Source organism: Bactrocera oleae, chromosome 6 (assembly GCF_042242935.1).
Source record: "Bactrocera oleae isolate idBacOlea1 chromosome 6, idBacOlea1, whole genome shotgun sequence".
Classification (NCBI taxonomy): Eukaryota; Metazoa; Arthropoda; class Insecta; order Diptera; family Tephritidae; genus Bactrocera; species Bactrocera oleae.
Window position 1 is genome coordinate 69,815,413 of NC_091540.1, and position 576,716 is coordinate 70,392,128.

General features: G+C 34.9%; 11 protein-coding genes and 1 long non-coding RNA gene across 35 annotated transcripts; 3 read left to right on the forward strand and 9 right to left on the reverse strand.

Annotated features, from left to right (window-relative positions):
* Positions 1-1,635: 1,635 nt before the first annotated feature.
* Cht7 (chitinase 7) lies at positions 1,636-48,749 on the reverse strand. Of its 8 annotated transcripts, XM_070110912.1 has the most exons (13): positions 48,638-48,749; positions 47,530-47,577; positions 42,495-42,609; positions 42,364-42,439; positions 9,002-9,083; positions 4,676-5,205; positions 4,110-4,611; positions 3,835-4,043; positions 3,520-3,771; positions 3,353-3,464; positions 2,319-3,289; positions 2,052-2,253; positions 1,636-1,988 (listed from the first exon to the last, which is right to left on the reverse strand). In XM_070110912.1, exons 4-13 carry the CDS (start codon positions 42,364-42,366, stop codon positions 1,783-1,785), a joined length of 3,069 nt encoding a protein of 1,022 aa, XP_069967013.1. In that variant the 5' UTR covers positions 42,367-42,439; positions 42,495-42,609; positions 47,530-47,577; positions 48,638-48,749; the 3' UTR covers positions 1,636-1,782. The 8 variants fall into 8 exon arrangements, with proteins under 8 accessions (XP_069967013.1, XP_069967009.1, XP_069967012.1 ...); XM_070110908.1 differs by having other exon boundaries at positions 42,364-42,609; XM_070110911.1 differs by lacking the exon at positions 48,638-48,749 and adding an exon at positions 48,481-48,593 and having other exon boundaries at positions 42,364-42,609.
* Positions 48,750-53,320: 4,571 nt separating this feature from the next.
* On the reverse strand, positions 53,321-78,770 carry LOC106625392 (prominin-like protein). Of its 9 annotated transcripts, none has more exons than XR_004976759.2 (17): positions 78,636-78,770; positions 67,050-67,812; positions 65,961-66,105; positions 65,688-65,816; positions 65,257-65,444; positions 65,026-65,190; positions 64,804-64,928; positions 63,537-63,702; positions 63,284-63,453; positions 63,082-63,191; positions 62,910-63,014; positions 61,975-62,833; positions 61,780-61,901; positions 61,133-61,183; positions 60,307-60,447; positions 59,856-59,972; positions 53,321-57,703 (listed from the first exon to the last, which is right to left on the reverse strand). XR_004976759.2 is itself a non-coding variant. In XM_036364360.2 (17 exons), the coding sequence occupies exons 3-17, from the start codon at positions 67,399-67,401 to the stop codon at positions 57,592-57,594; spliced, it is 2,940 nt and encodes a 979-aa protein (XP_036220253.2). In that variant the 5' UTR covers positions 67,402-67,812; positions 77,742-77,961; positions 78,636-78,770; the 3' UTR covers positions 53,321-57,591. The 9 variants fall into 9 exon arrangements, 7 of the variants coding, with proteins under 7 accessions (XP_036220253.2, XP_036220250.2, XP_036220252.2 ...); XM_036364360.2 differs by lacking the exon at positions 59,856-59,972 and adding an exon at positions 77,742-77,961; XR_011396894.1 differs by lacking the exon at positions 61,133-61,183.
* Positions 78,771-79,671: 901 nt separating this feature from the next.
* Positions 79,672-85,780, reverse strand: LOC106625648 (uncharacterized). Its single transcript, XM_036364365.2, has 12 exons — positions 85,044-85,780; positions 84,446-84,980; positions 84,287-84,374; positions 84,092-84,220; positions 83,862-84,028; positions 83,073-83,231; positions 82,385-82,503; positions 82,081-82,243; positions 81,832-82,004; positions 81,342-81,448; positions 80,465-81,275; positions 79,672-80,402 (listed from the first exon to the last, which is right to left on the reverse strand). The coding sequence occupies exons 2-12, from the start codon at positions 84,588-84,590 to the stop codon at positions 79,680-79,682; spliced, it is 2,784 nt and encodes a 927-aa protein (XP_036220258.2). The 5' UTR covers positions 84,591-84,980; positions 85,044-85,780; the 3' UTR covers positions 79,672-79,679.
* A 395-nt stretch (positions 85,781-86,175) lies between these two features.
* On the reverse strand, positions 86,176-104,032 carry LOC106626033 (hippocampus abundant transcript 1 protein). Of its 3 annotated transcripts, none has more exons than XM_036364383.2 (10): positions 98,880-99,129; positions 93,339-94,894; positions 89,961-90,056; positions 89,550-89,882; positions 89,176-89,367; positions 88,832-89,040; positions 88,617-88,703; positions 88,450-88,547; positions 87,022-87,306; positions 86,176-86,950 (listed from the first exon to the last, which is right to left on the reverse strand). In XM_036364383.2, the coding sequence occupies exons 2-10, from the start codon at positions 94,398-94,400 to the stop codon at positions 86,853-86,855; spliced, it is 2,460 nt and encodes an 819-aa protein (XP_036220276.2). In that variant the 5' UTR covers positions 94,401-94,894; positions 98,880-99,129; the 3' UTR covers positions 86,176-86,852. The 3 variants fall into 3 exon arrangements, with proteins under 3 accessions (XP_036220276.2, XP_036220275.2, XP_036220279.1); XM_036364382.2 differs by having other exon boundaries at positions 93,339-95,070; XM_036364386.2 differs by lacking the exons at positions 93,339-94,894; positions 98,880-99,129 and adding an exon at positions 103,152-104,032.
* Positions 104,033-104,171: 139 nt separating this feature from the next.
* Positions 104,172-106,475, reverse strand: LOC106625403 (ribosomal L1 domain-containing protein CG13096). The gene is made up of 3 exons (XM_036364409.2): positions 105,600-106,475; positions 105,261-105,534; positions 104,172-105,178 (listed from the first exon to the last, which is right to left on the reverse strand). The coding sequence occupies exons 1-3, from the start codon at positions 106,376-106,378 to the stop codon at positions 104,285-104,287; spliced, it is 1,947 nt and encodes a 648-aa protein (XP_036220302.2). The 5' UTR covers positions 106,379-106,475; the 3' UTR covers positions 104,172-104,284.
* Positions 106,476-107,121: 646 nt separating this feature from the next.
* On the forward strand, positions 107,122-108,915 carry Alg2 (alpha-1,3/1,6-mannosyltransferase Alg2). Its single transcript, XM_036364560.2, has 2 exons — positions 107,122-107,279; positions 107,357-108,915. Exon 2 carries the CDS (start codon positions 107,368-107,370, stop codon positions 108,616-108,618), a length of 1,251 nt encoding a protein of 416 aa, XP_036220453.2. The 5' UTR covers positions 107,122-107,279; positions 107,357-107,367; the 3' UTR covers positions 108,619-108,915.
* Usp5 (ubiquitin specific protease 5) lies at positions 108,664-111,656 on the reverse strand. The gene is made up of 3 exons (XM_014244748.3): positions 111,017-111,656; positions 110,428-110,957; positions 108,664-110,348 (listed from the first exon to the last, which is right to left on the reverse strand). Exons 1-3 carry the CDS (start codon positions 111,498-111,500, stop codon positions 108,933-108,935), a joined length of 2,430 nt encoding a protein of 809 aa, XP_014100223.3. The 5' UTR covers positions 111,501-111,656; the 3' UTR covers positions 108,664-108,932.
* Positions 111,657-116,339: 4,683 nt separating this feature from the next.
* On the reverse strand, positions 116,340-182,887 carry trio (trio Rho guanine nucleotide exchange factor). Its single transcript, XM_036364185.2, has 20 exons — positions 182,709-182,887; positions 176,840-177,395; positions 174,682-176,775; positions 173,810-174,615; positions 173,626-173,744; positions 172,599-173,450; positions 172,411-172,532; positions 171,269-171,472; positions 139,936-140,206; positions 139,795-139,855; positions 129,023-129,122; positions 127,885-128,133; positions 119,855-119,929; positions 119,622-119,783; positions 119,329-119,444; positions 119,142-119,258; positions 118,883-119,072; positions 118,682-118,819; positions 118,324-118,587; positions 116,340-117,611 (listed from the first exon to the last, which is right to left on the reverse strand). The coding sequence occupies exons 1-20, from the start codon at positions 182,885-182,887 to the stop codon at positions 117,390-117,392; spliced, it is 6,897 nt and encodes a 2,298-aa protein (XP_036220078.1). The 3' UTR covers positions 116,340-117,389.
* Positions 182,888-184,769: 1,882 nt separating this feature from the next.
* On the forward strand, positions 184,770-186,007 carry LOC106623810 (oxysterol-binding protein-related protein 11). The gene is made up of 3 exons (XM_014243428.3): positions 184,770-185,118; positions 185,181-185,577; positions 185,650-186,007. The coding sequence occupies exons 1-3, from the start codon at positions 185,031-185,033 to the stop codon at positions 185,834-185,836; spliced, it is 672 nt and encodes a 223-aa protein (XP_014098903.1). The 5' UTR covers positions 184,770-185,030; the 3' UTR covers positions 185,837-186,007.
* Positions 186,008-186,350: 343 nt separating this feature from the next.
* bab1 (bric a brac 1) lies at positions 186,351-352,627 on the reverse strand. Of its 4 annotated transcripts, none has more exons than XM_070111412.1 (5): positions 352,543-352,627; positions 347,649-349,932; positions 193,706-193,766; positions 193,135-193,556; positions 186,351-193,048 (listed from the first exon to the last, which is right to left on the reverse strand). In XM_070111412.1, the coding sequence occupies exons 2-5, from the start codon at positions 349,674-349,676 to the stop codon at positions 191,897-191,899; spliced, it is 3,663 nt and encodes a 1,220-aa protein (XP_069967513.1). In that variant the 5' UTR covers positions 349,677-349,932; positions 352,543-352,627; the 3' UTR covers positions 186,351-191,896. The 4 variants fall into 4 exon arrangements, with proteins under 4 accessions (XP_069967513.1, XP_069967511.1, XP_069967512.1 ...); XM_070111410.1 differs by having other exon boundaries at positions 186,351-193,066; XM_070111411.1 differs by having other exon boundaries at positions 193,135-193,559.
* On the forward strand, positions 352,360-360,915 carry LOC118681139 (uncharacterized). Its single transcript, XR_004976813.2, has 3 exons — positions 352,360-352,447; positions 352,511-352,594; positions 360,797-360,915. It is a non-coding gene; the product is annotated as an uncharacterized lncRNA (long non-coding RNA).
* Positions 360,916-461,113: 100,198 nt separating this feature from the next.
* bab2 (bric a brac 2) lies at positions 461,114-540,544 on the reverse strand. 4 transcript variants are annotated; one of them, XM_070111414.1, is made up of 5 exons: positions 540,038-540,544; positions 533,051-535,390; positions 464,826-464,886; positions 464,129-464,556; positions 461,114-464,001 (listed from the first exon to the last, which is right to left on the reverse strand). In XM_070111414.1, the coding sequence occupies exons 2-5, from the start codon at positions 535,214-535,216 to the stop codon at positions 463,120-463,122; spliced, it is 3,537 nt and encodes a 1,178-aa protein (XP_069967515.1). In that variant the 5' UTR covers positions 535,217-535,390; positions 540,038-540,544; the 3' UTR covers positions 461,114-463,119. The 4 variants fall into 4 exon arrangements, with proteins under 4 accessions (XP_069967515.1, XP_036220171.2, XP_036220170.2 ...); XM_036364278.2 differs by having other exon boundaries at positions 464,129-464,553; positions 539,882-540,544; XM_036364277.2 differs by having other exon boundaries at positions 539,882-540,544.
* Between the last annotated feature and the right edge of the window lie 36,172 nt (positions 540,545-576,716).

Here is a 576,716-nt window from a genome sequence, read left to right on the forward strand (position 1 = left end):
GCTACTTTTAATTGTACTACGGATCAAGTTGACCGTTCGAGACATTTTGAAATCATAAATATGAATATTCTCTGGTTTCGTAGACAATCTTTTCGCCGACTCTGTAATCAGTGTTTTCAGAAAACGCGTTTAAAGTTTTGGAAGCCGACGACATAAAATCAAAAAATGTTTACAAATGTGCTCAATCCGGATTTAACTTCAAATTTTCGGAGAATATCCTTAAATATATGTACATTCGCAATATATACAAATAAAAAAATCGCGCATAGAAACTTATATAGCCATAATACATCTTTTAGCTGTCTTGGCGAGTTCCTATTCCGATAAGTAGTGGGCGCTTCTTCTGACTAGTGGACGAATTTAAAAGTTTTAAGTCAACTCCAAACGGTTAATGGATTTTTTAACTTTTTATGCCTGAACTAAGTTCGAAAGTTTGCCAGTGCCTGCCAAGGAGTGACTACTTTAGAAATAGTTTTTTATGTTGGTTGGAACAGGGAGCTCAATCGAACTTATCCAACCATTCTGATTAGTGGTAAGAAGCAGTTCTAATTAACACACTTCGAGGGTCAATTTTATCGACAAATTTTATTCGGTCGAGAGCAATGCTTGCAGTAGACTAAATCTGTCTGCACTTTTAAGTTTGAAGGAAGTCTTACATATTTTTATTTAGCCTGCCATAGCCACAAAATTTTTTCGGAGTTGTTTTTTTTTTTTTTTTGAGAAGGTAAGAATATTGATAGTAATAGTCGTAGTATTTGAGATAAACAGTTTATTTATATTTTTATTTCCATTTTTGTTTTATTTATCATATTTACTAAACATAACACTATAATACAAAGTTATTATTACATTTTTATAAATTACATTACAAATTTCGAAAATTTCACCGATTTCGAAAAACATAATAATTCTTCGAACGTGTAAGCAAGACAGCAAGATACAAAAAAATTGCAGCAAAAGAAGTAAGTGGAGGGTAGAAAAAGTGAAAAGTAAATACGAGTACATATTAACGAATTAGCACAGCAAAATAAAGCTGAAATTTAGTACATCGTCTTAATGTTTATCACAGTTTTGTATATACAAACAGGATGTGTTCTATAAATTTATGAGGAGAAGAGAAAATAACAAAAATTAAATTATAAAAAAGTGAAGTAACATAAATTTACGAGTGTGTAAGATGAGACTAATAAAAAATAGAGAGAGGGAGAGAGTTATATAAACGGCAGCTTGCATTGGCAGTTATGATATTTAAAAAATAATTATTTTATATGCACTACACACTAAAAAGCAGGGGGTACTTAAACTTTAAACACGTTCGAAAGCAGCAATTTCTTTTTAATTATAAAATATAGTCATAAAAAATTAAAAGAAACTATGCAAATTCGTTAACAATTTCAATTTGTTAGCAATTTGCCTCGATGTGCATTTGTATACAGAATTTTTTTTAATTATTCCTCTTACGTTCGGAAATTTTTGTATTAATTCAAAAGTGAGTTTATGAAAATTGGTTTTTGATTCATAGAAAGGGTAGTTTCACTTGAAGCATTCGTAAAAATTTATAATTAACAACTACATACTAAATAGCAAAAATAAGTATGTATAAGTATGAGCAAAAGAACAAAAAGAATTAACAAGTGTTTCGTAAATTCATAAGTATGTATGCTTCGATTTCTCTTCACTTTTTCTCACATTATTTTCGAAATTTATACATCTTTTTCTAAGTTAGTACACAATAAACGAATATGTATGTATGTTTACAGACGGCAAAGCGATTTTAGTTATTTAGGCAGGCGCTTCTGTCGGCTGGTGGCAACCCTCCACATTCTCGGGCCAATCGCATACATTCTCTTGTGGGTTGAAAACTAAGTTGGCAGGACATGGCATATGATGTTTGCGTTCACCTTCGCACATGTAGTAGTGAGTGCAATCGTTCCAATCTTTGTGATAGCTTATGTGGCCATCCTCCTCTTCGCAGGTCACATCGTGTGCTATAATAACGGAAATTATATTTCAAATACTTGTGCTTATAGTGACAAGCTGCTTGTACTTACGATCTTTTGTCGTGTAGGCGCCACGTGGTCCGTGCGACTCATATGGACCTTCGTATTCCAATTCGACTTTGTAGTCTTTCAATTCGTCGCTGAGCGCGGTCAAAAGCGGATACTTGCCTGCACCGCAACGTCCCGAGAAATCATCCATATCGATGGACCAAACCATTATGCCACCGAAACCTTGTTCCTTCAACCATTCCATCTGCAATCACATCAAGTTTAGATATAAATATAAAAAATCTCATATATTCAACACCACACACTTGCCTTGGTCTTTAGCGAGCGTTCATCGTCGAAGCCAACCCATTGGTTGCCACGATATGCGAATGGCACTTGCTGTTCGGAGTCCCATACCAGCGTTGTATTGTCCGCTGCCAAGAACGAACACACCTCGTAGTAGCTCAAGAAACCGGCTTCGTTTGTAAATTTGCCTGCTTTGCCGCCACCGGATGCCGGCGCACCAATATCGAATTGTGTCTCGTTGACAAGCTCAAATGAACGTCCATATGTGGGCATACCAATGAGCAGCTTCTCTTTGGGCGCACCTTGTTTCACCCATTCGCGTGCGCTGTAGTCCACAGTCAATTTCTTTTGATAACCTGTTGTCGCTTCTAAGGGGAAGAGTGGTGAATTGTGTCCAACTGTGCGTTCCCATTGGCCGTGGAAGTCATAAGTCATTACATTGATGAAATCCAGATATTTCGAAATCTCAGGCACATCATAACCGGCTGCGATGGCTTCGAATGAAGCTGGCACTGCAGCTGTCAGAAGCAAACGCGGTTGTCCCGAAGATTTGGCCTCACCCTCGAATGCGACACGTAATTCACGTAGCAGATTTACGTAGGCGGCACGATCTTCGGCACCACGTGGATATTCCCAGTCTACATCGAGTCCATTGAATTTGTAGTCACGTAGAAAATCGATAGCCTCATAAACGAACTGGTTCATACGGAAAACATTGGAGGTGAGCTCTTTGAATGGTTTCGAACCGAACGCCCAACCACCGATGGCCAAAAGAATTTGTATGTCGGGGTTCTCCTCGCGCAAAGCAATAACCTGTTCGTAGTTTTCGGGATCATCGTCGGTTGCTTCACTAAGCTTGTGGTCTTTGAGTGTGGCAAAAGCGTAAACGACGTGTGTGCAGAGTTTCGGATCTACATTTGAAGGCAGGAACTTGCCAGCACCAGGGCGTTTGGCAGACCAACTTGTCAGGTAGCAGAAAACTTGCGCGGGACGTGCTATATTGAAAGAGCGGTAGTTAGACATATAAGTTTGAAATGTATATTTTCTTTTAAACTCACTGTTTTGCTCTTTAGCAACCAGACCCGACTTGATGCGATGTTTCTTCGACGGTTTGCGCACTTTGCTAAGCAATTCTTCTACAGCAATCTTAATCGGCGCGGGTTTCTCCTCCTAAAAATAATAAATTTATATTTTGTTCAATTAATTTATTTCAGAATGTAGTTACTTCTTCTTCTTCTAAGTCCTCGAAAGTGGCCGCTACCGCGGTCCAGTTAACATCCTTCGCCTCTTTGCCGCGAGATATACCCAGCAATTCCTCACGCATAGCGCCGATCAGTGGATATTTGACATTTCCTCCACACACCTCGCCCTTGAAATCATCCATATCAATGGTCCAAACCATAGCGCCACCGAAACCATTCGATTTGATCCAATGCATTTTGTTACGAATAGCGCGCTCGTCATCAAAACCGACCCACTATTACAGTAAGATATTATATTCGCATAAAATCCCCATTTCTTGTACCACAATAGAACATACCTGATCACCATCCACCATGTAGGGCACTTTCATCTCTTCGTCCCAAACGTAGACGGCGCCATTCAAAAGCATCTCACAGATTTCATAATAGGCCAGAAAACCACTCTCCTTGGTGTACACACCTTCGCGACCACCACCGGTTGCCGGCGCATTCGGGCCATGTTTTTCAGTATTTGCCAAAGTAAATGAGCGTCCATATGTTGGCATACCTGTTGTAGGGGAAGAAGAGAGTTTTTATAATTGTGCCAAGTGGCAAAAGAGTTCATTCGACTCACCGATCACAAGCTTCTCCTTCGGCGCACCCATCTTGACCCACATGGTAGCGGCATTGTCCACCGACAATTGTTTACGCCATTCCGAATCAGTCGAAGGCGCATATAATGGCGCATTGTGTCCAGTTTCGCGCTCCCATTTGCCGTGGAAATCGTAAGCCATCAAATTTATAAAGTCCAGGTAGCTAGCTACCGCTGGCACATCATAGCCACCGCGTACATTATCGGGACCGACTGGTACGGCTGCAGAGAGCAGTAAACGTTGTTTCTTCAATTCTTGCGCCTCGGCTTCGAAGGCTTCGCGCAATTCCTTCAACAACAACACAAAGTTTTTCTTATCATCGGAACCCTTCGGGTACTCCCAATCCATATCAAAACCATCGAAACCACGTTTACGCAAGAAGGGTATAGCTGAGTAGATGAAGGTCTGACGTGTGTAACGTGTAGCGGACATCTCCTTAAACTTTTGTGTACCGAACGACCAACCGCCCAGAGCAAGCAAGATCTAAAGTTTTTCAAATGATTAATAACCTGCCTCTTATCAAAGTTGATTAAAGTTCACAACTTACCTTCAATTTTGGATTAACTTTCTTCAGTGTCATCATACGATCATAGAGACCGGGCACAGAATCCTTTGTCTCATCATTTGACTCGTACGAGCTCAGTTTACCCTTCTTCAACCAACCAAAAGCGAAAATAATGTGTGTACACAAATCTGCTGGTATATCTTCGGGCACAAACTTGCCGATCTTCACGCGATACTGCGACCAATTCGTGTAGTAGCAAACGATCTTCATGCCACCATCATCGGCTTTGGTCTTTTTACCCTTCAAGGTGGAACCGCTCGCCACCAAGGCGGTACCAGCAGCGGCAGCGGCAAGCGAACCGCGTGTTTTCGATTTCGAGCGACCGCGTGCGCGTGAAAAAGTAGTCGTGGTGGACGACGAGACGGATGAGGAGGTATGTTGATCAGTACGTTTTTCGATCTCTTCGACGGGTGATTGTGTAGCTCGTTTTGTAACAACACTGCTGCGTGAATCAGATGCGGCGGAAGAAACGGATGTGGATGATGGGCGACGTAGACGTCGGCGGGTCTTAGCTGTGAAATAGAAGATGTAAAACAAAATTATTGGAAATTGATTAGGCAATTTTTGTTCCGAATGTGTTCTTTCAATGCTTCAGAGGTAAGCGTCACATGTATGATATCCTCTTATTATCAAATTAGGTTTCAAAACTGATTAATGAGTTAAGTTGCTCTTTTGGTGGTCCTCTTTATTCTACAAATCAGCACGAGGATTTCATGTGAAATTTTTTCAGTAGAATTTCATGAACATTTGTTTTGGTGGAAGAAGGCTGACCATATGGTTTGATATTTTGTAGGCCGTTTTCTATAATTTCGAAACTCAGATTTCAAGGACAATGGGAACAAAAGCCTACAGAGTTTATCTTTTTCGTAATTTAAATATATAATTAATTTCCAAGCTCTTGTCTTCGATTAGCGAACTCATTACATTACCTCAACTAACCCCAGCGAATTAAAAACTTTCTGACGGGTGCTTGAGGCAACATTGGTAATGTGTTCTGTTCTTTTGTAAATGGATCCGAAGACGTTGCTCATTTTTCTTTTCTTCTTCGCTTTGCAGTGGCGAATTAAGAGATCTGTTGTCTCAATCGCAAGGTCTCTGTACTACAAGTATTAACTCACCCTATGCATGTGACACCACGATTTCTACTTTATCCCTAAAGAGGTGGGTTATCTACCTAAACCTCGTCATTTATTCTGAACTATGCCATAAAAGCGTGTGAAGCTACTGCAAAGGCAGCTTCCAATTCCATTGACTTATTGACTCAAGCTAAGCTCTTGTCTTGTCTTACTTTCAGAGCTTATTAACAGAAGCCAAAGCCAAACTCCAATTTACTACCATTTGTCATAAAACGCTCAATCAAAATAGAGATCAAAGTATTTTTAAATTTTTTTTTTAGAATTACCAATGTACAAACTCGTAAATCGTTTGAAAAATTTGCGTGTGTGGTTTGAGTAAGCGCACAAGCGTGGAACGCCTCCAACTCATTAATCAACTTGAGATTGTCATTTACTGACACTGAACACCACATTAGAGTGTGTGCGCTGACGAAATTGTAATTTACGCAATTCAAAGGCAATCAATTGCCAACACATACATATGTACATACATATACGTGTACGTATATGGGTAATCGGATCAGCCCAGATCATTTGGCATAGTGACAAAATCTGGCAGCAAAATAGTTTCAAGCAAATAATAGTTATTTATATGTATGTATTTTAGATCATAAATTGCATTTGCGGTTCTCCAAATCCTCCGATTAACGCTGTAATCTCGCCAATCATAAATTGTATATTTAAATTAAAACAAATGCAAATTATGAGCGTCACGTTTTTTTGTGGCAAACCGATTGCGAATGCTCCCAGATGATATAGAAGAAATAGCATGAGAAATATTTTGCAGCTGCTAGCAGATATATATTTATATATACTCGTATTCATGCAACCGTTAAAGAGCCACTGAATTAAACTTCTAACTTCAGCATCGACTAAATGCCTTTCGGTTACTCACCGCATTTAATGAATATTAAATCTCAGGCACGATTTCGTTAGTTTGTTTATTTTACTAAACAAAAAAACTACAACAACAGTCAGCAACATCTCAAAACGCTTTGATTAAAGCTCCAGCAAAACAAAGTGCAGCTGCAGCAGTATTAGATTTTACTTTTGTCTGTATGTATGTGTATATGTATGTATGTATGAGTGATCCATCGCATAAATCGTATTGTGGAGTCAAATATTTAATTGCCTTCGGTTTCCGAAACAGCAGTTTTCAGTGAATCTCGGTCGCTTGCTGCACGAAGCGTTTGCAATTTAAACGTTTTTACTATTTTGCTATTTGTATTAAATGTACGATTCCACTCTCTATTGGTTCTTAATTATAGTTGAAGATGATGTCTTTGAACTTTCAAGGGAAAATCTGGTTTGCGTGGTTGTAGTTTTGCTTTATGCAGTTGTCGATAATTTTGAGCAACGCGGTTTAATTCTCGACGCCGTGAGTCACATGTTTTTGCCTATATTTATAGTCGTAAAGCCAAACACAGTTAGAAGTGAAACTAACATCTGTTAAGTAGTATCTAAGTATATCCATTTTCTATTCACCAATTTTCTACTCGCTAAGTTTGAGCTCTGCTCTCTTAGCACAACATTAGAGCTTGACATCGCCCACTTTTAGATGAAATCAAATATCTCGGGACCTGCTCGACCGATTTTAACCAAATTTATTACATAGGATTCTTACAATATTTCCATGTTAAGGTGCGTAAATCCGAGTAAATCGAATAACAACCACACCTACTTCCCATATAACAAAATTTTAAATTCCTACTGATTCTTTCACATTCCAATATACAAATAAAGCACCAATTCATATATCAAGATAAAACTTTGCACGAATAGTCCCTCTAAAGTGTGCCATCTTATGACCAAAAATTGTCCGAAAACATTGATCAATGTGTGAAATATATATTTAAAATACGGAGAGAATTCTTTCTTAAAGATAGTATGTCTGAGCGTCAAAGATAGGTTGAATCGGGTCAATATTGCCCTCGGCCCCCATATACCTAATATGAAGATTTTCGAATTTCCGGGTGACTTTATACCGCATATATCAGCCAATATCAATAAAAATGAGCGAACGTATTTTTCTAATAACAGTGTATATTTGCAAAGAACGTATATATGATATACGTTGTCTGATATATGTGCTTAAAATAAGTAAAATCTGGTGAAAACTTGCCCTGCCACATCCGGTTGATTTTACTCCATATGTATGTATGTTGTTGACGATATGTGAGATACTTTAATGAAACTCAGGGTGCATTTCATTTTGCTAATAGTATGTTGTATTGCCAAAAGTAGATAAAATGGGGTCAATACTATCCCTATCTCTCATATACCTAACATAAGATCTTCAAACTTCCGGTTGGCCTTATGCCATATATATCAGTCAATATGTAAGATATCTTAGCAAAACTTATTGATTAATATTGAATATACCATAGTTCAACGTATTATGTTGGTTATACTATAATTTAATGCCGAAAATATGTTAATTTAGTCCACGAATCGCCCCAACTCACAATTACTACATATATTGATTTTCGTTATTCTAACAAACCGTAAGCCGAACATATCGTTCAATGTGTTATATATTTATAAAATTGGTTAAAAATATGATCTCAAGTAAACCTTCGAAATGTCAAAATTAACTCAATTGCCTGTATAATTATTTCCGACTTTCATCCTGACAAAATGTGTAATACTTTAATAAAATTAAATGAAGAAATTTTCTTAAAAATTGTTCAAACCTTGTATCCCTAATATAAGAAATTGCGCTCCTCAGCTTGATGTTTTCACATCAACTCATTATATTAAATTTAGTTTCTTCAGTTGAGTTTATATCCCATATATCTCAGTTGAAGATGATTTTAATACACTTTTGGCTGACGCGAAGTAAAATATAGTAAATAAACAAAGTGAGTATATGATCTATAATATAACTTAATAAAATACCAAATTTGATTGTAATCCATTAATAATTTCATCGAGCATTTAATGTTGAATTTTTTCGCAACACTTTTTAATTTAGAGTTTTCCTAACACCTGAAGATATTTTCACTGCTTTGATCCGTACAAGTTGCAAGAGTATAAAATGTTCGGTTACACCTGAACTTAGCCCTTCCTTACTTGTTTTTATTACTATTATATTTATATCTTCTATCTCAATTATGCCCATAATTAGCGGTAAAATAACAACACCAATAAAACCTTAGCTTCAAAATGGGTTGCCAAATATTATATTACTTACTTTGCGCACTGTCGGCTGTCTGTGAGAGCAGCACTAAAAGAAGGCATGCTACAAAGGCCACTCGTATCAACCGTGGCGGTAGCTGTAAAGAAACAAAAAAATAGTTAAATAAATTAAAATAATTAACATAATTATTACTACAAAGAAATGAAAGGCCTGAGAAACGAAAAGTTACTATCTGAGGACAACCATTTCGGTTTAAAATATTAACTTTTGGGTAATTTGTTAAGCCTTTTAAGCCCATGTTGCAAGTCAACACTTTCAAATAGCAAAGCAACAATAACATTTGATAACACGCATGTTAACAAATTAACGAAAAATCACATTCACCAAACACATTCAAATTGAAAGAATAAATAAATAAAAGAAATATTTGAAAATAACAATGCAAAAATAAAAAAAAAATCACAAAAAACATAAAATATTGTGTTGAATTTTGTAAAATCATTTATCATTTCAAAAAAGTTGTCATATTTATTTCAAAATCGCGTGCACGCACTTAATCACCTGAATAACATGCCGGCGAAGGTCACAGTAGGTGTTCAAAACGATTACAGAAACACAATGGACAAATTAATCTTTAGCCGCGCAGACATACACATGTACATATGTGTGTTTTATTTACTTTTATCTCTACTTTAATCTGTAATTCACTTATTTGCCACGAATTTACGCGCTTTTTTCACATGAGAGCAGCAATTTCGAAATTAACGCATTCAAGCGCGACATAAATGCCACCGTGAAAATAAAGCAAAAGGTCAAATGTTGCGCAGAAAGGCAGTGCAAGAGTAGAAGCAGCAAACTTCATACACACACATACACACCCAAACGCGATCATAAACACATTTGTCTCACATTTGTGGGTTGCGCTTACAATGCGTGCTCGGCACAGAGGCCGCAGCCGTTGTTGTTGGCGTAAAATTTATCAGACACTTTGGAATAGATAAAGGTCAACGCACAAACAAAGCGCGTGAAGATAACGAAAACAATAAAAATCGGTGTCGCGACACCTTACATGTATATATGTATTTAGACATAAACATATGCATATATAATATATGCTTATATAATATATAATGGTTCGCTATACACGTGATGTATTCATTAAATAAAAAGTTTCGTGCTAATGCTTATTCTGCGCTTCTGATACAGTACACACACACACACACACTCATATACCTACCTACAAAATTGTATGTGTAATGTATTTGTTTTACATTTTCGTTATTTTTATTGAGTTTTAAAATGTTTTATTGTTTTTGTTGATTTTTTCTTCGCTTTTCTCTTGTGCTTTTTTATGTATTTCTGCTACAAATTATAAATAATTTTGTAAATAATTTTCGGCCTGACATTGACCCAGTTGACGACCAACGCATTCGCTGTTCGCACACTTTATACACAACCAACCAAGCAAACATATCTTTTGCGGGTCAGCGCCAGCGAGCGTCATCGTGGAGTTTGGGAATGTGTGTTTGACTGTACGATACACTTAACGCCATTCAAATTAGCCAAAGACACACTTGGCAGTCTCTAAGTACTTGAAAATGATTTACCGGCGTTTTCGAGCACTTCGGCGCTTTGTGACTGCCAACTCCGAAAAGGTTTAAGTACTTCATCTCAACTTTTTAAAGTTTCTTCATATACTCGCCATAAATAAACAGAGGCAACGACAATATATCAGCACTGTATTAAAAATATTTGCTTTAAGCAGCATATTGAACTTAGCGACATTCCTCAACACTAGAAAACAAACAATATAAACTACTTCGGTGTCTGCAAGAATTTTATTTATTTATGTATAATGCATTTGAGTCGCGATAGCCTTAACAAATTTTGTGCTAGAGACATAAATATTATTTATTTATTTATTTTAAGCGTTATTTATCTAACATGAGTGCATAAAAAGTTTAATAATAAAAAAATTCGTTAAAGTAATTTAGATATTTAATACGAAAAATGAATATCAGCGTTAATTTTTGGATTCATGCTTATTTAGATCGTTTTTCAGATTTTTATTATTATCTTTACTCTTTTTATTCATTTCTTATACCCTGAACGAGGTATTAAGTTTTTGAGATATCGATCTGACACGCGTCCTTTTAACCCCAAGAAGCTGCTCATTTGTCGAAATCTCCGATATCGGAACACTATGGCGTATAGTTGCCGTACAAACTGAACGATCGGAATCAAGTGCTTCTCTGGGAATTTTTTTTATTTGACGAAATATCTTCACGAAATTTGGCATGGATAGTTATCCAAAAAATTGTTCAAATTGATTATTATGTGGTAGTTGCCATACAAGCTGCCCGATCAAGTTCAAAATATAGACATTTTTATACCCTTTTATGTTATAAGAAAGGCAGCTGTAAAGAATTAACGCTTTTTTCTTCTTTTTCATAATTTTTATATAACACAATCGAAAAAAGCTTTCTTAGTAAACAATAAATGAACTTACTTAATTTATTGTATTGTAAGGCAAATTAAAATTTAAAAAATAATTCGTAACAGAAGATTTATATGATAAAAGAGGTTCTTAATATAAAATATGATTTTTGCATCGATATTATTTTATTTCGATAACTACAGAAAAAAATTTAATGAAAAATATCGATTATAAATAAATCGATAACTCAAGTTTTAATAATTTGTATATAAAAACTAAATTAATAATAAGTAGATTGTAGACATTATTGGTTTTTCTTTTCAAATACTTCTAATCATCAACTTTTTAAAATCGATTGATTAATCGAAAATTTTACAGAAACAAAGTTTTAGCGGATGACTTCAATTATTTTTCTTTTAATAAAATATTTTTTTGATTAATTTTCTAATTAATTTCGATTAGTTTGTTCAATCGATTTATAAGTTCGAAAAAAGTGAGTGAAATTAATCGTTAACATGGCATTGAAGTTTTAAAATAAAAACCCATTCATAGTAAATATCGCTGTTAAAATTTTATTAATGATCGACCTCGCGTCTTCAAAGTGCTTTTCAAAAAAGTCCAACTTTTTAAACGATTCGGTCCCATTAAAATTGGCGATATTTTACTGAAACGAAATCAAAATATCGCTGTAAAAAATGTATTTTATTTCTTTCGATTCATTTTATATTTCAAGTTTCGATATGCCTTTTTAATAGTTCTTAATCTTTGCAAACAATGATATTGCATGCAGAAATTCACACAACTTATTTTCAGTTTCCATTTTGCTTTGAAAACGTCAATTATCGCTTGCCACATATGCATAACATTTAATTCTCTCTCATGTATAATTGTCTTAAGTAATCGTTAAATTGCTTAATGAACCCAAAACCACTGCTTAATATGCTCAAATCGTTCCAGCGCTTTTTTGCAAATTTTACAAACAACACTCACCCACATTTTATGCCAAATAAGTTTTTAGCATCGGCCAATATTTAAGCAAAGAATTATACAAATAATCACGAGATTATGAGCAAACGAATGAATATACTATATAGATATATGGCCGAATATTTTGTTTAATATGCAGAACAGCAGCAGCTCAGTTACTAGATCGCTAACACCATTTCACACATCATTTGTGCTTAGATTGCGAATTGTCAAAGAATGACAAGCGACTGGCGACAGGTGAACACGAAGGTGACAGGCGACAAGTCGTTTCAAATTTGCCCAACAAAATCCGTTAGCTTGCAATTAAGCAAACGGTGGCAAAGCAAATTAACAAATGAACCAAATCACAAAATTATAAAAATAAACAAAAAGCGCAAAACAACAAAATAGAGCAATAAAAATAAACAGCATAATGGAATACAAAAAAATAGTTAAGAGAGAAGTTTTGAAATAAGTACGAGCGACTTCTTGGTAATTTGTCGCGGCATAAAATTGTCTATTTGCTTGTTCTTTTTTGTGACTGTTGTCATTGGACAAAATGTTGAGTAATTGTAAATTGCCACGAAGATGAATGTGGCGACGCATTGAGAATAAAGCGGGCGATAAAGCAGTGGTGGCGTTAGCGGTGGGGATATATTAAATATTCCAGTGGCCCTCAATATTTTGCATTTACAAATATTTCTTGTAGAGTTTTAGTTTTTGGAAAAAAATAACATTTTAACAAAAAAATGCTTCATAATAATTATATATTAAAGAATTAGTTACCTATTTTGCGGCATACTCTGTGCTAGAATTGCTATTTAAATAAGGCACTCATTTTTTAAATTATGAGTAATTGTGTCAATGGTAAAGTCTAAAAAGATTCAAATATAGGTTAAGGTTTATTTCGAATTTTGAATATCTTTAGCTTATTACGAATATATTTAATTTTTTTTTTGGAACAACAGAAACTAAAAATTGTGTCCGAAAAAGTTTAAAATGTTCTTTATATGGAAAAAATCTGTTAAAAAATGTTTGAATAAGATTACCTATTGACTTAATTTTTTTTTTTTTGAAATTCCTTTAAAACTCAATTAGTTTTATTGGTTTTGATGAATAAGTTAAATTTCTGTTAATAGGGTTAAGTGTTTGATTAAACCAATTAATCAATTAAACTAAAGCTTGACAACAGAGTTTTCATTAGTTCTCGTTTTGGTTTTTTTTGAAAAGAGTTGTTAAATATAATGGGTGCTATTTTTAAGAACTATAAAAAATAATTTTAATCAAATCTAAAGCAAATTTTTTTTGCAAATATAAGAAAAAATTCTTGTTAACTGTTTAGATGAGTTGCTTACGGATTGACTACTTTCGTAGTAATACATTAATAATATCAAATGCTGTATTTACCTCATTAGATTGCTTAATGTTTACATATAATTGAATATAACGTTAGTTGCTGCACTTTCACTAATAGCGTTACCATATATTTTTATTTTTTTCAAATTCTTTTTCAAAAATATGGTACATCAAAATCAGTTTCTAAAGAGTATAAGTATTAAAAAATACCAACAAAAAATGTTCTTGTAATGTTTTGTGCAGCATTGCCACAAAAACAAATTAGGAATTTTTAACACTTTATTTTATATTTTTTTTGAGAAAAGAATCCAAAAAAAAGAAAAAAATAAGTAAAAAATCTTATTTTTTATAGATAACAAATTGAAAAAATTTTAACTAAAAAAATTTTAAATGACTGCAGTATTTGTATTTATTATCAATAAATTACTAATTCATGTCCCCTAACTCCAGAGCTATCCCACAACTAAATATTATTTATTTCAAATATGTAGACATGAAAATATATTTAAGCCAGCAATATTTCATTATTGCTATCACGTAAATAATGCTTCAAAAGTCGACAGTAAGGTAATTCTAACAGTTTGTGAACACCCTCCATCAAAGCCATTACTCACCCACCGTCAATCAAGCGTCTCTTCGTAATCGCGGCACATTAGCATAAGTCTGAAGCGGAAAGTACTAAATCCACAAAAGGTTAACACGTACAAAGCACCATTACTTTGTATGCGTATCCATATAAGTGTGTGTGTGTGTGTGTAAAAGCAAATGGTACGCATAATTGAAATGCAAGCCATGCATATTTTTCAGCACTTATGGGCTCGTACTTCTCGCTGCTCCGCTTCGAAGGTACCACCGGTCAACTCAAACTAAAGCAACGCCACATCACCATTCCACACCGCACTTGGTGGGTAATTAATTTTTGTGTTTTAATTGACAAAACTTGAAGTTTTCAAAAAACAAAAATAAATATAGCAAAAACAATAACAAACATTCACAAACGGGTAGGTATGTCGCGCCAAGGTCATGCGCTACATATTGTCATACATGTAAGTGTTTGCGTGTGTATTTGTTAATTAAATGTCGATGAATTTGATTGATACAAAAGAGTAAAAGAAATAAAGAAAAATGATGAGGCGAAAGCCAAACAATAACCAACTAAATAAATTAAGCAAAATCTTTATTTTTAGAATTATTCTAAAATATCTTTTATTTTTAATCATATACGCACATATATATCTACCTATCTTGTATATCATAAGGTGTAGAAGCATTTTTTACATGCTTAGTGCTGGAGAGTGCTTTTCAATGTATTCTGTTTTTGCTTTTTGTTTTTTTTTTTTTTGTTTACACAATTTATCTTTCAAAATGTCTGGTCTCGCCGCAAGGCAAAGTTAGACAAAGCTTGTTTAAATTTACATAACTTTTAGTCATGTTTTTGTATTTAATATATTTTTTTCTACTTATTTTAATCTACACGCTGTTCTTTCGAGTTAGCGAAGTAAATGCCAAGCAGAACATGAAATTGAAAATGAAAACGAAAACAATGAGTTGGCAGCGCAGAAACATTTATCAAAAGTGGATAACTATCGCAGAATTCTATTAAAGTCTTGAAGCGTTAATCATCTTAACGCTTAAGGCCTTCTTTCTAACTGGTTTCAACAAATCGCCAAAGTAACAGCCCGTGAAAGGCGTTGCCTTTGCAGCAGCTGTCGAAATTTCTTTTTCTTTCTGCACAATCGTTTTGATGGTCATATAAATTAGATAATTTTTGAATACTAAAAAGAAAGCGAAATTGACGACGTAAAAGCAAAAACTTGTTGCTTCGCATAAAATACGTATTTATGTATATGAGCGAAATTACTTTATGTGATATTTTAATTAACTTATTCTAATACATATTTATAATATTACAAATTAGTTTCACTTCCTTGTTAGTACAACAAATTATGTTATGTTTCCATTTCATTTATATTTTTACTTTTTTATGCAAATTTTACTTTCGACTTGTGTGCTTTTATTCGTCACTGCTTGTTGGATTAGTTTAGAATGTGTTTAAGAAGCTTGAGTTGCGATTTATGTAAATAAACCTACAAGTGGATATAAGAACTTTAAGACATTAACTTAGTCACATTCATTCTAAGCGAGGGCTCAGAGCTCATCACGTTGCTTCGATAACCAAAGAAGAAGAAACAAGTTTTAAATAAAAATCTTTCAGCTGAAAAATCGAAGGATCTAATTCTTTATTTAGTATTTGCTATTAAACGAAGTACTAAATAAGGTAATAATAGTACCAAATATTTAATCATTCAAGTTTTTATTAGAATCTCGTTATCTTGTAAGCGAACAGCAGAGTATTGTAATTGCTAAAATAATAATTAACTCGTATATACAATTACACAAAATCAAAAAATTTTCAACTCTTGAGCTAACATACTTTTTAAAGACAAAATATGCTCTTATTCTCGAAACTAGTGCGGTTGACTCGAAAAACGGATAAAAAAATATGTCCGACTTTTCGGAACTTTTCAAAAGCCTACTTCATTTTTTGATTTCTATCACTGTTCTTGATGCATATGTACCATATACTCTCAAAAGCTTTAACCACATTATTCCTGAAACCATCTTTAAACGATTATGTAAGAGTTTTCGGATATTCTTAGACCCAATCATGTAGAAGCCATAACACTAAACTATGAAAGGAAAGGAATTCACAAGTAAAACTATGCCAGTGATCAATAAAGCTCACTAATTAAATGTGTTATTCAGACCCCTTGACTATACCTTGGTATTATTCACATGGAAGTATAATCGACATTCATTTTCATTCTTTATTTGACAATTAAACAATGCTACTAATTGGTCATCATGCGATGAAATAAGTTAAATTCAAAACCAAATTGAATTTTTCGAAAATTTTATGTTAATTGTAAGAAAATAATAAGAATTAAATCGATCCATAAATAATGTTAAGAATTTATAACCCCTTGCAAATTTCAAAACATCGATTTGTTGTTTTGCATATACTCGTACATATACGTTAGGTTTTCGATACCAAATTTTCAGATTTTTTAGTGGAATAGTTTTTAAAATCCTTTCAACCTTCTTGCGACATCTCTAATATATTATAATGCGGGATGTACTTCGAGCCTTTCTTTATCTTACCCAAGGTATAAGGTTCCCCGAAAAATTACGCTTTGTGCAAAATTACTGTATATCTATATCATATACAGCATTTTAATCATTGCTTTCGCTTAAAAAAAATAGACTAGCGAAAGATATTAGCCCTTTCTTTCGAGTTGAAGTCATTTAACTCACAAAAGTGCTGTTTCTTTAATATAACAGTAATTTCAAGCTGTAACATAAACTACGACCATATTCCTTTAATTGAGTTCACGAACCAAATAATTAACATTTTATGCGACAAAAGAGAGAGAAAGACCTGCACTTCGTGCAACGCCCCAGCACAGTTCACTTTGTGATCTTAATTAAAACGAAAATCAGTTTATGCGGTTTTTGGCTATTAACATAAGACAACTTTAAATTGCCAACAAAACACTTTTATGAGCCTAATAAAAATGTATATGCATGGAGTGAAAGGCAAAGCATTATTGGAAGCTTTGAACGATTTAATGACGTCTTTGTTGATGGTTTTTATTTGCGCTTTTTGTGCACTACAAACTTGTAACTCTAAGATTTACATACTTGTATGCAGAAATGCATTTAAAAGCGAAGAAGTTCCGTTGAGTGACTAAAATCGAAGTAAATTGTCGTTTGAGCAGTTTGAGAACCACTGTATAAACAGAGTTATTTTCTGTATGTTTTGCGCTGGTATTTAGTGATATTTGTTAATTTTGAAAATATTTAAATAATAATTTCAAACATTGAGTAACATTGGTTGCTTTTAAGACTTAATGAACGCCTCTGGCACATTTATCGCAGCAAGGCTGTTAATAATAACACCAAAATATATAATTGAAAAATTATATTCGATATTAATGCCACAGACATTTTAATGCCATACAAAACTGAATGCAGATCGTTAAATTAATCAAAGTGGCAACAAATTATTCATTTTCAGTTCTTTTCAAGCGTTTTCAAACAATTTGATAAATCACTGCAATTGCATTGTGCGAGTGTAAATGGCGGTGCGAACACTTAAGGCAACAAACAAAGCAAAAATTAGACTAAAATTTTTTGATTAGCTAATTTTTATTGGAAACACATACACACACACAAATATATATATTACCACTTTTTCGACTACAAATCTCGCTTAATTAGCTAAGTGTTTAGGTATGTATGCACGCTTGTATATATATGTTTGCATGCATTCAGTCAAATTGTGACTGTACAACCTTCAACTCAATTTCCGGTTAGCCAAAAGAATTCCATAACAGTTTTTAGAGCGGCAAATAGCTGGCAGAAATAATAGTAAATATCAAATAAAAGTTAAAAAACGCGGTAGAAATAATACCGACTTGCCAAAAGACAATACGGCAGACAAGGTAATACAGTATAGGTAGGTGAGAAGGCGACATACCGACAAGCTAAAGAACAACTAGAGCAAATCCGCATGATCGACAGCACACTTAACGAGATATATATTGAGGTGTTGTGTGCTCAGCTGGCACAGCTGCGCGATTGGCCCACCACAGCCTCTCACAGTTTTGCCCATAAATTATGTAAATTTATTTCGATTTGCGTCAAGCACACTACATTGAAGACAGATTTTGTTGGATTATTCAAAAGCTTTGTGGTTGAGACACCAATGCGGGGTTGAAATATAAAAACTCAGTACACTGCATAGTACAATAATATGAATAATAGGTTTTAGGAACTTTAAAATAATAAATTGACCATATTAAGAACCATATTTTTGATTTTCCAAATAAAGTATTAAGAAAAATGCTAAAAAAATCATATAGAAATACAAATAAACAGCCAATTTTGTTTAGAAAAGTAGCTAAAAGATGAAAACGTGTAAATGTTAGCTAATATGACGTCAGTAACTGGAATCGTCGAATTCACAGATAACTCATTGCTGATAGTACAAAGAGAGGGTATTCTACCTGATCCCGTTCTATACATAGTAAAAAAAAACTTTTCAGATATTTTTGTGATTACTTGACCAAAAATTGTTTGAGGACGTGTTAAAGATAGGCACCAGGAAAGAGAAAGTGCGCCATATTTTAAACTTTTTATCAAGAAAGGCGAAAACGCAAGCCAAGAGCTGAAAACCTGAATCGAATACCAACTATGATAAATAAATCCATCAATAGTTTTATACAAACATAATTCATTTATTTTTACTAGACCTTATATAAACTTTAAACTAGATATCGAAGTAGTTCTTTTATTTTATAATTTTCCAAGCAATACAAAATTTTAGATAAATTATTAAACCGCTTTATACATTTTTTGTGGATTTGGATTTCAAATAGTTATAGACATCAAGCAAACAAATTAATTCTTTGAAGTACTTTTTACCATAGTTGAACGTTGCCTACATTTAGGGTAACATCAATGGAGCATAAAGGATAAGGAAAAGTAATAAAATAATAAATTAATTAAACTCAATAAAAATAAATTAATTAGCATATTTAACTCTACAAAAAGTTTAAAACATTTATGCAGCTGGCCATTAAATTTTATCAAAATGCACCTAAATATATGCAACGTTTCATTGTAACTATTTAGCGGCATTTAAATAGTAAGAAAATGAGTTTAAAGACCGAGATAAATAAAATCAAAGTATATAAAGCCATAATACACATATATGTAATTTTACTACATAAACTAAATCTAAGAATATTGCAAAACTTTGAACCATCTATTCTTCAGCAACTCGTATAATTAATCATACTAGCCTATCTAGAATTTACAAATGACTAATACCGAATTCACTAGGGTTCAGTGAAGCCCCGCTCTGAGTCACTTCTTTCAGATTGTATAGTGAAAAAATGTTAGTGACAAAAAAAAAGCGAAATTTCTTCTGGATTTGTAAGATTTTACTGCAATTAATGCTTCTTATTAGCACCACTTAATATTTGAAAGGAAAACGGGCTGGCGCGCATACTCAAACCACACCAAGTTTGCTCAGGCCATAACAAGTGAATTTCGGAAAAGTACAAATATATTTAAAGCACAAAAATTAATGCAAATGTGTTACATAAGCACTTATCACATACTTGAAATTCATAAATATTTTATTGCTTTACAATATATGGCTTTTCTTTATTAATTTGACTTGATTTTTGGCTGAGCTTGATTGCCGCCATAAACAGGGTTGCAAAAAATGCTTATTAAATTGGTTATCTCACTTTTTTGCTCAAACAATTGCTTTCGCTAAAGCACTCAAGTGACTTTTTTCTCAACATTTTATGGCATTCCCTAACTGTAATAGCTTTTTAAACCGTTACAGCATTAAGCCTTCTTCCTTTGCAGGTCTGGCTAGTACTGTTTTACCGATATTTTGTTTTCAAAATTTTTTACTTCATTATTATTGACTGCAAATGCGATTGTTGGCTGAATATTGCGTCAGCATTAAGGTGGCGAGGTTTCAATTCCGTTTAATTTACCTTTCGAAAAGCTGCGCTCCGTTCCAAATGGTTATATACTTATATTTATATTTATTAACTGCAAGTGTGAAGCTTAGCTGCTACTATATTTTTGAAAATAAAAAAAATAATAATAATAACGAAAACACACCGCAATCATAATTAATTGTACTACAAAACATTTTGCCTATAGAAAACAAGCTTTGATTACTTCAAATTGCTGTGTGGCGAGTAAATGAACTCTTCTGAGCCAAGTCCGTGCTCTGTCAAATGTCGGAAATCAGTATGTTTGATGTGAGTTCTTCTAAATTCAATTTATAATATTTCTTAATTTAATTTGCTACAAAACCAGTAATGTGCTCGTTAAATATATATATACATTCATTACTCAGCGCATTGTGGCAATATCCGTTTGCTCTGGGCATTAGGTGGGCAGTGAACGATATGCACATTACTTGAGAGGTTAAACGCCGCCTTTGTTTGTATGTATGTGTGTACAAATACCAAATTGTGCAAAGACTAGATTGTAAATTTGTTGAAATGTTGAAACAAGCGCCATATATGAAATGATAATTAGTGGTCAGTGGCAGCGTGTGTAAAGTGCTTCCAAGTTGCTAATTTTGCTTGGCAGCACACCCAGTTATTTATGTGACCCGCATGTATGAATGCGTTTATACGAGTAACTATATAATTCATAAGATAAAACAAAAAAATAAAAATAACAGAAGCATAAACCAAAAATTTATTGACTAATTTATAAAACAGTTTATGAAATTTTATTTTAATCTGCGCTCAGATATACATTTTTAAATTTTTTTAACACTCTAATATGTATATATACATATAGGTATATTTAAATTTTAGCTCTTTTTATTTTTATTTTTTAACAATGTTTTTTTATTATTTTTCACACATTTTATTATAGACACGGCACAAAACATGCCACTCGGCTTGATTATTGTCATCTTCAATCTTACACCTGCCATTTCATATTTCATCTTTTACTTTTTTATCACTACTATTTATATAATTTTTCATATTTATTTAACTTTACTGTAATTTTTTGCGTTGAGCATTGTTTATTTTCTTTTTCTCTTCATTTATCTACATTTAAGTGTAGTATATCTTGTGCAGTTGTCGATTTTGTCAGTTGCTGTTGATGTGAACAAGGTCGACCGGTCGTTTAATATGAATGTGTTGTTGTCGTTGCTTTGTTTGTCATTAAATTATCAAGCGAAATATATATTTTTATACACTTGCTCCCTAGTAAACAAGCAAGCAGTTTGTTTGCGCCTGACATAGCAGCTATTGATCTGTGTAACGTTCTCTTGGTTCACAAAATCTCGAAATACTAAATGTCAAAAATTGTTGTTTAAGATTTTGAAGGCGATCGACTTTTATCGATTAAACGAGCATTTTAATGCTTATCGCGCTTTATATTTGAACGCAATTGATGAATTTATTTTTTGAAATTTTTTTTATTCCCGAAATTTGGAGTATCGAGAATTATATTTTCAGCTTTGTCATATTTTCGAGTTATGCAGAATTATTTATTTAAGTTGTTGTATAATTGGATTTTCAGAAGAAATTTTATTTGATATTTGTGTTACCTTTTGCATATGTGCAGTTATGATTGGGAAATTTGTAATAAGAATTATTATATTTTTTCTTATATAATATAGTATAGAATATAATTTTGTCTTTCTGTTTATATGTAAACTACCAACTCAGTTTTTGAGATATCCATCTGAAATTTTGCACACGCTCTTTTGCTCCCAAGAAGCTGATTATTTGTCGCTGGTATCAGACCACTATAGATACTAGCTGCCATATAAACTGACCGATCAAAAACAAGTCATTGTATGAGAAACTTTTTTATTTGACAAGATATCTTCTCGAAGTTTGGCATGCATTATTGCCCAAGACAATGGTATTATCTCCGAATATTATTTAGATCGCACCGCCATAGCATATAACTACCATACAAAGTAGTCGATCAAAATCAAATCAGTTTTTGCAAAACTTTTGTATTTGAAAAGCGATTTTCATGAAATTTGGCAAAGATTATTGTGTTAGTTATGAAAAAAAATCCTTTTTCCGCCTATTTTAAGGTTTAAAAATATTCTAATAAGAAAAACTCATATCATATATCACACTCTTAACTGCTTACTAAAAGAATTTTGCCAGCGCCAGCCAACCTATTATCAAAACATATTTATATTAGATATGTATATATGTATATTTGTGACTAAATATATATTTATGCATATTTCTTTCATTAGTGTAACTAAATCTCATAGTTCACAGCTGAAATTTGAATGTTATCGATGCCTATGAAGTTATTTAAGCATAAAAACGCATTAAATGGATTTGCTATAGACAAAGCAACAAAAGACTTAAGCGACGAACTTCACGAGGCAAGCGAAGCCAAACAAAATTTGAGATTTGAAATACTGACAAAATTAACAGCTGTGCCCTGTAAAATTTATGCTATTGCTTACATAACTACTTATGCAAATGCTAACGCGCATACATAATCAGCATGCAACATGCATGGAAATGCGCATAACTCCGAGTATTATTTATGCTTGTAAATAAGTATTATTGTATGTTATATGCATATTTCGCATGAGTTTGTGTGTAAATTAGGCAGCGAGCCAAACCACATCGCGCCCATTCAGTGCAAAGTATAAGCAATAGTTACGGTGTTGGTGTGTGAAGCCAATTGTTTATGACAGAAACGTGATGTGTACAAGAAGTCAAATGAGAAATCACAGCTGCGCGTCATATAACAATGGTGGTGAATGCAAATGCAATGGCAACAGCCAACAAGTGTGATGCGTGCCAAAATGAAGAAGTAAAATAAAAAAAAATTAAAATGCGGACAAAAAAAAAATATATAAATAAAATTTTTTTAAATAAAAAATCTTTTAAAAAATTTAAAAAAAAACATAAGAAAATACAAAAAAGACAAAAAAAAATTTTTTAAAACTTAGAAAGAAACTGAAAAAAAATACAAAGAATATTAAACATGCACATGCGCGTAAAATAATACGCAATATTTCTGCATTAATTTATTAAGTTAAACCCACTTTTCGCTCATAACTATGCAATTGCATGCGCAGAGTAAATGCAATACTTATATATATATGTAGATATGTAGTAATCCTCGCCAAAGACAATGCAATCGCTGCAGTGGTTACGCCCCCGCTTCCGCCTGCTGTGATGCAGTGCATATTATTAAACCAAATTTCCAAATACTACAGATACATTTTGCATTTACTTGCTGTGACTTCACTTTCATATTTATTTATTTTCGCATTTCAAATAGCAATACACCCAAACCACCGCGCTTCATTGCTTGTGTGGCATGAGCGCTTGCATTTCCTGCAATTTTAGCCAGAAAAAGGGCACAAAAAGCAAGCAGTTGACTTGTGCGCGTACAGGTTCACTTAGCGCTTCGGCAACGCCTTGCGCAGAAAACCGAAAAAAATAATTAAAATAAGCAAAATTAAGCAAAACTTTTGAGTACAATGCTCTTGGTGATAAGTCAACCCGCGTCACATGTTGCCATGCCGCACGAAAAAAACTAAAGTAAAAAAAATTTTTTTTAAATAAAATAGCATTAAATATCAGCAGAGAGGTGCAGCTGCAGCAGCCGGCAAGCATACTAGAAACAAGCCAGTATATGCTTGTACTTATCAACAATAACAGCACCAACGAAAATCAGCAAACTGCAACCGCTCACAGCAGCGTTTAAATAGCAGTCGTCCTTGGTTTAGCAGCCAATGGCACAGCACAAGTAAAGTACATCAATATAAACGCCATAAAAGCGCAAAAAACATGTGCTAAAATAGCCAACAAGTCAAGCTAGGCTTTAAATTTTCGTTAATTTTCAACAGCTGATGCTATTCTTGCAGATATTACTCATGCTTTACTCACTGTGATCGGGTGTCAGAAGTTCTCAGTAACATTTTAGAATATTATTTTGCAAGCTTAAAAATATTTTTTATTTTATCCTAGGTTGCTTTAAGTTAAATAAATTTGTTGAGACATGTTTGTTATTGATTTCATAAATGAAAAATAATATTTTTTATTTTTTTTTTTTAGTATTTTGCTATAATAAACTATAATATAATAAAAATTGGATACTTCAGTAATTGAAAGAAAAGATCAGCCTTTATTAAATATTGTAAAAAAAATTTAAATTTTTATAGAAATATATTTGTTAAATATTATTTTATTTTATTAAATATTAACAAATAATTGTCCCATTTGCAAGACACAGCTTATTGAGATGCAAATTTTCGAACATTAAAATATTCTCGGCATCGGAACCTTATCACCTCTAAAGTCTGGTTCAATTAGATTAGCTTTAATCATATTATTTACAAGTACTATTGTTGATTTTGTGCTATTAAATAGATGCAGGTTATATAAATAATGAAGAGTTATAACCACTGTGGTGACATTCTTCGCCGAAAAAATTTTATAATTTTTCAATTTAGTACCAAAGCGAATATTATTGATCGTTTTTGATATTTGTAACTGACAGCTCATATTTCTTGCATACGAAAATAGAGATGGCTGAATAAAGCCAATGAGCAAAGAATTGGATAAAAAAGAAAATGATATTCTAAACGACTTTTCGTAATAATCCGACATTTCTACCATCTAGTTCAAACTTTATAGAATCACTATACTTTCGATATATTTATGGTTGTTGCTCGATAATGTTTAACTAAAGGGTGATCTGTCAACACAGAAAATTAAAATTTAATGGGGAATGTTTATTTTTATTCAAAAAAACCTTTTTTGGCATTTATTTTTGAAAAAATATGGACCGAAGATTCCACCTGCACACAAATCACACCAAACCGTTGTTCTTTCTGGATGGAAAAGCAGCTCTTGAATCTTTTCAGGTTGCTCTTCGTCCCAAATGCGACAATTTTGCTTTTTTACATACCCATTGAGCAAGAAATGGGCCTGATCGTTGAACAAAATTTTTCTCGAAAACGTCAGATTTTCTTGGAACTTTTCAAGAGCCTAAGAGCGAAACGTTGTCGCTTGGAAAGGTAAAGTGGTCGATTTGCTGTTGTTATAAATTAAACCGTCATTGGTTTTTACTGGTTTTCTCATAATTCCACTTCTCGATTTATATATCGATATTTACTATCGACAATTTCCACAAACAAATGCTAACTCACATATTGACACTCAAAGTATTAATTAAATTGATAGCAAATCCCCATATATTCTGGTTTATAATATATTTGCATAAATAACCAAAAAAATATATTTGATTTACAGATTTTCAAAAGTCGATATATCAGTGGTCTCTGACGATAATATTCAAATAAATCGATTAATTTCTTTTGTAAATTAAACTTTAGCATTTTCATAAATAAACGAAAATGTCGATATCAATATTTAATACTCAATCATTTTCAAAAAATCGCAGCCGTTAATATCGATATGTTGTTGTAATTTGCATGCCGTTATTAAATTTCGACATTTTATTTTCGATTTCCTCATAAATAATCAAAAATATCGATATCGATATTAAGTACTCGATAATTTTTAAAAATATCGAAACTATAAATATTGATATATTGTTGTAATTTTCACACCCTTATCTCTTTCTGGCTTGCTTTGCTTATTTTTTCAATTCCATTGTTATGCTAGAAATTAGAATTGTTAAAAGTCGATATCTAATTTTACAAAAATGTACTGTTCTTATGCTAAAAATATTATAACCTTCAAAAGATATTGAGATACTTCTAAGATCTTAAAAGTATACATATACAAATTGACATATTCTGCTAAAAATTTTCAATGAAAGTTTCAAAACGATACAACGGCAAATTTTTGATAAAAATCGAAAAAGTGAAAAGTTTATCCGTTTCTATTAAAACTTTGACATTTTTTCTGATATTCGATACTAAATTTCCGTCGTTATAGAATTTTTACCCTTATCCAAGGTATTATTAAAACCACTCTATCTTTTTTTTCGAAAAACGGCAATTCAACTATTATGAAATACCGTTACATAAACCGATAATGCAAATTTTTAATCAACTAGCCAAGTGCGACTAGTCGGAGTCTTAATGGCTGCACTTAGCAAATTCAGAACGCCAAGAAAATATTATTTTATAACACGTTCATGACTCATTGTTTTGGCGCTGACCAACACTCACCCTCACATCTACGGCCTCACCACCCCAGCTGAATACCGCTGGACCACATTTGCTAACACTCAGCCAATTGCAGCCACGAATTATGCACACCCATGCATCTATACTTAAATTGCAACATTTTCCAACGTACACACACACACATACATAAAACCGTAATTCAACACTTGAATGGTTTCTAGACACTATGGACACTCGATAGCCAGCCAAGTCGTTTTGCTTGATGGGTGAGTAACTTCCGTTCCACTGATTTGTCACAGAGCGTTAAGCAGCACCCTTGGCAAGCGAACTGATGCAAAAACGAGCGCAGTTACAAGCATTTGAATAAAATTTGAATTTCTATTTTATTTTGTTTGTGTTCGATTGCAGTTCTTGAGCTGGCGGACGGCAAGTTGCACATAAAATAGAAATAGTTACTTCAAGCGTTTGGAACATGTTGCCTAATTGCATGTTGTTGTTGTCGTTTTTTTTTTGTGTTTTTGTCTGTGAAAAATAGGCAATCAACCGCATTTGCGTTGACATTGTTAGCATTCGAAGTGACAACGACCGCTGCTCGCTGCTCAAGCAAGCACTTTAAAGTGTTCCAAAGTAGCAAAGCGGCGAGTGTGTAGCTTTACAGCCTTTACAGCGTCAATGGCTGGCATTTTTCGTGTCACAGCAACAGCTTGTTTTTTTTTTTTTTGTTGTCTCTTTGTGATTTTTATTTTTCCCCTCAGTTGCACATAAAATATTCGCTAAATGCCATTTAACTGTAAGCGCTTAAATTCGGCACATAGCTAAGGCTAAGCTGTCATTCTAGCAATTTCTCACTGTCAAATTAACACAAAAGTCGTGGTAATTTTTCATAAGCCACTGTGCCAGCTCAAATTGCTGTCGCAATGAAAAATTAACTGAAATAAACAGTAAAAAAAAACACAGAAAAATTTATGATAAGTGCTTCCGCCAAATGCCATAAGTTTTAAATAGCATTTTTAGATTACATTTTTTTTTTGTTATATTTTTCAGCGCACATTATTCTACTTTGGTTTACCAGCGGTAGTCTCTACTAAACAGTTGCATGCTTCAAATTTATTTCGAAACGTGATTTAATAAAAGTTCAACTCTATTTAAACTCCGTTATGGTGCGTTCTTTAGTGACTCTCTGCAATTTTTGCGGTCGTGTTAATAAAAGACTTGGGACACGAACCTGATAACTGCAATGACTTGGTCGCTATAACGACAATAACAATAGCAATGGCGAATGGCGAATAGAAAATGGTAGCTGACACAAATTTATAGTTTTGACATTTTGTTGATTGCTTCACGCTGCGCGCTTCAGAAATAGAAACTTCTTGTACACGAATTGTTGAGTAAGCGAAGCGATTTGACAGGCCAACAAGGTCGTTAATCAAAATGAGAATTTTGTTTTAATTTAAAGTTTAAGCGATAATTTTTGTAAATTTGATGAATGGCTCATCAAGTTAAAGTTTAAGAGTATCGTTAAAGTGTGTTAGTGGAATTCTTATAAATTTTCTTTAATTCATTAAATGTCACTGTCTTCCATTTATGTCTTCAAATATTCATTATAGGTAGCTTGAAGTTTGAAAGTCAGAATTAATTTCATGATCTCGAGGTTTCTCAATTTAAAAAGCCGGTTGGAACTGCTTAGAAAAAGCAAGCACCGGCAAATAAAAAAAAAGCGACAAATTAAACTTGAAAATAAAAAATATATACAATTCTGACATATATTAGCATGTATTTTTTCAATGAACAGTAACCAGTTGAAAGAAAATAATAAAATATTATTTGCGCTCAAAAAGGTCCGCCGCTGCTATAATGATTCCGGCCTTCTCCATGTTCGCAACCTAAAAGCCTAGAAAAAATGTTCTCTCTAGAAATTTTTTTCTGTAGAAAGACCTTCGATCGAAAAAATCTAAAATTAATTATATGGTGGTATTTTTTAAAAAAGTAGAATTTTATCCCAAATTTTAATCGGTTTCGGCCTGCCAAAATTCTTTTTTTTTTCAGGTCAAAGAACTGATATGTCATTGTATGGAGCACTATATGCAGAATATGCAAAAATAATGATTAAATTAAATTTAAAAGATGTTTACATTGTTATATAATATGTTATTTTTAAAGGTATAAACTGTCGAAATATGAAAAAACCCGTTTTTTTTTGTTCCCTCATAGAAGCAGAAAATGTGGCATTTCGTTTGAAATTTCGAATGTTTAAATGTTCGAAATTTGACAGAATTTAAATTAGTTTTTTTTTGTGTCAATAAGAAAATCAAATCAGTTCCTAGTATCACAATGGTTAAATTGACTTTTTTGGTATTTAATTTCATAAATTAATTAATGGATAGTGAGCAGAGTGAGAAGAAAGTGATACCCAAACCGTTTTGTATGTAAAACTACTTTCTAAGTAGATATGAGATATTTGTTGATAATATTTTAAGCTTTCCAGAAAACATTTTAAATTATTTTTTAATAGATTTTTAGTGTTTTCTTATATTTATGTACAGATCTATTCAAAATTTTTAATGTCAATATATGAGTAGTTTTTCTCCTATCATTGAACAAAATTTTTTAACTGTCGCCATTTTAGTTATAGAAATATGCTTTTATGCCTCTCTAAATGAAAAAATAGACTGTAAATGTTTTAGGAGATTATCCCAACAATAATCCAAACATAATTCTGCAAACGATTAAGACGATGAAAAAACACTAAACCCAAATAGAAGCATGCAACCCAGCTGCATCGAACGAAAAAAGGCAGCTTTTTAATAATGAACAAATGTAGTTTTATGAATACTAAAGAGAAAATTTAATTGGGTTACCTTAAAAAAAGCAAAATTACCATCGACAACTTTGCGAGATTTGAGGATTGGAAAGAGTATTGTATGACAACATATTGAAAACATAATTATTTTTTTATGAACAACAAATAAAATTCTACCACTGCCATTCCATTTATACAGAGCTGCTATAATTTCGTCGAACTACAAAATCTAATCTAGCAGATATCTGATTTCAAAGTCGAAGTAACAAAGTCCAAGAATTCCCAACTTGAACTCAAGTTAGTTTACTCAAATGAAAGAGCTTACAATGACATGAAACGTCTTAGAGCCTCTGAATTGAATACTTGTACAGCTTACTTATACACTTAATGGCAATGAGCGTAGCATTGAAGATGCTTAACTGTAAACACTGCCATATCTTAAGTTGTAAAGAATTCAAAGAATAAACCAAGAATCGAAGGCAAATTGACTGAAGCAACTTAAACAAACCATATTTTAGAAAAGATGATGACTTTTCAAATGCTAAGTAATAAGCTAAGCATTTTTAATATTCAGAAAGATAATTAGAAATAAGCAAAGTCTGTAAATGCCAGACGCAATTACAACTTGGACTCGAAGAAAACGCCAAACGCTTTATTATTATTAATAACATTAATTTATTTTTGTTGTTGTTTTTGCTAAAACACGTTTGCTGCACTCAGCGGCAATAAAGCCATCAATAAACAACAACAAAAAGAACAACAATAAGCGCAACAAAAGAATGCCGCTTAATAAATGCACCAACGCTGATAGTAAATATGCAAATATATAACAATCATTTAAATCTCACTTACACATATACAGTCACACAAATACCTGCATATGTATGTGTGTGCTCATGCTCATCATAACAAGCAAGTACAAGTATGTGCTGTTTGTTATATGCCAGAAATAATTATGTTTGTAAATGCCTTTGTGCAAGTGGTGATGAGCGCCGTTGTTGTTGCTTATTGCAAGATCTTGGCAAGATTTTCGAAAACACATAAATTGCGCTTTTTATAGCTTTTTGAAGACTGCAAAATTAATAAGCGGCATACAAACACAATCACATATATTTTCAAATGACATGCAGCCGAAGTAATCGTACAGCGGCTTCGTCATAAGCAGGTTCGTTAAGATTTCAAAGGTTCTTAGTAAGTGACAATGTGAAATTGCACTTTTTTTTTTAATTTTTCCATATTTTTACTTAATTTAAAAATTATTTATAGAACAATGACAGTATTTTGTAGTTCCTTATTTGATTGCAGCGCGCTCTTTAGCAGTGTGTTGTATCGATATAAAAGACTTAAGCAACGAACTCGCTCTTCCTATATGGGAGCAGTGATTTGAAAAAATTGATACTGCAGCTTCAAAAGAGGTTAGAAATCGATCAGTGAGATAAAAATATAAAAGACAGTTTCCGCAATAAAATCTAAATGGAAGATTTCAATGTAAAATCTATGGATGGCAACTGAGAGGAAAGGCGAAAAATATGGTTCTATTGCGCAACAAAAATCTCAGAAAAAAATTTTAGATGCAGAAGCACCATCGTATGTATAAAATAAACTAAAACCGAAAACTGGAAAAATGCTATACATATATATTATACTACAATTATCACACACTAATCTTATCATTACTTGAACCTTAGAATCTAAATAATGCATAAACTAGATTTTCATTGTGTAAACTAATCAAGCGAAATATCTGTAACAATATAAGCTTCTTTACAAAATTCAGGGGAATAAAGATTTACTCCTGATAAATCCAGGCACAAAATTGTGTTACTGTCTTATTTTAATATTATTTCTTGTCATATTTTTAAGCAGGGGTTTTTCAAAATGCAGTTAGAAAAATTCGGCTTAGCATCTACTGATTCAAACTTTATTTGAATTATTTGAGTATTTAACTGTAATACAAAAGTGACTTTGAAATTGCTTGAAAGTGCTGTCACTTATAGCCAAGGTACTATATATACCATCAACATGATATTAACTCAAATAAAAGTGAAAACGCATTTTATTTTTTTTTTTTTTTTAATTTAAGGTTTCTACTAATTTTATAACCTGCAGGCAAATTAAAGTTTACTAAAACAAAAGAAAGAAAAAAATCTAAAATCCGGCACCTTTTTGTCTACTAATAAAATGTTTAAATTGTGGCAAACTCCTCATACACGCTAAGCCACTAAGTCATTAATCTCAGCTAACGATTTCCAAAAGCAAAATTATAAGACAATCGACTTCAACCGACAGCGCTGTAAACCTTTAGGGCTAATAGCGCCGCCAAGCTGCAACAGCAACCACAACAACAACTGTGCAAAGTTTATTAACAAAAATTTGGTATGGCATTTTTGTTTTATTACAAAATCGGCGGCGTTCAACAAATCCATTTCGTGGCAATTTTTTGACTAATTTTCCACTCTTTGATTGATTTCGCATTGCCCGTCGCTCGAATTAGCATGTACAAGTGAATCGAGTATGTTTCGTGTAGTAATTAACGCTTACATAATTCATATTTGTTTTCATTAATGCGTTTTCTTACACACATATTGGCGCTCTTGTGCTCTGGCACTTTCTTAACAGCTTACGCAAGCCGCTTGAACTGTGCGCCGTTATGGCTTCTGCTCCACATTACATATGCAAAAGCGCATTGCAACGTAATGCTGCTTATCTAATTACCGCCTTTTCTTCTTCAGCTTTTTCTCTTTTAACATAAATTTTTTTTTTTTGGTTTTGCATGCAAATTGCATTTCTAATTTCTCCTGACGCGCATGCGCAAACGTGTGGTTGAAAATTTTCGCAAAAACTTGCAACTGCTTTTCTTTGGAGCCACCATTTGCAGACTACAACAAAATATTAGACAATAAATATTAAGTTTTTTTTTTCAAGTTATGCAGCTGGTAGTCGTGTGGCTTAGTGAAGCATGACGATGACATCGTGTATATACATACATACATATGCTTAAGTTTGGCGTCTTCCACATAACTCTGTCATAATAATTTATAATTTTTCTTGTTGTTGCCATTGCTTTTGTTTTACAAATGCATTTTTTTTTTTAATTTTTGCCACTTTTTGCTTGGCTTATGTTATTGACATACATTGATTAGCCACTTTAATAATAAGTCACCTATGGCTTATAGACATTTTTTGTCATTCATATCTTCATGCCAATCAATTAAATGCCGCCTGTTTGGTGACTTTACCTTCGGATTTATGGCTTTGCGCAATTTACAGCTGGCGAACACGCGTGCTCGTGACAAATAATTGTTGTCATTTCGTGTTAGCATTGGAAAATGATTTCGATTTCAATTTTAATTTTAATTGCGCAAAAAATTCGTAAATTATTATTATTCAATAACCATTGCCTTGATATTTTGTGTGTTCTGAATATTTAGTTAATTGCAGCAAATTCCTAATGACGATTAAACCGTTTCTACTGGTATGTTCTCTATATTAGTTGGCAAGATAGTTAGAATGAGCTGTTAAAGCATTCGAGCACTTACCATCTAATAAATAATTACAGAAAATTAAATTCTTTACTGATCTCATCAAAAAACAAAACAAAATCTGAAATAACCAAAGCAATTTTAAGCGAATATAATTCAACAAAATCCATTACTTGTCAATTATAAAATACCTGGCATATTCATATGTATGTTATAAACTGACCTATCTCAAACTATTCGCTTTAAATTTAGTTCAATAACAAATCTTATCAAATATTGTGTAGACCATCGATATACTCCACATATACTCGTATAATAGAATCAAAGCAATTGGTTCTAAACTTATCTAAGCTCAGTATAATATAAACTAAACGAAGCAAAGTTCTAATCTAATATCAAACAATAAAATCAACTTTATATCACACAATATTGCCTAATCTAATTTAATGTTATTTTATTTATCACTCCAATGTGTAAACTTACTTTGTCTAACATAACCTAACGCTATAACAAACTACATGATTTGATAATTTGAAATCTAATCCAAAAACATTTTCATATATAACCAACGAGTTTATAATAAAACTGTTCAAATATTTTAGTTAACACCCTGCTAACAGTGTTGGATCAAGGTAAAATGTTAAATAAAACCACTGTTATTTATCAGAACGAAAACACTGTTCTCACACTTTTGCATGCAAGAATAACAGCTTGTTCTCTAATTTACGAAACACGATAAAATTTTGAAAAATCGTTAACGGAAGTGGCAAGCAGCAATTAAAGATAGACAAACAATGCGCAATAAATTAAAGCAAGAAGCCCGAAAAAATTAAGAAAAACTCTTTTCAGCGCAACTGTTTGGCCATTAAGAAGTAAAACGTAAACAAAAAGTATTTTTAAATTTATTATTGATTTTTTTAAACTTTGAGAATTCGTTGTGGTAAATATGTTGAAAATACAGCACACACATGCACACAAATGCGCAGAGGCAAATGCAAGTGGAGGCGTGTTGTTAAGCGATTCTCTTTTAATTTCCGCTATTTCTTTGTAATTTATTTTCATACCAAAGCAGGAAGCGCAGCAAGACAATGAGCGCCGCCGTTGGGCTTTTGCAGCTACTCGAATTTTAACAGAAATAACAACAACAATGGCAAAAAGTGAATGCTGACAAAAGAAAGGTTGACATGTGTGTGTGTGTGTTTGTAATATGTATGTATGTATGGCATATATGGTTTTGTACTTTTATATGTGAGTATCGCATTACGGCAACTTGCCACAGTCGAAACACTCGCAAGCAATCACAAACACACATTTGCAACGTCACTAAGCCATTTCAGCAAGCAAATAATAATAACTGCAATCACAACTAGTATATTATATTTGGTTAACCGCATTTATATGCGCTCGTATACAGACATGTGTGTGTGTTAGTATGTATGCAAGCGTGCAACTATGAAAGGTAATGCAGCAATCCACTCTCTTGGCTAATTTAATGGGTGCGTGGAGCAGTCGCCACTGCTTGTGACTTGATTTATGCACACATACATATTTATATACAGATATACTCTTATATACTTATATATACATATATTATTATATATAAATACGCATATTGGACAAGCTGAGTCAATTTAGCCAAAGCCTGTTTGTCTGTCCATCTATCTGTATACATCTGAAATCACCGAAAGACGGCCTTTTCTGACCACGTAGCTGCACATTTGTCGGAACTGCTGTTATCGGACCACTATAGCATATAGCTGTCATGGAAACTGAACGTTAGAAATAATCTCCTGGTATGGAATATTTTTTATTTGTGAAGGGTATTACAGCTGTGGTGTAGCAGAAGTTAACGTTTTTACGCACCGCTCACAAGGACGAACGTTTACCGCACGCATGGCGTTTTCATTACTGTAATTACACTGTGCATTACTTTAAGGCGTGTTTAGTAAATTTTAACTAGATTTACACACATACAAATACACAAATAAGAATTAACATAACAATTTTAGAGCATATAATTTTTTATAATTTTTTTTTTCAATATTTTGTGGCGACACACAGAACAATCGCCATAAATGCGCGGCGCAAAACAACTTTCTCTCCTCCGTTGCACTGCAACCAACATTCATTATTGACACACTTACATACGTACAGTCTATGTAAATATAATTACATAAATGTATGTGTGTGTATGTGCGCTTGTAAGTGGATAGCATTTGCACATGCGCAATGTTGCCGTATGCATATAGAACTTGGCCAACCATATTTGAGCGCTCGAAAGAGCTGCCAAACAATAAAACAATCAGTCAGCATTGAAGCATAGCGAATCTGTCACTATTCACTGCTTTGCATTGTGGTAGGTTTGTCGCTTAAGTCTTTTGTTTTCAACACGTGCAGTCGCAGAAGTGCTAAGCAGCAGTCATATAATAATAAATGTGTATATATGCATATGACTAATAAAATATTTACTTTTTGTTGTATACATTTTCACTCTGCTAACTCGATTGACGCAAGCGAGAGAAATGAGAGATTTGCCTGTTCTATTAGCTCGACTTTGCAGTTACTCATGTGAGTAATGCAGCTTTTGATAACTAGTGCAAGCATGTCGAATACACGTTTTTAATTACAGTGCACTCGTTTTATCGCAGTGTTTATATAAAAAGTCATGCAGACAAAGAAATAATAGTAATAGAATAAAGCATATTAAATTTGTGTAATTATTCATAAATGCTTATTTTTCCATTTAAGAGTTAGAGTGGAATTTTATACTTTTTACGTAATTATGTTTAACAGGAAATGCGCAAGTCTAATTATTTCTTAGCATAACACAACATGAAAGAACCAAAATATGATACGCTGTTAATATTTTACAGAAATATCACCATTTTGCACACATTTGTTACTATGAAATAATATTGTTTTAAGAAATAAAAGAAAAAATATTGAAAACAAAAAAAAAGTTTTCATTAATATAAAGATGATTTTAATTTGACTTTGTGATGTTGTTTCTCATATTATATTTTAAATTTTATTTTTCTTAAATCTTTTGTTTTAGTTTTTATTTTTTTCGTTTTAGTTCCTAACTACGAAATAATTTTGTTTTAAAAAAAGAAAAAAGATTTAAAAAATGTATGTATTTATGTAGTCATTCTTTGTTTCTTTATTTTTTTTTTAATGTATATTTATATTTTTTAATATAATTTTTCTTAATTTTAATTTTAAATTTTTATTATTTTTAACATTTTTTGTTTTTTGCTTTAATGATAATTTCTATCTCGAAATTGAATACAAACATCTGCGACAAACCAACCAATTTCTTTTCTTTTCTTATTATAATAATCTCTTATAACTTGCGCACAAAAAAATATTTTTTCTTTCAAATTGAAAATTGAATCATTTACCACTTGAACAATTTACCATAAAACTCGAAACCTAAATTCAAAAATTGTGTAAATTCAAAACTATAATTTATCATATGCCAATTACTTTTCACTAATAATGGCTTTACCAGCCCTTTCTTACACCCATAAGCAGTACAGCGCTCCTCCTTGATTTTCAAATTTTTACAGCTTCTATTTAATCATTTTGCAGTGTTCAAGTTAACATGACTACGACATTTATTACCCAAATATTAGTTTTTGTTTTCTTTATCCACACTTGCCATTTACAATTTTCCTTTTTCATGCGCCACTTTATGTGCTGACTAGCAGCTTTTCAATATTTTCAATGCAACAGCAGCCATTGATTCGGTTACCGACTTGTTTTTCCACTTTGGGCCACTCGGACGGTTTTCCATTTCAACCAGCGTTGCGGATAACTTTCGATGCACAATCAAGCTACACACATATACTTATATGTGTGTGTGTGTGTGAATGTGGGGCCTCCGCGTGCCGCCCGCACTCCGACGGCACGGCTACAATAAAGCACAACGCCGCAAGTGAAGTGGCCGAAGTGAAAGGCGAATATGTTGTGATGTCTGTCTGTCTGTTTGTTTGTTTGTTTCTTTGCGCATATTGGCGGTGTAACTTTAGCATTACATTTTTAGTTATGGTTGTTGTTGTTGTTGTTAATATTATTATTGCAATTGGTTGCGTGGCGCCGGTGTTCGCTATATTGCGGTATTTCACTTACCGTTGCCCATGCCGGTCGTTGCAGGCACAAACCGCGTGCGTATGTATGTGTAAATATATATAAATATATATGTACATATGTGAGCGCTTCTATATAGGTAACTGCTGAGGAAAGCGCACAAACCTACATGCAAACATGCATAATAATATGTATCTCTCCGCCGTTACTCACATATGTACATACTGATGTTGAGGTAGCGTCTGCATGTGCATACGAATCAGTCTGCATTTTCACATATTCACACACACACGCATGTACATATCTATTGCCTATCGGGCAACCGATATTTCCAGCGTCTCGTTTCGAATTCAACTCATTGACTCAATTGCTGTTGTTACTGCTGTTGTTGTGCCTGGCATTTTTGGAAATTGTCAGTTTATTGACTACCTTTTTAACGCCATAAAATAGTTGATCAAACGATGTAATGCTTGCACGATTCAACTACAAAATAAGGGTTTGGTATTCAGGCGACTAATAAATTACTTGAAAGCAGACAAAAACCAAAGCAACAGCAAGAAAATTAAAAAAAACGCGGTAAACAAGCGAACGATTACTTAATGATTATGAGAGAGTATTGCATAGTCTTACAGTTTTCGCCAACAAAAGAAAGTGACTCGGGGTCAATGGTCATAGTACTAGTATGAGTTAAAGCCAATTTAGCCAATTTTATATTAAGTAATATTTGAACAAAAATGATCTGAAATAAATAGTTAAGTTGACCAGCGCTGGTAATTGTGATAACTTTTCTTTGAATTTCTGATTGTACGTTTTATTAAAACTGGTAACAAAGACAGCAGTAAAGGCAAAAGGTTTGCCAACTTCTATCTTTTGGTTTTAGTTGTTGTTGTTGCTTTTGCATGAACTTTTTCAAATATTGTTATAGATATATTGCAGCTTATGTTAAAGTAAAAGTGATTTGATTGTACTAATTTGCACGTAAATAAATATTATTGTTAGAATATATATCGATTTTTCTTGATAACATAATACATATGTTTTGCTATATTAAACGTCAAAATTGCAAAGAAACGACTATGAATGTTTATGTGTTATATAAAAGCAAAGATTTTCTTTCTTTAAGCATGCCTTAGTTGTTATTTTATTACCAACTTTTTTATTTTAGTAAACTTTAATGGAAAATTTGGCATGGCTATATATATATAATACGATATAGCTGCCAAACATACTGATTGTTCAATACCAAGTCCATGTATGAAAAACAAAAAATTTTACACACATAGTTTACTGTTAAAGGCAGCGCTACAATTTCCGAACAAATTCTTTACATCGGACCACTATATCTGCTATTAAAACTGATTGGTGCAAATCAAGATAAGCATCTTTTATACCCTTTTTCGATACAAGAAATGCAGCTGTCAAGGGTGCTATTGCCAAAATAATTTTTTTTTTGTTTTTGTAATATTTTTGCCTGTTTGATTTTTTTCAAAAGGTAGCAACTCTTCTCTCAAAAATATTTTTAAATTGAAGCCTCCATAAAAAGCCGCAGTCTTTCTTGAATGCCTTATACTAAATATATAATTTTTAAATAGTATCTGTTTTATTTTTTTTTTCATTAGGTGGCCACTCTATTTCAAAATATATCTTAGTTAATGATTAGAAAATATTTTTTTTGTTTTATTTACATTTTATTGTGCGTTGACATTTTTCAATTATGAACTTCTTTACGATCAATATAAAATTAACAACGTGAGCTCTTAGACACACATACACATACATATATACATATACATTTTATGTGTGTGTATATATTAAATATCTCTTCAAATTCGCGCGAAAGTTGCGCTCATTAATTAGCATTCATTTTGACTTTGAAACAACATCAAACGAGGCACTTAACTGGGAGTGTAATAAAAGTTGTGCTGAAGATACATGCATAAGGCATGTGTGTGTGTGAGTACACAATTGCAGACTAACAAATACTATTTATATCTTTGTATGTACAAGCAATTTCCACTAAATAAATTCAGCAGCGTCAACTTCCTGTACGATCAATGGACAAAATTGCAAGTCGATAGCAACAACAACACAACAATGAGTCAAGAGCCCAGCGAACAGATAACAACAAACACACGCGTATGGTAAAATACACAGAAATCAAACGGCGCTGAGGACTTCAACCTTAATTGGGAGCTTCACACGCTTTTGCGCATAAACTATGCTGGAGTGAGCAAATAAACAGAGAAAATAATAACAAAAAATATTGTAAAAATAAAAGCAAATGAACTACAATTGGACAAATGCAGACAGTTGTTGGTCCAAAGATAACAAAGAGTCCACAACACCCGTTGTCCAATACCCAGCAGCAGCACTTGAATGAGTGTATGGTATATACATATGTATGTATGTAGTGGTAGTATGGTACTGGCAGCAGTGAAAACTGGTACTCGCATGTTTGCCCACACTACCGTTAATGTACCTATTCATGCCACACTGTAGTGGTCAGTGCAGACAGGATTTATATACACACATACATACATACATATATATGAGTTTAGATGTTGCAGCGTAATTATTGGTAATTAAATAGGAAATCTCTCGATTCCGCACTCACACATGCATTTTGCGTGTATGTGTGCGTGTGTGTGTTGCCGAGTATTTATATGACTGTTCGTGTGTGTTTGTATGTATGCATATGCGCACTTGATATCGCGTGTACATGTGCACCGTTATTTGAAAGTGAATTTTGCAATTTTCATTAGGGCAGCAATAACGGTATTTTATCTATAACATTTCGAGCAAAAACGTTTGCATGTAAGTATGCAATAGCAATATGCGAGCAAACACACCTTTTATCATACATATACATACATATACATATATATGTGATATATAAATATTATTTTGCTCCCATTGGCTTGTATACAGAAATTTCGCGTAACAGTTTTTTCCGAAAACCTCAAATGTTGAATTGAAACACGGCATAAATGAGCATGATTTGCGCCAAATCGTACTTGTAGCATCGACGAGTTGTATGAATTATTTATATGCCTACATGCAAACTTATGTGTAAGCCAGCCTGAATATATAGACATATATATATATGTATATAATTCCTTACATACAAACATCAGCGCATATATGAAAGGCGGTTTTGAGCGCATGCATATATTTAATATATATGTGCATATATACTGGTACATTCGATTGATCCAAAAAATTATAAATGTATGCATGTATGTGTGTATAAATACACCTCACACATCGTGCCTTTGCAGCTTTTGGTTGATTTGACCAAATGCGGTCGAGTTTCGAGCTGGTCAGACTTGTTAGCTGCAAGCAAACCTAATTTTGTGTCAACCAATATACACCAACGAACAGTGATGCGAATTCATACATATTCATAAACATATACTACTAGCATTTCGTATAATATATGCATGCATATATCAATTCTTTTTCTAAAACCTTTTAATAGACACGTTTTCTATTTGAAACAGATGCATATGATAAAATAATATTAATGTTAATCATAAAAAAAAACTATTAATTTTTAACTATTTGTATCTCAATTAAATTAAAAAAATACTTAAAAACTTTAAAATCTTCAACTGTATCTTATTTATAAAATATTTCCTCTGTGATTATTGTAATTCATATTAAAAAACTAAAAACTTTGTTTATAAAATTATATGTGAATCCAATAGAATTCAATAGAAAAGTATACGAAGGCACAGGAAATGAGTCGCTTAAACCATACAAAAGACAAAAATATATCATTAAATTCTTTAAAACAATTATTTAGCAGCGGAAATACAAGTTGAGAAGCAAAATTCAATTAATATAATTCAAATTCATTATTTTATTTAAACGTTTTTATCTTTGTGAACTTTTTTTAAGCAACAAAATTTTGAAAACCACGTTGCGGAAGTGTCGATTATTTCAGTGTGTCTAAAAATTATATTTAAATATTTTACCAAGTCTATAAAAATAGCTGAAGATGAAGTTTTAATACAGCAGAACTTCCTACAAATTTCGATATATTTACACTTTTTTAGTTTTAAATAAAAATTTGCACAAAACACAAAATTTTTCAAAAGACTTAAGCTACGAACTTGCGTCAGGAAGCAGTTAAACATAAATTGTCTAATGAAATTCGGGAAACTTAAACGCAACACAAAACATCTGCTCAGGTAATAAAGTGTATAAAATAATTTAATGATCGAATTTGGCGGTAAATTTTTTATTAGCAAATTCGACATCATACTATTGTGTCGGTTTAATGAAGCGTGAAAAGACTTCCGCGACGAAGTTGATATGAAATGCCAAAAGAGTTAACAGCTTATGAATTTTTTTAAAAAATCAAACTGTTTAATGTAACTGTTTTGTAAAATATTAATGTGAATACTCTCCAATCCAGCTTTGCAGAGACTTAAATATGCTTGGAGAGCAAAGTTTGATGCATCTAACAGAGCAGGAAATGCTAATATGAAAATATAAGCCAAATCAAACCGTGAATAATTTAATCTGGCTTCATACAGCGAAAAAAATCGTTTACCAATATAATTCCTTTAAACTGCAATATATATTTAAAATATGTAACAAATCGCCAAATTATTGATTTTTAAAAGATTTGACTTCAGCGCCATTTAGTGCACCTCAACTTAATGCTGCCCGGTCTTACTTAGATTCAGATGCTTAGAATTTAGAATCAATGTATTGCTTGAAAATTTCGTTACTTTCAATAATTTTTTATGGGATTTGGCTATAACTTATTATAATTCATTTATAAATTTCGACATTTTATTGTTAAGAAATTAGTTTAACTAAAATACAAAAAATTTAAACATAAAATTTTGCTCTGATATCTTCATCAGTTTGCAAAAAGAATGAAACGTGCAAAGCTATTTGCAATTTTTCGGCAAAAACTTTCTTGCGATCTAATATCACTTATTTCTTGCATATTACAACCCGCTTTGTGCGTGAAATTATGCTTCAATTAAAATGAAAGCATCGCAAATAAAAGTGCTCGCCGAATCGTTTAACAAACATCTCATGCAATACAATTTAAAATTACTTTTCTGCACTTCTTTTTCCAACGCACATTACGTTTTCTGCGCAACGAAAGTGAAATTTGTGGCAACCAGCATGAATATGCGTAAACAGACATGCGCAAACACAAACATTTCGTGCATTCAAATACAAGTGAATTAGGAAAACAGCGAATTTTGTATGAGCGCAGTAGTGTATTCGATTATTATCGCATAACATTTGGCTTGTGTGCCTCAAATAATGATTTTTTTTTGGATTTTTTCTAATTTTGTTCTCCGCAAAAACAACACTGTAACATACATTCATACACCCAAATGACACGTTGACTGCGTATGTTCAGCGCAAATGGCCAAATCAGTCATTCACTGCAGCGCATTCGACTATACACTTGCGTTGCATTTGGGCATATGTGGCCTGAGTTCGTGTCTTAAGTCTTTCGTTTCACGGCACTGCGGCGTGTCTCAGGCACATACATGCATACATATTTAATATACGTTTGTGTATTTCAATGCAATAACTTACCATTTTGTTTGATAATTCGTAGACTCAACGAATGAATTCCAGAAGTTTGGTGTTTCCTGTGATTCGCTGCTTTGTGCTACACCAACAAAATATTGAAATGTATTTTTTTTTTCAATTTCGGGAAAACTCACAAAATAGAACGTCTACGCGTTTGTTTGTACACGTAAAACTATGTGTTCGTGGCGTGGCACAATTTACAAACAACAACAAAATGCAGTCGTTGATTTAGTTATGCTGCAAGTTGCACTAAAAAGAAAACAAAACAAATCAAAATAAAAAAAATATAAATACCGTTTCATTAAACTTTGTTTTAAAAGCACTGTAGCAATAAAGTGTTTATGCATCACTTTGAATTGAACTTTCACTAGTTTTAAATTAAAATTGCTGAATACCGGTAATAAACAAAAATATGCAAAAAAAAAATTAAAATTAAGAAAAAATGTATTTAAATTTTTAAAAATTTAAATTTTTGTTTAATTTAAACAAAACTAATAAATAAATATATTTTTGGTTAAAAAATTAATTAATGTTACTACAAAAAAAATAATGTAATAAGTTGAATGCAAAAGAAAATAAATTAAAAAAATTCAATTTGCATTTGAAAAGTGAAATCGTTGCTAGCTAGGCTATTAAGCGCAGCGCAGCTGGAATTATTTTAGTGCATGCACACATTTTTGCGCTGTCTATTATTGTTGTTTTATTTCATATATGCTTCAATTTTTGTCTAATATTGCAAAAAAGTAATAATTACAAAAAAATAATTAAAATTGAATACAAATTATAATTAATAAGTTCAGTTTTGGCAAAATTGTCATTCACTTCCACAAAAAATATTAAAATTTTGCGATTTTTTAATATTTTAAATTTTTGGTTTTTTTTTATATTTTTTTAAATAAATTTGATTTTTAGCTTTTTAACGAATCCATAAAGTGCACACGCAGGTCTTTTTGATATTTGTTTGCCTTTTCACATAAACTTTTTTGCGAGTTTCTACTATTAGCTTGTTTTCAAACCATTTTGGTCCAAAAAAATAATCCCATATGATATTATATGTATGTATGTATAATTATTTTTTTCAATGCATTTAATATAATTTGAAGCTAAAACTTTGCCACGCTTTTTATTTTGCGCACTAACCGTTCAACTGATCTCAACCGTTGGAGTTGGTAACTGTGACTGAACTGCTCGACTTGTGCGCATGCGCAGCACTTCTACAGCGGCAAACCAAAAAAGCCAAACCAGCTCCAACTAAAGAAATTACGTATGTACAAATATACTTTTTTGCGTGTCGTATAGCATTGTGTGCAGCACCAACTCAATGATTTTGAGTTCTTTTTCGCTGACACTGTGTTTGTGTGTGTGTCTGCGAAACTCAAGCAGTCCAGCAACTCAATGCTGGCAGCAACCAGCGACCAGTAAGCTAATCAGCCCGGCAGTTAGCCAGCTAACGAACAAGGCGAGTAAGTTCGCAAAGCCAGTTGTACTACATATGCATTACCATTTTGTCCAACCAACCATGCCTATCCGTAGGTGGTTTGTCGACTTTAAGCCAAATATTGCTTGTCAGCAGTCGGCACTTGTTTATTAGATTAGATGTCTGTATGCAATTGTATGTGTGTGTGTGTGTTTGTAGGATTATGTATGCATGTACTGATTTAAGTTGAACTTTTACTCAAGCTTAGTCTTTTACTTTTGGTCTTTCATGGTTTGAGTGAAATGGTACAAATCGAACAAGTAACTCCGACTCATGGTGCGTGCAAAACTAAGCTTATCTTGAGCGTCACTCAAGTGCGTAATGAAGCCTTCAGCATGTCGAATGTAAACGATGTAAAATGAGCACGCTCAACATAACAGTTATCGAAATGTGAAACTTGAAAAGCGTCAATCGCATTTTCATCTAAAGCTATACTACTCAATAAACAAAAGGTTTTGCCAGCTGAGCACATTATATTTTTAAATCAACATATAAAGCATAATTTAATAAATTTAATAATTTAAAATTTATCCAAGTGAAGAAAAACTCGAATTTCAACAATTTTAAGCAAGATAATTTATTCTCAGTCAGTAAAAGCTCATTTACTATTCGTTTGATGCCAATGTTGTACTGATAATATTTTCCGATTTTCGTTGCCAAACCTTCTCAAAAGTTTTGAGACACAAATCTTCTGGTTCTTAAGCCTTTCTAGTTTAATACCTACTTTCAAATGTTTCATTTATTTTGTTTATACAATTGCAAATATAAGATTAAACAGTTGGCAACTCTACTAAAGAAATCAGCCTCATATTTATTAAAATAACTTTTGGGGCAGTTGGCAACCCTGTTTAACAATATTCTCAACAGTAAGCATTCTCCAACCTCTTAAAAATATTTTCAACCATATTATTCTATATTAAAGAGATAGGTAGAAGTTTGATATGATATCGCAATAACTCGATGGTCTAACAATGTTATTGAACTAGTTTAGAGTCAATGGCAACCCTATTTGACAAATATATTTAACTACAATATAAACTTTTTCGTCTCACTTTAGTTTGATATCCATATTGGTATATATTTTTTTATTTTTTATAATAGGTGGCAGCTTCTCTTTAAAATATTTTTAACTATATGTTACCTAAAGCCTTTTTGGTTTGCTATCCATATTGCAAGAATTCTTTTATCATGGTTTTTTTGTTTTCACCCTTACCAATCCTGAAGTATCGATAAATCATCTAAATATTGTGCTTTTTTAATCTCTATAATAACTAGGTGATAATTTATAAATGCTTATCTAAGTGAATACCATCGGCTTTTTCGAACTCTACCACCAGTTAACGAAACCAAAAAGATGGAACATAAAAAGTCATAAAATTTTGATATATTCAAAGATAATCGCTGATACCAAATATGAAAATAACCGAGTTATGTATGAATTTGATTAAATAAATCGAAGCTAACTAGTTTCCCAAGCGAACAACAGCTCATTTAACTAATTACGAAACGGCTAGTAAATGATTATTATCTTCCACGTTGATTTATAAAATTAACATAAATCGATTTTTCTATTGAAATGGCATTTTATTATTAGTATATGTAGCCATTTAATGCGAGCCAACTAACATTTTTACACTTCTCAACAACTGCATTGGAATCCTAAATATGAATTTTGCCGTAATGACACACCTGTAGGGAACCGGCAATCAAACCAAATAGTTATGAAGTTTTTAAACTAATATCAAACACAGGCCCAACTATTCAGTCGATTGTCCTTTTTCTATGCAGGTAACTGATATTTTCTATCTCTTGACAATCGTCGAATTTTGTCAGAAACCTGATTGGTTCTGGTACTAGTTCTAAGATTACTGATTCATTACTCTCCAACACATTGCCAGCTGGATATAATTACTTAAAATCAGATTCGAAACAAAAATAGAACAAATTATTGTATCTCACAACTAGTTTTTAATCATTCGCATCAGTTTACTTTAAGCTAATTAAAAGCAATTTATTTTGGAAACTTAATTTATTATCTCGCATTTTAAACTCTATTTTTGGCATTTTTATTTGCTAACATGCGGATTTATATTGAAAAACTACTTTCAAAATTGTTGCTATGCACTTATCGAAAATTTCGACTTGAAAAACATGCTGATGCGCTGACTTCTTAAGTGCATAATTCAAAGTGGACAAAATGATTCATAAAAGTATAGCACAAATATTTGGAATTTTCGATAAATTGAAATTTGGCTTTTGAATATTAAGCTATGCACATAGTAGAACGGTGAATAACTCACAGCTGGGAACTTAGGAAACGTGTATGTGAATGAATTCTATAATATTACAATTCTCTGGCAACCAGAAATATGTTTAAAATTACTTCCTAACAAGTAAAAACAAGTGTGATTTCTACCATACAAAAAATGGTTTTATGTAAAATTCGTGAACTTTTGCACCGATTTCTTAAACTTTCAATAGTAAAAAACTTTATGATTTTCACAAAGAGTTTAGTTATATCAATATTTACGCCAATTCGCAAAATTTGACAAACATATGCGATGGTGCTCACTAAAGTTTTTCTGCCACTCCACTATGTTCTCAGCCTTAGTATGAAAGTAGTAGTTATATGGAAGAAAAGGTTTAAATTTTGATATATTTATTTATTTGCTGCTAATATTGTTGATAATTTATTTTATGGCTTTGCTCAGTTTACTTTTACGTTTCAATTTAAAGTCACCAAATATTGCAAAAAATATGATTGCTCTTAATATTTAGTTCATAATCCAAAATTAAAAGAAAATATTAAAGGTAATGCAGGGTAACGATACATATTTTCCCTTACATAACAGTACGTACATAAGAACCACTCCTCAATTTGGCCAACCCAAGCTTGTTTTATGCTGCGTTCACGTGTTTCCCGAACCGCACCTCTAGGGTAAACACGTGTGTGAATCACGTTAAAATAATATAAGTATGCATCATATAATATTATGAACATTTGGATGAAAAGTAATAAATCTACGATCATTTGAGCTCATTAACAGAAACAGAAACAGATAGAGATGCAGATATGGATATATACATATATAAATATATATATATATATATGTACAAATAAAATAATATTTTTATCTGTAATTGTGTGCGCATATTTTATATTATAACTAGCTATCCTGTGACACTCCCTAATAACAGCAATAATAATTTTTTTTATATACATACATACATACAACCATATTTAGATACACATACTCTTGTGTACATATTTTGTTATCTACATTAATTTTAGTTTTGTTTATCCGCTCGTGAGTATGTGGGGTAATATATTCAGCCATACCTGGTACTTACCAAGCAATACAAGCACACCTTTAGCCATGCATACATACATAAATAGTACATATGAGCATATGTGTCTATATGTAAACACAGTGTGTTTTGCAATGAAAGCGAAAGTTTATTCGGACTGACGTCGTGGTTAATTTTACGCAGCGTAGTCGCTATCTATGTACATACACGTATTATCGTATCGCTAGTGTGCCCCGGCGTGCGGTAAATAGATGTAAACAAAGGAAAAGGTAGACATGAGTTTCATGTATTATCTATAAGCACTCGTATCAAATCCCCCTTAACTGTCTAATTTAACGCTTATACATATGTACATATATATATATTTTTGTATGTATACTTACCCAAATGAACTTTTAATTAAAACGTCGATATTAAAGAATGGGACAGTTCTGAAATAAACATGTATTCTCTTATTTAATTTTATAACATCTCCAGAATATTGACCTAAATGTTCAAGTTGATGCGCGTAATAGTTTTGGAGATGCAGCCTTGAAAAGTGGCGCGCTCTAGGTTAGCTATATAGTCACTTAAAACTCTAAACGCGTTTTTTTTGAAACTTTAAAGTCAATTGTCAAAATTTATCGCGAACTACTCAACCGAACTTCATGAAATTTTAAACAGCTCTTCGAGATATAATTTGCAAGGTATTGAGCAAGGTACTTTCAATTACAACTACTTAAACAAAAACGTCGAGAAATGTTTACCAAAATTTGCAATTTTTTAAAAAACATCTGCAAAAAATACAAAATTCACTTTTTTTCCTTTGTCCACTACTAGTTTATGGTCTTAGCTAAAACATGTATTTTTATTCTTTTTGCTTCATATGATCTTCCAAAAAGTTCTGCTGTCAACGCGGCAGCATCTTTTTTCCGAGCGACTGCCGGAAGTGAAGTCGTAATGGCCAAGTTTTGAATATTTATTTTAATTTGAAAGACCCTGTAAAATATATATACAAATGATCAGCGTGATGCGCTGAGTCGATCTAACTATATCTGTCTATGTATCTGTCCCTCTTTCTATATATACACGAACTAGTCCCTCAGTTTTTGAGATATCAATCTGAAATTTTGCACACGTTCTTTTTTCTCAAAGAAGCTGCTCATTTATCGGACCGATATCGGACCACTATAGCGTATTGGATCGATCAAAATCATATTCTTATATGGCAAACTCTTTTTTATTTGGCAAGATATCTTCACGAATTTCGACATAGATAATTGTCCAAGGCAGCGCTTCAGCTGCGAAGAAGTTGTTTAGATCGGACCACTATAGCATATAGTTGCCATACAAACCAGCCGATCAAAATGGAGTTACGGTGTGGAAAACTATCTTATTTCAACTAAAGTTAACGTTTTTTCTTGTTTTTCGCTTTTACTAGAATCACGCTTTTTGTTCCTAGTTGATAACAAAAATTTAACATTTCACTAATTTTTCACATAATATACTGACAATTTAGCCACCGTGTGTATACGTAATTTACGCTCTAATCGCTTCAATTGCTTTGTTTTATAATTAGACACAATAACCCATATATAGTAAAAAGGTGATAACAGATCAGTTAATACTGACAGTCATATGCAACAGTGAAATTATATACCTATATATATGTATATGTGTGTACACACCTATGTTTGTCAATATGTATTCAACAATTGCGCACTTGGGATTATTGAAGCTAATACAATATTATTCTTTTTGTGCCAACTGTTTATCAGCATTTTCTTAAATTGTTTTTCTTTTTGGAACAAGCGTTGTATTTGTTATCACTCGAATTGTGCTTGCGAATATGTTGTTTATTTACTAAAATAAAAATTAGTACACATGCTCGAGTACCTGCCTGTACCTGATTATATCTACTCAAAAACATATTTACGTGCAAACCATCTGATTAAATTTAACCCGGACTAATAAACAAAACTACATGTGTACATAGTTTAGTACACAATTAATTTATGTCATTTTAATACACATGACAATTATATAATGCTATCGCCTAAGTTTTCGATGACTTCACAACCTTCACCGAATTCTTTGCACCACTGAAATATTTGTGTTCGTGATAAAGTAAACTCCCTATAATACTTCTACAACATTTTCAACGGTAAAAATTGCCAAAGAAACATTTCGCGTCGTAAGCAAGCATTTGCCAAACATACACTAATCGACATGCGGGTATTAAAATTCACACGAACATAAAAAGATTTTACTAAAAAATCAAAACAAATGGTTGGTGGTATGGCAGCTATATGATATATTGGTCTAATATTGGCCGTTCCGACAAATTATCAGCTTCTTAGTGAGAAAAGGACGATAGCTTAAAAACTGAGAGTATATATACAGACAGACGGACAAGGCTAAATCAACTTAGCTCATCATGCTGATCATTTATACATACATATTTTATAGGGTCTCCGACGTTTCCTGCTGGGTGTAACAAACTTCGTGGCAAACTTAATATACCATGTTCAGGGTATAAAAAGTACTTGCTATTCATATTATTCAAGAAACTCTCAAACTCTACATGGAAATCCCAGCCTGCTGCCTCCATACCCCAAACATAATTTTCTTTAATTACGATTGCTTTCACTTGAGGCACACACCACTTCCTAGCCGCTTACAACAAATATAACCCCAAATTTAACACAATACTAACACTGGAAGTAGTTTCATATGTATGTATGTATGTATGTATGTATGTATAAAGATACGAATTAATGTTAATTGCGGGCGACTAAACACGCTATAAAACACAAATGGGTGGATGGTTATTAATGGGCAGAAACCGTGAAATGTGAAATTCAATGCTCTACTTCCTTTGGATGTTAAACGAATGCATTTCGGCGTTTAATTAAAAATAAAATAATTATTTGTAATTTTAACAGCTACTTGCCACACGCACTTGCACTTAACGCAAATAAAATACCAAAATGTCGGCATACTTGCATACGAAAACACACAAAAAATTCCACGTTGAAAAACAAAAACAAGCATGTCGAAACCATTTCTGTTTTATTTTGTGCATAATATCTCGGTTTTAGTGAAACTCCCACTCATAGACGAATCATATTTACATGCTCAGTTATACATATGTGTATGTATGTGCAAGGCAATAGTGAAAGTACTTTCTAGTTCGCTCTTTCCTCAGTACAAATGCTGCATATTGATGGATAATCGCGCGCCAGGCAGGTAAAAGGCTCAACTGTGCTACTCCATTGCATGGCTAAGCACACACACCACCTTACATATGTATAGACTCATGTTGAGTCTACGCTATGCAGCCGAAATATCAATAACGGATATGCAAAACAAAAAATCGCAAATCAATCAAAATTTTATTTCGTCACAGTTGTTCGTATTAGCATTCGTTTTCGATTAGTTTCATTTTCCGTAGTCAATAATGTGTTTGGCGCCAAACTAGTCAATGAACTGATCTCGCATGTATTAGTTAGTTTTGTTTTTATTACCTCAATTTGATTTGCGCAAACTCCAAATATGATAAATGCATTAAAGTTTAAATGCACACATACACTGACATCTACATACATACATTTGAAGTTAATGTTTCTAACTATGCATATAAACCCTGTAGGAAATTTCAACATGAACACACTTTTGATTCATGCGCATCACACATTTCGGAAATGGACTTGAGAGTCATCAAATATTAGCCGTTGTCGTTCCGTCATTTCCAGCCTTTTAAGCTGTCGGACTATTGCAGTATAATTCAAGCAGAGCCTTTTGTTATTAGGAAACCCGCGGAGCCTCTATTGGATCAGCAGGCAACTCCAGAAAATAATATGTACGGTGACAGCTAAGCAACAATCAAAACAATAACGTCGTTTCGCATACCGACCAAAAGTGTCTTGGGAAGCAGAGCAGCTTTTACTGGATGCCACGTTTCTAAGACATTCGTGGCAATGAGATAATGGACGAGATTACCAAGAAGGGTGAATGGCTGTCATCCAAAAACGTGACCGATGGTAAACCCATCGATTGTCTGTACGACGATCTAGACAGGAGCCATGGCAAGGAAGGTCTAAATACAATGAAATGATCTACCTGGGTGCAAAACTAATAAAGCCATATGTAAAACGGCAGTTCGGAATTATAGAAAATTCCCACTGACACTTGATGGAAGAAACTGTAAAAACATGATTTGAATGCTCACTCAATACAGGAGCAAGACATCAGGGAAACAATAGAGCTTCTCTTGTGCACTCGTACCGCTTAGTTAACTAGCTCCCCAAACTATAGTCTAACCAATTTCCATTTCATCTCATTTGATTTATACCAGTTGTACGTTCGTTTCGGAATTCTTTAAAGCTTGACGCATCGAAATCAACTTATAGTATTCTATTCGACTTCACAATTCTCCTTGAGAGAATACTGTTAAAATAAATTTCCTTTATCATTACATCTCACCATATATAAGTTGGGACAAACTTATGGCTATACTCGCTTTAAAAATGTCTGTCTGGTATATTATATTATTATATATTAACTTTTCTGAATCATTTCACTTTTGCACTATCACATCGAATTTCATTCAGTCCGTTCTGTTATGGAACAACTTACCTTAACCTAACCAACTGCTAACAAAGCATGAAAATCCTTTCAAAATTGTATTATAGCTGAACGTAAACCCATTTAAAGTTGTTTTTTGAGGACAAAACTATTAAAATCTATTTGCACAGACATAAAAATCGAAATAACTCGTATAAAGATCCGCATGTATTGTTTAAGAGGTCGTTTTTGAAGGATATTTGTACACTTTACTTCTTTTACTTAAAAAAAATGTGTGCCCTCACAAAAGTCATTTCATTACCAACGGGTATGGAGTAAAATTATTTCCGGTACTGGTTTTTGAACAATCTAACTACATATAAATCGATCATTAGATTGTAAGAATACATGCATGTATGTATCGCAAATAGCCTACTGCGACTATGTAGTGATAAATATTTCAAAGTTAAACACAAAAGAAATAAAGTATTTTTTTATCGTAAAATTCGTAAAAGTGAATGACCTAAGGTAATATTGTCAACTCATAGTTATTTTTATCTTTCTTTCAATCTTGTTATTGCAATACCTTCACCAAACGTTAACGGAAGTTTAATTACCCATACAAATGCTGGTTCAAAAATTTAATAGCTAAAAAAAATATTTTTTTTTTTTATTATATTTAGAAATTAATGATGTGTGTCAGATATATAGTGTTTTAAAAAGTGGAAAGAGACTTCTTCCAATAAACATAAAAAATGTATTTAATTTCTTAAAATCGATGAAATAATAGTAAATTTATACTAATTCAGTCATTAACCCTGCTGTATCATTTTTTTTTTTTTAATTGTAGTTTAACTTTTTTTATATTTATACATATTTTAAGAATACACAGTTAAATTTTTGAAGAAAACAATTTTATATTTTTCGAATTACATGCGATCTTTTTTTTTATAACTTATCGAAACTAGGAAAAATCGATTTTTTTAATTTCATACTAGGTGTGCCCCTTAATAATACCCACAGCTTTCGATTTGAGAAAGCTTAAGGTGGAAAATAGTTTCTATAAGCTATAACTTCCTTCTTCTAGCGAGCAGTTCTATATAGACAATCTCCTACAGACATTCACTTCAATAACAGGTGAGCTTCACCACCAGTACATCAGGGTTGGATTTGTGATGATTTCAAGGAGCTTAGTCGGCATATTCGAATTTCCATCCATCGTCTGTAACTTTTGTTTAAACTACTAACTATCACACACTATCGAAGATCGGTTGCCGAACCTAAGCTTACCAATATCATGTGAAATAAAACAAAACGCATATTTTTTTTGTAGTTTGAAACTTTATTTGTAATTGTTGTGATTTCGTTCCACTTTTACAGTTCCATGCACTTGAACGAATCGATCGATTTAACGATATTTCGATTTTCTGCTTACAATCTCGTTTACTTTGTTGATTATATTGTATAGTATGTATTACATTGTATGGGTGTATGCGTGTGTGTGTGTGTATGTATTTGATTTTCTATTTTGCATTTTGCTTCTGGCATTGCATTTCGCAGAATTTGTTTAACTTTTTCTTCTCCTCCCTCCTGGCGTGTTTAACCACATTTATGTAAGTTACTACTATATTTTTGTTTTTTTTTTTTGCATTGCAAATTCTATTTGTTGCAACAATTATGAGACATTTGCATAATTTACTTTCTGTCTTTATGTCACCAGCCGTTCACCACACATTTACGTTTACATTTTTCTTTTATCTAAAAGTGCATAGTTTATGTTTTCGAATGATTTGCATTAGAGTTTTTGAGTGATTTCAAGTAGCTAAGTTTGTATTTAATGGAGTATGAGTTTGTAATGACAAAACTTTTATACTAGATTTGCTTTCGTATTTGTAATTCATTTAATTTCAACTTCTTTGTGAACACACACTTATAAATACGAGGAGGTGTCACAAGTAAAATGTGTAATATACGAGAAAGCAAAATGAAGGGGAGAAAATATTATTATTTTTCTTTATATTTAAAGTTATATTGTATATAATAATTATACATATTTTTATATTTTCTTATAGCACGCTATAAAATATTTCGTCTACATTAATTTGTTATAAAAAAAGACAAGTTTAAATCAAATCCAGTCACTTGAAATCGGTACGTTTGCAGACAGACAAAGTTTACTTAAGTTTAAGTGAAAATTAAATGCGCACAACAAGTAACGGTATACTCGTCATATTTCCTATAATAATCTCAATAAAGTTGTATATATTTTATAGCAAGTATAATAAACTTTTTGCATGTCTTTTCATTTAATTATGACAATAGAACATTCATAAGTATAAATTTCATGTGAGCATACCAATTTTTGTGTGTCATTGACTTGAAAAACAAAGTAAATATTGACACCGTGAACATTTTTATTTTTTTTAAATTGTTTCTTCAAATTTATTTATTTATTAACCTTTTATTTATTTTTTATTTATTTAGCTTAACATACATAGCGTATAGTTTGTAAATATATACCGCAAGTGTGTTTAATATTACATAATTATATTGATAATATATAACAGTTGCGTTATTTAAAATGCATTTTTCGCATGGGTTCGTGTTAATTATATTTTTTTTTACAACTTTTCTTGGACAAAATCTATTTTTTAGTTATTATTCAAGTTTTTTAATATTTTTTAGTTTAATTTTAAATGGCAGTTTAAAACCTTCCAACATGCTCCTTAAATGCTTACTGTATATTACTGCTTTCAACTAACTTGTTACGGTACTTTTGGTTACTCTTTAATGCTTTTTGTTGCAAGATTTTATTTGATTTTTTTATAATCTTCATTAATTTTTTCTTCATAATTTTTTATAACCTTGAATTACATATGTTGCAATCATTTGTGTTTTCAACTTTATTATATTGTGTTAAATGGCTGAAAAATAAACGCGGCAGTCATTTGAAAAAGCACCCGAATTTTTGTATTTACTACTTGAGCAATTTTATGCATACTATAAAACAAAAAGTGAAAATTATATACATACACATTTAAAATACAAATTACATATTCGTAATTATTTAGAATACTCAAGCCAAACGCTATATTTTAACACACGAAAACAACCTTTAAAGTTTCTTCTGATATATATATATATATGTATATGTAAAAACATATTTTTGAAGCATTTTCGAACAAAAACTAGCTGAATTGAAACAGCTTTTTACAATAAAACTTTTGACTGCAGCTCACTGTTATTATTTTTTTTTCTAAAAATTTTGAAAATTTTTTTATAAAAGCCTAAAATGATAACCAACACTTCTGTAATGTTTGCAATTTATAAGAATTTCTAAGAAATTTTGAAAAATACACGTAAAATTTTTTGAAATCTTCAACTCAATGATTCGTAGAATTTGTAAAAGAATTTATATTAAACAGTTTCATGGTTTGTATTGTCTGGTGTGTATTTGAAATATGCTAAAATATTGAATACGAGTACATTTCTTTTTAATTCTCATCTACTTTTTATATGGAATGGTTAAAAAAAATTCAAATTTTATTTGAAATGCACTAGGTGAAATTTTAGTAGAAATTAGGCAACTGTTCTAAAATATTTTAAAATCTTCAAAGTTTGAATTATGCACATTGCTTGTGAACAAATTTTTTTATGCACCTAGATATAAACATATAAGCTAGCTTTCCATTCTACTACGCATTTTCTAATATTTCCGTCTAATTTTCTGTTGCTTTCTTCTTATTTTTTTTTTACTTTCCGTTTATTGTTTATTCTTATAAATATCACCCTTAATATTTACGACTGTTTTTTAACTTTTTTTATCATTAATTTCTATTAATTGTTATTAAATATTTGTTAATGAAAAAACTTCAACTTCCTGCACATTTTTTCCTTCCTTCCCCCCATATATAATAATATGCCTGCAGTTGTAATATCTAAATGCACATATGAGTAGCAGCAACTTAGACTATGTTCCCACGAGGACACTTTTGTTGGACAAACCGATTTTTTGTGGACGATAGCAATAGCTCTAGGTTTCAAACGAATTTTTACATTATGTCCGGAAATTTGTAAGTAAATATGTAAGTAAATATCCATAATATGATAGAAATGGCTTAGAAGAGGGTGAATAAGGATACAAATTAATTAAACAAAAATTTTTTTTTGCACCGCGTACATGAAACGTACAAGAATTTTAAAATGTAATATGAAAGAAAATGCAAAAAATTGCGCGACACAAGTTGTCTGACTCGTGTCGCTTGTGTGAACGCAATGAGCGATACCAAACGAGAATTTGCCAATAATGAGCGACAAAACAGTCCTCGTGTGAATGCAGCCTTAGAAGTGTCTTTTATATTTCCTGCAGTTTCGAGTTTTAGCTGTTATTGTTATTATATCATATTTCAGTATGCATTCCATTGCCTTAACTGACTTTTAAATGCAACTTTTTTCTTCAAAATACTACAATTACTTGCTACGGTTGCCAAAAAATTGCTTTTCTGTTTATCGACTGCAGCAAACTCCGCCTAACTATGCGTTTGCTGGCTTCATACTTAACAAACTACAACTTTTGTGACATTTATTATAGCAAAAAAGCAACGCTGCGCATTAAAGTTGCTAAAGAAATAAAGAAAACCTCATTTTCAAACTTAATGTAAAATGATGTGCTCGCAGCCTCGTCTACAGCGATTTCGTTTATTTTGTAAATATAAAAAACATTTGGTTGTAATAATAAAAAAATTCGTTCATTTCATTATAAATGGTTCATTTCACAATTCAAATTGATATTTTTTTTTTGCTTTGCTTGTACATTTATGTATACATAAATATAACATATATATGGTATTTAAAATCTAACAAACATTTGCAATTATTAATTGAATGATGTACACATACAGTTTATATAAATGTTTATAATAAAATTTATGAATTCAATATTGTTTTATTAATTATTATTATTTGCATTATATTACTAGAATTCAAATACACAAATCGTGGCATGTTTAAAAATAATGTTGTGTATGTTTATGTGAGTACCTAGGTAAATATATATATATGCAGCTAATGAGACAAGAACTCATCAACTCATTAAAAGTGTTTACAAAACCTAACAAATACAGTCTCATTTCACATATACAATACATACACATATATATATCTTTTTGAATAACACTTCAATATAAAACTAACTAAAATACTTGAGATTATCGAAACGATTTTCGAGTATCTACTACATATATGTATGTGTGTCGGGGCGCTGGAATGAAAATGCATAATGGCTGTGTTTTTATTTTCGTTTTTTCTCTCCTATGTTTTCTTTTTTGCTTTAATTATATCATCATTATATTTCTTTGCTTTATATTTATATATTGTAGCTAACATATAACGTTTCCACACGCTTTTCGGTTTTTGAAACCAACAGTATTTTTATGTGCAATCCAGAAATTGTTTTCACTTGCTTTTATTTGGTTTTTAATGATTTTTATTATTCGCTAAAATATGCGTGTCGTTTTTGATTGTTTGTTTATATTTTTGAGAGTAGAAAAACTGTTGTAATGTAGGCAAGTGTGCCGCGGCTGCCGTAATCAATTTGAATTTCACAAGTTTTCCAAAGTAGCCAAATCAAAAACAAATGAGTTTTGGAAAACACGCTATTAATAACTTTTGGACGCACGCAATGTGCACCTTATGCCACATAATTTTGTTTTGTTATTGTTGTTAGGAGTCTCTCGCCACCTCTGCAACAACACAGGCTGTTCACAAGTATTCATTTTGTCTCTCCTCACTGCGTTTGTGGTTATTGCATTTGTTGCTTACATTTATATTGTTGTTGTTGGTGCTGCTTGCTTTGCTTCTTTGTTGGCGACATTTTAAAAATGTATTTCAATCTGTATTACTTAGTCTTGCTCCGTGGCACCCGGATAGTAATATGGCGGTGGGCGTTCGTACTCGGAGGCAGGTGGTGCCATTGGTGGATTCTGGTATCTCGGTGGGCCGCCATCCCAATGCCTGCAAAAGATGGACGCAAAAGAAAAAATATTTGAGTGCTAATTTTATTCGAAATTTAAACAGCCCACACATAGATGTATGTTTATATGTATACAGATTTATTTGGAGCAAGAAAATGAAACACAAACTTATGAGTTGCAGCGTGTCTGCGGCAATATATAAGCGGCTGTGGCTAGGAATGTTTGAAATGTTAAATATTAGTCATCGTGTGGGTGTCTTTTTTTGTTTTGCCACACATATATGCCAGAAGCATAACTGGCAGACAAGTAGTAAAATGTTAATACAAAAAGTGTTTAGCCGACAGTTTACGAATACATTAAGGCTTACGCTAGGCAATTTTATATGGCAGAATGAAAAATGTTTTTTCTAATTTTGAAACTAATGGCTAGTGTTAGTTTAAGAGCATATTTGAAATCAAATATTTGCTTATTTTTTATACAAAAGCAAGTATATTTTGATGATAGTGATGGTGATGATGATATCGTGGACTCGCGAAGAAGAGTATTTATTAGGTTTGTGCAGGAAATTAAGGCTGACAAAAAACATAGACTATTCTACCATTCTTTTTTATTATTTATAAATATATAGCACTTATTTGGAGAGATGAGTACAAACATTATATTGACACACGTAATAAAAATTAAATATACCATCGTATAAATTTGGTTCGGACTAACAAAGGAAAACAATTAAACTTTCACGTATTTCAATACAAATCTTAACTATCGCCTTCAAAATAAGCTTCTGAGCCAACCAATTTTCCTTGCACTTCTTATAAGCCTTGGCAAATTTAGGTTTATTCAGTTTCGATTCATTGTTGGAGCACCATTCGCTAGATTGTTCGACAGTTTCGACGTCATATATAAGTCTTGCTTGCAAAAGATTCAGATCTTTTGATACAAGTCACGCTTCATACCCAAAACATTAACCAAAAGGTGTTGAGTCGATCAGATATTTAAATCTTCTGCTATCTCTCTGATGCCAACACGATGACTTTCAAACACTGTTTCTTTAACATTTTCGATGTAAATGATTCCGTAGCCGTGATTCCATTTTTCGCGTCGTAAACAAACAGCTGCCAAACACACACTAATTGACATATAAAGATCAAATTTCACACGACATAAAAAAAGAAAACATTTAGGTAGTACCCATCAAGGGAAAAAATTTTATAGATTCAGTTAGCGCGTGCAAATGGACAAGTCCGGATCAAATTTGATCAGCTAGTATTTAACCGACATAAAAAGTGCTGAACCACAAATTTCTTTCACAAAATTTCCATTGTTGAAATTTATTTTCTCATTAATAGCTTAAAAATTAATCCAATTCGACAAATAAAATATCTTGTTAAACTAACTGCAGAGTTAAACTGGTAGATTTCAAGGAAATACTATTCAAACTAACCGTTACACTTAAGTTCGAAAATTTATCAAAAAATGTATGTTATCATGACTGAAATTCCTGCTAGACATTTCGAAATCGCTACAGATCTATATTTAACTAAGGAAGCTTATCCTTACGCTATATACAAAATTTCTAAAACATAAAAGATTTTTCTAACTTAATTTAGAACACAATTTAAGAAAAAAATTAGATTATACTTTTTTGGACACGTCCAGGCGGTATGAAACCTTTTTTAAATCAAAAAATTATAAGTTTAGGTTTAAATTTACATTTTTCTTTTAAATTGACTCCACGCGACACCCCACTTATTTTTAACGATTATAAACAATTTAATTCGAAAATCATATTTTAATAAAATATGTTTTCTGACACGTCAGTTTTCATCTCAATTTGTTTCGGCATAACGATTGTGCAAATGTGCAAGAATGAAGAAAATCATAAAAAAAAACTATATGTACTTATATAACAGTTATTGAAGTGACTTGCTGAATTTAATGAAGTGGTTTTCTGATCATAAATACCATCATTTAAAAAGAAATGTACATTTTGATCTAAAATTAATGATTAGCAATAAGTGTACGTATGTTTGTATGTAGAAAGCCCACGTAAGCATTAGTAATAGCAGAAATAGAAAGCAAAGCAAAATTTGTTAGAAACTAAGCTAGGCATATTCAATTCAGTCTTTCGCACAACGAGTACGAAACGAATAAAACACTCAAAGAAAAAAATTAAATATTAACCAACGCACCACTATAACATCATCATCGTAAATCATCACCAACGTCAGTGTTATAGAACCTAATAGAAACCATCGCCCATCAATGATCTTGGTCTCGTATCAACAGAGCCAACAATACACTTAGCTCTAAGGAAATTAAGATAAAAAATAAAAATTTTTAAATACCAAAAAAATTACGAAGTACTAAGCAGCTAACATATTAAATTAATAAATATTATATGTAAATGCCGTACATTCGCATACCATACATAGAAAAAAAATTACAGTAATGCATAGCAAATTAGCACTAAGTCAGCTGTTTAGTTTGACAGCAGCCATTTTGAAATTTTTTGTTTAACTACATTTGTAAATATTAGCTGATATAAGCGCACATCAATATTATTTGCATAAATTTATGCATTCAGCAAGTATGAATATAAAGGAGTAAGCGGAAAGAAATGTGTGTATGTTTAACACTTACTTGGGTGCCATGTCGCTGTAACGCGTGTCACGCACACCGACAGTTGGTGGCACACCGTGCGCCGTAGAAGCGACAGGATCCTCGTAGTATTCACGACCGCGTCTACGGTCTTTATTCTTTCGGCGCTTGTTCTTTGGCCCACTATAAAAAGTTAAAATGAAAGTGTATAGTTTTTTTTTGCGTAAACAAACGGAAAAAATATGTGTGTTTAAAATGATAAAAAAAAACAAAAACTTTTTAGGCTTAAAGAAACAAAATAAAATTATATAAGTTTTAGTTAAAAAATTCTTTGTTATTCAAGTTAATAAAATATTTATTAATAGTAACTTTTAATGATGAGTACGATGGAAACAAATTATAGAAATGCGATTTTCATGGTTTTAATATGCGTAATAGATTAAATCAAGAAAAAATATTAAATTCGGTTGCACCGAAGCAGAAAGATTTTTTAAGAATAACATAACCTAATAATTACATTTTTATTTAGTTAAAGATTTTAATAAAATATTAAAATTTGTACTACCGTAGATGCCCATTGTTCTCCCCCTAACTCAAAACAAAACTGAAAAATGTATTATATTATAAAAAATTATAGCATTCAAAAACAAAATGAAGCTCGAATTTTTAAAACGCAAAAATGAAATTGAAAGTTCTAACAGTAAATGAGTTATAAAACTTAAATTTATGTACAAAAAATACAAAAAAATTATATGCAAAAGAAAACTAGACGAACAAAGAACTAAATCACGGCATACACAGAAACATAAAATATATAAATGTAATTAATATGCATAAAAACTGTTGATATATATAATGATTCACTTACTTTGCCAATGGAATATGATCACGTTCACTATATGCGTCATACAAATACTCCCTGAAAATTGGTAGTTGCAAAATTTTTATCAAATGTAAGACACAAACATTATGAAAAGCAGTGGGCATGCAAGAGGACAAATACAATGTGGATTAATATCAGTAAAATGGGATAATAATAAAGAGCATTTAGTTTTGTGGTATTTTTTATTTTAGAAAAAATGTAAATATATTATTTTTAATATTTAAAGCATAAAAAAGCTAAGGTTTATGCTACAGAACCAAATAACGAATAGTAAAAAAAGTATATTCGTTTGTTTATTTTTTGTTTGTTTCTTGTTATTATTTTCTTATAACAAATATATAAAAAAAAAAATTAGTTGGTGAGTTTTTCTCTAAATTTTTCTAAAATTTTTTTTATAAACTAGGTAAAAAAGTTAAAAAGGTTTTATAAAGCCTACAAATAATAAAATTATTTTTGTTAATATATTAAAAATTTAAGGCATATTGTCTTATAAAAAAATAATATAACAAAAAGTTAGTAAGAAAGGCTTAGCTTATTATTTTGAAGTGCATATAAAACTAACGGCATTATTATATATAATACATATAAATATTCGCTACATATTAGGATTTTGTGTAAGCTTTGGCACTTACGCTTCCACTAGTGGACCGGGATATGGGTCAGACTTCTGATATAAACTAGCCAACTTGACTGCAACCAACAGCGTTGGCAAAAAGAGTACAACACATAGCACGGCACCAGACCAAAATCCATTCTACAAAAGAAAATTTACAAGCCGTTATTGGCATTTTATTTTAACATATGTATGTCAAACTGCGTGCGCTTACCAATGGATCTACAATTGCACTACACAACCCCACCACACCAGAGTCATAGATATTCGCTAGCGGTGCACACAAGCCAATTTTCTTCTCCACGGCCACCACAACCATTTTCAAGTAGTTCTCAATTTCGCTGGCAAAATAGTGCGTCAAATTGACTGCGGTGTTCTTAACGAATTGCCGCCCATCCACGCGGAAGAATAACTGCGCACGCTCAATCTCACTGACCAGCAACGGTATGGACTCGTGGAATGGACGATCCTTATAGCGCAAACTTTGATCCAAGTCATTGGCTAACCGTATAAGTTCTACCGATTGATTTTTTATTGGTATTACCCAGTTTTGTTCATATGTCTCCAAATGTAATGCCTGATTGCGCAGACTAACCTGTACGTCTTTCATATCTTCACTTTTGTCAATTTTCTTTGCCGTCTGTCGCAATTCTTGAGCAATTTCTGTTAACGAATGCTTGGTGATGGTGTCGTTCAGATTGTCTATATATTGGGCGGAGTCGAAATTCTTCAATGCCGAATCGGCCAGATTGAGTATGCGTTGTTTATCCTCGGCACTTAAAATCTCGATATCGCTGTCGTCAAATGATATGCCATCTACCAGATCATCCAGTGTCTGATTGATTTTATATTGTGCTGGATAATCGTTAATTTCATGAATGTCAAAGCGGTTATGTATATGCAGCACTTCGTAGATTGTTTGATTGCGTTGGCAGGCGGTGATCACGTGTGAAATACGCAGTGGTGGTAAACCACCCGAGGTCGGCTTGCCTTTGTTTTGCGGTGGATTAAGCACATTATTTAAGTCAATCGAGTTGTCGAATTGTGCGAATATCTCATCATTTTGAGGGTCCCTAAAATGAAAATGAAAAAAAAACAAAAATTGTTAACAATCAAATTTTTTTTGTGCTAATGAAAAGCTTGACTAACTTTAATGGAAGACATACGCCGCGATAGGCGATTAGACCGATCAAAAAGTGCACCAGTGTTACCAAAGCAATCAATGAAATAGACAGGAAAATCAGCGCTACAGCCCTGTGTAGATAAAATGTCATAAGTTAGCACAAAATATATATTCAAATAGGTGCACTGTGCCACTTACATCATAAGGAAGCGTGAACCTGAGCCTTTATTGCAGCAGTCATCACCATAACCGTCCGGCCGTTTGCCACAAATGCCGCACAACAAAGCAGCGACCACGCAAAGCAAAATCTGTCAAAAATTAAAAATTTATAAGCGTGATTAAATTTGTTTTAATATCAATAATAAACACAAAAAATTATCGAATCGCCATTGTGACTCACCAGTAACAATATTGAGCACACAGCGATGCCAAAGTAAAAACGATATGGTCCATATTCCTCTAAATAGTCATCGGCAACGCCGGTGTACTTTTTAGTATTGTCTTTAATAACTTGTGAAAGTTTGTTAAGCTTCATTTTGATTTCGTTTGAGGCGCGTTGGAAAGCATGACCTACGTAAGAATAGGTGTTAATTAGCAAACAAGGCTTGAGTAATGCTGGAGGGTGTCTTTAGTTGTTGCAAAATTGCACATACCTGCTTTATTTATGGAATCAATGATTTTGGGTGTATATTTTGCAATTGTTGTATTGAGATGTGCACGCATTTGATTGAGTATATCACGTCCACGCTTGCCAGCCGAGGCTATGTCCTTACTTATCAAGCTATCCAAATTGTCGATGATATCTGTTACATCCGGAAGCTGAGAAAAAAATAATTTATTAATTATTTGTATTTAAATTAATGTTCAAATGTACATATCAATGTGCTTTTATATTTATAATTCTTATAATTATGAATTTAGATTGCTTTTGAAATTGTTTACCTTTGGAAAGTATCGGTCTACCATCTGATAGCATTGGAATAGATATATTTAAATGTTAAAATTAAATAGCAAAACATTTTTTCGAGCAAAAAACATTCAAAGATATCATCATATGAGATTAATAATACTTCCACGTTGGCCATAAACTCGAGCTTACATAGTTTTTGAACATTTTCATGTTAAAAGATAAAAACAACATCCACCAACCAGGAGTTTACCATAATACAACAAATTTATTTTTAGTTCAGTTTTAATTCCAATTTTGGTGAAAAAGCAAACCTCACAAAACCTTCAACTCGCATTTTCGGCACAACTTGAACGTTCTACGAATTATTTTTTTTTTATGATTTAAGTTCTAAAAATGTAGAAAAAAAATTATTTTTGTGTTAAAAAAAAAGCAATAATTAACGAAAACTCAAGTCAAATTATTTATATCTTCATATGAATCTTCTTAACATTTTTAAAATAAATATCATTCTGTGCGTTAAGACCAAAAGAAAAATTATAAATATTTTGTTTTTTACTTAAAATTAGTCTGATTAAACTGGCAGTGTAAAAATAATAAACAATTTATATTTTATTATTAAAATGATTTTTGACTTATGTACATAACTTTATGAAATATAAAAATCTGCACTTTTATATTTTTTATTGCTAAATATTTTTATTAATAACGAAATAAAAAATATTAAATAATAATAATGTTAAAAGTTACTAGTTTAAAATATAACTAAAAAATATTTAAGACCTTATACATAACTAAAAAAATAAAAATTGGTTTTTAAAATTTTTTATTTTGTCCATTCTTTTAATTTTTTTTTAAGTTAGATTATTAACTCACTTTATTATGATTATGATACTGATTTATTTTTAAAAAATTTTTATTTTTTACTACTTATTTTTTAATTTTTCTTATTATTAAATTTTACCTACTTTTAATTAATGCTTCATATAATAAATATAAATTATATCACATACCTGATCGTAGTGTATGCCGTTAGCATCAAGCTTTCCGATCTCATACTTGTTGAGCACATCCTGACATGCTTTGTTGTTGCATTTTGTCAGCATAACTAATAAATCACGTTTTACGCCACGCAAGCCTTATAAATAAAAAAATAAAAACCGAATATTTTGTAATTTTTTTAATGATATAAAAATATTTATTCCAAAAAGCAACTTAGTACGAGCACAACATACCATTGCTCAACTGTGAAGCGTAAACGCGCAAATCGTTGGTGATGCTCTTCATCTTCTGTAATTTTAATCTAAGCTCTGGCAGTTTTTCAAGAAAGTCTGTTAGATAGATAAGCGAAACAGCCATAGATTTCTGCTCCAACTCTTTGATGATGAAACTCGATGTTTCTGTATACAATTTTTTTAAAATTTATATAAAATGATGAACTTATTCATAAGCAAGACAAAAATTACCGCGCATAATATTGTCCAACTGAATTGACAATTGTTTGTAGTTTTTGATGAGCACGTGATCGACCTGTTCCGATGTGGTTTCCAGAAATGTGCGCGTATCAACGCTGGCATTACGTACGCGATCTGTGCTCTTCTCAATACCCTGTTGCATATAACTGTTTGTTGCGAATGTGACTATAACACCGAAACTAAAGACAGGCGAAAAAAAAGAATACAATACGCAAAAAGTTAGCGAAAATAAATACGGCGGGCAGGTTAATAGGAAATGTAAGCCACTCAACACAATACTTTTCTTCCGCTCAGGTATTATATTTACATGCTTTGTAATAAATATGTAGGAATGTTTGCTTGCTTAGCATGTTTACTTGTACATAAATATTGATTGTGTGGCGTTTAGAAATGTGTGCTGCAATTAAATACAAGCTACTTACAGCAAACCTGTTGCCAATACTATAAGCAAGAATCCCAAGAACACACGGCGACAGGTGTCATGTTTCTTGTCAAACGGCTCCGAGCGTCCACCACAAGCACCAGCGCAGCGACAACAGCAAAAGCATAAACTATTTGAGGGGGAAAGCGTATAAAAATAAAACATTTTACTTAGTAAGAACGCTTTGCATTTTTAATTTTTTTTTTTTTTTTCATTTATAGTTTAACTAGAATTTTTAAGATAGCAAATATGTGTACGTGTTTTGCTTTCTTACCCAACAACTGGCATTGTAACAATTAGCAGGCCAACGAGCAAGACAATTAGCCATATAAGCCAATAATGTTTGAATAAATCAATCCATTCATTGCGTTCAACTTTCGGTCCGAATTCTATGTCGTTTTCCTTGACTACGAGGTAACCTGTAAGAAATAAATTTAATTGTTAGATTAATATTAAGACAACAAATTATATGAAAATGTATATTTTTATTATCTCGCAACAAGTTTCACCTAGTAATATAGTTTCGTTTTCCTAAGAGTTACCATATAGGTATAACACCTAAAGCTAATCAAAACAGTTATAAAGTGATGTATATCAAAATAATCAGATTAAGGAAACGAGTTTAATTTGCGATGGTTATCTATCCGTCCGTCCGTAGCGATGCGTTTCATAATTTGTGTTGAAATAGAGATACCTAGATAAAACTTTGCTCTTTGGCGCTTTGAGAAAAAAAGATTTATAGTATAATTAGATAATTGGCAAAAATGCAGTGTACAATAACAACGTAATGAACAGAGCGATCTCGTTCATATTTGGTACAGGGTGTATTTGAAAAATCCCATATAAAGTTTTGAAGCCCATACTAATACGATTTCTCAAATTGAACCATGAGTGTGACACCGCCAACTTTGAGGTGAAATATCACAAACATAAAAGAGTGAAAACGGCCAGTATTACTTGTTTACTCCTATATCGTATGTGAGTATTTTACATCTTGAGATAGAATTTCGTATTCCCTCTTAATGGTTATATTTACTTGCAAGTCGAAAGTAAATGTATGTACTTTAATAATCGGTGATTCATTGTGAAAAATTGTGGATTCAGTGGATCCCGTATTCGATCTCCAGGAGGATCACCGAAAAAAGGTGAGAAAGATTGTTCAGCTTAAAATTGTATATATAATTGTATATAATATATTAATACAGATAATGATCAAGGGACTGGCCAAATTTTAATTATTGACCAAATGGTGGCTTTTCAAAATATTTCATGAGTATCTACTACTCGATTCTACACGAACTTTGCCCTTCCTCATTTGTTTCTAATTATAAATGACAATTAATTGAAATAAGCATTCGCTTACCTTCTGGCAGTGGATGTTCACCGGTAAAGAACCAAATAATTTTATGTGTGATTTCGTAAAGTGGCTGCATGCCACGCGCATTATATGCGGTCGAGCTGACGTACGTGACATTTTCGTTCCATTCCGCGTAGTTTGTCGGCTTGAGATTCAGCTCGTTGCCCAAATCGAAGGCTTGCGTCTGGCTGGCCCAAGTACTCAAGGCCAAGAGCACAAAAAGCGCACTCCAGCCTGAGATATGGCAACGTGTATGGTCGCTTGTATGGCGTTGCACTGTGCGATTGCCGGCTTCCATTGGCAATTTCACAGCTTTTGCATTTGTAGTTTTATGTGTTTTCAGTGTTTTTTGGTGCATTTTGTGATCTTCGAATGTTTGCAATTTTAGCGGGAGAAAGTGTAAAGCAATCACTTTATTTGCTATTTGCTATTTGTATTTAAAACATGAATCCTTTGGTATTTTGCTTCGATTGGTTGTTGTTATTGTTGTTTTTGATTTTGATTTTTCACATCAATGAGCAAACACAAATTTTCAATATGAATTGTTCCAACGCTCTTAATGTGCTACATTTGTATATTGTTGTTGTTGTAGGTATTCCGTGCAACTAATTCGCAAGTGCATGTGTGATCCAATGACTGTCTGGCTGACTGTTTGACTATACGTATGACTCTTTGATAGCTTATGTTGCTGTAGATTTGGCACACACGAACTATGGATGCGCTCGGTATTTGCCGTTACGCTTCAGCAATTAACTACAAAATGCAAGTGCTGCAAAGAAATGAAGACAAAATCAGTTATTAATTCAATTCATTCGTTTGAAACAACCAATAAAATAATCAACTTATTACGTTTGTAAGCACGTGTGTGTGTGCTTGTAGATAGCACCGGCACTTATGAACGTACAAAGTATTTTTAGAGGTGATGTACACCAGTCTCAAGTGTCTCTTTGAATTTCAACGTGACACAATTCAAGTAAAAAAAAACCACGAAGACACACACATACATGCATATATAAATGATTTGTTGTTGTGTAACTGCATTAGTAACTCTTAAGCGGCATTTATATGTAATAAGTTTAAGAGGAATTTTTCAATTTAAATTTCTTTAAAAGAAACTGATAACAAATACAATGGGAAAAACCAACAAATAAGAAAGTTCGAAATTCGGGCGAAACCAAATATTGATAAGCAGTTATTATTCACGATTTTACGCCATTATTCCAAATACAACTAATATTGTCCCTCACAACTGCTGCCTTTTGTCCTTTTTTACCCTTACATAATTCGAATTTGGGATATGCTTCTCAATTTTTAGTAGGCCTAACAGCTCAAACAGTCACCGACATTCCTCCCTTCCGTACTTATCGCCCGTATCAAACCAAATTTGTTAAAAGTTATGCCCGTAGTTGTTCTCTTTTGTTTTCATTTCACCAATTTGCCATTGTCCTATTTGTATACAAGATTTTTCACACATTTACTTTTTTAGTTATGATAATGTAAAAGCTCAAAGCTAAAATCCAACTTATAAAAATAGTTTACCTATTTATAAAAAAGTGTTTTCGACTGTGGTTTTGAGTAATTTTAAGAATATTTCAAATATATTCAAGTTTATTTTTAAATTACTACAAAATATAGAGACTGGCAATCCTGCGTTGCAAGAGATTGCTCTCTCACTCTCAGCTCACTTGTTTCTACGGGAAAAATCCAATTTTCGCGGATATCCTACCGTACGGTCTGTTGAAGCGGACGGTAGAAGTGGTGGTTACAAATCATTTACATTGCGCTCTCATAAGATAGGTCGTATCAGCTGATTCGGGATACGGTTTTGCGTCGGTGATCGTTTGAACTATAAGCTCCAGCGCATTTTCGAATTATACTGACACTTGCTGATTTATGCTAACGTATTAACGAATGCTGTATTCTTCTCTGTTAAGCATATCTTCAGTTATATTGACCTAATTCACACTTCTCACAAGTACTTATTTTGATGCTCGTCGAACTTCTCGAAATAGTGCAATTGTGCTCTTCTTCTCTGTTTCAATACTCTCAATAAAACATTACCCATACTCAGCAATTCGAAAAAACCCTAGGTTGTAATGACACATACTCTCGAATGTGTAAAATAACAGTTAGGCTAAAAGTTTCGTATTATAGGAGCTTTTAGAATTAAATTATGTATTGTAGTTAGACATAACTTTCAATAGGCACTTGTGACCATTGGTTCGTGATATAAATATAGCATTTTGGGTAAAGCAAAGACTGGAAAAAAATAATTAGTGTGTTCATAAAACGCTTAGTAGCTTGAAGAATGTTAGACGGGCTTGACGCCAGGCGAAGAAACAACACATACATGATTATTTAAATTCAATACAAGCATTATAAGAAATTGCTTCCGTATGCAATAAATTCGTTGGATCTGGTACCCGGCGACCTTTTCTTATTCTTAAACCTAAATAGAATGGTCGCTGGAAAGAAATTCTGTGACAAAGAAGCGTTAACGAGCACACCTAGTGCGACAGTCTAAAACGGCGATTTTTTGGAATTAAAAAAACTACTGTATCGATTGTCAAAATTTTAAGTTTATAAGTATTTATACAGTTTTTGAGAATATATATTAAAAATGTTAAGAAAAAAACATCAATATTTTGGGAGTTACACGCGATCTCCAATGGTGCTAAGCAAAGGTCAACCACTGCTGCAGTGATTGCGGCCTTCTCCGTCTATGAAATCTAAAAAAGACTACAACGACTAAAAGATATTGTCCATAATTTTATACTTGGTGTACACCCATGATTCAGTTATATAACATGAGTTTGTGTCGATAGCCCAAAAACAACAATTTGTCAAAAGTGTTTTAACTCGTAGTGTCAAAATCAGCCGTTATGTTTTGTGTTATTTTGCTTTTATGTTTCAAATTTTTCAAAGATTTCAACTATGATTCAATTATATATTTCAACCAATGAAAATGCGTTTTTTTAGTGATAACTGACTACGAATAAATTGTAAATCACAAAAAATCATCAAAATGTGAACAGAAAATTCATGAGAAAGACAAAAAACATTTTTTCTTGAGATAATGCATTAAATTTTTTTTTCGTAAGAGGAAGCACGCTGCGTAGTAATACAAGTTAGAGTATCGTTACATTCGGAGTACGTTTCTTGATGGCACTTCTCAATTTTTTATGAATAAAGATTCTTATAGGACAAAAGTTTATCACTATGCATACAGATATACAAACATACAAAATTACTGATAATAAAAATTGTCTCATATTTTCATGTGAAGCAATAAAGTTACACACGCACACATAAAGCTTTGTCAGCAACAGTTTATATGCAAGACTTTTATTGTCTTGTTTACTTGGCAAACAACAACAAACCGGGTGATTTCCTGAGAGACCGGCGTATGATATGCGTAATAAAGGTAAAAAATTCAAGCGGCTGTAAATATTTGCGCACACATTTTTAACTGTAAGTGAGTTTGATGAAAAGCGATTCGTAAACACGTGTTTAAAAGCATAATTATGCCGTCAGAATGTGTAATAATGCAAATAAGGCGCTTACACCTATTCTACTACACACACAAATATATGTAAATATTTGGGCAAGCCTCACTGTCCGCTTGACTTTGGCGGCCAATTAAATTATGCATTGTCTGTTTGTATGTGGTTAAAAGTCACAGCTTTAATTGAGTAACAGACGCATCTTAACACAAATATGTACATATGTACAATGGATGTAAATATATTCAGTAAAAATATGTAAATTCACACAAATAACTGTAGATAGGTATGTATGTATGTGTGTGTGTGAATAGTTAATGTCATTCACATTGAGGAATAACTACTTTAAAATTGTCACCAATAAAATTACTCCCTATTGTTGAACCTCACGAATCACTTAACAAACGGCAGAGCATACACATACAGACTTCCACAGAACTACCAGCTAGACATTTATATATATACATATCTAGAAACAACAATTCAAATAGTCATCAACGGGAAAAAAGATCATTAGCAGTGTAACCACGCTCTTTCATTTATCTTTGTGTTTGCAGAAATTGTGGTTCATACATACATATGTACGTGTATTAAGGGGGCTTCAAAAAGGGTATTACCTAACTTAATTTTGGTGCGGAATTAATATAGGCTAATTAAGGAGCACACCTCCTTAAAATTAAAAAATAATTTTTTTTTATCATATTTCGTTTGGTTATATCTTTAGAAATAACATACTACTTGAAATGATGAAATGATCTTAATACTCATCGTGGTTTGCCCAAAGTTATAACTAGCAAAGACTCATAGATATTAGTTCTGATTTGAAAGCAAAGTCAAATGGTCCCAATTATAGAGCACGGAAGAGCCATGATAAAAACAAAAAATATTGCTGGAAATAGTCTAAAATTGCATACCATAACAAAGTTGGTAATTAACAAGATAGTACCAGGATTTAAAGGCAATTGTTCAGCGACATCTTCTTTGGAAGGTTGCGCATTTTTTATGAGCCACCTTGATAGCTTACAACTTTTTATAAGCTTAAGATATGCAGCTTAAGCTTAAGATATGTAAGTAGAACCATATCAAATATATTTTATATTGACATGCAAAGTAAAATTTAATGTAAGCTACGCCTAAACGATATTATAGATCTTATGAGACCTTATTTAACATAGCTTAAAATATTTCACATAGCATTAATATTCAATACTTATATTTTTTTTCAGTTTTGATTTCATATTTCATATTGTTTTCAATATTTTCATTTCTTATGATTTCAGAAAGATATTTAATGTCTTTGTCAAAATGGATCATTGTTTAAGGTAAGTCAAACCAGTGAAGAATCAGGTCAACCTAATGTACTTCGGCTTACCCACATGTTTGGATATAAATGCTCATAAATATTGTAGATTTGCAGCTTCACAAGCACACAGCACGCAACATTTGTGGCACTGCATATGAGTCGTATTATTATTAATTTATTATTTGCTTCCTAAAAAGCGACAAAAACATAAATACATAGAAACATGTGTTCGAACTTGCTCTCTCGTATAATACCAAACACAAGATTGTACCCATATATACATATATACATACATATGTACATATATACTCGAAGGGAAAGAGAAAGACTTACGTTAATGGTTTTAGCTCAGCAAATTGATGAAATAAACACGCAACTAATTGAAAATTTCACATTTGCAACGAGATTGCACACATAAGCATTCCCATAAAGGGTGTGGTGCGAACATTTATTATTCATTTTTTAGTTTTAATGATTTTTTTTTAACAAGACGGAATTTGCGTAAAGCCGAAAGAATTGGTAAACACTTCTTTGAAATGATTTCAATGCCGTCATTGTTCGCAGAAAAACCATTGGAGCAGGAAACATTTTATCAGCAAAACATTTCAAAAGCTTACACATACTAAAATGATTCAGTTTCAGTTTTGAACTTAAGTATCTGTAAGAAAGTTGTTATCGCCAATTAAAGTAGAAAACAAATTTATTTAGTAAACGTTTGAGTCAATTACAAATTAAAAAAAATATATTAAAACAAAGACTTTTTTAATTAAAAATTAGTGTTGACTTATTAATTATATACCAAGAAATTATATCAGATATTTTATTCTATTATCTATGCACACATAAATACGTTTCTTTATATTTATACAAACCATACTTGTCTATTGATAAGCAAATAACCGAATGAAGCACTTTCTATAATTAAACAAACAAATTGTTCATCTTGGCTATTGACAGTTTAAATGTCGCATAAAATAATGGCATTTTACTATAGCAACAATAGCGGTGTTCTCAGAATGTTTAAAGTCAACAATTTAATATATTATTGTTTAAGCAATTATTACAAAAAACAATAAAAAGATATTGATATTTAGTATAATTAACAGTTATAAAAAACTATTGCGTATAAATAAATTATCATATATAGCGTTTAATAGTTTGCCAATAGGGATGCTGTGATTTTGACAGCTCTTGGCGGCCATGGTGTTCAGCAAGGTTTGCCATTTCATCATGTCAGGTTTTACTTTGGTACAAAGCTTGGAAATTGTCGAAGATTATTACGCAAGTTCACATTCTCCGGTGGCTACTGTAATCGAAAAATCATCTTTTTAAATGAAGCCCATTTCTGGCTCAATGACTTCGCCAACAAACAAAATTCAGTTTGGTGAAGGAAACGCCTTTACCTTCAACTCCGACCATTATAACATGATTTTGACTTTTATTTCCCGGTCTTTGATGAAATCGACTCCGACAATCCAACAAGACGGTCCAACGCCTCATATTTCACGTCTAAACATGGACAAATTGCGTGTAAAGTTTGGTGACTAGTAAATTTCCACAAATGGTCCAGTCAAATGGCCGCCAAGGTAATGCGATTTAATGCCTCTTCAAATCCTAAATAGCATTAAATTGACAGCATAACAAAAAAAGCAAAAAACCAGAACTCATTTTGACCAAATTTGAGTGTTTTATTTCATTTTAGCATCACGTCATTCTTGTTGGTAGACATTCTACAAAATAGCCTTTAAGATAACAATTGTTGTCAATGCAATCAAAATAAGCCAAAAATCATCATGCAAGAAATTGCAAAATAGATGCGTGTTTTTGCTCTTTAACTAACACACCTACGCTTGAGAGCTGAATTTGAGAAAGACTCGCTTCTTCAAGGTGAAATTCCCTAAGCTAAATACGCTCTTGCTCGTATAAAGATCGTGACTCATGCTTAAAGGCACAAACAGTCACCGACGCAAAACCGTGTCCCGAATAAGCTGATACGACCTATCTTATGAGAGCGCAATGTAAATGATCTGTCACCACGGCTTCAACAGACTGTACGGTAGGATATCCCCGAAAATTGGATTTTTCCCGTAGAAACAAGTGAGCTGAGAGTGAGAGAGCAATCTCTTGCAACCTGTCTCTATAGTTTGTAGTAATTTAAAAATAAACTTGAATATATTTGAAATATTCTTAAAATAACGCAAAATCACAGTCGAAAACACTTTTTTATAAATAGGTAGACTATTTTTAATAGTTAGATTTTAGTTTTAAGCTTTTGTATTATGAAAAATCATAACTAAAAAACTAAATGTGTGAAAAATCGTGTATACAAATAGGACAATGGCAACGTTGGTGAAATGAAAACAAAAGAGAACAACCGATTTCTGCGTTGCAACTACGGGCACAACTTTTGACAAATTTGGTTTGATACGGGCGGTAAGTACGGAAGGGAGGAATGTCGGTGACTGTTTGGGCACTTAGGCATCAGCTATTTAAATTTAACTATTATTTATTATTATATTAAAAATGATATAAAATATTTGTTGACAGCGTAAAATCTACTAATATAGTTAAGACTTGTCCTCAAAAAACCGAACACATTATCCGGCATGAAACGAGTCTTTCCTTCATGCTAATCAACTCGCAAAACCTACTGTAATAACATCTCTGTCAATAATCCACTTTCACCAAAAACAGAGTTTTTTCTTGACCTGGCATTCGCTGATGAAACCTATTTCTATATTTCGCAATTAAACTATACAAATTTTAATATATCTAAAGTGTTAGCTTACTAGAAAAAAAACGTTAACTTCAGCCGCACCGAAGCTTTATCCTTCATAAATGCTTTTCTTATTGCACTTAATATATATGGTCTTGTATATCTAAATCTTAAAAAATATATACTATAGTGGCTCGATCTGAACATGCTCGGAGATTGTGGCGTTCCTTTCGACAATAATCCATGCCAAATTTCGTGAAGATTGCCTTGTCCAGTAAAAAAGTTTTCCATACAAGGACCGATCAGTTTGTATGTCAGCTATATGCTATAGTGGTTCGAACTGAAGAATATATTTGGAGATTGTAGCAATTTCTTGGACAATAATCAATGCCAAATTTCGTGAAGATACATAAGTATATATGTATATAGTTTATAGGGTTTCCGATGTTTCATCCTGGGAAACTGACCAGGGTATAAAACAGAACTTTGGAGTAGTGAAGAGCAACAACCTACTTAGTTTAGAAACCTTTTCATATATATGCATATGTTTGTTTGGATGTATATTAATAGCAGTACCCATTTAAGTAAGGCTATACCGTTAGTTGAAAAATTATTGGCACACATATGTAACATTCATTCTTTTATATGTATGTTCGTCTTCACAAACAAAGAAACGAGAATGGATACAACAACGCATAGATATGAAGAACGATTTAAAAGATAACTGTGTTGAAAGTTGTTTTTGTTGATAACTTGTAACGACAATAGATGGCGAAATCAGACGCAAGAAGACAAGGTTACTCGCCAGAAGTCAAACCAAGCATCACGATTGTATTGTGAACTCAACTTGTGCTAAAATTGAAGAAAATGGCAAAAAGCAAAATACAATGACAAAATGGAGAATAGAATAATAGCAATGAAAGCAGAATGTTCATCAAGAATAATGTATATAAATAAATAGTACATGTGTTGACTTATGTGTGCACAATAAATGGCAGACTGGCGAGTTTTAAAAGATCCAAGACCAAATAAATGCAATGTGTTATTATAATTCATATAAAGCTGCATACATACGTGCACATTTATTTATTTTTACATAAATATGTATGTATGGAAATGTGTAAAGATTAAAACGCAAGTCGCGCTGCAGAAAACAACAACAAAAACGTATGCATACATACACACTTTCAAAAAAACAACATAACTTCGTTCATATGTATGTAGATGCATAAATTTAGGTTTGTGTGTGTCTATTAAATCCAGTCTTAAAGAAAAATCATGCACACAGAGAAACCAGTCGACTTGAAAATGATAGTTAATTAAGGCAACACATGTACCACAGATGAATCATACCAATGAAAACCAATAAAAATGTTTCAAGAATTAGACGTCATCGCGGTACTAAGCTAACAACACGAATACGAGTATGTAAATTTATGTTAAAAACATAGCTCAAACATACAAATGTATGTATGTAGGTAAAATAGTTACTCATATAAAATTTGGTGGGTTTTTAAATTACTATAAAAAATAATTTTGATAATGAATGCTACTAGTAAAATTACTTGAAACACTGTGCTGCATATTATTATATATATATATATATCTTCATGAATTAACAATAAATAAAAAAAAATCAATTTTTTATTGCTTACACCTTCCGGAATATATGTACAGCAAAGGTATATACTACACATATGTAATTTACAGTAATTATACCATTAACTGGGTATATAAAGCGACGAAGTGACGAGCCGAGTCGATTTAGCCATATCCATCTGCTCTTTTGAGCACTCAGCTTTTGAGACATCGATCTGAAATTTTGCACACGACCTTTATTCAACAAGAAGCTGCTCACTTGTCGAAACCGCCGATATCGGACCACTATAACCACATACAAACTGATTGATCAAAATGGAGTGCTTGTATAGGGGATTTCTTATTTGACAAATTATCATCACAAAATTTGGCATTAATTGCAAATTTACTACTACATACTCCGAAAAAAAATTTAAGATCGTACTTTTATAGAATATAGATGCCATACAAATTGATCCAATGGATTAATGTACAAGGCAACCCTACAATCTGCGAACAAAATGTTCAGATCGGACTACTATAGCATATACATATGTAGATATGTATGTAGTTGCCATACAAGCTGAACGATAAAGATCAAGATTTTGTATGAAAACTCCTTTATTTGTGAAGGGTGTTTTAGCTTTGGTGCAACTGAAATTAACGATTTATCTTGTTTTGCCGTCAATTTAACTTTCAACTTTAAATTTATCAGAAATATTTTTCAGAAAATCTGTGTTGCACTAATACCACAAACTTTATTTATCGCTTGCCGAAGAAATTATTTTTCAGATATTTATTTTTAAAAATTATAGCATAATTTGTATCAACCTAAATTAATTCTATATCAATTTGATAATAAATAGACGCACTAATATTCTTCTTAAGATTAGATAATCTATAGCTTTCAAAAAGACGACCTTTCTGACACTATTTAGAATTAGGTCAGTACATATATATTTATGTATGTATATATGTATGTACATACATAAAAGTGGTTTTAACATATACATATATGTATGTTGTTGAGACTAAATTTACTTTAGATTACCAGAAATGTGTGAAATTTTGTATAAATAGATCCAAAGTGCTCAAAATACTTTACTTATTATCATAGTAGCACTGTTATAAAAACTACAAATTACAAATAAAGTCAATATTTTAAATAAAATTTATTATTTCAGCCAAGTTTAAAATTGTTTATGTATTAAATAATTACAATATTTGCCACTACACTACATTCAGAATCAAAAGTAGTACCAATTTTGTAATAACTCAAAGCATTATTAAAAAAAATAAATAAATTTGCGTTAAAAAAAAATACACACAAAAATATCTAAAAAAAAAAAAAAAAAAAGTTTACAGATAATTTCTTAATATTTTTTAAATACATTATAAATCACTTGATCCGTGATATGCAATTATATAAATATAAATATTTCTTATTTTGGGTTCTTATCAAAACTCTTCGAATCAGAAACCAAACAAGTGATTGTATTGTGTATACAGTAGTAAAAATTTGTAAACATTAGGTTTATTTCTAGACAGTGGAGATATCAACTATGGATAAAGCGCTGCTTGTATACACATACACACACCTTTGCATGCGTACGTATTTCCGCTTATTCCGAGGATATGGCATAGAGCTGTTCCACTCTCACACAATTAAATTGATGCGAGTCTTGGCGAGAACAAAGTGGCGAAGATACGAGCGACTCACTATGCCAATGGTACGAGACTGTGGTTTTATATCATATCTTTAATTTATTTAGGAAAACACCAAGAGCTTAAGTGTAGGTTGCACAGATGTATAATTTCCTAATCAAGAATAGAAAATCACTTTAGTTTTGTAGTTTTATAGAAATTAGTCAGAAACCATTTCTTGTATTTTTGTTATCATAATACTTATTTGAAAAACCAAAATATTAGAACCTGTCCACATGTAGACACCCAGCTATGAATGAAGTAACGAATCGTAAAACAAGAAGAACAAAAGATAGAGCCAAGAAGCGATTAAAAATATCATAAACCCCACACAGATGTGTGTGCCTACCTACTTGTGTTTTAAAGATGGATTTTTTCTTGAATTATCTTTTATCTTCAAATACACATTTGTAGTCTTAGCTGGGGGTCAACAAAATTTCAAGTACGTTCGGCAACTTAACTTAACACAATTAATTTTACATACATATATTCACATTACTCAATTCTGCGAATTAAACAGCATTCTAGCACGTATTTGTTTTACATTTAATCATATTTTATTTGTTTAAAACTTGTGCGTTTTTCGTGCAACATTAATTCACTTCATTGCTTTGATTGTTTACTAAACCACCAAATAGGGGAAAAATCAATTTGCATATGTATTGTTAGCATCGACAAAGCAAACAATAACGAAAAACACTATTTTAAACAGGCTAAACCATTTTCTTCAACATTTTGATCACAGAGATTCAATTCACATATATTTCATTTGAATATTTATGATTAACCTTTTGTCTTAAACCATTCTTTTTATTTCCAATATATAGTAGTTTACACAAGAAACTTTCACATCCGCGCCGCGGAATACACCCACATTACTCTCCCTAAATTGGAAAAACGTCTTCCCCAACCGAAGCAAGAACTTCCACTGAAAACGAAAATGTTCACTTTCCACAAATTGCCCATTTCCCATTCTTATTTCGAAATTCATTATCCACAGAGAGTTGCCAGTTTTTGTTTTGCGTCGAAACTATTCAAACAACACTGTACTTAAGTTATAAAAATTACATATATTTAGTAAAGTTACGCACACCCATAAAAATAATATTTGCAAACAATTTAGTGTATTTGGTTTAAATAAAGAAGCAATTAGTATGTGCAATAAAACATAAAATTTTGTACATTGATCTGGTAAGCCTACTCTTTGAGCAGAGAACGTAAATTATTATTATTGTTATAATTTACGTTATCTGGTGATAGTGTTGGTAAATGGTGCCAGGGAATCAAAATTAGTGTTGCCAGATAATCTTTTTGTTAACCAATCGGAGTTTACTTTCTCAATAAATGTAATTGAATATTAACGTGGAAGTTGGCTTAATTCATTGAAAACAGGGCTAATATATATTTATATATATGATTTTTTTTATGAAAAAGTTAAAATCTATTTTTAGAAACCAATCTTACATTGTAGTATGACATTCGAAGAATATTATGTTAAATTTTCATGGAGAAATATTTAAAAAATACGGCATTTGCAACAATTACTCTGGAGAGTCTCGGATAAAAGATAACGGTAGGAGGTTTTTCGAAATTTCAATTTTTCATTTATCCCCTTCTTACGCAAAGACTTTATGAGTTGCACCGTGTATATGTGTTAATTTCCGTGCTAATTATTTCAATGGCCATATTTTCTATTTCGCAAGTGATCGAACAAACCTCTGCAACCTTTGAATATTTTTGACAGTTTTTTGTTTACAGAAAGTGGCGGTCTAAAAGTGTATACTACAAATACCGTTATCTTAAATTTACATACATAAATCGCAGTTTATTGATTAAGTCATTTTTTTATTAAAAGTTATTATATGAATAGAAGCATTTATATTCAATCCGTTCATCCCATTATCCGTCGACTCTTCGACAATTTCTTCCAGAGTTTCACAAACATTTCTCATTCTTTTTTTTTGTCGGCTGCTTGCCATTGAACTTGAAGGGCCATTCGCCATTTGTGCAGTATTTTTATCGCAAACGCATTTCTTAATAGAGGATGTTTCCAATTTATTATCATTTGCTAATTGTTTTGCTCTTATGGAGCGCATTCCTTTAGAAGTTGTTGGTCTTTGTGATTCTTTGATCCGTTTAGGTTTGAGAATACCACTTTTCTCCGACTCTGTAGATTCACTACAGACTTTTGTTTTAAGTAAAAGATCGTTAGCTTGTTGCAGCATAGCAAAATTAGCGCTGCCGTCGTCGAGGCACCTTTTTCCACAATTTGGCCCCTGCATATTACCTGCCCGCCCTGCTTTGCAGTTGCATTGACCATTCGAAGGGCCCGATCTCGCTGAATCTTCACAAAAGGATTTATATAAGTGTCGCTGCATCTCATCCATTACCGCATTAGTATTCCACCCGTCATTCCGTCGGGTTGCGGCTCCGCTTTGCTCACAAGAACAGTTACTGCCTCTGGACATGCAAAATAATCTAGCTAAGTAAAGTGCTATGGGTATTAGGGGCAATACCAGCCATATCAAAATCAATAAAGCACTCCACGACACATTCTGCAAGTAGTGAAAAATAACACAGTCAGAAGAAGACAAATAAATACGCCTAAAGAATGTACCTGTAAATGTGTATTTGCATCACAGTCCCTTGTCGTCTGTTCAGCTGACCTAGCCGAGACCTTGCGACACAAGCCAACTTTATTAACCACCCTATCTGCTGCCATGTCTACATAACCGTCCAGTTCTTTGGCGTACATTTTCTTCAAGTCCGCCATTATTTCACTCAACTCATGGTTACTTTGTTTGGAAAAATTGTTTTTCAAACTCTCGATGCCATTTAGGCATTCACCTGTAATTTTGGCATAATTATCTGTAAAGAACTCCACAACCGTATTGCAATAGCTAGTTAAACGCGTAGCGCTTATAAAGATTACACTCTTCTCGTATTCGTCTATTCTGCGCGTCTTAAAGCTTTCCAAATTGCATTGCGGCAGTGTCTTCAATTGATTATCGAGCATATCGCTGTTGACGTACTTTTGCATTTGTGTATAAACCTCAATTAAGTGTTTCGGATCCGTTCTATTCTTAATATCTTCACACATGTTTCTGAGATCGAGGGTTTTTGATGTTCTCGCGCTTTGTTTGAAATTTATTGTGTACTTCTGTAGTTCCGGTGCACTTAGTTTCACTTCTTCAGTAGCGCTCTTATTTGGAAAATTTAACTTAATTTTTCTATCGACATGATCGTCGAGGATTTTCTTAAATGTGGTTTGGTCTAAGCAATTGTCTTCAATATTTTCCAAGGAGCGTTCGTGTTTATGTGTGTCGTTTCTTGTACAAACACCGTTATAACGGCCAGCACCATGCACAAAGTGCCACAGAAATGGATACAACACGAGTAGCAGAAATAGGAACATCAAAAAAGCCGCACTTAAAATGTGATAGAAACACATAACAATAACAGTTATAAAGTATCTCATAGCTACAGGTACTTACAATTGGAAAAGACAGGATCCATTTTCTTGATTGCAGCATCTAGCTTCACTTCTATAACGTTTTCCACAACATCTTAACAGCAACGCAATTATTAACACAGCTGTTATCTGGAGAGGCAAAGAAAGATTTAAATCACACTTTCAAAAACGGTTTTCACGCCGTAAGTGATGATAATCAATAGGTTGGTTCATTAAGGGATTTTCAAAAATTCCTCAACGACAATGTCTTAGTTACAAAGAAGCGTACAGAGGATCTTAAATTCGTGAACTAAAATCAGTTTTAAGCTTTGGCTCTAAAGCTGATTCCGAAATAGTTTGAATTTTCACTGTATCAGATACTAATAGAAGAAATACCAAATTTAAGCTGTATCTGAAAGTATGGTTTATATTAAAGCCTCGATTTACACAGAAAATCACACAAAACCAACACTACCAAAATCGGTGAATTCACCACAGTTCATCAAGGCACCATTTGAATTTTGTGTACTCACCAATAGAAGAAGTGTATAGCATATGATGTCCAGTACATAAATCGATAACGGTTCTTTTGACTTATCATCATTCTCTTCTTCCTTATCGGTACTTGCATAATCTTCATCGTCGTCGTTGTTATCTCCACGTGGTCTGCTGGCAAGTGTCGTTGAAAGCGATCGAAATTGATTACCTTACATCAGAATTGAAAATGAATAGTTGAATGACAAAAAATGTACATAAATCACTGAAAACTAAAAAGTACTTACCTTTATCGCCCAAATCCTTTGTTATTTCTAGAAAATACGGAGATAATGCATTTTTCGTTTTACTTCGTAAATTCTCTGGCCAGTTCATGGTCGTGTTGTAAAGCTTCGAAAAGGAGTAAAAGAACTTGTCCACAATACTAAAGATGCGATAGAAATCCAAGAGCTTAAATAAGGATTAATATCTGTTAAATATATACTTATTAATATCATGTTAAGAGAGAAAATTGGCTTTCTACACTTAACCTTAAACATTTGAATTGATATTTCAAACATATTAAGTTGGCGTTCATGAAAATATGCTTACCTTTTCCACTTGCATCGTTTTTGAAAGAAAGTTAGGAAAATCTAATTCTTTTAGGACTTTGCGACCATCGTCTGTTTGAGCCAAAACCATCGTCATATTTCGATAGAAAAAATGCATATCTATGTAATGAATATATAAAAGAATATTATATATAAACAATTTAGAAACTACTGTTAGCAAATGCGTCATACGCCTACGGTAGAGGAATAACGCAAAATTAGTATGTCGATAAGCTATATGTAAGTATGTGACTCCATCGGTTAACAACTTCGCTTTATACCCCAAACGTCCACACTATGGTAGTCAAAATGTGAGCTGTGCGAAAGTTACTGTTGAACTTAACTGTCAAAGCAAATGTCTGAAGCAAAGCGAAGCAAAACGTTAATCAGCAGTAAGAATGACGCGAATTGCATTTCTAATTTTATGAACTGATGCCCTTTTAAATTTACTATGTTCATGAGTTGTAGGGAAAAACGTTTTAAAGTTTGGAAATCTGACGTAAAACGTTTATAAGACAGGTAAAAAAATACTTATAACTTTGTCAACCGACTTGAGATATTATACATTCATTTAGACAAAAAAAAATCGAAAGAAATTTAAAAATCCCACCCCCCCTTTAAGCTATTGACAGTCCTTACTCGTAATTACCGTACAGTTACAATTTTTATTTAATTGTATACATACGTACAGTCACTCCATTCCAAGACTCCTAAACACAATAGCTCAAATTCGTTATTGACCGCTGCCACGCGTCTATTTACATCGGTTATATCCTCAGCAGGTGGGCACAGAGTTTTCGATTCATCGCTAACGTCACCCGTAATTCCAGTCCAATTGAGGATTAAATCTAGTTTACAACAAAATGTCTTACACCAACGAAAGGAAAAACAAGTAACAACGCTTACTTCAGTTGCACCGAAGCTATAATACCCTTAACAGGTGTATTTTATAAAGCAAAAAATACAAGCAGTGTACAATTTTTCTTGATATTGAGCGGTCAGTTTGAATAGCAGCTAGGTATATGCTCTAGTGATCCGATCTGAACAATTTTTACGAATATTCTACCATATTATTATACAATTGTTACGGAGATTATGCAATTGCCCTGGATAGTAATAACCTGTGCCAAATTTCGGAAAGATACCTTGTCAAATAAAAGAGTTTTACATTCAAGGACATGCATTTGATCGTTCAGGTTGTATGACAGCTATATGCTAATGCTGTCCGTTATAGGCGCTTCCAGTAAATAAACAGCTTCTTGAAGACAAAAGCACGTGTGCCAAATTTGAATACGACATCTTAAAATCTGAGGGACTAGTTCACGTATATACAGACAGACAGATGGACATGGCTAAATCGCAAATCATTTATATATGGTATTTATATTTTATAGAGTCTCCGACGTCTCCTTCTGTGTGTTATAAACTTCGGCGCAAACAGAGTATAATGTTAAGGGTATATTCATTATTTTACAAACCATTAGCTGAGTTACGTGTTTGCGTTTGGAACTCCTCAAAATTTAAACCGAAAACATGATCTAATTGCTGTGATGCCACGGAGGAATCACCTCTTGTTTTTGAATTATTCTCCTCTTTCATGTGCCTTTTGGCAACCGTGTTTTTTATAGCCATTATCACAAAATAGCTTGAATATTAAGAGAAAATTTTATAATAAAATCGTGATAAATTCATGCGTATACAAATTTACAGAATTCCAGCTAATAAAATGAGCATCAAAAGCGTTAAAATGCAGCGCACACATCTTTGATTACTCCTCTCAGCATAATCTCTGATCGGATTTAGATAGCCTTTGCAACGCAAAAATAAATAGATCAGCCTGTAATTTAAGCGCTCAATTTAACTCAGCTTGCGCACATGCAAACACATAGTACATGCAACTTACCCAATCAGCAGTACCGCAATAATTATAATTAACATGGCCATGGCAACTCCGAAAGTTTTCAATAACACGCTCCAATTTTCACGATCCTCTATTTTAAGTTATTATGCTCATATGTATTAAACTTTTACAATCAGCTTCATAACGGTTAAATTAACATACCATACGCTACCACCTTTGTACCAAAATCGTTAACGGCATATCCTGCCCATTTGGGTATTTCAACGGGTTCGTTCACGTCTCTGAACTCGTCATCTACTTGCCTTTCTTCGGGAATTGGAGTGTACCTAAAGCCACTAACTGGCATTTTAAATACAATTATTCATCGATAAACTATTTATATAAAAAATATGTTTGATTGATTTAACGGCTTTATTTCAAAATTAAAAAAAAATAATAAAAATCAATTTTGTTATTTACAAAGTTTGTACCAACGAATTGAATATTCGAAAATGAGCTGTCAATATTTGTAAAACAAAAAAGCAACAAATAACTGGTGCACAAACGAAGCGGTATGATAACGAATATAAGCGCATATTTACTTTTTAAATACACTGAAATTTGTGTGGCAATATTTCCTGCTGTTGAGCGAGTAATATCGTCCTGTTTGTTTTTCCTTTCCGACTATGCAGTTGTTGTTGGTGTAATAGTATTAAGAATACATTTTATTCATTTGTTGTTGTTGTGGCAGCATGAACTATATCACAATAAATTTTATTGCTGAAGTGAGAGTACTTAAGGGTTATATCCGATTACATACAATTGAGAATATTCTCCGAAAATTTGAAGTTAATCCGGTAAACAATTTCGGAGATATCAGCGTATGTGTAAGAATGTTTTTATTAAGTGATTTCGACTCCCAAAACTTTAAGCGCGTTTTGCTCTTTTTGTCTATTGTGTCAAGGGAATCAAACATTTTTCAAAATGAATCACCGATTTATAAAGTATTGTACCTTAAATTCTGTAAATGTACATTACTTTTATATATACAATATTAAATAAAAGGCCACTTCAAAATAAAAAGAATTTTTCGCAAAAAAAAAAAATAATTTTTTCTGACTTGCAAGTGGATATAACACTTTAATGGAAAATAAATCCGAGTTTGCTCCAGTCCCCTACGAGAGATTTAAAATTATTGATTTCAATCAATTTTTGTATACTGTTATTGAAATACCTGTACTACTATGCCTAGCAGGTACTAATGTTTTGCAATAAGAAAATTGTGGGTTGGATAATTTCACATAACATTACAGAATAAACAGTTATAGTGTCTAATTGGTTAATGTAGCAGCATAATGGACATTATTAGATCGAATATAGCTCTAATCTGGTTAGTAGTGCAATTATCGGGTTGTAAACTGTGTTTAAAAGCATAAATCCAAAATAAATGTACAATACTAAACACGAGGTTGAACAATTCTTTACAAAAGAAGTATTGGTACTTAATAACAGCGGTGCGAATTTTTAAATTCAAAAATTTTGGATTAAAAATTAGATTTTCAATACTAAATTCAGATGTTATAAAAACCTAATTTTTAATCTAAGATATTTGGAATTAAAAGTTAAAATTTTTTTTTTTAATTTTTCAATCCGGTTTTCGAGATTAAAAACTTAAAATTTATTTTTAATTATGATTCTGGGATTACAAAATAATAAAAAAACTTTAAATGTTAATACAAATATTTTTTATGCATTATTTGCAACCCTGGTTAATAAGTTGTTAAACACTTGACTCTAGACGCGAAACTAAGCTTTTAGATTATTGCAGTCCTACAATATTTTTTATTATTAGTCTTATAATGTTATATAAAAACATAAATTTGTATACTCAAAAGATATGCAGTTAGTTGTGATAGAAACGAATCCAACTCAACATCGACAACAATAACAACTTTTTAGATATGCAATCTGCTTATCGCACTCGTTCTCTTTTTTATTATATTCCAGTACAACGCTATGTTTAAGGTTTCACAAAAATATTTCAACTCTCGTTATTAAAGTATACATTTGAACTTAGTGGAGTAGCCACCTAAAGTGAAAAAAATAACTAAAACAAATTGCAATTTATGCGTACGTATATGCATACTGATGCTGATTATGTAACTAATAATTATAGCACAACATCGTATGTGGGGACGTTGGGATATTTGCGTATTTTACAAATTTATTAATCAAAAATTGGTTTTTAAAAATAAAACCATAAACAAAGCTCAGAGCTCTTATTTCTTTTAATATTCTACATTTGTTTTTGTGTTTTTTCTTTGTTTGTTTCTTTTATATACAGCACATACATACATACAGAACAGAACATGCATACATGCATTAAAAATACATTTGCTCTTTTTAAATTAAAGTTAAAATTATAAATAACTTCAGTATAGGAATTCATTTTGTAATTAGCTTAAAATTTAGCATCTACAAAATAAAAAAAGTCAGCACTTATTTAAGGTTTTTTTTTATATCTTTTCTTTTCTTTCTATCCTTTCCTCTGCTCTGCATTTTACAAATTCTTCGAAAAATACGAAAACAAATATGTTCTTTTTTATATTTGGTTTTAATTTACTAAAAGCTACAATTGTGCCATGGAGTCGGATCGCATTAGCGGTGCTAGTGGACTCGTCGACTTGTTGCCGCACTCGATTTCATACTGCACATCCACAGAGGCACCTGAAAATGCAACATTAAACGCAATGTAAAAATGTAAAATTATTGCTGATTTATTTTTATGCAATATTTACGCTTCTTTTCACTCGAAGTTCGATTCACATTGATATCATTGTGTTTGTCTGGAATGTAGAGTGCAACCAAAATCGCCAGTATTACCATAAGTGCGCCAATAGCGAATGGTGGACCTGGTATCAATTCTGTGTATTTATTACTGTCATTTTGTACTGGGCCATCAGGTTTTCCCAACATATCATCATTCAAGTCAACATTGAATAAATAGAAAATTACACCAAATAAAGCTGGTCCCAAGCCATTGCAGAGACCACGCATGCCAGTTACCATTCCCTGAACGGCACCTGTAAAGAAGAAGGTAAATATTAAATGTATATTTAATAAAAATTTATTGAAAAGCTATATTATCATGACTAAAGATGAAAGCGCGTAATGATCAAAGGACTAGTCAAACTTTTATTTTTTACAAAATAGCGGCTTCCCTAAAAAACACATTTTTTTTGTGAAAAACACTTCAAAGTGGCTTAAAAATGTTTCAATTATTATCCTAGTCCTTCGACCATTACCAGGAAAATTTGTCTAAGAAGGTGGCGTGAAAATTTCAAAGCGATCGGTCCAACCGTTTTGGAGAACTAGCTCATAAGACTGTGCTTTTTTCTAACTTTTTCGATTTGAAAATGGATGAAACCATGTGTTTCTGAAAGTCTACAAAGTTGTTTCTGGGTTTGCCTATCTAAATCTGCAATTGATTTTTTCTTTCATTTCTGCTAGATAATCAACGATTTTTTCGTCAAAGAGAGTCATAACACCAGATCAAAATTTTATAATACAAAAACAAAAATTGTATAGAACTTATCTTTTATTAGCTCCCGTATGCTTTAAAATATTTTAATAGAACCTTTCACATTTATATTGTGCAGTAGATAGTAAAACGACTTTTTTGTTATCGAAAGTCCATCTGGAAGTAACTGTAGTTCAATAAAATGTTACAGAAAATATAATCGAAGGCACTTTAAATCTTGAACTTAGCAGTAGAGCACACTTAGCGGTTGTTTTCGGTACAAAAAAAACTAAGATTCAGGGTCCACGTGTCCAAGAACTCTTCAAGGTGAACTTTCGAAGGTAAAAATATTACTAATAAAATTTACTGAAATAATGTTGTTGTTGTTGTAGTGGAAGTAATCGCAACCATCGTTTTGACACACAAACCTGGGAGTCTCAAAAATACTTTCTTTATATATTATTATGTTATTAATAAGCTCTGACATATAGGCCTCAACAGTTGGGTTCACGTAACCGGAATCGACATTTTTTTTTTTACACGCCAAGGACTGTAAAAACTGCAGCATCCTTTGAATGTTTTTTTTAACAACTACAACTACAAAATTAATTAAATTTGAATTTTCAATATACTTTCCATCCGCCATTTTTTTTTTAATAAAACCCATTTATTACATAGGATAAAATGTGTATAATATGGTAATCACCTTGTCTGTCGGGGTGCGAATGGATTGAAACAAAAGCGCTTATCGCTGGATAAGTTATCGATCCGAGTGCGGCCAAAATGCCAGCAGCCCACATCATCCTGTAATGAAATACAACACAAAGGGTTAACTGTAAAGCAAACGCAAATGAAATTACATTAGCAACTTACCAAGACTTACTGCCAAGTCCATACCAAAATAATTGTAACATTTCTAGTACTAAACCTAAAATAATAGTATTTTTTGCACCAAATACCCTGTAACAACAACGAAACCGTGTATTTATTAGAAAGCTGTGCTTACATAAGCAACGAAAGAAAAAATGGGCAAATTCAAATTTTATAAGTGCAGCAAAATACAGAATGCAAGTAATGCTCATACTCACCGCATTAGATAACCAAGAGTCACTTGCACGGATATGCTTAGCGTACCAACAACAGCAATGAAAACGGCCACTTCCATTGAATTGAAGCCCATTTTCAATTTCAAATAAACAAATATGCACGAGTATTGCCCCGCCTCAGGCAGATATGACAAAAGCACAGCGACACATTGCATTAGTATGGTCTGATCGGAGCCTACCTTCCGCAGCGCCTATTCATTAAACAAATTACACCAAATTAAAGTCATTTAATATACATCTTTCCACATATACTTGTACATATACACATATACATATACACACGAATGCTAGCACCTCTTTGAGGCTCATACGCATTTGCTACTCACGGAAAAGGGATCAGCCTGCTCCCAACTAATGGGCGCACCCCAAGATGAAGGACGTATTTTTTCTGGCAAGCTTTCGGGCACGGCCACCAATATGAAGAAAACGTCTAGAACCGCAATAGCGGTGGCCAGCGCAGCCACTAATGTATCGCCGTAGGTCTCCATTAGTAAGGCGCCGAGTGCGGGCGAAATTACCTAAAATGAAGTATGCAAAGTGGTATATAATAGATGGAATTTATTTCATTTCTTTTTTTTTATTTTAGCATTAGCTTTAATTAAGTTTGCCACTTGTCACACATATTTCTAAGGTATTCATCAGCTCAATTAACATACACACATAAACACAAACATACATGCACATGTAGCTGTATACATACCAGACTGGCGGCGAATGTAGCTGAAACTAAGCCGTACGCACGCGAACGCTCCTCAACGGTAGTGACATCAGCCACATAGGCGAACACCACGGAAAATGTAACTGCCAGCGCACCACTAATGGAGATCATTGCGAAGAACCACCACGAATTGATGGCCATCAGCGGTATTGGTGCGCACGTGAAGAATACTGTGATGAGTAGGAAAAATTTACGCCCCCAAATGTCGGAGAGTGCGCCCACTAACGGTGCACTCAGAAAGGATAAAATGCCTTTAATGCCCATAACCAGACCGTTCATGAGAAACGTATGATCGGGAAATGTTTGATTCAGGGTCTGTAAGCAAGAAAGAAAGTAACAGGTGATTAGAAACGGTAAAAATATGTTAAAGATGCGTTTACATTTCATACATACCGATATTACTGGCATTGTTAAAAGACCCCAGGCGAAGAATTCTAAAAATATTACAATCAAGGCGTGGTAGACACTAGGCTCGCCAATGCCGGAACTCTGCAATAAATGACAAATGCAAGTATTAAATATTTGTGAAAATAGATTTTGCTGATAAGTTATGGTTCAAAAATATAGTAAAGAATAAAAATGAGTTTTAGGAAGCAATAGCCTTATAATGGAACGCTGAAGATTATGTCTTAGACAGAAATTTTTTAAACTGCAATGAAAGTCTTACCAATACAAGTTAAAGGCATGTCTTAAATCATTGGACCACACAAATTTCTGTGCAAAAATTACTTTGGTTATATTTTATGGGTGCTACTGCAATAATGGTTTGTCCAATTTCATCTGAATCAGAACATGGCGGTACAAATTAAAATAATATTACGCTTAAAGACTCTGAGACTTATGAGACATATATGTATGTGTATATGTAATTAAATATGATGAAATTTACTCTTAATCTTTAAAATAAATTATCTTTCTTTTTGTTGGCCTTGCATCGCAGCGCTGATGTTTTTACAAAAAAAAAATCCAGCATAAGTCATAATAACATTACTAAGTGAGATAATAAACTAGAAAATAAAGGTTTGACTACACTGCTCTTAGCTTTTTCGCTTACCAAACTGACTTGCTTCGATTTTATTTATTCAGGTGCGATAAAGTCACATGTCTCAACATAAAAAAATTATTTAGATACACGCTACCAAAAAAATAAATCATTTGTAAACCCCTAACCCCCCTCTTCATAAATACTTAAACATCTCGGCACTAGGACCATCTAGCGAGAAAACCAATTTCCGTATTTTTTAAGACAAGAAAAAACCACGACTACTTCACATATACGTACTTAATTTTACAAGTATTTTAAATTCTGTAGACCTCACATGCTTTATTTCATACAATACATTACCTCGGAGAAAACATACTTGACAGGTGGTATCTTTATAGTACATTTACCAACGTCATATGTACTTATACAAGTACTTATGAATATGACGCATAATCTCAGTATAACATATGGTGTGAATAAAGAGTAGCGATTTCACGAAATTATTCAAACAAAAATAAACAAAGTCGAAAGAGAAAATATTTACCAAAGTAATGATGCTTTTGAAACAGATTTCCATTTACAATATATTATTTATTTATCTTTTTTATACACACGTCATATAAATAGCTATATTGTCAGGAGTGGATAAATATGAGAGGTTCCGAGGTATTAAGAATAAATTTCACTACATGGAAAATTTTGCAAAATATAACTTTAGATTACGTTTAAGAATATCGGCTTAAGTTAAGCAGATCTTACTTCAGAAAAACTTATATTTAGTGTTATTATATAGCCCTGAATAGGAATAGGGCATATTGGGTTTGTCACGTTGTTTGTAATAGCCAGAAGAAAACGTCGGAGTTATATGCGAACTAGACTCTCAGTTTTTGAGATATCGATCTGAAATCCCCATTCTCCCCAAGACGTAAGCTGCTCTTATGTCGGAACCGCCGATATCCGACCACTATAGCAAAAAGCTGTCATACAAACTGAGTCGAAGTTGGCGTTGTTTTTCCCCTTAAGATACTTATTATTTTCCAACCTGAATATTACTTAACAATTTCTTTTAAAAACTGACTAAGCTTCAAATAAAAGATATATCTAACACGGCATTTGCTTTGAACATTAATCACAATTTGTGGCATATTTAAGTTATGCAAACATCACGAAAAGCACAAACAGTTCATGCCAAGTTAACATGCATATTTTTCGCCAAAAATAATCAAATTTTGCATTTCAACTTGAGTTAGTTAGAAAGAAACTGATTTCTGAACTATTTTAAAATTATATAAATAAATATGTAGCTTTGTACTTTGAGCATAAAAAATATAAATTCAGTAAAATAATGTAATCTACATATGTGCCCAGACATCTACTCTTTATTTGAGAAGCTTATCAAATCTGATTACTGATTATTGTAATGTCACTTGCAATTATGCAAACATTACAATGGCGAACATATTTAATCTTTTATCATGCAAGATGGACATACATTTTTCTTTCGTATTGTCATATACTAACATATGACACGCCTACGGAATCGTGGAAAATGTTGTAGAAGTGTTTTGGGGCGCCTACTTTATCACGAACACAAGTATTTGAGTGGCATAAAGCATTTAATGAAGATTGTGAAATGATCGAAAACTAGTCGCATGCGAGTCGTTCAACCACTATCGACTTGGCGTATTTTACATCGAGATCTTAAATTGAAAGCGTACGAAACACAGCTTGTGCAATAAATCCATAAAAAACAACGGTTTGGTGTGGATTGTGTGCCGGCGGAATCATCGGACCATCTTTCTTCAAAAATGATGCCGGTGAGAACGTAACCGTTAATAGCGACCGTTATAGCGCCATGATAACCGACTATTTGAGAGAACATTTCGGTGAGCAGATAATTTCACGTTTTGGGCCGGTCGATTATCCACCAAGATCCGTGGACTCAACGGATGGACCATTGAGACGTAGCCGCGGCCAACATTTCAAAGAGATAATCTTTAAAAAATTAATGCCTATGAATGTTCTTTCGAATGATAATAAACATTTTCCATTAAATTCGAATTTTGTTTTTTTTTTCTTTCAAAAAATAGGCGACCTCGAAATGGATCACCCTTTATACCTTACACCACCCTCCCAATTAAAATAAATTCTGGCCTTCCAGCCAATATTAACCTACATTACAATCATTTACTGAGTTAAATCCAGAAAATTAAAGGAGAAAGCAACTTTAAATTGCTGAAATCGGCTTATTTTTGTTTCTAGAACCCATATAATGGGTATCTATACTACTTTCGTATGTACGATTGACTTTATTATGAATATTTCAGAGAATTAGAAAAATAATAGAAATTGAGTGTGACATTAACCTTAACAGGCGATAAACGGGTGACAGAAGTGGACCAAATCGAACTATTAATTAACATAAACAAATTTCCGAGTAAATATTTTTTTTAATTTTCGTTATTATGGTTTATCTTTAAATATTTGTTACCTATTACTTAAAGGGGTTAATTTTCAACAAAAACATTGAATGTTACTAATTTGTTTTATATGTATGTAACTAAAGTGTTCTAGGATTGTAGTAATTAAATTCAGAGATCAAAAAAGAGAAATACGGTTTTTCTCATCTGAAGTCATAACATCTCGCGGAATTCTATTAAATGAAGCCCAGTCTTTATACAGACATACACATCTATATTCTACCGTTATCAATCAGAAGTTCATACTTTTCATACTTCATGCACGTTCACTTCCAGAGTCTAGGAGCGAGTGCTCCTCAATCTCACCTTAAAGTGCAGGCAAAGCCAACGGATCCAGTTCACCCAGCGCCATTGCGTTTTCACCGTGCGCACCGGCGGAAGCGGCATATCATTGCCGCTCGTTACATATGCTAATGTTGTTGTTGGATCATTATCAGCGATCGTCGAAGCCGATCGATTTTGACTTAAATTAGCTAATTGATTTTGTAGTAGTGCACGTTTGGTCAGCATTAGTTTAGCGTCTGGACTAGCGGTGCAAATATTGTCTGTGTCGAAATCAGTGATAGTTGTTGTTGTAGTTGTTGCTATGGAAAACGATATATTGTCCTCGGATATGGAAGCTGCATTGTTTGAATCTATTAAAAGCTGTTGTTGTTGTTGCTGTTGTGCAGTGACAGCCGAAGCGACGATCATTTGTAATTGTGCTTGTGTCGTTGGCAAAGCAAGTGCAGCATTTTTCTTCAGCAAATTAAAAGCAGAAGCATCCATCACGACATTAGCGACATCTGCCGTTGTGGGCGTCGATGAAGTGGTGTGCGAGGCAGTGGAAGTCTTTGAACCACTATTTTCCTCCGTGTCGTCTCTAGCGAAAATTGCTGGCATATTCTTAGTGCGTTGTTGTTGCACATGTGATTGTTGCTCTACAACAACGGTTGTTTGTTCGTCGACAAGACTGTCGGTCTTTAGTGGATTAAGCGTATTAATGGTAACAACGGCTATAAATTCATTCTTATTGAGATCACTTGCCACATTGGCATTGGTATCCTTCGGTATATTACTGATACTGTAGGTGCTGCTGTTGCTGTGGCTGCTACTGCGACTGCTGCTTCGGCTTTTGCTTCTGCTGCGGCCTATGTTGCTATTTTTGCGCTCGCCATTGTTGTACAACGGTCCGATTGTGGTGGCGTCGATTAGTGGCGGGGCGGTGGCCACATCATCGACCAGCTGGTCCGTAATGGTGGCTTCGTCCTCACTTTCGTCAATTTCAAAACTGGTCGTATCGGCCTCTGTGATCTCACAGCTGGAGGCTGGATCGTCTGTGTTGGAAGTTTCGGCGACATCATGAGACGCTGTGACATCAATGCTCATGACGGCGCAAAGTTTTTCAACTTACTTGTGTGGCAAATGTTAAACATTTGCAAGTAATCGAAATTTTTTGTTCGACAACTTTTCCGATTATATTCTACTTTGGTATCAATGTTTTCGATAAATAAATTTTTTGTTAGATTTTTTTTCGGTAAATAGTTTATGCTATTACCGATTTTTAGATATATGCTTTATATTGTTATCGGGTTTTCGATAAGTAATTTATGCTATTATCGATTTTTTCGATAAATAAATTATTTTAATCTCGTTTTATTTAAGCAGTTATAGTTGTTGTAGGTGTGTAGTTGTAGGTGATGTGTATGTTTTGTTGTATTGATAAAGCTGTTGTACTTAATGTTTGTTCAATGCTCACACCACTAAGGCATTTGGAATTCACAATCTAATTGCACACAATTTCGCTTGGCGTATCACACTCTTTCAAACGGACTTCTTCTCTTCTTCTTCTTCTTATTCACTCAATTATGCGCTCGATATGACTAAATATTTACGGTTATTTTACTTTGGTTTTTGCATTTATAATCACAGCATGATTTATACACCCACATTGGTACATATGCATGTATGTATGTATGTATGTGTGTGTATGTATGTATAAGCGATCACTATGGTTCTAATGATAAATATTTAACTGTTCGCCGTATTTAATTAGACGCTTTTTGATTGAAATTATAAACTTTTATTGAGCAGTCATTCATATAATACCGAAACACACACACACACACGCACATAACTATGTATTTGTGTGTGTGTGTATATGTGTGCCTCGTTATATGAATGCGTCAGCGCACTAAGTGGGTGAGCGGAAGGAGCAAGAGCCAAGGGCAGCACACAATTGATAAAATTAGTTTAATATATTTTTAAATGAAGCGTTCGAAACGTGTTTTCACCAATTCACTTTATTGACTGCACGCGCGCGTAACAAAGCATCGTTTCACTGCCGCCGCGAACGGTTTGGAACTGCAAACAGTCAGATTCGCGGCCGGCTCTGTGCCTCGCTGTTTTATCATACAGATGGTGTTAGTTTTTGACTTGTTTACAACTGTTATCTTCGGAGTTGTCTGTTTACACACCGGCCTGTCAGCGGATCTGTCATCCGCCAGCGTTTTCACATGCTGTTGATATCTCTTTCGAGACTTTTGCAGACATTTGTTACATATCAATAAGCGCAATTGCTGCTGGTAATAAACTCGTCGAAATCTCAAGACACTTTTACTTTATTTATTAGTTTTACTTTGAACGCTTGTTTTTGTTTATTTTTCTATATTTTTTAATTGCCAAATTTCACACAAAAATTTCATGCACTTTTGATTTGTGTAGAAACAACGCTTATGTGTTTGCCCGTATTGTTTGCTATTTTCATTTTAATAAATTGAAAAAAATAGAATAATAACAATAAAGTTATGTCAAAAACTGAATATGGGGTGCCAGAAACATAGGTTATTTCGCCAGTGTTGTGATGTGACTATGTTGTGTGTGTTATTTGGCTATAAGGGTGGTTCCTCACATCCAGGGACAGTTTTAAAAGAATAATCGAGCTAAAAAATGTAGCTTTTTGTTACAAAAAATTAAAAAAAAAAAAGTTAAGTTCAGTTGCACCGAAGCTATAATACCCTTCACAGGAGAATTTATTTTAGTAATTGTACATGTATACGAGGTGTGTTCAAAGGAAAAGGTGAATTTTAATTTTTTTAAAGTACTTATTTATTCATCAATATCTATTTTATCCCCTTCAAAGTAATCACCCTCGGATACACTTGTGGCAATGCTTTTTCCAAACCGCGAAGCACTTCTAAAATACAATTTTCCATCAGCTCTTTCTTCGATTCTGACTTGATCACATCAATTGTGACAAAACGCTTTCTTTCCATTGGTTTCCTCAATTTTGGGAATAGGAAAAAGTCGCAGGCAGCCAAATCTGGTGAATACGGTGGTACACGAATAAACATTGATGTGTGAGCTAGTGCATTCTCGTGAATTCGGAACAAACTTCATTGCCACACGTTTCACGCCCAAAACATTCGAGAAAATTGAATGGCATGAGCCGATTGATATGCCAACATCTTCTGCAACTTCCTTAATAGTGCTACGCCGATTTTTAAGAGCAATTTTTTTCACTCCTCCAGTATGCTGATCGTCATCTACATCTTCTCGGCCTTCTGTTAAGCGCTTATAACACTTATAAACACTTTTTTGAGACAAAGTGGACTCATCGAAACCACAGTCAACATTTCAAGTACCTTGGAGCATTTTATTCCATTTTTTACGCAAAATTTAATACAAATTCTTTGATCCATTTCTTTCAAAAGTCCAAAATCGACGAGCACATAAAAACGTGACTAACCTTTTTCTGTTGTCAAAAATAAACTACTAATCGAAATTGGCTTCTAATGCAAGCATATGATAAACATATGTGTCCGATTATAACAAAAACAAAATATCGATAATCGAATGTGCACAGCGCGCGAAAATCAAAATTCACCTTTTCCTTGGAACACACCTCGTAACTAAAAAATCTTCATGTCAGGTTAGTCAAGGTTACTTAAGAAGGAATAAATATCTTTAATAAAGAAATTTATTCAGAGTTTGATCGGTGAGTTCATAGGCAGCGATATGCTATAGTGGTGCGATCTGACTAATTTGTTCGGCGATTGTAGCGTCGCTTTGGACAAACATCTACCATTCCTGGTTTCTGAAATTCAGATGTCAGGAGTAAGTGCGCTGCGGTAAGCCCTATCTAGAAGCCTTACGAATACTACTTCAGTAAATATAACTTATGTAATAATTTTTGTTTGTGTATTTTGGGCCATCAATAAATTGTAACATATTTATTTTTGTTTCGAATGATTTTTTGTATTGGACTGTTTCCTTGAGAGAAATCGGACAATTTAAATACCGTATGCGGTTTGTAAAGTATCGCGAACGCTCCATTGCCGGGAGCATTTTATAGGCGGCCATTATTATATGTATACTCTTTCGAAATAAAAAAATATCAGTCAGGTTATGGATGATCGCTCTAAAGGAAGTACCGCTAACGTAAAAAACATAAAAAAAATCTAGATTTGACTCTGCTTAGAACGCAGGCGGTGAAATTCAGTGACACATTTAGCGCTGCCTTAGCTGCCCCTATATTAGCTGTCCATAGACGCTTAATTAGATATACATACGGTCTTACTTGACTATTATTTTTTCACCTACTTTATCATTATTGACTTTTTCCATTACATCTAAGACAGTAAAAGTTAGAAATAGCTGACGGAAAGCAAACAGAAATTTGCATTAACTAGATGAATAATAGACAGCACTGTAGTTCATATTTTAAAGTTTTTTAATTTCTATTTATAAGTCAAAGTATGTATGTTTGCATGTAGCTACAAATGTTTAACGTTTATTAACTGGTTAACACAATTTTTGTTAACTCAAAAAAGTGCGAATTACATATTGAACGCCAGTGTTGTGAATAAATTACGCATACGCCGCGTTGCACCGCTTTTGAGTAGCTGCGGTAGGAGTCGTGATGTCACATTCGCACAAGCAAATGTTTGCGTTGAACTCGCACACTCACACATACAGATGTACATATGTGTTTATATGGAAATTTTCAATTATTTTCTTTTTTGTCATATAATTGGCATAATAAGTATGTATGTATATGCTGAATACTCGTACATAATATATATACATATTGATGCATGTATGTATATGTTATTGTGTATTAGCAAGACATGTGTTTGCGTGTGCAAGTGTTTCCAGTGCCATGACAGCTGACATTCTGTAACTCGCTTATGCGCTTGTTGCAAACTCAAACTCATTGTGTTTATGCATAAAAAATTCCTTTGTTTGGGCATTCTCGAATTACAGCATGGAGAAAATATACAAAAGCAAAAAAGTAAGAACGGCAAACCCAGTTGGCACTAGCGAAAAATTAGCCACAAGTCAACGCACAAAAGAGATGCAACAACAAAATTGTCGCATAGTTGGCAAACATATGTATATGTATGTATGTATGCATGTAAATAAGTATGTATATATGTACATATGAGGTGCGTGTACATATGCTAAGTATGGCATGGAATTTTACAGCACTAATCAGCAAGAGAACATGTGTGAAGATGACATTTTTGCCTGCTACTGTATTTTACTTTATTGCCACTTCATTGCTTAATAATAGTAGAGCCTTAGAAAATCGATAGGACGCTTCGTTCTGTGAACTTTCCGTTATGGTGCATGCATATGAATTTATGTACATATGTTTTTATGTAGGCATGTTCACTAGCATTAAATAACACTTTCATTTTTGGTGTTTGAAAACTGGACATTAACTTGCTTTGATTTATTAATACATATGTATGTACGCCTACACCTATTACAGTTATGAATAAACACTTTTCATTAAGGTTTCGCCATTAAATATTGATTGATGACACGTTTCGAACACTTCGATATAATTATTTCTTGTATCACATTTGTTGTTTTGTTGTTTTCTAGTGGCATTGAGGCAAACTTGCACTACAACAAAATTTCTGCGCTGAACAGTTTTGTTTCGCGTTAAATTTAGGCAAAATATTATTGACATTGCACAATTAATTTAAAAATGTTTTAGTTTGTTTGCACTATTTTCTTTAAAATTTGTAGAATGTGTAGAATTTTTTAGTAATAACTAAAATAAAAAGGTATATAAAAGGAAGCCGAGTTTTCACGACCGTTCGCGTATGCACACGTTTCATTTTGCACACCAACGAGTGGGAAAAGCGTATGAACGGCGAAACTTTTGCTTTCCACAGAGCTTTCGATGTTCTTTTATATCTATAATTGGCAAAAGTTTGCTGTATTGGCCCAGGGCCAAATTTGCGGCCAAAGAATGCAACGATGTTTTTGAGAATCGTGTAATAAAAACTATGCATGGTAAGCATATTTAATAATATATAAAGCGGATATGCATATGTACATATGTATGTTTGTACATAAATTAAACAAAAAATTAACTATGTAAGGAAATAATTATTTAATATAATTAATTAAAGTTGCACATAATAAATATACAATTATTTACTGCTAAGTATTGTATTAAATGGAAAATAAGTTAATTTTATATTGTACATAAAACAATTAGAGAAAATTTCAAAAATAATGAATTAGTATGAAAATATATAAAATTAGAATGATTTTATGAAAATAATGTAAAATATTTAAAAATAATTCAATTTTATTTATTTAACATTTAAAAATCACGAATTCAAATATTTCATACAATTTTTTCCATACATACATACATTACTTGGCAAAACCTGGTTTTAATTAAAAAAAATATGAGATATTTGATATATTAAGTTAAATTCGTTCCTGAACCTACTTGATTATTACTATCTGTTTTCAATAAAAATTTTCTGGCATGGCTAAATTAACAGTTCGACACGCTGACCATTTATACTCGCATATACATATATTTGGTAGGTTCTCTGGCAGTTGACTCTGGGTTTGGAAACTTCGCGGCAAACTTAATATACCCAGTTCAAGGTATAAAAAGATTGCCTACATTTAGGCGCAAAAACTAGATTATAAATATTTAAAATTTTATTGTAATTTCTGATCTTTTACGGTAATCACTGAATTTACAAAATATTCACGTTTCAAAAATGCAGCTTAAATTCCGACTGGCTCATTTGCAAAGCTCTGGACGCATTTTATAATGCTTAAAATATACTCATTTGATTGCGTGCTAACCAACAACATTTTACTTTCATTCTCAATAACAACAAAATTCACAACAACTACAAACGTTACATTCGGCAGTTTACCAAGAAGAGAGTAGCTTCTATAGCCTACATACATAGATAATACGTATGTACAAAATACATATATAGATTTTTCAAATGTTTGTTATCAACAACAAAGAAAAAGCTCTTTACCTAAGTACTATTATGTATGTTTATAAGGAAAAATGGGAAATGAGCGGAAATAAACCAAAACATAAAGAGAGCGAGAGCGCGCATAAAAGAGGTAGAGAAGAGCAACAAGCTTTACACAATCACGTGGTATACCAATAAGATTTCATTCACATATGCAGCTTTTCTTACTCGCCCACAGTCTGTTCTGGGAAACCAATCTTCTCTCAAATGATGCAATAAAAACATGGGAGAACTGAAACTTTTTATTTATGATTTCAAGTGCGTGGAATGTGCATTAGCCGTGTATACTAAGCATTTATGTACGTATGTACATCTACAACTATGTATATGGAATAAGCTTGAAATGCAAACTTGAAGTGCATATGCATGTATGTGTGTACATAACACCATTTCCTACACATTTGAGCAATGTATTATTGGTTTTTTATTTTTATTTTTACTTCATAAAAACTTTGTGAAATATTCATGTAGAATTCCCAAGAAATTGAACATGCATCACAAACGAAAGCTTTCTTTTCAAACGAACTTCAAGCCATTCGTGATATTTGCTTGATATATTTTTGAAACAGTTGGACAATTGATAAGTAATTTCAAAATAAAAATTAAATTTTCCATAATTGATAACAGAGTAATTATATAAATAGTCATCTGGTCACACATTACAGTTTTAAGTGAGGCCGCGATAAAAGCGTTGTGGTTGTTGTTATAATGCTTATCCAGACCCTGTTTGGGTGGCAAGCTGTAAGTTAATTGTCATCAAAACGATAAAATCGTAGCGCAGCAAGGCTTTAATAAATACATATGACATAATTGGACCACGCTTGTTTAGACTATGCGCTCAGTGTATCAGCGACAAAATGGCATATACAGTTGCGGTCAAAATGTTAGTAGCGCTCTAACAATGCGGAAAAGATAAGTAAATTCCATTGTCAGATAATCAAAACAGTTTCCATTTGCGGCTGCTACAGAGATAAAAGACGCCTTTATGTAACTATAAGTGTTGGAACTGTACGTCGCCGTTTGCGCGATCACGACCTGGGTGCCCGATGTCCAAGAAAAGTTCCGTTAGGTCCTCCAAAGAACATTTAAATTGGTCTTCGACAAAATGGCGCAAAATTTTATGGTCGGACGAATCGAAAATTCTTATGTATGGAGAGATCGCGTCAATATGAAAACATGACCGGTGGCTCCTATGTCGAAATACTTCAGAACACCATGCCAGTGAAGAAATGTAGTTTGTTTGAATGTTCCAATAGGACAATTATGCCGAACACACAAGTAAAGTTGATAAAATGTGGTTTGATGAAAGGAATTTCAATTTATTGGAATGGTCGCCACAGTCCCTGACATCAACCGCATCAAAATTTGAGGTCTGATGTCAAGGACTCTCTAGCTCGATATAAATCGACATCGACAACACAACTATGGGAGGCTGTGAAGAACGAATAGGAGTCTATTTCCAAAATAAGATGCCAAAAACTTGTTGAAAATAAAGGTCCAGCCACTAAACGCTAACTTCATAAAAATACAACATCCAATTTAAAAACCAAAAAAAAAATTTTTTTGTCACTTTTCGTCGGAATTTTGCGTTTATTTCGTTACTACTAAGTTTTTGACCGTTGAAATTTCTCGTAAATATTTAGATATATTTATGACTCATTGAAATGAGTTATAAAATGAGTATTTATTTGTGATTTGTTTTATTTACTACTTAGGCTTTTATGGTATAAAATTATTTTTCCTCTTCTACGTAAGTCGATTAGTCGAATACCAAGAGTATGTACATGTGTCTGGCAATAAATGCTTAACAATAATATATCGAAAATCTTTTTCCGATATTTATAAACAATGTAATATTCAATAAATAAAATAATCAATAATAAATTGCTAACTTTAGTATACACATCCGTACATACCATGCATACGCTATACATGATAAGCTATCGATAATAAATGAAATGTTTTCATATGAACTTCAGTTGTGCGACGGATATTTTGGAAATTCCCGAAAATATTAGCACATGACGTGTATGTGGACTCACACAAAACATAACTACAATCTAATATACGTTTTATGAAAAATAACGGTACACATGAATTACTTGCATCATTATTTAAAATACTTTGAGTGCACGTTTAAGTAACTACATACATAAATAAATTAATGTCTACTTCAGTTATTCAACTGCTTTGAACCGGCTATTTTTAGTACGACAATCAAATTAAGCCTTATAAAAATGTTTTATTCTAAAGTAGCTAGCGATAATCAAGAGGCGAGCTACAAGTAATTTAAACCAGGCGAAACCACAACGAAAGCAGGAAAAAATTTAGTGGATTTGTGAAAGAGAATAAACCTAAGGAATAAATAAATAAAATTGGCACATGAGTGGCTCTGTGAAGACATTTTAGTTACTGTAAAAATATGTACATACGTAGTACATTTGTATGTAGGTACAAGTCATACGAGCTTATGTATGGATATATGTACACACATAAAAAAACATTAAATTGAGGCGACATCAGCACCGCCCAGCTCTAATACTCAAATATGTGTGCTCAAAACAATTCATGTGGGTGGAATTATCGGCTTGCTGACTGGGAGTAGTTTACTCATGGCGACAAATGTATTGTTTTAAATACTTGTATAATTTCGATACTCCAGAAAAGCTATTTAGTTAGCTATATCGTGCACTTGGTGTGAATCATCCGCAATTACCATTATCACGTACTGATATATTATCTTGGCAACATGTTTTCGAAAAAAACGTGTGCCATAAATATAACTAATTTAAAATAATATATATCTATATATTTTGATTTTACTTACTGTAATAACTACGTCCTTTATGGCATTCCGATTACGTATCACCATACCACCAAGGGGTTTTTTAATATAAATCTTAGGCATTTTGTCGATATATCCACAAAATTTAGTAATATAAATATTTTATTTATTTATTTGTTCGTTTCTCGAAAAAATTATGGTACCAACCAACATATAGGCAAGCAGGTGTTTTTCATAAATTTCTTTTCTTGGTTGATAAATTGACAGCAGCTGCACCAATATTGGCGCTTTGTTCGTGCTGCACTGCTTTTAGGATAAAGCCTTTCGAAAGAGTTCCGTCACTAGGACACTATTTGCACCAATTGAATTTTAATGGAAACAGATTTATGTAAACACAGTGGGCTGTGAACAACAGATCCACATATCGCGTCGCGATCACGAGAACACCTAATGCCAATGAAAACAATTACTTCGCTATCAGCCTTTATTAGATTATGGGATTCAGCAATTTGCTAACCTATCGAATGACCGCGATACAATTCCTTTCCGAATGCAATAAATAACACATCGCCTTGAAGTCAGAGCTAGAACTATTGTTACGTTAATTTTTTTCACGCCAACGAAATTACAAGCAGATCACAGTTAATTTATGTTGTTTTACATATTTTGTCTTTACGAACGCACTATAGACACAATTATAATCCGTTACGATAATAATTTCTACCTCAGTCGCAAATATTTATTATTATTTCCTTAAGTATTTGTTTAAAATGAAATCGTCGAGACGGGGTAAAAGAAAAACACACTCAGAACAAAAATCCATGCTGCCGTACTGTGTGTCCAATTTGACGTTTCAATAATTCTCAATCTGTCATTTCTTTTTGAACATTCATAATAGGGTGACACAACTTATTAAATAATTATTTACCTTATTTAAATATTAATTATAGTGACCTTGTTAATGACAAACATCATACTTAAAGTGTGTACAAACATTAATAACAATAAAGAATAATTCTACCACTAAATTGACTGGCAAACCTATAGCGTAAAAGACAAATATCACAAGTACTTCAGGATATTTTATTCTTATAATCCAATATTTTCAATGTGTTTCATATATATTAAAAGATTTAAATTAAAAAACCAGACTTTTGGTCAAATTACTATTGTAATTATTCATCATCGTCTTCTTCACTATCATCCTCATCTTTATCATCATCCCCCGCGCCGTCCTCATCTTCATCTTTGCCTTCATCTTCAGCATCATCTTCATCATCTTCACCGTCATCGTCGTCATCATCATCATCATCATCGCCATCCTCCTCATCCCCACTATCATCTTCTTCAACATCCTCATCTTCACCACTGTCATTCTCCTCCTCATCTTCTTGCTCCGCTTCACTATCGTCCTCATCTTCGTCGCCTTGCTCTTCTACCTTAGGTTCTTCATCTTTAGACTTACTTTTATCACTTTTATCAGAAGTTATAACACTTTTCTCAGTTTTAGCCTTCTTTGCTGGCACAACAGCTTGTTTACCATTGGCCTTATCATGCTTATTTTCTTCAGTCGTATTTGGTTCAGCGTCTATTACTGCTCGCATTTCTTTCAATTTACGTTTGCGTTCCACATCAGTTTTTGATAGCTTCAACAAGTTTCCTTCCTTTGTCAGATTGAAATTAGACAAAACCTCGTTGGTTTCACGTTTCAATTTCAGCGTACGCTGTTCACGTGGTCCGACAACATAAGGGGTCTCCGGAGGTGGTTCTGCAACACTAAGGAATAGTGGCAATGATGACGTACCAGCGATACTAATTTTAAGATATATGCCACGTATATTGGCCAAGCCGCCAGGGTACGAGTTCTTCAACTGCTCCATTACATGCATAATATTTTCAACCAACTGATCGTCCGTGAACTTGTGATTACCGATCGGTATTGATATGAGATCACCCTTTTCCAGTTGTTTGTAAGCAGTACGACGTAACGATTTCTCAATTTCTCGTTTTAAATTCTTTTGATTATCCATACGTACCGAATGGAATGTTGTACGCGGTTTTTGAAAGACCTATTGTTAAAAATGTAATTATGAAATTGAATACGATATTTTTATAAATATTACACATATACATTATATTTTTATTTTTTACCTTTCCGCAAAAACCAGATGCGTGTCCTACTAAGCGCCCATCACATAGAAAATAGTCATAGGTGTTTCCAAATTTACGCACAGTTTCAAAAGTATTGCATTCATTTCTTAGTTTATTAAATGGTATGATTGTCAGACCTTCAATACCGGCTTCACGGAAGATATCTTCATAATGTTGAATTGTTGGTTCATAATCCACTTTGGATCCACGTTGTAAATCAGACACGATGATAGCAACATCATCATCTTTATCAACTAACGAATGTTTTAAATTGCTTTAATAAAAAAAAAAAATTTATTAATTCTATGAATTATTTTAAATATAATATTTACGGCTTACAGCTTTACAATACGTTTTGGAACATTTGGTATTTTGAAGCAGGAGACATTTAAAAAGTATTGGAAATCACTAAAAATGGCTGTTTTCTTTTCAGATACTTCCTTTTCTACCTGCTTTTTCAGGCCCTTTGCAATTTTTTTCACATTATCTGCACTTACAATTGCATTGAATTTGTCTTCATCAAATGGTGGCGCCTTAAACAGACGTTTTATTGGAGCTTTTTTAGTTTTCACCGATTTATTTTCGCGCCTTTTCTTAATTTGCTCTTTTTTGTAGGCTCGTTTGGCAGCTTTTTTCTTTTGCAAATTTGTTAAAGGGGTTGCTTGTTCAACGTTATCTGGGTTAACTTTTTTGTCCTTTTTCTTTTGAACTTTGGACTTTTTATCCTTCGACTTATTTTTCAACTTAGCCGTAACTAACTTTGGAACTTTAGGAGATTCTGCCGGTGCTAGTACCAATGGACGTTTAGAGGCCTGTTCCAATTTCTTTTCAGATACCTTTTCGGATTTTTTCTTGATTGGTTCACTCGGAAACTTCTTGCTAACTTTATTTACTTTTTTTGCCTTTTCTTTTTTCAAAGGCGCCACAACTTCGACATCTTTAATAATTGTTTTTGCTACCTTTTCTTTTTTGGATTTCGGCAACTTTTCCAGTACAGTAACTGCTTTTTCTTTTTTGTTTGACTTTGAAATGCCTGCAAGTGGTGGTGCCGGCAACTTTGTTTTCTTCTTCTCGATTATATCTAAAGGTTTTCTCAAAGATTTTTGCAACTTCACCATTTTTCTCAATTAATTTTCACGATATACGCAACTTCGAAATACAAAATAATGCAAGAAGTAAACACGTGCGTCTTAAATAGTTTATATAGGGTTGTTTGAAGCACGAAATATTCGCAATATTGCCATACTCAACTAATTACAAAAAGTGTTGTAAAAGACAAAAAAGAGTTATTCGGTCATCAGCGGTACAACGAACATACTTTTCATCCGAAACATAATAAACACAACTCATAAGACAAGGAGAAATGCCAATGCATTCAAACACGCACCTTTGCCGAATTTTTCGCTTACCACTGCTAAATAATTAGAGTAATAATTCGGAATTTCATAAAAAGTCAAAATGTCATAGATGGATCTATGCAACAATATGACGAAATAAATTATTTGACTCACTTTATGGGAGACTTCACCAGGGTGGCGAAGTTAAAATTCAAAAATTTTGGACGAAAAACCACAATTTATTTTGTAATCCTGGTGTTGGGATTTAAAATTATTATTTTATTTTTTAATCCCGATGTTCAGATTTTTTTAATTCGGTATGCAGTTTTAAGTTTTTTTTAATCCGTGTTTACGATTACAAAATACAAAATAAATAATTAAAATGTTAATTCAAATATTTTTTAATGCATTATTTGCATCCCTGGCGTTAGCACATTCAAACAGAGAACGTATATTATATACGTTCTCTGTTTATTAGTTGAATAAATTCTCCAGAAATGTCACCCTGTGAAAAGTATTTTGACAGCTGAATTATTAAGAATGCATTAAACAGCTGTTTATTGTCATGTAAATACACCAGATATAAAAATATACACGTAAAGTGAACAAAATTGCAATCTTTGTTAATCCATGTCAGTGCATCAAATGCAGATTTTTAGGCTAATTGAATGACAAAATATTAGTAAGTGTTTCCAAGTTATGTTCTTTTGCAGTATTTACTATTTCCATTGAAACATTTAATTTTGATTTTCATGAAAGTAAACGCATAAATGGTACGTATTCTCTTTCTTCACCCTGATTTGGGGATTGGCGGCGCGGAGAGACTTGTAGTGGACGCAGCGCTCGCATTGAAATCCCGAGGCCACGAGGTTAGCTTCTTGACAAATCACCATGATCCAACGCATTGTTTTAAAGAAACTTCAGACGGCACTTTGCGAGTCGAAGTCGTTGGCGACTGGTTGCCACGTAAGATATTTGGACGATTCTATGCACTATGTGCCTATTTTCGCATGATGTATGCTGCCTTGTATGCATCGTTTGTAATATCGCGACGTGAAAATATTGATATATTCTTCTGCGATCAAATTTCTGTTGGAGTACCTATATTGAAACTAGCTAAAAGCCGGCCTAAAATTCTTTTCTACTGTCATTTTCCCGATCAATTATTAAGCTCACGAGAGGGTTATCTTAAAAGTGTCTATCGCGCACCTCTAAACTATATGGAAGAGCTTACCATTGGTATGGCCGATGTAACATTCGTAAATTCCAAGTTTACTTTACGTGTGTTCGGTGATACATTTCATCGGCTGCAGATGGTGCCCGACGTTTTATATCCAACCTTAAATACCGATTATTTCGACGCAATGAAAAACCAAATATCAGCTAAACAAAGTAATAAATTCGGCGTAAATGGTTGTGAAGATATACCGCGAAATGCATTTGTTTTCCTGGATATTAATCGATATGAGCGTAAGAAAAATCACGCTCTTGCTTTGCATGCCTTCCGTTTAGTGATCGATTCTTTACCATCTACGGAATCGAAACGTTGTCGTTTAGTAATAGCTGGTGGCTACGATGAACGTGTTTTAGAAAATTTGGAGCATTACGATGAGCTTCGACTGCTGGTGGATAAACTCGGTCTGCAAGAAAGTGTATTACTGCTGCGTTCTCCGAATGATGATGAAAAATTCGTGTTACTCTATAAATCAAACTGTCTTTTATACACACCCGATAACGAGCACTTTGGTATTGTGCCACTGGAGGGTATGTACATGTCGAAACCAGTGATAGCTGTTAACAGTGGTGGGCCAACAGAGACGATTGTGCACAACTCTACAGGATTATTGTGTGAGAAGCAGCCGCAACGATTTGCAGAAGCAATGTTACAAATATACAGGGACGACGCGTTGCGGGAAAGAATGGGTGTAATGGGACACAAGCGGGTACAACAAAAGTTCTCATTCGGCGCCTTTAGCGACAAACTTAATAATATTGTGGAAAGCATTATGAAACCAACCTAGACAAGAGACAGTAACATAAAAAAAGATGAATGAAAAAATTAGATGTATTACACTAGCTGTTAGCATAATGAGTTATGCCTGCTATATTGCAACAAATTTTGAAAATTTGTATCCGATTAAAATTTTATTCGTCGCGACAAACAATTATCATTTTAACAGCATTAATAAGCTTTTCTTCTTGAAGTATTAAAGTTTTTTCAGTTCTTTGCATTTAATACTAAGTGTCATACTTTAAGAATTCAATATATAATATATCGTAATAAAGGCAAGTTCATTCGAAATGCACATTTATCCAAATTCTTGGTATTTGCAATTTACTCACATCGCTTATATAAATACAAATAACCGAGATCCTTCGGAGGATTTTGCGAAAGTGCTACTTTACTATCATTATAAATCACCCATCGTCCATTTTTCAGTATGTGGCATACATAATGCCCAACTTGTGCTGAAGTGCCCATATGTGAGATGAAAGCTGCGAGCTTATATTTGCCTACACCATCCCGATACGACTTTTTACGTGTATTACCCGCGTCGTTATCAGTCTGTTCTGGTTGAATCTCATCAGTGTCCATGTCCTCAGCATGTGAAAATATCCAGTCCGTCGCGCGCTCAATATTGCCATCGGTAGCTTTCAATGCCTTAGTCGCTTGGCGTTCTTCAAAGCCCATACTCATTAGCATAGCAACGCTTTCGGGGTTCGCAATGAAATTCAGTGCTTTGCTGTCGCCCATGCCACCAGCGGGCAAAACGAACGGTTCTGAAATGTCGGCATCACCAATATGCTCCATCAGCCAATTTGAAGCTGCTTCTAGACTAATATTTTTAGTATGGAATACAGCACGTTTGCAGGCCTCTTGTGGAAAACCCATTTGCATTAGTTCGCCCATTAGATTTTCATCGAAAGAAAACTTCGGCTTGTCGTCCGTTTCTGGTAGTGGCTGTTCATTTGGCTGCATACCAGTGGCTCTCCAGCTGCTAAGATCTAGCTCGTCCGGCATGTCAACCGATACATCTAACTTCTTAGGCACCCAATCGGAGCCCAGTGTGAACTTTCGCAAATGCAACAGCAGGAAATCGGGCATATTTACTAGTCTAGTAGACCTTTTGGCAGTGGTGATGCAGTTAGCAGCTGTCGAGTGGAATTGCTCAAGCACCTCAGTTGCGAAAAAACGTTCTAAACATGCATGTAGTGGCACTTTGTGGCGCACTATATTTTTGTCACCACTATTGTTTGCACCATCGGCAGCTTTGCGTTCTAAATATTCTTTGACCTCATCTAAATTTGTGGCCTTCTCCAAAGGTATTTGCAATGGTAAACAGTAGTCGTCTCGTTGTGTATACTTCACTTTCTTGCTACTCATACACTCGACACGATCCTCCAAACTAATTGTAAACCCTTCTACTGGATTAGTTTCATGCCGCGAATTGCGTTCGATTGTATTGATAAGGTGTAAATAGAAATCAAAAGCATCTTGTTGTTGTTTCGTACTGAAATCGGGGTGATTTTTACCCACGACATTTTTGAACATAGCAGGTGAAATGCCGGTACTTTCGGAATCCAACGAATTCTCCGAAATGCTACTGTACTTGCCGGACCATAAACCGTTACCAAGTTTAGCCATTTGAATGTTAAAATCATTAGCGGGATCAGCTGGAAATGCGTTAAAATACTTCTCCGATCCTTCTCCTACATATCGCTTGATGAAGTCGGGTAGTGTGAACATTACCTTTTTAGAAATAGAGAATTTCCATTATGCCATAAACTAAAGAATTAAGAAAATGTAAATAGTGAAGATAGATATTTACCTGCATTACACTATTGATGTAGCATGAGTTGCCGAGATTTCGCATGCCGGTGTAGCCTGGGCCAGCCAGTGGCTGCAACTCACTATCACTTTCGGTCAACAATGACCATTCACCAATGCGTTGATTAATTTCCAATTCTAATTCAACCATTGACTTTTCACTTTTTTTCATGGCTGCCATATTAATGCCAAAATGAGCTAGATGTTTTTCCAGGTGCGGGTCTATAACCATATCGTCTTCCGGGTACGAGAAAACGTCAGACTTGCCATCAGCAGTTATTGTACCCAATTTAACAGCCAATGGATACCCCATTTCTCGGTAATACTCCACAGCATGATCATTACCACCGGAGCCGTCAAAGAATTTACGGCCACAAAGTATGGAACCATCGGTAAGGTTGAGCCAAAGATTATTGGTTAAATCGCATTTTTCACATTTCCAACCAGATGGCGGTATTTTCTTGCCATTATCTAATTGTATTAAAGACTCTGCATATTTTGAAACTTGACGTACCTCTCCATCCCATGTACCTTAAAGGAATATAATTATTGCATTATGTCGTTACCATTTTTTGCTTTTGATAGCTTACCCATTAGTGTTTGTTTTTCAAGTTTGGCTATAGCAGACTCTTGTGCTAGCAATGCCTCTACAGATTGGGTTACAAGTAGTGGGAATTCTTCATTAGGGAATGGGAATTTCTTATCAATATCCGGCATAACCACAATACTATGAGTATCTTTAATATCATATGTCTTATCGTTAACATCGTTATAACCACCCTCCACTCCAATAGCTAACCGGGTAATTTTGCGCTCCGGCCCTCCTTCATCGGCAGCAGCGACACCCTTTTTAGGTGTCTTCACACGATGTATATGCAGGAATACTGCATTTCCAGTCTTTTCAGCATATTTTTTTACATACTGCTCACCAAAGCTTAGAAAACTACTTAAACTGACGTAAAGTCCTGTTGGAGTTTCCGGTGTATCAAATGAATAGACACATTCATCTTTATAAATTGGTGTATTATCGCATGGTACACGAATTTTCGACAAATGTTTCTGAATCAGTTCCATCACTTTCGTTTTTACCGTAAACGTATTCCGTAAGTGAAATTTCTTGAGTTTAACTAATTTATTGCAAATATAATTGCGTTTATACTTAATATTATAACAACGACACTATTTTCGCAATTATTCAGCAATTTAATATTCCTTGACATAGAGAATGTTTTTGGATTCTGGCAATTGAAACGTTTTGGAATTCAATTGGAACAACACAGAATGTCCACATAATTAGTTATGGTTAAAATTTGTGAAATTTCTATGAAATAAATGGCTTTAAATATATAAATATACATTGTTAGTTGAATTGACCATTTTTTATTAAATTAAATATCTATTCTTTTTAAAAGTGCGATCGTCTACTCACTTGTAGTGAGTGTAGTCTGTATGACCGTAGCAAAAAGTATATATATCCGGTCGGGAGATATCATGCGATTTCCTGCTACAAGGTGGTGCAAAATTATTACCTCTATGGATGCGATTATTTTGGCGGTAATTATTGGTTTTCTGACATGACAAAATAGTTCTACGTAAATTGTGATTCATTATACATTTCTGGTTTCGGTCCTTTCTACAACATTTCGCGAAGCACTACGGAACAAGAGATAAGATACCGAATTTCCGGGGAAAAATGCGGAGAAAATGCTGAATTTTTTTAATTTACAATGTGATAGAAAGTGTTAGAAAACTAGTCATCAAACTTTCTTATGGGCAGGGAAATCTTCAAGACATCGCTTCATGCCGTACATCATAGATGCCTACTCAGCGACTGCATTACTGTATGGACTCAAATTCTGATTTGGTTATTTACATTAACCTTTCCCAAATCCTTGATACTCTTTAAATTTGTGGGGTCTTCTGAAGCAAATGCCACCGAAACACATAATACAGTAATTTACGGCAAGGCTCTACCATTTTAAGACAGAAATTATTTACTTTTTCTAATAAAACTACATTTTTATTTAATTTTATTTTTTCTCGAAGTAAAGTATCATGCCTTTATTTCCATGTTCTGCTTACTGTGAATATTTAATATTATTCTTTGTTTTTTGCTCGCTTTGATATATATGTATATATATGCAATATATATAATTTATTAATTAATTAATTATTATGCATCTTTTATTTTGACTACCATAAATACTACAATTTAATTTAATTAGAAATTGAAACAAATTATTATGTTTTTTGCGATAGACATTTTAAGAGATGTTTGGTATTTTGCTTTCACATGCAAAAATAATATGTTGAACCTTGACGAATTATTACTCAATTCAAAATGTTTGCATGTTATACGAAATTCAGTATTATTTTTATAAACATCAACAAACTGTCATCCTTTATGTGCATGTGTGTATGCACGAATGTTAATTTCAAACTTTAAAACACACATTTTGCCACTAATTCTGAGATATATTACCTAAGCTCTTTTCTTTTACTTAAAACCAGCAATTTCGTGGGGTTTCGTGTGTGTATGTATGTGGTATAACCGTGATTATACTGTAATATTATGTATATATAGTATGTTTTAATAATTTCATATACATACATATGTTATGTGAGAAACCCATTTTTATGAAAGCCAAGTTTCTCTGCAAATTCTTAGTTGATTTTAGATAATATAATAGATTATAGTTAAAATAGTAATTAAATTTATCTACAATGTTTGCTTATGAAATTTATTTTATTAAAGTCCAAATTCCAATTGGTGAGGATGTAAGGCAATAAGGAGAAAGAAAACACTATGTTAGATACGTGTTAATTAAATTTTTTTTTGGCATTGTGCTCAGTTCGTGTTGACTTAAAATTTCGGAAAAGTCTCTGAAACTGTACCATAATTAGCTCAACAAAATATATTCACATTTGAGATCTATGCCTTAAAGTCATAAAGTGTAATCAGGGCGGACATTAAATTGGCGCTCTGTCGGTATTTGTTGAGAGTGACCGACAGAACCAAGAGGAATATTGATTGTTAAATATGTTTTATACTAAAAGGATAACAATTAGAAATAACTGGTAACACTTACATAAAACTTAAGCAACTACGTGCATATATGTATGTGTAAGCATTGCCCACATACATATGAATGTGCACACAAAAATCACTAAAAATATTTGCCTGTGCATACATATTTTGTTTGATGTAATGAGAGACATTCATTATATCAAACAAAAAATTTCAAAATTCATGTGATCAAAGGTCAAAATCAATAAGTTTTGGTGTTAATGTCTATTGGTTTTTTCGTTTTGCATTTTGAATTAAGCACTTATTATGCGTTTGTAATTTGCTTGTAACGCTCTTTAGTGCTAACTACTGCACCGGCCATACAAAGATTTGTTTAAACCATGTTTTTTAGTATTGTTGTGAGAATGTTTTATGAACTTTACATACACAATTACGTACTTGCATTTATTATTATTTTTTTTGATTTATTTTTTTTTAACCCTTTTTAGTAATTGAGTAAAAAAATACATATCAATGTCCATCGCCTTATTATTACTTTCTAATATTCTTCAATTTCATAGTTTTACACATACAAACACATTTCAAGACTTTTCAGAAAAAACTTTATCCATTAGCTATATTTAAGTACTTATCTTGTATAACTAGGTGTTTATACCTTCTTGCTTTCTGTATATGACTTGCGCATTTCAGAAATTTAGCTTCCATAATTATTCAACTTGGCTATTTTATTTGTTTTGAAGTCTTTCAGTGTCTCATTTCATTTTTGTGGACTTCGAAAGCTTGATATAAAAAAAAAGAATTTAATAAAAAAATTAAATAAAAAATAAAAGAGCGCTAGTTTGCCCATAAATGTTTTAATGTATAATATACTACATTAACATAAACAAAACAAAATATTTAAATAAATTGACCGTTTTCACAACAAACCAAATCTGCTGCGTGCTATAGCCTAGTAAAGCTAGTATACTTGTATAATGTTCAAGCTTTACTAGAGATCTTATTCAATTAATTTTTTAATAATTTTTAAAGTTTATTCAAAATTATGTTAATTTTAACCAGGGTAGCCAATAATGTATTCAAAATTACTGGAATTAACATTTGAATTAATTTTTTTTTTGATTTTGTAATCCCGAAGATCTTAAAAAATGCAATCACAGACATGGAAATGAAAAAAGAATTGTAATCCTTTTGGGATTAAATATTTATTTTTATTTAATTTGTAATCCCAAATAACGGATTGCAACGAAATTTAACCACTAGTATATGATTAAAAATAAAGAAATTAATAGTTTTAGAATTTTTATTATATTTAAAAATAACATTTACATTTTTTAATATTCTTTAATCCCAAAAATAAAAACTTAAATTTTTAATCCCAAAACCGGAATTAAAAATGAAAACTTTATTTTGAATCTCAGATGTTGGTATTAGAAAAGATCGAGACCCCGATTTTAACTTCAACGAACTAAACAGATTTTCAAGGCTAAGATAAGACTTTGTGTGCTAAAATTAAATTTAAATTACATTTCTCAAAATTTTTTAAACATATTTTTTTCTGTTTAAACACATGCAGCCAGACGCAATTTTGTCGAATGGCCACACGCAGAGAACAAAATTTTTTATATTTCTAACACAAAACTAAGCTTAAACCGTTGCTGTTTTCATATTTGTAACTAAAAAGGAAAAAACTTTAATGAAAACCAATTTGATTGCAATCAACCGTTATATGCTGATCGCCTTTACCTCGCTCAATTACCTAACGTTTGATATTACATTTGATGTTTAACCTTTTGCTTAAATGCTATGCTGTACATTGTGCCCTAACCGTTAACTAATTTTCATATTTCTAAACTTGAATCACACTTACGACATTTAGAGATGCTTGACTTAAAACGTACACTTTACCTAGATATACATACATACATGTGCACTTGCGCACATACTTCGCTATTCCATATCATTTTATGACACATGGACTATTGTAATTGTCGTTAGTATTTTTTAAATTTTTTTTTTATTAAACTCAAATATTTATTTTGTATATTTAATTTGCACTTGATTATGTGATTATGAAATTATTTCATTTTGGTTAGCTTGTGCGTCGCGAAAATTATTGTAATTCAAATAATAAAGATTAGTTTTCCAATGCTTCTTCGTCTACATTTGTTACCTTCGTGTCAAACATATACGAAACAAAAAACAAACGTCAACTTCGGTTGCACTGAAGCTATTATAGCTTCACAAATAAAAATTATTCATACAAGGACTTGATTTTGAACGGTATGGCAACAATATGCTGATCGAATCACATCTCGGAGATTCTACCGCTGCTTTAGACAATAATCCATGCCAAATTTCGTGAAGATATCTCGTCAAATAAAAAAGTTTTGCAAACAAGGGCGTGAGTTTGGTCGGTTGTTTGTATTGCAGCTATATACTATAGTTGCTCGATCTGCCCGAATTTCTTCGGAGATTGTAGCAATGCTTTGGATAATAATCTGTGCCAAATTTCGTGAAGATATCTTGTCAAATTTAAAAGATTTCCATACAAGGACTTGATTTTGCGCGTCCAGTTTGTATGGTTCCGACAAATGAGCTGCTTCTTAGGGAGAAAAGGAAGTGTGCAAAATTACATACCGATATCTCAAAAACTTAGGAACTAGTACGAGTATATACAAACAGACGGACATGGCTAAATCGAATCAGCTCGTCACGCTGATCATTTATGTATGGTATATTAATTTTATAAAGTCTCCGACGTTTCCTTTTGGGTGTTACAAACATTGTGGCAAACTTAAAACACCCCGTTCAGGGTATAATAAAATGTCATCGTGCGACGACCAATGCTTGTTGGTGGAACAAAATCATTGAAATGAAACATAAAATTGCCATTTTAACTTTTTTGTATTTTTTTACTTAATTAAAGATATTTGTAAATTTATAAAAGAAAATGAGTTAAATTAAATTAAATACATATCTCTTAACAGCATAAATCACTCGTTAGGATCACTTAAATTATACAGTATGCAGCTTAAGTATGCAAGCAGCTTAAGTATGCAAGCTGTTTCAACATTCCATTTAATTATAATTTATTACACTTATAACTCTGCTCCGTACTTATCTCAGTACTTATCCATAAAATATATTTAGATATAGTTTTCTTCGCTATAGAAAAAAAATTAAAATTATTAATAATAAATTACATATAATATCGAACGCATATAGCATGCGCTTTCACTTTTTGGATAATTCCACACTAGTACTAACTGAATTTGTTGAAAAATTAAAATTGCTTTAAAATAGCTTATACCTTTGACAACAAATTTTCGGTCGTTACAACGCGCAAGCGTAAACAAATATACAAATTATGTTGTAAATATGTAACAGTTTGCACAATAACAAACGCATTTTGCTGCATGCCCGACTTATGTACATACATAAATACAGCCAGACTAACGACTAATACTTATTGCGAAAATCATATATAGACATACATAAAAATGCACCCGCAGCACTAAAACAAAGGGAATATCGTTAGATAAAACTAATTTGAAATTGGCGAGCGTTTTTTATATAGTCTTTCTCTCAACTAATACAAAGAGGGTACAACATGAAGACATTTAGCATACAAATAATAATAACTGTTAGAATATAAAAGCGTGTGTGTCTTAGTACTTCAATACAAACGCTTGGCGCCTCACTTTATAAACACTTTTGACTTTTGTGCCACTTTTAACTTTGCATTTCCTCTTAGTATGCATTTTTACTCTTTCATTGATTTAAAATTTCGCTTTGCCATGTTCAAGCACATATTTCTATCTAAGTAGATTTCAAATAGTGTTCTATAAATTGTTGTTTTGTCTTGTGGCAAATAATTGTACATGATTGCTATTTTGTTGTTTTTGTAGATTTTCATTTAGGTTTGTTTGTGAATTTTAATTCTGTTGTTGCTGCTGTTGTTGATATTCGATTGGGCTGGTTAAGGCTTGCATTAAATCAATTTGCTTCTGCAGTATATTGCGTATGGTGCGCAGCCACTCGTTGGTCAACTCCACGGTTGACGCATAGCAAATTATTTTCAAGCCCGGTTTATTTGGATCGGTCGATTTGAGCTGAAAACGATTGTTTTCCAATTCTTCTAATTGCATTTTGTTGACCTGGAAAATACAATTTTTTATTAAAAAATGAAAATAATTTATTAAATTGAATTTTAGTTTTTTATTGTTATTGTAATTTGCAATTGATCTATAAACCGACCTAACCATTTTAATCACTTTGGGTAAGAAAATTAATGAATTAAAGAAAAAATAATAAAAAAAACCATAAAAATTAATATATTGTTCTAAAAGGTCGAATAGTTTTTGTGGTTATTTTATTGCAAAATTAAACTTAATTTATATAAAATATTATTTTGAGCAATCCAAAATCTTTTTAAACACTGATTCGATACAGTTCAACTGCATACACTCTTATATTTTACTTAACCAAAGAACTAAGCTGATGTGTTTGTGCGATTTTTACGTGTATTTATTCAAAAATTATTTTTAAAATGAGAGACCTTTTGAGATTTCGAATATAAAGACTTTGCGTATGCGTGTTACAAACTTCGCCGCAAACTAAACATACACTGTTCAGGGTATAAAAACACATTAAGTCAAGTGTAGTGAGTGAAATAGATGTGTAACAGTGTTTTAACAAAAAATTGTTCTCAAAGTTAAACAATAATTTCAATGATGACACAAAGGATTTTTGAAAAATCAACTATTTTTCGAACTTAAAGCTCAATTTACCAAGCTAACTCTACGCTAACATCTTAAATAGAAATGTTTAGTACTTTTCACACACAAATAAATTCGAATTTCAACCCACCTGTATATGCGAGCGATAGGTGTATGTTGGACTACTATATTGTAGTTTCTTGCCATCGATATCCGCGAAAATTATGCTCTGCTCAAAAAAGAAAACATAAAGTTCACGCGGTTTCTGCAACATATAAGCATTGCGATCAGCTTTTTCAGCATCAATGCAGTAGAGTTTGTCATGTAATAGAAGTTTTCCTTGGGAATTGATTTTACCCTCGAATTTTTGTAAACGACGCAATTCCATCGCTTCATTAGCTTTCTTACAAATCGTCTGAAAGGTTCACGAAAAGTTTATTAATGTCAATATTGCAGCGAAAATCGATTTTTTGCGGTTATTTAAATAAGAAAAAGAGTAGAAAACTTACACTCATAATGCACCTAGCGTCTTCGACGCCAACCACTTCGGCATCACGCCCAGCGGCGCGGGCATATTTGGCAATCTCTTTGAATAACAATACATATTTCGGCAATCGCTGCACTGGTTTTATGAGCAAATCGTTGAGCTGCGCAAAAATTAAAGTTTTTAGTATAAATATTTTGTTTTAAAGCTATGATTAAACACTCACATCCAAGCGGCTACCTAAATTCTGTCTGATTTTGTCAAAATACAGCAGGTGCATGGTCACAATATGATCCGATACGGGCTTATTTTGAAAATATTTATTATACATTTCGAATTTGTTTTCATAACGATTCATTAGGGGGCCCAGATCGGAGGGTGAATTGCGGCAGCGCACTAACGCCTCCAAAAAGGATCTGTAGGAATGAAAAAAATTTTTTTTTAAACAATTTCGCACATTTTTTGCGCTGTTGCAGTTGACTCACTTCTTATGCCACTCATAGATAGCTTCAATGTTGCCAAAAACCATGCGCTCTTTGCCGCCCTTCAAATCATCGGGTTTGGGTATATCACTTTTGGGATCCAGCACCTCGGCTAGGTAACTGCGGTTGCAAAGAAAACAAAGATTTATGCAAAGTTCACGCTTTCGGTGCTTAAAAATCATTAACTTACTCATCAACAATACTCCTCAAGTCCTCAATATATGACTTTTCGGTGGTTATTAACTCATCGATTGCGTATTGACGCATTCGAAGCGCACTCTCAACATCCCTGTTCTCGGTATTGCGCTGAAATTGAATAAATTTTGCTTTAATTATAATATAATCACTCGTAGTTACCAAATTGCTAAGGAAGTGTGTTTTTAATTATTAGAAGAAAGTGAAAACTCGACTATGATGCAATTTTATTTTAACATGCAATCGATTGACCTCGAGTTAAAACTCATTCATTCGACTTCGACTCACCTCCTCATGGTTGTAAGAGTTACTGTTATCGTAACTGTCTGTAGCATCGGTTTTCTTACCAACTGTGCTGCAACCGTTGCTGGCGCAAACATCTGCATTGTTGCTATTGCCGCAGTTGTTTACGTTTGGTTTTAATATTTTCGATTTCTCCTCGTGTTGTTCCTGTGGCGCGGGCAGGAAATAAGCAAATTATTATTGTTGGATGCTAAAAACTATGACAAATGTACACGTACCGTTTTCTCTTTGACAATTTGCTCAATTTCTGACAAATCTACGGCGGGATTCCCTTCCATTTTTCCAGCGCTAGCCTATAAATAAATTAAATGATAATAATATTAATTTAATTGTAGTGAAAATGTGTCTAAAAATCGTAATAAAGGTTTATATGTGTTATTTAGTTATTTAAAAACAATTGGAAGCGATTATTGGTGATTTTTTGGGGACGATTATAGTTGGAGTCTCACGCGACGATGAAGTTTGAAGATGTCGAATTTAACATGAAATTAAATACTTTTTTTTAATAAAAATTTTTAATTATTTGCACTTTGCGCTATTTCGAAGAGCTTATGAATTTTTAACAAAATCGTATAAATCTTTAGTTCAAGCAATGAAATATAGTTTTTAATGTGAGACATCGGCATGATAAATCTTCAAATCACAGTGCAAACGGTCCAACTCTTTATACGCATAAGTTTCACTGCAGTCCAATACCGCAAAAAAAAAAAAAAAAACACACACACACAAAGCAAGCCACATAAAAACAGAGAGAACGATTTGTTTGTGAATCTGATTATATACTGTCGATTTTTATTATGAAAAAAATTGAACATCGAGTTTGCCTAAAATTTTGTGTTTTCAATGGAATCACTACCTAATCGTTGAAAATGTTGCAAAAGTCTGCACTACTACAAAAGAAGTACTACTTTATCACACAAGTATTTAAGTATTGCAGGGGATCTCTTATGGATCGACTCAACACATTTTGGTTGATGTTTCGTCGAGTAGAGGTCGCAAAGGAGATGCTTGCTGTGAACCATATATTTATAAAACGCAATATTACTGGCGACGAGACGTAACATTACTGGCTTATGAATATGATGTCGAAATTGTCCAACAATCTAGCGAATGACGATTCAAAAATGAGACGAAACAGAAAAAAATCAAAATTCACTGATAGAAAGTCTGTAGAAAATGAAAACTTGGATGGATACTCGTAGATAATAGAAACTACAAAAGAAAATTGTTTTGAAGGTTATTTTACGATACATCTCTCCACAAAAAAATTCGTGAATTATGAATTGAGTCTCAAACCAAAAATATTAAATGGTAAGTGCGGTTAGGACGTGGGTATCAGTGAGTACTATGTGTCTTACTAAGTAAAATATGGAGAAATGTCACAAGAGACACTTTTCGCAAAAACTTTCGGACCATTTATAGGACTACCGTATTATCTGGACGTACTCAATCACTTTCTCTCATATTGCCTTTACAAAAATAACTTCAATAGAAATAATTTATGACCAAAGCGAGTTTAAAGGCAATAAGTTTATAAATATACAATTTACGGAAAAGTCGAGCGATCGGGGTCATATACCATATACATATGTGGTCTATGGAGTTTCTTTAGCACTTATTTTTTTATACTAGGTAAGCTGATGAAAAGCGACCTCAGCCATTGAAAGCAGAACAACACAACATGTAATTAATAAATATTAACTCAAGAGCTTCAAGCAATGGAAGTTTTTGCATTGACAGCAAATAAATAAACAGTTCGCATAGGCTGAAAATTGCGCTCATTCCTTCGAAAAGTATGTGCATGTGTGTAAGTGTGCACTAAAAAGTATTTAATTGGCTGCACTAAGTAATGAAATGAAAAGCATCTGAAAGCGCGCGTTTCCTGTTTTCCATTCTTTCTTAATGTACACCCACAAAAGCACTTACACAGGTGCACACTACTTCACACACAGTATGCATGTGTATGTAAATATATACAAAAACAATTTCGTATTTCTCTACAATGCGCCACTAAAAATATACGCACGTATTTATTGTAGTCGCGTCGCATATGACAGCGTGTTGCTGATGTGATTTGTCGGTTCGTAATTAAGTGCGTTCTGTGTGCACTCACTTACGAAATGCACCAAACAACCAGACAAGTTGCCTATGAATATGTAAAAAGTATTTTGTGAATGACAAGACATTACATTATTGAGCGTAGGCAAGTACTCGTGGAGGTAATGATTGAGAGCAGCTAATTCATTTCATGCTTTTCTCGCAATAAATCAAAACAAATTGTAAGCTGTGGAGGGTGAAGTGAAGCGAAAGGTGTAAGAGGAGTGTTTAAAATTGGTAGAACAATAAAGAAAGTGACATGCTAGAGATTTTCTGAGAGAGCAGTGAGTTTTCACAGCCTCGAACTGAAATTTGGTCAAAAATGCCGAACTTGAATTTTCTTCGAAATATTTTATTTTTTTAATGAGCTATATACAATAATATATAGCTATGAATTCGTATAACATTATAAACTTCAGTGGTATTTTATGGTTTTCTTAATTGTTTTAGGTAAGCGTTCAATGGGAAGTGAGCATAGAAATTTAAATAATTTAAAAACATTTTGTTGAAATCGGTAATAAGTGCTTCATTTACAGATATGAGTTAAATGCTGCCTTACTTACAGATAATATAGATAATTTGGCTAAAAATATAGACTCTTCCGATCCTGAAATTCGGATTTTTGGTCCGTACTCATACTCCTTCGAATAAAAAATTCAAATAGTAACCTTAAATATTTAATTACGAAGGCTTGAAGGATATTTTGTTGAAACAAAGAAAACTAAATTTAAAAAAGCACAAATAGATTTTCTGCGCAAAATCTTGACTCATTGACTCTTATATTCATCATATAATACCAACTGATCAATTTTGCCACGCACTGTTAGTACATTTTTAGATTTTCTGGATACAAATTTTTTATATAGTCTTTGAATTGCGCTCCTTAAATCAATTCAAGAGTTTCAACAATTACTTCAGTTTTCTTCCAATCCTTTCTCAATCCTCTCATGATTTTTTTCGGAGCAGATGTAGATTCATAAACGAAAATAATACACAAAGAAGCTGTTTAAGCGGTGTTTTTAGTTTTGTTTTCTCATTTTTTTTAGGAGCATTTGTTTTCTCTTTTTTTTACGATCTCTAATCCAGCGAAAAGTTTTATACACAAATTTTCCAGTCACCGCCATTCATACACATCGTAAGCTGGATCTTTTTTAGTAGCAGGGAGACTTTTATAGACTTAAGGAGCCATGTTTTATGAGAGTCTTGAGAGCCAATTAAAAAACAATAACCAAGTAAAATTTTTAATAACAGTTATTACTTTGCAATCAAATAAAGAACAAGTAGGTTTGCAATTTTGTAAACATGCGCTATCGTGACGTCATCACATCAATTGATAACTATAAAACCGCTAAAAATTGATTAGCAGGAATCGCTGCTCTCTTAAGCGTGAGTCAGTAAAAAATATACCATATTTATGGGATTGGCTTTACATTTGAACATAAGCAGATAAGTTTAAAATTTTAGCATTTCGTCAGATTTGATGCAGTCTACTACAGATGTTTAGGAGGTCATCCCGTGTGACGGTTTCAAAAAAATCGTTTTTTTTGCATAAATCCAATCTAGAGCATTTATAGAATGAGCTGGTAAAGTAATTTTTCATAATTGAATGTAGTTGGAAAGTTTCAGCATTCGAGAGTAAGGTCTTTAGAGCGCGTGGCCTACACAGCTGAATTTTCAAACCTGCTTTTCTCGAAACTATATTTTCTAAATTGGCGTCCACGATTTCTCAAAAACGGTGCCATCGATTGCTTTAAAATTTTAATGGCAGATTCATCACACTTGTGGCTATCGTCCAAATCAGGATTTTTGAAAAATATTGAACACTTTTTTCAGAAAAAAAATAATAGCCAAACATCATGAAACATTTGGGTTTTATTGTTTAAAAGCATTTAAAAAATTTCATTTTCAAGGTTTGTTAAAGATCCCAGTTCCGGCGATAGCCATTTACTAACAGATTTACATGCAATTTGTTTTTTTTACTTTACGCTAGCCAGTCTGCTGGAATCATGTACGCCGTTTGTCTACCTTTTTTCAACACGGGTGCCATTGGAGCGCTAAATCTTGCAATTAACAAAATATTTTTACTTAAAAATTCAAAGTTACAGGTAAGAGCTGAATAAATATAATATATAGTAAAAATTTGGTAGCTCTGTGTTTTTTCATTTCACTGTAAAAAATTCTGAAAAAACCTTTAAACCACGGGATAACCCTCTTAAATCAAATCAAACATGCTGCCATTAGTTGGCATTTTAACGGATATTTGGGGTTCTGGAATTGCAGACAGGCACATGCAACTATTCACTTGAATTCAGTGGTGACTGTTATTCAGCATCTCTGTTTAGCGCTAATTCCGCACTTTTTTGAAACTATTTCAGCAAAGAAAGTAATACTTTGGTGTTTACCAGGACACTTTTTTCGAAGCTTTACACATACACACATTTATTGTAGCTTCTTAACGCGCTTATGAGACTTACTATAACTGTGCCGAATACACTGTGCACTTTGCGACGAAGCTTTCGCCAAACACTGCGGTCTTCGTATGCCAGCTTCTTTTATTTTGTGCGCGCAAGTGGTCAAGCCACTTGTATTGTACACTAAACGACTACTAAATTAATAAAGAATTTTTTGTGAACTCTTTTTTGAAAGTGCACAATTAAGTACAGTGATTGGTTTTACAATTTATAAATAGCCTTTGTGGGCACACTTAAAAAATAAACACTTTTTTTGTTTCTATTTCAAAAATTTTTTTCAGCAATAATTAAAATTCACTTATCCCAAGCACGCGTGAAATTCGCCAAAATCGTTTTGAACGATGCGTTTCGCGTAAAATGTACATAAATACTAAAGGCTACAGAAAGCATTCTGACAGCAGGGCAAATGCGAACTGAATCGCTTGCGAGAAATATGCGTTGTGGTTCTCACACCCGAGCCGATCGGTTCAGCTCAGCGCCGTTTATGAAATAGCGTGAGATGAGTGCGACCGCTGAAAAGCTAAATTTTAGGCAAATAAAAAGTCAGTTGCATATAAATAATATTGTAAGTATGAAATTATGTGCCTGAGTTTGCGTACATACAAACATCTATAAATACGCTGAAGCAAAGGCAAACAACTCATTAAAAAATAATAAATGTGCGGAATGACTGACTGGCTGACTGACCCAATGGCAACCGTGTACGCGCATATATATAAAAATATATTTATTTATAAATATATATAATATGTGCGTGTATGTTTCTACCTGTCCGTCTATATAAGCTTTATGCTTTTCACTAATCAAGAGCTCAACAAGATTTAGTAGCTGCGGGTGTTTCCGCTGCTTCTTTGTTGTTATTATTGGGCATAAGCAAAGTGTCGACTGACCGCCTCTCTTCCTTATTATTCGCCTAGCAGTTTATAAGTGTACCGTATTAATATGTCCGATTTGTCCTAATGCGGCTAAGTGTGTTTATTTTCAAATTAAATCCTCATGATTTCAATATTTTGAATATGAAATTTGGTGTTTCACTACAAATTCTCTTTGTTTTTGCTTTTAGTTGCAAATTTCAAAGATGATTCAGCTCTAAAAGTGAAGGTTTGTTTGTATAATGACGTGCAGTGGCCGTGCGGAAAGTGCGATAAATATTTAGACGATAACATTCGATGACCTTTTTTCAAAAAAATGCCTGTTTACATACATATATACATTTATTTGCATAAGTTTTTCTTTAAAAAAAATTATGCATAAATTCAAGAGCAAATATTAGTGGTTTATTCGCCCGCAAGTGTGTTCTAAATTTACACATACAAGGCAATATAACTGCAAATATACATATCATATATTTATGTATGGGCTTGCAAGTGTTTGTGCGTGCGTTGGTATTTTTTGCTGGGAGTGGTATTTGGCAAAACGCCTACGACACGCCAGCGTGTAGTTTTTTTCATAAAAAAAATTTATATAAATATAAAAAACACACACACACTTGATTTGAAATATAAACAAACAAAAATTTTTGAACATAGGTTTGACCAGCTAATTAGACGCCTAATTGGCGCTAAATATACGGTGAACGACTGACACTTGTTTTAGCCACTTAAAGTAGGACACTTAGCAGAAAAGCGGTGAACCATAAGATAATTTTGAATGAAAAAAAACTTAAGCGGAAATAAATTGTACCACAGCGACGCTAAAAATATTTGTACTAACAGTTGCTATATGGTATATAGGTAACATAAAAAGTAATTACAAATAAATAATTGATGAGTTAAAGGACGAGCAGAAAACGAAGTTTATTGAGTTATTTTGAAGAATTCTGATAGTGAAGGAATGAAAACGAATTTAGGGCGCTCTTAAAGGCAGTCAATAATTTTTTAAATCGAAATTGATTAGATTTTTAATTTTTTTGAAAATGAATCGAACTTCAATTTAAGATCACTAACGAAGATTGAACTTAACTTATAGACAATAGAGGACTCAATGACTATACTAAAAATTTCCATTAAATAATGCATCCAAAAATAATAAAATATTAAAACACATAAATTCGTTCCTTTTACTACGATAAACGCTTGAATTGCCAAATATCGATTAAAGTTATTCACTAAATAAATTTTAATTATATTTGAAAATGTTATCGATGACTTATTAGTAATGTTCACGATATAATCACCGATCATACAGTATTTGAAATATTAAATAAAACTGATCATAAAAAAATCAAATAAATATTGGCATTGAAAGCCAAACACTAGTCAATTGGGTCACCTTATGCAAATATGAAATTATTTGAGTTGTAAGGCTATATTTATTTAATGTCTTCTTTTATTAGTTTTTAAGTGGGAGCAATTTCTTTGTTTACTACAAATACTAAAATTTACATGACGACTTTAGTGCCAATTTTATGAGTCTACGGAACTTTTAGTTTACAAGTGCGAAATGCTCACACCATTATGGAGATGCTTTATTCGAATTAAACACGCAACAACTTGTGGCGCATGCATGAACAGAGACAACGGCCAGCGCCTTATAATAATAAAATCACTGAAGCACACAGAACAATATAAAAATGAAATTAAGGACAAAAGCAGAGCAAACAACTACTACTGGTAAACAAACTAATCTATCGATGGTACTGGAGGAAAAAAATTTGATTCGCAAGGTAAGAAAAAACATTGCCGAGACAACAGAAAGAAATTGTCAAGACTATGTGCTCCCTGCAACTTCAAATTCAATGTTTGATAAGCGATTGATGGCTCGCAAAACTATAAGTTATATGTTCGGCGAATTTAGGATGGTAAAACGAAAATAAGCAGCTCAATTGTAAATGAGGTCTTGAAATAATATCTACAATACAGCAACCGTAGCCAACCTAGTTTTAATTACCAATAAAGCCATCAAAATAAACGAAATGAAATGTAATCGAAAAAAATCGCCACAAACTCCTTTTGCCTATCGAGGCGCAATACACTTCGTTCCTTAGAATACATACGCTTTGATAGATGAAATGCTGTTATATGCCTTTGGGGAAATTACAAAAACCAATAAACAAAAACGGGTGCAATAGGACGCATGAATAACGCTTTTTTCAACGAAATTGAAAACTAACCATTACTCATTTCTTATCAAAAAGGCACAAATAATAGTCTGTACGAGAATATCGTCAAAAAATGCAGTCTACTTCATTTTGAGAAATGACATTTCAACAGAGCCACGGCGAAATGTTGAAGAATGTGCGAGGCCATAAGACATAGCGACACTTGTGATAACACTTTCGCAGCATAAATGACGAATTGTTCCTTTGGACATAATTAAATACACAACATTTTTCTTAAGAACATTAAGAGCACGCAATTTTCTTTGGCAAAACCATTGAACTCTTTTAACCTCAAACTTCCAAGTATGAAATGTGCCACCGCGGCGCCATAAGTAATGCGATGCGCCAGGATAATACATTAAGAGTTTATGGCTGGCTAATCATAAATGTTGGCTCTTTTGCATGGGAAAAGGTCTGGTGTACAGCAATAACTAAACAGCATACCGACTTATGTACACGCCAAGAGAGCACAAGGTCGGAAACTACTAAAGTATAACTTAAATTCATTTCAACCATCATTGATGTCAAATTATCCACTTCCGGAGAGTTCACGTCGAATTTTATTTGTCAATTGACTTACCAAGTTTTTGGAATTCTCTTTGAGATCCTTGGCAAACACGGGCGGACCGTTGGCCATTAAGTGGGGCTCCTGTAGCGGTTTCATTGGCGGCGGTAGCTCGAGGCCAGCTTCTTCCTCGGCCTCGTACTCGGCTGCTTGTGCGGCATTGGCCTGTGATGTCGCCGCCGATGTGCCATAATGACCCCGACTGCTTGCTGTGGCTGAACTTGAAAGGTTCTTCTCATCCTGTTCGCTTTGTTTTTGTGTCAACTAAGTATGGGAGAAAGTATTATGAAAACAAAGAAATGAATTAAATTAAGTTTACTGGACACGAGTGGATGTAACAAAGGCGATGACATTGCTTTTATTGGTTGTGTCTTTTGAATTATCAAGGAAAGTATACTTTATATATGGCTACATATACATTTTTTTTCCTTGGAGCATAAAGTAGTAAATTGAAATTCTCAATTCAAGTTGAAAATATGGTAAAGATAAAGTAAATAATCGGTCTCATAAAAAAGTGATTGTCTGAAACTTCTTTTAGTTATTTTAGGCAGCTTCTTCATGTGGTTATTAATACACAATTCGCTAATTGGCTAAATTAAGGTACAGTCTACAATTATTTTCTGTATTTTACGGGCTCAAGTGATATTCCAAAACTATAACAAACTTAGTCAATTCAGTGCAGAGATATGAAAAAAATGTTATTCCGAAAAAATCGACATAATTCAAATTAATAAATAAAGTTAATTAATGGCATACAATTTGTTAATTGACGAAATTAAGCTGCTATCTGAAATGCTCATAATCTCTATCTATAATTGTTTTAGAAATTTTAGGGGCTTCAGTTGCAGAGATATTAATTAATGTTTTTTTTTTAAACTTCTGCGACTAATTAAGTCAATTTAGCGTTAACAATTTGCTATCTGGAACGCCGCTTATGCATTTCTATAAATAATTTCTGTATTTAAAGAGTTGCATTGATGATCATACCAAGATTTTTATTCCAAAAAAGCCACAGAAACTTAAAATGACTAAATAGTCAATTAAATGGTCATAACTTGTTAATTGACTTAATTAAGGGGCTATGTGAAAAAAAAACCTATAATTCATTTCTACCATAAGTATTAGGTATAATGCTTTTTATTTGTTTACTTACTCTTAAGCTCTTCTCTGAGGATTTCTTGGTAAGTGGTTTTTCTGCTGGTGACTTCTCGTTCTTGTTCTGTGAGTGTTTGCGTAGAGGAAACCATTTTGGCCTACGAATAGAAAAGTTATCGAAAGGTTAAATCGTGCAATAAATTATTATAAAATTTTAAATTAAGACTAATCTAAATGATTAAAAAACTCAAGATATTAGAGCCAACACGTCAAATGTCAATAAAGTTCCAGACACATGCATCTGTTTTCGAGTGTAATTAAAAGACAATTGCGGAAGTGTTATTTCTAGCAAAGTTTTAACGGATGATTCTAGCATTCAATAGGTTGATGAGGGCTATATTACGCTGTGCGAATCGAGGCATAATTCTGATCGAAACATTAATAGAGGATACCTTGGCTTAGTAGAAAAAAGGCCCTCGTTTGAACTTTTGGAATGACGTCTATTCGATAGGTGATGAGTTCATTAATCTGGTAGGTAAATGTTTTTATTAAATAACCATATATCGGCGATAGGTATTTTAAAATTTTCGTATGTTTTTTCTAATATAGAAACTAAATTTACATTAATGTAGAGACGTTTGGGCGAGCTTGGGATCATGAGTTGTCTCCGGTCATCAAAAGAATCTCACTGAAGAAATTATAGATAAGCTATCTACAGATAATAAGATTTTTTATTAAAAGAAAGAAAAACAAAAAAATGATATTTAAGTACAGGAAATCGCATTAAACTTTCGAGAATTTCAAAATTCTTAAACTTTTGCATAAATTAACGGAATTTCGGGCCAAACTTAATTTCTTCAGAAGCATAAACATCCTTCATAGTTGGCACATGGTGGTGTGCCTTACATGCTCGGACGCCTGCCCCCACACATAAATGCAAAGTGTGTGTGTGAGCGGTAGCTATGCAGGAGTAACATTACATCAACACGCTGCTCACTCGTTCAATCATTATATTGTGTGCGCACAATTAAACGGAAGGAAAGAAGGAAGCCATAAAAAATGTGGAAATTAAGTCCGGAATTGGATGGTTGACTGCACCGTCTCATTGTCAACAACATTTTCCCCCACATCTACACATATCTATGCATATATGTTAGTACATACGAGTATGTGTGTATGAAAATTTATTTACAAAAGTTACTCGAACTAGATAGGACAACACCAAAAGCGTCACAAAAAACACATTAACATATTTTCAACAATGCGACCCTGTAGGGAAAACTGGGTAACCTTGAGTATTGAAAATAATTTACAAACTAGTGAATCTGGCTCCTATGGCTGCGAAATAAGATTCAAGAAAATATCCTTCGATTAATGTATTGGAAAAAACTGATGGAAAAAGTCTTTAAAATAACACAATCGACGGAATTCTCTTATTATGGACATGGCTAACAGACTCAGCTCGTCACGCTGATCATTTATATGTTTACAGGGTCTCCGACGTTCCTGCTAGGTGTTAAATCTTAAAATACCCTCTTCACTGTTAAGAAATAGTTTTATCGGCACATAAAATGTAAATGGTGATTTCGCAGCATTTTCTAAGTAAAATGTGCTCAGTTTCCAATCTCCAGATGCGAGCATAACAATTGCACTTATCGAGCGACTTTAAGGTCCTAGTTGAGAAGTGATAAAAATCGAACAGTCGTATGTATTAACAGATCGAAAAGGGTCGAGAAAGATGTGGACGATATATCAACTTTACAATAATCAAAGAACACACACTTTTTAAAGTTAAATTTTCCTGCAGGGTAGGTATAGAAGAGCAATTATTTCTTATTTATGTATTTGTCTTCGGTCAACTAAAATGCTGGTAGCTGATATACCGTTTAGCCTCTAACACCAACGCCAACAACACGTATAAAATCGACGTCGCTTCCCCTTCCATTTACATACTCTGGACATGGATCCACTGTCCGTACAACATGCTACTCCTCCGATAATGTGTAGGAGTTTTGTGGCACGAGTACTGTGCGCATTTGCCACACGTGTGCGGTTTGTACATACAAATGTGCCTAAGTACATACTAACATCTATGTATGTATGTATATGTGTGTAAATGTTGGGGGTGTAGTTTGAGGTCGTCGCCTTAGTCATATATTTGGCGACTCATTAGTGGCGTGTCGAACGCGTCTATTGTGGTGCGTTCATCGTCTTGAAAGTTAAGTAAATAAGGATGTGTTTTGTTTGGCTAAGCGCCGACAGTTCACATGTTAATTTGTGTTGGGCAGAGCATGAGGCAAAACGACAGTGGTGGTGGTAGGAGACCATGCGTAAAAAAACAGTAGGCGATATGCAAAACGTAAAATATGTAAACGACCATATTTACTAAATGTCAATAAATTTATTCATTTGAAGTATTTTCATTGATATGCGCGCCTGGGTGTGGTAGATGATGATGAAATTCGCTTTTGCTTAGAAACTATTTAGCTACAATAAAGTGAAATACTTATGTTATGACAAGCAAAAATTATTAGCATTTTTAGTATGCTGGAAGTTAATTGTTTGCAATTAAATAAACAATAATACTTTTATTGAGAGTTTTAGGGACGGTTTTGCGGGGGCTGCAACTTAAATATTGATATATAGCATTAGTGTTTGAAATTTGACATTGTTTTCATAATGTTTTATAGAAATATAATACTCATGTCAGAGATCTACAAAGGTATTTTTTACAGTAGAGTACGGAATATTGAAAATTTCAAATAAGTTCCAGATTGTGGAAAAAATATAAATAACTGGAAATTTTAGTGTGATATCTTGATGGTTTAGCAACCAAAGTGATTTAGACTACTGGTTTGACTTTTAATCTAAAGGTGATCACGCTTTTTCGTAGGATACTTCAGTTAAAGTTTTGAAAGAGAGGGTGTGGAAGATTTTGGTAGCTATCTTTTCATACCCTGAACAGGATATATTAAGTTTGCCACGATGTTTGTAACATTCAGAAGGAAACGTCGGAGACAATTAAAGTATATACATATATATATATATATATTTATAATATATATTAGCCATGTCTGCCTGTAAATGGGCGAGCTAGTTCCTCAGTTAATGAGATATCCATCTGAAATTTTGCACACGTCGTTTTCTCACCAAGAAGCTGGTCATTTGTCGGAACTGCCAACATCAGATCACTATAGCATATAGCTGCCACATAAATTGACCAGTTCGGTCGGTCCTTGTATCGAAAGCTGTTGTATTTGAAAAGGTATCTACACGAAATTTGGCTTAAATTATTACCCAATGCATCGCTACAACCTCCAAATATACTGTTCAGATCGGACCACTATAGCATTTATGTAGCTGCCATTCACATATATCCCATACAGATCTTGTATACTTTTTCGCTATAAAAAATTCACCTGTGAAGGGTACTATAGCTTTGGTGCAACCGAAGTTATTTTTTTTTTTGTTTTTTTTCCCAATGCTGCATCATTTAGACTAGTAAAGCCCTCATCCTTAGAATAACAGAGTATTTTATGCAATTTTTTATTATAAAAATTACAAACTACAATATTAAAATAACAAGGAATGCCTCTGATATTTTGTTTGGCTTTTTCTGATTCTAAATATTTGTTTAGAAAATAGATAGAACAATTTCACTGATTTTCATGATTGTATGTGGCATTTTTGAACGGTTACACAGTTGTTTTGAAATATTCAGTACCCAAGACTAAATAAATATTGCTTTTTATTATTTCCAATTTTTTTTGCATAAAAATTACATCCATTAAGCTCACTTTCATAAAAAAGCAGTTAAATCGCTAAAAAAAAATATTTTTTAATTTTATAAACAGAAATATATTTTTAACAAAAAAAAAAAAAATAATAATAATAAAATGATGGTTGTATCATCAACGAGCAAAACTGAAAAAGGTTTGAAGAATATATTACTCAGCAACAATACTGTAAAAATACAATTTTTCGGTGAAAATCCATTAGAGAATAGAAAAGGACTATCCCAACACTACCAAGCTTTTTGTAAAAAATAAACATCAAACCTAAATTGCTCGACCCAAAAACAGCAATATACCATGACTTTTCATAATAATTTCGTTGTTTGATGGAATTTTACTTAATTACTCCTGAATACAGCGTCACAGCATCAAATATGCATTAAAAATATTTCCGACATTTAGGAAAAATAATTTCTTCATTGACTTTTTGTTTACTCGAAAATTCTTGTTGAACTTCTTATTTTTATTCTGAACATTATGCAACACTTTTTTTATTCAAAACTTCGAGTTATTGCGTTACGATATTGAAAGCATTCAGCAAGTTAGCAGATAACCTCATAAAGTAAACTACCATATTTTCTTTGCTCTGTAATCGCAATTTATTTAGAATTTGAACTCATAGATTAGCAAAAACACGAAAAAAAAAGAATAACAAAAACATATTGTCGCCTTGTGGAACAAGCACCAAAACAAGTTATTATATCTACTTGTATATGTATGTATGACTGGACATAAAGCCGTTCAACCGATACGTCGATATATTTCACCTCTTATTTTGCTGCGCTTATCACAAAGCGAAATTTAAAGTCACTACAATGAAATACAAGCAATAGTCATACAAGTTGGGCACTGAGCGCGCCATGATAAGGCTACGGGGCACACGTAGTGCTCAGCAATTTCAATAAATGGGCGCGTATCGTAAGGCCACTTTATGAATCACACTTTTGCTACACTTGATTGTGACTTTTATATCTGTCATTATATTTTTTATGTTTTATTTTTATTTTTATTAATTTTTTAACTTTTAAATTTATGGATAATTAGCCTATCAATGGTTCAATAAAATTGTGCGCACAGTCAAATAAATTTCGGATTAATGTATGGATATGTCTAAAAAGTATATATAATACACAATTTATAGGTGTCCTACCAGGATTTGTACTTCTCCTTGCGGCTCAGCGGTTCCGTATCTGCTGCAGCCGCGTCAGCACAACAAAAGCATAAAAAATGCTCGGAATGATCGCAATTCAGTGATTCTGACATGATTGGATCTTCCGACTTAAAGGCACGTAAAATATTATTCATTAGCAGTTTTGGAGGTTGCGAGAATGCGGCGTCGGCGCTAGCCGCTGTAATTCGCGTGACACACTTCTTCACTCGACCGTTAAAACGTTGTACAATTTTGCCGTTGCAGTTTTACAATGATATGTCTGCTTGGATTAAACTTAATAAATGCGAATACACTTTAGAATATTTATTTGCACTACAGCCTTCATTCGTTCCTTTCTTAGCTACATGCACACACACACATTTATGTATGTATTGGTGTTTACTTAAGAGCGCGTATGAGTAATATTCGTATTCCAGCACCGATAAGCACAACAATCGAAACATACGAAATACAAGAATTAAACGGTGTTTTCTATCGAAACGTACGAACGCACGAAATGAGAGCGACCAACTGATTTTCCGGCGATAGAAGTTTCCGAGTCCAACGCCACAAAAAGATATGGTGAAGAATACGACAGCAAGCAGACTTAGGCGATGACGACGACGACGAAGACACTGCAGACGCGCTGCAGTAGACTACGTCAATCCACTTGGAATAGAAGTTCTGATACGCGCACACAAAGCCGAGTGGAGAACACAATTCAATGCTTAAGAGCTAAGAGTTAAGAAATGTGTAATTCGTTACCACTCATGCTCATAATACAACATTACTACTGTTATTATTATTATACGATTGTCATTGCTTGGTTTGTTTTGCATTTGCCTTTGGTTGTGCGAAAATTCAACGGAGAAGTGCAGGAAGCGTGCGCTCATCACTTAACTCGCGTTTTAAGCAGAATTTACGAACCGACGCGTCGTTTGTAGGTGTGTGTGGGTCCGTTCATACAAGCATAGAGTGTATTGAGTTGTGCATTGGCGTCGTAGCAGCTTGACTATTATTTTACAGGAGCCAAGTAGTTTAGCTCCCAGCATGTGTGGGCGCATTAAATGCTTCATGTATGTATATAAAAACAAAGCGTTTTGCTCGTAGAAAATATTTGTCTGATTTTTTGCACTAATCCACCTCATATACATATGTATTGGAATAATTTGGATGACATTATAAAAAAAAAAGTGGTCCATATGGTGACTTAAAAAAAATTAAAAAATTAATTAGAAAAACTTTTCACAATTTTAAGGAAGAATTAGCCAAATTTGTCACTCCTTAATAGCCATTTATTTATTTTTCGCACTTTCAACCACTTAGTGCGAGGTTTTAGTAGCCATATTTAGATCTTCTGCTCACTAGCAAAACGTTCTAGATTAAGAGAGCATTTTTCGAGCAAATCATTTCAAAATACTTTTACAACAATGATAGCGATTCGTTTCATTTCGTCAATATACTGATTTCCAGTCAAGAGAGCAGTCATCACCTGTTGCTGTTAAACGTAAAGTGAAGTAAGAATATGGACCACCCTTTAGTACTTATTTTACATATTCCATTATTATATGTACGAGTATGTATGGAATGTAAGTAATGTGTTTTTCTGGGAATTATTTAAGATACAGTAATAAGAATTTTACTGAAAATTCCGAAATTCCAGAGAATCTAATTCTCCGAAAATTAGCGAAATAATTTTTTGATATCAAGAAAAATTCAAAATTGGAACTCAGTCTGCAATATTAGAACGGGGGAACTGTACTGGCGTGTTTTAAATTGAAGCACGTACGACTGTTATCAAAACATGAAGTTGAGTAGAAAAACTCAAAAACAAACCAAATATCATTTTGCCCACAAAATAAACTAAGTTCACGTCGGTTGAATTTTCACGATTCCTTTTTATACTCTCGCAACCTGTTGCTACAGAGTATAATAGTTTTGTTCACCTAACGGTTGTTTGCATCACCTAAAACTAATTGAGTTAGATATAGGGTAATATATATATATATAAATGATTAGGATGAAGAGACGAGTTGAAATCCGAAATCCATTAAATTTTATCTCTAGGATGGTATGAGATGACTTTATAGGAACCGCGTTCAAAATTAGACAGTGGGCGTGGCACAGCCCACTTTTAGGTGAAAACCCATATCTTGGGATCTGCTTAACCGATTTCAACCAAATTCGGTGCATAACGTTCTTTTCATATTTCTATGTTATATTGCGAAAATGATCTAAATCGGACTACAACCACGCCTATTTCCCATATAACACCATTTTCAATTCCATCTGATTCTTTCACTTTCCACTATGCATATCAAGCAACAATGATTATATCGGGGTAAAACTTTGCGTGAATAATGCGATTAAAGTATGCCACCTTGTGACCAAAAATTGTCTAAATCGAACCAAAACTGTTCAAGCCCCTAAGTACTAAATATGTGGACCCGTGCCTATAGTTGACCTTCTACCGAAAATATCAGCCAATCCACAAAGAAATCTCAAACGAGTATACTATTTGACTTTGCGAGAGTATAAAATGTTCAGTTACATCCGAACTTAGCCCTTCCTTACTTGTTTAAAGATCAAGTGTTCTGGACTAAATATGTGGCATAAATACCTAAACTTCAAATAGTTTATTGTTTTGTTCAAAATCCAAAGAAATATGTCGATTCGGCCCGACAGGTCCCAGCTTGTTTATAAACGGGGCAGTGTTCTCTACTTTCATTTATGCAATTTAAAAATATACAAAATTGAAAACTGCCATAGCATATCTCTTTCGCGTTATTTCAGGTTGTCGATTTCATATATAATCCACCATGAACTTATTGCTAAAATTGTGGCTACCGGCTAGCCTTTCGGTTTCCACAAATCAAAACAATTAATAATTAAAATATATTCATCCTAAATAAATATTCAAAATACTATATACTACTTCATTCAAGGGTTGGTGATTCCCCATGTCACCAAGAATATACATATATGTGAAAGTAATGTTTGGTTTTCATTCGCGATAAAAACGACTTCAACGAAATGTCATAATCTTTACAATAACTCGCTTAAACTCGGACACACCACTCTTATATTACACTCTTCAGACAAAATTGATGTAAAAAGAGTATGTTCGCGTGGAATGCATGTTTTTATACCCTTTACAACTATAGATGATGAAAAAATTTTAATGCCGTATTGAGGCGATTTTCTAACTATATATTATGTGATGTTAGCATGTAATGTGTGTAAGAGTTCTACCCTTAGAAACTTAGAATCGTAAATGCCTCTTTCTTTCTTCAAGCAGTTTGAAATATTGCTTTTAGTATAAGGTTAGATCCGTACGGGAACGCATTTGAGAATTATAGAATCTGAGCTTACTTTAACAACCTCTTATTTCGAACGACTCCACCTATTCAAACCCAACCCAGACAGGTGTATACATTTTAGAGCTGTTGTACATTTTACTCATGATATATAGGATTTTGAATGCTCAAGTTTGTTTTCACATCCACTATATTCCTCCGATCAGACCCTCAACGACTTTTTCTTTGTCTTAATTACGCGGAAATGCTCTCTGGGCAAGTCAAAAGCGTAAAGACAAATCGTACAACAAAAATGGTATTGAAAAGTATTTCGGTTTTTACAATCGACATAAGGCTCCCAATAATTTAGTGTTCAAAATGTTTTTTCTTTAAAACAATACGAACTTTTAAGCACTAGTGTTCTTTGAGAAAAACTAAATTAAAATGACCTTGAATTGTGGTAGCGAAAAAAATATGTACCCAATATTTGGTGCTGTTCTTGAAGTTACTTTGAACTAGAAAATTGCTATATAGAAAATTTAAATAAAGAAAACGTAAAAGTAAACATGATAAGAATTTAGGTAAGTAGAGTATGACGTCAATTCGAAGTTGATAAGATGATAAAACTAATACATATATATTACATATCGTTATATACCAAAACATAAAGTATATATATACAAAAGTATGTGGGTATATAGAAATGATTACATACAAACAAATAGACATGCGCACGTAGAATTTGAACGTTAAATGGCATAACGCTTTGTTCTTTATATTACTACAATTTTGTTAATTTGCGTATTCCGGTCATTAAACTATTGAAGGAAGGTTGAAATATGAACATATGTATGTATGTATATTTATGTATCGGGGTCTAGATTCATGAAGCGTACTACACTTTCCTAAATAGAAATGTGGTGACACGAAAACAGTGGAGTTGTAGACGAAGAATTGAAATTTATAACACACAGACATACTTACATATGTATGTATGTATTACACATAGTGTGTATTTTACTATAAACATAAGTAATATCTATTTAACTTTCGTGCATTTGCATATTATTCATTCGGAGCGACCTATATTGAGCTACCAATCAAGGATAAAACCCATGTTGTCATTTTCTACGAAGTACCCAGTAAAAAAGCCTGCAAATATGTTAATTCATTGCAAGATGTCTTTCAAGAAGACCTTTACCGTTGCTAGTGACGTCAAGCAATTGGAACAAGCTTTGGTGTGATGAGAAAACGCTCCATACGAAAGATACACACTTTTTCTGTGAATTTTTTGGAACTTTTTGTTTTTAGGCATTATTATGTCATTAGGTAAACGTTTAAAATCTTCGTTTAAAAATAAAACGCAGTAATTTTTGATTCGTATAAGTGCTGTTACATAAAAATATGAATATTAAAGAAGTCCACATACTCGAGTTTATTGAACAATTGAGTGTTAACATTACACACCTGTGGTAAGTAAAAGAAAATCTTAAACTAACCTTAAACATTTTTTTTATTTATATGGAAATGCAACCTTGAAAATGAAAACGCTAATTAAGCAAGTGGGATTTGTTTCATAAATAAAATGCTTTAAACTCGAGTTAAATATCTAGTCGAACGTTTTTTTTTTTTTATGTTATGAGATTTTATACAGAATCTGTTCATATTAGATATAAATTTGATGGTTCGAAATTACCTGCTGAGAAACGAGGGCTATTAGAAAACACATTTTTTGGAATGTTGAATTGAATTGAATTACAAATTCAGCCGCTTCTAAAAAATTAAACTTTGGAGGAACTCGTTAGTGCCTATCCTACGTTTGACTATTTTCAAATCCTATGACGTATCTATATAGCTCGTTTGACAGGCATAGCGACAAGTATTTCGCTTTCATAAATAACAAATATTGCGAACAAGCGTTTTAAAAATTCGTCCCACTATACGAACTAGTCCCTCAGTTTTTGAGATATCGATCTGAAATTTTGCAACCGTCTTTTTCGCACCTAGAAGCTGCTCATTTGTCGGAACGGTCGATATCCGACCACTATAGCATACTGCTGCCATACAAATTGAACGATCGGAGTTACGTGCCTGTATGAAAAACTTTTTCATTTAAAGGGATATAATTATCAAATATTGCATGGGTTATTGTCCAACGATGGCAACGGTTTTTAAATTGATTTGTCTAGTTTTGAAACCGTTTATATCAATATGAACAACTAATAAATTGCAACAAAGTAAAGGAGTGCAGACTCATTTTAAAGCCTCTCATTTTTCTCTATTTCCACAGAGGGGTTTCTCAGTTTACCATTCACATGCCTATGTAAATTATTCGTGGAGTTATGCAATGCTCTTCTCTTAACATTTTTTTTGCCGCCTCTTCAGCATTATTATGTAAGTTCGCTCAACACTCGAGCATAACTTTCTTTTGCTTTTAAGACGAAATAGTGCGCGCATTTGACTTTCAGCTAGCAACTTGAACACTTTTCACTTTGAACTTTTATCCTTTTCACCGTTACTTTTCTTCTCAAATTACAAATCAACGTGAACCTTTTGCGAGACATTATGTAACACATAGAAAATAACTCACCCGCTAAATCCGCGTCGTTTGGTGGATGAAGTCAAGGGGTCCGGTTTGCCGCGATTATTACCTTAAATAAAAGCAGATAAAACATTTAAGAAATTAATATTTTATAGGATTTTTTTAATTGTATTTAAGTGAGGCGCTCACTTTGTTCCTGCATGACATCGTTTGTTTCCTTCCGCGCTGAACTGTTCTTCTGTGCGCTTGGCGATGGTTTAAGTATAGAAACGGGTACCAGTCCTTCCTGTACGGCTGCATCGTCGCTTTGTGGATTTAGGCGCACTAAACAGAAATCTGGCTCGGCGGCAGAGGGTGCTTCCACCACTTCAACTTGTTGCCCTTTAGACACGCTTAACTCGTTGGAGCCGGGCGTTGCTATGTAATCGGCGACCACCCAAGTACCCTCGTGGCTGCCAATCTGGAAAAAAGCAACAAAAACAAGAATAAAAAACATGAAAAAGGATAACTTAATTGAATATAAAAAATAAAGAAAAATAAAAAGACACACTACAATGAAAGGCGGCAATGGCAACAGCTTGGCAAAAAAACAAATAATCAATAAATGTTGGCACGTTGTATCGATATACTACCTACACGGCTAGTTAACATGGTTTGCAGCGGGCCAGAGACAAGCAGGACCAACATTCTAGCCAAAGGCATAGCAAGTCGGTAATGAAGCATATTAAATAAACATAGACATGAATAGGTAAGCATTGGTAAGTTAAACGAATGACTACTTTGTTGTTATCAAGCTGAAAGGATGAGGCAGGCTGTGTGTGCAGCAGAGGTTCAGGGTTCGGCTATTGCAAAAACTTGGTAGGCCAAAAATAAGATTGTGGAATAGGGCTATAAGCCCATATATTCCTGCAAGAACGTTGATAAAAATTTAATAGTTTATCAGTTTTTATGAGGGATGAGCTTAGCTAAGGATTATCGGGAAAAATATTTTTTTTTCCGAATTGTAAATATAAATATATATTTTTTCCTTGATATGGAAATTGCATTGAATGTATTTAAATTATTTTTTATGCCAAGGATATAGCCTAATTTTGCCACGAAGTTTATCACACCCAGAAGGAAGCATCGGAGACTGCATAAAAAATATGTGTAAATGATCAGCGAGTTGAGTCGATTTAGCCATGCCCATCTGTACATACAGTTTTTGAGATATCGGCTTGAAATTCGGCATACTGCCAAACAAAGTGATCGATCAAAACCGAGTCCTTGTAGAAGAAATTTGACATGGATTATTGCCCAAGGCAACATTACAATCTCCAATTTGTTTAGATCGGACCACTATAGCATATAGCTGTCATACAAACTGACCGCTCAAAATCAAGTTCTTGTATGGAATCTTTTGTGTAAGTAAAAGGTTTTATACAACCGAAGTTAAAGTTTTTTCTTGTTTTTATTATACTCCACACGCTTACATTTTGACGCCAAAATGTAGGCTAATTTTTATTTTTCTCATACACTGCAAGTAATTGTTTTATATAAACTAGAAAAAATTATTGAATTTTCTAAATATTCTTTAATCAAAATTTTATTGGTCAAAAATTAAGTTAGTGCCTGAAAGTAAACGGAAAAGTACAGAGATATTTAAATATCTGTTTTTTGTTAAGGTGTACGAGACCATTCGAAATACACCATTTTTCTTATTTATCAAAACTATTCTGAAACTATCCGAACTTAATATCCAAAAATTAATTATTTATATGTTTTCACTGCATACGCTTTTTAGCTTCGCGCTGAAATGTAGGCAACATTTGCTATACTTTGCGTGTGTTGACCAAATAACCTAAATAAAAGCGAAAGTAGTGAAGAAGAATTTTTCGCATACCCATACGGCCAAAAATTCAAATTCAATTACTTGCCAATTAACCTAAATTGAAAATTTATTAAGCTTCATAACCAGATTTTTGGTTTTGGCAATTACTACAATAAAAATAAAACAATTTTGTCGTTTGATACTTTGCTGGCAATTTGCTAAATTTACAATTTTATATTCAAAATCATTGTAAATTATTAATGAAATGTTAAAGTAATTCCAGTTTCAATTGATTGCTGCTGGCATTTTGGAATTTATTCGAAATTTATTAAAACTTTTATTATATCAAGTCACAGTAGGTGTCATAAATATTTCATGGAAATTATTCAGTTTTAAAACTCGTCAAAAATATCAAACAGTGAAACTTTTATCGGTCTTTGCAAGCGTATCATATTTTTGCAACAACAAAAGCAGAATATAATCTCAACGCTACATTGTCCTTTAAGTTATAAATTCCAACTATGAGTGTAGATGATGAGGTGGCGTATCATTTTCACTTCATCAAACAAGCTTTTCATCTTGCTATTTCCAGCATAAAGCATTGCTATTGGCACGCTCCTGCACAGCATGCACACACACAGCCACATACTTCTACCATTGTAATGAACTGTATTGTTGTCCAATGTATTGACTCAAGAATAAACGCGAGCTCACACACACACATACAATGGCTGCTAGTGACAAACCCACCACTCAACTATTTATTCAGACGTTGCTATATCTTTATTGTGATACATTGTTGGAATTAATTATTCATGAGTTAAATATATATGGTATGTATGTATATATCGCTGAAGAAATCCGCATCAATGAGTTGGTAAGTTAGTGCTGCTTCTAGTTCTGTGTGCTTGTGCCGGGTACTCTTGTAGCTGTAAATGGACTATAATTGGTAAGGCTGAATAGACGATGATGTTTATTGATTAAAATTGGCTATTCGTCAAGGCAATATAAATATGGTTTGCATAGATTGGAATAAATTATAGATGAGGAAGTATAGTTTGAAAACACTGATTTACCGGTTGGTGTCACAGCGCAGAATTACATTAAATTTAGGTATAACTGTAAAAAGGTGGATTCGTAGTAGCATAATCCGTTAATGATATTAATATATAAAAGTTTTCCTTATAAAATTTCAGCAGGGGTAACAGTAAAGTAACACAATGTCGGAGAAGCAAATTCCCGTCAATTTAAGACAATAATTGGGTGAGTAAAACTATGATTTGATGAGCATTTCACGGAACTTTGAAAGTTTGTGAAACCGCCAACTGAATATTGGTCCTAATGAGGTATAATGATTTGTCAGTTAGCGCTAATTGCTACCTCTTCGTTGAAAAATAATAATAAAAACATGAAAATTCAATTTGTGTTTAGTGAAAAAATATATGAAAATTAACGCGAGCAAGTTTATGCGTTAAACTTCAGTTAGGAAATAGATTAAAATTTACCACAAATTTATTTATTCATAAATTAATATGAAATAGTTTACAATTGATTTTAATACTTCATGACATTTTTATATCGCATGCGATTTTTTATTTGTGCGGTTGTGAATACATAAGTCACTCATACGCTCTGTCGTACATGAAATGGAAACGTGTTAAAAGGAACCAGGTTTGAACTTTTAAACATGTAAATATAGGATTTTTAAAGTAATTTAACCGAAATTTAGCTACATTTTAGATAAGCCATTGCATATAATTAAATCAAGGTTAATACAAGTTTTTTTGTGCATATACAAGACAGTAACTGTTGGAAAAAGTCCGGTGGTGCTTTGTTGACTATATTCACAAAAGTTGGGTAATTGCAGAATAAATATGTCGGATTGAGAACTTTTTTGTGACGTTTTTTAATTAAATTAATTTTAATGTCATGTTTGATTTTTGTCGTTATGCATATGTAAGTATATATTGTATACCACAAATCACTCATACGACCTGTCGTACATGGCAAGGTTTTCAACGACTTTGTTTTGTGTTTTAGCTTACATATTTACAAACTTGTTTGTGTAATATTACTTAAATATTTCAAAATGTTTGTGTGCTTACGTAAATGCTTAAAGTGGGATTCTCATGTGTGTATTATGTAATTATGAAGCATTGACAGAATTTGTATAGGGAACCGTGAAAAAGAGTTGACTGTGTATAATACGTTTTCTTAAATACAAACAAAGGAAGAAGATGGCTTATAATATTTAAATAATGTGTACGAAACAGCATACATTTAGGCGCAGCTCACTCATATTACATATTAAAACGGTTCAGTATTTAAAAAATTTCAGTGCTAATTTATATGAAAATATAAATATTAATTATTTTCAGCTGCGATAAATTTCTGTTCATTGATTTACATTTTCATGAACATGAAGATTACAAAGCATTATTTCATATTATATTCATTCGATAATTTGGGAAAACCATACATGTTTGTTTTAAATAATTTGTGCAAATATTTTCCGGCTGCCAAATTTTATTAATGACCACGCGAAGATAATTAAATGAAATTTAACCTCAAATAGTTTTACCGTTGACATTTACACCGTTATATAATCAGCGGGTTGGCAGTATAATATTTAATGTTCAGTAAAAACGCATATACATACACACATATTTTAAAATATATATCTTTAATTCTTTACGCGTTTGTCAGGCAGAGATTATTATTTATATGCCTCAGAATATACATATGTACATATATTGATAGTTATGCACACACATTTGAGCTTTTATATGCGTGTCAACATAATCAGCCTATTAAGCGCAATTAAACCGACATTGTGTACATAGATGTAAACAATTAATCTCCTGCAGATTTACAAATTGAATGCTCCTACATGCACACATACACATGTAAATGCATGTATGTTTATTATTTACTACATGGGCAAATATCAGCAGAGTGCGTTTGCGTAGGTGAGGAATAAAATTGAAGAATTTTACAAAATCTACAAAACAAAATAGATCAAAGTTGCTGTAAATACACAAAAACCGGTCGCTTAGTGCCCTCAAGAATGATTTCAGATTTGGAATACAGTTTATTAAATTATTTAATATAATATAATTTATTATGGTATATACATTTCATATATTTTTATACCCTCAAGAGGGTATATTAAGTTTGCCATTAAGTTTGTAACTTGTATATATGTATAAACGATCAGCGTGATGAGCTCAGTCGATTTAGCCATGTCTCTCTGTTTGTATATACGCCAAATAGTCTCTGAGTTTTAGAGATATCTATTTAATAATTAGCACACGTCTATTTCTCCCAAAAAAGTAGGACATTTGTTGGAACCGCCAATATCGGCCAATAAAGCATAGAGCAGTCATACAAACTAACCATTAAAAATGAAGTTCTTGCATGGAAAACATTTTTATTTGACAATATATCAACACGAAACTTAATAGGGATTATTGTTCAAGGCAACGATACAATCATGCGAACATATTGTTCGGATCGGATAGCTGTAGCTTATAGCTGCCATATAAACTGACCGTTCAATGTTATTGAACATTGGAACACTAGAATTACGAAGTAGTACAAAGAGGTAATGGTATAAATAAATGAAGCAACTGGTCATTTTGACCGGTAGTAGAGTAGAAGATCGAAGAGTCTCATTAGTGACAATCTATTTAACATCAAACATAACCTGACAATTTCAAATCTTCGGAAAAAAATTTTTTTTAACATAACTGCACATTTTACTAAATTTTTTTTCAATTTTCATGCACTTAGTGATATTGTGATCTTAATACATTTTAAAATTTATTTTTGGTATCATAATGTCACGGAAAGTACTCGCCTACGCAATACTATCATGTTACATGGAATACAATACATACTGTATAGTATGTACATATGTATATATTCCCATACATGTATATTTGTTTGCTTATATTACACTCCAAACTAAACATTGCAACAATTTAAATTTTCGCAACACACCCACATACATACAAACATGCATACAAATGTGTTCTATAGCATCTCCCACCTGTAAGAATATCCTGTACACCAGATTGTGTGTGTTGATAAGCTTTGTGGCTCGGCTCTTTTGAGGTTACAGGTACATGATGCAAACATTAAACTTTCGAAAGTCACAACGCTTAGCATGCAATCAATCAACTTATGTACACATGTTTGTTTGTTTGTATGTATGTATGTAGGTGTGACCATGAGAGCTTTTGCACCACGCTAACAACGAGTGTTTCACAGGAAACAAAACTAACATTAATTTAAATATGTACATATGTTTCGAAAAGCACATAAACAAATATATACATACATACATACATGTGCATGTATATATGTGTGAAAGTATTGCATGTTTGTTGTGGTTTCCGAGAAATTAACGATAATATGTCATAATAAAAAAGGTGTACTAACAAGCTTTCACGCACACACTCACACACACACACACTTACAGAAATGAACAGCAAACAAACGAAATGCATTGTGCAAATTTACATTCAAACATACATACTGACATATGTATGTGCATATGGTAGCACGTATGTTTTGGCGTTTAGTACACTTACATACATTTGTATGTACATATGTTTATGTAAAATATTTATTTATTTGGATTATTTCACGTGTGTTTGGTTGGATGTGAGGTCGGCTGTGCTGCTAGCAGGTGCCAAATCATCAATTTACGATATTAACACGTTGATGTGAGCGTGCCAGTGAAGGAGCGCTGAAGATGCGCGTGTACGCAATTATGAAATGAACGGTGACCTTAGAAATGAAATAATAAATAAATGTTTGAGAAGCAAATGGTTGAAGTAAAAGTAGCGACTTGTATAAAATCTATCAATTCAGCAGCTTTCTTGTTTGTTTCGGCACCCAAAACTTTAAACACGTTTTTCTCGAAACGCTGTTTTCAGAGACAGTGAGGAAAATCTCTGTACTGATCGACTTGAAAATTTCACCCGACCTTCTTAGATATATTTGTTAAGAAATTATAGAAGAAATATGATTTTAGATTTTTTAAGCCACACTGAAGCGTAAATTTTTTCATAAAAACTCTTTTTGTAACTAGTAATTCGATCATTACCTGTATTCATCTATTGTAATAATAAATTCTTTGGTTTTTAGATTTTACATAATTTTAACCACCACTAGACATCTTTCTGCGGAGATCCTCTTGGAGGTCGACTACGAGATCAAGCGTATTCAACATTTTTCAAAATGAATCGCCTGTTATTAAAGTACAGTATATTATGCAAATGTACAATATTTTTGCTTATTTGCTAAATAAAATGCCTTCTTAAAAAAAATCACACGTTTTATCTGACTTGAGAGTGGATATAACATTTTAAGTCATGATATGGCACACAGCTAAGCTCATGTGCTCTCAAAATTGAACATATTGTATATTTTTATTACGGCATTAAATATTTTTCCTCAAAAGTTTTAAATTGATTAAAAAGCTTTTTTGTACAGATGGGATTATTACGATATCAAGTATATATATTATTTAATTTTGTTTAACCCTGTGGTGATGATTTGGGGTCTTATAGACGAGAAACATATATTTTCTGCATTAATATAAATCTTAGCAATCACTGAAATACCGTTTAACTGAGATAGATTTAGAAATATTGAATTTACTTCAAAAACTTTTGGAGGCAACCTTTACTGAAAATATATTCGACAAAATTTTTTTAAACTCTTTTGTTTGATGCCCATTGTGCAATGTTTTATTTATTTTAAATTTAATTTAAAAAAAACTTCAAATAGTTGGTAACACTGCTCGAACATATTTTGAAAATTTTTTCGTTGGACTCCTTACTACTTAGATAACCGTAATTTAATAATTCAATAATTTTTTTATGTTATCAATTTTATAAAATAAAATTTTTATAAAAGAGTGGCAACTCTGTTAAAAATATTTTCGTCTATAAGCTTTCTTAAACCCGCTTCAAGTTGTTACCCGTATATTATTATTTGGTTTTTTATCAGTATGGTGGCAGCCTTGTAACTTTCGAGTTAATCTAACAATAAAAAATGAATAAAATAAAAATCGGTTTCGCTTTAAGTAATAATTTTTCCTATCAAAACTTCAAACATTTCTGCCAATGTATACCAAAAGCACACTACAGCATAATCTACTCAAAGCATCGATGTCGAGCACATTTGTTATATTAAGTAAATATAATATCAATACATAACTTATTAAATATTTGCAATTATCTGCTTTAAAAGTTGTTTTCATCGAACCCCACTTGTAATGCTTTTACTGAAGTTCTCAAGTTTTCAAGATTCATACCGAAGTTTTGCCACACTGGAACAAAAAAAAAACTGTTCCGGGAGCGAGAGAGTAAGACGTATGCGATTTGAGAGCACACACACCCACAAAGAAATTCTTTGAAAGGAACTAACGGACCAGCATATGGCATTGTATATATGTATGTGTGTAATTGCATATTTATGAAGGCACACCAGTTGGCTGTAAGGACTTGCCTATGCAATAAAGATCTCTTTCGTATGTGACATGTTTCACAAACTACTCTTTGAACTATAAACTATTCCCCAGGAAGGCTATAAAATACATTCTGCACGCCATTATAGTCAATACTTTAGCACTTAACCACTGGCAATTGAATTCCAACAATCAAAGGTAAATGAGCACCACACACACCGATATATGTACATATGTAGATACAGCCTTATACATATATATGAAGGAATATGCCAACGATTCATTTGCGTCGCTTAGAATGTTGATGATAGCGGTTATGGCTTGCAAGCAGTGCATTTGCTCCTTCCACCGATCCTGCCAAGTAGGAGGTTGCCCAGCAACTTGGCTATAGCTTGAGCATGTCCAACAAATTGCTTGACAGCAAGATATTACTCGCACAAGTGCGGCTAAGTATCGGCGAACATACATCGTTATACACCCACACCTACATATACACATATGTACAAGTATATGATGCATAGAAATGTCAAGTGTCAGTGCGAGGAGCCAATGGGGTTTGCACGTTCAACTATTTGCTCAGTTGATTGTGCGAACAGTGAGACAATATGTGCATATGTACACAAGCGCAAAGGTACGAGCAAAAGGAGTGCCCGAGCAACCGGTCTTCGCGTAGTACACTTATACAACAACCACAACAATAACACCAACGGCGAAAGCTTGAGTTTTGTCCAGATGTTTTGTATGGTTAATGGCGTAGTAATGGTATACCATTTATATTAGCATTGATACGTTAATGGTTGTAATGATGTGTCGGACAAAAAATATACAGTCCTGTCAAGGTGCATACATACACACATACCATATATACTTATGCATATATATTGTATGTAAATATGTGGGAGGGTACGCAGCTGCAAATATGCAACGCATTTTATATTCTCAGGTGAACTCTTGTATGTATGTATGTGCAGCATATGCTGGTTGGCAATGTTTGCTTGAATGGGTGCATGTGCTGGAAAACACCCAACAATTTGTCCTTGCAAGCATCGCAACGGCAAAGATTCGAAAGTGCACGGTTTGTGTACAGGTGCTCAATAGGGGTAACCACGTGGAGAATGAATGAAAATCGCTGTGACTGTGGCTGTGGCTTTGCCTGCTTTCAGTGAAGAAATGTGGCATAAAATTATATAGTGGTATACAGGGTGCTGCTAGCTATGTTTAAATAAGAAATATACTTTTATTGAAATGTTATAAATTTATAAGCGATTCACGTACAGTATAGAGATTTTCATTTACAGTTTAGTTATATAAGGTTGTATCGATAGCCCAAAAACAACTATTTATCAAAAGTGTTTTAATCTATCAATCTTATATAATTGCATTTTTACCTAATAATTTTTTTTTTAGTCGCAGATACATGAAATTAAAAGTAAAAAACGAGATAATTATCTCAATAATAATTCCAGGAATAAATTAAAATTTTGCTAATATTTTTGTATTTTATTTATTTTTATTTTGAATTATAACGATTTGAATCAGGATAAAGCTTTTAGTGCGTGGAATGTTTTAGAAAAAGATCATGATCGATTTTTAATTTTTTTGCCTCTATCTAGTAGTTCTGGCTCAATACGGGATGTCGAGTTAATTTCAGATTTACAACAATAAACAAAGATACAAAGATGACAATAACAAACATTTTTTAAAAATTTAAAAAATTATTATTTATAATCTTTTTACTTTTCTAAGTGCTAAGCTCGAAACTTGCTAAAAAATATATTATTCAAAGGGACTTCAAACATGGTCATTACTATTTCAGCATATAGCACGAATTATTTGTTTTAATATTCCAAAAATTGAAGTTCAACTTGTAGCTTAAAAATATCTATATGATGAAGACTATGCTTTTAAAAAATATTTGTTATTTCAATAAACATGCTCAGATATGCATGTCTTCAGTAGATCTGCGCCTAAAACTATGCTTACAATATTTTATCTGACGTTTGACGTGAGTTAAAAGACCGACTTAGACTAAAACTTATAGTGAGAATTTGGAGCAATAAGTACAAAGTTGTTAACCTATCTAATTTTTAGTGGAAAAGTCCTTTATTGATTCGAAACAGAATTTTAGTTCGGTCAAATATTTACAAAGTGGACCCCTATTTATATATTAAAAAATAAATCAGAAAACTCTTTCTATACAAATAAGAAAACTTTTTTCTTTTCTATTTGTTATTGTACATTGCATAAAACTGATAGAGGCTGACCAAGCCTTGAGCAATGTTTACCGAAAAGTAGCTTATTATTGTACTTGCCAAGGGTATTCAATTGAAAGCAGTATAGGTATATCTACTTACTCGTCTATATTCAAATAACTTTAGCAGAGATGTAGGCAAATTAGCATAGCCATCTTGTATATGAATGTATGTATGTCTTTTGTTGCTGTTTTCGCTTGAGGCGCTAATATTCTGCTGAAATCGCCTACTTAAAAAGTTTCTGCGTTGTTGTCTATATATCTGCCTACAGTTGTGTTTATGTATCTCCACATGCATTTGTCAATGTAAATATGCTGTTAAGTGCATATAAACATACTTATGTCTCGTATAAAAATAAAAAGCTTTATGTCTTGGACGCTTTCCAAATGGGAAATAACATGAGCACAATTTTATTTCACAGAATTCGCAATTCGCATTAGACTTTCAATGAATGAATGAATGACTAGCAAAAAAAATAAATTATATATTTCTATATGTACATATGTCTGCGCTTGTGTCGCTAGATTTTTGTGAGATCGCAGAAAGCTTTTAGCTAACAACGTAATTTTCAAAAGTCGCTTTTACTCTTTAGATAACTGTAGATATGATATGTTTTGCAACATTTCGCATTTTTTCATATTCATCAAGGTTTTACAATAAATTAAATACGCAAACAAACCATGCACACATACATAAACTGCAGAGGCAGAGACAATATGGTATGGCAGCCAGACGTGGAGACTGGCAAGTACTTTAATCAATTGGCTTGTAAACATTCAAAATTTTCCAATGCTTTAAGAAAAAGATAACATATATACAGTAAATAGAAATATACTGTGTGTGCGGAAAGTATTTCACCAAAACCATTTGTTTTAATATTAATTTTTTAAAGTATATATTTTTGTTCAAATTTAGTTATTAAAATTTTGGTTTAAAAAAAATTAGGGATATTTTTTGAGAAAAATTCTAGAAATATTTATGTATGTACATTTCAACCAATATTGAAATACAATTAACATTTTTAGGAAACCCAAAACTTAAAATATATAAAGGACTTCCGTCGTGATCTTTGATGCAAAACAATGCGAACCTGCATACATTTTGGTTTTTCCAATTTCGGCTCATTTTTAGAGTGCCATTTGCTAGGTTGTTGCCGTCATATTCATAAACTCAAGCCTCGTCACCAGTAACGATGCGTTTGATAAAGGTAAGGTTCTCAGCTACGTTGCAAAGCATATCTTTTGCGAACTCTTCTTGACGTCGTTTTTGCAAAAGATTCAGGTCTTTTGGTATGAGTCTATCATAGACACACTTCATACCCAAAACATTACCCAAAATGGATTGAGTCGATCGATCAGAGATCATTGTTGCCAACACGACGATCTTCAAGCATTGTTTTTTATTTAAATTTTGCATTGTTATGGTCATTAACAGAGGTCGATGAATGACTCGCATGAGGTAAGTTTTCGATGGCTTCACAACCTTCACTAAATGCTTTGTGCCACTCAAATACTTGTATGCGTGATAAAGTAGACTACCCAAAATACGTCAATTTTCCAAAACAATATGTTTATCTTTAATTACTTTGAGGAAATCATGAACAATTTGATATTCTTAGTCAAATCACTGACGCACCGTTGTTGCTGGTGAAAACAAACATAAACAAATGCAAAATAATTCAAACAAATGAAATATCTTAATGCTGAATTAAGAATTTTGGCTTTGGCTTTGGCTTTCGGAATGCGAAGCCATTGCGAGATAATTGGCTGAGCAGCGTTACGACTTATTTTCGCACAAATCAGAATATTTATGTATTAGATTATGTTGAATTGTGGCAGGTGGTACGCACATTCAGAAATTTCGTGTGAGGAAATTGATGCTGAAACTGAATGGGGGTGGCGGGTGAGGGTGCGTGAGGGGTGTAATGGGAAATCCCACACAGTTCAGCATTTCTATTGAATGCGGTACTTTTGGCTCAAATGTACGTATATGAGCCAGATGTGTGGGCGTTTGCTCATCTAATTTATTTGCAGCGGGGCGAGGGGGGCGTGCGAATCAAAGCAATTTATTTTAGTATTTGTCAATAAGAGATGGGCTGCATAAAATACTCAACAGAATGAGAAACTGTGGCTAATTTCAAGAATCTCTTCAATATCTGCATTTGTCGGTTGTATGTATGTATATACATACATATGCGTATGTAGATATATAAATATAGATATGTCTGTACGTGATTGCTTTATAGAATGAAAATTTTTAATAAGTGGCCGACAGCTGGTAATGCAAAGGCGCAGAATAAAGAACTCGAATGAATTTCTGCACACACTCTTTAAAAATATATATTCAGACATACAAACATCTGCACCATAATTATAATTTTTCTTATATATTGTAGATAGCAACAATATATAGAATGGAATAAACTATTATTTTTCAGCAAATTAATAATCTAATATATAATTTAATATTTTTCTTGAGTACATTTTATAATCGCCTGGGAATTCTTTCCAAAAGATTCAAAATGCTATAAAAATGGGTAAATGAGATGAATGAATTAATATTTGGAAAAAATTTAACAAAACAAGAAAAAACGTTAATTTCGGTTGCACCGAAGTTATAGTACCCTTCACAAACACAAAGGTTCCTTACAAGAACTTGATTCCGTAAAAAAGTATTCCAAACAAGCATTTAATTCCTATTGTTCAGCTTGTATGGCAGCTATATGCTATAGAGATCCGATATCGGCTGTTCCGACAAATGAGCAGCTTCTTAGTGAGGAAAGGATAGGTGCAACATTTCAGATCGATAGCTTAAAAACTGAGGGACTAGTTCGCGTATATACAGACAGACAGACTGACATGGCTAAATCAACTCAGCTCATCATGCTGATCATTTGTGTATATATTTTATAGGGTCTCCGACGTTTCGTTCTGGAGGTTACAAGCTTCGTGGCAAACTTAATATATCCTGTTTAGGGTATAAAAATAGTTATATCTGTTGCTAGCTTGGCTGTGTATTGGTAGTATGAAAAATTTTGTTGCATAGTGTATGCACAGCTATTTGGTTTATATTCGCGCTCCTCGTACAAAAACCGCACAAAGGGTGCTCTAATTAAAATGCTGTAGTTCCGTGCGACTTCCCTGTGTCTGATACGTAATTGCGATGACATGGAGTTAGCAATAAAAGTCTCTTCAAATAATGGCACGTTTTGTCGTGTAACTTCAAGTGGTTTAAGGGTTTCATGTTCTGCCAGGGATTGGCACAGAACCTAAATTATAAATTTCTTACTGTTTCAAAAGCAACAATTATCGTTTCTTCGACACAAGTGAGCTCTATTACCTAGGCAATTTGCGTTTTCGATAAGAGTCTTTCTTTCTCTTGTTCTATCACTGTGAGCAGTTACGGTCCGTACTTTATTATTTAGTTAAAAGGGTGCCTGGTATTACAAGACCTAAAACTAAATATTCTCTTTTCAAATCGACAGCAGTGAGAACTCGACTCCAAAAGTGTAACACTGAATACCTTTCATTATAGCAATCAGACATAGTTTTACCTTAGTATCGTAACCACTCTTTCAAGAGGATTAAAGTGCCAAATCTTTTACTTTTGCAACGAATGTAAAATCAAATCAACACACTCTCTTTTACCCACTCTCCCAACATTAAAATAATGCATTATCATATATCAAATGTCAACACAAACCTTAAATATATTACTCGACTGACGAAAGAGGCGAAATGAGCCCGGCGAATCGATGGTGTACTGACGCGTCAAGCCGCTATTGACGACGCTCGTTTGTCGGAACCAGGGCAATGAGATTTTCCGACGACTCTTTTGCGGTTTAATAGCCGGTGCCGAGAGCGAATTTGAAACGCCAATTGCGCCGCCTGCCGGCATATTAGTGGTGGGTGTAAAATTAAACGGTGAATTGGATATGGGCGAGCCGCTGTTATAGCCAGTGATGGCAGAAGAGGGCGAACGACTGCCACCGGTCATGGGCTGCAACTCAGCGCTAGGCGTCTCAGCGCATATGGATGGGCTAGGCGAGGGATCGGCAACGGCATAGGGTGCCATTGGCTCGCCAATAACGCCAAGAACGTCAACAACGCCGCCGCCACCAGTATCTGGCATTAGTTGTACATCACTGGGCGTGGTGAACGAGTTGCTGCTATTGCCACCGCCAGCAGATTTCTGTTTGTTAGCCGTTGATTTCTTGCTGCCACCGGGCGATGCGCTGCCATCTGACTGATCGACACTGCTGATGCGCTCGATTATTAATTTTTTTACCGTCTTCATTTGTGATTTTGGTTTTTGTTGTTTTTTTAATTATTATTTTAGTAGACTCTCTGTGGTTGACGCCTTTTTTGCGCTTACAATTAAATTTTAATATTTTGTATTGTATATAAAATCGAAAAAATAAAGCTACCGTTGTGAGTTTTGTTTGTATTTTATACTTATTTTGTGGTTGTTGCTCTCTTTGGCTTGGTTTCTTAATAGATTCGTGACTTGTTGCAAATTCTTTGAATATTGTTGAGCTCTCTGAAGTAGCGTTTCTTTAAGTTTGCATTAACTTGATTTTGCACTCGGCTTTTGTTGTTGCATTTCACACTATTTCACTTAGCATATTACTTTTTGTTTTGGTTTGGCAAACATATACCGTTAATATTGAAATTAATCACAGATATGTAGTCGTGAACTTAATTTATAACAGAAAAGAATATCGCTCATGGCCACCTCAAACGCTATCGCTTCTAACGGCGACATCATCAATATATATATGTTTGTATGTATAACGTTTCTTGCAATTTCTGCTAATATTTTTCTATTTTTTTTTTTTTTATGTATAAGTTAAATTCAACAATAAAGTAATGTTCGCAATGCTTTGCTCTCTGGACGACGACTGTTTCACAAAAGTGCGGCTCGCGCCATGCGAACCAACACACTACACTTGGCTCGATTTTAAATTCTATTTAAAAATTAATACACCATTAAAATTGCCGTTCGTTTGTTGTTGTTGTTGCCAATAGAAAGAAGAAAAAAACGTTTTTGCCGTTATATAATATATATGAGCATATAAGTTACAGATACTACATATAATGGCTTAAATGTCGTTGCCAATGTTGATTTTGTTGCTGTTGTTGTTGTACATATTGCCCCTTTCACATCTCACTTTACAACGGTTAAAAATAATTGCCAGTTGTTGGTCAAAGCGAAGTGGAGTCGCACGAAAAGCAGCCAGCAGTTACCCACAAACATATATATATATATATATGTGTGTGTGTGTGTGTAGTTAAAAATCGATAATTTTCACAAAATGTGACTAAGTTGTGCGTTTGTGTTTGTGTGTGTCATAACCTAAACTCCTGCGATCCTTTGTCACAGCTATGCACATACACACATGCATTCATATATACTAACACATACACATGCACACACAGGTTAGCGAGTTTGCTGTAGGAATTTGTTTAAACACGCGCATTTTCTCTAAACTAACTTAAATATGCTTTTATGTATGTGAATATGTGCACTGTGCATACAACCAACCATCCTGCCATGGATGTGTGTCAACTGACGAGCTGTTGGTCGGGCATCTGAAAGATGTTGCCTTGACTCTACAACAATCAGTAGCGCTGACATGTACAGTTAGTTGACAGGCAAGACATCACACGCGTATACCTGACTAGCAAGCAAAAGCAACGAAAAAAGCGCATCGTAAAATTTCGCTACTGATTACTTTAGTGACTCTAAAAGCTTCGTTGTATTTGTACACATACATACCTATGTACATATGCATATATATGTTTAGTATTCCCTTGGCATCGTTGAAACCCCAGTTAGCAAAAGTTTCGGAGCATTGCTCAAGGAGGAAGCCCTTAGTCTCATAAGTACCACCCTGTGTTGCTGAGTGAAATTTGTAACAAAAAGAGTTTATAATTCCATCTCTAAAAACCTCAATTTTGCTACCGCAATGTTCGCAGCTAAGATTAAGATCAACACTGTTTCAACTTAGCGTAAGCAACAACAAGAAAAATCGTTAACAAGAGCTAGATTTTGATCGTTCAGTTTGTATGGCAGCTATAAGCTATAGTAGTCCGATATCTGCGGTTCCAATAACTGAGGAGCTTTTTGGGAAGAAAAGCGCGTGTGCGAAATTTCAGATCGATATCTCAATAGCTGAGGGTCTAGTTCACGTATATATATACTGACGGACATGTCTAATCGATACATCTCGTCACGATGATCATTTATGGTATATATACATATATTTTATAGGGTCTTCGATGTTTTTTCTGGGCGTTACAAGCTTCTTGGAAAACTTAATATACTCTTTTCAGGATATAAGAAACCTTTTGATATCCATTAATCGGGCTAGACTATCTCAAAACTCATTTTGAGTTCTACGACACCCCTTGTCAAAAAAACTTGTCTCGCCGGTGCTATAAGAAGACTAATTGCATGGTATAAAGAACTAATACCCAAGACTGTATTTTGGTCCGAACATCATACGGATTTAAAAAGGAATAGATATGAGAGCTTTTGTACGAACAACCACGCTTAAAACTTGGTCAATATTCAGCATTGTCTAGAAAAATTTGAGAAGCTTTAGACCAGCTATTAACCGGCCAAGGGAAGATATTAGATTATAGAAAAAAAATTTCTACTAGCTCTCGCTTTCTTCGAATACGATTTGAAATATATTTTCAACATGTTGTTGTGGGAAGTTTTTTGTAAGATTTACACATAGGTGGCAAATTTCATAAAATTCTACAAAACAAATTTACGGTCTATTTTAATTTATATGAGATTCATAACTGAAATATATAAAAAAGTTGTGCAAGGACACGAGTTCGATATCCAACAATTTTGAAAAGAAATCACTGCTCTAGGAAAGCGGATAGCATTTTATTTATATGCGAGGTTGAATATATTCTGAGGATGTTAGTGTAAGAGAAGAAATAATTAACGCCCCTGAAGTTTTCAACAAAAAATTCGATGCTATTTAATAAAAAAAATTTTTCGCCTAAAAAAATTTTTACCCAAATAAACGTTAAAAAATTAAAAAAAAATATATATTTAAATAAAGTTGAAAAAAAAAAATCAAAAAAAAATTTAATTTAGTTTAAATAATTCAATCAGAATTCCTTGCTGGGCATGCACATAACTCTATTTAAAATTTATATAAAAATGCATCCATAAATATGCATGCATACACTGTCATATAAATATATAAGTATATACTGTGTTTATTTACGGAATTTGATGTTGTTAACTGATTAGGGGCACTCAAACTGATGTAAACGATTGGAACAAGGCTGTCGTTGGCACACATATGTACGTATGTACATACAGATGCAACATGGAGTTAATATTAATAACGATGAAATTACATTTTCAAAAACTCAATTTACTGTCATAAAAGTGGCCGTTAAACGCTATATGCAAAGAGTAAGCAAGCAGCGGTAACCTGTTCTTCCGCTTAGCAATTCTATACTAAGTTGTAGAAATTTACGATTTAATTGCTCAAGAATTACAAATAATAGTATGTATATAAGGTGATCAAAGCATGAGTTTAGTTAACGAAAGGGTTATCCGAGTTTGTGTGTGATATATGAGTTTTTGATTGAATCTGTATGTAGAGAACTCGAAACTCCCACCAGCCAGCAGGCCTCCATATATTTATATGTACATATGTATATAAATGTTGGCAGATATAAATTTCTAATTAATTGCTATTGAAATGTGCCGTACTTGTATTTTCATTTAGTTTTCATACTTTTATAAGAATGTGCATTGAAATTAATTGTATTTATCTCGAACTCATTATCACTAGATTTCTATTGCTAGTACACTCCTATTTGCCTACATTTCAATGCAAGCGCAGGGAATTTTTTATTTTACTGCAATAATCGCATGCCATTTGCTACAGCAAAGCCATAAAGTTTGAGATAAAAAATAGAAATAAAAACAAGTAAGAAAGCGCTAAGTTCGGGTGTAACCGAACATTTCATACTCTTGCAACTTGCCAGGATCAAAGCCAGGCAAATACCTTCAGGTGCATACGGTTTGTTAGAACAAAGAAAATCAATATATGTAGTATATGATAGTTTTGGTAATTTGTGAACCAATTTCACATATTTTCGGCATTAAACTATAGTATATCCAATATTATACTTCCAGTAAATTTTGCTAAGATATCTTATTTATTTGCTAAAATTTGCGATATAAAGTCAGCCAGTAGTTTGAAAATCATTCCATTATGTATATTGGGGCTAAAAGCATTATTGACTCGATACAACCAATTTTTGATATACAGGCATATTATTATTAGAAAATGATTCTCTTCGAATTTCTATAACATATCTCACAGATTGACCGATATTTTCGATGTAGGTCCACATAGGGGGTTGAATAGTTTTAGTCCGATTTAGACAATTTTTGGTAACAAGGTCGCCCAACTCAAAGGCACTATTCATGCGAAGAAGAATCAGATGGAATTTAAAATTGTGTTATATGGGAAGTATGCGTGGTTGTCGCCGATTTTCGCACCATAACATAGAAATACGAGAAGAATGTTATGTACCGAATTTGGTTGAAATCGGTTAAGCAGATCTCTAGATATAGGTTTTTACCTAAAAGTGGGTGGTGCCACGTATAAAGTCATCTCATACCATCCCAGAGATAAAATGTAATGTCTCTGGTGTGTTTAGTGCTTCATTTATCGCGCATTTAGTGGTTTTTAACAGTACCGTTATATGGGGAGTGGGCGGGTTTGTCACCCGGTTGTCACACTGTCAATAGAGGTGCTAAGTAGAGAACTAGAGGTTTGTTTTTGGGGACCTTGTTCTTATAGCTTTAGTGATTTAGGAGATATGCATATTAAAATTATTAAAGGGCGGGACCACGCCCACTTATAAAATTGTTTAGACTGCAGATGCTTCTTCTTAATGTGATCCTGTATACCAAATAAGTCTTGTATCTTGTTGTGAAGCTTAGTTATGGCAATTTATTTATTTTTGATTAATAGCGTTTTGTGGGCGTGGCAATGGTCCGATTACGCCTATCTACAATACCAACCGTCTTACGGTACCACGAAACATGTGTACCGAGTTTCATAAAGATATCTCAATTTTTACTCAAGTTACAGCTTGCACGGACGGACAGACAGTCATCCGGATTTCAACTGGTCTCATCATCCTGATCATTTATATATACATAACCCTATATCTAACTCGATTAGTTTTAGGTGATACAAACAACCGTTAGGTGAACAAAACTATAATACTCTGTAGCAACAGGTTGCGAGAGTTTAAAAATATCATATTTAAATTAGGTCCTCTTATGGGTCAGCATGTCGTTAACTACCCAAGAGACATGAACATTTCTACCGTAGAAACTATGATATCGGCGGAAATTTTTGCTAATACACCTCTCTTTGCGTTCTAATCTAATCTAATCGATGAGTTGAGCGTTTCTAAAACTTAATCATGCAATTCTTTTTATTAAGAACACTTTTAACACAGATCACGTAAGAAAAAGCATCAACTTAATATCAAAAAGGAAAAAAAAAATCGAGTGACGCCACTGTTCCAAATTTAACGTTTGTTTACAGTTTGCAGCGGTTTCTTTGATGTTAGCAAGTTTATAGTTTGTGTGAATTTCCAAATTTTATATAATTGTAGTAATTAAAGAAACGATTTAGTTGAATTTTATTAGCTATTCTTTAAGATTTGGCGTAGTTAATTTATAGTTTTCTTTTTTGATATACAAACTAGAACTATCACAAACAAGACTTCACAGAAAAATCTTTATTCATATTCACCATAAGCAATTTTATTTTTCAATCAATACTGCTTCATATAGTATTTTCAGTAGTTCAAGTGACTATTTTCACAGTTAAATGCCAGATCGGCTTTTGTAACATAATCTGATCAGGTCTTTTAGATTTTCAGTTGTTGCGAACTTCTAAAACTTATATTTAGACTACAAAACGGTTTGCTGAAAATGTTCTTGAGATTAGTACTGCCCTTTTTTTATTTGAATAATGGTAAGATCTTTAAAAAAAATTCACTTTGTATAAAAATCGGGCTCTGCTACGGATGTTTAGAATATTCCTAACCTGCTCGTATATCCTTAGCGGTAACAAAAATTTTTTTGATATTGATTAATCGAAGAATTTTACTATGAAGTCTAGGCTCATTAGCATATTGAAAACTCAGTATAAAGAAGACTCTAGCAATAACTTTTATATTGAAAGAATTGAACTCTCGCCGATTAACGTCCAGATTGAAGAATGTATTTAAAATTTTCAAAATTAAAATTCTAAGTATTATCAATTATTACACTAATCGAAAGTAGGGCGTGTTTTAAATCAGTAGTAGGTATTAGAATCTACATACACTTCGTCAATTAAAGCTGAGTACACGAATGTGATGTGTCAAAGCAACCTTGCGCTGCAGCTTAGCGTTTTGCAAAATTTCGCGAAGATATCTCGTTAAATAAAAAAAAGTTATCCATACAAGCACCTTATTCCGATCGTTCAGTTTGTATGGCACCTACATGCTATAGTGGTTCGATATCGGCCGTTCCGACAAATGAGCAGCTTCTTAGTGAGAAAAGGATATGCGTGCAAAATTTCAGAGTGATATCTCAAAAACTGAGGGACTAGTTCGCATATATACAGACAGACGCACAAGGCTAAATTGACACTGCTCGTCACGCTGCTAATTTTTATATATGGTATACTTTATAGGGTATCTGACGATTCCATTTGGGTGTTACAAACATATTGGCAAACTGTATATACCCTGTTCAGGGTATGAATATATATATGAACTATTTATTCAGTGCAAAGCTGACTTGTAAATATTACAATACATTGTATAAACTATATATATATGTATATTCACTATATCTAAGGCTATGTAATATAAATCGCATGCAAAGCGCATATCTCATTATGATTCGCTATTATTTTTTTGCTGTTTATCACAAATTTCCCTGCCTTTTCGCACACATACATATACACTTCGCACAGGCAGAGCGCATTGAAATGCTAATTAAAATAGTAAATTGCAAAATCTTACAAAACAATTTGTAATAGTGAATAAAAAATTAAAATAACAAAATTGCTGAAGGGCTCTTCACTCAGCTGCAAGCGTGCACCACCCGAGTAGTTGTATTTGAGCATTCCCTGAACTGTACACACTCACAAACTAAAAGTTTGCATTCTTATTCGCGCTTCTCATCGCCCTTTTTCGTTGCATGCACTTACGAAAAAAATTATAGTAATTAAATGTTTGAAATATTGATTACTTGTGCTAGAACCAGTTATTTGGCGTGATGTAAAAGTGATATTACTAAGATTCTGATTAAAAGTCTAGGTCAGCTGTTCAGGTGCATACATCGACATGAAACTGCTGACTTGAACAAAAAAATGGCTGAAAAAAATTTAAATTTTTAAAATATCAAATAATTTATCTATGGAGGACTTCTTTGATATTTTCACAAGAAAAATCACAAAGCCATGTAGCCGCTCTCACTTTAAACAGATCCATCAGTTTATCTTAAAAAGCCTTCTTTTCCTCAAAACTACATATTTCAAATTTACTTGAGCTATTACTCAGAGACTATCACTATTTTGCTGCATGTTTTGTGTACTTAGTTCTCCATACAATGACCTACCAGTTTTTCGAACTGATCAAAGTCGAATTTTGACAGGCCAAAAACGACTAAAACTTTGGGTGTTTAGCCGATTTTCATACCAAATCCTTAGGGATATCACAAATTTTCTTTTTGTTTCAAAATAGCAAATATAAAGGTCTGTATCAGGCAAGAAAATATGTGGTGCATAGAGTGAAAATGTTTAGGCTTTACAGTCATCAAGAGTGCTGACGATGTTCAACTATACAGAGCTGATGTGGACACTAAGAACGAACAGCCAGCCAAACCAATTTCTTTTAAAAAGGAAAAATACTTTTTAGTGTTGATGCGAAGTTCCAAACTAGACCCAATAAGCTGTGAGAAAACAACTCTATTACCATCGCAAATAAAGGCGAAATGCTGTAACCCAATCCTAATCTGTTTAATGAAAAATAAGAGGTTATATTATATAAGAAGATGGCAACCACCTATTCGATTATGGAACTCGAAATGCCTGTTATTAGCATGCCGAGCTAATGTATTATGTAGATAAGTACGAACTATTCAAACAAAGAATATCACCGAAGGGATCAGAATAGAAGTTTTAAGCACACCTCTATTTGGCTCAAAGTTAAGGGCCTCTGATATACCGAGTAAACAGAGCTGCTCACCGACCGGTTAAGGGCTTTTACTACCATAACATTTCTTAAGCATTTTAACAACATTCTCAGCCACCTTCCACAATAAAACCATTTAAATAAAGCATATTTCTATACTGAACAACAACAAAACTCTAGTAAGTAGGTTCAAAAGCGAACAAATTCAACAGTCAAGGAAACATAAACTGCCATCCATCGATCAAATTGACAAATATTTGATTTAATAAAGTTCATGAAAATTCTTTGAAACCTGATCAGATTTGCTGTCAAACTTTATTGTCAACCCAATATGTGATTTTCGCTCACGAGTGTGCAGCGAAACTGAAAATTTATAAAACATATAAAAAAAAAAAAAGAAAACCTTTTCGACAGTTGTTGCCGGCGAAATGTTCTCACGACACTTTCACTATTAGGAGTCTGTTCAAGTGCATTTGTGGGTGTGTTTGTTAAGCCTTACGGCAAATATGATTATATAAAAGTGTAATTGAAAGGCGAACGAGGCGCATTTTGGTTATATTTTGCCTTTCTCATACGGTCAATAGCTGCTTACGATGAGTTTTCTAACGAACCGACACATACAGACATAGAAATGCTTATCGAATATGTACCGTCTAGTTTTATTACTGTTCTATGTTTGCAGTCTTGCCCGCAGGAAACCCGACTGCTGCCGATTGACGTGATTCTGCTGTTTTTTTACGACGCGAAAGGTTATTCTGGCGATTATTACCATTGAACCACGAATTCGCTAGAAATTTTGTTTCTGAAGTATAACGCGTCTACGGCATCATTGAAAATATTGCAGAAGTGTTTTGGGGTGTCTACTTTCCTACAAACACCAGTGGCACAAAGCATTCAATGAAAGTCGTGAAGTCATCGAAAACTGGACTTGAGATAGCAGAGAACCTCAACATCTCTTATAGAACACGTTTTGGTTATAGATTTGGGTATGAAGCATGTCAATGCAAGACTCAAGCCAAAAGACCTGAAACTTCAGCAAAAAACGACGTCGAGTAGAGGTCACAAAGGCGATGCTTGACAACGTAGCTGAGGACCCTACGTTAATGAAACCAATCATTACTGGTGACGAGAAGTGGGTTTATGAATACGACGTCGAAACTGTTCAACAATCTAGCGTTACAAAAACTACCTAAAATGTATACTAAATATATCTAAGACGTGAGTGACAGCTCTGTTATATCTGAAGCCGACTTTAGCTGTCATTAGTTGTAGCTTCCATGTTATACTACAAGCAGCTGCTTTCATTTTCACCACAGGGTCATATGAATACGCTGTGTGTATGCATGATTATGTGAAGATGTGCGGATTTTTGGGATATCTGCAGATGAGTACTAGCTGGCATGTTATGTGTATTCATCTCTTTTGCGACCTCCCAACCGCATACAACAACAAACATGGCAAAATAGCAGCAGCACAAGCAAACTGTCAGCTGCCAGCTAACGCCACTGGCGCTATTTACAAGGAATGCGTTAAATTACGATTTTGCGATTGCTTACGAATTTTTGTGGTTCGTATATACGATTCGCCGCAGCCGCTCGTTTGCCTTTTTTGTGTCAACTTCGCTCTGATTCTGGCCGATTGTGTTGCCCTTTTGTTTGTTTGGCTATGTCTATTTTCTGGCATCGCTGTGTGTGTGTGCTTTGTGGTTGTATGCGTGAACATTTACAAATGTATGTATGTATGTGTGTGTGTGTGGCACAATGTTGGTGACAACGACAGCTTTAAGTATATTTCGGTTATCCAAGCAGCCTACAGATGATATCTGGCATAGATTTAACGCTTACTATTTGCACACACACATACTTACAGTTACAATATACTTGTATGTATGTATCTATCAATGTAAACCTGCGCACATATTATTTTGGCAATCGCTTTTAGTGCTGCTGTGCCGTAAGCGGATAATAGATTTGATGAAACCCAAAAGTTTCAATACACTAAATGTGTTCCATAAAAATTCCTTCACACACACACACACACATATATATATAATGCAATTACATGTATGTAGATATGTATGTATGTTTGCTTGGCTGTGTGCTTCTGCACTTTATTTAAAGTCGGCCCTTCTTTGCCTAATCATCAAGTCAATAGCATTCCTGAAATATTTTCCAACGTGTTGGCAGTTTTTTAATGTGTTTTTATTGTTGTTGTTGCTTTTCAAGCACTACACACAGTTTATACATTGATTTGCTGCTTACTTTGACATTTGCGGCATATTTATTTTGCTAAAACCACAGCGTTTACTCAATTTACCAACTGATTTGTTTTCCTAAAGCTTTTGGTGTTTTTGTTTTCATACATATGTATGTACATGTACATATGTATAGCTGTTTGCACTTCAGCTGCATTATTAAAAATTTCAAGATTAGATAGGCGACACGCAGAACGGCAACATCTTTTACAGTTAGTTGGCACTACACTACAAAGATAAAGTTGTACTCACTCTATCACAAAAATAATAGTAACAACAACAACAACAACCAGGTGCTTGATCTGGCAATTAAAAGCTTTCTGAGGCTGATAAACAATTTTTTGTAAATTAAATTAAATAAAACCATAACAATTTACCAACATTTTATTTTTTTTTAAAAAGCGGACCTGCTTCTTTCGCGCATAAATTACGAAAATTTTATTTACACATATTATTAATTTCAAAATTTTTCACTTTCGAAATTTTTTTTTTAAATTAATTTTCAAAAGCACTTTCAAGAAATTAAAAATTTTTACTTCAATTATTATAATTTTATATAAAATAATTATTTTCACTGCTAAATATATGAAATGTTTCACTTTCAACAATTTTTTTTTCGAAACTTTGCGATTTTTCAAAGATAATTTTTTTCAAAATCTTCACTACACCGACAAAGTCACACCATCAACGCACTAATAACCCGTTTTTTAGCAGTGGAAAAGCGCTACTGCTACAGCAGTCACGAGCAATTTGTAGATAGTAAAGACGTTGGTCAAAGAATCAGCTTCCCTCAAGGAGGTTTTTTCCTCTTTCTTTTATGCTACTCTAATCAGCTGCTTGTAGTTTGAGAAAGTTTGAAGCGGGTGCCTGGCGAAGCACAAGTAGTTAAATAGTAAGTATAAGTAGATATGTGAGCAAGTAGGAGGAAAAAAGATCCACGAAAACTATTGCAGCAGCTCACATAGTTGACCGCGCGTAACGCGTTTGTGGAGCGTTTGACCGACCGTGCGACTATTTTCAACACGACCAACCGACACACTTTCCGCACCGCATTAGACTGTGTGCGCGTTTTTTTGCACACCACATAATAACGCAACTGGAAGCCACTAGCAACGGGAAGTCCACCAACAACAATGAAGAGCACATAAACGATTGCTGGCGAACTTAACTAACTCCTGCTCCTAGCGCACACGACGAACGAGATAACACAATTAAAAGTGGCGGTGGTCCACGCACGAACAACACACCGCCCCATGACTCCCATCATACTCTTAGCTAAGCCTGCAGGAGGCAATACACGTACACAAACTTTTCACAAGCACTGTATAGCCAAATCGGCGTTAAGTTGGCGAACGATTGTTGATAAACGAGCAGTTTCGTTGGTAATAAGCACCAGCCAATAACTATGCCAATTGCTATGCGTTGCTACATACAGGAAATACAGAGCGTAACGTCGAAGAATTTGCAGCTCTCGTCCATTCTAATAGACACTCTCGCTCTCTGTGTGCGTTAACAAAGAGCACGCTTTTTATCGACTCACTCTCGCTCGCGTCGAAAATATTCTGCATTGGCGAAAAGCTCAAACTTCGCTAGCCGCGTTGTTATGTTGTTTTTGCATTACTTTATTAATATTCTAACAATGCGCCACATTGTGCTTACAAGTAGGTAAAAAATAAAAACCAAAGAACAACGATGAAGAAAATTATGATGCTAGCTAGGTAAGAGTAAGGCTATTTATTATCTACGTTCATACGTTCGCCCGTACAACTCAAGTGGCATATAACGAAGCGCCGGAAATAAGGCGGTGCTGATAATAATATGCTAACAACAACAACAACTACAACACCAACAATAGGCTGCGTTAGATGTAGCCGAATAATTGTCGGAATTGACGTGCGAAATTTTGGAGCTCATAAAAACCCTAAGGAAATCCGCATAAGATTGGGTTAACGATATTTTCAGGTTAATGCAATCAAATGCCATAAAGCATTCGAGGCATGTCATAAAAGTTTACTGATGCATCTTTTGGTGAGTACACTTTTATTGCTTGCATGTGTGTAAACGTGGATAAAAGCAACAAAATTTAAAAAACCAACAATTTAAACACAAATATTTACTCCAGCACACCAGGGAAGGATAAAGAGAGTATAGAAAAGCTAAACAAAAAAAAAAACAGTTTTTATACAGAAAAATTTTTTTAAAAATTATTAATGTTCCAAGAAAATTTAACTACCAGATATTTGATATGAAAAAAATTATTGCTAACCAATACTGCTGAATAATCAATTACACAGAAGTGATTACTCGCGAACCATGTTATTGTCAAACCAATGAAAACAACTGCAATTTAATGTTTTAATTAATTTATGGTAACACTTATTGACAATCTAGTGAAACAGGTGTCACTTGTGCTTGCTAATCAAATTGATGTCACCACAACTGATATTTTCTCATTATACTAATGTTTTCATTATTTAATTGGACTCAATTAAAACACCAAATAATTAAGTATGTACAATTTTACGTTAGTTTTGAAATCTTAGTACTTTTTCTTTTTGCCTTTGGAGCTACTCTGGAGACAAAAGCATCGTGCAAAAAAAAAATGTATAAAAAAAAATAAAGTTAAAAAAAAATAAAAAAAGGTAAAAACAAAAAAAAAAAATAAAAAATAAAAAATAAAGTTAAAATAAAAAAATGTATAAAAAAAAATAAAGTTAAAAAAAAAAAAAATTAAAAAAAATAAAGTTAAAATAAAAATATAAAAAATTTAAAAATAAAAATAAAAAATTTAAAAATAAAAAATAAAGTTAAAATAAAAAAACATATATAAAAAATTAAAACAAAAATCAAATTAATAATTAGCTTAAATTAATTAAAATATTTTTACCTTGGGCGGGGTATATTAAGTTTGCCTCTAAATTTGTAACACCCAAAAGGAAACGTCGGAGACCTTACAAAATATTATATATATGTACTACAGGTTGGTTGAAAAGTTTCTGCGCTCGAAATAAAAAAATACTGTTTTTGGTACGAAATATATTTTTTTGTTCAATATAATCTCCCTTAATTTCAATACATTTATTCCAATGATCTTATAATAGTTTTATGCCATCAATAAAATGACTTTCCGGCAGCTCTGCCAAATACCCGAAGAATACGGTGGATGCTCAAGCAATTCGTACTTTAATTCGTTTAATTTTGTCATTGTTAAAACAACTTTGTGAGCAGGTGTATTGACTTGATGAAAATGATTTGTTTGTGCTACAAACCAGGTCTTTTCTCACGAATTTTTTCATCCAGCTTATTCAAAAGGCTGTGATAACATTCAGAGCTGATTGTTTTATCTTTTTGCAGATAATCAATCAACAAAACTCCTCCCAAAAAACTAAACTGTCAAACTTGGATCTTCACCAACAATATTACGAACTTGCTCAAGGATTTCTGGCGTGGTTACGGTTTTTGGTCGTCATTCGCGTGGATCGTCTTCAAGCCTAGTACGATCACGTTTAAGTTCATCAGCCCAAAATTCAACGGTGCGTTTTGAAGGTTAGGATTCCTTAAACACTCCTAACATTTGTTCATATTAATTAAAACCTTTCAAAGCAAAGAATCTAATCACTGCGATATATTAAATTTTTGTTCATATTAAAAAAATACCCTGCCCCTTCAATAAATAACTTGTTAAAATGTTTTACTTAACTAACTAAGTAGCTATATATATATATAGTATAAGCAAAAATTCGATTCATTACTTCTAGTTTTATAACTGTAATTTGCTGCCAATGTCACAATATTATTCTTGCCACAAATCATAACCAATTTATTATCATATTATCACAGCTGTATAGGTGACTGACTGCGTCAAATATTTTCATATCTATATGGACATTTGCAATGCGCCTAATAGTAGCCCACGCTTTATTGCCTTTCTTTGATTGGCAAGGCAGCAATAAAATATTAGCCAAATTTACGTATGATATCAAATAAACGTGGCAAAAGGAACAAGATTATGGTGCGGATCTCAATATTTGATATTTGAGAGACATTACACGGAAAGATTTTTAAAAATATCGTCAGATATGAACATCTGAGCAGAATGAAATCCTATCGAAGTTTGTATGCATTTTAGAATGTTTGGGAGGATTTCATCAATTTCTTTTTGTTTTCGACAGTTTTTAACAATGTTACAAGGAAACAAGGAAATACACGTTAAGTTACAATTCGGTGAATATCTCGAAAGCATACCTATAATTATATATTATATTATACTTATCGCATACTTTTCCTCATGATTTTAACAAAATTAATAGAAATTCGACAATAAAATAACTAAAGTGTTGAGAAATAATAAACAACTTTTTTTAATACATTTTGAAGAGGAAGAAAATGCTCGAAAAAAAAACGTTTTTATTAGTGAGAACTTTGCCAAAAGAGGTGGGGGTAAACTGTTTGCGGCGGTGCATAAATTTAATATAGGCATGTTTTGTAACAATTATATCGCATTTCAATTAATATTAAACAAACAAAATGCTAAGCATATACGTCGAAGTCTTGCGTATCAAAATAAACATATGTATTTAAGTGCTTATTACTATAAGTCGCTGCTCAGAAGAGAGCGCATAAATTAAGTGTTATTAGTTTATAGCACGAAGCTTTTGCTGGGGTTGAGAAATGCGCTCGCAATATATATTCGCTCACGCTCACTGTCTCTCTCTCTCTCCCTCTGTTTCCATTTACACTCGCTAAAAGAATATTGTTAGAAGCTCTGCGTGAGCGCACCTGTTTGTGGGGGAGAAAAGCGTGGCTGGAAAATGGTTAAATCATAGAAAAGACGACACAGATAATATATACAACAACTGGCAACGAATTTTCGTGCATAAATGTACACCAAATTCCAACGTGAGGTAGGCCAAATTATATGCTCACACTCGCGGTGTGGTGCGGCTGCAGCTGTTACAGCAGATGCGATGCGCATTGCTGCAGATGCGAGACATAAAAGCTGCTACACAATTGTGGACCTTTCACCGCAGCAGCGAGCTTTTCTTTATAGCCAGCATGCGTATTTATTTAATATCAAAACTTATTTTATACCATATAATAAACCAGTACGCTTGGGCACATTGTAAGCTACGCATTTGAAGCTTTATTATAATATAACTATTGATATGTAGAAATCTTCTGCTGGAGCGATGCAAGGAAGTGCAAATTATTACACAAGTTTTGAGCGGCAAATGCATTTGGTGTGCTAATTTATGCAATTAGAAGGTACTTTAGGCAGAGAGCCGAAGAAGAAGTCACTTAGATACACTTATTCCGGCTGGAGTCTGCACGAATATACCATGTGTTCAATTTGACCCGCATTTTTTGAAGGTCGTGAAGTCATCGAAAACTTGCCGCATGCGAGTCGCTCAGCCAGCTCTGTTAATGACGATAACATCGAAAAAATTAAAGAAACAGTGCTTGAAAATCGTCGTATTGGCATCAGAGAGTTAGCAAAGGTTCTCAACATTTTTTATAGATTGTACCAACACATTTTGGTTAATGCTTTGGGTATAAAGGGTGTCAATGCTCGACACATTTTGGTTAATGTTTTGGGTATAAAGCGTGTCAATGCTCGACACATTTTGGTTAATGTTTTGGGTATAAAGCGCGTCAATGCTAGACTCGTACCAAAAGGCATGCTTGTATTCAGGCGCCTATTTAGAAGGCGATAATTAATATTTGTATTCAAATACGTTAATATGTAGTATTTTTGGCCAGTCCGGGTCAAATTTGATTAGATGGTATGCATGTAAGCATATGTAGGGTCTATCTGTTTAATTTCGCTTTTTCATTGCTTTCACTTTATTATCATTATTATTATTATTATTATTGCGGTTCCTTTAAAGGAATATGGGACAAAAGCACACGATGAAATCATCGAATGACAGCAAACAGGCGGCCAGCCACTCAAGCAAAAAATTGTGCTTACATACATATATGCATGGTACAGGTATGCACACTTCGCCGGAAATATAACGAAGCATTTGTTCGCTATAATATATTCTTAACAACTTATATTCTAATTTATGAAAATATTGGCAAGACTTGGCATTTCATTGCTGACCATCAAGGTAAAAGTTGTTGGCAAGTGCAGCTCAAAACACAAAAAAAAACAAGGAAAAACCAAAACAGAAAAAAAAAATAATTCAAAGGAAATGTGATACAATTAATGTGTTTGCGAGAAACAGGAAAATGAGGGTGTGAATTTTCACTACTTTTTATTTTAATTGTTGCTTTAGTATTCTATGAAATGTGTGAAATATGCTAATATACATTAGCCCTACTAACGCAATTAAAATACACTGGAAAAGCTGATTGCTCATAACCGGTTGCATGAAGCGCGTTCTTCTCTCATTATTTTCACTTTTAAAGCGAATTTCGTTACTTCGGGTCGTCTTTCCTGGGAATGGTATTGAAAGTACTTACCTTATTGTCACTATCTGTGGTATTGCCGGAACCAAAGCTGGCCAATGAGCAGCGATCGTGATCATTCTCCGTCAGTGGTTCATCTAAATCGCGCGACGAACGTTGCGATGAGCCAGAATTCTTCGCCGGCGACTTCGGTAGTGTTAGCGAGGTGCCCGAAAAGCAGGTTTCTTGCATAACTTCGCGCATTTTCTTCACCCAAACCTGGTGAAATAGTAAATGAAGTTAGAGAAGAGACTTTGAAACCGACCAAATATTGTTACACATAACAGATAAAAGCTTCTGCATAATTTTATAGGTTATATTACGATATCAAGTAATTTCAAACAATTCTGAAGAATTTAAAAAATTATTTTCAAACCCTGCGAGGAGAGACTTTATATGACAAAAAGGTGGCTTAATTTATACAAAGAGCTTACATTTTGTTGGAACAAAAAAGAAATTAACTTCGGTTGCACTGTAGATATAATATGCTTCTCAAATAAAAAAGTATCTGAAGATGAACTTGAATTTGATTGTTCTGTTTTTACGGCGGCTATAGACTATAGTGGTCTCATCTGAAACATGTATTTGGAGAATGTACCGTTCAAATCTATTTTACCGTTGCCTTGAAAAATAATGTATGCCAAATTTCGTGAAGATATCTTGTCGAATATAAAAATTTTCCCTACAAAAACTTGATTCTGATTGATCAGTATGTGTTTCGGCTATGTGCTATAGTGGTCCAATATCGGTACGTTCCGAAAAGATATATTATTTGTATCATAAAAATTTCTAAATATAATATGTATGTATATCAAACATAATTTTTTAATATATCAAATTATTAATATAATAAAATTAAGAGGTGGCAACACAGTTCAATTTTCTTTTTAATTAAGCCTTTTTAAACTTCTTTAAATTGATATCCATATTTTTATATTTCGTTTAGAAATAGAAATTTTCAAACATCAAATTCAAAAATATTGTTAGCTATACACTTTGAACTACCCTAACCCTATTCAATCAACATCAGCTCGTATCGTATAGAATATTTACAATTTTTGTGACTGAACGTTTTCAAACAGATGGAAAATTACTATTTTATATTTTAATGAGTCAAATGAAAAAAAATTAAGTCCCTCAAATTTTGCTTTACCCACCTGTTTAGTCTCCAAGCTATTTGCCTTTAATACAATACGGCAGTCGGAGAGCATTGGCGAACGGCCTGTCCACACAGCGAATTTAGTTTCATCGCCCTCGATGTGTTCGGTGATGCCCATATCTGCAAAGATTATTGATAACGAGTTGAAACTAACTGTAAATTATTATTATTCAATATCTAACTGACCGGTTGTCATGAGTTTACTTTTGAATTGATATTTAACGGAACCGTTTGAGTCCTTCACCTCCTTGGCAAAGAGTAAATACAATTCGAATAAGAATACACGCCGCTCACGTCCTTTGCGTATCAATTGCTTTGTATCCCAAGCTTGGAATGCATCCTGCAACACCACCTCGCCCAAATTATCTATGGGCAGATCACAGTTCTCCAACAATGACAAATGCATTGCGTCGTTCGCCTTCTTCGGCACATTTAACATAACCTCTAAACCTTCCTTGATTTCACCATGACTTTCCTCGCAGCAGGAGAGTAAATCCTTGAGTAATAATTGGTATTTCGTAATACGTTGTACGGGCTTGATGAGAAAAGCTGGTAAGGGATGTTCGACCTTGTGTCGATGTTGCAACTCATCGAAATAGGTGCCCGAATGTTGTACCATCAGATTATTCGAGATCGGTTTATTTTTGCAATAATACACATACATATCGAATTTCGTAGCCCAAGTGACGAAACAATGGCCAACATCTTCGGGCATGGTCTCGTATTTCTCCAATTCGCGTAGAAATATCTTCTGATGGAAATTATAAATTTCACGTATATTGCCGAAGAGTGTGTCCTCCTTGCCGGCCAATGCAGCTGGCACACCCTGCCCAGTGCGGAATTCTTCAAGGAAGCATTTGATGCAAGTTTCCAAGTCTTTTACATAGGTACGTTCAGTCTGCATTAATTCGGCCATAATGAATTCTTTTCTGCGTGCGGATTTACGTTTCTCTTCGTTAATCTCCTTCGATGCGGCCGTGGAGGATGTGGTGAGTTTGGCCTCCAGCGAAGGATCTGAGTGACGATCGGTGGTGGAGCCTGAAATTAATGCATATTTGTTGTTTTTACTATGTATAACTAAATAATATATAAGAAAGGAACATTTTAAAAGCAGAAGAGCTTCGATTTCATATTAAGAGAAATAAAGTTTGTGTGAGAAAGCTTGATCTCTAAGCACTTTGCTCTCGCTAACTGTTTTTTAACGGTTACTTACCAGAAGCAGAACTAATTGAAGAGTTTGCGTCCGACTCTACCGGTACCACCATTGACATGCCCAATGACTTTTCCAACTGTTCTCTATAAGTGTCCATGCGATTGCTGAAGTCCTTATATCTGTCAAAACCAACAAATCGAGTATTAAACTTGAAGTATTACAAGAAAAATTTACTAGAACACACCTTTGATCGACAGACGCCACCCATTGCTTGATGGCGCTAGCATGTGCATGACCCTTCTCCACCAAGCTATCGGCCAGCTGGATGAGCAGTTTAACACGCTCACGCGTTTCCTTCGCCGTGCCGCGAAATTCGTTGTGCTCTTTGAGCAGACCCTCGGTCTCTTCGCGTGTTTTACCCACCAGATTGGTGCGTGAGGAGAGATAGGCCTCACCGGTGTTGTGTATCCATTCGATGGCTTGCTTAGCGCTGCGCTCGAACAGCACAAATTGCTGACACTGATCCAGCGATTTCTTGCGTTGTGTCCAAAATTCGAGCACCTGATTCTCCTGCGTCAACAGCTTATCGAGTATGGTGCGTACGTGTGTCTCGCAGTTACCCTGCGACTGGTACTTGTAGTACTGTTGCGAACGATTTGCATATTTAAGGAATGTTTCGGCGGTGCGACGTGCCAGTGTGCACGCTTTGAGGAATGCCTCCTTTTGTTCCTGATGCTTCGAAATTAGCTGCACAATAGTTTGCGCTTTATCACTAGAGCCACCGCCGCCGCACCAATCGTCTTCGCGGCGATACTCGCGCTCTAGGCTGTCGAGTACGGAGCATACTTGCTCCGCGGTTTTGTAGAAATTCATTGAGGCGGTCACCAATTTGTGACGCTCTTCGGCGTAGGTGACCAGTTGTTGCCACTTCTTGGTGACGTCATCGGAGATTTCTCGTATCGATTGTGGATCGTAATGATTGGCATTGATGAGTGCATCGGCGCGATATTTTACCTGTACGGCGGAGGTGTGTGTTTTCTCAATAGCAACCTGTGGACGTAATTAATACGAAAGTAGAAAAGAAATAATTAAAAAAACACTTCAAAACAAACGCACCTGGAATTGTTCGTGTTCCTTGCGTAGCTGTTCGGCCTCCTGCAAGCTATTGGGCGTAACAAAACTGGCCACCAGCATGGCTTCACCATTGCGTATCCACGATATTACTTGATTGGCATCATTTTGAAACTGGCACAGCTGCACGGCTTGCTCCAATTTCGCGCGCTTCGCTTCAGACAGTTCCTCAAGGTCAATTTCACGTTCGCCCAAAAAGTCCAAGAGGTACTGTATGCGCGCCTGCGCTGTGTGCGTGGCATCAGCCATCGAAATGATGCCAGCCGTTTCGAACATTTGCAGTAGGTCCTGTCCCTGCTGTAGCACCTCATAAGTGGTGTTCTGTATGTCAGTTACGGAGTCGTTGTGCATGCGTATCAATTGTTCTGCTTTTTGGTAGTCACGTGATAAGTCGGCATGCTGCAACTCCTCCGACCAAATCTCCAACTGTGATGAGAGTTCCATTGCGTCACGCTCGAAGTAGCGTAAACGGAGTATTAGATCGGCGCGGTATTGACGCGCTGACCAAAGCTCCTCCAATTCCACTTTCTGTTTGGTCAGCTTCTCTAAAGTCGTTTCAAGTCCCGATATGGATAAACTATTCTCGTCATATTCGAGTGAGCGCATTTCCTGCAACAGCGCCTCGCCTTGAGCTATGGTCTGCATGCAACCTTTGAGTGTGCTTTCCTGTTGCTCACGGAATTGCTGCAGATGTCGTTCGATGCCTTCGAGATTCTCTTGAGAAAGCATAGTTTGATCGGTGGACACGTCGGTACGCAATTGATCAATCCAAGCGGTGACCTCCTTTTCGTGTGTGTAAAATATAACAGCCATTTCCAAGCGACGACGTCTTTGTTCTACGCGCTCGGCGAAACTGGCCACCTGCAACTCCAGCTCGCGTGCCACTGAGTAAATCTCATTGGGATCAGCCTCGCCACTTCGTGCCAGCTCGTCTGCTGCCGAAAGCAGTTTCTCCGCATTGCTATACGTGTTCTGTGCCACATTCTCAAAGTGTTCGTGCGACTTTTGATAGACGCGCGCCTTTTGCAGGTTGCGTCCAATGCCGGTATTCTTGCGCAAAAACACCTCACCATGATTCTTCAGCCAATCCAACACTTGTTTCACATCCTCTTGGAAGAGGCGCAACGCCAATGTTTGATGCAATCGTATTTTCTCTTGATGCCACTTCGCCTCCAATGAGCGGTGATGTCCCAGTATTTGGTGGATTACAGCGAGCACATGTGAAGCGCCCTCACTGTAGTCAGCTGCCGGGTTTTGGCGTTCATATTTATTAAAGCTACTGTTCTTGCGGTGATCGGGCACACCAGGCGGCGGTGGTTGATTGCACACCTGTACCAGATGATCTAATTGGTAGAGTAGTTTCTTGCTGGTCGAGTGCACCTCCGTGTAGGCCTGACACATGGCTTCGTACAGTGACTGATGCGTACGTATTGCTGTCTCCAGGCTCTGTATGTCCGATGGTAGCGGTTGCGAGGCCTGACAGGCGGCTGCCCAAGAGGCCACACTATTGCAATACTGTTCCGCCTTGTGGTGGAAGAGTACGCTCAGCTGCAGCACCGCTGTGCGTTCATCCAGACCAGCGGCAAAGTCTTTCCATGTGCGATCGAGGCGCGTGGCTAGTGTTTTGATGTGTTGCGCTGCGTAATGTTGACTCTCAATGAGGCGTGAGGCCACGGCAAGTATGCGATCAATATTCACTGACACATTCATGGAGGCGACTGCGAATTTCTGATGCTCATCCTGCAGTGACTTCGCCACAGAATAATTATGTCCAATTTCGACATAAGACATCTGAAAGACATCGCGATTGTGCAATATCCAATCGAACATTTTCTCGCAATCCTGCTCGAAGAGACGCCATTGAAAACACTGATCCAACTTGGACTTTTTGTGTTGCCACAAGGTGAGCAAACGCTGTTGGCCATTGCGTATGAGGTCAACTTGACGCAGCGCTTTATTGATGGCCGCGGCCATATCAGGATTATTGTTGGCAGCGCGAAAAGCTGGCGAAGAGTTTTGCGTCTGTGTTGAAGTGCCGGAATCGCTGCCACCACAGTCGGCGCCGGAGCCAACACAGGGCTGTAGACGAAATAAGAATTATATTATTTTATTGAATTTTCATATTCCAGCTGTATACACTCACCTGTCGGCCGGGCACACCAGCGCTACCGGCATTCTTATTGATCTTAGCGAGCAATTTCTTGCTCTGCAATTCCAAATCTTCAATCGGCAGATTTTGTATTTTCTTCTTCATTTCGTTGTGATGATCGAGTGAATGCTTTGCGCCGTTAACATCTTCAGCGAAATCATTGCGCTGCAAGTCTTCCTGCAGATCGTCAATGCGATCGGCCATATCGCTCGCTTGCCAAAAGAAATCTTCGATTGCCAAACGCGATTCGGTCCACTGTTGGTGATCGTACGGCTGCGTGCCGTCAAAATCGGAAGTCAATTGATGCGCTTCGGCTATTTTGTGTAGCGCCTCGATCGATATATTCGATGTTTCAAATTTGTATTTATTTGTCGATATCGAAGCGCGTTGCTTCTGCCAAAAATTATCCGGTTTAATGAGCACCACGTTGTGTATGTTAGCGCTAAAGTGCTCCTGCAGTACTTTCAGTATTGTCTTTAGGTTGGTGGAGCAATTGCCATTGCCTCGCATATCAATGATGACCGTGAAGCCGAGGTTCTTCGCCGAATCACTATAAGGAAATGAAAGAATAAGAAATTAGTGAAATTAGTTGGAGCTTTAATAAAAGCGTAAAAGGTGGTATACTGCGTGAAACGAGAGCCCAAAAGAGAACGAGAGAGAGAGAAGGGGGCAGTGTGAACGTGTGAATGGCTCGATGTGAACAAGCCGTAAAAATAGGAGCGAAAACAGCAGACCGCGCACCGGCGTATGTGACTACACACGCCCAATGAGGCAATGAACTGCGACACACATGCACACACAAGCATACATTGGTATAGCGATTGTTTAAATTTTGCATAAATTAAGATTTTTTACAATGAATTAATATGCTGACACAATTTCTTTTCATTAATTTCTTTATTATAATAAAAAAATATTTTGATAAACAAGCTTTTGGCGCAATGAGTGATCCAATGGACAGGATAGAGATCACGCAATAAACTCTGAGGCAAGAGAAACAACCACGTTTTAATTAAATAAATATTTATATAATGATCATAAAGATTTTAAAAAACATTAAATTATAAAAAAAAAAATTATATTTTCAGTAAAAAGATATCAAAAAATTTGTATCATGCTATAAACCCAAATAATATCGCCTTTTGAACTGATTTTCCGCTATTTTATTAATTAATATAGTTGTTTGATATTAGTTAACCACAAACCACAACGTTATTTGAATCGGCACATATACATACATACACACATACATATGTACATACGTACAAATGATACATATTCATACGTATATGTATGTATGTAGGTATGCGTATGCGTATCTTAACTCTTTCCTATGTGTGGTTTTGAATGCATAATTAAAATGTATATAAATGTCGAAATAGGAGCTATGCGACAATTGCGTCTGTCACACACTTGATTCTTTGGGATTAGACCTCAAATAAAATGACGTGGGTAATGTACTCATAAATATATGCTTTTGTTCTTTTTTATCGGCTTAGAAAACCTGTCGGTACCTTATAAGGGTTATATAAAGTAAAAGTAAAATAATTATGGTACGTGCGTACAGGGTGCTTGACTAGGTGCTACAATTATTGCATTTTGAAATGGAGTTTAAAATTCTAAAATTTTGCATTGATATCTTTTGGCTGCATCCTTCACGGGTGCATTTCTTATAGCAACTATATATGTATATAACTAAATCTGAAAACGTATTTGTTATTGTGGTCCAATCTGAACAATATGTTCGGTGTCTTTGAAAATAATCTATGTCGAATTTCGTAAAGATATCTTGCAAAATAAAAAAAAATTTCCATATAAGACCTTAATTGTTACCGATCATTTTGTATGGCAGCTATATGCTATAATGCTCCGATCTGAGGAATATATTCGAAGTTCGTAGCATTATCTTTGACAATAATTTATACCAAATTTCGTGAAGATGACTAGTTCTTATATTTCTATATACAGACGTTGTAGGTTTGGTGGGCTTCACTCTGCGAAATACCTTGAGGGTACGTTGTCTGCCCTGTCAACTGGGGTGAGAGTGAAGACAGCGCTCTATGTCTTTGAATAACGTTACATGGATGATTGGATCAAAAGTTTGCAATACTTGTAGGTTAAGTGCAGCTAGTATCATTATGCCTTGGTTCTGTAGTGTTGCTGAGCACTTTACATAGCTCCTGTTAAGGATTGGATAGGCTTGGGTAGTAAGTGAATATCGGTAGTGGGAGAATAACATATGTCTTCTATCTATTTTAATTTTTAATTTTGGGTCAACTTTTCCTTAAGAACCTTGGTTAGGTATTTTTCGGCCGCTATGTTGAAATGTCGGTTAGCACTGTATTTGGTATCGATTATAGCAGCTGTTATAAAAAATTCGATACAAAATTTGAGTAGATAACATGTGAAGTGTGTAAAAGTATTTTATTACTTATATGAGTGTTTCTTATTTAAATTATTATTATAACTTTTCTGCAAAAACACACGTAGGTTCATATTACTCACACAACGCCTGTCTGTTTCCGGTGACAAGCGCACCTAATAAATATACACAGCCGCAGGCATATATGTAGATTGAACCACAATCAATATATAAACATAGACAATTCAAAACAAATTCATGATATTCGACACCATAGCCGTCTTCAAGAAAAGATAAATCACACGAAGTTTTGCGAATATGAATATATGTATGTATGTATGTATGCATGGAAGTGGAATGCACTAGGAATGTATCAAACAAAAGCAAATAGCCGAGCATCTGTGAAAAATAGCAACACAATTCGAAATAGAATTAAGTAAATATGTAAATAGGTGTCTATGTATGTTAGTTACTTCCACAATTGCTGTTGGCGCGCTGATAAGCGACCCAGCGCAGTGGCCATGCTGGCTGCTGAATGGAGCTGTTTGGAATTCGCACCCGCTATGACGATGCTATGAGAAAATGCTGATAAGAATTGTCGGCGACACACAGCTGTCTGTGACGAGATAATTAGGCGGTTCGCTTGTGATGTGTGTATTTTTAGAACAAAAGCAGCCACAGTAAAATACATCATTAAGCCCCGACAATAGAGTGATAACGCGCTTGCACTGATTGCTTTTAATTTTTTTCTTTGATAAAACAGAAATATTTTCTAAAATGTGGCATTCTTGATATCTTTTTTAGAATGCGACAGTTTTCAATCAAAAAACAGTCATGCTTACGTGTACAGAAATATAATCAGTTCTGTTGGGGCAGTGAGACATTAAAGAAGGCACTAAGCTAAATACTTATCGGTCGTTTCGAATGTCGTCGAACACGTTTGTGTGTGTAAAACAAGAACAAACAGCATAACTGAAGTTATATCATTAAGCGTACAATAGATAGCGCGCCATACCAAAAAAATAAAAAAATAAATAATAAACAAAAATCGAATAGATATGCGGAAGAATCTACGATACTTGGCTAAAGTGAGCCGACAATTGGGTATACGTAACCGGAATGTACCCGGATTTTTATACGGCCAAAGACTGTCAACTCGCCAGCATTGCCGCCACAACAAAAACAAAACACCTAACCCTGAATATCTAAAGGCATGTTAGCTGAGTGAGTTTTGGGGATCATAGATGGATAGATTAATATGAGGTTTTGCACCGCATCTGTTAACAAAGTCCCAGCACCCTGAAATACTTCAGAAACCTGCTGGGTGCTTTGTGGGGATCATGCAAAAGGATATGGATAATGTTATGCAGGTACTCCTTTTGTTTTAAATAATTCGTCATTAATTATAAATAAGCAGACGTTTAATCTGTTTCAATATATAGAAAGTAATTATGCAAGAGTTACTCGGGTTTCCTCAGATAACTGGAGCTCTTCATATGCAACATGCGTTGGTGAAAATCATATATTTGCGCCAGACAACATTTTCTCTTTGAAGAACAATCTACGTTGTAATAAAAGTATTTTGCAAATTTTGCTTAATAATAAACTTAATCAGTCATTTCGACTTACACACGTTACTTATTGAAGGATTTCAGCTGTACATTCGAACATATAGTATATAAGTATATGTGTACATACGCTTAGGTATATGCAAATAAAAATATGCACATTACTGCAGCATCTTATCCATAAATAGGGCAACAGCAGAAACGTCTAAAAAAGAACTAGTCCCCATACTATCCACGTTGGGTCAATACTTTTTTCCAACATGCATACATACATAAGTGTTGCATTGCTAATGACACATTTTAGTCGGAGAAGTGCGTTTATAGCGCATTATTCAAATATTTTTAATCGTCGGATTTTATTTTTCCAATAATATTGACTCTGGCGCAGCAACAACTTATGAAAAATATTTGGTCTTGGCTGGCCTTGAACAACTTCGATTTAATGCAGGGTATTTTATATATTTAGCTCCATACGTAGTTATGTATGTATATATGTACACTCATGCGAAGACATATATCATTTGTATTTTTGTATTATTACGAATGTATTTATGCAAAGACGTATTTTCAGCGCTTATGGATTTCCTTAGAAATTTATGCCACTGTGTGTTTTGGCACTGTGGTCGACGTTCGCTGACAATGATGTTTATGATGCCGGCGTAGTAGGAGGCGTTGTTCGTGGCACTGCCATCGCTTCGACAGGCAGGCAGGCAGAAAGGCAAGAAGGCAGGCAATAACGTCGCCAAAGTCGCGCCATTGCCGCAGTTATAGTCACAAGTCGTCGACGTAGCCGCCACCGGCGTTGTTTTCCTCATTTTTGTCGCTGTCGCCGTCACCTTCTCCATTGCTGCTCTTTGTTTATTTGTTCTTGTTGTTTTGGTTTTTGTTCTTTCGCTTATTTTGCGTAATTTTTCACTTGGATTTTTTTCATTCGCCTTGTTGTACTTTGGGGCTGCCTGATTCTTTTTATCGTTGTTTTGTTGTCGTTTTTTATTTTTAATTGTGCGTTTTGTTGGGGCGTTGCGTGCGATTGTGAGGTTCCTCACTACCACTTTATGCATATAGTTTTAGTTTAATTTTTTTAAGTTTTTTGTTTGTTTCTTATTTGTGTAGCTTCCTTATACGTATTCGACAGTGACGAAGCCTCTTTAGTAGGTTTTAAAGTGATAAATATGCTCATGTAAATCTTTTTCGTTTTGTATTTCTATGCATTTTTCATTTTCTGCATTTCATAATGCATTTATACAATAACAATAATTCGCTTTTGTTTCCGAGTGCCTGTTCCAAAATGTGTATTATTATGCAAGTTATTATTTTTAGTGCGTTTTTCCTAAAACATATACTGTATAGGACTGCACAAATACATACATACATATAAACTGCACACATACGTAGCCATTGGTTTAAGCATGAATATAATGATTATTATATACCGGCTGACAAACCATATGTGCGCAGGTTGCATTAAGCCAGAAGCCTGGCGCTTTGGAGTCCATAACGCATAACACTTAGATGAATCATGCCACTATATGCAAACGTGCTTATACAAGCACTGTATATGAAGTGAATTTCCCTCACCAATCTTTTGTCCAAAAAGCGGATAGTGGATGACAAGAAATGCAAAACCCAAGCAGAGAAATTGCTTGCAAAATATAAGTGTAAAAACAAGAGTGTGAAGTAAGGAAATATAAGCAAATAATTATATGCTGATTAATATAACGTTGCACTCGAAACTTGTGTAGACTGACTAAACAAGGTCAGGAACAAAATTTAAAATTGGAGTTTTCATTTTATACATATTTTTACATTAAAGCTTCAAAACGTGCAGTAAAAAGCTAAAATAAAAATTCTATAGACAATAAGACTTTAACTTATTCTGATATGGAACCATGTAAGGATATAAGAATTTTATATTTAATGAGTAACTACTAACCTTGGTATCATAATTAAATAGCTAAGCAAACGACGTAAATCCTCCGGTTTAAGGCGATCGCGTTTTGGTGTTGCTGGAAAGCATAACAATGGACCACCTCGTCTATCACGACCACCCGTGAGGCAAACAACACGCTCCTGAAGCAGTGTTAAGATGTCCCGCGCCCTTTGTCCGTCCATATTTGTATATTTTTATGGTCCGCAATAAGGGTTAGGTTGGTTTCTTTTTTAAAAGTAAAAGTTCTTTTTTAGACAAAGTTTACAGGTGTGTTAATCGATTTTTCTGTCGATCTTTTCACGGTTTTTACGTTCAGCAAATGTTTTCTTTTTTACCGCCATAACTAACTTCGGAGTTTTCGTTGGTATATTTTTTCAAAACTTATGTGCACACTTGCAACCACTTTATAATAAATTTTTAGTTGTCACCTAACTCCGAAAGCCAACCAACATTGTTGACTCATGCAATAAAAGAAAAATCACAATATACCAGATTGTTACATTTCACACATGGTAGGAAATTATATTGTTTTAATCAGATTTAAAGTTATAACGTCCTTAAATTTTCCAATAATAATTTTTTATCAATTTTTTTTAATGTTTGGTAATGCACTAAATGTGACACATCTTATTACACTTTCCAACCTTGTGCTTAACAATATATTCTTTCTCTGAGCTAATTATTTGTTAATATGCATTGAGCAATCATTACATGTCGAAGATATTTCCGTTTACAATGCGTCGTCCAATCCTACCATTGCCTTATGTGCTACCACCGTTGCCGTCACAGTCGTCGTCGTCGACGTTGACGTCGGCTTCAGCAGCATTAATAAAAGAACGTCAACAGCACCATTTCAAATTTCGCTTCATTTTCTTCTATTTTAAACCTTTCATTATTATTGTATTTATCTCCTTTCGGATATTCATTGTGTTACTCTTCATCTTTAGCTACAACTCATCATTGGAGAAGTCACTTCCAAAATAAAATTAAAAGAAAAAATCACACAAACGCGAATTGAAAGAACGTTTTTGTTGTCGGCGCTGGTTGCGGCTAGCGGACTGGTTCACTGTCTGATTTCGCTGATTGCTGCTTAACTACTTGCCTATGGTTGCTTCTTCTTCATCTTCCTATCACACTCCGACGATTTCAGTTTCCTCCCGCTATTCTTTTGCACCTCCTGATGTTGCTGATGATGGTGGTGCTTCACTGCTTTTTTGCTGTCATTGATTTTTTGAGAAATTTAGTATCGCCGGAAAAACCACTATTTCACCACAAATTTGCACTATTTGTATTAAATTTCAGTATCACACAGTTAGAATATTCATTTTCCAATTGTAATAGTTTTAAATTTTATCTATTTCTGGTTAAAAATTACAAATTTTGCTGGAGGATTTGCTGCCCAATATGAGAACGAAACGAAACAAATTTTTTTCTCTGAGCTCTCTCCAAACTCTCCACTGTTGTCGATGACAACGAAAACACGAATGATGCCAAAGTAAACAAGCAAGTTAAAGAAGAATGTAAATAGAGACCAAACAATAACAACTTTTTGATTTAGTATAAGGTATATTTTGAAATTTATTTCGATAATTTGCTAAAGTCATAGATATTTAATAGACATAGGCAATATATTAAAATAAAATACATATATGTTAGATATGTTGTTATAAACTTTAAAAATGGTGAAAAACCATATGTGAATTGCTTGCAGATTGGGTTAGTTTTTTGATTAGATAATGCAACTCTGCATTTTGGAGAAATTTCTCACATGTTTATATGCCGAACGAAAGAAAGTTCGTTCGAAGTAATTTTACTGTTCCGGCAAAAAAAATCACAAACACTTGTTTGTCATTTCAATTAATATGACACAATATTAAAAAATTCAATAACTCTTCAAATATATGTAAATTCATGACCCTTGTTTTATTTCATTATACACTTTTTATAAAAAAACGTATTCCTTCCTATTCTATTTAAAGAAGTGGCATTGCTGCTCTCATTGGAACACCGGACAATTTTTCACAACATCTCTGCTTTAGAAGTATATGCATTTACTATGTCATGCCCAATTGACATTTTCGTTTAACAGCTGTGGTTTTGTTACATTTGGATAGATATTTCTAAAATTTTCACTTTATTAATTTTCCACCAAAATTTGCAAAAATTCTACGTAAAATCAAATTTGCACTAGAACATCGCAAAAGAAAATCAAAACAGAAACAACAAACGTTACCTGCGAGCTCATCAACACTAACAACGTTTACCAAAACTGAAGAGATTACGACCAAAAAGGCACTATCAAACGAAAATATTCACCCTCCCAACATGGATACCAATATAAACCGTGTGCTAAATCAAACCTTGCGTCATCCATTGCACGGACTGCTATTCAAATATACCAATGTAATGAAAGGTTTGTCCTTGACTACCAAACCTTAAAAGTGCTTAAAATTGCATACACATAAACATTTACAGGTTGGCAGTACCGCTGGTTCACGGTGGACTCACAGACCGGTACACTGAGCTATTATTTGTGTGACTCTTCTTCGACTGGAGATGAATCAGCACCATCAGCACAGGTGCTAGCTGGCGCACCACGCGGACAAGTACATTTGGCAGGCGCCGTAGTCTGCCCTAGTGACGAAGACTCTCGCACCTTCTCGATCGGCTGTGCCTCTGGCGATACATTGAAATTGCGTGCAGCTGACGCACGTTCTCGACAAGAATGGGTTGATGGTTTACGTGCAGTCGTGGAGAGTCATACGAAAGCAATGGATATAAGCAATTCATCAACACTGCCACCGCGAGAACTGTTAGCCGCTTCAGATGCGATGGTATCAGCGAGACAAGCACTTTACCTAACGGAACAATGGTCAGTAATTATATGCAAGTAATACATAGTTCGTAATATATACGTTTGTTTGTTTGTGCAATTTTTTTTTAGTAATGCCGCACTAGCACGTTCAATCGAAAATATTGAGTGTGCGACGTTTTCGCCGACAGACCCCGACTTGCTGTTGTTGAAAGCCATTTCGACGGCCAGCACACAATGTTTGCATCAGTGCTTGAGTCTTTTGCAACGACACGAAGAGACGCACAACACCAGTATGGAATCTGCAGGTGTTTACTAAGCGAGCAATATTATTGTTATTTGTTTTTTAACCCGAGTGACGATACATACATGCATATGTATATGGCTGGATTTTATATAAGCTGCTCTGTTCCATTTTGAATGTTTATAAATTTATGTTATCAGTAAGCGTTAGTACAGCTATAAATATATAATATACATATAAGACATATACACATTATCGCAATTTATTGTATTAAATGATAGTTATATAATCATATAAATTTAGGTACTAAAACATTCAAAGAAATTAAATATACGCACACTTAATAAGCCAAAAACTATAACAACAACGATGTACTGTATTTTCACGTGGGTGTGCTTTACCGTTATTTTCGAAAATACTACTTCCCGTTTCCACGACAGTCGTGTCTACATAACTGCAACGTACCCGGAATTTTATCCGATCAAGGACTGTGCAGCAGCATATTTCAGGAACATCTTTTGCCGCTACAACAACAACAAAATACTACTTACTGTTATTGAAACCCGCTTTTCCAGCTATTAAAATACAATTCTCATTTTCCATCTCTTTGTATATTTTACTGAATAAAATAAAGTTATTACGTTACTTAGCTTCAATTACAGTTATAATTATAATACCATCATTTAATCGCTCTTCGATCGTACATAATTTACTTAGAGAGTTTATAACACAAGAATATTAAACTAATTCTTCCTTTGCATACCACTTCTGTTGCCCATTTACATAGAAGCCCATTCATACATTTATGAATCTTCCATTGCTACACAGCTGTGTTTAGTGGGTAATCGGGAAAAATTATATAAACTATAAGCACATTGCGGCTTTATATTTTCTGGAGTAAACGCTACATTTTTGGTTTGAGTTTTGAGTTTTGCTTACACATACATACATACATATAAGTACAGTTAATACTTTATATACGGCAAGAAAAATTGTGGTGTGTGTGTGTGTGCTCTTCGATACCGTTTAAAATCATGGAACATGTTACACATTTTACATTACATTTTGCAGTACTTGGGCTACCATTTGACGGATATTGTGATTTTTAATTGTTTTTAAAACTTTTATTAATCGTGTCTTTGCTATGATTTGAAGTTCGTAATCACATGGGGGAGTTGAGTGTGTGTGCGGTAACATATTTGCTATAATTTTTTATGGCTCAGCAATGAAGTTTAGTATTAGGTTAGACCAATGTGAAGTACCGTTAAGTTAGTTTATTATTTTTAGTTGCAACTTAAGCATTTGCTTAATTTCCTTAAGCTTGTGGTAGACCAGAGGTTTACTAAATATAATGTCGGTGTGTTGGTTGTTGGAGGACTTATGCTTATTAGGTTATGTCTTATGCTGTTTTAAGTTATTTTTTAAATGTGTCTATTGTTGATTATGCTTATGTTTTGCGTTTTTTTGCTTACTTTCGGTAATAAAATTTATTTAAAGTTTCGTTTGTTCTATTTCTGTTGTTTTTTTTTTCATTCTGTTTTTTTTTTCTATTTTAATAAATTATGATTTCAGTTAGTGATCGCTAAGCACAAAGCTGCAATCAAGTGTTGTATTTCAGTACATAATTAAGCTAAAGGACTTTCAACTGTTTTCATTTGCTTGAAAAACATCAAACTTATCTGAGTTATTATTATTTTTTATTTAAAGTTTATATTTTGATTTGATTTGTGTGTTTGGTTTATGAAGTTTTTCTCCCTTTATTTGACATTTATCTCTTACTTATGCTTTTGGTGTGCTTTTACAAAACAAAAAAAAACAAAAAAAAATGCGAAATAAATTAAATTTAATTATTTGCCTAAAATTCGATTTTGTTTGGGCCGAAACATTTTCTTCATCAAAATATTAGGTACTAAATCAATTTGTTAACTGTTTATACTTTTTAAGTTCATCTATCCGAAATGTTTTTTATAAACATATAAAAATTTATTATTTTCACAATTTTTCTTATATGCAATACATTTTGTAGCTGTGCGTGAAATTAGCAAATTTTTGGCTGGAAAATATTGAAAATTTTAACAAAAGCATTTGTAGAATGAAAAGAAATATTTATTGGAAGAAGGCACTTTATAAAAATTTTGGAAATAAAATAAGTTCGAAATGGAAAAATATTTGTAAATATATAAATATGTATCTTGTGGGTTGTCTTAAATAAATTGAAAAATTGTGTAAATAATTATATTAAATTTGTAATTTAAATTATATTTTGTTTATAAAATGTTATATTTTTGCAATAAAAAAATTTTTTTTAAATTAAATTAGAGATATTAAAGTAATATATGAAAAAAAAGAATAAATAAATAGTAAAAAATAATATAACACCCATTATAGGTGCATTACACATAGCGCAAAGGGTATAAAAAGATCTGCATCTTGATTTTAATCGATTAGATTGTATATATAGCTACAAGTATATGCAGCTATATGCTATAGTAATTCGATTTTAACAATTGGCATGTCAAACTTCGTGAAGATATCTTGTCAAATATAAAAGTTTTCCATACAAGGACATGTATTTGATTGTTCAGTTTGTATGGCAGCCATATGCTATAATGACCCGAAATTGGGGATTTCGCCAGCTTCTTGGGTAGAAAAGGACGTGTGAAAAATTTCAGATCGATATCGCAAAAACTAGGGGACTAGTTCGCGTATGTACAGACAGACAAACATGGCAATATCGGCGCAGCTCATCATGCTGATCATTTACATATGTATAAGGTATAATTTTATAGAGTCCTCGACGTTTGCTTTGGGGTGTTACAAGCTTTGTAACAAAATTAATATACTGTGTTCATGGTTTTGAATTATAAAGAAATGAAATAATTAAAAAAATATAATTTGTGTAAATAAAATTATATTTGGGATACAAAACAAAAACCAAAATTAAATAAAATTTAGTTTGACAATTTGTTTGATGTTTAATATTTTTTTTTTATAAAATTTCAGATATTAAATTGAAAAACGTAAAAAAAATAATAAATATATAAATATATAAATAAGTAAAAAAAAGAAATTAAAAAAATACTATATAAATAAATAAATAACTAAATTTTCTAAAAAAACATTTCTCTAATTTTATAACCTCAAACCAATTTGCCACATTTCACGGATTTGCACAGTTTGCATAAAAATCAGTCTAAAATTTTGCATTTCAATATAAATTTTGTTGTTTTTAATTTTGTTTCTTTTTGTTTCTTTTGTTGTTCCTAAATTTTCCTAAAATTCCACAAGTGTATAAATAGTAAATTTTTGTCATACACGCTTTGTCATCATTTTCAATAATACAATAATAATTGATTTACATTACTTGCTTTTAATTTTAACCGTTTTTGTTTCCATTTTTATATTTTTGAATTTCATTCCGAAAGGCATTTGTTGCAATTTTGTTCTCTATAATTTTAGTTTTTTTTCGTTTTTCGTTAAAAGGTCCTAAACATTTAATTTAATATTTATTCGCAATTTTTTGTTTGTTACCGAAAATAGTTTCAATTTAAAGAATATCCACTTTTAAGAATTTTGTTTCTCCAAATTTTATATTAATTTTGTACATTTTTGTATAAATATGTAAATGAAAATTATTTTTCTTCAAAAAAAATTTTATTTAACTGAATCGGGCACACTTTTCAAAATACTTCATAATTTTTTTTTTTTAAGAAATATTTATTTTGCTTTCATATTTTGTTAGTGCTTTATGTGTGTGTTTTCGTCAAACCGCATGCTTGGTTGGAATGTACTTAATGTGGGAATACTGTACAGTGAAACACATACATATTGTATTTTAATATGAAAGAACAAATGACTTAATATTTAAGAGATCTCTGCATTGTAGTGAGTGAAATATGCTACATAGTTACTTCTGATATTTTAAAAAACAATATAATTTAAACATTAGGGGTGTTCGTACAAACGAATTGTGTTACGAAATCAAAGGTTGCACATATATTGTTTATGCAAAAATTAAACATTTTCAATAATTTTCATAAGCTACACAAAATAATTTATGCTGAAAAGGTTGTGTGTTACTCAGAATACGGATTTCACGTAAATTGGATTTCTGTTATTCAGCTATAATTTTTTTCTAGCTGAACAAGTGCTGAAAGCCAAAAATTATTTATTCTGGAAAGTTTAAATGTAACTCCGAATCTGAATTTCACGCACTTCGGTTTCCAGCTTTTTATTCAGCTATCACTTTCACTGAAATGTTTATAAAACTCAATATGACATTGAACTCTAAGGTTTTCCGATCTTTTTGGCTATCAAAACTAAAGCTAAAAATAAAGATAGCTGAATAACGCGCTTTCAATGAAAATTTTAAAAAAAATTTTCTAGATTAGCATTTTTAAGCTTAAAATTTATGCGTTTTAAGCTTTTGTAGGCTTTCAATCCAAATGCAGCTTAAAAGAATAATAGCTGAAATGTCTAAGAAACTTAATATGGCGTTGAACTCTAAAATTTTTGAATCTGTCTGGCTATCAAAACTTACAACAAAACAACTTTTTTTAGCTTAAGTAAACGAAAGGAATAATGCGCTAAAAATGATTGATATAATTTCTCTAGTTTAGTAATTTTTTAACTTTAAGGTTAGAATGCATCTCCATACTAGGCTTTGTAGTGCTCTTGGCTTTCAACTCGAATTCAGCTTAAAATAATGGTAGCTGAATAAGAAGTTAAAAACGAAAAAAAAACTGAAGAACCTGGTGTAAAGTTTCGCATGAATAATTGTTCACCAGTTCTATACTTTTTTTCTTTTCTGTCATTTTGCTTTCAGCACTTATTATGCCGCAGAAACTATAGCTGAACAAGGCGCAATAATGAATAAAAAAAAAAACTGAAAATAATCTTGTGATATTGCAAATTGAAGTTAAAATATTTATAGCATAGAATAATGTTGGTCTACATTTATCATACTTTTCATGATTTTCGAAATCAACATTTTGTAAATCGTTGCTCGAATACCCCTATTGCGTGTAGGTACATTTTACACCCAAAACTAATGCAATACATATATATCTATTGTTTTTGTTTTATTTTTACATTTTGAATGTGACATATTTATTTATTATTACTGTTGTTTTTTATTTAGGAAGCATATTCTTATGAAGTATATAAATATATATATATACCTACTTTAATTAAATTAATAAGTTTCACAAATATTTCAAACGGGTTTGTATCACTACTTTCACAATTTAGTGTAAAATAAAATATTCTAAAATTTAGATTTGAACCCAATTTCTATATTTGTTAACGGTGATAAGTTGGTATTTGCTCCTTAGTACCTCTGATGAGTATTTCTTCAAAGAATTACATTTATTTAGTAAATAGAAATGCATTTATAAAGTGTTTTGAAGTTTTGAAGGCAAACATTTTTGGTTTTATGCATGGAAAGAGGCAGAACTCAAATAAATTAGTTCCATGGATGGCTGAGAATTATAAGTTTAGTTGGGCTAGCAAGCTGAGGCATTAAAGACGAGCCAAAAACGAGTTTTGTTATTATTTTATATAAGAAAAATTGGTTACAAAAAGCATCTCCTGAGAAAGCAAACATAGAGTTTACGATATAACTATTTTTGGAAATATTCACAATATTGCAAAAACAAAAATTGAACTCGTCATTAAAAACTTTGGCTTAATTCTTTAGCATTTCCAAAGTTCATTATACGATGTCAGCCTGATAAGCGCTTAACCTCTGATCTGTCAGTATCGGAAGTAAGTTTGTGTAGTTTATTCAGCTAGACCAATACTGATCAGAAAATTAGAATTTTGCCTTTATAGTTTTGTTTTGTCTGGGAATGCAAGCGGGTGTGTCAGCTGATTTTGGAAAACTGGCCAAAATTATCGAACTAGACCCCTGTTGTTCCCATCCACCGCATATAGAAATCTGAAGAAAAATCAGAGTTCGGAAAATTTAAAAATGTGTGATTTATCTTAAAGAGGTCTTTAACTTTAAAAGGAAATCAATCTTTTTAAACAAATTTCACTGAAATTTTTTCCCCGAAATATTTGCTTCCAAACCACTTGTATAAATAAATTAAATCGAATGAACTTAAAGGCATCTTAACTAGGAAAGTATTTTGTTTATTCGCTACTTGTCGTGATGGGTTCGATTTTTATATTACTGGAACTTATATTACCGCTCGTTGCACTCGAGGTAATGCTAACATCCGCGTGACTGCCAGACATGGCCGGCGTCGTCACCGTGCTGGTACTGCTAACATTTGTAGAGGACGCTGTTGTGCCCGGTGGCGAGTCTTCACTAGCGCCCACCAAAGCTGCTAAGTCTTCGGAAAAGAGACGAGTTGGTGAATAAGCGCTGCTACGCGTTGTCTTATAGCCCATATCCAAGCCTAATTCGGTGAGTGTAGAATGTAGGTGTGAATCGCCGCTTGGACTGCTGCGACGATGTTCGAGCAACGATGTGGGGGAGGGACATTTCGTTTTTGTCGCTGTGGCGACAACGCTGGGTGATTGGTGGTGTTGCTGATGTTGATGCAACTGTTGTTGTTGAGCTTGTGGCTGTTGCTGTGGATGCTGGTGTTGAAGTTGGTGTTGTTGGTAATGTTGACTGGAAGATGATGTAGCTGTTGCTGATGCTGAGGTTGCGCCATGATGAGGCATGGAACTAACACCGTAACCGAAGCCATGTTGTTGCTGCTGGTGTTGTTGCTGATGATGCTGCTGCTGTTGTTGTTGTTGCTGCTGTAATGCTTGCTGCTGTTGCATATGTAGGTGCTGCAACTGATGTTGTTGCTGCTGGCTGAGTACACCGGTTGGATCGCAACGACCCATATGCAGCGCCATCGCCATGCTGGGCGGTAAGTTCGGCGGCAGTCCCGGTAAGCCTGGACCGCAGGGCGATGGTGCATGCCGCGGTCCGAGCATTGTGCCCCCGCTGGGATTCGATGTGGTACTCAACGCAGGAGATATGCTCGTCTTTGGTAGCGGTACCGAGCCATGTACACCAGGCGCAGCGCCACCAGATCCAGCCGATGCTGCGGCGGCTAAATGTGGTTGCAAATGCGGAGGTATATTAAATAGACCAGGACCCGGTGGACCCTCCGACGGATGTTGATGTTGTACGGCTGCAGCCAATTGCATTTGCTGGCGTATATTGTGCGCCACCGCAGCTACAGCGGCAGCGGTAGCTTCCTGCGACATCTGATCACCGGTGGGTGTGGGCACACCATTCGGACAGGGACCACTCATACCAGGATAGTTAAGCGGACCATCCTGAAATGGAAACATGGGCTAGACATACTAATACAGTTAGTAATGCTGTGAATAACCAGCAAAATTGAAAGTAGTACGACACTTACCGAGTGCCGACCATAGGGTAAATGTGGCACTATGCTATCATCCTTGAGATCTTTTGCGTCGCGGAAGACAACTGTCTTAATGACACCCTTAATGTGTTCATCCGGCCAAATGCCAAGCAATATGCGCTGCGGACGGCCACGACCCTTTGGCCGCAAATCAGGTCCACCATCAATGGAAGGGCCGAGCATGTTATGCACACGATTCGCATACAATACGAATGTCGGATAGGGTATGTCGTATTTGCGTGCCGCCTGCGATAGTGAGAGTCCCTCCTTGAGCACGCTAAATATAGCCTCGGCCATTGTTTCGGGGCGCCACGATTTCAGTGGGCCACGTTCGCGGAAGCGCAGGTGATGCATGAGACTTTGATTAGTGTTCCAACATTTCTGCCACATTGATTGCAATTGATATTGATAGCTGTCTGCTGAAAGAAATACAAGAAGCAGTTCGCAACGAAGTAGGTCAATGGTAGGTTATGATAATGCAATTTTAGACGGCTTTGTTTCGAATGGTTTTTGAGTGATTCATAAGCTATATATAATATTTGAAGCTAAGATTTCGTATACAAACCTGCAATTGTTGAAGAGCTTGAAGCGCCCATCCAAGCATGTGAGTTCTCCAGCATTTTGGCCTGAAAAGAAGAAGAAATTTGCATTAGTTTGGCTTGAAAGTCGGAAAGTAAAGAATACTTGCAATAGAATATATGAAAGTAAATAGTTTTGAAAAGTTTTAGAGAGTTTTAAGGTTAATGCCGACGAGAGCATCTGTCAATACACGTCTAGATCATGTTTTTAAGTCATAATCTCTAATATGCAAATTATGAATTATCCAGAGTTATCGTACGTATCGACGCAAAAAATTGAAGTACGCCAGGCTCGCGTCAAAAGACCTGAAGACTTTGTAAAAAGAACGTTGAGTAGAGGCTGTAAAAGTGGTAGTTGTTAAGGAAATACAAATAAGGGTATCAGCCGGATTATTCACCAAATTTTAATCACCGTAGTATCATTGTATAAAAAAAGAGCAAACACTATAGTTGCTTGTAAGAGATTGAACGAAAAAAAGTCAAAATATGATTTTGGCATGAAACATATGGGTCTCGGGTGATAAGCTAGTGTAGGATTTCCGCGCATGATTTCTTCAGCATCATACACCAAGTTTCGTCCCTGCTTCTTTTACTTGGTTACTCCATCACTCGTGGTATAATCCAAGCGCCAGCTCATTTCTTTCTGACATTGTCCATGCTTCTGCGCCATGCAGAAGAAGGCATACTAAGAGCAACTTGTAGAATATTAGTTTTGTCTGCCGAAAGTTTACTCTACATCCTACTTGCCTACTGAATCTGAAATAGCAGCGATTCTCAAAAATTATCCCTCGCTGGATCTCCATGCTGGCATCATAATTGCCGCTGATGGCAGTGCCAAGATAAATAAAATTCTTGACTGTTTCAAAAAGCAGTCGAAGCTAAAAAAAACAACAATGAAATATTTTCAGGTGATCTATGGTCGGGAAAAGGATTGGGAGGAGGCATTTGAATTTTTAAAGGTCAAAAACGGCTTAGCTCGGTTTTCGACAAAACTACGTGTCTTTTGGAGAATAGTTTTACGGCATAGTTGTAGGTAATAAAATGAGCAACAACTTGGTGTTAACAATTTTTGTACATAATCTCAAAATTAAGTTTTGGGATTTTTATTTCCATCTCTTACAAAAAAATGTATTTAAAAATTTGGTGTAAACCCACCGTTTTGTGTCACGAACACACTGTATTTTTGTTTATTTTACATTTTTTGGATCTAATTTTAACTAAATATCGGAAAAAACGCTGATTTGCAAACGAAAATTCTCATGTCGAAATATTAAAAAAATGTAGACTTATGTCATGAGGAGGCCTATATTTGGGTTAAAAAAAAAAAAATTTTTCTGTAGAAAAGGTTTATCTTTTATTGCGAAAAGTCGCTGACCTATCAAAGCACCCTCCCATATACCTAAACACCCACAAGCATGCATATATTTATTATTGCTGCCAGATGTGCGCCGCTTGTGCTTTGTCACACTTTTCCAACATTCATTGACTTGTTAAAATCGACCTACATGCATACTTATGCAAGCAAATATAAGAGTATGTTAATAAACAAATACTGCAAATGCATGCAGTTCAAAATATTTGTGTGTGTGTGTTCGGGCTTTGCGCCGACAGACCTTAACGAGTTACCCCAGTTGTCGGATGAAAAATGCAGAAAAACAAATCAACGAGGTGCAACGATCTCGCTCAAGCCACAAATGCTTCACAGCAAAGCAGGTGCGCATGTGTGTGTATATATATGTGTGTGTGTGTGTATGCGGGCGTTCAAGTAGGCTGCCAATGCACCAATATATCAATGTAACAATGTGAATGACTGCAGTTCGCAATAAAAGATTCTCAAGTTTTAACTAAATCGACTAATTGCATAACAAAGTAACATTTTGCACAAGTGCAGGGTGGCGTTGGGACGCAGCACACCAGGGCTTTTCAATATATTCCGCTGTCGAGTGGCAAAAGCCAAGAGGGATGGCAGAATAATTTGCAATTTCACTTAAACATTTAGCATAAAAAATACTGGCGAATAAAAGGAAAACTTTTGTAGTTGAACAATTAAGCCAAGCATAAAGGGTAATACTCATGTGTGTGCGTGTGTGTGTGTGAGCAGTTGAATTGTTATTATTGTTTTTAGTATGCCACATATATATATATTTACATATGCATGATTATGACGTCTCGTGTTACGCCCCCATCACTTATGCGCCGTAATATGCAATTGTTGCCAGAGCCAAACGAAATAGCGGAAGTAACAGGCAGAAAAAAGCAGAAGCAGAAGCAGAAGCACAAGTATGGTAGTAGAGGAAAATGTGGAAAAGTGGCCGCAGCAATCGCATACCCCCTTACAGCCAACCCGCTGTGGCAGGCATAGTTCAAGAAGTTATCGAGAGCGCTGGCACCTCTTCAAATGTTATTTACATATTAGCAAATAAAATTGGTGCTCACACACACACACATACACGCATACACGTACTGGCTGTAGATGCTTGTGCCTGCATGCAATAATTATTACAAATACATAGATTAGTGCTAGCGATTGTCTGCTGGATATTTCCGCAAAGTTGCCTTTCTTTGGGTATTGCTTGCACAGGCACACATACATAAACATTCAAATACATACATATATACATATATATGTATAACACACATTAACAACTGCATACCCATAGCAGTTGGAAATGCCATGCGAGCGTGCTTTTAGGCATTTTTAACGTAATGACAAAGTCGTAAGGCAATACAGCAACAACAACAATAATGCGAGCGCTAATTCACTGCAGTTTAAATAATTGCTTCATTATGCGATTTCGCCACAGTGCCGTCGCTTTGTTAGAATATTATGGTATGAATCTATTTTTATATGTGTTTTAAGTGATTGTGTTTTGCTAAAAGTGAAATAAACGAAAAAATATTACTCATACGCCTTGGCGGGCACTTAGTAAGAGCGAAATGTGCCAGAAAGCGGAAGTTGAAAGTTGCTTTTGTGTTATGCTGGCAAATTTGTATAATACCCAGCTACAGTTATATAAGTTGATGCTGATTGCTGAGTGAAATTTATTCATAATTTTTAGACTCGCTTGAGGTTGAATTAAAAACATACATACATACATTTGGCGCATATGTATGTATACAAACGCAAGCCGCTATTAGTTTTGTAATCTTACGTTATTATAAATTAAAAAAAAATATTTTTATTTTTAAGCAGGTGGCAACGCTATAAAATAATATTTCTGTTTGCTTTGATATTCATTTTTCTTTTAATATATATTTTTAAATAGTCATTTATTAAGAAATTAAGCAAGCGTGGCAACTCTCTGTGCTTTACACGTTAATTTACACCTTTTATAGCGTTTCGCTACCTTCAAAATGTTGCACTGAAAGCAATAGATAGACTTCTAGCTTGACTGAAAATTGCTGAAAAATTAATGGCTTTGGACTATCTTCTAATTATTCAAAGGGTAAAATATTGGTATTCGAAAGCCAGTTTTGGTCCAATATTAATGTATAGTACTTCATACAGTTTCATAGTCAACATTTACTCTCAATTGGTTGAAAACCTTTTCTCGTTCAAGTATAGATGTCAAATGGACTGAATGTATGTATATGCACTCAAGATCGCATTAGGTAAGTTATCGACCTTATATGACCTTGACTGAATGCTTTAGTGCCATTTAAGCAACCTCGTTGCTCCATCCATTCGTAAAAATCGCCAGAGAAACCTTTTTAAATGGACCCGTTCGAGTCAAAGTTTGACCAGATGGTATGCTCATAAATTTTTTGCTTAACGTTTTGCGTTCTTCTCTCAAGTAGTTTCGACCAAATTGCTTATATTATTCTTGCGTAATGCGTACTGATATAAATAAGAAGAAAGTTTTGAAGAAGAGCTGAACTATAAGTATAATTGAGGTTGAGATATTCATTTTAAGCACAGCTTTCTCCTCGGTATTTAAAATCATTCTAAGGGCGTTGGGTGTCAGTATCATATATGTATATGTAACCAACTAGGAGAGCGATCTATAGTTCTTACTCGGTGTATAATATAACTTTAGGCTGCGATTTAATGTTGACATATTCAACAGATTTAAAGAAAATAGTTTAGTCACTGATATGTGAATTTTCGAACAATTTTCTCCGACTATGTGTAATTAAGTTACCAAGTTTGTTGAGTTTTTTATAATTTTTAGATGGACAAGAGGGAATCTTTATATATACTATATATTAGAGTGGAGCGAAAAAAAAATTTTTTTTTGGCTTAGCCTGGGGGTGAAATCTGTAGATTTAAAAAAAAGAAAATTTTTAGCCAAAACAAAAAAAAAAGTTTTAACACCTAGAAGCGGCGCTCAGTTTTAAAGTAAATTTTCGAGTTAAAATTTTAATTTCGTAAACATTTTTTAATAAGTGTTCTAGAAGCTGTGGAGAGTCCTCCTTCTGGTCAATTTAAATTTATCAACTTAAACAATTTTTTTGCGGTCATTATTGGAGTTTAAAAAAAAGTTAAATGACCACATGCTTTCCTTAAGCGTTAAAATAAATTTTGAGTCAAAAACCATCAAATTCGGTATATTTTATGTAAACGTGAAGAGTTAAGTATATTCGAATTTGTAGGTATCCTTGTACTCTTGTAAGTAAAGGATCAGTTTGCGTATTACAGACAGACGGATATGGCTAAATCGAGTCAGCTACTCACGCTGCTCATTTATACATATATGTATGTAGTTTTTAGGGTCTCTGACGTTTACTTTTGGGTGTTACAAACATCATGGAAATTTAATATAACCTATTTAGAGTATAAAAATGGCAAAAAACCGTTGCTATCTTTATTTTCGATCCACTCTGTTCGCACCCTTAGGTAGCTATGGTGTCAAATAGTAGAAGTAAATTACAAAAGCATTCAAATATCTATTAAAATATTCTGAATGATTTGAAAATGGAAAAGCGTAGTGAAAAGGTTTTAAATAGTCTCTTCCATACATTGCTCAGGCTAGCATGAATGTATTAGGCAACAATTACTCAAAATTTAAATATATACAATAATAAAAAAATACTCGTATTATAGAAAGAGGATGGAAAAAGAAATTACCTTATTTATAGTAAATTTTATTAAAAACTTTAAACTTAAATTTGACTAAAATTTGCGTGATTAATACCAAGATAATTTCTTTATTGTAAATTGATATCTCAATACCGTTATACACAAATAGTTACATACGATATTCGTATATTATACAATAAGCTACATATGTATTTCTTCAGACCGAATCTGCTTGATACCTGCTATAATTTGCTATTTACTTGAAGTTTAATATGCTGCTGTAATTAATTTAAGTTATGCTTATTACGCTAAGTATACGGATATATAATCGATGTACTCGTATGTATGTATGTCTATATGGACAATGCGAATTACAATAGTATATGGTTATGGCATTTGTGTGACTTTAGTATAGAGAACATTGTAATTAGTAACTGAAAGCGCACCGCATTCGAACCTGCTGATTACATATCATTATATATTATAGTATTTGACCAAATTAACAATAGCACAAACCATTGACAACAACAAAAACACATAAGGAGAGATATAAACGCGGTTGTTGTATTAACTGTATATCTGTGTTTATTAGTTGAAATGGCCTAAGTCCACTTATGTTAGTGGCGAGATATAGAACCAATTTGACTAATTTATAGAAAATCCGTTATTGCATTTTAGATCAAATAGTAACCTAGAAGCGGCAGCTTGAAATTATGTTGAAATAGTTTGGCAGAATATGCGTTGATCTTCACTGGGATTCAAAATATGCATTTTAACTGAAATGGACTCAGGTGATTTTAAAATTTTATTAGAGATATATACGTGTGAAGTTATTTCAACATATGAGTTTGTATAATATATAAATTTATCTGCATATATCTGTCTTTAAGGTGTGACTACGAGTAAGTGGCGGTAAAGATGAATTATGGAATCCGAGAAGAATATGGTTTCATGGTACTTGATCACATACCTACCGTTAGCAATATAATAAGTCTAGTAAAAAAAATCCATTATTATATAATAAATCCAATATTTGTATATAACTATTTTTCTAGCAGAGTTAGAATGATTTAATGCAAGCAACGCTAGTGTGTATTGACCACAATCTGTGACGGTCGAATTTTCTTGAGAAATTTTTTCACCAGCAAAAGCATTCGTCAAAGATTCATCACAGAGCGTAGTGCATTTTTTAAAATCAAAATTACCGGAACGGAATCGACGAAACCACAATTGCACGTGATTGCCGGTTACAGTATCAGGAGCACAAACACTATTCATGACCACCTCTCAACCACCTGAATTGCATTTTCGTCTATACCGCACATAAACTGAAAAATATGGCGTATTTTCTCTGTCTCTATTTTTGACGCGTGCTTAAGCAATACTGATTCAAGCTATGATAAAACGGTCTGAGAAGGTTTTTTTCAGAACCAAATCTTCTTTTTCTAACGCGATATAGCGCTATCTGGTAGTAGTTATATAACGGGACATAAAGACTACTAAAGTCATTTATTGGAAAAATATAAATTTTCACTTTTTTCTCTTACTGAAAATTTCCAGAAATCTGTTGTTTTGTGCGCGGTCTCTCTTGGAGAAAATTTCGAGCCAAAGCTTCACTGCGCTACTTGATCCGCTCCTGTGCGGTTGATTAGTTCATATGTCTCAGCGCTCAAAGACACACGAAACTACAATATATACATCAGTTTGGTTGTCGGCCGTTTTGGCCATTCTCCTACGCAGTGTTGGGTATTGTAGTTGTTGTTGCCTAATGCGCGACATCTATAGAGATGTGTGTACATACTTAATGTCACAACTAATGCCAAATGCGGGGCCTACTACGGAAACGCATATAAATAATTGAATGCGGTGCGATGTGGCGATCCCCAAACCGTACGAAATCCAGCCGAACTGCTTGCTTTTACGACGCAGACAGCGACAACGACAACGACCAGGCTTGGACTCTGATACGGGCTTTGACTGTGCTTGCAATCACATACGGATGTGTGTGTGGGTGCGTTCATTGCGCTGGTCAATGGCAACGGCTGAGTTTACCCCGAGACATAAGACCGGCAACTGTTGTTGCTGTTGCTGTTGCTCTATAGATTTTATAATAATGCTCGCCGTCAGCATTAACCGACGAGCCTTTCAATATTTTGTTGTTGCCGCTGTCAAAGTGTCTGTTGCGGACCCGCCGCAGTTAATTCGCGAGGTGCAACACTAAAATAATAACAACAAAAGCAAACTACAAATACGCCAAATATGACTCAGCGATCGTCCGCCCACCGCATGCAACGGCATGACCACCATTCGTAGAGACGAAATTAAGTAAAATGCCGGTCACCACCATTCTCCCCCTCCTCACCGCTATCATCATCATCGTCACCGTTGCCACAGCAATGGCGGCACTTGCCAACGCGGCGACATTGTTAACCATTGCAGTTCGGTCGCTATCGGTGCGCGTCGTTATAAATGATGTACTAGACGGCGGTAACGACTGATGAATTGACGGGGAGGGATAGGTGGGCGGTGTGAGTGACTGAGCAGAAGGGGGTTCTCAAAGGCAGTAATGCATGCGACGGTGTGCGCGGTGAGGCTGGTGAATTGCAGTTGCGTGCATTGTTAATAACCAGTGGCGACTAAGCAGTCGAGCAACGGCAACTATAACAACAATTACAGCAACAACACGTGCAACAGAAATTGCTACAAACTGCCAGCGGGCAGCTAACCTGGGCGAATCGATCAGCGTGTAAAGTTATAGAAGGCATATGGCTCATACAATGGCACAACTACACATTCACATACATTTGTATGCATGTATGTGTGTGTGTGTGTATGTGTTTGTGTATAAATGTAAATATTTGAGTGCAGTTTAGTTGGTGCGGTGTGAGCAATGCTTTAGCTGCTGCTATGCTCAAACGTCGCACACTTGTCTAATGCCTGTGTTGCATGCATGCATCTGTGTATGTGTGTGTGTGCTTCTAGTTAATGTCCGTGCTTTGTGCGCTCAACTTGGTTGCAGCATTTGCCATTGCATATTCGGTGAATTTTAAATTGACATTAGTTGGTCGCGTTGTTGTCTACTATAACGGGTGTAGAAGCCCAGCAGCATCTCCCCTATACATGCACATGTGCTTGCGTGTATGTGTGTATGTGTGTGTGCTTTTGGTATTCGGGCTCTGAGTATTCACGTGATTTAGTTCGGTTGGGGTACTTACTATGCTCGCTATGCCTTAGCCGGACCAATGATGTTTAAATAATAAAATCAAATTCAATCAATCAATCGCAAATTAACAAATTGACAATTGCCGAGAAATCGATCAATTTACATAATTCAGTTACGTACACATACGAGCAAATAGGACATACATAAATGCAGGCATTCACCAGTTCACATGTGTGTATGTGTGTAGCGGTGCCTGTGTATGTCTACATGTGTTTGTAATAGTGGCTACGGTCAAACTCTGGCCAGCGGAAGTGCCGAGCTCATCCGATGTGTTGGGAAGGCGATTACTCGTGTGCTGCATGTTGTCAAGAAAGCGGTGAAGAAATCGAGGGGCTCACACGTGTTCACATATCGGTTAGCAGCAGTTATACTTTTTGGAGTAGTTTAAGCCTACCACTTTACAATTGTCTGCAAGAATATTTCAATTGAACGAAATTTTTCCGTGCAGGGTTGCAATTTGTCAACAATAGAAGTCAAGAAACTAAAAGTGGGCGTGGCCCCATCCCTAAGCGATTTAATGTACATATTTTATAAACTACTAATCAAACAAATTCGCTGGGAACAAGTTTTTCCCATATTTCCTCATTCTGAGTAAAAACGGAAGAAATTACCAACCAATTATTAACCACGCCCACTAAACATATAACAGTTGTGTGGGAAATTGTTAAAAGTGTGCTCACTAAATAAATACGTCAGAAATATTAAATTTTACCGCCAGGATGGTGCTTAAGAGTTTCATAGGAGTTGGTTGTAAAAATTGGGTGGGCGTGGTCCCACCCATCTCTATGTAAAGTCTCATGCCTCAGGAACTACTTGACTAATTTCAACCAAAGTGGCCTACATTTATGTGAAAGTGGGCGAAATTGGAAAACAGCTACGCCTATTTCCCATATATATCAATTTTAAATTTCGTCTTATTCTTTCACTTTGCCGGAATATCGCCTTTAAGCTACCACATATGACAACTAAAAGTTGAAGAAATTGAAACATAGCTTTTTTCAACCATCAAATACCGAATATGTGGAACCGAATGCCACTATATTAACACAAAAGTTTATTTAGCCTCTGAAGAGAGTCTCAGAGAGGATTTTTTCTCGATAAGAATATGCTCTTGTGTCAAAAATTGGTAAAAAAGAATTAGGCCGGCTCTCTTTACTACATATAATGAATTTCGTTATTATAGCAGACTTTATTCCAAATATGGCGGTTAGTGTCTAAATTATATTCATAAAATTGCGTGAAAACATGTTCTCGACTATACTTGAACCAAAAGTTCATATAATCAGTCTAGACATTCCCCACTCTCCTAATATATCCTCTACGGCATTAGCTGAATAAATTAAATTTAACCTATTTGGTTGACTTTATAACACATTTGAAGCTGATTTTAATAAAAAATGTTGTAAAGAAGCTTAGTGAGCCTATGACCTTATATAATAGGTCGTAGCAAGTATGTTTTTATTGTAATTTATTTCAGCGAATAAAGAATGTGGAATTCAACATTTTTCAATATAAATATTTACCAATACCTGAACGTGGCTTTGATCCTTGCAAATTGTGAGAGAACGAAATGTTTGGCTGCAATCGAACTAAGCCTTGTATTACTTGTTTAATTGTTAATTTGAATTTTGTCGAGCATTCAAAAGAAAAAGTTATTGACCTCTTTAACGTTTCCATTACAAATAACAGTAAACGTTTAGCGAATCAACGTAATTGCCACGACATTTTATACTAATTCATACCATTAAAAAATCTTTGCTGGAATATACTATAATTTAAACCAGGTAATAGAAAGGTAATCGTTGTAGAAATGTATAAAAATTGCCGTCTGGGCTGATTCTTGCCCACAACACACGACACTGCTGATTCTTCTGAGCTGCAACGGGAAATGGTTGGCACACGGCTCGATTATAAAGACACTTTTCGAACGCCTCCAACGAAATCGTTAAATTTACGCCTCACTTAAGCGAATAGAATGCCTTGGAAAGTTAAGGATTTTAAATTGTGTCCTTTAGCAGCCATGCGCAAACACACACACACACACATGCGCGAACATGCATGTAAGTAAGCAAGCTCATAAAGAAGTTCCTATGGGCGCACTCATCGCTCAAGTGCAGCACTTCGCTGGCATTGTGTGTATATAAGCAATAGTGATTCTTGAAAATAACCACTGCTATTTATTGAGGCGTTAAACCGCGCCAATTGAGTGTGAAAAAACCCTTTTTCTTAACGGCGCGCACAAAAAATGCTGGGGGTTAATGAAATTTGTCGCGCGCACATGTATTCATATGCGAATATGTGAATGTGGATATGTGTGAATATTTGTGTCAATATATGTGTCAATATGTGTGTTTGGATGTACAATACCTGCCAATGCTGGTGTGCTGTGCTTTTTTTATCGGTCGAACGGGGGGTAGTTCGGTGGGTCTAGCGTTCGCTAAGATTGCAACCACTTTGCGGTGTCGCCGAAGAGCACTTATGCGTGCGGACAACAACCAGTCGGTGTTAAAGTAACTGTATGTGTGCGTGTCACTGTGAGTGTTGGCTCGTGCCTGGTGCCTTTCTTGATTGCATCCCCAAAAGCGGAAGGCGGCAAATGCCCACACACGCACATACACATAGGTGAAGAGTCTTTAAGTGTACGCCAAATTTAATAAATTCACAGCTGGTGCACTCAACCACACACACACACACACACTCATATATATAAGTGTACATACGTATGAGCATTCGCGCAGAATTTGCACAAAGTATGCCATCAGGCGAGGCCGCCAAGTGTTGCGGAAATCGCAAATAACGTAAAATGCTCGAACGGAAATCATCGAAGTTAGAAAACCAAAAATTAATTAGCGTGAATATATTTGCAAAATGTTTAATACAACATAAGTGGGCTGCAGCGCAACAACAACACAGTCATGCTCATACATATTACACTCGCATACACTTGCCCGCTTCCGCAGTTGTGTGTGTATGTGCGTGTGTGCTTGCTCAGATTGCGATAGGCTGTTGACTGCGAGGGTGCAAGCGGCTGCGAATGCATAGATTTACGAACACATCAATACAAATAGAAATACACACACACAATTACATCAGTGAATGGCAGCAATATACCCCAGCAACTAGTGTAGTGATTAAATTTGATTTTCTGTAGCGAAAAAAATAATAATCAACAACTGTACCCCTCCAGGATGCCGCACACATACACACACACACACACACATATATATATATATATATATATATACACTTGAGTGGAAAAACATTTAGAACACCAACAGACAGTTCTACATGTGAGCGGCAAATATATTTGCAGTTAAGTGAAAGGATATTGGAGCGAAGGATATTCATAGGCATAGACACACACACAGCCACAGGCAGGTGCATTTGTGTATGTCTGCATTTGTAGTTTCTAATCAGCGCTTGCAGCGTCGGCATCGCGCTGTTGTGCACACAATAAAATAAATAAAATTCACAACTTTGCAAAATCTGCGCACTTGAAAATAAATTACAACAACTGCAATAAAATTACAACAAAATAGTACAACATGCAGCATGTGAAAATGTTGTAGCATGTCTTCGTATGCTGTAACATGAGTATTTGTGGCAGCAGTTATATACTTTTTTTTACATATTCATAGATTATTATTTTTTGCATCGACTGTTGAGTTTGTTGATCTGGAATAAAGTTCTTAAAAAAAAAACTACGCAAGCTTTAGCTTGCAACGGTGCAATTTATGACAGTTGTGATGGTTGTTTGGGTTTTTCGATTGAACTGTATGATCGATCTATATATTATACAAGTATGTGTATACTACTAGAAATTTAATAGTTCTGTTATTTTTTCAGCTATAAAAAATAATGAAGCATTTAGTGTAACTATGCATTAGTGTTTAAACGGAATATGTATAAGAAAACTGGAACCATAATGATATTGGCTGATTCCATGGAATAGTCTGAGATGTACCTTTTGTGGTTGACCTTTCCTATCCTTAAAGTTATAAGCAAACTGAATGCATAGATAGATAGGCGAGCACGCACTGCGTTCTTTGGTTATTGTGCGTTCCACTCACTCATAGCACCCAAACGAGTCAACTGGGAACATTAAAGAACTCGAATAATAAATTTGGGGTATCGAAAGTCTATTTGTGGTTTCGCCAATCTCATGACTTTGCTTCTCATTGTTCCGCTTTCAAAGATTCGCTCAGAACCGTTAGCCTTTTGATGATCAAATACCCAGGGCAACATCAAACTAAAGTATGAGCTAAGCTAGGTTACAAAGATTTGGTTAACTTTAAACACTAATGGCATAGTAAAAGAGAAAAATTCTGCTTCGATAAGGAAGTGGTCATCAGATATTTTTCATGAATGACTTTTAAGTCGTAGTCTAGGCGTCAGAATTGGGACTTTTGATATTTGAGCAATTCTTGAGTAACCTTGCAATCTTACTAGCAGATAAGTCTACAACAGAGTTCTAAGTTTTCCACATATCGGTTAAAATTTTACATTTGAGTTGTCGAAGTGTTGTGGGTTATGCTTGACTTAATCTAATCTATATGTTTATTAAACGATCTATACCTGTTGGCTTGGTTAGCCAACTTTCACAATAATATACAATTTTCTAGCTGACAAAGTTTTATTTCGCAATATTGAATTTCTTTACTCGATATATTTAGTACTGAGTTGGAATCTCCAGCATAAATATTAGGCAAACTTTGCGTAACGAATGTAAAATGCCGCGCTTCCTAATTTTGCGACCAATCAACTGAAAACTAAAAATTAAATGAATAAATGAATCTATTGACATCGACTGTGTTCAAGGGTATTTTCAACACGTACACACCTGTACAAGTAGATAGAGTATTGAACATTTGTTGTTGTATAGGTATATAAATTTATTTATTTGAGACATATGCATACGTCTTTTCTGCAAGTTTCATATATCAAGTTCTATCGATTCATAAATTTGAATAATTTTATTGACTCATCCAACATTAGTTACTAATTTCATTGAATGTGTTAACTTTAATTGCTTGTTGGCTCTGCCTAACGGTCTAAGCAGTTGTAATAAAATATATACAAATGTTCGTATAAATTGCTTACAATCATTAATAACAGGATGAGAGTAATTTCCTGTGTAACTTAATAATATTTCAAATATTTCTGCGCTGTTAGAAATTTATTGGCATTCCCATTCGCATTCGTATACATACTCGTAAATATAACTATTATATACTTGTATAGTATTTTATATACTTGTAAGTATAGCAATTCGATCGAAAGAGGTGAATTGACATTTTGTAATGATAATATTTTATTAAAATAGTGTTTGATAAATATATAACCAAGCAAAGAAAGTAAGAGTTCTCAAGGTGGAAAGAGATGTGGTTTAATCAATATCAACAATACAATACTCTATTTCTATGTTAGAATGGTACTCGGCAACAACTCCTTTATTGGCGTAGCTTCAAAAAGTTAAGAGAACGTTTGAGAGTTTTTATCAAAGAACCCAATTTTCGAAATAATTGAAAAAATTGTTTGGAACATACTTCAATATAATATATTAAGCAGTTTGAATTTTTCTATAGGTGTCAACTTTGTTCCGAAATATGTCTAAACGAAAGAATTCTAAAATAACTTCCATTTGATACCCAACCTAACCCTTAAAGTTAGCACGGGTTGCTTTTTGAGTAAGAAATTTGGTCAAGTGCTCTGTAAACAGATAAAATTCTGTAAAATATGGAAATTAAGATGAGAGCAAGCTAGCTGCGAGTTTCGTTTTTCACATCGAAATTAGTTTCCAACTCAATTTAAAATATCTAGGAAATGTCAGTAGCAAATTTCAAATTACCAACAGGCGTACCAGCCGTAAATTAATGCTCTGTTTTCATTATGTCAAATTCAATGACTCTAAGTAGTAATAGTCTAACTTTAGTTGATTCAACTAACAAGAAGATGCAAATTTGATTGAGTTGAAATTCCAAAACAATTTGGTTGACAAGCTCAAAATTTATTTTCATTCGAAAAATTTTGACATAAAAAGCTTTGGAAATTAAATGACAACCGTTTTCATTAGTTTGACGATGTCTGTCATTGAATTTGACATATTGAAAACTGCAATGTAGCTTTTTGCATTTGGCATATTCGATATTTTTTTTTTAATTTAAATTAGAAACGAAATATCTTTCCTAATGCAATGAGCTCATATATATTTGGTTTAAGAAAAAGTTTCTAGTTGAAATTTATAAGTCGTGGAAGCTTTTGTAACACTAATTAACCACTTAGTATCACTAAGCTTTCATGTATCATGTGATTTCTTTAGGACTCTCAAAATAACTGCATTTTCTTGGAATTTCGTTTTGAAATGCTGAACTGCATTTTTAGCAGTTTTACGGTTCGCCGCAATTACGAGCCGTTATTATTATTAGCTTAAGTTACGCTTGCCTTGCTATTAGTTGCAGGCAGTTATTTATACTTTAGCTTTTATTGTTTTTTTGTTGTTGTGGCTTAGTTGCTTGCAAGGATGTGCTGATTTTTAATAGGAGTTTAAGTTTAACACTAAAACTTAAGTGAACTGCATTAAAAGTACAGCAACAAATACATAGTAAAAATGTTTGTGTAAGCTGCTTTTCATGCATTTCGGGCTTGTTAGTGCGAAGCAAGGCGAGGTAATGCCGCGGCGACCTCAAACTAAGCCAACTTTTCTCGCCTTATTAGCGAAAATGAGTTATGTAAAGTGTTTGTAAATGTGTGCGTGCATGTGTGTGTTTTTTGTGCATTCGTGTGTGTGTGCTTGTATGCCCACGAGCGTGTGCGTTTATCTGCGTGCAAAAAGTTTCGCCAACCAACACTACTGAAAGGCATGCAATAGGCGAAGCCACTTTGCTCCGTTATTGCATGTTGAAATGTGTGTGCATGTGTGTGTGCGTGTTTTTAATACACAAATGCATTTCGTTCTAATTTGTTTGTATCGACGAATGCGTTTTGCATTACACTAATTTGTTTGAAATCGCATTAAAATGGAATTTCCTTGTACTTTTTTGTTGTTGTTTTAGTTTTTATTGTTTCTTGTTATTCTCCAAAGCATCGACTAAACTTTTCCGCAATGCGTTTAGTGGCTTGAAAAAAAATCATATCAGCATACACATTAGAAAACAAAAAAAAAAAAACTGAAAACAAATAAAATTAAAAAAAAAAATAAAAATAGAAAACAGAATAAACAAACAACTTTGCGAAAACAAAAACTAAATAATTGCGATTTTGCGCCAATTTCCTATAAAGTTCCATTGAAAAAAGGACTCGTACCAGGCGTAAATTGCGTAAACTTTTATCACAAAAGCAATTGATAGTTGGTGCAGGGGAGGGGAATAAGTTTTCAGGGCGCGAGTTGTGTGAATATCGCTGGCATAGAATTCTAGTGTGTAAAATGAGCGATTGCTTGTTTGCGATTAATAACCAGCACTAATAACTTTTTGTTTTTACTAATATGAATACATTTTTATATAAACAAATATTTTAAAATAATTGTCTTTTCTGTGGCTAGTGAATATTATTATAATAGATAGATGCTAGTAAGGAACTCGTCGCCTAACAGTAAAGCAACACATTGTGGATTAAAATGTACTCTTAAAGCTGCGAAAAGAAACTAACAAAATTTGGTAAAATCGATTTGAAATAATACTTTTGAAAATCCATTAATATAGATCACATTTCTAATAACTATATTTTTTTATTTTATACTATGATGGGTATCTCGAGGTAATACCCGCAAAAAAAAAAAACAATGCATGTTCTCTGGGAACACCCTTGTATGGCAAAATTATGAATCCCTTTGATGACTTTACAATGTCATAACAATATTTAAATTGACTCTTTCACGCATAATTTTTTAATTTTTCAGCAAAGGAAATTAATACTTCCTTTTTTATAGACTAATAAAAATGTCTACGACTTGAAAAAGCATTTGAAGAACCGACCATCATTGATTCGCTTCAGCACGCTAATTTAAGCCAATACTTTTTTTTAAAAAACTTTCATGCACAAGCAACTACATATGGTAGTTAGCGAAATCGAATTCGATACAAAAGAGTATACGATTACCTCATTAAAGTATTGTAGTATAACCGCTATCTTTTTGCTACCAATATTTTTTTTTTCAGATTTTAGACAAATTTTACTATTGTGAATGACACAATTAAGATAAAACATTACTAAAATATGATTTTTTTTATTAAACAAAATTATTTATTTATTGATTTCAATAATTTAAGACTTAAAATAAAATATATATTTGTTGTAGAAGACATGAAGAACGGGTCGAGCAAGCGGTTAACATAACATTATTGGACGGTGAAAGAAGAATTTTTTAACAAAAAAAGACACGAAGCGCATCTGTGTAGAATAATTGTTAGCGCTAGTTTTCACAAATGTTCGAGCGACTGGTATAACCTGTTCGTTTCGCCACCCTCTATTGAGTAGTATAACAATGAAGTACATCAGGTATGGAATATACACCATATAAAACATTTTTGAAAATATAAGAGAAGCAAGAGTGGCCTTTTACGTTTCATAAAAAGCTTATTAATAAAGCCAACAACTTTAAGTCTCATTTAAAGCGTATAAATATTCTTCATACATCTGCCAGGCTTTGCAACAACACAATGTATTAAGTATGTGCTTACATATTTATATCTAGGGGCATGAGTATGTTGTATAGGTGCTCTTTGATTTCCAAATGATTAAATGTGAATAAAGAAGTTTATTTCAAATAAATTCACCGCTCAGTTATCAATACGCTCACTGCGAGGTGCAATACACACACCTACATACATATATCTGTGTATATTGTAAAAACAAATGCAATGCATGCTTGCAAAAGGGCAAAATTGCAGAGGATACTCGGATGCTTGGCGCGTTGCATTAAGCGCCATAACCGCAACAGCATCCCACAATTGAGCGACGATGAGGAAACGGGATTTGTACGGACGGTTAAACAATAAATCGAACGGAAACAAGTGTATGAGTGCCGAAGCACACAGACACACACACACACGCACACAAATGTGTGCGCGCATTTATTTACATGTGTTTTTATAACTAAAGGTCACCGATACAGTTCGCTTGTTTTTGTTGTTTTTTGTTTGCGTTTTTTTTTTTTTGCATTCACATTTTATTTATGCATTTTCGCCTGTTGCTGTGCTTGGCTTCGGTCATGGAAGAAGCGATAGAAGTCAATGGGAGTTGAAACGTTTACTTTACATTAGAGTGACCAGCGTAGAGTTTAAAACTTTAATTGGAGATATTTTATTTAATGTTTTTTTGGAGTTTATGTTGTTACCTTGAATTGAAAAATGTATAAGACATAATTATTGATGAATTTGTTGATTTTCAAGTCAACTAGGTAGTATATGGAGTAATCAAATAATTTGCGAACTTGCGTCTTGACTGACAAGCAGTTGTTTTTATTGTCAGTTTCCCTTTCGGACTTCATCAAAAGATGCACTACCTGCACAGCATATAAACTACCTTGAAGAAACAGATAAAAATTGAAGAGGGAAAAAAGTTCAAATATGCGTTAAGAAGATTAGATAAGAGGTTCTAAGTTCACTTGCCATTTCGGATGGATGATTAGAAATATTGACGGCCGTAATATTGTGGACTTAGCTTAGCGAAGATATTTTACGTTCTTAGTGACGACATTGAGGTGTCGCTTTAAGACAACAACGTTTCCTGGGAAGGCGTAGTTGGTGTAAGAATTTATGGTTCGAAAAGTTCTCCACAAAACTTTAGCTTTTGATTTTTCGTAGCCTAAAAAAATGTTAACGAGACTCTAAACCAATTCAAATCTTGTTAAAATCTTGCTAGTTGGATCTACTAAATGCTTGGCGAAACTACCCCATTCCATTCGTGGTGTATAATAGTGGGATATAACGTGATAAGCCAACTCTAAACGGCTGATGGACTATAAGGCAACTTTTTCGTGGCACAAAAACTCTCTTAGGCTTTCTAAGGCAAAATATTTTTTATACCCTGCACAGAGTAAATTAAGTTTGTCACGATGTTTGTAACATCCAGAAGGAAACGTGGGAGGCCCTATAAAATGTATATCTAAATGATCAGCGTGGTGAACTGAGTCGATTTAGCCATGCCCGTCTGTCTGTATATATGCGAACTAGTTTTTAGTTTTTGAGATACCGATCTGAAATTTTGAACATCTTCTTTTTTCTCGAAGAAGTTGCTCATTTGTCGAAATCGCCGATATCAGACCACTATAGCTGTCTTACAAACAGATCGATCAAACTCTAGTCCTTGTGTGAAAAACTTTTTTATTATCCAAGGCAGCACTATAACCCTCGAAGAAATTGTTCAAATCGGACAGCTATAACGTATAGCTGCCATACAAACTGGTCGATCAAAATCAGTTTTATGCTAAAAAAATGCACCTTTGAAGGGTACTATAGTTTCGTGCTTTTCAAATATAACGGTAACAGCGAAAAGCTTTATGGGAAGTATTTGAGGCATGAAATCCGCAGATTTCATTCCAATTGGTCACCCTATAATGCGTTGACTGTTAATTTATGTGCAAAAAAGCGTGTGGCAGTTGGGTGTGTGCTAACAAGCTGCTACCTGCCACATTTACATGCAGCGCAGCTAAGTATAGGTGTGTTGCAAGGTTCAATATGTGTATGTGCTTTATAGTGATGACCTAAGCGCCGTGGGTGCATTCACAAGTTTGTATGTCAGTTTCTACCATGTTGCATCAACAACTGCCTGACACTGCCAGCTATTGCAACTGCTTTTATGATTTTTGTTGCTAACACTTTTTACCGTTAACCATTATAGAAATGCAGCAAAATTTTTTCGTGCAGCGAACGCTTTGTTCTATTTAGTTGCAACTCGAATGCATGTTGCATGCGGTCAGTGTGAGTGGCACGCAGTTGGAACGTTACGCTTGTTTGTATGCATGTATGTAGGCGCTTAGGTTGGGTCAGTTGCATTCCATAATTTTTTTTGCTGTTTTTTCTACACCACACGTGACTAAAATGCACAAATAACATGTAATAAAATCAAATAAAACACAGTTGCACAGTGGAGTTGCATTTTGCATTTTTTTCGTGTTGAAAACACATATCTGTTGCATTGCCGTTTGGTCGCAGCTAATAAATCGCGCTAAAAAGGTCATCCAAACTGGGAATACTCGAGTGCTCAATTGCTGTCCGTGTGTTTATTGGCAATGATTTGCATACACGCATACACACACACACACACATATACATTTGCTTTATTTGTTTTGATTTGATTTTTACCGTTAGTGCTCAGCTATTGTCGAATGTGTTAAAATGCCATTGATTGTGCGGTAAACCACAAAAGTACCACTAAGCGGTTCTGTGTGTGTGTGTGTTTGTATGCTTGTATGTATGTGTATTATACATACACACATCTAAATTAAAAGCGCCGGTGGAAAAATGGTAGATAAAAGCGTGTTTTGAATTGTATCAAGTGAAATTGTCTCTTTGATTTGTAGAAATACACAACAACAAGCAGCGTTATGCATATACGAGTATGTAAATATATATAAAGCTTTATTAAATATCTGTGAAAGACTGGCTCTTGCCACAAAATGCAATAACCTAACGCAAACACTATTTTTTCTAAACAAATATAATTAAGAGATTTTTGGGCGAATTAGTGGTCAGCACTAACTCCATTTAATTAACGCTACTGATAACAATCTCAATGTTTTTTGAGTAAAACACTAAATGCAACGTACTTTGGTATATTACAACAAACTTGCTTCGTGATACAACGGTACAATTGACAATATATCAATCAATATACTTAATATCTGTCTGCAAGTCAGAAAAAACGCGTTTTTGGGGATTTATTTTTTGAAGAGAGATTTTATTTAATATTTTAATAAAAATAATGTACAATTACAGAATATAATGTAATTTAATAATTAGCGATTCATTTTGAAAAATTTTGGATTTTCCTGATCCCGTAGCCGATCTCAAGGAGAACCTCCGCCAAATGTGTTTGGCGTTGAGGAAGATTTTATTGCTTAAAAATATCTCAAATATAAAAAAAAATATATATATTATTAAAATATATGAAAACAGGAAATGATCGTAATATTAGTCAAAATTTTGATATTTGATGAGCCGCCATGCCAAAAAGAGTCTTCTTTTTGTGGAAACAATTTACAGAGAGTGGCTTTAAAAATCGAAATTATTACAAAATATTATCGTGGCGAGCTAAGTCGATTTAGCCATTACCATCTGTCATTTCGTCTCTGTGTCTGTCTGTAACATATATACGCGAACTAGTCTTTCAGTTTTTGAGATATTGGTCTGATTTGTCAGAACTGCCGATATCGGCCAACTTTAGCATATAGTTGTCGAACAAACTAAACGATCGAAATCGAATGCTTGCACGAAGAACTTTTTCATTTGACAAGATAACTTCCAGAAATTTAGCAGAGATTACTATCCAAGGCATCGCTACAAGCACAGAAGAAATGGTTCCGATCGAACAACTATAGCATATAGCTGTCATTCAAACTGACCGATCTAAATCAGAAAAAAATATTTTTACACTTTTTTATGCTTTAAAAAGTGCACCGGTAAAGGGTATTATAGCTTCAAACTGCATTGTTAGAGAACGAGAATTTGGTATGTTTGAATATTTAGGGCTTTTTATGTTACATATTTGCAGAGGTTTTTTTTTTATATTTCCTATCATTAAAAAATAACACAACTCCGCATGCATACATTATAGGGTTTGCTATATTGAAAAATTATTTTGGCAGATTCAATTAAAACGAAATAAGCGAGCAATTCATTTGGCTCAATATGTAATGCAATGAATGAAGTGCCAATATATGCAATTTGATCGAAACATAGCAATATATATAGAAAAAAAAATACATAACATACATACATAAAATATCTGCATGCTTGATGATTTTGTAACAGAGGTGAATCCTGTGAAGTGGCTGGTTGCAAGTACTGCTCGTATATATACTCTCGTATTAACTGTACATACACGCCAGTGAGCATAAAATTTTACTGTACGAAAATTGTTAATTTGAGTTATGTAATTTTAAAAAATAATATTTTGTAAAATCAGTTTGTTTAAGTTTTTATTTTTCTGTACGCTTTAATTAATTAAAATACTCATTACAGAGACTGTTAAGAACATTTTTATTTTGATATTTGTGTACTTTTACAGCAATGAACTACCAAATAACTCAATGTTCATCAATTGTGACAGCTTAAAATTTAATTATTTCAAATTTTACAATCAAACAAACCAACAAATTCATTCATATCAAATATTATATTAAAATGTATTAAAAAATTTTTTTCTCAATTAAAATTTTGCTATTGCTTCAATAATCTTATTTTTAACCTCAAGAACTGCATTCATGAGTTAAGTTCTTTCAAGTAAAACATTTTTTGTTTAATTTTCCGCACTTCTGTTTTATTTGTTTTACTGGGTTGTCGCATAAGTTTTACATAAGCTCAATGACAGAAGTAAAAAAAAGAAATCCCGCAAAATTACAACAGCAATGAGAGAAGTTGTGGAAAATTGAAAATTAAGTGACAGATGAAATGTCACATAATAATTATGAAAAAGCGCGTGCATATTTACATACATATACACTTATTTGGAAAACTGTCGCATTAACGGCACGTACACCTATACATACATATATGATATATGAATATTGTTCGCATTAAAAATTCATGTAGAAATGTGTATAAAGTGCACATGTAACTCAATTGCTCTCAATTTAATTGTCACTCATTTATTACCGCTATCAATGTTCGTTTGTATGTATATTGTGCATAAATATTTCACTTGCGGACGTTAGCAAAAGAAGCGAGGAACATAATTATCATAAGGTTTTAATTCTTTTTTTTTTGGATTTGTTGTTGACTTTAACATTTATTTGCTCACGAATTGAACAAATTTTGAACTGAATGTTGAAAGATTCAGATAGATAGATGGCACTCTTTAGATGTCTAAGAATTGTACGGAAAATATTGATCATGAATATTTGGCTATGAGAGAGCTATGTGCAAGGTAAGTATCGAGCTAGTTTACAATCGACCGATGCACCGACTCAGAAATCAATGGAAACGATTGCAGAATTGCTTGAACTGGGCTTCGGATTACGTCGGAATTTGCGGTATTTTCCGCAATTGCCTTCAGCGACTGAGAGAATGGTCACAGGAGAGAAATTTCTGAAAAATGTTATGGATACCTATAATCGCATGGTTAAGTTGTCACCATTTTCTCATTTAGCAAATATTTAGCGTTCGATAATAATGATGTGGAGTTTGGACACATTGAAAGAAATTGCAGGTCTAGATTTTTGTGTAGTCCAATTGAAGAACTTTCTGAGTAAATAATTAGAAGTTGATAGCGTTTTGAGATGAGCGCGTTGTCGCTGCACGTAAGCCAATCAAGGAGATATTCTATTCCATTAGTTGTATGTAGGTCGAGATTCTCTTTAACGAACATAGACGTTTTGTAATAATTCAATAGTATGATTCTTTCCGATTCGAACATTAAGTGAAAATCCAATTCCATGCCGATACTCTAGTAACTCTTTTCTATGCAGAAAGCTGCAGTTGCATTTATTGAGACCTCCACTGTATGTGTAATGTGTACATCTAATAATAACAAGGCTAAACTATAACCGAGTGCAATATTTGAATTGCTGGTGCAAAATATTAAATTAAATATTATAACAGTAATATATTTTACCGTAAAATATTTAACAGGAAATGCACGCCAATCATATGCCAATCCTTTCCAAATCTGACGAGCTGCCAACTGGCGAGTTAGCCGTGTACTTGAATGGTTGCAATGACTGTATTGAAACTAACTACCCTGTAGGAAAAGTGATTTTTATGTTTATACGATTTGTACGTTTATACGATGGTGCGTTTGACTATGTAATGTGTGGCGCTACAAAATTTGAATTCAAGCAATAAAACTTAACAAAAAGTAAAGGTCTACTGTGAAACCTTTCAATTTCAGTGTGACAGGAGAATTATTTTCCTGGAAAAAACATTTTTTTATTTGAATAAATGTTAAGATTAGGGCTTACAATCAATTTTCTTGACTCAATATAACGGTTAAGTAGTCAACTAACTCACTATATATCCAAAATAACAAATTTTTTCAGTACTTCAAACAAATTTGTGAGAATACTATTTGTTGCCTACCTTTAGGCACAAATAAATAATTAAATTAATCATATTAATTAGTGTGGTTTCAAATAACATTTCGCAATGAGGAAAATGTTTACGAGATTGCTAGAAGTATGATCTACAATTAGACGTAATTACTAATCAAAGTTTTCATATTAGCGAAATTTCACAACAAGTCGAACATAATATATTTATATGAGTATATATAATATAACTTTTTGATTGTTGCCACACAGTCCACTCAAAGTAGCCGGCAGCCTTGTGACCTTAGAGATAGTGACCACAATTATTTTTAAATCAATAATTGTTTAATATTTTAACATATTTGGTTCAAATTTCTACACACATTGCGTCGCGTTTAATAAAATTATTTCTATTTAAAAACTAGAATCTTCAGAGCTCCGTTTCGCAATTCATTCTTCAAAAAAATAAAATTTTCACATTTCACGTGTTGCCTAGTCTGCTGGCATTGTTGGCGGCAAGCCTATGAGCTTTTTCAATGGAGACTTCAAGCTGACCCTCTTGGCTTTGTTTAAGCGGGAAATTACTTTACAACTTTACACCAACAACAATAACAAGAGTAGAACTAAATTGAGAACAACAAGTGCAACATAAGTGCAAATTAAATAGGCTAGCAGTGTGGCAAGTAACTCGAAACTTCTTTTGTTGCAACAATTCAGTAAAATTTTGAATAACAAAAACATTGCAATAATAACAACAATAATGCATAAGAGTTTTTGCCGGTAAAAAGCAAGTGTCTTAAATAAAATATACACACACACATACACATACACGCGTTCACGATACATTCCTACTCGTAAATCTAACTAGGCAAGGCATAACTGAAATAGGCGGAAATTCGCAAAAACAAAGCAACACACACAAAAAGAAGAACAATGCAAGCGAGCGTACTTGCAACAAAAGACGCTTTGTGCCTACAACAATAGCAATAATGCAACGTAACCGTAAAGTTTTGTGAAATATTTGTGAATTTTCGAAATGCGCGAAATGCTGAGCCACACAGTAGGAGGGGCAGCAGACATTAGAAGCGTCTAAAGGTGTACATAGCCCTTAGTAGATTGGCGTACACTAGTGACCATAATATAAAATAAAACAAAGTTATATTATTTCATATGAATTATTCATTGATCCGGCTTGCAACTGGCATAAGAAATGTTGGCAATTTTAACAATAACTCAAAGCAACAACAACTAGTTGCGTTGGCCCATGAAAAGCGGCAAGTAGGAAGGGAAGTGGTAGAGTTTGTGTGCGCTTGCCACAAAAGATGTTGGTCATATGCAAAAATCATCAGTGTGTTGCACAATTATGGGCTCATATTTATGACGGTGTGCATTTCACATAGCGATGCACTCGTACATATATATTACATTTGTTATATGACAGCTTATTTACTGTACCATCAACTTGGAGTTGCAACAAGCAGCAGTGGCAAGTAGCACATCACCGGTGGCGGTGCTGGTGGGGCAATAACAACTATGCAAAAAATATGGTTGGGGTTGGACTAAATGAAAGTGATGGATTTGCAACAGTGCAATGTTTTTTTTGTTTGTTTGCAATAGTGAGGTTATGTATGTGAATTGACTTGTATATTGATGCAGATCTTGTATAACTCGGTAGATATGTGAGTAATGTGTGAGGGCTTTCTGCTATATTCGACATTCTGGTTTATAATTTTTTGGGTATTTTTTTACATTTTTTTTTATAGATATATGTAAAGTCGTTTAGTTCTTGAGTTGTAAAGATTCTTTGTTGCAGAAAATAATTAAAAAATCCAGCCACTAAAATTTTAAGTTACTGTATTCTTCCAAAAAAAATATTTTGAAGCGAAATTTTGTCATATTAAAAAATATGTTTAAAAGTACTCGTCTTCAAACGGAATCTGGGCAAAAAAGAACATTTAGAACATGGCTATGGCTAGCTTTATTATTTTATGGCTTATATAATACTATTTTTAAAATATTTGTAAGTTTTCATATTTTGTTGCCTACATTTAGGCTTTCGTATCACCTTTTTAGCAAAGACACACACCGATTATTTTATATATATATAAATTTCATGCTAGCGAATTTGTTATAGAAAAAAAATTTCAACTATCACAAAGGATTAAAATGCAGATTCAGTTGAAATTGTTTGTTGAAAAAATATACCTAAGAAGGGTCACCATTTAAGGCCACTTTCACTTTCAACATATTTTAATTGCTAGGAGGAAGTTTCGTGATTGAAGAGGTTACTTGGGTTTCACGGTTTCAAAATATCGAAAAAAATTTGATTGTGTCATTAAATTCTATAACATCTCTAGAATATTGTAGCAAGTTATGAAGTTGTTCCGAGTAATAGTTTTCTAGATACAGGCTTACAAAGTTGTGCAATCGAGGTCAGCTATATATTCACTTAAAATTTTAAGCGTGTTTTTCTCAAAACTGTGTTTTCAAAGTCGGTTGCTAAAATATCTCTCAAAATTTTGCACACGTATTTTTCTCTCCAAGACTGCCCATTTGTCGGTACCACCGATATCAGACCACTATTGCATATAGCTGCCATACAAACCAAACTTTAAAAATGAAGTTTTTATATGGAAAACGGTCGCATAGATTGTAGTTTGTAGATTGATGATTTTGTGTGCATTTCTTATAAAAATATATTTTCATTCATATTACGATTGTTTATGTTAGTAAAAAATATAGTGTATATATATTTCAGCTAAATTTTTTTGAATATCATTAGATCTATATGAATAGATTTCTGATCTGATTTTTATTTTTTAACCCATTATTGACAAGTATGCTCCGTTAATGGACTTAAATAAAGTTAGACTTTTCAACTCATATATTTTCTGTTTAATTTCAAATAAGAAAATTAATATAGTAGTAAATATCATCCCTTTTAGAAATTATCAATTAATATATATCTATTATTTATATATACATATTATATATAATATATATATGGAAGTTTGTATGCTCCTGGTTAAAGGCGCTCTTCTCTTGTGACTATTATCATTTTGCTTGTACTTCCTTAGTACACACCTTAACTGTATCTTGCCGCTAGACACTTTCAGGTTTACGCGCTTAATTTATGCGCACATTTTAAATTAAATTTATAACGCTTCAATGTCTTGGCAGACATTTTGCCAACTAAGTTAACTTGAAGGTGGTTGGCAAGTATATATACATGCTTATATGTGTTAGTCTACATATTGTTGTTGATATTTCGTTTAAGTATAAGCTCTTATGTATGCATGGAAGTGGTTTACGTAGCACACACGTAGTATGGTATATATGTTCGGAAATATATTTATTAACATATACAATACGTACATATATAAGTCAATGGCGTATCTAAAAATTAATTTATAGTATACACATACATATATACATATTTTTAGCTATTTATTTATGTACACTAATACAGCTATTTGCCGTTATAGCGTATTTCATAAGAGTTTTCGATGAGTTTAGGTTATTTTTAAGGAAAGTGAGGCTTGCTCCGTTTGAAAATATTGTTAAATAAACATATAGTTTATGAATATATACATATATAAAAAAGTCATCAAATTGTTCATTTGATGCATATTAAAAGTACAAAGTCTAAAAAGTACTGTAATAATGGTGAAATTTTAGGCGTTGGGCCCAACAATTTTTTCAGCAATGGTAAACTAATATATATTTAGTTCATGTATACAACAAACACCTTAAGAAAGTTCACTTAAAAAGTCCCAAGAAAAATTAATGCTGATCGAGTATGAAAGTTGAAGCATACATTTAGGCTGTGTGCATTAAAATTTCGTACACACTGTGTATAAGCTCGTTAAATCTTTTATTTAAAGTACAAAAAAACAAACTCAAGGTCTAAGAAGTAGGTATAGTGAAAGGATTAGTATTCTAGCATACATTTAGGCATTATAAACAAAATATTTTAAGAATAACTTCCAAAGCAGCTTAGATCATCGAATCATAGTCAGATGGCTACGTTACAACTAATTAATAAAAAAATTTAGTATATTAATGTTTAAGCTTATATAACTAGTTTAAAATTTTTAAATTAACAATATTTTTAGCACCTTTAACGTACATTTAATTTGTTGCTAATGAAGTTTGTTGAAAGTGCGAGATTCTGTTTTTTGTATAATTAATTTTTCCCAACGCTATTATGTCTCATCACTCCTTGTTAAATATACGATTTTTCTACCTTTTATTATATACTTTCCTCTATACGCAGCACATTTAATGCTCGAAGATACGCATAACGTAAAATAATTAAATTTACTGTTTTAAATATCCAGCAAATGAGGTACTCTCTGCCATTCGCCAATTCGCTTGTTGCTTTGTGACTTTTGAGAAAGATTAACAAAATGAAAAAAACGTAAAAAAGTTAGACTGTCTGAAGTTTATAATTATTTAGCATAACTTAACAAAAAGTATTATGGCTTAAGAATAAATGAGCTGAAATCGCATAAGCAAGAAGAGGAGACAAAAAGAAAAAAAATGGTTCATGGTTTTGTATATTTTATATAAGGGTGTTTATTAGTACATTATTAGGGGTTCAGGCAACATTTATATATATTAAATATAGATAGCAAAGAGTACAGAAAGAAGGAATGTAAAAAATTAGTAGTTAAAAAAGGTTCGTTTTTAAAATCATCTGTCACTTTTTTTTATTTTTGCAAGATTTAAAATAACTTCAAAATAACTTTCTTGTATTTTTCTTTAAAAACATATTTTTATGATCTTTGGCAAGCACACACGTAGCTTTTAATAAGTTTTATCTATTTAATTCTACGTTATTTGTAGGTTGCTCCCATCTGTAGGCAAAATAACAAGAAAAAACCTCAATTCAAATTTTTAAGTAATACGCCAAATTGTAGGCAACGTAGAAGCAATGCTATTGGTATAATTTTTACTGTGGCCTGAAGAGCTCCAAAAAATATAGCCGCTTTAACTTAAACATTAATGCAAAAAGTACTTATGCTTAGAAATATTTGAGGATATTTGTTGCTACTATACTCTGAACAGGAACACAGATCGGATTGTTATATTATATAGTCGCCACACAAACATCTAGCTCTTGTATGGAGAACTTCTTTATTTAAAAAATTGTCTACAGGAAAATCAACACAGCTCATTGCTTAAGTGTTCCGATCGGACGACTATAGCATATAGCTGGCATACACACTGACCGATCATAACCAAGATTAAGACTTTTTTATACCCTTTTAGGCTATAAGCAATGTACTTGTGAAGGGTATTACCCATACCCTTGGTGCTGTTAAAGTTAACGTTCTTTCTTGTTTTTAATGTTAATCCCACAGGGCTTCACTAAGATGACGTCATAAAAGAGCTATTTTTATCATTTACTCTCGTAATCTTCCATTTTCTTTCATCTTTTCCGACTTTTTACAATACTACAATACTCCAAGGGTTCCATAATCTTTAATCAGAAATGCTTTGCCACATTGTCCAAATTTGAATCACAGTTAACTGTCTTTGCACTAATTACACACAAGAATACACACATTTGGTTATATACATAAATTACAAAGTGTGATTTTTCACACCAGAAAGTATCGCATTTGACACTTTGAAAGCTCTACTCACACACACACATACATTCATATATCTATATTTATTTATATATATGTATATATATATATAGTCTGCAGCTACAGAACTGGCTTCCTGGCCAATACCGCCTGGTGTCAAAGGATATAAGTAATTAGCCGGCGTAAATGTATGTGTGTGTGCACATATTTACAATTGCATTAAAAATGATACTTTGCTCGGCGGATATCTGTTACAGTGCGAAAAATATTGCAACGCCATAACTGTACATATTATTTACATTATTTGAATAATTTAATCATTTTAATTAAATTTGCTTAACGCATTGCCATATACCACGTCAGTATGCCACTGTAAATATATTTATAACCACATGAGTGTATGTGTCTGTGTGCGCATATGTGTGTATGTAGCATGCATTTCGGCGCAATGCAACAAAATGCCATGCAATCCATTGCGTAATAATTCCAATAATGAATAGCTTCATATGTAGTTGTGTTTGTTATATGCTTACACATACATACACAACCACACAGATACCAGTGCCTGCTAATAAACACGTATATATTCTCAATTAAATGTTATTGAATATTCTGCTTACAGATATTTGATATGTTTCGATTTTCGGAGAATATCTTTGAAGACACAGTTTCAGATTTAATATCGCGGTAAGGAAGCAGAAGGGGTAAAGAAATTCGAGTTCGAATTTAGCAATATTCTAAAGCCTAAGTTGTACTTGTTTTTGTAAAGGTAAATACCTCCATATTGTAGGACCTGCCTTAGTTTTTTTGGGATTTTGTTGATGCACCAAAACTATAACTTTTATGTACAGTTACATTTACCGTAAATTTTAAGTACCATATGTGTAGTCTGTAGCAAAGATAGATTTTTTCGTAACGAAGGTTTTTTTTATTAAAGCTCTTATAACCAGCTGATAATGCACTAGTTCAAAAACTAGTTTATATAAATAATCAGCGTGACGCGCTGAGTCGATTAACAATGCCCCTCTGTACGCCCGTCCGTATATGCGCGAATTAGTCCTCCAGTTTTTGAGCAAGGATTTGAATTTTGCTTCCGCCATTAAGCTACTCATTTATCGGAACCGCCAATATCAGACCACTCTAGCATATGACTGCTAAACAAACTGTGAAGCTTCGGTGCAGCTAAAGTTAAGTTTTTCTTGTTAGAATACGGGTAGGTAGGTAGAAGTGCATCCTCCTCGGGCTCCACGAGCGCTACATGCGCCTTTTTTATTCACTATGGTGTCTGATCACAGCTGCGGCAAAAATTGTTATATGACAGACGCATTTTTAGCGCATGTTCTCCAAATGACCAATTTACAATTATAGTAGCAGTAAGTCTGTATATACTTTTGCTGCTTTTCCTGGACATATTTAATAAATCCTTAGTTCTTGCCTTGTCATACTTAGACCATATCCGCTTCGTTATCTTGCATTTGATTACAGATTTTCATCTGCTCTGAGCTATTTTTTCAAATTGTATATAAAGTAATAGAGAGGCACCTGAATTAGTAGACTCGTCTGCTTTTTGTCGAAAATGTTCCTGTTATCGGAAACCCAGAATATGGTTATAGGGAATTGACCTGCCTTTTTGACTAATTTGGAATTAATTTTTGGCGACGGTTGTTTTCTGTATCTTGCCATAGATATTCAATATAGCTTTAAATGCCTTCTTTATGCCTATTACCTTCGCTTAGAAGATGCTAGCTGAGTTTGGTAGACGTATAGAGAGCGATGTCAAGATCGAGATTGTATAAAATACTTTTCAACTTAAATTTGCGGTGAGACAAGCGAAACATTAAGAAAAAAATACAATTAAAATTAGACCGACTATATTTTCACCAGTCCTAAACCAGTTCACCTAAGACTAGTTACAAAGTAACTAGTTAAATATTAAAATCTCACACATTTATCAATTTTTTATAGCACATAAACTCCCGCATGTGATAACAACACTCAAATCTATGTACATTTTAAATGTCCATATATATGTGAATGTATATGTACATATACATATAGCCGCAAATGGACAGATAAGTGTACATTTACAAATATTTATGTACACATAAAAGTATTTCACACTCGAAAATCAATTTGCCGCGCATAATTGTAAAAAATGTTTTCAGTAAACACATTATTTGATTATTATTGCGGCAATCAGCGGCGCGCACGGCTGCTGTGGCTACTGCAAAGGCAACAAGAACGCTGGCGATCATAGCATATTGTCCTTATCCCTACGCATATTTGTTTTACACGCATATTTAGTGCCGCCAATATATATTGTATAAAGTGCATTGCGTGCCTTAAGCGGCTTGTTTTTTGTGCAGTTATTATATTAAAAACGCGTTATATACACACACGACATTTGGCCACCACCAACATCCGCCCAACATAGCAGCAGCAGCGGCGCTTTCACGCCGCCACTCGGTATGTAAATGCGTGTAAATGCTGGGGCTTCTTCGTACGCTTTTCGAAATGTGGCATAACTTGTGGCACAAGTGGTCGGTTTTTCCACTGACATGCTGAATATGAATATAATTGTTGGCTGGCTATATAAATAAATATATGCAAAATAGCAATGCATGTGTGTGTGTGTGTGTGTGTGTGGGCACTTGTTTGGGTCTCATCAATGACATACGGTGTGACAGTGGCGCACAATCGGTGCTGGCGCGCAACGTGCAACGCGCTGCAGGGGTTGACAGTAGGACAGAGGGAATGAAGTTAAAATGTTTAATTGCCTTGTATTGCGGTTGAATTGTCTGACAGTTGCTGTTGTTGTTGTTGTTAGTATTATTATTGTTGTTGTTGCAGTTACAGCCACTGCTTGCCGCCACACTTGTTTTCACTTTATTTGTCAATGCCACTGTTTATTGTTGTTGTTGTTGTTGTGGTCGCTGATATTTTATTATTTCCAACGCTATTGGACAAATTAAAAAATATTTTACATACAAGGTTATTGAGCGCGTCGCGTACGCTCCACGTTTTACCGTTATCCTTCTTATATTAATCCACATCGCTGTGTAACGCTTTTGTTGTTTTTATTGCTCAGCTGAGTGGCGTTTTCATAGCCACTGTGTCAGCGTCGCAATGTGCTACATGCAATAACAACAGCAACAACAATAAAATACATATCAATAATAACGGTAACAACAACAACAATTAGTGTGGTTATCGCTTATCATCCCCCACCTTACAAATTCCCACAGCCACCCGCTCCGCTAGCAGTCCGAGCAATCGTCCAGCCGAATCATATTCACTGTCATATTGGTCATTATTATTAAATCGAAGTTTAATTTTTATGAAGTCAGCATTTGTACGATTATGGAAATGTGAAAGGAATTAAATTATTCCATTTTCGTTAATATTGAATTTTAATTTGCAAGTGTCACCAGTCAAAGTGAGAGTGCGAGAGTGTAAGAGTGGCAGGACATAAACAGGCAAGGCTATATGCGAGTATATTAATTGATTTATCTACATATGTACATATGTATGTGTGTAAGGCATAGCCTCGTAAGTCAAAAACTGATTATTGCGTGCTTGCCACATGCTGCACGGAATGTAAGTGGTCTATAGTGCTCGATATTTATCTTTTGTGGATTATTGTAAGATCGATTCCGAAATAGAGTTTATCGGCCTCAAACAGCGGTTTTGAGTTAGCTAATTTGCGACTTCCAACCTCAACGCACGCGACATTGGTTGTGGTAAAACAGAGATATTTTTGGGTCACAAAAAATGCATATATTATATATACCCCGTTAAAATTGTTTTACAACCATTATGTCCATCAGTTATTGGGTTCGATATTTAAATCTGTATTGTAGAAAGGGTGCTGCTATTTCTTTATTAAACGTAATAACAACAACAGCACTTCAAAGAGATTTTAGGACAAGTTTGCCAAACCGCTAACTAATATTTTTAATAGTTATCTTAAGGCTCAGTTATGCATACAGAGCAAAGCACTGCCATACATAAGCACTGTCATAAAAAGAATCTGTCTTCACTCATGACATAGAAATCTGTTGAACTTTAAGTTCTATGCTGTGTGATATTTCAGGTAAAGGCATCGCTGCTCCCTTCTCATTTGCATTGATGATATTTCCCATTTGCGTGCTCTCACAAACATTAAAAAAAACATTAGAATTTCTTTGCAATGTATGCCTAATTGAGCCCTAAGTTGCCGAAAGTTCACTTCTTCAAGAATAACCTTCAAGTGTTCTGTGGAACTCTCCATACTTTACTGAGTGGAGTAGTAAAATTTTTCTAGAAATTTCATACCTAGTTTTTAACTCACTTCACCTCACTTAATCGACGCATGAAAGATGAAAAATCTTTTTATGAAAAATTCCTTCAGAACTATCGCACAGCTATATCGAGGTGCCAAATATACACAATTGCACGCAATATCACATATCAACTTAAGGCTACATACAATTGAGTGCTGACCTTATTGAAGAAATCCTTACTTAAGTTTCTCATAATTAAAAACCATATTTTTGAAACTGATCGTGTCTCCTCCATATAAGGAGACTGGTTAAATTGATACAGATCAGTTTGAATGCCAGCATGTTTATAACGGTAACCTTCTGACTTCCTGCTTAAGCTGTTTCTAAGAATTTTTGACAATTTCTTTCAAAACTTTAGTGTCGGATATTATTTAGCAATTGTTGTATATAACGGTTTAAAGCAAAGTGCATACGTTTACGACTTTATTTGCACTAATATAGAGATAAGTTTGTTGTTGCATTAGAGCCGATGCGCTGAGACAACCGCTAATACAACAAATGAGGCAGAGATTGCTGCAAACACTTGCACATCGACATATATAGAAATGCATATATAAATATATTTGTATGAGATGGCATAAGGCCTACACACACACATATGGTACATGCCGAACGTCGAGTTTATGCACAGACGCATGACAAATTATGTTCAACTTCACTTTAGCATATTTAATGGAATCATTACCGAACAGGGATACAACACCCCGAATCTCGTGCGCCGATTTCGTAATTAACATATAGCACACGCACACATACTCATGCGCTCGCACGTACTTACAGATCTATGCATATTGGAGTGTAGGTGTGTAAGCACAGCGAGGCATACACTCAATTACACATCCAAACACGTGCAGCAACTTATAAACACCGGATGGAGGATAGGTCTAAATGGGCACAAAGCGGCAGGAAGCACAAATATGCATGCGGACATATGTGAGACGATAAGTTACTTATAGACCCATAATGGACAAACAGGTACACTTGCGTACGAACATAATTTTACAAAAACTACAGGTGCGTGAGAAATATTAGCAGTGGAAATTAAAACAAACTTGTTGTTAATTTTTCTGGATGTTTTCTTTACACTAGAAAATGTTGTTCGACTTTGTGTCGAAAAAATCAAAAATTTTCTAAAACTTGGCGTTAAAAAATTGAGTTGAATTTTACCCAACACTTTGGTCGTTTTTAGTCTCTTTTGTTTGAAACAGTATTTGTTTAAACATACACTTATGAAGCTGATTGAACTGAGCGGCTACATTTTAGAAGGCTATAACTTAAAAACTATTTGAGATATCTATTACGATATATTATATCTAAAGGTAAAATCTATTAAAATATGAAAATAAATAGACTTTTTTAAATTTTATTAGTTTAAAAATATTCATTATGAAGGTTAATAATTAAAATCTTTCCTCGAATATTATAATAAAACAAATTTTTATATAATAGTATAAATTTTAAAAAACTATTTATTTGCCGTTACAGCAGCTTACTTTTGGGATTAAAGTAGTTGTAAGTACTCTAAATATATTAATAGTATGCTAAATATTTGCTCAACACTGTAAAACCATATTAAATATGTACTGTTAACCAATGCACACGATTGCCCGTGCGATGGTGGACACTCAGCTCGTCAGCCGGGCCAGTTGACAAAACAGCGGCAAACACTAGACGATAGTTATTGGCATATAGACACACTTACACACACGCACAAATAAGCACACATAAATAAATACATAAATCACACACACGAGCCCACAATTGCAGGCTAAAGCATACACTCCGGCATTGTACATATCAACCTTGCATACTTTTGGGCTGACGTTCATCATACGTCAAGGTGGACCATATATTGCGTATACGCAACCGCGCACGCACAACGCCACATCATAATAATTACACTATCAAGGGGGGTGTGGGGTGACACAACAGCAGCACTTACTGAGCATCGTAAGCATTACCGTTATCACAAACAATCGCAACGTCAACGCTGACGCTACCGAAGAGCCAACAAACCCATATGTATGTATGTATGCAGGATATCTGGGAGTATACATGTGTATACGCGCATTATACTGGCAAAGGTTATGATCGATGGTGGGCGACTGCTGCTTGATTGCCGCCTGACTAGCGTTGCATGAATGTCAGCTTGCCATTTCTATGATTCAATAATGATTGAATTAATTGCGTTAATAATTGACACTATCTTTGATGTTGCAACGCATTACATATATATGCATACGCACTATAAATACACACACATGCACATGCATATAAGCAGTTGCTTACTTATTGGCGGGCGTGTGTTCGTGTGTGTGTGTTTATGCGGAGATATTATGTACGAAGTTAGCCGAGAATTACCTGAGTGCGTAACATTTACATATCAGCGAGTTTGTTGATGTAAAAAATACTTCCATACAGAAATACAGTTACTCAAGTATATATGTATATTTATGTGTCCATTGCAAGTATTTCCGCATTTAAATATATACTTGTATGTATGTACAATTAGTATTATTTCATGTACACACATATAGTAGTATACAAGTTTTGCTTTTCTGGTATAATGACAGTTTTTCGTGTGTATGCGTGCGTGTGTGGTGTTTGCGTGAAAAAATGAAACCTTGCTGACAAAATTATCGCAATTTTCAACACAATTATCATTAATTATTTGTTGCCGCATAAATATTTTGCGTCTTAAGGTAGCATTTACTGAAATATACACATACTGCTGTATAACTTCCTTGTGCATGTGTGTAGGTATACAATATATATATATGTAGTCGAGTAGAAATTAATTAAGGAATAATAATTTAGTAAGCTTTTAGTTGTGTAATATATTTTTATACTAAAGCGTTATGTAGCAAAGTAGAAATGTCTTTTGATTGCAACGAAATTGTGTAGCGCACCAAAACTCCGTCACGCTCCAAGTGTACAGAGTGGTATTATTGTGAAAGCTGAGCCACTTCGAATATTTTTTGTTTGTTGTTCAGTGCAATATTCGTATAGTCTTAATAAAAAAATTAGAGAGTTGCCAACAGTTTAAAAATTTCTTGAAAAAAAATTGATGTGAAAAATGCTACAAAATCAAGTAGATATCAAACTAAAGCGGCTGTAGAATGATGTGTGCTGAAATTTTTTTTAAAGAGTTGCCACCTGTTTCGAAATTTTAAAAGGAAAAAATATAAAACTAATAATACTACAATATTAATATCATCAATGTAGTATTTGAAAAAGATAACGGATCAAAATATTTTTTGAGATGCCACCTGCTCGGAAAAAATTAATAAGCTGAATGATTAGAAACATTTGTATTTTAACTCTATATTTTTAAAAGGGATAAATTTATATTTTTAAAGTCTCATAAAAAAATTTTAAGAGTGTTGCCACCTGTGTAAAATAATCATATAATTTGCGAAATAAGTGAAACATTTCAGTATGGACTGGATTAAAGTTCCAAATATTTTTCCAGATGCCACCTGTTCGCAAAAAGATTATAAGTGGAATGATAAAAAATAACATGTGTATTCTAGCTCTATATTTCTAAAATGTATAACTCTATATTTTTGAAATCTTTCAAAAAATTTTAAGAGTATTAACACTTGTTTAAAATATTTCTATTCTATTAAATTTGAAAAATAAGTGAAATATTTCAGTATGGACAACAAAATAATAATATTTAAGAAAGATTTGTGTGGAAATTTTTTGAAGAGAATTGCGGTGGTTGCCACTTGTTTAAAATATTTTGTTATAGTTTTTTTAACATAAATACAGTTTTGCAACCTTTGAACCGTGCTTAGAAAATATACGTCGAAATATTTTCAAAGATATATCCAACTAAAGGCAAAATTGTGTTTCTTGAAGTTAAATAATGATCTAGTTGAATATACATACATATAAATAAACCATATAAGACAAATACATATGCATGTATGTACATACATATGTATTAACTGCCATCTAAATTACATGCCTAATATACCATTAAGCAGCACATTATTATATTTTTCCCATCAACTATAGGTATTTTGACATACAAACCGGCCAAATTGATTGATATCATGTAATTAGTTTAATAACTTGACAAGTTGCAGCTGATATTTAGTAGCAACTGAAACAAATCGAAATGTCCAAGCACAACTAACTAACTATATATATGAATTGATGCATAAAAATGCAGCTGAGCGTTCACACAACCACACACTGCATAATTATCATAGGCGAGCTGTCATATTGTATTATCAGACAGCTAAATATAAAACACATGACTGGCTTACAAGTGATTACTATAAATATTTGCCCCCTCTCTGTGCGCCAATTTCCTGTCGGTTGAGTAGTTGCTGCAAATATTTTGCAAACAACTCACTTCATCGGTTGACGGACAATCAAATCTATGCTGTGCCAGCGGCTATTTGGTCAAACTTTCAACATTGGCCACATCACAAATTACAATATGGCACCCATAACTTATTTGCCATGCAAATCATAATAATAAATAGTATTAGTTTTGTTAAAAACATTTACATATTGCATATTAATTTCCAATTTTATCTATCTGAATTTGCATGTCACACATACATGTGTGTGTAAGTACACGAAGGAGTTTTCGAAGCGAACATATGTCCATAGTAGTGCTTGTAAAACTGATAAATTATTGGTAGCAAGTTGATTTATTTGCATTATTTAGATTAAAATATGACATAACAAATTTTGTAGTTTATGAGTTTGTGTGTGAAACAGCATTTTTTATATGATCAATTGGTACTGTAATGTGTCTTATTGAAAATTGTGTTATATCTTGGGTATATCAGAATTTAGTAATAAAATCAAGTTTATTATTAAATTTTTAGTACTTTAGTTTAGTATATAAATTTTTGTTAAAATACTAATTTTGTTAGACTCATTCATAGCCATTTGGGAAAAGAAACACGCCACTTCGAATTCAAGCCGCCTTAAAGTAGAAAACTAAACCGGGTATGCATACTTGTACCTAACCGAAACATAACTATTTAAGTCGTTAATATAAATAATTTCAGTAATTATTTAACGATTATATTTCTTAATCTCAGAGTGTGAAGACTTAAGAGGTTATAACTACTAGTAAGTCCGTATTATTTTCTACTCTTGAAATATGTTGCTACAGAGTTTATTAGTTCTGTTCACCTTACGGTTGCTTATATCAACTAAAACTATATAGATAGTTATAGATAAGTATAGGTTTATATGATGACGATACGAGTTGAAATTCGGGTGACTGTCTGTCCGTCTGCCCGTCTGTGCAAGTTGTAACTTGAGTAAAAATTGAAATACACATGTTCCTTGGCAAAAAAATAAGGATCAGTTTGTAGGCGGTCGTAAACGGTTCACTGCCACGCCCACAAAACGCCATTAATCGAAAACGTATAACTTTATCACTAACCCGTACATTAAGATACAGAACTTAAATTTGGTACAGCGAATCACATTAAGGAGGAACACCTATTGTTTCAAAATACTTAAAAAAGTGGGCATAGCCCCGCCCCTTAATAAGTTTAATGTATATATCTTCTAAAAAAATAAAGCTATATCACCAAAATATTGCACAGGACAAAGATTTTCAACCCTCTTACGATAGTGTGAAAATAGGTGAAACATAATGATAACCCATCCCACTCCTCATATAACAGTTTTGTTAAAAACTCATTAGAGACAGTAAATTTTACATCAAGGATGGCACATGAGGGTTTTATAGGTGAAAAAATCATATATCTCGGGATCTGCTCCACCGATTTCAACCAAATTCAAAATGCTCAATATTTATTTGATATTCCTATATTATAGTACGAAAATCTCATCATATCACAAGATCTTCAATTCCATCTGATTCTTTCACATTCCAGTACACAAATAAAACACCAATTAATATAACGGAATAAAACTTTGCACGAAAAGTGATTTTGAAGTGTGTGTATTTATGACTGAAAATTGTCGTCGAATAATAAAGTTAAAAACTTTCGCTACATTTTTTCATATTACCAACATCTGAAGGTATTTAGCCGGCAAGTTGCAAGAGTATAAAATGTTCGGTTGCACCTGAACTTAGTACTTCCTTACTTGTTTGAAGATGCATTGTAAATTTACAACATTTAATGTACCGTAATAATCGGCGGCTCATTTTGAAACATTTTGGATTTGCTTGATCCCGTAGCCGATCTCCAGGAGGATCTCCAAAAAAAAGTGTCTGCCGGTGAGGAAGATTTTTCTGCTTAAAATTGTCTTCAATCCAAAAAAAAAAAGAAAAGCAATTATTACTAGAGATGAATACAGATATCGATGTAAGCACTAGTAAAAATTTTGATTCGCATATGCAGTATTTAGAAAATAAAAATGTTGTTTGTGAAAATTTGCACTACAAAGTGCCTCAATAATAAAAATTTTTATTCCTTCGATGATTATCTCACAAATATATCTTCAAAAGTTGTGAGAAATCAATCGCTCCAGTCGTTGCTGAGACCATTTCATTTTCCCACCGACTTTGAAAACGGTGTTTCGAGAAAACGGGTTTTGGGTGGTAACTACTCAAAATATTAGTTGAAAAATCATATCTTATTTGACTGATCAACTTCATAATTTCAGCTAATAGTTTCAAACATATGTACATTTGATATATACAAAAAAACAAAAAATCATTTTTTTTTAACTCAAAAGCGTAGTCAAACTAGTAAAAACGATTGTAATTTAATTTTATAACTACTTATGGCAGCACTTTTTTTATCAAAATTGGACACTTAGTGAAATTTGATTTTCTGTCTGCAGTAGAAACTCTTGTCCTCGAAATTTAAATCGAATTCATTTTGACAAAGCGGCAGCCACGCATTAATTTACTTACCTTCATGCATTAAATCTTTAATAACTTTTTTTATGACAGATATACATATTATATATCTACTGTGGGATGAACCAAAAAATTACCATAATGGAACTGTTTAGCACAGAATCTTGTACAAAATTATTCGAGTTTTCTTCTGTCTACATTAATTTTTACGCAAGCAGTATCATACTCTTGTACCCGTCACACATTTAATTTTACTTGACAACCTTATTTCAACATCCGCTCCTGCAAGTTGCCACTCCAACTAACTGTTTATGTTCACACATTTGTATTATAATGATTATCACGATTATTTCTTTTAAAACTGTCAAGTCAAAAAAACCGTTCCTCTGCTTCACAATCTATTATCAGCGGCTCAAACAAAGGCGCATTTCCGCGCAAGCCGAACATTCATTGCGTCGCTACAAGTATTTATTGGTGTGTGTGCCTTCCTTTACCGCTTGAAAAAATAATAATAATCGCACAAAAGTTAGACTGCTACGACGAATAACGGGCACAAGCAGAGTACGACATATTAAGAGATACAGCGTGGAAGTGTGAGTAAGAGAGGAGAAGAGATTACGTAGAATAGGGTCGTAGGATTCCTACGCATGCTTTGTGTTGCAGTGCAAAAGAAAAAGGAGAGAGGCATGTGTTAAGTTGCGGATGTGGTAGAGCACAGGTGTTATTAAAATCCTGATATTATTTGTCTGCTTTGTTTCAAATGCGAATGAATAAGTTTTTCGAAAGAAAACAATTTTTGTTGTAAACACATACATAGTATATATTAATAAATGCTTTATGTGTCACACATGAATCTGTGATTAAAATGGTGTGCATGTGTTCTTAATTGTTAACATGAGTTGTTACCCAGTCAGCAGTTCTGCCGTTTTCTAACTGTTCTCAAACTGGTTCATTTTCGGTGGACATTAGTTAAAGCATTTCGTATGCTCGAATAATCTTTTGTGGTTCGATTTATATTTTCGTCTGGCATGTGATAAGTATTATCTTCTTCTACTATGTACTTTAGTACTTTTAGTCTCTTGTTCTACTCGATTTGTTATAAAATATTTACAAAATAATTTATAAAAATGTTATTATAAAGTCTGGCCTTGCTTCAATATGATTTCGAGTCAAATTCTTGTATGTAGACTTAACTGTCTCGGAGCTGGACTCTCTTCAATATTCCATTTGAAGATAAGAATTCAACATAAGAATTATTCATGGCAACGCCCATATTTCGGCTTTAGATATTACCAAATTTCACATAATTTGTGATATAATAAGTGTTCATTTGGTCCTTATTTAACTAGTTCGTAACTACTACACATATAAAATGTTCAAATATTTGTTTGCTGTGTCTTCACACACGCTCATAATAGAAAGATTTATTAAAAAGATCTAACATCTTACAACAAATACAACAACCTATATACAGCTTTGAAAAATGGTGGTGGGGCGTATGAGTAATGTGCGAGTTGAGCATGAAGATGCTACATTTGTGAATTTGTAGTGACTGTGTTAGATCACAAATAATTTTCTTCTTACGTTTTTGTTGTAATGACTTGTTATTTGTGACATTTTCATTTTGCCTTCATTTTTAATTTCACGCAAAAAAAAAATATTCAAAATAAAATCGCGCAATAGAAAGAAAATACTTTTCTTCAGTTGTAAGATACCCGCACACGCTCGAATACATATTTTTTATAATAAATATGCACACACACACATGCATATATGTATGTATGTGAATGTAGCGAATTACTGTTAGTTTAGATAAGTCTGCATGGCGATCAGAACAAAGGCACTGCAGCCATGTGCTACAGTGCTTTGACAAAATATGTAACACAAAATTATTATTTCCAATAAGACAAAGGCAGTGTGGAAAAAATGCATGAACGCATTTGCCTGATTAAAATATGCCGTTGCTGGCAAAAAATTAACAATGGAACATTAAGGCATTAATAACGTGAGAAATAATCTGTATTTGCAAGGTATGAAGAGCTGTTATGCGGACATGTGTGGGTGTGTGTGCTGATGTGAATTTCTCTTTACAAAAAAAAAATAAAATTTTTTTTAAAGAAAATATAAATGATGTAAGAATTTAAAAAAGTGCCGTAAAGTTATATTTCAATCATTTGTGAAGAGATTAACATATTTTTATGGAAAATTGTTGCTATTTTGGTAGAAACCTAAAGAAATATTTAAAGTGAAAGATGTCGAAAATTATATTATCTGATTCTGCAACATTTTTGACCCTTTTCCCTTTTTAATATAAATAGTTGTCAATGTCATTTAACAACATTGAGGTGGTTCTGTGATGTTATCAAATTGCTTTACTGAACTGCTTTACTCTCTACTGCCGTGAGGAGACAGCAAAAACCTTCATAAGTCATTTATATCAAATACATAGGTTTGTGTCACAAGAAACCGTCTTCAGTTCAAAACGGCTTTCTTAATTTGCGCTTCTTCTAATCTTAGCTCTTTGGTGTGATATTTATTTAGTAATTACAATAATAATATGGAATTTCCAGCCTTTTTTAGCTGCTACAGTACTTGGTCTCACAATTGAGGGCTTCATATTGATGTTAACAAACAAGTTACGCATATTTAAACCCCAGTTTCGGGTTAGTGCTATATTTCTTTGAGAAGCCTTTTTATATCGCAAATAAACTCGCAAGGTGTAATATTGATTCCCAATGTGCAAATACGGTTAAAACTTACTTCTCTATGAGATTCGAATCAAACGCCATCAATTGAAGTATTTTATTTTGATATCATATTTCAACAGTTTATTATGTGCACACACAAACAAGAGCAAATACCGTAACACAAGTAAATCGTAGGCTTTCCGACTGTTTAACTTTATAAATTTTGCATACAAACTCGTATTCCTTGCTCTCAGTCTAAGGCCAACTGAGCAGGGCAAAAAGCAATTTCGTGAAGAATTTATATATTATGCTTGTGTAAATACATTTGTGTGTTTTATTTATATGTGTGCATATGTATATTTCTTCTACGTGCTCATTTTGCATGCCTACAAAATATTCTTCTCCTGCCAAATTTTAGGTAGTCTAAAGACACTTGTAGCTATCTTGTTCGCATGCAAGGGAATTATTTGCTTGCGCATATACAGAGCAATCTCTGTTTACATATTGGCAGGGAAATATCGAAATATTTTTTTTCTTGTGAGAGGTAGACCACAATTTCCAAGGTTATGTGGGTGTTTGGTAAATTTGTGGCCACGTGTTATATGGTTTTTTTATTTTTAACATACACATATGTTTTTTATGAGCATATTTTTGGGGGTTATGTTTTACATAATTGCGAGAGCGTTACTGATGACGCTTGCTGTGTTTACCGTATTTTTATTTCGAAAATAACTTGTTGCGTACCATAAATCAAAGACGATGGCTGATAAATATAGTCAATGGTAAATTTATGGAAAATAAATATTGTATATAACAGGTAATCCAAGTAGAGGTACTTTTTTCAATAGCCTTTTTTTTGACAGATCACGCATCAGTCGTGTCAAGCTGTCATATTATTTTTGTTTACTATTACTTGGCATTTTATTATGGCAAGACTTACGTCTGAACAACGTTTACAAATTGTTCAACTTGATAACGAAAATACACATTCTGTAAAGATTGTGATTCGCGCGCTTCGTTCAACTTATCATCACCCATCTTGAGACTCAGCATTCATTATTGGATAATAATCGACCGAATAGACCTCGTCCAGCACGCAGTAAAGAGAATATAGCGGCTGTAGCTGAGAGTATACACGCAATCGTAAAACATATATGATTTAGCACTGAATTCTCCATTCTAATTGGTCTATATCTAACTGAATATATAATATTCGAAATATTATAGTTTAGTGCCGAAAGTATAAAATATTGGTACACCAATTATCCAAACATCCATATAGTACATAAATGATATTCGTTATTTCGCCGGCTTTGATCCGCCTGATGATGTTCAGTTACAAACCGCCAGACACATTTTTCCGAAGGACCTCCTGAAGATCGGCTACGGGAATCCAAAATTTTTCAAAATGAATCATCAGTTAATAAAGTGCATTAAACTCTGTAAACGCCTTTCTGCTGCTACTGAAGCTTATAATGAATCGAAAATCGTGAAAGTCAATATATGAGTTTTGAGAATTGTTAAGCGACTAAAAAATATTTTTTGGGATAACATATATAGTTACGGTATAATAATCTTAATTATAAATTTAGCTAAAAATGTTTGATTTTTTTTCTATTTTTCCTAAATAACATATATAAATCAGAGTCCTAAAACTCTCCTTTAACGTTCAAAATAATACCAAATAAACCGCAACAAGACAAACGGAGAGGGAAGTCTGATGTAAGGCAAGTGTGATGAAGTCACGTCAAAACAATAAAAAGCTAATATGGAATCATGTCGACACCCAAAAGTTAACCTTTTTCAAATTGACTTGACGACCGTGACTATATAAACGTCAGCGTCAACACCCGACGACAACAATACCAGCAACAAACGCACACCAACAATGATGATGAAGACAATAATACTGCGGTGGCAGTGCTTCAAGCGCCAGCCGACAGATGAAGCCAAGCAACAGTAGCGCGTGTGTGTGTGTGCGTTAACAGACGAAGGCAGCCAGGCGGACAGCGCTGACAGGTCGGTTGTTGGCAGACAACCGTAATTTGGGCGAAAGCGCGCGCTGCCGCAAACACACAACTCCAGTGCCAGAAATTACACTTGAATGGCGGCAACAGGATGAACACTGAAGTGAGAATAAGGAAAAAGCGAAAAAAAAATGGGCAACCACGAATAAGACCTCAGCACCCCAGCAATGGCACATAATAACAAATAAGTGCTGCTAAGCAGCAGCGCGTCGCTTCAAGGCAACCCTCAACAATGCAATTGCCACATTCCACCGTTATACGGGCATTTAGACGTCTTGTGGCAAAGTGGCTGCGTTGTGGGGTATGTTGTTGTCTTTATGCTTATTGTTACAATTGCTTTGACTGCACTTTGAGCATGCTGCCCAAATGTTTTTACAGCTCGTCTGCGCTCTGTTCTTGCACATTTGTTTCGCTCTTGTTTTATCTTCTGACTAATACTTCTTTATTTGATGTCGGCACATCTCGAGGCTTTGTATGCGAGGTTCCTGAATATTCTTGGCCTGGTTGGCTGCACAATTGAAGGAAGAAAATATATTAGGGACCAAACTTCTCGCATTTTCGCTAAAAATAGCCGCACTCATATAAGCAGTCACATACCACACGACGAACTTTTGCTAGAGACATGATCAGGAATTAGAGATCGACACCATTAAACTTTTATCGATTTATAGTCGGTTCTTATTTGATAACCCACATCGCTACCAAAAGAAACCTGCAGATACACTACACTACTCTTAGCCCTAGTGATAAAATGTCTATGAGAGAATTTTATTCTCTTCGAAAACATGCCACATGCGAGTCGTCCATCCACCTCTGATGATAACGTCAGAAAAGTTCAAGAAACAGTGCTTGAAAATCGTCATCTTGGCATCAGAGAGATAGCAAAGGATCTCAACATATTTTATGGATCGACTAAATCATTTTGGTTAAAGTTTTGGGTATGAAACGTGTCAATGCTAGACTCGTTAACTGCTAAATTATTGTGAAGAATATTGCCGAGTTGACAGCCCTTGAAAAGATATCAATCCAGGTCTATTCCTGTTTTGGAGCAACCACTGTGATGGAAATGGTCAAGCTCTAATTTTGATACGATGGTACGATGTCTTAAAGAAACAGATTTAGAGAATAACTGACCGCAAACGACCACATTCCCTTTCCAGCTAACACATGCTCCTTGTTTTCTGTTTTTGCGGCTGTTGCACATTACATGCACTTGACCTTGAGCAAGCTAAGGCAATCATAACAAAACAATTTGCACACACACACATTCACTGACACTGAAAATGTCTTTTCAACCAACTTGTTGTATACAACTATGTGTTTGTTGTGCAACAAACCAACAACAACATAATTTTCTAGTAATTTTCTGCTGACCTTTCTTGTTCTTCTTCTTCTTCAAACTGACCATCGCATGAGAACTACAGTCGCTCTGTTTGTAAAATACGCCCTTTAAGAGGCTATCAGCCACGACTAGCACGAGTCTGTGGGTGTGATTGTAAATAACGGCACCACCAGTCAACAAGCATTCCGTTAGCAAGCGCCAAGCTTTGTCAAGCTCGAAGACGAAGAGCAAACGTTTGCTATACGTGCTGCCACCGAATGGGCGTGTGTGAGTGTGTGTGCTCTTATGGCTTGATATTCCTTTACTTGTTTGTTTGCGTGTTTTTGTGGTTGTTATTGTTGTTATTTATACTATGTAGCTACTTGAGTCGATTTTCGGTTATTTGCGACAAGTTGACTATGGAATTCTGCTGGCTTGTTGCTTCAATGACGTTGCTCTTCAGCCACACAACGACGTCGCTGCATATGTGTGTGCGTGTGTTTGTCGATGTGGAAGTTTTCTTCTAGTGACTTGTTAGAATTCGGAGCATTGTGCGCTTGCCAGCTACTTGCTGGTGTGTCGTCGACTTTCTTGGCGCAAACACATTAAAATATCCATGAAGGAGAAAGTACGTATGTATGTGTGTTTGTATGGTATGTTTGTGGAGGTGTGTGAGGTAGAGGAAGATGAAAGAACAGATGATGCAAAGAACCTTGTGCATGCGTTGGCTTGCGCGTGTGTGGGTTTGTGTGTAGCATCGAAGGCAGCTGAAAGAGGGTTAGATGTCTTGCTTGGCTTTGGCAACACCTCCACACCGTTATCAACACAAAGCAGCTGCCGGCATTCGGCAAGTTGCGCCACTTTTATGGTTTCCCAGCAGAATCTGTTTGCGTTGATTTGCGGTAATGCGTGCTATTGTGTGCGTGCGAGCAAACCAGCCTATATCTGTGCACGTGCGTATATTTAATAAGCCTATGCGAGTGGCAAATATACATGCATACATATATACAAATATCCTACATGCATATACATATATGTATTTATATACTTGTGTGTGTGTGTGTGACTGTGCTTCTATCTATCACTTCTATGTAAATATTATTCATCCTTGCAACCATATGGTTACACGCATTTGTTGCTTTTATGTTATTGTTGTTACATTTATTATGTGGCAAATTTTTGTGGTTTCCGGGTGTTTGCCTTTTTTGCTACTTTCGCCGCCACATTGAAGTTTCGGCAAGCACTTAATGCTGCCAACTTTTCACACGCACATACAAATGTATGTGTATATAAATACATTTCCCATACAGTGGGTGTCACATCGCTTGTTGTTGCAACATATGGTGAAAAAGTATCTGTGTATGTATATATTTGTATATATATGCTGGCGTTATGTTGATGACCTGGACGTGGCAACCAACTGTTGCATGTGCGTTATACATAGGTATGTATATATTTTGCCGCATGGCTAATTCATGTCCACTCCATAAATTCGTACATTAGCATATGTATAAATGTATGTTTGTGAGTGTAGATGGACAATTAAATACGCTTAAAAACTTGTATGTAAATCCCGAAAGGAAAAAAAAACATTTGTCTACTATTTGCTGCTGACTTTGGTCACAATAGTTTGATGATAGCTGACTAATTGTTAATCGATAAACATCATTACGCAAGTATTTCCATATTTTTATTGGAAAATATCTTTTAGATGGAACCCCTCTACCCAGATAGAGCCAATCAATCCGTTCCCATGACAGTCGGGTCTACGGAACGGACTCGGATTTTTATCCGGCCAAAGACTGTCAACTCGGCAGGATTCTGCCTATTAAACAACAACAGCCAAACATTTTATAAATCTTAAAAGCAAAAAATTACACCTATTTTCTGTTGATAAAAAGACATGAAAGAGTCCACAATTGAAATTGATAACATAGATCGAGCATTAATGGGATTAAGAAAGTTTGGAAAATGTAGAAAACGTAAAATTTCTCTCCACAACAATCCATAATTTTTAAATATATAATAAGGAAATAGGAATAATAATATTTTTTCTTATATAGGGATTAAAATATATCGATTCAAACTAGTAGAACTGATATTAGTTTATAAGTAAAGTATAAAATTCGTAAAATTTTTTTGTAAATTTAAAAAGAATTAGAAAATAAATATCAAATCAGAACACAATTGAAAAGAATAGAGCCAGTAGAAAATAATCGAAATATCGATATTTACGCGCTAACTAAATTTTTGGTTTTGAAATTGATTTTTCTCAAATCACAAAATCGAAACATCAAATGTTAAAAATATATAAGCACCTCGAAACCAATTTAGAGCAGCCATATTTGTTTAAATGTATCTTTTAGAAGATGATAAAAAAAAAATCCAGATTGATAGTATTTGGGAATCGTTGTGATTTGAATAGTTGAAAGCATTTGAAGAGGAGACCAAGAGTTCGATAAGAAAAAAATTTAGTTTTTTAAATATTGATATCGAATGGTTGAGTTTATTGAATTAAAAGAAATATATTCCTATTATCGTTAAACTTTAACTAATACATTAACATCGCTTTGAACTGAGCATAGCTAAAACCATCTTAATAGCGTTAAAAGAGTATAACGAGATTTTGTGCGCAGATAAAAACAAAAAAAGTCATCGGGGACGCAATAAAAAGTATCGATGTAAATAAAGAAACTATATAAAAATGTTTAGTATCGATAATTTCAGTAAATGTGTAACTTGTACCAAAAACAAAGTACCAAAAGAGAGAAAAATGGTGAAATAACCAAATTTATGACAAAGTATTTGAATTTTTTCTAAAAATTAATAACAGTTTTAAAGAAGTTTATCGACTAAATATTATCGGTAAAAAACTGAAAAAGTCATCGGGAGTGTAATAAAAATATATCGTTTTATATCTATTTTGACTTGGTACAAAACTAGTATCGATAATATTTTATTTTGCTTATCGATAACCTAACTAAATATCTTAACTATATCAAAAGTAATGGAAAAGTGGGAAATAACCAAATGCATGTTAATATATTTGAATTTTGGTCAAATTCAATTAATATTTTAATGAAATTTATCGAGTAACTATAATCGATAAAGTATTTTTAAAAGTTAATCGGTCAATTCAGCCAGAAAACACATTCATATAAACAGAGTTTTTCCAGCGCAGCATTGCTTATTTCTAAAACAATATATCCAATTTTTGCCTTGATTTCATGAAAATACTCGAAAAGCTTCGCAGTATCGAAATTCTCGTGTATTTCCGATACTCATTTTAAAATTAATTTCTTAAAGTGCCGAAGATGGCTTGGAAACTTTTAACAATTCGAAGATACATATGAAAAGGTTGAGTTGAAATTTCCTACATGGTATGACTCTAAATGTAAGTATGTATGTACATACATATGTACATATATATATGTAGATATTGTATTTACATTTTTTATACATATTTAACAATGTTTTTCCAACATTTTCACACAAATCGCCAAACAGTTGTTTATTGCAACAAAGTATCGTATGTACGCTACACACCATACACATGGAATCATACATATGCTTGTATATATGTGTGGTTGCATTTGCGTCTGGTAGCGTTTGTGGGTGCACAATTGCGTGGCCAGATGTTTTTGTTGGCATTTTGTTCAATGTCATTTGTGGCACTCAATGATTTGCCCGATTAAGTGCGCTTAACTGCGGTTGATTTTTTGACAGAATGTAAACAGTTATTACACACGCACACGTACGATTGTAGCGTGCATGTATGTGTTGGAAAACTTGTATAGTTAATGAAATTTGGCAGTGCGGTAGCATATTAAATAAACAATCTGCAATGTGTGTACGTATGCCTGTGTGGGCCACACTATCGTAGTTCATATGTACAGATGTTTTTAAATAACTGTACATACGTGTTTAGTTAAATGCTTGCATTAGGCTTAGTAATAATGCATTAATGACTTAATTGGCTTCAATTATTTTCGTGCTAAAATTTTTATCGTTTAAACAAATTTAGCGGTTCATCAAATTCAATCAGTGCGGATGGCATCAACATGGACATAACACTTTAGGCTAATTTTCGAAAGTAGTGAACTGATTGCCTAAAGTGGACTTTTAGGGGTCATATCCACTTGTGAGTTTAAAAAAATCGATGTTTTCGCATATACTTATCGTATATCGAATGTAAATCTTGGAGAAAAATTTCCAAAAATTTGAAGGCAGTAAGCAAAAAGTTTCGGAGATATTAGCGTATTTGTAAGGGTTTTTAACGGAGTCTGATCGGCTCCCGAAATTTTAAAGATGCTTTTGTTGAAACGCTGTTTTCAAAGTTGATCACCCAATTTTCTTCGAAACGGCTGGACCGACCTACGTGAAATTTTCACACAACCTGTCCTTTTATTATTACCGGTATTTCTCTATGGTAATAATACATTTTTTGGTTTTTAGATTTGAGATATTTTAAAGTAGAAAACTCTTTCTCACCGCCGCACACCTTTTTTCGGAAGTCTCCCTAGAGATCGGCTACCAGATCAAGGGATTCCAAAATTTTTCAAAATGAATCGTCGTTTAATAAAGTACATTAAATTCTGAAAATGCAGATAATCTTTATTTATTTATTAAATAAAATGTCTCTTTGAAATAAGTCACACAAAATGCTTAAAGAGAAATGTCTGCCGGCCGATCATTTGCCTAAAAAGGTATTGATCTAACCGAATCCTCTATAGCAGGCGTCTTATAACCGCATTTATACCTTCATGTAAATTTCACGGAAAGCTATTGAACTTCGAATGACGAAAACAAGCACAGAGTATAAGCTCATTTATAGCTCATTCGAAACGTATAGAGCGCTATATTCCACACTTGTCTTCAAGCGATAACAGCGTGAATACTTAGGTTCATGAAAGATTTTTTTCCATAGGAGTTTTTTGCTTTATTAGATGCGGTTTCTATTGCGTCAAAATAAATGACAGTCTTTGAGACAGATGGCATTTAATTATTATTTCAAAAACTTTCGAACTAAGTTTCGGGAGTATGAAATCGTTGAGAAATATTAATTCGTTAAAATTAACACTTAATTACAGTTTAAATATTTTTTTCCCTATGCAGTTAAAACACATGTCAAAATAATAGTGTTGCCAACTTTGTGTCATTAAATTTGACGTAACGAAAATCGCGCATTAATCTGCGAGTCAAATAGCTCCACTCATCGGTTAGTAATCAGATTCAATCAATGATCCTTTCGAAGCGAGTATGTAGTTTCTTGAAGAAATATAAAGAATCAACAAAAAATGTATTGTATAAAAAAAAAAAAATCATAAAATTATTATTTTTATTTATATAATTCTATTTTGCCATCTCTTTTATACTTTAAATTTTGTATGTACTAGTTTGTTGCATATAATAACATATGTACAATATAAGCAATTTTTTGCACTTCGCCACTTATCAAAATTTCACAACATTTTAACATTTTATATTGCACGTCATTAAATACAATTAAATGCAAAGTAGTTTCCTGTTTGAAAAAGTACATAAAATTCCAAAAAAAAGATAACAAGTATAAAGCAAAGAGAGGAGTTTAACGGGCTAAAAAGTAAGAAAATAAAAATATAAAAAATCTTTGTATGTATTAGCGAAACATGTCTAGCTACATATTACAAAAAAAAAAAATATATATATATATATATATAGATACATATGTATATATAAAATTAAAATTTTAATAGCTTTGACTTTTAAAGCTTTATGATGAATGACTGAAGAGAAGAGGCGGAACAAAATTATAGCGTTTCCCAGCAGTAACCGCCTGTATTTTTTAATGGTGCGTTAATACTCCAATGGTGGCTTGTGACTAGTTCTCGCGAGGGACTAATAATACTATATTAATTTTTCTTTTCAAGCTCTTAGTGTCGAACATAAATTTCAGATTTTGCTGTGACTACGTTCTGACTTGCAAGCCAGAAAAAAAGCGTTACTTTGTGCATTTGTTTTTCGACAAAAATTATTAAGAAGGTCGTCCAAAAATTTAAAGTTGATCGGTGTAGCCTTTTCGGAGAAATTTCCCTCAACGACGAGCACACAATGTTTGAAGTTTTGGCAGTCGATCATACTAAGTAAAAAAATGCTTACATATAAGCTCATATTTTCCAATTTTTGGAAAATATTTTCAAATACATATTTATTCGGTATACATTTATACAAAAAAAAATTTTTTATGCGAACAGAGACTTACAAGAAAAATCGGAAAAATCTGAGCCTGTTTTCTTGCAGACAAGTCTGTATCAATTCCAGTAAGGCAATTTTGTATTTTATATAAACCTAAATTGTCCTTTGAGACTAGCTGAGGCAAGTTTACTGCGTTTTTCCGCCTCTCACTTACTCAAATAATTGCTTTCTCAATAAATATTCCGTTTACGCGGGTAGTTTTGATGACCAGTTGGCCAAAATTCCAGTAATACGAACAGGGAGGCAAGGCATCGATTAGAAATAAATAAATCAAATAAATTTCTTTTCAGTGACCATGGAAAGGCAAATCATGTAGAGAAATCTTGAGACATGTTTAGGGACTCTATGCAGACAAATACAGTAGAACCTATATGTAACTAGTGGTGGCATTTGGACCACCCTGCATATCTCACCACCGGGTGTGGCCGCTTTGTAATTTTATATATTTGACTTAATTGCGTGTATTTGTGTAAAAGTACGAACACATACTTGCAAAGAACGGCGATTAAGTTCACAAAGTGCAATACACTGTGCATACAAGCAGCTATTTAACACACACACACACATACGTATGCAACTATTGCAACAAGAACAACAGCTTGGCGGCACTCACTTTTTATGGCGGCGAGATAAAAATCAAAAGTCGTTAAATTTCAAATTATTATTGTATTAATATAGTAAAAGTTTTATGTTGTTCACTTTTTAGCGCTGCCCCATGCCAACATGTGTGTTCGTATGTGTGTGTGTGTGCATACTCTTTCACATTTTATTTTATACTCAAATTAATGCAGCTTTGCAACAATGTTGCAAATTGTTTTGCACCAAGCTGTTGTCGTGTGGTGCATTGCAACAAAGTTGCACCTCTTATTAATTTTATGGCAATTTTTTCGTTTATTATATTTTTTTTTTATAAATGTGTTTCTTATTTTTTTTTCAATGTTATTGTTATTTGTATTTTTTGTTGATTTACTGGTTTTCTTTTAATTTCCTTTTACTCACCGTGAATGGCTGGCAAGTTAATCACGCCAGCTTAGCACTTGCAGAGTGTTTTATGTGTGCATGGCTGTGTATATGTATGTGTGTATAGTTGGCTACTTTGTTGGCGTTGCGCTCGTTTAGCCGTGGTATTGGCATTTGTTGCATGAGCGCAGTAATTAGTGCATTCGTGAAATATTTTACAACTGCACAATTAAAATTTACTCAAATCATATTATTTTGATTTGAAGTGTGTTGCCACAGTTCAAACTGTTCAGCTTATGCTGCAAGTGTTTTAAGCATTTGAAGCAAGTAGAGTAATTTTGGTAATGAAAATGAATAAAATATTGGAAAGAACTAATTGGTCGCGGTCAGTGGTTGAAATAAGTGAAGAAGTGTGGATGAGAAATATAAAAGTTCATTCGTTGTTGCATATATTTGCATTTAATGAACTTCTCTTGAGTTGATTATTCTCAGCCTTTCTCTATTAACTCCACTTTACTGATTTTTTGTTATTTATAAAAAGCGGGGAATATACTTTACTAGAATTTATAATCCAAAAGCACTGGAAGTACGTTAAAATGTACCTGAAATACCCACTCCAATAAGCATCTCATTTCCATAATATATCGGATGTTTTTATATTCAGATTCACTCATTCATTTTTATACGCACAGAAGAAAAAACAAAAAGCAAATATTATAAGTGAACATTTTTGTTAAAATTAAAAGAAAAAGTCTGCTACTCTTTTTTCAATGTACGCAATGCTAATATGGTTAGGGTTCATAAACAATCAGTTTGATATTAGGTTGGTTGACAATTCTCACTCACCCTATTTTAATTTTTTTTTCAAAACCAAAGTTTTTACGAAAATCTCCGAAAACTTTCAAAATTTCCAAAAGTCTTTTAAATCTTCTGAATTTTGCACACAAATCTTTTGCTTGTTACCCATATTGATTGATTTTTAAGCAGAAGAAGGTAACTTTTAAGGTCTTAAAATATTTTTTGATCGAAGTTTTTTTAAGCATATTTCTGTGGGTACTAAATCTTAATTGTGGCAATTATTTGCCACAGAGTGTCGATGTAATACATCATATCTAAATAAGCTCTCACTTCAGCTACTTTAAAATATAGGATTCCCGTTTACCACGAAGTGGTTATATCCACTTGCAAGTTAAAAAAAGTATTTTTTTGTGAAATTTTTTGAAGACGCTTTTTATTTACTAAATAAATCAAAAAATGTTCATTCCCCGTATATATAGGGTCTTGGCGATCAGCAATAAAGAAACACTATAATACCAGTAAATTAAATAGAATACAGAGAGGCCGCCTCTGCAGTAGTTACCGGGGTTATAAAATCATGTCCGACTGAAGCGCTCAATTTACTTCTGCATCAGCTGCTTATAGACGTTTTTACTCGAAAAGTAGTAGCAAGTTATGTTAAAAAAATAAAAGAAATAGGAGGTTGAAATAGGAAAGATTAGTGAAATAGCGTCATCGAAACCATCTAAACTTAATTTAATCAAACTATATCTTCCCAAGGTTGGATTGAAAAGTCACTTTCGGCTGAGGAAATTCTCTAGACATGAATGGAGAAGAGGTTTAGTAGGAGACGATGATGCAGCCTCTCTCTATACTGATGAGTTTAAATTGGACTGCATTGTAGGGACGCGTATATACTTCGATGATCTCGAAATTTCTCTCTCTCTCTCTCAATCCGACTACCAAACTCAGTCAGCATCATCCAAGCAGAAGTACTAGGTATGGAAAAGGTCTGTGGGGTTCTATGAAATAACTACGGGAGTATACAGAAAGCAACAATATACACGGATAGCTAGGAGGCAATGTTGGCCTTGTTGATGCAACTTATTAATTCCGGCGTATTCAGCTTTTGCAATAAGGCTTTAAGCTCACTGGCAGGTCAACTCAACTTATCCATAATTTGGGTTCCCGACAAAGCAGATATGATAAGACTAAAACTATGGACTTATTACATAGGTCCAGAAATAATATTTACAGACTTAAAGCTACGATTACGGGGTAGAAGCCTTTGAGAGCACTAAAAATGGGTCTGCCTTATAACAATATTGACAAAATGGCGTCTTTCTAAATAAAAAACCAATTTTATTGAAAAAATTAACATTTCAGAGTGGCTTGAAAAAAAGAAATCTTTATCAACAAGTAAGGAGAGGGCTAAGTTTGAGTGTAACTGAAGATTTTATACTCTCGCAACTTGCGAAGATCATAAAATCATATGGAATTTAAAATTGTGTTATAGTAGGCGTCGTTATAGTCCGGTTTCGCCCGTAGGTAAAATTATTTCACTCTAATAAATTTTGGGAATGTTCTGTACTTGCTTCAGAACTTAGCTCCTCGGTTATTTCTATAAATTTAATACAACAATTTTTTTTACTCTTTTGCCAATAAATCTTTTGAAACTGACCAAAATCGGTCCATAAATACAATTTTTGGTAATATGTTGACTCTGGTGCCATCTAGCGGTATTGATTAGCGTGTGATCATATCCTTCTGCTAAGTAGCAAAGCGTTAACAGCGAATTTGGAACACTTTTTACATGCCTTGATCTAACTTTTATACGCATTTTTTTTAATAAATAATATGTCATTTTATAAGCTAATATGCACATATATATAATATATGTTTATATATAAAAACCAACTTTTTGTTCGGTTTCTGCGCATTAAAATATTAAATTGCAGCTTATGAATAAAAGAAATCTAAAACAGCTTAAGCCTTAAACTGTCCTCAAATGCGGTTTACCTGCATACATGGTTGCACAATTTTATACACTCATATATAGGTATATATATAGATATATGTATAAATCGTACGAATATATGTGTGCACGAATGCAAACCTTTAGCCGCATTGTGGGGGATTTGCGGTACTTTATTTGACTACTGCTATTTAATTTCTTTACAACACTGCTTTGCACTGCACTACTGCCGTTGCCGTTGCTGTTGTTGCTACTGTGCCGCATTGTAGTCACAGTTTAAAAATTTTATTATTTGGCGGATGTTTAATTGTATCTATTAAATTTTCTATTATAGTGACGGACTTGACGGTTTTTGTTTGCAGTGCACAAGTTGTTTTTGGTTGTTGTTGTCATTTTCCTAATCATTTAATTTCATTTTTTCCCAACGACTATTTGCCACTTTTAATAGCACATTTACACATTTACACGATTGGGAATTTGAATTTTTGTATGTTTTACAAATAACTATTTTACAGTTGGCTACAAATGAAGGAAAACGGAATAATATAAACAAATATACACATATGTACACATAGAGGCATATATTTAATATACTTATGCAGCAGAAAATCAAGTAGGCAAGTGAATTGTGGTGGCACATACAGTGGAGCAAGTAGGGATAATTTGACTAAAAATTGTTTTATGGTCATACAAAGTGATTTACTACCAGCTTGTAGATACTTGACCAGGCTTGTAGATACTTGACCAGGCCTGCAATGGAGGTCCGCATAACCTAATGCCATGTCTGTTACCTCACTTTCAAAAGTCAGGAAATCACACTTTGAGTAGTAGTTGAAAAGTTTTCCAATTTGCTTCTTCTTTACAGAAATACTGATATAGACTCTCAATTTCTGTGTCAAATCGGCCGATACTTGAATAACAAACTTAACTTCTACTAAACCGAGGCTATAATACTCTTCACAAACAAAAACTCAGCTCATCAGGCTGATCAATTATATATATAGTACTTTATAGGCTATCCGACGTTTCCTTATGGGTATTTCAAATTTCTGAAAATTTTATAAAGAAATGAGAAAGAATAAAATAGCTCGATCGGGTTGAAACGAATATCGAGTATACCATAAGCATAAAAACTAGATGTTTGAGACGTTCCACATGTTCAATAAACATATCAAATTGTTTCTGAAGATAACACACGACTTAGTGGCAACCAGACTATAAGCCAAGTCGGTTGTTTTAAGGAACAAATCACTCGTTACCTTACTCTTCCGATTTCTTTTAAATCGAGGGTAAACAATTTACGACTTGTTTGATTCTTGGATGAATATAATTTTATCCATTTAATTAAATTTTCTCTTGGAAATCGGTGAAGTCATTCGAGCCACAGTTAAAGTGTCAACTATCAAATAAATCACCAGAAAACATGAAAAGATTTCTACAAAAACGCTTAAGAATGACATTTATATTTTTTTATAAGCTTTGAGGCAGCTCCAATGATATTAAAGATCTTTTTGTTTCGTAATAGGATGGTCATTTGCCGACATTAGAAATATTCCTTTTCAAATATGTTTGATATGAAATGGAAGCCGGTTAATTATAATGAAAATATTTGCCTAAATATCAAGTTTACGAACTGTTCCACAAGTTCAATGAACATTTGAAGCAACTTTCACAGTTACTTTACAACTCCAAAGCAACCGTAAGCATTGTCGACTGATGTAAAGTCTATCGTGTAAAAAATTTGAAAACTTAACACTCTAAAACACTGTCGACGACTCTGTACAATGCATCACATGTGACACGTTGCTTGCCTACTTACATATGGAACGCGGGCGGGTGAAAGGAGAGTGAATAAAAAATAAAGGAAATCGCTGGCTTTGCGGCAGACACATCGGAGAGTAACAATTAAACTAAATTTAAATTATATGTAATGTTTGTAGTTGTAATGTTTTGTTGCTTTCTATATATTTTCGCTTCTTCGCACACACATACAGGTGCATATAAGTAGATGAGATACACACGTGCATTTATCTGTAATTGTGGAAAAAAAATAAATTCCCTGCGCTGCCTGCGTCGCGGCGTAATTACAATATATTTACATACATGCAAACACACACACACACACACATGTACACATATGTTTGTTTGTGAAAGGCAAATTGTCGTACGTTAGTCAACGGCCAAAGCCACCTACATACATAACGTTGCCATAGTGGCACACGGGGTGGCGCGCTACTTGTTGCCGCACGTCTAAGTAGATGCAACATTTTTATTACTGTATAATTTCCACTTAACAAGAGGATGTGATGCAATCCATTGCAATGCACTGGATACTGCTAAGTGTGCGGCTGCTGCAATAATCCAGCGGCAATACACGTTGCAGCAGCGACAGCAGTGGCAGTGACTATGGCAGCGGCAACCGTTGATTTATGCATATATATTAAAGTATTTGATTACTTCGCGTTTTAGCTGAATGTAAGTAACATTTTACATATAAATAGACGTTTAAACAGTCGGCGAGGTGAGATAATTAATGAATGCGAGTAAACGTGTATTTTTCATTCATGCAACAAAATGTTTGCTCTGGAGGCTGTGTGATTGAATTTGATGAATGGCCTGCTGTTGTGGCGGCTTTTGATTATTGTGACTTATTTGTGAAAATTTATACTTTTGACTGGAGTGAATTGCAAATTATGTGCGGATTTGAAAATCTCAATAAAGACTTAAAATACCCAAAGATCTGTGTATGCAGCGGGAAAAATCTGGAAAATTCTAACTAAACTATTATTTCGCAGTGCAAAAGAAAAAAAAAATTGGATGTCTAAAACTATGATATTCGACATGTTTTTACTTCGATTTAGCAAAAGTGGGACATCCGAGGAGGAAGTGTTAAAATGATTCTATCTCATCTTCTTCCAAACAGCTGATGTGGTTGGCATCCGGTAAGATGTACATTCTTACTGCATGAATCCCGATTGGACAGTGTCCAGTTAGAACTCTTACAACTGAAAGGTGGACATTGCTGAGAGTGAAGAGCTTCACAGATCTCTAATGATTAACCCGGGGTCAGAAGGACTTTGCGACTGCACAGCTGCTGGTAGTTGACCAACGCTTGCTGAGCTGGTCTGAAGCACAACAGTCCAGTAGTGTACCACTAGATATATAGAGCGTGGTTCCTTTTGCTAGATGTGTCATGAGCTTGTTAGATATTTTTATAGGGTCAATTGAGCACATTTTTTGGTGATACTCTCAACTGAAAACAATTGACTTTATCAAAAAATCTCGAAAATCATCCAGTAAATGTTCAAATTTGGGAATCATATAAAAATTTGAGGGGTTATCTAGATATAAAGTTGCCCTAGGAAGTCCCATATAAAATTTGGAAAATATAGATGGATATTATAGAAGATACTTTGGATAGATGGCAACTCTAGTTAACTTTAATTTGATTCTTGAAAGTGGTGGTTACTCTCCTCCACAACTTTTTAAGTCTACAACGTATGTATATAGAAATTTTCATTCGATTCTCTTGTTCAGTTCATGAGTTTATGAGGCTATTTTTCCTTTTCCAAGAATTTGGCAACTCTGATTGAAGTATTGTTTGAAATATGCTTAAATATCCATCTCAAATATTTTCTACTTTATAAGCACTCTTTTTGTATATTATATATTGAAGCATGTACATTCAAGTTTTTAGACAGGTCGAAACTTTTTCAGAAGAAAATAATACAAATCCCATAAAAACACTATACTGGTGGAGATTATTTAAGGCTATGAGGAAAATGTCAGCGGAAATCGATCTAGTTGTTTGGGAGTCTGTATTTATTCATACTAGATTTACTTACTGCATACCATCTGCAACTTATACACGAGCATCAGCCCCTCGGTTGTTGAGATATCGATCTCAAATATTGCTTTTCTCCGCGAGAAGCTGCTCATTTGTCAGAACCGCTCATATCGATCACTACGGAATATAGCTGCCAAAGAAACTGATTGATCAAAATCAAGTGCTTGTATGAAAATTTTTTTTATTTGACAAGATATCTTCCCGAAATTTGGCCCTACTCATTTTCCAAAACAAAAGTGCAATTCTCGACGAAATTGTTCAGATCAAAATACTATAGCATATAGCTGCCATACAAACTCATCGATAAAAATGAAGTTAAAGATCGTTTTATACCTTTTTATGTTATAAGAAATGCATCTGGTAAGGGTATTAAACTTCGGTACAGCGTTGTTTATTATTTTATATAAGTATGTACATATCTAGAGCATTTTTTATACTTTTGACACCCTACTTAATCGCACCTAATTGAGGAAGAGGTGAAAGGCAGACTTTGCTAAAAAAGAAAACTGATTCATTCAAATATGCATAACAACAAACTAGTAGTTGAGACTCCAAGGCCCACCACGCACAGTACGGCCGGAAATCCCCATGTGTCACTAATTTCTCGCATGCAACTTAATATTTACAAAAAAAAGCGAGTCTCTTAGAAAATCTACATACTAAATACATGAATGAACGTGCGGTCAACGAAATGAATGAACTAATGAATGAACGAGCGCGTGAGTGAGTGAGTGAATGTAAAGGCGGCAAAGTGAAGTGCAAAAAGTTGGCGCGTAGCACACACCTAAAAGCGGCACATTAAAATCATGCACACAGCGATATGCATATATACATGAACATGTAAAAGTGTATGTGTGTGTGTACGGATGAAAATATTAAATCATAAATGAGTTCTCACTTCGCTTTGTGCGCAATTTCTAAAAAATATATAACAAAATAAGCAGAAAAGTAGACAAGCCATATATACTTGTGTATGTGTGTGTGTAAAAGCGCATATATGTATGTGTATGTATTGTATGTTAGCTAAGTAATGGCGATTTTACGATTCCCTTGCTACACGCGCTCTTCTCCCCTGCAACCGCTTCCTGTTTGCGCGTTTGGAGGGCATTGCATTTGTTGCGGAAATTGCTTTGAATTAAAATAATTTTTTTCGTTTTTGTTTTTTTTTTTTTTGCGCTCTGTAATCACATTTGTTGTAATTACTACAGTCTTTCGCATTATTATTGCAATTATTGCAGTTGCTGTTGTTGTTACTGTTGCTCTAGTCTATTGTTGCATATGCAAATTTTTCTTACAGTAAATTCTATTGTTGCTTAGATTAGTCGGCAATTTTATTACTTTTGTTTATTAAGCAGTGATGAATGCGCTTTTTTTCGCAAGTGCTCAATTTTATTTTTATTTTCATTTTTCTTTATTATAATTTTAATTTAATATTTTTTGTTTATTCGAATAAGCGGATGAGGTGGGCATGAGTATTAGCATTATTATGCAGTGCTGACTGCTGGTAATTAGACACTTGGGTGTGTGTAATAAAAATATTTCATGTATCGTATCACAATGTCTATACATATAGTTAGTAAGGTAGCGTATATTTCGTGTCGCACTAACCTAAATCAAATAACATTCACTATTAGAGACTCTAGCATTCAATTACAAGAATGGATCAGAAAGCAGTTATTGTATTAATTAAATCAAGTATTTTTTTCTTTTTACTTCCTATGATCCTGTAAGAGAGCCTACCGAAAATGACGTCATAATGACCGTGTTTTGAATATTTTTTTTTGGAGAATTTCTTAAAACTTTTTAAAATATGTATATGGAATAGTATAAAGTTTGAATAAAATATTTAATTTTTTGTATTAAAATTTTTTTTTTGTTTTTTAAATAAGCCCTGAAGTCTGTTTCAGAATAGCATTGGCCATTCCTCTAATTATAACCGAACAAGTTCAGAAATGTTATTGCTGTGTGATTCTGACAACAAAACCAAGAAACTTGAATTAAACAATGATAAGTCACTTTGGGTTGTGAGCGCTATCATTTCAGTCACTATGAAATTTAAAATTATATATAGCTGAAGTTGCACCGATTTTCTTCGAACTTGAATTGTATCACATACTCTATCCTTATACATGTCTTTTTTTTCAAACATATTATAGTTTAAAGTGAAAATCAAATGTTGTAATCGGCTTCATCGCTCAGCTTTATCGTAGTAAATTTTATGTCAAATATTTCGAAAACCTAATTTTTGCTAGAGAAATATAATTAAATGAAATGCATGCTCCCCCGTGTAGAAATTATATTAAAACTTTTTATGTGGCATATAATTAAATATGGATTTCCATTTTGAAGCGATAATCTGATAAAAATTAATTCCGTTTCACTTTCTTGCACCACTTGAGTACATGCATAGACACATACATACATACTATATTTAAATACACTCAATATACAGGAACATATGTAGGTACAGACAGCATAGTTCCTTTTAAATTATTTCGCCACAAATTGACTCTTCACTCATCTACACAACACCACACCCGGGGAGGGCATTTAATAATCCACCAAAGCCATAAGAAGTTCGAAGCAATGGCATAAAACCAATAATTTATGTATGCTCTTCATCCATAACGGGATGTGAGGAGTGCGGGACACCGACTTCGCTGCGTAATTTTGCATAAATATCAAGGCTTGCAATCAATGTAAACTTAATGATATTTATTAAATTTTTCCAATACCATATACATACATATAGATGCTCGAATTATGGATATATGTGTGTGTGTGTTGAGCTTTAGCGAAATAACAAATTTAATAATATTACACTTGTGCGTCAAATGAAGCGTTCAACGTTTTCGCTTACAAAGCAACTGCTTGACAGAGTTTAACAGGGGAGGGGGTGACCGTAAAGTCGGTGGTATTACTGATATTGGTGCTGTTGTAGGTTGGAAGAGAGTGGCAGAGAGCGGCGCGCCTGTGATTATGCTTTGCGCTGGTTTGTGCGCAGTGTGTCGTCGTCAAGGACGCAGGATATGTGAACAAGTAGGCGTGGAAGAGCCAGCAACCCTGTAGGAAATATGAACTTTACAATGTGGCTGATAGGAGTTTGATAAGTGATATGTAGAGTTATTTTCTAAATTACATATTTTAATATCCCCACAAGAGGGTATATTAAGTTTGCCATGAAGTTTGTAATATAAATGAACAGCGTGACGGGCTGAGTCGATTTAGTCATTTCCATCAGTCTGTCTGTATATACACAAACTAGTCCCTTATATGAGATATCGATCTGAAATTTTGCACACGTTCTTTTGTATCCAAGAGGCTGTTAATTTGCTCACAACGTCGATATTGGATCACTGTAGCGTGTAGCTGCCATACAAACTAAATGATCGGAATCAAGTTCTTTAAAGGAACCTTTTCTTTTTGTGAAGGGTATTATAAGTTCGGTGCAACTGAACTTAACGTTGCTTAATAGCGCAACTATGGCATCACTGTTCATTTATAAGTATTTGTATATGAGCTGATCCATTTTTAATGGCACATGTGTATATAACACACACACACACACACACATTTATGAATATATATTTGCGTATCTGCTATGGTATTGAATTAATATGCCATGATTTCTTGCCTATCGGGGGGCTTTAAAACACTCAAACTCCCATTGGGTTGGCGCGCCTGTAAGCCTTAGCAATTTATTTTATACTTTTATTGGTTTTGTTTTTGTTTTTGTGTTTTGTACACACTCCACATATCTTATGTGCATATTATTAATTTATTATTATTTTTATATTATTGCTGTGGCATTATTTTGCAAGAAACAGACAAAGTATAAAATATTTTCATACAATTTACCCTTATGGGTACAAAATCGTACATACAATATATATACATATGTATATATTATATGTATTGTATATATATATTTGCTTGTTTGTGCACTTGTAAGCGGCGCTCATGCATATTTATTATATTGTAAATTGTATTTTTGTTTTATTGTTCTTTGTGGAAATATGCGCTGGCTGCTATATACTTACATATATATTTTTATATGTATATTTATCGCTGCTGCCCCAGCTGAAAGTAAACGCGAAGCTTCGTATCTCTCTAAGGGTGCGTTTTTGCATTAGAATATTCAAATATGCAATCAAGCAAAATAAAAGTAAAAATTATAATAGATGTGCATAAAAGCGAAAAGTTATGAATTTGTTGTAAAGATGGCGGAATATGATTAATTTAAAGAAGCAGTGAAATGATAAATGTATCATATTAAATACGAAATATTTCTTTGTGTGCAAAAATGTATGAAACCAGGTTTTGTTAAGCATAGGGTGTGCATTAGGGTGAGTCTAAGAAATCGACTATTTTTTCACGCTGAAAAATTAGTTCGTAGATACTTCAAAAAAATATTTTCCAAGTATAAGCTCATAATTTTAAGAGAAAGTTCCACCACCTTCATTTTCTAGTAATTTTCTTATTATTGAAAAGAAAAATTCATATTGCAGTGTCTACTTCTTGAAAAAAATTTCATCTAAATTCTTTACAAAAATGGGGTGTTACAATTTTTCGTAAACTTCACCAACAAAACTTGCTTGCTACTTTTTCTCTAGATTATATTTCTTCTATGAGTCTGACGCGCCATACTTTCATATTAGAGATGTTTTGCTCAACACCATTTAACCTTTAAATGTATAGCTTTTCAAATTTCCCCATATATATATTTTTCACCTACAAAATTTACACTAAAGCTTTTGCTGTATGCGATATTTATTAAACCGATTGATTTGCTAATTTTAACGGTTGTTTGTATCATCTGAAAATATTCGAGCTAGATTTAGGGATATATATATACATACATATACCATAAATGGTGACGCGAAGTAAAATATAGTAATAAAACTAAGTGAGTCTGTGAACTATAATATAATTTAATAAAATACCATTGTTTCACAACATTTTTTAGTACAAAGTTTGCCTAACACTTGAAGATTTATTTCTCCGGCTTTGATCTTGGCGAGTTGCAAGAATATAAAATTTTCGGTTGCACCCGAACTTAGCGCTTCCTTACTTGTATTCTTTGAAACTCTCGCTAAAACTGTCGTACCATTCTAGACAGCGATTGATTCACATCATTCATATTTCTGAAGTCTAAAACAGGCACTACAAAATCTATTTAGGATCAATGAAACTTTTGCAAAGGCTGTATATATTAATGTAAAGGGTCACCGGTCCCTTACCAGCAACAGAAATATGGCAAAATAATGTACGACAATTTTGTTATTTCAGGAAAGTGCTCGATATGGAGTGGAAAGTGTTAGCTTTTATTTTCGAATTACTAGATTTAATCACTTAACTGATAGTATACACCTCAGAATCAATGGTTTATGTAGATCCACAACACTGTTCCTTTAGTAAATTCGCATAAAAAGGGGCGTCTTCTTAGATATAATATAGATTATACATATGTACTATCGTTATACACAATGTGTCAGATTTCATAAATGCTTACTCTGCAACAAAGGACGATGCAACAAACATCAACTGTCTCAAATAACAATGATATAATAATTATGATAACTCACACTCGCACAATTTTGGAATCACCAAATGTGACAAAAGAAAACTAAACTCTTGCTGTATATGCATACAACAAAAGCAACAAAAACACCAAATAAAATAAATGAACTATGAAACTCGATCGGAAGATGTTGCATGAATTGTAGCTAATACATACGAGAAGCAACCCCTAAAAATATCATTTCATACGAATTTGCCTAACATCAGCAGAAATAAATTTTTAATTTATACAATAAAATGCAGCAAAGCAAAAAACGCAAGCATTAAATGACGAGCATAGCGTGAAAATCAACCCTGATTTATATGATCTGCACGCTGACAATATTATTCGAAGCCACCACAGGGCATTAGTGACCAATGCACATAACACTAGCGCACAAATGCAAATACACACACGCACACAGTTGCTGGCACACCCCAACTTGCAACACCTTCAACCCGCTGGCATATTCAAATTTCATAAAATATAAATACACCGTCTGCCATATTTTTATTACAAATATTTATTATAATAAAAAAAAGTTGTACGAGCGCTTGTCGAAGCCATTAAAGCGCCGGCCGAACACCCCATCGTCGGTAATTTATTAAAAAGAGCGCACATAAAATGCGCCTAATACACAGGAAAATGCGTAAAAATGCAAAAAGTGGATCTACGCGAGCTAATGGGTCTATCGTCGCAAATGTTGAATACCCAGCGCCGGGCCGCCCTTGAATGGAAATCGAAAGTGGCGAAATATAATAATCTCTGCTCATTTCTCATGCCAGCAAAGTGAATTGGTGGAAAAAATTTAAAAATAGCTATTTACAGCAACAACAACGCGAAATCTGAAAATAAGCCCGCGAAATGCAGACATTTCATATTTACAATAAATTTCACACACACACACACCTTTACTTATCCACATCATGTACTTTATGTGGCCACTTGAGTGTGGGTGCCAGTACATGTGACACCACCAATAAAGCACAGCCAGCAGCGGAGTCTTGGATTTAGCAATTGCCACTTGAGGCCGCTTAACGCGGTGGCAATGAAAGTGGGCTCGATGTCGAACTGATGCCGCGTCGCGACATGCTACATGTCACACACACATGAGCACATAAGGGCGCATATAATTTTTCATTAAAACTTGGCTAAACAACTTTTTTAACAGTGTTTATTGCCGTCACTGCCGTTCGTGATATTAATATAACATATAGATTGTATTTATGAATATTTAGGAGTATTCATATATATTTTATTAGGTTAGATATACATAAAAAAATGTTTTTATAGCTTCGAAAGTTCGTAAGCTTCATACCAAAAGTTGTAAAATATGTGTAATCTTAATTTAAATATTTCCAAAGCCAAGAATATGACGGAACTAAGCCGGGACTCGATTTTTTAGCTCGTTAATTTTGACTGTCTATCTCCGGTTTCGTATCCAAAGTCTTTCACTCTTTCAATAAACCGATTTAACATTCATGATATATATAGAGACGTATGAAAAGCTTGAGCAATTGAGCTTATTACTTTAAAAAACAACAGTGAGACAAATCAGTCTTATTTCAATAAACCTCAGTACCACTAAATAAGAAGACATGCCCCACTGAATACCACAGAATGCATTATATTTTCAGTTTTCTAAATTTGAACCACATTAAATCGTCGTAAAACAGCCTTTAGTAGAATTGCTGCCGACTTGCCAAAATATTTGAATATCACCCACATGAAGAGACTTTCATGCAAAGTACTCTGTTAGCGGTATTTGCTTGGATTCTGTCACTAAACGCTACCAATGGAATCAATCCTTTGTCAACCTGCTGAAATGTGAAGCGACGGCTGAGAGTCTAGTTAAACTATGACACCTCGTAGCTCTGAGACCCAAAATATCTCCTTTTCACGCGAGGTGCAACCCTACTACTTAACCTTACTTAACCTGGCTGAATTCACATTTTATGCCGCTACCATGTTCTCCCAATTTAAATTGGAAAGGTTTGCTCGGTGCAGTAAGAGCAGGTATTGCCTTTAGTAAAAGCTGGAAAATATCTTGAGTTTGCTTCAAAAATGTATAAATTGGATCAACAAGTGATAACTTAATTTGAAAACCTGCTTAGAAAACGTGAAACCGAAAATACTTTGGAAGAGAACTGTTCTCTTGTAAGACTCTGTGTCCTTGCAGTTATAATTTTTAAAAAATTTCTATTAATTCTTTCTGTCTTACAGGTGAAGATTCTTTCGTTAGTAGTCGCCGATGAAAGCAACTTTTTCATTTTCAAATTGATTTTAATTTTAATGTCCTGCAATGCAACAATGTTGCATGAATTTCTATATTGCGCCATAATTTTTTTCCACCAACTAATCAATTTAGTTTCAATTTCCATTTGCCGGCATTTATTGCATATAAAAGCGTAGTATTTTAATTACAGCATTTGAATATACTAAAATCTTGGAATGTTTCCTTTTATTGCAACGCCATATCCGTTGTCTTATAAATGCATTCATCTGTGTGTTTGTGTGTGTGTGTGTGTAAGTGAGTGCATATCTATTAAATTATATTCATTGTTGGCTCCATTGCACGCTGCCCGCTGCCCGCTGCCCATGAGCACTTTTCATTTGCCTACTCAACTAGGACGCTGGCCCAGCCAATGAGCAATGCCAGGCAGCTAGCTTGACTGGCTAATATCAGCTCTGTGTGCGGATTAGAGTCGGTTTTGGGCTGCGCCATTGCATTTAACATTTGAAACATTTTAGCGCAATCAATTGCATTTAAAAGCATTTTTCCTTTTTATTACTTTTAGCTGCAGCAAAGTAATGCAATCTCTTTGCCACATGCGCACCCAACACCGCAGCTACATAGCTACATTGCAACACACACACACATACATCTACATGTATAGAAATGCTGGCAGGCGCACTTACGGCTAGTCACGTCGGTATTGTTTTTCGCAAAAGCAAAGTAATGAAAATGGAATGCACATAAAATTGGTATCCTTGTTACGATTGCGCGTGGGTGTCTGCCACATGCCACATGCCAACAGCGAGCGCCTGCATTTCTTATTGCCGCACATACACACGTACATATATATAAATATACAGCGCTAAAACTTGCTTGCATACAGTTGAAGCATCTGCTAAAGTACAAGTGAAGTATAGCGGTGTTGACTCAAGGGTTAAGCGCCAATACACATGCAACGCGCTAGTCGCATGCAACACTGTTGGCTGACAGTGCGCGCTGTAATTGAGATGCATATTACACACACTGAAACGCATATTTGTATGTGTGCTTCTTTGCATGTATGTGTGTGTGTGTGTGCGTGCATACATTGTTGCAACGCATGTGGCATGCTGCATGCATCACATGACGCTGCGACGTGGCTGCTGCATTAACGGCGGCCCAGCGACTACACTATGTTACTTGCAACACATTATGACCGGCCAGCGGACACGCTCTTGGCCGCGTAATCGTGTGCTCGCCTGCATAGTAACAGCGAACAACAACAACAATAAATTGAAATCCAAATACAAAGTGCTTTTGATGGAGATTCGTGTTCGACGTATGAGAGAAGCAAAGGAAAGCAATACGAAAGGAAGTAAACTTTTATATGACTGCAAATGCAACTGCAGTCATACACACACACACACACAAACACACCGGCATTCATAGCAACAAACACACATACACGCCTGTATATGCCTCACATGTAGGCACATGCCCGTTGTTGCATTCAGCAACCGGCGGCGACCAATATCCTGCGACTGGTCAGTGCAATAACAACAACAATAATAATACCAAGCACAATATGTAATAACCCAATGTGGGTGTGTATGTTTGTGTGTGTTATACCCAATCACTTTGCGCCCATCACCCCCGGCACCAATTGCTCATGCCACAAGCCAACACACACACGCATACACCAATACTCACACACATCACTACTAGCAGGTCCAGCGCACTAATATTTTATTACTTACATTTCTGGCGCGCTGAGTTGAGTAGTTGCGTTGTAAATTTTATAGTTTTGTGGTACTTAAGTTCCAGATACAAAGTAATTTTGCGGTTGTATTGGTGCATTGCCAACTAACTGTAGCCAGCCTTGCAACGGTTGTGCCGTGACTAGATTTACTATCCTGGGTTTTGCACCGGCGGGTGTGAGGTTATGTGTGTTGGAGTGAGATGTGGTGTGGTGAGGTGAGGTGAGTAGGCATCGGTGGGCATCCACCTATTTGTAATTCAGCTACAGCTGCGATTTTTATTAGCGCCTTGTGTGCGAGAGTTGAGAAATTTGCGAATATTTGCAATAGTAACTTGTTTTAGAATATTAGCAGATGTTAGCTACAAATAGCGGTACATGCAACATATTAGAGAATAGCAATTTTTTTTTCTTTCGAGCGTGCTGTGAGCGGGTGGGTTGCATAAGATACAGTGTTGTGGCATTAAAGTTTGAATAAAACATTTCAAAATTGTGTGTTCCACAATGTAAAAAGGGTGAATGAAAACTAAGGCTGCACCAATTCTATAATACCCTTCAAAGGTGTATTTCGTTTAGCATAGGTTTCGTTATACTTGCTGGCCGTCACAATATAATATATAAATCCAAATCCTTTGTTATGCCAGATTGAGATTCATAAGCCAATCCCTAATATAGATAAGGCCCAACAGAAGCAAAGGAGGTGTGCCAGCGTCTCTTTGATGCCTACTTCACTAGTCTTTCTAAAGGGTCTACCAAAGAGAACGACGAGACGTTAAAATGAAATAAAACACCAGGGAAAATATACTAGAGATGTTAATTATCATGAGCTTTCTCGAAATTAATGAGTCGCCAAACTTTGCCCGGAATGTGTCCATATTTTTGTTGAAAAAAGTCGGTCAACATCGTGTTCTAACTCTTGCTATTGATGATAACGGCATTTGCTGACTCAGTTTGAAAGAAGCGTTCCAAGCGTTGCAATGGAAAAAGTTTGAAATGGCAAACCTTACTGAATATACTAACAAAATTAGGCAAAAATCCATAAACAAACATGGCCGCAACGAGCTGTTAAAATCACGTCATCCCTATTGGTGGACGCTGTAGTATTTTTGATTTATAGTTGAATATTTTTTTTTCATTATGAAATTTTATAGGCGAAAAGGTATGATCACATTTTAGATTACAACTCTGGTTTTACTACCCGAATAGAAGAGGTAATTCTCTATGGTCGCTAACTATTGTTTGACATGTCGAAGCATTGTCTGAGCATGCGGTTTATTTTGAAATTTTACCAAAATCGGTTAGGCTGTAATAAAAAGTTCCGTTACTTTTCCACAAAAAAAAATTAAATAATTATTTTAAGAGCTGCCCTGCCCATCTGAAGACCTCTTTGCATTTTCGTTATGAAAATATTTGGAATAAAATTCCAAAAGCCTGGACCTTCCATAACTAACACAACAACAAAAACAACAACAACAAAACGGTCAATACGAATTATAGGAGAAAGCATTCGCACTGCGCCCTCCTTCAAACCAGTTCTCAATTAATAACTACACGCCAGCGGCAAAGTTAACATAAATTGATGAATGGTTTTTAAAATCTAATTGCCATTTTTGCCAACACTTTTTCATCGATAATATATTGCCGTAAATTATTCATATTTATTATAGTCAAGAGCTGATAGTTAGCGAAACTCGATATTTTGATTTATCATACGGTTTTGGCGAGATCAAAATGTAATTTGTTATTTATATTCTCAAACTAGCTGCCATAAATTTAAAGTCTATGTCTATGCTATGCTATGCACCGCTGAAACATAGCGGAACATGTGTATTTACGGTTAGATACGGGTGCTCGTGCAGTAATTGGCAGCGTTTAGTACGTGTAAATGTTGTGGCTTGTGACGGGTACCTTTAATTGACGCTGCCGCAAACGGTTTGCTCGCACGCACAAACACACACACACACACAATATTATATTTCGGTTGCAACAGATATATATATATATATATATATAGCAAATGGTATCCATATATGTATTTCAATAAATTGTTTTCTTCTATGTGTGCTCTTATGTAAATCTAAGGCCTTTCGTACGTCAATTATTGCTGGTAAATTAGTTACAATATTTAACAATTAAGTTAATTTCATTATATTGAATTTTTAAACTGTTGTACACACAAGTCATAATTATAAGTATAAATATACATAATCCACATGTTCGAATACGCCTACAAGGCGGTTAGGAACCCTGTAGGTAAATCGATTGATAATCACCAGTATCAGTGTCTAGATCATACTAACGGCATATCGAGTTGTTGCTTAAAGTTTGCTACTAACGGCATTATATGGTAGAAATAAGAATGCTTCGCGAGTATATTAAGATTACATTGTACAATACTCGGCCGGATATTGGACCAAACCAATTTTGTCGAGTGATTGAGTCATATTGAAAAAAGCAATTTCTCCGTTTTTCGAAGTTAGCCGCCAAAATCGAAATATTTTCGTCTGAAGTTTGAAATTAAGCTTATTTAAAAAAAAAATTTTATTACAAGTATATATAGTAAGTAATTACTAAGAAATTTAAACCCTACGTTCTCGTTTTATTTCATTGGTTTATAACATTTTTCGACAAAGCTTATATGGCAGATGCTATAATGTTTCAAAGTTGAGTTAGCAATTTTGATATATAATATTTTAATTTTATATTCGAAAGATTTAAAATAACTTATATACTTGTCTATATTATCTCAGAAAAATGGAGATATTACTTTTACCGTATTATTCATGATATCGAAAATAATTAGTTTGGTCCAGTAATCAGAAAATAGTCGATTATGAAAAAATATACTTATTCGGCGATTACCACAATGTTAATATGTCATTGCTATTAGTCTATGCAATGCTGATTAATATTCAACAAGTTGATAGCACATTACACCAAGTGAATATATAGAAGTCATATCAATGCCCAGCATTTTTGGTGCCACGATTGTTGTTCGACAAAATAATGAATGAAATAATACATATACTGGCAAAGTCGTACTCGGCGAGTACTAATATGTTCCTTTAGTTTAGTTCAACGCCCCGACATACTCAACACATTTACAAAACGTTCAGTGTATTATTTTTGAAATCTTAAGAAAGTGGCTAGATAACAATAGTTTCGAAACATGAGAACATTCACACTATGATTCACTCACACTATTAATACTTCTGGAAATAGTATATAGTAGGTCTGTTATATGAGCCCTAAAACAACCCTATGCATTTGTTGGTGGTTTTGAGTTGTTTCCAAGGAACAACTAATTGTTGATCCTTCGCAAACATAATTCTTTACTGATTAAGACATTTGTAATTCCCTCATATAATTTAGAAGTGTCGCTAATGCAACCCTGGAATCTTAAACAAACATGTGCCAGATGAGGCTTTCTCTTAAAAATCGGTTTAAATCAGTATATATAATTAAGTGGCAGCTTTTAATAAGCTTAAGACTCTATATTCTCATTTCCTTCCACTTACAATACACTCGTCTGTTAGGGAGATCTTGAATTGATTTGGAGGTTATGTTCTACAACTACTACTACTACGTAGACAAAATTATGCTGAAAATAAATTTGCTTTGCATTGAAAATATATTTTTCTTGGTAGTCTTACTTAGTAAAATATTCCTATAGAGTATTAAAATTTATACAAAGTTACCCACACGACTACGCCACAAAGCGTGCAGTTAGTTACGGTGCAAGGACACTTGCCTATTCCCATAACCGCACGCATGCTCTGAACACAGAGTGGGAGAGAGAGAGAAACCAAAGCCACATAAAACCTAATTAAATATTAATAAAAAATGTTAAGTTATTATAAAGTGAAAGAATAAAAAAAATGAAACAATGGCGGAATTGTAAAAGCGTCGGAAGGACAATGGATTTACGTATGCGGAATGTGGGTCACACACACCATATATGTATCTATATATTATATATATATATATATAACTATATATATAAAAGTGTATACAGATATATTATAAGCGCCACATAGAGAACTTTTAACTTAACTAGGAAATATACCATATATTATATGTATATGTCGTTGCTTGTTTGTTGAATAGTAGAGCAGACACACATACATGGTAACATACTATATATAATATTTATTATATATGCGATTATATGTTTGTAAATAAAGAAGGAAATTAATTTCTTTAGTATAAAAATGTAATATTACATTACTGAAAGGCAAGAAGCATTTGAAAAGTAGTGGGTGGAGGCAAAGGTCGAGAGTCAAAGAATGTGAAATGGGAAAGCGCGCTTAATTAGCTTGTATAAGCACATTATAAATTATTAAAGGGAAAATAGGAAATAATTGCTTTCTTTACATAAATGGGCAATCACAATTAAAAATTCAATAATTGGAATATTAAAGCAAATATAAATGACGTTTGTAACGATATTTTAATTGCACACAAATGTTCAGGTACCATTGTAGAGGGAGTGCTTAAAGTGAGAGGCAAAAATTTAGTTAGTAGGTCAGCTAGGGAGCTCTTGCGGATTGAAAATCAACAGTTATTTGGCTTCATATTTTTCAGACAACTTCAGAGAGTAATGATGAGGCAAAATGTTTAGGTTTACCGCATGTGTACCATTTGATAGTACCAGTTAGGAACCTTATCATTATCAAATTAACTGTTTTACTGCTCCTTAAAAGCTTCAAGGTGTTCTTTTAGTTGCCCAGCGTAAGTCTCTATTTTCTAGGAGCAGACTGCAAAAGAACGAGGGTACTCTAAATTTATTAAATAGTACTAAAAATTAAGTTGAGAAACTGTTCAGCTCCCCATCACTCCACTCAAAAATATGTGACTAGATGAGAATTTCAGAAGCTATATTGCACTTTTTCGTCTTCCAAATACACCATAGAACATAATAGGGCACATAGAGCAAATTAACAATTTTTGGTGGTGAGAGGTCTTTTCTTTTTCTAATGGCTCCCTGTCCTGCAGGGTTAGCTGGAATGGCTGTTAGTCTGCGTAGCTCTCACTATGTAAGTTTTCTGTCATAGGCTCTAACAATAACATAAACTGAAGCTATAAACCCCAGTAATTTTAAAACAATCTGGGTATCTTAAAAATTAATATCTCATGCAAGCTCTTAAATCCACTTTGTTTTGCTGAGTTCATGTCGCATTTAGCACGCAGCAATACTTTCTTCTAGAAAAAATTCCACAGCAACTTGCCATTAAACTTTTCCAGACGAGCTTTTGTTGCTGCTTCAGTTTTTTTTGTCGTTGCGATCAAATGTATATATGTACTTTGTATAATTATTAATATTTCATTATTTTTTCCACTTCGCTGCAGACTTTTCCACATTTAATTTCTTTCTTATCTTTTTCCTATAATAATAATATGCTATGCTCGCTGTATAATTACATTTATTTAGCTTTCAGCTTTCTTAAGTGTGTGTGTGTGTTAATATATATTTTCTTCGCGCGGCTGGCTTTTCGTTTTCATTTTAATCTAAAATAAAATAATAATACAAAGTATGAAAACAAACGAAAGCAAAAAAAGTATGATTACAATAAAACGCAAAGTAAAACAGAAACAGCAACAACAACAACTACGTGGCAAAGAAAAATAAGAAAATCGATTTTATGCAAATTGACTTTTGCGTCGTCGTAATCATAAATGAGGATTTCATTCTGCGTCTTTGCCGTGTCTCGACAGTCGCGTCTTTGGCGTTTGGGGGGGGGGCCGGCTGGCAGCAGAGGTGCGACGCAATATTTTCTTTGTACTTACATATGTACATACATACCTTATTATTTATTCTTTAATTTTATTTGTTAAGACAATGGCAGGCGGCGAGGGTGAGCCGAAGCAGATGTGAGGTTATGGGAGAGCATGAGTAGCAAAAGTGGCAAGAGTGGCATGCCACACACACACACACACACACACACACCGGCAGTTGACTGGGTGAGGTTTTGAAGGGAGCGATACTTCTTGTTGTTGTATTACAGTTGTTGCATGTATGAGTGTAAGTGTGTGTGCAGTTGTTGAAAGTTTAAAGCGTCAATATTTGGTGGCAACGCTGTTAGGACAAAGTGCATAATTGAAAAAATTGAAGGTGAAATTAAAATTTAAAAATATCATAATTAGATTTGTATAGCTGCAAAACAACAACCAAAAAAAGAAGTAAGAAAACTATGGCGACCTTTTTGTTTTTGCAGGTTGTTAGTGTAAATGTAGGGTTGCCAGTATTTCCAAATGTTTCCCTAATTGTGCAAAGTAAATCTACTCCACCACACTTCAGACAAAAATATTCCTTTAAAGGTTTATTAAATTATATTGACCAGTCAAAGGTCACCGGCCCAAAATATTTTGCTAGCATTTTTATACCCGAGCAGAACATTGCACACAGTGTATTGAGTTTTGTTTAACAAAGTAGTTCGAAGACGAATTGAGTTAGACTTTTGGGTATACCATCTGATCGAATATGGACTGGTCCATTTAAACTGCAGGGGATCTGAACATCTTTTATGGCTCGACTCAACACAGCTAATGCTTTGGGTATGAAACGTATCAATGCTAGACCCATATCAAAATACCTGAATCTTTTGCAAAAAAGTTGGCGAGTAGAGGTCGCAACAAAGAGGCTTGACAACGTTGCTGAGCATCCCAAATTCACCAAACGCATCGAAGCTGTTCAAGAATCTAGCGAATGCCGCTACAAAAATTAGCCAAATTTGGAACAGGAACTCTTTGAAGGCGTATTAAGTCCGAAATGGCGTAAACGAGTCAAATTTGATCAGATGCCCTATTGTATGGCCGGAATTTCGAATAAAAATTGTGCCATCCAAGCAAACCTCGCTATGTACGAACTTCCTTCAAAGCCCCAGAACCCAGTTTTATGGATTAAATATGCAGTTCTGTCCATTACAAATACAGTGTTAAGTGCCGAATTCGCTACTTGCCTGTAGCCTGTTTTTCCAAAAAAAAGGATCTCGTGGGTTCCAAAATATTTCGCTGACATTTTTTGAAAATTTTTCGACCATTTCACTTGTTAAAATTATTATTAAAGCTTAAATCTTTTTTAATAAAATCCATTTTTAAGTGAATTTTCTGAAGCTTGTAATAAAAAAATTCTCTTAGTCCCTTTCAAAACGTTTACTACCGGCATTTGCTATGTAGTTTCAAACTGACTTCGAATGACTGATAGTGTCGATAAGATGTTTGATACTACAATTTAAAAATATCTCATTCTTTATTTTAAAACTTTAATTACGAATCTTCGAGCTACGCACTCAAAATGGTCTGTTCGGTTAAAAATCATACCATATTTCTATGTAGCGGCATTTCTAGGAGACTACTTCAATAGGATTAAAAGCATAATACTGTACACTTCTCTAATTAAAGCGACTTCAACCGAATTCTATTGGTATTTTATGAATGGTGCCACGCCCACTTTAAATACTGTGTTCAAATTACGCCAGCTTATATGATCTATCAGGTTGACAACTCTCTACGCGTAACGATTTTGAAAGTGCTTTTCGGCAACCGCTGCATTATGTCTATATTACTGTACAGGGGTTTAAAATTTTAGAACTCATACGAACGGGCTCCCCTTTTAGTGTTTCTCATTTTGTTATGATTTCTATTATGCTGCAGCATTGCAATATTTTTATTACCCGAACAGAGACACACACACTTTCCAACTGTGTATTTTCCGAATTTCGCACCAAAGCAAACGCCTTTACATCAAAAGTGTACCCCGAACAACTTTGTAGTGCCGAGCAAATGTGTGCTTTACGGGCGCATTCCTTTGCCGCTTTGTTTCTTCTTGTGATTTTTATTTTATTTTCACTTTTATTTCGACTTGCCATTACCGGCTTTTTATTAGTCGCCAATTTAATAACATTTCTCCATACATTTGCCGTTCCATTCGATTGGAATTCTATTAGTTTTATTTGTTTTTCGATATTTGCCGATATTTATATTCGCCGCTCGCTGCGGCCAAAGTTCGTTACAATGCACACCCATCTATACACAAGCACGAGTACATTGTACGAAAGCAATAAGCATACCAATGCAAAACATACACACATACAGACAATAGTCCTCTAGGTTGGTTAAATTGGTGTGGATTTTATGGCTTTCTGCGGGTGGCCGCGGCGGTTCACGTTTAATGGTCCGTTCGTTACATTGTCCCTTTGACCGCTATTGCGGACTTAACCTCAACTTACTCGCACTTATTTGCTTAGTCGCTGCTGCCTTTTACACTTATTTCCTTATGATTCGTTTATATTGTTGTTGTTAGTGTTTTTGCACTTTTGTATTGTATAAGCGCGCGGCACTTGAACTGTGTGCACCAATTTGGCTTAAAACAACAACACAAGTGTAGTCAACACTTTCGTTTGCGGCTAGAAGAGCAGCTCCAGCGGGCAGCTGGTGCTGGTAGCAGTGGATTTGAGCAAAGAAGGACGCTGAGAACATAAATGGTGCAGCGAGTATGCTAAGTTGAAAGCAGGAACTAGTAGCTGCTGCAAGTGTGTTTATGAACTATTTATGTAGATACTTAAATATATTGCATTCTAATTAGGTGCACTGGGGAAAATGTATGTGAAGAACACAAAAATAAATTTCTGAAAATAAAATTTACCAAAATGAAATTGTGTTTGTTTTATTGGTAAAGGTTGGTTATCGAAATTACGCCTGGTAAGGAGATGCCAGAAAGTAATATGTAGGAAGGAGTACAGGAGAGATAAATACTATTTGGGGTGAATAAATATGTGTGGAGAACTTTTTTGAAAATTAATAACAAATCGGTGCTTCTAATCAGAAAGAGATCACATTCGTTGAAAAAGTTCTGAGATCATCTTCTGCCATACATTCGAAGGAAAAGTCTAAAACTACAATATAAACATAAAACGATCATGATATTTGAAGAGCACAGCATAAAAAGAAGAAATATACCTTTTATTTTTCTCTTCACCGTTAACTAAATTTTCTTTGAGATCAAGTAAACTAGCTTTTCAGTACCATTAAAATCGAAAGTACTTCGCTTTTACAAACTTAACTTCTCGTAATTACTCACCACTACAGTAGTCTTAATTAGATGATCAAAATAAAGTGGTAAGGAAAATTCATTCTACTCGTTCCCTCCACATAGCCAAATTTTAAATAATGGGACTATCTGAAAAAGTATGCTTCTAACCAGAACCCTCACCGCCCTTGTATTTCTTTATGTAGAAAATTCACCAGTATCGATGAATAATCGTAAACTTCAGATATTACGCTTAATTGCAGAGCTTTTGTGCTGCTGCACTTATGGTACATGAAAGATCGTGCTACACCGGTTAACTGTCGCCGTTCATAAACGAAATTGATACCAACTAATCTAAACCACTTTTTTGGGGGCACTGTTTAACCAATTGTCAAAGAAGACGTGGGAAATCGTACATTTACTATACTAAACTTAGTTAAGATACTAACTTTTTATTTGAAGCTCATATTCTATAATTTTGTTTATTGCACGCAGATAGTACCGCTATAATGACGTCATAGTAACATTAATTACTTTCAACAAATTTCAACTAATGTATTTCTTTTCTAGAATTATAATTGCTGCAGTTAATTTGCTCTAGAGCTTTTGTAGCAACGTTTTTGCATTTAATTATTCTAATTTCTTGCTTTGCCCAACTTTTTTTTGCGTGTCCTTCAAAGTATTGAGTTCACACATTTTTTTCTCAATTCAAATTTTTATTGCTTTTCATTTGGTGAGCATTTGCGCCAAGCAGTCGGCGGCCATACTGCTGCATTGTGCGCAAAAATATTTAATTATATTTCATTTATTACTTTTTGTCATTTATTTCTTGTATACATTGTATTGCCAGCGCACACACACACACACACATACACACTTAAGTGCCGAAGGACCTACTGCAGTTAGATTGGGTTTTTTATTATTTTATATTTCATTGCAAACTGCATTATTGACGTCGGTCGCCCGATGGTCGCGTGGCAGCACCGCACCGCTCCAAAGTTTCTGCTACTTGCGTTTTTATACCCTGAACAGGGTATATTAAGTTTGCTAAGAATTTTGTCCAGCCAGAAGGAAATGTCAGATACCCTATAAAATATATACTTATATAAATGAGCAACGTGACGAGCTGAGTCGATTTAGTCAGGTCTGTCTGTCTGCCTGTTTTTAAGATATCGATCTGGAATTTCGCACACATACTTTTGTACTTAATAAGCTGCACATTAGTCGGAATCGCCGTTATTGGACCACTATAGCTTATAGCTGTCATACAAACTGTACTATCGGAATTAGTGCTTGTATGGAAAACTTTTTCATGTGACGAGATATCTTCATGAAATTTGGCACGAATTATTATCCAAGGTAACGCTACAATTTTCGAACAAATTGTTTAGATCGGAGCTCTATAGCATATAGCTGCCAGACAAACTGACTGATTAAAATAAAGTTCTTCTATGGAAACTTTTTTATGTATGAAGGGTATTATAACTGCGACGCAGCCGAAGTAAACGTTTTTTCTTGTTTTGTTAATATTTATGGTATATGGTTTTTGTTGTTATGCCGATTTTGCAACGCGTCGAACGGACCTCCCGCCCGGACAGAGGGGTCAACGCTAAATGCCACCGTTTTGCTGGTTGGGGGAAAAGTAAATTAATTTAGTTGAAAGCAATAAAGTTAAAGCTTTGTTGAGTTTTCCAATTGGAATTCGCTATACATAAACGCACACACACACACACACACATATATATAACCACACATGTATCCACAAAAGCAGCAGCGACGCAAGAAACGAGAATAAGGAGCCAACGAAGTTTATATATATGTGTATGTATATGTATTTACAATTCTTTATATTAGAATAAGACAAGAGTGGCAACAACAACAACAAAACCAACCAACAAGAAGGAAAACCATAATAATACGAAGAAGAAGCAGAGAACTGACTGTTTAATAGAAAATTGTACATACCATACATCGCGGTCCCCTTGCCAATAACCACGCAACCAGCAACAATTACAACAATAACACGCTCACCGACACTTCATTGCAATGTCGGCAATGTCTGACCGGCTGACTAGCTTCTGATGACGCTTAAATTGCTGAGGTGTTGATAGCATTAGGAGTTGGCGTTCGTGCACCAGTGTGGCCAGACAGTGGAACGGCTCAGTATTACTGTGAACGCATAATTGTTTGTTTGTGTGCGGTGAGCTTGCTAAGCAGCTGCAGTTGTGATTTTTGTTGCAATACACACACACACACACATAAGCGCACTCATAAACGCCAGCGTTGAAGGGAAAGTGTTGAAAAGGTCAGGTCACTCTATTATTGTAGTTGTTGTTTACTGTTGCAGTTAGGGCGTTTTCATGCCACATCGCGTTGCACGAAGCTAAATAACGTTTTATCGCATTTATATCGTCAACTGTAAAACTGGCAATAACAAATGCGCAAAAAGTTGCAAGCGAAAAACAATAACAACAACTGCTGGCAATATTATTCAAATAAAAAAATATATGCGCATACATACACACGAATGTTTGTATGTTGCACATAAACAAAAGCACATGGCTGCTTGTAGGGCCAGCCTGTAGGGCGTTTATAATGTACAATTGCTCGTGACCTCGTGCTTGTTGTTGTAAAAATAAAAAGTTGCTCCATAAAATATTTGTCATTAAATTGTTCCTTTTTTTTTTGTTTTTTCGCTTTTATAATCTAAATCTAGAATATTCAATTAGTTTTCATTCGAGTTGGTATGTGTCATCGATGATCTCATATTCTTTTGGGTTTGGGTCTTGGGAAAAAGCTGTTATTATTATATTATAATATCAGCATACCTACATCTAAATAACAGATAGATCCTGTGATTTAAAACTTATGTATCACAATGTTGGCTGCAATTACCCGACTTACACGATGTGAGAGTTTTATTTCGAACTTTCTAAGGATATTCTTTCCTACAGTTTCTAAGGCTTCCGAATTTTTTCGAATTTGTTGACAATTAGTTTATAATAGTACCTATGGAGAGTAGCGTCTTTCACGGGCACTAAATGTCATAGCATAACCTACAATCAGTCGATAAATCTGTGAAACTCAATGATGGTTAATCTGTCACATACCAGAGTATGATCGTGACTCACCTATTATTTAGCTGTTGGATACTTGGTACTTTAAGGCTGAGTAAGCATTTAATGTCCACCTAAATTGAAAATACCAGTTTATAAAAAAAACTTCTGAAGATTTATGATTGATAAAAGACTATTGTGGCGAAGAGGTTTAAAGATAATTTGCACATATGGGCATCAACTATAATATTAACAAAAAAAGCTTACATAAATTACCAACTGACATTTTTTAGATAGTTCTGCTCTGCGAAATCTTCTTTGCTCTTACGTATGCTACTTTCTCAAGCCCACCGTATTTTTATATTAGTTATTGAGCCAAGTTTATTCTTCTTTGCGGAGATTGTTGTATAAAATAATGATGTCAGAATACAACGCTAAAGATTTAGAAACAGTTTTTATGCCAAAATTTTAGTTAAAGTTTAAAGATTGCTGAGGAGTGACAAATTTTCGAAAAACTTATAGAATATGTTCAATATTCACATTTTTCACACTTGAACTAATTTACTCAAACTTAAAAGCTTGCACTAACTCTTGGTCCTATCCGGAGAATAATTTTCTTTTTATACGGCGGACATTGTTTTCATTTATAAGGGTTCTATGCGATCTATATACATCTGATATGATATCTAACAACATGTAGGTATGTATATGTACAAGAGCTGATGGTTGAGGATGAATGGGAATATCTTATATGCTAAAAAACAAAGAGTATAGGATCCAAGAAAAATATATAGATTATTAAATTTGGCAGTGGAAATGTAGGAAATCCATATTAATATTGTTCTTAAGCAATAAATAGCAGAACAACTTCTTTAAGGTATAATTTACATAATCAAACATAGGAAAAAAGAAGAGCCATACTGTTAATTCATACTTTTAATGATCAATATCGAATATCAAGGAACTTGTTGTTAAATCTTTGGAATAAAAGTAAATAGTGATCATGTGAGAAAATGAATTTTTATATGACATAAGAAAGTGGATTTCATCATTTCGATTCAACTTGTCAATTGGATAATTTGTCATTGAATAATAATTACGCCTAAAAATTGAAAACAAACAAATAAAAAATAAACAGATATATAAAGAAAATCAAATAAAATATTTACTTGTAAATATGCATACATTGCCATATATTGGCATAAAAACGACTATTATGCGTATTAATGAAGTGCAGCTGTGAATGAATGATCTCAGAATCATTAACATCGCCACATCTATGTAAATTATGTTATATTGGAGATATTATTAAATTCCATTGCCATCGATACATTAAACATTAAAGCAGTTTATATTTTTAATTACATTTTTTAAATCATAAAATACATTTTATTGCGGCAATAATAATTATTCAGCGAAAAACACGCGCTTTTGTCTTTGATGATTTCATTTTATTGTGCTATTTCGCACACTGTTAGTGTTATGCGCATAAATATAAACGTTCAGCATTTTTATAAGAATTTAATGAAAGTAAATAAACACATAGAAATTGAAAAAATAATAGTAAAATGTGAGAGAATAAATCATTAATTGTTCTTGCTTCGATCGAGGCGGCGAATTGTTTGAGTATGAAATATTAATACGAGCTGCGTACTAGAGGATAGAATGAAATTTGCTGAAAGTAGAAATAATATATATATATATACTAGGGTGGGTCAAAAAAAAATCAGACGAATGTTTTTTTTCGCTTCGTGGTCGGAAAAATTTTTTGGTAGACACCTCTAGGAAGGGCTCTCCGAGTATGAGTTTTTAATTGTATAGGGAAGGTTTTTCGCCTAACGATTTTCTATTTTTTCCTTATTATCCGGTAGAAATACTTATATCTCGCTTCCTAATTGCTTAAAAGACAAATATTTTTTACTTGTGATCGTACTTTTCCATATACATACATATATTTGCTTATGGTTATAACCAGAATTTATTAAGTAAAACCAAAATACGCAAAAAAATTATGTTTTTTTGTTGACCTTTGTAATCTATAGAGCATTATTTGATCAACAATTAAATTACTTTTTTGATAACCCCATAAAGCGCATACCTTATCTAAAATTTGCTAATTGAATCAATTAAAATATGCCTCTTAATTTTCTAAAATACATACATAATTGCTTAGCTAGTTTTAGCGAATTTTTGAAGAACACTTTACGAAAGATTAGACAACAAAAATTTAGACAGTCAAAATAATTTAGTCGCTTGTGGCGATAAATTGTTAATGAACTCAACTAAGCAGCTATCTTGAACGCCTACAAAAAGTTTGTGTAAGAAAACGAGCTTTAAGAGATAATTCATTAATTGAGCTAATTAGCTAATTGACTTAAGGAAAATGGAAAATCTTATCTAAGTGGTTGATTTTTATTAAAGTGACGATTAGAAATTCAGAAATTTAAAAATAATGTAAATCACATTTTAGTTGAAAAAATCACCTTTGGTTAGTGTGAAGTGAAATACTTTTCAAATTGTCTTTATATGAGATAAATTCTGGTGCTATTAGCCTTACTTTCTTCTATCATAGTATAATCAGGGCATCACATAATAATCAGAGTTTATACCCTGAACAGGTTACGTTTGCCACGAAGTTCGGAATCCCAGAAGGAATCGTCGAAGATCCTATAAAGTATATTTATACATAAATGATCAGCGTGACGAGCTGAGTCGATTTAGCTAGGTCCGTTCTTGTTCGTCTTTATATACGCGAAATAGTCTCTCAGTTTATGAGATATCGATCTGAAATTTTGCAAACGCTGATATATTTATATATATATATATATTTTGATCATCCGACGGTAATTTGAATCTTGGATAAATCTATTGAAGCAGAAACATGGTCATTATTGTTGTGGACAATAATTAAATGTATAATTAATAGAGTTATAGATTTCCATGCGTAAATAATTTACATCTGCTTATCGAGAAACGAAAGCTCCGCTATTACGTTTCAACGCCAGTCAAATGCAACATTTGTGCTGCACATTAAATCGGTGAGCCGCGAAGTTTCAAATTTCAGCCAAAGCTCTTTTTGAACCCCGCTGGGCCGGCTCGGCGCAATGCCTATAAATCGCTTCACATCAAGTGTTGAGTTTGGTGACTTTGGAGTGGCTACCTTCCTTAAACAGTCTTGAGACGACGCTTTACGCTCCGCCCCGTTACGTCTGGCGAATAACTGCATATGAATGAAAGAAATATCGCAGCAAGCCACAAAGCAGGGATCGTGTGCATAAATATGCTTAAATTTATTCAAACTAATGTGTAATAAATATAAAAATATTTTAAATAATTTTGCGCAAGTGTATTACTGTGTGGTAACAGTTTAGTTGTGTATAAACCTATACATATTTATAAGCATTTTTTTCATTTAAAAATAACTAGAACATTAATGAAGTTGGTCGGTACATCGGCTGGTAATAGCTGAAGTTGGTGGCAGCTGAAAGTAGCACCGACAACGGTGTCTGTAGCAACGACGATTAAGTGATTTTTTATTTTCAATATTAAAATGTAAACAGTAAATTTATGTCAAATGTCAGTTTGACATGAAATATTTATCTGCGAACATATGCCTACATACACACACACATACATACACACATAAATAAATCATAATAAATATATAAGTCTGTATATACTACTTAAATCTCGGCGTGTGAGTGTGTCTCTACAAAAATGCTCAATGAATAAGTCGCAGCTCATAAGCGCACATTATGGTCACATAACGGCAGCCAGCCGGGCGGCAGGTATGCACACGAACGGGCAGCTAAACGAGGCTGAACTGTACACATCGTATGTGTATCGACTGTCTGTCAGGTGGCAGCCATCGACAGTCGTTGTCGTCGTCATCGTCGTCGTCGTCGCAGGCCGGTTACAAAGAGATTCGGTAAATATTGTACAATAAAATACGATTGACATGCTTAATTATTTATTTTAATTTGTACAAAAAGAAATTCGTGGCACCGACCGTTGTAGTGTGGCTTGTAACATGCACTACTACATATACATATATACATATATATAAAGCGGTGTATGATATATAAATAGACATGTATAGGCATTAATTACCCATTGGCAATGTTAATGTTGAGGGCAGATTGGTGGGAGTTGCCACAGTGTCGCAGTGGAAAACGTGAAATAAATGCATTAACTCACACACCGCCAAATATAGCAGACATATTTACATATTTTTATGTATGTTATGTGTGTTTGTGTGCGAATGTCTGTAATACAACTAAAAGCAAATAAATATTGTAAATGTCACAAAAAAGCCAAGAACACATGAATTTGTGGGCATTAGCATGGCAGTCTACGAAACAAACACACATACCACACAGACACATATCCACTCGCTTTGCATGTGTGTGTGTGTGTGTAGGTGGCCAGCCTGCTACTGTTAAATCGGTTATTTCGTCTGTGGGTAAATCGTGTTGAATGTAACTGTTGGGTTATTTTATTTAATTAGCAATGCTTATTGCCATTGTTGTTTGTTTGTTGTTGTGTTTGCTTTTGTTGTCTACTGTTATCTTGCTTGTCGCATGCAATTTATGCTTACATTCGTACTCACATCTCGACCGTGGCACACAAACTATTTTCCAGCCTTCCGCTCGCTGTTGTTGTTGTTGTCTTATAGTGACTTTAATTAAGGCAAAATGATTTGAATGATTTTATGACATGTTTCCTGTCCATTTCTATTAGTTGTCAGCATAAAAAAAAAGTAAAGGAACAAAACTAATTGACATGAAATGAGGCGCTGAAATGAGCGTTTGCCACTAAGGCATTCAAATGTACACACACATGCACACCTTCAAATACACATATACACAAAAAGAAATCATATTAGTGTAAATATGTATATTTGGACCTAACTTAAGAAGTGTTGAAATAGTGGAGTCAAAAGCGAAGCTTTATTTTTAGTAGTAGAAATCTTCGCTGGAGTGAAATTTTCTTAGTAGTAATTCTTAATGGTGTCTGTGCAGTTTAATATGGTTGTTGTAATAAGTAAAAAATAAGAGTCCTGTAGTCTTCTTAAAACACTTTTTGTTCTAAGAAGATAACAGTGGAGGGCAAAGTGCGAAGTAAAAACTCGCGTCAGACTGTGCTGGGTTTTGCCATGGACCACATTCGTTTTTTAGACCAAAAAATTGCTGATATACAACTCACGCTCGGAATAATGCCGAGACTTGATGACAATTGGACAGAATGATTCATAAGTTGGGCACAACTACAGGAATCTGGAGCAAGTGTGAAAGTCTTTTATTTGCGTAGATATTCTTGTAATTTTTCAACCAATACATCGAATTTGAGTTGAAACAGCAAATTTAGCGAATGAATTTTTTTCAGGTTGCAGTGTCATTTTTCGACGACTTATCATCTAATAGAAGCCGACTTCGTTTTGCCATTTCACTGTCATACTATCTAAAACCAACTGCCATTATTTCCCCTCCCCAAACAAGTAATTTTACGCCAAACAAAACCTGAATTTGCCTGCAAATGTTTAATGGCATAAAATTCTGTGAAGAAAAATATTTCGAAACTTCAAAATATTAATACCACACACATGTGCACATATCAACAATGTATTTGAAGTCATTAAAATGCACATTAAAGTTGCATGTGGCATGTGGCAGCACACGCGCATACGGGAATACAATGCAGCACATGCCGCGCGCTGAGCCAACGAGCTTTACTTTCAGCCACCACCCCCTTCCCAGCCACCCGCAGCAGCAGAGCAACTTGATTGCTCAGAGCAAATCTAAACATTTACAAAAATTTTACGACTTTCCTATTGCAACAAACCAAATCGAATTTGCGCAGCCACACGGCGAGTTGCGAGTGTGTGGTGAGGCAACTTATTTGCAGCAAGCAGGTATACTTCGGGTGTCTTGTTTAAATCAAATGCAACATTTGTTGCAATTTTAACTGCGGTGGCATTACCTTATGCCGCGCTCACTCGAATCTTATTTTTAATATTTGTTTGGCTTTTATTATTTATTGTTGTAGTTGCATTCGGTATAATTTTTATGGTTTGCGTTGTTGTTATTGTGTATTCTTAATGTAATAAAAATAAAATGTTGCAAATTCTATAAGCTAAACCATCACCCAAGCACGCACACACACACACACACACACACACACGGCGCACAGCATGTTGCAACGCCGAAATGCTGAAATGTTGCCAATGTTGCAAATGTGCGTGACTCCGATGAAACTCTGGCAATGAACAGTGGCAATACATACCCACATAGCAAGTAAACGCTGTGGAAACAAACAAAATGCAACACCAGGTAATAAAATTAAATGGAATTAAAACCAGCTACAACAATAGCAACAAAGCCAAACGAAATAAAACTAGCGAAATGACACAAATGCCGCCGCTGGCTTGAGGCAAGCTGGTTGGTTGACGGTTTGCCGGCTTGACAATGACAAAGAAATGGCGCAAGGTGCGGACAATGGCGGCAAAGGCAAGGCGGCGGGTGTGCGCCGCTGCAATGTTGCAGGCAATACAACAACAACAGCAATAGCATTGGCAATCACCATCACATGCGAATAAAACTAAAAGAGCAGGAAAATGCGAACTTAAACTATAAAATAAACATTAAACATAGTAAAAAGACTTTTTATGAGGCTCTCAAAGTGACGGAACCGTAATGGCATGAAATGGTGCAAGCAACAACGTCGCGTTGCCGCAGCAAATGCAGCACGCTGCATGCTACAGCTTTCGCTCGACTGCAGTCGCCCGTGAACTTAAGTGCGCGTTGTTGTTGTTATGGTGGTGGCGTGCTCTATGTTGTTGTTGTTGTATCGCTGTGTGGCATGTCGCACGGTGTTGCCATCAGCATTACTATTACACCAACTTATAGTTATTGCGACACTCGTACCGCTCTTTCGGCATGTCTTTCTTTATGCTCATTTGTTTGCATTGATGTGCGCATGCATTTACCCCATTCCATCGTTCATGCCACCAACATGATCAACATTAAAATTCTACATTTTAAATTTTATGTTGTCATATGTATTCTGCACGCATACAAATGCGCCTGTTGCAACACAGGCATAAGACAAGTGTGAGTTGCATAAGTGGCGGGTAAAAAATGTTTGCTAGCAATTGTTGTTGTTGTGTTTGTTGTTTTTAGGATTTAATAGCTTGGCTTTGATATAATAAAATTCATTATCCAATACATTGTGCGTTGTACTAGGCTTAAGTGTTGGGGATTTGAAAGCCTAGTGATATGCGACAATTCGCCACTTGCAACATAAGCGTGCGACGATTACAAAGACAACATGTCGCCCATAGTGGCGTATAGTATACATACATATGTATATCTTTCATTTCAGATATTCAGTATTTTGAGGTTAGGCGCTTGTTTTTGCCTCAAGCAGTTAGGTTATTAGAGTTGTGGCGGCATAAAATATTCCCCCGGAGAGGTTTTAAGAATAAAGCTGAGTTTACAAATTTTTGACTGATAAAAATTCATGCTAGTTCCCGTTTATAGAGCTTGGAGTTCTGCGAATAAAGATGGGCTTAGTGAAACTATATGGTTGTAAGACGTGTAAAGTCTCTATGATTATCAGTAGTACTACTAAGAAAATGCTATGGAATTTGAAAATGGTAAAGAGTGGAAAAAGTCATAGTGGAATAAAATCCATTGGAAAAGGAAATTATATAACAAAACCGGAAGGAATTTTTTTTAAATATTATCTAATTAAAAAAAAGCTGTTATTTTGGCGTAAGAGTTTTCGACTGAAAATGAGGGTGCTTATCGATATTCACTGAAATAAGGTGAAAAAATAATTATTTTAAATAAAAAATATAGTCTATAGATAAAAATAAAAATATATAATTTTTTACATATATTTTGAGGTTATGTTAAAAAGCTGTAAATTCCAAAGTTGGAGATCTTTTTATTTCTTTCAACTTTGACATTTAACTTTTTTCTAGGGTACTCGTAGTTTTGCCGAAAACAGAGAAAACCCGTTTTTGCCCCTTAAAAATTCTCTCTCTATTTGCGACCACAGATCGAACGTACATTTTGTTCCCTTCATTTTTGTACTTTTATTTTCCTTATTATGATTTTTTTGCTTTCAAAAATTATCGATCCTGGCCTACAGTAAAATTTTTTCTTATTTATTTTCAAATATAATCTTAGAAAATATGTGCATATATTTGAGAGAAATAAATTTTTGTGGTCGCAACTTGAAACGTTGTTAAAGCGATTTTGTGAAAAGCTCAAGATTATAAAAAGGAGTGTGCACACATGAAAATTTGTACTCAGTTTAGTCGAAAATTTTCTCTCTCTTTCTCCCTGTTTTACCAATGATCCTTTCATTGCCAACACCAAGAAATATTTCTTTTGAATTGAGCGTTCATATATAACCATTCACATATAACTGTTTGATGAAGATCAAACCTTTAATGGTTCTTCCGACTTAAGAGTTAGGTTAGGTTAGATAGCTGATCCCTTAAGATGGCGGATATCACACTTACATAGCAGTCCTTCGTGAAGCTAGATAAAAAAACTCTTGTAGTAAGATGTCAGCTATCGACAAAGCACCTTGAAGCTGTCACCAATCTGCTTTGGTGCTTTATTTTTATGCCGCTATTTAAACTGGATGTCTAATATGAGATCCAAGGTATTTTTGCCTTGATCTGACAAAGGCGGTACATACGAAAAGAACATTTTTGAAATAATTATATCCCAACTTTCTTCAAGCAGTTTAAGTAACTGGCATTCCGTGAAGTTTTCAATCTTACCACATGAGTCCAGTTAGAACTCTTACAGCTATTGGAAAGTGAACTTTGCTGGGGCGAACTTGACTTCTAACGATTTACCCCGAGCCAGAAGGACCTTGCGACTGCCAGTTCAGAGTTTGAAGCTTATGATTCGTCACACTATTATTATTCATTATTAACTTAAAATATATATTTTAATATACTGTCAGATGTCTGGTAAATTCATTGAAAATATATATATATATATATATATATATTGTGGTGAATAATAACACTTGAGCAAAAATACGCTTATGGTTCTCCGACATATAAGATGATAAGACTCTCAAAAATTCTTCATCTAATGACTTGGGTAACATCGCAATTACAAACATTTTTCCGAACAAATAGAACATTCATTCCAAAACATAGCATATTCGAAATAGACATACAAATATCTCCCTAAAAGTTGGACATTAAGAAATGACGTTGAAGAGCACGACTCTCAAAGGAATTGAATTTATTAGCTCGCTAAGCATTTCGGTCTTCAACTACAATTTATTTTAATTGCAATAATTTTATTTGTCTTTATGTTTATTCATTCTGCTTACACACACTTACTTATATATTTATAATTAATGATCCTTTGTTGTAATATACTTCGCTATGTATATAAAGACAGTTATATTAATATATATTTATGTCGTTTGTACTCGAAGGAGGATGTAAAGCGTGTAGATGTAAGTGAAAAAGTTTAACTTTGTGTAATAAATATATTTGATATATTTGTTTGGCTTTGGCGAACTTTGAACAGCAATGACGCACCCATACCGGCTTGCCGACCAAAGCAGGGTTGAAATGCCAAGAAAAACGCTTACTCATAGAAAGGCTAGCCTCCACCCGCTGCAATGCATGCCACGTACATTAAAATAAATGGCATTCGTTATCGTGGAATAATAAAAATAACAAAGTTATTTCGGTAGCGAACTGAAATTATAATATATAATTATATTGGATTTATTGATTTATGACAATGATGATGACGCTGGGGCTATTAGGAATATTTGCTGTAAAATAATGTGTTGAGAAAATGTTTATAAGAAAGAGAATTATAGTGTATCTCTCTAGCATACATTTGGGCGTCTTTGCTTAGTATAATGTAAACATATATATTTTACTATACTTAGAGACTATACTTAGAGACTATACTTAAAGTTCTAGGCCCGAAAATCATCTTTAAATTAGGTAACTTATTACCATGAGGGACACACCTAAATAGTGTAGGCTGATCTTTATCTACATCTTTATATTCATCTTTATCTTAAACTTTATCTTTATCTTAATCTTCATCTTTATCTTTATCTTTATCTTTATCTTTATCTTTAACCCTAATCTTTATCTTTATCTTTATATTAATCTTTAACTTTATCTTTATCTTTATCTGTATCTTCATCTTTATCTTTGTCTTTATCTTTATCTTCATCTTCATCTTCATCTTTAACCTTAATCTTTATTTTTATCTTTATTTTTATCTTTATTTTCATCTTTATCTTTATCTTTATCTTTATGTTAATCTTTAACTTTATCTTTATCTTTATCTTCGTCTTTATCTTTGTCTTTATCTTAATCTACATCGTTACCTTTATCTTTAACTTCAACTCTTTTATTATCTTTATCTATAACTACATATATCTACACTGTTATATATCCAATAAAAGCACTGCGTGTGCGTGCGAGGGTCATATTTGCTCCAGCAGTCGCATTTGTGTAAGTGCGAGTTTGGCTTGGCTCTCAGGCGACGTGGAACGCGGACTTACGCAAAGAAAACTTTCGCAATGCCGCAACGACAGGAGTCTTGGCAGCATGGAGCAAACTGCAGCGAAGCTATCACTGCAAGCAACGCTCCCGACAAACACATACACATACATACTTGTGTGTACTTGCTCCACTATTTCTACACATTTTCCTTTCAGTAGTTTGGTTTTGTTGCACGTTGTTGTTGCTGCGCTTGGCTGCTAACAAAACTTTAAGTTTCTTGCAAGACGAGACGAAGCATTTGGCGAAATCAAGCGAACAACTTTCTCACAAGCCCAGGCGCACACATGCACACACACACACACACATGACTGTATCGCAGTAAACTTGTGCTGCTTCCGCACACTATTGCCGGCATCTTCAGTTTCGTTTTTACGGTTTCTTTTTACTATGCATACACACAAACACACACACACACACACACACACGAACGCAGGCTACATTGGCTCCATCCACGGCATGTTGCAAGTCGTGCAGCTTCTTTAAGTAGCTTTTCTTCTTGTGCTTGGTAGGAGGCATGCATTTGTTGTTTCGCATGTTGTTGTTGTTGTAGCCCGACTTGATCACCAACTGCTAGTTACTGTGCTCCTGGTCGCTGTGCAGCATCTGCATTCACTCAAATGCATTTTTCTGCGACGCACGCAACATTTGCTGCATGCAACAATTTACAAGTAGGTGCCGCTGATGCGTTAGTGCGTTGTGGCAAGTGCATTTACAGCACTTATATGTAATCTGAAGTGTATTGTATCCATATATATATTCGACTTCTAAGGCAGTTGTAATGGCTCAATGTCACTGGTGTACTATGGCAAGCCTCACTTTCACCTCTTTTCTTTCACCACTCCTCTACACTCGCGCACACAATAAGAGTGGCGGACTGACTATGTAACGGTAAGTTAATTTCGCCAGTTGCCCATTCATAGCGCTGTTTGCCTTGTAGTTTTTCGCATTTGTCCAATGTATTTTTAATGCAACTGCATCTAAGAGTCTTGCAACGAGTCCTTTGTAGCACATTTGAAAATTATTTGTTCACAAGCGCAACACTGCATTTATTTGCTGGAAATTTATCGAACAACGACCAATGTGCCAGCCGGCTTGATAACAAATTTCGCAGGCGAAAAAAGTCCACCCGTGCCCTTTCTTCGCTGTATGCATTACGCCAAGAATCTTTGCGTGTGTGGACCCGCCAAAAATATACGCATTTCAGCGCATTGAGGTGGGCATTTCGAATGCACGGCAAAGCGCAGCTATTCACTTGTTTATGTGTGTGTGTCTGCGGAGCCACACCCACCGAACTAGTGGGTCCTTTTTTGTTCGCTGCCAGTTCTGTGAGTTCGCTGCATGCATTATATATATGTGTATGTGTATATTATATATAGATATATATATATGTGTGTGCGTGTGTTCATCGATTTTATCTACGCATTCACATTCGCATTGCATTGCTTTGCTTGCGTCACGCACACACTCACACAGACAAGCAAACAAATATATTTGTAAAGTTAACTATTTTTATATATTTGTTGTTGGTATTGTTGTTGTTAGTTGGTCGTGTTTTGCTGCAACTTTTCTAGCTTGCGTGTTCGTAAGCGCGCAGTTTATGCTACATCCGCTCGACACACACACACTCATACATTTTCTAAACTTTCAGGGTTTCTTGCACTCTGACCGTGTTTGTGCAAGTATTTCAGTTAACTTACAAACGTACATACACACACACACACAAGTGCCCTTGTATATTGCTACACGCTTGTTTACGCAATTTATGGCAATATTTACAATTTTCGGTTGCAACATGAATTTCGTCGGTTTGTAGATGGAGTCCTGAAACTTATTGTTTACCACATGTCCCGGCGTAAAAGTTCCGTTATTACAGCACTGTATGCGACGAAGTTGCGGCAAGCGGTGAGGTGAAATGTCGGCAGAGATTTAGAATTTTCTTATTTCGTATTTGGCGATATTACCAAAAGGGCGGTTAAACTATTGTTTTGGAAATGGATAATCTCTAAGTTTGAAGGTGTCTTCAAACAAGAAAAAACGTTAACTCTCTTACACCGAAGCTATAATAACCGTCACAGGTTAATTTTTTATAGCATAAAAAGGAATAAAAAGATATTTTTCTTGATACTAAAGGATCAATTTATATGGCAGCTTTATGCTATAGTGACTCGATCTGAATAAATTCTTCAGAGATTGCACCGTTGTCTTGAACAAGAAGCCATGCCAAATTTCGTGAAGATATCTCGTCATATGAAAAAGTTTTCCACACAAGCACTTGATTCCTATCGTTCAGTTTGTATGGAGGCTATATGCGGTTCCGACATATGAGCAGCTTTTTGGTGAGAAAAGAACATGTATAAAATTTCAAGACAATATCTCACAAACTGAGGGACTCACGTATATATACAGACGAACAGAGCTAAATTGACTCAGCTCGTCACGCTGATCATTTATATATATATTATACTTTATAGATTCTCTGACGTTTCCTTTGGGTGTTACAAACATCGTGGCAAACTTAATATATCCTGTCTAGGGTATGAAAATAGCGGAACTTTGCCAGATAGTGGAGAATCAATTTTTCGAACCCATCGTTCCGATTATAGTGGTAACCAAATTCTTGATTATTTCAGTCCATTGACTTGAACTTGGCTTGGTAGAACCTGGTTTGACATTTCCGTGGTGCACCAGCGAGATGTAAGTGACCTGAATTTGGATTGACAGTATTTCGCGGGACATTTACGGGAAGTTCTAACGAGATTTTACTGATCATCTATAGCAACACAAAGGACCGATTTTTCAACTGTTTGAGTGGGATCTCAGTGAACTTCGCCTTCGGTATCAACCCCAAAATTTAACTTAACTGTTTAATCAAGAGTATAAGTATAAGTTTAGGTGAGCTAAAATAATCAGTTAGGATCGTCAGATCATAAGAAAGTTGAACTTGCAAATCGACGTTTTTCAAGGAGATGGCGTAAGCGTATAGTCATACAAGCTAACACAATATTCGTAAGCTTTTACTTAATATACGTTGAGTAGGAATCAGAAAGGAGATTTTAGCAAACGAAGCATATAAAGGCTCAGCTTACATCCTAACTGTCTTTTAGGTTGAGTGCTAGTAGTATTAATGGTGAAGCAATAGTCTTGAAATTAGGCGTTATTAATTACTCAGGTAGTGCCTTTCTTGAAAGTGAAGTCCTGAAAAGAGTGTGCTGACCTTAAAAAGAAATGGGTAGGTGTAGTTTACAATGATTTATAATTTTTAGTAGCATTAACACAGGTGTGGTAGGTGTATGAATTTGAATCAATTTCTATTATACTATTTTATGATAACTTCATTTTTTTTTGAGATATTTGAGCATAAATGATGTATTACTAAATTCTTATCTATCGACGATAGGTACAAACTAACGATCACTTTAAAGTCATGGCTGCAATTGTAAGTTTTCCTTTGAAATGGAGACAAAACATGAAATAAAAACAATTGCCTTTCTTGGAAATCACAAAGTCAGATTTTCCTGGAAGTCTGGAACGGCTTCAAGGAACATATATCATTTATACAATACTTTTTCAGTTTTCTACTTACTACGTAGAGATTCTAAACCATCCATATGAAATATGTGCAACTCGAACTCAATAGGTAATTTTTAAGAGGAGACTTCAGACATTTGATTACTTATTGAAAGAGGCTGTCTGATAATATATCACAGATAAAGGAAAACAAAAAAAAAAAACATGTTGAAAGATAATACCTACCAGATTTTCCGTAGCGAATGAGTTTTGGTTAGTTCGGTTCAGAGATTCTTTGAGACTGTGCAAGAAGAGATTTTTCTTTGCTACAGTATAGTATATGCAATATACATTTATTAAGTATATAAATACCGTTAGCACCCTTTTTCCGCGCACTTATCACCGCTGGCGTTTACAACTTTTGTGGGTTGATGCAAATTACCGAATAAAATTTCAACTTGCAACGCCAGCAGCTATAACTAATTGAGCTTTTCTTTCATATAATAAACAAAAAGTATGAAAAAATATATTTACATAAACTCTGTATGTAATATATGTATAGTTAATGTGTTTGTATATACATTAAAAATTTTCTGTATTTTAGAAGGGTAATTAATCTTTTTCATTTCCTTTTTTATATGCATTAATTTTTACTTGGAGTTTTTTGTATTTAAATATTAGCGCAACTCAGCTTGCCGCATGCAGGAATGTGTATGTACGTGGGTAAGTGTTTGTGGTAGCATACGAGTATGTGTGTGTATTGTGGTACTATCAACCACCACCGTCGTGCCGTATCTCGGCGCCTTCTTCGCCTTGTTCTTCTATGCACTTGTTGGCGTTGTTTGTTTCCTTTGTTGCAGCAGCGTGTAATTTTTCATTTTCCACTTGAACATCTGCACACATAGGTGCCGAAGTAAGCGTAAATACTTGTATGTCGACACACAAACATATTCATTTATAGGTGTACTCGCTCGAGTGTATTCCTTGCACTTGAATATTTATGGTTTTTATATGATTCGTTTCTTCTTATTTTATTTTTAAATTTTTATTTACATTTCAACTTTTTCAGCGGACTTTTATATTGTTTGTTGGCGTTGTTGTTGTTGGTGGTGGTATGGTCCGCCGCGAAAGGTGAATGCAGATAATTTCACATGAATGCGGGTATTTTGGGTTGCAAGCGTTGCATTCGCTTGGATTTTAGCGCGAAACGGGTCGCCTGAACAGTCAGTGTGTCAGCAAATCTTAATTTTCGTAGTTAAAAAATATTTTATTGGAATTTTTCATTAACATATACATATGTATATATTTTCCTATAGGGCCTAAGTGGAATGTGACGTTAAGTTGAATAAATTTTGATTTTTTCGCTTTTTATCAAGTTGTGCGATTGCCTTTGAGGAGGGAGAGGAGGGAGAGGAGGAGAATTATTATCGGGGCTGACATTTACAATTTTTCTTAAGCAATTGTTTAAAATATTCTAAACTCTACCTTTAGTTTCGCTCCAAACATATTATGTAATGTACTTTCAGCAATAGTTACTTTATTGTACCAAATATTACTGTTATGTTCAATTCTGGTTCGAAAAAAAGGGTACTTCGGTAATGCACTTGCAACCAGACAGCATAGCCACTAATCTATATGTGAAGGTGTAACAGTTATTTTCCAACTAAAAATGCGGAATCATAAGATCGTAATAATTTTGATAATCTCTTTGGATAAATTTACTGACAAAAAGGCCAACTTAATGCATATTTCGCTCTTAAAAGGTCTCTTACGTTTCTCACATGCTTATTTCGCTGCACTTTCTGCATGTATCGTCGTTTTGCCCATCAGGCTCACATGTGATGACAGTGGGTTATGACCTGTCATAGGGCTCACAGCCGTTCAGGATAAAATGTATGCTTGCTTTTCTTTCGGGCTCTTACACATGATCTTGGCGATTCTGCATGTCGTTAAGGCATTCCATCTCATCATGTAACGTCTTTCAGCATCTTTTGGAAATTTCATGGTATATCTTTCGTAGTGACTTACGTTTTTTCTGTACTGATTCGGTAGCCAGACGGATGGCTTTTTTGGCATATCAGCTATTTTCTTTCCCGAAAATCCTTTGTGGCCTGGAACCCCGTATCTATGCAGCCGCTTTCCGGAGGGCACTACATCTGCTGTCTCAATGCTTCTGTGCACATTCTCTGATGTAATGCGATGTGATATTATTGCCTTAATTGCCGCCTGGCTATCGACGTATACTTACTTGTATATAGATTTTCTTTAACAATCTTCCGAATTGATCTTCCGCAATAACTTTAACGCAGATTGTTCAATTTTGTATATTTTATATACATATATATGTATATAAGAAAAAGTAGAGAGTAGTAGAAAGTCGTGGTTTTTATCCTTCTCGGTTCTGTGCATTTATTTAAGAAATGTGGAGCCATCTCTCTATCTGTATATACGCGAACCAGCCTATCTGTTAGAGAGATATCGACGTGAAATTTTCCATACATACTTTTCTCCCTAAGAAGCTGCTCATATGTCGGAATCGCAATTATTTACGCATAAAAAAAATTTATTTTTATTTTCCAAACAAGTGGCAACTCTTTCGAAAATAACGAAACTTTAAGAAATACTCTGCAAATGCCTATGTTATTTATAATTGTAAAATACAAATAATATAAATTCGCCTTTGAGTGCATTTTGTGCAAAAAAATAGACTCACCCTAGTGCACATTTGCATATACAAGGCATGGACTGTGTAATTATTTCAATTAAAATTTCAAATTATATATTATGCTTTTTTCGCCGCTGTAGTGTAAATGTATTGCTGAAAAACGCCATGAGCACACACATACTCGCATATAGAAACATAAAGCATAAATTAGCATTTTTGTTTGGCGTCTACAATTCGTTTGAGTCTTCGGCAAAAGAAGCGATTGTGTGGATATGAGCAGCAAATTGTTGGTTGTTTTTTCCACAACTGTTGCTGATTTGATCAGTATTATGTAGTCGGCGATACATACATACATACAAACATTCACAAGTTTATATCCACTTTTTTCTTATTCACCTTTTCGTAGCATTTTAATTTTTTTTTAATGGTTATTTCTGAGAAACTGAAAAAAAATTCGTTTTTATTTATTTTTGGTGTTTTTGTTTGCTTTTAGGAAATTTCGCTTGAATCATAACATCAGCCTTGTATTTGTTGTAAACTTAATTGGACAATTTAAAAATAATAAAAAAAAATTAATAATTTATACATAAAAGTAATAACTTTAATAAAATTAAAAAATGTATCTGTATTAAAATATTGTTAATAAATATTTAAACCGATATGGAAATTGAGCTGTGTTTGAGCCAATTATGTTGACACTTATCACCTGTCATGAGTGCATGTTGAAAAGTTGATAGATGTTGATTTAGGTGTCTAAAATAATTGAATTGGCGTAACTAGCGCCGATTAGTCAACAAAATACCAGTTCCAGCAAGCGCACACTGAATTTGTTAAGCACTCTATCTTAAAAATTTAAATTGGATCAGTATAACCAACATCCAAGCGTTATTAGATTCACACACACATACACATATATATGCATATATATAGATATCTTAAAAATGAAACTTGTTGAAGCAACGATTAAAGTACAAGTTTTATATGTAAAATACTTGTTAAGTATATTTACAGTGACATAGGAAAGTGAACATAAATAGCACTGTAGACGTACCCATATAAGGCTGGGAAGAGAAAAAGAATCCAACAAGATTATTAAAAACTAATGCGCTACCCCTTTGAAATTAATACCGATATGCCACTCGTGTGTGCTCTTTATTATCTACTTTCTAAATTTATGAACTTGTGGAACACAACACCAATCTGTACTTGTATTGTAGATCAAGATTAGTATAGGTATAGCTGAAATATCGGAAGTTTTCTAAAGGTTCATGATACTTCGACTAAGATATGTTTATTTTACCTACAAGTATTTTTGATTAGTTTTGCTAAGGCCTGTACAATGTCTTACACAATACACAATATGGTCGCTGATTAATCGATGATTAGTTGGTTTACGAATACTTGTTAATTATACCCTGAACAGAGTATATTAAGTTTAAGAAGCTGCTCATTTATCGAAACGGCCGATATCGGACCACATATAGCTGCCATACAAACTGAACGATCGAAATAAAGTGCTTGTATGGAAAACTTTTTCCTTTAACGGGGTATCTTCACGAAATTAGGCATAATCTATTGCTTAAGGCAACAATGTATTCTCCGAAGAAATCATTCAGATCAGATTACTATATCATATAGCTGTCATACAAATTGAACGATCGGAATCAAGTTCTTGTAAGGAACCTTTGTATTTGTGAAGGGTATTATAGCTTCGGTGCAACCGAAGTTAAAGTTTTTTCTTGTTTTTATAATCAGGTAACATAGATTAATCGGGCATTGGTGCTAGCTCAATTTAGTGGTAGTTTAGCGGCTTATATTAAATCGATATTAAATATAGATTAATCGGGCATGGGTGGGAGCTCAATTTAGTAATAGTTTATCAAATAATTAATTTTAAATCAAAATTAATTATTATTAGCTTAGCTTTTAAAGATTACAATCAATAAACTATACAATTAGTTTACGAAGGAGGTGATTAAAATATGTATTTCTGAAATCCTATATACTGGTCCTAGTATAAAAATAATTCCTGTAATTGCAAAGCTCTTTATAATTTTTTTCTTTCTTTTTCCCACTCTCACAGTTTTTCAACAGGCTATAGTTCTCTTCGACTTCTTTAACAATTTTTCAACGTAAATTCTATTCTGAGCCGCATTTAATTTCTGATATTTTACATTTATGCATGTGGGCTTGAGTTGCTAAGTGGGCGTTACAGATGTGGCTTAATATGCACCTGTGATGCTTCAGATTTTTTCGATTATGAAAAGTAATTGCCTTGTTCATTTCCTTTTTTCTGTGGAAATAAAGAGGAAATGACCATTTGTTATTTCGCTTATTTTACTTTTCGTCTTTAATTCGTTTTCTTGTGTTTTTGTAACTTGACTTTTGATTTGCAATTTATGCAAAGCGCTGAATTTGTGAGCGCATTGATTGCACTCCGAGTGTAATTGTCAGTAATTAAAGGATATTAAATTTAATGTCAATGGCGAAGTTTTATTCTTGAGTTTTTTGAGCTTTTTAACTCAAATGCTTCAGTGTGTTGGCTAAGTTTTGATTTCCAGGTATTTCTTTAGAGGAATAGGTTTTAGAATGAGTAAGTAAACAAATATCCGACAAAATATGAATTATTCTAAGAATCCTACCAAGAAGAAAATACTTGTGTTTTATTCAGGAATATTTTGGTCTTTTAAACCCATTTTTAGGGTAACCATGCCCTGAAATGTGGAACATATAATACAATATAAAGTATACAATAACTGTTATATTTCGAATATTCTTATTTTCGAGAAAAATGCAAATCATTTGCTCTTGTTACTCAATTTGAGAAACGACCCAAAGAAACTTCGACGTTGGGTTGGATTCAAGTAATTACAAATATTATATAACTAACTTGAGCGACTGGAAGAACTGTCATTTTAGCAGGATTATTTAAGTACTTAATTATTTGTTATATCTCTTTTATTGTACTTGTTTTAGTTTTAATATATTTCGACAGCACAGTAACTAAGATATATAAGATATTTATGGTTTTCGACTGTCTGCCTAAATCGATATAAGAATATATTTTCTGAGCTAAATAGCTTGAGTTTTTTTTAAGTGGTGTAAAAAATATATTTGAACTAAGTTATAGAAGAATAAATAACCAAAATTGATAAACATTTTCCACACATTTTCCAGTATAGATGGCCTTAACGCGCTAACCATCAGTCGATTATTTTTTCAATTAGTTTCCCACAACATTGGTCTAACGGAGATTTAGCTATTTTCCAGGGAAACGCTTTGTCAAAGTATGCTGAGCATAACTGTAATAACATCAGTCCCCTTTGACAGTTGGTTTGACAGCTACCTTTCTAAAAAATGCTATGCGACACAAAATAACCTTTATTTTTGAAACAGAAATATTTCGAAATCACTTAGGCATGTTGAAGCCCATCGTGGTGTAATGTATGAATAATATGATTTGGTTCAAAAGCAATTGACTTTACTCACGAAATATAATGCTCCCAATACTCACTCATACATTGAAAACTATAACATAGACACCTTCCATAAACGCTTACCTGCAAAGAAATAGAGAAAATATTGAAAGTCAGTTGAAGTTTGATATTGCCTTTCAAAATAAGTACAATTAAAGTAAAAAGAACAAGAAGAAATACAAATACCGCATTTTTCAAAAAGTTGTTGTGTCTAAAAAAAATTACGATGTATATTTTGACATGTTATATAACTAAAAAAATATTATATTAGTTTACCAAGCTTTGATTCTTACTACTCTAACATCTTAAACACTGTGACATAAAAATATTCTTCCAATCCAGTCCAACATCAAAAGAAACCGTCATTTATTCCACTCAACTCTGCGTACAACTTTGTTTACCAAAAATAGAAACCAACCGATGTCTACAAGTTCAAGCGGGAACAGGGTATATGCAAATTCCTTCACACACACACATCTTCGCTTATATATATATTATATACAGAAAGAATGTGTGCAGTTGGCATGCGAAATAAATGGAGAGACGCGAATAATATCCTTGCGTTGCAAAAACAAATGCTAATCAATAATAAAATAGTTGGCGCTATCCCATCAAAAACTTGTGCTCGCAACGCGAATGGAAGTGGCGTGTGTGTGTATGCGTACGTAGAGGCATACAAATAGGCGCGCAATTGTCCGAGTTAGCCACTTCTATGTGCTAGACAACACTATAGTTGGCACACTGCAGCGAGTGAGCGTGTGTCTATGCGAAATGCGGCATCTACAATTCATAGAATATCAACCAAATGATGATTGAGTGGGTGTATAGAATATTATGTGTTTATATATACACACACACACATACACACATACACTCGTATGTAAGTGCATATGCGCATATGAAGAATGCATTCAATGATGCGTTTTGGCTTCGTACATATGATTGTTGTTGTATTCGTGGTGACATGTGCGTCGCCTTATTTTGCTTGTTAGGCGTAAATACACCGTTATAAATTAAAAGCGTATGTTGTGTGGGTAACGCGCCTTAAAGTGTGCTACGCGAAGCGTGACTAGATCTATGTTGTTATGGAATAAAAAAAGCCTTCGCTATTTTCTAGAACAAGTCTCTTAAATAGATAGGACTAATAGAGAATATTAGTGATCTTTTATGGGAGCATATTGTCCTGCGGAGAGTAAGAATTTTCGTCAGAATTTTTTATTTACGTTAATGTCGAGTTTAAGGTTTAGCGTTTATGAACAGATAACAAATGTCAACTGTTATGGTGTTTAAAAACTCTGTGTTTCATTTGACGGCTTCTGCCCCAAGTCCATTTTAGGGGTCATCACAAGGCACCTACCCTTAAGATCCCACCTTCACAAAATTGGAAAAGTGGATTCGGCGGAGTGTGCAGCATGTGCGGGGAGTGGTGAGATATATGGTGTGATATATATTATACGGCATACAATGCTCCTACTTAAAAGACTTGGGGCAGCTGGTGTGGAAAAAAATCAGGTTTTTTAATTAAATCTTTTGAGTTGATCGATAAGGCTTAAATTCGTTACCACCGGAAGCACAATGGGCCTAATGATGGCCTAACTGCGGCCGCCTGCGGTCTGACGCTCATACTTTTGTAACAAAGTATTGTTTATGAATACTATCACGGGTACCTTATTCTAAGAAGTATCAAAATCTCTGATTATTATTACAAATCTGTAATGGTGTACTCTATTTTCCTAAATATATAAAGGAAACCGTTAATTGCACTTTTTGAAGATAAAATATAGCTTTGTATTGAGAAATGTGTGAAAAGAAACCTCAAAAGTGCACCCTAAACTAAACACCTCCTCCCCACTTTATATGCATCATAAAATTTAGGCGCTTGTAACAAAAATTGTAGCCCGCATATAATGCTGACACATCGATTGGGCCACTCTTAGGGCACTTCGGAGCTGCATGCATTTGACACCGTCAAACAACGGCAAAGACCGGCCGGCTCAGCTGCAACTATCGTCCACACTCCAAAAACACTCAAACCAACATATCTTTCGGATACTTGTATTGACTAAACCGGCACATTGCAATGGCCGGCGAAACCACAATTGTACAGCGTACGACTAACGGCTAACGGCAAACGAGTGTCTGCAGTGTACGGTTATGGACGAATGGGCCGCCGCCGCCTCTGCCACATTTTACGCACTAAGATTGAAAGCCAGGCGCTCCGTTGCGACGGAAATAACGAGGGCTTTGGTGTGAGATATTTAACGGCAACCATATAATAAATATACGTGCCAATGTATATACATATGTGTGTGTGTGTGTGAATGGGTGCGTATGCGTTTTGATAATAGGCAGAGTAGGCGCTGTGCTGGCTGAAGTGAGCCAAAAAGTGCGAGATAAATTCATTTTCGTATCCTATAAAATATATAAAATGCCAACAACAAACAACAGTAACACTTGATATGTGAAAGCATGTGTGTGTGTGTGTGTGTGTTTGCGATTTTATATGTCCAAGCAAACGGAATACCACATCGAGGCGTCGAACAAAGTTTCAAATGCGCCTGCAAGGATATGCACTGCGATAGCAAATGCATCCAGTGCGGAGCATGAGTGGTTGGCTCTGTTAGACTGGCATCGTTAGTTGGCGGACCCATGGAAATCTAATTCCAAATAAATTTTGCCCGAGCGGTGAGGTTTGGAGCCTACCTACCACTGTGGCAGTTTGTTAGGTATTAGAAGTGTTTGTAATGGCGCACAATTTATAACGCTACACAGCCTATGTGTTTTAGAAGGACACGCACACAGATGGGATGCATTCAATACAAACACCGGGTGAGCGGGGTGTGGTGGTCTCACTTGGACGCAGGAATTCATTTACGCGCGCATTCTATATACTGTATGTCTACTTATGCTTTTCTATGATGCATATGTATTAGTGCGTATGTTTGTGTGTGTGTGTGTGTAATTGGCAGCGCGCAAAGTTTTTGGCGGATGGCAACGTTTGCAAATTTCCTCCAAATCAGTAAAATGCGTAGTGCTTTTGTTGCTTTTATTTATAGTTAGTTAGAGTTGTTGTCTTCTATGCGTTTCCGTGGATTTGATTTTTATTGTTGCTATTGTTTTTGTATGTTGTGTTTTTGCACTTTTTCAACTGCATTTAATGCATTTGTGAGGAGTACTTCGGCTGCTATGAAACGGTTTGTGTATTTTCGGTGTCGGAAAATTAGTTGCCTATGTACACTGCGTACCAAAAGTATTCGACATATTAATAATTTTGGAAACCTTATCTTTATAATAAAGCAAAATTCTTGCCCATAAAAATAAATTAAATGCGTTTTATTACTTCTTGAAAACCAAATGTCTAAATAAACACTTTTTACTTAACCAGAACGCACTGTCAACTTGGCAGTGTTTTCCAAATTTATTTGGGAATTATTTTATCTTATAAAAGGAAAAAAAGTTTTTTAACAAAATAATCAATATTAAAAGTTCCCAGCGTTTTCGATCAACGCATTAAATCAATGTTTACCCCAGAAGCTGATTAATTTCTTTTTCATTTATAGTCGCATTTTTAAAAATAACACACTAAAATAGTCCGTGGAGAAAAGTGTTTAAAAAATTTCAAAAACTGGCGAGAAAACATTTGTTCATGAAATACTTTTCCAAAAACAACGTAGAGTTGATGGTGTAGGAGAGTAGTTTTTTGAAGAAAACATTTTTCTTATCACTTTTCCGGTATTTCTATGAGGTGCTACATATTCAGAGTTAGAATTTTCAAAAAATCGATTTTTTTTAAATTTTTTGAAAAAGCGTTCCAGAGTGCTTGAAAGTACAAGGCCGGAGCGGTAGTAAAGTGCATTCCCAACTTTAAACGTCAGAATGCTGTTTTCAAAGTCGGTGACCAACATTACTCGAAAACAGCTGAACCGATTAGTCTCAAATTTTAACACGAGCTTCTTAAATATATTTTCGATAAATAAATATAAATCGAAGATTTTTTCTCTCCGATAAATATTTTTATAAACAATTTAAGACCGAAACTTCGGTGAAAAATCGATTTTTTTGAGAAACCGCCATTTTGTCAAAAAATTTTATTTTGCTTTTTTCTTCTATTAATTACTATATTTAACATTACTTTATTGAAATCTGTTTGACTTTTTAATTTCAGATGATCCAGTTCAGAGATAAAGTGGTCACCGCAAAACGTCTATTTTCAAAGGAGCTCCCGGCGATCAGCTGTAGTTCTTCTCTTAATAAATATTTTTACTAGTACTAAGCCTTAAAATATAATTAAAAGATACCGTATTAAATGTATAAATTTTTGGATCAATTAATTACAAAAGTTTTCTCAGACAAACTTCTGGAAAGTTCACTATTTTTCGGCCTTCTAACTGTATATAACCTCATAATGAAAACTAAAAAAATTGTTTCAATTTTCTACGTTAAAATAGAATAAAGCACTTTGATTTATTAAATATTTGTTTTTGCTTTTAATTTGATTATCTGTAGTTATTACTGTTTACCAATTAAAATTAACTCACATTATATGCCAAATCATACAATACATTATCTGCTAAAAAACTATTATATGTATATCCCCACAACAAACAGTAAAATTAATATGATAATAAACATATTATAATAGCTATAGTATATATGACAAGTTGCTTTGCTAACGTCTATTTGTAAATATTCTAATGTACTTGAATGAACTCAACATTGAAATAATTCAAACTTCTCACATTTATAATAATTTTTTTATTGCTTTTGTTGCCTCGTTAATGCAATAAACGCAATGGGAAATACTAAATAGTTTTGCAATTATTTGCATTATTATTCTATTGTGTGTTGTGCGGCGCATTTTATGAGTTAAAGATTTGCACGTACTTGTAAGATTCAGATATGTGAAAGTTGTTGCATTAAAATTGAGGGCATTTACATTACAACTGAACTATAGCATACATATAATATTCTTGTTGATCAACATTTTAGATTTTATATTTATTTATTCATTATAGACAAGCGGAAACAATTAAGCATACGCCTGAATGCAATATTTTAAAGCAAATTCAGTTGAAATTGTCAGACACACAAATTAAAATTTGCATCTTAAAATAAAATACTGCTGAACGCAATTAAAAATGTAATTTGGAAGAGTTATCCAGAAAAAATTAAAAAAAAAATGTCTATTTGGAGTGCATTTTTATTCTACAACTCTAAAGGCCCAGTTATGCATACATAGCATAGCACAGCCATAACATTGATGAGAAGTGTTATATGAAGAATCTGTTTAGTATGTTTTGCATGTATTGACATTGAAATCTGTTGATGTTCTATGTGTTCTATGCTGTGTGACATTTCATTGCTGCTCTCTTTGCGCTCTTCACTCATTGCGTCTGTTGTGACACTTCAACAGTGTTCCCAACTAACAAAAATTTTTCTCATTAAAACTAAAACAAAAACTTCTTAAATTCTTCTAAAAAAATTATAATTATTAAAACAACTAATATTTTATTATTATTAAAAATTATTAATTATATTCAATTGTAAAAGGATTTATTTATATAAATAGTCAAACATTATTGAAAATAAAGAAAACTACTGAAAATACTTTTAAAAAATAGCATTCGACTCTTTTAATTCCTCAATTTAAGAGGTAAACCCTAAATTGATAACACTGCACTTCAATTTGGCATTTTCCTTTGTAGTATATGACATTTGTGCGCGCTCACAAACAATAACAATCAGCTGCATTTCTATGCGCTGTGTGAGGTACAAGTATAACTGCGGCTGTGTTTCACATGTGATGCTTGTCTATGCAGTGCTGTGCAATGTATGCATAACTAAGCTTTAAGGCTTTTGACATATTCAACTGCGCAACATATGTTATGTTATTAGTGGTAGAGAGCTAATATTAAATTTTCTTAACACTAAATTATCGTGACAGCCAACATAGAACTGTCATATAATTTCAACGAAGCATCCCAATATTTGTTAATTTTGACAGCGCGCTACTTCTTGAAGTTGGTTGCTGATGCTGACAGATACTAAGAATATGTTAATGTATTTGTATCATAATTATATGCATACTTTATAGGATTTTTAAGTTGAATTATAGAAATAGAGTAAAAAGTCAAGAATTATAGCAGCAGTTTTGAGCAAAAGTATTTTTGAGGGATAAGTATTTAGCTGACGAGGCCATGAATGTAAGCAGAACAATATTTTCTTTACAATAACTATGAAAGTTAGATTTTTCCTATGCCGCGCCCTCATAATCCTTGGCCTGTGATGGAGCGTGGGAAAATTATATTAAAGAACTTTACGGAAATGAAATGTTACAAGTCATCTTTACAATAACTTATTTTTGTACTAAACCGAAAAGAGCCTGAGAATATGCCATGGTTATCGTGGGGTGACCCTATACTCCTAGCAGAAGAAACTGGAACAAATATATATATATTTTTTATCTCGACATGTTTTTGAAATAAAAATTACTTTTTTATCTGCAATTATCTGATTGCTCTAGTTTCGCTTCCAGCCTAGCTCAACGTGAAAAATAATTGTAACTATTTTAAAATTTTTTGTGATCTCAACAATGAATAACAAATCGTGAAAGAATATATTGTACATTCGTATTTCTTACTCTGAACAAGTCATGAAAAATGGTAAATAATTGAAGTTTGATTGATATTTTTGATGAAAATAACTCTCAAGCATTTTAAAACTATTTTAAAGAATTTTAGATTCCCTTGATCCCGTAGCCGATCCCCAGCAGGACCTCAAAAATATATGTATGGCGCTAAGGAAAATTTTTCTGATTTAAATTATCTCAAATCCATCCAACTAGTAAAAGTTTTGAGTTTTGACAGAATGGCGGCTTCAAAAAAACATTCGTTTTCGGTGAAAAAATGTACTATTCCAAGCGGCTTAAAAAACCAAATCATTATCAAAAACCATACTCCTTCGACCAATACCTGATAGATATATTATATATAGGAAACTTTTGTGCGAATTTAAAATCAAAAATTGACCAGTCCAACCGTTTCGGAGAAATTTTCCTCACCGGCTCTGAAGACAGGTTTTTGAGCAAAATGTGTTCAAAGTGTTGAAAGCTCGCTCGAGGTCAGCTATGTAGTCACTTAAAACTTTAAACGCTTTTTTCTCGAAACTTTATTTTAAAAGACGGTTGTCAGGATTTCTCGCGAACAACTCAACCGATCTAAATGTAATTTTTCACAGGTCTTCGAAATTTAATTTACAAGGTCTTGAACGAAGGATTTAAAAAAAAAAACTCGTCGAGCAAAATACAACGAAATTTGAATTTGTTTTGTAGAAACGTCTGTCAAAAATACAATTTTAACTTTTTTTTTGTTTTGTTCTTATTATGGTTTTTATTAAAACACGTATTTTTTCTTTTTTACTACAGTTTATAGTGTAGGAAGTTCTGCTGACAGCGCGGAGGCACCTATTTTCCGAGGAACTGTCGGATATAACGTCGTAATGGCCGAGTTTTATTAATTTTTCTTTGAGAATTTCACAAAATCTTTGTTTAATATGTATATGTTTCGATTAATAAAAGATTTGTATAAAATATTTCACTTCTTATAAGAAACAAATTAAGGAAAATAGGCCTTTTTTTGCTCGAGAAAGCCCATGTAACTTCTTAATATATTCTTACAATTACGCTCATAACGAAACTATTCGTCGGATCAACTTAAAGTTTTCGGAGAATATTCTCATATATAGTATATGCAAAAACCAAAGGTCGATTTCTTAAAATGCACAAGTGGGTATAACCGGTTAAAGCGCTTGGAAAGGGAATCCATAGCAGTCACAGACTCAGCACACAATATGCTCATAATCTGCTGCAATGTGTTCACAGCCGAACCTTAAGATAGAAAAAAGCCAAAAAGTTGCGAATTAAGGTCTCACATCGGCACACCTTTACCCCGCAGACGGAAATTACGGACAAACGCATAAACAAATTACTAAAGCTTATTGTATAGCATAACTTGAGCACAATTTCAAGGCCGCTTTTCTATATATGGCATTAACTGTTGACAGTGCGTTAAGCTAGTCGTTGTCTTTGGTCGCGAATTCTTTAAATATAAGCTGAGCACAGTCCAACCAAATCGTGGAATGCTGTGAAAAATTTGTTATGCAAAAGCTGTTCAAAAAAATTAATGGAACAACGAACAAGAAGTCAAGTTACAAACGCAGCTGTTGCTATTATGATACATGCATACATACACATTCATTTATGTATTGCGGTACTTGAGGCATTTTATCTACAAGTAAACAAAAAAGTAGTAGCCTAACCTCATTTATTTTGTATAATGCAATTTTCAACTTATTTTAATGAAAATCACACCCACCGCTGTCATGCAAAATCAAAAAGTGGCATGCTACATGTGTGCATTAATGTGTATGTAAACATTAATATACATAACATATGTACATATATATATATCTATGTAAAATATTAAAAAAAAAATTGTAAAAAACTACACTTTAATGAAAAAACAAATTCTATATAAAAGATAAGTGGTAAAAAGTTTTTATTAAAAGTGTTGCAACATGCCGCAAGCGCAGAGGCTCACAACCCACAACGCGTACATACAAACATATGGCTCATATTTATGCACACGCCTAACTGTAATCACATGCGCGTAGATTTTATAGCATTGGGGCTCGGCAAGTTGGCGGCTGTTGTTATTATTATTGTTGCAACTTCTTTTCATCCGCTGATCGGGACGCTGTTGCTGATGCCGATGATGCGGCGCTTTAGTCTGAAAATTGTGAGGCACATCTGTTGTAATTTATAAAATATATCTACATAGATGTAATTAAATAATGCGATTGCGATGAGAAAGCAACTCTTGGAAAATTAGTTGAAATGCACTCGAACATATACACATACACATATGCATTTTATGTTGAGATTTATTTGTATGGGAAGACACACATACTTCTGCATTTTTTCAATATAAATAAGCATTCTGACTTGTGAGAGCACATGTGTTTGTCTTGGAAATATGCCTTAGCTTTACTAACTATAAGAACATATTAGGGGTATGGTTTTTGTTTTACAAATGAGCATATTTTTATTAATCTATGTAAGTTGGAAAAATTATATAATTTACTTGAAAATATTAAAAATATTGTTAACTAATAAGTTTGATCGAGCCTCCACTGCAATGAACTGGGTCTTCCCATTACCAATCGGAACCCTGTTAGGCATTAGATTATCAAAATTCGAATAGCATTGTTCACGAAAAGTTTATTGTTTTTAATAATGAATAATATAACCTGAATAAATAACCTTCGAGCAAATAAGACCAGGTGAGATAGGCTTATACTGTAGATTTGCATAAATGCTTTCTCTTACGCTCTAGGTCCGCTGAGCGTCTAAATTCTTTAACTGGTTGTATAAGCTAAGCTGAGCTGTTATCTTGATTCCTGCAGTTTTGCAGCTTTTATTTTATTTTTATTGTATTTGAATTGTAGAGAAAACTCAAAGTCACACCCCTAATCCACATAATTGCTTGCTTTTACATTCTTCAGCACGATTATGGATGAAATGTAAATCAAACGAAGCAATGTGTTCGTTCGAGATGAACTGTTAGGCGCCGAAATGAAAAGAAAATTTAATTAAATTAATTATCTAATTAAAAAATCCAATTTTTCAGTGCTGCTCCATAATTTCAGTGCTGCGCGCAGTGTCTTTCAAGTTGCTGCATCAGCTTATAAATTGAAAACAAAAACACACACAGTACGCATGCTGTGCCACAAATGCAGCGCATAAACAGAGACCATAAAGCTACTTCAAACAACACTTATGCGCATACATAAGTATTTATAACAAATGGATATAATTGTGCGGCATATATATGTATGTATGTAATATAAATTAATATGTATACATAAAACATAGCTATATAGAGATATAAATGTATATATACATACACATATATTTATGTGGAGAATTACTTTTACGCGTATAAATTAAAAACGCATGTTGCATACATGATAACAACAACAATAATAATCAGAAGCATCTGTGAAGACGCTGCCACATAATGAAGCACTCTTCCTTGTTTGGTTGCAAAAACCACTGCAAGGCGCCACATGCTGCATTTGCGCCCCTCGCACGCGCATTTATTATATATATATATATATGTATATATGTATGTATATCCTACATATGTAAGTTCGTACTGTGCTGTGCCTAAGCCCTGGCGATAAACTCAAGCAAGACATCATTTGATTTCCTTGCGATTTTACCGATCCCCGCTAATGGCAACATTTTATTTATTTACCTATTTATTTTTAACCGTGGCTGAGGAAACTTATTTTAATTGCGAGCGCAAAGATATAAATTGAAGTATGCATAATAGATATCGCAAGAGCCAGCACAAATATTGACACACACACACACACATGCATACTTGTACATTTTATAACGAAATAGAGGCGAATAAACTTGGGCAGGAATCAATGTGTGTGAAGTGTCTCTAAAAGGGGGATCAAAGTGTACTCGAGTGATTTGTTATGGTAATTGATTAAAAGTATGTACGCGTACACTTGCAACACAACATACAAGCAAACGTATAATACATGCATACATACACACATACGCATATGTGAGTTGTTGTCTGTTGATTGCATTTGCTTTTGGCTTAAAGTGCATCGCATGTGGAGAAATGCTCGTATGTGCTTTGCAGGTATTTTAATAAGATTAAATTATATTGGAAAACTTTCAAGACGAATCATAACTTTTAGTTTTTGAGGCTTGGTAGAAACAAGAAAAGACATTAACTTCGACTGCACTGCAACTATAATATCCATCACAGGTGTATTTCTTATAGCAACTATACTACTGTGATTACGACTTCCTTACGTCGGGCCAAACTGTCAACAAAGATTATTATTTAAGCGCTATACGTCCTTTGCGTCAAGCTATTTCTCTGCAATGGCCTAAATTGTGGTTCGCTCATTCTCCATTCTTGCGCCTTCATCAGAATAATGCAATATGTCATACTCTCATTGACTTTTTTGTCAAAAACTCGACTCATATCGTTTCACAACCACTGTATTCGCCTGATTTGTCTCCATGCGACTTCTGGCTAATCAGCATACTTAAATGGCCAAAACGAGGATGTGGTTTTGACACGATTGAAGAGATAAAAAACGCATCGAGGAAGGTCTTGAAGGTTATACCGCAAAACGACTATTCGAACGCTTTGGTGGACTGGATGATATATTGACCTATTGTCAAATAAAAAATGTTTCCCTACAAAAACTTGATTTTGATCGGTCAGCTTATATGGTACCTATATCCCATAGTGGTTCTCTAAATTATGTAACTTCTCACTTATCACTTCTGATGCACGATTTTCGGCGAAAAAGAGCAGTACATACTATCTTAAACTGCTCGCTTCTCTACCTACATTTGATAATAACAATTAATTTCAGTTTTGCCAGTTGCTTGTTCGATTCGCCTTGCTACGAGGCTTAGCAAATCCACGACAGCTGCTTTCTTCTTACTTATGTAAACTGCGTTTTTACCAAAGGAAGTTATTTGAATCAACTTAATTTCCTAATAGCAGAAGGCTTCCATCAGCAATTGTTTTATACACGAACACTTACAAACGTATCGATAGAAACTTTTAGAGCGCATATATGTGCTTTGTTGTATTTCTGAAAAAGGTTATAAAATTTCCTTGCATGTAATTGGAATTATGTTTAAAATGCTTTAGTTGTCATCAATTACGGCAATTTGTAGAATTTGTTAGTTAATAATTAATTAATCGGCTATTTCGCTAACTGCCGATACGATACATATGCACATATTTACAAACACACGCATATATTTATGTACAATGTACATATGTTATGTAGATGTTTGTATGGGAGTGCTCGCATGCGCTCGTGTGGAGACATTTTGTTGTAAATTGTTTTCGCAATGATGACGGAAATTATTTATGCGAAAATTGGAATATGCAAAAATGCTTTTGTATTGTTTTTAATGACGGGAATTTGACAATCTGACTCAAGTATGTATCGAAATGAGCGAATGTAAGACTTGATTGACGGCCGTATACTTTATGCATAAGTGTGGAATAGAGCTTGGACAAAGTTTTATTATGAAATATTGTAAAATATATTAAAGTATACTTATTGCGAAGTAGAAGTCATTCGTCGATAATTTCCTTTTATGTTTATTCCTCGACTACTTTTTAAATCAATACTTTTTAAAGAAAACCTAATAATTACGATCATATGTCAGGGTGTTCATATCTTAGGATACATATGTAAAAATTTCTAAAAAAAAAATTTGAATTTCGAAATTATTTGCCAACTTTTAATGTGTGCGTAAATACTCACGGCAAAGCACCGTTTAAAGCGCTGAGTTTTTATAGGAGTTACCTGATATTATTATTGGTTTGGAGAAATCCTGATCCTGTCCTTAATTCAGAAATATGATTAGTTATGTCAAACCGGATATCCAGAATTATAGCGAATCTTACTTTCATGCAGGTTATAGGTCATGCTAGCACCAGAAAAGACCTCGGTTCTAGTTTTCGACTAAAATTAAAATAGTCGTTTGGATTTGGCTTATAGCTCCCACACGTCACAAATTGGAAAAGGAAATCGGTCAATCATCCACTATAGGTACAAAAGCCATTTATATATAGCTTTTCGCGAGAATTGTGGAGTGCATGGAGAGGCCGAGTATATTAAATAGAGCAATACATGAAATCAGTTTTATGGTTATTAACCATCACATGTCTAAGGCTACGAAATCGACCCGTTATTGTTGGAGTTATGCCAAAAGCGTTGAGTCCGACAATTTCTGTGGCCGATGGTTACTGATTATGAAAAGTGGGCCACTTACCACAACGTCAAATGAAAACGGCCGTAGTCGAATCGCGATGAGCCAGCGCAAATAATGCTATTATATGTGTTTGGAGAGATTAGCTGGGAATATGGTGCTATGAGCTGCTCTCCTATGGCCTAACTCTTAATTCGGATCTATACTGTCAACGTTTAAAGATAGTAATCGCCCAGAAGCGGCCAGCTTTGGCCAATTGGACAGGTACTGTGTTCCATCAGGGGAACGGCTACATACATCGATAGTGACTCGCGAGAAGCTCCGGAAGCTTGGTTTGAAAGTTCTTCAGCATGCGCCTTAGAGTCCAGACGTCGAACCATGTGATTACTACATTTTCCTGTTAATGGCGAATGACTCCTTAAAGAAAGCTTTTGAAAGTCGACTGTTTTACGTTTTTTTCGATAGGGACGAGGGAAATAGGAGGAAGTTATCGAATAAAAAGAGTTATATATGACTTAAATTGGATAATTCTAACTATGCCAAATAAAACTTTCAATTTATTATAAATCTAATAGATTTCGTTATAACAGAGCTCATACGTATGCAAGATTAGAAATAATCTTAAATTTGAGGTTAGGTCAAAATTTCATATTCGAGGTAACTAATCTCTGATTTGTTTACACAATTTGCCACTTTCAGTTATCTCACTTAATTCCAGAATGATTGGCTATCATAGCTTAGCAACTCTGTGACTACTACGTTATTCCTTCATATTTTCGCAGAATGAAGATAATCAAATTGAGATTAGATGAATATTTCCATTGCGAGGAAATCTAACCTCAAATCTGTTAACAAGAGAACGTATTTTTTTCCAGCATATATTTTAAGCAACTTCTTCAACCAAATTTCCGACGGCAATATCTCTTGTATTCTGTTTGTTGTTGTTTAACTGATTTGCGTGTCAACAAATGTGTCATTGAACTTCAACTTTCGCACCTCGCCATTGCAAGAGCAAACAAACGCGCAACAACACTAATGAGGCAATTACAACAAAACGACTGTGGCGAGTGGAAAATCAAGCAAAGCAAGCAACGTCAACCGCGAAATAGGTGGACACACACCGAATGCCAACCAGACATGCGGTCGACAGGCCAAGACAAACGGCAAACGGCATTGGAAAGTGTGTCTGGTTGCACGGCGACGGCCTGCCTGAAATGTATGCCCCAATGTACACATGTACATATGTTTGTATTTATGTATGTGGCGAGCAGACATACATATATTTGTATAAGGAATGTAACAAGACTCGCCAAGACAGGCTGCAAGTTGTCAAAGTCTATGTTGCAGCCATAACCGAATTGGCACATTGCGTCATAGAGTGGCAACAAAATCAATATCAATAACAATAACAGCAAATGTGAAAAATAATATTAAACTAATTCGAAATGAAAATCATGCAATTATTAAAATGAATTAATTAACGGTAAAGAATGTGTACATGCGCAAACGAGTATCACTGGACAAAAACACAACAACAGCAGCAACAATGTTAGCAATTTAATGAAAAATATTTATCTTACGCTTAGTTAGTATGCTGTTTAGTCGCAGCGATAAGTGTTGGGCGCATAACAGAAATGAAAACAAGTAAGAAAGCGCGAATTTCGGGTGTAACCGAACTCTGGCAACGTGCAAGGATACCTCAAAGACACTATTTGTGCAAAGTTTTTATGCGAATATATTAATTGGTGCTTGATTTGTGTACTGGAAAGTGAAAGAATCATATGGAATTTAAAATTGTGCTATATGGGAAGTAGGCGTGGTTCTAGTCGGATTACGCTCATTTTCACAATGTGACATAAAATCGTCAGGATTATGATATATTCCGAATTTGGTTGAAATTGGTCAATTAGGTCCGCAGATATGTGATTTCAACTAAATATGGGCGGTGCCACGCCCGTAGTGCAATATTGACTCCGACTCTTATAAAGCCCTCTTATATCATCCTAGGTGGGTTTAAAATTCAATTTCTCTGGCGCATTTAGTTATAGATTTATCGCGCTTTAAGTAGTTTTAAACAAAACCGTTATATGAGGAGAGGGCGGGGTTGTTGTTCGATTGCATCCATTTTTCTACTATCGGTAAGGGTTCTTATAGAATTCGTCCTAAGTGAATTTGGTTAATGTATTGTAGCTTCAGTGGTTTACGAGGTATGTATATTTAATTTATAAGATGGCAAAGCCACGCCCATTTTTTTCCAAATTTGTGGTTCGATCCCCTAATTGCTACTGCCATCGCCTGTACCAAACTATTACAGTTTCATATCTTAATTTAGTGCTTAGTTATGACATTTTATAGGTTTTCAATTAATAACATTTTGTGGGCGTGGCACTAACGGACGGACGAACAGACAGACAGTCACTCGGAATTCAACTCATCTGGTCATCCTGATCATTTACATATACATAACCCTATATCTAACTTGATTATTTTTAGGTGATACAAACAACCGTTAGGTGAACAAAACTATTATACTATGTAGCAACATGTTGCAAGAGTATAAAAATATTAAAACTATCATTAGGTGTAAGTGTTGAATTTATTTTAAATTTAATAGCATTGCGCCAAATACTTAAGCGAATTGCATTAACTGTCAGTGCATTTATCACTCAATTAGATTACACTGACATAACTTGTCGTAGCATGCGACGCACCTATGCGTATGAACACAGTATGTGAAGACCGTTATATGGGTGAAACGAAAAGATCGCCACATTCAGAAAACGTAGTCAATCTATCAAAAACTTAACTAGCTGTAAAGCATTGTTTGGAAGCTCCAAAAATGAATCACCCTGCACAGCAAAAGAAATTGTGAGGAAGCAGACCTCTCCCCATGCCAGAATATTTTAGAAATTTAATATTTCGCATGTCAAAATTCAAAAAAAAGACTTAACGACGTAAGATCGCATTTGATGAAAATTGTCGAAGCTTTATTTTATACACAAGATACCCATAGACCAGATTACAAAATTTTTTAAAACCAAAAATATAATAGTTGGTTGAAACCCATTGTAAACGAAAGATAAAATAACAAAAAAATTATTTACGGTGATTTGCAGTCGGGAAGCGGCGTGGTTCAATTTTTAACGGTAAAAACGGTTTATCTCGATTTACCGCAAGCTTACGAATCCTATCGAAAAAAGTTATATGTCAAAGTAGTAGAAAATGGAAAGATCTACAACTTTTGTATTAACAGCCTTTTCATGTAACCTCAAAATTAATGTGAAAAATTCAAACACCCCAGTGTAATAAGAAACCGCTTTAAGATTGCAGTCCAGAAAGCTTGCGGATTACCAAAAAGCAAGCAATTAGTAGAAGTTAAATCGTAAGCGATAGAGCCCACCTAGCGTTTGTCAGCAGCCAGCAATTGTGGAGTTGCGAAGCCTGCTGGCCCAGAGTGTAACGTAAACGGTTCATTGAACTGCTAGCTCTTAACAAGCTTCATATCACCGCAATGATAGGTGTTCCAAGTGAAAGTTGAAACATCTGGACACTTTCTCCTCCACTATCCAGCTTTCGCCAGACTAAGATTGAAGCATCTCGGTTGCCATACTTTTTACGAACCCGGCGAATTGGCTGGAATTGATATAAGTTGCCTCAATAAATTTGTGGCAGGCTCTAGGCATTTTGTCGATATGTGACGTGTTCCTTTTGGGCGATACCTAGGCGTTCTGGGCATCACAACAGACAGGCGTCTCTAACTGTCCAAGTGGGATTATTCGTGACCTCACGAGAAATCAGCCTATTTACTGAAGCTAATCTAACGGATTACATACAGATTGATGCCAGGCATACATATATGTATATATAGATATACAAAATGGTGGCCTGAGTTTGCATCTGTCACAAATCCTAGTAGCTACCTGTATAGATGCTAGCACTTATTTTTCGGTGATACTACGTTAAACATATATTAGATTTCGCTATGAAATATATCAGTTTCCAAGTAGTGCAAAATAAATACATAACAGTCTTAAGTGTGGGCTTTTGAGAATATTTCGGACTGTTTTCTGAATTATTTGGTTAATTTTTAAAAAAATACTGTTTCTCCATCGCAATTATATGGTACTCTCTTCCAAAGCTAATTTTGCAAGACATGGGCAAATAATTATGATGGCTTCGCTGACTAGTTCAATTTTACTCAAAGAATTACGGTTCTTACCTTGCTGTGTACATACAAACATATTTCTTTATGCGTGCGTGTGTATGCTCATTTAAAATGCCTTAGGTGCAAGTGTGTCAAGAAATAAGTAAATAAATAATAAGCTAATAATAATTATGCTTTTGTATTAATTTTTTTTATTTATATTTCGTTATGAGAAATCGCATTCCTACATCGACAAATAACAAGATAAATAGTTGGCAAGTGCATAATTATTGCATAATTAATTAAGTACATTCTAAAAATTAGCTGACTGATTAAGAGCAAAAAAGAAAATACTAGTTTATTTCAGCGCAATTAGTTTAACATTTAATACAGAAATCAACTAAAAGATTTTTAAAAAATATGTAATTACACAATTTACACACATAGATACATGCACACATAAATACGCATTTATGACCATGATTAAGTGCTGCTTGAGATATAATACCCGGTTGCTTTAGTTTTAAGGTCTGAAATCGAACTGAAAGCCGTTTGAGCGCAATATCTCGCATACAACAAACTTAAATATTTTTATTGGTTTTGCAAAATCGAACTGGTATCTGTATTATGTAATAATCATAACCGTTAAATAAATGGGTTTCAGTGACGTAGCTGGGGGGAGAGCAATTGGTGGCACGTTCCCCTTTACACAACACCACAACATTTTTTCTCAAACTATGGCAATATTTTAGGCTAATGATTTTTGTAGTCTCGAATAATTTTCTACAAAAGATAGCAGTATAGTTCTCCTAAATGTTTTCTGCGTTACTAGACAGTTATTGGCTTATATATATGCTATATTATCAAAATTCTCAACTTGACTAGCAAAACTAGTTACGGGTTGTCTGTCGCAATATAAATAAGATTACGAATTAAAACTTGACACATATATAGTTTCTCTGTTAGCTGGCAATCCTCTAAAAAACTTGCGAAATCGCTCATGTTTTTCCCGGTCTCATCACTTAACTACTAATTGACCGCGAGGCGGACAACCGTGCATTGCTTGGCTATGCTGTCAGTATGGGGTGTCAAAAAATGATTGGTTTCTAGGCTGCCAGCTGATACTTATGATTTTAATACCGAACGAATTTAGTACTCACCTTGCCGTCGACAATAATATTAAATTTTATATAGTTGATAAGTGCTTTAAGTTGTTATAAAACTACAAAACTATTAAAATAAACGACTTTCGACAGAGTAATATGATTGAGCGAGATATAAGCATATCTATATATTAACTGAAGTAGTTTCATTAGCGACTCACTTTTGACATATTTGGATTTATGAAGAGATCAAGCTTCGTTGAAATTTGAATTTTTGACAGGATTTTTGGTCTGCGTTTGTTTTGGCTTTGAAATAATTGCTTTGAGTAATTATTTGTTGGCATTAAAAACATCAACAATAATAACAACAGGTGCATAGTTCACCTTTTTTCTCGCATCGAGCTTTTAAATCGAGGCTTGGTCAAGGCACAGCCAAACTTTAATCAACCAACAACACTTGCTGAATATTGCTGAAATTTAACTAGCTAATTAAATCGAAAGCACGTGTAATATTTTTCACTGTAATTCAAGTTATATAACAACAAATAAACTGTGCTCTCACACAACCGTGTGGCAAGCTTTACCTGCAACGGTGTGCTGCTAGTTTTTTGCATAAAAAAACGAACGACAGTACTCGTAAAAAGTGCAGCAACAATGTCTATTTGACAGCGCGCTTGTCGCTGCTTGCTGTTGTTTGCTGCTGCAGCATGCAACGCCCTTTCGCGGCAACATTGTTGCAGCGCTATTAGAACGATTATTGCCATTTAATGGTTAACACTAATGATATGCGACATGAAAATGAAAATAAAATGTAATCTAAAGAAAACGAAATGTGGCAACGGCAAACGGTGAGCAGCATGCAGCAGCGTGCGACAGCAATGAAAACCGTGAATGGTAATGCGATCATTTGGCAGCGCACGCACAGCAGTCTCTTTAACGCTGCTAGCTGTTTCGTCATAAGATTCTTTAGCATTTATTTCTTGCCACACTGTAGCTAACACCGCCGCTCGTTCTTGCCACAATGCCACAATGCGTGCGAGCAGCAGCCATACTCGTAAAAGCGGCAGTTTTTAGTATTAACACGAAATTTTCTATACTAAAATAACACAATCAAACAAACAAAAGCAACGGCAACTAAAATAGCTAACAATTTTCGCATTGAAATGATTTTACTTTTATTATTTGGCAACAATGTAGCAACGGTATTGCCGTGAGGATTGCCTGATTTTATGGGCTCATTGCATTGCCATTGCTTAAAAAGATTTTATATTAATTACTTTAATAGTGTGCGTACGCATGTGTGTGTGTGTGCAAGTGTCTTGTATGTATGTGTGAGTATATATATGTAAGTTTATGTGTGTGTGTGTGTGTACCTTAGGAAAATACTATTTCCTTTCGCTTTAATTACTTGCGAGCCGCTGAGACACATATATGTACATATGTAACTGTATATGTTTCCACCCGTGTGTTTGCATATGTATGTGTGTGTGTGCGCTCTGCTGCACTGCATCGTCTGCAGCTGGTTATTACTTTTTATTGACTTGGAAATGCAGTTTGATGTCGTAAAAAATTACATTGTATAAATTTTGATTATAAATATTACTCAAATGTGCTCACGTCTGCACACACACACACACATGCACACATTTCTTGCATATACTCGTACAATGTTATTTTGATTGCTTTAAATATCTACGCTAATGCCGTCGTATACATTTAGTTACTTGTAAATATATATATATATATGTATGTGTATGTGTGTGTTTGTCTCGATATTTAATACTTGCTGCAGTTTGTAAGTGTATGTGTGTGTGTGTTTAAAATAAGGACCTCATAAAGTCAGACATTTACTTCGTATAGTAATTAAGCAGGAAATATGACCCATAAAAATGTGATCTGCGAAGCGAGAGCCTTAGTTTTTCATTACTCCATCCGGTTATTTTGTTGGGTGTAATAATTTTTTTTAGCAGTATCTCTTTTCATTAGTCTGAAGTTTTTATTAATGTCGAATAATTTCGTAGGATTAGAAGAAAGTATTGCAGATAAGGCATATTATGACTCATAACTGTATTTGGGTGAGGTACAAGCATTTGCGAACTCCTCATAAATCTGATCCTATTTGAATGGTTCACGAAATAACATCTTTTGTTGTTCAACTTTTGCCTAATAGTCAACTACGCAGAACTTACGCTAAAGAGAGTTACGAGAGAGCGGCTGAGTTAGTTTGATCTGAAAAATCCCCCCGCTGATCGTCAACATCTGATCGGGCAGTTCGGTATAGTTACCAGCCGGAATTGCTATTACCAGAGCAAGCTAAAATCAATTGTTTTTGCCTTCCAGCGATTTACCAGTATTAGATGTTTCAATAATAGACCGCCAGGGAAGAAGAGAACTAATGAAACGAATACTTCCTTCTTTTCAAAGGAATGGTTTTAAGCGATTTCGTTCGGACTCTATATCCATATGAATCTTGTGATATAATTATAAATTTCAAGCACTAATCCTGCTGCAATCAGCGAAAAGATCCCAGCAGAAACAGCTTGGAGAGGAGTGCACTATGTTCCTTAACCGCAAGCATGTGCGCCACGATATGAAGTTATTCGGCACATGCCATCAGCAGGCATCTTGGACACATACGGAGTGCAGTATTCTGATACGTTTCTTCGTCTGTGTTCACTATATCCAGAAGATTAATTCTTCTTTCGTCTTGTCCTCGTCAACCGCCTGACCTCACCTCCCACCTTCTTTGTCTAGTTAAGTGAAGACGAAACTAACGGCTCGGTTGTTTTGAGCAATGATATTGGTGCGATCGTCATAATCTCATTCTTATGGGAGATTGCTCTCAATCGATTGAATTCCATTGGTGTCCCTTTATTGGACTTAAATACTTGTCTCAGGCAGAAAACATAAAGCAGCAGTGTGAGAAAGCCTTATATATTTGTAGTCAGCCAGATGAGGCCATTTATGCCGATAGCAAAATCGGAAAAGTTATTTGTAATTTCTCTAAGACAGCTACAGTGAACTCTCGACAGTCTGTTCTTCGTAGCCGTCCGGTTACCGCTTGAACTAACTATGACCATCGTCGGCTAAGAAGCAACACACCAATATTTAACCCACACCCTCAAAACCTTAAAAAACTTCAACCAAAATAAGACTGCTGTTCTAAAGCAGCATTGCTATAAAGTTTTGTGGTTTCATTTCCAAAATCTATTACTAAATTACAATCTTAATGCTTTGTTTGACCAAGAATACAAATAACTCACCCACTCACTCGACTTATCGAATTATCCGCGAGTTTTTATTGGAACTCCAGCAAGTAGCTCGCAGATTACCACATACTGCAAGTCTATAAACCAAGCTAGCCTATATCCAAGATTGCTATTTTCATTAATAGTTTGATTTGGCTGTGTATTACTAGATAATAATAAAATATATTATCATTTATGACCGCATTTTCAAGACCAATCAAAGTTATTTCGTATAGAGACTCTTAGAAACACGAAATGTTGAAATCTTATTACAAAAATTTCCAAAAATTTCTTTCAAATTGTGAATACTTTTTGTCTATAATTTTACACTTTGTCTCATTCGTGCGTCATGTTGCACATCCACTCAATGGCGACTTTCGGAATATAACATTTATTGTCCCCTTCGGAACGCACTTCTTGGGGCTCACATGCAGCCCGCGCAGGGAATTACATAAAAATGGCGATTACAACAAAATCTTGCATGCATCATGCATTTTCATTTCAATTACAATTATTTAGTTGGATTTGTTATTCTAGCTGCTGTTGTTGTTGTTGTTTACTTTAAAATTCACTACAACTGCCGCCATGCAATTTAACTGCCATTTTTTGTGTTGTTGTTTTAGCAATAAATGGAAGCAATAAAATGTGTAAGAAAAGCATAAATGTGCAAGTGCAAGAAATGCCGTTACGCAAACGTGTATGTGTGTGTTTGTGTGTGTGCATGCAGAAGAAAGTTCGGCATGGCAGGCGTGGCAAACCATTTTGCAATGTGTTGCAGGCAGTGAATGCACTTCAACGCCGCCGCCGCCGTACTGCCGCACAGCCGTTGCACGCTCTCCTTCGCGCTATGCCATTTGCTAACAACGTGCTCAATTTATGGCCGTAAACTAATTTAACTTTTATAAATTACGAAACACGCATAAACACAATTTTATGTGAACTTTTTATGTGCGTAACCACGCGCGTGTGTATGTGTGTGAGTGTGCGCGCGTTGTTGCAACATACGTACCGGAGTACAACTTTGTTGCACGGTGCTAGCCTGGCGGTCTGAGAAGTCATTCTGTCAGTCAAACATTGCCCCCGTCGCCCAACCTACACGCTCTGGCCACCTATCTGTTTTGCCACGAACGCGCGTCGGCATTTCATTGCATTTCTGCGGCTACTGGAGCTTTGGCTGTCGCCGCGTCATTGTTGCAACAGCTGCAACGGCGGCCACATTTTTCAAATTCGGGTGGTCAGACCACACTGCGCGGCGGCCGGTAAGTAATGTGTGCGTGTCTCTATAAAATGATCTGTCCTCAGCTGTTTTCGTCGCTCGCGATTTTTAATAGAGCCATGCACATACACACCTACACAACCACGTCTTTCCACTTTACGGTGTTTTTTGCGAACGGCGAAATTATGATTTTGTCACATTAACGACGGACATTACACACTCATTTGTCAAGTGCGGATTTTTAGCGATAAATTTTATGCGCCTTCGTGGTGGCCAGCACTTCAGCGATTGTGAGACTTTTCTTGGTGATAGAAATGAATGTTCTTGTGGAAAAATAAATTTCCGAGCTCTTGCCATGACAACTTGGCGGGTTTTGGCTTTAAATACCTTAAATAGGGTATATTAAAGTGTATATAGACATGATCAGCGTGACGAGCTGAGTCGATTTAGCCATGACCGTCTGTCTGTCAGCATATACGCGAACTAGTACTTCAGTTTCTTAAGATAATTGCGTAAATTTTAGATATAGATATTATCTTCAGGTATGGAAAAAATAAAACTCCTAACATGTAAAATGAACTCTGTTACTAATTCGATTCCAAAAAATTTCAACTAATGAGGAAATTCTTTTAGTCGAAGAAAAAATTCATCAGAATACAATTGTGAAATAAATATTATATATTTCGATTATGATGGAAGAACGTATAGTAACCCGTAAGATCGAGAATGGATCAAAATTCTAAGATGGTGTGTAGTATTTTCTTTCTCTTACCCGGCAAGCGGAAACACTGCAAGTACAAAACAAAGGTACGTGGGGTACTCACGAACAACCACGGAAGAATTATCCGGTCAAGGAGTGTCAACTCAGCACCATTCAGTAACTACTTACTCGGAAGGTCTTCCAACGCTACTACCTTTGTTAGCGGCAATGATTAATTCAAGTCTTGTTAAAAGTCTTTGTCAATAAGATCTTGAATTCTTCCAGAGAAAAACTTAAATACTACTTCAAAACTACCATAATATATTCTCTTGGTCGGTTCTTAGAAACGTACAGAAAATATTAATTAAAGAGTTGGTGAGTTGGCCAAAACGAGAGAGCTCGAAACGAATAGACTTCTTTATCCAGCTGAAAATACACTAGAAGATTTGGCTAGATAAATGAAAAGTATATAGTAATTCATCACAAATGGATCTCCTATATACGAGTCATTATCGTAGCTGTAAACTCAAGGACAATTAGCAAATAGTTATCCAATTTCTCGGCCGTCAACCGCCTCTTTCTCACATCAAATGTTAGACACTTGTTCTACAAGACAAACAAAAGCTAGTGGTATTACCATTTTGATGGATTATCTATAAATGCTCCAGTACTGAGTTTAACTAAACACCTGTGTTGTTACTTTCGGTTATAATTGTTTTTGACAAGCGAGCGGAGAGTGACGAATCGAAGACGGCTAATATTCAATAAGCAGCTAGACTCATATTCAAGTCAGAAAAACAATAAATATGTAAATTAGATATTCAAATTGCAAAATTGTGCTCCAATTAAAAGAAATATTTATCTATTAAAATTTTATGCTTTAATTGATTCGTCGCTTTAACTGGTTGTCATAATAAATTTCTGATCGCTTATCGTTTCGACGGTTATTGTTTGAGTATTACAAACATTTTATGGCATAACATATATTATATTTCTAAAATACCTACCACTAAATAACAAATCTAAGTAAAAGGCATTCCGAAGCGCAAAATGTACCGAAATGGCCGCTCATATTTTTATGACAAACATAGAAATCATATTCTATATTCGACATAAACTTGTGGCAATGCGGACATTTTTATAGTGGCCGAGTCATGATTTGACTTAAATAACAATTTATATGTTGTTTACATGTGTACCATGCATAATAATTTCATATAACAGCATAAACATTTTTATAATATTTTTTTTTTTTTAAATTTGATGTGCGTGCATTCGTTGGTTTGTTGCATATTAATGCTGCCAGCTGACAGACAAGTGCATTCGTACCTGTTTGTGGCGCAACCGATTTTCTTTTAGCGCACGTGTTTAAAAATTAATTTATTTATTTACATTTTTGTATTTACAAGTGCATCGGTATGCGTGCGTGAGTGTGTGTGTGGTTTTTTAAATATGATTTTCTATATATTCCGCACCAGCGCTCACTTTCAGTTTTGCTCGCATTTTTGTAATTTTTATTAATAGGTCGAACGTGTTTGGACCCCGACGTGAGTCAAGCTGTCTAACCATACACACACATACATACACCATAAATACATGTTTTTTAATGCACTAATGCACTTATAAGTATTTTTTTTTTCAATTATTTTTAAGCGTTGCAAGGTGCGTACTTTTCCATTTAATATTTATTTAAGTAAAACATTTTGCCTACATTACAACAAACACGTAACTACTTTTTAATTTTACTCGTTTTTGTACTGTAATATTTAATTACTATTACATATTTATGCTAATGCCTTGAAATAGATATAGATATAAATTTAAGTATGTGTAAATATGTACATTTATGTTCACTTATCGATGGTCGGACCGTTATACGTATGTACATATGCATGTGTATGTGTGTTAATAATGCTATAGCTATTTTATGAGTTTTATGTGTTGTAGTATAAGTCTTAGAAAAAAATTTTGGGAGCTGAGTTTAGATGGAATTTGAATCTAAAATTTTCAGCAATTAATGGTGTGATTTTTTTTTAATTTCCGTCGGAAATCAGTGTTCCTCACCAAGAGGTAGTTGTATATCGAGTCTACTTTGTGCGAAAATCATGTGTATTTAGTTTCTTCCGTTTTTTCACTCTCTTTTGTCTGATATACCCAATGCTACCTCAGCAGGTCAGACGAAGGTTAGATTAGGTTCGGTTAAGAGGTGGATCCCAACAGGGATCTCACTTGGACAGCTTAGAACGCCGGTCCGTTGTTGTACCTAAGAACTCCTATGTACTGGATCATAAGCCAATTTTAGCCTTACCGTATGGATGCCTATTGGGCAGTGTCCAGTAAGAACTACTATGTTTGCGGCAAGTTGAACTTTGCTCAAGGCTAGTCATTCAGTAGATCTCCAGCGCTCTACTCTAGGCCAAAAGGAACTCGCAGTCGCACACGAGCTGGTCTTTGACAGACGAAAGTCAGTTTACTCATTATATTGCGAGAAAGGGTACCAGACGATTTTCAACTATCTTAAAAATTCGTACTTAATTTTATGAATTCATCTCTTGGCGGCAAGAGGACATTCGGTATGATTTTACCATTTTACCTCCTATATATTGTATGTATACAATCACCCGGGGAGTAGGTTGTTATACTCGTATTCATTATATTATATAATATAACAGATATTGTCCAATTTTTGGAAAACTGACACTGAGCAGATATCATAATTTAATTTAATTGAATAGGGCGGTATTTTTCCAAAATTAAAATTACATATTCGCACCACTTATGATCTATTTTGTCTGACAAATTGGATCGGTATATACATATATGTAGCTACATTTTTAACTCAAATTATTTGTTACGATGACCGCGATTCCTATCCTTCTTGTTAATTTTTTTTTTTTTTTCAAATAAGCCTAATATATATCGATTCTTTGATGTTGAGATATCATAAACGGGATGTTGTATAAAATTTCAATTAAACTGGGTTCTGTGCTGAACAGGGTGTATTGAGTTCGCCACGAAGTTTGTAACACTTTGAAACAAACGTCGAAGACTCTATACAAAATATAATATATATAAATATATATAAATGATCAGTATGACGAGCTGAGTCGATTTAGCCATGTCCGGCTATCGATCTGATCGCGATATGCAGCCATCTATAGACTAATCAACTGATTTTCTAATAATCCATTCAGAACTAGCGAGTTCTACAATAACTCCTCAAAGCTTCAGCAACAACAAGAACAAACGTTATCATAAACTTGCCTCTATGACTTGCCTAAAACAGTTGTATGTAAGCGTTGCTTCATGAAAAGTAGAGCAAACTGTGGATTCTCAGGGCACAGTACACAACTTAAACTAATACCAGTTTGAAAAAACTGTGTCTGTGTTTTTGTAAATGTCGGTATGTTGTTCGAGCAGCTCAAACATTTTATCCGGACAACAGCAAAGCAGAAACAATAATAATAATTTACTTTGGGCATCATAAATAATGCAATATAATAAAAACAATATGTATGGTAAGAGTAGAAATTATTTGCTGCAACAACAAAAACAACACTAACTAACAACAATAATCACGAGCCAACAGTAATAAGGTTAGCAGAAGCGGCAAAACGGAAAACACAGCGAGAAACAAATAAAAGTCATACAAATAATGCGAACAACAACAATAATGATAATAACAAACGAGAATGACAACAGCACAGCAACAACAACAACAACAACAACAAAATGCACTAAAGCAATATTGCAAGTTCTTTGAGGCACAACAATTCGCCGCTACCGCTGCTCAGCCGACAAAGCTGTCGGAACTTTCAGCATGCAACGGCGATTCCCCACAAGCAGCGCAGCGGCGGCCGTGTAGCGCCGAAGACAGCTACGTCTGCGGTATCAGCGTTGGCGAACACGTTAGTCTGAAGTCGATTATGCTAACGAAGATCATGATTGCGATAATAATGACATTTGTTGTTGTTGCAATTTGATAGGCGCCTCGCCTGAAGACAATGTTGCCGCCACCAGAAACATATTGACGACGATTGCAGACGATTACGGCCGACGCTGATGACAATGACGATTGCGACCACAGAGACAAACTTGCAGCTAAACTAACTAAATGAATGGCTATTCTTAGTAGCCGCTTTTGGAGCCGATAGTTTGTTGTATCTGCAGTCTTTGTACATTTGTTGTTGCATGCATTTCGACTTTCCTCAGCCGAACTAACCTTGCCATATTACTTGTAACCTCGCAGTTAATTTCGCAGACTTGTTGGGTAATCGCAAGCATATATGTATGTATGTATGTAGATATGTTTGTAAGTGTGACGCCATGCCAGTGTGGCAGTGTAACAGTAGTAAGGACGGACTTGCCACATTGTGGTATGCAGGTGGCATGGCGGCGGCAGCAAAACAGACAACTAACTGCTCAGTTATTATGGGTAATCAAGTAATGCAGGAATTCAAAAATTATGTTTTATGCAGATTGCTGGATATTCATATGTACGTACATATGTACTTGTATGTACTGTTTTTTATATACAAAAAGTATTTGCTTAGTTATGCCACACATATTTCGATATGCATACCTAAATATTTGCAGAATTGGCACGCCAAAAGACAAGTTAAATTATTTCTTTAATGAAGGCGGTATCAAAGATATGCCAGTGACCTCGATTAACACTTGGGTAAGGAGTTCTTTGACTTCAGTTGAGTTGTCTTCGAAACGCCCATTACTCTAGGTAGTAAAACATATTTCTATTAGACTGTGATTATATCCCGACTACTACAGCGTTTTTCAAACCGAGGTTGCTGTCATTAATGTGGCAGTAAATCTACTGCTCCGTAGTGCAGTCTTCTACAGTAAGTGTCTATCTGATATCAGGGTGGCGCTAATAGCCTTGAACGCACGGTTACTGCGATTAGGTATGCCTAATCTCGCTATCAATGTCATTGAGTCACTTTCTGATAAGACTAGTATGGGTAAGAGGCCACAAAGAAATTGCAGGTAACTGCATATTTTACGAGCCGGCAAGAAAATTCATTCCAGGTTCTCTTTCAGAAGAATGGAAACAGGTCGGAACAGATGTGATGATATGTCCACTTATATGAACTTATACCTTCTAACCTGATTTTGATAGTTTCATAAAGTAGGACTCAAAATTTCTGCTACTTCAACAACTCTTACAGTAGTTTTGTAAGAGCAAAATCTCTTTATCTCACTTAGAGAATGCGAACAGCTTTATGATTAAGCGATACTAAGACACAGTTGTGATCTAACAACCATTATAAAAGTTCTGTGTCTCACCTAATTGTTTCCTACATTTTTATACTCTTTGAGCATTGGAAGATAACACAATCAACTGTAAGATTTCCAAGGATTAGGATAGCTAAAAGCTATAGCTTTTATAAAATATTATGGATCATGCGAGCCGTGGAGAATTTAACAAGAAACTTGTTCCTGGAATAGTTGACTTAGAGCAGAACTAAAATATATATGTGCGACATACTTAAAAAAATACATAACCTTTCCAAGAGCCTTCCTCACCGCGATCTGACAGAGTACAAACTGAGCTTTCTGCTAACTTATTAGCTAATATATTTCTTAGAAAAGGCCCTAAAAAACGTATACAAGTTCATTGGAATTAACTTTCGTTTTATATTTCCTTTTATATTTTTTAAATGACTGTAAGGTAGTCTGTCAAGCACTTTCTTTCAGCCCTTTAAATGACGAACAGAATAAGCGGCTTCTTCGCCACAGCTAAGCCTACAATGACGCGCCAATGTCTTGTGCTACTACGCCAGCTTCTGCGTGCCACTCCTCATGAGTGCTACACTTTTTGCGCTCAGCAAACCTCCTCCCAACCACCACTTCAAACTTCAGCTTCAGTTATAAAGCATGGTCGTTTATCTATATGTATGTATGTATGTACAAGTGAAGTGAAAAGTTCGTTGCGCCTTTCATGAACCTCTGTTTGCTGCCTGGCCATGCCGAGGAGGTCTCCTACCGCCGCCCGGTACCTCCTGCGGCCTGCACAAGCGAGTCGTTAAATTATTTTCTACATATAAAAATGCAGAAATATAAAAATAAGCGACTTTTTGTTATTATAAGTTGTTATTGATGACTTTCCTGCTTCTCCCCACAAGAGCAACAGCAACTGCTGCAGCAGCGTCAGCAACATTAATATAAGTTATAGCAATAACAATGATGGCAATAAGAACAACAATGTCGATTCAAATAAATAAATAAGCAGAAAACATTCCATTCGTCGTCATAAACTTCAATTCGAAAATCATTTCCTTTACTTTGCAGCTGTGGAGTTAAATAATAAAATAATATAAGAACGCACAAGGTTACAGTGGGTGGAAATGGTAGAAATATGAAGCAATTTTTTTAATTCGCAAATTTTTTGTCAAAGTATTGTTGAGTAAGGAAAGAAAGTCAAGATAAGGATCACAGAGATCAGCTGAGAGAGAGAGAGGAGAACTTAGATAGGAAGTAGGGTGACGTCTTTGGTTTGATTTGAAAGTCGAGCTGCTAAATTCTAAATCTTCCCTTCGTATTAATTTGTAACTAAACTTATAATTTGTAGAATCAATGGTTTTTCTTGGATCATATTACTAAGCTTGCATTGCTTACGGCGAAGAATACTATCTTTAAAAACGAATCGGCCTGGCAAATCTTTGATGGCAAAGCCTTTTATTTATTGCTTGCATAATAATATAGGTACATGAAATCATCGAAAATGTTGCAGCGGTGTTTTGGGTAGTCTACTTCATTCAGAACACAAATATTTGAGTAGCACAAAGCATTCACTGAAGGTCGTGAAGTTATTGAAAACTTGACTCATGCAAGTAATCTATCCGCCTCTGACAATGAAGATGACATTAAAAAAATTAAAGAAACAGTGCTTGAAAATCGTCGTGTTGGTATCAGAAAGATTGCAGAGGATCTCAAATCTCTTATGGATCGACTCCACGACCAGAATATGCTTGTTAATGTAACTGCGGTCCATATATTCGTCAAACGCATTATAATTGGGGACGAAACGTGAGTTTATAGATATGACATCGAAATATCGATCTGAAATTTTGCACACGTTCTTTTCTCTCCAAGAAGCTGTGTATTTGTCCGAACCGCCGATATCGGATCGCTATAGCATTTAGCTGTCATCAACTGTTAGATCAACAACAAGCTCTTTTAAGGAAAATATTTTTATTTGAGAAATTATCTTCACGAAATTAGGTATAGACTATTGTTCAAGGCAGCACTACAATCGCCGAATAAATTGTTCAAAACTGACAACAAACTCAAACTGACCGGTCAAAATCAAGAAAAATATCTTTTTATTCCATTTTGTGTTATTATATAAGAAATGTAACTGTGAAGAGTATGAGCTGCGGCTTAATATTTTTGATTTTGTTTTATGGTACTTTTTCATTTAATTATAGAAAAAATAATTGTGAGCAAGTTTTTAGCATTCATACACTACTGTGCACGCATATTGCCCTTTGCGCGTCGTTAAGAAATATTATAAATTACTACAACAACAATAATGAGCGCAGCAACAACAACAGCAGTCACTGAAAGCAGGCCAATAAAAGACGCAAAGATGCGACACACACACAAGCAAGTGCTCATTTATACACATATGTACCCTTGTCTGTATGAATGTGTTTGCACTCATTTATTACACACACACACACATACACACTCAAATATGAACGTATGTACATAAATAAATTTGAAATATTTATTTTATATTTTATTTGAAGCTAAATTAAAGAATATCTTTCAGCCGCTCCTCCCGCTGCTACGACTCCGTGCGCCACATTGCTAGCCCGTGTGGCTTCAGCGAGTGAGTGTCTGCCTCCTGCGGAGCTCTTTCACTCATCTAAAGTGCCCGTGACTGCAGCCTCTATGCAGCAGTATGAATGTATGGGTATGAAAAAAGGTGAGTTATTCTTGTTGTTTTTGTTAATGCGCAGCCGCTGTTGCGGTTAAAGTTATTGGCGTTGTTCTTGTGGTTGTTCGCGGCGGCCGACAGAATTAGTCTTCTTTTGCCGCAGCTTCAATTATTTTGCTTTTTCTTCGCTCTAAGTTGCTGCCTATGCAACAGTTTAGTTGTTGTTGTTTTTTCTACATTTTCTCGTTTCTTTTATTATTTTTATTATTATGTTACTTTTTTTTTGTTGGAATTTTACACTTTGTTTGCTTTGTTGTAATTTTGTAGCACTTAGAAGGTCGCCTTGCCGCAGCGGGTGTACAACTCTACGGTGAGAAGGACGCAAAAACAACAAAACCAAAAACAAACAGGGAAAACTGCGAAGCATAAATGTGAAGACGATAAAATATAATTTCGGCTTTATATTATTTTAATGATGAAAAATGTTGAAACTTTATTACGATCACATACAAAAACAAAAACGAGAAAAGAATCAAGAAAACGCTTACAAACGAAGCGAAAAAGTACCAAAGTGGTGATTTAGTGTTAGTTGTGCGTGTGTGTATTGAACGGTAAGTGTAGCCAAAGGACGCTGGTGACGGTGACTAGGAGGCACTGTTTGGCTGTATAGGTATCTCGGATTGGGGAAAGGTTAAGCAGAGGTCGGTCCGTTTAGGGCTGCCATAAAGGACAACTGTAAAATAATTATAATAATTGGCAGAAGGCGCAAATTCGTTCTCCTTCATATTACATTTATTGTCTGCTTTACCTACAGGTTATACTATAGTATAATAACGGAGCATCAATGCATAGCCTTCGTTTCAGTTTATCCCGAAATTCTTAGTGTATACAGGATTCCTATATGGTATAAAAGGCATGTCGAGCAAAAAAAAAAATGTATTGATATTGTCCACTCCTGGATCTTATCGGCAAAATCTGTTTTAATTTTCTGTATCGAATTTCGTTTCCTGAAAAAATTATGAATCATACACGGAGGGTATGTCAACCCATTTGATGTTCACACTCTTGAATCGCTAAGAACTAACGATCAACACTCAAAATCCCGATAAGTGGATGTGGGAACACTGAGCATATGGAACTCGAACTGAAGAAGAGCAGGTCGTAAAACGTAACCTCAAATGACAGCCAAGCATTTTTTAAGCTCTCAGCTCTCAAGCTCACAACACAGCTTTCTGTCAATAATAACCCACAAGCACCTAAAACGTCCTGAGCTTTACTTTCTGGTAAAATCGAACTTGCTCTGTATCAAAATAATGTATATTCAATAAATAACAGGGAAGTAGGCTCTAAATTTGTTATACAATAGTAAAATTATTTGAAGCTCAACATACATATTGTACATATATAATAGAAGTAAATCTGGGTTCAGAAAATAACCTCGAATTGGATCGAAATTTCAACAGGTATCAACACTTCAAACCTCGATCAGGCAAAGTGGGCGTAGAAACAGAGAGCAATTGTAGTTTGATTGAAGTGACAATGAAAATCACTTCCTCAAAAAGAAAAAAATTTAGAAAGGAGTGTAGGTATCGCTGAGAAAAAAACGGAAAATTAGCAAGCGACGGTTCTACGCAAAAGTCTTTCTGGACTGCTTGCAACTAAACTCTTTATTTTGAAGAATTTGATGGAAATGGTGGAGAGAGGAATTCATTGAATTCATAAAAGGGCCATTGAATTTTGAAATAATTATAGCATTGATGCTTCTAAGGATTTAATAGAGAACATTAGCTATCTTAAAGGTTTTCATATAGGGAATTTATGAGTAAAAATATTACGATTGTTGCATAACTTTTATGAATTACCAACAAAGTGCTCTTATCTACTCTCTGCGCATCTTTAAGAGAATTATTGACTCTTCCAATCAATGAAACTTAAGAGTTTCTAATCACATGTGAATTTCGTAAAATTTAATATTGTTTTCGTATATACATACATATATCGATTTTATATACATATACTCGTAGATATTTGAAAATATTCTCCGAAAGTTTTAAGTTCATTTAGGGTAATGGGTTTTCCAAACTTTAAACAAGTTTTTCACGAAACGATTTTTTCAGAGTCGGTGAGCAACATTTCAAGAGTCGGTTGAACCGAAGCACTTGAAATTATCACACCAGCTTCTCAGATATATTTGTTGGGTAAGATGTTTGAACGAATGCACATACATGTTTTTTATTAAGTTATTTATTAAATAAAATACCTTTTCAAAAATTAAATAATAAATGCGATTTTTCTAAACGTGAAAAAATGTTGTGTGATATCTGGTAATACTGGTTCTTTCCTCAGTTTATTGCCGAACCATATTCGTCTTAGTATATCATTAATCGATTTTCAAAATTTCGTACTCTTACAAAGTAAAAAATAAAATGCAAATTTTCCTTGCTTGGCAACTCTGTCGGCTGTATTAAATTGTAGCAAACTGTTCTCGCACTTATACATAAAGCATAAAAGTTATGCTAAACTGCAATAAATAAAAGTAATAAGTTGTATGAACTGTGCGTCTGGCGGATGCCATAAAATACCGGAAAAATTTGTGCTGCAAAATAAGCATATAAAATATAAAGCACACACACACTTACAAACTTACGCGATATATAATATTTTTATTACACTTATGCATAGGTACAAAAATACTTTTGTAAGAAATCGTAAAGCTTACAAAGAGTCGAGAATGGGAGCAACTAAAAGAATTGTGAAGAAAGAAATTCAGGAAACTGCACGAAAATAAATTAGTTGTAATATTTTAGAACAAAAATAATAAAACAAATCACACATATGCGAAAGATATATGAAAAAATAACAAAAACAATAACAATAACAACAACATGAAAAGTAAAGGTGTCAAAACTGACGATAAAAAGTGGCTAAATAAACAACGCACACACACAACTACCTGAATATGTACATAACTTTATATGGTCTGCTTATATATACACATATACATACATACACACATGCACACATACAGCTGCTAAAGTGTCGACGAAAAAGTAACAAGCGATCACCGTTCTGATGTAATACGCGTACAAACTTGCATAGTTGTTTTTGAAGTACAGGTGCCAACATTGAAAGGCGAGAGCGGAGGCGAGGGGCGCGCAGACGCATCAATTGGTTACCTTTCGAGCCCGAAGTACGACTCCGTAGGCCAAACAGTGGTTGCCGACGGCATTGCAGCGAAGAGTCAAAGTCAATGTGCGGCATAGATACAAAGTATGAAGGCATGTGTGTTTTGCCCATACATACATACCCTTGCGTTGTATGTGAGTAAATGAGCCCGCGTGGCTGTGGGACGCGTGCTCGCTTAGCTTTTCTTGGGGCAGGGCATGGCCGCACGATCGCGCCACGAACGGTCGACCGGCAGACAGACAGGCTGGCAGGCAGGCAGGCGAGCAATCACTCCAAGTAGCAGATTTTGTGCTAATTGCTCGCACACTGGCGGCAATATTGTGGTCGCTTTCGTTGTTGTTGTTGTTGTTGCTTCTTTCTTTCATTCTTGTTGTTGTTGTTGTAGTTTTCGCATTGATTTCTGAGCAATAAGACGTCGCTAAAGTTGCTGTAAATTCGATTACGCCGCGCCGACTGCATGCTGCCACCGCCGCCAGATGTGGCTTTTGTCGTTGCATGCCACAGCATGAGTGAATGTCAGCCGCTCTGTGAGTGTGTGCGCGCATGTGTGCACGTCGTGCATTATGTGCAGTCAACTGTCTGTACACGGCGCGTAGTTCTGTCTTGGCTGTCTGTCCGTTGCTGCTCAGCGGCTGCCACAAATTCTTTATGGCATTTTAGCAACATATTTTATGGGGTCTTTGGCTTGCAATGCCGCTAAACACATACATATGTATATGTGTGTATGTGTACGTGAATGCAACTGAAACATCAAACGTGTGTGCAACAACAAAGTTGCCGCAATACAAATAGTGAAGTGCAGCGGCAATAAGAGAAGCAAATCAAGCAGCGGTTTTGTTGTTGATGAAGCGGCATAAACGCCTGTTGCAACACAGTTGTTGTTGCTAATGTTGTTGTTGTTGCTATAAGTTGTTGAAGGGAATTTTCATGCAAATAAATATTTACAATAAGTTGCGGCATTAATCATGCAGCAGACGCGGAGTGAATTTGCCCAGTGGGGTCACATAGTGGCTGCATACACATGTGCATGTGATCGTGAGTGTGTGGTATTGAGAAAGCGTCGGTTCGGTAGTTGGAAAAGTGCAAGCAGTTTTGCAGCATTTGTATATTTGTCTAACCGTATGCAAATTGAAATAAAAAGTGCCGATCGCAATCAAGTCAAAAATGTTAGGACGTCCGATCCTGAGTTCAAAGCGTTTGCGCTGCGCTGTGGCGCGTCATGAGGGGCGCGTGTCAATTTGCATGTTGCCAGCGCGCAATTCCGCTATGCATTTGAAGTTCTGGTGGTGGCGCTGCAGTGCAGTTCGCGATTGTGGCGCGCGGAGAGGCGGAACAGCGTTGCTTGCTTGCTTCGCCAGTTCGCCATCGATCGATCTTCTTGCTGCCACATGAGGCACTAGAATTGAGCGAAATGAAAACAAACATACGCCATAATTACGCCGACACTACGAGGTGACGGCGTCCGTTGCAGTAGCAGTGGCAGCGGCAGCGGCCGACTCCTTTAAAGCCACCGCGATCACTCAGTCATTCTCATTGATCGTGATTGTAAACACAAGCAGATGATGTGCGCGCACATAACCACATACATATATTTACATTTGTATGGGTGTGTGTGTGATGCGCGCGGCAGTTAGCAGCGAACAAAGGAAAACACTCACAGTCTATTAAATGCTTGAAAATATATCAACACACACACACACACAAACAAACACAGCCGCGTGTGTTTTCCGCCATAAAATCCAAATGAATTAAACATTAATAAAAATCGGCGCAAAATAAATTAATTAAAAGCAAATGTGCGCGATTACAAAAACAAAAGTTGTAAATTAAAAGAAAATAAAAATCCAAAGAAAATTTGCTACAACAAAGTCGCTAAGTGTTTACAATTTATATATTTTATAAACACAGTCGCGCATATGCTTATAACATACATTCATATATATGCAAGTGCAAATGAGTGTATGTATGTGTGTGTATTTGCACGGATGTGCGCGCGTCGGAAGGCCTTTAGTGCCCCCTTTAATGAGTTGAGTGTGGCTTATACGCTTAGCGTTGGAAAATGTTGCGAATATTTTATAATTTTATTATATGCCGCTTTCAATGGCTGCTTGGCTGCTTGGCTGACAGACAGCTCGCTTGCCACAGCGACTGTTGCGGCAGACTGGCAGGCGTTCCTGCTTGTCAGCGCTCAAACTTTAACCGACGCAAGTGCGCTGGTGCGTGACCACTTTGCCCCAACGCAGCGGATTCGGTTATACATACATACATATATATGTATATACGTACGTCGTTTGTACTTATGAATATGTATCTATTCATAATTTCATCATTAAATATTCTCAAGAATTTCACTTGAAATTAATGTTTTCTTAATAAGTAATTAATTAGTATTTAATTTTAAATCTGTATGAGAGTTAAGTATAGAAAAGTTTACATTATTTTATATTTTAAATAAATATTCACAACTCCATAAAATTTGTAGCAAGAAATCGTTTGATTTATTAATATAAACATTTCTGGTTATGGATAAGTTAAGCTCAGAGATGTGATCTTCAGATAGTAGAAATAAGCTTTTAAAAGATCGCGATTTTTGTTTAAATAAGAATTAGTTGGTATACCATAGTGTCTACAGTTTATTCCAGAGTAAATATATTTGATCAGGAACAATTCCTTGATCGCTTGAAAGTTACGGGACCACGGGGTATGGCAACAAAAAGCTGATAAGAAACAGGCAGTGAAATTCAGTTTAGAATATATATACAAGTATTAAAAGCTCTAACATTAAAATTTGTATTATCTTTTTTTATATACTCAGATCTTTGTTTCTAACAAATTATGTGTCGGTATGACCATTATATGTTCCAACAAACTCATATTTTCGGCATATCCGCAAAATTTATTAAAGCGCGCACTTGGTGTGAAAGCCAAAAAAAAGAGGATTTTCGGAATTTAAAAAAAATATATTTTATTATAGAAATGCTGCTATTCCAATAACAAACAACAATCAGCAGCTTTTACCACAAAGTAAAAACTCATTGAACTCAATCCCTCTAAGGAGCAAAACTATAACGCTCTGCTGCATTATGGTCACGATATAATACTGGATCCTTTTACAGATCGCGAACTAGATTGTTATAACCGACCTTAAGACCTTATAGCAACTGTCATATAAGATTGGTCGAAGAAATGAGAGGAAAACGTGGATGAAGCTTATAAATTCACTTTTGTTGGAACTTACTTGTACATGCTGTAATTAATAATGATGTTCTCAATAGTCTCAATCTCGAAATTCGTAGGCAATTATTTCGAGTTTGGAGGCCTACTTCAGAAAACGCGTTTTCCTTGCAATCTCAATCTCTAGAAGAAATTTCGTTAAGTCCAATACGCAGTATGAAGTCGATTTTGCCTTGTAGTGTTATTGACAATAATTTATAAGATATTATATATCGAATTTATAATATCGAATTTCATGATTTTAAATATTTGAAAAAATTTGGTTTTGTTTTTCGGAGCCTCCAAACGAGTATTTGTTTGTTCCAAAAAAGAAGAAGAAAAAAATTAACGTGTTATATCGACTTCTAAATTTCAGAAATCGATTTTTTTTAACATATATATCGAATGTACATATATATTAGAAAATTCTTTGAAAATTTGAACTTGATTCGTTAAATTCGGATTTATAAGAGTTCTTAACAAAATTTTTGAACTAAGTGTAATCGGCTCTCAAAATTTTAAACGCGTTTTACTCGAAACGCTGTTTTCAGAGTCGATAAAAGAAATTTTTCCGTCCGGTGTCAGTAACAATCGAAGAAATATGATTTTTAATACTAATTTCGATTTTGAAAACAACTTTTTTTGGCAAGTCGCCATTTTGTCAAAAGTTAAAATTTTGACCAGTCTTTCCATCATTAGCCAGACACGTTTTCTCAGAGGTCCTTCTGCAGCTCGGTTACGCGTTAAAAGGAATCGAAATTTTTTTCTAGAAGATTAAATTCTGTGAATGCACATTCAATTTATTTATTAAATAAAATACATATACACCAAAAAGCGCTTATTTCCTGACTTGCAAATGGATATACCCCTTTGAGTATGTATCATTAATATGTATTGGAAAGCTTTAATTTCAAGCTTCGCATATCTTTCCGAAAATGGCTGAACATTTTGATGAAATTCAGTCTAAGCTCTCGAAGTGGCCTTTATAAGCCAGTGCTGCTTTTAAAGTGGGCGAGTTGGGCCGAACCAAATAGTGAAAAGATTGAAAAAAAATATTTTAAATATTGTGTTTTAATCTTAATTATATAGTATACTTGTCGGCACCAAATTTATTGAATGCACATAATTGATACCTTCATGTTATTATTATTTACATTCGCCTTGTTGTTGTGCCTTAACTAGTCCGATTATTAACGAGTTTGCTGACAAATCATATACATATGTACGCTGATGTTGCCACATGTGTAGGTTTTGGTAACTAGCTCGCGGTGCTAATGGTGCTGCCTGCGCACGTTGTTGTTGTTGCTGTTGTTTTTATTTTATTTATTTATTTCTGACTGTATTGTAAATGCGACGAGTTGTTGCCAAATATACCCGTTAATTTCTGACCAAAAAAATGCTTACAACGTTTGAAACATATTAGTTGAATAATATATGTATATATATATATACATTTTAATAGAGACAATTATAGGAAATTGCTGTGCTGACAACTTTATGCAAGTTGCAGCTGAAAAAAGCGTAGAATTGTGAACGATTCGTCGAATGTAACAGCCTTGCCACTTATCGTAAGCCGTGTTCATATCAAAGTATAAACTTCAAAAACTCACTTTTCATTTAGCTTAACCGATCATCGACTGTATACATAACATAAACAATCAACCGAAATTCGTAAAAATAAAACGGCGAAAATATCAAATCTCTACATCATAATTAATTGCTTGCAAAAATTGCTGCCAGCTTCAAATCAATTAAATAAAATATTTTTTTACAAATACAACAAATAATATTATACAAAAACAACGAAAACTGCGAATTAATTAAAATGCAAAAGAAAACAAAAACAAAACAAAAAAACACCTTAACTTTGACTGCGCCGACGCTATAATACCCTTCACACCGAAAAAAAGTTTCCATACAAGCACTTGATTCGGATTGTTCAGTTTCTATGGCAGCCATACCCCATAGTAGTCAGATATCGACGGTTCAGACAAATGGGGCGCTTTTTGGGGAGAAAAGGACGTGTGCAAAATTTCAGACTGATATCTCAAAAACTAAGCGACTAGTTCGCCTGCATAAAGGGAGACCTGCACAGACGGGCACAGCCAAATCGACTTACCTCATCATGCTAATCATTTACACATACATATATTTTATAGGGTGTTCAACGTTTCCTTCTGGGTGTTAAAAACTTCGTGGCAAACTCAATATATCCTATTCAGGGTATAATAACAAAAAAGGTGAAAAAAAATCGCGAGACAACTTTACACAACTTTGCGAATCATGGAATGCCGACCTGCTGCATTGCAGTGGTAAATATTTGATTTATTGCAATAACAGCAACAACAGCAACAGCAAAACAGCAGCAGCAGCAGCAAGTGCCCGTATAAGACAGAGCAAGCACACACGGGCAAAACAAGGAGCCAACGCTCAGGCAACAGCATCCGCAAATGCATTTATTAATATAGCAACAACAGCAACAGCGAAAAAACGAATAACAAGAGTGCTCTGCTCAAATTAAAATAAATAAATAAATGAATATATATATATTATATATATATGTGTACATATAAATGATAAATGGCAGGCGAAGTGATATAAAACAGAAACACAACAAAAATGCGCGCGCCGGAAATATAAATTAAAACTATAAATAAATAATTTTTTAATATGTATGCGCAAGTGTTTGTGCATGTGTGTGTGTGTGTGCGCTTGTAAACACCCAACTGAAGACCGAAATAAGATGACTCAGTAGCAGATGCAGCCACCGCGTACGTTTTACTGTTGTGGCACCTTTGGCGCAGAGGTTTCAAAAAAGTGAAAGAACCGAAAAACAACAACAACAGCAACTCAACGGTGAACAAGGAATGAAAGTGGAGTTGAAGTTGTGGCTGTAAGATAATCGTTTGTGAATACAAAGTAGGGAAGTAATGGTGGGAAATAAGCAGTTTTGAGAATACCGTTATATTTACATTTACGGCAAATTGAGGCGTATTATTGCTGGTGGTGAATACCCAGGTATTTTGTTGAATTTATAAACAATATTTCTATAAAACTGTTACCACGATCAGTCAACCGGTTTATAAATATTAAGAGCACAAAGTTAGATCACGACTTCCGCAACTAGATCTGTTTATACCCTGAACAGGGTATATTAAGTTTACCACGAAGTTTGTAACACCTAAAACGTTTATATGTAAATAATACATAAACGATCAGCTTGACGAGCTCAACCGATTTAGCCATGTCCCTCAGTTTTTCAGATATTGATCCCAAATTTTGCACACATCATTTACGTGCCAAGAATTTGCTTATATGTCGGAATCACCGATATCGAACCACTATAGCATATAGCTTCCATATAAACTGATCGATCAAAATCAAGTCATTGTATGGATAACTTTTTTATTTGACAAGATATCTTGACCAAATTTAGCATGAATTATAGTCCGAGACAATTCCTCAATCTCCGAAGATGTTAAAAAAATCGGGTGACTATAGCATATATGTCTTCTGATTTAATTATATGTGTAGTTTCTATAAGAAATTCACATGTAAAAAATATTATAGCTTCTTTACAGCCGAAGTTAACGTTTTTTCTTGTTATTGCTGATTTTCAGAAAATAATTGAATACTAATGATTCATGTTTTCGGCTAGGTAGACGGGCAATATTTTGGTTCATCGATCTTAAGAAGACTTGGTAACTCACATCCTGAAATTTGTAAGCTGTTCGAGGGATCTTGTAATCTGTACAAGAATGAAATGCCTAAGAAATCTTCCATTACACAGATCTTTTAATACGCCAAAGCTTGAGATCAACGAAGATTTCTTTCTTGAATAGGTTATGCTTCGTCAGAAACGAGAAGCATGGCTTCGCAAGTCATCAAATTTGACCCAGACAGGTCCATATAAACAGCGCGCGCTAACCGAATCGATGAATATTTTTATCCTAGTTAGATGCAACCTACATATTTAATGTTCGTGTGAAGTTTGAGCTCCATATGTGAATTAGTGTGTATTTGGCAGATTTTTGTTTACGACGTCAAAAGTTTGATCTTGATTGTACTTCTGCCCAAATGAAACTAAATATGTGCATATGTATGTTGAAATGTTATCTTTAGAGAATTGCAAAATGCTTTTGTTTTCGTCTCCAGCCATTCTCAACATTTGTACAGCGTCGCTATTGTGACGTCAACAAAGGCTTTATGCTGCCCTATTCATTCAGCAGCAATCTGAAATGTTAATTTTTCGGTTAACACTTACGCTGTTGTTATTTCCTTAAATATGCTTGTATGTAGAATATCATAATAATTACTTTTAGTTTTCCAAAATTCAATTAAATATTGAGTTATCCATCAATATAATTGACGACCGGGGTCTTTGTATACACCTACCATCACAATTGATTAATATTAATTGCAATTAATGTTGCCAAAGCATTAAATAATAAAGAACTTTAATCAAATTCAAAAGCACACACACATGCACACATACCAAATAGATAAATGAAAATAAATAAATAAGCGCAATAATGAAGCTAATAAAAATACCGACAATATGAGTATGAGGTATGGGTGTGTGTGTGTTTTTGAATTTGTATTTGAGGCAGACAAAGCCCGGCCAAGATGTTGATGAGTGCGCTGATGAGTCTCTAAACAATTCAAACGAATTGCACCACAATTCCGCAGAGACAGCATAACGCTATTAGAAAGATCTATACATACATATGTCTCGATGTGTGTACATCCGTCTGTGTGTGAGAGTGTGTGTATTGGTGCCTATTGCAGATGTGGCTTAGATACGCGCACAACTGGGCAGCGAGAATGCGCAGCTGCCAATGGTTTATTGCCTCATCATACATACAGCTCATACATATCTACACTCATAATAATAAATTTCTCAGAAGAAATAAACAAAAATTCATTAAATCTTAAAGAAATGAAAACAACGGCAACTAAACCATAAAGCAAAAATAAGAAAATTTAAAGAATTAAGAGCTGAGACGGATTAAACAAAATGAATTAAATAAATCAATTTGAGCAAAAGCAATAAAAATTGTACAGATGTACAGGAGAAATAAACAAATATACAAATGCACATACAAATACAAATATATTTATACAAAGCAAAAGCCAGAAGACTCAGAAATTGCACTGCAGAGGAGTTGTGTTGCATGCGCTGCTCCTCATTGCGCTTAATGGGCGTAGTTTCGTTTGTATGATTGTATATGTACATATATATATATGTGTGTGTGTGTTTGTGCATTGTTGTTGCCATTTGGCGCGCACATTTTGCATTACTAATTACTTTTATAGTTTCGCATGAAATTAAGAAATTAGAATTCCCAACCCAACTTAACTCCACGCAGCCCAGTTTTACACACACACACAGCACACACATATAATATAATATATACAATATAATAGGGAGTACTTGTAGAAGCAGAAAGTTGTCTGAGGACACCGACCATTGAGAGCAGGAGAGTGGGTCCGTTGAAAGGAAGCAAGTGCAGGCGTTGAAGGTGAAGGAAGGTATGCAGTATTCGTATACATATACCACTAACCAAGATTCATTTGATTTTCATATATAAAAAACTCTCCGAGAAGTTTGATATTAAACGAGATCTCAGAGAGCATAATTCGAGCAGCAAAACTAAGCCCCTTTTGTGTAACATTTTATAAGAGCATGCTCTACTACTCGTGCCCTGACTAGTAGTACGAGTATCGATCGATATCATCGGAGTAAGCACAGTACCATTAGCTTTGCTTTGTGGAGATAGAATAGCATGGCAAGACGTGGCTTGCACCTGCCTAAACTTCGAGGTTTAAATTTGATGCAATCTGGATATCATTAACCGTTTACAGTATCCTCAGATTTGATATCGAGAATGTTAGCACAGTTTTAAATTTTTGTCTTTCTCAGACTGAAGATGCAGTCAAAAAGTTAATTATTCCCTGTCCGCAAACAAAAATTACGACTTTGAAGAGCACGTCTGTTCTATATGCAATCCAAAAGTCCCATAAGCTTGATTATGGAATATTGAAAAAAAATAGGAAATGTTAACTTCGGCTGCAATGAAACCATAATACCATTCACAGGTGCATTTCTTATAGCATAAAATTGTGTGTTTCAGCCTTAAATGAAAACTTTTTTTACGAATTTCCTGGTGGATCGACATTCATTTCTAAGGCATAGTCACTCCTCGATTTAGATATTTTTTTAGGTAAACTATGATTGTGCTTTCAACGTACTGCCGACAATAATATTCTGACTACAACAACCATCCAGTACCAACCATATGGTTTGTAGGGACACCAGGCACTTTGGTTATACTTGTGGCAAGTTCTGATTAACCATAGCAAACAAGAAGCAAAACAAGCAAAGTCATATTTATTATAAATTTGTGTAACTGACGTCTCGCACTTATCTGTAGTTTCGCATCTTGGTATCTTAATGCGGATGCGTATGTAGTTGTACGCGTGCACATGTCCCGGAATATGGATCCTATTGCCGTGCATTAATATCCCCCAATGCCTGGCGTTCAAATTAATTTTGTTTCTTTTATTATTTTTATAAATATCCATACGGCAACTTCGCACTATTGTTGTTATTCTTGCTGCTGCCCTGCAACATTCTAATCGGCTTTAGTTGGTCTTGCACAATTTATTTTATTTATTTCCATACTCCTAATGCGGCATAAATAATTTATGCATATAAATAACGCACGATAGCTGATACCCGCTTGACTGTCTGGCAGCTCGAAGATGCAGCAGCAGCGGCCGGAGCAGCGGCTGTGAGCATTAGCAGCAATTGGCCGAAGTCATAAAGCAAAACCAGACCGCATGTTCACCGTGCTCGCCGTGGTGATTGTGGCAAATGCCAGAGACACTCTCTGGTGTACCACCAGTGGTTGATTGTCGGCGTTGTTTTGCCGTTCACCTTTCTCACTGCGATCATTTGTGTGCGACCCCTGTTTAAAATCTTTTTATATCCTTCTTTAAATAAGTAGGTACATACATATGTATGTGACATATTGAATAATAATTTTACTTATTTATTTTCCACTATTCTTTTTGTTCAAGATTCGCATTTCTCTTCTGCCTACAAACACGATTATGAGTTATCTCTTTACTTTGCTGCCAACTTCCCGTCATCTGTATCATATTGTTCTATTATTTTTCGGAATGTGGCGAATTAAAATACCTGAGTCTGTATTCTTAAAGATGAAGTCTTATGAAGATCATGCTGACTTATCAACCACATTGGACTTAAAAATTATAGATAAATGATTGGCAGGAAAGAATTAGTGATGAACATTAAATACAAGAGCCTTTTGGAAAATAGTCTGACATTTTTATACTCTTCCAACATGTTGCTACAGAGTATAATAGTTTTGTTCACGGTTCAACGGTTGTTTGTATCAACTAAAACTTTTCAAAATAAATACAGAGTTATATATACTACAAGTATATGTATAGATTATTAGGATGACAAAAATAACTGAAATTGGATAACGATTTTTCAAGTTCTCAGTTAATGAATATGTGTACATCAGTACCTTTGGCTGTCTTCTTACCGAAAATATCGGTCTATCTGTGAGGTAGTTTATTGAAAGTCGAGAGCATAAATGTCGTGATGCCAAATATGGATAACAACGGTTTAATACCTCCCCTAGCCTACCTAATAGAAAGATTTTCGAACTTCCTATTGACTTCAAAGGCATACATACTGGTCAATATGTAAAATATCTTAAAAAAATTAATAAAGTTTCTCACTCTTATCACATGCCTTTGTGCGTAAAAAGGATCGAAGCGTGGTTATAATAACCCTAGTCTCCATATACGTACCTAAATTGGTATTGGTGAAATAATTTCATAGAAAGAAAAATCCTCCAATCCGTTGTCTTAATTATTAGTGATCTTCTTCGACCCAATAACTAAAAAGACTAAATTTAAATTTGGAAGACAAAACTACTAAACCTTTATTTTAAATTGTTTTCTCAATTCATTCATTCTATTTAATTAATATTTGAGGTGAGGACAGGTTTCATGAAAAGTATAATTTAATAAATTCTAATAGAATAGAACACGTCCATCGCTTCTATGAGAGTTATCAATGATGTCACAAACAATTTTTCCAAATTTTTTTTCTCGAAGGAAAGCTTCGAATGTCATCACCTATCTATGTGCTCCTCTGTATTAATGTGAAGCACAACAAACTTTATTTAAAAATGTAAACTTTCCTCTATTTATAGCTATAAATTTCACCCTGTTTACATTACAATCTCTCCCGACAAACTTTAATGGGCTTTCATTAAATTACCGTAAACGTATCTAATCACAAAGCAAATACTACTTTTCGCGCTAGACACCTTCGTCTCCGGTACAAAGATAATTTTTGCATACAAATCTCCACATTAGCGACTCTCTGCGCAAGCCAATGCAGTTTTCAGGCATTTTTATTATTTACATTCCATAATTTAGTCAATTTATACTATTTGGTTAGTGCGTTTTTTAACAAATCATCCGTTGCGGTACGGCGCAGCGCGGCGCGACGAGTCAGCCGCTGCTGGCATAGCAATTCACAGGCATTACGAAATGTATTTTATAACCGTCAACAAACAGTTATAAAATTATTCACTTTATTCATCATCTTTTATACAATTTAATGGTGAATTTTTCTCTTCTTAATTTTCATAAAATATAAGCAATAACAAGAAGAAGAAGATGAAGGTGAAGAAGAAGCAGCAGCAGCCGGCGGGCGAATGAATAACATATGAAACAATTTCAAGTGTCAAGCTTTGCTGGGAAACAAGCGAAGATACCAATGCAACAACACTAATATGCGTATATGAATTTCAGCGATGAGTTGCGACCAAAGCAAAAACAAAAGCAAAAGCAGGAAAGCGTTTAGACGGCAAAAGCTGTGAGCTGTTGAGTGCGAACAAAGTTTCGATGAGTGCAAGGAGAATGCCTGCCACAGCATCGGCCCGTATTAGTAAGTGGCATTAGCGAGCAACGAACTGTTTGCCTGACCGTCGGTGGACTACGGAGAGGTGTGGTGCAATGTCGGCGGTGCTGCGGATCAACAGTACGCTGCTCTTTTGATGCTGATTTGAACTGCACAAACTTAGTTGCTACTGTTTATGCTACTGTTGTTGTTGTTGTTGTAGTTATTATTGTTGTTGCTTTTGATTAGTCGAAGTTTGCCATAGCGTTAATGAGTGTAATGAATTTTGCCGTTTTGGGTTAAGTGGATTGTTGACTTCCTTCCGCCTTGACAGACAAATTCAGTGATTTCGTCTTCCCTCAATGCGATTGTACACGCCACTGCTATACAAATACAACAATAATCGATGTGTTTAAGCTCTCGTCGAAGTTTATAATTGTGGTAATCGCTGCAAATTGTTGGAAGTCACCAACTTATTGAATATTATGCATATTGTTTAGAGAGACCCAAATGAAATGATTTTAACAAGTTACGTAATTCAAATTTTAATGGATATCTTACTTCTGTCGTTGCACCGCCTCATACGAATCTTTGATTTAAGGTTAGAAACGGCTCTTTTAAGGCGGTTCTTTCAGAAAAATTTCTTTGATAGAGCTTCCGTAAACTCGTATTTTATTTCAGCTTTCTGAATAAACTGAAGAGGCCGCTGTACTTGGTTGCTGTGAAAAACCAATGCCAATTTCCATCGTTTGGATCAGCTCTTTCTGATTTTTCGTTCATGCATCGTTTCAAAAATATTTGCGTACATGGAAAACACTCCTTCTTTTTTCTTGTTTCCACTCACATTACGATATCTTGTGAATTGCCATTTATAAAAATTAAACTAATGTAAGAGAAACGTTTAGAAATTGTATATTTGTATAAAAATCTTTGGTGTTCATATATCACTTGAAGAATCGCAGAGGAATTGTGAGGTGTTTGCTCTGAAGTGTGATTGGTTGTTATGTGAGAGCAGCATGCTTCCTAATCAGTCACTACTCCGAGGGTTTCGGGGTACGGATTTCCGATGAGCGAGAGTAGCCTTCTGTTCTCACGACAGTCGGGTCTACATTACGGAACAGAAGCGGATTTTTTTCCGGCCAAACACTCTCAACTCACCAGCAATTCTCAAACTTGTTTGAAGAAGGGTTTCAACCGCCACAATAACAACAGTGAAAAGCTTTAGTATTCGGCCCTTTACTTAGTTTGGAACCAACCAAGTGAAAGAAACCAGATTGCGCCATCGTGACGTAATAAACTTAAGAATGTAAATATATTTTCTTTGTTGCCTTTTCTCATAACTAAAATTTATTACGTCACCGCTTGTGTTCTTACAGCCTTAACTCAACAAAATAACGGTAAATACTTGGTGTAATCTCTACTTTATCGTTCTTGCTCGGAACTGTCAAGAGTCAAGTGTGTGTTCTTTCTATAATTCTGTTGCAGTGAATTAACGCTCACAAGCTCTCTCAAAACTATTTTTTTCGTTTTCAATAAATATAAAGAAAGAAAGAGAGTAAATTATATGTACAAGTATATCTCTGCTTAAATTAAAATTCACTTTGGACTAGTTAATGCAGATTAAATATATTTTCCTGGTTTCAATATCCCAATTCATTACCCAACTCCAATTTTATAACGGATTTTAGAACATTTGAAGTTTGTGCAATGCCATGTTTTCCCTTCGAGGTGAGGTCCACTAACAATTCTAACAACATAATATACAGTGTGAACAAATGATTAAATAATTATTATTAATCGCTTGAAATTTTTATTCTTTTATTCTTTATAAAGAATGGGATTGAAGTAAGCTCCACGAGAAATAAGTAAATAATGAATCAAAAAGCTTTAGCCTTAAATATAAAAATGCACGCAGGGGCTTAAGCGGCTCAAATGTGCCACAAAATGCATTAACATTGCCGCGACAATGGCGAAGCTGTGATCATTGCCAACAGAGCCATTGATCCGGTGTCCCTACCTGGGTTCTACGTCTAGTCTCCAGCTGCCGATGTGTCATTTGCTGGCATTTGTTTGAATTACAAACAAAAAAAAAATAAACAAAAAATATAAAAATATACAAGAAATATAAAATTAAACAAAAATAATAATAAATGTGTAAAAGAAAAATAAAATGATTGAAGTAGAGGAAGGGCTTAAGAATACAAAGCAAATGCAGCCAGAACGAAGATTTGGAGACAGACTCAAATATTGACAGATGAAGTGTATGCTTTGTGTTTGCGCTGCTTCGCCGACGGACTTAAATACATACACATGTATGTATATTTTCCTTGCTTGTTTGTATGTACATATGTATGTGTGTGTGCGTGTGTGTTCATAGGCTCTTAGTTGCATTCATTCAATATTCAATTTCGTTTGCCGAAGAGCGAGAATCAATTTCATTTTTTATAAGCAGATAAAAAGAAGATAAGTGTCAGTCAGTCAGTTAGACAAGAAGTGAAGCGACGCTGTACGCGCGCACACTCAGCGGCGTGTTGCTGCGCGCTGGGCTGCTGCGCCGACAATACCCTTACTTAGCAGCATCCCATGCATCCACGAGCGCTGCGCGCGCAGCCACAGACACACTCATCAGACTTTGCAATCGAAATGTTCCTCAGTTTGCCGTCGCTTAACCTGCGCTTTTGTTTTGCGCTGTCCGCTTGGCTTCATGATTAATTGCACTTTTATGTGAGTGTTATTTTTTTAAGTATTTATAATAATTTTTAATATTTTTTTCTCACCCCTCCTCTGCTCCTTTGCTGGCTTGCCATACACTTAAATTTATATAAGTATTTATATGGATGTGTGTGTGTGTGTGTCTGCTGTTGCACTGCGTTGCTTGTGCGCGTCATTAGATGTTTTTGTTGCTTATTGTTGTAGTTGATTTTTGTCGGTATTGTTTGGCTTGCAGTTCGTTGAACCGCTGCTGCGATCTTTTTTCTCGACACGTTGCGATCAATTATGTATTTAAAAAAATAAAATAAACGAACTAAAATAAATATTTTAAAAGCCATGCGGAAACCGATAAAAAGAATACTCACATAAATATGCGTTTGTATCGTATAATATATACATATATAAATAAACTTATATGGATGGTGGGAATAAGTCCTTTGGTCGGCTTATATAGTATTAAAACTTTTATAGCTATTGTACTACATATGTATGTTTGTTTATTTATATATAATTTTTCTTAAAAACGGCTGAAGAGATTTCACCTATATTCGAAACGTAAATACATATGTAAGTATATTTACAAAAACCAAGAAAACCCGTACAATTACTTGGTTTTAATCGATTAGTTTGTATGGCAGCTATTGTATATCCTATAGTGATCCGATATCGACGGTTACAACAAATGAGCAGCTTCTTGAGGAAAAAATAACGTTTTCCAAATTTCAAATCGGTATCTTAAAAAATCAGGGACTATTTATCGTATATACATACAGATGGGCCAAATCAGCATGACTCGTACCCCAAACACTGACCAAAATAGGTTAAGTCGATCCATAAGAGATATTGAGACTGTTGCCAACACGATAGTTTTGAAGCACTGTTTCTTCAACTCTTTCGATCTTATCATCATAAATAGAGAACGGGACGTGATGGACGACTCGCTTGAGGCAAGCTTTCGATGATCTCGCGACCTTTTCTGAATGCATTGTGCCTTTCAAATCCTTGTGTTGGTAATAAAGTAGACTCTCCAAAATCTTTCTGCAACATTTTCAACGATTCCGTAGCCGTGATCACAATGGAAATATATTTATGTTTCACCCTTATATGCTGTTTAGGGTATAATTAGCTGTTGGCGCCATGTTATTAACAAATATTGTTCAAGTTTTCCAAAATTACTCAGATTAGAGGCTTCAATATTTTGTAAAAGTAATACTAACTAAGAATGTTCAAAAATCTCTTTTTCTTCCTCTTGTACCGCAACAGAAATATACTCGCTCTAATAAGCTAATAGTATGGGTGATAAGGCTGCATACAAAAGGAAGTTCGACTTATGAGTGCCACACTAGTTAATGTAATGCATCAAAATTTCATATTTTCCCCCTCGTAGTCAAGTGAAAACTGTCGTGATCGGATAGCGGATGTTAAGCAAGCAAACGATGGTCATGCCACGATTGATAGTCAGGAAGGCTTTGCTATGTGATAAGTGGGATCGGCAGGAAACCATCTACTATAAGCTGCGCCGCAATGAAAAAACTCATAATTCGGACCAGTATTGACCACAATTAGACCGTCTGGAGAAAGTAATCGCTCAGAAGCGGCCAGCTTTGGCCAATAAGAGAGAAGTTGTGTTCCATCGAGACAACTCGAAGCCATAAACATCGATAGTAATGCGCCAGAAGCTTAGTTGGGAGGTTGTTATGCACTCTCCTTATAGCACGCTCTGTAATTCGCTTCAAGAGAAATGTGTCAAACTCTACTACCCCAATATATAGGATTTTCTTAAAAAGCTTGATGAGAATTACAAAGTACATACAATATGGCTGACAGCACACGTCAAGTGAAGCGCTGATTACAACAATAAGAAAGTTGATTGCAACATCAAGTTAGCACCGAGAAAATATTCCAATAAAGTTGTATAAATTGATTGTTGATGGAATAAGAAAAACATTATATATATATATACCTATTTTAATCTATAGTTTATTCACTGCCGATTAAGTGAACTTCCAGTTAATGTGCCACTTTGAGAATTTATTTTAATGAACGAGTGAATGAGCAGTGTGCGGAGATACAAGGTGATGTAGCGGAAAACTCTGTAGGAAAAAACACAGCTGAAATTGATCCGCAATCAGTTTTGAGAATGTAATACTGTGGATTCATTTTTGCTCTCTTCTAGCACTTCTTCCGAGCCATAGGGTTCTGTTAACGCTAACTATTAAGCTAAGCTATCCTCGACTGTCTTAATATTTGAGAGTGCAGATCGAATAAACAACTGACATAAGGTCAATAAATTAGAATAGAATATCGAAATAGTAGAAATTGGTTATACGTATTCACTACGTAACTTGTTCTTTTCATTTGAAATTTTTTTATGAAAGAAAGCAGGGCCCGAAAGAGTGAATCAAAGATGATTTCTCTAGGTTGCTATGATCTAGTAAGTTTTTCCTGCAGGGTACACACTTTAATGCAAGGTGCTTGAGAGTATACTTATATGAGTTGGCGGCATATTAACACGATCACAAGATCTTGATGCCTCGAGCAGTAATACCGCTGTGGTGGCTAAAACGCAATGCCGATTAGTGTCACATTTGTGACGTCCACTGAAGCGACACGACGTGAGTAACGATTTGCAAGTAAAAAATTAATTTCAGCGCTGCTCATATGCGCGCCGTTGACGTGGCGTGTGGACATAGTGAACACGCCAGAATAAAAATCAGAATAAAGCGTGACTTTCAGTGAGCGATCGCTTAAATTATTATACTGAAATTTGAATTAATCACTTGGACGTCGAGTCCACAATCAATGTGTAGGTGGTTGTGATTGAGGGAAAACCAGTGAGCAGTTAAACAAGTGGAGCTAAACATGAATTTGTTTAGTGAATGAAATTACTTAATAGACTCACCCGCTCTTCCTCGCGTATCATTTCCGCAATTCCAGGTTTTATTTCTAGATCATCGGCCAATGAGGAAGTGTGATGATGTGGAGCATGCGTCGGCGGTGGGGCACTACCGTGTGGCATGCCCATTGCACCTAAATCCATTTGTGCCGCTACAGCGGCCGCCATCGCAGCCGCTTGAGAGCCCAGTGCAAAACGCGAGTCACTAGCGCCACCACCCTGCTCTGACCGACCGCTCACACCACTACTACCCACGGGTGTAGCTGTGAGCTGGCCACTGATCAAGCTGGACGGGTGTGTAGGCGTCGCCGCTGATAAGGCCGGCGATGCGCGATGTGAATGCAGGAGATGGGATGGTTGTGACTGTGCTTGTCCGGGAAGATGTGACTGTTGTTGCTGCTGTTGTTGTTGCTGGTGATGCACATGTTGTTGTGACTGCTGATGCGACAGATGCGTGGCGACACCAGGTGGAGTACGCATAGGACGCAAGAGAGATGGTGCCGGCGTTGTAGATGGTGAGGCCAGGTCTAAATGAGCGGCGGTCTCGAGTAATGAAGGTGTTAAACGTGATGTACAACGCGCGCTTGACTGCGTTGTGCTGCAGGGAGCTGTGCCAGCAGCCGATGTGGTTTGAGGCGGTGTTATTATTGTACAATCACGATCACGATCACGTTCTCGCTCGCGTTCTCGTTCCCGATCGCGTTCAGCACGTTCGGCAGCAATGAGACCACTTAAGGGACTCGGTGGCGGATTGAAGATCATGTCAGCAGATGGCCAACGTCGTTTACGTACGTGACGTGATTGTTGTTGCTGTAGTTGCTGTTGCGAGGCTTGCTGCTGCTGTTGTTGTGGCAACAGTAGAGGAGATAGCCGTAACTCCAGATTGCTGCTGCCACCGAGAATATCTCCACTGGTGCTGTTGCTACTTGTTGCCGTACTGAAATCCCAGTCAGCGCGACCTAAGCGCAATTTCTTCTCAGCGTCCAGAAAAGCTAAGGGCTCCTCTGATTCAGCAAGCGGATCATGATAATCCTTACGTTCACGCTTCGAGGCTGGAGATCCGCCGTCTCCACCTCTCTTTGGTGAACACGACTTGGAGGGAGAATGCAGCTCTTTCAGTAAACGCTCAGCGGCCGCTTCCTCTGCGGACACACTACCGGCGCTAACATCCGCCAGTCCACGTACCTTCAGCATTTCTGCAATACGCAAAAGCGGTCCAATCTGATCTTGGCTAACATTGATCTCGCCACGATACATGAATTCCACGATCGCCTTCAAATCAGACCAGTTGACATCGCGCATGATTACAATGGGATGCTGGCAAGGTGTATCCGAAAACAACATCTGAAAGTAGGGTGAGCACGCGGAGAGTATCATTTTATGCGCCTTAATCGAACGTCCATCGCAGGCCAAAGTCACATCGACAAACGATTCGCTTTGCAAAAGCTGATCGAAGACGCTCGTCAGGTTGCTTTGGTAATTGTTCCAACGCAGACAAAATTGTTGCGGCACAGTGGGCGTCGAGCCAGTTGACGAATGCGGCGAGATGGCTTGTGCCGCACCAATAGCGCTTGTACCACTGGGTGATGTGACACGTGCCCCAATGTTATCACCACCAGGTGTTGGCGTGTGTGCAGTTGTTGAGCATGCGGGTGGTATTGGTGACTCCTCACGCAACAGCGGACTACAGCGCCCTGCTTTGGACTCATGTTCGCGCGCGGCTAAACACTCATCACCTTGTTCTACACCGGTTGTGGTTGTAGTCGAATGTGTGGGCGCTGGCGGTGGCGGCGGTGTAAGCGGACTGCCAAGAAAACTTGGCAATACGGAAGCGGGTCGTGGTGGTGGTGGTTGTGGAGACGGGGGTGATGAAACCGATGAGGTCGATGAGGTGCGTGCTGCGAGATTGGCACGCTGTCGTGATAACATTGGACTTGAGAGTAGCGAACGAAATGGCGATGAAGATGTTGTATTATCAGCGGCGCTCAGCGGTCGTAGGCCACCTCCTTGCGGTGGCGGTGAGTTGGAAGTCATTTTAGCTACAGTCGGTCGGTGGTTAATCTATGATCACTGTGTGTTTATTTTGGTTTCGGTAGCGCCGGTTTGACTTGTTGTTGGCTGACTGATATTTTCATTCTTTCTTCAGCATTTAATTTGTCAGAATGTACTCATATTTACAATAAAGTTTTACACAACCGTCGGCAAATCATTAGCATCGAGTTTTTGTGTTTATTTACTGCTTGTATAAACATTTGCTTTATATAGTTCATATTTGTTTTTAAACTTTCATCTGATAGGGAAATGATTACATAAAATTTCGAATCTAAATTATTTATAATTTTGTATAGTTTTTATAAGTTACAATTAATTTTATTAATTTAGGTAATTCTATAGTTTGATAGTATTTTAGGAATAATGCGCAACTTCTATTATGTTTATCTGTTGTGGAATATATTGTTGACTTCAATAGATGATGTTAAGATTAGGTTAGACGGCTGGCCCAAAAGTAGTGGCATCAGACTTAGACTTAGACATATACAGTCCTTTTTGAAAACAAAAATCACCTTGAAACTACCACAAATCTGTTTAGGTCTTTTTTTTTCTATTTCCGAAATTTCGCTTGAATGTGTAAAAGTAGCCAACGGAGTTATTAATTGTTCCCTTGCAGTTTCCTACAGTTCCACTATCAAAGATAGAGGCTCTAGTTATCCCTTGACTAGTCTTGAGCGTACGGTCAGAACTCGAGGCTATTTTCGCTAACAGAGTGTGTAGTAGTTTTTGAAACGAAGACTTTAAAGAAGATCCATATGCACAAAAAAGGTTCCAAAAATGCAACTAACTCAATAAGAAGCCTTAAATAACTGGCAGCACGTATCTTAGGCATTCCTTTTTCCGTTATTGCAGGTAAACATTATAAATCTTCAATCATGATTCCAAGTTTTAGATGAAATTGCTACTCTCAACTGTGATATGCGTCTTAATATGCTACGACAAGCTAAACATATTCTATGCTACTAAACACTTTCTATACTAAACAATTTCGGAAATTCTAGGAGCTGTGAGAGTGTAAGTATAAGTTTGCAGATTATATAGTTCTTAGCAATATTACAAAATCTTACGTCGAAACTATTTAATATAAAAATTTAAAATTTTTTTACATTTATGTATTTTATACGAGTATAGCACGCTCGAGCTATTGATTATTCTCATATACTTTTAAGTATATATCAAATAAAGCACTTGGGTTTTTTTTTTTTTAATTTTAGTTAATTTCGAATTTAAGTCTACATATAAAGGTGCAAGTGTATCACATATCCAAAACCAGTTAACGTGCACAAGAAAAACAAAAATAACATTTTTTAACGAGTTGATTTCACAAGCCGACGGCTTTACTAGCCCACTTTATGTCGTAATATTGACAACAGACACATTGAAATGTTGAAACTAATAAATGACTGTATTCTCACCCCTAAATGAAATACTACAATACCTATAATACTGCATTCAAAAATCTAGTCACACCGATTGCCGATCAATTAGTTAGCTATTATGGTCATATCAACTATTTGTCAGAAGTTTGTGTTTGAGATCATGAAAATTTCCCTAGCTCAAGAATTGATCTATCTATTACAATATTGGTAGGTTAAAAATAGTTGATGTCTCTTGATCTTAAGTTGTGATATTCGTATAAAGATAATTCTAAAAGAATTATTTGCTCGAACACACAGTTTAAGTGGAACTGCAAAAGACATGTTTTTGAAATGAAACACTTTATCGATTCGCATATAATCTGAAATTAATGCCTTTTATATAAAATTTTCTTATTTCGAGAAGCTTTTTTATAAGAAAGTAGTTCATGTAGGTATTTAAGGTTAGTAATAGCTTCGGAGAGAAATATTTTAGTATTTCCTGAGGATTGGACGGTTTTGATTTTTGTAAAATCGTTACTATTAAAATATTCTCCCAAGTTTTATCAAATAGTACATCTTAATTTGGGATCTTTAAACTAATTATTTCAAAATCGGAAGATTGAAAATAATTACATTACCTACATATATCGAGCACCTTATTAACCTCATGGGAAAAAAAAACACTAATTGTCTTTTTTACTAGATATTATAGATCGATTTCGACCATGTTTAGAGGCAGAGCCACTTTTAATTTTCAATCTATCTAAAAAGAGTAATACAATGCCATGGTAAATACAAAAATATTTAAGCAGATTTTCACAGATTGAAGATATTTGAATATATATGTCTTCTATAGATCAAACTCTTTATCATTTTAGTTACACCCTCAAAAATCGGGTTTTTTGAAACGTTCAATTGTTGTTTGTTGGGAGAACCGAAAAATGTATGTAGGTTTATGGATGAAAAAACATACAAACATAAAAAAGTCTTAATGCAATAAATACATATGATTGGAAACCAAATAAATTTCAGAGCCTACTATTTATAAAAGAATTTATTTTAAAATTAAATAAATTTAAAATTGAAATTTTGTATGGTAATTGTGGTTACACTTTTAATTTAAGTTGGGAAACATAATTTGCGATTGGAAAAATGCTTCTTCGAACCTTTTTTTCGACCCTGGCTGTGGTGAGCGCTCCATCATAAGACCAAGTGGGTAAGCTATACTTCATATTTTCAATCTTATATAATTATTTACCAACAAATACGTATTTAATTTTAAAATGCAATTAATTTACAGATATACTTCCTCTTCATTAAAAAAAAATTAAACTTTTAAATGATCAAAAAACAAAAACAATCAATGAACTTCGAAATTGTTGCATCTAAATCGATGTATTGATTTTTTATAATTATTTTTTATTAATTTATTTTCTAATTATTGTTTTTTTTTTGCAGAAGTTTCCTTTCACTCCATTATTATTCATTACTTTTTCGAAACTGTGACAGACTTCACCTGAGCAAACAGCAGCACGCACACATGTAAGTTCGTTCCTATATAACAATTTATGATTGTATGTGTGCATATATATACCAATAAGTATGCGTATACATGTGTTTGAACGGAAGTACGCTTTCGAAAGTTTTGCGTGTGCCTGTATGTGTGAGCGCATTCCGTTTTTACTTCTAATATTGCGTATTTTCACTCATCGCATACACACATACATACACACCATTACTTATTATAATACACTTGTATGCTAATGCATAACATATTAGTGCGCTGTCATTGTAAGCCTTTGCCTGTAATTGTGTGTGCGCGCTTGTGCTGGTGCCACACATGCATAATGCGAAAAAGTACCGGAAAACGCGCGATTACGCCATAGTCGCAGATACACACACACACACACACACACACAGAGCAAGAAGTCAATACGCATACACGCTCACTTTGATTTCACGTTTTTTGTTTTGTTCCATTTCTTTTCGACAAACAAACGCCGGCACACAGTCAATGCGTTCAATTTATTATTGTTGTATTGTCACTAATACACAACAAATAGTATTTGTATTACTTTTTCGTATTTTTCGTAGCGCGCGCGTTATAAAATTTGTTACTCGCGTGTGGCGCACAACTCAACTGCACGTCAACGCAACGCAACGTAAACACAACACAGCACAGCGCGGCACAGCGCCACTCAACTCAACTCAGTTCGTTGGCAATGCGAAACTCGACGCGACGCGACTCACTGCGATTGTGCCTTTGGCCGGCATCGCTAGCTGGTTAGCTTGCTGGCTGACTTACTGGCTGGCTGCTTGGCTTCTTGACTAGTTCGCTGACAGGCCGGCTGGTGGGCGCGTGGCGGCGCAGACACTGACAGCCAGCGTGGCGAGCAGTGCCAGCGGCAAAGTCGGCAAATGGGTGCAAAACAAGTACAGGGTTCTAAGCTGTTTGTTATTATTGTTATTGGCGTACGCTTCTTTTTAACGATTGTAATATGCTTGTTGTTTTTTTTGTTGTTGCTATTATTACTTTTTGCTTTGTTTGATTGGCGGCTGATGACGTAGCTCAGTGCGGCGTTTGGCCACCGCAACCGTGCGTTGGCGAGCGGCAAGCGTGGCGGCAGCGACGACGCGCGAATTTTCCGCACACGACGATTTTTCACTTTTACCGTAAGCCGGTATGCATGTGCGTGTGCGAGCGCGTCTATGCGCCTATGTGTGAGTGTGTGTTCGTGTGCGGAAGTGTATGTGTGCGTTTGTGTGCTTTCGGTATCGTGTCAGCCGTCTAACGTGAGTGTTGTGTGTCGTGTGCGCTTCGGTGTATGGGTATTTAATGGCTGTATGTTGAAGTGACGTTCAACAACAAAGTCTTCTCAGCACGACCGTCTGAATTAGACTGAAATCGTTTCGCACATTTTGTTACGGAAAAACTAAACTGAACTCAACTGAACCAAACTGAATGCCACTGAAATCGCAACAACTTTGACTGGGGGAAAATTTTCGCTGTCTGTTGCTGTTGTCTGCGCGCCACGGCCGCACTATAAGCACAAGCACAAGCACCGGCACTACAAGCACGTAAGTAAGTAAGTAAGCAAGCAAGTAAGTCGGCACATTTACATATGTATGTACATAACTGCAAATATTGTACCTCCGACTTGCCTTAAACCGTTTCGTAGTTCCTGCTACTACAGCTACTGTTGCTGTTGCCGCTGCCGTTGCCACTCTTATCGCCATTTGTTCTTAACGGCGCTTTGTTGTTCTTGTTGCCGTTTCAGTTTCGGCTGACGCTGCTCTTGTTATTACTGCTGTTTTTGTTGTTGTTGTGGGGAGACGTTAAAAAGCCCAAATCGAATCGAGGCGAGACGACAAGGCGCGCAGCACCGCCGGCAGCATGGCAGTGGCAGCATTGTGGCACTCAGCCACCGTTGCACTAAAGCTCCAAAGTAGTTGGCCGCCGTCGCCTGCTTCTGCAGCTGCCACATTTCACTTACGTCTATTTGCGCTTGCTTGTGAGTGGCCGCGTATGCGCGCACTCCTCCAACGGCCGGCACTCTTGCCGGCAGCCAGCCAGGAAAGCCTCTGCACCACCTGAGCACCCCTGTATGTGTGTGTGTATGTGTGCATTTGCACTATCCCCACTGAGTAACAAATGCTGCCGGTCGTCGTAGTCGACGTCGTCGTGGTATCGTTGTAGTAGTTTTCGAATAACTGCACACTCGTAAGTTTTGCGACCGACGACGTTGTTGCAATGTGCTCTATCCGTGTTTAGCCGAGTCGTTGGTCGTTGTTTTCGTGTTGCACTAGCATCGGCAATGCGTTGCCGGCATCGTTTGTAGTTGTTCTCGCCCGTATGAGTTGTCGGCGACTCTATCGCCATCACCGTCGTCGTCGTCGTAGTTGTCGTCGTCGTCGATGTTCTCCGCATTGGCGTCGTCGAAGTCATTGAAGTCGTCATCGTTATCGTCGTTGCTGTCATTGTCTTTGTAGCAATCATTCTAGTTGGCATTGCTATTGCTCTTACTTTTGCTTTGATTTTGCTATTGTTTTTGCCTTTTGGTGGGCATTAGCGTAAACGGCGAAGTTTTGCGCGTTTACCGACGGCTTTCGCATATGCCTCTTTGTAACAACAATAACAACGGCAACATGTAAATGCAACTAATAGCGCTGTGTGGCGAGTAAGCAGCGGGCTTATTGGTCACTGCTACTGCAACTTGCTTCGCTGAGAACTCAAAAACTATTTTTGTAGGGTTTTAGAAGTCATATTTTGGCAGCGAAAACCCTTTCGAAGAAAAAGTCGTCGAAAGTTGGTAGGAAAGTTAGTCTGAAGTATTGGAAACAGAGGTTGGTTGTTAGTTTGGCGCTTTCGTTTTTGAGACCGAACTAAGAAAGCCTTAAGTTATCAGTTCAATAATAAGTATATTTATTATTTAATAAAGATCACAAAAAAATGGCTGCAGAAAGTATTGCGTATGGTAAATCCCCGGTTAACTCTCTTTAAAGTATCTCTTTATATCAAAAGAGAAAGTTTCTATTAAAAATTTTGACTTCCGCATCGATTTAGTTAAAGGTGTCGAACCAGACATTTTAAAAAACTTATATAACGAGTTTAATGAGTCACATAAGCAGTTCTTGATAAAGCAAAGGGTCTTAATCCAAAAAGTATTTCCAGCAAATGATTCTTTACAGTTCACACTTCTTAAAGCTTCTTGCAGAAAATTTGGCAACTATGGGGATAATCTTTAAGACGGCTACGAAATTCAAGTAGTAACTCGTGAAGTAGGTTAAACTATTATTCACAATGTTTTTGTCCTTACCGTTTTCAGCGGTGTTCTTCGAACCGAACCTTTGCGCTTGAGTTAGAATTTTAAATTAGTCGAGTACGCTGAAACGAACGCTCCATATGTTATGATTGTCGGAACCTCTCAATATCATATAATGTGCGCTCTGCGTCTGCAATTTTATCTCTATGACCCCTTAGGTCTTTCAACTGAACATACTTTTGCGCAATACCAGATAACAGAGTTTTGTTTGCCAAAAAATTTTGCCACATTCAACGACTCAAAATATGACTCGATAACCTCCCTTTTTTCTGCTATACCAAAGTCAAGACAGACAGAGTCGGCAACTGAAATATTTTCGCAGCAAAAGTTTTTGGCCAAATTTTAAGATAGGCGCAGCGAGGATATCACACACATACCGCGTAAGTGCAACGACAACTTTTTTCAACAATCTGAGGAAAGAAGCCAGCTGAGAATGCAGCAGCAAACACACGCACGCACGCACATGTATAAGGCACAGCGGCAGCGCCGTGCTATAGCTTTTAGGCCTCTCTAGTCTGCTGGCAGTAAAAACGCACTGTTTTGTAGTTGCAATAGCCACATCAGGGTGCAACTAACTTAAATAACAACAACAACGCCAGCAATAAAGGCAGCTAACATTTATGCGACGGGAAGGGTTGCACTGCCACCCGCCACTGGCATTAAGATACAATCGCGACGTCGTCGCTAGTCATACAAGGTGCCGCGCCGCTGTTGTTGTCTCCTTGTTGCAACAACATGCCTAAACTATTGTACATGAACGATACGCATATTAGCAGCGTAGGCCTAAAACGCGTATACACCGCGTGATGTATTCTAGGCGCGCGTTCTTGATTGGTGGCGCGGCAAGAGCCTGCTCGTAGAACGCGCCCGCGCGCTGCATCCATTTAGCATTTGCGGCAATAACAGCAATAAAATTAGTTTGTAGTTTCCGCACTCAACTACATGCAAAGAGTGCAAGCTAAACGCAATTCAAACGAAAAGTTTTGTCTAAAATGTGCGCCTACGACGAACGTCGTTGCAATCGCTTTGTTCTCAAACTCACGGTGGTTCAGTGATTTCAGTTGTAATGGTGGCAGCAACGGCGACGCACACGAATACAAACGCAGGCAAATATGCGCGCATTTCCTGTGCGCGCGAATGAGCCTTTTTCTCGTCTAAAGGAATTTTCACATATGCACACGCGCACACACACACACACGCGCGCCTAAACACCTGTGTATGCGTGCGTCCTGCTGCAGCGCAACAGTCAATGTTTATATGTGTGCGGCGTGCACGCGTTTAGGCGCCCTCTCACGTTAAGTCACCATCCGCCCAGTAGCGTGTGCATTCTACGCGCATCGACACGATGTGATTGCAACCCTGCTGTGGTTGTGCCTCCTTCAACGATGCTACTAACTAATCGTCACTCAACAACGCCATCTCTAAATGCAGCAAATAACAACAAAATTACGTATGCGTTAGCTCACAACCAGCGCCGTCCTCGCGTTGACTCGAAATCACCGCAACTTCTGTGTTGTTGCTTTGCTTTTCGATTGTCGAAAATTTTCCAACTTTTTAGTGCGCTCTCCTCTTTTTTGATGCAGCGTCTGTGTTCTATGCCTCGGACACGGTGGACTCCTCACATACGTGCCTAACTTGTGCCCACAAACAATAACATACATAACGAAGGTGCCTCACTAACCGGCATTTTTTTTTATGTCCAGCCAATTTTCGTTGCTTCTCGGTTAATGTTCTCATTGTTTCGCCGTTGCGTTGCATTTATGGCATGGTGCAGTTTGGCGCTCTTATTTTTCTTAAACCTCATAGCTCCAGCGTTTCGGTTCTGTTGCATTTTGGTTTATAACTGCAGATTTCTACATATGTTGTTTGTGTGTCTCTTTTAGATTTCATTTCCGACTCCTAGAATTATATTTTTTTATAAGCGCTTGTTGCGTATCCGCTGAGAAAGCGGTGAGGTAACTTTGTGTATCAGTTATGCGAGTCTTAGAGTTAGAACCGCATATTTCTTGTTCTACGAAAAGAATTCAGATTTATTTTTAGAAAACTCGTTTTCGAAAAAATTGATATAAGGTTATAATGTACTAAATGTTTATGAAAGTAAAATCATTAATAATTGACAACACTTTTTATAGAGTGAATTGAATTTATGAAATGAAAAATAGAATTTCTCTCTCAATTGCTGCTAAAGATTATCAATATCTCACTGCATAAGCTATATCAGACTTATTATCATATATCTGGGTCTCTATATACATATATTTATCTAAGATTTGTCTAACTATTTGGACCATTCAACAATATATTGGTTTACAAAACGATCAGTCTAAACTGTAATCTATCTAGATTTCTTAGATACTATTTCTACATCCCAAATATTTTCTGAAATTACAAAAATATATAAAGTTATTTATTTAAATTGCTAATCGACATCTAGAAGAAAAGGTTTTTGCAAATCCGAAAAAGATGCGGCCTTTATAATTTTGTGATCGGAGTGATATAGCACAATCTTTTTGAATTTAAACTGTCACGTCATATACTAAACAGTCTTTCGAAATAGGGACTTTGATGAGATTAAAATTAGAATTAGGCCCAGAATAATAAATCCTATATTAAGTTGCTTACATCATCTATTGATCTGATATCAACTGCAAACAAAAATATAAATTTCCAATAAGTTATTAGAAAATATTTTTGTTTCGGTAATGATTGTTTGGACTGCTTAAAAAATATTTTAGGGCCCTACAGTTATTAGAATTTATCAATATATACAACGCATCTAGAAAAATTAACAAAAGTCCTGTAAAATGCCACGCTCAGGTAATAATCAATTATATATAGAACCCAGGTAAACCGATTTCTCCTAATATCGAGTACTCGTATAAGGTCAGTTTTCACAATCGCTAGCCTCGTGCTCCCTTCTACATAAATTTCTTCTAGCATTTACCAAAATTTACTCGCAACTCTCTTATTACCCACCCTCATATCATATACCTCCTGCTTCTTGAGCTCACGAACTCCCTAACGCACAATCAGTGCACTGCTTTGGAGCTAACGCATCAGCTTGTGCCCCTGCGTCGGCAGAACGCGCTTTTACAAATCGTAAGAAAAATGCAATGAGCATTCATTTTTCCAATTGCCTGTGTTCGTATTAACGAAGCCATGCACACATATATATATTAGAGTGTGCGTGCATGTGTGTGTGTGCTCTCTGGTGCGACCGTTTTGATAATTGGTGCCGTTTGGCGAATGGTGCTGCTTTCGTTGCGGCGGCATACGCTATTACGGGCTCATTACAACAGGCGCTCACTCACACAAGCGTACGCTGGGAGCGCGCTCATCTACTCGCCAACCGCCGCCGATTGTAGGCAGCGGCTGTTGCAGCAGGTAAACAAAACAAACCCACTTGAATCTATGCGAGAGTTGCAAGGGGAACGTTTGGTAGTGGAACGCGTACAATTGCGCCAGCACATGTGTTCTGAATTCGCCGTGCAGCGAATGTGTGCCTAAGTGGAGGATTATTTGAAGTCACCAGCAAGTGACAAAGACTCGATGAGTAATTGTTTTATATGCGCTCTCATCGTGTGTTTATGCGTGCTTTGTGCTTGGCACTTACACTAAACGTTTTGGCTAAGAGAGCGCGTTGCTATTCTTTGCGTTTTTTCCAGCTCTTGTTTAGTGCCTTGCGTTTTTTTCGAGGCAACAGCTGAACCCCTTTTAAATTGAGGGCTCCCCAACTTGCTTATATTGTAGTGTAAGTGCTTGGTGTGCATTGGGAGCTGGCGCTCTTTAAGTTAGCGCTCATTTAGAGATATGCTGCTGCTGTCATTTGTTTCTAGCAAGTCAACAACAAAACGTCTAAAAGCCGGCATCTCAATTCGGCTCTTAAGTTGGCCGACTACGATTTGCTCTTAGTTTTTATTGCTAACCTTTTTTATTGAGCCCTGCTAGAGTCCAGTCGTGCTCACATTGAAGGGGCCATACTTGCACCAGGCGCTCTACTGGTCTCATACTACTACATATCACCTAAGTAGCATACATATTATATGTTGCGAATGTTTGTGTGCATTATTTTTTACACAATTTTCTTTTTTGTTGTTGTTGTTGTGCAAATAATAATTATAATGTATACAAGTATATGCGAAAGCCCCGATGTACGCGCCTCCTCTTCATTATGCCCACCCATTCGCGTTGCCACTACAACAACTATTTACGGCAAAACCTACACACACATACGTATACCAGTGTGTAACTGCTTATACACCTACAGTTAGGGGCTTGCGATACATGACCACCGCTATTTAAAATATTGTATATATTATATGAAAACTAATAGCAGCAAAAACAACAACTAAATAGCAGGCAACATGCAGTTGGCAGATTGATTATAAAAATATCAACTATATTTTATTCCTCCACACGCTCGGCTGCCAAGCGCTGAAAAAATAGGTGAGCAAGTGAGATCGACGCTGAGGCGAGAGCAATGCGAATATATAATTGTACATTTGCTAAAATATGCGCAAAGTTGTGCATATAGTACTACATGAGAATGCATACACATCCATATTTACATATACATATAATCTCATATATGTATTAATGTATGTATGTATATATTTTGCAATTGCTTAGTTGTACTTATACAATGGTTGCAGTGTTGTTGCTACAGTTTTATTGTTTTCCTAGTTTTTGTTGTAATTTTCACACACACATACGCAGGCGTATATGAGTTGATGTATGCATATATATATATATAGCTATATATACGAATATATATTTAAACATTTGTGCTAAATAAAGTTGTCTTTGTTGTTTTTGCAATTGTCTAACTAATAGGCGTATTCGTTTCACGTTGTTTTTGTTGTTGAGTTTTTATCTATATGTGAGTAAAAAGAAATATATTTTATAATTGGTCACATTTTAGGCGTTGCGGTTACCAGTAAGGCGGCATCACCCACCCAAGGCATTGTTATTGGCCACAGAGTTTCATGATAAAATACATGTGTACATATATAAATAAAAAAGGCATACATAATTAAAGATTATAGGTATACAAATTATTCTTTGACTTATAAAATATTTTTGTTGTTAATATTCAAGCACGAAAGCTACAAGTAAGCACAAGTAGGTAAGTAAGTTTGCACGCTTCTGAGGCGGCGTTTGCGTTCTGATAACTCTTGCATTTGGTATCAACTGCACACATTTTTGATAAAATACGTTATGAATGAAGTCAAAATGCTCTATATGACGAAAATACGAATCAATTAAAAACAACCAAAGGAGCGAAAAGCAACTAAAACTAATCAATTTATTGGGTATATTAGTGCCAGCTGAAGGTGTGAACTGATTTCATTTACTTTTGTCTCTAGACGAAAGCATGTCAGAAAACACGCATTTTTATTAAGATATCTTATAAATTAATAGATATATTCGGCATAAAGTCGATTAAAATAACGAAAAACAGTACAAGTACATCTAGTAAATGGTGATCTGGATAATTCCTTAATGCCGCATATTCCACGGGAAGTGAACTCTAGGTATGTAGGCATAACCGAATGAAATATTTTGTTGACGTTAAATATTTCATTGCTATTTTGGCTTTGATCAAACCTCAAACATTTTCAATTGGATTGGCGTTTGGTAACTGTAATGGCCAATCTAAAGTAACAATAGGTTTTTTTTATTTCCATTGAGTACAGCGTCTGGTCCTATTTTTTGGGTCATTGTTTTCTTACAGTATCATCAATCGTGATTAAATTTTTATACCGTACTGCTGCGTTTGATGCCAGATCTCTGAAGTCTGAAGATTGAGCAGTGGTTCGTTCCTTTTCAAAAAGCAGAACAATGGTCTGATCACCTCTTCACATATGTATGTATATACAACCCGACTTTAAATACTTTGCGGATTGTTTTAATAGTCTATTTGAAACTTTTAGTTCGCTTCGTTGGAAAGGCTGTTTCAAAACGTTTCTTATACTGAACACTCATTTTTCTTATTTTACGGCTCGACGTGGCACATTAAGAACTTTGTAAAAAAGTGACCGAATTCTAGGCATTAGTAATCGCATTGAACGTGTGTTAATTTGCAAAAAGTAAAACCACTTTTCCACGGATGGAATGTGTGAAAGGAAAAACGTAATTTTTTGAACGCACTGTACATACAAAATTAGTTCATTTAACTAAGATATCTTACACATTAAGCAATAAAATCGGTATAAAGCTAAACGCAAATTTGGAAATACTTTTATTAAGTGTATAGTAGCTGAGGGAAGCATTAAATCGATTGTTTCCATTATTCCAGAGCATGATGTAATCATAAAAAGATGCCCTATAAATTTTATTACTGCCAAAACTCGATAAATAGTTTCTTAATAAAGTCAGCAGTATGCACAGAGCTTCTTATATTCGGTAGCTGGGGCTTGAAAATTTATACTCCAGTTTCGACTATGTTTGATGAGAGTTGCTACACTTTCAAGGCACTAATTATGCAAAGGTTTATACCGATATCTTAATTGTTGGTATTTACTTATTTGTATTCAAGTGAATCAATTCATCAAAAATGTGTAGAATATGTTGGAATAGATTAAAAGACGTTTAGGAACTAAAGAATATAGCTTAAAGTAAAGTAAAGTACAAGGACTCGTTTTTCGCAAAGAAGGATCCGTGGAATTTACTTCTTTTTCTAACAACCACTTAAAAAGCACGTGCTCTCGGGCTACTGTCGGAGAGTTTTTCAAAGATCGTATAAAAGGTGAAAACGTTGGCTTTTTCTTAGAAAGGTTAATTAGAATTTTCAGGTTGTAACTTTCAATAGTGAAATCGATTGGCGTTTCAACTCCATCTGCGCTTACCGCATCTTTCACGCTCTTTGTACACTAAAGAGGTAATCTTATTTTACTTTATACATCCATCAACAGATATCCCATTATTATGGAGTAATAAGAATTTCTCCACATCAAAACTCGTTAGAGATTTAAATTTATTTGATGCTATTGCAGCGATACTAACTGTTCTACTGAATCTTCTGCCCACGAAATGCTGGGAAACGTTCTTGAGAGAGAGTTTATCGTTCTCTTTCTGTCGTCGCATTTCGAGATGATGCTTCTTCAATGCTTTGCTAGCTCTTTTGTGGGTAGGAAATATGACTTTTCTAAGGAAATTTTTGTGCGTTTGAAGCAGCTCCAAAAACCTGCGATTTACTTTTATCAGTCAGTTGGACCTTTTAAACGAAGTACGTGACTCTTAAAGAATATATTTTAAAGGCAGCCGTACTGTCACAACTCACGTTCCGTCTTCGACCCAATATCACAAAACTGCTGTCTAAAACCGGTGCCATGCCGACAGACAATAGCTAGCGTTGGGTCGTATTCTGTGCTTGCAACATACCGAAAGCTTTGAATTTGGAATGAAAAGAAAATTGTTGTTTATTATCGAACTAAGCCTAATAATATTGCCCACAGCTTCCAAGAATGCTTTGTATGATCTCATGTATGTGCATATGTAAATTTATTTTGTACATATATTATGTATTGTGTACTTAAAGCATATATATATATATAGATGCTAACGTATGGCCACATATTTTTTGTCTGATTCGAATGTCGCCGCCTGACTAGCATCATTAATATTGCAACGAGATGTTATATGCAAAACACATATCCCGACAAAATTGCATTAGCAACAATAACAACAACAGCAAAAACAACATTATTGGCACAAGTAGATAAATAAAATCGACATAAACGCTGATGCAACGGTACTTTACATCACCACTTACTTAAACAACCTCCCCCGGTGGCGGCGTCATAGAGCAAGTAAGCCTGACTAGAAGGGTCAAAAGATCCCTTATAGAAATGTAAACTCGCATAAAAGCGTCTGCAATGCCATGTCATGCGCTGTTATGTTATGCGCTGCGCCGAATGGGGGGCGAAGGGGATAAGCAAAGTGCGGAATATGACGAAAATCGCCAGCGAATGTCGCATTTGCTCCCCTAAGCTAAGCTGTGGCAACTATGAATACTGTGTGGCATTCCTTTGCATACATATAGTATATGCATATGCGTGTGTGTGTGTGTTTGGGTGCAGGCATAAGCCCCAATGTCCTTTTTGCATTGAAGTCGCATGCAACAGCGGTCGTCGTGTGGTGACTAACGGTGAAAAGTGTCGTTAAGCCTATTTAGCTGCATATGAGTGAGTGTGTGAAAGAGAGCTGGTGTGTGTGGGAGCAGCTTTGAGAATATTGCATTAACCAAATGTTGCACTGCCCTCAAAATGTCAACCGAAAGAAGGTGGGGAGGGCGGCTTTCGGAATTGCGAGATGAATAAAAAGCAAAGTGGAATAAATGCACAAATAACGCGACAATAAAATATCACCAAAGCGTAGACATGGCGAGATGAAGTGCAATAACCAAGGGGGCGGGGGTGGCGCAGTGCCGGCAAAGATGCACACAAATATATGCGTATGTGCGCGCTTGTTTTGCATATTGCATGGTCGCGTAAATTGGCTAAGCAAGTGTGCTTTCATGCCCACCCAAAAGTGCACTTCACAGGCGTTAGCTGGAAAATATCTAACGGTTGAGAAAATAAATGTCGCGTCATGCTGCAGCGGAAAAAATATGTTTATAAATACACACACACATTTTATAAATATATTTATTTGTGCGTTTGCTGAGTGTTGGATGCAACTTAAAATGTGCATGTGGAATGGTGCACCCTGTAATATTGTTAAGAGTTGGTAATTGACAAATAGTCCACATGAGGGTGGAGTTGAATATCGTATATCATCTGATTTAGCCTTGACCGTCTGTCTGTCCGTCTGTCTTTTATTTACGCGAACTAGTTCCCCAGTTTTTGAGATATCGATTTGGAACTACCGATATCGAACTACTATAGCATATAGCTGCTATAAAAACTGAACGATAAAAATCATATCCTTGTATGGAAAACTTTTGAATTTGGATTATTGTCCAAAGCAACGGTACAATCTCCGAGAAAAAATAATTGAAATCGGACTGCTATGGCATATAGCTGCGATACAAACTGACTGATCAAAAATCAAGTTTTTTTATGGAAGCTTTTGAATTTATGAAGTGTATTATGACTTTATCATATAATGAAGTTAACGTTTTTTCTTGTTTTTTATTTAAGGCAACAATTATCTCGGAATTTAAAAAGTTTTTGGATTATTTTTTAAAAATGTGCATAAAATTATTTTAGGCTAAAAAGTTTCCAAATTCGAAGCTTTGTCCAATTTAGTGTTTCCTAAATAACAAGCGTTGCTCACTGAAAAGCTTCTGTGTGACTGCAAGATCCACCTGGCCTAGAATAATAATGCAGGAACTACTTAGTAAGGTTAATCTTGCCGCAAATCGTATAGCTTCTTACTAGACATTGCCCAATAGGCATTCATGCGGTAGGGCTAAAAACCTTATCGGACGTATACTGTCATACTGTCCAAGTTGTATGGAGGAAGGTGAGCTGGAAAGGGCAGGACAGGCTTTGTCGATTTATGAGGGTGTGTTCAATACTTTCAGAATCTAAGGTAACACAACGGCTCAGCGTCTTAAGCTGTTCCAGTGAAATCCTTATCGGCTTTCGTCACGCAATCGACTTTTTAAATCTAACTAAACCTAATCTAACCTAAAAAGAAATAAATTGTACAATATCCTTGTCCAGCTGAGCTTAAAACCCCTAGAAAAGAAAAAATTAAAACGATTATTCTTCTTCTAAATATTTTCAGAATTTCTCGACTAATATAATATATACAGATTGTGGGTTTGTTCACCTAACGGCTTTTTGTAACAAGCCAACTATTTATTTGGCTACAGTAAATCTACAAGTATATCGAAATGATCTAGCGGCGAATACGACGTGTTGCCTGCCTGCCAGTTTTCTCGTGCGAAAATGACATATTTCGATGACGTTGGTCCTCTACTTGGTACCCTGGCTGATATTGGACATGGACGGGTTTGGATCAATGATATAATAACAAAACTACGTTATTCGAAAAATATAAGATATTATAATTTAGGTCATCAACTGAGAGTACTGTAATTAGTTGCCCGACACATTGACCAGGTGTGAATCTGGAAAAAAATAGACAATAAGCAGGAAACCGTCAAAATTAATATATGCTAAAAGTTTTTGTCAACTAGTTTACCGATTTGAACCATAATTTTAATATAGTTATTATATCAAGCTCTCTTACACCAGATGTGGATCAATACAAAAATTATTTAATAAAATATAATATAATAATAAAAAGGATATCGGTTTAATATTTGCCGACATTTCTCATAAACTAGTTGACCAATTTGGAGCGGATAGATACTGTTATTATTTTCACGGTCTCTCACGGGCAGGGCAGCACTATCCAGAACCTATCTTTTCCTCATTGTACATGGCTTAATCGCTGCGAGCGAAGTTTTGGTCGAGTTTCACATGAAATGTATGTAGGATCTGGGCTTCGAAATAAAGTGTCATAAGTCTAAAAGTTTCGGGTTTACTCTAAACTAATGAAATCGTGAGAGAAAGCTCAGTGTAAAAATGGTTTATTTAAAATAATATACAAATAATTTATGATACTTCGATTAAATTCGATTTAATTTTAAATTTATATTTACTATATGTTCTGATTTAAAGAATATATATGTGAGTAACTTCAGCCCACAAGATCTATGCATGAAAGCCGGCGAAGTATGGCGTGTTGGGTGCTGTGCTCGCCAACGAATGTATTCCAACATAAAGGTGCATATTTTTTGTTATTCCATTGCAATCAGCGCGTACAGTAACAAGAGAATAGAATTTCTAACGTTAATAACAACAATAGAAACAATAAAATAACAGCAAAATCGACAGCATACAATACGCTGGAGAGCTTCGACAGCTTGGAGACGAAGGCGTATGCATGTATGTATGTATGCGTTCATATGTGGGCTCATGACAGCCTCGGCAAGTTCGTCTGCAAGCTTTCGATTAACGAAAATATGTCTGCATGTGTGCGTGTGTGATGGCAGAGTCTTAAAAAAGAGGTATATAGAGGCCACTGGTCGGTCGGTGTAATGTCGATGAGCAGCTTCGTAGACAATGGACCACAGCAATTGGTGTGGATGATGGTGCAGCGGTGAATGTGAGCGCGTGAGTGATTGCTCATTGTTGGCTCGAGAGTCATGGTGGCACCGAGTGGGAGTCCATGGCTTTCAACGGCAGTAAAGTTTCTGCATTTTATACAACAATTTATGTGTTTAGCGGGTGACGATGACGACGTGCAGACGAAATGCTGATGACCAGCGGTATTGAAGGAGACCAACCAGCTGTTGTGAGCGTCGATGGGGTGCGCCGCACACCACATACACTCGCGGCGACTGAAGCTGATGCAAATGCGCGTGCTGGAGGGGTGGAGTGTTGGTGTATAGCGGGAGCTGGCCACATCACAAGGGGTATCCCCACCACCGCCGTCGTCGTTGGCATCGTCATCGTTATCGTAGACCAAAGTAAGCGCCCGATGGAGTTAAATGTTTAGCGGGAAGAGTGTCGTGTAGCATGCAGTTGCGGGTGGGAGAGTGCAATGAAGGTGACCAAACGTTAACAACGACATTTGAGCAGCGCCACGTCTACATATGTGTGTATGTAGGAGCGTGTGTGTGGTTAACGGCGATGCGTGGAAGGGCCCTTTAACTAGAAATATTGCGAAGAACGACAACGAAAGCATTTGCATTGGAAACTTTAGCCGGCCTACCAACTTCAGATACACAGCCTACACATCTACATACATACATACATACCTGTAAATATATTAGATGTCGATTTGTATTATGCGCGTTCACATGCAACCCTCGTGTCGCGCTGTAGTCACAAACACAGACATACATACAAAAACACGAACAACATCAATAGCATTGCAACAACACAGCTGTATGTATTGTGGATACAACAAAAATGCAAATATTCAAAAACGTAAAATGCGACTATTGCATCCAGACGCAGCAGCAGGAACGGCAGCGGACGGCAATCGCGCCATTCAAGGCGTTCGTGGCACTGACGAAGGTAAGGGTGTATGCGCGTTGGGGCTAACTGAATCTGAACTGCTGAGTCGGTGGTGAGGGCGCCGCCAAATAGAATATATTGGAGAAAACGGACATCACCATATATATTTATATATATACACATCTATATATTATATATATAGGTGGGGATGCAGGGAATTTGCTGGTTCATCGCGCGCTCACATCCATTTATTATAACTCTGCAGGTGCGAGTGGAACGAGTTCTTAGACTGCATCAAGCAAGAGGCGCGGCAATAACCATCTGTGGTCAGCACCCACTGTATAGCCGGTATATCCGTATACAGTTATATGTGGCACTGTGCAGGAAGTGGAAAAGGTGAGGCATAGCTTTCACGAGTTGGTTTATACTCGTTCAAAACTGCTTCTTTTGCATAACTCAGTTTACGATTTCGATGACTTTAATATTGTGTTTGTCCAACAAGGTTCCAAGCAAATCGGATTTCGACCTATCGGCTTGCCGTTGGCGGTAGCTCCGCTCCGTATATAAGTAGTATATTCACGAAGTGAGACAAAGTTCAAGCAGCAAATTATTGATCTAAAGTCACATCTCCTAAAACGTTACGAAAACAGGGTAAACATTTTATTTGGGATTAATCGAGAAGTTTTTAGATTTAGGACTTCAAACGTAGAGGATTGCGGCAAAATAATTTATGTACCTCGAGTCCACAATTTCGTATATTTACTCATGGTTTAAGCTTAGTGCAGTTAATCCGTGATCCATCGGAGAAACCAACTATAAGAAACTAATTCGGACCATTCCCACAACAGTCCGGTACGTACCCGGAGTTTTTCCGGCCAAGGACTGTCAACTCGGCAGCATTACTTCAGGGAAGTTTTCCAGAGTTGCAACAACAACAACAACCTATACGACCGGTTTTGAAAGGTTAGATACCAATTTGTGCCTCCTTCTTTCGGTTCTTACGATCTCATGGATTTGAGTTCCAAACTTGTATGTGTCAATTCTTGAATGAGGGCTGTAAGTGAGATAATTGAAACTTATCATGTTCATAAATTCACTAATACTTTCTCACATATCAGCAGATTAGGCATGTTTTGCTCCACTGTATTACACCTAAGACACGACTCCTTTACTTTTTCTCTTGCTGCAAACTTTTTATTGCCGCCTCATGTTGTTGTAGTAGTTGATTTTCCATTGGCTTTAATGTTTGCTGCCGATTACAAATATGCCTAACAACTGACGACGACTACAAAACAACCGTTCGACCACGACTGCAACGGCGACAAGTATACGACGACGGCGACTGCGGCCGCACGCATTTTTCTTGTTGTACCCACTACACAGCATACGTCGAAGTCGCCGGAGGGGTTGCGCGGTGCGTATACGTGATAAGGGGCGCCGAAGCTGCCGATACCACCAATAGCAAGTGCTATTGTCGATGGACGCGAACCGGCACTGATGGCGTTGGCGACTAATGAAATTGGCGTTCTTTTAGAAAACGAAGCTGTAGGCATCAATGTTGCCATAGCTTCGGCTGAAACTTTGCCATTTCTGTTGTTGATAGATACAAATGAAAGTGTGCGCATGGATAATCACACACATACACATACACACGCACACAAACAGCTGCATGCTTGCACACATATGGAAGGGCTTGTAAGCGAGTGTGTGAGTAGCTGGTTTTTGCGCTGGTGTGCGCAAGTTGTTGCTTGAAGGGTTTTCAGACTTCCTCTGCATTTTGGCCGCGGAGCGAAGTTTCTAAACGCGAAACTGTACATGGCGTGTCACTCGTACGCTGGACCACAGAGGCACAGACGTTACGACCCGCTCCACACACATGCCTACATACGTGCGTGTGTTGCATGCGTTGTTTGCATAGCAATAGTTTTTCTTTCTAATGCCGTCGTTGTGGTTGTTGCCATTTGGGTGCAAGAATTTTGCAACATCACAAATTTGAAACGCCCCAGCGGCTTGTGGCGGGGCCGACGATGTAATGCTTTTTCACCAAACTTTCAAAACTTTTTGCACTTGACTGCAACAAATGCAGATGCAAGTCTAGCGCACGCGAAGCCCTCGAAAGGTGTTGGCCGAAGGGGCCATCAAATTGGTTTTCTCGACTGTGGCGTCTGTTGAATTTAGGCATAAGCACACGACACGCCGCGCCACTGCACCCAAGCCAAGTTTCAAAAGCGGGTGAGTGCCTGCGTGTGTAACGGTTTCACCGTCTCGCACTCCTAAATGCAAGGGCGCACTCGTTCACTCACATACATGCACAACTACACACACATTATATGCTTCTTTTGGTTCGCATTGCAAAAATCGCTGCGGGTGTTGCAGCTGGTCCGTTATGTTACGTGGACGCATTGTGTTCGCGTTCCCATTAGTTCCTGCAGACTTCTCGCTTCGCTGGTCCGTTGCTTAGGCTCTGTTGTGGCTATCATAGCCGAATATTTTTCAGCCATTTTATTTTCTTTCACAGTGGAAATGTCTCAGCCAAATTCTATTCGTTAGCTTTTGCAACTATTGCAAATACAAAGCACACACAAATACACAGACGTATAGCGCTTAGTTTTTCAGCGCATTTTTTGCCGTTAACTTAATCCCGCTTCCCATATAAGCATATTCCGTTTGTGTTCGTGTGTATGTGCTGTGTGTGCGTGCGCTTGCACCCCACCACCACATCTATGCAATTCCTTTTATTGCAACGCGGCTTAAAATTTTGTTTCGCTCGCCGGTTTTTGACGGAATCGCACAGAAAGAAAAGACAATCAATTTTAAGGCTGCATAAAAACTTCCTCTGTGCATAGTAAATTTCATTGGAGGCGAGTTTTTCGAACTGTTTTTTTTTTTCACCTAAAACGTCATAAATCCTTTTCATAAGCTTCATTTGTAACTGTGATGTAGTGTTTTGTGTTTCTACGCATATTTTGTGAATGCTGGTATGTAATTGTGCTTTCTAAAAATCATCGATTAACAGTGGAAATTTCGAAAACCATCGATTTTGGCTAGCACTCTTGCGTCAATCTAGAAATCAGACAATATATCTAAAAATTTAAAACTATAAATTTAAAAAGATCTTATCATGATTTTAATCGTTTAGCTTGTATCGGAATTATATGCTATAGTATTTCGATGTATGCTGCCCGACAAATGAACACCTTCTTGTGGTGGAACTAGTCTAGAAAATAGCTTTGTGTGAGGTTAGTTCGCGTATATAGACGGACAGATAGACAGACATGGTCAAATCGCCTCAGCTTGTCACGGAGATCAGTTATATATGTATTTTAAAGGGTCTACGCCGTTTTCTTCTGGGTCTAATCCCTCTTCAGTGTATAAAAGAAGTTGGTTATTAACTCAGTCATTAATTAAAAGAAAGTTTAATTACAAGGAAAGTCTACAATTTTAGAGAAAGTATTTCTCATAAGTTTGACTGCTTGAAAGAAAATATTAAAACCCTGTTCTTGGCTTACAAAAGTTCTTAGGAGTTGTAAACGTCTCCTGTTGCTGCAATAAAGTTTTAATGAACGGATAAAAATTGTTGTAATCGCAGTTGACACTTCGTGGAATTTTGGATTAGCAACTCAAAACATTCTACCTTCAAGTGAAAATTATTGAATCGGTTAGGTGTATAATTATATGTGACCCTATTTGACATATTAAATAAAATATTCGATTGGCGAAGCTGAAATATAAATATTTTTTAAAACTATTTACTAACCCATTCAGCACGTATTTGGATCTCCTACATGTTCTCAGTTGCTAAAATAACAGTGATACAATTTCGTTAATTTGTGGCGCTCTTCGTGAAAACATTTCTACCCGACCGGACTTTAGATTTTTCCCGATATCTTAATAATTTTCAAAATCCTTTAATCAACAAACTCAATGACATTCATCCGCAAAGATACCACTATATTTAGAGTAATATCATTACTGGTTGTTCCGTGAATTATGTGCTTGGTGCGATAGTTAGTCCACACTCCGAAATTGACTTAGAAAATCGTCAATAAAGCAAAAATCGAAAACTGATTGCAAGGTTCCTGTTTAGTGTGAGCAAGTCCACAAAGAAACTTATTATATATTAATATTTTAAAAGGTTAATTGGTCGTTTCAAGCGATGCATAGTCGTGTTTTTGATAGTTTGGTAGCCAACACTAACTTGACTGCGAGTTCCATGAGCACAATCGCTTCGAAAAAGATACCAAGAAAGGAAATCGCTGAATTTCTAGTGCATATTAAAGGAGAGTACTTAGTGATAGAGTGCATGATGTGAACAAAAGAGTATACCTAGATCTTACAACCGCATTGAATATAAGTCAGCTGAAGAGCACCATATCGTGCTGATCCAAATGCTGTTATAACTTGTAAAAACGTTAATTTATATCGTTTAAGTTTGGCCAGCTGATCTAAGCTTTTTAATTATGCTGATATTAACAGATTTATCTTCTTAATAAGCGTATACATATAAAAAATCTTAAAGTTTGCTTAATATCAACTATTCAGAAATATTACTGATAAAATGCGAGATAAGTTTTAAGAATGCGTGTAGCTCTCCAACACTAATGCAAGCATAATCAAAACACAGTTCATATAAATAAGAGTAACTAGGTATCTAAATTTGTATTTTCAAGATACTTACTTTTATGTTCTCATATTTTCAACGAATTCTTGGTTTCAAAATGTAGGTAAAAGAGAGCTGAAAAGTGTACTCAACAAGTATTTACTGATAGACATACAGAAAAACATATTATCAAAGCGAGCAGCGACAAACACAATATTCGTCAAAATAAGAAATATATGTATATACATACATACATATATATAAACGTTACAAATATTTGTATATATACTTATGTATATATAATACTTAAATAAGAAGCGCAACGCAAGCGAAGCGCTGAAATAATTGTCATCTACGATTACGACGAAATAATTAAAAATCGCGGCTAATTAACATCGAAAAATGTGAATTAAAAATGTAGTCTGCATTATTTGCTTTTGTTGTTGCTTTTCTTTATCAACATTGCGATATTATTACTGCTCCGCTTCCATTGTTGCTAATATTCAAGTTGTTGGCGCTTGGAAGGGTAAAGGGGTGAAGCGCAGTTATGAAAGAATGACGCTGCTGCGGCATATTGCCGACTCACTGACTCACTGCAGCATCACAAAATGGCGCAACGCTCTGCTGGAATATTTAGCGAACAAGGAATTCGCATTAAGACAAGTTAAGAAAATGTTTATTGTTGTTGTACATATATTTTTCTTTGTTCGTTTGGCTTTTAATTGCGAGTATGACTAACTAGCTGATGCCAATTGTTGTTGTCGCCCGTTTAAATAATAATTAATAATAAACACAAAATCAGATAATTTGAAGTTGGGGAAGGGGATGAAGAAGAGAGGGGCGTAAAAGCAAATGCTTTGACATTGAGTATGAAAGCTGCGAAAATGATGCTGATTAAAAATACCCAGATTGTGGGAAGCAAAATAAGACTAAATGCTCGTAAATATTAGTATGAATCAGTCAACGAAATGTGTTTGTATGTAGGTAGTTAACTACGTATGGATTATTTGTGAGGCTTTATGAACCTCAGTCATATTTTGCTTTTGAAAACAATATGATTATTTGCTATTAATTGTTAATTAATTAATTTATTAACTTTATTAACAATATTTTTTGTGTTTCCAGAATGTGAGGAAAACTTTCAATGTCTAAATAAATGTGCGAATATATTCGTATCAAACATAAATGTTTATCTTCATTTTTGTCTTCTAAAAACAGTTTAAAAATGTCAAACAGATTAATTAAAAACCAAAACGTTTACCGCACAAGAACTTGAGTCAGTTTGAATGATAGGCATATGCTATCGTAGTCCTATCTGAAAAATTTGTTCCAATATTGTAGCGTTGTCTTGTACAATAATCCACAATAAAATTCGTGAAGATATCTTGGGAAATAAAAAGAGTTTCCATGCACGGACTTTGTTTTGCTCGATCATTTTGTATGGCAGCTATATGTTATAGTGGTCCGATATCGGCATTTCCGGCAAATGATCAGCTTCTTGAGAAGAGAAAGGCATTAGCAAAATTTCATATCGATAACATAAAAATTGAGCGACTAGAGAGGCAGACAATCGGGCATGGCTAAATCGACTCATCTCGTTCTACCGAAAATCTATATACGAGTACATACCTTATGCACTCTCTGACGTTTCCTTCTGGGTGTTACAAATTTCGTGTCCAATTTAATATACGCTGTTCCGAGTTTAAAAATACTGATATTCAGTCGAGGCATTAAAGCGCAATGCCAGAGATTTTAAATTTTTGCTACAATTATTTTCCTGACAAAGCGAAACTTATTCTTAATGAGTTAATATAATATTAATAGTTATTTGTTAGTCAGAAGATTTTATTGTTCGTTTTGTTATAGCTATTTCAAGGATTCGGAGCTTTTACTTTGATATAAATTATTGTTTGTCTCAGATATAAAGATATTTAATGTAGTGATTTACAATGGTCCTGAATCCATCACTACCGGAGGTGATATTTCAAATAGGTAGTGTAACCTACCGAAACCTCATAGTGAAAAGAAATAATTTACAGAAATGTCTGTATTACAGTAGAATTATTCAATAGTCTTCAGACATGATCTCTTCAGAAATATAGAAACATATACGCAAAAAATTCGGAACAATGCACGAAGCAACTGAAGAAATATCATTGAAAATTTTAACTCTAGATTGCTCCAACCATCGAACTTCGACTCAAGCCATTTTGGTTAATATTTTGAGCAAGAAACATGTCAATGTTAGACTCGTACTAAAATACCTGAATCTTTTGCAAAAACTACATTGAGAAAAGGTCGCAAAAGAGATGATTGACAACGTAACTGAGACGCTACCTTCATCAAACGCATTATTACTGGTGATGATATATGGGTTTAAGAATGTGGTGTCGAAACTGTCCAATGAGCTAGCGAATGGCGCGCCAAAAATTAGTCGAAACCAAGAAAACCCCGTCATCTACGGTCAAAAGTCAACATTTTTCCTGGTTTGGTTCACCCCTAATTCATTGCACAGTGTCATACAGTCTATAAGATGTACTACTTGACCATTTTGAGGCGTCTGCGTGAAGCAAATAGATAATACGCTATCACATTGTAGCATGATTGTGACTGACTTTTTGGTCAAACACAAAACGTGAGTCATCGTTTAGCCAATTAAATTTGGCACCTTGTGACTTTTTTCTGTGTTCGAAACGGAAAAATCCGCTTCCGTGAACACGCATTAGTTCTATGAAGCCATTTAAAGTCATTCGCGGAGTGCACTGAAGCCACATCCCAGTCGAAGCGTATAGAAAATTGAATTGGAAATTTTATTGGCATGCTTGTGTTGGCTTGAAAGCCAAACATCATCAGTTGGTTGTATATCATGATCGTGATATCCATTATTACTTATGTAGCGGTTGCTTGGGCGTCGAAGGCATCGCAGACTTCGATAATACTTCAACCATCAAAGCTGCAGAGACTTGCCTGCATCTACGCCTCCATATAGTAAACAATCGGACAGCGAAGCATACATGCTACTCATGGCAGTATAAGGGTATGGAAACGGGAATATAATTTCGTCTTAACAAAGGAAGGCTTAAGATGAAGATACACCACTGGCAATCCTACCAACAGACGGCGTTACAAAAAAGGTAAAATTCATCAAATTCACTCTTGACCTTATAAGGCAATCAGTCTGGGTCAAATTTGATCAGATAGTATGATTATATGTGCATACTGCGAGCGCACAGAATTGCAATATGAATTAAATTTTCGTTACAATTGATCAATTTTACCAACTTTTCTAGATTGATATTCACATGGCTATCAATATTGATGCACGAACCATTCATTCACAAGCTTTTTGATTGCGCTACATATATATGTATATGTACAATATTTTTCGAAAATTCAACATCTTGAGCTTCCATTACACAATAGAAACTTTGAGACACTTAAATCGTACAATAGAAATCATATATTGTGACCTTGAACTAAAAAGTGTAAGAAAGCCATAAAGATACGACGAGAAGGCGTTCGTTAACCTCTACCTCCTTCCGGTGATGAGACTGTGCCGAGTTTTGGAGCATTTTACTCTATTCCCAGCTAAGAGCTGAAACATTTTCATGCAACAAGCGAAATATAGCGCGGTCATACACACAACCTGTTTATGCAACACACGAAATTAAAAAGAAAACACTCACGCACAAACAACTTACTTTTTGCAACGCAGTCAACTGCGTGCAATCCACGCCGCCCTCACCAGTCTCACACTCGCATTTTTGACGGCATTGACATGTGAATGCATCAAACATTGACTGCCGAACATCATTAGCATCGATTACAAACCAGACGCCACTACAGCGACGCGACGCAACGCGAAGCGCCATCACTGTGCAACATCATGCAGTTAACCCGACGCTACGCACACTGCAGCTGCAGTTGTGCGACACACGCATAAAAAGAGTGCATCGGTGGCGAGTGGCGCCGCAGTGGCAGCTTAAGCGCGTGCCGCATATGACAAAAAAGAGAAGCGAACAAAAAACAAAACCGGGAACGAAAACACGAAAAACCCAAATCTAAAGGTGGGGACACAGCTGCGGGGGGAAATCGATTGCATGGATGCGTGCCGCCGCAATTGATTGTTGCATCATGGCATGTGTGGCACGCTAAATTGCATAGACAGTTACTGACACATCCAAAGTATAAGTGTTTGTGCGTGCTTATGTAGCACATAACAAGCATATGTGTGTGTGTGTGGCAAGTAAATATATGCCAGATATGTGAGTGCCATGTACGCATGTATGTATATGTATAAGCGCATCAAGGTCATCACGCGAAATTATGCCACAAATACCGACACGCTGCCACAATGGACATAGACGCCAATATTGCACCTATACAGCACACACAAACGTACACGCAACGCACACCCTAAAAATGTCACACACACACACACAGGCACAGCGGCATACCTATGTGCGATAGATACATTACATATGCAGATGGTGAGGTGTGGGTCGCGAGTGTGTTTTGGTCATTGCACAGCTGCAAGTGCACTCGCGAGTTGTTGCAACGAAGCCGCGGCGCGCTGCATGCGCGGTCACAGTTGTTCCAATTTGGAGCCGGTAAAAAAGGACACAACCGCATAGATAGGTGGGTAACGGTGCGTGCTTGTGTAGCGGCACTCGCAACTTGCAACTCACACCACTCGCTCTATTTGGCTGTTTTTTACTGTTCTGCCACACGCTTGTTGCATGCTGCTGATTGGCTCTTTGTGGCTACAATTCGCTTGTTTGTCGGTATGTTCACTTGTTGTTGTTGTAACTGTTTATTATTTCTTTTTTTTGGCCGCTGCAGCCATCGCACTGCAGTTTTTCATTGCATTGCGATTTTCGCAACATTTCAACCGTCGGCAACTCACAACCAAAGAGTGCGCGTGAGTGAGTGAGTGAGTGCCGTCGCATGATGCGGATTGCAAGTAGCAGTTGACCGCACAAGTGGCAGCAAAATAATGGCTGCACTCGAGCACTGTTGTTGTGTCGCCATACAACCACTGCCACTGCCGGCCAGCCAAAGCGTGCGGTAGTGTAGGTAGGGGAGCTGGGCTCAACCGAAAAAACTAAAAAGGTGGCATGAAAAATGCAGTGTCCTTCAAATCGTTGCAGCCGTGAATTTTTGCATTTTTCGCGCGCTTCTTTTTTCACATTGCCAATTGACAGTTATTGACAGTGTGAGACTCGTTATGTGCCGCGCCACTGCACTTTTGACACAGCCACGCTCGCCCTTACCCGGCTGCCACACCAGCAGCAGTTGCAGCAACAACAACAACATCAGTACAACTTCACGCCACTTCAGTGCAACACTTTATAGCTCGTGTGTTGCAGCATTTAGTGGCTTGGCATTTTTTCCGCTACATACATACATACATGTGTGCGAGTGTTTGTGCTACATTGATGCTTGTCTGTTCATTCGCGCTATCACATCGATGTGCTGACATATGCACTGATTGCAACGATTATTAGGGATTTTCAGCCAAATTGACTGCACTCGAACACGAAGTGGGAAAAAGGCACACACACACAAACACACTCTCCATTCACACGCCCACAATGCAGTGATAGGTGCACACAAGTGGTCGGAAAAATGCTGAATTTCACATCATAAATTGAATACACACGCACACACACCCAGTTAATAAATTTATGTATTTATATACGAAATATAATATGAAATATGGTTTGGATGACACGAGATGAAGATTGCAAATCTTATAATTCTATATTTGTTGCAATGATTTTGTGCCAACATCTTTACGGTGAGCTTAGAGAAACTCAACTACCTCTCTTATTATTTGGGTTTATCGTGAGTGGAAGACCATATAAATCTGCTCTGGTAGCAACACAGCTAAGTTCCATTTTCATGTCTCTGTGTAAACTTCTATACAAGTATACAAATTAGTCTTAACTTCTCTAGGTCATGTATAGTTTATATTCTCTAATAAAAAAATTTAATGCATTATTAAACACATATATACTTTGGAGTCTTGTCAGTTGTTGGAATATTTAATACAAAAAAAAAATATTTCTAAATGCATATTTTCCATGAATTATTCAGCAAGACTTTATGTAAAATGTGTTTTGGCATAGAGCTGCCACGTTTCGAGAAAAATTATAATCAAACGCATATAACTACAACGTATTTAGAATAAAAATTTTCATCAGCGCAAGAGCTTATGACTTGTTAAAAAAACTAGTGTTTCCAAATCCAGAACCTTTCGTTGAAATAGGCATACACACGTAGGGTCTAATCACCTCATCTACGATTGCAGTGGATTGTTATTGATAACACTCGTATGAGCAGATGGGTTGCTGCACTTGCAAGGCAGGCTATAAAAGTTTCTTTACCACTGAACTTACTTGTCCTCTAGCGACCTACTATCGTCTGGTTTGGCTTCATGTAAGCTCAGTGGACGCTAAGTAAACATAATTACTTGCGCGTTCGCAAACTATTAAAAGCTTTTTTTGTTAATTCAAGAACATATTATAAGATAATAAGGTATTTAAAAATTTTGAGCGTATATTTATATATGCGGATTCTAAGAATGCACTGTATAATTTTTGAAAAAGCCAATCTCCGACAGCGTTAAAAATATAAGGGCCTCCTGCTGCAATGATTTCAGCCTTCTCCGGTTTAATAATTTAACTCATTTTTTTTCTTTTTGTGCTTCCAAAAAAGATTATCAAAATATGCCAGCAATTAAATTCATTTTTTCAAAACTTCACACCAGGTCAGTCGCTTAACTGTTTTGCATCTGCGATACGGTCTCATTTCTTCAGCCATTTCTGGTACCGAAATAACTTCTCTTAATCCTTCTGCTTATTAGATTTGTGAGAAGTTCAAAGTGATCCGTGCCAAACACATCAGAGCTCATGACGCCAATTTTATAATCTACAAATTTTACCCTCAGGCTAAGCAAAAAAAAATAATTTTTTTTTCGCTCCATCCCAATATATAAGTATTTTTTGGGAGCTGATGAGATGAAAATGATGAAATTCCTTCAATTTTTTCAATAGTAAAAATCGTCAGCAATAGAGTTTGAGTCATAAACTAAAGCGCTCTGCTGTACTGATCAAGATCCACACTATCATACAAGTTGTATTCTTTTGTTTCGTTACAATTTTATATACACACGCAAATATATTTACATAATGTATACATAAATTAGTTGCAAGCTCTTTATAAATACCACTTGATTCACCTAGAGGCTTGAAACAATCAACACTGTGACCACAAGCCGCGACACGGTCTGTGAAGCGTAAGGGTGGGTCAAGTGCTGGCAATTTGAAGCCTCAATGCGTCGGCGATTGGCATTTCAATATATGCAACAATTAGTTGCAAACAAAAAAAAATTATAAAAAAAATAAAAAAAAACTTTAAATAACTAAACATGTGTTATGGCAACGCTGTAAGCCTTCATTATATCATATATAACAAATAGCATAAATCGTGTGTATGTGTGCGTGTGTGTGTCTCGCGCAAATATCATGCTGTCCTGCGGCCTATTGACTTGATGATTATTGGTGGCATTGAAAACCACAGCGTGCAACAACAATTTATGGCTACAATCACGCTTCAAACTGCAGGCGATTAAGTGAGCAGCAAATACAACAACATATACACATAGAAACATACATAATATATTATGTGTGTATGTATATGAATATATTTATCTGCAACATAGAAGAAAATAAATGCTATGATACAATGCAAATGTAGGGATAGATGTATACGTTTGAGTGTGTGTATGTGTGAATTTCGAAAATGCTGAAAGAAGAGAGCATAACAAATAAACAACAAAAATTAAATGTGGCATGAAAATATGGCAATGCAAACACCTGTGGCGCTCAAAAGCCGGAAAAAAGTTTAGTTGTTAACCCACACACACACATATAAACAACGATGAGAGTGTGGCACACGCACACACGACGCGTTTTCCAATGGGAGACATGTGAATGCATCTACAGATGAGTATATACATGTGTATATGTATGGGTGTGTGTATATGTGCGAAGTTCGCTATAATCGTGTGTTGCCGACGCGCGTTGCATGCATTGGGAAGCGTCAACTTAATAAAAAAGCAACCACATGGTGTCAACAATGCGAACAGTGGCAACAACAGCACTAATAACAACAACAACAAACAGTAGTAGCAGCGGCAGCAGAGTATGCACTTTCATTGAAGCGCGAAGCAATGAAAAAAAAACAACAACAACAACAAAGTGGTACCGCAAAAAGTGAGCGGTATGTGTGTGTGTCTGTGCGTGCTTGCGTTTATTTCACACAAAAACCGCAGCGGATGTGGCTGCGGCTGCGAAAAAATGCAGCGCTGTGACATTGCCACGTGTACTTGCAACACCCAAAGGCAAACGATGCAGTTTCAATTGAAGTTTCAATTGCAGTTGCATGCACACACGCACACAAAACAAAAAACAAAGCACAACACACAACCGTAACAACAAGCAGGCGTGAAGTAGAAAAAAATGCAACAACAACAACAAAGCAAACTCTCCCATTCGGCTATTAAATGCAATGAAAAGATTTTTGTTTGCACTTTTTTTGCTGCAACACGGGCGCACATGTTGTTGCTGCAGTTGTTCGCTTGCACCTTACGCAGTGATGCAACTGTTGCATCCACTGGCGCCACGCAAATACTCGTACTCGTACTATTTGCAGCATTTCATGCTTTGTTTTTGTAATTTTCTTTTCAATTTTCGTGGCGCAAAAAGTGCAACACAAAAATGAGGCAACAAAAAGCGGCGAGTTGGCCTGCAGTTGCATGAATGAATTTACGACAGCAATAGCAGCAAATGTGGCAAAAGCTATGAATGAAAGCCAACAACAACAGCAGTGTGGCGCGCAGAGGTGGCGAAAATCGGCGTGTTGCATATTTTGTGCAACAACAAAGCCAACAACAGCGGCAGCTAAAGCGAAAAGCACAACCACAATACACACACAATAACCAATCGCGAAAAGTGCGCGTGCTTTGTGGCATAAATGACGGGCGCCGCATTAGGAGTATTGGCATTGATGTGTACAACAGCAACAAAAACAACAACAACATGTAGCATGCGATATAGCGACACGTCGCATTTGGTGCCATAATCCCGACGGATGCACTGCAAAGTCGGCAGCGTGGCGATGCAACGCAGCGAGCGCGTGGGGCACGATGGTTATTTGCAGTGCATGCAACGCCAATAAAAAACGGGGTTTTGGTGGTAAATAAAGAGAGATTGCGCGAGCGAATGCACGAGAGTCGACGTAGGTGCATATTTGGTTGATAGCAAGGGGCGGAGGAGGGGGCGAAGGGAGGGGCGAGGATGTTCGGTTCAATAGGTGTGAGCGACGCTGGAAACGCTTGCACAGCTGCTGTTTCAATGTCACACAAAACGGCGTAAACAATGCGCCGCCGAAAAGATCACGTGTGATATGTTGGCGCCACAACAAAAGTATGGCCGAATTACAAAAACAAAAAGTCAACAAAGCGTATGATAACCAGTTTTAGCGCCTGTGCTACATTTCAGCACCTCATCAATAACAACGTCAGCGACAACAACAAATGACGTAGCAGCACGCCACCTATGCACCTAATGGAAAAAGTTAAAAAAAAAAACTAACAACAAAAACACATCCACAACTATACGGAATGTAACTGTCAGGTTGACTACAGTTCGGTCATTTCGGACATGCATGCAACATAAATAAAAGTGAGCGTGGCAAACACTCAATAGTGTGCACCTACAGCCCCATTAATGTGTGTGTGTGTGCGCGCGTGTTTGTTTGATGGCAGCAGGCGCCGCGGCATGCGTGACGCCACCCACTCCATCAAAGTGCGCTGACAGCGTTTGGACAGCGCGCGCGTGCTCCACTTTCATCTACATGCAACACACTGGGAAGACAGACTGAGAGCGTATTGCAAGTGCATTGTAGTGCAACATGGATTACAACAATCACAAAATGCATGTAGCTAGTGGGTCAATCAATTTGTAACGCATAATTATTAGCTTTTTCCGTGCTCCGTATTGTTTTTTTTTGTTGCAAATTTGTTCAGTTTGCTGTTTTGCCACTCATATTCACACCTCTTTCGCGGCAATGTCAACAGGTGGTGGTAAAAAATGATAAGTCTACACATCAGCCCTTCCACATATGTGTGAGTGTTTGTGTACTGAGTTTGCTAGCAGTTGTGATTGCGGTTGATTTTGTTAATGCGTTCGGCTTAGGAACTCAGACTGTGGTAAGGTGGGACAGTTACAATAATTGCAAGAAAAGGGATAAAGAGGAAATCTCTCATTTACAAATACAATTTTTGGCATTGCATTAAATTATAGTATTTCTTACTTTTAAATTTTTGAGTCAACAACTGCGAACACACTGCATTTGAAAAAAGTAATGAGGTTTTAAGTTCAGGCGCCTGCAAACAGCAAAGTCTTAGTTTTACTCCAAGAATTTTGAATGTAAAATATTTTAAGGGTTTTAATTTCAATATTTCAAAAAAATTAAACTTACATTGGAAAAACATTTGGTATTTGGTTAAGTTGAAAACGGATTAAGCGTTTTTGGGATACAAGTAGCCTATTCTGAGATGTATATGTTTTCTTAGTACTACATTTATAAAAACAAAAAGCAACACAAGTGTCTGACTTTTCAATTCATTTATTTACTGTTACCGTTCAACCGCATAAAACTACAAGAAGTTTTAAAATTCTACTACTAGGTTAATTTGGACTACGAGAGGGTATAGTCCGACGTATTTTTCATCTCTAGCTTAAACTTTAAAATTGTATATTAACCTAAGATCACCTAATGTAATTGGTGAAAAAAGAAGCTGCAATTGGTTGCTTTAAAAACGGACGATTGCAGCACCTTAATTGCAATTTTGCTTCGTTTCCAATACATAAACATTTACATATACTCCCGTTCTACATAATATCAATATTGTAAAGTTATTATTATACGACTTTTAATATTAGAAAACTATTTTCTGTTGCTAATGACATTGCCAAATTGATGACTATTAAAATAGCCTAATTTGAAGCCTTAGAATTACGAGTGATTTTATGGATTGCATGGTGAGATTACCACGTAGGTTCAAAGTTAGTATTCTTTCTATGAAAGTTTATGTTTTTGACCTAATCTTTGATAGACGTGTGGTTTGGGTATATGAAAGCCGCGCTAGCTCACAAACGACCGCTTCAACGTGTAAGAAATCAATAAAAACGGTATTAGAATTTAATGAAATTGTCTTCGATTTGCCTTTACATCCAAGGTATACGCCGAATCCGAACTTCAGCGAAATTTTTTTGTTACCAGATCTCATGGGAATTGTCGCTGGAGGGAAATCTATTTATTTTTGACTTATTCGGAACCAGAAAAACAATCGAACTACGAAAAGGGTAACGAATTGATCGACGCATAGCCTTCTAATATATAAATATATGAAAAACCAGTAAGGGAGCGCTAAGTTCCGGTGTAACTGAACATTTAATACACTTGCAACCTTAAAGGATCAAAGCCGGCTAAATACTTTCAGGTGTTGGAAATATTTAAAAATATAGCGAAAGCGTTCAACTTCATTGTTCTACGAAATAGTGAATGGATTACAATCAAATTTGGTATCATATTAACTTATTTTGTAGCTCATAGACTCCATTACTTTTATTACTACAATTTACTTCACCTCAGCGTAAATGATACCAAAATCATTGGGGGCAGAGTAATGGAAGGGCTGATGGCATTAATTTTTGACATTGTTCAGGTATACTTGAGAACTCATTTGCAAGCAATTTTTTTAATATATATATACAATATATAAACATATATGTGGATTAAAGTCAGCTGTCAAAACTGTTACTAGGAAAACACGCTTTCAAAATTTTATTAAAATAACTGGCCGATATATGTACACATGGTAAAAGTTATGAAGTCAACTGAAAGTTAGAAATGGGTGCTAAGAGAAGTATTGCTCCCATTAGACCCATAGTTGGTACAAGGTCATATTATTATCAAAGAAACAGTTTCCCCAAAGTTCAATAATATATCTCACAGATTGACCGATATTTTCTGCAAAAAGTCTTACACTGAGGTCCACATATTCGGCGGCTGTGTTCTTGAAAAGTTATGATCTGATTTCAACAATTTTTGGGCGTAAGATAAAATTTCTTGAGGACACTATTTGTGTAAAGTTGTATCCATATATATAGATTGGTTCTTGATTTGAATACTGGAATATGAAAAAATCATATGGAACTTAAAATTGTGTTATATAGGAAGTATGCGTGGTTTTTGTCTGATTTCGCAATTTTTTAGTTTAGAGTTTTATTTAAGATTTATGTACTTAAAAATACTTAAAAAATGTCAGGTCGATTAATTTTAGGTGTGATTAGATAAACTAAACGTGCTGAAAGCAGCCAATAACTACTGGCTATCAATCTGTGGATTGAGTGGAGACCATATGTATACAATCGTTAAGGGCCTAAAATTTATAACGCCCATCTTTGACATTCAAAGGTATTTTCTGGTCCCTCATAAAAAAGTGTAATATATGTACAATATTTATTTTGCGTGCTCTGATTTTTTAATCTGCATATGTAAATGTCCGTAAACATACCGTTTTAATTTTTTGACATTTTTACCTTACACAAGTGGCAACTGTACCCAGCCAAGTACATTTGTTGCGACTTTTATTTTTGACGATTTCATTTCGAGGCGAAGAATAATTCAATTAATGTTCAAATATTGAACCATCGCATGCAAATTAAATACATTCGTACAAAACCACACATGTATATTTATATATACAATATATATACATATATGTATATTAAACATATGGAAAATACATACACATATTTGCTCGTATGTACCGGCTGAAAAAGCGTGCTACCCCCATTTGCTGAATTTATAATTTATAGAATTCCATTAATTCGTAACTCACGTTGCAGCCTTGTGAAGCATAAATACATATAAAGGTATATATGCAAATATTACAAACATATCTAAATATATGTATATATGTATATACCTATTGCAAAGCATTTTTGCCATACTTTTAATTGTAATTGCCTCGCGAAGCTTTTTATTTTTATTACAGTGGCACATTTAATTTATTTACTCTGGTAAAATAAGCTAATATACATACACACATACATGTTGAAAAATATAAAAAAAAGTGTACATAATGTGTGATATGTACACTTACTTTCTGATCAAATTTGACACGGACTGACAAAAACAAACACATTTTTATGTATTTTAATACAAATCTTTATTATCGCCGTCGCCCCTGAGCCAATACTAGCATGTCAACGCTAAATCCAACTTTTCATACACTTCAGCCTCAGCTGTGAGGGTTTTCAGTGTCTTCAGCGAGTATTGCGGTTTTCGGTGTCGGCTCTGTTTTGGAGCGCCATTCGACAGCTTCTTGAACAATTTCAATGTCATATTCTTAAAGCCACGTCTTGGCACCAGTCACGATGCGTTTTATGAACGGAACCCGAGCTACGGTGTCATCTCTTATTCAATGTCGTTTTTGACACGCTTTATACCCAAAACATTAGCCAAAATATGTTAAGTCGATCCATAGGATAGATGTTCTCCGCTATTTCTAATGTTTAAACGAAGATTTTCATGCACTGAGGTGGACGGACGACTTGCATGAAGCAAGTTCTCGATGACTTCGTGTCCTTCAGTGAATGCTTTGTGCCACTCAAATACTTATCTTCATGATAAAGCAGACTCTCCAAAACCCTTCTTCCAGACTTCCATTGAGCTCCTTTTTCTTAGCAATCAGGTTCATCTTTACTTAGTTGCAGAGTTGGTAAGCGATTATTTTGCATACGGAAAGGCCAAAAATCTTTCAACGCTTTACCCTTCTAAAGGAGAGCCGGATCTAAGTAAATGTTATGTGGCCAATTTTACATCCGAACGAAAAACTGTTAACGCTCCAGCATTTCTCAAAATTCGTTATGAAATATTTCCTGCGACTACGAAGACAACAAAAGCAACCAATTTATCGAGCTTTCAATGTTTTCTTGTTCAAACTCTAACGGCAGAATGCTGTATCTACAACCAAATCACACGGCTGTAAATATGTACAAACAGAAAGTTTATTTGTTTTAATTCCGATGTCCAAAAATATTAACTTATTCCCCTTTATTCTGTCAGATATTTTTTGTTATTTTTTCTAATTTTTATTTTCGTAAGTTCTATTTTATTTATTTATGTGTTGTTGTTTTTCGTATTGCAGAGCATCAAAGGCAGACAGTTTTGACAACTCGAAATAGACGCGCCAAAGGGCGCTGAACCACCGCGGAGCTAAAAGTCCCCGGGTATAGGTAAGTGCTTGCAACAGACGGTAGTTAGTAAGTTAGCAGCGAGAAACGCGCCGAAGAGCGTATTCGAACGCGCACAAAGCAGTCACCTTAAATGCCACCTAACGGCCAATGTTAATGGCTTTTGGTTGAGCGCATAGACATATAGAAATGTTTAGCATATCAGTGTATGTATGTGTGCATGAACTGCGAAACTTTCGATATTTTATTTATTATAGTCTGCCCCACGCTTAAAGACTCGCGCGCTACTCACTTGCAGTGGGTGGCACTCGTCGCATGTGCTTAGACTCAGTCACACACATGTACATACGCTCAAATACAAACGAATAATCGCCACACTCTTCCAAGTGCTGCATATAAGTGTCCTTGCTATTCCCCGAGCTGCGGTGGATGACATGCAGCGCTTTGGCTAGTTAGCCCAGTCCACTTGCCACATGCGCCAGGCGAAATTTCAAATTCATTTTGAACGAAAAAACGCATCTGAAAGATATTCGTTCGACACAAACGACACATGAAATAATAAAATCAGCAAATAAAATGCAAAAATCCATGCGCGCATACACACACACATACACGCGGCAGTGGCCAAGCGACGCGTCAGCAAAACGCGTATGTAAATTTCAAGACCAGCGAATGGTTAGTAAATTTTTGTTTTAATTTCCTATATTTTGCATATTATTTTGTGCGACAAACGCAATAATTTTTACTCTATTTTCTTGCAAAAACTTTGCTTACGCGGAGTGGTGCTCGGTCCATGTAGCAATGTCAGCCACCATGCCATTCATGTGTGTAAGCAACATCTAGCCGCCCTCACCGCTTAGCGCTTGCGTCTAAAATATGCCATTTACAAATGGAATACAGTTGGAGGGGACGAGCAGCGCTGTGGCGCGCATTGGAGGGGTGACAAGCGCAGAGGGAGTGGGCGCCTTGTTGAGCGCGCGCTAGCTTAAATCTACGTTGCAGGGCAGTGAGGGTGATGGTCTCTCGTCCAGAGAACGGTGTGGTCCAAAGGGGTTTGCCAATTTTTTATCAAAGCCGCTTGACTGCAGCCAAATGTAATTCGAAGCGTCAGACAGCGCAAAAGCCCACCAACTAATGTTTGCTTTTACACGCCTTGTTGTTATTGTTACCACTCGCATTGATATCATGGTACGCCTGCACCTTGTAGTCGTGGCGTTTGCTGTTGTTGTTGCAACAGCTTCTATCAAATGGCCAAAGCGAAAATATCAAAAATGTGCACAAAACAAAACTTAAAGTAAATTTTTTGATTTGTTCGATTTTGCTAAGGAAAAAATTAGTCGCGATTTTTTCATACCGCTTGCTTGTACATACTCGTACGTGCAACACATTGTTGATAAGTTGTAGCGCCTGTCAAAGAGAGCCAGTGTGTTGTGTGTTGCCGGCTTAGGCAATGGGATATCGTTGCGCGTTGTCCTTGACGAAGCTATTGCAACATAGAAAGTGCCTCTGCAAGGCTCCCTTTAGCGCTTATATGCGTACAACAACAAAACAATTTTGAGTGGCAAAGAAGCGCTGAGGCATTGGTTTTTTCTAATAAAAGCTGATTTTGAAAAAATGCGGAAAAACTGCAGACGGACTAGGCGCGGACGATGGGCTGCCTAGAATTTGGAAAAATAGCAAATAAACGCCTAAATGTATGCTACAGCTACTCAATCATAAGCGCACACAGCCATACACGCTTGTCGGTGGCTTGAGTGTGGCACATGTCAGGCGTGCGTCGATATGCTGCAACAACAAGCACACATGAGAACAATTAAAACAACAACAAAAACGTGAAACATACAAATAAAGCGAAACAATGCAAATATATATGCCGTAACGGTTGATTTGGAACGCGTCTGCAGCGTTGCTGCTGTTAGCTGAGTTTTCGTTCTTATTGTTGTTGCTTTTGTTTAGATGGCTCCCCCCACACTCTATGCCATACACTTTCTCTTCTTCTTCTACCGCGTCGCATTCTATGTTCTTACAAAAAATTGCCCAAGCTTAGGGTGTGTGCAACAGCCTAGTAGCCGCAACAGCAACGAGGACGCGACGCCTAAAAGCACACCACACACACACATCACGCCATGCTGCGGCAGATTTTAACTCTGTCATATTTGTTGCTTCTTTTTGTTTTTGTATGCATCTAGTGTGTGTCAAGTGCAGAAGTTGCTACTATTTGGCAAATGTAGCAATTGGTAGTTGTGGGAATGGTGTGGGTGGTGCCGTGGTGCCGTTCGTTGCTTCTCAATAAGTTAGCAAAAGGGTCCCGTTGCCATTTTATCCAAAATGTTTCCGCAGCAAAGCAAACCCGCTCAACCTTACCACGCTGGTAAATCGTCTGTGTGCAACTGATACCCACTTTGTTGTTTTTACAACAAAAGCAAGAAATAGTCACGCTAGTTTTTTATAGTTTCTTTTAGTGTAAAAAAACTCACACATACGCATACATTTACTACATGCCTTGTGCCTCAAAGAAATTGTAATGGACATTGCTGTAGCCAATATTTGATTTAAGCTTTTATATTATCATCTAGAAGTATTCAAGATGCCTAATAGTATAAAGTAATGCATACCAGTTATTGATCTGGTATTTTTCCCATCTACTCCAATACGAGTATCACTCAAAAATTGTATGAAAAAAAAGTGAGTCAACGCTGCCTCGGTGAATTCTTCTGAAACTACAATATATACGTAAGGTTGAACCAATCGCTCTTGGTATTGCCTTCAAAAAATAAAAAATATTTTTGGCAGTAAGATTTTGGCGCTACCCTTTTAAAATTTAAGAACTTATTTAGAACACAATCTCAATTTAAGGCGCACACCGAGTTTGACCGCCACAATAAGCGGTTATTTTTGCGATTGTTTTTAAACTCCTAAAAAAAATAAAAAGGATTATTAATCTGAAGGGTATTGTCTATATAAGTACAATGGACTAAAATTGTAAAAAAAAATTTCGATATCTTACAATAGGCCCTTAAAAATGTGATGAGTCCATATTAAAAAATTTGGTCTACCAAAAATGTGGAATAAGTAAGCGTATATGTATATCATTGTCTTTCGAAAGGCTCTATGGTTGGCAAAGGTAGTTTATTTTTGTTTTCCAAAAGTATGTGGAATACTACATAAGACCTTAAAAAATTCTGTACGACTTTTAAAAACATTGTTGGGTTTTAAAAATGTATGATTAATTCTAGTGTCACGAGAAAAATACTTGTAGGACACTTTGAATTTTCGAAAGATGTTGGGAAATTCAATTAGAGTCTCATATAAAATCTTTGATAATTGAAAGAACATTCGTAACTGATAAAAAACCTTATAGTAGATATTTCATGTGGTAAGAAGTTTAAGAAGAACCTCAGATACTATTTTGGGTTTTCGAATAACTCTTAGAAACTTAAAACTATTTAACTGAATTGTATCTTCAAGGGACTGTGGTCGATTCAAATAGACTTAAGACTCTCAAAATTAAAAAAGTGTTACAACTGTTTATCGATTGAAACAAAAATGCAAAGTGAGTTAGTTAGTCAGCCACTTAGCACTCAATTAGCGCTAGTCACGCCAATTTGAAACACTATTGTAAGACTTTTATATCTTCATATCACGTTTCATCGTTGTATTTAAACCATTTGGTGCCCTCTATGAAACTACTTATCTACGATATGTTTGTACACTAAATTTAATATAATGAGTTGATGTGAAAACATAAACCAGCGGATCGTAATTCCTTTTGTATTTTTTTGGGCTATAAGGTTTAGACGAATATCTAGACCGATTTCATAAATATTTTCACAAAATTTTTAAGAAAACTTGTTCATTTCAAGTAAAGTAAAGTATCACACATTTTGTCAGGTGGAAAGTCGGAAATAATTTTAGAGGCTAAATTGGAGACAGAGAAAGGTTATACTTGACATTGCTGAGATATACTTCAGATCATATTTTCAAAAAATGTTTCACCCGATTTTACTTATTTTAGGCACAAAGACACACTGTTATTAGTAAAATACGCTCTCTCATTTTTATTGAGATAACTCACATATTGGCTGATATATGCGGTATAAAGTCACCCGAAAGTTCGAAAATCTTTATATTAGGTATATGGGGGCTAAAGGATATATTGAGCCGATTCAACCCATTTTTGACACTCAGGCATACTATCATCAGGAAAGCATTCTCTCCGAATTATAAATTATATATCTCATACATTGACAGATATTTTCGGTAAAAAGCCAACTATAGGCGCTGGAGTCCACATATTCGCTACCTAGGGGCTTGAACAGTTTTGGTTCGATTTGAACAATTTTTGTTCATAAGGTGGCACACTTTAGAGGGACTATTTGAGCAAAGTTTTATTCCGTTATATTATTTGGTGCTTTATTTGTATACTAGCGTGTGAAAGAATCCGATGGAATTTAAAATAATGTTACATGAAAAGTAGGCGTGGTTGTGATCTGATTTCCTCCATTTTCGCACTGTAGCATGCGAATATTGTAGGAATGTTATGTAATGAATTTGGAATTTGAAATTGGTCGAGCAGGTCCCGAGATATGTGATTTCACCTAAAAGTGGTCAGTGCCACGCACCTCATCCAATTGTGATACCGGCTTCTATAAAGCCCACTTGTGCCATCCTGGATGTAAGCTTTAATGTCTCTGACGCATTTAGTTATCGATTTAACACACTTTTAGTAGTTTTTAACAAGACCTTGATTGGAGTGAGCGGGGTTATCATACGATTTCACCTATTATCACACTAGCGTAAGAAGGATTGAAAATATTTGTTGTGTGGAAATTTGATTGATTTCATACGTTTTCGATTAATGGTGTTTTGTGGGCATGGCAGTAGTGGGATTTCGGAACGTGTTGCAAGAGTATAAAAATTGTGCTCTGACATGAGCATGCCTGAAATCAGTTGTTTATGTTGATATATATAAATATGTTGATTTTAAAGTATGTGAACTTTACTTTCAATTGCTCTCGAATATATTATCAATTCACTCGTTCTATTAGTAAGATCTTAGTCGTGTTCATGGGTAACATTTTTGGATTATTTGGGTTTTCGTAAAAATACTTTTACAGTTTTTTTTTTTTGTGCGGTCGATGAATTATCGAATCACGTAGTTCTGGATTTATTCTAAAACACTAGACTTTTGTTATCACCATTGTATCCCAAATTGGTAATTTTTGTTACATCCCGCTAAAATCAAAACTGGTATTCCTAAATGCAGACCTTTTTATATTATAATTCCATGGAATATCTTTATTTCGCTTATCTTTTTATGGATCTTATTCCACTTGAAAGCTCTTCCGACCGTTAATGGCAATTTAAATAAGTATCTTATGAAACGATTATAGAGATTTTTTTTCTCAAAAAGAGTTTTTACTAAGCAAAGCAGGAGTTTCGAACTAAAATGTACACATTTAAAACTGTATTTTCTATTACTTCCTACTTTCCAAACAAATATTTAAATCAAACAATATACCCGGCAACGTTACGCAGATATTTTATATCACGAATAAAGAAGCGGGCAATCTCTTAACCTAACAACGCAATTAATAAATTACACTGGCTATTCAACTACAGTGTTGCATTGCGAAAGCAGTAACAATTTGATCATTATGAAGAAATAAACACAACTACTTGCAACAAAGCGAGTGATGTGGCAACAAACGGCCGCAATTTAAAGGAAGCGAACAAAGACAATCGAGTAATAATTACAAGTTTCGCAAACGAAGATATTCGCAGATTCGAAAATAGTTAAGACAAAAAATTATATAAATTTATTAGAAAAGCAAAATCAAAATGCGAAAAGTATTGCGGAAAATGCAAAATGAAAAGATCGCTAACTAGAGATAGTGAAGGTCCATTGCGGAGCGTTTCCTGTGCAGCGAAAAAAATGCAAAGCTAACAGATAGAAATATGTAAGTAGGAAAATACAAACAAAATTTAAATACAGACAAATCAAATTGACCTAAAAGGGAATGTCAGGTTGTACTATTGTGTAGAAGTGGATTATGTCCGCTAGGAAATTGGTTTTTCTGTTCTTTTATAGCTTCTCATTGCCTATTATATATTTTTGGGTTAAATCACACGATCGAGATTTAGCTTTGCTCTGCTACCAATCTAAGCAACCTCTGAACAACCTTTCAAGTGGTTGTTGTCTACTCTGGCGACTGCAGCTCTACTTGGGTGTCCGCAGATGGTAGATTTAGCATTCTTTCGTAGTTTTCAACTCTTCAATGGCTACTATTTCTACTAAGCAGATGTTGTTAGAGTTCGATAAACGAAAGATGATATCTAATCGGTTATAAAATAACGTGAGCCTACACTATAACAAATTTTGAGCGATCTATGTAGATTGTGTTCAAGAACCTACAATTGCCTATAGAAGAAAATGTCTCCTTAAAGTATGCGATTCTGCAGGTATCTATATCAATTCACCCGAAATATTCGCCATATTTTTCCTAGAGATCATCAAGCAGATGGGTAGATGTGTGGGTACCGTCAACCAACTACCTAAACCAACAAAAAATGCACGCGCAACAAAAGAAAAAAACGCGTTGCGGCAATTGGTAGCCGAAGACAAAGCATAAAGAGATCTTTACGGCATTTTGAAAGCGATGAAGACGAAGACGTTACGAGCCCATAAAACAATTACCAAACAGCATTTCCTTGAACATATTTATTAAACCTGTCCATGAGGAAAATGGGTTGGTAGTAATAAGAGAACCACAAAGCCAACAACAACTACAATAACAACAATAACAACAATAACAAACGAAGCGTTTTTGACATACTAGAGAATGGAGACTTGAGCGAATACAAAGTCGGAAAAAAATAACATGCAACATGCAACGGCCGTAGCAATAAAAACAACAACTTTAGCAAGCAGTAAACCATGCAGTGGACGGACAAGCGCATAGACGGCCCGACAGATAGAGAGACAGACATACAGCGCATATTATACTCGCATTATGAGCTGCCACTATAAGCGGCAACCACCAGCACAACACCGCCACCGCAGCTTGCCACTGTAATTGCGGTAACTGCAATTGTTGCACCATTCGCGCACATACACACACTTATGAACATTCTCGTGCAAACTCAATTGCCGTCTGCAGCGAGGCGCGCGATAGGCAAATGAAGCGCTGTGTGGCAGCATGCGGCGCTAAGGGACTTACGTGCCGAGTTTCTGCCACATTGGTTTTATTTAGTGAAGACATTACAAGCGCCAAGGAGACCAAGCGCCGCGTCGAACTGCAACGCGCAGCACGCCGCCTGCCCGCCTGCTTGCTGCCTCATATGCACTTGCAATTGGCGAGTGGTTGCATGGAGGGAAGGCCTTACAGCTTATTAGCATTCAAGCTGTTGCTATTATTGTTGTTTTTGTTGCTGTTTGTGCTGCTGTTGGTAAGACAGTAGCCGCATGTTTGTAATTTTTTGCGCTTGTTGCAGCGACTACTGCATTTTGCTTGTAATTGCAACGCTTACCGCTGCATGCGCGTGTTGTTGTTGTTGTTGCTGTTCACAAATGCATGTCGTTCTGCTTGTTGCAGTTGTTGCTTTTGTTGCGCATGGGCGCCTGCACGTTGCTTGCACGTTTTCGTGTTCATCGTGGGCGATACAAAAACGCTTTGCCGCCGCCGACCCACCCCGCTCGCTACGTGCAACAGCATATATACTCAAGAAGACGATTGTAGTTTTCTTGCACTTTTTTCACATTCATCACACACACGCGCACACATACCCAGATGACGGGGCAAATTGAGTGGCAGTGGCAAAGACAAAAAGATTGCCTGGACAGACAGCCGCACAAACATACATACCGAGCTTGCCACACCGCAAACAAATGTTTTGAAGTCGGCAACTTGTGGCATTTATGAGCGGCATCGTGTGGCAGCATGACGACGCATGCGTACACAAGCCTACATATCTCTGCTTGTTAATTTGTGTGTGTTGTGCGCTCATCTTAAGACAGCGCCAAGCAGTGGCAAGCAGAGTTGGCAAGAAAGCCGAGTTAAATTTTGCATACCGATGTATATTGCAGTTGACGACGGTGAATTACTGGCAATTGTTGCAAACATGCAGCATGCAACAAGTAGCAGTAAACTATCACACACACACACACAGTGGTCTTAGCATACATGCCACATAATCGTTGTATTATGGAAACAATTGAATCTGTACTACAGAAATACAGCAATAAAAGCAACACCAACAAACAATATGCAACCAAATGTGGCAACAACAGTTTGTCAATAATCTGCCGCATGCATGTGCACCACAATCAAACCGCACACAAGTTTTGCATATAATGCGCTACACAAGCAGAAAAAACAACAACCAGCAGCAAGCGCAGCAGCTATTAACAACAATAACAACAGCATATTTTATATTAAAACACTCTAAAAATTTAATCAAAAAAACTACAATTTTTGCAACTGCCGCTTGCAACATGAACGCTTCTTCCGCAAAGTAATAACTTTAGCCGCATTTACGGCAGCTACAGCGTTCCGCTGACCCCTCCCGCGCAACACACCGCATCATAGCGTCACAGAGTGGTGCGTTGGTGGCTATTGTCGGTGCTGTGGCAGGGAGCGCGCCGCTGTCGGCAAGTCACATGCAAAATATGTGTAATTGTTTAAAAATTTGCCCATTGTTTCGCGCATGATTTGTTGATTTTCATATTTGTTGCTGCCACAGCACTGCCAACCATATTAATATTATTGTTATTGTTGTAGTTGTTCCTACCGCTGCCGCCGCCGTTGCTAATGCCTTTGTTTTGTGTGTTGTCAACTGTTTTGCATGCCACTGCAGCGTTTGCTTTAGTTGTTGTTGTTGTTGTCGTTGTCATTGTAGTTGTTGTTGCAGTGGCGCTTTTATGTAACTTTCATATTATGGGCAATTGTCATATGTTGTACATTTTTATCGTTTATGTTATTATTTCTTTATAAGGCGCTATTCGTGCAACAGCATGTCTTATTGCTTGCTGACTAGTCGCCCGTTCCTTCGTCCGTCCGTCTATCCGTGCGCTGGCATATTGCGAGTGTCACTCTAGTTGGGGTCGCATCTTTGCCTTGTACGAGGGTTAGACTTGAACTACCAAAAATATGTGGCAAGAAGTAAAGTCCTTCGTTGTGAAGCATCTCTTCTGCCATATCTACTCGACGTCGTTTCTCAAAAGATTCAGCTCTTTTGAGACGAGTCTAGCATGGACACGCTTCATACCCAAAACGATAGCTAAAATATGTTGACTCGATCCATAAAAAATGTTGAAATCCTTTTCTATTCCCAGCACAATGATTTTCAAGCACTGTTCGTTTAACTTCTCCGATGTTATCGTCTTTAACAACTGTGGTTGGGCGACTCATCTACGGCAAGTTTCCGATGACTTCACTGCCTTTACTGAAAGCTTTTGGGCCACTAAAATATTTGTGTTCGTTATAAAGTCGTTTCAAGCAAAATTTTTTTCCCGCGATGAAATCGCCAAACAAACTGTTTAATTCATGTATACTGATCAAGCGTCACACGAATATAAAAAAGATGGTATCAAAAAATTAAATAAAATGTTATTTATTCGGTTTCCGTGCGCAGTTTAAATGGACCAATTCAGGTCAAATTTGAGCAGATGATATACATCGTTAGAAAAGCAAACGATCTCAGCTGGGCCTACAGAACCGAAATTATTATTTTTCACTTTAGAGATATTTAATACTACAAATAACCCAATATCAAACAAAACTTTAATCAAAAAATTGCTCATTATGGTTTCTAACGTTTTTTTTTGTGTTTTCTCTTTTTATTTTTTTTTTATTACTCTTTTTTTTTTTTTTGTTTTTTGTATTTTAAAAACTTAAGACTTTAAATCAATTATAGTAATATATGGGTAGCAAAAATTAAGGTAGCAAAGTATCAAAGGTCTTTCAACGCGAAAAAAAGAATTTATCCATTAAGAAGGAATTTAACACTATTACACATGCTTTAGAAGAAATGTTAGCGCAGGTTTGCAGCATAAATGCTACCCATTTGTTTGAGCATCTGGTATAGTTTGTTCGATTCGCTGGTGAGTAACGTTTGGCGAAATGAAGACAGCTTTTGTAACGCTCACATACTTGAGAGTAAGAGCATCATCCCCTAAATACAGCAACATCAAATGTAGCCCACGTAAATTAATAAACACTCACAAGTTATGCTCTTTTCATAATACTAACTTACTTACTGCTTATGACTTGGCTAAATTTATTAAACAATAATGCGAAATAAAAACGCAAATTTTATGTTAAGTTTGTTTTGTTTTTTTTTGCACGATTCGTTGGATAAAGTTAATGCAACTTGGTCTTTGTCTTCATTACATTGATGAGTTGAATAGTAAAATGCAAATAATTGTTGTTTTAGGGCTGCAAAGTTGCATAAATTGCTTTTTGTATACTCGCGAAATATTTAAGATATTTAAGGTAAAATTTTAAGTGTCTTGAAGAAGTTTGGAAGTTTAATCTAACGGTGTCCAACAATTTTCATATTTCACAGATTCAAATTATAAAACAGCCAGTCTCGTAAAGTCAAAATATAATTAAACCTAAAATTGTATTTGAAAAAGCTGAGCGATTGATTGGTTTAAGCGAATGAATGAAAATATATTTTTGTACCGCTTACTAGAACTCACATATTGCTTTTGGAGGAAACGCGTTCTTTTCTGAAAATAAGCGCCGTCTTTAGAATAAAGTATAACTACAGATAGAAAGGTAATATATTACACTCTACGGCAGAATCGAATTTTTCCTGGATATTGGACCAACCAAATTTGTTTTCGAGAGATTGAGTTCTAGGTAGAAAATGAGTCGAGCCACTATTTTCGATATATAAAATTTCTATTTTTTTCGAAAACTCCTCTTAATTTTTTCTAGCGTCTGTCATATATACTTTACCGAAAATACTGTAACGATGCCCCAGCCTCCATATTCCCAAACATGGCTTCGTATGCCTTTTTCCTTTTGCTAAAAAAAAGAGAACCTTAAAGGGCCTTCGTTTTACAAGATTAAGTTATTAGAATAACGTTACCATGCACGCCCTAGTCTGGTAGCGAGAAGAAGACGCCCTTAGGATGCAAGAGAAAGCTTTATGATATTCATCTTTTTAGTCAAGAGACATTTAGAATAAAGTGAAAGTTATAGCATGAATGTCCTGATCGGGCACCACTAATTCCAAAACCAAAAAAGTTTATGATTCCCATTTTGCTGATTTAGAACGGATTACAATGATATTATAGTACCTTTTTGTTAATTTTGTTTTCCGGTAGCTTTATATTTCGAAACCTTAAAAGGTTCTTTGTCATATTGATACTTTTTTGAGTTAGAGTCACATACCAACTCCTAGAAAGTATATATTTTCGCTTAAGAAATGTATAAAATTTAATTTCTAAAAAATATTATAGAGTATCCGCATACAATCTAGTTCTAAATATGCCATAAACAGAATTCGGTATTTTCAACAGAACCTAACTTAACGCTTAGGGGTCTCGAAAACGCAGTCGACTACAACTAATGAGTTCAATATTACGGGCATACAGGTGTCTACAGCGGGACGCATAAATAAACATACTTAAATTTGACGCCGTTTTTAGAGCACACTCTCGATAGTGACTCGCCGGTAATTAGACTGAGGCGACAGAAAATTCAGCTGAAACGCTTCGTTAGCACAAACTTGCCTAGCTACAGTTGAGATACGCGTAGCGGTGTACTTGCGTGCGGATGTGAGTGGTAGGCGTGTGCGGTGCAATGATTTTCGGCAGAGCAGCAGACGATAATTGAAAATTGCAACTCACCACTCACTAAATATATATTGTGGTCAATGCAGTTGATGCAATCAATGCTTCTCGACGCTGAAAACTATTTTTCTTGTTGTTCGCAATGCATTCGCAATGTTGTTGCATGTTATATGTTGCATGCTGCAATTGTGTATAATTTCTGTTTTGCTGCTATATCGATTGTTGTTTTTGCTTTTTGTGCGCTCCGTGCATTGGCAATTTAGTTAAACAAACGCACTTTGAAAACGAAATCAGTTGCAACGAAAGCAGCTTCTAAAGTTATATTTTACGTTTGCTGCATTTTTGTTGTATTTTTGTTGTATTGCCTTTGCATTGCCCGGGCAACGTCGACAGGATGATGGTGCACATCCCTCGGAGCTGTTCGAAAGCTCAGCGACGCAACCAAAATGAAATTACTGCTAGATGCTGTGTGTGGCGTGGTGTGGACTGTGATGTCAAATACATAATGTGTTGCACCCAATGATGCAACTCAAAAATCGGTAGTTTCACAAACACACCTATTTAGGCCGCCATTTATGTGTGTGAGTGCATGTGCCTCCATATAAATATATTTGTTTGAACAACGAAGCATTTGAATTTCGAGATTTGTGCGTGAGTAATGCCACACACATGTGCGTGTATACTATGTGTGTATTTATGCACCTATGCGTAGTCGACATTAGACATAGCCGGCCTGCGGCAGCAATAGTGCAACAAAACCTTGCAATGCCTCATATTTATTTAAACAGCAGTCGAAATTGAATGTGCGTTTTCATGCAACCTACAACAGCACAGCAACGGAAAGTAACCGTTATTGCTTGTGCGTGTATGTAGTGTGTGTGTGTGCTTTTATTTAGCTGGTGTGCGTGTAGGCTCTAACGATTGCCGCCGACTGCTGCCGCCATTGGAGATGATTTTCGCTTTTTGATTGTAAAACAATGCTCGTTGCTGCCACACAAGCCTGGACCTTTGCGCCTAAGACCATCACTCTGTAATGGGAACGGCCACCGCCTAGTCGATTCCTTGCAATCATTATGCCCAGCATGGGTGTCGGTGGGTGGTCGCCTCATGCATTGAAATGCAGTCGCCACGCTGCCATGCTCCTTCCCGTTACGTTTATTGTGGTTTGATTTCTTGTTGTTTTTGTCATTTTCATTTAATGTTTATCTGCAGGATATTCCGTACATTTGATTTCGATTTACTGTTTTCAATAACAACAACAAGTACATGACGATTTTTTTTAATTAGTTGTTGGTTATTGTGTTCGTCATTGGCCTAGAAAATTTTCAAATAAATGAATTTTGAAAATCGCATTTCAAAAACTCAGCTAGATAGCATAGATATAGATATATTGATTGATAAAAATCGTGGTCGAAATCTAAATGTGAAGACTATAAAGCAAGAAGTTGCATATATTTACATATGTTGAAGCTTTACGGGGTTAGGGAGAGTCAGAATTTTCCAAAAACCGATTTTTTTGCTTTGCATTTTCTTAAAGTATTGTATCATAACTTATATTGTTTGAAATTTTGAAGTATATCGAACAATTCCTTTTTGAGTTATTCGATACTTAGCAAAGTGTTCTCGGACGCTCTGGAATGTGCGTCTAAAACATTAAATGGTTTTTTTTTCAAAACTATGGTTTTTGAAGTGGTAACCACCGTAGCTCGAAAACCTTTTGGTGGATTTCAATGAGATTTATACAGTTTTTTTTTAAATTAAAAACTAGTTCTTTTCTTGTTATTTTTGGAATTATTATACCTTGAACAAATATAGCAAGTTTTCCACGAAGTTTGTAACACTCAGAACGGAAGCTCGGATATTCTATACAGTATGTACCTACTTGTATAGAAATGATCTGCGTGGCGAGCTAGGTCAATTTAGCTTGTATATATATATTTTAGTCTGTATATATGCGAACTAGCGCTTTATTTTAAGAGATAACGATCGGGAATGATTATCCTAAGCAAAGCTACAATCTTCAAACATATTGTTCTTACCAGATCACTATAACATATAGCTGACCTACAAACTGACCAACCAAAATCAAGCTAATGAACTTTTTATATCATTTTTTTAAGCAAATTATATACTTGTATATCTTCGTCTTTCGGCGAAGTTACGATTTCTTCGAATCGCGGCGCTTGTCGAGACCAACTATTAAAACAAAGAATTATCTTTTCTAAGATTGACCCGTTAGCAGTTATTTTCGATAAAATTGTTAAAATAATTTTTTTTAACACTCAAATACATATTTTATAAAGCTTCAGAGAAAGAAAAGAAAATTTCTATATTCTCAACTCCCAGAATGAATTGACAAAGTGAGGATTTCTTCATAATCTAATCCCTTACGCTAATTGGGCTTACGGGTATGCTATTCACAGCTATACAGAATAGTTGCAAACCAAAAAAACCTAGCCTACATTCCATATAACAGTATTTTAAGTTTAATTAACATTCCTTTCATCTCATTCAAAATAGGGAAGAACCATAACGATTGTATAAGTTTTTATGTAAGTCAACTTTCTGCTGGCATGTATGTACGAGTACTTCTTGTCGAAGAACAACCGTTTGACTGACCTAACAATTCAGCGATGATTATTTCTTGGCGCTAGATATTCAAGTGGAGTTCATTAGATAATTCTAAAATCTTATTGGTATTCGAAGTGTCAACATCTGTTGGTACACTGCAGAAGTCCTTTGCAATTAGCTGAGGAAATGCTAAGATTCCAAGAGGTTAGCACTTTTTGCTAATTCAAATTGATACCAGCCTAAATGATAAACTCCATATTACTGAGTGAGCGCAGGTCGGTTGTCATGCTGCTTGAATATTTTCCAGAACCTAATTAATAGATATTGACAGTTTGTTGAGCTTTGAACCAATTTGATCTTCCTTGATAAAATATGCCTAGACCAAAGCTGAAATGTTAGCGCCTCGACGTACACCCACTAGCGTCTATATTAGACCCGTTCTGTAAGAGAGTGATGCATTAAAATTCTGTCACACGTATTTTTACCCATATATGCTCTGAATATACATATTAGTACACTTTTAGGTACTAGTCGATGTCTAGGATAATAAAGACCGGACCTATATCACGAAGGAGCATGCTATCAAAGATGGTTCTATGCGCAACCTCAAACTAAGATAAGCTGACACTTAATAATGGACTATTTACAACAAATATTTCTTTACCGCTGGCAAATACGTATTCTAAATTTACAAGAACCGCACCCAATGCTGCAATTGTCCTCCGTTCTACACTCTCATTTACAGAGTCACAACAATGTCAATGTGATTGCTTTGCATGTTTGAATTGCCTCCATCAAATCGACGCTGCAGCAACAAGCCACCTACGGAGCATGCGAATAATTTGCTGTTTTTTTTCTGGTTTTGTTTTTGCATTATGACAGCAACATGCAACTGCAGCCAACTCATCAACACTGTATATATATGTATATGAGCATATGAGCCATGCATGCATGTGAGTGATGTGCGTGTGTATTATTTATTTTTCACACCTTCAAACTTGCGGCGGCCAGCAGCGCCTTGACCAATGCAGTTCAAATTAGAATTGTTTGTTTAACAAAAGTAAATGTAATGTGCGATGCGAAAATTGACAAAAATGACAAATGCAGCTGTGGCAGATTGGCAGCCTCTGTCAATCCGCACACGCATACAAGCTCGCTCCCACACATGAATACATACAGTCGTAAGTGCTTGTTTATATATATTTATTTATGTGTGTGTGTGTGTGTGCATAAACAAGCAGGTGCAAGTGCTGAGCTCTGTGTGGCACGTGGGTGCAGAAATTGTTAATTTGAATTTGAAAGCAATGCTATTAACGCACACACACACACACACAAGCACACGCATTCACTTCCAGATGTTGCATGCATGCAATTTTCGTTCGCAGCGCAATTAGTTGCTTTCCGTTTTCCTCAATTTTCGCATAAATTCGTTTGCCATTTTTATTAATTGCCAAACACTTTGGCCAAAGCAAAGTAAAATAAATAATTTATGCCCGATTCCGCTGTCATTTTCAAGAATATTAGCTTGGCAACTGCCACACACCCACACCAGCGCATGCATACATGTATGTATATTACGAGAGCGGTCCGCTAATGACTTCGCACTTACCTCTCGGGTCACTCGTCGGCCAGATATGTGAGTCGAATGAGAAGATTATCGCTGCCATGAAAGTCTACTCTGAAGATTTCCGGAAGATATATTTTCTGCTGCCTTAAGGAAGTTAGAGCATCACTTGGTCAAGTGCATCGAGTTAAAAGGAGACTATGTTAAGAAATATTCAAAAATTCCTAAATTATCTTTTTTTTGTAGGCTAAGTAATTATTTGACCACCCTCGTAGACGTAGATACATGTCTACATACGTTTGCTTACTCTTCCCAGCGCTCGACTCAACATTTTTACGATTTTCCTTAATTCAATTAATATTCGTGTGTGTTGCTTTGCATTTCCCAACAACATTTTCCGTCGTCGCTTACTTTCTTTGATCTCATTGATTTTTATTGTTTTTGTTCATTATATTCTTTATACTCTTGCAACATATTGCTAAGTGTAGAATAGTTTTGTGCACTTAACGGTTGTTTGTAATACGTAAAACGAATTGAGATCAGAAAAACGATACGAATTGAACTCCAGAGGTCGGTCCGTCCGTAAGTCGGCCTAAAAAATCCAAAAAACCGATATATCCGTGATACGAAGGACGTTGGTATTGCAGATCGGTAAAATCCGACTGTTGCCACTTCGACAAAATATCACCAAAGCAATATATACGTAGTAAGCCAAATATTATGCTGCAAAACTTGATTTGGGTAAGTTAGCCAGATCACGGAAGAGCATTCGTAGTCTTAAGTTTCGAATAAGTGAGCGTTGCTCCGCTTCTAATAGATTTTATGTCGAATACAGTATCAAAATTAGCGAAATCGAATATTGACCACGCCCACCTTTCATTATTTTTTATTCCGAACTAATAAAAGTGCGACAACTCACTCTCGAATAGTGTCAGAGGCATTAAAACTTATCATAGCGATAATACTGCAAGGTTTTTTAAAATTTGACAGTAGGCGTGGCACTACTTAACCTTTATATGAGACTATCAAGCCGACGTAAGCCAAATTTGATACATTTTTCGATTCCGTCTTGGGCACGCGACATTGAATGAATACGATTTTTAGTGCTACCAGCTTCTCTGTCTATACAGTACATAGCTCAAGTATGTATTTCTCCGGAAATTTGGTAACTCTGATCCAAAAAGTATAGCAAATCAGTATAAAATTGCGTCAAACCATCAAATAGCGAATATAACGATGTCTGTCCTCCCGTAAATAACAGTCAATATATATGTTCTCTTGATGAACTCCAGATGAAAGTCATTATACGAGTATACCATATTTTAAAAATCTTTAATGTCAAAATATAATTTAAAATGTTCGAAATCTTCCCCAATCAACATATCTTCACAGAATTTAAGAACGTTGAGTGTCAAAAGCGTTTTTCAATTACCTCGAAACCAGTTCGTCTCAAATTCAGGCATGTTACGAGCATATCTTATTATCGAATGCATCCGTTCTTAGCGCTCTCTTACTTCAGTCTTGTTTTTTGTTGTTGCATGCCTCCTTGCGGTTATTACATGTTGAATTTTTTTTTTTTTTTTATTTGTACATACATTGTTGTAGTTGTATGTTTTCCTTTCCGCTTTGATTATAAATAAATAAAAGTACAATTTTCGCTTGAAGATTTTTGTGAACTACAACAACAACAGAAACAACCAATGCAAGTAGGTGAACACCACATCAAAATAGATATAAACAAAATGTACACGATTATTAATTTCTGGCATTTTATTGTGTTTGCTTTACCTTTTTCCTTTTAGTTTTTTAATAGCCATTTGTTTATAATAATATCTATTCGCTTTGTGTGCATGTGTGTTCGTGTGCTTCCGTTCGTGTGCATTTGTGCATGCAACGCTGGCAACATGATTGACTTACATCAAAAGCAATGCAACGGAATGTGCAGCTGAGGAAAACTACCATATTTACGAATCTTCCATTAAACAATTAGGTGCATATTTATATAATATTATATAAAGAGGCGAAAACATCTGTAATTTTGAAGTAAGGAATATTTTAAACAAATTACAAACGAATTATTTTCTCTAACCTAGGAGCGAAAGAACGCCGTGACTCGGTTAAAATTTCCATATAGTTGTTCAACTACACTTGTAGTTCGTCGGAAGAGATGACGCCAACTGAAAAGCCATTCAAATACAAAAACAACAAAACGTTACCAGTCACTGAACTTTTTCCTAAAAAATTCGCACAAGACACGTTAAGAGTAAATTTGATTTAAACAGATCTCATTTATTTAAATTATCAGCCCTGAATTCTTGTATGCACATACATATATTTAAACACCTTTAAGTGCTTTGAGAGCATATATTAAACACTGAAGCAAAAAATAAAATTGAACTTTAGAAATTTTTCAGAATATTTTCTAAAGTTATTAGGAACAACCTCGTAAAAATTATACTAAAAGGAATTATCTTAATTCTATTACTGCTGCTTTACACTGGAAAATTAATATTAAATGCAAATAAGTAAGGAAAAGCCAAGTTCGGGTGTAACCGAATACCGATAAGGATCTTAATTGGACAGCTGAAACACTGATCCATTTTGAGACTTAAAATTCTTGAGTATTGAAAACAACTTTTTTGTTTGACGAGGTATCTTCACGAAATTAGGCAAGAGTTATTATTTAAGGCAATAATACAATATCTGGAGAAATTGTTCAGATCAGATCACTATATCATATAAGTAGCTGCCATACAAATTGAACGATCGGTATGAAGTTCTTGTAAGGAACCTTTGTAATGTGAATTGTGTGTATTATGGTTTCGGTGCAACCGAAGTTAACGTTTTTTCTTGTTGTGGGAAAAAATTTGCATGATTTGCAAAGGTGGTTGCAGAGGAGTTGTTTATTATGAAATGGCCAGTCAAACTGAACATAAATCAAGTAACATCTGCCGAAAAAAGTCATTATTAAAATTACTAATTAAAAAACACACGTCTAAAAAAACGCTTGTTATATGGCATTTTATGGGATTGCTTTGGACAACAATCTGTGCAAAATTTCGTGAAGATATCTTGGTAAATAAACAAGTTTTCCACAACGACATAATTATGAAGGATCAGCTTGTATAGCAGCTATAGTAGTCCGGTTCCTACAAATGAGCAGCCTTGGGGAGAAACGGACGTGTGTAAAAATTCAGATTGATATCTTAAAAACTGAGGAACTAATTCGCTTATACACAGGCAGATGGACATGGCTAAATCGAAACAGCTCGTTACTTAGTTCATATATGTATATATGTATGTTTGTATGTACCTACATACCTATATACTTTGTAGGATCTCCGGTCTTTTCTTCTGGGTGTTACAAACTTCGTAGCAAGCAAGAGTATAAAAATCAGTAAGATGTTTTGTAAGTCCTTTTATGTGGAATAATTAAGAAATTAATTAAGCATTTTCATTAAACAAACCTGACTTTAAAGTTTTTTCTTAAAAAAGTTGTTTAATTGCGCGCTAAATAGATTCATAAATAAGTAACGGTATCAATGATGTTGCACAGAAATCACATATGGTACATACACATATACAATACATGCTCATATGTATAAATATGTACAACTATTTCATTATATTAACATGTAATTGCTTCTAGTTATCTGCAGCAACGGTACTTTGAGCATTGCATAATTTAACTGCTTTATGAACATTTTAGACAAAAAACAAAAACAAATTAGTTTCAATTCAAATGAAGAGATAGCAACCGCCTGCTGTACATTCTTGATTTGTTGTAAAAAAAAATACTAGACAATATGCAAGTATGCGTTGTTATTGTTGTTGTGTAAATTAATTTCGTTTTATAAATTGTTATTGACATGTTACCTCAAAGCAGATATCATTTACACGGCTCCGCAAGCTGTCAACACACACACACATACACACATACACGCATACAAATATGTATATGTGGCCCATTTCCAAAGCGTCTGAGCGTTTAAAACATTTGCGTTGCTGTTGCTTTTGTTTTTTATTTTTTGTATTTTATATTTTTCTTTTCTTTAATAACGTTTTTCTTACTGAGTATATAAATAAAAGGAAATCACCAAATGTAAACAAATTCACATAGATCACAAGATCGTCTTTTATCACTGCCGCCAAAGCGACAACAACAAACAAACGAAGCCAACAACAATCACACACCCGCAACATGACGAGTAGTACAAGTTAATTTGTTCTCACGCGCCTTGCCCCGCCACACTCGGCGATGGTCGATTGCTTTGCCTTTCATATTTTTGTTTAAATAACATTTCGTCTTCGTTTAATTTCCATTCAAGACTAAAAAATAAACAAGACATTTAAAGAAATCATTGTTAGTGATAATATTAATGTTAATTTATAGTGAGTTGTGTGTGGTGTGGAGCGGGGTGCGCGGCGTGTGGCAGGCGGCAAGTGCGTATTGCAATGGGACGTGTGTGGTGTGTGTTGGCTGAGTGTTGCAAGTTCGTCTTTTTGATGTTTGATATTTTATCGTTAGTTACTTCGTGGAGTTTTGTAAGCACTTGTGCCGTTAGATGACAGATTTTGTTTGCTCTGAATTGGGGTTTTGTTAAATTAAACAATGTGACTTAAAACAACGATATATTCTAACCGGAAGTCCATGCATTAATGAAGAAATTTATTACAGTGTTGGTATTGCAGGGCTTCCCAGCCATTGGAGTAGGCGTTGATATTGGTTTCTCTATTTGAAATTGTTTAACAAAGTTTGACAGCAGGAATTGATTACAGAGAACTGAATATAAATAAAATTGGTAGTCAAATAGGAGTAGTTTTTCCTGAATGTGTTTTTCACTGTTTCAGAACAGGACAACTCTATCCAACGGATGCACAAACTGAACGAGTTGATAAACTTCTTCAATGCCATATCTTTGTGTTCAACTTCACTCGAAGCAATACGAACTACTTATGGCTCTTGACATATTGTTAAATGATTTGTTCAAATCTCCACTTTCGTAAAGAGGGCTCACTAAAACTCAGATGAGACTAATATACATTTCATTTCAAAAATTTGACAAAATTTGAATAAATAAAAGTAAAGAAAGTCTCACTCGTTTACTACTAAACCCGGTTGGTAAATTTTCAAAAAAGCTTCCGCTCAAAACTTTTGTTCATAAATTTTTTGATAAAAGCTATCAGCTCCTAAAAATGTCTGTAACAATTCTAAGACCAAAGTTCTCTGAGACACAGGTTTTGAAAATATAAAGAGTTCTTTAAGATCGTCTTCTTGTTTTTCTTAACAATGTCTTTTCTCAAAATCAACTTAATATGTGCTCTTTTTCTCACAAATCTTGAAAAGCTTGACTTTCTTACAAATTGCCTAAAATTCTCGAATGTTATCTATTCTTCCGATAAGTAACAGGGTACTAAATATATCTCCTTTATTTCTTATCATTTAGAATTAATCGAATTTCAGTCCCTGTGATAGCAACTCCTTGTTATAAATTAATATAATTTAATATTCGTGGCACACTGCTCGAGTCATGGTTTTCATTGTTGGCCTTTGCTTTTATTTGGGGCGATACGGTTCATCAGCTTCCCATCCAAAGGTTATTAAATTAGTTAAATTTTTTCCCTGCATGTCTTTAATAATTCACCTAAATATTTAAATAATGTTATAGCTATTTTCCCTGATCTTGATTTAAACCCTCGAGAAAAAATTTCTAATATCTGTCGTTCGCCGGAAAGAAAATCGAAGTTCCGCTCATTTTTTGTTTGTCTGAAAAAAGCTTCTCTTTCGAAGGGGATTGGGTAACATCTGTGCTATAATTTATTGAATGGTTTTTACGTCATTATAACTATCTGCAAAGATAATCCTGCGGTAGTTCACTTGCTGTTAGTGTCGCTGGTCTACAGTCCTGGCAATTTGTGGATTCCATACCAAAAGAACTCCTGCCAAATACAAAACATTACCTTGGCTAGATGGTTTTGCGGCTTTGCCGTTGCTTTGGCTGATTGGCCAGGTTTCACATATGACTTTTTGTATTTAGGGTTACGGTATTAGATATATTCTTCACAATCCAGTTCCAATCCGATACAAAAACAATTTCATTTCGTAGCTTTCAAACGGCATTTCTGTTATGAAAAATCGTCTTTCAACATTTCTTGACTTCAATTCATATTACACCCAATTTCCAATTTTATTATTTTGAACTGGCTGCTTGTGTGACTTGCAAAAATTCGACGAGCTCTCCTTGTGTTTGGCATCAAACAATCTTCAGCGATTAATGCTTCCAGTTACTCATCTCCTAATTCTTTTGGCCGCCCAGAAGGTCTTCCAAGCCAAACCACATTTAAATCGTTTTTTATTAAACATTAATTTAGTGTTGTAATGGACGATAGCGTATAACGGCTTTATCGCTAACTAAACTATTTTTATTGAATGTCAAAAATTGAAAATGCCAAATGAATCACTTTATTTTATGTTGAAGATAATTTGTGACATTTGTTGTAGCAATTTATAAGTGTAACTAGTTTCCATTATGTCTTGGTATCCTTAAACTTACCGCTATGAAGTGAAGCCATAACAGACAAACCAGCTTTTCTTGCTGCCGGTGGCGCCATGGACAGCACTTGAAACTAAGAAATGTCCTCAATTGTAATGGCAATCTGTGAGCGTGTGTTGGTTTGTGCTTCGGTGTGTGTGTATCTACATTTAAATGACTAACTGCAAATAAATAAAATTGATGTGTTGAATACATAACAAATGGCAAGTGTAACAAAGTGCCACCACATTTGAAGTATATGATCGTAAACGGCGCTGTGCCACATTTTCAATAGAGACACTATCGTGCAACTTAAAGTGTCGCAAATAAACATATCGATATCATTGTGCTACTTCTTTATTTTCAATAAAATATACAACAAAATTAGAATTGCAACATCATTAAGCGAAGCTGTCTAAATAAATAACAAAATGATAAAGTGACAAACACAAGGTGCTCAACACACCGTTTACGCTTTGTACGTGCCACACATACAATGTCCCAGTAATATGCGCAGCAAGAGGAAGCACTGTGCGTTCACCAGAAATGTGACACAAAGAAGCGCACAACAAAAGCAGCTCAAAGAGAAAAAGTCTGGCGAAACCTGCCTGAAAGCGCAACTTCCTCTTTGACGACGCTGTGCAACTGAGGAAACTAATAAAATATATACATATAAAAAATGCAAAACAAGAATTTCAACAGCAACAAACACGGCATTTAGCCGACATTAAGTAGTAAGATCGTATAAAAACACACAACAAACATGCCAGCAACAACAATCGGCGCACATCAGCAGCATCTGCTGCGGCAATCAACTCAGCATGAAAGCAAATAAACTAACTCAACCGTATAAAAATAATAGTTAATGTATAAATTTAATGACAACTCGTTTATTAAAAATTTTATTTTATTTCTGCAACATTGTTGCAAACACAAACACTATACTATACATTGTTGCAGCGCATAGCAGGGTGAACGGAAAGCGGAAGGGAAAGCTGTATGTAGCTGCTGGAGAAGATATGCTTGAAAGCTGTGCCAATGCACATGTGACTTGAGGACAGTGGTGAGAATGTGCATGAAACGAACAGAAAATAAGAAAATTGTTAATTTCGACTGCAACGAAGCACTAATACCCTTCACAGGTGCATTTTTTATAGCATAAAAGGGTATACAAAGATATTTATATCGATTTTGTTCGGACAATTCGTATGACAGCTAGCTGCTATAGTAGTCCGATTTATCTTCGGAGCATGTACCGTGGCCTTGGACAATAACAAGTGCTAAATTTTGTGAAGATGTTTTGTCAAATAAAAAAAGACTGGATTTTGAATGATCAGATTGTGTGACAGATACAAAGGTGGTCCGATCAAAACCATATCCTCGGAGACTGTACCGTCACCTTGGACAATAATCGATGCCAAATTTCGTGAACATACCTGATCAAATAGGAGAGAGTGTTTTGTCCAAGAATTTGAGTTTGATCATTCAGTTTGTATGGCCACTATATGCTATAGTGGTCCGATATCGGTTCCGGCAAATGAGCAGCTTCTTGGCGAGAGAAGAACGTGTGCAAAGTTTCAGATCGATATCTCAAAAACTGAGGATCTAGTTCGCGTGTATACAAGACAGACTGTACAGGCAGACAGACTCAGCTTATCATGTTGACCATTTATATATAAAAAGGTTTGCCAAAGGTCATAAAAACCCTAAATTATCATTTATTGAATTGAATATATTCGAATTTCTTAGAAATAATTACTATTAGAATACTTTGCATTGTTAGGGTATGTCTGTTATGAGAAGACTTGATAAAAGATCAGAGTCGTGTTAGCGGCAAGATGTCAAAAAGTTGAGAAAAAGTTGTCTAAACACACTATACTGACTGAAAGTCCATGCCTCAGTGAGAGATAGCAAAAACTCACTACTCTTATCATAGCACCGTATCGCACTTGGCTCACCACTAACAATAAACAAGGAAATTTTTAAGAACAATAAACAGTGGGTGTGGCTCACTCGTAATTTATGAATTATATAATATATACATATATTATAAATATTTTATAAGACCTCCGACGGAATTTATAAGAAATTCCGAATTGCGTAGCAGCAAACTGTAATGAACAAGAACACAAAGCGTGTTAAACGATATCGAGCAATTTGGTGCACTTCGTCTTATGTCGTCGCCCTTCGCCAACAAATTGCGAGTTTGGGCAACAAAAGTCTTCGTGTGTAAACGCAGTCTAAGTTGGGCGGTGATATGAGTATTGGCGAAATTTGATACTTCGTGTCTTAAATAAGGCTTGAATGATAGCTGTTTCTATTATTTTGTCGACGTCGTTTGCTTGAAATGTACTAGCTATGTTGGCGCAGATGTTTAGTCAGAAGTCGTTTCTACACCTAATTCGCAATCCATTTTATTTATGACTGTATACCTTTTGGTTTCAATTACTTAAACCTTGGAGTTAAAATAGAGAAACGACTGCAATTTCAAGGAAGTGGATATCAATGAGCAGATGGAAGCGATTTTTTCAACCGCAGCATTTTGCTATAAAAAAGTACATCTATAAGAATTCTCGGTCTGTTTAGACCCGACTTTTTGTTGGTAATAATTTTGCCTATATCCAGCCATCTCGCTATATCTGTAACTATTCACTCTCTTATTCGTTTAGTATCATTCTGCATTCCTATGCAGTTTACTCAGAAAAATGGGCAGATTGGAGTATCCGCGGTTCACTTTAAACGATAAAAAATTGTGATTTTCACCAAGCACCAACTGATCGTAGGAAAGTGAAGTAAACCGCAAATTTAGCATCCAGAAAAAAAAATAGTCGGTGAACAAAATTTTTTCGAAATAAGAATTCAGCTAACAAATGAGAGCTTGTAAGCATCCTCCAATCATTCTACCACAGTCTAAGATTGGAGCCGCAATAACTTTCCGGTTCTCACCACTGTGCAATTTACAACACATTGTTATGACTTCAAATCAAGCATTTATGTAACTATACTCCTATGCACTTAGAACTAAAAAGCCTTTCTGAGCGTTCATTTACCTCTGAAGCCCGCAGATGAGTTAAGATTATTGAGATTATTATTGAATTTATTGAAATTATATTTTACGCCTCAGGTAAGCCAGCAACACAGTGGGAAGTTAATATGCAATTATTTGTGTTTACATGCATATACCAACATCACACGCACACATACACATGTGTATGTTTATATAGGTATATAGCAATAGTGGAGCGCACTTGCGGCGACTGTAAATTGCAATGTTGCAAGCTATTAAGCAGCCCTGCGGCCATTGCGCACAGTAGTTGCGATTTAATTCTAAAAAATGCGTGTAAAATAAACTAAAATGACTAGGAAATAAAAATAAAAAATACAACAACAAACAGTGCAAATAAGAATAAGCAATCAAAGTAATAATCATAAAATGTTAATGATGTGGCCAATGGCAGCAGCGCTGCTCCGCGGCAACAGCAGTCAGCCAACGACGTTGCAGAATTTCTGTATGTAATGTCATGCAGCGCAGCTGAATCTTGCGCAACGACTCCGATGCATGCAGCACGACACTATGCAGGTTGCAGGCAGCAGCAGCAGGCAGCAGCTGCTCGCGCATTTTATGCGTCATTTCAACATTTTTATTATATTATAAAATTTTTTTGTTCGTCATAGTCTCGCTACTCGCTCAATGCGTATTTACAGCATTTGCGCTTTTTATAGTCGCTCGCTGAGATGCATTAAGATGCATGCACCTAGCGACCGGCACACACACGCCGCGCGCATTTTTTCGGTAGTTTGTGCAACATTGTTGCCGCGTAACGTGTGTTTTCTACTTTATTTAATTTCGCTACGATTAGTTTGGCTTTTATTGCGGTTTTGCTGATAATGCAGATAAAGGTGTAAAGGTTCATTTAACTGTGCACATACACGCACACACACACACCTAAACACACGCGAATTTGTATGGGGGTTTGAAGCAGGTCCGGTTAAGTTAATGACTTGCATGCTAGTAAAAGGCGAAATAATTATTAGCCCATATAAATTCGGATTAAGTTACTACTTTCGTGTGATTACATAAAAAGTTGCAAAATATTAACCTTTATTTCGTAGATATTTCCACACAAATACAGTTACGTTCTTACTTTATGTGATCAAATTACTTGAAAGCATTTTTTTTATTTTTCCTTTTGAATTAAATTTCGAAGTCTAAACAACTTTTGTGTCGTTCTTATTTCACGCGAAAGTCTTACCAAAATAAAAATGTGGTGCAGATCAAAGCTTAGTCACTTTAACTGATCTCTCGTGTAAGTTTTCAGGTATATTTTTGAGATCAAATATGCGAAAATCTTCGAAATTAACTATTCATAGTCAAGTTAGAACTCTTTTTCGTAGTTTTCTTTGAATCTTGTGCTATCCTAAGTAGTCGTTAAAATCATTTGAGCACATGTTTCTCGTCAATGGAAAGATAAGAAATATGTAAAAACAAAGAAAGAACATTAACTTCGTCTGTATCCTAGCTATAATACCCTTCTCATGAGCAGCTCCTATAGCATTAAAGGGTATAAAAAGGTCTTTATCTCGATTTTGATTTTCGAAAATAATCCATGTCAAATTCCGCGAAAATATCTTTTCAACTAAAAAAGTTTTCCACATAAGCACTTGATTTGGATCCTTCAGTTTGTATGGCATTATATTCTATAGTGGTCCGATATCGGGGATTTCAATAAACGTGCAGCTTCTTAAGAAGAAAAGGACTTGTGCAAAAGTTCAGATCTAAAATATATCTCAAAATTGGATGTATTTTACAGCCCGGAAACTTAAACTATTGTATATTAGTCACATAATATAATTTAGATAAGTGCGAGAGTGTTTCAATAAATATTTGGCCTTGGCGATATTTCGTTACTACAAGTACACTCTCGTAGACGGTTACTCTCAAAATTTCAACCGAATTGGATTTGTAATTTCCTTTTGAATATGAAAAGCGCAGTCTTCGATAGCGACAGTGAAAAACTATATAGTTTAACGAGTTGCAACGTGATTGCACGACGGTTTTTGATAATCAATTCACAGGTGCTTCGATCTACATTTGTTTGTTGTATGTAAGCCACTTCGGAGCAAGAAAATATTAGTACCGAAATTTTGTTTGAAAAATGTTAATTGAAAAAATTAAACTAGTTTGGTATTTACATATTTCTGCATATCATAATCTGAGCAAAATTTATGGTTCATAATTGCCCAACACGATCTAACACGTCAGTCCACCGTTTACTGAATATAATCGTTAAAACACGAGCAGTAATGAGATAACATTAAGCTGATATAGCGAGATAAATCGGTTCACCATTGCATTACAGAGGAACATTATGTATGGCAATGACTGAATCGATTATTTTAACGTTCTTCGCAGTGTATATGTATGACTCATACACCGCAAGAAAAATATGTCATAAAATCATAGAAAAGAATCTTCAATTTAAAGCTTGATATTTCGTTGAAGAACAGCAACAGAATGGTTCATTTAAACTGCGCTCGCAAACCGTATGGATACAAATTTTTCCAATGGAATCAAAGCTTCGGATTTCTTTGAAAATGTTACAGAAGTCTTTTGGGGACTCGTATTTATAACTAACAAAAGTATTTGAGTGACACAAAGCATTTGGTGAAGATCGTGAATCACTGAAAACTTGCCGCATGTGAGTCGTCTATGCTGCTAATGACGATAACATCGTAAAAGTTAAAGAAATATGGTTTATAGCAGAGGATCTCAAGTCTCTTATATGTAGATCGATCGACCGAAAAAACTAAAATTAGCTGAAAGTAACGAAGGCCATCCCAACCGAGGCTTATGACAAGTGTATGGAAAATGGGATTAGGCGTTGGTATGCTTGTATACGTATTGCACGAGCAGCCTATTTTGAAGGCGATAGGCATTGATTTGTATTAAAATACGTGACATTTGTCAGTCCTGCTCAAATGTTGATTTCATTTGCTCCACAGTTTTGTATTTTTTTGGTCATAGTACTTATGACTATATGTACATCGCTGTCATCGTTGTCAGATATTCAAATACTTTTATACTTTTCCTGGTAAGACACAATTTAATCAATAAAAGTCCGTTGAATTTTTTAGTATTATTTTTTTTCAGTGTTCGATTTATTATATTATGTTTGTTGGGTACAGCAAACAACTTTCTACTGCTATAAAAACTAAACGTTACATGTAGCCATCAAAATGTTGTCGCCAATTTTCGACAACGCTATTAAACTAACAGCGAATGTTTCAATTATTTTTAACATACTTGCCGTATAAACATATGTATGGATGTGTGTAAAGTGTGGTAATGATAGTTTGGGGCTTATCGAAGCACGAATTGCTAAGTGCTTGTGTCCAAAACAGCTCAAAAACCGCACACGCTAATAGAAAAAGTGTCGCCTGTGGCAGCTACAAATTTTCCTGCTGCAAAAGTGATAAGTTTTCAATAAAAATCATGTATACATACATGCACATATAATATATATACATACATAGTTATTTATACTCGTATATAGCATTGCAGTGTCTGGTTGAAGGTACATTTCAACGATTCTCTACTCATAATCACTCAAGGCAATTAAATAAAACTTCAGCGTCTATTAAAGTATTGCAACGGCCCATAGATATGCCAAACAAGCAGTTTAAAATAATTTTTTATGCGTAAACATTTACATATAAGTATTAATAATGGCCAAATGTCTAGCGACAAATATTATTGAGTATTTTGTATGTGTATGTGCATGCAAGTGTACGTCTCCATATAAGCCTATATAAATTAGAAGCCAGACGAAGTGATTACAAGCAAATCAATTTGTTTATTTAGCTAAGCTTGCAACAATGTTGCCACGCACCAGCACTATACATATGTAACATATTTATGTGAAATTACAAATATATTTATATGTATGTATATATTTGAGTATGTATGCCTTCAACTGGCACGATCGGTTTGACTGGTAGGCAATCAGCGACAGCCATAACGTCGACACCGTCAACGATAATTGTAATTGTTTATATAAGTACTTACTTATATGCATGTATGTTTGCACACGTTTGTGTGTGTATGTGACCAGACACGTTTTCCGTAATTTCTTGAAGTTTGAAGAATTTAAAGTTTATACAATATTTTAAATATATAAACACAACAGCAACATGAGAATTTCATGCCTGATGTTTGCAATATTCATAAGCAACAATGTTGCCAGCACTTACTTAGAGGTAGCCAGCATGCTGCACGAATTGTCTGCCTGTCGTCATTCAAAGCCGGTTGACGGAATTGTTTACTGACCAACGTAAATGTGTCCTCAAGCAAATATTAATAAGTCGACTTTTGTTTGTGTGGCTGTGCGTGTGCAAATGAAGGCCATTGAAGAAATGTATCTAGGTATGGACGTGAGGAAGTGAGGAAGTGACGTTGATATGCTGCAAAAAGCACTAATGGAGTTTGTTTTTTAAACACTTCTCAAATGTGTAAGTAATTTTTATGCAACACATTTATGTCAAAGTAAATATTCGTTCAATACTCTAGCTACATTGAAAGTACTCTCGCCTGTCACTTGCCAACGCACCAAAGCAGTCGTTTATATATAAATATAAAGATGACACTTGGAAAATATATTTTTGCACATCCAACAGGAACTTTATTTACTAAAGTGTCTAAACAGGAATCGTGAGTCATTAGTATGGACTATAAGACTTAATTTAACACATCACACATTAAACCGGCCTTATAATGACCGAGATAATGGTCATCTTCGATTCGTCACATCACCGCTCGCTATGCCAACTAATTAAAGTGGTCCAGCTCGTTTCGACACTCGCTAAACTTCAGGGAGGTGCAAGCAGCTAGCAAATAATTTTATATAAATGCTCTTTATTGAATTATTTAACGGAAGTGCAATTGAGGTTATGATTTATATTTTATTGTGTCTTGCAGTTTGAAGGTAGCAGTAGATCTCCTGCTTCGGAGCGCAGCCTCCTCCAGAGTGGTGACTATCGAATGATAGTAGGCAGCGATTTTAACCTTGAGCTTGCATACTGTGCGCTCAAGACTAATGAATTGATGTCTAGACTCCTTATCTCTGCCATCGAGTTACTACGTGATTAGACCTGTTTGGATGCGCGGCAACAGCGATTATTGCAGCAAACCGCAAAGCGGATGTGAGAACCACTTCTTCCAAAAGTAGATAATTTCAGCCGAATAATTTAAGTAGCAGATTGATCATCTTAAGATCCAACTCCGTCCGCTACAAAATTTACAAATGGCGAAGATTCAACGCCGCTCAAAACTGGTACCGACTTCAAGAAATCATGTACTCAAATATAATATATTGTTACATATTCAAGACGAGAAAACACATTTTGACTTTAGGGAATTATGCAAACGAAGAATAACTTTTTATAAGTGGCTACAAAATGAATAAAAATATGATTTCCTTACCTTCTCACTCGCTTCCTTATGAGAGTGCGTTTAGGAAATAAACTAAATTTTGTATGCCCACTAAAGTGAATCTAAAGTTATGAGATATAAATTTCATTTCGACATTGAACAGCACCAGATAAGATCTGCAACACAGCAGTACGGTTATTAATGTGCATAAATTAGGTTAAAATAGTTCATAAGTAATATGTTTACGGCCGCAGCAGAGCCAGACACGCTGGCAAAACGAGAATTTATCGAAATCAAATGTGTAAGTAAAATACGCAAATTTATATTATAATAAGTATGCGAGCGCTGCAAGTGAACTTGCCAATATCAGAGTTCACAGTTAGAGCGTTGCATGCCACCAACAATGCAATAAGTTTGCCAATTGCAATCTCCGCTGGAGATAGCGAACGATCTGGCGTATAGAGAATGTTCAAATGTGTGTGTGTGTTTAGGAAAGAAATGGAAAGAATATAAAAAATTAAATTAGATATGAAAGCGAAAGAATTCCATGAATTGATGAATACCAACCAGCCACAAGCTGTGCCATTGCCCAACCGTCGGAATGGGGACGGAAATGAGGCTCGCAACGGTCGGCCAAGAGAAATGAATTAAACCCCAATTCTTACGACTCATTAACACGTACCGTATGCGTCCGGTCAATGGACGGCCCAACAGACAGACGGCGGCGACGGACGCAAAGAACTACCAGACGTTCTCGGACTGCGTTTATTTGCCCACACAGACACACACACACATGCGCACACATTCTTCGTTACAAACTTATAAGTGTATCATTAAGTAAATAAGTAAGCAAATAAGCACACACACACACACACACACGCAAGCAAGGCTTGTCTGCAGCAAAATAAAGCAAACGAAGTGGCAAATGGCAAACGAAGCAAAGTAAAGCAAACTCGTCTGCTTTACAATAAAATATTTTATTTAATGTCTTGGCGATCGGTTGTTGTTGGTTGTTGGTCTTGCTGGCTCATGACTTGCCGCTCATTTGCTTACCGCCTGGCGAATTGCAATGTGTTGTTTACATTTCTTGTTGCAACTTTTTGATTGCTGTTCTTACTTTGTGATAATCCTGCTGTCGATCAGCGCGCACGCACAAACACACACACACACAAACTTATAAATACAAATGCCTTATAAATAAATATATATATGTACACTTGCAACATCTGCAACTTAGCAATCTGCACAACTGACGATTGGCGCGAACAGCATTCACTCGAGTAGTACACATAACTGCCACAACCACATATACATACATACATACAAACATATAAATAAATATACATACGTGTTTCTGTAATCAACCGCGAGGAAGTCATGCGAATTTGCAATTTAATATTAAAAAAACAATAATAATAAGCCCTGCTGCAGGGCAAACAAGTGCTACATAGTAAGTGCAATGACATTAGTGCAACAGTTGCAAGTGCAAATGATCGCTTTCGCATTCAAATTCAATAATATGTAAAGTAAATTAAGAAAAGAAATCGACAATATTATAGAATACAATTACAACAAGAAAAAACGTTAACTTCGGTTGCACCGAGGTTATAAAACCCCTTAAAAAATACAAAGGTTCCTTACAACAACTTCATTCCGATTTAATTTCGTGAATATCTCTTCAAAAAAAAAGTTTTCCATGCGAACACTTCATTCCGATCGTTCAGTTTGTATGGCAGCTATATGCTATAGTAATCTGATCTGAATAATTTCATCGCATATTGTAGTATTGCCTTTGAAAATAACCCATGCCCAAATTTCGTGAAGATATTACGTCAAATGATAAAGTTTTCGACACAAGCACTTGATGCCGATTGCTCAGCTTCTTAGTGAGAAAGACAGGTGCAAAATTTCAGATCGATGGCTTAAAAATTGAGGAACTAGTTCGCGTATATACAGACGGACGGACGGACAGACAGACGGACATGGCTAAATCAATTCAGCTCATCATGCTGATCATTTATATATAACATATACTTTATAGGGTCTACGACGTTTCGTTCTGGGTGTTACAAACTTCGTGGCCAAGTTAATATACCCTAAATATGAAAAATGTGGAAAAATTATAATTTTATAGGCGATCGCGACATGTGCAAGTGCCAACATAACGGAATGCAAATTATTTCCAATGCAATTTAACTAGTTCTTAAAATTTTTTTATTCATACGATATATGTACATATATTTTCAGAAGTCCTCAGCATTGACTATTTGTCTAATATCATTGGGTATCCTTAATTAAGACCGGGTCAAATTTCAAGATTTTAGTTCGCCGCTAGGTATTCAACGTGAAATCTGTGAATTCTTAACCGCCTTGAAAAAGATTCTTGCATTAACCGTTATATGATGTGTGACCACTTGTATGCACCGTTGTTAGTTACTAATGAAATCATTTCATTTTAGGGGTTATATCCACTTGAGAATTAAAAAAATCGATTTTTGTTTTTGCATATCAATCAAATGTGCATACATATATTTAAAAAAAAAATTTCGGAATATTTGAAATTTATCTGGAAAATGTTGTAGTTAGTTTCGGATATATGAGCGTTTTTCTCGATATTATTGTATAATTTTTGAGTCAGTGAGGGCGGATTTTACGAAACCGCTTGGCCGATCAGCATGAAAGTTTCACAACTTCTTAGATATATTTCTCAGGATGGTCGAAGTAACTAGTTTTTTGAATAAGATTTTCTGAGAAGACGGCATTTAGTCAAGATTACAAATTTTGACTAGTTCTTCGATCATTGCATAGGTTATAAATCACTTCAGATTAAAGCGTAAACGAAAGTAACAGTCGAACATCGCGTGTTTTTAGACGGTTTTTTTGGTGTAAAATAACGGTCTTATGACATTTTCTTTACTGCTGTTTTTGCAAGATCATCATATCAAATACATATGTCATTAATATTTAATATTTCTGTAGCATTTGATTTGCCTTAACCTAATTGAAGTTATTTAAAATTTTAGGCAATAAACCGAGACAAACATCAATTTTTGAAAATTTTGCACACTTTTTTTACAACAACAAGCATCTGCACGACCGAAAATTTCATGCTTAAAGGAGTCTTGTGTTTTTTAAAGCTTTTTCTCCATTTTTTTTTTGTCTTAAATGAAGGCAAAATATCTCAAAAATGTTGTATCTAAATTTTAAGTTGATTCTAGTCGAATAAAGGAAGTTACGAGCCCTGTCTTAACGTTCTACATCAGATTTTTGAACACTTTAAAGCGTCTTACCCACAACTCACATTTTGGAAGTGGGAGCTCCAATCGTTTGAAAATTCTGAACACTATTCTATACATAATTTACGACCAGGAGTTTTTTTTAATTTGGCAGATTTTTTGCAAAAAATCATTTTTTTCCCTTCAAAGTGGTCCGAAAAAGTGAAAAATTAAAATTTCGAAGAACTCCCAACCGGTACTCCGGTACCTGGGCATATAATTTTGATTTTAGATTTCAGTTGATTCAGCACTGATTTATGAGTTAGTTCATTCAACTACTTTCCGAGACGCTCCTTAATAATTGCTACCAATGCCGTATTTTTTCTCCATTTAATTTAACAGAAAGTACTTTTTCTAACGAGATTTTAACTGTTTCATAAAAAATAATCATAAAATTGTGACTTGTAACCCTACTCCCCCCTTATTGAAGATTTTGATAGTGATGATAATCTAAAATTGAAGACCGACTTCAACATCTCATTCGATAGGTCGACTATTTAAAAAAAAAATTCTGCATATGAATTAGATATTCGCTATATGTCAACATTGTTAACCGATCGCCTGTATAGTATCAAATTATTTTACGAAAATCATGTGCTGCTTTTAGTCTGACGATATGTCTATTTCAATATCAACTTAACACATTTTTACCGTATAAAATTTTTAATAATTCATATCATTATAGTTTCGAAATTCTCAACTTAATATTTTGCAAAAAAAATTATAATAAAAAAAACAGCTAAACATTTCTACTCCATTTCATTAAATTGCACCAGATATTTATAGAAAAACAAGATATAAAATATATTATTACATTGGGTAAGTCTACCTCCATACACTAGTCGTTTAAAACTAATTAATCTACCTACACTTAAATGGCTGTAACACAACAACTATTTGAGATATCGATTTAAAATTCTAATACAATATTTTATTTTCAAATATGTTTTTTAAGTATGGAATGAAAATGTTAAATCATAGACTGCCCTAATGACATCTTAAGAAACAACGGTCAAACATTTTGGCAAATATGAAATTATTCCTAATAAAGAGCGTAATCACGTGTACAGTAAATGTTTTAACTGGCTTACATTTAAAACTTATAAATAGTTTTTAGTAATAAATTTAATGTTTCTGTTGAAATTTCGCCTTTTTGGGCATTACTATTAAATAGCGGAATACAATACTCTTAACGCATTAAGTTTGGCATGACTTTAATTTATTATTTGTTATACAAATGCGCACAAATTGAGCTAAGCCGGGCTGACTTTTAATAATATGTAAAATCGAGGTAATATACTTGTAGAGTCTACTGTGGTTGATATTCTCCAAATCAATTGGCTCCGCCTCTGAAGCTGCTTGAGCTACGGTAGTATGTTAAGACTCAGAAAAATTAATTAACTTTAGGAAAAATAATACCTAAATGTACTTAACATTATTTAATTACTTTTTTAATGCAACAACTTGTAAACATATACCAAAATTTCGTATACGCCTGAACATATGTGTACTTGTCATATTGTAGCAGGCTCTTTGGAGATCCTCCAACACATCACCGACAGTCATCCAATCAGTTAGACGGTGGAGTATTCTGCATAGAATAAGAAAAAGAAGAACCAACTAACAGTAACAAAAAAAACAAATGAGAACAAAAAGTCGCTGTTAGTAACACAGCCACAGCAAGCGAATATCACTATGTACAATGCTGGCAGCTGTAACAACAACGCAAGTAAGACCACCCTGCGAAGCATAACGAAAAAAATACAAAAATTCGGAGAAATTCAAATTCTCAGTGCGAGAACGTGGAAAATAGTGGAGCTTTCATTGCCAGGATAACGAAAACTTGTATACGCACACACATAGATATATCGTGCAACTGCATGTGTGTTGCTTCGTGAACCCGCATATACTCGCACTACTTGCCAATGCCAACAAAGCAACCGCCTATGCGTATGCGTATACAAACACACATACACTCACATACACATACATAATATATACGCACACATACATATATGTACGTGCATAAAAACGAGTACAAGACATGGTCAACATGCCGGTTTGTTTCGCCGCACAACGTGGGCCAACACCATGTCCAATGGTCAATAAGACTGCGCTGGTGGACTGCATGTGTAGCGAAAGCCAAAAACAAAGGAGTTGTAGAAGCCGTTGGATAAATCCCTACTCGCACACATACATACATATGTAGATGGCATACACAGCAGGCAAGCAGGCGGGCAGCGAAAGAAAAATGCGCCGGCAAGGAGTGGAAGAAAGTGGTGAAAATGCGTCGGTGCACCAACATCAACGTCAAAGTGCTCGTACACGTCCACGACCAGGTCCACGTCAATGTCAGGCAACAACGGTCGGACAGCGAATGAAACGCCACTACAAACGCCGACAAACAAGCAAAGCGCGGCTGAAGAAGCGAAATAGGTGCGTTCGCAGACATGGCGATGGCATTGGCATCGGTGGTCCTTTGGCGTGGCCTGCTTGCGCCAACTACAAATGTGAGTAGCCTAGGCGAAGGCGCACTATTTTCGCTTATTCGTCGTTTGCTTGCAACTTTTCCACACACACATGGAGCGTAAATAATCGCATAATATATATAAAAGCATGTGTTTGTGTGTTAGAGGGTGCGCCTGGCCGCCCTCTCGTGTTGCTCGTATTGCTCGAATAACAGCCGCTAGACTGGGGTGCTGCGGCGCATTGTGGTTGTGGCACCGTGTCGGTCAGTCAGCTTGTCCAGCAGCCAGCGAGCCGGCCAAGTGGAGTCGGCTTGAATGCTGGTCGGAGCTCAATTTCTAATTCGAAAGGATGTTCGTTAAATGCAAATGCAAAGTAAACACATACTTGTCCATGTGTGCATACAAATATCGGCTAAAAAATATATACGCATACACTTGCGAGCATCTGCCGAGCAGGCGCTCACACACGCAGTTGCACGCATTTCGTAGTCCGGTCATTATTTGTCCGTTGCGTCGTTACTGAATTCTCTGCATTGCATTTTCCGCTAAATTTTCTATATATTATCGGGATACCGTTTTTGCCTATGTTGCCTATGTTGCTGTATGTGGGTATGTGTGCAACTTATTTGCGAACGACGTTGTAGCAGCGGCTTTCTCTGAATCGTTGCTGCTTTTTATAGACATTGCAGTTTTACTGCAGATGAAGCAGATTTGTTGTTGTCGTTCGTCTAACATAGCATTCCAGTTACAGAAGCGAACCTCATCAGTTATACTTGTATGTATGCATGTATACTAGTATATTCATAGAAGGTTTTTGTTTTTCTCAGTGGATTAGATTCTAAAAACCCTCCAAGATATAGTCTCTAATATAATATAAGAGTGACGTTCTTAACTTCCCCTCTTCAGATGTTGAACTTACACAATATCACACTATTATTCAGCATGAAGCTGCCATAAGGAGTGTTGGATCTTTGGTAAACTTTTTTAAGCCAGAAATGAGTCACTGTGAAGGCGTACAGTACTCCAACCAGAACCGCAATTTCAGCCTACGACTCATCAATTGACAGTCAAGAGCAGAACGATCTCGATACTGACAAGGTTTAAATATGAAATCTAGAAGCGCAACTCTGAATATTCCGAGTCTCAATTTGACCAATTGATTGATTTGTTAACTCTCTGATCTTTCCCACTCTTCCTTTAATGCGTTTATTAGTAACTTATCGCTTAAATCAGATATACAACAGCCTAGAAATATTATCATTTCATAATGTCATCATTGTTGTTGTTGTTTATTTTCTATAATTATAATTTATGCCGGTCCTTGGTTGGATACAAATTACGCTGCTTGCTTGTTCCGCACTCGACCACCGTGTGTTATTACCAGCACCAGAATTTTTTTTAATTTGTCAGTTTAGGTCGTAGGACTGATCCTCGAACCAAAAGTAAGGCAGCATTCTACTTGGGCAACTGTGAATGCTGGTGATTGTCAAAACTTGTAAGGAATGCCAACCGATATAGATCGACGCAGTGCCTTGAGCCTACTCGTATATACTCGTATGTTAATGCGGCTAATATCAATCCCAGCTACTTCATCAGATTCGCCGAAAGTGTGGCTACCGACTTGTTCCAATCTGACAAAAGCTGGGCAGTTTCGAAGAAAGTGTCTACATGATTCCATTTTGCCTTCTTCCATAGAAGTAGTTCAGAGGACCTCTTGCGTTCCACTCTAAGCCTGTAGGGTTATTGTCTAGCGCTTACTAAGCTCAAGGGAGGTTCTTAGATTCAACGCTAGAGCATTGATCTTGAAGAGCAATGACTAAAAAATATACATATATACATATATGATAAAAGTCGATTACTACTTAAACTCGTGCTCTGTATAATATTAGGATTCGTGTTTTCTCAAGGAAGTTGAGTTTTGTTCGTTACTCGCATTCGATACAAACAGCAATTCTCTCTTCCTCCTTCACTCCTTCGCTTAGAACGTATGCCGCGACTTAGATATAAGGCCGCATACATACACACAAACGTAGGGCTCATATTTGCCTAGTTCCAAGTAAAAGATGGCTTTGATAAATTGCAATATTCCACGATCAGCGTTTGCAATGGAATTTGGAATTGGAAAAGTAGTTCGAGAAGTAGCATTTGCGGATATGGGCAATTTTCTTTTGCGCATTCACATCCGCCGTTCGGTCAGCGATTGAATTTGCATTGCATGTACGTTGGCTGGTCAAAGAGAAAAAATTTTGCTATTGAATTTCTCATTTCCTTTTGTTGGTAACTTTTCGTCTCAGAATTATGCATACATATAAAGGATGCTCAATATAGGAGGAATGCGCACTTATGTTTAAACATATATAGACGTATACAGTGAAGAAAAGCTTACGATTTCTGAGAAATTCTTTGAAATGTTGAAGTATTTTTCTATTTCAGATTCGGAGAAGCCGGATTAGTTCTATACAAATATAATTATATTTTTATATAATTAAAAATTGAATTAGAATCAAATGTAAAGAAAAAAACTTTCGTTGCTAACTTGTTCTGAAAGCAACTGCAATATATTGAATGTATAGTATTTTGTCATGCCAAGATATATAATATTTTTTTTCTGTAAGTAATGCTAAAAATTTTTACAATATTCTGATACTCCAAAATATATGTTATATAATAAAATAAAAGTCATTGCACGCCCTGAAACATACACATATTATATGCATATAACTATATACATACCCACTAGCCTTGATGCCCTTACTCATAGTACTGATGACACATGAACGGATGCTAGATAGATAAACGGAAACGGATGCTTGTCGACCGGAATTGCTCAAGCTGCTCAATTCGTGTGTTTCAAGCAGCGAGTTTCATTAACAAAGTTTACAAGCAGGACTTGAAATATTGTTTGAGGAATACAAGAAGTGAGTACGTGAATATGAATGTACGTTTACCTGCCGAGTGTATGCTACGCATTGCTGCCATTCCATATAAGCTTTAATCAAAAGTTGAAGCCCCAGATTTCTTGATGATGGAAGGGTGGAAAATTCAAAAGAGTTTCGAATTGAGAAAGAAGAGAGTAATAGAATTTATATTATTATAAATAGGCAAAACTTGAATTGGTAACTGTTTGTCTTTGGTCGGATACTAAAAAAACACAAGTAAGGAAGCGCTAAGTTCGCGTGTAACCGAACATTTTATACTCTTGCAAGGTAAAGTGATATGCGTGATTTTCGTATATATTTTGATTAAAGAAAATAAGTATTGCAACCATTATTTACAATCACAGGCGAGCAGATACCCTGTTATTAAAAAGAGATTAGTTTTTAAAATCTTTAAGATTTCTTACATAGTAATACCAATAGATGCGGTGATAGTAATAAAGTCAACCGGAAATTCGAAAATATATATATAATATTAGGTATATGGGGCTCAGGGTAGTATTGACCCGATTTAATGCATTTCTAGCAAAAGGGTGTGTTTTCATCACAAAAGTATTCTTCCCGAATTTCAATATTAAAACTCACAGACAGACCGATATGTTTGGTAAAAAATCAGCCATAAGCACTGGAGTCCACATATTTGGTGTGTTGGTTCTTGAAAAGTTATAGTCTTTGGGCACGTTTTAATTGTGAAACGTTTTACTCTGACTTTGTATACTATAAAGTAAAAAATAAAAATGGTATTTAAACGTTTGTTATATGCAAAGTAGGCGTGGTTGTCAACCGATTTTGTCCATTTTGTCTACAATACGAATGATTGGGTAACCTCACACAATAAATTTGGTTTAAATTGATCAAGTAGTTTTTGAGATATATGATATCACCTAACAGGGGACGGATTTTTTTCGCTCCACCCTACTATATAGTTCCTAAAATTAAGAAAAAAAATTGTGTCTAAATCTCATTAATATTAATATAGATCGGCGCTAAGTAAAATATACTCGATTGCCGATATATTACTTTCTACACACATACTATACATCTATAAATATATTCGCTCCAAGCAAAAGAGCGTGAAACTTCTAAAATTCAGTATTCGCAATTTCGTGCGGTTCACTGTCGGTCAGCTGCCATTACCAAAAACCATTGACACGAAACTACAACAAAAACGGTTGTGCACATTAAGTTTTGAGATCATTGCCTAGCGGTTGAGGAGCCTACAATATCCCCTTCAACGGCCCCACACCACTAGACTTGTGGTGCCGTTTGCATTTGCATTGGTGTGGGTAACAATTTTCACTTCAATATAAAATGCAATACAATATTCGATGGGCTTACATATGCATAAGCACATATACACACACGCAAGTACATACACATATACATACAAAGTGTAGGACGCTACGCACTTTTCGCAGCAGTTTATGTCTGCGCATATATTGGTAAGCACAGCCCATGCGCTTCATCTACGCTTTTCGCATACTTATTTGCCTCTGTGTAGGTGTGTGTGTGTGTGCCATCGCATTGGGTCGCATTAGATGCATTCGACTGTCAAAGAGAAATTGGGTGCGAGCGTAAATGCGTTCGTTGAATTTTCTATCGCCACATTTTCTATTTCTACAACAGCAACAAAAACGCACACACACACACACACTAAGTTATCCACAGAAAAGCACAAAAACTTCAAATGCACCAACCGCTCCGACAACCGACTGCTAAAGTTCAGGACATCAGCTCAAGCCAAGCCAACGGCCGAGCACAATTTTCGAGTTTGCCACTCGCCCAAGTTGGGGAGTATGCGGTGTTCGATTCGTTGCTGTAGGCGCCTTATGGGCAACGCATCACCGGTACAGTGCCGACCTCTTCACAACGTTTGTTGTGGATGGCGCATAGGTGGCAGCACTGGTCATGCCATTGCCGTTGTAGCTAAAGGAGCTCCCCTCAACTGGTCGCTGTTGGCAGCCTCCGTTTCAACGTTGGGGTTATATACGTTCAGTGCGCCCAGTATGCCTGATTATAGGAGCTCAAAATCTCACCGACTCCACCACCCTTTATTGTGGGCAACGTTTTGTGATTTATTTTTAATTGAAATTCTAGAATGCGTGCAAAATTGCATGGAAAGTGTCTGCCTAGTCGGTGCTGCAACACACCAGCCCCAGCCCCAGCTCCAGCCTGCGTACGCTACAGAGGTCCTGTAGTTCGCACAACGTCGTTCGTTCGTTCGCTCGCTTGCTCGCTGGACCACTCGGTTTCACGTCACACGAAAAATGTATGTGTGTGTGTGTGTGTGCAGTCAGAAATAGGCCTGCGAGGCTTCTGAGCTCAAATTGCGTATTCGCCGCACTGCATAGTTGTATGTGTGTGTGTGTGCGAGAGTGCGTGTAGGCGCGCATTTGTTGTTGTTGATTGCCGAGTACGCACTTGGAAACGTGATAAGTTCACAACAACATGCATGCTTCTTATAGTAGTTGCTGTTCATGTTGTTGTTGTTGCCATTGCATATTTTCCGTCTCTGTGCGTAAAGAACGATTTTCATATACCAATTTCTAAATTTCTACATATGTTTATGCGTTTTATTTGTATGCGTGTGTGTGGGTATATGTGCGGTCGCCAACAACAGCCGCGCCGCTAGTAGTTGCAACAACAACAACCAGGCAAAAGTGGAATTAATTTTGTTTTCGAAATGTTTGCTTGCAGGCTAAAATGCTGCATATTTGCAGATAATAATTAAGTACGTCAGCGAGACGAACGAATGTTGTTCGCGCAGCAGCTCAGCCACCAAACCGGAACACCATGATTTCACCATCGCCCAGCACTGCCTGCAAAAACCCATACTCACACACACATTCAGCTGCACCATGAGTTTGTAGTTGCATTAAGTTTTCGTATACAAATACAAAAACCCATTTAGCTGACGCCGAGCTGTGGTGAGCGACCGTGTTGCAAGCCTTGTTGTTGTTGCAGATTTTGCATTTGTTGAGTTTTTGTTTTACTGCTTTCGCAAATTTGTAGAATTTTCCAATTGCGCTGTCTTTTTAATTCGACTTTTATTTCGAATGTTTTCGAGTCTCGTTTATTGTCAGCTCGTAGATGCTTTCCAATGTTGGTTCTCGTGCGCAATATTCATCGTCATGTAAAATGCAAAAAATCTTGATAGATTTTATATAATATTATGAAGCATGACCTTGACTAGTTGCAGCTCAAAATTACGTATTGGAATTTTTAGAACTTAAAACATTAGATACTAGCTTAAAGGTGTTGCAATTTATTCGGCTAATTCTCGTCTTATTATATCATCGATGCTTTCTGCTTATCCGTCTACAAATATAAACAGTTTTGGAACAGCTGAGTGCTTCGATCTCAAAGAGATGCCTATATGCTTAGCGTTTTAATTTAATTAAAAAGTTACTAACAATATCTTACATACTTTTTACACACTTTCAACATGCTGCATACAAATTTTTATAGTATTTCAACTAAATTTATATTGGTTACATAGAATAGGTCTTAGAACATATCAAATTCGTAATGTATATCTAGACCTTCTAAACTTTAGAGTATATTTTTCGGAGCTAAAGAGAGTCGCTCACTTGACTATGGTATGAGCAACAGTGCTCTAAAAGAACTAAATCTATAAAGTAAATCTATCATATGTACTTAGTCCTGCCATAAGTTCTGTTACAAGTTCAGGCCGTTATAAAAATGCGACCAAAAAACGATTCCCTCAAAAAATTCGGCCATTGATCAAAAGTAGCACGCACAAATTCTATTAGTATTGGCACGGCTGTTCGAATCAAAGATTGTTTGAGACGCTCCAAATTTCTGTGGGGTATTCGACGGGTCATGTACTCCAACTATGACCACATATTGTAGTACCATAAAATCAAATGTGGACTTCCGCATGGCCAATCATCTGCAGCCATTAAATCAGAAATATCGCTTAAAAGCCACTGCTAGATACACTTTGCCTTGTGTGCTGGAACAGTAGTTTTCTGGAAGATCCAAAGTTTACCATCGAAGAGAGTATTTCTTAACCTCTTTACCAAGCTTTTCTAAAGCATTCTGCTGGTACACTTTCCTTAGTTTTAAACCTAATTTTTCTCAAAAGTTATGAAGAGACTCCCCGCCAAACCAATGCAGCAGCTGGATGGTGACCACGTTGAACCCTTGGAATACAATTTTCTTTGAGACTTTAGAAATTATTGCGTAGATTTTGTTGTTTTCCTAATTAAAAACTTCTTCAACTGTGAATTTTTTTTTACTTCAGTGAAAATAAGACTTTCACGGCCGTTGACCGCGTACCACTGAAGAAGCTGCTTCCACCTCTCGAGCCTAAATTAGGCTTCAAGCACGATAACAGAAGTTGACCAGTTGACTGGCGGTAGGCTTTCCTATGGAGTTCATACCAAATAAGTCTTGACATTGATATGATCGTTATAAACAATATATTTTCCTTGACATAATTTCATGTTTTCTAAGCAGATTTCAGCGAATGCGTTCGCGAGCAGTTTTTATGGCTGAATTGATTCGAATCACGCCAAGACGAGCACATATCTTTCTGCGGTTAACAAACATTTGCGAAATATTAAATTTTTTTAGAAGCTCATATATTCCACTTGCGCTTTTTCTACGCCGCAATACGATTTTCTTACGCTCCCCACTTTAAAAGCGAAAGCAAATTTTGTAACAGAATTTATGACTTATTAATAACTCAAGCATCAACTGTCGTTTCGAAGCTGTCGGTAAGCTCTTCCAAAAATAGCTAGAATGAAATACAAGAGTAATTTCATATACATATAATATATGGTATAGATCACTATGTAATATAATATGTTTAAATAATATATAGAGAGAATATTACCTTTTTTATATAGCGGAAGACACCTCAGTTTGTTTAACTAAAATTCGATTAGTCTAAGAACGTTTCTATGTCGCAAGTAATACTGGAATTTTTTCATACATAGCTGACCCATAAATAATAGATGAAAGCTATAATTTTGACTACTTGGAACGAATGACAGTTCTACTTTGACATTTGTGAATTACAATGTTTTTATGTAGACAATGCGCCAGCTATCAAATAAAGCTCATCTCTCTCTGATGTGATCTCTGATGTGATTCCTTCACTATCTAAGTCTTTTTTAAATATTCTAAATATACAATTATTGTTCTCAAACATATTTTCGAAAAGTGTTTTGTAGAATAACTGCTAACTAGAAGGATATCTTGAAAGCGAAAATAAAATTTCGCCTCGAAATTGACGATATTGTATGTCTATGGAGTATTTATTTTAAACACACCTAAATATTTAAAATACTTGTGCTAGTACAATAAGACACAGTAGTGCAAGCCACCTGATTATATCAGATTTTCTAGCATCATTGCACTCCATCCAATCACTTGCGTAGTCTATTTATGTAAGTACTGAATTGACTGATTTGCTTAGAAAAGATATATTACATTGCCCCAACATCGTTACATTCATAGATAAATATATTCAAAGCGAAATCCGAACGAGTAGTTTATGATGAAATTGTGTATACAAGTAGAGTAGAAGAGAAAAGCGAAAACTTAAATTTATGGAGTAAATTGCCAATTTTATACGCTTTGTTGTTTGCTCTTCTCGTACATTTGAACTTGCGTGATTTATTGCTAAAGTGATTGAAGTGGCTAAATCGAATAAATTTTTAAATTTTTACAAAAGAAGAAGAACGGAAAAGAAAAAAGTAAATGAGCAATTTAGAAGTTAGACGTCTTCACGTGGTATTTATGTAGAGAGTTTCTCTTTTTTTCCAAGAGACGAATTTTATTTTTCCTTTTTCAAATTTGAAGTTAAGCGAGGAACTTACGATCAATAATAGGCACTTTCTTCTTAATAGTTGTGGACGTTCTCAAATTGTTATGTTATAACAACACAAATACATACATATATGGTAGACATGAAGAAGTATACAAGTTCTTTCTGCAAATCGGACTAATATAACATATAGCCTTGGATAGGTCGAAGAAAGCGAATTTTTTTATTCGCTTGGTACTCTGAAAAATATGATCTTAGACACCTCTACGAAAATCCGAAAAAAAGGTCCTCCGCATTACTCTACAAAATTTTCTCTTACGATTTTCTTGTAAACCTAACCGTTTACAAGATATTAACGGTTGATGTTAGATTATTTTGAGGAAAACTTTTGTAATTCATTGAAAAAAAAATCGCATTAAATTGCAACAGTCACAGTTTCGTATGAAATTTATAAATTTCTACTACTCTTTAGTTAAATGACTCACATTTCATAAGGAATATAAAAGCAAACTTAGCAAAGTAAAACTTAAAACAATTAAGTATTACTCGTTAAATATTCCTAGTATACTTGTTACAAATATTAATGAAATTACAACATTTAATATATTACTATATATTTACAACAACAGAAGCTTAAAGACGTACAGTTTATGAAATTTTTGTAGATACTTTGCAACAAAACAATTTGCACTTTTTTGCTCAGCAATGCCCTCTCTGTCCATGTCGGCCGCAGCTCTCACCGCGTTGCATCATTCTCGACGGACCAATCCGTGCACGAAAGGCTGCCCACGACGTGTCTTTGCATTTTTTTGCGCAGCAAATCACATTTACCGGTTACAAACAGATACACGTACACACATATAAGTGTATTTCCATATGTATATGTGTAAAATAAATACATCCTTTAAATTTTTTTCGCCATGTCAAATACATGTCCTGCTCTGAAGGATTCGTTGGTTTGGGTTGCTGTAAAGCTTGAAATGTCGCCAAATCTCAGCGCAGCACTCTGAACGGAATACAAAATATAGAAACAACAGTTTTTCTACAAAAACATCGAGAGCATCGAGTACTCGTACAGCCTCGTAGTTTTTCATTGATTTTCTTTTGATTTTTCCGCATCAAAGTATCAAATATTTTTTCCTAGCGCATAGCTGCCGCATTTTGCTGCCGCCTACCGCTGAGCCATTTTCTTGCCTCTGACGTTTGACATTTTGACATTTTTTTTTCATGTTTGCTGTTAGAATTTTTCAATATGCCTACAAAGGAGCGTACGAAAATTAGTGCCGCTTAAGCGGTGAATAAAGATATGAGCATGCAAATTTAACTATCAACTATATCACAAAGCTCCAGCCGCCATTAGCGTCTAAGCCGTTTTCCTCAGTATCGGTATATGGCTAGCATATTTGCCTCTCTACAAGAAAGTGTCCATCGAACGGTGAATTGATGTGTGAAATGCTTTCCTTTGACATTACATTAACTCATTCCTTGGAGCTTTTAACTTGTTATTTCCATGGCGTCGAACATATTTTTCTTACCGTAGTTAGTTTTCTTTTGCCCACGCTGTGGTACATGAACCGTTAACTCTATGCTGTGGGTGTGCTCCTGTATTTCTCAACTGCCACGGTGAACACCTGTATCAATCTAGTTCCTTTTTTCTGCTTTAACGCCTTTTTAACATGGCCGAACAAAATGGCTTTTATGCCATGCAATGACAGTTAATGGCAACACGCTTCACTTGCTAATAGAAATACCATACCATAAAAGTGATTGGTAGTAAGTTTTTAAGCACAAAAGCGTCGTGCCTTGATTTAGACAGTTTCAGACGCAAATGTAAGTAATAGAAAGCTTAGGATTTGAATTAGTCAGAAACTTTCATCGCACAATGCTTCATGATTTCTGCGCTTTTTTTGAGCCGATATTAGACGGAAAGAGCTTGTATTAAAGCATATTCTCCTGAATTGAAAATCACAAAGTATAAACTTTCATAGTAATGAAAGCTTTTTTCTCCAAACTTTCGTAATTCGTATTTTAATATTGACTTAGGAATATATATTATTACTTCATTGAAATAGTTGAAAAAATCGACTATGAAAGCTTTATTAATGTTAGTGAAATGTTCTAACGGATCAGAAGTTTTATGGAAATAGGTAGAATTATATATTGAAACACAAAGCTATTTAATTTATAAATTTACAACAACACTAAAAACAACAAATTCATAATATATATTGTATATAGCTTAAGTTTATTTTCATTCAAAAAACTACAAATTAATACAAAGAGAGATCGAACGAGATAGAGCAAGCAGCTAGGCTATTTTCAGCGATTTCGAAACGGCAAAATATGGTCTTCAATGATTTATCACTTTTAACGTCTTGATGCATAATCTTATGCAAAATATATATCTCTCAGTGGGGGCAGTGGAACGAGCGAAATTCTCTCCTCCTTCTGCATTTCTGAAAGCTTGTTTGACTGCGTCTCAAAGGTTACTCGTGGCGGCTTTTTCTCTGCTCACATACCGACGATGGATATTTGGATGGGGAGCAGTCGCTGAAGAAGAGACACAGTGAGTTTTTTAAGGAATGGGTTGAAGCTAGGAGGGGGCGCTTTGTGTAAGAAGCTCTCCGTCAATCTTAGCTTTAGGCTACCGGACCACTGAAGGGTTTTTCAGGCAGAACTGGCTGCTATTAAGGTGGCAGTAGATATACTGCTACGAAGTGCAGCCTCTTTCAGGGAGGTGAGCATTTACTCACACTTCACAATAGAGCGGTAGTACCAGCGTTGAGCTTGCTAACCGTGCCGGTAAAGCTAGTCATCTTGCCGCCATTGCAGGGGCTCTTACTAAACATTGTTCAATAAGCATTCATCCCGAAAGGCTAAAAATCTTATCGGACGCAATTGTCAAAATCATATGGAAAAGGGTGAGGTGGAAAGAGCCAGGAACTTGCTACTCCATTTTCCAGCCTTTTCCAGACTAAATTTGAAACATCTCAGCAACCTTACCTTCGGCGAATAAGGAGACATAGCAGAAGCTGAACTTTACAGAGAATGTGTTGGATGACCAATTTTAAAATATTTACTACGACTTCAAAAGCTCCGCTGAATGCCTTCACTTAGATACTAGCTAATATCTGAAAAAGCGTATTTCATTATCTAGATCTTATAAATCTTATTTATATTTATCCTCTATCAAAAAATTCTAGAAACACACACACTACTATAAACAATATGCTTACATTTGAACTACTCGCGTACAATTTGTAGATACATGACGCCTATTGCCGAACAAACGAACGGATTTCGTAGTCGTCTCGTATGCAAAAGGTGTCGCAAACTAAAATTTAATTAGAAATGCAACCATGACAAAACTTTATTGCCAACGGTGCCAGCTACAGAAAGTACAAAATGCAATAAGAGATGCAGCTGCAACAAAAGCACCGACGGGTCGAGGGCGATGGGGGCCAATAGGAGAGCAACGCATAGGATTTGAATTACTTTTGCCAGTCGCTTGGTTACGAACGTAAAGAGATTTTTCAAATGCAACGTCGGGTGGTGATTTCTGGACATGCATGCATATTGAAGTAGGAAACCACACACGAGCACACGAACCCACGAACCCTCGAACACACACACGGACCGACACGGACCGACCGAGGCAATGCTGTCGATTCGTAGAAATAAAGCAAAACTTATAAATTGCATCACTACAACAACAACAAGTGCGTTCGTATGTGTATGTTTGGTCGGCAAGTTAGTGGCAGACAGACTGTTGGTGCAACGACGAAAGGTGCAGCTGCAACAAAGGAGTATATAACTTGGACAAATGGTTGCAGGACGCCAGTTTCTCTACGCACAATGGAGAGTGATAAAAGCAAGCGGAAATTTCTGGAATGCACGTCACACACGCACATACATGTTGTTCAACAACAACACCTACACCGACTTGAGCAACATTGGTGGCCCTTGCTATGAAAAACTACGTCGGCGAACGACGACATTATCATTGAAATGCTGATATTAGCAACTGACCGCCAAGCTGGCAGTCGCCACAACAACAAAGGCGCTCCAGCATATCGGCGGTCGGTGGCAACTAAGCGGCACAATGGCGCCGTCAGGACGGTCGCACTATTCATTGCGATGAGAAATGCATCTTCGAACGTTTTGGCGCTGAGATGCAATGTCGAGGCCAATTGCCGTTATTTAGATTTTCAACACATGCACACAAAGCCGCACGCATATAACAGGAAAAATATATACGAAGAGCCGGACAAAAATTTGATTTCCGGGCCCAAAGCATCGACAGGCACTCACACACGTTTATGGGTTGCTGTATATGTGTATTCATGTATGTTTGTGTGGTACGCACATAAGCTCACGGTGTCCGCCTCGCCGGGTTGCTAGGCGCAGTTTTAGCTGCAAATTCGCCTCTGCTGGCCATGCATTTAAGACTGCAACGTAGGACGCTCAACCACAGGCGCAACAACAACAATGGCGCTGACATGCGCCACGAGACGGACAATGTCGTACAACAACAAAGTCGAATGCAGTTCACGTTGGATTTGCAATTTCTGAGAAGAACGCAAAGGTAGAAATAAGCTGGCAGCAAAAAATGATACCGTTGATGAAAGCCACGAAACGCAATTGCAGCTACAACAAACAATTTATAGGCGAGAAAAGTGATGACAGCAACGAAATAGTAGTGTGCAGCCGAAAGGAGAGTGACGCAACATTGCTTGCAACTTCTAACGAGGCGACGTTGACGAAAGGAGCCAACTAACAAGCAAAAAATCCTAGTTGCAACAGGGTGTTTCACTGTTGTTGTTGTTGTGCGTTTTTCATTTTCGGAACGCAGTATACACTATGAATTGCATAGCCAAAGCATTTCTCATCTGCATGTTAAGGATAAACACGCACACACACACACCCACTCACTGTAGACCCCATAGAATTACATGAGTACTATACGAAGAATAATTACTCGGTGAGGCCTTTATGCGTACGCTACATGTGGTTGTGTGTTCGTGCAACATGCTGACAAGCGAAGCGCACAGCGTTTCCATACATGTATATAAATGCATGTATGTTCGTATGTGGCTGGGTCGCCTCAAAATCAGCTTTCGTTTTATTTCCAACTTTCACAACAACAACAACCAAAGCGCAAGGAAATAGCATTCAATAAGCTGGTATAGCCGTAAAACAATGCAAGAGCGAGAATATAATGCCGGTAGTAAAGGCTGAGTAGCATTAGTCGTCTTGTTGCATGGTGGCCAATGCCAATGTGAAACTCCCCGCATCCCCTGCGACTGCAACGGCAAGCCAAATATTTCCGATAGTCATTGCTGCGTACAAAGCAAAGCATTTTTTGTGTTGTGTTGGTTCAAACCACACAACAATGGCAACAAATCGAAACTAAGAAACAACTTGACCACATTAATCATCCATGCAACTAGTGCTGGGGTGCATGTGTATGTGTGTATGTGCTGCTACGTTTGATTCTCATTATTGGGTTCGGTGCAATTGAGTAATGCATTTTTATTTTCTCTACTCCCTCACTCGTGATAATTTATAGGTAGGGGGTAATGCCATGAATTGGTCTTGAACCGGAGTTTTCCTCTTTGAAGCAAGTTGCATAAGGGACGATCTAGAGAACCTGCTCTAACTGATAACAGTGTTGGCCGATCACTTTACTCATTTATAAGTATTTCTTCTTGAAGTAAAATTTTAAGTGACGGATCTTGGTTGAACGATTCTGTGAAATAACACTCCATAAGTTATAACTCGGAAAAATAAATTTCAGTAGTATCCAATTCTGGCTTGGCAAACGTTTGCGACTGAAACTCTAGTTGACAGGAAAGGTTTTAAAAAGCATCACTTTATGACAATTTAACCGTTTGTAAAGAGCTTAGATAAAATAATTAATCGATCATCGTTGGATTTTAGCGAAATTTCAAAGAAAACAGTTCGTCGCGGATCTTCATTTCTTTAATTAATGCAATATAATATTAATAGCAGGAACACAGTTATAGCGTTTGCATTATATAAAAGCCAACAAAGCAAAAGTAAACCTTTTTTACTTCCGCTTGCGCAGAGTTCACTAACTTTTAGCAAGCTTTTTTGTGACTAAAAAGTTTCAACTTTTACCATCAATCAAATTACGTACTTTCGGTTAGGCGATTAACTACTTTTTATCAATTCATTATTTTTTATTATAACAACGACTTGGCAAAAATCTCATTTTTACCAACGAACTTCCGCCTCAGCCAATTATGTGCTTTTTAAAATCAATGCAATGCATTTCGAATTCGCACCAAGCCGCCAACGACCGGCGAGTGAATGCAGCTACCCGAGTTCAGTTCCACTTCGAGTTCGAGTGAGATGTGGCACTGAGCTCTTTTTATTATTTCGCTTATTTGATATATCGTGTTACTATTTCTTTTATATGTTTTCTTTGCATATTTTTTGTGCCACTTTTTATATAAGCAGATATGTATGTATGTGTGTGTGTGTGACTCCATCGCCGATTACACTTTCGGCGATTTTGTTGCCATTATTTCGCTTCTTGCCAATGAGTATTTTGCGCGGCCGCTTTTCAACAAACTCAAACGGTGTGCTGTTGGCAATGTTGCAGCAACAATTGCTGCTGCATCAATTTGTTGCATTATGACTGTAATTACGAAAAATTTTCTTAATTTATGAGAAAACAAATCGGATTGGAATTATGGCCGCGTTCAGTTTGTATTCTTTCATTTGAATAGAAAAAATGCATAAATTCGTATATATTTCAATATGTTTGCCTATATACTCGTACATATATGTAAAATGCATTGAAGTTGTTGTTGCGTTTGAGTGTGTAGCCAGTTCGTACGTTGCAAATAAATAAGTTGCGATCTGCAAATTGCACATAAATGCTTCAACGCAGCTCTCTCATATTCTCCGAAATGTTTATACTTATAAAATTAGTTAATTAATTAAAAACTAAAAATTTAGTAGGAGAAAAATAATTGTCGAAAATAATGGTGATGCCATTTTGCCATGCATTTGGTGGAATTTAAATAACGCATTAATTGGCAAATTATGTTTGGTAATATTTTTACAGAAAATTTATATAACTGTGCATAAAAAAATCAAAATATATTTGACGAAATAGCTCGAAAGCTCAATTTAATCAAGGACGCAGCATAGTCTAAAGAGCTTATCAACTAACCTAGTGCTTAAAATTAATGAAACTAGAGCTACATCGAAGCTATAATACCCTTAATAGGTACAAATCTTACAGCATAAAAGGGTGTAAATAAATCTGAAAGCGTAACCAACCAGCGGTCACTTGGTAGCCGTATGCTACAGTGATCCGCTTTAAACAATATTTTCAAAGATTGTAGCAATACCTAGGGCAATAATCTATACCAAGTGTTCGGTCAAATAAAAAACGTTATCCATACAACAACTTCATTTTGATCGATCAGTTCGTATGGCAGCTCTATGCTATAGTGGTCCGATATGGATTGTTTCCACAAATAAGCAGCTCTTAGGCAGAGATGGGCGTGTGCAAAATTTCAAATCGATAAATCAAAAACTGTAAGATCAGCTCGCGTACGTACTGACAGACTGACAGACGGACAGATAGACACATATGTCTAAAGCAACTTAGTTCATAACGCTGATCTTTTATATATTGTAAATACTTCTGGGTATTATAAACTTCGTGCAAACTTCAGAGCATTAACACACCAGAGGAGATCTAGAGTTTTATGCCTATAAAACTACATCAATGCTGATCAGATTTTGAAAATAATTTCCCAAAGATGACTGCAATGTATGGATGAAATTGGTGCGCTAAAAGTTATAACTGGAGCAGTATACAGTTTCCATTATATACTTGTATGTGATGATGTAAGTTAGTAATGCAATAGTTATACAGTCGTATAAATAAGGTAATTTAAAAATTGATAATATGAGGAATATTATTTTATTCATACTCGATGGCAAATGTTAAATAATCTTTACATCCAATTGCTGCTAAAAAATCAATTAAAAGAGTATCTCTTTGATAACATTTTTTTATTTAGCATCCGAACTTCAACGCTCATCTAGAAAATTTCGATTTCATTGAAAGTATATGAGCAAAAATAATGGCGATAATAATAATAGTTCACTTATACTTTAGTTGAATTTTTCTTCAACCCTTTTTATGGGAAAGTGTTAAGCATGGGTTACCTTTAATATTTCGGGATAAGAGAACAAAAATATTAATTATAGAAAATCACTTTGTTGTATTTCAAATTATTCTCCATTAACCTTTGCAGGAGATTGAACCAATTGTCAAAGCACTTTTGCCACTGTGATTGAAATGTCTCCAAAACATGCGTTTTGAACGCATCAACCGCCTCTTCAGTTGTCGAAAAATACTGACCTCTAAGTTTATTTTTTATGTACGGGAATAAAAAGAAGTAATTTGGTGCCAAGTCAGGACTATATGGTGGATGACGCTTCAAATCGATGTATAAGAGCTCGCATTGTCGTGGTCAAGAGTGGTGTGTCTTCGGCGGTTGGTTTTGCTGTTTCTTGAAAAACAACAGGCAAACAAATTGTCGTGTACCACTTAGAATTTACTGTTCTGCGTTGTTTTAGTGATATGATTTCGACATGTCCAGTTTGTTCAAAAAAAAAAACAAAAACAGGCAACCATTTGCTTGGAGGTGCTTCGTGCATGAACACTTTTGGTTGGAGTCGGCACATCTAGAAACACCCATTGCCCACTGCCGTTTACTTGCGGGCTCATACGCCTAAATCCACAATTCACCACCTATCCCGATGTCATAGATATTTTTCGAAGCACCGCTCTCGTTTTTATTTCAATATTTCTCTCGACCATTCGATACGAGCCTCTTTTTGTGCGATTTACAAATTGTGTGAGATCCAACGTGAAACATTTTTTTACAATAAAATTTTCGTGCAATATTGAATGTATGCTGGTCCCACTAATGCTTATAGTTAGTTGTCTCACTCTCACTATAGGTCACATGCCAATTTTGTGATATCACTTTGCGCACAGCATTAATTAGTTTCCGGAACAACATATGATTTTGCGCAATCTTCACGAGATTCGTCTTGGAGTGACGTACGTCCTCGTTTGAATTCAACAAATCATCGATAAACACTGGTCCTTTAGCGAACTTCAGCGCCGCAAATATAATTAAGTTCATCGATGCATTGTTGCTGTGTTAAATCACGTCGAGTTGTAAAAAATAATCGTGCGAAAATGTTTGTATCACACTTTACGATCAATCTGTGAGTTACCAGATTGCAATAATAGGCTATAAAAAGTGACTAATTGTTCAGATAATCTTAGACCTACTTTATAAATGAATCCAAGGCGCACCGAGTTCATTGGCCCAATGAAATATCTGCTCTTAAATTCTGCTTTGAAAAGATCGATCAATAGTTATATGCACATATATTGAAAAAAGGAGTTCCCATGAAGAGCGGACTTAACTCCAAACTTATGTGCGACTATAAACGTACATCGTTCTGAGCAAAGTTTAATTTGCCATATTATTATTGCTGGCTGTTATGGCTTCTGCGGCTGCCATTGCTTAGCATCAGAGGCAATCAATTTACTGCAATCTTTACATTTTTTTGCGGCACATCGCCAATTATTCATTTTTTAGCATAATTCTCGGATAATGTATTTTTATTTCGATGATGTAAATGTGCTGCACTTAGAAAGCGGCCTATACTTACCACATATATATATATATATGTTTGTAAAATTATACAACACGAATAAAAGAATTTCGCAAAAGCAATAAAACAGCGTAAAAAGGCAATTTATGATGAGGGGTTTGCAAGACTCTCAGGGTTTTTGGCCTGAAAACATTATAATCAACGAATTGAGCAAGCAAAAGCCGGTGCAGTGCTTCGCTAAACCATTCGGCTACTATATGCAAAACCGATCTATGTACACCTATGTTTACGTATGTATCTAACAAACAAATACCAAGACAAAACGGTAAAACATATTTAGAGTAAAAAAAATAAGAAAAACTTACGCGTGCAGCTAAATGTGGCAGCGCGAAGGCCTTAAAGGTCGTCATACATAAGCACATTTCAAGCCAACTTATGTACTTATACAATAAGCAAATACATAGGCAATCAATATGTACATATACGAGTATATATGCGTATGTATTAGTAAATTGCTAAATAAGCACGTGATGAAAAAGCTGCTACTGACACACGGTAGTTGCTACTGGGCGCTCCTCACCGGCGCAATTGGCTGTCATGCTTAAATACATACATACGTTTTTTTTTGTTTTTGCTTGCCAATAGTTGTTGCATTTGTTGTAAACTACTACTGTGATCGTTAAGATCACGAAAAACAATTCAAAATTAATGGTAATAAGCAGTTTGTTGAGTACTGCCTACGAAATTACTGCGTACAACAGAAGCCGTCTGTGCAACATGCGCGCAAAACACATGCACGTACATATACACTTGCCGGTATATAGCTAGGAATGCCTGTAGGAAAATGTAATTCTCCTGCTTCAATAAATTGATATTGAATTGTTTTTTGAAACATTTGAGAAGATAATAGATTTGGTTAGGAAAATCATTTTACAGATTTAAAAAATTACTTTAACTTTTATGCTGTCGATTCTACTGTTAGAATAACTCGAAAAAACTATATTTGCCATCAAAAACTTATATTTTTGACATTATTAAATTATTGTCAATAATAAATTACTTAATTATTCCGTTGCACCGCAGCTATGCTTGAAGAATTTGATTTTAATCGGTTAGTTTGTATGGCAGCTACATGCTATAGTAATCCGACCTGTAAACAGCTTCCTAAGGAGAAAACGATGTGAGCAAAATTTTAGATTGATATCTCTAAATCTAACCAGGGGACTAGTTCGCGTTTATACAGACGGGCAGAAGGATGGGCAGGTACAAAAAAAGAATGTTCTTTCTTTCGCTTCGTGTGCTCTGAAAAATTGGTTAATAGAAATATCTTAGAATGCTCTCTCAGTATGAGCTCTCAATTGTAACGGGAAGAGCCTTCGACTAACGGCTTTCTATTTTTTTTCCCATTACAGCGGTCGACATGATTTTCGGGTCTGACTTCTGCATGTTAAATTTCAGTTTCTTCTAAATTAAAAAAAAAGGAAAATTTTTTTTTATTAAAATTTGCTTTTGTAGAAATTTTTAATAATTTTACCATAATCATGTGGGGTTAACTTTAAAAATGTTTATAAAAATACACTTAAAACTTATTTTATGTGTTTTTTTTTGTATGGCAGATATACCATACGTTATACATAGTTGTCTTATTTTCTTTATTTTCACTGTCATTGATAAGCAGGTATTAGAGAACAGTGCTGCTAAATTGCGTTCTCTCAGCTTTTTAATTAAAGGCAGGCAATCAGAAAATAAAATAACTGAATAATCGGTTGAATGGGGGACAGGTGTATAGTTGTTCGATCTGGCCGATTCCGACAAATGATCAATAGAATGTCAAAATGCATATAATTATTCAATTTCCTGCTGATATCTCAAATTTTATAATTCTAAAAATAATACTTTACTTAAAAAATCGCTAGCTCGAAACCGGTTTTAGACCCATATTCTCTTAGGCAAAGTTGTTCAGAATGATCTTAAGAATATTTCTTGCATACGCAGTTTTTTCGTGTTTTTGGCTCCGTGTTAATCAACCTGTTCTAATACATGTATATATATATATATTATATTGCCTGCGAAGTTTCCTTCTGGGTATTACAAGTTTCGGGGCCACTAACCTATTTCTGGGTATAAATACAATTGTTACATCTATTAAACTATATATTTTACCACATTTAACTAACATGTGCTATTCATTTTATACGTTTTTTTTTTGTTGTTTTTTTTTTTTGTTATAATCTGTTATTTATTTATTTTTTCATATTTAAACTTGTGTACATCTAAAATTAAAAAAAAAAAAATTTTCTGATGCTATCGGGTTGAATTTTTTACACTTTTTACACTAAACATATTTCTCAAAAATTCTAAAAATCTGAAATTTTATTAATTAATTATTTTGTTATAAAAAATATTTTTTAGTTATATCTCCATTAATTTTGTTTCCTTACAAAATTTAATCCCTACATGTACCCAAAAGTGTGGTATTAATAAAATATATATAAAAAAAATATATGTTTAATTTTTAAAATTTTTTCCCACTGGGCATATTATATGTATACATAATGTTTTAAACACGCATCTTGCCGTGAAATACAACTTATTACGCTTTGCATTACGAACGATGAGCAGGCTGCTTAGTATTATTGTTTTTGCAGTGCTGAAACAGTGGTGTGGCCCTGCATGATCGATAGCACGCAGTCATACTCAGCCACACAAACCCATACATATACATATGCACAAATATTTATGTGTATATGTAATGCCACTTGGCATATGCAGCTACTTACTCATCAAACGGTGGTTGCCGGCGCATGCGGCAAGTTGTTGTCAGTTGATGACCTGATCGATCACTCTGCTATGCCACGGCGGGTCCAACAGACCATTTATGCATACATACAAATAAGCGCTCAACCGCGAGGAATCACTAATTTGCCAAGCTTCATCACCAGCTTTACAAGAAGCTACTGTGTTTTTTTATATATTTTTTCTTTTTTTTTTTTGCTTATGTTTTTGCTCCGGCATTTTTATCCCACCTTCGTGCTGTTGTTCTGCCTCACCTTCGCAATTGAGCCGCACTTGAAGCTTAACACACACCCGTCCAACATCACATGCCCAGCAATCACTGGTGCATGCTCCTCTCTCTTTCTAACTGCTTCTACTTGCCGCTTGTGGTCGCGTTTCGCTGCCTTCTACTTATCTTAATGCCAAAGGGTACTTATTTTTTGAGCTTTTGCTGTACGCCTTGCTGTTTTGTGGCTCTTTGCTCGCTTCAACCGCGCAGTTTTTTCTGTGTGTTTTTTTGTGCACTGTGTTTTGTCCGTCTGCCTCAATCATATTTTCAGCAAATTATTATAATATATTATTATTCGTGTTGTTGCTGCTGCTTTTTGTTGGCGTATATCAATTATTGCTGATGATGGGTATGCGGGCTTTATCTCTAGGTGTGTATGCACATACAGTGTGTATGTGTGTATGGGAGTATGCAAAGTTGTGTTTGGTATTGCAAACGAAATTCGCAGAATTTTATTATAATTTCTTGACTTTTCTATGCTATATTGACTTCATTAGGTTTATTATTTTTTTTATAAACATTGGTTTTCTAATCCAGTGCAGATGTTAAACGCGTAAGATAGAGAACATTTTATTATAATTGTTTCCTATATGTAGGATACATACGTACATATAAATATGTATATAGAAGAATAATAATAAAACCAAGCTTTGTGTAGTTTTTGGTCAGTTTTTCGTGCTTCCTCTTACAATCGGACACTACGAAATATTAGGTAGATGAAATAAAAATGAAATAAAAAAAGCTTTAAATCATTTAGTGGGGCATTTTTGGAGAAAATTTACCACAATAATGTATATAAATATTTTTTTATTATTTATAATTGCCTTTGATGGCAACAGCTAATTATATTTTCGCAGCCAACTTCACGCTTAACCGTTTTACCGTTATATATTAATTTCGAGGCTTAACATATGGGTTCCTCATGTTCTTACCGAACGAAATTTGCTTGGTCGCACTAACGGCTGCGATTTGCTTATCATTTTTGAAGCGCATTGTAACTGGCAACGAAAAGTGGGTTGTTTACATAAATGTAAAGCGCAAGAAATCGTGGTTTGAAATGGATCAATTATAAACGATCAAATCACTTCGAAGTCCGATAGTCACCAAAAAAGGTTTTCTTGTCTGTTTGGTGGGATTTTAAAAAAATCGTTAATTATGAGCTTTTGCCCGACAATACCATGATTAATTCTGAAGTACATTGCGATTAGCTGGACAAATTGAGTGATGCACTCAAACAGAAGAGACCAGAATTGGTCAATAGAAAAGATATAGTGTTCCACCAGGATAACGCGAGACCTCATGCAAGAATCTAATGTGCTACCACACCCACCATATTCTCCAGACTTGGCACCTTCCAACTATTACATGTTCCGGTATCAAATTTTTGTGGATGGCAAAATCTTCACCTGAAATCAGGCCGTCAAAAACCACTTGGACCAGTTCTTTGCCTTCAAGAATCAAAAATTGTATGAGCGTCGAATCAATCTCTGACCCGAAAGATGGCAAAAGGCATTGGATGAAAATGGAGAATATATAATTTCATAAAATGTTTTGCACAATGAAAAATCGTATATTAATTGCAAATGCAACAAGTCTCTACGATTCATCTGAATTCTGACAAGCACCATTAATGCTCGTCTTATCTTATTACTCTGAGAGAAAATACAGAACAACTAATAATTCTGAGCGTATTTTTCAAATTATGATCCCGCCTATAAAACATGAATTTACGACCAACTTTGCTTAATTTAACCTCCAGGCTTTATCCTGTAAGGTATCTGGAAACTTTTGATCTAAAACAAGTCGTCTACAAAAATATGACATGTGTGAATATGAAATGAAAAACCTAAGATCTCTCTCTCCCAGGATAATTTAGCAAATAGTACGGTTGAATAGTACGAATAATTATGGCAGCTACCCATTATACAGGAGTGTCTTATATGGGACATTTAAATGTATAGCATTGTGCTGTAAAAGGTATTAGTAATTTAAAATATATATAAATTAAAAAATAATAATAATAGGAAAAAAATAATTTTTACAAAAGGTTTTAAATAATTTCTACAAATTATTTGAGGAATAAATGGATATACATCCGGACTTTTGCTTATAATTTCTCGTCACTCTTGTGAAAGAACAACCGAAGTATAACTATTCCCTGGATATTGTTCCTAATTTTAAACTATGATTGACAACTTTGAGCAGGTAACTACTGCATATGCTAGTAACTAGTGGAACAATTTGAGGATTATATAAGCCACAGGACTTAGATGTATGATATTCTAAGCTATCACATAATTATTGAGAAACACGATCCAAAATTTTTTTATATTTGCTTAGTAATTATCATAATTAGATCTCAATAGATTTTTTAAATACCAATAAAAAAAATTATAATTTTATAGTTGTTATTTTTGGAGCACAAAATATCAATGAGCTTCATTAAATACAGCATGGTCTTAGCAAATTAGAATATTTTCATAAGTTTTTTTTTTTTTTTCAATAAACACATTCAATTTGGTACACAAATACTGTCGGCTCTCAATTAACAAATGCAACCACTCACACACACGTACATGTACAACAAGGCAAGTTGCACTCCTTCTGATACATTTAAAGTATTCATTTTCTATTTTATATGCCACTGCTAAGCTGCATGCGAATACAATATTATTGTGTGCAACAAAACTGTAACAAGCACAAGTAGCAGCTACCTCTAAATGCATAGAATTGAAGAAGAGCCATCATGGCAACTGTAACAACACACTAACACTATTTATAAGCAACACTGATACAGCCATGCATAAATAAATGAATATACATATACATACAAATATATGTGAGTGGAAATGAGCACGAACACTGGGCAACAGTGAAGCGAGCATGAAGCGAGGCATGCACCTGATTGCACACCCAGCATATATTTTAATTAAAAATTCAATTTTAATCAATGCATTAGCAAAATGTCTCACTACCTGCTAGCAAGCACCACTACAAGCGCGCACACACAGCCATACACATATATGCATTGATATAAATCCATATCGGAAAGCAACTGTACCCACAGCAAGCACACGAATATAATATTGTTTGTATGTGTGTGTGTTTGTGCGACGGGTACTTATTGAATCCTTGAAGCGGCGGCAGCCAAGCGCTTGATAACTGAAATTAGAAATTGAAAAAATAAATAAATTACATATAAGTGAAATAAAATGAAATAACATAGCAGAAAAATCCAAAAGAACACTTCAACTCAAGTTTCCAATTGCTCGCCAGCGCCGTGGCGAACCAACTCGCCACCCACCACCCACCACCCACCAGCTCATATGCATATTCTTCTATATACAAGTAGGTGTGTGGTTGGTTGGCACTTCAGCGCCTGGGTAACAGCAACGGGTAGACAAAGAAAATAGTTGGAGGAAAAAAAAATCACATTGGAAAACTCTATAGAACTCTGCTGCAACGTTAGAAATGCAAAGCTTGCAAAGTTGGAATGAGCTTACACGAGATGGACGCGCAGCATTCGAACAGCAAGTAAGGTATCGATGCGATCGACGCTGCGTATGAGTGCTCCAATCGCATAATCGCTCGAAGAGTGTGTGAGTGTGGAGTTATACAAACACACACATACACTTACATACATGCATACATACATATAATACAATGAAGCTCACACATATACTCCTAAGTACAAGCATAACTTCTGGGCTGCAAATAATACATACGAGTATATATAGGTATGTGTATGAGCGTGTGTGTATGTGTTTGTAGCGCACTATGTATCCGTAAAGTGTGTGTTGCATTTTTATTATAACTGAAAAACGTTGATAACTCCGCCTATTTCTATTCCTATTCCTATTCCAGCTACCATTTTCTCTGACGTACCAACTAACCGAAGGGTGCTTCAAAGATACGACTGCTGCCCTGCCATAGCTGTTGTTTTTGCTATTTTCATTTTACATGTGCTTGCTGGTCTTCATCGTCTATGCATGCGAAGTTATAGAAGCAACGTTTGCGATTCGATTCAATTTAATATGCATGCATACAATGGCACACATCACAGCTTCGCCGAGCATAGCATGGCGCAATCGGTAGGGGCCGCTTTGTCGTTGGAGTAATGTCGACTTTTCTGCGTTGTACTCGTGTGTTGCTAACACTTTTTCCAGCCGCATCGTCAATGCTCTCCATCAACTTTGCCTTCGACTTCGCCTTCGTCTGCGCCAGAAATCGTACGTGGCCATCGTCAATACGAAAATATTTACATATGTATGTGTTCGTGTGTGCAGGTCTGTTATCGATGTTTGTGACTGTTTTAGGCCTAGCTGGCTGGCATTTGCAAGGCTGCAACGCCACTTCGGTAGAAATCGCCTCCGCTGCGTACCTTTGTTGGTGTTGCATAGATTTCTACGAGCCTGTAACCCTTTTGGAAATATTTGTGATTTATGTATACATTTTAAGTCAGTTTTAATAATAATTTTTGTATTCTAGAAATATACAACCACATCTTAGAGGTAATATATAGACATTTAAGCACATTTAGAGTCAAAGGCTCATCCTTTGGAGTATCAATTTTAATCAAGATTACTAAAGCAATATATTTGATTTTTTTATATCATGTTATTAAAATATTAAACTTTGCCAATTTATTCTGGGACTAAGGAAAAGATTTTTAAAATGTGTTCGAAGATTGCATCACTGTCTAGATAATATTGCATATCAAATTTCATGAAGATATTTTGTCAAAAAACAAAGTGTTCCACACCCGAACTGATTTTGAGCAATCAGTTTGTATGGCAGCTATATGATATAATATATTATATATAGACAAAAATTTTTTTCGGGCTTTTTAATATTCCACAGTCCACTAACCTTTAAAAATATTCGCTTCCTGCAGGGCGTACAAAGATTTCTGTATATCCACATTTATTAATGTCCTCCTAAATTTGTAATCTGCATATCCATATTTCAGTTGGACGCTGGATACTGCATGTATATAGTGAGTGCATACGTCCCGCTAGTATATTGCTCGGTTCCTTATAAATTAGTAGACACATAAATATTTTGTGCGGTACGCATATTTTCTTGTAGATTTAAGTAAACATTCTCTGCTCTAAAGCTTACGAGTACACATTTAAAAAAGATTTTGCGTGTTATTCAGTTAATTTTAAGTTCTATGTAACTGATTAATGTGAGTAATTTATTCGTATTATAAATTTGCATATAACTATATTCTTTCTTTTCTAGATTTTTAAGGTATAGCTGAAGACGTTTTAGTGAGCATACATTGGTTTAAACAACTCTAAATAGTGTTTCGTATTATTTTTGATAAATAGGGGTGTTAAAAACGTTTATACCACCAAAAGTTGAAGATACCTAGTTAAACCGAAAAGCTTTAAGCGTATATAGAAAACTTCTAGAAATTCACAAGGCAGCTTTACAATCAGCTGTTTTCTGAAATTTTGCCCAAGCGCAATTCTCAACCCCCAAACAGCCTTCATAGGACATATTTAAGCATTAGTGAGGAGACAGAACCCTGTAAAGCATGAATCAGCTGCTGTGATCTACAGATTAAATATTGGTCGACGGACATCTGGTAGAAAAAACTGAACCTTCAGGGAGTCTACTTTATCAGCAAAAAAAGTATTTGAGTGACACAAAGTATTCAGTGAAGATCGTGAAGTCATTGAAAACTTAACGCACGCGAATCGTTCAACCACCTTTGTTAATATCGAAAAAGGTGAAGAAACAGTGCTTGAAAATCAGCGTGCTTTCATAAGAGAGATAGTCGATGATCTTGAAGTCTCTTATGGTTCGACTCAATACATTTTGGTTAATATTTTGGGTATGAAGCGAGTCAATGCTAGACTCCTACCAATCAACAAAACTTAAACTTTTGCAAAACAGACGTCGAGCAGCGTTCGCAAAAAAGATGCTTGACAATGTAGCTGAAAACCCCACAATCATCAAACGAATTATTACTGAAGACGAGACGGAGGTTAATGAATATGAAGTCGAGACTGCACAACAATATAGCCAATGGCGCTCCAAAACTAGGCGAAACCGAAAAAACCAAAATTCGCTGAAGGCACTGATACCAATCTCAGCCGAGGCTTATAAAAAGTGTATGAAAAACCAGATTAAGCATTGGCATGTTTTTATTGGCTCAGGAAAAATTTATAGAAAAATACGTAAGAAGATTTTTGGTTTGTGATCCGATAATAACATGATTGAAAATATTAAAAGAATTGCAATATAAAGCTTTATCTGTTTTTATTGATAATTGCATAGTACTTAGACTACGAACTATTTGCCTTTCGGAAAAATTTCAATCGAAAAGTTTACTCGACGGTGATTTTTCGACTCAAATCTCTACAAATAAAATATCTAAAATTATGGAAAACCTCATTGTTGCCAACTGTACTCAAAAGCAGAGTTTTAAATACAATATTGACGTCGAAAGACTTTAAATAAGAGATCATATTGGTTCGGAAGATTTCTTATAAACAATCTAATCATTCAGAACTTTTTGAAGGGGCCTAAAAACTTGAAAAAAAAATTCAAAATATGCCAGCATTTTTTTTTTTGTTTCCAAAAATTAAGCAAACACAATTATACGTAAACACATTTCTAAAAATTATCAACTTTTACACAAAACACGGCTTGCATCCTTACACTCAGCACACGCAAAATGCTCACACAAACTCATTTCTCCAAGACACACAAATTTACTTGCACATGGACATAGACAAAAATACACTTCTTTGGATAAGTGTGTCACAAAATCGTAACAACCTCAAACAACCTTGAGGAATTCCCTACGATGCAGCACAAGCACACTCACGCCTGCAACTCAACGCATTCAACAGTCAAACACTTGGATATTTGCCACTGCCACTCGGGCGTATGAGTAACACATTCGACAAGACAGACACACACGCTCAAACATGCAAAGCCTTAAGTGTTCGCACTGCCGTTATTGTTGTTCTTGCGCTAGTGTAATGTGCTGAAGGTTAGTGTGAGCCCGTCTGGCCAACTGTCTGCTGCCAAGACTTGCCATTGTTGGCATATTTAACTTCATTTCCTGGCCTTAACTAAGTATGCCATTGCTGCTGAGTCAGCCATCGCCCAAACAACTGCTCCATCTTGCCTTTGCCTTTCTTATGCTGCTGCATAAGTGCCACTGTATCTGTGTGTGTGTGCGTGTGCGATATGCTGTCTGCCTCAGCAGACGCCGAAGCTCTTGGCTTTTGCCAAATGTGGCATGAATGAATGACAGCATGAATGGAGCATGCTCTCATTGCCAACCGACCGACTAACTAACGCACACATATATCCTTAAGTGGAAGCATATATGTATATGTGTGGCAAGCAACTGCTGCAACAACAACAACTAAGCACAACGTCTGCTAAAGCCAACGTTATATGGGAAACCCCAGTCATAGCACTCAAGAAAACGTTATCAGCACAACTACAACAACAGCACACATATGTATGTATGTACAAAGCTAGAGATGACTGGCTTCGTGCTCGAGTTCAGATGAGAAATTCTCACATTTCTGGGTGACCGTAATGCTGTTTCTTACGGGAGCTAGAAGTAGGTAGTTTTCGGTGTGAGTGTGAGTGTATGCGCATACAAAATTTGTCGACAACTTCTTGTGTTAATACAAATCGTAACAACAACAACAACGACAGCAAAATGTATGAAAATTGCAAGAATAACAAACGCGCCACATACCTTGCAACTGCTTGCAGCATACGCGCATATGCTAGTAGTATTTGCACAGGTCTAACACACACACACACACACACATGCATGTATGTCTGTATGTAAGCACATGTGTTTGGTGTACAAAAGCCACTTGAAAATTCTCACTTTCACTTTTCATACTACGTTCCATATTTTACAAATTATCTCTGGTAATTCCTCGGCGCTGAAGATGCAGCAACAACAACAACAAGACTAGTAGCAACAGCAGCAGACAGCCAACAGACAAGCTCTGTGGCCAGACAATTGTAAATGCTATTCTTATGTGTGCTAACATCTACAGTTGTACGTTTGCTCATATGTTGTTGTTATTGTTGTTATAAGTATGTGCATACAACATGCAATTCTCGACATTCTTCTCATATCCTTGCAGTCAAGCTGCCGAAAAGGGGCAGCGCACATCTCACCCATGCCGACACGAAGCCTTAGACGACTCCGCCTGAGAAGTTTGATAAGTCAAGTGGGGCATTGTTTACTTGAAAGTCGTGTGTGAGTGTGTGTGTGTGGGTGTGTGGCAGCAATAAGAATAACTGCAGGCAGTTGGAGTGCATGCTGCTCATTTTTGTTGTTGTTGTTGGGCTGATGTGTTTGTAAACTTGCAACACCACAACGCTGCAGAAGTCTTGTGCGCACTGGTATTTCGCCGCATTCTCATGGAGCTTACTTAATTTGCTTGTTTTTGTGTTTAGAAATGAAATGAAATGCATGAAGCGTAGAGAGGTAATCGTCGAAGAATTGTCGGTTATGCGGGGCAACAAGAATAATTTTCTATTTCTCACTTCAATTGAATATGCAAATTCTTGCAACTGTGTGTGGTAAATGGCATAAGTTTTGAAAAAAAAAGTTTTAAAGTGTTTATTTTGTCAGTTACTTATAAACGTTTGTGCCTATAAGAAACCTCCCTGCCTGAAATGAAAATTTTGGTTCAATAGCATTACAAAGAGCCAACTTAAATGTGGTTTTCTTCCTTTTCCAACTCTTACAGCAAATAAACGTCGATCAATAAGCACTTTTCTTAAAGGTGCGGAGTCACAGTAAGTGACAACAAGATTACTTAATGGCTTGCTTTGACCTAAATAAAGCTTTGAGCGGAAAACTTATAAATCAGTAGTAATAAGTTCAGTTTAGCGTTGTTAAGATACCAATTCTTCCAATAGATTAAAAATACATATACTGCCTTCTTGATAAATTATTTTGCAGCTTCTGATTGAAGTATTTAAGCTTTTTCGTCAAACGTACGAAACCATTAACGAATCAGACTTAGAACCTAAATACCAAGCAACCCAATCGCGTGAAAAACCAGAAGCGTCTAATTAACTATGCTAAAAAACTAACCAAATGCATTGACGCTCAGTTAGACAGCAAGATAAAACTTTTTATATTAATGAACTTCATCATAAGTATCACCCTGTGTTAAAAGAGGACATATTATAGTAGAGAGATTTTAATACCAGTGTTTTCACAATGCGCCTCCTAAAGGCCTAGGTGCATCGTCAGACATCCACTCTACCTACCTAGACAGAGTCGCGTGCCGAGAGATCTAGATTAACTAATACTAAGGGTAACACTCGAAACTATTTTGATCAGAATAATGATATTCATTAATTTCATCATATGGTATAAAGGTACATAGTAAATGACCTCATACATTTTTGGTTCCTAACCATACCGTATCATCGTACACCCTTATATAAATTTTTTTTACTAACCGTACCAAATCTTATTCCTGCAATTAACACGACAGTTAGTTCTACGGTACCAACATTTATCCGGGCTAAGGGTTATTAATTCGAAGATCTAACCTTGTTTCGATCGGTAAGCAAAAAAAAACAAAAAACTAACTTATCTAATTCTCAAGACATTCTCTCTTTCAAAAACATATTTATTTTTTATACGGTCAAGCAATGTGACGAAGTACTGTGATTTGGTATAAGGTGACAAGAGAAAATAAATAGATCATTTTACGCGTTTTTGTTCAGAATTATATGTCATAAGTTTCGTTTCGATATTATTGTTGTTTGGTTTCGATATTATTGTTGTCGATTGAGTTAAGTCCAATAAGTTGATGTGATGCAACATTGCCATTTATAGGCGCAATTCTAATCTTATTTTGATTTTCTTCAAACCATGTCAACGGATCATTCTGGAAATGGTATGTATCAAATTTATTTTACATCAGAGGATCGTTAACATTTCTAGTGGGATTAATTAAAAACTTGTTGTTAAAAACAAATCTGGACCCGATAGCTCAACTTGCTTATAAAATATGCATATTAATATTTTTACAGATCATAATCAAAAATGAAATTAGAGAAAAATATTACAAATAATCCTCTTTATTATAAACTTACACATTCATCTCAATTTCAAAATTATTACAACAATCTTATGGTCTTCTGTGAAATTGACTCCATATTTTACTTCGACGACACGCACTTACGCATGCAGTTGTTGGCCAAACTTAAGTCCTTGGCACACGAGCTCAAGTCGTGTTTATCTTTTACCAATTCCTACACATGTGCCAACATCAGCCTTTGTGTGTATGTGTATGTATATTTATAGAAATATTTTAGTCTTCCTGTCCGCCTCACAGTGTTGCATTGCTGTCACTTGCTTGTTGCTTGTCTTGCGTCTGCTATATCTTTGTGGTGTTGAGCTGTTAAGTGGCAGTAAGCAATTGTTTTCTTTCAACAATAACAACAACAACACCAAAAACAACCGCATGCCATTCTCTGCATATTTATGTGTGTGTCTGTGTATGTATATATATATATATTTTAAACGAGCGTGTTTTTCAAAGGAGCCGGCTGGCTATTAAAAGGCCACAATGGCAATGCCTTAAACGAATTGGCCGACACAGTTGTCCGGGGCGTTGAGGTTGACCTTGACATGTATGCGCACATAAATCCAAATGTCAGATTTGAGAATGCTGAACAACAGCAACAAATCTATTTACATATGTATGTACGTGCGCTTGTGTGTATGTGTGAGCATCTCCTTTTCAGTGTCTGTGGCGATTTGGCGATGCGATGTGCAGGCCAATGGTCAGGACAGCTATTATCACACAGTGATTCGCTTAAACGGTAACAAGTGACCTTGTGTATATGTAGTAGCATTGACACTCCTTACATAAGCTCCGTTTGTACTTGTATGTGTATGCGTCTTTCACTCATCGCATCTCACTGTACATTCTCGAGACTTGCTCAGCTCACACTAATTCATTTGCCGTTAGCACATTTCATAAGCGTTGCCCAGATTGTTGTTCTTCTTATTATCCTTAGCATCGTCTACCAAGCCTCATGAATTCTCCACTGTTGCTGCTTAAGTGCTTCTATCTTGACGTTTGCCACATGCCACACTCGTCCATTCATTCACACACTCACACTTTCGCACATTCAAAATCTGCTCGTCAGACGTTTTGTGGCGACAAACCGATTTAACACCGGACAAGAAGTAGCGTCAAATGAAGTTGTACCAAACGGAGAAACCACACAATGGAAAGTATTCACTCACACTAACACACACACACAGCTAGTTTAGTCTCACAATAGCCTTGAATAGAAGCAACAAATGGTTGTCGGTATAACTTAACGGGTTCTACGACATGCATAATGCCTTGCTTCGCCTTTCGCTTGCCTTCCTCATTATTTCCGTCACTCCTTTGCTGCATGATGCGGCTAAGCAAAAGTTCTCTGTCTTCTCTGCTAGCGCTGGCTGGTTAATGGCGAAAGTCAAGCGACGATCTCTATCAATTTACACTTGCCACTGCCACTGCCACTGCTACACAGTCTCAACTTTGTCTTCATGCAAGGCGCTTTGCTATTGTTTGCACCGCTTGTGCCTTGCATTTACTGGCATTTAAATGTTTGCTGGAACTAAAATGCCGCCATTATATGGTTTAAGTGGATGTATGTATGTATGTTTGTTCTGCAAAAATATGAAGTCTGTCTAATAACTCACTTATGGCATAGTAAGTTTAACTTCAAATTTATCTTTATCTTGTTTGGCCAGTTTGTATGACAGCTATATGCTATAATTGTCCGATCTAAACAATTTCTTTGGAGACTGTGGCAGATTTTGTGCCCGAGTTTGTGAAGACAATTTGTCAAATAAAAAAGTTTTCCTTACAAGGACTTTAGTTTGACCGACCAGTTTGTATGCCAGCTATATGCTATAGTGGCCCGATTTCGGCGGTTCCGACAAATGGGCAGCTTCATTATGAGAAAAGGACGTGTGCAAAATTTTTTGAAAACTAATGACTACCGTAACAATTTTATCCTAGCAATATCGATATCTAATCAGGGTCTGTTTTATTTATTTATAGATTAAGAAGCAATATAAAAATGCGAACCGCCGAAAACCGGGCACAGTATGACAAATAGAAATGAAGTCACTTGTCACTGTCAACACTCTCCACTGCCACTCTGCTAGCCAAGACACTATTGGCCGATATGCGACACGAAGACATTGCTTTGGATGCTGCTTGGCTGTACGTAAATATTAACTCTAGAGTTACCTGCTGATGCGTTAGAGGCTAACTTTTCAGACTTCCGAATAGCAAAAACTTCTGCTCGAATTATACTATGGCTACTTTGTGTCTAATTGTACAGTATATCTCCATACCAGTTCCGTCCTGCCTTTTCGAGTTTTCCGTATAAATGTCTAATGTTTTGCGTATAGGTACCATAGCTATACGCCAACCATTTCTTTCTAAGTTTGATCTGAATCTCCTTCCGAATTCAAAAATAGGAACATGTAGTCGATATCAGCAAGACCACCATTACCCAAAGAGCTATACCCGAAGGTTCTACATGTAAATTCTCCTGCAATCTCAAGCCAACTTGACGATTTTGCCACGTACTTTTCGGCGAAGAATTCTATTGCTTTCCGGTTCTAATTTCTAATCAATGGCTGCCGGTATATAGATTTCCGTATGTCTGTCCACCACACTACCGCACCGCAGAGCGAAATCGGTTTTATTATTATTGGTGTGTAGCACCAGTGCATGAGAAAGAGATACAGACCCCAGTTTGTGCGTAGCATCTGCCTACATGCGTATAAGGCATTGCTGGACTTGCATACTGTTTGTTCCACAGCAGTCCTCCAAGACTACTCTAAGGTACTTGGTGCGCCCCTTGAGAGAGAGCGAGGTGATTCTAACTTATCTTTCCGTTGTAATGTGAAGTGTGGATCTAACAAATTTAATAAACCTCGAAAATTTGTTTATCCTTGAGGATACCCAAAACGTAGTTCTTACTAGAAATGAAAAAAAAACTAAGTTTTTTCTTGACATCATTTGGAAGTTTAAACTGTCAGTAAAACGTAATATGTTTTGGCAGCTTGGGCTCTGAGTATCTAGTCAATTCATCTCTGAAATGGATTCTAATGACACAAACTGATTTCAAACAAAAACGTATGGTTTTTCCACCATAGAGAAATTTTATTTTATTAAATAAATACAATTTTCATACATATCTTATATTTATTCGATTATCAATATTCATTATACCAGATTCAAAGTTCATAAATCTTCTAAATCGTAAGCCTGACTCAGTGCATTCCGGGTTTCTTGAAGAGTTTCTGACAGCCAACTGGTTCATTAAAAGATGATTCTCTGCTTTACAATCAACAACAAAGATCCTTGTCAACAATAGCTTTGGTCTTGAGTAAATTAATAACCGAAAACAAAATATGCTTTCCATTTTTTCTTTACTAGTCACATAATATTTGTGAATTAATTTTGGTTAGCAACAATAAATATAAGGGCAATTTTCTGCTCAGACCAAAAATAAATAAAGCAAAGCCTCCGCACTCTATATGTGTATATACATTTACTATTTATGAATATATGCAGATACATATATTCATATGTATGAATGTATATATTTGTGCACGACGCTACAAAGGACTTCAGCATTCTGACGGCATGCCGTGGCGTATGAGCAACCTCCGTCAATAGTAAATTGTTGGCATTTTAAGCGCTACCACAAGACAAAGTGGTAAACAAAAGCGAGATAAAAAAAGCGCACGAACATCAACAGCTTATCGCTGTTGGCAATTGTAACTTATTTTTCCGCCAACTTTGTCGGTTGAGCAGTTGAAATGCCAGCATTTGCCGGCAATGTTAACCGTCAACGACGACAGCCCAAAGCACAAAAAAGTTATTGAATACAAGGTGACGGAGACAAGACAGAAACACAAATTGTTTGCAGCACGCCACTTCATACATATGTATGTACGTATGTATGTGTGCAGTATGTTTAATGTTAAAGCATTGTCTGATAAATTAGCTATCAAAATTGGTAAACGTCGGATTAAGCTTAAGATAAACTGTTGTTATGCCACAAATGAAATATGCCTGCCTAAGTTGGTTATTATTTCCCTTTTTCGTAAAGTAATAAGTATTTTTGTCTTTTAAATGAAAGAAAACTTTACTATACACATGGTTTTCACATTACTTTACAGCAGGCGAATAATTTAGTACTTTCAATAATACTCGAATACTCTTGTATTACCAGGGCTGCGACAGTGTTGATATGTGTTAACAGCAAGCTGATTTGCAAAACAAAAAAAATTAATGAAGTGTGAAAATGTTTCAAAACTGATTCATCCGTCAATTATAAATATTTTTATGTATGTTATATAAATCCCCGATCTTACACACCTGAAAAGAAATTAGAATGTTTTGTTAAACTTGAACTTAATACAGCAGAGTTGTCTATTGAGGACATTAACTGTATTCCAATTAACGCCGCGGTGTCGGTGAACGTTTCTCCTGCTAAGCAGACAACTATTATACTATTCTATATAACACACTGATAGTCATTCAACGTATTTGATCATGACCACATTCGCCTCTTGGTGGAGCGAACAGCAAACATTTGAGTTCAGCGAGTATAAAAAAGTCACAGCAAGTCGAAACGTGATTGATAGGGTTTTGTTGGAAGCATATATTTTGACAGCAACATTCAACGCTGTTTTCGCATGAAAAACTAGTTTTACAAAGAAAGTCACTGAAATCAACATTATTTTTGAGATGGATGACACACAAGAAAGAAGTTTCTGCTATTTTACAGTCCTTACTGGCTTTTGTTGCCAATCAAAAAACGTATTATTCTACTATCAGAAAGTAGAGATTAAAATGAAGAAAAAACCTACCGATCTTTTGGAAAAACAAATATTTTGACGTGAGAAGTTCCAATTGAAAGTTAGGATTTTTACGGTAGTAAGTCAATATAATTTGGAAAAAAAAATATTTGAGTTGTTTTAATTTCTCAATTAAATTTTGAGGTTATGAAAAGTTGTAGACCTTTTCATTGCCTACTACTTTGCCATATAACCTTTTCTCTCGTAGTTCTGTCGAAAATCCGGATACACCGTTTTTAACACTTAAAAATTCAACCACGCCCCTTCCTCTTCCTGACCTTAGTTCGACGATAAATAATTTTTTTCTTTCATTTCTGTTATTTTTCTCTTTTTCTCCATGAGTTTCATCCTAGCATGATATTTTTTGCTTTCAAAAATTATGGTATAATATTTACAATAAATACTTAAAAGAAATTTTCTAGAAAGTACACAATCGTATTCGTATTTTGCTTAAAGTAGTAAGTAAGAAAATTATTATTATTTTTGAACAGGTGGCAACGGTGTTTGATAGCATCAACTACAGTAATTTTTGTACAGCTATTTAGCTTTATATTCATACTGTTAAGGTATTTCAATAATACAGTTGACAATAGCCTCACTAAAAATATGCACCACTTAAGGCCTACTTAAACCCCTTTAGAGTAATACTCATAATGCTGTAATTTTTCAACTTACCAAACTTTTTGTGATCAAAATTTTCAAACAGGTGGCAATCACCTTACTAAAATTATTTGCAGAACTAAACAAGCTTAGACCTCTTTAGTTGAATACCCCTATTGCTTTGTGTGTCAACAAATCAAACTTTTTGACTTTGAATTTTCAAACAGGTGGCAGCCATTTAATTCTATTTTTAGTACCAAAACATTCGCGTAATAAATCGAACGACCAAAATGCAATATTATCATCGCTTTAACCGTTACGATGATAGTGCTTGGTGTACTACGAGCGTGACGGTTTTTGTTGCGCATCACAATTTCGTTGCAGGCGTTGAATTCCAGAAGTTTCACTTCTGAAAATCAATTTCTCTTACTTAAATGGACTGACCAATGTCAAAATTGAGCAGATAAATAATAGCAGGTGAAAATAAAAAGAGAGGGAGAGAGAAAAAGAACGATTATATCCAATGTAATATTCAAATATGCTGTAACTCTTATATTGGCAGCTCATCTTACTGCTTTGTCAGCATTTCTGGATAAAGTTAATTGAAAATTATTTATACTCACCGCACATACGTACATGTTTGTATATATGTAGTATGTATTTAGTCAAGTTGAAATAAAACAAAAATAATTAATTTATTTTATATTCACGATTAACTAAAAATATTTATTCACGTCATTGCATCTGCGCATACACGTTTTGTTGACTTATTCCTCCATCATATTACAGTAATTATCATTGGATTACACTGTATGTATGTATGTATGTATATTAATTTGTTGTATATAATTCTACAACATGCATTACAGCTTACTTTATGCCTATATAACTAGTAAATACAATGTAAAGTAGTTACACATATTTTATTTATTATATATGTATATACCATATATGTATGTATGGGTATGTGTTTGTATATACTGAAAGCAAACACAAAAGTCGCGAAGCAAAAAAAATTATTCATCAAATATTTTCCATTTTTCCATTACACTTATACATCTGGAATTTTTATAGTTATTGCAAACGCGTATAAGCATGTGTGCATGTGCGTGTGTGTGTGTGTGTATGGGGAACACAAGCAATTGCTTAAGTATGCAACTGCTACACACACACACATGTGAAATTGCATTTGTGCTTTTGTGTGTTTGGACTCATAACTACTAAAGAGCGTTGCGCTTGCTTCCAAGTTTATATTGTATAATTTATAATATTTTATTTATTTTTTGTAAACTTACTTTTATTATACTTTTTACATTGTTTAACTTCATTTGTACATTATTTACATTTAAATAATAATTTGTGGCGCCGTCTCATAAGACTTAGCAGCTGGGTTTAACTCAAAACATGTTTGATTTATTTTAATTTTTTTTTTAATTCAATTTATTTGTTTTTTCTATAAAAAAGGCATTTGCAAATTGGAAGTTAAGTAAAATATATTTATATTTGCGTTAAACTTTTTTTTTTTGCTGTTGCATAACTTATTTTTTTTAATATTTTCTTGATTATCTCACTTACTTTCATATTTTTTTTAATTTCTCCTTTAATTAAATTACTTACTTTTTATATTTTTGTGTCAAAATGTATTTTGTTATATATATTCTACCACATACATACACACTAAATTCTTAGCTATTAAATACACTGACACTTAGACACCTATTCGTACATTTAAAAATGTTCAAGTCTATTATTTGCGAAAACTTTGTTTTATAAATACATACTCTTCCTTTATTATTAAATTTTAATTAAATAATAATATTTTTTAATGCATATAGTTTTTTTTAATTAATTATATTTATATATATTTACGCAGCTACATTAATACAAATCGCGCATTTGAAGGAGAAATGCCGCCAAGCGAATAAATAAATTTACAACGAGTTTATGTATACATGTGTATATGTAAGTGTATTACAACGAGATCTTATGCATGTAAGGAAATAAATCGATAAAAAAATTCAGAAATTAGCGTTAGCTAGTCGCTAAGCTTCTCCTACTCTCTATGACATATTTACTTATTTCAAAGTCACTGGAAACTGTTTGTCTCTTTCTCTGTAGTTAACATAAAATTTATTGAAAAATGTTATTTAAAAATCCTAAATATTTGCTTAGCATACTTAGCTGCACCACACAGCTATCCGCTCGCTTATAGCATCAGCACTAGCCTACAACTAAGCGAAAACTTAAAACCACGCTTATTTATTTGCATATCGCAACTATAATATATTATATGTATACCATATTTAGACTTATAAGCAAATTTATGCATATAATATAGACATATATGCATGTGTATTTGTGTGTGTGCAAATACGCTTGTATATGTATGTTAATATAGAATAACTAAAACCTACGAACTAGCCTACATATATACGTTGGGGTTAAATAGCAGTCAAAAAATTTTATTCTTAAAGAATTCCTACTTCCCTCAAATATCTATAAATGTTTATATATATGTATGTGTGTGTTTTTATATATATATTATATATATATATATGTATGTGCATATACTATATGGCATACAACTACTATATCATATTATTGCCTTACCCTGCCCTGGCATATTTCACACCTGCACGCTAACGCTTCTACTCAATGCACGCTTCGAAACGCTCACGCGCTTACAAGCGCTCGCCTCAATCTTCATGCGGCACTTCAGCGCTCGCTTGATGCTCCAGCTTTATCTTCATGAGTGGTGATTCGCGCGTGGGCGGATAGGCGGCAGCAGCGCCGGCAGCACTTTCAGCATTGCCAAAGAATTCACTGGGGAAGAAGTCTTCGAAGCGCGGACTTTTATTCACCGATTTCTGCAGCAAACCATTGGCGATCGCTTCGAAATCGATGCCGGGCGGTAGTGTTTCGGCAAAACGTTTATTGAACGCGTAATTGGTAGCGTGCTCTTTGTTCTTGTAGTGCGCATAAGCTGCTGCCGCCGAATCAGCCGCCGCAGTCGCTGTGGTCGGCATCTTCTGGCTACTGCCGCTGGACGCGCCGATGGAGCCGCGTGATTGATTGCCATATTGGCGCGCTTGCATGGCCTCCTTTAGTTCACGTTCACGTTCGCGCTCTCTCTCACGCTCACGTTCACGCTCACGCTCTCTGGCATAACTGGCGCCGCTCTGATGCATTTGATTGGCGCGCGTTGCCGCTTGTGCAGGCATCACATTCAGACCGGGTATACCCATTAGGCCGCCGAGCGCGCTCAGATCGGGCATATTGTCGGAAGTGCGTCGTGCCTCGGTATGTTGTTTGGCATTCGCCGCCGATACCTGATCTTCGATTTCCGAACGTTGTAGATACGCTGGCGATTTGTACATGTTCATCGTTTGCGAAATGGGCGATTGTTGTTGTTGGGACATAATTTGGCGGCGCAATGTTTCGGTCATCGTGGAAAGTGGGCTGGGCGAGTCGGGCGGCGCGAGTGCGGCATTCTGTGCGGCCAACTTGGCGGCATTATGATAACCATTTGCCGCAGCGGCTGCTACTGCTGCATTACCAGCGGCGCCAAAGGGGGAGCCCTGTGAAGTAAAAATAAATAAATAAAAACGGAAATAGATTAACTAGTACTTTCTTATTTTTGAAATTATGTTTATAAAAAGAATGTATAGTTTTTTACCAATAACACTTTCGTTCAATAAAACTTACCGCTTGCATTTGTCCATTGGCGTAAACATGTGCCAGATCCTCCTTAATTTCACGATAATCTCTGAATACAACCGCTTTTATAACCGAACGTATGAGCTCCTCGGGCCACATGCCGAGTAAAATACGCTGTGGGCGGCCGCGTGCTTTCGGACGTGGATCGGTGCCACCATCCAGCGAGGGTCCCAACATATTGTGTACGCGATTTGCATATAAAACGAAAGTGGGGTAAGGTATATCATATTTGCGTGCTGCTTGTGATAGCGAGAGACCCTCCTTCAACACGCTGAATATGGCTTCGGCCATTGCCTCGGGACGCCACGACTTTAGCGGACCGCGTTCACGAAACCGCAATTGTTGCACAAGATTCTGCTGATTCGTATTCCAACATTTTTGCCACATCGATTGCAACTGATATTGGTAGCTGTCTGCTGAGACGATGCAGTGGGGGAGTAGAAGAGAAATTCGGAATTTGAAATGTCGAAAATACGGATTTTATGTGATAATTAGTAGAGTTTGATGGTTATGCAAGCAAATTTGTTTAGAAATAAAAAAATTTTTTTAATTATAATAAAAATAATAAATTACAGAATAATTATATTTTTGAATATTTTAAAATAAATATAGGAAATGACATATTATATATTAAAATCTTCGCTTAAACTTTAACTGAATAATTATATTATTGCTTTTAACTAACCGGTTACAGAAGAGGTTGATGCTGCGCCCATCCAAGGATGTCCACTTTCAATCATTTTAGCCTGGAACGAAAAAAATTATATATGTTTAGTTATTTTCATTCATTAGACATTTATTATATGGTAGATATATTTTTGAAGAATGATAATATAAATGAAGAATCTTATTTTCATAAATATTTTCTAATTGTTTTTTGATATTTTCGCACACTTATGAAGATGTAGAGCAATAATGTCATCAAAAATTCTGTACGTTAGTGAAATTTTTACTTCAGAAGTGCTTACATACTAAAAATATTGATATTTGAGCACTTTCGCAAAATCCCAAAAATATAATTTTTAGTTTTAATCATTAAATTAAAATTAAAAGTTTACCACTTGCCGCTCAAATGCTCAAAACTATTTATATATTTTGTTTTGTTGCGGTCTCAGGAGACCATATTGTGGCTTAACAACTCTCAAAACAAATTATATTCGACTTACGGGTAGTTTATAAAAGCACAAATTTCTAGACAAGAGCATACAACGTTAAGTTTTGCTATGGAGAAACCATATTTTGACTTAAACTCTCTCAAATCGAATTATCTTCGACTTCAGGGCAGAACTTAGCGCAAAGCTTTCTCTTTAAGCAGAACTGAATTATGAGTATTTCAGTGAAATTCCAGAAATTATAAAATGAATGAAAATGCGAAAAATGTGTTAATAACTTATTTATCTCCTTCAGTCATTCCCTATGAGGACCATTATCAATAACATGTCCTTCAAAAGTACTATGCTATGTGAAACGAATTCCAGTTTACTAATGGATCAGTAACTGAGTGAAGTGTTCGGAGCAGGTTCCAAAATCCAAGAACACGAATAAGCATGAACTCTTAACACCCGTCTTATCACCACAGAATCTTTTCCTTTAAGTTATGCTTTTAACGAAAAATCCACTTTTTTTTAAGGTATTATAGAGGCTATTTGCTTGGAACTCTATATTTTCAAGATAAATAAAAAATATTTATCTCATTTAACTAGCTTTTAAGCATCTTTTGCTGGCTGTAAGGATACTGTATATGCAAAAAAAATTAAAATTTTAATTCTTTGAAACTTCTAAATTATAAAATTGCACGAAACATCAACAAACGACTCAACTAAATAATAAATAAAATGGCTACTACAGTGCCACATATTAATTTAACAAGAACAACAACAACCAAAACGGCAAACTGCCTGTGCAAATCAAACCACAACAACACGCGCACATGCAGTCAATATTTTTTCAGGCTGCCGTGTGAGCGCCATCTTGTTTAGTAAGCGGCTGCCATAAACAAAAGCAGCAAGCAGTTTACACATGTCCCAACAAAGACACACAAACATTACGCTTTACATTTGTACAAAACACTACAAGCATACACATGTTCCCATGTTTGTGGCGGACACTGTACTCAACTAGGCATAGCGCGCATCTCAGCTGCTCAACGGTGTTCGACCTTTGCTGACTTCGCTGTTGTAAAGTGCAGTTTGCAGCTTGTTTAGACTCGTTCGCGCGCTTGCCATAAAAATGTTTCCGACTTCTATTTCAATTATTCATATACTTTATGGCTTTTTTGCAAACAAAAACCAGCAAGTTTTGCTAGTATGTGTGTTAACATATGCTGCTTGGTGAATTTGAATATGTACCGTAGCGCTTTGGTGGCAAGCAAGGATATTTCAGGGGTTTTATACTAAACATACAAGTGTGGGTATGTGTGCATGTGTGAGTAATTTTAAGCATGTTTACACGCTGTAAATGAGACGTGCTACAGCTGCTTCCACATTTGACGCCTAATTTCAAATATTTAACGCAAAATTTCTCAGCTTCCTGGCGAAAAATAAAAATGCATAAAAAATATATACCACATTTGCCAATGTGTGTGTTAACATTTTGCACACTCCTGTAACAATTACGGCTTAAAAAAGCGCACATAATTTCTTTGCATATAAAATATGTATGGCAAGCACGTGATCATGTTTATGCTTAAATTAAACAACAACAAAAAAAGCATAAATATTTTCACTTGTCTATATTTATGCGCTCAGGAACTCAGAGTAGGCAGCGGCGCGCAGGCGAAATTGCAAAACAAAAAACGCAAAATTATATTGAGGCATATGCAAAAAGTGAGCGCTGCTCGGTTCCACTAAGCGCGGTATATTGACTACCAAGTCGAATGTGGCATTCCAAAGCGCGGCGAGCATGAAAAAATGGCGGCCTCATTGGTCAGGCACGCGGAGGCGTCACTAGCCGGCCATGCAGCGCAGTTTATTGCTTTCCTTTGCAGACATTTCGTTGCATATTTAACGCCGGCACGAAACGAACATCAATTTGTTGCCGCCACAAAAAGCAGTCAACAATGTAATAAAGTAGTAAAGCAACTAAACTATTACATCTATGTGCCTCTGGGTGTGTGTGTGTGCACATGCAATAAGCCAACATTGCCACATACAGGTTTTATGCGCCAACTGACTCGCTATCAATGCTTTTGCATTTTTTGCTCGCCTTCCTCATTTTGCTTTGGCTTATCCTGCGAGAATAGCGATTTATTTAAAGAGGAATTAGTTGATTCCTTGCTAAGCCATTTCCTTTTCTACACTTTAGTATGCATTTTTTCTTTTTTTTTTTTTTTGCTGAATTATAATTATTTTCATTTCGCTGCACTGCCTGTATGCAAATGTTGCAGGTTTATTAATAAATTTCCCAGCAAATAGCATTGCCGCAAATACACGACGCGAAAACACGAAACAATTGAGTCGTGAGCATAACAATGATTCTTGTTATATTCGCTTCGTTTCGGTTTTTTATAGTGAAAGCGTATAGCTTGCGCCGCTTAACTGGGCTTTCACAACGCTTAGCATTTAGCCGAACGGAAATGCAGGCTTTTAGGCGCTAACACTGGCTGCGCGAATGACTTGCTTGCTTAGCGTTTGCAAATGCGCTTGTTGTTGCTTTTCTCTATTTATGTAATCTTTGCTGGTTTCTTGCTTGCCAAGATGGCTTGCTTGCATGGGATTTGCGGCAGCGGATGTGAATTTTAATAGTAGTTAAAACTTCCGTTATTCACAGAAAATAAAGGAGCCCCACATAATGGTCTGCAGCCGGTATTCGACTTGGCCGCTATTTTGCAATGCTAAACTGAGCGTGTGGCGCAATTGTGTTATGCAAGAAAATAAATATATAAAAACTATCCTATCTATGTGCTTAAATCTTATACATTATTGTCTGAAGTGTCTATTTATTCATTAACTACAATGTTACTGACACACGCAAATGTAATTAAAGTTTCTGCTTAGGTGATTTGTTGAGGAAAAAATTAGGTTTTAAACTTTCAAACCGCTTTACTGTTCTTTTTACTGAAATATATTTGCGTAAATAATAATAAAAGCTTTAAGCACTTATTGTACTTGAGCTTGCACGAAGCCCTGCTGTCATGAATTTTCTACAATATTCCTTTGGAAACTATTATAACTCAGAATTCGACGTCTGCTTTGTATGAAGCTTTCATACTTTTTTCATTAAAATATATGCTTAACTGATAAAAGCTTTAGGGTAGCTTTAGAATATTATATATTTTCCGCATTATTTCTTTTACGTATCTACTATATAGCTTTTACACATTTTTTTATTAAAATATGTGCGTACATAATAAAAGCTTTATGCACTTATTGTGCTTGAGCTTTCACGAAGCTTTGTGTTAGTTTTAGAATATATTGAATTTGAAAACAAAGTACGGACAATATTATATGAAAACAAAATTTAAAAGTTTTTTGATTTTTGATGATTAGCTGGCAGCGCTATTCATGGAATATATATCTTTATATTATATTAACAAAACGCTATTCTTTAGCGGTTTTTTCAAAATCTCTCAGCTGAGCTTTAAGTAAAATTAAAAAATATTTTGAAGTCTATGGTTAGTTGTGAACATTTTCCTGAATATTTATTTTGATATCACTAAAAAGCTGTTGTTCCGAAAGCTCTCAGCTGAGCTTTAAGTAAAATTAAATGCTGGTTTGAAATTTATAAAGTGCTGGTAAACCTTTTTTTGAACATTTATTTAAATACTAACAGAAAGCTTTTCTACAGTGATCGCTTCAAAAGCTCTCAGCTGAGCTTTAAGTAATTTTAAATTTATGATTAATTGGTAAACACTTTCCTGGAGTAATACGTGGAATAATACGTTTTTTAATCTAGTTCAAAAAACTTTAATCGGGTGTTAGGTTACTACCATTAGTGAATTCGTAAGTCTATACAAAAATGAAATATGTAAGCAATAGCAACCCTGTTATTCAAATATATTGTAAAAATATGCAATTATTTATTTAATTTAATCTTTCATTTGATGTTAGTTTATACACCATATATAATTGGCAACTCTATTTCACAGTTCAAAAAAATAAAATATTAGCTCATCATTAATACGTTTTAAAATATAAAAAAAGCACATTGTAGCAAACTTGAGTCCTAAAAAAATTATGAAGATCTCCAAAGACAATTTACTTAAGTTTTCTTCCAGATGGCAACCCATGTTCTAAAATTCCGATTTCGTACACAATAATCTACGCTCTGTATCATACTTCCTCCTTATGCGTCACAATCTCATTCCTTCTTCCCCCCTTACATTTAACTCATTACTATAAATATTATATTGCCTTAACTTTACATTCCGTTATATACATAGTATCACTTTAATTAAATAAAATTAAATTTCATTGAACTTGATCATTCATTTCCATTATGCACAAGTGCATCAGCCATTCGATCTGCCAAGAAGTTTCAACAGCGGAACGCGTTCTGTTGCAAATTCTTACTTGCCACACGCCGCACACTTCTTAAACCACATTCGCCATATTTCGCGCATAAACACACACACACACACACACACCCACACTTGCATAAAAACAATATTAATGTATGCAATCTTAATTTATTTCAATGCGAAATATCATACCCCCTCTCCGCCCCTCCATCAACCGCATGAACACTCGCACACCGGCCATGCCGCAAGACTGCAATGTCTTGGAAACTACAAAAGTTGGGTGCGGCGACGTTTAAATTAATTATTTATTATGCGATACGGTTCTTCTTATAAAATTAATGAATGGAATGAGCTCAACGGCAAACAATATAAAATATAGAAAATGACTCTACAATGTTGAAATGGTGAATCGGGCATGGCAAAGAAATGGAGGAATGTAGAATATATGCAAAGAGAGTGTGAGATGGAAGGAGTGAGTGTGAGTGTGTGGTAAGCTCACACTGCAGTGATGTTGGTGCTGGCAGTGCGACTGTGACCAACTACTGGTGCTTACAAAGAGAAGACATCGTTGTTGTTGCGCTGAATGTACCGACGCCATTGAAGAAAATGCCGCTAAAACTATCAGGCGGACATGAAAGTCAGTTGAAGTGGCAATGAGCAGGAAAAAATGAGACACATAACTATTGAGGATTGAAATGATTGTGCGCATATATAAACATACTTGTATATATAATATGAAATATATATACATATACAATAATATTAAATGAATGGAGTAAGCAGCCTGAGCAAAAAACTCGGAGTGAAGGAATAGAAATATATGAAAAATTTGTTGTTTTGAGTGAGCGCAAGACTGGGCAGGCAGCAAATAAGAAAAGTGAACGATGGCGACAAATGAGTGAGAACTACCAAAGCACAACTGCAGACACCTAAATGTGGATGGGAATGAAGTTATTTTGCAAAAGCATGCGAACGCATAGGAAGAGGATACTTATTTTCTGCACACACACACTCGCAGGTGCATGTGTTCGTTTCGTTTGAGCGCTTATTTAGTTTTGTACTTTTTTATTGGTAACGGTAGAGCGCGCTGGCAGCTCTATAGTGTGGCTATGTATGCTTGTGGTGGCGGAAGGCATAGCGCGATGTGTGGGCGGTAATAAAATATAGGAATCGAAAATGAATAATAAATAAAGTGTTATATTATATAAGAAATATAAAACTTATAAGTAAGCCGATGCGCGCTCAAACACACGAACACCTGCACAGCAGAGCGCTAATAAAGAATGTGCATATGAATGTGTGGATCTCGCACATATTGTATATACGGATATATGTTTGTATGCATATAGCGCAACTTGCAAGAAACCCTACTGAAGCCAAAGAAACGTTGAGCATTCCTTCTTTTTGGTAAAGCATAAGGACAGGCGCCTAGCATAAATACAAGAGTCACTGGATAGTGGCTTATGGCGGCGTGTAGCTTCACTTCGCAAAGGTTTTTGTTTGGCAGCACCACCGCTGGTTACTTATACGCCATGGAGTACGAGAAATGGCATTAAAATTGCATTAGTTTCGAGGAGCCGCGCGTAAAATTGTGAATTTATATTTATTTTATTATATTTATGCGCATTGATATAAACCAATACAAGCGCACACTCACACATTTGTAAATACTTTAATATCAAGGCAGATTGTTGCATGTGTTATTACAGTTCGAGGCGAAGCAATGACAGGCAAGTTATTGCGGTCTGCTCAAGAAAGAATAATCAATAAATGTTATGGAAAATTGTGGCAAGCGGAAAAGTTAATTAAATAAATTACACAAAATGAAATGGTTGAATTCGTGTAACTTGCACAGAAGCATTAATGATTTATTTTAAATTGCCGTTATTCGTGTATATGTGTGAATAATAAATTTAATTACTTAATTTAATGAATAAAATATAGCAATTAACGTAAATAATTATTTAATAATAAAAATATATATTAAATTATAACTTCGAAGAAAAAAAAATTTATTAAAATTTCGAACAAACTCTTTGATGTCGATCATAAGATTTAACATCAAAATATACTTGTGATTTATGAGTTTATGGAATACCAACAACAAAATTCAAATATTTTAAGATATTGTATGATTTTGAGGTATTAATTTATGATAAAATATAAAAAAAATTTCAAAATTATCTTTTACGATTTAAGATTGATCTTTGAGCTCAAATAACTTTTGAACGAGTCGATCTAGCAAAAAATCGTACCGAAACCTTTTTATATATTGTAAAATTCTCTACAAGAATAAGTTTTCATTCTTAATATATTGTACAATAATTTGTTTAAATGCACTAAGCATTCAAAGAAAATAAAACAATGTTCCTGTATTATTTGCATACATATATACATACATACATATTATATATGCAAATCACAATGTGTTTATATACATATAAAACGCTCAAGCTTTACCAGAATCTTTTATTTCCCAATTTTAGACGATACTTTCACGGTGTGTAAGAAAAATTAGTAAAAGTTTTTTTTTCGCCCACCCTAATACCTATAACATATATGTAGAAGTAAATTATTTAGTGATATTTAAAGTTAAGGGAAAGTTTCCAGTGGATCAAATTATATTATTTCGATTAACTGAGCGTCCAGTGTACCGAGTAAAAAGCACAAAGTGACTGGTAGCATAAGTTTGGCAATGAAACAGGCTTTAAAAAGTATTCATAATTTTTTTGTAGAAAACCTTAAAAAATAGCAAAACTCGTACCACAGCGCCACCTAGCCGAAGCTTTAAGTAAAAATGTAGATCACAAATGAGTTCCATGGCGGAAAAAAAATAATATACCACATATTTCAATAATAATTATATAATTTGAACGTATTTTATCAAATTTCTTCAAAATATAGACAAGTTCAAGCACGAAATTTTTTTTTTTTGTATTTTTTTAAATCACCCATTGCTTAGCAAAGGTTGCAGCACAAAATCTAATGCGATTGTGCCCAAGTGAGCTAAACCTGCACATATGTATATCTGGCGGGCATAGTCTCGCATATGCACACAATTGTTTATTTGTACGGACGTACCATCATTTATTTGTGTGACTGTGTTTATTGCCACAATCATATCTGATTAATACATTATATTCGACAGTATGCTCGCCAGCGTTTTGCCGCTGCTAAGACAGCGTTGCTGCATGCCCCAAGTAAGTAATTAATTCAAAATATAAGCACACTAAGTAGCTAACAACAACAAATACACGCAACACTGTGTATATACTGCGTTTGCATACGATGTGTTTGTGCGCGAATACTAGAGCATACATAAACACTGATAGCGTTGCAGTTGCACATACAGTGAGAGCTCGTTGGCAGGAACAATTGGTTTAAGCGAAAAGTCAGTGTTACGAAATTTTTGCGGATTCCAAATAAAGTAATTAATAGATGTTTGTCTTTTCAATAAATAAAATATTTTTAGTGAATAGAAATGTTGGAGCCAAATATAATACACCCAATGTATGTAATAGGCTCTTTGCCTCACAGCAACTTGTCTGGCTTTACATCCTTTAAATTCGAAGCACAGACACATATACACTTACACATACAAGAGTTATTCCCCTGACCATCTCATCAAGCATTGTTATTGTCGCATGACAACTAATATAGGCAATTCGAAGTCTTGTGGGGCATCTCGGGATTATTTGACTTTATCAGCTGCGCACACCAGCGCCTAATATTATATGTAGTTTGTATATATGTATATGTAAATGCATTACATAGGTATACATGAGCATTACTGCCGCACAGAATTTATTGAACCGATTTGGAGATTACAAAGCCGATTTAAATACATACATATGTATATGTTCTCGAGCAGATATAGAAATTCAAACCGGTAACTCATAGATATATAAGGAAGCATAATACATACAATACATACTTGTAGTATTATATAATAATTTTATATTAGCTGTAAGTCATTTCAAAACACGTAACAATTTTAATTTTGAGGACAATAAATTTTGAATATATTAATGCAGCTTGAAATATCGGTTCAGATATACATAAGTAGAATACTGTAAATTTAAAAAAATACAAAAACAATAAAAAAATTAACTTCTTATAGCCTAAAAGTGAATAAAATGATTTTTAACTTGATTTTGATCAAACAACTTGTATGGCAGCTATATGCTATTATAGCGCTAAAAGCAAGTTGCCATTCTTTAATAACACTTGCACATCCACAAATGCATAAATATACAAGAATATGCACCTAATTATATAGAAAATATACTTGTATATACTCATTACACGCGTATGTATATAAACTTGGTTATCACATTCGCGTTTCCATAATATTGATTTAATTCGAGATATCAGGTATTTCGCCGCTCTGTATGTGTGCGTGCATTATGTGTTTGTTTACCTTCCGCTCGAGCTCAAGTTTGTTTCATTAGTATTAATATTGTTGTATGTATGTATATGTGTAAGCAATCGCGTAATGATATCAAAATGTAATTTTCCTTCCCTTGAACTCTTCGGCACAGCGCTTTGTTATGGTAGCTGTGTGGACATTGGCCTATAATATTTAGGTAGATATTTAGCGGAATCTATTTAAGTACGCGCGCACATACAAACACATCTGCTTTGTTACACTTATGTCTGTATTTTGGGGTTTCCAAATTCGTAAGCAATTCACCGCGTTCAAAATTATCAATAACCGCCAGTAACGCGGAGCTAAAGCGCCGTTTTGTAGAAATGTAAATAAATAGTTGATAGTTGACCATGGCGTATACGTAACACCGCTAGTAGAAGTATTTGAAGTTACTTTTAAGGCATAAACATGTACTAAAGCAAGCATGTTACATTTTCAACAGTACTAATGATTAAGTCGATGTTATTGCTTTGATACACAAATTAAAAAAGACTTTCGAGCGATATAAAAATTTGAAGTATATTTCTGAGACATATTCATATTAATACATAATTTAGCTACTTTTAGCCAAAAGATATGTAGTACAAATAAAAAATTCAATGCATACCTATACTGATATTTTTACACTGAAAAAGATATCTAAATTTTGCCACAAAGCTTGTAGCACCCAGTAGGAAACACCGAAGATTCTATAAAGGTTATACATATTATCATCGCGAACGCATTCGCAGAAATCCTCTTCGAAAACAAACTGAAAAAGCGTTACACTTCTTAACTTTTAAGTAAAAAAGGGGTTTAAGCTGGAGCAAAAGTGTAGCAGCAGGATGTTTTAGAAGGCGTGAGCAAACAGCTAAGTAATAATCTATTCGATGAAGAGCAATGGATCTTCCAGTAGGATTTTGTTCCAGCACACAAAGGAAAACCAGCTTGCAGTGGCTTCAAAACAAAATTCAATAGTTATAGTTGGAGAACATGACCTGTGATCATTATGTGAGGTATTACAGAAATCTGGAGAGACTCAAAAACTCTTTGGTTCCAGCAGCGTCGTCAATACCAATAGAAAATGTGTGGGCTGCTATTGATCAATAGACGAATCGTTTAAGGGCTGGTGTGAAAGCAAACTTTAACCACTTCGAATCAAATTTTGTACTTCACTCATAAAAATGAACTTTATTAAAAAATGTATAACAGTTTAATTTTTAAAACGAACTGAATTTGTAACAGAACTTATGGCAGAAATAAGTAGATACCAATTTATAACTTAATTAATTAGGTGATCTTACTAATAGGTCAATGGCATATCGAAAAAAATATGATTTTATTAAAATTTATTTACATAAAATAAATTTAAATTTAAAAAAAATTTAAAAAAATATTTTTAATAATTCTCTTGAACAGAAACATGTATATACTCTCAAATAAAAAAATTATTACTAAATTTTCGAATTATTTCTGCGAAATACTTTATGTGATTTATTTGATTTGATTATGAGATTGTGAAAAGTGTTCGTTAACAAAACCCTAAAGATTATCTTTAATTTCAGAGGTGGCCAGATATTTAAAATATTTTTATTTTGTTAAAGTTATGCATGTCTTTTATGTAAATGGCTTTTGTTATTGTTAATCATGTGACATATTTTTTTAAGTTTTTTTATTATTATTTTATTTTCTATGAAGTGACACGTGCGTAGAAAAGTCTATATTTAGAAAAATTTGCTATGCAAACTTTAGCAAAAAATGTTTGTATTCATCAATTTCTAATACACGTTTTATGTTTTTTTCATATTATTTTTAATTTTTTTTTTTTATTGTATTTCTATTTCTAAAATGTATTTTTTTCTTTTTTGTTTTTGTTTTTTTTTTTTTGTTATGTAGCAACAGCCGAACTATTTCCAGGTAAATAATTTGCATAACATTCTTCAAGTACGTAAATAAAATGTCGACGCCGCCGAAATAAATCGAAAAAAAGAAATTTGCATATATAGATCACTCTAAAAATAGTAAATATCGAAAAGAAATCAACAACAACAATTCAAATAAGCTAAGAGCCCACTACACGCATTCTAAATTGAATGATCAAATTTATATATGCCACACATTTGCACATTTGATTTTTTATGGACACATAACATATGAAAAAACCTGCGCATGCGTGGAAGCATGTGTGTCTAACTGTTTGTAAATAATGTGGGAGCAATGATTTGTGTCAAAAGCAGAAAATCTAAAAAAATGTGTGGACACTAATTCCATCTACACTCATGACGTGTTGAAAATTGCGCCAAAGGCCAAAGGCAGCCCCACCAAGACGAGTGCTAAGTGAAACGATCAGCAAGTCGTCAGATAATCAAAACTGCCAAGCACAAGTGGCTTTGTTAATGTGGTATGTTAACGATATGTGGCTAAAACGACTTAGTACATGCTATATATATATATATATGTATGTCTATGTATGATATGTTTGTACGTGTGTGTGTGTGGCATGCAAAAAAACTCGCGCATACAGAGTGAACTAGTTAATTGGAGCTGTTAAATGCGAAAGCCGCGTAAGCCGATGTTTAATTGCTTGCTATTTATTGCGTATCGTTTATTGCCTAAAATCGATAGCAAATAAACAGTTACTACGCGAGCACAGTAGTCTAATTAACGAGCGAGCAAATTAACTGGCAATATGTCGATTTGGTCGCAAAATTATGCTCTCGCTGCATATTTAGTCCAACTACCACAATTTTTTATGGCATTTAAGAGTTATTATGTCATAAATGCCATAAACAGCATATACATATGTGAAGTGAAGGAAGTTAACTTGAAAGCCGGTTCGTTAACTTTGTGAAACTTTATTTGCCATTCACCTGAAGCTGGGCGACGAGGGGAGTACGTAGATATTACATATAGAGTTAATCACGTGTTTTGGCATATTATGTCTGCGGACGAATTAGGCAACATTTTTAACTATTCGTTCTTCACAATATTTGACGTCGATTTATTAAAATTATTTGCAGCTTCAAATATATTGGAACAACTGTTGTTTCGGTTAGGAGGGCTGCATTTATTTTATAAAAATTCAAAATTCAAAAATAAATAAAACAAATATGTCGTAGCTATAAATGTTCAATATAAAAGGATTGTAAAAACGAGCATCAGTTTTAAAAAAGTCAAATTATTTTCAAAATTTCAAAAACACATTTTCAAAAACCGTATTTTCAAAAAACTATCCTGTTTGAGAAAGACATATTTTTCTGAAACCCACAATGATTAAAAATTCATAAATAAGCGATTTCAAAAAAGTTAAATAATTTTTAATATTTGAAAAATATTTTTACGCATGAAAGAGGTATTTTCTTAAAACCTGTAATGACCAAATATTCATAAATAAACGATTAATATAAATCGATTAAACGATTAATTGCAATCTAAACCAATTAATGCCCAAAATTTCAAAAATAGTTTTTCGAAAAACTTCCTTTTTCTCGAAGTATCCTCATGAGTGTGATATTTCTAGAAACCTGTAAAGAATTAAACTTAAAAAATAAACGATTTCAAATAAGTGAAATTATTTTCGAAATTTCAAAAATATATTTTCTAAATTTCAAAAACATAATTTCGAAAAATTTTTTGTCCGTGAAAGATGTATTTTTTCGAAACCTGAAATGATATTGTTAAATAAATCTATAATAAATAACAGTCACAGTTTCTGAAAAATTTAAATTTCTTTCGAAAATTACGAAAAACATGTTTTCGAAAAACTATATTTTTATCAAAGTACCTCCATAGGAATGATATTCCATAAACTAAAGATTTAAACTTCAAAAATACACGATTTCTAATAAGTAAAATTATTTTCGAAATTTCAAATACATATTTTCGAATTTTCCAAAAGAGATTTTCGAAAAACTTAATGTTCCTCAAAGTAGCCTCAAGAGTGAGTTTATAATAATTTACAACAAATGTCAAGTAAATTTAGAAGAAAAATTTTAAATTTCAATCACCGATTGAGGATTTTTAATTTTCGAACAAACAGTCTGAGAAAGTATAAAAAGAAAATTGCGATCGCTTTATTTCTCAAATCATTAATAGAACAATTTCAAGCATTCACTTTAAAAAATCTGCTTTGTCTTCTTAATTTTCCGGCAAAACACATTGTTATTGTTGTTGTAACGGTGTAAAATATTCTACAAGTATTTGTTATTGATCGATGAAAATTCAACGACCGGATTTAATAACTCGTACATCTTCCACACTGCTTGATTTTTGAGATTGCTCATGACTAAGCGCCAAGACGTTATTTCGGCAAAAATTTTGAACTGAGAATTCCTGGTTATACATATGTCAAAGACTTTAGTTCTATTTTTTAAGGTCGAACTGTAAAGAACACAACTTATTGCAACACAAAGAAAAATTCTATGAACCTTCCACGATCAAACCATTATCGATTTCTACTTGAACTTTTATATCTTTATTTAAATTACATAATTGAAATAAATACTTCTTACCACAATCCGGTAAATGATTCCACTGAGGCACGCCGACTCTACTACTACGCATGATGGCAGTTTTGGCATAACTTTTTAAATGCGCTCCGAACCAACTAGTTTTATTAAATTTCGAATGCTTGACACCAAGGCACTGCATTTAAATCGAAAATATTCATTGATATCAATAAGCATGAAGCACACACACATAAAAACATACATTTAATAGATACATATTAACAAAGCGGTACATTTGTGAAATGAGAGCACACGAAATGAAAAAATATATAAAAATATATAGATAATCATATACTAAATATTGCCGCCTTTTAATTAGTAGCTAATTGCTAGTGTTTTCTCCAGTTTTTCTTCGTACAAACTTTATTACTTTGTTGTGTTACGGAATTACAACGGCTATTTAATTGCAACAAATGACAATTACGGTATTTAAAAATTGCAAAAAACAAACAAATTGCAAAAAAAAAACGCTACAACAACAGCAAAGAGATAATAATAACAAATGCAATTGCAATCGTAATAATATTGCAAGAAAGCGCAGACACACACACACATATATGTATATAAATATCGACAAGTAGTAAGTTAATGTAGCTTAACATTTTGATAGCTGCATGCGATGAAAGTAATTTTTTCCATTGTTTCTAGCTAGCTGTTTATTTTTTATTTTTTTTTTTGTATTTTTTGCATTTTTTTCGCAAAACACCATAATCAGCGGCTGACGAGTGCAGCAGTGAGCAGGCCGGCCGTAAACGCTGCTGAGCGCATGGGTGCGATGGTTCGGGCGGAAGCCAGCGGCCAATGGTTTAATCAGCAACGAAAACAAAATAACAGCAACAACAACAATAACGAATTGGAACTGCAATGCAATAAATAATTACACTTAAGTATATGTATAGGAAATGCTCTGCACACACACACACACAGAGACATGCACATACACGAGCTTGTATATATTATTATATTATTTCAGTTGAATGCATATGCATGCAAAACGCTACATATATATATGTATGTCTGTATGTATATGGCAAAGTTTTACTTAAACAAAATTAACTTTATAATTTTTGTGGCAATTGCAATGGCAATGGCGGTGAAAGAAAGAAAATTCATCAGCGCAAGCACACGGCAGCGCAACGCAGAAGCAGTTACAAACACACACACAAACACATACTTTCATATTTATACTTGCATATACACTTCTACTTTTATATATAACTATATCGTTGCGCTGTAATTTCTTGCATTTGCCCCTCTTTTGCTGCTTTGTTTGCCACAGCAACAACTTGAGTAAGTCATTCAAATAGTTTTTTTTTGTTTTGTTGTTGTTGTTGTTGCACAAGCACTTTTTATTTAACATATCATTTACCGTAGTTTGCTAATTTGAAAATGCATATTTCTCCTTTTTTCCAATATTTCTTGTACTTCCCTGTGCAATTTGTGTTTCTGTATGTTTTGTGCCATGAAAATTAACATTTTGGCACAATTGCATTTGCATGTTGCAAGGTGAACGGCTAATAAGGACTTGTGTGCCGGGAAAAGTGCTGGTTGCAAGCAAAATTGGTTGTAATATTTAATGTAATTGGCAGTAGGAATAATAATTTAGCAGTTGTATGCTTTTCTAGCTCTTCTTTCGGTCTCCTTTCGTATGAATTATTTCGATCATTGAAATATAGTCACTAAATATATATTCTGAATAAATATTGTATGGAACAAGTTTTTCAATATCTAAAATTAACAGAAATAGTTACAGATGCTCAGTTACACTGGCTTATCTAACCTGTTGCTTGCTCTCAGAAGGTTAATATTTTATATTTTACGGAATTGCATTTGAAAACCATCGACGATCCGTTATACAAAAAGGATAGCTCGTTTTTAAGCCGAAATAAAGTTTCCTCATTAATATTTTAAATGAAAAAAATGTGTGTTTGTGATATAATAAGTTAGGTCGTGCGGTTGATCCAAACTCGTTGAATGTCACTTGGACAGAAATTCGTCCTTTGTTCTATATAAAAAAGTAAGTTAACACCTAATTTCGTGAAAGAAATTTTTTTGTGCAAGATAAAAGTAAAAAATTCGAAAAACTTGGATATTTAAATATTTTACATACATTTTGAGGTTATGTGAAAAAGATGTACATACAAAAGTAACTTTTTTTCATAGGACCTGTAATTTGTCAGAAATCGAGATAAACAGTTTTTAACCCTTAAAATGTCAATCACGCCATTCCTTTTCTTTCTCCGACCTTAGATAGCCTGTAAACTATTTAACTAATAATACTAAGCAAGTTTTATAAACAATACTAAATATTCAGTTTGATTATCAAAGATCTTTTCTACGGAAGAGGATAGACCATTCACTGATTTATTATTATAGATCAAAATATTGTTAAAATTTTTAAAAGCGTTGCATAAAAAGTTTGAAGACATTGATATAATATATATATGGTACTTAAGTATACACAAAAATATCACACCTTCTTCCTTCATTATGGGAAATAAAATTGTGCGTATATATTAATCTTAGACATTACTACTAACAGCTATGACAACAAATCAAATGCGAGTACATAATATACGAGTACACAAATATAACTGTTCGCTTAACCATCTTAATTACTAATGCACCAACAGTAATTATATATGATGAGTTCACCATTTTGACTGCTATACATAACTGTAAATGATGGGCACAATGCGCCACTTTAGCGAACACATACATAAATGGGACTTAACTGCATATAGTGGTTATAAGTAGCTGTATGTAATAATACCAAATTAGCTGTGAAGTGCACTAGAGATAACAAAGAGCGCACCTTACACACACGGCAGATGAGAGGACAAGATATGCGTACACCTTACGTACATTGATAAAGTCATATGTGGGTGAGGGCACTTTTGATAGCTGTGTGGTAGCTTTGCATATGGTACGCATTATGTATGTCTATGTATATATGTCGATACGATTACACAACATTATATGAAGGTTTTCCACTCAAAAATCATAAATCTATGATAACTAAGGGGCAATCTTCCAATAGATTGAAATCTTAGTGACCATACTGGAAGCTATAATACCCTTCATAGCTGCATTTCTTATAGCTTTTGGAAATTGTAGCGTCGTCATAAACAATGAAAATTTTGTAAAGATTTCCTCTCACAAAAAAAGTTTTACATACAAGTATTTGATTTTGAACGATCAGTTTGTATGCCAACTATATGCTATAGTGGTTTGATATTGACGATCTTTGGTCTTACCTGCTTTCATTTTGAGTATTAAAAATTTAGAGGCAAATTGAATATATAAACCAAAACTAAAGAAAGGCAATCGTATAAAGAAAAAGTCGAAAAGTTCGAAATAATAAACCAAATATTTTTTGCTTGTTTTTTTTTAAATACAACATATTTATCGAAAACAATTCGACAGCAAGGCTTAAACCACTCTGCTGCGCAAATTTATACTATATTTTCCATAATTTGACGCTATCTAGGGTATATATATGTATGAATCTCGTTAGTTCACCAAAACTTTGTCTATATCTGCATACAAATACAACGATAATTTTTCAACAAACTACAAATATTTCTCAGTTGCAAAATATACCTTGCGCTATATTATGTTTACAAATTTTAATCCACTGAGGTAACTACACTTCCGTGCCAAATATGTTTGATGAAAAACTGGCATTCAAAGCAATTTCACTTATCAACTCAGCAACCATAAAATCCAATAACACGAGTGAGTTTGTGCAAAACATAAATGAAATAAAAATGCGAAAATAAAATATGGCAGAAAGACGTAAGTGCATAGAACTGAATGCATTGCTTGAAAGGCGCCACTGGGCGTATACGTTACCTGCTGCACCCTTGCATTGTCTGTGCGTGTGTTTACGTGTGTGTGTAGAAAATTAAACGAGCCTACATGACGCGTAGGCATATTTATTTGCTTACATATTTATATATATTGCGATGTTGCAAATAAATTCCAAATGCCTAAAACACGCTTAACACACACATATATGCACATAGATGTGAGTTTGCATAGGCCAGGCACGCATACACACCAATCATCAAAATGAAAATGAAAAACTTATTAAAGGACACGAGTAAAAGACCGAGCAGATAAAATGCACCAACACACACACACACACTTACAGAAACGGGTGTTTTATATGATATTCCATGCGATTATGTGCGTGTATGTGTGCCCGTAAAGCAAAGCAACTTAGTCAGTATCAAAACACTTACATGCCACATTTTTTCATGGCTACAAACAAACACTCGGCCTATGGCATTAGCTGCGTACTTGCAATGCTGCACCGACAGCAGCCGCTTTGCCACTCCGCAACAAGCTACAACAGCTCGTACATCAACTGTGCGCCTCATGCTCCTCATAGCACTACAAAACTAGCAACTTGCAACTTACATACAAGCCGCAAGCCGTTGCAATCACCCAGTTGCAGCGCATAGTTTAGCAAGTTGCAACTACGCTGTCTCTTCAACGTTTGTCTATATGTGTGTGCTGGCATATGTATGTGTTATGAGTATGTGTGTGTGTGAATTTCGACGAGAGTGGGGCACAATGCGGTGGCAACTAAGGCAATGCCAACAAAAACAAAAGTGTATGCACAGCACTGGCGGAGCGTCAACGTCATTGCCTCTACCTTTGTAGGTATGCATGTGTGTATGTGTGTGTGTATTGCTGGTGCCCCTCGAAATAATATTTAATATTTAGAGAGAAATAAATATTAAATGAATGTGTTACTTAGAAAATCTAAAGGTATGCATAGAAGCAATCGCAATGCATGCGCCCATGTCTACCTGTACACACACACACATGCATGCATACATGCATGTATATAGAGCTGTGTACTACATGGACTGTGGCAGTGACACTTGTGTTTGCCATGAGTTACGTTGGTAGCAAGGTAGCAACCAGCCAGTCACCCGAATGACCCAATGCTCGCTATGTGCCATTGGTAGGACTCTACTCGACTCGACTCCATTATACTATTTCGCTGTGTTTTTCGTTTGTCGTTTCCACATACTTTTTGTTGACCACCGCGTGCTCAATTCGCCGGTTGTGGATGGGGTGGGGGAAGGTGCACGGGAATGTGCAAAGTTGAAACACTGCTTTCAAGCGGTAAACTGGTGGCAATCAATTTTTTGCATACTCTACACTTTTGTTTTGGTTGTTGGCGGCGGTGGCATGCTACTTTCTATTAGCTTTGCACTAATACAATCAAAATAAAAGCGGTGGTAACACTAACATATTCGCACGGCTAAGCCAACAAACCAGCAACACAAATCGTTAGCTAAGCAGCGTTTGAGCTCGTAAGTCACCACAAACCAAGAAATATTTGCATGTGTATACAGAAACCCCGCTGGAATTTTGTATAAAGAAAAGAGTGCGAGATCTACAGTATATAAATTTTGTGATTCTTTAGTTTGAATGAAAAATATGTGGTTAAATGTGCACTTAGGAACACTGAAGTAACGGTAATTTGTGAAAATATTTTATTTTGTCAAAATTAAAGTAATTTTAAGTTAAGTACAAATAGTAACAGTTACATTAGATATTATTGAATCGAATAAGAAACTGGTATAAACCATAAAAACTGGCATAAGACAGCTGCTTTTGATTCGCTAAACCTAAGATAACAGCGAATTGAGCAAACAACCGGTATAAATACCAAACGAATGGAGTATATGACTGGTATAGACTGGCATAAAAATTAGAAGCTGTCTTCAAATCACCGTATATTATTTAGTCGCAAATCGGACGTGCAACTGGTATAAAAAACATAAACTGGCATAATCAAATATAATATATATTCGATTAATCAAATCTTAAATAAAACAATAGCAAACTGAACAAGCAACCGTTATAATCAATAACAAGCTGTCTTCGAATCGAATAAATCATATAAACTGACATAATTTAAAAGGGTTCATACGCCACTTTTCGGCTCTGACTTGACTCTCTCAAGCCATTTCATCACAAACTTTAATGTGCCTAATCGAAGATGGCTAATTATTTCTTCACACTACAAAATAGTTACTTTAAATTTCCAATAGGGTATATAACACACTAACACACATAAATCTTACACAATCTCCATCGCCTTAGCTTTACTGATTTTCTTTTATATTTGCAATTTATATCTATTTCGTTCCACACACACATACATACACAAACGTCTATGAACATATACAAATTGCCACCCTTTGAAGACACAGACAAATATGTTACACACACCTAGAAATGCATATGTATGGTATATAAAAACACAGGTGAATGGCTAAAACCTTATAAATTATGTAAGACGAGCGTAATTTCTTATTTAAAATGCCATTAAATTTTTTGAATAGAAATTTTCTCGTCTTCTTCGTTATTTTTTATGGTGAACAGGGTGTGTCAGCGGTGGAGCGAAGGTGCTGTTTTTGGTCGTTGGCAAATCAAACGGTGAGTGATGAATAGGCATGATAAACGATATATGTTTGTGTGTGTGTGTGTGTGTGTGTTAATAATAAAAAATGAATATATATGAAACATATAACGGTAATAATATTCAGTGCATTTGCATATTGGCATGTGGTTAACTTGGTTGGGCGAAGGCAATGGTATTCTTATATAGCTGCTCATATGTATTGGTATGTGTGTAGTATATTGGCATTTATTTACTGTAATTTTGAGTATTTGAAACTCTGATTATTCTAAACAAAGCAAAGTCCTGGCGGACTACAAGGATTGTGCGGCGTGACAATTGTTGAAGAATTTATGAAGTTTGTAGAGTTCGAAATGCTTTTGCAACTGGGCATTTCTTACTGTGTACATACATACATATTTACTAACATATAATATATATTATATTAAACTACAAATGTGTTACGTATTTATTGCTTCTTTTAATATTCTAAAGAACTTAGTTTGCTTGTTGAACATAGTTATATTCAAGTGCAAAATTAATTGCTGCAGAATTTGTTAATCATTTTCATGTTTTTGAAATATTACTCAATGTTTTCAGTAAAAGTGAATTTTAATAAAAAAAAAATATTTTTTTTTAGTATTTTTTTTAATTTTGTCTACATTAGTATTTTACTAAAATGTTTAGAACTTCGAAAGCACACTGAGAACTTAAAAATAAATAACAGACAGCTCAGCTGTGAACATTAGTTCTTTGAAATTTCATCCTTTTCCCAATAACTTAAGAACGAAAGCTCAGAATGAAAGCTCGTAGCTTTCATTTTTACAGCATACCATGGCGTCAACGCGTATGCCTGATAATTCGAAAATAAAGCCTAGTTGGCAGCACATATTTGTGCTTACATACATAGGCAGTGTTTACTAAAGCTTCGCATGAAAGCTCCAGAGATCTCGGTCAACATAAAAACCGCTACACCATACGTATACTAATATAAGTTAGAAAACTGCAACACTCTCATACATAAGTACATATGTACGATAAAGCTAAATATAATATATACGAATATGTATATTGCCATGTTCACAGCCCTTCGCGCCTATATGTAGAGTTCAGAACGCCGAAGCACACCACGAAATTGCAAAGTATGGACGCAACGCACTGAAAAGAATTCATGAAATGTGTGCCTCGAACTATTTAGTCAAATACACAACTATACTATACCTATATGTATGTATGTATTTCGCAATCGCAGCTCAAACAACTTAAGCGACTACTACTATGAAGGAGTGTGAGCTTTCACTATTCACTTGTGGATTCATGCACAAAAAAGTCTGTGCAAACAGTAATTCATTAAATATTTTTTATTCTAAAAGTTTATGTTTATACAAAAGCAGTTAAACACATAACTGAAAACATACATACAAATTTATGCATTTCTATTTGTGAAAGCATAGTGTATCTCTTCTTGGCGCGTTTTCTCTTGTTATTCGTTTATTTTTCATCTAGTGGACATAAATTATTCAAAAGCATGGTAAATGACTGCAATTGGGGATGGTAAGGCATAAGAAGCGATAAAATGTGTGTATGGTAGAGGCGAGAGTAGATTGCAAGGAAAAGTAAGAATAAACAAGATATAAAATCAGGTGAAAATAAATTAAAATATAATAAATATACCGTAAATATAATAAAATAAATTAACTTAATTAAATTAAATTAAAAACGATTTTTAAGTTAAACTAAATTATCATAAACTTAAATTAAACTTTACTACAGAAAATATATAAAATATAATAAAATAAATAAAAATAAAAGAAAACAAAAAGAAAAAAATTAAATAAGAAAAATAAAAATTAAATTAAATAAATTAAACTTAAATTAAATTAAATTAACTTAAATTCAATTAAAGTAAATTTTATATATTTCTTTATAATTGAACAAGACAAATAAAGTTTTCTACGAAGTCTGTAACACGCAGAAGAATACGTTGGAAGCCCTATAAAATATATGCAATATATAAATGCTCAACGTGACATGCTGAGTAAAGTCTATCTGTCTGTACATATGCGAACTAGTCCCTCAATTGTTGAGGCATCTATCTGAAATTTTGAATACGTCATTTTCTCCCCCAAGGAACTGCTCATACGTTGGAACCCCCGACATGGGCTCACTATGTCTCATAGCTGCCATACAAACTGAACGATCAAAATCAAGTCATTGTATGGAGCACCAATATTGCTTTTGAGGTATGCCATCCCGAGTCTAAAAATTGTCAAAATCGGACCATAACTGTACAAGCCCCCACACACCGAATATGTGGACGCCACAGATTATGGCTGACTTTTTGCCGAAAATATCGGTCAATCTAAAATAAATGTTATTATAATTCGTGAAAAATGTTTCTTAATAATATGGTATACCCTCGTGTCAAAAATGGGTTGAATCGGGTCAATACCTCCCTTAGCCCCTATATACCTGATATAAAGGTTTCGAACTTTCAGTTAACTTTATATCACATACATATATCGGCCAATGTGGGCGTTAATTTTATTGAAATTGAGAGGGCGTATTTTTCTAACAACAATGTATCTGTGTGACTAAAATGGATAAAATCGGACGAAAACTTGCCTTGACCCCCATATAACTGATATTCACGATTTTAAAACATTCGGCTAACTCTCCTCCATATATATGTATGTTTACAATTATATATATTTTTTTTTACAGTTATAAACTATATACTATTTTACAGTTATAATGGTTTGTTGCTCAATATAAATGAAATTGGTCTTGGTTTAAGCCCCCTAATATAATTAATTTCGATCCTTTTGTTGACGTATTCCACATCAACTTAATGTATTAAATTTAACATCTTCGGTCGAATTAATATTACATACATATTATATATCTCATTTGACAATGATTTAAGTACAATATAATTTTCGCTGACGGAAAGTAAAATATAGTTATAAGACTAAATGAGTCGCTGCATTTTTTAATATTGCCAACACCTGAAGGTATTTCCCCAGCTTCGCTCCTTACAAGTTGCAAGAGTATGAAATGTTCGATTGCAGCCGAACTTAGCGTTCCCTTATTGTTGTATATCAAAAAAAATAGTTATGCCAAATAATTATGCGTCAATACGCAGGTGTTGATTATTTATATACTTACTCAATTAATATTACAGCACTAGGCATATACAAAGGGACATAAAAACACTCACCTAGAAAGAGAGTAAAACAAAAGAAATAATAGTTAGAAAATATTCATAGTTTTGGACATTATTTTGCGGTGTGAAAATACGCAGATAAATGTAATTAAAATTGAAATTGGTAACAAATTACAACTACACCCCCAAGTTTCCCAAGTTTATTTGTGTGAATACATGCATATACAATATATTTGTATGTATATCTTCGATTGGACACACGATTTCACTTCCCCAAACATTGTACACGATTTAAATGTATATGTTTATTTATGTACAAATGTAACTGTATTATTTCTTGCCATTTCTCAAATGCCATTAAAAAGCTGTTATTTGCGTAATTTAAATAAAAAGAAATGAAGAGAACACACTTGCGTCATTGCCACCGCTACTTTAAGGCAGGAAATTATTCATAATATCAAAAATAAACAATAATAATACAAATAATTGAATATGCCAATTTAAGAAATGGAAAAAAGATTGCTCGAAAAGCACACAACAACAACAACAGCAACAAAATCACAAATAAATATAACATAAAACTCTGTGTATTTTCGTTTAATTTCATGTGCAAAACCTTGAGTAAAGCAATACAAAATTAATTCATCCACATTTTGGCAATACAAAGGGCGCAATGAGGGAAATTTAATTATATAAATACAGTGTATGTTTGCACATACAAACACAGGTATATAAGTGTATATGAGTATGTATATATGTAAATACGCACATTAACTTGATTATAAGCAAGTTTGCAATTTTATGACGGTATTATTATCGTTATTAACATTTACCCGTTAGTCTTGTGGGAGAGGGGGCGGCTGAAGTGAATATATTATATGTACATAGGTATCTATGTAGTTTGTCTCACGCATAAAATGAAAATGCGTAATACTTGTATATACAATAGACATATAATATAAATACAAATATAATTTTTACTAATATAATTAGAGTCTCGAAAGACCATCTGAATTTCGTATTTATTTTCAGGTATCTACAATATTGTTTTTAAAACCTGAAAAATCTCTAAAAAAATCGTTACGATCGGACAACAACCGATAAAAATCAAGTTGAAGACTTTTTATACTTTTTTATGCTATAAGAGATGTAGCTGTGTAGGGTATTACCGCTTTAGTGCAGAAGAATTCAATTTGTTTTGCTTTTTTATTTGCTTTCTAAGCAATTTCTATAATTGGTAAATAAACTACACTGGCAGCATGCCTTCATAGTTAGCGAGCAAACAAAATTTCACGAAAATAATATTGATAAAAATTATTAAATAAAAATCTAAAATGTATTAATAACTAACTATTGAAGTAAAGATTTATTTTAACTTACAAATAAAAATTTTAACGCAACTAACACTAAAACGGTCAGCAAAACAGCTGTCGTGCGGCGCTGCTGGTGTCAGAGAAAATGCTGTGAAGTATTTCAATAAACTCAGGCGATTACAGAAAATAATTCTTTAAAAGCAAAAAAATTAAATTAGTTTTTGCTATTAAATAATTTTAAAAATATTATTAAACACTTAAAAGTTGTTCAATTCATTTTTTAGTAATATCAAACGAAATATAAAATTAAAACAAATTCTGCTGCAAAAATTTTTAAAAATGTCACTTCTTTATATAGCAACACATATTTGTTCACACATACTAATTAGAAGTATTTAAAATTAAGAACAACTTTTGAAAGCTTTTTAATAATTTATTTATACCCGTATTTTTTTAATTTCTAAGCACAAATATGACCTTCTAATAGAAAAAAAAAATTCAATATATCAAATAAATTGTTATAAAATTGTAATTGTCGACACGTGTTGCGGCCAAATTTATACTTAATTTTTTTTCTCAAATTTCTTTGCATTAAATTTTATTTATATTTATTATTCGAATATGATATTGTCACACACACATATATAGCAGCAAAAATATAAAAATACATATATACAAGTACATATCTATATATTTACGTAAATTTACTTTTTAAATTATTTAATTACCAATTAAATACTTTTTAAGCATTTCAATAAACACAATTCCGAGTTTTTAATTCAAAAATAAACAATTATGCGCACACGTACATGTGTATGTGTGCGCTCTACATATGCAACCCACTGAACAACAACAACTTCAAAGCCAAATCTTAAATAAATAAATAAATATAATGAAGTGCAAAAAAGCGAGACGCATGTGCAGCCAAAAAGTTAATGAAATTGTTAACACAAAAAAACAAAAAAAAAAACCAACAACAACCGAAACACATGAGCACACATTTGCCACCTTACCGCAGCTGCGCTGCCATTTAATTTAAATATTTTCATAACACATTTTTATTTTGCTGCTTAATAACACTAGCCTGTTATATAGAGCAATATTTGCTGGCTAAATACAGAGTTATGGGCGCCTATACTGCAAAAATGTGACATGAGAATCAAAAAAAAAATATTTAAATCTGTTAAGTAATTTGCGGCATACTATAGGACTCTTATTAAATGTTTTTTTTTTATATTAATATTCGATTCATATTGTTGTTGTATTTTCTTTACATGCATATTATGTCTTTTTCTATGAAATTTAGTTAAATTTATTACTATAAGTAAGATAGAAATTCTTTACGGATTCTTTTGATTTGGTGGGATGACTCAATTCGGTGCATTATTTTTAACACAAAGTCATTATACTTTTATTAATACTTGTATTTTTATTTTCCCTTATTCTAATTTCTTTTTCTTTTCTCTCTCTCTCTCTCCTTCTCTTCACATGTGTGGGCATAATTATATTTATTTATTTTTTTTAACTACACCAAGTGTTGACTGAAAAACACCGCTAAACGACGCTTCAAAGCCAAATCGGCAAGAATGAATACAACAGTTTAAACAGCAAATCAACAACAACAATAACACAGCGAATTAAAATCGTAAATCTCGGAAATGCGTTAATTTATTAATATAACGGTAATTTTGTATTACATAATTTACCAGCATTTTTGGCATGTGATTCATTTGCGTACGTGCGCATGCACTGGGTATAACCAGAATTGGTAAAAAAAATGAATAAAGGTGAGAAGGAATGGTGTCTCCCAACGCACTCATAATTTCACGCACTCGCTTCTTCCGAATTTATGCATTTAAAATTTATTTCGGCTGTTAATTGCATGTCGATTATAAATTGCATTGATTTTTTATATGCCTCTCATTGCACAAAAAAGCGAAAAATTAAAGTCGTTTCCAAGAAACCAATCAAGATACCGTTTTAGCATTCGAATATTTGGGGATTTCATTTGTTTTTTTATTCAAGAATTTATTCATACATACAAGTATATGTCATATAGTTTATCTACCTATACGAGTTTATTTGTACGTGACTATGCTCACATCTTTACGGTTTTACACTTAACTTTGCTTTGCAACAGTTTTTTTCGGCTTCGCCAATCGCCAAGAACTCTCCGACATAACTGAAAATCAATCTTCTTTTACTTCTTCCTACGCTGCTTTGATCTGCCTCTCGTGATTGCTCGTTTGATCATGCAACGCTTGTATGTTACTTCCTCATTCGACGTCACAAGTCGCAACGAAATATATTTTATTTTCTCTTTTTACCACCAAATCCTCACTTTAATTTTGAAATTCTCCGCAATATGTGATTTAATCAAGTATTTATATTTGTCAAGTAAAAATTTCAATTCCAGCAGAGAAACTTGTATTGAAGAAGCTTGCTAAAAATACCAACAACTTCTGAAGATCCTTATTGCCTATTGACTGGCATTGGGTAAAAGTGGTCAACTGGTCGATGGTAAAAAGTTATAATTTAGCTTGATCCTATAAAGTAACGGCACTTTGTTAGTGACTCTAGCAGAAGTCTCTAACATTTTTTCCACATCTCGAAACTATAAGTAGTTTTAAATTTATGTACCCTTGAATATTTAGTTTGACCGAATTATAATTAGAAAACAAAACCACTGATATTTTCAAAATACATGCAAGATTTACTTCCTTTGGCTCTAAACATTCAAGTTCAATATATTCTAGTATAAAGTATTACAAACTGATCACTTATTTTTTTTTTAGTGTTCAAAACTAATACAAACTTAGACTGAACACGTAAAACTTAAATAAAATTCAAGAAAATATAAGTTTGAAAGATCGACAAACTAAGAGCTGAAGTGGCTCAGGCTAATCAATTAAACCTGATAAGCAATTCCTTGAAATATATTTCGCAAAACATGTGTTAAAGCAGTTCAGTCACAGAGATAATGCTCCAAGTTACATCATGCTCAGTTCGAGCAAGGCATTCTAATGCCTTTTGACGAGTTGAAGCCACCAAAAGTAAGGGCCCTATAATAATCATTATCATATGCCTTGTCAAGGTCTAATGTGTTCCTCTATCGTTCGAATTCACTGTGATATCAGTACTAACTGAGTAATGTTTTTCTTATTCGTGGTTATCCTCTTTTCCTTATAATGTATATTCGTTAATTTCCTGAACTTTGCGCAGCTCAAAATCAACTTTCCCTCAAAATTTCATATCCGTACAACAAACCTACGGACAAACTCACATAAACTCTGTAGCTACAAGCGACAGCTGCGAACACACGCGGCACTAACATATTGGTAGATTTTAATGTATTGTCTTATTAATTAATTTATGCAAACACGTTTTACTTTTATTATGTCAAATTTGTGTGTTTGTCTTCTTATAAAATTTATTCTGCATTATTTATTTTTCATTTTTTTATATAAATTTTTTATTTCTTTACATACATATTTAGCGGCATGTGCGTGTGCCTTTTTCTGCAGTTGTTATTGCTTTATCATTCATTGTCTGTCTCGCTAGCATAAATTATTCAAACGATTCGAATATATATATGTATATTAAAAATTTGTTAGTTTATGCTAAAAGAGGTAGTAGCGAATTTCAGCACTTTGCAGCATACAAAGTGATGTAAGGGCAATTTGAAAAGGGCTTACGGAAATATATATACAGCATATCCACTATTATATATGTATTATTTTATTTTCTAAGCTTTTAAATTTTTTAATTTTTTTATATAATTTAATTAATTTTTTTTTATCATCTAATTATTTTTCCCCTCTGTAAAATAACACTTTTATCAAAACCATCTGTTTGGCCAACACGGCAATTTTGCAAAACGCAAACAAATTTTAAAATTATGCAGCAAAAAAATTGTAACATCTTTATTCAAATCAATATTTATCAATATAGTTTTAAAGTCATATGATACAACAAATGCCAAACAATTTTTAAGTGAAACCGCTACAAACACGAGCGACCAGTTTATTTGACTTTTTATACATTTAATTGTTGTTGTTGTTTTTCAGCATTTTCGTTCAAAATTTATCATCTCATTTGGATATTGCCTAAGATATTATCTGAAATGTTTGGCTTTTATTATTGCTTTATCATTATAGCTTAGTTATATTTTATTCATAAGTTAGACTCCGCAACCACACAGACACACACATATATATTAATTTGAGATTTTCGCGTGTCACTATAAAAATAAAAGTATATAAAAACTATAAAATTATGTTTGCCCATATTGCTTTAAACACTTTTTGTCAGCCGTCTTTTTCTCGCTGGTTTTTCTTTAATTTGCCTTTATGGCCATAGCCTACTTTTTACTTGTTTATTCTGTTTGTCTCTACCATGGTGAGTTTATTAGCGATTACTGGGTATATATGTGTGTGGATAGCTATGCGCATGTGCGCCGCTTTTCTTTCGAAATATTATTTATTCTACATTTTCGCCATTAAGTCCAATGTTTCAACTGCATCAGGGAGTTACGACTTAGCATAGATTTCTAATTCATAAAATTGAAACAGTTAAATTGTGAAACACATTAACGAAAATTACAAATATATTGTGGTTGTGCTACTTTACCGGGTGCCGATAAGCAATAGGTTCTAAAGTGCATATACATAGGTATGGTATGTACAATAGATATAAATATGTCTGTTAGATCGATAAGTAAGTTATCTTTCATAGACATAAAACGATATTGAATCGTTTAGACTGGGTTTCTTATAAAAACTCTTCTGGAGTTGTTCAAATGGATGTCAAAATAATCGATTTGAATAAAAAATAATTATCGATTTGGTAAAAAACATAATCGATTTAAATAAAAATTATCGATTTCGATTTTAAAAGACCGGTTTTTGAAAATATCTTAATTTTTAGAAATATCGCGTTTCAAATATGATAAATTGTAGCCAAAAATTTGCAGAAAATATTTATAGGTGACTCAAGCTTTGCCAGAAGACCGAGAATGACAACCTGAAATTTTGATCATATCATCTATTTCATTAAAAAATAATCGATTTGGAAAGAAACCAAAATCATTTGGAAGAAAAAAATTTATTTAATGAAAACTATCGTTTTCGATTTAAGTATATCGTTTTGGAAAAATTAGTTGTAATTGTAAGTCGCTTGTGAAAAAAAGTTTAAGAAAATATAGTATAGGTGATACAAGCTTTTCCAGTATATCTTAAATGATGATATGTAATTTTGATTAATCTAATCGATTTCCATAAAAAATAATCGATTTGGGAAAAACAAATTATAGTAAAATTAAAATAATATATAATTAAAATGAAAAACGAAAATCCCGAGGTTGGACCAAAAGGTGTTAACGATTACTTTGAAAGTTGGAGGAAGCGTTGAGCTGCAGTCATTTCAAGGACAATTTTATATATTCGTACTGCCCAGAAGATATGTACACAGTCAGTTGCTTTAAAGCTAAATATGTTCCTATATGGAAACTGTGCATGATTACAAAGTGTGAATTCTTAGTGTAATTGTTAAATCATTTAACCTTATATTAAAAATTAACACCATTTTAATATTTTTTTAGCTTAACGCCAAATATTTTTAATCCATTTACAAATTGGGTTAACAACTCGTTATACATACATTTTACACGAGTTAATTTTTTGTCGTTTTTTATTATGTTTTGCTTGGCTTTTATAAACATCACCTGACACGAAATTCCCATCAAATGAAAATACAATAAATGACATATCATTATTATAGCGACACTACATCATATTTAACGCATATATGTACATATGTAATATGTATATATATATAATTATGTAGGTATGTACATATATGAGAAAATGGCATATTTTGTTTTATGATTGACAAAGTTAAAAATCGTGGCACGTTCCGCTCAACGCGCTACATGCCGAGCACACGCAAGCAAATGTAAAATTAAATATGTGTATGTGTGTGCATGTACACCAATAATTATAATTGCGCATAACACATCACCTAAATCTAATAAAAGTTGTACTTTTCGAAAAAAATTTAGAAAAGAAACAACAACAATCAGTAAATAAAAGTAGTACAATGCGCCTTAAGTTATATGAGAAAGAATATTTGTGGTGGATAGAGGCCGAAAATAAATATTTGAACTCACTTAACGATTTAATAAACTTTACATAAATAGATTTAGAGCACATGAAATATTTGATTGATTTGGGCCCATGATCAAATAGATCGCTATCTTAAAAGATTAACAAAGAAAAACAGTTATTGGCAGTCCATACCACTTGGAGTTATACACATATAGCATAGAAAAGTTTGCATCAATCTAGAAAAAAAACTTGTATTGAAACGGCTTGCCTGCGCAGTTTAAATAGACCAGTCCGAGTCAAATTTGATCAAATCATGTATACATATGTATTATATCAATGTATATTAATATTATTTCCATAAGAAGAGTGCCAAAAAATAAAATATTTATATATGTATATAGAAATATCAATATCTATCGAAATATCTAAAGCAATATCAAACCAGCTTAGCTTCAAAAGAAATCATGGGAAAACATAAAAAATCTAAAATAAAAAAAAAAGTTCCAAACAAAATATGGTAATAAAATATAAATAAATAAATAATCGAGCGCACGTGTAAAAATTTGAGTAATAAAATTTAATTTAATTTAAATATCAAATAACAACAAAAGCAAGCAAGGTAAAGCACAAAACGAGAATGCGCGGAATGAATGTCCGAATAAATGTTATGAATACCAACAAAAAAACAATCGCCTTTGTTATTCAATTGTGCATATGTATGTGTGTGTGCGTATGTATGTGAAAAAGGAAAAAGACCAAATGAAGAAACACGAGCCGTTGGAGATACACAGACACAGAGACAAATAGGCGCTAAAATTTATAGCCAAAATTGTTATTTGCCATTTCGTGGAGGCATGTGTGCGAAAAAGTTGTCAAACAACAGCAAAAGTGTTTAACAGAAGCAATATTTGCGCATAGGTTGACGATAGGAAATGAGACGAAATTTTTTACATTTTTTAGCCTTAATTTATTTTAACATATTTTATCTTTTATCACTTATTATGAACGATAACAATATGTTTCATATTTGGAAATTATATTTACAAGCCCACACGATAATGCTGACATCCGTAATGACTCTGGTAAATAATTCATCAAACCGGATATCAGGCTTCATTATGAAACTACTTGTATATATGTGTATATTACCAGCAAATATATACCATGCATAATTACAAACTAGATCTATTTGATGAACAATTTGTGAAGAACTCACGCATTCTGTGTGTTAGAAGCTCATAGATTTTGAACTTTGCGTTTTCTTCAAGTTGAATGTACATTCACACGGTCACCCATTTTTTTTTTTTCTCTTATAAAAAAAATATTCGATTTTCGCATAAATTTGTTTACCCATTATCGATTTTGTTCGAAAAAATCGCTTTTGATAAAATTAGTTAAAGAATAAAATATTGCGATAAGAAATCGTGCACTTTTATGAAAGAACAATCGATTTTGTGTTAAAACAAATAATAGGTTTGGTAGAAATCGATCGATTTCGTAAAAAGTAATCAATTTTGATTAAAAATCGATTTTGGTATAAATCATTATTTGGTGAATCATCAAATTTGGTAACAAATAATCGATTTTGATACAAATATAATCGTTTTAGTTAAAAAGTAACCGATTTTGGCAAACAACATAATCAATTTTAGTTTACAAAAATCGCTTTTGATACAAAACATCATATCAAAATTTTAGTACCAAATCATCGTTTTTAATAAAAACAAAATCGATTTTGATTTAAGAAACATTTGTTTTAAATTGAAAAATTAATCGATTTTGGCTAAACAAAAAATATAACAAATCATTGATTTTGATACCAAATAAACAATTTTGGTAAAAAAAAAATTTGGTAGAAAAAGTTATCGATTTTAGCAAAACTCATCGTTTTTGTTTATAAAAAATGTTGGATCTTCTTATGACTTACAATGCGCGGAAAGGTAAAAAATTTGGTATGTTTTTACATTTGCTGGCTGTTTCTAAAGTTACCAAAGCTATAAAAGATATTACGGCATATGGGACCATGAATACGATTTATGATGATAATTCGACTCCGGCGTTTCAATTTTCGAATATTTCAGATTAAACCATCTAGTGAAAAAGCCTTTGCGTCCATTGCTTTTTTACTTCCTGAAAACTATATCTACAATAGATGTCAAATTGTATAAATATGAAATAATACTAAAACCCATATGATAAGCCATTAGGCCTGATCTACAAGTAATAACATGTGTCTGAAATAAAATTTTAATACAAAATAATGCATTAGAGATAAAAATTTTAAATATTTCAGATTGAAAAGGTAGTACGGCAATCTTTTTAGGCACCAAAAACAAAATCAACTAATTATACTTTCGACACTTATCATATATAGAATAATTGCTGACACTATTACAACACAAAAGGGTAAATTTTCAAAAAAGTTTTTAAAAATTACTTTACTATAAATACATTTTTTCGAAAGTCATGCATTTTACTTTAAATTCCTTCAAGCGTGAAATTGAACTGCTAGTATTAATTAAAACTATGACTTTGCTAACAGTTTATTAATGCTGCCTTGAAGCTGTTATTATAATTTTTTTTATAAAACGTCTTCAATATCAGATTTTCAAAAGCTGAAATTTAATGCAATGCAGGAAAAAATAAATATTTTTTAATTATAAGCAAATAAGAAACGTAGTTATGGCTACTTATGTATGCATACACAATCTATACACATACCAACATACATGCATATATAATATATATATATATATAAGGTTTGCCTACCTATGTATATGTATATTTAATGCAGTGCGTGTCTAAATCGTCACACTGAGAAGAATAATGCACGGAAACGCAACAATTTAAAAACAAATGAAATGTAATGCAATCAAATGAATAAGTACATGTGCATGTATGCGTGTGTGTAAAATGTATTAAACGCAATGAAAACGCATAGTCAGCATGACAAAACGCCTAGGGGGCAATAAAAATGAAACAGAAGAAATTAAAAAAGTACAATTTATAATTAAAATTGCAATACACACACGCACATGTACAAGAAATATATAGAAAACACACGCCTACCTGTGGCAAACAGCAGCAACTAACCAACACTTAAATAAATTGAAAACAACAAATAAACAAAAAAGAGCAAGTAATATAATAACAATAACGCAAGACATTAATTAAAAAAAACTCAAACGCATAAGGGCGAAAAAAATTCAAAATATAAGTATTACAATTCAAGTAAAATCCAAAAGTCACAAAATTCAAGAAAAAATGAAAAATTGTAAAAATTGTGAAAAAAACGAAAAAATACACAAACTTCAATTTGCTTAAAATAAAAAAGGTAGCAAAGTAAGAAATAATAAATAATTGCCCTGAATAAATTTTGTTATTATATAATTTTTTATGCATTTCACAAGCGCCACAATTGTGCCACACATTATTGCATGCAGCGCCAGTCCATATGTTGTTCTACATACTTGTGCGTACACACACGCACACAAAGGCAATGAGAGCCAGTGTAGGAAAATTGTGGTTTGTAAAGAATTCACATATGGCTAACAGTACTTTTCTTAATTTTGAAAATTTCTTTAACAAAGCAATTCTGGATATAGAGTACTCAAGCGTTTTGAGGTGGGAAGTGTCGATAACAGTTTACAACAACATGTTAGTGATGAAAAGCTACAAGTCAGAAAAAACACGTATAATTATTATTATTATAATGTACTTCTATAATTTAAATACAAAATTTTAAGTTGATCGGACCAGCGGCTTCGGCGAACCGAATTCATCACCGACTCTGTAAACAGGGTTTGGGAGCCAGCTACACCAAGTTAAAAATTCAAATACTATGTGCCGAATCAGCTTCGAAAAATATTTTCACATATACATATATCTGTATATTCGATATATTCTATTTTTCTATTTTTGTTTTTAATTTACAAGTGGATATAGCCCCTATATAGGATACAGTGTTTCCACATTGCGCCTTTTACGCATTTTACTTTCTCTGCTTGTGTAATCAGCCAACCAGCCACTTCAATACTGAAAAATACTCGCTCACATTTCAATTTTCAAGTAATTTTTATACGCTCACAACATTTGTAGTCTCGTATCATTTTCATATTTAGTATCAAAAATAAAAACAATTAATTTTAAAAAATTTTATTTTCAACAAAACTAATTTGAAATGTCTTTCTACACCTCTAAATCTCTCTTAATAATTTTATCACCACTGTAGCTTATTACATCACTGGTAGACCTCATGCAAATTGTCAACATTTTTCTTACTGGGTCGGTAAGTGCATCATTACAACCAAATATGTGTGGAGTCTCATTCATCAGTCGATTTGATCGCTCGGTACGTTCGTCTGTTGCGGCAGTCAGGCGGTCGGTCAGGTCGTTTATTTAATTCGATGGGGTATATCATTAAATATTTTTCTTATAAATTGCTAGGAAAAAATTGTAGCATTACATATGCAACTACTATATTTATCTACATATGTACACACACACACACACATATTTATAGTTTTTGTTTATTTTTTCGTTTTCTTTTATGTGCGTATGTAATTAAAGAATAAAATGTATTTAATGAGAAGGCAGAAAAATGTATACATTTAATTATAATGGAGGCGTTAATGTTTAAAGTGCATTTGTAGACAAGCGTTTGCCGACAATAAACGTCAAACATATACGCATATATGTACATATATGCATACGTACAAATATACATATATACATATATACATACATACTGACATACCACACTTACCATAGTATGTATGTAACTTGTAATGTAATTTTTTTAATTGGAAAAAAAAATTATAGCGACGTTAGTGCAAATGTAATAAATAGGTCAAACAATAATTGTCGAAAGGGCGTGGCAGTTTGGTAATTTACGTGGCACATACATGCTTACATATGCTTCGTTCGGGCCTGTAACATTCGCTAAGAAATAATTCTGGTATTTACTTCTACGGCTCATTGCATACAATTAATTTCAGTATTATATGTATTTTAAATGTAGCGGAAATTTTTTGGATCTGAAATACATGCCACATCATTTGATAAATTAAATGATTGCAAGCGTGGTAAAAATAGTGGCGGCTTCATTTACACATATTCGTATAAGAAATAATTTAGTTTAAAAATATTTATTTTTTATTTTCTTAGTTAGAAGTTATGAGATAAAGCTAGCCATGCTAGTTTATATTACTTTATGACACTTTGAATGCTTAAGTTGAGACAAGCTTAGGTTAGAGTTCAAGTTAAGAGTTAAGGTATTTCTAAAAATATTTAATGAAAAAAATAATGAATGCCAAATTTCGTGAAAATATCTTGCCAAACAAAACAGTCTTCCATACAAGAACTTAAATTTGATCGACCAGTTTGTATGCCAGCTGTATGCTATAGAGGTCCGAGCTGAACAATATTTTCAGACACTGAAGCAATGCCTTGGGTTATAAAGTATGTCAGATTTAGTAAAGATATCATGTCGAATAAAAAAAATTTCTATACAAGGATTTCATTTCGATCGGTCAGTTTGTATGGCAGCTATATGCTATATTGGTCCGATATAGGCGATTCCGGCTTCTTGCGGAGAGTAGGACGTGTGCATAACTTTGTATCGATATTTCAAAAACTGAGAATGACTTAGGAAGAATTGTTTTGTACGACGTGTTGTGTGTTTTGGATAATTATTCTGCTGCTAAGTAAAAATTACTACTACAACATCAAACACTGATTTTTCCGCCGCCTTACTTGACGATAGAGGAAACATATTTGGGAAGCAACTCCGCAACTTTTGGTCATCTTACATATTTTCTACCATATAAACGAAGTCGGCTAAATTTTATTTCGTCGCTCCAGACCACATATTTCCACTTGTGGACCCAATCCCAATCAATATGTCGTCTAGGGAATTTTACACAGCGTATTCTTTGACTTGAATTCATTAATGGTTTCTTCCGAAAAATGCGACCATTGAGACTATAGCTTCAACCAAACGAAACCTAAAAAAATTTCTACTTATTTTCTACTGTTAGAAGAAGAAAGAAGATATTGTTAGAGAAAATATAGCATTATCTGATCTGTGATCGATGCGAAACGCGAAAACGCAAAGAAAGAACTTTTGTTTCCAATTAGTCAACAATCTCTGCTCTCTTCTCTTAGCACACGCTTAAATGACGTCCGAAAATAGCTGATAATTGGAATTTCTCCAGAAGAGCCAGAATTCACAAAGTTTTAAAGGAAAACACATATTTCTAATTCATAATACAAAAGTAAATACGTATATAACATACTTGTGTTGGCTAAAAAACTTTGGCAAATAATAAAAAGGATTTTTATTCTTATAAGAAAGAAACTTCTGAGAGTAGTATGCAGCTTAGTCACTTTGCAATCCATTTCTTCCGATATAAAGCTTAATAAATATAAAAAATAAAGTTTAAAATGCGCGTAATAAACATTCGTTGGCCATTAAAAAATAAAGAGCGACCTTAAAAAAATATTAATCGCACACAGACACTAAAAAATAAACCTCCCTAATAATTGTGAGGATAAAACCGTAAAAAACTAAATCTTTTATAAGCTAACCGGTAAGCCAAACTCATTAACGACAAAGCACCCATTATGGAATAATAAATAAATGTATTTATTTTTGTTTTTAAATTTATATAACTTTTACAGGTAAAAACCGCTTATTCGCTTTAACTGCTTTAATATACCTGTGCTATATATATATGTGTGTATGTGTGCCATGGTTGTAGAACAATTCCTTTATTCCTTTACAGCTTGAGTTCTACAATTAGGATGCAAGCGTAAATTATTTCTCCAACTAAGTTATGCACACATTCACACTTATCTATATAGATAATATATATATCTTTCAAGCTACATTTTGTATTTCCACTTATTTATTTCCCATTTATAGCACTATAAAATTTCGTATTTATAACCAATATCCACACATACGTTCGATTCAATATGGCAACTCTACAAAAGTAATAAAATAATGACAGACCAAATACAAAGGAAAAGGCAGGGAATATTAAAAATTTATGGGACTGCAGCATTCGAAGATGAAGAAGAAGCAGCAGAAGACAATAAGAATAAAATTAAAAACTACATACATACGCTTGAGTAATAAGAATAAAATATATACACACACATATGTACATATGTATATAGAGGCAAGGAGGTGCGAGGAGTTTTATGAAATTATAAGACGGCAGCGAAGAGACACAGACGGACGGACATGAAAACGCAAATGCATTGAGCTACAAAGAGGATACATTGTGTTCGCTGCTTGCATTCGTCATTGTTGTAAATTACTACTTTTTTCTTAATTTTTGTTGTAATAAAGTAATAAATATTTATAAACGTGTAGTTACATCACACACACACACCAACAACGCTGCAGAGGCACACAGCCAAAGAGTCAAAATATGCAGTTACGAGAGAGAGTGAGTGTAAGTCAGAGTATATGTGTGTGCATGTGACTTTGTTGTTGTTTTTGTAGCGGTAAGACGAACGTGCTGGCAAATGCATTTGCATCCAGCTCATAAATACAACGGTGAGGCAAGCAAGCGTGCAGCAACAATAATATTGACTAACAATAAAAACAACAACGAGCAATACGAACTGCAATAAAAAAGCATTTCTTCAAACTGAACGAGTAATATCTTATGATGCTACTTTGTTATTATGTGGCTTATATTGTTTGTATGTATGTGTGCGTGTATCTGTAATGTAGCCGCTGATGCTGCTTGCCTTTTTTGTAGTAGTTGTAATTTTAATGCATTTCAACAGATGTGTTAAAATTCGTAAAGTAATCAAAAAATATCGTAAGAAATGCAAGAAGCAATAACGTAAAGCACACATACATACACGCACACTTATATGCGGGATATAAGTATGTGTGCCTGCGCAAGAAAGAAGTAAGTATAGTGCGTCCAGGAGAGGAGCAGAATAGTAGAGAGCTAACGGCAGAGGGGGTAAGGCGCAATGCAAACGGTTAATGCAACGTTTACATACTTACGCACATACATATAAGCGGGCATGTGTGTGTATGTAAATATATAATTTCAGCTGAATGGCAGAAACAGGAAGCAATACACCGCAGCAGTGGCTAATAATGCGACCAGCCTCTTCAAGAACTGCGTTGCAACCAGGGATACGGCAGTTCAACAGCGGCGGCGGCAGCGGAGCGGCAGCATCAGCGAATGCAGATGATAAAATACCGCTTGAAAACACATGCATTTCTGCATACATACAAACGTACACACGCTTAGAAGCAATCGAATGAGCAATTAAAGCAACAACAAAAGAACAGCAGCTGCGTAAGAAATTGTTTACACAAAATGAAAACAACAACAACACTATCAATCGAGTGATGCAGTGCAAGAACAGTGACTTCAAACGTTGAAGCATGAGTTGGGCCAAACACTAACAAAATATGCAACAAATTAAATAAACATACACACATAGGCACTGGTGTGCACTAACATGTATATATGTATATTAGGGTGGGTAAAAACAAACTAAGGTTTTTTTTTGCTTCTTACTCGGAAAAATTGGTTGATAGATACCTCTAAGAAAGTTACTCCAATTATGAGCTCCTAACTGTAACGAGAATGTCCTCCGCCTAGCGGAAGACGAAGAAAAAATCATATCTCGCTTCCGACCATTTCAAAACATATTTCGTTTCGGGAATTTTGTAGCAAATTGAATGCTCATCAAAAACGATTTATGTAGTTTTTCGATTAAGTTTAGCGTTTACGAGAGACCTTTATAGAGCTTTTAATTTCGTACAAAATCTATGAAACGAAACAATTTTTCAAGTAGTTGAAAGCGAGATTCGAATTTTTCTATCCGATACTAAAAAAAAAATATAAAACCGTTAGGCGGAGAAATTTCCCGTTACAATTAAGAGCTCAGAGTTTCTATTAACCATTTCTCTATTCTTAGAGTTATCTGATAACCAATTTTTCAGAGTACGAAGTGAAAAGAAAAAAATTCCATATTTTCGACCCACCTTAATATACAAATACATATGCATATGTATGTATTAGTATTTCCGTATTGGGATGCAAAGAAAAGTAATTTACGCTGGAAATGACACGAATGTGTTTTATCCCTTGCCTTAAATTATATTTACAAATGTGACTAACGCAGAAAATCAAATAAATATCGGCCGTGTTTGGGGACAGCAAATGTTGGTTGTTGTTTATACATATGTGTATATATGTGTAATTATGAATGCTAACATTTGTATGTATGTACTTGAAGGTAACCATGAGGACTTGCTGGTATATTCTTGGTGCGGAAATTAATAATTTATACACTAAAAAATATTTCGAAAAAGTTTTGAAACAAAAGAAATAATAATTTAATTTAAAATTAATACTTTGTACCATACAAATAAATAGTTTATAATATATTAAAATATATATTATGTTGCATGAAAATTTCCTTTGAACTTTTTAGTTTTAAATTGAATTTATAATTTAATATATTTAAGTTTTTGTTTTTTTTTTTTTCAAAAGAGTTCAATTTTAATTATATCAATGAAAATCAGATTTTTTAAATTTTTCAAAACCATAATGCAATCTTATTAAAAAAAAAATTTTGTATAAAAACAAATTTTTAACTAAAAAATATAAATTTCTTAACTGCCTTGTTATTTCTATTACTTTGTTATTTTTATAATTTTATAATATTATAAATTTTTATTGCAATAGCTCAATTGTAAATATTTTTTTGATAATAAGACTTTTTAGAACTGAATCGTAACAAAAATAAATATTTTAATAAAAAACAAAATTCTTTTAAATTTAAAAATAAAAAAATTAAATTTCCAATATTTTAAAGCAGTTGGCTTCTTCAAAAAATACTATTAATTTTTTAATTTCCTAATTTATTTTTCTTGATTCATTGGTTAGTTGTATTATTTTGATATAACAATATTTTCAAATTTTTATAAATTTTTGTAACGAAATTCAATTAATTTATTGCAGATTTTATTAAAATAAGTAATTTTTTTATATGTATTATTTATTTATGTATAATTCAAGTTCCTTTTTATTTGACTTGAAAAGATGTTACCTTAAATAAAAATATAGAAATTTAAATAGAATAATGAGTCTTATCTTCAGTTAGTTTATTTTTTTTTTAATTTTTAAAAATTATACCAGCTTTATTTAAAATTTTAAAGAGTTTAAATATTTTTTATTTATTATATGTATGTTTAAATATATATTTTTTAATATTTATATATGTATACAATTTTTTAAATAATATATTTTTAATTTAGTTATTAATATACATTTTTTTAATTATTTGTCTGTTAAATGCTCGTATAATATTCTAAATTTTCAATTAAAAAAAAATATTTTAAAAATAAATTATTTTTTGATTTTCAGGCGACTTTATTCTACAATATTAGTAATTTATTTATTTCCATCACCATATACCATACATACATACATATATATTATATGTAACCAATCCACCTCTTCAAATTTTTAGACACATACATAACATGCATACTTGTATATATTTATACACAGTCATTCAAAATAATAATTAAAACAATTATAATTCTATAACAATTCACTAATTTCATTCAGAAGGCTTTATTTCTAAATATTCACCCAAAAACTGCAAATACATTTTATGTTGAACTACGCCGCTTATTATTTAAATATAATTCATAATTATATGATTAAGCTGAATACATACATTTGAAACACAAAGCAACACAGACACGCTTGGCTCCACAACTAAGCTAATTCGAATATTTATTGCATTACATTTTCATACCACGAAACACACACACACACACGCATAGGCATACGCAGATGTGTAGAGAAGTAAAAGAGCTTTCCTTTAAATCACTTTAATAACACCCATAATTACGGCGCCCAAAACTAGCACAAAATATACAAGAGGCAAAATATTTCGCATATACATATGTAAATGTGTATGTGTGTATGTATAAATGTATGTAATAAGCGCGCAGAAAGTTCAAAGACCTGCGCAAACGTGTAATAAATATTTTCAGAAGTAAAATTAATTTAAGAAAAAAATATGTATAAATAATCCGAATCGTGTAGACATTGTACTCGCACTTTTGTGGCAAGCGAAATCTGCAACGAAACTTATTTAGACGCATGCAAATGGAATAAATACTTATGTATTTAAGTATATTCTAATATAGAGGCGCACACAAGAGTGCAATCAAAACATTATTCATACTGCGAAAAACAATTATGGGCACCCTTTCTTTGTAATACTGATTGCGTAGAATGTACCCTGTAGGCAAGTTTTTGTAATGAATTTAGCTTAGTAATATGTTGGTTGTTGTTAAAGAAAATAAAGTGGATAAATTTGTCGCGTATTATTTGTTTTGTATTATTAACAATAAAACTTACAAATCTACCATAGCTGCTGTTGTGAAATGTTGTCAAGATTCAAGTTGAAAGCTGCTGAACTTTTTGTAGTGGATACCAGCTTGACACTTACCTTTAAATCCTCTACCAAGAGTGAAACTAACTGTTACTCTAAAACGTGGCAAAGGCTCAACAAGAGGCTCTTGAAAAACGATCACATAGGATATTACTTATACTTGTTATTTCTTACCATCATACCCTTATTTTTAAGTACTGGAATTTTTACTTCATTATATTCTCGATTAACGAAATTTTATGTGGCTAATTCTACAAGGCATTGCTACAATGTACGAACAAATTGTTTTGAGCGAACCACTATAACATATAGCTGCCATGCAAATTGATCGGCGAAATCAAGCTAAAGTACTTAAGTAAACTTGATTCGACTTGAAGGTTCTTTATAGCCACTCCTTCGTTGGAATGTTTTGATCGGGTCCTCGATGAAATTCGCATTTAGATCAGAAGACCCTTTCGGTTGTAGGCCCTTTTTTTGAGTGTTTAGTCTCCTTAATGGTCCGTAATAATCACAGCAGTAAGGAGAAAATAATACTTTTGTTTGCAGCTAATGAACAGTAATATTTGACAACTGACTTACCGATATTAAAATATATTCCAAAATATTGCATTTAGTAACATATATAAATAAGGATATATAACTAAGATTCATTTATTAAGGCTCACGGAGATTTCCAAATTAAGGGCAAACATGCGTGATTAAACTGACGCACTGTGAACCCGGCGTAAGAAACACAAATTAATATTCAACCAACCAGTTGTGGTTCCAAAAGCCATTTGAGATCACAATTCAGACCCAACGGATTTGTATATGGGAAAATAATTTACACATACACACACATACATACAAATGAAATCAACGAATTTGCGCGTTGTTGCCAACTCTTGGTGTTGCATGATTCATAACGACAATTGTGAATTGTGAAATTATTGTCAAACTACAAACAACAACACGTAATGCTGAAAGTGAATAAATATAAAATAATATATATGAATTAAAAATAAATACTATTAATTATGAGCGCACAGCGATGGGGAAAAATATGAATAAAATCAAATTATATATTATTTGTGCTACAATAAATTACGAGCGTCGCTAACAAATGGCGCGACACAGCCAAAGCACATCGGCGTCTTGCGCGTCATGTTGCGTCTAGGCGAGTGCTGTGGCTACTTTGTTTTTGCTGTGTTATTGTTGTTTGTAGCTATGACGCAGCTCGTGAGTGAATTGCAAGAAAAGATGTTTAGACGATTGTTCGGCGGATTTGCGGAATTGACGTGATGTCTGCCGGGGCAGTGGGGGAAATTGCAACACTGCGCGCCATCATCAATGGGATGATTAATAAGAAAATATATATGTATGAATGTACATATAAATAATATTTTTTTACTTTTATATTTTTATGTATGTATGCGTGTGTGTTTGTGTGTGTGTTTGCCCTCCGCAGCGATGCTATCATTTTAATTGTGCATATTAAGAGTTTCCAAAGCAACAAAAACATATATGAACCAGCGCTGTCGCCGCAATAGTTTCTGGGCCCATTGCGGCCCTGTGCGGTACAATACACTTTGCGGCATAAACAACAACACACCAGCGCAATGACAGTCCGCATTAAAAGTATAAATGTAATAAAAATAATTAAAAATAACAAAACGAAATGCGAACGGCTGCGCAGCGTGGTCCATATGCTTGTGTGTGCATGAGTGCTTCGGTATAACCCAATAAGCAAAGACTGTAGTTGTCATTATGAAAGATCCGTAATAACTGTTCGATTCGCCAGTTATCTAGCTTTTGTCAAAAAATTTTCTTATAAAGGCAACCACAAACGTAGCGAGTTGAAACAGGTATAAGAGAGTATGCGTATATCTCATTAAAGTAACATAACCGGTTTCTTCAATTCTATATCCAAGTTTCAGAACTAATTTATGATATATAAAAATTTTGTGAAAATTGTATCATACGATTAGGAAGTTTTTTTTACAATTCGTCGAAAAAAAGGGCAGGAGAGAATAAAGCTCTCAAAGGGTTTTATTTCAAATAAAATGGTACTATGTTTTTTTGTCTCTACATTCTTCAGTCACTTTAAAACTAACCTGTCCATTCGGTTGGTTGGGTTATTCCCATCAACGCACTCATATGTAAACATGCATAAACCAGCCTATATAAGGGGATTTAAAAACAAAACACACCAACGAAAAAAAAAAACAACAACACAGCAATAAAACAAGAATTGTACGGATCAGAGTTATAAATTAATTTATTTCCAGTATATTTATTTAGTTTATATTTTTCAATTTTATTATTTCGTTGAACAAAAGCCTTACAGCTTACAGAGTCAAGAAACACTCACACACATGGGTGGTATGCGTTATTGTGTTTGTTATTATAATGAGAAAACAGGCAATCAGCGTGTTCCTGGAAAATTCCAAACACACAGGGTTGCTTTTTGTGCGCGTCAACTTCAATGAAAAGTCAAGCGATGGGGGCGGAACTAAAGATAATATATTATACGTGCAATTAAATTAATGCACACACATATACACACATACATAAGTACATGAGCGTATTTTAATATAAATGAAACGACTGGCGGCAGCCCAACGGATCGCCCGCGCGGCGCGCAACGGCACACAAACAACCAGGAGAGCGCACGGAACGACAAACTGACGGATATATGGACAAATGGCGATCAGCCACATGTGGCGATTTAAGACAACAACAACAAGAGCAACAACAAAAGAATAATTTTATAATTATCCCTTCTTTGTTTCATCGAGAGCAATGCCATGGCAAGCTTGTCTTGAAAGTTTTATTGTTTTTTGTTGTATTTTGTTGTTTGTGACTGTTCAGTTTTAAATTAATAATTTAAATCATGATTTTCTTGGTTTTAACTGCTTAAATTAAAAATATTTTCGTACAAGTAAATTGTAGTATATTTTCGCTTTTCAATACATACATATGTATGTCTTCTGATGTTCAAAAAATTTAATAATTTTATGTGTCCGTCAGTTTATACACGTAGGCGCATGTGCATGTGTGTGTGTGTTCATATGTATATTAAATTTTATTAAAATTTTTTTTTTTGTTTTTCATTATAGCCACTACAAGGTTGCGTTTTTATTGTTATGAAGTTAATTAATTAATGTTCGCCAGCAGCTGAACAACGTGTTGATCTATACAATGCTTTTAATAAAATATGAAAAATTAATTAATATATGTACATATGTACTCGTATGTGAACATATGTATGTTTATCCATGCAAGCGTAAGTAATGATATTGTAGACACACCGCGTACCGACAATGAAATCGAAAATGCTTAAAATGTTGTGACCCAATACAAATTGCTTGCGCGAGCAACACACTCTCACTTACACTTACCATACTATATATTTATATACATACATACATATATATATTTATTTCTAGAATGTGTAATCAGTATCACAGCGAGATCTTAAAGTGATTGGTGCAATTTGATTTCGTGCAGTTGAAATTCGTCATTTTGCGTTACAAAAATGTGAAAACAAGTTTATCTAAACATAATTGGTTCGGACTGTAGACATACATACATACATATGTCGATACATACATATATACTTGTACATATTTAATAGGTCAAAGGTTATGCGAGCTAATAATGTAATTCTAATGGCACAAAAGGCTTATAATGGCTAAGAATAGTGCAGAGAGAAGATTTTAAAAAGGTAGCTAGAACATTAGAGTAAGTTCTTGGTACTCTGAAAAATTGATTCTTGCACACCTCTAAGCGAATCTCTCCAAGTATGAGCTCTTAATTGTAACTAATAATTATTTTTCAATATTTTTTATTAAAATTACAGCTTTTCTATGAACTGTAAAGTTCTAACTATAATGATCGATTTTTATCGGCAGTTTCGCACTCTGTGTATGAATCACGATTAGACATTTTTATGACAGTTATTTTATTGGGCTTTCTATAGTAGTTTCGTGCTAAAAGTACGATGTTACACCTTGAAAATCCAGTTACTGTTATATAAATTTAAATACTTTTAATTTATATTAAATTGTCTCCGTTGTTCTTTTTGTTTTTTTTTTTTGTTGCAAACCGAATCATTAGATTATGTACTCAGGTGCCTTGGCCTGAATGTACTGCATAATTTCGTTGCAACAATAATGTAAATGCACTGCCATATAATTAAATACACTAAATTAGTTTAAATTTTTCAAATAAGTCTGTGCTTAATTAAGCAGCCTTTACTTGAATAGCGAGACATTAAGTAGTTTTACAAATAACCTAGCCAATACACAAATTGCCAGCAATATCTAAGGCAATTCAGATTTAATGCATTGACGTCATATTTACCCAGTTAGCAGAAAATAGTATGCACCGTTAGTACCGTATATATTTTATAACAAAATATAAGACGTTAACTTCGGTTGAATACCTTTCTCAAATAAAAAGTTTTCTATACAAAAACTATTTTTTGGTCGTTCAGTTTGTATGGCACCTATATGCTATAGTGGTTAGTTCTATACAATTTTTTTAGAAATTATAGCGTTGGTCTGTACAATAATCCATGCCAAATTTCGTAAAGATATCGTGTCAAATAAAAAAGTTTTTCATACAAGAACTTGACTTTGATCATACGGTTTTTAGGGCAGCTATATGCTATAGTAGTCCGATAATGGCGGTTCCGACAAATGAGCAGCTTCTTGGAGAGAAAAGAACGGCTGCAAAATTTCAGTTCGATTTCTCAAAAACTGAGAGACTAGTTCGCTAATATACATATTTATATTAAAGTAAATATGGAGCCTCCGACGCTTCCTTCTGGGTGTTACAAACTTTGTGGCAATTATAATATATCCTGTTTAGGGTATAAGAAAATTAGTCTGATGTAATTATGACAGGTTTTGTAATATATCTTACAGCAACTATTACTGACACTCTAATCAGATACAATTTTCTAGATTGATCGTTGTATGAGTTGGTATTACAGTTTTATCCACAGATTAATAGACGCTGCAAATTGAATCATATTTAAAACCAGAATTAAAATCCCTAATTTTTCTTGATACCAATTACTTCTTTCTTTTGATGGTCTAGGAGTGCTAGAATGAGAAGTAAATATATATATATAGCATAAAATAACATGCATACATATATTCCAATCTCTAGACTTGCTCTCTTTACAGCAGATGACAGTAAGAAAGACATAATTGATTAGCGAGGTGAAACAACATATAATAAAACTAAAGTAAAGTTCGCAAGAACAAAAAAAAACAAGAAAAACATAAAGACACAGAGCAAACAGCATCAAGACCAGTCCTTTACTCAGTCACCCGCTGTTGTTGTCATTATTTTAAATGTGGCTAACGACACCAGTGTTCGTAATGCAAACTTGCAACGCTTGCAACAACGTCAGCGACATTAATGAATGAAGCCAAATGTGTAAATAATTTATTAAACAACAACCAAAGACAACCGTCACAGCAACAACAACAACTAAAGACAAGTTAAGAAAAGTGTCCATGTATGCAAGTTTAAAAATAAGAAAATAGCTTGAGACTTGTTAAACATTACAAATAATATAAATAATTAATAAAAAGTTGCTAATTTTGCTTACACAACTGCCGGCCATAATTACAACACTAATAACAAAATTACAACAATAACAGCAAAGCGTGTTTATTTTATGGCGACAACATGCATTTTGCAAGATAAACTACTATTTGCGAAATTTATTTGAGAAGTGACTAGGAAATCGCATACAAAATTATATTTTCAATTTGCTAATTACAAATGATGTGAGCAAATATTTTGTCTCAATCGACATTAAAAGGTGGTAATTAATATGGAGCGGCCTGATAATACAACTGCAATTAGTTGTATTCAATGCGAAAAATATTGCAAATAATTGTTAGTGATCTGTAAAGTTGTTTCATATTTGAACAAATTGTTGCTATAAATTTAGACTTTACACCGAAAGAGATGTGTACCCAGGAACTAACAAGGGAGAGTCTTGTAAAAGTAATAAATAAAAAACAAGATTATCTTCATATATCAGCTACGCATATAGCAATTACTCCGATAAAAACTAGTTCATTACTAGTTCATAAAAAACTAGTTGGTAACTACTTTTTTGTGTGCAGTTAGGGTAACACAAATTCTAACCAAAAACCATAAAAAAGTGTCTTATATAATATTGCTGAATTGTCTTGCAATTTCCTTACTCCGACCAAGCAATTAATTTACAACCAGCAGATTTCTCTATTGGGAGCACACCTGTCTGCGTTCACATTTTGTACATACCCGGTAATATGTACAATTACAACTTTACATGCCTATGTGTTAAGTGTAACTCGTTTGTACGCATGTTTTCTGGTTGCGGCCACATCTACATGCTCCGATACAAATTTACGCGTGTCAAAATAAATACGCACAACATTTACAAATAACTAACAATAACAACAAGAGCAGGAATAGAGCGCAAAACAAATGATAGTGACATGTAAATATTTGAAGAAAATACAAATTACTATAAATACATAATGTTTGCGCGACTTAGAATTAATGTTATGCGAATAAGTACAACAACAATTATACACGAAATACAACAACAACGCTGTGAAGTAATTGACTTTGTATGTCTTGTAGAAATGCGGTCATAAGCATTTGCATAGGTGCATAGTTGCGTAGGTCCTGCAGGAAAACTTATCGCACTAATTAAAAGGTGTGAAATAGTACGTGGCTAACTCTAGTTTCAGTGATGGCATTTTGAGCATTGTTTTTTTTTTTTAATAATTAAGAAAGGTTATATATTTTTATTTAGAAATATGTATGAGAAAGCCACTGGAAAATTATTTTTAAAAAATTTTATTGAAACGCATTTTATAAAAGAGTTGCCAACTAACGAAGAGCGTAACATTGTGGCAATATTATTAAAAATATGTAAAGTGTGATATGATGATTTAACGAGAGTTGCCACCTTTCAAAAAGGTAAAACTATATAAAATTGCTCTAAACATACCAAGTTAGTTTTATAGAAGAGTTGCCATGTAACGAAAAATTAAAATTGTGCAATATATTATTAAATTGGTGAACAAAATTGAAAACTTAAAAAAATTGGTCGAGGAAATGAGCGAAAAATTCGCTTAATAAAGTCAGTTTTACTATACCATTACTGTAAAAACATTTAAAAGAGAGATAGAGAGAAGAGTTGCCACCGCTCAGAAAGGATAAAATTTTGGCAAAATATTATTAAATTTATGAAAAAAATTTTGTGTTTTAGGAGGTCTTCTGAAAGATTTCAAATTACAAATATTTTGATATAGAGTTGCCACCTCTTGTAAAAAGTAAAATAGGGGTAAACTGTAACCAATTATTATTTTCTGATCATATTTTAATTTTAATTATTTCTTTAACAAATAAAAAAAATTCAAAGTAAAAACAAAATAGCTAATGTTTAATTTTATCTAAAAAAAAAACAAAATATTTGATTGTAACCAATTTTCCTACAGGTAATGTTGTAAGCTCCACAAGCACACATACACGTGTAAAAATTTATGCAGGTCTGAGTGCAAGTGTGGTACGAAGAAATGCAGGTCTCGAACTGGACTATGCGCCGTGCTAACTTTTGTTTTTTCGTTTCTTCTGCACTGCAAACTACAACAAAAGCAACAATCAAATACAGACTAGCGCGTCTTCGTGAAAATGCTGCACTTTCCGCGGTTCTAACACACTCTATAAATACGCAAATAGTGTTAAACTAACTTACTAACTAACTAACGGTATGCGATAGCAAATTTGCTAACAAAAACAATAGCAAATAATGAAACTACTACAAAAACACTACTAGTATTGTAAAAATGTTAATAAATCGAATAAGAGAGGCGCGGCGGCAAAGTATTTCGAGGCTTTCGAATGGGTTAAGCGAACATTTCGATTTTATCTCACTATTTATATTTGTTATTACTGCTGCATTAGTTGTTGCTATTGTTGAAATATTTTCTCCATACGCCATGCACCAATGTTTGTTCTGCTAGTTGTTGTAAAATTTTTCTATTACACCAAATATTTGCCTAGACAATTAATATTAAGCAGTAAGCGTGGAATTTACGATGCTTCTTCCGCAAATACTGAATACCGCTACCACTCTAACTGTAAAGTATGTAAATAGCTGCAACAAATTAGTAGACAAACAGAGCTATCGGAAAGCGGCTTGCAGCGCTGCTATTTATTTAGTAAGTGCAATAAATTCCAATGGAAATTGCTTATTGAAGATTTAGGCCACAACTAATTTCAGCTTTTAGTTGACGCGCTTAGAAGAGAAATGGCAGGTATGCGCCCACTCTCAAGTGTGGCAAGCAGTTTGCGCGTTAAGTGTGAAAAATTAGCCACTCATGCAATTGCATTGCACCAGAAGGCATTACATAAACGCACACACATACACAGTTACGTTTACTTTAAGCAAATGCGCCTGCAAGTATGCTAAAAAAAATATACTACTCCTTGCTTTTGCACTGGCAGCTGTGTATGTAGACCAAATATTTATGGTTAAACGACGTCTTTGAAACACTCTGCCACCAAACAGGATGTGCTTCAACACAACGCGAAAGTAGGAAGCGTTTGGCCATCAAAGCACAATTTGCTGGCATAATTTCAGGCGCAAGAGCCTTAGTTTTCGCACAGCACTGCACAACCGCCACTCACTCATGCATAGCTGTGAATATGTATTAGTGTAGTGGTGTTGCAAGAGTGTTGCCACTACATCGAAACATTTTCCACCAAATTGCTCGCACATAAAAACATAAATTGTTTGTGCAAAATGCAGGCGGCGCCGTCGCCGTCAACAGCAATTGCGCGGAAAATCAGCAGTAATGTTGCTACAGCAAAGGCATTACTTAAATGTTGCAAGTAGTTGCGTTGCACAACCAAAAGGACATAAGCGCGCACAAGCGGATATGTATTTACAGTAACATGTACAAATTGTTGTAGTTGCAAGCATTTGAAAACGCTGTGGCAAAGCAAAAACTCTGCAGCCGGACTTGTGCACACAATAACACCGCAATACATGCAACACTTGCACGCCTCAGCGATTTTAAAAAGATGCGCGGCCCAATGCAGCCACTGCGAGGCAGAGAGAGAGTGAGTAGCGAACGTTGAATGCTGTGCACCTGGCTACTGTCCGTTACGAGTTGCGCCTTGTTGCAACATTCACGCATGCAACACTAGCTGTACCTACAGCGAAGCTGTTCATTCACTTTGGCTGCTGACGCGTGAGAACAGTGGATAGTGCCACTTGCTGCCAACAAAACGCAGCAGACAACACAAGCCTACTGTATAGAGGTGTGTTTGTGGCAGTCTCTTACCACTATTTGCCACTAGCTGTTTCCTCAATCATAGCCAGCATTACTGTTGCTGTTAGCATTGCTTTTACTAACGGCACAGAAATTACACACGGAAACGGACGCTCAATGTGCCTCCAAGTGGACGCGCAATTTCTTTGCTAACTGCCTCTTAGCCGCATGCCACCAGCTGCCTTTCATTTCATTGTACATTTTCAGTTTTTTCTTACTTGCAACATTTCGCCACCGCGCTTAGCCTTATGCGCTTATGGCGAAAGGTAGGAAGGCAAAAATTGCCGTTTTAGTGTTTATTTGTTCAAATGTGCCTTTCCAGCAACACGTGCAACAGGCGCACAGCAAATATGGCAAGTTCTACAACTTGCAGTGGCATAAGCAAAATATCGTGGTGTTGCAATAACAACGTTTTGTTGCAAATTTGTTGTGGAACTCTTGCCAAGGATATTTGTAGAACGTAGATTTTTTTTGTTTTTGTAAATGAGTTTAGTATTTTTATACACACTAGTGTACTTTACGGTACTCGACGCTTTCGCGTTTGAAAACAACAATAATGTTACTCGTGCTTTGCTTGGCAGCCAATATTGAGCACAAACTCTACACACTAATAATAAAAATGCACTAACTCGCTTTAAACACGATTAGTTTTAGTATTTATAACGACACTATCGTATGGGAACAGCAAGAAATGTCAACTGAAACTCGGAGTTACTTAGAAACCTCAAATTAAACACTTGGCAATCGCTCATAAACTCAAAACATAAACTCGAGTTTGTAGAGACACTTAAATATAGCCTAGCAATAGTTTTCAAACTCAAAACCATAAACTCGAGTTTGTAGAGCAGCTTAGCTAGCTATAGTATTGGCAATCGTTCTTAAACTCAAAATCATATACTCGAATTTGTAATGCAACTTCAATTTGGTATAAAACTATTCATACCAGACTTTGTTCTGCTGCCAAAACTTTCTTAACTGAGACTGTGTGTTTTAAATTCTAGACGTTATTGTATAGTAGCACCGATACACTAAGAGATATTTCGTGCTCATTACATTTTGAGGCTACGTCAAATAGTCGTCGGGAAAGGAGAAAAAGATTTATTGCTGTAAGCCGCGTTGAATATTATTTATTATATTAAAATTAAAACGATATTAGATTAAAACGATATTGAAAAAAATCGAGATTTAAATATTTCAAAACCTGTTTGATGTACCATTTTTGTCGTCGTCATTATTTTATGAATTATTTCTATACAAACAAGTTACACAACCTCACAATTTCCATTAAGCAATGGAAATTTATTATGAAAATAATTTGTTTTACCTAAATAATTATTTATTTAACAAAATTACTATGATACTTGTAATTATTTATAATTAAGCGACGATATCTCCTAAGTAATACCAACTATATACATAGTCTATAAATATATATATATATATATATATCTATACGCTTGCCTTAAGCCATTTACAGCCGTGTCATGTACTAATTACTAAGCAATAAGTTGTAAATTTTTACTACTTGAATTATATCGCGCATTTATCAAATTATAAAATATATTTACGCACGCACGCACACACATACATATGTACACCAGTTGACGATATATGGTGATGAGTTAGAGAATTGCTTGTTTATTAGAATTTTAATATTTTCCGTCTTACTAAATATCTGCGCTTAGTTAAGCTACGAACGCAATTTATTTATTTAGTAATCTATAATATGTTATTAAACGCGGTCTTTATATGGCATACCTTGCCAATCTTATCTGGCATTAAATTGTTATTATTATGGCTTGCTGTTGCGTTTGTTGTTGTAGTTGTTTAGGCGCTATGATATCTGCTAACAACAAGGTAATACGCTTTCGAAAATACAATCTAACAATTTGAGTTTAAGTAATATTTAGTTTATATGGTTATTTTATTATTTTATTTTCTTAAATACAACATTAAAATATGCTGCAAAATATATCTACACACACTTACATATAATATATTATATGACAGCGATTTAATATTACCGTGTGATTAAAGTGATAAGCATTTTTATTATACAGCGATTGTAATTTAATAAAATTAGTTACTATGTATGCGCATCTATATGCCATTTGTATGTGTGTGTGTGTGTGTGTGTGCAAAATACTTTAAGACGTCCGTCCTGCACGAAATGCTGGTCGTAATTTGTCTCTTATACATATTAAGTGGAAACAAATATTAATTTTATTGATCGCATACATTCATTCTAAAAATACATATGTACATATGTATGCCTATATATTTATAAGCATGTAGTGTTAAGTAGATGTGCGTTTTCATGCGGTTTATAGCATACGAGTCAAGGTTATTGCTATTTGAGCGAAGCTAAAAATTGGTAATATTTAATAAAGTAATAAACTAATTGAGTGATTATAAATTTTATTTGACACTATTTGCATTATAAACTGGCATAAAGACACTTTGTAGTCTATGCATACATGCAAAAAATACTAAAATACTAGTTACTAATAATAACTGTATCAAATGAATGTGGCCTATTCGCACTGCGAGCATTCGTAAGCGAGTGTCGAGCAAAGGTCGCTCGATATTTTTAACAAAATTCTTGATTTGCCGCTTGGTGAAAAAGCTTACCGACGCTTGTAGACAAGTGCTTAAACTTATATTTTTAAACCAATATTACTTTTTAATTATTATGCAAGCAACGGCATGACAATTTTTGATAACACTAGTCGCAATTTTAAATAATCGTTGAATATGATAAAGCATAACTGTACTTCGTTAGTTACGAAAGCAAATATTATCTCATTTAATAAATAAATTAAAAATTGCCTTATCAACAGGATCATAAGCAAGAAAAAACGTTAACTTCGGTTGCACCGAAGTTATAATACCTTTCACAAATACAAAGGTTCCTTACAAGCATTTGATTCCAATCCTTCAGTTTGCATGGCAGCTATATGCTATAGTGACGCGATATCGGCCGTTCCGACAAATGAGCAGCTTCTTAGTGAGGAAAGGGCGGGTGTAAAATTTTAGATCGAAAGCTTAAAAACTGAGGGACTAGTTCGTATATAGGTATACAAACAGATGGGCAGACGGACAGACAGACGGACATGGCTAAATCAACTCAGCTCATGATGTTGGTCATTTATGTGTATATTTTATGCTATATGCAACTTGCATCAGTTTGAGAATTTACTTCGATTTTTAGACCAGAGCCCTCTTCGATTCTGCTCGCTATGTCTGCAAAGTACTCGCTTAATAAAACTTTAGAAAGCAACAACAATGTTATCCGGCCAGATTGAATACTAAAGCGTAAAGGTAAAACATAATAAAGTGGCATACGCCTTTTGTTTTGCTACTCCATTTCACTTCTTTCCAGTTTATTTGATTTATACCAGTTGTTTTTTCTCACTGCTCTCCAAGGCTTCACGGCTCGACGATAGCTAATTGTACCCACCGGTAGAGTATTGTATTGCGCAATTAGCCTAAGGCTGAAAGCTATAGAACTTCAATATATATATATATATATATATTTATATATAATACAAAAAATTTCGAAGAAAACTTGCAAAATTTAAAAAATGATCTAAATTTTGAATAATTAAAAAACACATGAATGAGCAATGCATCTTCTATAAAGCATACAAAGTTCACAAAGTAAAACTCCCTTTTAGATACGAGAAGAGCATAATATAAACGACGTTGAAGGTCATCATTGGCATATACGGTGGAGCACAAAAAAATGTTTTTTGCTTAGCCTGAGGTTACAATTTGTAGATTATAAAAAAAGAAAATTTTTGGAAAAAAAAATATTTTTTTAACATCTAGAGGTGAGTGGGCCCACTTTTAAAATAAATTTCGAATAAATTTCGGGCCGCCTCTATATGTTAAAAAAAATTTTATTTTCTTTCCAAAATATTTCTTTTTTTATAATCCACAAATTTTACTAATCAAAAAAATATAAATAATTTTCGTTCCACCCTACTTCATATAAACGTCGTTGAAGGATATCATTGGTATATACGTCTTCTCCGACAGACTAACCTCAAATCCATCCTTTTTGGGATGATTTCATGGTGTTAATTGCAATCAGTTCCGCAGGCAAGTCATCTATATGGCCCCTACAAAGTCGAATTATCGAGTCGAGAATCATTTATAGCGTTAAAGAACAGTGAGCTGATTTCATTTGGAAATGATACTAGTTGAAACACTAACCCCAAAAAAATTCGTAAAGGGTTTAGACTAGTCTAGAGGCCTGAAAACTTTCTTTACTTTGACAATACATATTTGGAATAATGAAAAATGCATACAACCCATTCTTTTTTTTTCTTCCAAATTTAATTGCAATTTTTTTTTAATTCGCAATTTTATTAAAAATGGAGACTAATAAAATCGTCGGAATCATCTTTTTCAAGCGCGCTTCCAGAGGTGACCGAGTTTCTAGTAAATCACTACAACAAATTGTGAGAAATTATGTGAATACTCTAAACTCAATTTAAAAAAATATAAAAAGTAATGAGTCATTCAGCAATTAAACATGACAAATATGTCTAGAAATAATAATAAAAATATGTCGCTTGGAGTGCATGGAGTGCACTTTGGTACCTTCACGCTGTACGCACACACACAGCAATAATAATAATGTAATCAATATACACCTACATTTATGCACCATATGCATGTGTGTATAACTGCTTAAAGTACATATCTAATATGTATAAAGTCAATATGTACATATGTACCTGCGCACATAATTATAATTTTTTGACACCATAATGTTATATGCTGCTTTGACATTTCCGTCTTACAATCAAACACAAGTCGAACACAGACAATCGAGCGGACAAATCAGCAGAAAGTGACTGAAAGGCAGGAAAAAATATGGCCTGCAGCGAAATTTGTAACTGCTGTCGCGTAGACGGATACAAATATATATGTACATATGCGTGTGTGTGTGTGCAAGGCAGATAGGCGCTAAAGATACAATTTCGTGCGCACACACATGCACACATGTGTTGCCTGCTGTAAGAGTCAACGGTGAATGCAAATAAAATGCATGCAGAATAAAGTGTGTATGTATGTGTGTAAAAATATTTGTTACTTAATATGTGTATGCGCGTGTAATTGGTGACTGACTGCCTTGAGGGCAGGCAAAAACAAAACAAAAAAACTACTTAATTATAACACATTATTTTATTGTCGATTGTTATTTCTATAATTGAGCAAAGCATTACCGTCGATGTTGAATGTTATATAAATATGTATGTATATGTATGTGTATGCGCTCTTCTATCCGCTAAGACACTCGGTAATTATATACATACATACATACAATTATTTATTATATTCGTATTTAATGGGCAGCATTGCCGACAGACGGTGTGAGTCTTGCTTGTGTGAGCTGTGGGAGGAATATAATGTGCACAGCAACAACAACAACACCGATAGCAAATGAAACAACATTGCAGGGAAATTGTGCTACATTAATTTTGTTACTTTTAATTGCACACCATTGCGCTCAATTTCTTTGCAAGTCACTTTTCTAGCAGCAGCGCCAGGAATACTAGAGGAGCCAAGCAAACAAAATTACAACAACAAGCAAACGTAATAATAGTGACAGAGCAGATCGGCGACGGATAACGTTGCGCCAAGTTATAAGCGCGGGGGCTCAGCTGGCCTGAGATATTCATTCATTGTACTTATTTAGTAGCGTCTACACAGACATACACTCATATATACCATATATTATGTATAAATATAAAAAAATTTCTAAATAAATATTTTTGTAAGTATATATGTATGTATTTCTGTATGTCTTAATTTCAGTACACATGTACATGTATGTTTTTATGTATATATAATATTATATTTACATATGTATATTTGTATGTCACTGTGTATTCGCAATTATAGCGGCATATGGGCAAAAACAAGTTACAGCAATAATAATAATAATAATAACAATGTAAATACAATTGTGGAATCGTACGACTATTGCCGCTTTGACCGCTTACTCGCCGCCACCTCTCCCCGGCCGCACACTATTCCCGCCATTCTCGAAATAAATTATTTTGTACATTTTATTTTTATTATATTATATACATATGTACATATATAAATAGGTCCGTAAGTATTTTTTGTGTTTGCGCTTCGTTGCCTCGCCGCTGCCAGAAGGGCAAATACCTATAATTTTCCTACAACAATTACGTGCGGCGGCGGGTAAAAACAAAAAAAAAAAACAGAAACTGAGCAAATACAACTGGCATGGCCCAGCAAATAATGTTCCGACGACAACAACTACAATAACAAGACGCTTTATTGGCGGCAAAAAGTACGAATACAATAATTGTGTGTACAGATGTACGCAATGAGAGTGTGCATTTCTCGGTGCATTAGGGTGGTACATGATTTTTGATACTTTATTCTATTTTTATTTTGAGAAATGTTGGGAGATATTTTGAAATTTTTTCTGCGGTTATGAGCATTTTCTCAAATGTTTTTTTAACTTACGACATTTCATTTGAAATAATTTTTAGTACATGGAATATTTAATAGGTGTAACGGGTTTTGTCAAATTAACTGATATACAATACAACATACAGACCGGTATAATCAAATTACTTAATTTATTATATTAGTTATACGAATTTATAGACCCATTTAAAGGTTTATATCCTCTTGTGAGTTTCAAAAAATCAATTTTTTGGATATATATCGAATGTAAATATATTTTAAAATATTATCGAAAATTTTAAATTGACTCGTTAAATAATTTCAGAGATATGAGCGTATATGGTGTTTAAGAATTTTTAGAACTTAGTGTAATCGACTCCCCAAACATTAAACGCATTTTCTCGAAACGATATTTTTAGAGTCAGTGAGAAAATTTTTTTCAAAATGGCTGGACCAATCGACTTGAAGTTTATAAACAATATTCTTAGATACATTTGTATCAGATACCCTTTTTCAGATGTTCTCCTGAAAGTAAAAAAACACACAAAATAATCGTTTTTTCTGCCTTGCAAGGATTTAACCCCTTAATGCAAGTATAGTATGACAACTAACTAGATACATATGTATAAGGTCTTAGTGGATGTGTCAAAAACTTGAAATAATATTTCAATGTCTATGAGCTTCTTATATAAAAGATGAACGTTTCTCAAAGTACTTATTATGCGAACAAAAATTAAAATTAGTGAAAATTCAAAAATTGTAAGCCATTTCAAAAATAATATGAAATATCTACTCTACCACATTCTTGGATCGAAATAAAAAACGATTACCCACCCTAATGCTGAAAATTCTACTTACGTTGATGCACATTTATGAATATAAATATGTATGTCTGGATATAAATGAAATAACAACAATAACAATAATACGTTCGCATTTAAAAAATATGATTGCAACAAAGCAAACAAATAAAACTACAAAATATAAATTGTATAAAATAAATAACAAGGTAGGTAGGTACACAGCGGCATTACAAGAAAGCAAACCTACACACATACACACAGAGACAAACGCACAGTCAAAGCGCGCAGCCATAGGACAAACAAGTAAATAAATAAATATTTCGTAGCAATTGAGGCAGCCAACCAACCAGCCAGCCAGTGAGAAATTACACCGAACGCAACCAAGAAAGACACACGCCACAACCGACGAAGGCGAAGTTATGCAGTGGTGCAAGTTCGACTGTGCAACGGTGGCAACGCTGCTCTCCAACTAACATGGAATAAAATAAAATTGATATGAATCAATAACAGATGAAAGAAAAATTGACAAGCACATTCACACATACATACATACATACGATGCCACTCATAAGTAAATTGGCATGAGGCAAATTGCGAAACTCCGTGCAACATCACAGAAGTAGTAGCGCAGAAAAACATGTGCACTGCCACAAGATTTGCCATAGATAGGCCCCACATACATACATACATGCATATGTGTGCTCAATTATTGATATATTTGAATCGGCAGCAAGAAGTACACACTCGTACTCAAGTAATCATAATAATTTTTAAAGTCGGCGGCGGCAAACATAATGTTTGTTCATTGGCTACATGCGGCAATTGTTGCCGCATTTTGGGGCATGTTGAGGGGTATGCGCATGAATTGTGCGGCAGAATGCGTGTGTGGGGAGTTGGCAGGGAGCGAGAACTCACAAAGTTGGTCCACAAAGAGATTCAGTTGTTCATACATACTCGTACATATGTTTGAGTGTGGAAAATTTTAATGAAATAAATATTTTAAATGCATCATAGTTTTGTTTCAATTGTAACCCAACAAGCAATGAGACTTGAGTCAAAATTGACGTCGAGCTAAGAAATAACATATTCTCAAATGTTCGACGCTGTTTCCCAACAGTATCTCAACTCGCTGTTAAGAGCGATCTGAACGCAAAAAGCATTACAAGTTTTATATATCTTGATAAGACAAAGAGTTCTTCAAAAATGTTTCTACATTAAATTATTCCTTTATATCCATTAGGTCCAGTAAAAGGATATTCATTATTTTCCAATAGATGGTTTCAGTAAGCTGGTACAGGTGTGATTGGGTTACGCAATACGACATTAGAATGATATGATTTCGAACTAAAAAGCCCTCTCAGACTAAGGAAGATCAATTTTTAAAAATATCGATAAAATAGAGGAAATTCCTGAAGTAATTTGGAGAAATGCTGACGGGTTGACGGTCTTTGGCTGCATAAAAATCCGAGTCTTTTCCGGTTACGTAAAGCCGACTGTCGTGGGAACAGGATGGAAATCCTCAAGTCCGACGGTTATGTAAGCACTGTTTCAACTACCCAGGAGTTAAACATAGCACAAAAAGCGAATTCCTTCTGAATCGCAACAAAATCGATCCATCTCTGAAGCGGATATTTACTACCGACAACCTCAATGTCTATGGTGAAAGATTTAGCTGGTGAAAAATTCGCTTCAAAAGAAGGTTATGAAAATCGACTGTCCCAGTTGTTTGCCAATAGGGACGCGGTTTTCACGTCTTTCGAGAGTTTCTCGTCGTTTCTTATGAACTTACGTACAAAATACCAACAGGCTATCGAACAAAATCCGATAATATGACAATTTATGGAATATTTTCTAATTAAGCTAAGAAGACATATTGAAAAATATCAACAGATATTAGTTAAAAAAGATAATATTTAGTCATGGAATCATTATGTTTTAAGTTAACATTCTTACGAAAAATTGTTGTATATTAGAGATAGTTCATTAGATATGTATCTGCTACTGTAAATCCATAATTTAGCAGCACCTGTTCTAAATCACATAACTAAATATTTTTCGTTAAAGCAAAATAAAAATTTTAATTTAGAGCAACTTTTGAATAAGCGTGCAACTTGAGACATAAATACAAGTAAGCACTACCGACAAAAGTTGAGAACGCTACTAAATTTTAAGAAAACAACAATTATTTTTTTCTTATCTTCAAACAATCAATTTTCTATCAAACTGCGGTCTACTTCAGTCAATAAATAATGATTTTACCTTTTCATTAACGCACCGAAAGCTGCACAACACAAATCCATTATTACCGAAAGCGCAAACGATATGAGCCGACGAAATTGAATGATAAATGCATAACAACAAACAAAAACAAAAGCAACAAATTTTCATCAAAAGTAAATGAAAATAAAATAAATAGCAAAGCAAAGAGCGGAAAAGTCAAAGAACTCACTACAAAGGCAACGCTAACTGACCGTCTAACTGACAGACGACTGACAGCGTGACAGACGGACAGACGTGCTGCGTGCTTTAATGTCGATTTGTCAGCTGACTTGTCTGATTATCTGACAGACCTATCAGCACCAAAAAGCAACAAGCCAACAAACCATGTCCGTCAAGCCAGCCAGCTAATGGAAGTCAAGTCGTGGATGACGACGACGGCGACCCGCTGAACAGGCCAAGCAAAAATGTAAACAAAGCGCGAAGTCACAACAATGCCAGCGTGCACAGATGAAAATGCTGGGCAGCCACAAACGCGAACGCAGCGCCACGAATTGGTGTACTGCCCGAGAATAAAGAACCAAACAAAGAAACCAAAAACAACAACAGCGAAGAAACAGCATCCCAAAAGCAATAACATATTGCCAGCGCTTTGGATGTTTGTACACATGTATGTATGTATGCGTGTGTGTGGCGTTGTGCTTGCTTGTTTGACGCTGTTTTCACTCGTACGAACGCGCGCCGTCGATGAGGCAACGAAAAGACGCTGCGACAGCGAGCGATGGCAAGGTGACGTCACCACAGCTTTGGCATGGCATTTAGCTTTTATTTCTTGATTTACTGTTGTTGTAATTTTTTTTTTTATGTTTTTAACTCGCTTCGCTGCTACTTGTGGGGTTGCGCGCTTGCTGCCAATGCGAACGGCGTCAACGCTGCCCGCGTAACAGCTGCTAATGCTTCTAGTCGTAACCTTTAATGTCGTCGTTGTTGTTGTTGCTACACTTGCAAACACACAGGCGCGCACATAAGCATATGTGCGACTGACGTTATTGTTGCTCACATTTTTCGTTTTTGTGAATGAAAACGAATGAATGAAGCGGCTGTGGCGTGGCGTGGCGTGGTGTATCTGGACGCGTCGTGAAGTGGCGCGCGCTGCCACCAAATTTACTACGCGCCGCAAGTGTGAACTCTTCAGTAGCAGCAAGGCAGCCAAATTTTGTGCCAGCACACACACGCACACTTAAATACCTGAACAAACACTTGTGCGAATAAATGTAATAAATGTTCGTTTGTCGCGTGTCGACGCTTGCCATCAATTTGTAGTGAATGAGCGAGCGAGCGAGCGTCTCACAAGCTTTGCTGTTGTTATTATACAAGTATGGTGTCTTGAATGTGTAGTATTGGAAAAACCATAGTAGACTGCATTGAGCAACAGGCGCGCAGAAGTCGTAACAAGCGCGCGCGCCCTTGTGTGTGTGTGTATGTGTGCTCGTATGACTAACACAATTGGCTAAGAAGAGTTGTTGGCGGCAGTTTGTGGACAAAAAGCACACGGCTTGTGTTGTCGCCTGGTCTGGTGCTGCTATGCAAGCGTGAGCCTTTATGGTACTTTTGTGCGCCAAAATTTTGCTACCAGCTGCAAGTGGCTACCACTGACTAGCAAGTTAAGCTCAAGTGGCAGCAACATATTATATAATATTTATTATATTTCCAGTTTAAGGCAAAGAGAGCGTAAAAGAGCACAATTTGCGAGCGAAATTGGAGAAAATTAGCAGGCGCTGATGAAGGACGACACAAACTCGCCGCCTGCAGTTTCACAACTGTTTCCAACAAGTTAACAAGAGTTTATAAGTAATTCGTGTAGAATCATAGCAACTTTATTATTGTATTTCGAGCAAGCAGCTATCACCCCCGAACTTGGTTTGCTAGTGATTTGACTTCGTGATCCTTCAGCGTCTTGCTACAAATTCAAGCATAAAAGTTTATGTGCACACATATACATATAGGTATGTATGTATGTATTTATACACAAAGCACAAGCACTGAAAGCATTTATAATTATATACATACATATGTATGTACAAGTAGTATGTGTGTATATTTTTCATATTATATATGTATATATCTCTTTGTGTGCATTTGTAATTTTTGTGTTCATTGCTCTCGCTGCATTTGCGACCACATTACCACCCTATTAAGTCGGAAAGTTCATTCTTTGCATTATAAGAATTTCTTTGTCTTGATATTAATTTCAAGAAAAACTAAGCACAGTGTAACGGTCTTACAAAAATCGGGATCAAATATTAAATGTCAATAAATTTTAAAAATATTTAGACAATCTTTTGAATTTTTTTTTTGGATAACATTATCCCTGTCAACAGCACAACAATCTAGCATTTTAGGGTATTTTATATCTAGAACCACCAAAATGTTACCAAATTTTTAAGGTGAACTATTTTCGTGAAGAAAATTTCTGTGCAGATTTTAAAATTTTAACCAGCAAACAGTTGCTATAAAGCATTAAACTCAGCTTCAGACTTTCTACAAAATAATTAAGCCTCTTTGGAGTAAGACACGTAAATTGGAAAAGTAATTGAAATTAATGCAGAATAGCTAAAAAATATAAATTATTTACAAAAATATTATTCCTTCGATCAATATCTGAAAAATATATCTAAAGTGTTGTGTGAAAATTTCAAGTCGATCGGTCTAGCCGTTTTGGAGAAATTTTCTTTACCGACTCTGCAAATAGCGTTCGAGAATAACGCGTTTTAAGTATTGAAAGCCGATTACAATAACTAAAAGAATTCTTACACATACGCTCACATATCCAAAACTAGTTGCCGGATCAACTACAAATTATCGGAGAACATTATCAAAAATATATATATTCCATCTATATGTGAATATGTATTTCTGAAATTCACAAGATTCTGAATTTCACTTGAGGGGTTATCAAGTGAAAGCGGAGCTGAGTTTGCTATAAAATTACCAAGTGTTATTAAACACTTCCGATATATTTTGGCTAGCCGACTTACATGCCGAGTTAGACCACAGTGCCAGCGAGTGAAGACATTATCCAGGCAGGCAGACAACTAGCTGAATTCTTAACGCCAAACGGTGCGTCGAACTCGGTTCGCCACCCATTTAATGGCCATATACTGTTTGCAAGTCTCATGCAGCGCTGCAGACGCTTGCTTATACATAATGCTTGCGCACATTTTTATTGTCTACATTTCTAATTTATTTTCAATAAATTAACAAAGAAATGCCAAAAGTAAGCGCCAATACTGGCAGATGCTTAGCAATTGCTGGGGGTGTGTGGTTAATTTCCAATTGGATAAAGAAATAAAGTTAATGAATGTAATTAAATTTTAAAGTCAATAGACGTTTACTTATAAAACTGAATCAATATAATTATTTCTTACACTGTTGAATCATTAGCAAATCGAAATTTGTCTGTAGAGTAAGGGGACTTTCCGCAAAAGTGGCGTCCAGAAGCAATTGTAGCTGTTTTATAGATCGAAAAGCGTAGAAATTTATTAAAATTAAGAAAGTGATTCAGTGGATTACTTATGGCTTCTAGTAGAGATGGTCGTTAGTGTTTTAAGACTTTAAATTAGTGGTATTGGATGTCTATGCGCAATTTTTCGTACTTTGACTAGACAAAAGTCATAAAATGTAGGAATATTTACCGTTATGGTAACTCTCTACTGGCAGTAATCGATTGGGATGACGTTTCGATATTTTTATAGCCTAAACAGGGTATATTTAGCCTACCACGAAGTTTGTAACATTCAGAAGGAAATATGTATATAAATGATCAGCGTGATGAGCTGCGTCGATTTAACCATGTACGCGAACTAGTCCTTCAGTTTTTGAGCTATCGTTGCTTGTACACTTGCTTTTCTCTGCCATGCAATGGAATAAAATCAAGACCTTGTATTAAAAACTTTTTTTATTTAACAAGGTATCTTTACAAAATTTGGCATCGAACAAATTTCTTAGATCGAACGACTATAGCATATATGTTTCTGCCATACAAACAGACTGATCTAAATCAAGTTCTTGTATACGTTTGAGCATGTGAAGGCATTAACAATTTATTCAGTTGAATTTACTCCCGGAAAGCGTCATCATAATCGTTATTATGATATCTCTAGAAAACCAGCCAGTAATGAATTTATACCAGTTTCGCGTTGAATTGAATTCACTCCGTGGAAGCCGTATAAATGTGATATAATCATTTATTATAATATCTCTAGTATGCCAGTACCGCGTTCGATTCCGATCAAAATCAAGGTTGATACATTTGTATGCCATATGTAATGCACTTGTGAAGGGTATTAGAGCTTTGATGCAGCCGAAATTAAGGATTTTTCATGTTTCAGAAAAATTCTTCTCTTAAAAAGTACTATTTTACTACTCGACAGCTGAGAATAGTATCCACTCTCTTGTGACTCTGGGAAATCAATAATAGAGTGAGCAGAAATCGCCACAGAATAAGCGCTGATTTGTATGTAGATACTTGTATATACACAAATATATTCGCTTAAGTTGTAATGAAAAGTTTCAATAATTAATTATAGAATTTTTAATTTCCTACCGCACCGTTATGTGTAGGAAAAGCTTGCAAAGCGAAGAAGCAATGGGCGCTCATTCAAATGCAAGCTGCTGCCACCCCTTTAAGTTGATTTTATTTAATTTTTATTTCACATTTCATTTAATAATGAGCTTTGAGCGCGGCAGTTCGCGCGATACGCAATTTATTCGCCCTTTATTTTAAAGAAATTATTTGTGCATACACATACACGTGAAAAACGCATGTATACATGCAAATAAATAAATATGTAAATGCTGGCAATCGCAATATAAATCCGCACTATGCGCCCTATTTTTGATCTCCTTTCACTTCAACTTCGCGCTATACTGGTGTACTCCCGTCTTAACCATCCGGCTGTGCTCCGTTAGGCCGCGCTTAACTCAACGTATAAATGCATTTTTATTAAAAATTACGGCATTGACGCATATTTATTGTAAGTGCATAACAAAGTAGGCGCATTCAAATGGCAAACATTTTATTATTCGCCGTTTATGCATACAAAGTAGGAACAAATAAAATGTAAAAATATTTGCAAATTTACTTAAATTGTTCAGGTAATGATTTTTCAATTATAAATAGACATATGTACATTATAGACTAAAAAAATTACATAAATATATATATTTATATTATTTTCCATTGCAAGTGGCTGCAGGAGCGGCGACGCAGCGCGAAATTAGCCGTTGCGAGTTTTTGTTATTATTGTCGTTTTTTCGCAAATTAGTTAGTAATTTAATGTATTGTTGTTTTTTTTTTTATTTGGTTTTTGTTTAGTTGCAATTGTTGAAGTACTTAGTTATTCGCCATTTATTTATGTAAATGTGAAATTGAAAATTTGCATAGCACACAAAGTAACTCAAGCACACACAGACGGAGACTTACGCGTGCCTGCGACCGCAGCCAAACACTCAAGTTTGCCTAACACACACACGCACACATATGTACATGTGTAAATTTGCAAGTTTGTAGGGACCTATTCACCTGCGCGCCGCGGCCCAGCTGCAACTTGCTTAAGCGCTACTTGAGTGCAGCCTAGTGCCCCACATGTCCGTGACAGACGTGCGCCAGCTCTCTAACCCCACCTCCCGCCACCCTGCACGACACTTACTAAGCAAACGGTATTTGCTCAGCACACACACACATGAATATAAGGCGCACACTAAGTTGCAACAACAAACAAACAGACAGTCAAAATTTGTGACTGACAGTTAGTAAGAGCGTCACAGTCAGTCGCGCAGTTAGCTGATTTTCTAATCAGCCTAGAAATTCAGTCGCTTGCCTAGACTTGAAATAATTTTTCATTTTATGTTAATGACAAAATTGCATAATGAATTTAATGTAAGTGCGCACACACACATACACATGCAGGCAAATACATGTGTACTCGCCTCAATAATAATAATAACAACAATGCGTATGCATGTGTGTGCTTGTGTTTGTGTAAATGTCTTCAAAGTCGAATAATGCCATGCAAATGGAGTAAATATTGACAGAAGAACACATGATTTCTATTTATTTAGCAATTTATTTGATTTTTACTTTGTTTTATGCAAATTAAATTACGCATTTATGATTTAAGCTTCATTGTACATAAATGTGCATTTTAACTCACTAATTGCGCTATCAACAGATTGTCAATGTGCCTTAATTGAAGGTAAACTCAATCGCCATAAAAATATTTTTATAAGAATTGTACTTAAGCTTTTCTGGAAAGCTTCATTACATATAGATTACAGTAACGATAGCGATAGCAGACAGTAAAATCGCACGAACAGCAATATCACCTACATTTTAACGATTTACTCACAAACAGCTTGCAGAGTGGCGTATCGAACGCGCAACGGGTATAATTACAATGAACCGGCTTACTAGAGATAGCATAGTAAGCGGTTATACCACTTTTAGGAGGGTCCAGGGAGTAAATTCAACTAGCTAACTTTGTTGTTGCTTTCACATACTCATTTTTAACACAAGAATAGCAATCAAATAAAGACAGAAGCAAAGAATTGATAAATCGAAGGCTTATATTAAATAATCGGAACACTTTTGTCCTCAAAATAGGTTTTTATACAAATAGAGCCTTCACCGAAAGTACTGTAGTAGTCTCAGCAGTACAAGGTATAATCCTACTAGGTATGCGGGTACCATCTTCTTAAAACTATTATTTTCCACCATTTTTTTCTTACAAAATGATTTGAGTGTTGCTGCTTCTATGTATTTGGTAGATCACCGCTGTTAGACTTTTGACTTTCATGTCTGTATTATAATAAACTATAATAACGCTGTAGAAAAGGGGCAAATGAACACGACACATAAAAAAGTTAGGCTGAGCACACAGTGGACGAAGAGAAAACGGTGATTGTAGAGTGCATTAAAAGTGAAAAGTGAAGTATACAACTATAATTTCTTCGTATGTTTTCATACTTCTCTTTACTCAGCTTGACAAAATCGGCTAAATAATGACTACTCTTTAAAATACGATTTGTGGCTTAGTAAGATCTAATCAAATAATATATTTAAGTAGACTTAAACTACGAATAGTTTTTATGCTTCAATTAAAGAATACAAAATTTCGCAATAATAAAATTTTTCATCCGAATACAACCTTTTAAGACGCTTAATTAATTATAAATCTATATAGACACTTACCCTTTCTTCCTCGCGAATCATTTCAGCGATTTCCGGTTTGATCTCCAGCTCATCGTGATGTCCCACCGAGGATGAAATATTTGCTGCACTAGCGGCTCCTGTGCCAGCGGCGCCTGCGCCAGCACCAGCAGCCAGAGAGGCGCCTAAGGCTGAAGCCATAGCCGCATGCGAGTGCGCCGCTGCATGCAATTGATGTTGAGCGGCCAACTGTTGGGCGGCAGCTGCGGCATGATGATGATGGTGAGGATGATGCGGATGATGTGGATTTACGCCCAAAGCAGCTGCTGCTGCGGCCGCAGCAACCGGATTGGAATGTACATTCAAGGGCATGCCGCTTGCAGTAGCTGCTGCTGCGGCTGCAGCTGGAGAAGACATTGCACCTTTGAGACTGCTAGCCGACGGCATAGATGGTGGACGATATGAGTGACCGGTGGCATGTGATGTGGGTGTGTCTGGTGCAGTCGGTGTTGAGCTGCTAAGCGTTGTTGTTGATGAGCTGGCAGCTGTTGGTGCTGAAGCTGTTGCAATGGCGGACTGTGAGTTGCTTTGATTGGCATTTGCTGCGGCGTTGTTGGTAGTGTTGGGATTTGGCGAAGCGAAAGGATTGCGTACAATGGTGGATGTGGTCACAGCAACGGGTAGTTGTTGTGGAGTAGCATTGCCATCAACGCCACTTGTTTCGTCAGCAGTAGCGTTGGCTGTATGCGTGTTGGGCTCCGTTGACTCGGCTGTTGGTTGCATTGCGGCGTTGCCACCGAAACGTGACATATTACTATCAGTGAAGAGACCATCTCGTGAACGTTTGCGCTGACGCTGTGCAGCCAAATTTAGATCAAGTGCGACAGCATGTGGGAGTACCTTCCCCATTGTGGGATCGAGCATGCGTGCGCGCTTCGGTTTTTGGCAACCATCTTCGGCACTTTCTGTATCCTCATCGCTTTCGGCATCCTCCTCATCATCGAAAATGGTCATGCGCTGTTCGGGCATCATGGGATGTGGTGCGGCCATACCATGGCCACTGCCAGCGCTCACCTCCGCCAAACCGCGTATCTTCAACATTTCGGCGACTTTCAATAAAGGATTTATCTGCTCTTGACTGACATTGATCTCACCCTTATACATAAACTCCATTATGGCTTTAAGCTCTTCCCATCTCACATCACGCATTATAATTATGGGATGCTGGCAAGGATTATCGTAGAAGAGCGCCTGGAAGTATGGTGAGCAAGCGGATAGCACCATCTTGTGCGCCTTGATGGACTGACCTTCGCAAGCGAGCGTCACATCGACAAAGGACTCATTCTGTAGCAGCTCATCAAAGACATTTGTCAAATTGGTTTGATAGTTGTTCCAGCGCAAACAGAACTGCTGTTGCTGTGAATTTGTTGCCACCGCAGCTGCTGCGGCCAATTGCTTCTTCGACTTCAAGCCAAGCGGCGAAATGGACTTGCGTGCCACTAATGGTGTTGACTGCTTTGTCAACTTCGATATGCGCATTGGCGCCGACAAGCCCGCTGTGATGGGCATATGCATTGATCCATCCAGCCCACGTCGCTGTTCGAAGCCAAACAGCGCAGCATTCATGCGCGTCAAAATCTCTGCCGAAGCTGAGTCCAAGCTGCGTCGATGATGATCGGGCGATGTGGGTAGGGAACGCGACTTGGGTAGCTGCACATCAACGTGCAAATCAGGATCATCATCGAGTGCCGAACTCAAGCCAACCACTTCGCTGGTAGTGAATGGGCGTGGTGGTGGCGTTATATCACCACTAACCACTGCGCCCACAGTCTTGGCTGCTGCAATAGCATTTGTTTCACTGGTTTTGTCAACCGACATATTACTCGCCGTTTCTGTTGACGGCTGCTGCTCCATAGTATCAGCGTGTGCTGGCGCAAGTGTTGTTGTCTGCTGTTCGAGTTGCTGCGCGGCGTGTGCTGTGTTGATGGACGTTTGTTCTGTCACCTCGTTATATGCGTTGGTTGTTGTTGTGATTTTAGCTTCGACTATATTGCTGCCAATTTGAAATGGTGAGGCTGTGGCGCATGCGCGTGTGTTTGCTTCGTTCTCACTGATCTCGGATAGTGGTGATTGATAGCCGGCAATTAAGCGCTCGGCCGTTTCGGTGTGTTTTTGTGTGTAGTCAATAATGTCTTTTGTCATATCCATTTTATCGTCGTTGTTGTTTTGCTTATAGCTTTTGCGGTGTATTTTATATTCAGTAGACAGATTACAAAGTTTTTAAGCACTTGTTTTCAAGTGTTGCACATTTTTCAAATAGTTTATCGATTTTTCTGCTATCATTTGCTTTAGAAATTATTTTTTTATACTTCTAAATTGTTTCTGTTAAAATAAAGTCAGAAGTTATTTTTATATTACACTAAAATTGATGCCAAATATATATGTTCGCCAGACTCCTACCGGTTTTAAAAGATAAAGAAACCTTCAAGAAAAATATATAATAAATAGATCGACGATATGTGCAACTGTTTGAATTGCAGTGATATGAATTTTTAAATTTTTTTTGTTAAATTAATATATATATATTTTTTTTTTGTATTTTAGAAGTTACATGACTTACAATTTATGTATTATATTTTTTACGAAAATAGTGCGCTGCACCGCGTATAATTACTCGAAATTAATTCCGTATCGATTTAAAAATTTGCGCCTTTAAAGTTAAAAATTTAAGTTTTAAAATAGACGCTTGAAAAATAATTTGATCTACATGTGTAAAAATATTAAAACGAAATTTTGTTTAAGTTAATTACCTAATATTGCTCAAATTTAATTTTCAAATACATTTTTATGTGGAATTTATACTTTTTGCCAAACAAAAATTTCAAGTACTCGCTTGTTCAAAGAAAGGGTTTCTAAATATATGAAAATTAAATAGAAGATATGACATTTGGTTATGAAATTACACAAAAATCCGATTTAGGAAAGCTTTCAAAATCTTTTTTCATACTGCTTTTTCTTATACGTTTTTGAAATCAGTTATATTTAAAAAATAAATATTATTTGCACACATAGTAACAAATGCAACATATTCAAAGCATTACAATTTGAAACAAAAACGCTTTTTCGAAAACGAAATCATTGTAATTTTAAAATATAATTTGTCACAAAAACAAATTATATATTAATTTTCACATTTTTGAAAGAAAACACGTAGTTTGATTTTTAAACTTAAATAAACTTTTTGTAGTCAAAAAATTTATATATAATTTTTATATTTCAGTGAAAAAATAGTTATATATGAGAGGTTTCTTCCCATATATATATTGAGTTTTAATTTGAAGAGCTATATTTTCAATTCTTAAAAAATATTGCGGTATATATGAGATAAGTCATTTATATATATCTGTTTAAATTTAAATTTTTGAAACTATCTGTAGTTTTCTGAAGTTTTTAATTTTAATCTAAAAATTTTTAAAATGTTTCCGCCAAAGCTTTATACAATACTGGGAGGAAGTGAAATAATTATTAGAAGACTAAAAGCTATTCGTTTAATTTTAATTGGATTAAAATTATATATTTTTAAAACACTTTTCACTATGTAAATATATACGCATGTATTAAAAAAAAGAATCACATTCAAAGCTCTTTCACTAAATTCATTCTAGCACTAACTTGTGCTACATATGTGCAGCCCGAAAATCAAATTTAGAAAATTCAATATTTTATTTGCAATAAATTATTATTGAAAATATCATACACTCCAACAAATAACCAAAAAAAGTTAACCCTTAAACATTGGTCGCCAGTTTCGGATGCACATAAAACTTTCTCAAGCACACAATTTCAGGTAGCGTTAACAACAACAGAAAACAAAAATCTAACAAAAAGCTATAAAAATCATTTATTGAACAGCTACAACAACAGCAGCAACAAACAACCCATAGCTACTTGTGCGCTACGCGAAGGTGTGAACTGTCTGCCAGCTGCGACCGCAAAGGCAAAAGTTGCCGCAAAACACAAAATCGCCTCGAAACACACAAAACCAATACAATTCATTGTATCTCTGTGTATTGAGCTGCTTCTGCTGCTGCTGCAGCTCCACCACCTTCTCGCCCAAGCGCGCCGTAATTTATCTCGAGCACAAGCGTACAAGCAGCACTACGCATTATGTTGCTGAGCTATTGCTGCTGCTGCTTGTGCTGCTGGTGCTGCCGTGCCGTTTGGCCATTTTGGTGGTGTTTTTGTTGCAGCTGTTTTGCTTCGTTATTTATTAATTTTATTTTAATGTTATTTATATTAATTATGTATGTAGCTTAATGTATAAATATACGCACACATACAAACACATACAGACACACGCGCATATATTCGTACATTTGTGCGTACAATTCAAAGCAGTAATTGAGTGTGCGGCAAAGGGTGGTCGCAGCATATTGTAGCGCACAACAAACGTATTTAAAATATACAAGTATGTATGTATATGATGTTTACATGCTGCCGCACATAATTATTTGATATAAATGCATAATATGTATGTAGTTATGTATGTATGTAGAATAACACTGGCACAAATAAATAATTGTGGAGACACATAAAAATAAATTGCTGTTGTTGTTACTGTTGCTTGCCGGGACCACCAAGGCGTGCCATAGCTCGCGTTCGTGGTGCGGTGCGGTGCGGTGTGTTGTCGCGGTGTGTTGCTAGCATTACGCCCGTGTATGTCAATAATTTCTTTTATTTATTTATTTTATTTATTTAATTTATTAATGCTGCTGCCGTTTGGGGCGATTCCGCTATGGCATAGCGCAGCTACTTTTCTGCTTTATATTATTTTTATTACTTTATTGCTGTTGTTGTTGTGCTTCTTGTTTGTATTGTCAATTTTTTCGTTTTTTATTTATTTTTTTTTGTTTTCTGCGAGTCCTTTACGTGCGCCCCCCTATACAACGTATGTACATATTTATGTTCTTATATAATTATTAATATACATGTTTTTGTAGTTATGTGTGTGTGTCGGGTTGCCTCTACATATATATTGCGTTTGTAGCATATCAATATATACATATAAATATAATAAATTGCACCAAAGTTTTGGCAGTTTGTTCGTTTATCTTCTCCTTTGTTAAGCGACCAATTACTGTGGGCACGCACAGTGTAGCAAATACAAACAATTCGTATAAAAATTTATTCTGAGTTTATTATGAAAGAAATTTATTAAAAAACGTTATGTTAACAAAAATTTTGTTTTCACATGAAAGCGAAGAAAAAAATTTATTAAACATAAATTCTAATAGCACAATTACTGCATTCATGCAAGCATTTCGTATACAATTTTTTCTGAACTTTTATATGAAAAAAATTTTACTTTTAAAATTTTATGTTTTAACAAAAAAATATTTCATGTAAACAAATTTTATTTCTTTCGCATGAAAATTTTTTTCACATGAAAGAGAAGAAAAAAATGTAAATATTTTTTTACTATAAATATTTGTGAATATTGTTTTAAGTCAGTCTCATTTTTTACACTTCTTGTTCATAAATCCTGATTTTACTCTAAGCTTTATCATTTCTCTAATCGTTTTCTCTATTTATATATTTAGTTTAATACTTCGGTAATTCGGTTTCAGATTTTCTTCGAAAAATTTCTGATTTCTTCGAAAATTTTCAGATTTCTTCAAAAAATTCCAGATATTTTTCAAAAAAATCTCAGCTCTGCTAACTTTTAACCAAATCTCAGAAAGCCATCCAAAATACACATATTCGCTTCACTAATTTATCGCCAGAACTGCTTACTGGTTTCTTCTAACTCTCCCACGAACAAGTTTAATTGTTGACAACACTTCTTTACTAAATATTTACTAAAAACTCTTTATTGTGCTGTACTTGTATACTTCTTTGCCTTTTACACAACTTTTATCACTGTGCCCTCGGTTTGCATCCATTCTGCTTATTCGTCTCCTACACTACCGCCTGCCCAACCATCGCTGTTAATACTAATTAATGTTGCCCCACTCTCACGGCATTGCAACGGACCGCGTCGGAAATCCGACTTACTCATCTTAGCTGCCTCGACACACTCCTCCTTTCTTCTTGGCGCCTTCACAGCCAAAAACGAAGACGATTTTATTTTATTTATATTTCTACTTTATAAGACAGCGTATTTAATGCGGCCTCATACACTCGCCGCCCAGTTGGACTCAAGCCCTTTGTGTGCATACATATGTATGTATTTCCACTGTGTCGCTGCTGAGTAGCTCCTTTGGGTGGCTGGCTGACTAGCTGACTGGCTGGTTAGCTGCGAGTTTGCGAAGATCGTCGTCTTTCGCAGTCTGCGAAGAAAACAAAAGCACACACGCACCGACATAGCTGCGTACAGCACCGACAACTATGTACCATAACCGTTATACTTGTAATAATGAGGCGAGCGTATGAAAGTAAGGACATCCGGCTGTCCTTAACATCAAGGCTGTTATGCTGTGTGTGCTATGTGTCTGAGGCTGAGTCAAGTCTGAGGCAGTAGCAATTTGAGCGCGCGTGTGTGTGTTTGTTGTTTGGTGGGTGGCTGGTGGCTGGTGATGGAGCTGGTTTTGGTTTGTAAGGCGCGCGTAAACACGCTTATAATATGCAACAACAACGGCAACAGCATGCACGGTAGCAGCAATAGCAATAAAAAACAATGTGCACAGCAATAAAAACAAAAGGAACCTGCGGAACGACAATGGCAACGCTAGCAACAGCAACAGCAACAACAAAAACAATAACAATAACAACAACAATTATTGTACGAGTAGTACATAAAGGAGCCTGGGTGGCTGGCGGAAGCAGGCGAACAACAACGTTGGCAAACTGAAGTGTAATAAATTAATAAATTACAAATTTGTTGCGCTGCAACGCTGGAAACTTTTTCACTGTTCACTGCTGTTCACAGCTTTTTACTGCTGCGCTGGCTTTTTCTGCGCGCATTAATTTAAGTTTTATTTATACGGTTTTATTACAGCTCTATATATGTATATTTTTTTTTATACATACATATATTATGTTTTGTTCTGAAAATCGATTTTCGCCGTTTACATTGCGCATAAATAATCACTTTTTCACCGTTTTCTTATAAATTTTTTTTTTTCACGACAGCACAATAATTATGCAGACTTGTCATTCACTTGTAGTTCACTTTTTTGCAACAAACTCATTTATTATATTGTAAATTCACGAGCTATTTCACAGTTTGTAAAATTCACTAAATTATTTTGTTTATACAGATTTTTGTTACAATTTTTTCTTTAATAAATTTTGCTGCGGGCTTCACGGTTGCTAATGTGGCGGCTGTCGCCATACATCACAACGCAACGCTTCGAAAATAAACAGATCGCATCCAACATTTACTTTACTCATTCACAAAATGTGTGCGCGCGGTCGCTTTGGCCGTTCAATCAAAACAGTTGCTGTTCATCAACACAAAGCAAATCACTTCTTCACACACTCTCGTCGCCGTTAATTCTATTCAATTTCAATCAGACGAACGACACGACACAACAGTTGAATGCGAACTGAACTCGCGTACGTGAATTAAACTCAATGTTTGCGGTTGAACGTGGATCCAGTGCAGCTTGCAGCGTCGCCAACAGCGCTGCCCACTCCCCTGACACTCACACCACGCGCGGGCTGCCTGCTTCGCCAATTGGGTTCGTGTGAGTGGCTCGCCGCCAGCTTCAGCACAGCTGTTGTGCCGTGTGCTGGTGTGCGTGAGCACAGGAAAGCCATTTCTTTGCAAGTGTGCGCTCACGCTCTCTCTCTCTCTCTCTGGCTGTGTGCGTGCAATGCACTGCCGGCGCCTAATGCCGCTGCATTTGTGGGTTGCTCTTGTTGTTATTGCTGGCTGATGCCTCGGCTACAACTGCTGCATGCCGCTTTGGGGGTGTGTGTCTGCATCTTGAGGTGCGGACGGCGAATTCGCTGCATTCGCTCTCTGTTTCATTTCCTCATAATTCCGTTTGTTGGCAAAACACCCCTGCTACTTTTGCGACGGCATTGAGATTTTTCGAAAGATGTGTACGTTTGTTCAGCTTAGTTTTTTTGGTGGCAGAGAATAGTCAAAATATTTAAGAGCAGATAATTATAATTGAGCGTTAGCAAGAGAGCATTAGAAATGTTTTAGCAACGATGACCATTTTTTGAACATTTTAACTTGAGTTTTTGTACTTAGCATGTAATAGTTAGCAAATATCTTATTAAGGCAATTTTATAAATGTTTAATTTTCAAAATTCAAACATATGTACACACATATACTACATACATACATACATATGTCATTTTCCGAAATATTATTTAGAAAATAAAATTAGAAAATTAGTTAAAAGCAACAGCTTTTATCGTTTCGTGTGACGCTCTTAACACAACATGTCGTCAACTCAATTCAATATAATTATAATTTTCAAAATTTGCAATAAAATTTTTTAGGTATTTGAAAAAAATGTTAAAATTTAGTTACTAACATATTTTTCTGCTCAGCAATAATTTTCCCCTATTCAATTTTCCCTCAGTTAAATTATAAAATAGAGCTGAAGAGCTCGCAAATTATCAATGTGTTGCAAAAAAATTATAATTGTTTTAATTTAAAAAACTATCTGCAAACAAAAAATTTTGAAAATTTTCGAAGTTAAATTTCGACAACCAAACATTTCCATGAGTACTTTCACTTTCCATTTAGCATACGATCATAAATTGGTGCTGGTTATCTCATTAGTCGAACAATTTTCGAAATCCATAGATTGCCTTCGAAAATATAATACATTCTTCATTTTTAATTTATTCCGTAATTTTCTAGCAAAAGCAAATCTGAAATTAATCAGATGAAGTCTGTAAACAAACCCACAGTCAAGAAAGATTTGAAATGTATATTGATATTTCTTTAGAAGTTATAAATATATATATATATATATATATATTAAGTTTTCCGACACTTACTGCAAAGTTGATTACACTAACAATTTGAACAATGAAAAAAGTTAGCAAAGTGTTTTTTTGCCACAATGTTTGTAAAACCCAGAAGAAATCGTCGTAGTCCCTATAAAATATACTTATGTACATAAAAGTATATATTTATATATAAATGATCAGCGCTACGAACTGAGTCGATTTAGCCATGTCCCTCAGCACATGTGATTGTTTGTATATACTTCAGCTTTCCCTTCAGTTTTTGAGATATCGAACTGAAATTTTACACACGTCCTTTTCTCCTCAAGAATCAACTTATTTGTCGGAACCGCGGATATCGCATCACTATAGTATATAGCTGCCATACAAACTGAACGGCCAAAATCAGGACCTTTTATGGAAAACTTTTTTATTTGACAATCTTCATGAAATTAGACAAGGATTATTTTCAAGACAACGCTACAATTTCCAAACAATTTTTTTTCAGATAGGACCACTATAGTACAAGTATATAGTTAGCTGTCATACAAATTGACCGATTAATATCAAGAAAAAGATCTTCATAAATATTTATCTTTTGGTTCTTTATATCAAACTTCGTGGTTAGGAAGCAGTAGTAAACCGTTGGCCGGTTACGTTTTCAGATTTAATAAAACACATAATTGCTATAAGAGATGCACTTGTGAAGGGTATTATAGCTTCGGTGCAGTCGCGTTTTAGTTTTTTCTTATTTTATATTAATTTATTAGATTTTTTTAATTTGATGTAATTTATTAAATAATATACATATATAAATAAATAAGAAACTTGGTTAAAAGAAAATTCCAACTGTCACGATTTTGTCTTGGCCTTGTACTTTTTTGAGATCCTTAAACGTAGTTGATATTATGAAAACTTTGGCCATTAATACATGATACAAGTATATATTGAAATAATTATAATATTTTTTTGTTTTTTATATATACTTTAATACTGTTTTTTCTTTTTTTTTGTTTCGAGTAAACCATATAAATAATAATATTCATTGATCTGCTTTTGGAAAAGAAGATAGTCGGGAGAATAAGGTGAAGCTACAAGATGCCAGTAAATATTCGCTCAAATTATTTAATTATTAGCGAAATTTCAACAATTTGATCGCTAGTATCGTCCATCGATAAAATAATATTTAGCCTTTATTATTATTATTTTATATGTTTCAATATTAGTTTATTTGCAAGATTTTTGGGACATATTCTGAGTTTTATTTCGATACAATTTTTCGAAATCGAAATAAAATGACGGTTTTTGGGTTCAAAACTGCTGACTCCAATGCAAAACTGTAGCATTGTAGTTTTCAAAAAAATTGAATACAAAACAATTAAATTCGTTCTCAGCTTGTTTTTTTCTTTCGAAGCAAGCCACGGAACATGTTTAATTTTTAAAAACAATTTTTTCGCAATATTATTTTGTTTGTCTCACAAACATCAATTATTTGAGTACAAAGCAACTAAATTATTTTTTATTTTTTGTTATTTTTTTTGTCTTTGGACCCAAAAATCACAGCTACTTGTTTTTTAAAAAACTATTTTTGTAAACTTACTTTAATGCTTATATATTTTAATCTTTGTTCATGTTGTCTTTGAACTAAGTAGATATACTTCCACTTTAATTCTATTTTCAAAACTTTCTTTCCTGTAAACAGCAGTTTTTTTCAGCCATGGTCAACATTTGCCAATGATTTCCGAATTTCGCGAAATAATCTGAAAAAAATTGGAAAAAATCATTTTATGATTTCAATTAGTCACAGAGTCCACATAATATACGCGTGATATGTTGGCCACCCAATAGCGTATATTTGTATGCATGAAGAAAATGTATGTATGTATATGACTACAAGCTACTATCTAGTATTGAGCATGAGTAAGCTGCTTTATACTTTTATTAATAGGCAAAAACACATATATGTATGTATATATGTATATGCTTACATAAATGCAGATATGTGCATATAAGCGTGTACGAATGTCTCATAAGTCAAAATTCATTTGTATGCAAATTCTACATTGTTGTAGGCTCCACTCGCTGCACCTTTCTCATACAACCAAGCACCTACAGCACAACCAACTGCATGCAAAAAGTAGATTTTATTCATCTTCATCTATGTGTGTGTACATACGTATATGTATGTATGTACATATGTAGATAGTGTGCATTTAAAAACCAGTCAACGGGTCCAACAGCGCCCAGTTTTGCAATGGTAGTTTTGGTAGAGCCGTTTGTGTCCAGCCACCTTCAAGACATTTCCGCAGTTGCAAGAAAGAAAGAGAAGAGCAACAGCGACGAGCGCCACTGCAACGAAAAAAGTCTTTCACTTCCACTTCGTCGGCAATGGCTGTGTGTGGTATCGTTGTCGCTGTCGTCGACGACAACGACGGCAACTACGACGACGACGATGATAGTTTTGCCCATCGCTTGCAAAAAAACTTGCATAATTGTTCTTGTTGCCGATGTGCTGCCGTCTGTTTAGCCATCCAAGTCGTTCATTGTGGACATAGAGTTGGAGAATTGCTTGTGAAAAAGAACAACAACGCTAAGCCACGCCTCTCACAGTGTGCTTGTAGTTGTTGTTGTTGCACATAACAAGGAATGAGTGTACTTTTTATGTGTGCTCGACTAACACGGCACCTACCAAAGCCGACCTTCTACTGTCGCATTGCCAAGCGTACAAGAAAGTCCCTCGCCCCCGCCCCGCGCAGCACAAACAACAACAATATGTGGTATGGTGTAACCTCGTGCTCTCACATGTATTGTTATTGTGGTTGTTGTATATGTACTATACAATTGCTTCGCTCATTTGTTCATCGGGCACAGTCGCTCTCGCTCGTTGGCTCTTCTTAACTGCGGCATTTTTGTTGTGCTGGGGCAATGTTGGAGCTGTGAAAAAAGAGCAAAAATCATGTTTGCATATTAACAGTGTGCTGAAAAAACCGTTTCCACAAGTAGCAACAACCACAAGTGACAACAACAAATTCACTTTGCGTTCCCGCAAATGGAGAGAGTGAGCAACAACAAAGCAACAGCATGACGTCACTCGGTAGGCGGCGCTAAAAATGAATTTCCCGTGTTTGGTAAACGAATGTACGAATCACACAGTCGGTGGGGAGTGTGAGCAGCCGTCGGGTAGGGGAAAACTACTAGGTGCTGGACACGAAGGCGTTATAACGCAACGTAGTGTATGTGTGTGTATAACGAATTTTATTGTTGTTGTTGTTGTTGAAACTGGTGGTGCTCGACGTGCAGGGCATGTAGGTGGTTATAATGGACAAATGTGTGTTTGTTGTTGTTATTGTTGTTGTTGTCACCGATGCCACGTGCTCGCTTGTCTCGCAATCAGCAACAACGACAACAACATTCGACTAATATTGTACAACAAAAAGTTTGCGGCAATACAACACCAGCAACAACAGCAATGCATCAGCCAATGCAATGCACTATTGCATATTTATATAATTGTTGTTCTTTTTGTTGTTGATAGTTTTTACACACACACACACAATTGTTGTTGGCATTGCGTAAATTTTCATATTTAAATTCGCTTATATGCGTTGTTGTTGTTGTCGTTGTCGTTGTTATTTCCTGTTCGAATGTTGCAGCCCACTCACCGTTGATTGGCGACAAAAACCGCCCCTAAAGCGAATTTATAATTTCAATAAATTCTATATTTTATTACACAACAACTGCGCCAGCAACAACAACAACTATAATTTGCACAGATTGATTGCGCGTGAGTTAGCATTGGGTGACTGATTTGTCCGGCTTGTTTACAACAACACAAGTGCAATTTATTGCAATTAGTCGAGAAAAAGTAGGTGTGCTCTCCATTTACTCATTGACGCTGATGACAATTTCTAAGAAATTTATTAACTATATATTGTTGAGTAATGTAATTTAATTAAATTTGTCTAAAGGTCATAAATATTTTTTCATTAAGCAATTTTAATGCAAATCACGGCTTAGTATAAAGTCCCGACATGAGCTCAAAGCCTTTAATTTATGTTATAATGATGACTCAAGCCATCAAATAAACTTCTTAAGTGCATATTTCTGGTAAAATTTTTCGGAAACTCCTATTATCTATTGTATAATAAATTTCATAAAATAAGTGATCTCACATCTCTCTAGAACTTAGTCTCAATAGAGATCTCAATCAATTAGAATATTAATCATCATAAGAAGCGAATTTCTTCAGAGATTTACTTTTAGAACACGAAACTGTTTCGCCTATTTCTCTTAACAAGCTTCCAAATTTACCAGAAAACGAAATTTTTAAGAAAATAAGAAATATACAATAAAAAATAATTTACTTCGGCTACACCAAAGCTATAATACCCTTCACGGGAGCAATTCTTTTAGCAAATTTATGTAATTATAACTAAATCTGAAAATGAAACCGACCAACGGTTTGCATCCAACGGAAAACGATTTTCTGGTTCTTCATTGCCACATTGTTTAATAAAGCAATAAAGCCTTCAAGTCGAATTAAGGTTACTTAATAAGAAATCTTTTATGAAGATATTTACCTTGAGTTTGATCGGTCAGTGTGTATGGGCGCTATATGCTCTGACCTAGACAATTTGTACCGTTGCCTTGCAGTTAAAATGTTGTTATAAAAACTTGATTTTAATCGGTCAGATTATAAGGCAGCAATATGCTATAATGATCCAACATCGGTGGTTCCGACAAATGAACGGCGTTTTGTGAAGAAACGGGCGTGCGCAAAATTTCAAATCGATATCTCAAAAACTGAGGAAGAAGTTTACATATATTCTGACAGACGGACAGACAGACAGACAGAAAAACACACAGCCATGTCTAAATCGACTAAGCCCCTTACGCTGATCATTATCTTATTTTCTGGGTATTACAAGCTTGGTGGCAAACTAAATATAATCTGTTCAAGCACCATTGTCAGAACAAGAGTATCATAGTTAAACTCGTGGTCGAGGCGAATTTCTTTTTTCCATTTGTCGATAAATTATTGCTCGAGGTACTGGAGTAGAGATTTCTAGAGCGTTATATAAGAAGATCGCCAGAGTCAAGCTTGCCTCGACAAGAAAACTCGGACGGAAGCGGCACCGGACTACCCGCAGACTACAGGAGTGATGGAGGAGAAGGGGTACAAGGCCCAAACGGACATGAAAATCGACCACGTTCCTTCGGACGTGCTGAGCACTTAGGGAGGATCTTCGATCAATAGATCTGTCTTCAGTCTCGAGCACCTATTCGGAGAGAACGGCGGCGATATTGATGGTGGTACAAAACTTGTGGTTCTGGAGAGGAATTTGGAGGATGAAGATCCTTCATGTTAATCTCTATCACGCAAGGGCGGCCTCCTCCAATCTCTGGTTGGGTCTGGGAGAAAACGAGGCTGACGTTGCCTAAATCTCACAAGCTGTTGGCGACCAATAATATAGGTCAACCTAGAATTTTTTTGTTGGCTAGGGAAGAACATCTTAATGTTTTTCTTCTACCAAATTTCAGAAACGAGGAGAACGTCGCTGCCAGGCTAGAGGGCGGCGCCAGATAAATCTGGTTAATATCGGTCTAAATGCCTAATGGCACCTTCAGAGTTGCATTGGCAGAGGCCAAACAATGTTAAGAAATTTCGAGGCACTCGGTCTGGGAGACTCGGGCATGATAGAAGTAAGTCACTTTTTGATTTTATTTGTAGCGAAGACCCATTTATTTGTAATAGGTAAGACACCCCCACTTTCGCAATAACGGACAAGGAGGAAATCCTTGAGCTCACTCCAGCTTTAAGAGAACTTACACACTCGCTCTACAATGGAGAGTTTTTAACGATTTATATAGAGAGAGATTCTTATAGCTGTAAATCTACACGAAAATGAAGGGATTTGATCTAAATATTCATTTCAATTACAGATTGTTAAAAATCGTGGTTAAGCCAACTAAGGAAATCTTTTAGGTGGATTGAGACAAAGTTTAGTTTTCTGTAAAATATTATTTTTCTTGGTGTAGTAGGATAAACCCAACCAATCAAACCCAACTTCTTCTGATCGGCATAAAATGCAATAGTAGTCTGAGTCTATGGAGCCACAGAGTGGACTCCTTGGAATAATAAAGGTATAACTAAGCTTGCAATTTAAGAAAAAGGGGAGACTTTAACCCATAATCAAATTTGGAGCATGTATGACATACTTGACCTTCTAATTATCTGAAACAGATTAATAACATACTCTCTACCAAACTACAGTATTGTTTCTCATTTTGTTAGTTTGAGAACAATTTAAAAATGAAACATGGACAAAACATGTCTCCATAATTTTTCACACTGCCAATAAGTCTTTAAAAAACTATGAATTTTGTTTGCGTATATCTACAGCGAACCTTGAAATTCGCATTCCTCAATTGCTTTAAACAAAACACTAAGAGACATTCATGTTGTTGCAAGGAAAAAAAACGAAAAAAGTGAAAAGGAAAAATCTAACATTCAAATAGGAAATGAAAACTGTTTCCGACTCAAAGAGTTAGCGAAAAATAGTGAACGAAAAAAATAGAAAATATCAATAAGAAGTAGCTGAGATGGAATGAGTCAGAAAAGAAAAATGGCGGCCCAAGATGCGTTAGTTGATGGATGAAAGCAATGACTTCAAAGTGGAATTATTGAGATATGAATCAGTGTGTACAGCGTGGACAAATTGAGGTGCTCGACTGAAAATCGATTAAAAAGAAATCCAGCCAGCACCAGCAACCGCAGCGACATCCGTTTCAAAGTGCACCTCAACGGGATGGGTTGTGCATAAGCGAAAAAAAACAAACAGCGACGACTAAGAAAATTGGAAGAGTACAGGAAGTGGACACTTCCACTAACGTAAAGCAATTGTAAAGCTTTTTGATGGTCATCAGTACGCTGAGTCGGTTATACGACGTAGCTGTTCATGGCAATAGGCACTTGGCACACACTTGTAATGTTTCATTTAAAGACAATATTAGAAGCAAAGCATACAAAGCTCTTAAAAAAGGGAACACCCCCGAGCACAGATGAACAAACTGCCACTTCCATTTCATATATGTTGTTGTTGCCGCAACTGCATAAAGTTTTATACAAATTCTTATAAAAGTTTGCTTATAAACTATCGTTTTTATGTTGGTGAGAACCTGGCCCTAACTTAAGACTACTAAAGAAATTCCGAACACTGTATAGAGGTTGCCTCAACAAAATCTTAAGGCGGTATTCTAGTCTACGTTATTAATTTATTGAAAATCGATTTTTCGAAATTCGAGTTATTTTAAAAGTTACAGTCATTTTTGTGACAACTCAACCGGTTTAGTCTTGTTTTAAAAATTTAAAAGCATGTTTCTCGAAACCTCTTTTTTCGAAGCTTTTGCCTAAAAATCTCAAGCTCTTGTCAGTCAATTTTATTTAAATTTAGTATGAATTTTGTTTTTATATCCTTTTATGACGGGATGTAATCAACATCAAATCACAAAATGTTGGCTTCTAGACTAGAAACTCCCTTCAATTTGTTGAAAGAATTAATTTACCAGTGATCTCGTTTAAATAGGTGTTGCCACATTTAATAGACACTATCATATTTTGGGCGTTAGCCTTGCTTTTCGTACAGAAATTTTTTAAGTCTCTTTTCAACAAGTATTTAGCATAATGTGAACCTTTTTTATGGCAGGAAGACGCTCTGTGCTAATAGACAACACCAACAGAGCGATCAAATAGTGATCAAAGCTGTAACCCTTACCCAGGGCTTGGAAAAGACTTTACTGCTAATCTTAGTAGGGTTTAGCAAATTACTAATCTCATTTATATACAATACACATGGTTTCTTTTCCCGAAACGAATTATACTAAGGAAGCAAAGGAAAGATTTTCCATTTGAAAGGTTCTGCTAAGATAATTTATCTAACTTTTGCCATTATATCTAAGGATCACATTTTCGGGATTTCGATAATTTCCTTGAATGATACTTCTATACTTCCTGAACTCTAGTGGGAGTGCTAACAGGTCACTGTCTAATTGGTAGACAAGCCAGCAAGCTAGTGGCACCATACAATGACCATTGTAGAAGTTAACAGGAGGTAGAAGAAGAGAAGACTATAAAACATCTTCTATGGGAATGCAAGGCTCTATATAGGAAAGGAATCGCAACTATCAGTCGGAGGTTTTTGGACGACGTCTCGGAAGTTACTCACATAAAACTATTTTTACTGATGAACTTCATCAGAAGCACGGGTTGGTTCAGAGAGAAGACTATAGAGTGGGGGATAATTAGTCCCGGTGGTATGACAATGGGCCTCCCATAGACGTCGTCAGACAGCCACTTTGCCACTCTGCCTACCTACCTAACTACCCTGAACAGAGTATATAAAGTTCGTAATACCGAGAAGGAAACGTCGGAACTTATGAATGATTAGCGTGACGCGCTGAGTTGAGTTAGCCTTGTCAATCTGTCGGTAAAAGCTGCTAATTTGTCGAACACGCCTATATGGAACCACTATAGTAGTAGTGGCCACCCAAACTCAAATTCTTGTATGGAAAAGGATTTTATTTGACGAAGTATTTTTGCGAAATTTGTCATAAATTATTTTCCAAGGCAACACTTCAATTTTCCGACAAAATATTTAGATAGGAAAACTATAGCTTAAAGCTGCCATACAAATTGTTCCGGTCGAACCTCTTTAGCATATAGCTGCCATTTAAACTGATCGACAAAAATCAAGATGAAGGTATTTATATACCCATCTATGCTAAAAAAAGGGTACCTGAGAAGATTATTTTTCGGTGCAGTCGAAGTTAACGTGTTTTCTTGTTTTCTTTTTCTTATCCAAAACAACAAAACAAAACGGCAATATAAAAATAATGTTATGTTTGAATCACCGAAAACTTCTACATGAGTATCAAAATTCGGATTTTTTTTTTTAAATTATCCATATTCTAGATCGTCGTAAATCATTCAGAATTCTAAATCAAATTGTTTCTTAAAATTACGTTTTTAATATTAGAATATAGATTTCGTGCAAAGTAAAAAGAAAAAAAATCGCATAAAAGCACACACAAAAAGATTGCATACAAAAACAATGCGAGGAAAAATATGCCAGCATTTCTGTTCAAAGCACGTTCGATGTATCTTCTCGATGTTTGCATACACACACAAACAACTATACATATGTAAATGCAGTGCAAAACTAACGCAAATAAGCTTTCGCAGTAAAATTATACGAATTTCTCGTAAAAAAAATGGCGGCATTAAAAAATTGTCGCCACTTACATTTACTCACACCACACTAACGATAAACCACCGCCTGAAACAAAGAAAAATAAGAGCCTACAAAATTACGACATTGCCAAAGGAAATACACGCAACCAAGGCTAACTATTTAGCTCACAACCAGCGCATAGACTGGTCCACTAACGGTACACATCAAATTAAAGAGAGAGCGAAAGAGAAAGACAGCAGCAATGATACCTTATAGTATCGATAGATATCTTAGTGGTCAATACGTAGTAGAGTTTCCTCACTAAAACCTGAAAACCCACACACCCACAATGGATTAAACTCCTAAAGTATTTGAGGGGAAAGAACTGGATAGGGTTTATCGTATATCAGAATATGCACTTGTTTCTTTGATCGGCAACATAAACAGTTATTTTTCCTGAATCAAGTTTACCTTTTACAATCCGGTTCCCACTAAACCTCTGGTCAATTGTGGACCAGGGAAGAGTTCAAAGACACACTTAGAGCTTTCGAACGAATTGTGGACGATGTGCTTTTACTGGTTCACACAACACTTTCAACCGAATTTTTTATGTGATTTTTGATAGTTAGGAAATTTTATGGATTCGTTATTAAATAGCTTAGTTGCTAATCCCTCTGCATTCTCTGTTTTCTATTTTATAACAGCACTCAACTTTCATCATAGTCTGGTGTGCGAGTACATTAATCCAATTAACTTCGATTTGAGGACTCGAGTTCATCGTCTTTTCTTTTTATTCCGCTTTGTCTAATATACCAGATCTGCTCTCTCAATTTCAGATAAATTCGCCCTGGTTCTAAAACCGTTCTGTTTCCCAGTTACTGTAGCTACATCTTTCGAGGTTAAAAGCGTTCTGATTATGTTTTTAGTGACGTTGCACAGAGAGATCCTAGTTCCCATTTAACGCATCACCCAACATTCTTCTCAAAGAGCAAGAGTGAAAATCAAATAACGAATTTGTTGTCAGTGTGCCTCGACCTTTGTTTCCATTTACCACAAAGTTGTGAGCTTTCTGGACACCTTCGTTACCTTTGGAGTGTTTTGTAAAGAGACATCCATTCTTTTGACCACAACAAGTTGACCAGCGAAATTCTCTCACGGTCGGAACATAGTGCTTGCTTCACTATTGTCTAACTGTCAAAAAATGTGAGCGCGGCAAAACAAAATAGTGCGATAAGCCAATTTGACAGACTTATATAAACCGAAAACCACGTCGTAAACGCGAATACCTCAAAACTAGTCAATTGTCCTACCAGTTCTGTTCGAACATTTACATGCATTTGCATTCATGTATAACTGTAGGAAGGCTTTCTTCATACCCGGCATTTCATCTATACAAGCGATAAGCAAAGAGAGATCACAGCGCGCAAAAACGCTGCACTTGGTGGCAGTTGCTAGGGACATGCGAGACTAGCTCAATGCACATTCTACGCCTAACAACCCACACACCCACAATGGATGGGCGCTATACTCAAGTCAACTGCAAAAGGCCTAGGCGCTGTGCAATACAGAAAAATGGGGTGTGGTAAAGAGTGAAACTTTCGAAATTATTCTCAGTACTTGCCACACTGCCGTGTATGTAAGCGCCAAGCTACAGCGCCTGCTTTGCTCATCCCAAACATCAGCGTCGCCATCGTCGTCGTCAGCACAGTCATCAACGACACTCGATATTCTGGCGGATGCTTCGCCTACGAACTGCGCCACACACGGACACCGATTGTGCGTTTGTTGTTTCTGGCAAGTAAGAAGACATGGTTGCGGCATCTGCGGCGTGTGCAGCCGGTCTGCGGATATAACTGTATGCAAAATCGAAAATTTTCCAAACAAACATTAGATTTTCTTCCGCCATAGTTTTATTTCTATTTCGCCTCTGTCGCATGCCATGGTCAAAAGCTTATGTATGCACACATACATATATACATATGTTACACACCTAGTTATTGTATGTGCTGCCATTACGCTTGTTGTCGTATGCGTATTTTTTGTTGTTGTTGTAATTTTTTGCAACGCACACTGCACTGCATTGGCCATGCTTGGCTTCCGGCACACCAGCGTCCGCCTCTTCCTTCTCACAGCTTCTTCCTTTATTGCGTTATACGCGAGCCTACTTCAACTTGGACGCACACTTTCACAAAGCATCCTAATGATTTCTCTGCGCGCTAATGTTTACTCGCCCAGCCACTCTTGCTCGGCCATCTTCCCATCCACGAGCTTACGTCGGCTTTATCCTTTCCGTATATGTGTGGTCCTTGTTTAGAAATCACTAGTAACGGTATAGCAAAAATACACATACACACACATGAAGATGTGCGTTTCGAGCTCAATATGCGATTTTTTTTTTTAAGTTTTGTGGTTGTTGCGTCGTTTTTATTGGCGGCCCCTGTAAATTGCCGCCGTTGAGGAATAAGCGGAAGAAACATGGCCACGTCGGCTCAGGAACAGGAAATGCGATTCTGCAAGGGATTGCAAAGGATTGCGCACACATTTGCGTTGTGCGCTTTCATTACCTTCGCCAGTCGACGAATTCGTTTGTTGATTATTCGACGTTTGCTTGTGGCAATAACGCAAATAAATTCAATCGAGCTCCAAGTTTGCACACTCCAATCTAAAGCCGTTTTGTTTATGCGCCTCCACAAGTTTCGTTGCATTCGAAGAATGCATTGAGATGTTAAAGGGTGCACCGGCAAAGAGGAATTTAAAAAAATATTCCTCTTGATGAAAAAACTATGGTTTCAAAATTATACACCATTTTACAAATTAGTTTCGGCAGTTGCGCTCAGGATCAAAAAAGGTCAAGCTCCACAAGTATTTTGACTATCCTGTGGTGTCTGTTCTTCTACCAAAAAAAGCTTTTGACAGTCTGCGCTCCAAATATCCGATATAAAATAGGGCTTCCATTCGAATATTTTCGTCGAAATCCCCTAAGCTTGATATCAACATATCAGCGAGAATTAAAACATCCAACTCTAAAGCAATTAAGGCCAAATAAAGAATAGGTTATTGCTTTTGTTATAGTAGCTTCACAACCCCGGTTTAGATGTAAGATATTAGGGGTTGCCAGCGATATTAACTAACGAAATTAACAAAGCGATGCTCTAGTGTATAACTTCGGAAAATTCCTAGCTTGAAATCCCAACAAATTACCGATAATCTCTCGGTAAACAATGTCAAACCTCCAAGATAAGTTTTTGGGTTAAAAAATTTATCAGAAACAGAAAAAACGTGAACTTCGACTGCACCAAAGATTTATACTCGAAAACGTTTTGTTAGTTCTTTTTGGTTACATTGTTTATATAAACAACTTTCAAAGGACCTGAAGATCTTTATCTTGATTTAGTTTATATGGCAGATACGTGGCCCACTATAGGTCCGATCTGAACAATTTGTTCGAAGATTGTATCGATGAATTGGATACTAATCTATGCCACATTTCGTGAAGATATATTTTCAAATAATTTTTTTTCCTAAAAGAACCCAATAATGATCGGTAAGTTTCTATGGTAGATATATGCTATAGTGGTCCAATATCGGCGGTTCCGACAAATAAGCAGCTTAGGGATAAAAGAACGTGTGCAAAATTTTTAGATCAATATCTCAAAATCTGAGGGGCTCGTTCGCGTATATACAGACCAACAGATAGACGGACATGACTATATCGTCTAAGCTCCTCACACCAATCATTTATGTATATATTCTATAAGGTCTCCGACGTTTCCTTCTGTGTGTTTCAAACTTCGTAGAAAACTAAGCAACTTTATTCAGGAAATATATATATATATATTTTCACAGCTTAGAAAGTTGTCTTATACCAGGCCCTGATCCATAATTAGTATTAATCATATGACATAAACTAATGAAATTCGTAAATCTTTTATAAAAATCAAATTAACCATTACCGCACCCTGTATCGGATTACGCGAAAACTATTAATTTAAGAAGCTCGAAATCATCCAACTGAATTGTGAAAGCAATGGACGGACAATGGAGCCGGGATATATACATATAAGGTGGAAAACGCTGAATCCTTTTGAAAGCTGCTCATGTGCAGCAAAAATGGAACAACAACACTCACGCACCACGCAAAATCAGCAAGTGAACAATAAAACAATCAAAAAGCAGCGGCAACAACATGGAAAGAACGCCGTAAATTACCATTTTAGCCTGTAAAGCGCCGTAAAGAAAATAGGAATTGCACCCACACACACACACGCATACACGTCAAAAGGCAAAGCGAATATATTCGATGCACAACAATAGGCAAATGCGAGAATTATAGCAAAAGTGATTAGAATGTGAAGAGATATAGAGATAGTGGTAGCTACATATGTGGGCGGCAAGTTGCAATAAGGCGAGGAAGTTAAATGTGCAGCAATGCTTAAGTAAAAGCAAACAACTTTAACTTCTTTTGAACGCTAATATTGGCTTCTAAAGTTATTTGACACTTAATTCAATTGGAAAACATAAAATCCTCTTGAACAATAGTTTCCCCTTTGATCCCTATATTCAGACCTCAAAGAAATTGCTAATTTTAGACCTGTTACACAAACACTTGTTTTACTGCACATTTTTGGTGGCCTTTATAGAAAACAGTTCGCAATTTTTACCACAAACTTCTCCAAATAAGAACAAATTATCTGAAGTCGTCTCTGGACATAATATTGTTCCTCAAAAGAAAGATAAACAATGTTGCAATAAAGAACGAAAACTGAAGAAGCGTTCTAATGACTTTTGAAGTCGACTCCAATAGAATAATGTGGTCAAGGTGGTCGCCGGGTGAGTCCACTTTCCCTCGCCTTTTCGGCTGATAACTCGATTGCTGCACTTGAAACACAATAAATAGACCCAAGAACGTCTAACTAAAAAATTAATACATGTTTCTAAGATCATTAATTTCGCTTTAAAGAGATATCATACCGACTTTCCGACAAGATCATCGAAGTGGAAAGCTTTTATAGCATAACCTCCATCCAGGATATAAAATTCGATTTAAGACTGATATAGTTTTCTGAAATATCTTTACGAATCTGTTCAGTAGAATGCTTGAAATTAGGTTAGTCAAAGATTAAATTATCATAATGGTTCACAGGTCGTGGTTTTCAAGCAAATTAGCTTAAATTTATTTCAAAAACCAACCAATCACGGTCTACGCTCCGCAGTCTTTAACGTTTATAAAGCACATATATATGCCGGAACACAATGTTTCGTCACATAAAAACAATTTCGTCCAACTCTAAAACAGCATTCGACACCAAAATACTTGCAATTCATACAATCAAGACATCGTAATGGGAGAGAAGTAACGATCTGAAGCAATGGTTATTATGATGTTGGCAATCCATATGGGAAGAGGCTCGACTTCATTCAAACGTTCGAGCTGAGATATAAAATGTGTATTATTTCTTAAATATATACAGCGAATTCTTTTCTATTTAGCCTTTCAATTTCGGAACATTTGGAATTACTTTGATGTATAAGCAATTGTTCGTTACTGTTATTGTTGTATTAAGGTATCTGAATCCTACTTGGGAGAAAGCGCAATTTGATTTTCTTGATTATAACCGAAGGTCCAGGAAACGAGCAGTTTTGGGGCCGGCCCGGTCCATAGCGCATTCGATAGCGTATAAAAAGTGTTGATTCTTGTCAAGAGTGAACTATTTAAATGAAGGGCATAGGTTCGGTATGTCAGAGACGATACTGAATAAGTAAGAATTTAGCCTAAGAAAGCAGTATCAGAGCGAAGTTGCGATTCGACGATTTCACGGCAGCAGGTTCTACGTACCGGCATTGAGATCAGCGACACAACCTTATTTGAATCGGTAAGTAATAAGCTTTGCACGTGTTAGATTCCATTAAACTTAAATAAATTTAGTGTTTTACTTTATTCCGAACCACTGCTTTGTAGTCTGATCTCCGCTTGGTAATCCTCTAAAGAACTCAACTATTATCACTACACTAAGCTGTGGGCGCTTAAGCGCCGGACAAAACCTAATCCAACAATTAAAATCTCTAATCTACTAATTGCAACATGTTTTAATTGTTTTACCGCACTATGTTTTCACTTATTTTTGCACTTTTCCTTTACTTTTTTCACAACACCAACACATGCATATGTATATGGCAAACCCTACCAAGTTACTACTCACACCTGCCTAGCTATGCTTAAGCGGAGTATTAGTGTATGCTATCCTCATTTGGTGCTACGAAGCACACACACACACACAGACAAATAAGACTCATATCTATGTATGTATATGTGTATGGAAGAGACTATCAAGTCGAATTTGCATCATGTTTCTTTTTTCACACTCGCGTGAAAATAAAGGAAGCTCTTCAACCAAACTTAACTCAACTTGACCTCGCTTCATTCTACTAAATGGACAAGGAGAGCACCAGCATTACCCACTTTATAGAATCAGTAAAGATCAGCACATGCAATGGATAATGCTGAACGTCATTGAAGGCGACAAAGCGCCACCTAAAGTGGACGCCGGATGTCAGAGTCTTTTACAAGCTAGTTCATAAATATAACTGCATATGTATGTATGTATGCATTAGCTTGTGTTGCAACAGCGCTCCACAGAAATCTACAAACGGCTGTGGTGCCAACCCTTTGTTCGCCATAATTTTTTGCTTGCGGTAAAGAAGTCGTTTATGATAAAAGGGAGAAAAAAACAAAAGTTGGAGTTCGCATGTATGTACACATGTGCTTATGCATTTGCGGTTAAATTCTGTCTACCAAATCAGTTGGCAGCAGACAACAATTGCACTCATTTGCTGCTTGACCTTGACTAGCGCGCTAAATGCAAAATAGGGAAAGAAACCAAAACGAAGTTGGAAGATGTTGCCCGATGAAATTAGAACAGCATTTTTTGCGAAATCTTAAAGTCGGTCATTTGATGGGAAATTAAATTTAAAAATCGAAAGGAGATCATTAGAAAAAACTTAGGGTAGGAAAGTTAGTCTAAAAGAAAGTATACTTGTAAATAAAACTGCATATGGTATGTATGTAATATAATTGCTCTTTTTACATATATCAACATGTTATTAGAGCTATGTATAGGTATGCTTTGTATAGACTTCAAACCAACTAAATTGTTTTTACTAACATTTCAAGGAGATCACCTTCGAAACGGTGAGTGTTCCTGAGATGGTTAAAAATATAAAGAGAGTTGCCATATTCTTTAGAAGGAAAATAATCTATTAAAATATTTATTTCACTTCAAATACTGTAATAAGAGAACCAAAAAGAATGTAATCTCGACTAGTCTGGAACAAGTTTTTTATTGTGAATCTCAGCTTTCGGCTAACAGCAAATGCTACAACTCTATAAATATAAATATAGAGTTATATAAATATAAACGATCAGGATGACAATATGTGTAGAATTCCGAGGGTCTGTCAATCCATCTGTCTGTCCGTGCATGCGAGGACTTAAGTTTCTCGTCACTTAAGCCAGGTTGCTATTGTTTATAGACGAAATCGAACTATTTTCACGGCCACAAAATGTCGTTAATCGAAAACCTATAAACCTATAAATTGGTATATAATATGATCCTGACATTATCTTATCTTACGTTATTAAAATGGGCATCATCGGACTTACAATTGCAAGAGTATAAAATATTCGGTTACAGCCGAACTTAGCCGCTCCTGGCTTGTGTTTGCTTGAAGAGGAAGTAGGGTTAATTCGTGTAAAACAAGACCCATTTATATTATTCTTTTTTATGAAAAAGTTAAAATCTATTTTTAAAAACCAATGTTACATTGTAGTATGATATTTTTTAATCTGTTAAATTTTCATGGAGAAATATTAAAAAAATAAAAATTATATCGTTAGACAAACCCTTTAACCAGGTAACCCTGTTTTTCGAAAATTCACTTTTTGGGAATACTTGAAACGAAAATTTTTTCATAAAATGACAAACGTAAATAAATTTGAAAAAGAACTCTCCAGTGTTACCTCGTAAATTATGTATATACAATATATAGTATGCAAAATTTCAAAATGATCGATGCAGTAGTTTTGAAGTTGTGAGGGGCAGCGAGTTTATATAAACTTTTTTTGGAAACAGAATTGTTCTCATCGGATCATGATCATACGAGTACTATCTCAAATATTCACATGAATTGTGTTAAGTTTATTTTTTATTTTATTTTATTTTTTAAAGATAACGGTTTCCATAAATTACGGTCGACCATCAAGGCGCTTTTTAAAAAGAGTATTCCGAAGATTAGCAAAATGATAGCCATTTTTTATCAAAATGACTTTGTTTAATAAAGTCTACAAAAAAGTAATTCGATTCATTTTTTCTTACTCCCAGTAAAAAGTAACAAAACTAGACATTTTTTATGGCATCAGACTGGCCTAACCTCGAAAAATAAAGAATGAGCTCAAACGTCCGCACACAAATTAGCACCAACATTAGCAATTTCCAAATAATCATTGTCCACTTTGCATAACTGTAAAGTGCCGAACATAAATGAAGTCTTCACTTTACATGCCTTCAGTACTAACTACCCCCACTTAAACTGCGGATCCCACACCCACATTTGTTAAAGGCTAATCCTCGTTGTTTTCACAACTTAAACCAGAAATCAGCTCATCTTACGCTAAGCTGTTGAGATAAAATATTTTTACTATGCTTTCATGTTATTCTACTGGTTTCCGCTCACTTTCACACGCCCATACCAGCGCACACCACATCAACATCAAGTGCCACAATATGCCGCATGCCACATGCCGCACGGCCGGTTCACCAAAGCAATGCGCACGCCAATCCACACCGTCACACCGCCACACCGAATGGCCCATTCATTCACCAAAAAAAGGCAAAATTGTTGCACGAAAAAAAGGCAACGGTACTGTAGCGGCACGCCAGCAGTAAATATTTTTGTTCATATCCTTGCTCTGCTACTTTGTAGCTGTGTTTGTATGGGTATGCATGTGGCCGCACAGCTCGTGCTGTCCGCAAATGCGCCCGTTTGCCGCGCGCCCGCTTGTTGCATGGTTTTCCTGCTACTTACTGCTTTGTTGTTTGACATGCTGAATCCTTAGAATAAATTCCTTTTTATATATACAATACTATATAAAATATAAATCTAAAGGATGTGCGCCACGTCCTTTTCATGCATGGCTGCGTCACCGAGACATCAGGACTTCACATTATGTGTGTGTGTGTGGGTATAGATGGCTGTGTGGCAGGCAGCAAAGCGTGTGCCAACCGAGGCACGCTCTGTTTGGGATGTTTATGCGAGCTTTTTCAACGTGCAAACCGATGTGTGTGTGTGTGCGTTGGGTTTGTGTCGACACTTGTTCTTTTGAATGCGAGGCGCTAGCGCCAAGCGTCTGCTTAAGTGGCTTTGCTATTCAGCGGCAGCACGTGAGTTAAACACGCGTCCTTATCGTCGCACATTTGTTTGCTTGCGCTTGTATGTGTGTTTGTTTGTGTATTTTTGTGTGTACGTGTATGTGTGCAGTAAATGTGCCGTAAAGGATCCCAATTTTCCGGTCACTTAACCGACAAACCGAGAATGTTGCCACAGAATGTCATTTTTAAACGCCAGTTTGACCGTAAGGTTTGCCAGTAAAGCGCGTCGAGCCAAAGTAAGCGCTAAGAGTTGGCGTTGACAATGGTCAATTTGCGAACGTCCTTTTTCAGTTGTTTATAGACACTTAAACACATATATATATTTATATTCATTTTTCAATCCAAGGTTGTATAATATGTAAAGGAAGATGAATAGACATGCCGGTGGTGGTAAGAGTTCTTATTCGCGTTTTCAGAAAGTAATGAATCACAAAATATAGAAATATTTCTAAAATTATGTAATAAAATATATCGAGATCATCCGAGTTATACTCTATTTAAATATAAGTGTATAAGATGTGAAGATTTGACATCATTTTACGAAGAATATTCAGGATTCATGGATACCATGTGACTGCTTTATTTAAACTACGCGCGCAAACTGAATCGATAAACATATTTTTCTTAGATAAACATAGTACAACCTTTTTATGTTCATATGACGCTTGATCTCCATACATTATTTGTTGTGGTTTACCATAGAAAAAAATTTTACAATTAGTTTGTTTGAAATTTTGTGTCTCCAATGGAAATGTTGCTCTTTCCAGTAATCTAAAATCCCATAACAAACTAAAAATTGTAACCCCGATTTCAATGCTCTCCATTGATGGTTCTTTTATTTGCAGATGATCTGAATCCCTCTGCTGTTAGTTCCTCTTTCATCTATTTTATTAAAATTTCGTCCGAGTCAATTTAATACAGTAATACCTATTGTGCCCAATAAAAGTATTCAACCTTTGTATTCGTAACAGACCGATCCATCACTTCATATGTTATGATCCAATGTTCCAACTTTGAACGTAAAATGCCTATAATGAATTACGCAGAAAAGTTAAGAGTTCATTAGCATTCACCAAAGTAAGAGCTTCCCTAATTATTTGTAAAAACATGTGAGTTGTAAATTCCGACAAATAATCGGATAATTACTGTAATAATAATCACTTCCGTTTTTGGTAAACAAAAAAAAAACTCTTAACTAAACATTTGCATAAGCAAAGGTCGGACCGACGAGCAGCTTCGCAGTCAGCCAAATACCCACACGTGATCCTCTGTATGTATGCATATAGCTATAATGAGAACAATATGCAGTTGTGTTTAAGGTACATGGCGGAATTCCTGCCGCGGATTGCAAAAATGTTCGCCTGTGGCGAAAGACAATAACAAGCTGATGTGTGAAATTGTTTTAATTTTATTATGTTCCGGCGCTGCAAAGATTCTTGACACTTTTGGAAAAACACAACGAATAAAAGTTAAAGGGGGACAATCAGCGGGTCTGCATGCGGAGTATTGTATAATATTCACGCCCAAAGTAATATGTGTATGTAAATATGCGGACAATATAATACGTTTAAAATTAGTTAGATTTAATTAAAAATTACTCCAACGATTCAAAAAAATATATGAGATTTTTTCATCATCTTCTTAATCACTTTAAATGCTCTGCTTGCTCTTCTATGAACCCAAATAGTATGCCTACTTTTTTGTTTGGTTTGATAAAAAAAAAAACTCGAATTTGTATTTTCAGACAACTAATCCAATGCCTACGTTCACCATTAAACCAATTCATCTAGAATCCTAATCCAATAGATACAAAAGGGCACCTTTGAAGCGGATCATGCAGCTCAAGCTAATGATTTCCAAAAAACAACATTGCACCTTAACGATTTAGTTCTGCTGCTTAAATTATTTTCTCCATAATTACATTAAAAAAGCCACTCTATTCAAACAACTGGTGAAATTCTTTCCACCTCTACTAAGTAGTCTTGTTGTTCCACAAAGCTCACAAAACCCAATCAGCTTCCATGAAGGCGGGAAGATTGATTTCAGTCGAATATGTCTTATATAAAAATTGATCTATTTCTCAATTACTCGCCACATCGTTTCAATGGGATATGATATTTTATTGGAGCCGTCAGCTTTGTTGATCTTTAAGTTAGATATTTCTACTCGAACTCCGTTGAAGGTGTTATATCTACTTGCGTCGTTAAAAAGTTTGAGGAATAGTCTAAATTTTGATATATGACAAAATGACGGTTTTAGGAAGTCGTTTTTGGTAAAAAAAATTTAAATTCAATTCAAAAGTTAAATTATTATCAAAAATCATATTCCATCTATCATTATCTAAAAAATATATATAAGAAGTTCGTATGAAAATTTCAGCCGTTTTGAAGAATTTTTCCTTACCGACTCTATAACAAGCGTTTTAAAAAAAACCGCGTTTAAAATTTTTGCTGAACCGAATGCAAATTTGCAAGCAATATTTTCAAATATATAGAAAGAAGTATTTTGGGACATTCACAAGTGGATTCAACCCCTAAATCGGATAATGAGTGCTGTTTCACTGACTATAATTACAATTTCATATTCCACCAATACGTCATCTCAGAGTTCTCTTCATATCCTAATTATTTCATAGTTTTAAACTTTTCTGCGTATAATTTTTAGATACCCTCCTTCTCAACATTTCGAGCCCTCCTCTCTTGTGCTCCGTGATCTGTAAATAGTGTGCAATAGCGCTTTAAATGTTCATAGAATCCTCAACCGAGATAATCATCTCTTACTTTAAAGTTATTCACTCTATCCCGCCCCACAAATCCGACTCCAAATTTTTGTTTCTTTAAAATATCGCCGTAGTAAGCCTCACTTGTTCGAATTGTATTCGTCCATCGTATTTCTTGGTAGCGATGCTGTTAATCTTTGTGCTCCCAAAGGAATCAATTTTTATCGATAGCATCGATCTCTTCTTTGTCAGACCTTGGTTAGTTTACACTTTAGAGATCGATTAAACCGAATACATCGGAATAGCTTCACAAAACTACGCTATTACTCAATATTCCACACAAGTACATCGTATTTCCCTTAACAATCGAAGAAGTTGGAATATAATGAGCATAAATAATCATATAATACTATACCGCTTTAGTGTCCAATCGCTCCTACTTCATTATTGCCTGGGAGTGAGTTTCTCCATACTATATACAAAAAAATGTCAACAGAAGATTTACAAGTTCTAAGCCGCTTCAACTATGGAATGGTGTCCGAAAGATATATGAGATATATTCTCATAAATTTCACACTAAACAGCTGCACCAAAGCAATAATACGCTTCACAGATGCCTTTATTAGAGCATTAATTTTGATCGGTCAGTTTGTATGACAACTTTATGCCATAGTGATCTGATCAATTGTTCGGGAGTTTATAACGATGCTTTAAACAATAATCAATGGCAAATTTGCCGTACAACAACTGGATTTTGATCGATCAGTTTGTATGGCGACTATATGCTACAGTGGTCCTAAATCATCAATTTCGACATATGAACATATGACTTTTTGAATAGAAAAAAACGTGTGCAAAATTTCAGTTCGATATCTCAAAAGCTGAGGGAAATCAGATGGACAAAGCTAAATCAATCAAATAAATCACGTCATGTTGATCATTTATATATACACCTTACAGGGTCTACAACCTTTCCTTCTGGGTATTACAAACTTCGTGGCAAACTTAATATATCCTGTTCAGGATGTAATAAAAGCGATTATACGCTCTCCAGAAAATGTTCCAAAAAATTAAACAAATAACACACTCAAATCGTCTGCGACATCTAAAATAATTACAAAAACACATTGTGAGCTATCACTTTAGCGGAATACATTTCAATTTGCTAAAAAGTATATTAATGGCTTCTCCCACTTGATGCACGTTGCTAGCGCCCTGTCTACACCATTTTTACATAAGATTCATTACCATAGGCCGTCAGGCAGCTGCGATCATTACCAGCTTTACAGGTCTTCATATCGAAAAAATTGCTGCCTTTCCATAAAAAGGGTGTTTTACATGTGCCTCATGCGCGAGAAAGCTGCTGAAAAATGAAAAAAACCAAACAAGAAGTGTTTTATTTTAAAAAGAAGCCTACACACATTGTAAAAATATACTTTGTACTTCGGCTAAGCAACTTGAGAACGGCAAACGTTTTAGTGTGTCCAGTTAGTTATATAAAAAGCTACACATCTTATGCATGTGCGTGTGTTTGCCGCCACTTTTCATCCTAGCAGGATTGAGTAAGTGGTGCTGAGGTTTACATGGAGGCTACAAAAATCTAGATGCACCTCAACCGTAAGTGTAAGTAAGAATGTGTGCGTGAATGTGTGTCCGGAAGCGCGGAAAATGTGCGAAAATAGATAATTTCATTGCTACTCTTAGTTGAAAGTGGCAGCTAGAATCCTACTGTATCCTTAAGTCTTATATACTCGCCAATGCAATACTAACACACCGCTAAGTTTGTTTGCTTTAGGCTTAACGCATTCCCATTCATTCACTCGCTTACCAGTGTGCCATATATGCTTTCACTCACACTCACTTTTTCGCACTCTATATACCGAATACCTCGACTACCTGATGGAAGGATGTGAAATTGTGCAAAGAAGAAGAAGAAGCCAACGTTGCAAAATGATTGATTTATATGAAAGAAACGAAATGTGCGCGTAGTCGAGTGGCCGAAAAAAATCGCATATATGTATGTAGTTGTGTGTGTGTGTGTGTGTGCGTGTGCGAATAGAAGAATATTGAAGAAAGAGTAGGAAGTTGCAGACCAAAGCATACGCATTCCAATTCCAATTTCATTTGCACACAGCAACAGCATGGACATCATAAGAGTCGTACATAGTTGAATCTTGACAACAATAACAACAATTAATCTCGGCAACACACCTCAGCAGCTCGACAGTTGTTGGCGCCTTGCCTTTGCCTTTGCCTTCGCCTGGCTGTGGGCCAATGCCAGTGCTTGCGATGAGGTTGTGTAGGCTGAATATTCTTGAACCGAATTCATGCCTTTTGCTGCTTTTTGCTCGCATGCGATTTTCTGTATCAGCTCCTATCGCTCAATAATCGTTAGGCACACCCATTTTATGTACACATACACACGCACAAGTTTTGCGGAAACTTAACACATCCACAGAGAAAGACGCACATGAACAGTTACATAGTTAACATTTTATACGCACTTTATTTATTTACGCACACATACACGTGCGTACAACATACGTGCACTTGCCACATCAGTTGCAGTTGCACACACATATAAATGTATGTATACATATATATACATATACTTGGCTTACAGGCTACACTTTAGTTTTAGGCAAATCTAGACATGTAGTTTTAGTATTTGACATACACACAGGCGCACACACACTTACACATTCTGTGTATGGAAAAGTCACACACACTTGTGCCTGCAAAGATACAAGACGTTAGATAGGCTGTGCTGTTTAAGGCGGAGCTTTTCATTTTCCTTTTTCATAGTTGTTATTGTTGTTGATAGCATGTAGCATTTCATGACAGTTGCCGCCTTACACGTGCTACTCGCCGGGTTTCTATCGTACATGCTATGACTAGGCTGAATTTTTTCCTCGAATATGACATGGGTTGCCCCTGTTTATGCATAAATTGATGGGATTCATTTTTTCAGCGAAACTTTTCAATAATTAATTAAATTCGAGAAAGGATTTGACATGCTATGCGCTGCTAGAGGAATAACTTGATGTTTATATCAATTTATCTATCGTATAGATCTATCTTAAGCCATAAATAAAGACAAGTAGCCTGTAGCAAAATATATTCTTAGAAAAATGTTGCTCAAAAGCTCAGACAAATACCGTGAAGGCATGAGAAAACTGAAGAATGATATAAATAATTTTTTGTATAAATTTTACACTCTGAAGCGAGCAAAAGCTTCTGAATGGCGGTTAGGGGCAGTGAAATCGTAGTTAAAATTTTTTTTTTTAATATTTATTAGGAGAAGACTGGTCAAAGTTTTCAATTTTAATAATCTAAAAATACAAGTAGAGTGCTCCAAGAAAGATAATCCATTTAATTTTATTTTATAAACTCATCCATAAGCGTTAAGGGGCGCACATAGTTTGAAATTCTTACATCAATATCTCAAATAGTTTTTGAGTTACAGCCTTCTAAAGGGTAGCCGCTCAGCTCAATCCGCTCTTTCAGTTTATATTTAAACGATTTTTTCTCAAAACTATATCTTATATATTTATTTTTGTCAACTCGGAGACGTATTATCTGATTGTTATATAATTGTATCTGCATCTTTTGTCTATAGTTCTTTATATTGTACATTTACCTACCAGTTTTTTGATCTGATCAAAAGTCTAATTTTGGCAGACCAAAAACGAGCAAAATTTTAGAAAAAATTCAACTTTTATTAAAAACGTCGGCATTTGGTAAATTTTTGATTTTTTGGACCATAAGTCATTCCACCGACAATATTTTCTAGTTTGAATTCTTTTATTTTGTTGGTTTCATCCACGGCGGAGGCCGGTATAACTGCAGCAATGAAGGACCTTTATTTAACGCCGACGAAGATCGCGTATAGCTCTAAAAATATTTAATTTTTTCTCTTAAAAGTTTTACTCTGTATTCCTAAAATATGTATAAATATACTCTTAAAACATAATACAGTATTATTTTTTTTAATTCACAAAAATCGGCTTTTTGGGCTGTCACATGGAAGTCACAGATGTCAATTGTATCATCACCGGAGGGTTTTAGATGGATCGTATCATAAAATTTATGGAGCACGCCTAGTTCCTTAAATTTTATCATACGATCCATCTAAAACTCTGCTGGTGATGATAACTACAATTGACATATGTGACTTCAATTTCAAAGATATATTATTTATATCCTAAAGAACACTCCAGTACCACTGTAAATTTTTCGAGAATATGATGTGCAGATTAGGTTAGTTAAAATGTCTATTCTAACACAGATCTTACTTGAATAGCTTATAGCCGTTCCATTGTGGTACATAAATAAAAAATTGATCATAAAGACTTTCATAAATCGACGAAGCGCTTTGAGCCGGCTATGTTGAGGTGGCTAATATCAGTTTCGGCTATGTCTACTGGTTCGCCCGAAGGTATGACTGCCGAGATATTTCACCCTCAGTCTTGCAAAAACTGGACAATGGAGGAGAAAGTGCTTGGATGTTTCAATCTCACCTTCTTTCATACAACTTTGACAGTTTCCGTCCGACCGGATAAGAGCAAGTAGCTCAGTAGATCTTCTACGTTCTACTCTAGGTCAAAAGAAGGCAGAGGCTAGTGATCTACTAAGCGCACGCGAGGTCCACACGTCCAGTGCTAGAACGCAAGATGACAACGGAAAACCAACTCGTTTCCATTCCGATGTGAGCGGGGTAACCCAAACGAGTCTGATAATAAAATGGTTTGACACTATATCTTGTGAGGTTAGACACTCCTTGACTAGCTTTGTACGCACAGTTTGCGAGCTTAACGCTAGTATTGCCTATTTGCTGTCAGAGAAAATTCTCACCCTCCTGAAAGATGCTGCACTTCGGAGTAGTAGGTCCACTGCTCCTTCACTAACATATAGTAGTATAAAGAATAAATTTTTTTTCCAAATGCGGGCAAATATCACTTTGAAAAGTCTGTCTAATACAATGGTCTCATTTTTGAAATTCAGAAAGATTAGACGTAGATTTAATAACTACTCACTTAAGTCAACTCGGATAAAGATCTTTCTGGTCTTTACATCGCCTTCCAAATCCCTCAAAATTTTTATATTCTCGCAACATGATGCAACACCTAAAACGAATCGATTCTTTTCAAAGTCTCAGAAACCGAGTATGTGGACCCTAGGGCTGACTTTTTACAGTATCAATTTTTTTTTTTAATCTGGAAGATATCTAATTATACATATTATTCAAGTTTAGGCTTTATAATGTGTCCTTGTGTGAAAAATGGGTAAAATCTACGTAAATACGAGCACTTCATCTAGCTCAAAAATACCCAACGTAAAGATTTTCGAATTTACAGAAAAAGGAAATCCAAAACCGGTGTCTGGGCGTGATGAAGATTTTTATACTCTTGCAACATGTTGCTGCAGAGTATAATAGTTTCTTTCACCTAATAATTGTTTGTTTCACCTAAAACGAATCGAGTTAGTTATAGGGTTATATATAATATATATTAATGATCAGGATTACGAGGCGAGTTGACTTGTAGGGACCACATTTAGGTGGAAACCAATATCTCGAGACCTGCTCGACCGATTTGAAGCAAATTCGGTAAATAGTATTCTGACGTTCATAAATTGCAATCTGAAAATGCACGATATCGGACTACAAGCACGCCTACTTCTCATATAACACAATTATAAAATCCATCTGATTCTTTAATTTTCCAGTATACATATTAAGCACCAATGAATGTATCGCCTTTAAATTGTGTCAGCTTATGGCTTAAATTTATCCAAATCGAACCAAAACTCTTCCCGCCCCCAGGTACCGACTATATGAACCCCAGTTCCTATAGCGAACTTTTTATCGAAAATATCGGTCAATCTGTGAGATATATTATAGAAACTTAGATTTTATCTCATATTAATATGCCCATGTGCCAAAAATGGGTTGAATCGGATCAATAATTTCCTTTAGTCCCCATATACCTAATAGAAAAATGTTCGAACCTCCGGCTGACTTAATACCGCAAATTTCGGTCAATATGTGAGATATCTTAATGAAATTAAAAGAGCGAGTTTTTCTTATAACAATGTATCTTTGTGCATAAAATGTATGAAATCGGAAGAAAACTTGCTCTAGCCGTCATATAACTACTATCAGCATTTTAAAACATAAGGTTAACTTTATCTCGCATATATTGCTGATGGCATGATAGGTACCTAAATGAAATTCAGAAATCATCTTTTTTTGTGGTAATGGCAAAATTGAATAAAAGCGGTTCAGTACTATCTATTCCTATCTGTCATATACCTAATATAAGATTTTCAACTTCCGATTTGCATTATACCGTATATATTGGTCAATATGTAAGATATCTTAACTAAACCCTATACTGAATAAATATAAAATTGCACGGATTTGTTCCTTGCAAGTTGCAAGAGTATGAAATATTCAGTTATATTCGAACGTAGCCCTTTTTTACTTGTTCTGCTTAAAATTAGCTCAAATTAAAAAGTACAAAAAAAAAAAATTACTATAGATGAATACGGGTAATGATCGAAGGACTAATTGAAATTTTAAAAATTTTGAAAAAGTGGTGGTTTCCCAAAAATCTTATTCCTTTGAACATTACCTGACATCTAAGAAGACCGTGTGATTTCAAGTTGATCGATTCCGCCTTTTCGGAAGAAATTTGCTCACAGACTCTGAAAACAGCGTTTCGCATTTAACGTTTTGACTTCGTAACTTCAATTTTTCAGAGACAACAGTTCAAAACAAAAAATCGATTTCTTAAAGTTCAATAGGGGATATAATCCTTTAAATTGATCTAGGCCATTGGTCAAAGCTTCATATAAATTGATTTCCGATTATTTTGTCCAGTTTATATCACATATATCTCATTTTGCCTACACCCGAAATCATTGGCCCGGTTTTGAACCCTGCCAACTGCGTGAGTATAGAATTTTTGTTGATACAAGTACACATACTTAATATTCCTTACTTGTTAAATATATGAATAATAATGTGACGCATACTTAATTACGAGGAATATGAGCACTGCAGCCGAAACACACTATAAATCCTCAATAGGACTACATTTTCCTGTAGTACAATATGGTCCAAACAGCTTGTGACTATAATTTGATGCCTTCGGTGACAACTACCATAACTTACCTCCAGCAGAAGTCGGTTCCGATCCCCTTTCACTACTCGTAGTCTTCCTTCTACGGTCCTCGTTAAAATTTTTATTTGCCTATTCCTTGTTCATGTCTTTTTGCCGCTGTTGGCTATCCGTCCACCAAGAGGTAGTAATGGTCCCACGGTTCTACCAAGGTGAGAGTTGACGCATGGCCTTAAGAAGCACATAGCTTCAGAGCCGACAAGCGTAAAGTGGGAGTCCTCTCAACCTTCACTTGCCACACCAACTTAATAATGACGGGGAGCGGACGTACTCTGAGACCTATAGTAGTTTTAACAGGTCGAAGATAGTTGCGACAATAGCCCGTTAGCCATTTCTACTTGGTATCACCCCATCAAACTAAGGTGGCTGAATGCCGCAACCCCCAGCCCAAGATTATACTTAAATCTTAAAGAGAAAAATATCTGAAACAATGTCTAACTCCAATCCAGCGTTCAGTCCAGCCCGTGAAGGCCACATGTCATTTAACGCTACATTGTTTGCAACTTGAAATCCTATTAGTAGTGATATGATATTTTAACAAAAAAGTGAAATCTTGTCGCATTTTCTAGCCTGATTTCTGTCAGAAAACGCAACACAAAATCGTCTCGTTATTATTTAACTGATCTTGTCACGATGGTGAATACCTCGATCTCTACAAAGCGATAATGAAATATTGATTTTAGTGGAAATAATTTGAGAAGTTATCATAGATAAATAGATTTATTAGCGACGTTCACCAGTTTTCAAACTACACTTTTTAAATCCTTCCAAATTTAATGTCACGAAGAGATTACCTAATCAAATAACACTCCAAATGCATTTTGTAAAAGTGGCTTAAATAATGTCTAATTTAGTTAGAAGCACAGCACAATTGCATTCGTAAAACGAAAACAAAAATAATACAAAAAAATCAACGTCGAAAATTAAACATTGCACATCAATCAAAATTATCAAAATCACTTAAAACCCAGCAGAGCTGCAGCGCTGAGCTGGCGCGTTAGTGGTGGCCGGAGACAAACGTCAACTGTGCGTCAAATGTGCATGAATAATGGAAGATAAATAAGAGACACTCTTACTAAAACTAATATTGTACACGGATTGAAGAAAAAAGAGAAACGGAACGAATAATTTATAGAGCAAAAAGCATTATTTCAATTTGTCTGCATTTAAATTGCAAACCGAAATCCAGGATATTCGATATAGTCCTTGCAGGATATTTATTTATTTGGTTTTTTTTTCTTTTGGAAAATTTGATTTTGGAAGCATTTTGCACAAAAGTAAACCGGATAATGTGAGACCACTACTCATGCAAGTGTATGCAGGTGAATAAAGTGAAGGGTTCACACACACACATGCACACCTAGAATACGTTCAAGTGAGTGTGAGTGCTTATGGCTAAATAGAAAATTTTCCGTAACTTTCCACCAAAGATATTACTAAAACTAAACAGTGCAAAATAAACAACAAAAACAACAACGACAACGATTTCAAATATTTAAGAGAACACCGTTGTACCACAACGTTGACAGGAAGATTATTATATTGCAGGACATGAAAAAATATTCGACGGTTAAAAAATTTAAGCATCACTTCACATCGTCCATACGAAATGCAATGTTCCAGTCTTTTGGGAAGATACAACCATTTTTAGCAAAGCGCTTGAAAGTAAAGAGGGAAAAATAAGAAAATTGTTAGCGAAGACTTGATGGTCGTGATGGTCTGACAAAATATTTTACAACATTTTTACAAACATAAATTTGCTTACAAGCATTCTAACATGTTAGTAATATATTGTTTGTAGATGGAACGTGATTACATGGCGGAAGAGTTTATGGTTTGCAAAATTTAACCTAAACTCACACAAATAATCTCACATATGTAGAGCAAATTTAGATGGATGGCGGTGCTTGTTCTGCCTGTTGGCTAACGCTTTTATCAAAATGACATTTACATCTATGTATATTCAGTATAAAATCTTTTTTAACATTTTTCTTGGCTTATTCGTGCATACTAGTCATACCTAAGTGTGTAATTTGACAGAGATTTCATTTAAGATAACGAATTGATTTTAAATGTTCGCGTTCATTTTTTTTTTTTTGCAGAATACAATTCTAATATAGGCGTTTATCTAACTAGATAAAAACCTATCTCATCATCTATTTACATATGTGAAGCAATTAATATAATATAAGGAATGACCTCAGATAGCTAAGAATAGATTTTATTTTTATTCCACGATCGATCCAGCCACTTCAACATATTTTTAGTCAAGGAAAATATCTAAAAAGCGATTTGATAATCTTTAAAGGTTAGGCCAGTCTTGAGCGCTTAAATTTCAAAAGGAAAGAATCGGTAGTCTGCGTCGTCTGATTTGAAAAATGCAGTTTCGATAAAATGGGATTTAAAGTTATATGTGCTGAAGCTAGCTGACTCAAATGTTTGGTTAACGCTTAATATAATTTTCCATACACTTGTTTTAAGCCTCGGCTGGAATGACCTTCAGTGCTATCAGCAAATTTCGAATTTTTCGGCTTTAGCTCATTTTTGTACCCACATTCGCTAGATTCGCTAGATAGATGGACAATTTCCACGTCATATATTACAACTCACGTTTCGTTACCAGTAATGATGCGTTTGATGACACCTCTTTTTCGACCTCTACTCAAAGCATTCAGTTATTTTGGTACGAGTCTAGCATTGACATGCTTCATACCCAAAACATTAACGAAAATGTATTGAGTCGTTCCATAAGAGTTGCTGGCTATTTCTCTGATGCCAGCACGACATCATTCACAGAGGTGGATGGACAACACGCATTCTGCAAAATTTCGATGACTTCACGACCTTCACTGAATACTTTAAGCCACACAAATACTTGTATTGGTGATAAAGTAGACTCCTCAAAACCCTTCTGCAACATATTCAATGATTCCGTTCAATTTTTTTAACACTGTAAAAGTCGCCAGATAAACTTTTTGCTTTTACTTTCGTGAGATAGAGAGAGAGAGAGAACTAAGCTAAATTGTAGCGGTCATCACAGGATTCCTAAACTTACCCCCATAAACTTGGTAAAGTGGAATGAAAGACAATGAAGGGACCCTAGAACAACGCCTTTACCAACGTCCAGCCTTTAGCCCTTTGAGACGAAGAATCTTCCACGGCTCCCACTGTTCTAATTAAAAAGATATTGTTGAGACAGGTCGAATAAACTCAGTAACTTTATCAAATGTAACGACTTGTTAAATAGTACTAAATTAGATATCACTTAGGAGCTCGATACGCCTAATGATGGCTTTAGTAAGACCGTTTGTGGTTAGGCGCTCATTACCTATTTCAATGCAGCAACCAAAATATTTATGCAGGAATTCCCAATTGGCTCGGACATTGGTCGTTCTTAGTAATTATTCTGAATTATTTAATATTATTGTAATTAATCACCAATTTTCATAAGAAGTTGGAGGATCAAGTTGCATTATCAGATAAATTATACTCCATTAACAAAACACATGAGTAAAATCTTTTTTCCTTACAACTTTTTAAGAAAATATCGAACAAGGACATATATCGTTCGTATGGTTGACAAAGATCTATGGCAAGGCAAAAACGATCAATACAAATTTCTCTGCCTAGTGCTAAGTTAAGATTATTTTTGAAATACTTCTGTGCTATACTCACTCGATAAAAATATAAAACTCGATATGTACATTTTTAGTTACCACCTTAGGCCTCACACAGACCAGCATTACCACCAATGCAACAACATAATAAAAAGTGAAAAAAACTGAGACACGGGAAATAACATTGACCACGACTTTACTTTGAGCTACTGAACAACGATGATGCAGCATCTCGGCGCCAGTATGAGATGAAGAATATAGGCACACACACATATGTACATACTGATTGCATATTTTAAAAGTATTTCTAAAAGAGAAGGGTAAAAACTTAACAGAAAAGAACTATGACTGCCGCGTGTAGCCTTCGCCAGGCTGAGGCTGTCGTTAAAATGCTATGCTCTACCTACGTACCACAAAAACAAGTTACTACAGAAGGGTGACGTGTGCATCAGCACACACACACACACATACACAACAATAAACCCACGTGTACGCAATGTATGCGCTGAGCGAAGTTGAGGGGCCACACCGAAGGGCGCAGTAGCAATGGCTTTGTGGAATGAAGCGCCTAACTGCTGACCAAGCATCGGCGACACCCTCATCATCAGCACCAACAGCTGACCGGTTACCAGTGTGATGAACAAGCTAGGTGCTGGAAGCTGCTTGAATAGCGAGGACTGCGGCAAATAAAATGGCAATAAAAGCAAAACGAGAGGCGCTAAGCACCTTCACAAATACAAGAGCAAGTATGTGTGTGTGTGATTGAGTTAAAACTAAACTCTTGCACAAACACTCACACTCGCAGCTCTTATGTAGATGTATGAACTCGTGCCTGCGGATTCTTTACTAGCTCGAGTTGAGATACGCGCTGAGGTGTTGCTATGTGCGGTGGCATACGTGGACGCGCGACTCAAGCACTGCCATTTTCGCGACGTATTGCTGGCGCAAGCCAACGCTCTACTGCGGCAGGAGCAGTGCAAAAGGAAGGTGTCGAAATGACGTCCTGTTAGTCCTGCGAGTCCTGCATGAAGCACAGCAAAGCATGGCACAGCACAAGAGCATAGCACGAATTATGAATAGATGATTGTTAGAGGGTACACACATTGGTTTTGTTGTTGCTACTGTTGCTGGGTGATAGTGAGGTGCGACGTGGTGCAGACACAGCAGTTCGGACAAGCATAGAAACAGCCACAACAGCACACTCTCGGTCCGGCTAACAATAAGATATACACAAAATGCAGAAATGCAAAAGAAGCAATACAACAACAAGAAAAAATATAACCATACATGAATGTCCTCCTGTGGCTAGCGAACGCTGCAGACGGCAATAGACAGTCAGCCACCCAAACTTCGAGGAACTCGTCGTTGCCCAGCACATGTGCACTCGCAGCTATGCATGTGTGTTTGTAGGCAATGCTAGGTGTGAGAGTGCGCTTGTATGGTTTTCGTACACGGCGAAATAGATTTTCATAACTTTTACTTGATTTTTACATTTGCACAATTTTATTCGTATTTTTATTTCTTTAATGTGTTTCTTGTTTTGCAAAGCGTTTTATTGTCCTAAAATCTTTTTACTTTGTCAGTCAATGCTTTTGCTTAGCTTTGTAGTATTAACGAGTTTTTTATTTATTTCTTTTAATTTTTAATTTTTTTTTTTGTGCCATTAAGCTTTTGATTTGATTCGAAAGTTTTCTTTTTCAATTTTTATACACTTTTCGATTTGATTTTGTTGTCCAGTCATTTCCTTCCTGCGCGCATGCAAATGATGTTTAGCCCGCATCGTAGCACTTGACCCCCGCACCCGCACCCGCAACGCCCGCACACATTAGCTGCCTTTAGCATCTAAGCGCGATTGCACAGAACTCCGTCATGTGTGTCTGCGAAGGAAATTTATGCTGCACTCATTGAAAGCAGGTCCTCATAACATCACCCCCCTTAACGCCCTACCCTGCTAATTCAACTATTGGCAATTTCACTGAAAATAATAAAAACTGAAAATTGCAGACAGCGGAGTGTATATTGGTAGAGTAGGGAGGGCGTGTGTGTGTTTTGTTACAGTGCGGGTAGTGCAATTCTAACGGCATTGCGCCATGCTGAGGTAGGGAACGGGTGCGCGCATTTGATATATGAACTTTTGTTGTCTGCGCTTATTATATTGATTCAATTTTTTCCTGCTCTTTACTTGGAAATATTTTCCGCGTTTCTTACTCCTTTTTTTATAGTGATTGCTTCAACTTCAGCGTCATCATCAGCAGCCAAGCAATGTCATGAGTAACCACCAACTTCAAACCGCTACAACTCAAAATGAACGTCTATGTTGGTGAAGCTGGTGATGTTGGTGAGAGCACCTGCTCCAATATAGTGCACACACATAAATATATTGGTTTGTCCACGGAGTATTGATGCATAGTGTCTGATGTCTGAAGTAGTTTTCACCGTTACGCGCGACGTCTATGTGCAAATTAAAGTTGATGCTCCACAACGAAATACAGTTTTTGCAATTTTTTGGCTTTTATAAGTGTAGGTGTTAATTAGTGAAGAACATATTTCATCATTACCATATATTTTTCTAGATCCCCAATAGAATCTAGATATCCCAATATAAATATCGTATTTTGC

Bases quoted from the DNA above. Each gene is read 5' to 3' on its own strand.
- Cht7 (XM_036364345.2), bottom strand. The intron at 4,612-4,675 runs GTAAGTTGTGAA...GAAAAACTTTAG, and splicing joins AAGTTAATCCAAAATTGAAG to ATCTTGCTTGCTCTGGGCGG. The intron at 3,290-3,352 runs GTGAGTTTAAAA...CTTTCAATATAG, and splicing joins GGTTGCTAAAGAGCAAAACA to CACGTCCCGCGCAAGTTTTC.
- LOC106625392 (XM_036364357.2), bottom strand. From the start codon at position 67,401: ATGCACCAAAAAACACTGAAAACACATAAAACTACAAATGCAAAAGCT. The intron at 63,015-63,081 runs GTAAGTGGCACA...TTATCTACACAG, and splicing joins GGTTCACGCTTCCTTATGAT to GGCTGTAGCGCTGATTTTCC. The intron at 61,184-61,779 runs GTAAGTGCCAAA...ACCAATTTTCAG, and splicing joins CCCGGTCCACTAGTGGAAGC to GGAGTATTTGTATGACGCAT.
- LOC106625648 (XM_036364365.2), bottom strand. From the start codon at position 84,590: ATGCCAGTTAGTGGCTTTAGGTACACTCCAATTCCCGAAGAAAGGCAA. The intron at 82,504-83,072 runs GTACGTATGTAT...TTCATTACATAG, and splicing joins AGTCTTGGAATGGAGTGACT to ATATGCATTTTTTCTATCGA. The intron at 81,276-81,341 runs GTAAGTACCTGT...TCACATTTTAAG, and splicing joins GGATCCTGTCTTTTCCAATT to TGCGGCTTTTTTGATGTTCC.
- LOC106626033 (XM_036364383.2), bottom strand. From the start codon at position 94,400: ATGAGCATTGATGTCACAGCGTCTCATGATGTCGCCGAAACTTCCAAC. The intron at 89,368-89,549 runs GTATGTATACAG...ACTTCATTTTAG, and splicing joins CTACATTCGCCGCCAGTCTG to GTAATTTCGCCCGCACTCGG. The intron at 88,704-88,831 runs GTGAGTATGAGC...TTGTTGTTACAG, and splicing joins ACTCTTGGTTATCTAATGCG to GGTATTTGGTGCAAAAAATA.
- LOC106625403 (XM_036364409.2), bottom strand. From the start codon at position 106,378: ATGGTGAAGTTGCAAAAATCTTTGAGAAAACCTTTAGATATAATCGAG. The intron at 105,535-105,599 runs GTAAGCCGTAAA...TTTTTATTAAAG, and splicing joins CCAAAACGTATTGTAAAGCT to CAATTTAAAACATTCGTTAG. The intron at 105,179-105,260 runs GTAAAAAATAAA...TTTTAACAATAG, and splicing joins CATCTGGTTTTTGCGGAAAG to GTCTTTCAAAAACCGCGTAC.
- Alg2 (XM_036364560.2), top strand. From the start codon at position 107,368: ATGGTACGTATTCTCTTTCTTCACCCTGATTTGGGGATTGGCGGCGCG.
- Usp5 (XM_014244748.3), bottom strand. From the start codon at position 111,500: ATGGAACTGATTCAGAAACATTTGTCGAAAATTCGTGTACCATGCGAT. The intron at 110,958-111,016 runs GTAAGCTATCAA...TATTCCTTTAAG, and splicing joins TGAAAAACAAACACTAATGG to GTACATGGGATGGAGAGGTA. The intron at 110,349-110,427 runs GTAAATATCTAT...ATTTCTAAAAAG, and splicing joins ACATCAATAGTGTAATGCAG to GTAATGTTCACACTACCCGA.
- trio (XM_036364185.2), bottom strand. From the start codon at position 182,887: ATGGACGGACAAAGGGCGCGGGACATCTTAACACTGCTTCAGGAGCGT. The intron at 174,616-174,681 runs GTGCGTTTGTTT...TTACGTCCACAG, and splicing joins AGGAACACGAACAATTCCAG to GTTGCTATTGAGAAAACACA. The intron at 173,451-173,625 runs GTAAGTAACCGT...CATTAATTTCAG, and splicing joins TTCAATTAGTTCTGCTTCTG to GCTCCACCACCGATCGTCAC.
- LOC106623810 (XM_014243428.3), top strand. From the start codon at position 185,031: ATGGATACCAATATAAACCGTGTGCTAAATCAAACCTTGCGTCATCCA. The intron at 185,119-185,180 runs GTTTGTCCTTGA...AAACATTTACAG, and splicing joins ATATACCAATGTAATGAAAG to GTTGGCAGTACCGCTGGTTC. The intron at 185,578-185,649 runs GTCAGTAATTAT...ATTTTTTTTTAG, and splicing joins CTTTACCTAACGGAACAATG to TAATGCCGCACTAGCACGTT.
- bab1 (XM_070111409.1), bottom strand. From the start codon at position 349,676: ATGACTTCCAACTCACCGCCACCGCAAGGAGGTGGCCTACGACCGCTG. The intron at 193,560-193,705 runs GTTTGTATACGA...TATTTCTTTCAG, and splicing joins AAGCTCTTCAACAATTGCAG to CAGACAGCTATCAATATCAA. The intron at 193,067-193,134 runs GTAAGTGTCGTA...TAGTATGTCTAG, and splicing joins TACCCTATGGTCGGCACTCG to CCCATGTTTCCATTTCAGGA.
- bab2 (XM_070111414.1), bottom strand. From the start codon at position 535,216: ATGGATATGACAAAAGACATTATTGACTACACACAAAAACACACCGAA. The intron at 464,887-533,050 runs GTAAGTGTCTAT...TTTTCGTTCCAG, and splicing joins TGATTCGCGAGGAAGAAAGG to GCTAAAATGATTGAAAGTGG. The intron at 464,002-464,128 runs GTAAGTTTTATT...TTTACTTCACAG, and splicing joins CCAATGGACAAATGCAAGCG to GGCTCCCCCTTTGGCGCCGC.